This window comes from Saccopteryx bilineata, chromosome 8, assembly GCF_036850765.1.
Source record: "Saccopteryx bilineata isolate mSacBil1 chromosome 8, mSacBil1_pri_phased_curated, whole genome shotgun sequence".
Classification (NCBI taxonomy): Eukaryota; Metazoa; Chordata; class Mammalia; order Chiroptera; family Emballonuridae; genus Saccopteryx; species Saccopteryx bilineata.
The window spans coordinates 54,498,738-55,072,845 of NC_089497.1; the positions used below are offsets into that span (position 1 = coordinate 54,498,738).

A 574,108-nucleotide genomic window follows, 5' to 3' on the forward strand; every position below is an offset into this window, starting at 1 on the left:
CATACAATCTTCCAAAAATCAATCTGAAAGAATCAGAAAACCTAAACAGACTGATTACATCAAATGAGATCAAAACTGTTATCAAAAAACTCCCAACAAAGAAAAGTCCTGGGCCAGATGGCTTCACAAGTGAATTCTACCAACTATTCAAAGAACTAACTCCTATCCTTCTCAAGCTATTTCAAAAAATTCTAGAGGAAGGAAAACTTTCAATCTCCTTTTATGAGGCGAGCATAATTCTGATTCCAAAACCAGGCAAAGACAACACAAAGAAAGAAAATTATAGGCCAATATCTCTGATGAATCTAGATGCTAAAATCCTTAACAAAATATTAGCAAATCAGATCCAACAATATATGGAAAAAATCATACACCATGATCAAGTGGGATTTATTCTGGGGAGGCAAGGCTGGTACAATATTTGCAAATCAATCAATGTGATTCATCATATAAACAAAAGGAAGGAGAAAAACCATACGATAATTTCAATAGATGCAGAAAAAGCATTGGATAAAATCCAGCACCCATTCATGATCAAAACTCTCAACAAAGTGGGAATACAGAGAACATACCTCAACATGATAATAGGCATCTATGACAAACCCACAGCCAATATCATACTCAATGGGCAAAAATTAAAAGAAATCTCCTTAAGATCAGGAACAAGGTAGGGGTGCCCCCTTTCACCAATCTTATTCAACATAGTCCTGGAAGTCCTAGCCACAGCAATCAAACAAGAAGAAGAAATAAAAGGCATTTAAGTTGGAAAAGAAGAAATAAAGCTATCATTATTTGCAGATGATATGATATTGTATATAGAAAACCCTAAAGTCTCAGTCACAAAACTACTGGACCTGATAAATGAATTCAGCAAAGTGGCAGGATATAAAATTAATACTCAGAAATCAGAGGCATTTTTATACACCAACAATGAACAGTCAGAAAGAGAAATTAAGGAAACAATCCCCTTCACTATTACAACCAAAAAAATAAAGTACCTAGGAGTACATTTAACCAAGGAGACTAAAGACTTGTACTCAGAAAATTGTAAAACATTGATAAAAGAAATCAAGGAAGATACAAACAAGGAGAAGCAAATACCGTGCTCATGGTTAGGAAGAATAAACATCATTAAAATGTCTATATTACCCAAAGCAATTTATAAATTCAACGCACTACCAATTAAAATACCAATGACATACTTTAAAGATATAGATCACATATTCCAAAAATTTATATGGAACCAAAAGAGAACACAAATAGCCTCAGCAATCTTAAAAAAAGAAGAATAAAGGGGGGGGGGTATCACACTTCCTGATATCAAGCTATACTACAAGTCCATTGTACTCAAAACAGCCTGGTACTGGCATAAGAACAGGCCCATAGATCAATGGAACAAAACAGAGAACCCAGAAATAAACCCACAGCTCTATGGACAACTGATATTTGACAAAGGAGGTAAGGGCATACAATGGAGTAAAGACAGCCTCTTAAATAAATGGTGTTGGGAAAATTGGATAGCTACCTCAAAAAAATGAAACTAGACCACCAACTTACACCATTCACAAAAATAAACTCAAAATGGATAAAAGACTTAAATGTAAGGCGTGAAACCATAAACATCGTAGAAGAAAACATAGGCAGTAAGCTCTCCGACATCTCTCGCAGCGATATATTTGCTGATTTATCTCCATGGGCAAGTGAAATAAAAGACAGGATAAACAAATGGGACTATATCAAACTAAAAAGCTTTTGCACAGCCAAAGACAATAAGAACAGAATAAAAAGACAAACTACACAATGGGAGAACATATTTGACAGTACATCTGATAAGGGGTTAATAACCAAAATTTATAAAGAACTTGTAAATCTCAACACTAGAAAGACAAACAATCCAATCAAAAAATGGGAAAAAGAAATGAATAGACACTTCTCCAAAGAGGACATTCAGATGGCCAATAGGCATATGAAAAAATGCTCAACATCACTAATCATTAGAGAAATGCAAATTAAAACCACAATGAGATATCACCTCACACCCGTCAGAATGGCGCTCATCAACAAAACAACACAGAATAAGTGCTGGCGAGGAAGTGGAGAAAAGAAAAGGGAACCCTCCTACACTGCTGGTGGGAATGCAGACTAGTGCAGCCTCTGTGGAAAACAGTATGGAGATTCCTCAAAAAATTGAAATTCGAACTGCCTTTTGACCCAGCTACCCCACTTTTAGGAATATACCCCTAGAACACTATAGAACGGTTCCAGAAGGAGAAATGCACCCCATGTTTATATCAGCATTGTTCACAATAGCAAAGATCTGGAAACAGCCCAAGTGTCCGTCAGAGGACGAGTGGATTAAAAAGTTTTGGTACATATATACTATGGAATACTACTCAGCCATAAGATATGATGACATTGGATCATTTACAATAACATGGATGGACCTTGATAACATTATACGGAGTAAATAAGTAAATCAGAAAAAACTAAGAACTATATGAACCCATACATAGATGGGACATAAAAATGAGACTCAGAGACATGGACAAGAATGTGATGGTAACAGAGAGTGGGGTGGAGGGGTGGGGAGGGGGTGAGGAAGGAGAGGGAGGGGGTTGGGGGAGGGGAGGGGCACAAAGAAAACCAGATAGAAGGTGACAGAAGACAATTGACTTTGGGTGAGGGGTATGCAGCATAATCAAATGTCAAAATAATCTGGAGATGTTTTCTCGGAACATATGTACCCTGATTTATCAATGTCACTGCACTAAAATTAATAAAAATAAGATTAAAAAAAAAAAAAAGAGTCCCATCTGGCTCATGAGCCATAGGTTCCGACCCCTGGTCTAGGGGCTCGTTATATACTCTTAATTATACACAGGCGGGGAAAAAGCCTAACATCATGGTATAAGCCTTTGTTTTCACCTACACAGTTTTGGGAAAAGGATGAAGGGGGGATGGGACACAATTCATTAGCAAGTTTATAAGATTTGTCCATAGGATTCATAAAAAGATGTTTCTACACATTAAAACTTACAAGGTAGCCTGACCAGGCGGTGGCGCAGTGGATAGAGCGTCGGACTGGGATGCGGAAGGACCCAGGTTCGAGACCCCAGAGGTCGCGCGCGGGCTCATCTGGCTTGAGCAAAGAGCTCGCCAGCTTGGACCCAAGGTCGCTGGCTCCAGCAGGGGGTTACTCGGTCTACTGAAGGCCCGTGGTCAAGGCACGTGTGAGAAAGCAATCAATGAACAACTAAGAAGTCGCAAGGCGCAACGAGAAACTGATGATTGATGCTTCTCATCTCTCTCTGTTCCTGTCTGTCCCTGTCTATCTCTGCCTCTAAAAAAAAAAAAAAAAAAAAAAAAAAAACTTACAAGGTAACACAATGGTAAAAGTGTCACTTTACATATTAAAAGACATTCCTATATTTTCTAGTGTTCGTTTGCTATTCCTTTGTCCAGAGATACATACATTAACTACATGCTGTCAGGAAGGGAGAGGTAGTTTCCATGAGGACAAATGCCTGTAAATGGCCCATTAATATAAGAAAAGGTTTAATTTAATCTTTCTCCTCCTACACCTGACTAACTATTCCTTACAAGTGTGGGGGAAGGTCAGAGAATCCAAGTCTCCTTCCCCTCTGCATTTACAATACAATGCTATTGGCCATCTTGGTTTTATGCTAATCACAAAAGTACAAACATCATTTACAAAATCTCTCTGTAGCCTAGCCCAAATTAAATAAAATGTTCTTTAAGCTTCCTAAAATATTAATGTTAATTCTGTAGCTTTTGGTACCTTACAACACAGCAACCTCTATGGAGGACAGCAGATATTAATCCAGTCTGTCCTGTGTCATGGTTACTAGAGAAAGTGAGAATTACTGCTTTGTGCATCACCAAATGCCCTGAACACAAGGAATACAAGAAAGGACATCGTCTACCAAAGATACTTTATTTATCACCTTTCACATGAACAGTCAATAACAAATAATAACAACAACAAATAAAAATAACTTGCAAGGGGACCAGACATTTGACATAAATAAGGACACTATTAACATTAGAGAAAGCCTGTGCTGCCCCCTTCCATGGCTGTGTATGTGTTGGTGGCCACAGCTAAGCCTCTGTCACTTCTAGGCCCCGCATCGCAAGGCTGGACATCAGGATCCAGAGCACAAGCTCCCTCTCTCACCATCAGCCAGACAGAATGTCTGCAATTTCCAGGTGACTTCAAGCTCTTGCTCCTGGGGTTTTGGTCCTCACACCTATTCCCAGTCTCTGAGTCTTGGGCAGGGGGTGAATTAGAGGATGTGCCCATTTGCTCATTGAGGAGGGGAGTCTGAGTATGAAGGTGAGGCCTGCATACCTTCTCCCTTACTCATCCTGTCGGTCCGGCCTCCTGCCTCTGCTCCTCCTGCTCCTGGTCACATTCTTTCCTCCTGCCTCTCCTTCCTACTGGTATTTCAAAAACTCTAGAATGCACTCCATGATGAACATTTCTAGTCCAAGCCTTCCAATTCACAAAAAGGTCCTGTATTCTATCACCCCTGCAAAAGCTGAGAGACATGTCTTTTTTCTGTTTTCTTGGTTTGGGACTAGGTCACAAGCCCTGGCAATTCAATGTCACTTTAGGGCAGTGAAATCCCTAAAGCTGAAGGATAGAAGGAGAACCTGAAAAGCTGGTTTCTCTTCCCATGCCCTGGGACCTCCTCAGCTGGTGTGTAAGTCTCCCAGAATTCAGTTACTTATCTGTAGGCTATCAACTCAAGAGCAACATTTCCCTAGGAGTGAAAAACCTTGGAAAACTTTTCTCTAGATTGACAATGGTTCCTGTTGCCCTCAAGGAAAAGAAATACCCTAACCATTGTACTGATTGGATAAAACCAATTGTCTTATAAAAGTTAACAGCATCTAATTGTATTTAATTTCATAGCTATTTAGTTAGCAGACAAGCTGTAGTCACTGCGAACATTCACAACTTCCATTCAGAGAGGCTAGGTGTCAGATGGAAGAAAAATACCAACGGCCAGATCTTCACTGCTGTTCACTTCTCCATCAGTGTCTTAGTCAGAATAAAAGCTCAGATGCTGGGCCATGGATGGTTCCAAATTTTCATCATCCTAGATAAAAAGAAAGAGGGGAAGAAAGATGAGCTTTAAGAAAAAAAGTATTCCAACAGAAACACATGAGAAGATTTAGATTAATAAATTATTAGCATTATTTTAATTAACATTATTTGAATACTGTTTTTAAATTAGAACCGGTCACTGTGCTAGATCTTTGTCCTATGAAATAGGATTTATTTTGTCCATTTCATAGTTGAGAAGACAAACCCAGGGAAGTCAAATAAGTTGCCTTGAGTTCACACAGCTGGTAACAGGAAGGGCAAGGCCTCAACCCCAGGTGTGTCTGACTCTAAATCCCATACTTAGTCTACCATTAAAGATTCTCTTCAGGTTACACTTAAAGTAAGGGCTCCACAGCTAAGGAGGAGAGCAGGTTTTTGAACGAGTTTCGTGGTTAAAGTTGACCTTGGGTGGGGCCAACAGGTGCTCCCACAGGACATCCATTTGTGGCTCTTGCTGGCTAGCCCGTGTCTGACCCAACGTGGTGTGTGTTGGTGTGTGTTGTGCAAGTCATTCCTTTGTACACACATTAGACTTTCTTGACCAAAGGACAGTTTATGCACCACATAAACCATAGGATTTCCAAATAAAAGTAAGTCAAGTTTTCCCAGAATGTTCAAAGTGCGTTAAGATCCTTAAAGGCAGCGTGCTCCCCAGGGCAGCAGAGGTGAAATGTAACCACGGAGCCCCTGGAGCCTACGCCAGCCCCCTCAGCCCCCCACCACCCTCCATGGCCTTCTCCCTTTTTATCCTCTGTTTTTCTACTCTTCTGAGTATGCTTCACCCTAACCCTTCCTTCTTTCCCTTTCTCCCCTTTTTGTTCCTTTTTATTAAAAAACAAAGTAATTTCTCTCCTTGCCCTCTTTTTCTTGGCTCTTCTCTGGCCCTGTCTCCACCTCCCTCACTGTCTCTCCTTTTATTCATCTCAGTCCATTGTCACTGTCCCCAGGAGAGTCGCCTCTTCCACGCTTCCTCCTTTTGCATTTCCTTTGGATCAATTTCACTGAGCAATGCCAGCTATGATTGTCCAACACAAATCTAATGAGTACAAGCTATTCCTTGACAGCCCTTCCATGGGAAATAGCCATTCACCAGCCTGACTTGCCTTATCTCTCTTTAGAAAGTGATTGGGTTGCCTTGAAGTCTGGGGAGAGGAAAGGAGAGGCTGACACGGGCTGGCTGGAAAGGATCCACAGAACCACGTTCACATCCAATAGTCCTCCTCAGACCTGACCTAAGTCCTCGGTCCTTAGCCTGGGGATTGTAACTCAACCCCACACAACCACTGGAGTCACAGCCATAGAAGCTTGCATTTTCAAAGGACCTTAAGGGAATCTAAATTAAGCTGCTGCTGCTGCCTCTATTTTTATTTCATTTTATTTTATTTTTTATAGCTGAAGAAGTAGATGGCCAAGGAATTGAGCGACGTAGCTAAAGTCACATAGATGGTTAGTGTTAGGGGCCAAGTGGTGGCTATTTACAATAACAGAGAGCTTCTTCTGCTCTTTCTCTTTTGATTCAAAAAGAAAAAGGCTGCAAGGTGGCCAGGGCTTGGTGAAGATATGATAGCCAGGTCCCTGCTCTGCCCTGGGACATTTCACTCAGAAAAACCAAACAGAAGCCCACGGTCTCACCTAATAGTCAGGGCGGGGCATGCCTCTCTGGCTGATATAGGGATTCTGCAGCTGGCTGTCCTTGGGGATGGCCATTCTGACTTTAGGGAAGATGCTCCCTTCTGCTATTTGATTGCTGAAGCCTGTCGTTTGCTGCAGTTTCAGATTTTGAAAGTCGTTCTCAATCAAGTTCTCTTCTTCAATATCCTTTTTTTTCTTTGATCTGTAATTAGTAACAGGAATTAGGACCTGGCAATGGCAGGAAGTTCCTGAAAGCAAGTGTTAATACTATTAAACATTTTTATTTTTATTGATTTGAGAGAGAGAGAGGAAGAGAGAGGGGCAAGGGGAGAGGTGTGGGGGAGAGAAGCATCAACTAACTTGTTCCACTTGGTTGTTCCATTTAGTTGTGCCCTCATTGGTTGCTTCTCTTATGTGCCCTGATCAGGGATTGAACCCACAACCTCGGCAGTCAGGGATGACACTCTATCCACTGAACAACCCAGCCAGGGCATTAATACTCTTTTCTCTCTCTCTCTCTCTCCTTTTTTTTTTTTTTTTTTTTTTTGAGAGGCTGGAACATGGAGTTGTTTCTGTATGTGCCCTGACCGGGGAACTGAACCAGCAACCTCTGTGCCCAGGATGATGCTCCAACCAAGCTATATGGCCAGGGCTTAATTTCTTTTATTTTCAGAGAGACAGAGAGAGGAAAAGAGAGAGAAGGGAAGGGGAAGGGAGCATTCATTTGTTGTTCCACTCAGTCATGCATTTCATTGGCTGCTTCCCTTATGTGCCCTGACCAGGGATTGAACCTGCAACGTTGTTGTTTCAGTATGACACTCTTAAATGACTAGCTAAATAGCCAGGGCACTAATATACTTTAAAAAAATGTTTTAAAATTTGGAAATATTTTCAAATTTACGTGTGAGTTACCAAAAAAATAATACACAAAGTTTTCATACATCATCTCCTAGATTCCCCAATTGCTAACACTTTTGGACCACTTAAGAATAAGTTGAAGACCTAGTAACTCATTACCCCATAATATTTCATTACTTTGTTCAGTGTAGATTCCCTAGTTTAAGGACAGTCTCCTCATAAGCTTCGGGTAACCATCAAAACCAGAAGGCTACCACTGATTTGACATTATCACTCAATTCCACCAATTCATATAAATTTTGCTAATGATGATAGTATTCTTAAATGTTCTTTTGAATTATTTATAAAAACAATAACTAAAGTCAAAGAGGAAAGATGATTTGTGATATAACTTTACATTCAAGCCAAGTCAATGTCTATAGAAGCACCTCAGTGAATAAAACGAGTTAAAGGTATAAAGGTCTTAATACCTTTCAGTATTGGCCTCTCAAGGGTAAGGATTTAGAGCCATGTGAAAGTTCTTGCAGGTAAGGGAGGCATCTACCCTAGCTGACTATGATCATGACCCTGTTCTTCCTTCTGTCCCACAGGCCACGGACCTGCTCCTGCGGTGGCCCCTAGACTGTAGGGGTGGGGACCATAGGGTCCTCCCAGCTCCCAGGGTCACAGTCTCTCTTCCTCAGTCACACTGAGAATGTCATGAAGGAAGACCCACTCAACCTGTCTTGTAGTGGCCAGCCTAGCCCACCGTCCAGTTCCTGCTCTTTGACAGCACTCCTGGCTAAGTGCTGAGGAGAGGCTTGCTTACCTTCGAAATGTGCAGGAAATAACTTTTGGTGTGTGTTCCTAGGAACTACGAATCTGAGGCTGAGCTAAGAGCAAACACAGGTCTACAGCAGGAAGGAGGGTTTGAGAGGCATGGCTGTGCCCGGGCCATAAGGTTCCAGAGCAGCCCCTGAGGACCCTGGAGACTCAGACAGACAGCCAGTCCTCCTAAGGAAGGAGGAGACAGCCTCGCTCCGTGGCCGCGCTGTTCTGCACCTCTCCCTGGAGAGGGAGACACATTCCCAGCTCCCAGCTTTTTGTCCTTATAATTGTCTCTGAGGAAGAGTTAGTATCAAAACAAGTTGTTTTAAAAAAGGAGGAAACAGGCCCTGGCCGGTTGGCTCAGCGGTAGAGCGTTGGCCTGGCGTGCGGGGGACCCGGGTTCGATTCCCAGCCAGGGCACATAGGAGAAGCGCCCATTTGCTTCTCCACCACCCCCCTTCCTCTCTGTCTCTCTCTTCCCCTCCTGCAGCCAAGGCTCCATTGGAGCAAAGATGGCCCGGGCACTGGGGATGGCTCCTTGGCCTCTGCCCCAGGCGCTAGAGTGGCTCTGGTCACGGCAGAGCGATGCCCTGGAGGGGCAGAGCATCGCCCCCTGGTGGGCAGAGCGTCGCCCCTGGTGGGCGTGCCGGGTGGATCCCGGTCGGGCGCATGCGGGAGTCTGTCTGACTGTCTCTCCCTGTTTCCAGCTTCAGAAAAAAAAAAAAAAAAAGGAGGAAACAAAATATTTTAGGAATCTAAAATCTGTTTATCTTCCACATTATAGTGTAAAGATACCTATTTTGCCAAAATATAAGATATGAGCTAAATGCAATTTTTAAAAGTAGCTTGACCTCCACTTGGTACATTTGACTAGAATAGATAGTAGTGTTCTCTCTCCCTGTTAATGGAGGGAACTTTAGGATATCTAAATATTTATTGAATAAATGAACGGATCCTACTGAAGAGGAGCACTTAAGTGCCCTGGCTGAGAAGTGGCCAGGTAGGAAAAACATTTGTATTTAAACCCAGAGGATTCTAGCAGCAGGGGCCGATTTTTTTTTTTAATTATTTTTTTATTTTTTATTATTTATTATAATAGGGACAGACAGACAGGAAGGGAGAGAGATGAGAAACATCAATTCTTCATTGCGGTTCTTAGTTGTTCATTGATTGATTTCTCATATGTGCCTTGACGGGGGTGGGGGGGCGACAGCAGATCGAGTGACCCCTTGCTCGAGCCAGCGACCTTGGGCTTAAGCTGGTGAGCTTTTGCTCAAACCAGATGAGCCCGCACTCAAGCTGGCGACCTCAGGGTCTCGAACCTGGATCCTTCCGCATCCCAGTTCGATGCTCTATCCACTGTGCCACAGCCTGGTCAGGCAGGGGGCCGATTTTTGATCCTATGCAGCAAGGCCCTGGGCAGGGGACTGACTTAATGAAAATGACATTTGATAACATTAATGGAGTTAAATACTATTAACAAAGAGTTTTCATAAGAAAGTGATTGCTAGATCACATTATAGTATTAAGCTAAAATAATCTCAACAAAAAATATTATTATTATTTTTTTTACAGAGACAGAGAGTCAGAGAGAGGGATAGATAGGGACAGACAGACAGGAAGGGAGAGAGATGAGAAGCATCAATCATCAGTTTTTTGTTGTGACACCTTAGTTGTTCATTGATTGCTTTCTCATATGTGCCTTGACAGAGGGCCTTCAGCAGACCGAGTAACCCCTTGCTCAAGCCAATGACCTTGGGTCCAAGCTGGTGATCCTTGCTCAAACCAGATGAGTTGTGTTCAAGCTGGCAAACTCAGGGTCTCGAACCTGGGTCCCCCGCATCCCAGTCCTAAGCTCTATCCACTGTGCCACCGCCTGGTCAGGCTCAACAAAAATTATTTTAAAACACAAGGGACACAAAATTATGTATATAATACCCTTTAAAAAGATAGAGGAAAGCCTGGAGGAATAAATGTCACAAATGTTAGTTGCCTCAGGGTGGTGAGTTCCATGGGTGGTTTTTTATTTCACTCCTCTACACATTCCTCTAGTTTCCAGATTTTCTTCAATAGTCATGTAGAACTTATATAATCAAAAGAAAATTAAGGTAAGAAAAAAATTCAGTGGTTTTAGAGAAGGCTCGCCTTACTTCCCTTCTCTGGCCTGGGAAAGGCTGTGTCTGTTTGGAAACCAGAGTGTAATGTGGGCAGCGCTGTGCCCCAGGGCACGGACGTTTCTGTTTCATACCTCGTCAAGATCAGTGCAATCACCATGGCAAGAATGAGGACGCCAGCAATGGTGCCCACGATAGTGAGAATCAGCTGAAATTCTAAAAGGGAAAAGAGAATACTGTAGTGGGAACAGCGTCTCACAGGTCGGCCCCACTCTCTGCCTATGGCGCGCATACGTGCGTTCCCCGGGCTCCTGGCTGAGAGGACAGTCAGGCTCTCATCTCTGCCCCCTCCAAGGCCAGGCTGGGTGAGTGGCTCACCTCCTTTATGTCTCCCCCCACATCTCCAAATGCCAACTGTTCCTGATTCAGAACTCAATCAGAAGAGGCAGCCTTGCCAGATAGAAGACCATAAACTGCACGGACACTATGGCGGTAGGTACTTCCTGGGTTTGGGGGGGAATGGGACCTCAACCAAGGACCACACTACCTCCTGAGCTCTGCGGCCTTTGCCTGCCCACCACACCTGACCTTCCTGATAAGCTGGGGGAACTAGGTTGGAGTAAATTGTCACCCATAGAGGAGCTAGGTGATGGATTAATGGTAACAGCTTGGTAGAATCAGTGCCGGAAGAGCCCGGAGGTTCGTGGCCGCCGCCCTCCTGCTCTGGGTGTGCTGTCTGTCTAGCACCACGGAACCCGCGAACAATGGCTGTGAGACGGCCCATAAGTGCAACGTACCCAGAGGATTTCAAACACATTTGAAATAAACTAAAATTTCTCATGAATCATTCTAATATTGATTACATGTTGAAATGATAGTTTTGATACATTGAGTGAAATAAAATGTTATTAAAATCAATTTCACCCATTTCTCTTTACTTCTTTAAATTTACTTAGAATTTTTAAAATTGAAATTAAACATGAAGTTCATATTCTATTTCCATTAGCTAGTGGTGCTCTAGGCCCTTTTTCCCTGGGCAATGTGGCCATGTGCCAGCTCCCACCTGGCTTTGTGGGGCCACAGGCCATTAAGCCTGGAAATCACCCCAACAGTCCCCTAACCTAAGCCTCTCATTTTATAGGTGGGGACACTGAAAGTCCAGAAGGAAGAAATGATTTAGCAAAGCCAACCTTGCCACAAATCACAGTAGAAATCAAGAACATTTCTCATCACTAACTTTGGGGCTGGCTGGTGGCCAACAGTAATATTTCCTTCATCTTGGATCGCTGATCTTTAGTTCATTATGTAAAAACTTTAATGTAAAATAATTTAAAATATAAAGTTAATGTCATCCTAATTTGGTGGGTGTGGGGCATGAAATGAAGCAACTGAATTTGCAATAATATGATCTCACACTAAGAAACAGCTCTGGAACCATATTTGCATATTTAAATGTCTGGTTTCCAGTTCTGCTCTCCCATGACCACAAACATTTTTGAAAGATACTTGTCTTTTCTCCTTCCTAGTAGCAGAAAATGCATATTTAAGCTAGTGTAGAAAATGAATAGAATGTTAGGACACCTTTCCCTCACTGGGGACTGGTCCAGAGGTGCCAGCCTGCCTCTTGGGCTGAGTTCTGTGATTTCTGGTAGCACAGGAGCTGCTGCCTGTGACCTAAGGGCTGGATGGGGTGACATGACCCAGAAGACAATGTGCTGTCAGATTTTCTCCCTCTTTATGAAGGGAGCCAGGAGCTTTGGGGACCACACTGAGTTTTGAATGTGGTTAATATTTGTTTTTTCCAGGGGCTTAACAACAAAGCAAGACCTGTATACTCACGGTCTTCACAGTTGACTCCGCTGTAGCCAAATGCACACCTGAAAGACAATGGACAACAGGAAACCAGGGTAAAGGGATGTTGGAGCGTGTCAGAGTTCCCACCCAACCTCCATGTCTTCCCTTCCATCTTTCTCTCCTGCCTTGTTTCTTCCCCTCTTTCTTTTTTCTCCCTTACAGTCCCATTCTCCAGGTGAACACCTTCCATGGAGCTCTGGAAGATGAAGGGGGTTACACAATCCCAAACAGTCTCATTTCCCACTGACTGAATACTCCATCCTTGAGCTCCAGGACTATTAGCAATACCGGCGAAGCTGAGGCCCCGAGGCAGGGAACAGAGCAGGACCCCCTCGGGCTGTGACGCTGTGCGGTCCTGCCTGGCACTTATTTGCTGCCCTGTGAGCTGGGGCAGTTATTTATATTCTCTGAGCGTCAGTTTCCTCACCTGAAAATGGGGAACTAATGCAATCATGACAGTGTTGTTGTGTGAGGGGTATTACCTAGTGTGGGTCCTGGCACACAATGTTCAAAAGTGTCCGATGCTGCTGCTGCTGCTGCTGCTGCTCTCTATCTGCTAACTTATACCAGCATACCAACTTCCTGACCCCAAAGCCACGTTGCAAGCTCTATCCTTTTTATCCTTTCCCCCATACCTAAGCTCCAGCTATGGCAAGATTTAAAAAGGAGGATCTCCCTTACGCTTGACAGCTCCCACGCTCATCCTTCTGGTAGCCCGGCAGGCACACGCACTTAGCGCCCACGCTGGCCTTCACTAGGCACTGCATGTTGCGTGCCGCGCTGCAGGTATCAGGACACTGTGGATCTGGAAGTTCAAAACACAGTGATTTCTGGGTCATTTTCAGAAACAACCTCTTCAGCCCCAGAGCGATATGTCACAGAATGCAATGTTTTCATGTTAGTTTTTCTAGGTGAGACGAGGTGCTCACTGACATGCCCCTGTGAAGCCTGCCTCGTAGCTCGCAGCCAAGGCCACGCTCCAGGTCCGCCCATCTAAAGCCAAAACTCACATCCCTCACAATCCGAAATGCGTGTGGACACCTGAGCAGCGAAGTCTGTATTTTGCAAATGTGAAAGGAGAGAGGGTAGAAGTTGTGAAGAACATTTAGAAGCAGGTGGGACACTTACCAAGACAGAAAGGGGTCTGCGGGTTAGGGCGTTCTAGGCCCTCTTTGCATCTGCACTGTAAACCATCGCTGCAGCCGTCCTTCTCCTGTACACAACCATAAAACTCACAGCGGTCTTGCACTGAGGGGCACAAATAATTCGAAAATATATTCATCAAGACAATATAGAGAAAGTAACTCGTGAACCCCCCCCCACACAAAGCCGGCTCCACTGTTGTTATAATTACCGAGTGTGGGTGGGGTATAGTGGAACAGGGAGAGAGAGAGGTGAGAAGTATCAACTCAGCTGCTTCACTTAAGTTGTTCATGATTGTTTCTCATATGTGCCTTGACTGGGGGGCTCCAGTCAAGCCAGTGACCCCTTGCCCAAGCCAGTAACCTTGGGCTTCAAGCAGCAACCTTTGAGCTCAAGCCAGCGACCATGTCAATGATTCCCCATTCAAGCCAGTGATCCCATGATCAAGCTAGTGAGCCTGTGCTCAAGCTGGTGACGAGGTTTTGAACCTGGGACCTCAATATCCCAGGTTGACACTCTATCCACTGTGCCACCACAGGTCAGGCTATAATTGCTTAAAAAAATTTTTTTTCCCATTGATTTGAGGGAGAGAAAAAGAGAGAGGAGAAAAGAGGGAGAAAGGTAAGGGAAAAGAGAGAGAGAGAGAAGCATCAACTTGTTGTTCCACTTAGTTGTTCCATTTAGTTGTGCACTCACTGATTGTTTCTCATGTGTGCCTTGACCAGGGATTGAACCTGTGACCTTGGCCAGGATGATACGTTTATCAATTAAGCCACTGGCCACGCCCTATAATTGCTTTTTAATAAGTTTTGGGATTTAACAAATAAAAATCTGAAATTCTAAAATCCAACTCCTCTGTCCTCTCTTCCGTATCTATTTTCTTACCTTATTCAATTCAAATTAATTCAATCCAAAGCAGTGCAACTCTGTTCTAATTCAAGATCTCTTTTGTACCGACCTCTGCCTCGGATTCTATGAGGCACACAGCAGCTATGTAACTTTTAGGTCCCATTTTTGTAGAGTTACATGTTTGAACCTGTAGAGAGTTGTTTCAAGCGATTCATAATCTAGACTTTAAGTACAAGGGGAATTCGGGGGCTCAAGAAGCTTAAGATACCATCATGGGGAGATGGGAATTGCACTGTTTTGAAAGATAGGGAAGATTTGAACCGTCAAAGGAGAGACAAAGGCATAAAAAGACATACTCTCTCTTTCTAAGGAGAGTAACACTGAGGCATACAAAGAAGCCAAGAATTGTTATCAGGGAGTACTGGTGTTGTATTTGAATGGGGAAAGGCAGTGTAGTGAAGTGGAAGGAAACAGAAAACTCTTGGCTGTGCCATTTATGAGTTATCACTTGGGCTCTCTCTGTTCAACCATTTGATTTTTGGTGAATCCAAGTTCCCTCCATCTATAAAATGGGGCTAATAATTCTTGTTTCACATAATTATGAGAATTCAACGAGCTAGTGTAAATGCAAACCCAAGAGTCTCAATAAGTAATTATTCTTTTGTTCATTCATAGGGAAGGCATGGTTTAAATTTCAGGTTAAGGACGATGACTTTAATCCTATAAAGCTGAAAATTCATTGGTAGATTTTTAAAAAGATTTTATTCATTTGAGAGAGAGAGAGAGAGATGGGGAAAGGAGCAGGAAGCATCAACTCCCATATGTGCCTTGACCAGGCAAGCCCAGGGTTTTGAACCAGCAACCTCAGCGTTCCAGGTCGACGCTAAATTTATCCACTGCACCACCATGGGTCAGGCCATTGGTAGATTTTGAGCAGAAGTGTGGCATGAGAAAGCAATCTTTTAAGAATGCTAGTCTAGCCTGACTTGTGGTGGCGCAGTGGATAAAGCATCGACCTGGAATGCTGAGGTCACAGGTTAAGTCCCTGAGCTTGCCTGGTCAAGGCACATACAGGAAGCAACTACTATGGGTAGATGCTTCCCACTCTCCCCCCCTCCAAAAGTCAACAAATAAAATCTAAAAAAAAAAAAAAAGAATGTCAGTCTAGAATGGATAAAGAGGCAGTACATATATTTACAATGGAATATTACTTGGCCTTAAAAAGAATGAAATCTTGCCATCTGTGACATAAATGGACCTAGAGGATATTGTGCTGAGTGAGATAACTCAGAGAAATATAAATACCATATGATCTTATGTGAATACGGAATCTAAGAAGCAAAATAAACAAACAAAACAGAAACAAACTCATAGATAACAAAGAACAAACTGATGGTTGCCAGATAGAAGGGGGATTGGAGAAGCAGGTGAAGAGGGAAAGGGATTAAGACATACAAATTGCCAGTTATGTAAATAGTCATGGGGATGTAAAGCCCAGCCCAGGGAACATAGTGATATTGTAATGATGCTGTATGGTGTCAGATGAGCTTCATAAGGTATATAAATGTCTAATCCAGGGGTCCCCAAACTACTGCCCGCGGGCCGCATGCGGCCCCCTGAGGCCATTTATCCGGCCCCCGCCACACTTCCGGAAGGGGCACCTCTTTCATTGGTGGTCAGTGAGAGGAGCACATTGACCATCTCATTAGCCAAAAGCAGGCCCATAGTTCCCATTGAAATACCGGTCAGTTTGTTGACTTAAGTTTACTTGTTCTTTATTTTAAATATTGTATTTGTTCCCATTTTGTTTTTTTACTTTAAAATAAGATATGTGCAGTATGCACAGGGATTTGTTCATAGTTTTTTTTTTATAGTCCGGCCCTCCAACGGTCTGAGGGACAGTGAACTGACCCCCTGTGTAAAAAGTTTGGGGACCCCTGGTCTAATCCCTATGTTGTACACCTGAAACTAATATAATATTGTGTCAACTGTGATTGAAAAGCAAATTTTAAAAAGGGTATTAGTCTTGATGCAGGTTGGAAGGCATTCAGACTAAAAAAGATGAGTCTGAGACTAGATTAGGAGTGAGAACAGGAGGAGATATAACACCCATGTGGTTACTCCCTTCTAAACATCCCAGACTTATAACAAGCCTTACTTCCTCATCTGCTGTTTAAAAATGCCTCCAATTAAAAGGTTCTACACTCTTTGGGCCAGATGAGAGAATCTGTCTTTGCAGCAGAAGGAGGAGCAGGAAAAGGCATTTTTCCCCTGACAGTTCTGAGCCTCTCATTTGCCTTTGCTGGGTGGTTCATCCTTTTGCGGCTACCTCTAACTGGCATCGGTTGGTAGTTTCCTCATGTATTTAAGAGTGCATGCCTGGTCTCAGAGTGGTGAGGTGTTGAGAGGAGTCGTCAGAAGAGCAATTCTCAGAGCTGAGGCCAAATGGTTTCAAGTATACCAGGGCTTATTAGAGCCAAGCAATTACTACGTAGAACCAAAATGAGAGATTTGCACAGGGGACTTCGACTTGATCTTGAAGAAGGCACTGGCTATTTTCAGCCAGCAACCACTCTGATTGGTCAGTCTCTGTGCTGATGGAGACCCTTAATTTTCTCACACTGGCCGGAAGTCTCATCTAGCCAAAAGCAGAGTGAGTGATAAGGTTTGTCTTGCCTTGCGAATAATTCCATCTTCCAGGTAGCAGAGGTTCTGACTGCATGCATTGCTACTCTGCACCAAATTGTAATCCAAAGAGAAATCGATTGGCAGGTAGAAGTGACGGGTCCCTTGAAATACAAGAGCTAAGTGATGGCCAGAGAGAGGAGCATGACTTTGAAAGAGTGAATACCGAAATGTTTAGAAAGGAAAAGGAGTAATTCTGCGGCATGAGATTATGTAAAATGAAAATACTTTGAGAAGGTCAAAATCTCTGGAAGTGTAATTCTAACTGAGTAGAAGCCAAGTGAGAGGAGAAAGGGAGGAAGAACAGACTAAAAGAGAAGTTGGAGACATCTGTAGATTCAGCCTTCTAGTTCTTCTTGACCCCTTCTTACATATAATGGAAAAGTTTACAAAAAGTTTGGTAGGTGTTTAGGTAAACTTTGAATAAAAGTACTTAATACTTACCAGTAAAGCCTGTAATCTTATCAGGGTTCTTTGATATTGCTGTTGTAATTGCCGCATTTATGGTCGTCTCATTTTCTTGTGTAGTTTCTGCAAAAAGGTTTACTACTGCTACATCAACAACCTGGTCACTGGCACGCATTTCAGATCTTGCTGGAGTATATCTTTTAAAAATAAAATGAACTTATCACTTGATGAACTAAATTTAAGCATCAACAATTTGGTTTTTGAACCTCCCATACTCCCAAATATCCAGGTTCTAATCCTGACCCACAAATATATCCACAATTGGGGTACCAATATGGATGCCAAGGGTTGCAATAAGATGACAGTTTATTGGCCCAGAGATCTCTATTCAACATGTGTTCAATGAGTATCTATGGCTAAAACAATGTCCTACTGGAGGATACTTAGAAAAAAAAAATGTGGACAATCATTTTTAGGATCTAGGAACTTGGAACTAACCAGAAGTAGAACAAGTAACATCTGAAATAGTAACTTATCACTTTCTGTAGAAGAGGGGACATAGATGGGAACAAACATGCTGAAATTGTCCATGTGCCAGGCTGTGTGCCGGGGATCTTTCCAATGCTACCTCACGTGTTCCTCCCAAGGTCCTAGGAAAGTCGATCAGATTATCCCAGGTGTATAGATGAAGTAACTCAAGTTCAGAGAGGTTAAAACAACTGCCCATTTGTGTAGCAAGGAAGCGCCACAGCCAGGATTCAAGTACAGATTTGCCTGAAGTCATCACAGCTCACTGTTCCTGTGTTTCCAGTCATGCTCAGAGCATGGACTCCCTGTTGTCCGCTAAGCCAAACCGTGTGCTCCGTCGGCTACCGCTGTGAACCTCTGGTCTCTCTGTCTGCTGCCTGCCCTTGCCACGCAGCACTGTGCCTCCCAGTAGTCTGCCTGCTGGGCACCCGGCTGCCAATCACACTTGGCCCTCATTCACCATCAAGCTTCAAACTCACCACCTTCAGGAGTCCTCTGAATTTATATGTATGAATATACACTATATCTTATTCCACAAAAATTGACAAAGCTTATAAAAATAGATGTAATAGTAAAACCATAAAACAAAATACGTTAGGGCTGCTTTTCCCGCACACTTCACTGATCTCAGAGCACTCCTTCCTCAGGCTGCAGCGCTCGTGTGTTAAAGCACCTCAGAGAAGGCTGAGATAAAATTTAATGTCTTGAGAATCCTTTGCCCCGTTGGGTCCCTAAATTGTACTTGACACTGGTCATTGCGTGTTGACATAATAAATGCTTGTTTTTACTGCAGGAAGTGCTCACTACTGGCCCCTCAGTAGCCAGGTGTGAGATTTGGGCATTATCACCCTCACGCCCCTCATACGAGGGAAGAAAGTACCATGAGCCTCTCATTCTCTTCCTGGCCCCCTGAGAACGCACATTCTGGGGACCAACCAGGTGTGGCTTGTAGCCAAGGGATCAAACCAAACAAACAGATCCAGGTGACGCACTGGACCATGTGTGCAAATTGCGGGACAGCCAACCATAGATAGCATCGTGCTGTCCTTAGGCTACACTCTGCCCAGGACACCAAGGTCAGTGTGATGTCAGATTGGCTACCTCTTCTTGACTTGTGACTTCCCACTGGAGGGCATCTCAGTGCTGCACAGGCAACTGAAGAGAAGACGAGAAGTTAAATGCATACCTACCTCCAAAGTACCCCATCAGTCCATAGCAAACTTACCTGACTTTATGAATTACAGTCTGTCCATAAGTTTTACTATTCATAAATGCATCTTTAAACTGTGGAAGAGAAGAACATATTTAATAGCAACTATGAAGAGGGGGAAGTGGTACTGTATCTAGGTTTTAATATAAATACATTTCTAAACCCCTGTATATAAATATACATGGTTCATCACGGCAAACTATATATTCTTGACATGCTCTCTAACATCGTCCAGTAACTTTTGCTGTGAAATAGTAAGAATTTAATGTAAGGGTTATCCAAGAAAAGGATGAAAACCTAAAATAGCCAAATCAAGGATCATACTCTTAAAAATTAAGTTACTAACTTATTAACTTTGTCTTTTTAAAGTCACAGTAAAGTTTTGCCTATTTGTCTGACTTATCTATATGCCTGCTTACTGCATGCATTGATCTATCTAAGGAACACTTCTTTAACTGCCCACAAGGCAATTATACCATGGGACTTAGAAATGACAAAGATGGGCTGACCCAGCCCTGTAATCATATAGGGGACCACACCATGAGGTTAAGACAGGTCAGTGCCATAGAATGCTATGATCTACCATGGAAGTTCAAGGAAACTTTCTTCCACAAATTGCATAATTTAACTTCTTTGAACCTCACTTTTCTCATTGGAAAACTTGGGACAGCAGTAACTCCTACCATGTAGGGCTATAATGTGTATAAAATAAGATGGAATATGTGATACATGGCTTTGTGAGCTTGTAGGTGGATCTTATCCTACAATTGAGTTGTGGGTTTGAGTTGTGTTCTAAGAACAGAGACAACCCCAGATACTTATAGAGAAGTGGCTAGCGATCAAACTGAGACCGATGTCAGGGATGAGGTGGAGGTGGGCTTAAGGTGGGCTTAGGGTCTCAGTTAGAATATAAGCTCTTTTTTTTTTTTTAAAGACTATTTTTTTTCAGAGGGGGGAAAGAGGGAGAGAGAGAGAGAGAGAAAGAGAGAGGGAGAGAGAGAGAGAGAGAAGGGGGAGAAGCAGGAAGCATCAACTCTCATTATGTGCCTTGCCCAGGCAAGCCCAGGGTTTCAAACCAGCGACCTCAGTGTTCCAGGTTGATGCTTTATCCCACTGTGCCACCACAGGTCAGGCGAACATAAGCTCTTTGATGCCAAGTATGGGATTTACTTTCTCTTTCTTATGACACAACCTCCTCCAACCGCACCCCACAGCACTCAGCATAGGGCAATCCCTAGGAAAAGTTCAACACCGCCTCACTGGTGACTGAATGAATGAATTGTGAAGGACGTGACTGCCTGGCCTCCACTGCACAACGCAGCCAGCAAGCGAGGAGAAGGCAGATCTGTGGTCTGAAGATCTGGGTTCAACTCCCAACCTCCTCCCTCATTAGCTGGGTGACCTTTAGTCAGTTTCTTAACCTTCATGATCCTTGACTGTCCCATACACAAAATAGGCACCATAGTGTTATCTCCCTCACAGGGGCTATTCTGAGAATTAGAAATATTACACACAAAATGCCCGGCACAGCATGCAGCAAGGTAACTCCAAATCAGGGACTATCCATTTGGAACCAGCTGGGTAGAAAACAGATCCCGGAGACTTCTCAAGGCCTGAGCTGGGACTTCCCCAGCTACAAAGTCTACTAAGAGGACCCTGTAGAAAGCAAATTGTCTCTATTTTCCTAGTTCTAGGAGTTGTAGGTACATTCCTTTTGGATTAACAGCCTCTTAGCAATTGTAAGAATGCTCTATCCTATCCCTGGTCCCCTGGGACCATCAGTACCTGATTGAGAGTAAGTCTCTAAACTGGCCTCTGGAGACCAGGGCATAGGCTTGAAGCTGGAGGGGACTTTTGCACACTCATACTGAAAGCAAGTTTGGGAGATGTAGTGGCCACAGTGGCCAGTGCTCAGTAAAGCCACACGAGAGAATCAAGGGGCTCCCGAGAAGTGGGAACACATTGATGTTGCCTTCTTCAATGTACTGAGTCTCATCCAAGCAGGCACAGAGGAATGTAGATCCAGGATAAGAGGCAACATCACGGGCAGCCGGCCCATTGCACACAGGTGTTATGACAAAGGGGCCGGCCAGCCCGGGGCTTCGGCAGCTGGGCTCTCATCCCAGCAGCGCCAGCCCTCGCTGTTCTGTGGTGAACGCTAGTTCTCTCTGAACAATCTGTAAAACCATGTAGATACTCAGTTTTTACATTGTATTAATTGATAAAATTCAAAGACAGTCTCATAGAATAAGACCTTAATTTTTGAAGTCTCACTAAGCTTTGAGAAACACGGGCTGGATGCCCCCCGCGAGCCTGTCTGGGTCTGACAGCTGTGGCCCTAGAATGGAGATCTCACGGTGACACAGTCACTCACTATCATCAAAATGACATGAAGCTACTGTGCATTTTGCCATTTTTGAAAATGGGGAGAAAAGGGACTAAATGGTCATTCAGATGGAGTTCCTCTTCTAGACATTAAAAAAGTCATATTAGTACAGAAATGTGTCCAAGTTGGAATGTAAAAAGAAAAAATAAATCTTTAAAACTTTTTCTTTTCAATTCTATGGAAATAATTCATTTTAAAACATCATTGTATTTCCCTGTCCATTTAAATATATTCTAACAGCTTATGTAATGACAAGCATAGCATGGCTGAAGCCAGCTTCGAATGGCCCTCTGCCCAGCCAGGCGTTGCTCAGAGCGGGGCAGGATCACGGGGAGGCCCAGGAGTCCAGTGGTACCCAGGGGGCTCAGGACAGCTGCCAACCAGTATGGGCGCATTTCACTCTCTGAACAACTGGAAAAGCTGTACCAGTGTGAACCACCTGAGTATCAGCCCTGTGCTCTGCAACTCAGTGTTAGAACAAAGAACACTTACACAGGAAGAAGATTGGAAAATACTTACAAATCTTATTATTTCCATATATAATACTTCATAGGCTTCAGACATTTTATCTTCCAAGGAAGATGCTTCTGAGACTTTTATTTGAATTGTTCCAGGGAATACCTTTCCTGAAATTCAAGCAGAACCTTTCTGTAATATTTAATGTAGACAGGGTCATTTTCATTTTGTTTAAAACACACTTTTAAAAGAATTCTAAAGATTGTATAATACTACAAGGAGCCTGGAACTATGATAAACGATACCCCCAAATCCACCAACCTAACAGCCCCTTTCATCCTGGTACCGGTGCCCCTCCACCCCCATACAGACTTTCCAAAAGGCTTTTACGCAAGACCTACATTAGGACCCGTTTTCGCGAGCCAAAGGAAACCCTAAGAGGACTTTTGCTTTTATGAGAAAGGATGAAAATCGAAAATTGCGTTCAGCGTTTGTTTCGCAGCAAGCCTCTGTACAGGCAGCGCGCACCCTGAGCAGGGGGAGCGGCCCCCAGCTCCTTCCCTGGAAACGGCACTCGCATCCCAGCAGCAAGCCACCCTGTCTCTGAGCTGTGTCTGTCAGCACCTGCGCTCCACCTCAATTTATTTTGTGCATTGTTAGCATGATGCGTCCTAAGGTGATTGCTTCTTCATCTTATGCCACTCCGGTTTACAGAAGGTTTCACAGAAATACTCTACTTTGAGATAGCGGGGGAAGCCTGTATTTCTCCCAGCTCCTTTACCCCTATGCATGTTCATAGCATTATAGCTCTAAGTTTATATCATGAAGGTTCCTTCCTTATTATTATTATTATTTGTGTGTGTATGTGTATGACAGAGACAGAGAGACAGAGAGAGGGACAGATAGGGACAGACAGAGAGACAGGAAGGAGAGAGAGGAGAAGCATCAATTCTTCGTTGAGGCTCCTTAGTTTCCTTAGTTGTTTATTATTGCTTTCTTATGTGTGCCTTGACCTAGGGGCTACAGCAGAGTGAGTGACCCCTTGCTTAAGCCAGCTACCTTGGGCTCAAGCTGGTGACCATGGGGTTATATGTATGATCCCATGCTCAAGCCAGTGACCCCGTGCTCAAGCCAGATGAGCCTGCACTCAAGCTGGCAACCTCAGGGTTTCGAACCTGGGTCCTCTGCATCCCAGTCTGATGCTCTATCCACTGTGCCACTGCCTGGTCAGGCTCCTTATTCATTATTAAATAATTAACATTTTCCCAAATCATTACCTAGTCTTTATAACTATTATTTTTAAAAGTTTCATAATATTCTATGAAATACAAGTTCCCTTCATTGATGTTAGCTTTTTTTATTTTTAGCACTTTTAATTATTTAGAAGAGGAAGGAAATGTTATAATAAACATCTTAATGCCCAAGCCTTTCTATGGGGTCATTTACTTAAAGAGGATCCCCGGAAATGAGATTATTAGTGCTGAAAATAAGAACATCCTTTCGGCTTCTGAAATATCTCTAACCTCTGCAGCCAACACTACGTATTTGTTTTCTACACACTTGATCTGCTCTGGCAAGAGGGGACATTTCTCATTCACGAAACAGAAATTTATTACACAGGAAACAGACTTGGGCCTTTGCAGTACCCAGCTGATTTAACCAAGAAAGTGTTACATCAAGTTCATGGCAATTTGTTCCTGAAGTCCATTTCTAGACCTGAGAAGCTCTTACGTCTCTAAAAATTGGGTCTGCTGTTATGGGACAAACAAATCCTATGGCCGAGAACTGAGCAAAGTCAGAAGACTAGGCTCCCAGGCTTGTCCGACCATGTGGTCTTAGTCACCTCCCCTTACTCTGCCTCCGTGGTCCCCTGCCACAGCACTATTCGGTGCAGTCTGCACTTTTTCAGGGCCTTCGCCACCTGTCATTCTCATTCTCATTTTGGCCCCATGGCACCATGCCCTCGAACAGGTGAAGTGACAGGGCACATCTGCTTGCAGATCTCCAAGACTAATTCACAAGTTCGTTTCCTCTCACACTTCGTGCCTCTGAGACAAAGGCAGGAGCCATTTTTTCTACTTTGCTGGCCTTTGTTACCTCCAAATTTTCCTCTATCTCTAGTATTCCAGAAGCTCTTTTTGCCATGATTTAAAATTTTTTATTCCACTTTAGGTATGAGATGCAGCTTGGCACAGTTCATCCTTTGTAACTCACCTTTATTGCATTTGGAAGACTGATAATAATATCCATTCATACACAGGCAATAATGTGACTGATTCAGATTAACACAGGAAGAGTCACCACCACAGGAACTGGTTTGGCAAGAATCTGCGATGAAATAGAAGAAAATGAAAAAAAAAATCCACAGAACAACCAATAACACCCGAAAACATACTTTTAAATATTCATGCCTCCCTCCTGGGCACTTTCTGTTGCCTTGGTTGTGCTATTCCAGGGCACACCCCTTAGAAGAACTAGAAACAAATACATAATTTCTTATGGATCTAGGGAGCTTGTTGCTGAAATTCTGGACCAACTACTTGTCAACAGTAAAGGTCAGAGGTTGGTGGGGAAGGTTTCCCCAAAACTATTTTATAGAAAGGTTTCCCCTAAACTATTTTATAGAAAGCAGCGTGTGCATATATATATATATATATATATATATATATATATATATATATGTATGTATATATATATGTATATATATATTATTATTTTTTTTTACAGGGACAGAAAGAGTCAGAGAGAGGGATAGACAGGGACAGACAGACAGGAACAGAGAGAGAGATGAGAAGCATCAATCATTAGTTTTTCGTGGCGACACCTTAGTTGTTCATTGATTGCTTTCTCATATGTGCCTTGACCGGGGAGCCTTCAGCAGACCAAGTAACCCTTTGCTCCAGCCAGCGACCTTGGGTCCAAGCTGGTGAGCTTTTGCTCAAGCCAGATGAGCCCGCACTTAAGCTGGCGACCTTGGGGTCTCGAACCTGGGTCCTCAGCATCCCAGTCTGACACTCTATCCACTGCTCCACTGCCTGGTCAGGCCGAAAGCATCATATTTTTTAGGAAGGTGTAAATAGCTGTCTTATAGGGAAGAACAGGCAAGAAGCTCTAAAAGGAGACGAGATATTATATTCTGGTTAGCACACATGGTGTACAGATTCATAATGAAGGGGAAGGAGTGCTAAGGGGAGAACGTGGAGTAAGTAGGTGAAAATTCTAAGAGAAGCTGATGAAATGACACTCTACTCTGATTTTCTGAGTGGATGACTTGAATAAATGGTGAGAATAATATTGTAATCGATCCCACACTGCTGGCTGGGACTCTCTGACCAGGCCGGAGGCAGTGTCTTTTCTATCTCTGGTAATCAGATGGGATCCAAGGAAGAAAGCTAGGTCCATGGCCAAGTGGTGGTCCTGGCAGGCCATTTTCTTCATCTATTGCAAGTGAAATGATTCTGAGCTTTGATATCTGAATAAATCGTCTGACAACCTTTAGAACCGTCCAAATGCTTATGAACCCATAGTAGAAATAGATTTTTAAAAACTACATATAAGACACAATATGTATAACATGCTCTTCTTTGTTGATTAAAAAAAAGTGGGAATACACAAACACACACAAATATGTATGTTTATATTTGTATAGAACACCTATGGAGGGAGACATAAGAAACTGACCATCGAATTGGCCTCGGGAAGGAACCTGGTAGTCTCAGTCCTAGGGGTTTTAGTGTGGGAGGGAGATTTAGGTTTTCCTGTTTCAGCTTCTTATTCCATAATGAAGGCACCTAATTTACTTTCATTAAAAAATATAAACTAAAATAGTGCTGATTGTAGAGCAACACTGCTGGTATGAATGCAAAATGGTGCAGCCACTTTGGAAAAACACTTCGGGGATTTCTTAAAAACTAAACGTATTTTTACCATATGGTTCAGCATGTGAACTCCTTGGTATTTACCCATAGGAGTTGAAACTTACGTCCATTGAAAAAACTACACGTGAATATTTGTAACAGCTTTATTCATAATGCCAAAACTTGGAAGCAACTAAGATGCCCGTCAGTGGGTGAATAGATAAACAAACTGTGGTATGTCCAGATTGTGGAATATTACTCAGTGCTAAAAAGAAATGAGCTATTTAGCACTGAATAATCATCAAGCCATGAAAAGATATGAAGAAACTTAAATGCATATTACTAAGTGTAAGAAGCCCATTTGAAAAGGCCACATACTGTATGATTTTAACTATATGACATTCTGGAAAAGGCAAAACTATGGGACAGTTTAAAGATCAGTGGTCGCCAGTGGTTGGGGGGAGAGAAGGATGAACGGCGGAGCACAGACTTCTTAGGACAGTGAAAATACTCCATGTGGTACTATAATGACGGGATACGCAATTTTCAAAACTCATAGAATGTACAAACACCCCCAGTGAACTCTAACGTAGACTGTGGACTTTGGGCGATTCTGAGGTGTCAATGTGGGCTCCTCAGTTGTAACACACGGACCATCTGACTGGTATGTTGATTGTAAGGGAGATTATGCATATGTAACACTGGACGTACATGAAAAATCTCTACCTTCCTCTCAATTTTGCTGTGAATCTAAAACTGCTCTAAAAAATAAAGTCTATTTTAAAAACTTCTTTTAGAGAGTTTTTTAAAATGTTGCATAGGACAAAAGGAGGCATAGGGGCAGTATCTCATAAACGACAGTCAGGGTCACCCCTCTAACAAGGTGTGAACCAATATTCTAGTCAAGTAAATGGCTTTTCTTTTGAAGGCCTCAGAAACATTGCAAGGCTGGTTTGAAAACCTAGGTAAGAAACTGAGTGCAGCTCCACTTTGGACCCACCAGACAAATAACTCCTGGAATGCTTTCTCTCTGGCAATAAAGGCCAGCCTTGACTTGTTCTGTGGGCCAGGAATAAAGTTGCTGGGTGGTACAGCTGGAAGGTTTTGGTGGCAATTTTGTTCAGTCACACCTTAATAGAGATAAGTGAGCTGAAGCTCAGAGAGAAGTGGTTTGCCCGTTCCCCGCAGGTAGTGATAGGGCCAGCACACAGGGAATGTCTGGGGAAGCAGACGTGGCTTAGAAAAGCTCCCTTCCCTGACCCCAGGAGAGCTGATGGTGTAGCTGTGCCGCACTTGACCTAGCCCTTCAGAGTAGTCCTCCAAACATAAAAGACTGAGAACCAGGTCTTAGATACTAGCTCTGGCTCCATTTACTTAATCATCCATTTTTTGGATCTATCAAAGAACACTGGGAAAGCCAAAAGATGTATATGTAGGGAGACACACCTTGCTCATTGACTTTGGGCATGTTACTGCCCTCACTAGGCCTCTGTTTCCCTATCTAATAAATAAACAGGTTTGATTTAGACCTTTCAAGCCAAGGTTTGAGGGTTCTTTTAGACCAGGTGTTGACAAAGTATGACTCATGAACCAAATCTGGGAAATCTCCTGTTTTTATAAATAAAGTTTTATTGGTACACAGCCAGCCTCATTCATTTATATATTGACTATAACTGCTTTTATGTCAAAATGGCAGAGTGGAGTCGTTGCAAGAAGGACCCTGTTGTGGCCCACAAAATCTAAAATATTTACTTGTTTCCCTTTATTGATCAAGTTTACCACCCCTATTCTAGACGAAGCTTTGGAAAATGAGTCAAGTGGTTTCTCTTTCAATAACTTTGGCCTAAGGTTGACTCTTAGACAGTATCCTCAGAACAGCTGTCCTTTGAACAATGGCACTGGGCATGTCTAGGACTGTTTGAGCACTGCTGTTGTTTGGCTTTTTACCCTTCAGGCTCAAATTCCATAAATTGGCTCAAACTCCCAATTATGATCAGCCACCATCATAACTTGTTCTATTTTTCAATAACATCTGGTATGGAGTCAGGGTAGAACTGTTGTGACTCCTTCTTTAGGTAAAGGAACTAGACCAATGGGGCCAAAGAGCTGGTGCTTCTTAGGACCTGGCCTTCACAGAGCAGCTGAAACTATTTCCAAAACTCTCAGCGAGAGGGCAGCTGGAGAAATAGCTTTCATAAAGTCCAAGTTCATAAAAATATTCCATATTTGGCAAATAGCTTGAGGAAGAATGGATAGTAAGAAAACGAGAACAGCCTGACCAGGCAGTGGCACAGTGGATAGAGCATCGGACTGGGATACGGAGGACCCAGGTTCGAGACCCCGAGGTCGCCAGTTTGAGCTTGGGCTCATCTGGTTTGGGCAAAAGTTCACCAGCTTAGACCCAAGGTCGCTGGCTATAGCAAGGGGTTACTTGGTCTGCTGAAGGCCCCCCGGTCAAGGCACATATGAGAAAGCAATCAATGAACAACTAAGGTGTCACAACGAAAAACTAATGATTGATGCTTCTCATTTCTCTCCATTCCTGTCTGTCAGTCCCTATCTATCCCTCTCTCTGAGTCTGTCTCTGTCTCTGTAAAAAAAAAGAAAAGAAAACAAGAACAGAAAGAAACTACGGGTAAGATTTTACAGTCTCTGCCACCACTATCAATTAGCCTTTGTGACTCAGATTTTTTAATTCCAAGGACTCATATCCAAAGAAACCTTGAGTCTATTTATAACCACGTCCCTGTCCCAACAGAACATACTTGCCTGCCACCCTCCATAATGCTGACTCCTCAGTGAGGCGTCCTTGAGGGAGTTGCTCTTACCTGTGGTATCAGGGGTTGAGTTACTGGTATTTGGTGAAGTGACATTGCTGGAAGGCACTGAAGGAACAGTCCCTGGGTTTTTAACTGTTGTGGCGGGGGTAGTTTTAACAGTTGCTGAGACTGTAGATGCAATCGTTGTGGCGGGGGTAGTTTTAACAGTTGCTGAGACTGTAGATGCAATCGTTGTGGCGGGGGTAGTTTTAACAGTTGCTGAGACTGTAGATGCAATCGTTGTGGTGGGGGTAGTTTTAACAGTTGCTGAGACTGTAGGTGTAATCGTTGTGGTGGGGGTAGTTTTAACAGTTGCTGAGACTGTAGGTGCAATCGTTGTGGCGGGGGTAGTTTTAACAGTTGCTGAGACTGTAGGTGCAATCGTTGTGGCGGGGGTAGTTTTAACAGTTGCTGAGACTGTAGGTGCAATCGTTGTGGCGGGGGTAGTTTTAACAGTTGCTGAGACTGTAGGTGCAATCGTTGTGGCGGGGGTAGTTGTAGATTTGGAGGGAATTGAAGAAGATTGGCTGATTGCTAGAAGAACAGAGATACTAAGTTTCAAAAGAGAGAATATTGAATATAAAATGGCAGTTGCTATTATTCAATACTGTAGTTCACCCTTAAACAATGCAGGTTTGAACTGTGTGAGTTCACTTAGATTTTAAAAATAAAACTTGTATTGTTCAAGGGTCTGCTGTAAATACTACCCAATTATTTCTTTTCTGAAAAATAAATGCAGCAGGTCCTCAATTAATGTTGTTTCATTCAACATCCTTTTGCTATAACATTGATGAGATGACCTAAAAACTTAACTCTTGTTTGTATCAATTAGCCTATGGTAAAATTGGTTTCATTATACATTATTTTGCTTTAAGGCGCAGAACCTTTTGACAGTGTTAGATGAGGACTTACTGTATAGTTGACTTCATTAAAAACAAAAGTAGCCTGACCAGGCAGTGGCACAGTGGATAGAGCGTCGGACTGGGATGCGGAGGATCTGGGTTCGAGACCCCGAGGTTGTCAGCTTGAGCGCGGGCTCATCTGGCTTGAGCAAAAAGCTCACCAGCTTGGACCCAAGGTCGCTGGCTCGAGCAAGGGGTTACTCGGTCTGCTGAAGGCCCACGGTCAAGGCACATATGAGAAAGCAATCAATGAACAACTAAGGTGTTGCAACAAAAAACTGATGATTGATGCTTCCCATCTCTCTCCATTCCTGTCTTGTCCCTATCTATCCCTCTCTCTGACTCTCTCTCTCCCTGTAAAAAAATAAAAAAATAAAAAAATACACGACTACTTCCAAAAACACACACACAAAAAACCCACATTAAATAAAACTAAAAATTAAACAAACAAAACTTGGAAAATGTTATTAAAAATATGACAAAGAATTAATACATATTGATTATCAAGAAGTAATATCATTCATGGTTGTGGTCGCAGGACTGCCAATCTTGGTTTAATGTCACCAGGTGGCGCTGTTACAAGCTATAAATGGACTGCTTTGTATTTTTACAGTTTAAGACAATTGCCTCAATTTTCCATTACATGACATTTTAGCCGTAAATAAGTATAAGGAAGGGAAAGAAGAAGGTGTTTTTAAAGAATGAAGTTAAAAAATATCTCATTAAGTGTTTATTAAACTTCTTCCAAAAATATTTTTCTAGTATTGTTTACCCATGAATAAGTCTAGGCACATGAATTTTTAAAGAGTAAGATGAATAGAGATGATTTTTGCCCTAAGGGCTATGGTGATCATCCAAGTTACCCCTTTTAAAAAAACTCTTAGGGGCCTCTGGACATATGCTGTAGTAAACTCTTAGTGATCAGTTTCCTAGAACCCTGAATGGTCATGAAGAATTCTGACATTGCCTGACCTGTGGTATCACAGTGGATAAGACAACCTGGAATGCTCAGGTCGCAGGTTCAAAACCCCAGGCTTGCGCAGTCAAGGCTCATATTTGAAGCAGCTACAAGTTGATGCTTCCTGCTCATCCCGATCCCACCTTTTCTCTCTCCTCTCAAATCAATAAATAGAATCTTTTAAATAAATAAATAAATAATAAAAACTCAAATTATCCTGCAGATATACCAAGTTATAAGGAGAATGGACAGTCAGCTTTGTTATGTAGTAAAAAGCTAAGTTTATAGTGGTTTCATTAAAAAAAAAAAAAAAAAAAAAAAGCCTGACTGGTGGTGGTACAGTAAACAGAGCGTCAACCTGGGGCACTAAGGACCCAAGTTTGAAACCATGAGGTTGTCGACTTGAGCACAGGCTCATCCAGTTTGACCACAGGGCCGCCAGCTTGAGCATGAAATCATTGACATGAGCCCATGGTTGTTGGCTTGAGCAAGGGGTCACTGGCTTGACTGGATCCCCCCCCACAAGGAACATATGAGAAACAATCAATGAACAACCAAGGTGCCGCAACTATGAGTTGATGCTTCTCACCTTTCTTCCTTCCTGTTGGTCCCTGTCTCTCTTGCTAAAAAATCAAACAAACCCCAAAACAAACAAAAAAGAACACTGACATTGATAATCCATCAAAAAACTATATTAAAAAAATTTTAGTGAGAAAGCAATTTCTAAACCCTTAAATAGAAAAAACTGCTGAAGAGGCTACCTGATTCCACCATGGGTCTATGAGCCCCTGGGTGGCAGAACCTGGCTCGCCCCTTGAGCAGGGCCAGGCTTAAACAGGCATTCCTAAGTGATGAAGGGAGAAGTAAGTGCTCTTCCAGGGGCAAGAAAATAGTCCACCAGCCCGTCATTTTGACGCTGCTACTCCTGTTTCTACTATTCTCATCAAGGGCTTACTCTGTGCCTGACAGAACCTGGGACATAGGTAGGAGACACACTTAACAGAAGAGCACACTAATACCCAGAGGGATTAAGAGGTTTACCTGGGAGGAAACCTTTTAATTCCCACATGTAAGGGGGCAGAAGACTTGATGCCAGAAGCAGGGATTAAACCAGGTCCCTGCACTGTGTTAGGGCCCAAATGACATCTGGGGGCCAAAGAGAAGGGCACTGGGCCCTTGGAACCTACTAAGTCGCTCTTCTCTGGCCTCAGGAACTCTTAAGAACAAATCTCTGGTTTGCTGAACCCCAAATCTTAGCCCGGAGGCCTCCTTACTACTGCTCTGTCTCCTTCCACTGCAGACTGAAGTGCCTTGCATCACTGAGCTGAGTTGGAGAGGAAATCTCATCCACAAAATAGTCCATCTGCCTGACCAGGCAGTGGCGCAGTGGATAGAGTGTCAGCCTGGGATGCAGAGGACCCAGGCTCGAGACCCCAAGGTCACCAGCTTTCATTTTAAAATATGAAAGCCACATATTTTAAAATGTGGGCTCATCTGGTTTGAGCAAGGCTCACCAGCTTGAGCCCAAGGTTGCTGGCTCGAGCAAGGGGTCACTCAGTCTGCTGTAGCCCCCCAGTCAAGGCACATATGAGAAATCAATCAATGAACAACTAAAGAACCGCAATGAAGAATTGATGTTTCTTATCTCTCTCCCTTTCTGTCTGTCTGTCCCTATCTGTCCCTCTGACTCTCTCTGTCTCTGCCACCAAAAAAAAAAAAGCACATCTGTTGGGCTGTGGGAACTACAAGCTAAAGCCTGTTGATTCTACCTCAAAGACAACAAACTGATTAGAAGATTTAATATTTTTTGTATGTTCCTTACCTGAAGGTACAATAAGGAGGATGAGCACAGTGAGGTGAGTGAAGGTTTTCATTTTAGATTCTCTTGCGAGGTGATCCAGGAGCAAATGATTTCCCCCACAACTCTCTTTAGTTTTAACTCTCTTCCAGGTACAAAGTCCAGTCATTAAATGACGTCAGATCAGCCAAAGGCAATTACTCGTGAGGGTTTGGCCCTACCTATAGCATAGGTTTCGGTTGAGGTTTTGAGATCCAAGACATGAACCTTGCCTTATGAACTATTTCTGTCTCAGAGTCCAAAATTACTCAGGACAGCCCAAACATCCTTGAGAGGTGGGGTGGGGGTGGGTGGGGGTGGCAGTTACTCTCTTTGCTTCCCAAATATACCGAGCTACCACCTTTTAGGAGAGCACCGTTTCTTTAAACACCATGGTATAGTCCAGGGGTCGGGAACCTTTTTGGCTGAGAGAGCCATGAAAGCCACATATTTTAAAATGTAATTCCGTGAGAGCCATACAACGACCTGTGTACGTTATGCATTATCCAATAAAAATTTGGTGTTGTGATTGGCTCCAGCCACCTGCAACCATGAACATGAGCGGTAGAAAATGAATGGATTGTAATGCATGAGAATGTTTTATATTTTTAACATTATTATTTTTTTTATTAAAAATTTGTCTGCTAGCCAGATGCAGCCATCAAAAGAGCCACATCTGGCTCGCGAGCCATAGGTTCCCAACCCCTGGCATAGTCTGTGCTTCACTTGAGTACAAGAAATCCATTTTCTTCCACCTGTAGTTTCAAGAATCCCCAAAGAGTCCTTGCACGTTTCTCCAGACTGAGTGTTGCTTAGCTTTTGCCACCTTTTGCTGTGGATCACCACTCCAGGCCTCCCTGGTGGGCACATCTAGCAACTTCGCAATCATGTCTCCACACTCCCATGGTTGTCCACAGATCCCTGTAGCTAGACATAGACCCCCCCCACCTCCGCCATGGCATCTGTGTCCTCAAACACAGTTAATATCAAATTGTAGCATTTAACCTAAGCTTACTGAAGGTTTGTGGGTGACAGGTCAAGCTGAGGGAAATGCAGTGTAGTCAAGGGGAAAACTTAAAACAGGTGACTTCATCTTTTCAGGCCTGGTTATTCACGGCTCACGTCCTCATGTCCCTGCTTCCCAGTTCCTCTCCTCACCTGTTGCTCCTCACTCAGCCCCTGACCTCTCACCACATTTTAGGAATCAGCATTGTCAGTTGGATGAGGGTCTTTTTTTTTTTTTTTCAGAGAGAGAGTCAGAGAGAGGGATAGATAGGGACAGACAGATAGGAACGGAGAGAGATGAGAAGCATCAATCATCAGTTTTTCGTTGCGACACCTTAGTTGTTCATTGATTGCTTTCTCATATGTGCCTTGACCGTGGGCCTTCAGCAGATCAAGTAACCCCTTGCTCAAGCCAGCGACCTGGAGTCCAAGCTGGTGAGCTTTGCTCAAACCAGATGAGCCCACGCTCAAGCTGGCAACCTCAAGGTCTTGAACCTGGGTCCTCCACATCCCAGTCCAACTCTCTATCTACTGCACCACCACCTGGTCAGGCGGATGAGGGTCTTCTTAATCCAGGCCTCCCTATTTAAGATCCAGGACCCCAACTCCTCCTGGGTGTAGACTGCCTCAGCCTGAGGAATGAAACCAATACCACCTTGTGAATATAAACTTTTTATATTATTACGTAGTAGGTTAGTTTTTTGTTGTCCTTTGGGGTTGGATCTTATAAAACGAAGAGGCCTATTTACATATGTTTCCCAAGCAAAGATATCTCTCAGTCCATGTTATTCTCAACTTGAGTGAATCCTCAACTTGAGTGAATCTTGACACCAGAAGTTAAACAAAAGCCTTTTTAAAAGATTTCTTTTTTTCCTTTCTCTTAAAACTCATTATATTGGGGTAGGTATAATTTGCATCAATAAACAAATCCATTTATTTATTGATTTTTTTTTTAGAGAGAGAGGAGTGAGAGAGAGAGAGAGAAGGGGGAGGAGCAGGAAGCATCAACTCCCATATGTGCCTTGACCAGGCAAGCCCAGGGTTTTGAACCGGCAACATCAGCGTTTCCAGGTTGACGCTTTATCCACTGTGCCACCACAGGTCAGGCCAACAAATCCATTTAAAGTGTAAAATTTCATGAGTTTTGACAAAGGTACATACATGTGAAGCTGCCATTACAATCAAGATACTGTACAGACATTTCTATCATACCCTCAAGTTTTCTCTCCCCCTCTACTCCCCACCCCAAGCAACCACTGCTTTGCTTTTTTTTTTAGATATTTTTTAGATTTTACTTATTCATTTTTAGAGAGAGGGAGAGGAGAGAAGGAGAGAAGAGAGAGAGAGAAAGAAGGAGGGAGGAGCATAAAGCATCAACTCCATATGTGCTTTGACCAGGCAAGCCCAGGATTTCAAACTGGCAACCTCAGCATTCCAGGTTGATGTTTTTTGTCACTAGAGATTAGTTGACTTTTCCTAGAATTGCATAAAAATGTAGTCATATGTTACATATTCTATGTCTGGTGTCTCCCAGTGATTTTGAAATTCTTCCTTATTACTGTGTATATCAGTCCTTCCTTCCTTCCTTCCTTCTTTCCTTCCTTTCTTCCTTCCTTCCTTCCTTCCTTCCTTCCTTCCTTCCTTCCTTCCTTCCTTCCTTCCTTCCTTCCTTTTTTCTCTTTCTTTCACTATTTTATTGACATATAATTTATGTAAACTGTATTAAGTCTTGACATGTGCATACATTCATGAAATTATCACTGTAATCAAGATATCAAACATTCTTGTCCCTGGCCGGTTGGCTCAGCAGTAGAGTGTTGGTCCAACGTGTCAAAGTCCTGGGTTTGATTCCTGGTCAGGGCACACAGGAGAAGCACCCAACTGCTTCTCTACCCCTCTTCCCCCCCCATCTCCCACAGCCATGGCTCGAATGGTTCAAGCAACTTGGCCCCACGGGCACCACGTATGGCTCCATGGCCTCACCTCAGGTGCCGAGCATCATAGCAGTGGCCCCAGGTGGACAGAGCATCAGCCCCAGATGGAGGCCGTGGTGGGGTTGCCAGGTGGATCCTGGTCAGGGCGCATGTGGGAGTCTGTCTCTCTGCCTTCTTGCTTCTCACTTAAAAAAAAAAAAAAGATAGCAAACATTCTCATAATCCCCAAAAGTTTTCTTGTGTCCATCCTTCCCCATATCTCCAGTCTGAAGTGACGACTGATCTGATTTCTGTCACTATAGATTAGTTTACACTTTCCAGAATTTTATATAAATGCAATCATACAGATATACTGAATTTGGTTTGTTTGTTTTTTTTTAACCTTTTTATTGACCTGAGAGAGAGAGAGAAACATTGATTTGTTGACTCACTAATGTATGCATTCATTGAGTGATTCTGGCATGTGTCCTGACCGGGGATCGAACTTGCAACCTTCGCATATGGGGACAATGCTCTAACCAGCTGAGTTATCCAGCCAGGCTGTGTTTTTACTTTTTGAGCTGTGGGTTTTTGTTTTTTTTTACTAGGTATAATTATTTTAAGATTCCTTCTTACTGTTGTATATATTAATAGTTTTTTGTTATTTCTGCATAGTAATAAGGGATATGCTGGATATACCATGGCTTATCTAGTCCTCTGTTGATAGAGTTTTGAGTGGTATCCAATTTTTGACTTACAAATAAAGGTGCTATGAATATTCATGTAATTGTCTTTGTGTGGATATATGCTTTCATTTCTCTTGGTTAAATACTTTGGAGCAAAATGGCTTCATCATACAGTAAGAATATGTTTAACTTTTAATAACTCATCAAACTATTTTCCATAGTTATACCATTTTGCATTCCCATCTACTATATACAAGTTCCAGTTGCTACCTATCCTTGCCAACACTTGCTTATTATCAGCCTTTTAACATTAACCATTCCAAAGGGTATGTAGTGGCATCTCACTTTGGTTTTCATTTGCACTTCCCTGATGACAAATGATAGTGAACATCTTTCCATGTGCTTATTACCACTCATATTGCCTCTTTTGTAAAACATTTGTTCAAATTATTTGCCCATATTTTTTTAGTTGAGCCGTTTGGCATCTTATTTTTGAGTGGTAAGAGTTCTTCATTTATATATCGCAAAGATGGTCTCCCTTCGCCATTTTTACATGGCGTTCCAACCTACTACATTCACTATATAAAAGGCTAACTAGGAATCTGGGAAATTTTAAGAGTAGCCTGAGGGCATAAAATTAGGTGCAGGATCTCAAATCCTGTCTCCTAAACCAGGAATAGCCCACTAGTCTATCTTATCTTGGGTTCAAGATATCAAGGGAGTAGTACCCCAGAGCCCACGTCTGTTACTGCTGTTATATGACCATAGTGTCAATATTTACCCTGGTATTCTATAGCACTTCTCTGCTGAGCATACAATGAAGAGCGACCAGAAGGGCTGGGGGCCTGCTCTACACCTGCCTTCCTGACTCATCCTTGACCTTCCCTGGGAAAACAGAATCAATGAGATAGGCAGCCCCGACAGTACAAATCAGTAATCACTCTTTTCTTTGCCTCCTTTTAACCCAAACCACACCAGATTGAAACACCTCAGAACTGTAGATACAAGGTGCCCAGAGCTTCACATGAAGGGAATAGCTTCTTCCTTACTGCCGACACTTCCTTCCACGTGGAGGGGCTCAGTGAGGGCCATGCTCCTGGTCTCTGGGCACGCCTTTATTCACGCTGCCCTGAGTGAGATGTAGTGAATTATTTCAGAAGAATAAATTGGGAATACTCACCTCAGATCCTGCCTTTTCCCTTCTGGGAATTCTTAGGTTTCATTTCTGTAACCTGCCAGTAAGTCTCGTTTCAGGACTTGCGGCCGATGACCAACCGCAAAGGAATGTCTGACATCACAAGCTGCTAGAAGTTAAACATACTCAAACTTCCATAAAAGTCCAGCAGCCAATTGGATGATGCCCCACGACCCTTCCCACTACCCCTCCCCTAAACCCTTAAAGCAGGGGTCCCCAAACTTTTTACACAGGGGGCCAGTTCACTGTCCCTCAGACCGTTGGAGGGCCGGACTATAAAAAAAACTATGAACAAATCCCTATGCACACTGCACATATCTTATTTTAAAGTAAAAAACAAACCGGGAACAAATACAATATTTAAAATAAAGAATAAGTACATTTAAATCAACAAACTGACCAGTATTTCAATGGGAACTATGGGACTGCTTTTGGCTAATGAGATGGTGTTGGGCAGATAAAATGTATTATGCTCACTTTGTAAAAGATAACGGTGCCCACGTGGAGGCCGTTGCCCAGGTGATATTAATGTGTGTTGGGGGCAGGCAGGATCGTTGTAGCCTGGGGCTTGGTTTTGGGATTAAGCCTTTCCCACCCTTTTTGATGTGGGGTGGTACAATCCAATCATGCCTCAGAGAAGTGACTTTGTATTAGACTTCCCTATTTTGTATATTGGACTAGAGGTTGTGAAGCTACGATATAAAATGGGGGCAGAACAAGAGTTTGCTCTCTTGGTTCCTGGGATGATTAGCATGAGAGAGCAGAGGGAGCAGAGCAGAGAGCAGAAAGAGGCCATGTGGCCAGGAGAAGCAGCCAAGATGGCAGAGTATTGAGTGAGAGGCCAGTTTGTGCAGTTTGATGCTGGAGAAGGAAGGAGATGGGGAACTGAGGAGAATAAGGCTGGTGAGCTAGAAACCTTTGATTCTAGGAAACTCGGATAAGTCAGTGGCTTTGTGAGCACTGAATGTGAGTGGGTTTTGGAGCCCAGTGTATGTTTTTACTTGCCTGCCGGGTGCAAGCTAGAATTAAAGACTATGGCTCACCAGTTTGTGGCTCCGTTGTTTCTTTACTGACTGTCCGAATCCAAGGTGAACCTGCATGGGCCGGGCTGCTTTGATGGTGGCTGTGGCTTCTGGCTTTACAGATGGTCAATGTCTGGTTCCATATTTGTCACTGCTAGCCGTAACAAGTGATATGACACACTTCCAGAGCCGTGAGGCGTGTGTCCTGTGTCACTGGAAGTAGTACTGTACATGAGCAAGCCGCACTTTGTGGCGCCGCCACATACAGTGCTCCTCTCACTGACCACCAATGAAAGAGGTGCCCCTTCCGGAAGTGTGGTGGGGGCCGGATAAATGGCCTCAGGGGGCCGTAGTTTGGGGACCCCTGCCTTAAAGCCTAGTCCTAGGCTGTGCCTGGCACAACTCTCCCTTACGAGTCAGCCCGGCGGGGTTCCTTTCTTCCTTTCTATAAAGCCTGTTACACTGGTCTTTTCAGACTCCAATGGATTCTAACAGGAATGAACCTGAATATTCACAATTATCATACCTGGGAGGGAAAGGAATCAGTCTTAGGAAGCCCTAAGCCACATTCTCTAAAGCAGTGATCCCCAACCTTTTTTGGGTCATGGACCGGTTTAATGTCAGAAAATATTTTCACGGACCGGCCTTTAGGGTGGGACGGATAAATGTATCACATGACCAAGACAAGCGTCAAGAGTGAGTCTTAGACGGATATAACAGAGGGAATCTGGTCATTTAAAAAAAAATAAAACGGCTGACCTGTGGTGGCGCAGTGGATAAAAGCGTCGACCTGGAATGCTGAGGTTGCCGGTTCAAAACCCTGGGCTTGCCCGGTCAAGGCACATATGGGAGTTGAAGCTTCCTGCTCCTCCCCCCTTCTCTCTCTCTCTCTCTCTCTCCTCTAAAATGAATAAATAAATAAATAAATAAATAAATAAATAAATAAATAAAACATCGTTCAGACTTAAATATAAATAGAATGGAAATAACATAAGTTATTTATTCTTTCTCTGAGGACTGGTACCAAATGGCCCATGGACCGGTACTGGTCTGCGGCCCAGGGGTTGGGGACCACTGCTCTAAAATAAGCACTGTTTTGTCTGCATTTGTCACATTCTTCATTTTATTTCTCATATAATTCAAAACCTGTGTGAGAGGAAGGGGTGATATTTATTAGCACAACCCAACTGTATTCTAGATATACATGCATAAGTCAAGAACACAGACTCCACTTTTCCATAGAAATAATGTTGTGCACTAGAAGAAAACATGGACAAATTGATGTGGTTTGATCTGTTGGGAGGCAGTATTGTGGTTGAGCTCTCTTCCTGAGTTTTTCTCTTCTCACAAACAAAAGATGTTAGAGGCTCAGAAGAGGTTTAGATACCGACATGTGAACTTTAATTACTGGAGATGTATGTGTTCTGTTTCAAAAGTGCAGGAATAGACTTTTGGAGTATTGGCTTGTAACACTCCACAATTGCTAATCTACTCATGCCACTGAGTTTAGTCAGCTATAAAAATATATATCTCTCATCAGCACCTATCTTCTGGAGGTAATAAGCTCTTGGAGAAGTTATATGGATGGGGCTTTCCCCAGGAAGTAGTTTAACTTCTCACTTATTTCCTCCTCTACTTGCTGAGTGGGATTATGGGGAGGGTTTTTTTGTCTTGTTTTGTTTTATTTTATTTCTAGGTGAGAGGAGGGGAGATAGTGAGACAGAATCCTGCATGCATCCCAACAGGGATCCACCTGGCAACCCCATCTGGGGTTGATGCTTGAGTACCGAGGTATTTTTAGCACCTGAGGCTGCTATGCTTAAACAGAGCCATCCTCAGTGCCTGGGGCCAATACTCAAACCAATTGAGCCACTGGCTGCAGGACAGAAATAGAAGGTGGGAGGGAGGCAGATAGTTGCTTCACCTGTGTGCCCTGACTGAGAATCAAACCCAGGAAGTCCACATGCCAGGCTGATGCCCTATCCACTGAGCCACCAGCCAGGGCCAGAGCCCAGGTCTTTAGAGCCCACTTCTTTCCTGGCACAATCTTCTCTCTTGAGGTTTTGCAGAGTGGACTTTGAGCAGATCTAATAATAGCTAACTCTAATTGACTTCAATTCTGCCAGAATTGTAGCAGCAGAGTCTTCATTGGCAGATGCAGGCTCTTTAGCAATTTTTACATCTTTTAGTCCAAACCTATTTTTAAATCTGTGAAACCATCCCCTACCTGCAATAAATGGCTCAGTGGCACTTATTCCAGGGATGCGTGCTGACATCTCCATAAAGGCTCGGTGCTTTCTGGTGCAACATGTTAGCATCAGTCAGAACGTGTTTTCCAGTCATGTCTTCCACCTGCAAAGTTAGTGCCTTTTCCCTCCTAAGCACTTCTGCACTGTGGCCATAACTTTCACAGTTTGAGGTGTGACTGCAAAACTAGCATGAATTGTTTCTTCCTTTTTCACAATTTTGTGGGTAGAAGATTCTTTCTTACCATGGATCTTAGCAACTTTGGCACACAATTTGTTTTTTTCCTTATTAAGTTGAAAGCTTTCACCTTTTCACTTAAAGCACTCTACGGTTTCTCCTTGGCATATCCGAACTGCCAGAATCACTACTCTTGCTCTTTGGGGCTATTATTGAGTAAAATAAGGGCTAACAGAACACAAGCACTGAGATACTGTGACAATCGATCTGGTAACTTAGCCAGCTACTAAGTAACCAGAGCTTAATTAATAGTGTGGCTCAAGGGAGCAATTCATGTCCTGGGTGGGAGGAAGCAGGGCTCATGAGATTTCATCACTTCTCAGAGCAGTGAACAACTTAAAACTAATAACTTGTTTATGCCTGGAATTTCCCATTAGAAATTTTTAGATTGCAATTGACCACAGGTAACTAAAACAGAGGAAAGTGAAACTGTGATTAAGGGGGGACTGTTATTTATAGTTTGTTGGGAATACTGAGGGTGTTATAAATTGACTGAAGTTTGAAAAGCACTGTGCTAGGACATATCATTGAGTGGCTATTGAGGAAAAGGGCCTTTAAAAAATGTGGGGGGCAGGGAAGCAAACAGGTAAATTAAGTAAAAAAGAAATATGTTATATCAACAACATGAAAAATGCCACTTCATACTAGTAAAAGAGAAAATTGAACCAAGCTGCACTGAGTTATTTTCTGATTTACTTTAATCAGATAAGCACCTGTCCCTGGGAAACCCCCACCACACCCTCTGGCCCAAGCTGACTCAGTCTAGAAAGAGCACAATGACATGGAATTCAATATTCAAGGTTTGAACTCGACTTGTGACAATCCCAAAATTCTTTAATCAGACACTGGCTATTGTTGCTGCTTCTAGTCACCTATAAAATGTCTTTTCCAAGAAGGAATCTTTGGTTTGGTTCTCTCGGGAACTGTTTCCTTTATGGCAAGTTTGAAAAAAAATAAATTTTTTTTGATGTACTCAAAGCATTTTCCTGAGAGTTTGCTCACTGGTAATCAGTTAGAAACTATGAGTGTGGACCTTCAATTTGGCAAAGATGAAAAGAAATAGAATGCTTGCTGTTGGCAATGGCGTGTGGGAAACAGGCCTTATTTTATTTTATTTATTCATTTTTAGAGAGGAGAGAGAGAAAGAGGAGAGAGAGACAGAGAGAGAGAAGGGGGAGGAGCTGGAAGCATCAACTCCCATATGTGCCTTGACCAGGCAAGCCCAGGGTTTCGAACCGGAGACCTCAGCATTTCCAGGTCAACGCTTTATCCACTGCGCCACCACAGGTCAGGTGAAATAGGCCTTATAAACAGCTTTTAGGAAGGGCTATTTGCTGATATGTATTACAGACCTTTTAAAAATGGATGTAACCCGCCTGACCAGGCGGTGGCGCAGTGGATAGAGCGTCGGACTGGGATGCAAAGGACCCGGGTTCAAGACCCTGAGGTCGCCAGCTTGAGCATGGGCTCATCTGGTTTGAGCAAAAGCTCACCAGCTTGAACCCAAGGTCGCTGGCTCCAGCAAGGGGTTACTTGGTCTGCTGAAGGCCCGCGGTCAAGGCACATATGAGAAAGCAATCAATGAACAACTAAGGTGTTGCAACGCACAATGAAAAACTAATGATTGATGCTTCTCATCTCTCTCTGTTCCTGTCTGTCTGTCCCTGTCTATCCCTCTCTCTGACTCACTCTCTGTCTCTGTAAAAAAAAAAAAAAATGGATGTAACCCTTGACCTACGAATTCCATTCTAGAAATTTATCCTAAGGAAATAGCTATGTGCTCAAAAACATTTGTACAAGAATATATCACTATTTTTTTTTTCATAGAAAAAAGAATTAAAACTAGGTACATGTCCAAAATCTGGGACTTGGTCAAGACATAATTAGTGAGTTCATGAGAGAAATATTAGGTAGTCATTATAACAAAGAAAAATTTTAACAATACTGTATTTTTACTAAGTGTGAATAAGCTATAAAACAACATTTACATTTTGGTACTTGGGTTCCACTAGCCAATGTTGAGTTACCATTTCCCCCATGTATAAGATGCAACTTTTCTCGAAAAATTTGGGATCTAAAAGCTGGGTGTGTCTTATACAGTGGTTGTGGCATTTCAAATGCCATAGATGGAACTGAGGATGAGGCAATACATGAAGACAGTGATCCATCATCAGATACAGGTAAGGACAAGCTAATGGATGGGAGTTTTGACAGTGACGAGGAGTTGTATGAATTTTAAGATGAATAAAATTTGAGTTCAATAACTTTATGTAATACTTTTTTTTCCTCAAATTTTGGGCCCCAAAATTAAGGGGCGTCTTATACATGGGGAAATATGGTACAGTCTTTCCTTCATTCATCAAATACATGAGAGCATCTACAAGCACCAGACACACCAGACACTGTTCAAGGCTCCAGTGCTATACTAACTGAAATCAGCATTTCTGCAATAACTCCATGCAAAGTGCCAGGAAGGACACATTTAAAATGTGGGGGAGCTGGTATAATTGAAAGACCTCACCTTGAAAACACTCTGAGCAAAGTCTACCCAGGAAGCGCAACACCTGGCAGAAGCCAGCACACAGTAGGGACACAACATATAAGCCTCGATTAGCAAACACACCAATCTCTGCTTTACCTTTGGCAGCAGTGGCCACCTAGGCACGACCAGAAGTGATCCGCCCCCTGACCTCCTGACCTCATGTGGGGCCTGACTCCCCAGGGAGACTTCTCTCCCAGTGGCCCTGACCCTCTTCCCAGAGGGCACCTTAGTGCTTCGCAAACCACAGGGAGGGCGGGTGGGAGGTGGGGCTGGGCAGTGGTGTCTACAGAACTTCTCTCTGCAACGAACTTTGTCCTAGACCTACTGAGTCAAGATGCCCTGTAAGTAATTGTGGTCCACTGAAAAATATTTCCATGTCTCTCAGTAATGCCTTTATAGAGGGTGGTGTAAATGTGTGGCTCTGTGAGTTGAAAAACTTATTACCAATAGGGCACAATCTCTAGGACCCTTTTCTCCTCTGAGAAAAAAACCTTAAGTTTTAGTGGAAATATGCTGACACGCTTGCAGGCTGGGTTCCCAGGTGTGCTCCCACATGGGCCCAGCGGAGTGGGAGGAGGAGGATAGTTTTCCCTTGGACTCAGTCCCTGAGAATTAAGAGTGAACTGGATATCACTTTATCATCACTAGGATGGCTATTAAAAAATAAATAACGGTGACGTCACGGAAATGGCGCCGTGAGCAGCGCGTCCGACAGCTCTCCCCTAAATCACAACAAATTTATCAACTAGAAACAGAAAAATTTATCCTCGGAGCATTCCGGAGTTCCACACAAACTGATAGCGAAAGGACTGTTATCACTTGAATCTGAGAGACGAGGGTGTGGAGGAATCGACCACAGGGACGTTCTTTCAAACCGCAAGGAAGTCTGCCTGTGGTGAGTCAGCCCATATACTTGGGAACCGCGAGCCCCCGCGAGCCACCGCCACGAGCAGCCGCGCGCGCGCCCTGTCCGGTTGAGCACCGCTGACGTTCCCAGCGGCCCGCACACTGCGAGTGGGGGTCGCCGGCCACCGGTGCCCGGAGCGCCCCATTCGCGTGCGTGCCTTGGGCATTCCACGCGCCCAGGGCGCCCTGCTGGCCCGCACACCCAGGGGGCTCCATTATCCTGCGCCTGGTGCGGTCCAGCCGCCAGCGGCGGGGCAAGCGGGAGAGGCTTGGGAGATTCTCTCCGTGGGCGGGGCACCTCACCCAGCCATTCAAGCTAACAATCAAGCGTTGGGGGAGGGGCGCGCGCAGGCAGCCTAAAATACCTTCGGAAGCACAGCTGCGACCCAATCACTGAAATTAGCTTAACCCATGAAATCTGCGCACCCTCGGTTCTAATTGATAAGATCTCTCTCAGTTCAGCGATCCAAGACAAGAGGCGTGATATTTTTTAGTGCCTCTCGCTAAAGGGGCGGGGGCAACTTCTGATTGATAGAGCCTCCATATTCAGGGATAAACGCTAACAAGAAGGACTTGGCAGATAATAAGGTCTATACTACACTAGTCATAAGCAGAGACTAGTGCCTCTTCTTCCCTGCAAAAACAGGATACAAAGTGTGGAAAGCCTGGGTTGAGAGGTCCAACTAAATGATAGGCGCTGAACAGTCACCTTGACAACAATTGACTCCCACCCCCGCCTGACTCTCAGAGCCTTTCCCAAAGCCTTGCACTGAGTGGGGATAGAGTGGGGATTTCCCAGCTCTTTGAGCCTCTTACTCCCCAGGCAGAAGCAGTTGCAGCCTTATAGCTGGATCACCAGGCTGCTAATTCAGAAAGGGGGGACTAGGAGATAGAATCCAGGAAAGCAAACTCTCTCATCGTTGGACCCTGCAAACGCCAACAAGCCTTTACTTCCAGCAAGACTAAAGCCAATTATATGACATTGCCATAGAATCCCATCAACTGCAAATCCCTACCTAAGAGTGACACAGGGGCAGAGCCTGGGGTACAGAGTCACCGACCAGGAAGAGGGAGAGAAAAGAAAAAGGAAGAAGTTAACCTCTCAAAATCAAGAAAAACCCCACAGACTTTACAACTTGATCCACTAATTTTTTTTTGTTGTTGTTGTTTGTTTCTTCTATCTTTTTGCCTTTATTTCCTCCACCTCGGTCCTTCTATTCTCTGCCCATCTTATGCTTCCCCTTTCTTGAACTACACTACCCATGAGTGTTGCATTTTATTTTTCTTCTTCATCCTCACCCTCCTTTAAGGTTATACTCCAAAACACTTAACTCTCACTCTCTCCTCTTTTGTTTTTTGTTTTTTTTTGTCTTGCTTTATTTTGTTTTTTTCTCTTCCTATTTTATTTCTTCCTTCGTTTTTCTCTTTTTCTTATTTTTTCCTTTCTATTCGTTTTTTCTTTTCTCATTTTACTTTCCTCCTATATAATCCTCAATCACGAACAAATTAGTTAATTTGGGACTCAAGGCTTTTTTTTGGCTTTATTTCTCTTTTTTGCTTTTGTTTTTATTTTTTTTTCTTGTTTGTTTATTTTTGTGGCATTTTGGGTCCTCCCAACCCAAGGTCTCCATTGTATTTAGTCTTCGCTCCACTTAATACAACAGATTTTTACTTATTATTTTTATTTTTTCTTCTTTATTATTCTTTTTTGGTCCTTTTTTCTGGTTCCCTCTTATCCCTCTCATTATATCTCTTAGTTGACCATCACTTACAAGCAAATTATCTTATGCTTGTCTAAGATTTTCTTCCTTTTTTTTTTTTTTTTTTTTGCATTTAGTAGGTCCCTACTCCCTTTTTTGCCCCTTGAACTCTTCACCCCAAATCAGGCCCTCCATTATAGGCACGATATTTCCCTGAGGAGGGGAGAGGAGGGAAAGAGAAGAGAGAAAAAAAGGGGGAAATAATAAATTATTACTGTTTTTTTTTTGTGGGGTGTTTTACCTTTTTTTTTTTTTTCTTTTTCTTTTTACTCTTTATTAATTCTAATTAGTGCTATCAATAAGACCACCCTCAGATGCCGATAAGAAAGAGGAAATCGAATATTATGGATACAAAAGAAAGAGAGGTAACACAAATAGATGTGGAAAAATCTATGGAGAAAAGACTTAATATATTGGAAGCCTTGGAGCTAAATGACAGAGAATTTAAAATAGAAATCTTAAAAATACTCAGAGAGATACAAGAAAACACAGAAAGGCAATATAGGGAGATCAGAAAACAACTCAATGAACACAAAGAATATATTACCAAGGAAATTGAAACTATAAAAACAAATCAAACAGAAATGAAAAACTCAATTCACGAGCTGAAAAACGAGGTAACAAGCTTAGCTAACAGAACAGCCCAGATTGAAGATAGGATTAGTGAAATAGAAGACAAACAACTTGAGGCACAACAGAGAGAAGAAGAAAGAGACTCAAAAATAATAAAAAACGAGAAAGCCCTACAGGAATTGTCTGACTCCATCAGAAAGAATAACATAAGAATAATAGGTATATCAGAGGGAGAAGAGAAAGAAAATGGAATGGAGAATATACTCAAACAAATAATAGACGAGAACTTCCCAAGCCTGTGGAAGGAACTAAAGCCTCAAATTCAAGAAGCAAACAGAACACCAAGTTTTCTTAACCCCAACAAACCCACTCCAAGGCACATCATAATAAAGATGACACAAACCAATGACAAAGAAAAAATTCTCAAGGCAGCCAGGGAAAAGAAGAGTACAACATATAAAGGAAGGCCTATTAGATTATCATCAGATTTCTCAGCAGAAACTCTACAAGCTAGAAGAGAGTGGACCCCAATATTTAAAGCCCTGAAAGAGAGGAACTTTCAGCCAAGAATACTATACCCATCAAAGCTATCCTTCAAGTATGAAGGAGATATAGAAACATTCACAAATACAGAAAAGATGAGAGAATTTATCAACAGAAAGCCCCCACTCCAGGAAATACTAAAGGGGGTTTTCCAACCAGATTCAAAGAACAAAAGAAAACAACACCACAAGTAACAGCTCCACCAAGAACACAATAAAACCAAACTTAAACTGTGACAACAAAGGAAAAAAAGGGGGGAGAGGATGGAGATTAACAGTAGCAAAGGATGATGAAGTGCAGAAATACTTATAAGATAGGGTACTACAATGAATATGGTAGGTACCCTTTTCATTACTTAATGGTAACCACCCTTAAAAAAACCACCACAAAAACACTTGACTTAAAAAAGGTAGCAACAGAGGAAAGAAGTATGGAACACAAACAAACAAAAACAAATGATAGAAAAACAAAAGAGAAGAATCAAACTAGATACAAAACTAACAGAAAGCAATTTATAAAATGGCAGTAGGGAACCCACAAGTGTCAATAATTACACTAAATGTAAATGGATTAAACTTACCAATAAAAAGACACAGAGTAGCAGAATGGATTAAAAAAGAAAATCCAACTATATGCTGCCTACAAGAAACACATCTAAGCAACAAGGATAAAAACAAATTCAAAGTGAAAGGCTGGAAAACAATACTCCAAGCAAACAACACCCAAAAAAAAGCAGGCGTAGCAATACTCATATCTAATAATGCTGACTACAAGACAGAAAAAGTACTCAGAGACAAAAATGGTCATTTCATAATGATTAAGGGGAAGTTGAATCAAGAAGACATAACAATCCTTAATATATATGCACCAAACCAAGGAGCACCAAAATATATAAGACAGCTACTTATTGACCTTAAAACAAAAACTAACAAAAATACAATCATACTTGGAGACCTCAATACACCGCTGACGGCTCTAGATCGGTCATCCAAACAGAGAATCAATAAAGATATAGTGGCCTTAAACGAAATACTAGAACACCTGGATATGATAGACATCTACAGGACACTTCATCCCAAAGCGACAGAGTATACATTTTTCTCTAGTGTACATGGAACATTCTCAAGAATTGACCATATGTTGGGCCACAAAGACAATATCAGCAAATTTAGAAAAATTGAAATTGTACCAAGCATATTTTCTGATCATAAAGCCTTGAAACTAGAATTCAACTGCAAAAAAGAGGGGGAAAAACCCACAAAAATGTGGAAACTAAACAACATACTTCTAAAAAACGAATGGGTCAAAGAAGAAATAAGCGCAGAGATCAAAAGATATATACAGACAAATGAAAATGAAAATACGACATATCAGAATCTCTGGGATGCAGCAAAAGCAGTAATAAGAGGAAAGTTCATATCACTTCAGGCCTATATGAACAAACAAGAGAGAGCCGAAGTAAACCACTTAACTTCACACCTTAAGGAACTAGAAAAAGAAGAACAAAGACAACCCAAAACCAGCCGAAGAAAGGAGATAATAAAAATCAGAGCAGAAATAAATGAAATAGAGAACAGAAAAACTATAGAAAAAATCAATAAAACAAGGAGCTGGTTCTTTGAAAAGATCAACAAAATTGACAAACCCTTGGCAAGACTCACCAAGGAAAAAAGACACAGGACTCAAATAAATAAAATCCAAAATGAAAGAGGAGAGATCACCACAGACATCATAGATATACAAAGAATTATTGTAGAATACTATGAAAAATTATATGCCACCAAATACAACAATCTAGAAGAAATGGATAAATTCCTAGAACAATACAACCTTCCTAGACTGAGTCATGAAGAAGCAGAAAGCCTAAACAGACCAATCAGCAGGGAGGAAATAGAAAAAACTATTAAAAATCTCCCCAAAAATAAAAGTCCAGGCCCAGACGGTTATACTAGTGAATTCTATCAAACATTCAAAGAAGACTTGGTTCCTATTCTACTCAAAGTCTTCCAAAAAATTGAAGAAGAAGCAATACTTCCAAACACATTTTATGAGGCCAACATAACCCTCATACCAAAACCTGGCAAGGATGGCACAAAGAAAGAAAACTACAGACCAATATCTCTAATGAATACAGAGCTAAAATACTAAACAAAATACTGGCAAACCGAATACAACAACATATTAAAAAAATAATACATCATGATCAAGTGGGATTCATCCCAGAATCTCAAGGATGGTTCAACATACGCAAAACGGTTAACGTAATACACCATATCAACAAAACAAAGAACAAAAACCACATGATCTTATCAATAGATGCAGAAAAGGCTTTTGATAAAATACAACACAATTTTATGTTTAAGACTCTCAACAAAATGGGTATAGAAGGAAAATATCTCAACATGATAAAGGCCATATATGATAAACCATCAGCCAACATCCTATTAAACGGCATAAAACTAAGGACTTTCTACCTTAAATCAGGAACAAGACAGGGTTGTCCACTCTCTCCACTCTTATTCAACGTGGTGCTAGAAGTTCTGGCCAGAGCAATCAGACAAGACAAAGAAATAAAAGGCATCCATATCGAAAAGAAGAAGTAAAGCTATCACTTTTTGCTGATGATATGATCCTATACATCGAAAACCCAAAGGACTCCACAAAAAGATTATTAGAAACAATAAACCAATACAGTAAGGTCGCAGGATACAAAATTAACATACAAAAGTCCATAGCCTTTCTATATGCCAACAATGAAATATTAGAAAACGAACTCAAAAAAATAATCCCCTTCACGATTGCAACAAAAAAAATAAAATACCTAGGAATAAACATAACAAAGAACGTAAAGGACCTATATAATGAAAATTACAAAGCATTGTTAAGGGAAATCGAAAAAGATACAATGAGATGGAAAAATATTCCTTGTTCTTGGATAGGAAGAATAAATATAATCAAAATGGCCATATTACCCAAAGCAATATACAAATTTAATGCAATTCCCATCAAAATCCCTATGAGATTTTTTAAAGAAATGGAACAAAAAATCATCAGATTTATATGGAACTATAAAAAACCCCAAATAGCCAAAACAATCCTAAGGAAAAAGAATGAAGCTGGGGGCATTACAATACCTGACTTTAAACTATATTATAGGGCCACGATAATCAAAACAGCATGGTATTGGCAAAAAAATAGACACTCAGACCAATGGAACAGAATAGAAAGCCCAGAAATAAAACCACATATATATGGTCAAATAATCTTTGATAAAGGGGCCAACAACACACAATGGAGAAAAGAAAGCCTCTTCAACAAATGGTGTTGGGAAAACTGGAAAGCCACATGCAAAAGAATGAAACTCGACTACAGCCTGTCCCCGTGTACTAAAATTAATTCAAAATGGATAAAAGACCTAAATATAAGACCTGAAACAATAAAGTACATAGAAGAAGACATAGGTACTAAAATCATGGACCTGGGTTTTAAAGAACATTTTATGAACTTGACTCCAATGGCAAGAGAAGTGAAGGCAAAGATAAATGAATGGGACTACATCAGAATTAAAAGTTTTTGCTCAGCAAGAGAAACTGATATCAAAATAAACAGACAGCCAACTATATGGGAACTGATATTTTCAAACAACAGCTCAGATAAGGGCCTAATATCCAAAATATAAAAAGAACTCATAAAACTCAACAACAAACAAACAAACAATCCAATAAAAAAATGGGAAGAGGACATGAACAGACACTTCTCCCAGGAAGAGATACAAATGGCCAACAGATATATGAAAAGATGCTCAGCTTCATTAGTTATTAGAGAAATGCAAATCAAAACTACAATGAGATACCACCTCACTCCTGTTAGATTAGCTATTATCAACAAGATGGGTAATAGCAAATGTTGGAGAGGCTGTGGAGAAAAAGGAACCCTCATTCACTGTTGGTGGGACTGTAAAGTAGTACAACCATTATGGAGGAAAGTATGGTGGTTCCTCAAAAAACTACAAATAGAACTACCTTATGACCCAGCAATCCCTCTACTGGGTATATACCCCAAAACCTCAGAAACATTGATACGTGAAGACACATGTAGCCCCATGTTCATTGCAGCACTGTTCACAGTGGCCAAGACATGGAAACAACCAAAAAGCCCTTCAATAGAAGACTGGATAAAGAAGATGTGGCACATATACACTATGGAATACTACTCAGCCATAAGAAATGATGACATCGGATCATTTACAGCAAAATGGTGGGATCTTGATAACATTATAAGGAGTGAAATAAGTAAATCAGAAAAAAACAAGAACTACATGATTCCATACATTGGTGGAACATAAAAATGAGACTAAGAGACATGGACAAGAGTGTGGTGGTTACCAAGGGTGGGGGGGGGGGGAGGGAGGACATGGGAGGGAGGGAGGGAGAGAGTTAGGGGGAGGAGGAGGGGCACAGAGAACTAGATAGAGGGTGACGGAAGACAATCTGACTTTGGGCGAGGGGTTTGCAACATAATTTGATGACAAAATAACCTAGACATGTTTTCTTTGAATATATGTACCCTGATTTATTAATGTCATCCCATTACCATTAATAAAAATTTATTAAAAAACAAACAAACAAAAAACCTCATGGACATGAAAAAAAAAATAAATAAAAAAGATAATTGTGAGTGTTGGTGAGGATATGGAGAATTTTGAACCCTTGTGCAATGCTGATAGAAATGTAAAATGGTGCAGCCACTTTGGAAAACAGTCTGGCAGTTCCTCAAAAAGTTGGACATAGACTTTTAACTCTTAAACCCAGAAATTCCACTTCTAGGTATATTTCTAAGAGAAACACAATATATCCACACAAATACTTGTACACGAACATTCATTATTTATAATAGCCCAAAAGTAGAAAGAACCTAATATCGATAAGCTGATGAATGGATAAGCAAACCGTATTCTATCCAGACGATGGAATATTATTCCGCCACAGAAAGGAGTGCGGTGCTGACATTTGCTACGGCATGCGTAAAGCTTTCTTCCTTTCTTTTTAAATTTTATTTATAAAATTAACACACTGACATTGATCAATAAGAGTACATAGGTTTCAAGTAAACATTTCTATAGCATTTGAACTGTTGATTGTGTTGGGTGCCCCTCACCCAAAGTCAAATCATTTTTCGTCACCATATAGTTGTCCCTCTTTACACCCTTCCCCCTCCCCCATGTCTTCTTCCCTCTGGTAACCACTTCACTTTTTTCTATGTCCATAAGTTTCAGTTTTATATCCCACCTACGTGTGAAATCATACAGTTCTTAGCTTTTTCTGATTTACTTATTTCACTCAGTATAATGCTCTCAAGGTCCATCCATGTTGTTGCAAATGGCACTATGTCATCATTTCTCATGGCTGAGTAGTACTCCATTGTATATATGTACCACATCTTCTTTATCCAATCCTCTAACTAGGGACACTTCGGTTGTTTCCATGTCTTGGCCACTGTAAATAATGTTGTGATGAACAATGGGGGTGCATGTATCTTTATGTACCAATGTTTTTGAGTTTTGGGGGTAGATTCCCAGTAAAGGGATTGCTGGATGACATAGTAATTCTATTCTTAATTTTTTGAGGAACAACCATACTTTCTTTCATAATAGTTGTACTATTATAGTTTGCATTCCCACCAGTAGTGAATGAGGGTTCCTTTATGTCCATAGCTTCTCCAACACTTGTTATTACCTGTCTTGTTGATAATAGTCAGCCTAACAGGTGTGAGGTGGTATCTCATTGTAGTTTTGATTTGCATTTCTTGAATAGCTAGTGAATATGAGCATCTTTTCATATATCTGTTGGCCATTTGTATGTCCACTTGGAAGAAATGTCTATTCAGGTCCTCTCCCCATTTTTTTTTTTTTGACAGAGACAGAGAGAGAGTCAGAGAAAGGGACAGATAGGGACAGACAGACGGGAAGGTAGAGAGATGAGAAGCATCAAATTTTTATTGTGGCACCTTAGTTGTTCATTGATTGTGTTCTCATATGTGCCTTGACCGGGGGGCAACAGCAGAGCGAGTGACCCCTTGCTCAAGCCAGTGACCTTTGGGCTCAAGCCAGTGACCATGTCTATGATCCCACACTCAAGTCAGTGATTCCAAAATCAAGCTGGTGAGCCCGCACTCAAGCTGGATGAGCCCGCGCTTAAACTGGTGACCTCAGGGTTTTGAATCTGGGTCCTCCGCATCCCAATCTGACATTCTATCCACTGCTCCACTGCCTGGTCAGGCTCCCCATTTTTTAATAACTTCTCTTTTCTTTTAAGTGACATTTTTTTTTTTTAAGATTTTATTTATTCATTATAGGGAGGGGAGGGGGGGGAGGAGCAGGAAGCATCAACTCCCATATGTGCCTTGACCAGGTAAGCCCAGGGTTTTGAACTGGCAACCTCAGCGTTTCCAGGTTGACGCTTTATCCACTGCGCCACCACAGGTCAGGCCCCATTTTTTAATTGGATCGTTTGCTTGTTTGTTGCTGAGCTTTGTGAGTTCTTTATATATTTTGTATATTAACCCCTTATCAGAGCTGTTCTTTGCAAAAATCATTTCCCATTTAGTTGACTGCCTATTTGTTTTGTTGTCAGTTTCTTTTGCCATGCAGAAGCTTTTTAGTTTGATTTAGTCCCATTCATTTATTTTTGCCTTTACTTCCTTCGCCTTTGGGGTCAAATTCATAAATTGTTCTCTATGGCCAAGATCCATGAGCTTAGTACCTATGTTTTCTTCTATGTAATTTATTGTTTCAGATCTTATATTTAAGTCTTTGATCCATTTTGAATTAATAATTGTGCAGGGAGGGGTGAACCTTGAAAACATTATGCTGAGTGAAATAAGTTAGTCACAAAATTCTACATACTATATAATTTCTTTATATAAATGTCCAGAATAGGCAAATCTATGAGACAGTGAGTTAGCTGTTGCCTAGGGCTAATAAGAAGTGATAGCTAAGAAATAAGTAAAGATTTCTTTCTAGTATAATGGAAATCTAAAATTGGTTGTGGTGATACATTGAATTTAAATGAATGAATTGCATGGTATGTGAATTATGTCTCAATAAAGCTACTACAAAAAATATATAAAAGAACATTTTTAAAAAGTAAGCTGGGATGTATTATCCGCCTACAATGCCAGGGCAGTTTTAGAGAGGACTGTCTTAGAGGAAATTTTTTTTTTTTTTTTGTATTTTTCTGAAGCTGGAAACGGGGAGAGACAGTCAGACAGACTCCCGCATACGCCCGACTGGGATCCACCCGGCACGCCCACCAGGGGCGACGCTCTGCCCACCAGGGGGCGATGCTCTGCCCCTCCGGGGCGTCGCGCTGTTGCGACCAGAGCCACTCTAGCACTTGGGGCAGAGGCCAAGGAGCCATATCCAGCGCCCGGGGCCATCTTTGCTCCAATGGAGCCTTGGCTGCGGGAGGGGAAGAGAGAGACAGAGAGGAAGGAGAGGGGGTGGAGAAGCAGATGGGGGCTTCTCCTGTGTGCCCTGGCCAGGAATCGAACCCAGGACTTCTGCACGCCAGGCCGATGCTCTACCACTGAGCCAACCGGCCAGGGCTTAAAGGAAATTTTTATCACCAGAGGCCTCCCTGTCTACTTATAACTTTTACAATGACCATAACTTTGTATGGTTCAGAAGAGCTACAGAAATGTAGTTATTAGTAACAATTTACACTTAAAAAGCAATTACCATGTACCACCGTTCTACATGCTTTAAATTTATTAACTCAAACCTGGAAGTAGATTTCCTACTGTAATACCTATATTATAGCTAGGAACCTGGAGCACAGATAGGACTGTGACTTAGATCAGGGTCAGAAAACTTTTTTTTTATAAAGAGCAAGATTGTAAATATTTTAGGCTGCATGGGCCAAGAGGCAAAATTAAAGATATTATGTAGACATTTGTAAAAAAAAAAAAAAAAATCTACTTCTAAAAAAATTTAAAATATAATAATAATTGAGCACAATTTTTAGTAATACTTGTTTACTAACAGAAGAATAGGATTATTCCTGGTGGGATATCATTTTGCTTAGTTGAGGTTCAGAGTTAGGTTTCCTATCAGAACAGATCACAAATATTCAACTGTTAATGCTGATTTATAATGAAATTTTATGTATTTCGTCTTTGAAAATGTCTTTCACACAGATAGGTACTGCCAAATGCTAATATCAGCCCATGAGCATTTAATTTTAATTAAGTGTATTTATTGCTTGGAAGGCAGTTATAGAATTCTATGTGATTCTTTTATTGGTAGTTGCCTTTGGCATAGCATTACATTGCAAATTAATCACTTCCTCAATTGCTTAATAAAATGAACTTTGAAGTACGACTTTTTTGTACTTGCATTAAAATCCAAAAAGTATCACTGGAACCATAGTATAAGTCCAGAATATACATCTGCTGCAAATTTGTGTGGGAAAGAAGATCTTGCTTCTTGTTTTAACTTTTGACCACACGGGAAGTATAGAAAGCAGCTTGACGTTAGTTGGGACTTACACAACATCAGTTGTTAAAATGATTTTACTACAGTAAAATATTTGCATGCAGATGTTGTTTTGCTTTGTAATTATGAGTTGAATTGATTAAGAAGCATTATCATTTCTTCAGCCCACAATAACTTCAAAAGCTATTCTAAGAGTGGTTCTTCTCAGAAAGATTTTAATTTCAGCCCTGTGCTCAAAAACTTGCAATAAAACTTGACTGTTGCTAAGCCATCAAACTGCTTGATAGTAGGTTAAGTCAGGATATTAGCTTCTATACCTGACAAAAATTCACAGCACCAATGATGGTTAAGTTCACTGTTGACACTACTGGTTCCATAACACATGATATATTCAAATATTTTTCCATAAAATACTTACTCATGAATAATACAAAGGATAATCATAATATTTAAATACCTAATCTTTTCACAAGCTTTGGGGTTTGTTCATTTGAGAGAGAGAGAGAGAGAGAGAGAGAGAGAGAGAGTGAGTCAGGAAGGGAAAAAGAGAGAGGGAGAGAGATGAGAAACATCAACTTCTAGTTGCTTCACTTTATTGTTCATTGATTGTTTCTTATATGTTCCTTGACCAGGGGGCTCAAGCCAAGCCAGTGACCCCTTGCTCAAGCCAGTGACCTTGGGATCATGTTGATGACCCCCTGCTCAAGCCAAGACGCTCATGCTCTAGCCAGAGACCTTGGGGTTTCGACCTGGGGACCTCAGCCTCCCAGGTCAACACTCTATCCACTGCACCACCCCCAGTCAGGCTTCACAAGCTTGGTAAATGAATCATGGTATAGATTTTTCTTCTTCACACATGTTTCTACCACCACCACCTGTAACACGTCTTAGCAAATACAATTTCAGTTTATACTGAAATGTTTTCTCAACTTCTTTGAAAATCATTTTTTAAAAGACAGCTTTATTGGAATTTAACTCACATTTTGTACAGTACACTCATTTAAAGTGTATGATTTCATTAAAAAATATCCTTTCTTTAGTTGTTCCATTGAAGCTATTCATAGAGACTAATTCTTCAGTTACTTCAAATTTGTCATTGACTCCCTGAATAAACAACTAAGTAGTATTGGTAACATTTGTCAACTCATCAAGAACCAAGAAAAACTACTCAAAATCATTTGCCTTGATTATTAATTGACTATTGATACTGTTCTCAACTCTCTGAACAACTGTTCTTGCTGAAATAGTCTTTTTTTTTTTTTTTTGACAGAGACAGAGAGAGAGTCAAAGAGAAGGATAGATAGGGACAGACAGGGAGAGAGATGAGAATCAGTTATTTGTTGTGGCACTTTAGTTGTTCATTGATTGCTCTCTCATATGTGCCTTGACCGTGGGCCTTCAGCAGACCGAGTAACCCCTTGCTCAAGCCAGCGACCTTGAGTCCAAACTGGTGAGCTTTGCTCATACCAGATGAACCTGCACTCAAGCTGGTGACCTCGGTGTCTCGAACCTGGGTCTTCGGCATCCCAGTCCGATGCTCTATCCACTGTGCCATCGCTTGGTCAGGCTGAAATAGTTTAAAAAAATTTTTTTATTGGATTTATTAGGTGATATTGGTTAATAAAATTATATAACTTTCAGGTGTACGATTCTACAGTACATCATCTGTATAGTGTATTGTGTGCTCACCACCCCAAGTCAAGTCTCCCTCCATCACCATCCACCATCCATCCCCACTCTGTTCCCCTCCCTCCTCCCCCCCCAACTTCTTTCCCTCCTGCAATCGCCACACTGCTGCCTGTGTCTACAGGTTTTTTCTTTGCTTACTCCCTTCACCTTTTTCACCCAGCCCTCAACCCTCATCCCTTCTGACAGCTGTCAGTCTGTTCACTGTATCTATGAGTCTGTTTCTAATTTGTTAGTTTATCTTGTTCATTAGGTTCTACTTATAAGTAAAATCATGCCTGACCAGGCAGTGGCACAGTGGATAGAGCGTTGGCCTGGGATGCAGAGGACCCAGTTTCAAAACCCCGAGGTTGCCAGTTTGAGCCCAAAGGTCACTGGCTTGAAGCCCAAGGTCATTGGCTTGAGCAAGGGGCCACTGGCTTGACTGGAGGCCTGGTCAAGGCACATATGAGAACGCAATCAATGAACAACTAAAGAGCTGCAACAAAGAATTGATGTTTCTCATCTCTCTCCCTTCCTGTCTATCTGTCCCTATCTGTCCCTCTCTATGTCTCTGTCTCTCTCATTGGGGAAAATTAAAAAAATAAAAGGATAAATAAAAGATGAAATCATATGGTACTTGTCTTTCTCTGACTGGCTTATTTTACTTAGTATAATAATCTCTAGGTTTATCCATGCTGTTGCAAAAGATAAGGTATCTTTCTTTTTTATGGTTGAGTAGTATTCCATTGTGTAAATGTACCACAGCTCTTCTATCTACTCATCTACTGATGGGCACTTGGGCTGCTTTCAAATCTTAGCTATTGTAAATAATGCCTCAATAAACATTGGGGTGCATATATTCTTTGAATTAGTGTTTTGGGTTTCTTTGAATATATTCCCAGAATTGAAATTACTGGGTCATAAGGCAGTTCGATTTTTAATTTTTTTTGTAATTTGTGAAGTGAGAAGCAGGGAGACAGAGAGACGCCTGCATGTGCCCGACTGGGATCCACCCAGCATGTCCACCAGGGGGTGATGCTCTGCCTATCTGGGGCATTGCTCCATTGTGGCCGGAGCCATTCTAGCACCTGAGGCAGAGGCCATGGAGCCATCCTCAGTGCCCGGGGCCAACTTGCTCCAATGGAGCCTTGGCTGCAGGAGGGGAAAAGAGAGACAGAGAGGAAGGAGAAGGGGAAGGGTGGAGAAGCAGATGGGCGCTTCTCCTGTGTGCCCTGGCCGGGAATCAAACCCGGGACTCCTGCAAGCCAGGCTGATGCTCTACCAGTGAGCCAACCGGCCAGGCCCCTATTTTTAATTTTTTGAGGTAACTCCATGCTGTTTTCCACAGTGGCTGCACCAGTTTGCATTCCCACCAGCAGTGCAGGAGGGTTTCCTTTTCTCCACATCTTCGCCAGCACTTGTTTGTTGATTTATTGATGACAGCCATTTGGCAGGTTTGAGAGGGCATCTCATTGTGGTTTTAGTTTTCATTTCTCTGATGATTAGTGACGTTTAGCATGTTTTCATATGTCTATTGGCCATCTTTATATCTTCTTGGAAGAAGTGTCTATTCAGGTCCTCTGCCTATTTCTTTTTCATTTTTAGATTTATTCATTTTTAGAGAGAGAAGAAAGAGGAGAGAAAGAGAGAAAGAGAGGAAAGAGCAGGAAGCATCAATTCCCATATGTGCCTTGACCAGGCAAGGCCAGGGTTTCAAACCAGCGACCTCAGCATTCCAGGTCAGTGCTTTATCCACTGTGCCACCACGGGTCAGGCCCTCTGCTCATTTCTTAATTGCTTTTTTTGATATTGAGTTCCTTGTAACTGTAAATTTTGGATATTAAGCCCTTATAAGATGTATCAGTGAGTATGCTTTCCCATTCAGTGGGTTGTCTTCTCATTTTGATCGTTTCCTTTGCTGTGTAAAAACTGTTTCGTTTGATGCAGTCCCATTTGGTTATTCTTTTGTTTCCCTTGTCTGAGGTGACACAGCAGAAGAAAAATTGCTATGAGATATGTCTGAGATTTTACTGCTATGTTTTCTTCTGGGATTTTTATAATTTCAAATCTAACATTTAAGTGTTTAATTCATTTTAAGTTTATTCTTGTGCGTGGTGTAAGAAGGTGGTCCAGTTTCATTTTTTGCATGTACCTCTCCAATTTTCCTTGCTGAATGTCTTTTTAAAAATTTTTTAATTTTTAATTTTTTTTATTTTTCCGAAGTTAGAAGTGGGGAGGCAGTCAGACAGACTCCCACATGCGCCCAACTGGGATCCACCCAGCATGCCCACCAGGGGGTGATACTCTGCCCATCTGGGGCGTTGTTCCTTTACAACGGGAGCCATTCTAGAGCCTGAGGCGGAGGTGGTGGAGCCATCCTCGACAGGGCCAACTTTGCTCCAATGGAGCCTTGGCTGCAGGAGGGGAAGAGAGAGATAAAGTGGAAGAAGAAAAAAAAAAAAGAGGAAGGAGAAGAGGAAGGGTGGAGAAGCAGATGGGTGCTTCTCCTATGTGTCCTGGCCAGGAAATTGAACCCGGGACTTCCACACGCCAGGACGATGCTTTAAAGCTGAGCCAACCAGGCAGGGCCCTTGCTGAAACAGTGTTAAACAAGTTTCCTCTGGACACATTGCTGGGGTTGCTTCAATCAAACACAATTTAATTATCTCATCCTTAAATGGCTTTCGTTGCTTGCCTAACAAATGAGCCATGTGGAGACTTGTTTGATTGTAGCCTCATTTTCATTATTTAATTTTAGGAAGAGATTTTGCTGTGCTAAGATATTCCATATGAAATTTTCTTTTTATTTCTCTGATGGTTGCTTTCCTGTGACTTGGGCATATTGTAATATGTCTTTAGTCTGATATTAGCTAATCTATTATTTATTTTTATTTTTATTTATTTATTCCTTTTAGAGGAGAGACAGACAGACAGACAGACAGAAGGGGGGGAGGAGCAGGAAGCTTCAACTCCCACATGTGCCTTGATTGTGCAAGCCCAGGGATTTGAACCGGCAACCTCAGCATTCCAGGTCAACGCCCTATCCACTGCGCCACCACAGGTCAGGCGCTAATCTATTGTTTTAGCCCACCTATACTGTCATTGTCTAATAAGTAATGCTTTGCTATCTATCATAATTTGACAACAAAATAATTCATACTGTGACTTAAAAGCATGAGGTTTGAAGTTCATTTTGTTCCTCTTTTCTTGTTCTGGCATGATGGGTATGTGCTGGGAAGTTAAAAGGAAATAAATGTTGCAGTATGACCATGCACATGGCATTTGAAACATGTTGAGTTATAACTACATCACTGTGATGTGTACCGTGTGCGGCAGCCATCATATGTTGTCTCTGTCCTGACACTCGGCTCTGCTATTGTGGCATGAAAACAGCCACAGAGAATATGCCAGCAAGTGCGTGTGGCTCTGCTTCAGTAAGACTTCGCTGAGGACACTGAAATTTGGATTCTATATAATTTTCACATTGAGCAAAATATGATTCTTAGTTTGATATTTTCTAGTGATTTAAAAATGAAAAAAAAATCACTCTTAGCTTGTGGGTTCTACAAAACCTGGCAGCTGGCTGACTTTGGTTCATGGGATGCAGTGTGTCAACCCCAACTCCAGTTCTAGAGGGCAGTCAGCCCACGGGGATCGGCCCTCGCCAAGGTTGAAGCGCATCCCTGTCCATCAGCATCCCGAAGAGCGACAGGCTTAAACGAGTTTCTTTCCTCTGGACAGATTTCTTGGGCTGCTTCAATCAAACACGATTTAATTAATTCATCCCTAAATGGCTTTCCTTCCTTGGCCACTTGGAAACTTGCTTTGATTGCAGCCTCCGTTTTGTTATTTAATTTTAGGAAGAAATTCTGTGGTGTGGGTATTCACTTTCAACCTCCCAGAAGGACCACAAGACTTGACCTCCACAGAGTTGTTACAAGCCGCCATCTTCCAGAGCTCTTTCCCGGTGCAGAGTTGAATATTACATCTAGTGTCTCCTTTAACTCCATTTTGAGAAGTCAGTTCTATGGGCAAATTTTTACAGACTGAAACTTTGGGTTTTAACGATGTTAAGTAACAAAGGGATCTGTGGCTGCCCTGGGACTGAACTCCAGTTCAAAAGCCATGCTGTACTCACCGTGCCATACTGTCCCCGTTTCATCCAGACACTGGTCTCTGCCTGCCCCATACCCCTGCCCACGTTCTCCAACCAGGCCTTGTCCCAGAATCACAGTGACTTCTTTCTCCATCACGAGGCTCTGCCTTGTCAGTCCACACACTGGGTGTGCTGGCCTTGTCCTCTTCCATACACTGCTGTAGCTCACATGTTTTTACGACACATACTTTTGATGACAACGTGGGTTCTGGAAGTCATAATAAACTGGATGCCTACACCCTGGACTCTTATCCCAAGCCTCCTGTGAACCAGAATGTAAATTTGGAAAAATTTCCCATCTGATCTTTGGTTCCCTTATTGCAGAAGAGGAGTGGAGGTGAGAGATGCCATCATTTCCTGAGCTCCTTCCTAGTTTAACTTTTTATGAGTCAACGGACTCCTCATCTTGTTTTATTACCCATACGTCGCCACATCACTTAATTAGTAAGAGTTATGAGAAGTTATTACTACTGATAGGTTCAGAGTGGATGGACCCTGAACCTTGCTTTAAGATCTATGACAAAGAGTCTATTAATAAACATAGCACCCCTGAAATGCCAACTGGTTGGCACATACACAAGGACATTGAAGAATAATTAACTGAACAAATAGACTAATTTGATCTTCAGCCAATGCACAAACTAAAGAGCATAGAGGATGGGGCATTGTGGACTGGGGAACAGCTGAAATGACAGCCAATCTACAAATATTTATCAGGCATCTACCATGTGATTGCCAAAAGGCAGTAGAGGTGCATACAAAATAAATATAGTAATAAATACAGATAAATATAGTAAAACCAAGGTCCCTGCCCTTGAGGAGTTCACAGTCTAGTGGGTGCTGATAACCAAGGGGCTAATAGAAACATAGGAATGATAAGAATGTAGGAATCAATAGCAACAAAGTTGGGGGGAGGGGTTTTTGACTTACTTGCTTTGGACAAGAAGTAGACTAAGATAGCTTGCTTTATTTCAATTTCTGTCCATCAGGGGACAGAGAAGAGAGCCTCAGGGACCGAGAGCCTTAGGCCTCGAAGTTCCATTATTCCTGAAGGTTCCCCTCACTTAGTTCTTTGGCTAGAAGTGCAGTGCTTCCCGGGGAGCAAGGGAGTGAGCATGCTGTACCACTCTCATTTGTAAATTTTGTTTTACATTATTTCCGTAGTATAAATTCCAAGGAGTGAAATGACTAATTCAAGGGTTAAATTTTTTTAAGAATTCCCTGACTAATTCTTTGTGTGTGTGTGTGTGTATGTGACAGAGACAGAGAGAGATAGAGACAGAGAGAGGGACAGATAGGGACAGACGGACTGGAAGGGAGAGAGATGAGAAGCATCAATTCTTCATCGCAGCACCTTAGTTGTTCATTGATTGCTTCTCATATGTGCCCTGACTGGGGTTGGGGCGGGCACCGAGTGACTCCTTGCTCAAGCCAGCGACCTTGGGCTCAAGCTGGCAACCTCAGTGTTTCGAACCTGGGTCCTCTGCGTCCCAGTCCGATGCTCTATATTCCCTGTGCCACCACCTGGTCAGGCCCTAATTATCTTCTTAAAAAATTATATTAATTTACACTCCTATAGTTGTCCTCTCATCTATCAGCATGAACTATTTTCATTTTTAAAAAGTAGGCTTTTTTTCCATAATACTTCAGTATTTAAATTCTCATTTCTTTGATTACTAATGAGATTGAACATTCTCCATATATCCATTAGATTATTTGTAGTTCCTGTTCCTGATTTTTGTCTTTTTTTTTAATTAAAATTTTTTTTATTGATTGATTTTAGTGAGAGAGGAAGGGAAGGAGGGAGACAGGAACATGGATCTGTCCCTGTATGTGCTCTGACCGGGAGTGAACCGGCAACCCTGCCCTTTGGGACGATGCTCTGACCAACCGAGCTATCCGGCCAGGGCATATCTACTGTTTTAATGGAAGAGTCATTCATACTGTTCTAATCAAAGTACGCAAGAGGTTTAGATAGATGTTTCATGGATTAAAGATATTAACACTTGCTGACCCTTCACTTTCACCTGGCCCTTCCCGCTTCTCAGTCCAGGTCCCCCGGCCCCAGGTCCAGGCCTCCAGCCAGTCCCATCCCATGTCAGTGCCAGCTACCAAACAAACTCAGTTCTGGGACAACCCATTGGCCCCTTCCCGGCTCTCAGACCCACTGCTGAGCTCCGCTGGAGTGAAATAAGTTTACATGGTGTAAAGCCAGAAGGCATGGCCAGGGCCACTATCACAGCAGTCGCCTGGCCCATGCAGGTTCGCATTAGATTCGGACAGTCGGTAAAGAAACAATGGAGCCAAAAACTGGTGGGCCATAGTCTTTAATCCTAGCTTGCACCGGTGGGCAAGTAAAAATACACACTGGGCTCCAAAACCCAATCACATTCAGTGCTCACAAAGCTACTGATTTGTCCGTGTTTCCTAGAATCAAAGGTTTCTAGCTCACCAGCCTTATTCTCCTCAGTTCCCCATCTCCTTCCTTATCCCAGATACAAACTCTGTACAAACTGGCATCTCACTCAGCACTCCGCCATCTTGGCTGCTTTTCCTGGCCTCCTCCACGTGGCCTCCTTCCGCTGCTGGCTCTACTCTCTCTGCTCTCTCATGCTAACCTCAGGAAACCAAGAGCCAAGTCCCGTTCTGCCCCCATTTTATAGTGTAGCTTCACAACCTTTAATCCAATATACAAAATAGGGAAGTCTCTAATACAAAGTCACTTCTCTGAGGCATGATTGGATTGTACCGCCCCACATCAAAAAGGGTGGGAAAGGCTTAATCCCAAAACCAAGCCCCAGGCTACAACAATCCTGCCTGCCCCCAACACACATTAATATCACCTGGGCGAGGGCCTCCTTGTGTCATCTTTAACAAAGTGAGCATAATACATTTTATCTGCCCAACACATGGGACTGCTGCTTCCGCAAGCCCATGTTCCCGACCTGCGTCCTGTACCACTCCGGATCCGGAATCAGCTTCCTCCTGCGCTCCTCAGAGCACTTTAGATGTTCTTTCTCTCCTCCCCTCCTTCCAGCTCTTACCACCTCCTTTCTTCCTCTTTCAGAAGACCTTCTCTTCACCTGCTCCCCCTACTGACCTATAGTTGATGTGTAATATTGTATTAGTTTCAGGGATACTACATAATTGTTTATATTGTGAAATGATTACTACAATAAGTTCAGTGAACATCCATCACCTCACACAGTTATAAAAATTATTTTCCTTGTGATGAGAACTTTTAAGATTTATTTACTTATTTTTAACTGAGAAGAGGGGAGATGGAGAGACAGACTCCCACATACACCCCGACAGGGATCCACCCAGCAACCCTCAGGGGCCAATACTTGAATTAACTGAGCTATCCTCAGCGCCTCAGGCCAACGCTGAACCAATCAAACCAATGGCTGTGGGAAAGGAAGATAGAGAAAAGGAGGAGAGGTAGGGGGGAGAGCAGATGGTTGCTTCTCATGTGTGCCCTGAGTGGGGATCGAACCCTGGACCTCTGCACACTGGGCCGATGCTCTATCCACTGAGCCAACTGGACAGGGCAAGATTTACTCTTTTAACAACTTTCATTACAATGCCTCTCTCATGGTAATGTGATTCTCAACTTGTCTTATAGTTTAGCAGGTTGTCAAGAATATAATTAAAAAAGAAGGATGATGTAAAGCCAGTAGGCACGGCCAGGGCCACCATCATAGCAGCCGGGCCCATGCAGGTTCGCATTGGATTCGGACAGTCGGTAAAGAAACAAAGGAGCCAAAAGCAGGTGGGCCATCATCTTTACTTCTAGCTTGCACCCAGTGGGCAAGTAAAAATACACACTGGGCTCCAAAACCCAGTCACATTCAGTGCTCACAAAGCCACTGACTTATCCGAATTTCCTAGAATCAAAGGTCTCTAGCTCACCAGACTTATTCACCTCTGTTCCCCATCTCCTTCCTTATCCCAAATACAAACTCTACACAAACTGGCATCTCACTCAGCACTCCACCAACTTGGCTGCTTCTCCTGGCCTCCTCCACGTGGCCTTTCTCTGCTCTCCTCTGCTCTCTCTTCTAATGATAATCTCAGGAACCAAGAGCCCAAGCTCTCATTCCGTCCCCATTTTATAGTGTAGCTTCACAACCTGTAATCCAATATACAAAATAGGGAAGTCTCTAATACAAAGTCACTTCTCTGAGGCATGATTGGATTGTACCGCCCCACAGCAAAAAAGGGTGGGAAAGGCTTAATCCCAAAACCAAGCCCCAGGCTACAACGATCCTCAACACACATTAATATCACCTGGGCAATGGCCTCTTTTTTTTTTTTTTTTTGCATTTTTCTGAAGCTAGAAACAGGGAGAGACAGTCAGACAGACTCCCGCATGCGCCCGACCGGGATCCACCCGGCACGCCCACCAGGGGCGACGCTCTGTCCACCAGGGGGCGATGCTCTGCCCATCCTGGGCGTCGCCATGTTGCGACCCTCCTGGGTGTCGCCATGTTGCGACCAGAGCCACTCTAGCGCCTGGGGCAGAGGCCACAGAGCCATCCCCAGCGCCCGGGCCATCTTTGCTCCAATGGAGCCCTGGCTGCGGGAGGGGAAGAGAGAGACAGAGAGGAAGGCGTGGCGGAGGGGTGGAGAAGCAAATGGGCGCTTCTCCTATGTGCCCTGGCCGGGAATCGAACCCGGGTCCTCCGCACGCTAGGCCGACGCTCTACCGCTGAGCCAACCGGCCAGGGCCATCACCTGGGCAATGGCCTCTTTAACAAAGTGAGCATAATACATTTTATCTGCCCAACAGATGACATTATGTGAAATGTACTGCATGAATCATGAAACCTAGGTCAGGTTCAATGATTCATTTAGTTTGAGCTCCAATGTGTTTTATGTTTAACAAACACACAGCACTTACTACATGTAAAATATCGGTGTAAGTGTTCTATAGATATTGACTCATTTAATTCTCATGACAACTCTAAGAGGTAGATTCTATGTCACCACATCTGAGGAATTGAAAACAGATAGTAAAAATAACTTTCCCAGGGTCACAGAGCTAGTAACCGGGAATGTGAACCCAGGAAGTCCACATGAGTGGCCAGAGTCATCGATTGTGTCCCAAGGCCTTGTCAGCCTCTGCTGTTCCCCACCGTGCCTGTAGGGATGGCTGGGGGGAAGGTCGCAGAGGTAGGTAAGAAACACTTTCTCCTCACACACTTCTCAAATGTCCCTGGGAAGCTGCTTGTGGCTCACTCAGGGCAGAAGAGCCTGTGTCCCCAATCACTGGTGTCTGTCCCCAGTGATGCCTTCATACAGACCTCCTTCCCAGCCTCACCACTCTCCTCGCTCCTGTTTAGCTTTGCTCAAATCCGTCCCCATAGAGCCCTACCCTCAATTTGGTACTTCCGCCCCTTCAAGCTCCTTGCCCCTCCCAAAAGGACTTTCATCCAAGAAGGGGGAAATAACTGGGTTGAAAGTAGGCAGGAAGCCTGACCTGTGGTGGCGCAGTGGATAAAGCATCAACCTGGAAATGCTGAGGTCGCCGGTTCGAAACCCTGGGCTTGCCTGGTCAAGGCACATATGGGAGTTGATGCTTCCAGCTCCTCCCCCCCTTCTCTCTCTCTGTCTCTCCTCTTTCTGTCTCCCTCTCCTCTCTAAAATGAATAAATTAAAAAAAAAAAAAAGTAGGCAGGAACTTTCTAGTAGCTGGAGTTATTGAGATTAGCAGGAGGCGTCCTCAAAGCAAATGAGCTCCCTGTTCTTGGGACAGTTACTCAGAGGGAATGTATGCATTTTTTTAAGGGTGGTTGACATAAACAATGGCTAAGATCACTTCTAAACCTGAGATTACAGGATTCTATATTTTGTGTTTCCTAGCTTTATTTTTAATCTGTATTTAATAGTTTTTAAAGCACAAGTTCTCCTCTCCAGTGTCCTGAAGCATCTCTCTTCTCCACGCGTATGAGTCCTACCTTCAGTAGTGGTGCTCACCGTGGAGGTGGTGCTGGGACACCTCCGCTTCACTTGGAGGGGTTTCCCCACACCTTCCTTCTCCTAGACCACCCTCTTCAGAAAGCTTGACTACCCTACTTCCTCTCAGGCTAAGGATCTCTTTTGACATATCATGTTTCTTATCATGTCCAGGTCAATACCTACTGCTGATAATTCTGCCTTCCATTACCCCACGCCACTGATTTCCAAGAAGGTGAATGTGGCCCAAGGTCTTCAGGACCAATTACTAGTGAATCAGCACCGAATCCTCAATTTCTATCTTTCTGTTGGTGACAGGAGGGCTCTATTGAGGAGAACTGATATGAGCTATGTTTCTTTGAAGTTTCAGAGAGTTTTCATATGAACTCTCTGTTTTAATCCTCACAACTTTGGGAAGAAATAATTATTGTCCCCACTTCACTGACAGGACACTGAGGCTCAGAGGGCTGAGCGGACTCTTAGGCCTGAGGTCACAATCTGGGTAAAAGAGCCATGAAATTGGAAAGTGTTGTGTATCAGACATCATAGTCCAGGCCTTCTGATTATGCAAGTTTTTATGAGGCCAATAAAAAGCAACATAAATATCTTTATTCCTGGCATCTGTGATGGTTATCATGCCTGGCTGAGCTAGGCAGGACAGTAGAGCGGTCAGTACTGGGTTTCTGTTAAGGCCTCGGCTGGGGATTAACTGTTGGGCTGGAAAGCTGAGTGGGAGGGGCCAGGGCAGGAGAGGCGAGTGCTGCTGGTCATGTGCCTTCAGAGACGTCTGATGGGCTCCAGTCCTGATCTAACCTGCCAAAAGCTGAGCTTTATGCCCACGGCTGCCCCTGTTGGCCTCTTCTGGTGCCAAGGTTTCTGTCACGGAGCTGATAGAATCATGGAGGGAGGGGCTGAGCAGTTCATCCCTCCCTTCCTCAAAGGCACCCCAGGAAGCAACGAGCGTGTGTCTAGCCAGCGGCCACCGTCATTGGCGGCCATCAAGGGTACGGTCTCACGGCCCAGCATCTGAGTTCCACAGGTTCGCTTGGCCACAGAGACACTGACTTCCCCCTCTCCGAGACGTAAGAAATGGCATGGCGCAGCGGTGGGGGGCAGTCAGGTGGAACTTTCAGAGTCTGGACTGCTGACTTATGCTCTCAATCCACACAAAGGAAAGGAAACAAAAGCAGTTGTTTTACCCGAATTAGGCTTTTCACCATTTAGGTCAATCTGTCTGCCTGTTCACCCACCATCGAAAGTGTATCTCCTCACCGTGCCGGGCACTGAGGGTGCAGATATAACTCAGTCCCGACATCTGCCACAGACGAGTGCACCGTGTGAGGGTTCCCGGAAAAGAGCACCTTGGTGTAGAGCAGGGGTCCCCAAACTTTTTACACAGGGGGCCAGTTCACTGTCCCTCAGACCATTGGAGGGCCGGACTATAAAAAAAACTATGAACAGGCCTGACCTGTAGTGGTGCAGTGGATAAAGCGTCGACCTGGAAATGCTGAGGTTGCCGGTTCGAAACCCTGGGCTTGCCTGGTCAAGGCACATATGGGAGTTGATGCTTCCAGCTCTTCCCCCCTTCTCTCTCTCTGTCTCTCCTCTCTCTCTCTCTATTTCTCCCTCTCCTCTCTAAAATGAATAAATAAAAAAATAAAAAATAAAAAAAAAAAAAAAATAAAAAAAACTATGAACAAATTCCTATGCACACTGCACATACCTTATTTTAAAGTAAAAAAACAAAACGGGAACAAATACAATATTTAAAATAAAGAACAAGTAAATTTAAATCAACAAACTGACCAGTATTTCAATGGGAACTATGGGTTTGCTTTTGGCTAATGAGATGGTCAATGTGCTCCTCTCACTGACCACCAATGAAAGAGGTGCTTCTTCCAGAAGTGCGGCGGGGGCCGGATAAATGGCCTCAGGGGGCTGCATGCGGCCACGGGCCGTAGTTTGGGGACCCCTGGTGTACGGGATGCCCCCACGAAAACCAGTCTGCTGCCCTCTGTCTGGTGTGCTTGCTGTTACAAGAAAAACACAATGAAAATGATATTTATTTTATTGCATCATCATACTGACTAGAACGCCAGATTTATAGTGGGTATAAGTATAAAAATAACCGAATTCTTACAAATAATACTTTGCTTCTACAGTACGGGATAATTAGTGGAGGTTGCAATTATAATACAACTTTAAATAACATTCTCATAATGGATTGAACACAATCAACCGGGGCCAAGGCGTAAAGGTTTGCAAAAAGAAATCCAGGACATGAAGAAGCTCATACTCCAGCCACTTGCTTCATTTAAATGTAAATCCAGGAACACAAACATTAAGAAAACTCACAACAACCCACGTTGAAAGACTTTTTTTTTTTAAAGAAACAGACCAAGGTAGTAAGAAAAATAAATGAGTCCGGGTTAGTTTCCCAGGTAGACTGGTTCCATTCCATCCCTGTGTGGTCCCATCCTTCCTGCCCAGTAACTCTACATCTGAAGTGCATTAGACTGTTCAGAAAACAAGAATGAAACCAGAATCTAATGTGTCCTCTTCACAAATGCCAAGGGGACAGAGCCAGTCTAAGAGCTGTCTCTTTTCAGACCTAAACTGTCCCCTTCGGTCTCACAGGTTTTTCTGTGAGCAGTTTACCCCAAATAGGATGGATTATAACACTAGTGAAAAGATATTTTAGCAAAACAAATAAACTGACATTTAATAGTTTAATGTTCTTTGTATTTTAACCAGTTTCTTCTCTGGGGATTGGAGAAAAGAAAAAGAAATAAACACACACTGTACTCAAAAGCCAACTCTACAAAACCATATATCTTTTTTCAAAAACTCACACAAGAACCCCCCGAATGAAATAAAATGTCCGTTCTAAACCCCACAAAAGTTTTCACATAGAAACAAATATCTCTGATATTAAGGGTAGTTTTAAATAAGATGCCAAGTGTTGAAACTCTTCCTCTCTCCAAAGAGTTGCTTTAGTTTTGAAATCAGTGTATCTTGGAACGACGGGTCAAACCCAGGTTTTGGGTCTGACAGGCTAACCTGGGCCGGGAGCAGCTGGATGACACTGTTCCCGCTTCTCCAGGTGAAGGTCCAGAGCTCCCGGGCACGTGGGCACTGCACCCACGGGCAAGGCGGCTTAGCAGAGGCCCCACAGGCCACGCCTGCTGCGTCTGCTCTGGAAACATTCCCATCTGAATAAATGCCATCTTTCAAAGACGTTTTCTTGGGCAGCCAAACAGCCTTGTATTGAAAAGATGCTGCCCTCCCCTTTGGGCCAACTTTCAGTTACTCTTCAAGAACTTACTCAGCACATCTTGGTTTCTGACCCCAGTGCTTTCTGCCAGCTTGACTACACTATCCACTCGGCAATTCTGGCTCTGAATGACTTAGCTGCTTCTGAAAATGAACTTTTGTCAAAGGAGAATTTGTCAGCATTTAAGATACTCAACTAAATATGCTCCTGACCCTGATAATATTCACAAAACTACGCCCCCAATACGTGGGAGGCACGGCCTTACCACGGCAGCAGGGCCAGGCGGCCCTCAGATGGACGTCTCAGTCTGGCTGTGTGTCAGAAACCCAGGCCATCCCGACACCCCTACACCCCAAGCCCCGCACCGACATGCTGCCTGCTGAGCACGAGCCAGCCACTCTTCTCTTGATGATGACTGCCAGTGTCCAAGAAATACACGTAAATGACAAACCTGAAAGGACCTTTTCTAAAGTGGAGCAACTTCCTTTTTTTTTTTTTTTTTGCACTTCATGTCATTAGTTTAGTTATTGCTTAATAATATTAAGATTCTTTTAACAAAAATGAACGTACTTTCAGCCCACTCTCTCGTGACCTTTGACATTTAAAGTACACCGGATGGTGAGGCAGGGAGGGACGGTGAGAAGAGCAAACCAGGCGAAGGGTTTGACTCCGGCTCTCCGAGGCGATTGTCCCCTCTGGAGTTTCCCATGTCCAAGCAATGGGCACTCTCTCGCCCAGTACCTTGCGCAGAGCCTGGCCACCGTGAGACCACCAGAGATGCTATGTGACTAATCAGACTTCCTATTTTGTCTCTAAGAGCCCTGGGCTGGCTCACGGTGCAAGGAGGGAAAGACATGAGAAATAAGACCTTTTGTTTAAGAGCTTAAACAAAACCCACAGATACTAGGAGACCAGCAGGTGGGCACCACCTTGCTCTGAGAACCACCTTGCTCACAGGACAGGTGGGTTCCATGCGGCCCCACTGTTCCCTACAGAAGTTTAAGAGTCTCATGGACAGTTAAGTGTCACTTACCCCTTCCTCCCATCTTCCCCCTGCTGTGGGCTGCACCCAGGGACACAGGATTGTGGCATTTCATGAATTCCAGGTGCAGGGCTGACCCTGAGCACCTGTGCCAGAGCTGAGAGTTTCTATTGGCTAGGGGTGCATCCAGTCCCAGTCCTTCAGTCCAGAGGCTGCTGCTACCCTGCCAGCTGTTTCCCTTGGCAGACAGGAGCCTTCTGGAGGGACTGGCCCCAAGCAGGGCGAAGCCAGCCTCTCCCCTCCTCTGCCAGGGTGGGCAGTTGGCACTGGCTAACCGTCATGCCTTCCTAGACCCTCACACACTGGAGGTGCACCTCCCCACCCCCAATGCCTCCCAGAAACTGCAGAGTCTATGTGAACTCAACCTTGCTGGGTGCCTGTTTTTTTTTCACAGTAAAAGAAAAACAACATTCTTAATCCATTTCATATGCACAAACCCACTCAAAGGAAAGTCTTCTTGGAGATCACAGGACACTTTTCTGGACTTTGGAATTCTCAAGAATGCTTTTGGGACAGAACACTTCATTCTGTGGAGCTTACAGCGTCTGGCCCAGTTATAGGAGATGATTTGTCAGGTGACGTCAGCTAAAGGTGGCAGCCGCGTACAACCGAGACTAGCCCCCCCCCCAGGGCTCTGGGTCCTGGGGATGACTGAGGATCCAATCGAGAGCCAGAAGTTCGGCCACTTCAAGTCTGTTGGCTCAGGTGAGCTGATGCAGGAGCTCGGAGCTCCCCAGTTGGATGTGAGGCCATGAGGCTCGAAGGGCTGTTTCCACAGAGACATGCAAGGCCCAAGATTTCAAAAAGGAGATGTTCTGAAATGTTAAGGTGGCACCACTGACAAAAACAGAGTTCTTTTTGTATCTATCTCATGAGATGAGAGCAATTTCACTTGTAAGAGGCCTCACACCTGACCTGCATCCTGCTGCAGCGGGGAGATGATGCGCCATGGAAACCACGGGACAGGAGTTTGCACTTGAAACTGTTAGGATGAGGATAACATCAGAACGAGGATTCGATACATTCTGAAGAGGTTAGAGAACCCTGAAGAAACAGCCATGCCCAGGACAGAACTGTTCCCCAAATCCACCCCATTTCCAAAACTGTGAGTTCCACTGAGCTCCAAGCTTCAGGGTGGGAACAGGTTTCTAACCTCTGTGCTCTCTTCACTTCATCCCAAACTAGGACATCTCAAAAGCAGGTGATAAGGATAGTCACAGTTGCACAGGAGCGGGTCAAGACACTGAGTGCTGGGTGTGCCCCCCTTGCAGGACCCAGGTTACAGGCATAACGAATAGGACACACAACATTTCCTTCCTGAAGGCAAACCCCCACCTCCCCACCTGTCCAGAAGTCATTCGTTCTCCAATGCTGGCTAGATTAGAACTATGTTTCTGACCCTGGCTGGTTGGCTCAGTGGTAGAGCATCAGCCCAGCATGTAGATGTCCTGGGTTCAATTCCCGGTCAGGGCACACAGGAGAAGTGACCATCTGCTTCTCTGCCCCTCCCCCCCCTCTCTCCCTCTTTTCCTCCTGCAGCCATGGCTCCATTGGTTCAACCACATGGCCCGAGTGCTGAGGATGGTTCCGTGGAGCCTCCGCCTCAGGCACTAAAAATAGCTCAATTGTGAGCATGGTCCCTGATGGGGGTTGCTGGGTGGAGCCCGGTCAGGGTGCAAGCAGGAGTCTGTCTATCTCCCCTCCTCTTACTTGGAAAAAGAAGAAAAAAGAAAGAAAGAAAAATAGAACCATGTTCCTGGAGGGAACTATAGAGTAATATAAAGAGGTACAAATTACTGGATGAGCGAAAATAAGTTACTTCTTCAGCGAATAAATAGCTTTGAGCAGTTGGCTGAGAGTTTACACCGCGTCCGTGGTTGAGATCGGGGTGCAGTCAAAGACGAAGCCCTCAGGGGTCAGTGGACTTACGTGCGGCTCCGTCCCAGCTCCCGTCCTTCCTCGGGAACCCGCACGGCTCCCTTCCCAAAGCGCTGGTGTTTCAGGGAAGGGAGCCTGCCTATTCAGCCCATTCCTCTAACCATAGTCAGCTGTAGGGACTACACAGGCTGCCCTTTCTTTTTAGTGAAATACCAGCTCATCTCCAGCCTGCACCTGGCTCTCCACTTCCATGCCATACGCAGCAGCTTTGACCTCAAGGCTGAAGGCCAGAGTCCAGGCACCACACTGCATCCTCGGGCCTGAGACGTGCCCCACGGCCTGCACCTCTAACCTCCCTCCGGGCCTGCGCTCGGCCCCAGGGCCCCGAGGCCGCTTGCTGGGCCTCACTAAGGGGCAGCTGGATGCCACTCACTAAAACCAAATGCAAGTTGTCTTGCCCTGATCCAGACTTATTTGAAAAAGTGAGATTTAACTGCAAAAGGAAAAAATACTATTAAATCAATGTGTTACCTTAACTAAACTGGAGCTGTGTGCTGTGCCTCCCAAATTTCAATTTCTCATGTTGGGGGTTGGCTTGGAAACTGTAGCACAAAAAATCTAGAAACATATTAAAATATTGTTCGATAACCTACAGCATCTCCAAACCTTAGTGGTCAGCTCATCACCATCATCTACTGGTGAGCACACGGATACTGGGCAGGATACAGTTAAAGAGCTGGTATTTTGCTGTAAATTAATCACCAAATGGAGACCTATGGAAGTGTCTGGGGAAAAGAGGCCTTCTTTCTGAAACAATCTTGAAAAAAAAAATCCAAAAGGAGACCTCCCTACCCAATTGACTAAAGTGCGCACTAAGAAAATACTGGGTCCTTGCGGGTGCCTCAGGGTCTGCCCTTGCTGGCGACGTCCCTGGAGCCAGTGGTCACGCTGCAGTCACTCGGAGAGCCGCTCCTGGTACTGGCCCGAGGTCACATTCACAGTAACAACAGCCTGCAGTGCCATGTGCACAGGTTCCATCCGCCCCCTTCCACGTGGCCACGCCCCGCATGCCGTCTCACTCTCCGCCTGTCCCTCCGCTGTGGCCACGCTCCGCACGCCGTCTCTCTCTGCCTGTCCCTCCGGTGTGGCTCCGCATGTCCTGGGAGCAGCCGGCCGGTGGGGCTCCCCTGCTGCAGTCCGCGGAGCAGCAGCGGTCCCGGGCCACTCGCTCAGAGCCACAGGCTCTGCTTTCTCCTCACTTAAAAGTAGTCTCTTCTCCGGCTCTCATCGCTGATGAAAGATGGGTTATACTGTCCCGGAAAAATGCACGAATGCCGCGACCCCGGCAGTCCAGTGTAGGCCGGGTAGAGTCCATTTCGTTCAAGTTCAGGATTCCTTACACTTGTGGGCTGGTGGCCAAAGAGAAAAGAAGAAATAAGTCAATTTATTATGCATGGTTTAAATGTAATATCCTTTTCTTAAAGGATGCTGCCCTTGACTAAACCTCCGAGGTAGCTCACCTGTGGCGGAGCAAGGTCTGACCTAGAAGTCAGGACCCTTCCCCAGGCCGTCCCTTTATAGAAAACACACTAATCAAGGGCAGGCAGTGATTTTAGACCAACGTCGGAAGAGACCTGGGTTAACTGTTATCTTGATTATTATCAAGATTAATTATTATCTGATTACTAGCTTGACCTTTTAAAAAAGTGTCTCTTTCTGTGGAGCACAACAGCTTTACACCCTCTCGGGCACTTAGCTGAACTCCACAGTGTTCAAGCTCAGGGGACCCCCTGTCTGAGGGGGCATTAGGACCCCAAAGCAGGAGGCCAACAGCCATTCTTAGGTGACTGGGTCCCAGCTTAGTGGGCTGTGATGGCCTCTCTGGCATGCACAGGAAGGTCCCTGGGCGAGAGGCGGGGACTTTAAGGAGGCTGTCGTCCAGGACAACCAGGGGAAACGCTCGCCAGGCAGAGCAAGCACGAGACACTGCGCATAATAAACACAAACCCTGGGAAGGCCCAGGGCAGCCGGGACCGCTGTGACTGACAGCACTCTCACCCAGGACGGCTCCAGGCCACAGGTCAGGCTCTGCTCCAACAGAGCACGGAGCTGATTTTTGAAATGAACACAGGGTTCATTTAAGTTCTTGACTCTATCTATTCATGTAATTCTTGAGCTAACACCATGGAAACACACAGCCGGGCCCTATGACCCTGCAGGCCTGTGGGCTGCTCTGTGGTCACACCACGCTAGGGTTGAGGAGACCCCAGCGAGGGTGTGAGGGTGCGGCCACTCCTGGGTGAGATCCTCTACTCGCTTAGTTATGGCTGCCATTGATAGAGCAAAGGGACTTTCCTGACAGAACGAAACAAACTCCTCCTGCGTAAATACCAACAGGACCATTTAAACTAGAGCTAAGCTTGTGTCTGCGTCCGTCTCTCCCCTATCTTCTTGTTCTTCCTCCAGGTTTCTATTTTTCCAAGTGTCCATCGAAACAATAGCTTTCTTGGCATGAACTTGCCCTTCCCATCCAAAGTCTGAGCCCTCATGGTTAATCCCCATAGCAACCAGGGCAGGTGTGGTTTCTGTCACAGGATTACCTAGTGCTATTAAGTCCCTATGGGGCAAGTTTTCATGTTTATTGCTATAGCTCCAACAGCTCCACAAGGCATGAGAAGTCACCTGACATCTTTTTATTTTTCAGCTCAGATATCCCCAGGTGTGTTGCTGTGCGGCTGACGCAGTGTAATATGAAATGAACTGAGCAGTGCCTGGGAATGTGACATGGGATTATTTAATGTGGGACAGAAGTAGCAAGGGTTTGAGGGCGTCTCCCATTTTTCCAAGTGACACAGTCCAGGGCTGGGCATAGCAAATTATTAAACACCTGAACAGACAACCCTCTAAATCTCTGAGAAGTGCCCGCTGGGGGCGGCGTTGACTTGTCCTCTTTATACGTTTCTCCAACCCCTCAGCTTCCACTACCCAACCATATGACGTCAAGTGCGGCAGTCAAGAAATAAAAATAATAGGGCCAAAGGCTAAGTATCACTGAATTCTCTCGCTAGCTTTAAGTATCCAATCCCATAACTTAAAACAAGGTCAGTAACACAAGGATCATTGCCACGACTCCCTAAAAATAATGTGCTCTGTGGAAATAGCTTTCATATCTTCATGTCACAATTAACAAATGCCTCCTTGCAAACAGGTCATAAGTGAACTGAATATTAAATTATGTAAGAGGCCTAGGCCACCACTCTCTTGAACGCTTAACTAGCTGTCGTGCTTGTACCACAGCAAAACGGGCTCCCTCTACTTCTCGGAGGGAGCTGGAGCCCGAGGTCGCCCTCGGCACGGCATACGCACCGAGTAATACACGTCTGTCATCTGGAGGAGGTTTTTGGTACTTCCATTCTCATGCATTTCAATCGCTTCTCGGCCCCATTCTTGTGAGCGAGGGTTCTTGGGGTACTCAGCATAGGGGGACATTTGGAAATCTCCACTTTTGAAGATGAGTTTGCTTATGTCATTTTTATTCTTTCTGTGGGGTAAAAAACATATTTGAAAATTTCAATATGTTTTGTAAAGAAACGATACTAGTTGGTGAAAGCACCATCTAGTATTTTACAAGGCAAATTCGACCTGAAGCTACCACTGTATTTCTTTGTGGCTGCCCACTGAGGAATGTTATTGTCGTCATTATTTGGCCAAACCAAGTAAAAATGCAGTTGGGTGCAAGAAATGATGCGAAAATTCTTTCAACGGAGGAGGGCCAGGTTGCCATGGGCAGACTCTCAAATGCAGCTGAAATGGGCCCAACTTAGACTCTCCAGGAGACAGAGATCAGCGCATCTTGGGGGCAGCCAAGATTTATAGAGGAAAGGCCTATAGGGAACTTTGGGCCTTCAGGCTAGTGGTTCCCAGCCAGCTTGAGCATCAGAACGCACACGGGAGCTTCTAGATCTCATGTGGATTTATTAAAACAGCTCCGGGGAGGGGGCCCCTCTGACTTGGTGAGGAGACACAGCTTGTTCCCCGGGCCACCCTTGGCTACTAGCAAAGCAGGGATTAGAACTCGGGCCTTCCAACGCCTTGGCTAGTGCTCTTTCCACATGAAGCTATTCACAAACCATAAAAACTGGCCATTTTTGCAAAAAGCCTGTTTATATACCTGCACACAGTCGCATGTCAGGGGGTCAGGGAAACCCTGAGACAAGTTCCCTGCAGGTGAGAGCGCACTGGAAATGCATGGCATGTTATCTGCCTACCTAACAGACATTTCTACTCATATTTGCCCTGGGTAAAATAATCTGAAGTTTCTTCCTTCTACCTCATTTTCCTGTAAGTAAACTTCCTGGGGACAGCATAAAATCACTCAAGGTCATAAAACCAAATGACCAGGGTGTGGCTTAGCTGTTGTCCCTCTTGCAAGTTCAGAACAGGCCTGCCACTGTGTAGCCCCTGGAGGGTGGGGCATATGGTCTCAAACAGTGACTGACTTATGCACACTCGCCTCCCTTTCCAGGGACACAGTCCACAGTCCCAGGCTCCATCCCCAAACGGCTACACCGCCCTGTACAGGGCCCCTAGCAGACAGGAGGCTTCTGTCGCCTGAGCACTCCAGTGTTACCTCGCTAGCGCCTCCTCTCAGCCCCAGAACTTCATTTTCACTCCTACACTTTATCTTTGATCACTTGGTGGCAACTTTGTAAATGACAGGCAAAGGCTGTACCAAGAGGCCTGTGTTCCTGAACGGGCAGTTAGGGCAACTTGCTCTCTGCACCCTTCCTGGAGATCAGGGTTACTTACAATGCCCTTCAGGTCAGTCACTGAAAAAGAGAACTTGCTATTTCGGTAGGCTTCCTCCATCTGTTATGTCAGGAAAATTCCTGCCATTGTTTATCATCTGCATCAAAGGTCATACTGTTTCCTTATCTGAATAGATAATGACAGAGAAGGGGAACCAACTCCGCCTTCTCTCTTCCTTCCCAGAGGAGCCCAGTCCCACTGGCTCCCGGAAAGCCCAGAGCCCCGCACCCCACTAGGTCTCCGCTCCTCCCATGTGCCTGCTACACCTTCTCTATGCTCAAATATTTCAGGTAACCCCTTTCATCTTTGTTTTTTTTTTCTTCTAAATTTGCCATTTAAAGTATACAAACAGTGGTTTTTAGTATAGTCACAGTTGTGTAACCCTCATCAAAATCAATTTTAGAACAGTTTCATCACCCCCAAGAGAAACCCCATACTCCTTAGCCCTCACTTCTCCATTCTAACCCCACCCCCACCCCCCCGCCCAACCGGCCCTAGGCGACCACTTATCTACTTTCTATCTCTATTAGAGTTGCCAATTTGGGACATTTCATATATAGGGAATCATACAGTAGGTGGTCTTCTGTGACTGGCTCATTTCACTTAGCATAACATTTTCAAGGCTCATGCACATTATAGCATGTATCAGTATTTCATTCCTTCTTATGGCTGAACAGTAGTCCATTGTATGGATAATGCACATTTTGCTTATCTCGTTCTCAGTTGATGGATACTGGGTTTACTGTCACCTCTAGGATATTATGAACGAGGTTATTATGAATGTTCATGCACATGTTTCTGTGTGGACACAGTTTGCATTTCTCTTGCTGTGTACCAGGAGTGGAAGTGCTAGGTCAACATGGCAACTGTTGCTCAGATAAGTTTGTAAATATAATATATATGTTTGCTTGCTTATAGTTTGCATTGGGTATGGGGGACAGGCTGTAAACTGGCAAAGTCATTATAGCCTAAGGCTTAGTTTTAAGACTAAGCTTTTCCCACACCCTTGACTGTTGCATGATGTGGGGTGGTGCACTCTCGTGAGGAATCCCATTATGCCTCAGATAAGTGACTTTGTATCAGAGACTTCCTTGTTTGTATATTGGATTAAAGGTTTTGATTTCTACACTATAAAGTGGGGTAGACCAGGAGCTTGCTCTCTCGGTTCCTGAGTTTAGCATTAGAGAAGAGTGATTATGTTCTAGGAGGAGCCCATGCTGGAGGAGAGGAGAAGCAGCCAAAATGGTGGACTGCTGAGGGAGAAACCAGTTAGTGCAGAGTTTGTGCAGAGAGGAGGAGATGGGGAACAGAGGTGAATAATGCTGGTGAGCTAGAAACCTTTGATTCTAGGAAACTTGGGTAAGTCAGTAGCTTTGTGAGCACTGAATGAGTGGGTTTTGAAGCCCAGTGTGTGTTTTTACTTGCCAGCCAGGTGCAAGCTAGAATTAGAGGTAATGGCCCACCAGTTCTTGGCTCTGTTGTTTCTTTACCGTCTGTCCGAATCTAATGCGAACCTGCATGGGCCGGGCAGCTGTGTGGTGGCCGTGTTTACTGGCTTTACATTTGACGTAGTCTGTGGCAGGATTTGATACAGATCGGCATGGAGCCACTTCCACCTTTGAGTGGTGGAGTAGAGGACTGGCTGCTGTTATGGTTCCCCATGGCTGTCCTTTTGGGGGCCTGTTGGGCAGATAAAATGTATTATGCTCACTTTGTTAAAGAGGCCGTTGCCCAGGTGATATTAATGTGTGTTGAGAATTGTTGTAGCCTGAGGCTTGGTTTTGGGATTAAGCCTGTCCCACCCTTTTTGGTGTGAGGTGGTACAATCCTATCATGCCTCAGAGAAGTGACTTTGTATTAGAGACTTCCCTATTATGTATATTAGATTAAGGGTTTGGACTTCTACACTATAAAATGGAGGCAGAACGGGACTTGGTGTTTGGTTCCTGAGACTAGTATTAGAAGAGAGAGCAGAGGAGAGCAGAGAAAGGCCACGTGGAGGAGGCCAGGAGAAGCAGCCAAGATGGTGGAGTGCTGAGTGAGATGCCAGTTTGTGTAGAGTTTGTATTTGGGATAAGGAAGGAGATGGGGAACTGAGGAGAATAAGTCTGGTGAGCTAGAAACCTTTGATTCTAGGAAACTCGGATAAGTCAGTGGCTTTGTGAGCACTGAGTGTGACTGGGTTTTGGAGCCCAGTGTGTATTTTTACTTGCCCGCCGGGTGCAAGGTAGGATTAAAGGCTATGGCCCACCAGTTTTTGGCTCCATGGTTTCTTTACCGACTGTCCGAATCCAATGAGAACCTGCATGTGAATGGTCACGATGGCGGCTTCTGGCCTTACAGGGCCGTAGGCTGGCTGACTCTTACAGCCATGCGTGAGGAAACTGAGAGCTCTGTGGAAGAGGCTGCCTGGGACCAGCAGGCTATGCAGTGGAAGGAGCTGGAGCAAATGTGGGAGAGAGAGATGCTGACCATGGAGCTGGAGCAAGCACCGAAGAAGGAGGCCGACCAGGTTTGTGAGATTCACTTGGAAATGGAGCAGCTGCTGGAGAAGGAATCACAGGTTCGTGAGTTGCAGATTGCCTTGGATGTTGTGGAGAGCCAGTGGTGGCAGGAGGCCAGGGCTGGGGCTGCAAGGCCTGCAGAGAAGGCAGAGGCTGCCCAAAGCTCGAGCCCAGCAGCAAGAGCTGATGTTTTTAGTTCCTCTTTGGAGGATGACGAAAATCGGGCTGGAATTGCAATCCACAGTCTCCAGAAGGTGAGAGCCCAGCAGCAAGGAGTACCTACTATACCCCTGGTAGGTCGGTGATTTTGGGACATAGGGGTGAATGCCATCATGCTCTCCGGAGCAGAGATGGAAATGCTGACTGCCATTGCCACGTGCTCCTCTTTGGGACAGTGTAATACCTGCCAGGATGGCAGGAATAAGGGGAGTGGCTGAGGCCCCACGTGCGTGGACTGACTCCTGGACTATGACCGGAGTGAGCACTGGCTCCTTTGTTGGGTGGACTTATGGATTTTGGACAATGTGAAATACCCTGATGGGGGTGGGGGATGGCTTTACTGGAAGCACTACCCTGCTCCGGGAAGCTTTTCCCATGGCTAGAAAGAAGGCCGAGGATATTTTGCACTTTTGGCAAAGTGCTCAGAAACTGGTGAAGTGTATCTTTGTAATTGTTGAAATTGTATAATTTGTCATGTTGTAATTTGTGTAATGTGCCTAATTTCCTCGTGCAGGTATACCTGTACTTTAGATTGTGAAGCGAGCAAAAGGGGTGGAATGTTGGTCAAATAAGTTTGTAAATATGATATATATGTTTGCTTGCTTATAGTTTGCATTGGGTATGGGGGACAGGCTGTAAACTGGCAAAGTCATTATAGCCTAAGGCTTAGTTTTAAAACTAAGCTTTTCTCCACATCCTTGACTATTGCTTGATGTAGGGTGGTGCACTCTCGTGAGGAATCCCATTATGCCTCAGATAAGTGACTTTGTATCAGAGACTTCCTTGTTTGTATACTAGATTAAAGGTTTTGATTTCTACACTATAAAGTGGGGCAGGCCAGGAGCTTGCTCTCTCGGTTCCTGAGTTTAGCATTAGAGAAGAGTGATTATGTTCTAGGAGGAGCCCATGCTGGAGGAGAGGAGAGTAAGGCCACGTGGAGGAGAGGAGAGGCAGCCAAGATGGCGGAGTGCTGAGGGAGAAGCCAGTTTGTGCAGAGTTTGTGCAGAGAGGAGGAGATGGGGAACAGAGATAAATAATGCTAGTGAGCTAGAAACTTTTGATTCTAGGAAACTCGGATAAGTCAATAGCTTTGTGAGCACTGAATGAATGGGTTTTGGAGCCCAGTGGGTGTTTTACTTGCCAGCCAGGTACAAGCTAGAATTAGAGGTAATGGCCCACCAGTTCTTGGCTCTGTTGTTTCTTTACCGTCTGTCCGAATCCAGTGTGAACCTGCACTGGCCAGGCGGCCGTGATGGCGGCCGTGGCAACTGGCTTTACAACAACTCTGTGTTAAACTTTCTGAGGAACTGCCAGATGTTTTCAAAGTTGCATCATCTTACATTTCCACAGCAGTGTATCAGGGTTCTAATCTTTCCACGTCCTCACACCAACGCTTGTCATTTCCTGGCTTTTTTTTCTTTTCTTTTTTTTTTAATACGTAGTCATCTTTGAAGCTGAAGGAGTTCAGAACAAGCTTCCCCAGAATGTGCCAGTTTGGCACGTAGACTGTTCTGAGCGGAAGACAATCAAGGCCCAAACGACTCCGGTAGAGCTTTTACACCTCCTTTCAACTGCCTTAAAACAACAGGCGGCCTGGTCCGCACAGAGAGCAACCACCAGAGATCACTGCAGAGCACGGGCTCGGCCTGGCAAGCTGTGCGGGAGCTCGGCAGGGCCCGTCCGTTCAAAGTCCCGTCTGTGTCCCACTGTCTGCCTGGCAACGGCAAGTGTTGGTCTAGGAAACATTTGCTCTGTCTTCCTGTAAATTGGCTTTCTTCCCGTTGAAGGCCTAGATCCCTGCCCCTTCTCTTAGCTCAGGGTGGTATACAAGCCTCAACTGCCTGACTGCCTGGGGGTCTCATAATATATGCCACCCCCCTACATACATAATGAAATTTGTTTTTCTGCCATTAATCTGTCTTGTGTTCATTTGCTAATTTATTAGACCAGCCAAAGAGCCTAGAAGGGTAAAAACCTTTTCTTCCCTACATAGCAGAGAAGGTTTTCATTTTGAAGCAATCTATCTTTTTTGCTGCTTGTCCTTTTGGATATTCCTTTTTAGTAAAGGGATATCCTTTACTAAGTCCTACTCGCTGTCTTTTCTTTCCTCCAATGGCACTATCATGAATTTTCCTTTCTCCTTTTTTTAATGGTTTAGTCATACATTATGATTTAATGTTGTAAACCACCGCACACTTTCCTTGAGAGTAAACACTGGCCCTTGCGTAGCACATGCAGAGAAACGGAATGAGAATGTGAACTCGGTCACTCACCGGCAACAGGTGACAATCAGTGCAATGCCCAGGATTAGCAGAAGGCCACCTCCGGCTGCTGCAATCACCACGGTGATAAGCTGATAGGCTAAACAGGTTTAAAAAAATAGATTGGTAAGAGGTAGTAAGTGAATAAATGACCGCAAAAGAAAGGATCTCTTCCCCACACTCAGTTGGTGACCTCGCCTTTCATTTCCTGGGCCCCCAGCAAGGCCTCCTGGGAGTGAGCTTTACATTTTCGCAGTCAGGGGGTAGCAGAATTGGCCACCCCAAAGTATGCTTCTTGGACATATTTACTATTTTGGGGAAACTGCAGACACAGGAGAAGCTCTGAAAACGAGTATTATTTACCCGTGTGTAAGGGAGATTTCCATTAGGAAGGTGGTCTGCACCAGAAATAGAGCAATGAGTAGAGATAACTGTCGCCTGAGAGACTGACCTACATGACAAGGAAGCCATTGTTTACGAACCATTTGCTCTTCTCACCCTACCAGGAACTGCCTTTCTCACTGGCAGCCACAGACCCTGAACTGTACACCCTTAGCTGGGACGGTTTATGAGCCTCAATCGTCCGGGCTGCCTTTTGAGTCTCGTCTTGTGGGATTTCCATGTGTGTGTACATACGTGATTCCATTTTATTCACCCGTTAATGTATTTTGTTATGATGCTGTCTGGAGGTGTCAGCTAAGAACCTAGAAGGGTGGAGGGAAAATTAGTTCCTGCCCTATGGGATTAGGAGGAAAGTCTCTTTTTCTCAGCTCCCCCTAGAATGGTGGCTCCCAAACTGTCCTTGCAGGCCAGCCCTAATGACATTTCTACCAATTCACAATCAAAATTTAAAAAATAAAGGAGATGTATGAACTTTTCAAAAATTAAATCTATTCAGTTTTAATCACTGTTCTTTCTTCTAAGACTCTGTCTTTTCCATTTTTTTTTCTCACTTAATATGTGTGCATTTTATTTAGTGTAAATTACACCTCTAGTAAATTTTTAAAAAATTTATTTATTCATTTTAGAGATAGGGAAAGGGGGGGAGGCAGGCAGTCTCAAACCCCATATGTGCCTTGACCAGGCAAGCCCAGGGTTTCGAATCAGCGACCTCAATGTTCCAGGTCGATGCTTTATCCACTGCACCACCACAGATTAGACAAAATTGGTTTTTAAAAACTAATGGAGAAAATGTAAAATCTTCTCTTGGTTTCCCATTCTTTGGTATTGTTTCTTAGACTTTTGAGTTATAGTGATAGTAAATATAAAAATTCTCAATTTGTTTTTAGGCTTTTTTTTTTCTTCAAGTGAGAAATGGGGAGGCAGAGACAGACTCCCACATGCACCCCGACCAGGATCCACCTGGCAAGCCCTCTACCCATGATGCTCTGCCCATCTGAAGCCACTGCTCCTTTGCTAGGCAACTGAGCTATCTTAATGCCTGAGGCAAGGCTACAGAGCCATCCTCAGTGCCCGGGGGCGAACTTGGTTCAAGCCTTGGCTGGCTTATGGAGGGGAAGGGGTGGTGGAAGGGGGAGGGGTGGAGAAGAAGACAGTTGCTTCTCCTGTGTGCCCTGACTAGGAATCTAATCCGACGTCAATACACCAGGCCAACACTCTACCATGGAGCCAACCATGCAGGGCCACTTTTAGGCTTTTACTTAATAAAATAAAAAAGGAGGCAACCCTAGGATAGACACCCCCCCCCCAATTTTATAAGAAATATTACTGGTCAGTTAAGACCAGAGTCTGGAAATCACTGCATCAACCATGCTAGGCTCCGAGTTGTCTCCTCCATACAAACTGGATTTAATTACCAAAAATTAGCAGTCATATAAGCAGGCACATATCATATGTAATAAACAGTATTAAAATTTTAATTGATAAGTTTTATACCCATGCATTTCTGGGGAAATTGTATTTTCAGTAAAGCCTATTAAATATTCAGACTGATTTTCTTGTTGTGGAAATATAATTAAAATGTGCTCTTAGGTTCTAAGGTCCAGGATGAAAAGAAGGCCAATAGCTGGATTTTCACTAGTAAATTAAAACAGAAGCAGGCTCTCCTGGTTTTCAGGCAAAGTCAAAGGGAAGAGCACAGAGCTGACAGTGGGCAGACTGTGAGAAAGAAGCAAATGCAAGCTATGCAACCATTTCCCTACCCTTTACAATATTTGAATAAATAGCACTGAAATGTGATTATCTTGAAAACCAGGAGTATTAAGATATAGGAAACAAAGCCAAACCTTGAAATGAGGTAATTCTCTCCCTCACCTCCTGACACATATATTTAAACTTCACTTTCAACAAAAGTAGACAAAAGACAAATCTTGATTTCTAACTCTTCCTCATCTCCAGCACACACACCACCCCCCCCCCCCCCCCCCCGCCAGCAACTGCAACTTACCTTCCTGCACCTACCTAGTCTTACCCACTCATCTCAGAGCACAAACCTGATCGGGCCATTTCCCAGCTTTAGAAACTCTGCAGTGAAACAACACACACAAACAACCCCCCTCTGTTCCTAAAGGCCAAACTCTAGCTCATACTTTTCTCTCCGCACCAGATTCAAAATCTCTCACTTCCAGCAAAACGAGCAAGCACTCATTTTGGAAGCAATCCTTCCTTGCAAGTGGCTGCAGTTGTGGCAGGTTCCCCTTGGACACAAGCAGTTCTGTCCCAGAACAGACAGACACAGTGTAGAGCAGGGTTCAAGCCATCGGTGGTCAAGGACTTGGTTTTCTTTGCTTGTGTTTTTGGTCATTACTTTTAAATAAAGAAAATAAAGTCTTGTTTGCTCCTTTCGTCTTTCTCCACAGCTGCCAATTTTCATAAATTTTCCTTCTTTTTTTTTTTTTTTAAGGGAATCTACAGTGAAGTGATTTTATAAAATACAATCGAACTATATTCAGACAGAATCCCATGCTTGGATGTCACTGCCACACCAAATTAACATAAATGTTTCTAAGTGTTTACTCTCAATTTTTGTACTATCTTGTTGCAGCCCAGTCACAGTTCAAAGACCACATTTTGAGGAGCACTGGCATATCCTAGAGCTTCTGAAACCCCGGGGGCTGTGCAGACACAGATGCCTGGTCCACCCAGAGCGATGTGGTTCAGCAGGTCTGGTCCAGGGCCCAGGAGAGAAGCTGTATCTCCAGCAAGCTTCAGGAGGCAGTGATGCTGCCGGCCTGCGGACCAGACTTGGGTAGCACTGGTGTGGAAACACAGAGAGGAAAGGACACCAGAACGAAAGCCAGAAGACCTCTGCACATGAGCACTGAGAAAGCCTGGGAGGGCATCCACCAAAATGCTCACACAAGTTAGTAATTACGGCCACGCTTGACTCTCGTCTTTGTGCTTTTCTATTATCCCCAAATATTATTCATATGTACATGCACACTCACGACCTCCTCTCAATGTAGAAACTGTGTTTGTTTACACACACATCTATAATTTCTTTTATACACATATATAACGTTTCAAAGAGCATGTTTGATGTTCTCTGGCAGCCAGATCACTAGAACCTTGTAATAAGTTTATGGACAATATAACCCACAGATCTTGTTTTCTCATACCCGCTGTGAAGTCAGCGCATGAACTACAGGTGATCTCTTGAACACAAGTACTGACTTCAGGTGTGTCAGGGCCATATTATGATGTACAAGAGCATGGGATTCGAATCAACACCAGCTGTAATGTGTATTAGCTCCGCAGGCGCTCTGAAAGTCTATGGATTAAGGTGAGAGAGAAGGCAGTAGGTGTCTCTGAGGTTTGTCTGTCTTATCTTTTCCACTGTGAGGAGATCTCCAGAATGATGGACTTGGAGTTCTTAGTCTCAGTTTCCTTCTGACATTTGTTGACATTTCAGTCTTTCTCCAGCAATGGCTCTATCTTTTCCAGGCTCTTGTGGTTTGATCCTAGGTTGATGTTGCTGTTATCACTGTTAGCATTTTTCATTATGCCAACCCATTTTGAGCCTTAGCCTTTTCTAGAAACTCTTCCTTCCTTCCTTCCTTATATGCTTATTTGGATGGAATCTACTGGACTGTTTGCCAGCCCTCTTTTTCGCCCCTGTGCAGGTTATAGCGGGTGCTCAGGCTTGTACATGTAACAGCATCCTCTGGCCACAGCAGATTGGTCTGAGTAAGCACATGATCCAAACTGGGTAATTAGTCCCTGGTAAGGAATCTCAATTTGGGAAAGAGAGAGACTCTCGTCTTTCAAAATGGCCAAACCGGTAACACACACTCAAAGCTGTTTGGCAAGTCTGTTTGCATCGTGTTGTCTGGGAAGGAGAGAGAGCCTGTGGACTGCAAAGAGCAGAGATGAGAGATGAGGATGGAGTCGTGTGAGAGGAAGGCCCCTACCCTCCAGCTGCTGTGGTTCCCCACAATTCTCCTGAGGCTGAAATCCCATGACATGCCCTAGGATCCTTCCAATGAGGAAGGGTCTTTGTTGCTTAGGCTAGCTTCACTTATTTACTCCAGAAGAACCTTGGCCAACTGTTATGTTGTGATTTACAGTAAGAAATACATATTTGGTCTTTGTCCCAGTTCTAGTTACAGAGCTCCTAAAACCTTTATAATTTCTTAAGTGATGAGAACCCATAAAAGTATCTTTTGTTATGTTCACGAGGTGACTTTCGGAAAGCATCTAAGGACGTGAGGACTGGTTGCCAGGTAGACCAGCCTTGTGATTAGAGAGTTGGAACTTTCAGTCCCACCTCCTGAGCTCGGACAGGGGAGAGAGCCTGGAGGCTAATCAACTGCCAGTGACCAAGGATTTAATCAATCGTGTCTATGTAATGAAACTTCTAGAAACACCCAGAGGGTTTGGAGAGTTTCCAGGCTGGTGACCATGTGGAGATTTGGGGAGAGTCACACACCTGAAGGGCACGGAAGCTCCACCCCCTCTCCCTGCACCTTGCCCTGTGCACCTCTACCATCTGCTGGCTCCTGAGGTACAGCCTTTCAAAATAAACCGGTAATATAGTAAGTAAACTGTTTCTCTAAGTTCCGTAAGCAACTCGAGCAAATAAATCCAACCCAAGGAGTGGGTTAAGGAGACCTCCGAACTAAAGCCAGTAGGTCAGAAGCACAGGCGACATCTTGGACTTGCCACTGGCTTCTGAGGAGGTGGCCTTGTGGCCTGAGCCTTAACCAGTGGGAGCTGATGCTGTCTCCAGAGAGGTGCAGCAGACTGAGTTACCTCGCTGTGTGTCCGTGCGGAAAGAACACGCACATTGGAATTGGCATTAGAATGATACCAACCCACGTGCCTTCCTTTACAATCCTTAAACTCATGACAGAACTTTCTAGGTGACTACATTCGTTTTGTTTTAAAATTTATTCACTTCTCCAGTTTTCCCCTCACTGAGCTCATTAGTAATGTATGGTTAGAATTTTTCCTTTTCAATCTTTCCATTCCTCTTGCATCTCTTTGTTCTCTGCATTCTTTGTTTTATTCCTCTGTACTTTTTGAAAGGTGTCTCTTTCACGCCCAGCCTGTGTTCGGCCACAGCCACGAGCAGACACACAGCAGCGCCCGCTTTCTCTCACTCTGCCAGGAAGGGAGGCCCAGCAAACCTGAGACGTCTGCTGCTGGCTGAACACGAGGCTTCCGGCAGACTTCTGGATAATTAATTCTGCCCTTTTCTTTCTTTTTTCCTTTTGTTCTTCTTCTTCCTCCTCTTCTTCATCTTCTTCTTCTTCTTCCTCCTCCTCCTCCTCGCCTCTTTCTTCTTCTTCTTTTTGAGAGAGAGTGAGAGGCAGAAAGGGAGAAATGAGGAGCATCAACTCGTAGTTGCATCACTTCAGTTGTTCATAGATTGCTTTTCATATGTGCCTTGACAGGGTAAGCCAGTGTCCCCTTGCTCAAGCCAACAACTCTGGGCTTTCCATGTCAACAACCTCTGGGTTCAAGCTGGCAAGCGTTGGGAGTGTGTGGTTGATTCCACTGCTCAAGCTAGTGACCCCTGCTTGGCCCGTGCTCAGAGCCAGCGACCTAGGGGTTTCGAACCAACGACCTCAGTGTCCTGAGTTGACACTTTATCCACTGCACCACCACTGGTCAGGCCCCCTTCTCCTCCTAAGCAATTGCGTGCTATCTTCCTGATGTCTGTTATGAGTGACTCCTGTCAGTCAGCACATAGCGCTTCCTCTGGTGTGAATCTTTTGAAGTCTAATGTAACAGCAGAGTGAACGTAGGTGAAAGATGCTTTATACACCTGCCACTGACTGTGGGTTGGGGTGGGAAGGCGATGCAGAAAGATCGTTAATCTGAGGGTTTCAGTAGAAGAGGAGGAGGAGGACCACATATGCGGGAAACAGGCTCTGACTCCTCGCCAGCCGCGCCGGGAGGCTGCTGTGGAAGGGGTCTCTGCTGAAGAGACGCAGAGGATGAGCCACAAAGGGGCAGGCTGTGAATATGAAAGGGGGACGGACAAAAACACCCGTGGGCAGGCAAAGGTAGTCTAGGAAAATTATGTGAGTTCTATAAAAGGACAATAAGCACAAAGTAGGAAAATGGCTTAGAGGATGGGACTACTAAAAAAAAACTTTAAAAAGGTAATAAGAAGGGAATGGTTAAGTAAATTATGGTCAGCCAAAGAGTAGAATTCCAGAGTATGACAAGTGACATTATAAATTATGTAAATGAAAATATTGCAGAGTTTACTAGATTAAAAGCAGGTTACAAAACAGTAAAATTTCTGTTAGAAAGATACACACATACATACTGCTGGAAAGATATATAATACCAGTGCTTTTCCAACTTGAAAGTGCATGCAAAGCTGCATATTAACCAAATCTAGGGGTCCAGTTAAAATTCAGATTCTGACTCAGTAGGTCTGGGTGGAGAGGTCTGAAATTCTGCATTTCCCACCGGCTCCTAGGAGCTGTGATGCCGCAGGCCCCCTGGACTCGCTCAGAAGCAAGGACGTAGACCAGGGTATCAACAGTGATGTTGAATGGAGGTCGAGACTGTTTATTTTAGCTCTCTTCTTCCCTTAGCTTATATTTCTTTTCTAATTAACTTGGGTTAAAAAATAAAATCGACCGGCATGTGTGTTATTTTGTATTATGAAAAAACAAAATTTATTTTAAAAAGAGAAAAAAGGTGAAGCAAACCAAGACGTCATGGGAGATATAGTGAACCTGTGCAGAAGAGCTAACAGAGAACTCGAGTCAGGGAGGGAATATGCACACCTAGGGAAAGAGTGTAGGGACAAGGGGAGGGGGGCGGGTGCCCCTGCCAACAAGCTGGTGAGAGAATTCTGGGGCCACTGGACAGCGGGATAAGAGCCACTGGGATCTGTGGAATAAACAGAGATCTTTTTACATGGAAATAGAGCAGATAAGACAGGTGCAGACCCGAGCTGCCCGGGTGTAGGCAGCCCTGCCAGGTGCACGCAGAAGTCCACGCCACCTCAGGGACTACAGGACTTGGAAGAAGGGCTTGTTCCACCCTCTCCAGATTGGAGGATATTCTTGATGAGGAACAAGAAGCGCAGTTTGAACACAATTAGAAAGCTAATGGAAACTTGTAGAAGGCAAGTCATAGGTTATGCCTAAACCCAGAATACAGTAGAGGGATGACTCCCAGGAATGTAGAGCATTCTCTCACTCCTTGGCTGGACATCCATCTCGCTGAGCCTGGGCAAAATGTGTGCCGCCAGGATGTACAGAGAACAAGCATTTGTTGTCTACAAACAATGCAGCCTAAGCCACAGCCCCAAGAAGGCACTCACTGCCTTTGTTAGTGACAGTGGTGAGTGATCAGAGACCCGTTATTTGGCACAAAATCCTGAGTGACAAACCACAGGCTTCCCAAGGCATCAATCATCACCACTGGTGGGGATGAAGTGCAGGTGTTCCCGATTCCTGAACCTAAGCCCAGGGCTGGTCTGAGACCTCAGGGAAAGGGGCAGCTGGCCGGCGCTACTTGTTATCAGCCACTATTAATTGCTTGCCAACACTAAAACTAATACTGATACCACAACCATAAAGTGGCATTCACACACCCTCACTGAGTTAACAGAAGTCACCACCCAGAGGCAGCCGGGAGCTAGCCTACATCCAGACAGCAGTGTGCCCTCTGCTGGCCATGACAGCGACGTGGATAAGCAAAGGAAAAAGAAGTCTCGGGACGGGATCAGAGAGAAAATCTTGGCTACTTCCAAGATCCCACACTCGTAATGGGAGAGACGGAAACTTACCGAATAGTCAGTGGATGTAGGAGTTGATCACCCCCAGACACATATAGTATTTAATGATCTCTGAAAAAAATAATCACTAACTGCCACTTAGAACAATGCCCTGTACTCACTCCTGTTTCCTTCAACCTTTCATGGGGCTCTCCCCTGTGTCCATGTCCATTTTCCCTCTTCGGATCACTCTCCCATTCACTGAGAACTAGAAAGCACTTTCCAGTAAAATCTACTTTAGGAAGCTGTTTGGCCAAAGCAGGTCTGAGATGCTGGCTCCTTCTATGAGGCCCTGTCATGATCCAGAGGCCAGGAGGACTGGGCAGATGGCCTCTCTCCCCTCCTGCTCCCTGGCTCTCCCCCACGGCTGTGCAGCTCCACATTCCTCACCCGTCTTGCTCATTCATTCTTTCTTTGCCATCTGATGGGACTTTAGTCTCATAAGTTTCTGGCAAATGTGATATAATGCTATTGTAGTCTCCTCTCTCGCTTGAATAATTCTCTCTTTTTTTTAAGTGTGAGGAGGGGAGATAGTGAGACAGACTCCTGCATGCACCCTGACTGGGATCTACCAGGCAAACCCCATCTGAGGCCGATGCTCGAATCAACTAAGCTATCCTTAGTACCTGAGGCCAACGCTCCAACCAACTGAGCTATCTCAGTGCATAGGGCCAACCAATCAAGCCACTGGCTGTGGGAGGGAAAGAGGGAGAGAAGAAGGAGAGGAAGGGGGAGAGAAGCAGATGGTTGTTTCTCATTTGTGCCCTGACTGGGAATTGAACCTGGGTCATCCGCATGCAGGGCAGACACTCTATTCACTGAGCCAACCAGCCAGGGCAAATCATCCTTTATTAATTATATTATTTCTAATGTCTTAGGATAAGGTCCACAGGCCTGTGGTGCAGTCACTGCTGTGAGCCCTAAAAGACTATACACCATTTAGTTCTTGTATTCCAGCATTTGGTGTACAGGTCTCAGACATCTCATATGTTTGGCTTGACTGCTCAGCCTCCCTTTTCCACACTAAGAAGTCCTAGGCTTTCTCTGGTTTATTTTTGTGGGTAAGCCACTCCTCTCACTGGTCAGTTTAAGTGTGTTCTAGAAAATTACTAAACCTGATGATGGGGTCAAGGGAACCCCTGGTCATAAGTGCCGGCCTGGACTTAGGATTGGTGTCTGAGGTGGAGGCAGTCTTACGGAACCGAGCCCTTAACCTGTGAGGTCTGAGCTCACTTTGGATCGTGCCAGGACTGCTTGGTGTGAGAAAGAACCCCCACCTATGTGGTGTTAGAGTGTTGTGAGCCAAGTCAGTTCATAGTGACACGGAGCAGCATCTAGTGTGTGCTACCTGGGCCCATCATACTGAAAATCTGCACTTAAGTCATTCCACAGCCCCACGTTGTCCTCAGGGGCTGCTATAGGCAACAGGGTTATTTACTCCACCACTTAGTGGCCTTGGATTGCTACTTAAAAAACAAGCAAACATGAATTCTGTGTCCTCCTCCTTCTGGTCAGTACGACAATAAGTAGAGTTGCTTCTGGAGGTGCTTCCCCAGCCCACCCCTCAGGCCGCCTCTGGAAAGCTCGGTGGACAGCAACTCCCCACCTCTGGAATCTGGCCTGAGAGTGGCTCGTCCTGAGGATTGGGTCAGGTTTATATTCAGGATTGAATTGGTTTTATTTTATTTTTTATTTATGCTAAAAATAAAGTACATAATGGAACCTAGGGACATAAAATGCAAGATATACAACGGAGAAAGAGAAACTGGGGACTTTTATACAAGTTACATAAAATCATGTCTACTTCTGGTCTAAGTAAGCTTAGAATACGGACTGTTGGCCAGTTGACCTACAGAATAAAGGACAAAGCTATCATAAAATGAAGTACTGGGTGTTATTATTCTTATTCCGTCCTACATCCCAAAATATCTTCCATAGTTTCAGGGTGGTTGCAGTTTGTCAGGCTTCCATGTAAGGAAATGTCAGTGAAAGTGATTGCAAATGTATCACAACTGCTTTTCTCAAAGAACTCAATTAATTAGGCGTGCAACACGGCAGCACATACCCAGTTGTGACCAGCCCGCCCCCGTGCTCCAGGAAGCTGAGCACCAGCAAGCGGAGGCCTCCCAGCCTGTGCTGGAAGTCTCTAACTCCCCCTGGTCTCCCTGGCCAGCCTGCTCTCCTCACTGCAGCCCGACTCGCATTTCTTCTTCAACCCGCTTTCCTGCTCCAAGACCTGCTAGTTCCACAGTGGATACTGATTAGAGTCTACACTTGCAGGCTGGCCTTCCAAAACCCTCACAGTTTGGTTCTCTCTGCTGCCAGCCCAGCCCTCCACTCTCCCCTTCCTCTCTCTCTATCCTCAGCCACACGCATTCACACACTCCCAGAATACCATGGGCCCAGGCTGCCCCAAGACCTTTATTAAATTGTTCCTTCTTCCTTCTTCATCCATGCCTACCAAAGTCTTCCAAGACCTCCAAAACCATCCCCGCCAAGAAGTACTGAGCAGTTCTTCCATGCTCCCCGGGTGCGGCCCTCCTCCCGGACTCACCGCTCACCCTTCATTTGTGTATTTGCACCCCATGGCCAGGCTACTTAGGAAAGTTTCTCTCCCCTGGCAGAGCTCACAGACCTCCCAGCACAGAGGCTGAAAGGACAGCTGATCGGAACTGAGGGAAAGGGGAGGAGACGGACACCCTGCTTGCTAACCCGTGCCGGGCCCCTGCCCACGCGGCACTTGAGCTTTCTACATACTTACGGTTTCCGCAGTTGAGACCGCCAAGGCCAAACGGGCAACTGCAAGTCAACAGAGAAAAAGAACAAGGATTAGTTTCAAGTCTCAAAAGAAATCATTGAGGCAATTTACTAAGTAATTTATAAATAAGGTTTGTAACAAATTCGTCAGAATAAATGAACATGGAGCCTACCTCATACAGGTTTCATTCTCAAGCCTGTAACCATCTTCACAGGCTGAAAGAGAAAAGGATAGTCCATCAATGTGTCTACCGCCCTTGGCCCAAACTGACAGTTAATTAAACACCAGCCACCCTAAAAGTCCACAGGAATATTCCAGAACCAGAGGCCACACACAGCTTTAGAATTATCTATTATCTGGGCTAAATACTGTTGCCAGCCCAACTCGTAATTTTACCAAAAACAAAAACAAAAAAACCTTTAACTTCTTTGTAGCTCTCCGTTTCCCATCTATAAAGAGTTAGTAATAATAATAATACTATCTACCACCTTAGAGTTTCTTGGAGGGGATTAAGTAAAATAAGGCATGCAAATGCCTTAGCACAGTGCCTGACACACAGCAACCACCAAATAAATGTTTTAAATTATTTTCTAATCAATGCAATGCTCTTCAGAAGTTCTCTGCGGCGCCTGTGTAACATCCTATACCCAAAGACAAGTGTTTCCCCTTCTCTAAGTCAAAGCTTTGCCCTGCCGCTGGCCCCCTCTACCCCCTCCCATGAGGTGGTGGGTGGCACCCTCTGGCTATGGTCCTAGTGGTGCTTCAGTTTTCATAGAAGCAGCTCACCCTATATACAGTCTGTGCAGGGATCCTGGGTATGTCTACATGAGCCCCAACTGGCATGTCACCCGAGAACAGAACTCTGCACGCTCTAGTGGTGCTGCTCATGGACCACTGCTACCCTGCAGGGTGGTGACCCAGCCACTCCCCTGAATCAGCGGTTCCTGAACTCATTTGATCACAGAACTTTCAACACTACAGTCAGCTGACAAAACACCTTGAGCTACAACACATGCTTGGATGAAAGCAGACAGTAAAAAATGGCCTCATAGACAAGTCCATTGCTGCAGGAAATGATAGAAATTTGATTCATGATTAATGTATGGTAGACACTGCATAAAAAGATCCCGGGGAAGAACAGGTACACAGTGCAGAGCAGTGATCCCTGAACAGAGGTCACGTGCTAACGGCGAGACGCGCATGCCAGCAGCAAACGTGGCTGGGGCAAGGGGAGGGCCGTGCCCTGCAGGCTGGCACGAGAGATCTCGCAGACTTCCTGCAACCTCCCTCACGGTTTAATGCAGAATAATGTTAACAACATACATGTGCTTAATAGAGTTCTTCTGTTTTTTTAATGTTAGACATTAAATGTTCTACTTTGTCGTCATAGACTAAAGACATATCATGAGAATACTGTGGAACAGTTTGGCAAACACTGTTTTAAACAATCTATGATTCTCTCATGGTAGATCATGAGAGCTGTGAACCTGGACTGCACTGTTTTGACTCCATGGAACCCCTTTTCCAGAGCTACATTCTCTTGTATTAAGTGATCTACACAGTACAAGAGCAGCCCAGGGCAAGCCCTGACAGTACTTGGGGGATGGCACGGACCACACTGCCACAATACCATGCAGGAACCTCTTGATGAGGGCACCCCAGAGCCATTTCTCTTGGGCTCCAGAGTCTAGAAAGATGGGGATGTTCCTGAACATCTGTGCTTTATTTTATGGTTCCTACCTATTTTCAGAATCATGTTTCTCTTACTTGTTTCAATGTCCTAGAAGCTCAGGACTTGGATGGGTGGCCTACCTTTAGCAAACATGCAGGATCTGATGGTGTATCTTTCTGCATAGTTACTTTCCTTCTAGACTCAACAAAGCAGTCATTTTACTATTTCTCCTTCAACCTGATTTACGTTTTAAATTAAAGCTCATTTTGTTACATAAATTTTCATTAGGTGCTTCGCTTGTTTTTTAAAACAAGGCAGAGCATAGTCATACCCCATTAAGGAAGGAGGAGTTCTCCTACCCTTGTTTTCCGCTGGCCCATCTCCGGTGGGGCCTCCCCTGAGGAATAAGCTGAGCACTCCTGTCCCCTGGTCTTGGAAACGCCACGGCAGTCCCTATGCTGCAGGCCAGAGGACGTGGGAAGCTGCCCCTGGATGACCGCGGGCGTCTGAGGGCAGCTAGCTGGCCTCCAGTGACTCATCCCCACCCCTCTCGGCCCCAAGGCAGGCTGACGTCACACCAGTCTGTTCTATTCTAAACACTTCTTCCTGGATATGTTTCTACATCAGATGGACCCACCCAACCATCATCTGCGGGGTGGAAGCTTTCCACCCTGTGACTGTTATCAAGCTATGCACAGTGTCCATCTGTCACCCTGCCTAGGAGCCGATGGGTCAAGCTGTTTTCACTTAGCTTTGGAAGTATCCTAACCCCTGACATCATAATATTTCTTTATTCTGAACAAGCTTACTTGGTCATTCCTCAAAGATGGATGCTGCTGGGGGCATGGCGCTCTTCTAGGGGCTCTTGGAGGAAAACCTTGTCATAAGGCAATCCAGTGCACTCATCACCACCCCCTAGAGGGGCTCTGACCCGTGGAGCACTAAAGATGAAATGAATGTGGGCATATTAGCATTTACGCCCAAACTAGGCTTCCCTGTGATATGGAAGACAAGAAAAGTCAAGCCTCTCTGGCCTTTAAAAAAAAATGGTGGAGTCTTTTGTTCTCTTGCAGGAAACTAATTCAAGACCTGCCAATCTTGTCCTACCATATTTGCTGCCCTATCGCCCATGTGTTCATTCAGCAGACATTTGTCGAGTCCCACAATGTGCTAAGTATCTTTTAGACACAGGTACCACCCCCAAGGCACTTGCGATCTAGTGAGCGAAAGAGACTCGCAAACAGGTAGCTAGACTTCATTATGATGCCTGTGTCATAGAAGGAGGCTAAGATAGCGGTAGGAAGGGCACCTACTTTAGTTGTGTATGATGCTTGGAAAAGTCTGGTAAAGGCATTGTGAAGGCATTTTAGTTTACACATTAAGTGCATATGTGTGTGTATGTGAGTGTGTATGTGTACAACAGAGACAGATACAGCCATCCTAATGCACAACTATGAATTGCAGAGATTTAGAAAACACACCCACACCTCTAGCTTCCATTTAAACAGGGAACTGACCCTAATCTGTAGTGTCCAAAAGGGGACACATTTTAAATACCCCTGTGCTCCAGTCTCGATGGCCAGAAGGTGTCACTGCTAACCCATCAGAACCCAGTTGGCAGGGTTTGTAGGTGCCTGTGTCATTGCATTTAAAAAATCTTTGACAGATCTGCTATTGCTAATGCTAGCCTGGAAGCAACATGATTATGAAACTGCTGACTTGGAAATAGAGGGGGGCGGCTTGGGCCAGCCAGGAGCAAAGGTGGCAGGGCCACTCTTGAGGTCATCAGAGACTCCAGAGGCAGGTGTACTGGGGCCGGCCCTCCTACATGCCCTCACTTCTGCCTACCTTCCTTTCCCTCCCTCTGGCTGCACGGTGCCCTAGCAGATGGATTTGAGCAGAGCTCACCTTCCTACATGAAGTGGGGCTCAACAGCCCAGCTTCAAAGAAGGGTGAGGAACACACTGCATTAAACCAGATATGATGGAATGAAGAAGTACCATCTCTGCAGCAAAGTGGCAGCCTGACACGGTGCTGAGAAACCCTGCGAAGCTGTCAGGCCTCAGGACCACTGTCCCTCACGGAGCACTGGCCCTCCTTCAACGCCCACCACAGGGCCTGCGTGCAGAGCTGAGGATGTGCACTTTCAAAGCCCTCTGCATATAAACCTAAGTCACAGGGTCTGAGGCTCGGAGGAGAGCACTGCCCTGAAATGTATTTTTATCCTCTCCTGATAGATAGCATGCGTCCTCTAGTGGGAGGTCCTGACAGATGTAAGTGGAATGCCACCTTTCCCACGTATGAGATTTTTACTCAGATTCCAGGACATCTGTCACCAGCAGGTGTTGACTGAGTAGGAAATGTGAGCCACACACATTCTAATGTGATGCAATGCTTGCAGCTACATCCCGGCCTTCATGGGCTGCACTTTGCTGGTGACCATGCACTGCAGCAGTCTTTATAAGTCAGGGCACTGGACTTGGACTCAGTTTTATGTTAAAGCGCTATACTCACTGAGCAGCCTATAATCTCAAACTAAATGAAGTTAAGCCTCACCTAAAAGGTTTGCGGAATTAACTTTCTGTCCTCAAAACAGTGAGTGAAACCTTTAAGATTCGCCGATTTGACAACCTGGGTAAAACACAAGAGCAAATGCAGATGGCTTACAAAGCACTGGCGTCTACATGGCTTTCCTTAATTCTCAGAAGGGCCAATGAAGCGTCACTACATCCACTTTACAGAAGAGGAAACTGAGGTTCAGCAATGCGAAGTGACTTGCCCAAGACGATACACGACCTGGGAGGCCGAGGGCCAAGGTGGGCTGAGGCCCACACACACCCCTGAGCCTCAGCAGAGCTCTGCCCACTGGGACCCACACACACCCCTGAGCCTCAGCAGAACTCTGCCCACTGGGACCCACACACACCCCTGAGCCTCAGCAGAACTCTGCCCACTGGGACCCACACACCCCCCTGAGCCTCAGCAGAGCTCTGCCCACTGAGACCCACACACACCCCTGAGCCTCAGCAGAACTCTGCCCACTGGGACCCACACACATCCCTGAGCCTCAGCAGAGCTCTGCCCACTGGGACCCACACACACCCCTGAGCCTCAGCAGAACTCTGCCCACTGGGGCCCACACACACCCCTGAGCCTCAGCAGAACTCTGCCCACTGGGACCCACACACCCCCCTGAGCCTCAGCAGAGCTCTGCCCACTGGGACCCACACACACCCCTGAGCCTCAGCAGAGCTCTGCCCACTGGGGCCCACACACACCCCTGAGCCTCAGCAGAGCTCTGCCCACTGGGACCCCCCCCCCCCCCCTGAGCCTCAGCAGAGCTCTGCCCACTGGGACCCACACACACCCCTGAGCCTCAGCAGAGCTCTGCCCACTGGGGCCCACACACACCCCTGAGCCTCAGCAGAGCTCTGCCCACTGGGACCCACACACACCCCTGAGCCTCAGCAGAACTCTGCCCACTGGGACCCACACACACCCCTGAGCCTCAGCAGAACTCTGCCCACTGGGGCCCACACACACCCCTGAGCCTCAGCAGAGCTCTGCCCACTGGGACCCACACACACCCATGAGCCTCAGCAGAGCTCTGCCCACTGGGACCCACACACACCCCTGAGCCTCAGCAGAGCTCTGCCCACTGGGACCCACACCCCCCCCTGAGCCTCAGCAGAGCTCTGCCCACTGGGACCCACACACACCCCTGAGCCTCAGCAGAACTCTGCCCACTGGGACCCACACACACCCCTGAGCCTCAGCAGAACTCTGCCCACTGGGACCCACACACACCCCTGAGCCTCAGCAGAGCTCTGCCCACTGGGACCCACACACACCCATGAGCCTCAGCAGAGCTCTGCCCACTGGGACCCACACACACCCCTGAGCCTCAGCAGAGCTCTGCCCACTGAGCCACAGCGGCTGCAAGCAGTCTGCCTCCAGGCTTGCACGTTTTACCATTTAAGGCTGAGAGATTCTTTATCTGTTCTCAGTGCCCATCTTAGGGCTCAAGACCTCTCTTTTTTTTTTTAATTTTTATTTTATTTATTCGTTTTAGAGAGGAGAGAGAGAGGGAGAGAGAGAGAGACAGAGAGAGAGACAGGGGGGAGGAGCTGGAAGCACCAACTCCCATATGTGCCACCAGGCAAGCCCAGGGTTCCAAACTGGCAACCTCAGCATTCCAGGTCGACGCTTTATCCACTGCGCCACCACAGGTCTCAGGCCGTATTTACCATTTAAAAAGATTAGCAAACAACAGAATAAAACCTTGGGAATGAAAACCATCATTTTCATTTTTCTAACTTCTTTAAAGTGTGGCGTGGGGGGCGGGGGAGAAAAGGCGTTGCCGCCAGGGCATTCCATTCTCCTTTTTCTCCCTTTGAATCCAGCGGCCAGGTCACTTAAGGGTCAGCGAAACGGTGTTATTCCAAGGAGATAATGTATTCTATCCTGCTGTGAGCCAAACAAGGCCCGGTTCCCCCCAGTTTAGAACAGTCACATCTAGAGCAGGAAGAGAGCCCGGGCGGAGAAAAGCATCCGCCCTGTCCGGAGCCGGGCGCGCGCCCGGAGAACCCGCAGTACCTCGGCAGGAGTGGTCCATCTTGTTGAACTGAAAGTAGCCGGCCTTGCACTGACACAGCGCCACGCCGTCCAGGTCCGTGCAGATGGAGGTCTCCTTGTCACATTCCGGAGTCTTCCGCTTACACAAGCTGCCCGCTGGAGTGGAAAAACAAGGCAGTGAAACAAAGCAGAACCTCCTCCGCCTCAAAACTTAAGACGCACGAACTTTCTACGCCAAGAGGCTCTGAGCACAGTTTTCCAGAAAGTCCGCCCACGGCGCACTCCTCTCAGAGGTCGGTCCTGCCCTGTGCCCTGCCTCCCGGGCCTGTTCACTGAACGTTCGTTCCCACGGCACGACCACGATGGAGGGACCCAGAAGAAATGGGGGCCTTTCAACTCTAGCGTCTGCCGCAAATGCAGCCCTTGAAGGTGTGGGGTCCTTTCTTAAGGACCGTAGAGGGGAGATCAACACAGAGCCAGAGGCCGTGACCCGCCCTGCTGAGAAAGCAAGGGGCTGGACCTGCCTCCGCCTGAAGCTTGTCTCAGCCCGGTGTGTGCAGCGTAAGGCGACGCAGCACGCTCCTGGGGAGGGCAGCCTGCCGCGGAGGACTGACCCGGCTGGGGAGAGGGGTGGGAAAGAGTCTGCTCTCTGGGGGCTGTAGTTTAATTATGTCACCTGTCTGCCCCCCTCGCCCCGCTACATGGACGGTGTCTTCGGGCTTCTTTGTCTCTGGGTCTCCGGTGCCCTGCATAGAGACTGGTCCACACACAGTGCCTGGCACACACACGCTGAAGATGCCCTCAGACCAGCAATCACCGGGTCACCATGAGAGACAGGCAGGCCGAGAGGGAGTGCATCTTTCAGGCTTTCTACCTCCTTCACCGTAAGGCCCTATTTCTTACATGTGTATCCACCTGGCTGGGTCTGGCCCTGGGCATGTGGGCCATGTTCATTTCATGCATGACAAAAATACCATTTTACTATTATCAAAAAGCGCCCATGTTGGGCATGTGGCTCTCCCTGAGGTTGTATACACTGGAACCTCTCTGAAGCTGTATATAGTGGACACAAAGAGGGTGCATTTAAGAATCTAAGATAAGCCTGATGAAAAAAGACACATGTATTTGGGGTACACAGAGGGAGAGTAAGCAGGAACTTATTTAGACCCGTGTCCAGGGCAAGGCAAGCCTGGTATGTGCCTGCTGTTGTTGGCAGATGAGAGCAAGGTCAGACGGGGAGAGAGCCACGGAAGGGCAGGGTGCATGCTGTGCCGTGAGGGCGGTCTCCCTCCCACCTTAAGGAAGACACCAACTTATTCAGAAACCAGCTCCTATCACAGCTACTGTCCCTGCCAGGGTTCTGGTGACAGGGCGCTGATGCCACACAGGAGGGGCGGTCCCCGCGTCGGCCTCCTTTTCTGCATCCTGAAAGCCTGAGACCTGGCGGAGTGGGTGGCCGGCCACAGGGAGGGAAACTTAGGACACAGCTTCAGTTCTGAACCCGACTTTCCGGTCTTTATCATGGAGGCTGACGTGCTAAATCAGAACCCTGTTTGTGTTTGTGATAGAATTTCCTTTGTTTATTGTGAAAAGTTTGTATTTGAGGGAGAAAAATTAAAAGTGGAAACTCTCACCAAGCAAACACGGCGAAGCTGGCACCAGAGAGGCACTAACACTCTGCACTCCCTCATCCACCCTTTCTGAAGGCTCTGCCCGACCTCAAACCTTAATCTGAAGACACAACTCCAGCAGAAGGCTGCCCGCCGCCAGCCTGGGTGGCTGGCCAGATTAGATATTTTTTGGAAGCCAATGTCATGTTTTCCTTTCATCCTGCCCATTAATCCAGTGTGCGGGCAAACAAGGCTCGCCCGGGCAGAGCAGCCCTTCCCTGCACAGAAGCAGGTTCCTGGGAACCTAGAGAGCTGGCCCGGCCTCTGCCGTGGAGGAGTGGCTATCCTAAAAACTCTTACAGGACATTCTAGCATAAATCCATCAAACGGAACCATACAGAATCCCGTCTTCATTTTAAGCCTGGCAATGTGATTTTCCTACATCCACAATTCCCATGGTCCTTCCTGGGCATAACATCTGCCAGACAGACAATGAGAATTTATGTAGATCTAAGGCTGAGACCTGCCTGGGGGATTTCCAAGGACTCTAAATGCTGGAGACAGGAGGGCTGCAGCACTTCCAAGGGGGAGGAAGCAGGTATTTTGTGACTTGAAGGGTGAAAACCCGCCTTTCCAACGGCAGCAGCGTCTAGAGTAGCCCCACTGCCCAGGTGTTGGACACGCCCAGATGTCAGAGCCTGAGAGCTCTTGCTTGTCATGCCTGCCTCTCTAGCACTCAGAAAGGTGAGCGAGAGCCCAAGCTGGGTGTGTTGGCAAAACCTGGAGAAGACATGGGATTAAAAACAGAAATGAGCCAGTATTCAGCCAAGAAGCCTGGCTGTGTTTGTTTTGACAGGCTCTGAAAGGAGAGGTCCAGTATGGGGACCAGCTTGTGTGGGGACAAGGGGGATGTGAGATGGCTCTGCACCTTCTCAATTTTTCAGTAAACCTAACAATGCTCTGAAACACTAAAGTCTTAAAAAAAAATGGGGCCTCAGCAAGGAAAGCAGAAGCTTTCCTGAGAGGCACACACATCCAAGCAGCTGGAAGGATGGGAGCCAGAGAGCGGTGCGGCTGCTCTGAACAGGACCGTACAAGCCCAAGTACTGGCCACTTGATTTGCAAGAAATGAAATGTATTTAATGGGGGCAAAAAAGTAACCTCCTACAGTGCTGACCACATAGGATGCTCTCCATAATGCTCAGTGAATTGGAAGGTCCCCTGCCTACTCACTGGGGAGGACAAATTTGGACCCTTGAATCACGAGAAAAACGACAACAAAAAAACAAAACCAAAAAGCTCTTGCCTCAGAGTTTTGAGCACAGTCTAATGGGGCATGAACTTTTAAGCTAATTCCCCAGTGATGCTGAATGATAGTAACTTCAATTCCAGAAAGTTTAGCTCTCCCTTCACCTCTTTTAATGAATAACTAACCCTGAAATAGACCAAAGATGCGGCATTTATTCGAGTGAAAGGTTGACTTGTGGCTTGCAGGCTCTCCAGGGCCCTGGCCGGCTCTCCCAGCAGATAGAGCATCAAACCTGCTACTGACAACTTAGGTCCTGTGTCTGGGCACCAGATGGGAGGTCCGCACAGATCCACATCCGAGCTGTGTAGTAAAATGAGCTTAGCAGAGACCACTTTGATCACTTAGGAGATGGCAGCAGGGACAAGCCCCCTTTGCAAGGAAGCACTTTGATTACCACAGTTTTCCTATTCCAGAGGCAAAACCTCTCTTCTAAGACCCCAATTTGCCTTCCAAACCTGTCCTTCACACCTTTCTGCATCTGCTTTCCACTAGATCCACCATAGAAGCTTTTGACAAAACAGATCAAACAAGAAGGGGGGAGATTATCATGAACGACACTGGGCAGTCTGGCCTGCATCATTCTAGTCTTGTTTCTGCGCATTAGTAATCTTCAAACAAACAAAAATGACGGGTAACACCACACATGCTTTTTTTGGAGTGGGGGAGGAAGAGAGATGAGAAGCATCAGCTTGTATATGTGGCACTTTTGTTGTTTACTGATTCTCATATGTGCCTTGACCGGAGGACTAAAGGTGAGCCAGTGGCCCCTTGCTCAAGCCAGTGACTTTGGGCTTCAAGCCAGTGACTTTGGGCTCCAAGCTAGTGACCTCTGAACACAAGCCAGTGACCATGGGATCATGTCGATGATGCCATACTGGAGCCGAGGACCCCATCCTCAAGCTGGTGAGTCTGTGCTCAAACCCGCGACCTCGGGGCTTTGAATCTGGGATGCTGCCCTACCCACTGTACCACCACCAGGCAGGCTGTACATGTTTTTCAAACTTAAGTGTGTATCACAGTAAGAGATGGGGTATTGACAAGCAGGTATATTCTGTGTGTGAATATCTGTCTCCCCAGAGAGAGTAGGAACTTTTCAAGGGAAAGGAGTGATCTCTGCTTCATTACATCAGCTCCTATACAGGAATAGAAGGGGAAGCAGGCCAAGGACCAGGTGACTTCAAGACTGTGTGTGTAGCCCTGGCCAGTTAGCTCAGTGGCAGAGTGTTAGCCTGGCGTGCAGGAGTCCCGGGTTCGATTCCCGGCCAGGGAATACAGGAGAAGCACCCATCTGCTTCTCCACCCCTACCCCTCTCCTTCCTATCTGTCTCTCTCTTCCCCTCCTGCAGCCAAGGCTCCATTGAAGCAAAAGTTTACCCGGGCGCTGAGGGTGGCTCTGTGGCCTCTGCCTCAGCCGCTAGAATGGCTCTGATTGCGGCAGAGCGACGCCCCAGATGGGCAGAGCATCGCCCCCTGGTGGGCGTGCCGGGTGGAGTCTGTCTGCCTGCCTCCCCGTTTCCAACTTCAGAAAAATGCAAAAAAAACCCCCCCAAAAAAACTGTGTGTGTGGGCGCGCACGCACGCATGTAGAAAGGTGCACATAGCACGGCTTTTGCTTAACACCCATTTCAAAGATAGCCTGGCTCTGTGACAAGCTTTCTTGGACCTGAGCCCTAAATGTTTTACATTTCTATTCTAGGTCCTTCCAGGGGGCCATTCTCTTACCTCTAAAGATCCGCCTCTGAGATCCCAAGAGCTGGCAGACCTCAGCAGAGGACCTGCAGGAGTTGACACATTTCTGCATCCCATCGGCCAGGTCAAACAGCGTCACATTGGAGGCCAGGGAAAAGGTGGTTTGCAATGACATGACCACAGCGCTGGACTCTCTATAGGCAAAGTGTGTAGGTTTTTAATTGTTCTATAATGACATGTAGGCCCTAAGGCTTTTGAAAAACAAGTGTCATCTCCATTGTCCAGTGAGGGAATGGGACAGCATGAAGGTCCAGTGACTTTGGGCCTGGGTCCCCTGTGGCTTGGTCAAAACAGGGCCCAGATTTATGCTGCCACCCATGTGTGACTATCATCCCCTTTCTATAGACTGGTTCACAGGCAAACATACTTACCTAGAAGCATGAACTGTGGATTGGGTATAACCAGGTAACGTTGAAAAACACGCATTTAACTGAAAGGAAGAACAGGTTTTCGTTAACATCTGAATTAGACCTGGGTCCAACTTCCTATTTTCACGATTTAACGGGCATTTCCTAGCCATCAGCAGGGGGCTTTACAGAGGTGTGGTGTCCTTTTCTTGTTCCCTTCTTCAATGCCTTTCTGCACTTATTCTGTTGTTCCATGAGTACAAAGGGAGAGAGGCAGAGAGTAAAGCAGTGGGAAAAGTCTTGGCAGGAATGATGTTCAGAACAGCACCCTTGGACGCAAAACATCTTCAAAGCAGCAGATCTCTTCTAAGACCCAGGGTTTCAAAAAACTCAGAGGCAACTGTTTATTTGGACTTCGCGTAATGAAAGAGCCTCATGCAAAGGCTGGTTCTCTTCAGCTACCCCAGGTCGGGCAAGCCCTACGCAGACCCCTCCTAGTCTACAACGAATTGACCTATGTCCTCATCAAAAAGCTCTCCATGGGAAATTACATTACGTGGGTCAAGAACCCTTTTGTTGAGAGCAAATTAAGAATGACTCTGCCTATGTTTGCCTTGTGTCTTCAGAGAGAGCAGGAAATCCCTCTAGGGCATAAAGAAAGCACCATGCCTGCTTTCCTGTCCTCCCCACCCCCCACACTGGGGCTGGGGTTTCCTTTTATGCAGCAGAGGATCTCAATATCCCGACCAATGCAGACCCACCTGGCTTCAAAGTCCATGTGTCAGATACATCTTACTCTTCAGAAGATGGATTTCAACATGGCATGTTATCAAACCCTTTGTGGCTTTGTCTGGCATTGCTTTATATTTTGATAGGCAATGATTTCTTTTTATTTTATTTTTTTGTATTTTTCTGAAGTGAGAAGCAGGGAGGCAGAGAGACAGATTCCCACATGCACCTGACCAGGACCCACCCAGCAAGCCCACTAGGAGGTGATGCTCTGCCCATTTGGGCCATTGCTCCATTGCAACTGGAGCCATTCTAGTGCTTGAGGCAGAGGCCATGGAGCCATCCTCAGTGCCCAGGCCAACTTTGCTCTAATGGAGCCTTGGCTGCAGGAGGGGAAGTGAGAAATAGAGAGAAAGGAGAGGGGGAAGGGTGGAGAAGCAGATGGGCGCTTCTCCTGTGTGCCCTGGCTGGGAATTGAACCTGGGACTTCCACATGCTGGGCTGATGCTCTACCACTGAGCCAACTGGCCAGGGCTTAGGCAATGATTTCTTATTAGAATTATTTTTAAGTCTTTTCCCACAGGTAAAAACAGAAATGGCACATTTTAGAATAGAATGACCATTTTAAGAAAGGCCACTTGAGTGGCTTCTCCAGTCACTGCCTAAATCTTCACTGTTTCCTGGGGTGGGATGTCACTTCACTAGTAAGTTATACATTGATATGGGATAAACCTTACCAAGTCAGAGTAGTCTCTGAGCACTGTGCAATGGAAAGGTCTGCACCCGTGTGTAGGGTTCTAAGCCCCTATACTATCTTAGAGGGAAATACTCATCTACACCACAGCTGAGAAGCAGGTGTGGTAGAGTGACAGGAACACCAGGTATAGGGTTAGAAGATGTAAAAGTAGACATAAAACCTGCTGTATACTGAAGAATTAAACTTTGCCCGAGAGAGGTCTGCCCTTGGCTCCTGGGAGGTAATCTCTAAGCCTTTGGAATGGCCTGTCTTTGTTTACCTGGAGGCCTGGGACACTCCAGAGAGTCTAACAGCATGATTTTATAGTGAGGTCTTTGAGTTTTATGGCATCCCCTGGACCTCCAGAGGGGCTGGAGACTGAGGTCAGCCCTGTGGGCAGTATGACTGTGTCTACGCATTGGCTCTAATTTTAGTATATGTGCTGCCGAAATGAGAACTGTGTATGGGCTCTAGACACCAAGACTCAGGTAAGCTTCCCTGGTGGGCCATGTTTCGTTAATATTATATACAGTGGCCCCTCGTCTATCACGGGGGTTAGGTTCCAGAACCCCCTGCGATCAGCGAAAATCCACGAAGTAGTGACCTTATGTTTATTATTTATATATATATATATATATTAAGGCTTTATAAACTCTCTCCACACTCTTATGAACCTTTCCTACACTCATTTTGCTTATTTTACTGCAAAGATAATGATAATAATAAATATATAAAAATATTTATATACCGCAAAATCCCGTGATATAGCAAAACATTCATGATACAAAATTAGATACATACAATTTAAAATCTGCGATACATTGAGACCGCGAAAAGTGAACCACAATATGGCGAGGGATGACTGTACATCATACTCAAGAGAAGCCCTGTCCATTACTCTATGAGGAGAGGACAACTGGAAGCACCAAATTTGGGACCCCTCCCCATGCTGACTGTAACCTGGTCTTCTCAGTGTAATGACCACAGTATAACAGCTTTCGGCAAGAGCTATGAGTCCTAGTGAACGATCAATCTGAAGGTGGTCATGGGGATCCCCAAACTTCTAATTGGAATCAGAAGTGCGGGTGACCTGGTGGACTGTTTCCTAACCTTGCACCTGCTCTGTGTGAGCTCAAGCAATGCCGTTAACTTCCAGAGGCTCTCAGTTTTCCATCAGTAAAGGTGTTACAGAAGTGAGGCATCTGTCAACATACCTGTCACAGAGCAGATACTCAGCGGGCACAGAAACAAAATTGGAATTTAAAGTTTACACAAATAAAATCCACAGTCCTATAAAATCCTATAGGTTTTGGCTAATATACTAACTCTCACCCATCAAGAACAAGTAAAACTGACCTCTAAAACTTATTTTAATGACAAACTTCAATTTTCTAAACACCAAATCTTAGACTCAGATTGAAGGCTGAGAAGCAAAATTTCGTATTGGAGTTTCATTTTCATCTATTCTTTCTTCCTGACAAAAAGTAAGCCAAAAGGGAAAGAAGAATCCAAGGCTCCTAGATCATCGAGGCAATGAATTCTTAGCCCTGGATAATCAGGATGAACATTCCCTTGAGGAAAAAGTCCCACAGCATGTCAACAGCAGATGGGAGAGTAAGATTTTTTGGGTCTTTCCTCTTTACCAACAGCTTTTTTTTTTTTTTTTTTTTTTTTTTTTGCATTTTTCTGAAGCTGGAAACAGGGAGATACAGTCAGACAGACTCCCGCATGCGCCCGACCGGGATCCACCCGGCACGCCCACCAGGGGGCGATGCTCTGCCCATCCTGGGCGTCGCCATGTTGCGACCAGAGCCACTCTAGCGCCTGGGGCAGAGGCCACAGAGCCATCCCCAGCGCCCGGGCCATCTTTGCTCCAATGGAGCCTTGGCTGCGGGAGGGGAAGAGAGAGACAGAGAGGAAAGTGCGGCGGAGGGGTGGAGAAGCAAATGGGCGCTTCTCCTGTGTGCCCTGGCCGGGAATTGAACCCGGGTCCTCCGCACGCTAGGCCGACGCTCTACCGCTGAGCCAACCGGCCAGGGCCTTTACCAACAGCTTTTCTAGGTTCATGACATCTACATGTCTGTGACGATCGGTCTGCACGTGGAAAAGAAATGCCGAGGCACTGATAAGGGCTGCATGGGAGGACACAGTCGTAGAAACGCCTCTACTGGGAACCACTAGCTCTCAACACCTCCCTTCTATTTCAAGAGGCCTTCTATTCTATCACGAAGTTTACCTTCCAAGTATAACAGAAATGAGCAGCCCAGGAGATACAGCCGATTGCCAGGAGGTTCCCAATTCTGAATGAAATCTGTTCTAGGAAGCGAAGGACCAGGAGGAAGGTGCCTTTCAGAAAACTTACTGTGTTGGTGATCTCATCTTCAACTTCACGTAGGTCTGAGGGTCTTTCCCCGGTGGCATTAAAAACCGCTTTCTTTAATTTAAACTCTGTCACAAAGGTTCTAACTGAAAATAAAAACATGACCGGTTAGGCTACCCAATAGGGTGACCTCCACAAGGCTGTGTGTTTGTAAACTTCTGGGGCATCCAGCTTGACTCCGCCTCAAAGGACCGACTCTGCGTTTCCTTCTCCGTGAGGGCAGAGAGCACCTCTCTCCCGCTCGGCTCCTCTCTCTCCCCCGCTCGGCACCTCTCCCCTGCTCCGCTCCTCTCTCTCTCCCGCTTGGCACCTCTCTCCCTCTCTCTCTCCCGCTCGGCTCCTCTCTCCCCTCTCGGCCCTTCTCTCCCGCTCGGCACCTCTGCAGGAAGGTGAGCATCTGCTGAGCTGAGCCGGAGCCTCAGACTGGGTAACCTTTGGGTGAGAGACTCAAGGAGCCTTTTGTGTATGTGGGAGGACTGCTAAGAGGAGCCTTCTTGACATCTCTCCCATGGCCTTCCCATAACAGATGCCCAATAAAGCTGTGATAAAGAAGAAAGAGGCGTAGGCCTAAGGACACAATCCTAGGAGGGAGACATGGGGCTAGACACAAAAAATGCTTGTCAGGCCCCATGAAGCTTTAGAGAGAGGAAGGCTCTTACACGCCACGTCTTCACCAAGTTGGTAAGTCTGCGCCTTCAAGGGCCTGCTTTTGTTTCCTCTTCTCACTCGAGTCACCCCCCTTCACCCTTATTCCTCCTGCTTAGAGGAAATACCCATTTTACCACTGATAAAAGAGGCTTCCAGAAGTCAGTAGCTTCCCAAGGTTGCATTGCTCCCAAGGGCCTAAATTTAATGTCATGTGTGCCCATCTTGCAAGTTGTTCCACACCCTCAGTCCCCTGAGGACTCTGATATTCTGGGGACAACCAAGGGGCTACAGAGAAAGGTTCCAAACATCTGTGGTGGGACTCCACCCCAGGGGGCTGCCAGACCCCCTGACTGTAAGCCACGTAGTGAGACAACCCGGACTCGAGATAATGTTGCATTCAGACATGAAAGAAAGCAGCCCCACTTTCAAGGCCCATTTCACTCATAAAATACAAGTCTCGTTAACCAATTTGTTCTGATTGGGCCTGAGGGGAATGGAACGTACAAATGGGCAGGCAACCAAAAATTAGTACAGCCTGCTTTCTGTCTGGCACTATCTTCCTTTATATTAAATTCTTATCTTTCCCTCTGGACATGGAAAAAAAAAAACCCGCGAAACACAGAAACCCCTGGAGCTGCTCTTTCACAGAAAGCGTGCTTGCTTGCTGAATTAAGAAAAAAACCCACAAATGAGCCAGGGAAAACATTTAACATCTTATACTTACTGTCTAAAACCCTTAATCCTTATTTAACATCTTTTTGCTTGTTCTACAGCTCAGTGAAGCCAGCTGCTTGGGACTCTTTTTGAGCAGCAGGGAGCTCTTTGAAAACATTCTTGGCCAAATGAAAGCATTTCAGCATGCTCTAATTTGCATGTTCTGCTGATGTTTATGGACAGTGAAGTTCAATTATTTGAAAAGGGAAAGATGATTGTTAATACAATAGACCCACTTTCCTCCAGCTCATGGTGCCTGTGGGACACTCCACACACAGGCTTCCAGAACCATCGTCCCTTGCCTTCCCATCTCCCGGGTCCAGGTTCATACCCAGACACTCTATAGAAATACACAGATTGCCAGTGCTAAGTACACAGATCTCTGCTGAATCGGGACAGCAGACGTGGTCTCTACTTTCAGTGTCAATATGAGGACGGCGGCGCGCAGCGTCCTCCCAGGCCCTGCGCTCTCCCAGGCACACAGGCATGCTCGTGTCTGCAGTCATATCATCTGGCTTGAAGGCAATCTTTTACTTCAAATTTAACTGCTGAATTACATGGGTTATCAAAATGATTTTTAAAGATCCACAATTATTACTTTGTGTTCAGAGCCATTTATTATTTTCATTGCTTTCATTTCTGGTCCAAGTGGTCCAAGAGGTTAGAGACTAATAATGTTAAATGATACTTCCCATCTGGAGAACTCTACCATTTTCATTTCATTTCGTTCTTTTGGAATTTTTATAAGAGTTTATCTGAGCCTGACCAGTGATGGCACAGTGAATAGAGCATCGACCTGGGGTGCTGAGGTCAGGTTCGAAGCCCCGAGTTTCCCGGCTTGAGCATGAGATCATAGACATGACTCCATGGTCACTGGCCTGAGCCCACAGGTCACTGGCATGAAGCCTAAGAGTGTTGGCTTGAGCAAGGGGTCACTGGCTCAACTGTGGCTCCCCCCCTCCCGCCCCAGTCAAGGCATGTATGAGAAGCAATCGATGAAGAACTAAAGTGCTGCAACTATGTGTTGGTGCTTCCCACCTCTCTCCCCACTCACCCCTCTTTCACACACACAAAAAAAGTTTATTTGAGCTAAACTGACAACATATGTCAGGGAGTACTCCTGAACTCTACCGTTTTCAAAGCTTGCTCAAATACATTAATATATATGATCTTCACAGTAACCCTGAGTGAGAAGCAACAGACCAGGAGGTAATCAGATTTTATAGATGAGGAAACTGAGGCTCAGGGGTCACGTGCTCTGGGTGGTGGCCCTGGAGCTGGAAGCCAGGCATCTGAGTCCTGGGCAGGTCCCTCTCCACACTGCTTCAGAACCAACCATTCCCATTTTCTCCATTCTTGAACTGAAAACTGCTGGCTTATGTCTTATTGGGTATAGCTAAATGAAATAGGTTATCCTATCCTAAAAGCAAGTAAACTACTAAAATAACAGGAATTCTTGGTTTTCACTGATATCTATATTCCTAGGTTTTTTCTTTCTTTAAATATGCTTTGACTTGATCCTTGTATTTTAAAGAATTTTCAAAATTCTACCATTATTTTAGTAGGGTAGCAACTGTTGAAATAAATTTCTAGGCCCAAGATGGAGCTGCTCCTACATAGGATGCCACGTCAGCAAACAGCACGTCTGTGTTCCCACTGGTGCTCTGCTGGGCCAGACAGCACAGCCAGCCAGCCAGTCCCCGTGCCAAGCCATCCCTGGGCTCCGTACTTATTCCTTGTTCCCTGATCTTCCAAATACGGTCCGATATGCAACCCCAGCCCATCGCACGCTGTTTCCTTGTCACTTCTAGCTCTGTCAAACTCAGTGTTGTCCACAGTCCCTCAGAAAGAGTGGCCCACTGCTGTGCTCCCCTCCATGGGTTGTTCTCCTTGAATAAAGGACTTCAGACTCGTTACTAAATTGTTCTCTTTTTGTCACTTGAGACAACCTTCTAAAAATATTTGATGATTCCTCTCGGCCTATAGGCAATAGGAGTTCATGCGTATGATCTATTTTCAAGAAACAAAGACATTTGTTCTCTCAAAAAAATGTTACTGAGTACTTTTTGTGTGTTAAGTATCACACTGGGCAATTTAAGATGATTCAAGGATGAGGCACTGCCAGTTTCCTTACCGAGCTTAGATAATAACTGTGTTCTTTACTTCTAATTTCTTCAACAACGTATGTATTGAACTCAGCACTCCGATACAGGGTTGTACCCTGTGTGCAAGCTCTCACAATGAACACGTTATTGTGTGATAGAGGGAACTGTGGGCTGGACACCTGGCCTCCAGTCAAGCAGCTGTATACACTTGGCCACTCAGTGTCTCACCAGGGCTTAGTTTCCATGTGGGTTGCTTACTTCTTAACCTTAAAGTGGTGATTATATCTAAAATCAACCAATTTCACGACTCTATCAAGTTAGGAAACAAAATACAAAATATTATACAGCCCAATTATGACGATAGCTTTGCGAAAATATTTTATATATCAGCTCATGGACAAGAACATGAAGATTGTTTTTTAAAAATAAAAAGAATGTGTGAATTTGGTAGGAAATCAGGATTTTTTTTTCTTTTTTCTCTCCCTAAAATGTATTTCCTAAAATGACATGGTTAGACTGTCCTTTGCTATACACATATTTTTTCCTCACTGCAGGGTGGAATGACTAAGCAAACAGCCTTATATTTATGCCGTCATTAACAAGTTTGTATAATATTTTCAATTACATGGGAAAATGTTTGAGATAAAGTTTGTACGAATACCATATGATTTCAACTATATAAAAATATAATTCACACTTAAAAAGTTCCAAATAAGGTGCTATATCTCTAAGTGGGGAAGAACAGGTAGCATCTGCCACTTCTCTCTCTATCCCTTACGTTATGTTACACCTTGGACAAATATTGGTTATGATTAGGGAGAAAAACAATGTTACTTTGTAAAATATATTGTGGTGTAGAAAGAATTCCAAGATAGACTAACTCTCTTACCCAGATTGCATATTCCTTTCTCCAACTGGTACCCAACTGGGCATCTGCAGGTGAAGGACCCCTGAGTATTGATGCACACGGCCAGCGGTGAGCAGGGGTTTGAGAGGCATTCATTCACATCTGGAGAGGACAGAACACAAGGCCATTGTAAATCTGTGTCAGACAGCAAAGCCATAATCCAGTACAGTAAGCACTTACTAAGGTCCAAACTGCACGAGGTGCAGTGGGCCCCAGAGATGAGTAGGGTACCCCCCTTGTTCTCAAGGGGCTACCAAGTAGAGGCAGCCACATAGACAGCTAACTATAAGCACAAGGCAGGATTTAGAAAGTAGCAGATTTTTTCTTTTTTTTTTTAATAAATTTTTATTAATGTTAATGGGATGACATTAATAATTCAGGGTACATATATTCAAAGAAAACATGTCTAGGTTATCTTGTCATTAAATTATGTTGCATACCCCTCACCCAGAGTCAGATTGTCCTCCGTCACCCTCTGTCTAGTTTTCTCTGTGCCCCTCCCCCTCCCCCTAACTCTCTCCCTCCCTCCCTCCGATTTTTTTAAAATAGATTTTATTTCTTGATTTTTAGAGAAAAGGGAGAGAGAGAAATAGGGGAGAGAAGCAGAAAGCATCAACTCATAGTAGTTGCTTCCTGTATGTGCCTTGACTGGCCAAGCCCAGGGATTTGAACTGGTGACCTTAGCGTTTCAGGTTGACGCTTTATCCACTGCGCCACCACAGGTCAGAAGGAAAGCAGCAGATTTTAATGGACAGGAGGGTTAAGACTATTTCAGATAATATCTAGAATAAGACTAGAAGAACTTTAATAAGCAGACGTAGGCTGAGGTGCCAGCACAGGGAAGGCCAGGAGCGAGAGGGTGCAGGTGTCTCGGTGAACTGTGGATGGTCTATGTGGCAGGAGTACAGGGAGCCCACAAAACGAAGACAGGCCACAGAGACTGCGTAACATCATTCTGCAGACGACTCATAATAAGCATGTTACCTCTCAAGTAAGCAGGGTATTAATTTAAAAATCTACTCCCCTGCATTTTGGAGCAAAAAGGAGTTCACTGTCAATGTGCTGCTGTCGTGTAGACCAGCGCAGACGACTTCTCCTCTTACCCACACTGCAGTCATCCCCTTGCCAGAAAGGCAAGCACACGCATCGGTGCCCACGGCCGGTGGGGTCCACGACGCACCTCCCGTCGTGAAGACAAGGGTTAGGGGCACAGCTGTTCACTGAAAACACAGTCCAGGAGTAGAGCAGTTAATCACACAGGAAATGTAAAGGCAGTTCTAGGTAAATATTTAATTCTCCTGGCTAATATTTGATTTTTGCTTATTTCTGTTTACTTTCCCTGAAAGGCCACACTACTAAAATAGACTGGGTTCCCAGGAGGAGCAGCAGACATAATGGTGGGACTGGACCGCGGCACTCGCCTGTGGACAGGCGCAAGCGGCCAACAGCTGGGCCCCTGAACGCAAGAAATGGTTTGAATCCAAATGCTGCTTACAGGTCACTCTGTTCAGGGTTGATGATTATATTGCCTTTGTGATACTTAGAAACTCCTACTTGAATTAATGCCAATTTAAAACACATGTTAAGAGGGAAAGGCTTCCCGATCAACCATCCTCGTATTGCAAGATTTCCCTTTGTCCGAAAATCTCAAAATGGAACAACATGCCCACATGTTGTGCAATCATTTAAAAAACTGACTGGAGTTGAGCACTACAATGCTTTCTCTTTATATCATGTAACAATGAGTCCTATATCAGGGGTCCCCAAACTACGGCCCGCGGGCCGCATGCGGCCCCCTGAGGCCATTTATCCGGCCCCCGCCGCACTTCCAGAAGGGGCACCTCTTTCATTGGTGGTCAGTGAGAGGAGCATAGTTCCCATTGAAATACTGGTCAGTTTGTTGATTTAAATTTACTTGTTCTTTATTTTAAATATTGGATTTGTTCCTGTTTTGTTTTTTTACTTTAAAATAAGATATGTGCAGTGTGCATAGGGATTTGTTCATAGTTTTTTTTATAGTCCGGCCCTCCAACGGTTTGAGGGACAGTGAACTGGCCCCCTGTGTAAAAAGTTTGGGGACCCCTGTCCTATATGATTCACCTAGGCTCTAACAATACTGGACTTCAATGTCACCTTGGACTCCCAGCTCCCCAGGGCAGTGAGCACAGCTCTCTGTTTCTGTCTGCGTAGCCTACATTCACATGCTCCAGTTACATAACAACTGCCTGATAAAGGTTTCTGACACATACTTAGAAAAACTGAACCCCGCAAAATAACTGCATCGTCTCCAAGGAGAAAACTGGTGGTAGAAGGAGAAAAAGAAGGCAGAAGTCAAGAATTCAAACTCCAAAAGAATAACTTTGAAAACAAATGAGCTAAACCCAAAGATGGTGTTCCTACTCCTCACTGCTACTTTGGTATGCCTAAAATCACCCGTTTCAGCACAGCAGCCACCTAACCAAACACTGCACCCATGCATGCTGTCACAAATTACATTACCAGCCAGTAATGATGCTCCTACTACTCGCCCTCAGTCACCACTGGAGTGGCCACATCAGCTTTCAGGAGGATCCTGCATAGCTGGCCGCTGGAAATGAAGCCACCAGATCACTCTAATGGCTGACTGGGCAGAACTCTGCCACTGACTGACCTACCTACTTTCAGTCACTACAGAACATTTCTCATCTGTTCTTTTTCCTGAGGACATCAGTCTCCATGTCACCCGTCACCAACAGCAGTTTTCCTTTCCTGGGTCTGGACAAGCCAAATGTACAGTCTTGAACATGACATCAAAAGATAGATCATCTTACTTCTACGTTTCCTTACATGATAAAGAATCATGAGGATGGCTTTACTTTCCTGCACCAGGATGTAAAGATAACCTCAAGCACATTGTAAAGGAGCCCCGGTCACATAGTCACTATGGGAGAAGATTAGTTCGTCACCTTCTTACTGAACATGCACACTTACCTCTATCCTGCCCTCCCCACATTTATCAACTAGCAACACAACCTGAGAGAGACGAAGGAGGCTGGGCTTCCCCTGGATCAAGAGAAGCTTCTCTGGTGACGGGACCAGAGACTCGGGCTCCCAGGCTCTGATCTGTGAGCAGCCACCTACTCAGTCCATGTCTCAGACAGGCCGCCTAAGCTTCTTGACTCCCTCCTCTCACCCCTCCAATCCCACTGCCCGCTCTGGCCTGGGAATTGTTCACGGTGTGCTTGGAAAGCTCATGCAATTACAGGGCATGACTAGCTACCATTCCACTACCTACTGATGCCACACACAGCCAATGGCATCCTTTCCTCTTCCTTTAGGAAGAATTGTGTAACTCAGGGGTGAGAAAATTAAGTCCACCGTGAAATCATTTTATGCTTTAAGGGCTTCAACAGGAAGCACTTGAGATCACCAAACAAACATTGCACTGTTGCAAATTTCAGCCACTGTCACACATTCACACGAATCCCCTGCCCAAGCAGCTCTCAGTGAGCTCACGGGACTGTGTCCTACCTAAGGCTGGAGACGACGGTGCCATTGCTGACCGTGTGCCGCTCTGAGCGTGGAAGGTGGTAGATCTGGGAGTCAACACTTCAGCTGGAGAGACATCTGTGCTTTGGGGAGGAGACGTCCTGAGGACGTGTGAGGCTGGGCTGTAGTCTTCTGAAACGCCAAACCCTGTGGTCAGTGCTTTTGCTGACGTGGGTGCACTGGTCAGGGAGCTCAGCCGGGCAGTGCCATCTCCGTGCCCTTGGCTCCTGGGTGTGGTTACGACAGCTTCTGTTGAGAGCTGTGGTGCTAGAACTTCGGGACTGGCTGTCAAGAATTGTTTCCCAGCTGTAGTCTGTGCTCCTGTGGGACCAGCCTTCAGAGTTGCTGGGCTGGATGAGGGGCTGGGAGTGGACTCGGAGAGGTGAGAGGTCTTGAGAGTGGTGGCTGCCAGAGCTGGAGGCGTCTGGGGTAAGCTGGCACTTGTGGCTGGATGTGTGTGCTCAGAGGGGGACTCTGTTAGGGCGGGGGGCAAGGGGACCCCCAAAGTAGAGCTCAGAGTGGCATCTGTAGGCAGAGACCCTGGGCTTGATGGCTTTGATACCGTAACCATTTTCTCGTGGTGTGGGTTGCTCTGGGTCTTAGGGTCTTCCATTTGACTACTGGAGAGCACTGCCCGAGATGATGCCATTGTTGATGTCCGAACTGCGGTCACGGGAGTGTCCTTTGCCCTGGGCAGGGCCAGGGTAGAAGGTGAAGTTGGTGGGGTTGTCTGGGACACGGACAGTGAGGCAGGGGTAGAGAGCGTCAGGGATACTGGCGACGGTGGTAGTGAGGACGACAGAGGTGTGGGCACGTCAGGGGTGGACCCTGGTGCGTGGGCGGAGGTCCTGGTGGATGAGAAGGTTGGGAATAACTGGTGGGGCTGTGACACTGAGGGCAGGGGCAGAGGGGGCCCTGATGAAGATGAGTCGCCAACTGACCCAACGTGCGCACCTGGAACCAAGGTCTTCGGCATATGAATGGTGGGTGTGTAGGAGGAAAGGCTGGCCATATTCAGACCCAGTGACTCAGTGGAAGGCTGGGCATAGTCCCCTCCATGGGATGAGACGTGGCTTCTTTCTGTCTGGACCTCAGAAGAGGAAGGGTAGCCTGAATGTGAAGAGTTTGAGATCTTAACAGAAGAGGTCGAACTCTCCCTTACGTCCGAGAATGAACTGTTGTCTGTGATGGACAGTAATGTCCGTTCTCCTTTGGAGAAAGTCGATGAGACGTAGGTGTGGTCAGTGTGGCCGCCGGAAGCCCTCTGTTCAGTACTGCTGCCACTCACCTGGTCATAGCTAATTCCAGTGACTGCAAAGGGAAAGACTAAAGTTAGGTCAGCTGAGCAGATGAGCAATCTCCTGGACACGCCCCGTAAAATGGACTGTCAGTGTCCTGTCCATGAACACCAGCGGGTGAGACTCCTCCTCTGGGGACGGCGTGGAGGGCAGGTAGGGTCCGAGTTTGATGAACAGATTTACCCCCAGGGGTGGCAGCAATGGACAAGGTAATAAAAGGGAAGTGGGGCCAGGGACCAATGAATAGGGAACAGGTCTAAATTCCTTCCACATGCCTTTTTTGATAAAAAGCAAATTGGTATCTGAAAAACTCTTAAGACCCCAAATAGAACAATTGTTATGCCTAAATGGAAAAAGGAAAACCCTCCCAACTTTCCATTCTGTATCATGAGATATTTCTTTCCCAGGAGACTAGCCTTAGCCACAAAGTGGTTGCTCACTTTTTTTTTTTTTTGTATTTTTCTGAAGTTGGAAACAGGGAGGCAGTCAGACAGACTCCTGCATGCACCCAACTGGGATCCACCCGGCATGCCCACTGGAGGGCGATGCTCTGCCCATCTGGGGCGTTGCTCCATTGTGACCAGAGCCATTCTAGCGCCTGAGGCAGAGGCCATGGAGCCATCCCCAGCGCCCGGGCCATCTTTGCTCCAATGGAGCCTTGGCTGCGGGAGGGAAAGAGAGAGACAGAGAGGAAGGAGAGGGGGAGGGGTGGAGAAGCAGATGGGTGCTTCTCCTGTGTACCCTGGCCGGGAATCGAACCCGGGACTCCCGCACGCCAGGCCTACGCTCTACCACTGAGCCAACCGGCCAGGGCCGGTTGCTCTCCTTTATTTAAGCATTCTGGCAGACACCATTGGCAAATGCTTTAGGTTTGTGTGGGGGGGGCAGTGAGAGGACCCAGAAAGCTCTCTTTAGAAAGAGCTTGTCAGGTACTTTCCCGTGGACATCGGACTTAACCATTCTAGGCCGTTGGCACACTGACAGATGAGCTGAAGGAGTGTGGAAAGAGACCCTGCTCATCACCTCCGCGAACGCGCGAGGCTGCCAGCGAGCCCAGGCCTGGTGGGCGTCACCAGTGGAGGTCACGTGCCCGTGCGGCATGGCCCTCTCTGTCCCCCGGGGCGCTGCCTCGGAGCACCCCTCTTCCCCAGGGTCTGTGCTCCCATTGCTGACAGGGCGCAATGTGCGCTCTCCGGTTCCCCTGAAGGTAGCGGAAGTGTGCGTGCTGCCCACCCGGCCGCTGGACATCCCCTCGGACCCCTCCCCAAAGTCCACACTGACTCCCAGCTCGGGACTGTCTTCTGTGGCTCCAGGAAGGGTGAAGAGGGGATGCCGGTCAGTGCAGGGGGCGGGGCTCAGTGCAGGTGGTGGGCTCAGTGCAGGGGGCGGGGTCAGTGCAGGGGGCGGGGTCAGTGCAGGGGGCGGGTCAATGCAAGGGGAGACAATGGCTGCCCTGGAGTCCTCAGAAACAAGCCTCACTTCCTGGACTGTGTTAGCCCGAATGCCTCCCTTTCCGTTCTCAGGGTCTTCCTCTGAGAAAAATCAAAACGTGTGGTGTTCCTGCAGACGCCTATCAGCGACTGAGACTTCAGGAGGCACTGTGGCTCAGCGTGTGTTCAGGTGAGCTGGATTTATGGGAAGGTTTATGACTTAAGTGAACAGGATCAATACTGTACTTCTGCTTGGTGATATATAATAAACACAACTCATGTCAGAGAAACTGATGGTGACTGTGGGGGAGGCGGACATTGGGCAAGAGACTAACAACCCTACTGGGCTTTAGACCTGACAAGACCCAGCAGGAAGGCCCGCCTTACTCTGAGATTTCACCTCCTGGCAGGACCAGCCATGCATGAACTGGCACAGGGCCTGTCATTCGCCATAGTGTTCTTTGCCTAACACATCCGTGAGGAACAGCATTGTGTTCAGAGGTTTATATGTGTGTGTTTTAAATGCATTGTTTTATTTTCTTGGTGGGGATGAAATAGGGACAGGTGACACATGAATAAATATCCTTTTCTGTCTTTCTTGGGTGTGGAAGAGAGGTCCAACTTTTCTTAGCCTAAATACTTCATAATCTGGCTCTATGAGGAAACAGGCTTTTTTCCTGGTTCTTATTCCTGTGCCCTGACCAGACAGAGTAGCTCTTGATACCCTATGGACACACCGCGATGGAAAACGGGTGTAAAGCTAAGTGTTAGGTAAGTTTACTCCATGACAGGTTTGCATTTAGTGACAGACAGGGTTGAGTGTGGGGACAGGGATTCAGTGACCTGAGCTGCACTGTAAAGCCAGGAACCAGGGAGAGATGTTCCTCGACTCAGGCTGAAGGGCTTAATAGACTCGTGGAAGATCCACCCGGAGAGGCGGGAGAGCTGAGTGGATCTGAACATGAGCTCCCTGGGCACAGAGGACAAGGCCCGGGGTGGGGAGACTGTGAAAGCTCTGCTAGACAAAGTTTAGGCAAGCAACCCCTTCAGGCTGACAGACAACTTGGTGAAGAGTCATGACCTGAAACAGAGGGGCTGTATCTGAATCCAGGAAGGAACAGCTCAAGACACTGAGAGGCCAGATGCAGAAATCAGCTCTGGGTGACAGGCAGAAATGAGATGAAGTATGATGTCACCCCACAGGGTGTTTCAGGAGTGAGGCTATTCCATATCTAGCACTTTGCAAGCCAACTCCAAGAACATTAACTGCAGAGCGAAGTGTACTGAAGGAATGGAAAAAGGAAAGGCGCCCAGTTTGAAAGGTAACAAGTTTGAGCCCCACAATTATGAGGGTGGAAAATGAGTCCTTTTGTTTAGCAGATAGATAATGGTGTTTTCCACGCACAGACACAAAAGAGCATGATTATTGCCTACCCATACATGCGGCATTCCTTCATGTTTTCTTATATCACATGAGTAGTAATACATGATAATTTTCTTCATCAAGTAGGATGCTCATATGGGGGAAATGGAGACACTATTATTAGTGGTGAAGAGGTAAGAATTTAAACCTATTATAAGTTTAAGTGATAAGCTAATGCATTTTTGCTTTAGTCAGCATGTAATTCACATGGATAAGGCTGCCAAGAATAGTTTTCAAAAATTACCCTACAGCATTCTTGGAAAGGAACATCAAAAGAAAAGTTTCTCAAATTGATAAATTGAACTTCATCAAGAATAAAAACATTTGTGCTACAAATAATGCCATCAACAAAGTGAAAAGACAACCCACACAATGGGAGAAAATGCCTGCAACTATATATGTGATAGGGATTGGTATACAGAATATAAAAAGAATTCTTATAACTAAAAAAAAAAAAAGGCAAATAACCCAACTGAAACAGTCGAAAGATCGAAGACACATTTCTAAAGAAGATATACAAATGGCCAATGAGCACATGAAAAGATGCTCAACTGGAAAATGCAAGGTAAAACCACAATGAGATACCACATCACACCCACTTGGATGGCGACGGTCAAAAAACAGATGCACAACAACAAGTATTGGTGAAGATGCTGAGAAACCGGAACTCTTGTGTGTTGCTAGCGGGAAGATAAAGGGGTACATCCCTTCGGAAAACAGACTGGCAGTTCTTTAAGAGATTAAAAGTAGAGTTACTATTTAACCCAGCAGGCCAAGAGAACTGAAAACACATGTCCACACAAAAACTTGTACTAGAATGTTCACAACAGTATTATTCATAATGGCCAAAAATATTTTAAAAACCTACACATCCATTCATTGATAAAAAGGTGAACAGAATGTGGTGCGTCCATACAATGAATTATGCAGCTGCAGAATGGAGTGAAGTACTGACACATGCTACAACGCGAATGACCCTTCAGAACAGTATGCTGAGTGAAAAACACCAAAGCCCATAGCATATGAGTCCGTTGATAGGAAATGTCTAGACTAGAGAACTCCCCAGAGACTGAGAGTAAAGCAGTGGTTGCCAAAGGCTGAGAGGAGGGGAGAATGGGGAGTGACACCTGGCACCAGGTTCCTTTTCGAGGTGATGAAAATCTTCTGGAATTAGGAGCGATGGTTACACAGCTTTGTGCATATACTAGAAACCATTGAATTGTATACTTTAAATGGGAGAATTGTATAAAATGTGAATTATGCCTCAATAAAGCTATTTTAAAAAGAGGGTTGCTGTTGATGAATACCTGGACCTGGGTGAACAACATTCTAGAAGTTGTCTGACTGAGGCAGGTATGGGAACATGAGGTGGGCTATGGGGGGAAGGATGTGGACAAAGAGGTCCCTGCACTTTATGTGGGAGAGGCAGGTGGCAACAGCAACTCTGTGGAGATGTACCAGAACAGATTTTGGGACACACAGGTATATCTATGTCCACCAGCTAGAAGAATGGCAGGAATAATGAAACTAGAGGAGACTATTTGGCTATTTCATTAACACATGGCTTTACTATGCTACAGAAGGTCATTAGCTTGGTAAGCCCTTGTCATCGTCCCCCCGCCCCCGCCCCGTGTGGTCCCGTTCTGTGAAGTAGCAACTCACTTGAGCGTTCGCCGCGTGGTGCGGGGGACTCCTGGCTTTCTGAGGAGGAGGAGGAGGAAGACTCGGTGGCCAGCTCAGAGTAACTCCTCTCGTCCCGCACCACGTCACTTCCTCTAGCCTGTGGGGCAGAGGCTGAGAACCGGGTCAAAACTGAAGAGTTGACAACTTCAGGATAGGAAGTAGAGCTTCCTGTCATATCTGCGAATGTCTTGCTGTTGGTCAGGACCCAGTGTGCGGTGCTCTCTCCAGCTCTGCCCAGTGGGACTGACCCGGACACAGTTTCAGTCTGAGACATGGGGCTCTGGTTTTCCGTATCAGAGCTGCTGGCCTGCTGGGGTCCTCCCGAGACTGTAGGTGTCAGGAGAGAAAAATAAATGCCATGACATGGATGTGAAATAGACCACTTCCCAGCTGAGATGTGAGTCCTCCCTAAGGAAGTGACCTTGCATAGACTCTAATATATGTGCAACCTGACATGCATTTTCGTATTCTAAATAATTAATTCAAAATTCTTCAGTGTCAGTATGATAGCGATACTAAAAATAAATGCTGGTGAAGAGAAGAGCTTTTAAAGCAACAGAGTAACTGAGAGGCTTGAGTATTTTAGTCTCTTTCCCCAAAAGTGGTCAAGGGAGGGAATGTGTTATGCCCAACATATACAATGTGCTTGAATATAGTGCTTAGTCAGAACCATTTTCCTAAACAGCCCTATTATTAATAAAGATTATTCTAATTTTGAAGTACAGTGAACAAAAGATAAACTATAGGGAGTATATTAAAACCATGAAGTTAGGGACTACATTCATACGTGCACATTTTAGTTCTAAAGGTGATCTATAAAAGAGCTCAAACTAGTTGTAAAGAGCACGGCAGCTCTCACTGGGGAGAGGCCACTGCAGCGACAAGATGCACCCGACCGTGGGGGCTCTGGGCTGGGCCGGGTCTCAGCTCAGCTTAACCCTCCGACCCACAGTTTCCTCATCTACAAAAAGAGCGGGAGGACTGAAGTCTGTTGGACGCATTTCACGCTGTTTTCATAAGGATAAAAATCAAAATGTGATAAACTAGATAGAGGAGGTGGTGCTATCTAAGGACACTCTTTTTCCTAGAGACTGCAAATGGTCTTGAAGCCATCCCTTAAGAAAATCTAACAATTTTTAAATATCCATAAAAGATCAAGTAAAATTAAATACATACTTGGGAAATCATTTGGCCAAAATCCCACTGAGCCCCAGGAAGATGTACGGCCAGCTCCACTTCCTGTGGACGGCTCAGTGAGCTCCCCACCATCGGGACTCCTGGCTCCAGCGTCTCTCCTCAGGTCTGGAGGGGGGGCCGAGGCCGAAGTCGCTGCCGTGTCCGTCTCGTTTGCTGGTCCCAGACTGGCTGTTAATGACTGGATCACCCTTGGGACACCACTGGGAAGCGTGGTGGTGACATGTACACTCTTCATCCAGCCGACAGAGGGGCCTCGAAGCGCAGTGGAGGCGTTTGGCTCCTCCATACTTCTGGAAGCTAAAACGGATAAAACATGCTTCAAGACCACTGGGGGGGGGGGTGTTAAGAAAATCAGGGATGTATCTAGATACAAATAATGCTTATTACATTTTGGTAGATTAATCTGGATAACTTGGGCCTGGTACAGATAAGCACACTCATGCACTCCTCCTCCCTTGCTCTGACTCTCAGAGCTGAGTGGAGAAGCAGGGACGTCCTTCAGCAAGCACCATGAAAAGCTCCCGCTCGAGCTCAAAGGAAGGCAGAGAAAGCCTCTAGACATTATTTGCCTTTTTTATGGAGGAAGGTAAAACTTCTACTCTGTGTGTGTGTGTGTGTGTGTGACAGAGACAGAGAGAGAGAGAGAGAGACAAAGAGAGGGACAGACAGGGACAGATGAACAGGAAGGGGGAAAGACGAGAAGCATCAATTCTTTGTTGTGGCTCTTTAGTCTCATTGTTTGCTTCCTTATATGTGTCTTGACTGGGGGGCTACAGCAGAGCAAGTGACCTCTTGCTCAAGCTAGCAACCTTTGGGCTCAAGCCAATGACCTTTGGGCTCAAGCTAGCAACCATGAGGTCATCTCTATAATCCCACACTCAAACCGGCAACCTTGAGCTCAAGCCGGATGAGCCCACGCTCAAGCTGGCAACCTCTGGGTTTTGAACCTGGGTCCTCTGCGTCCCAATCTTATGCTCTATCCACTGTACCACAGCCTTGTCAGGCAAACTTCTACTCTTGAATTCATCTTATAACTTAAATAGGACAGGCCATTACCATCAAGTACAGGTTTTTGTTTGTTTTATTTTAGCAGCTGTATCTTCTTGTTCAAATGCTATTACAGAGGAAAACCTATACATAAAAATGAGTGAAAGCTGGGCTGTGCCAGGGTACCCAGCTCCCAGGGCACGAGGAGGCACAGAGCTCCGCAGAGTAGGAACAACACCAGCCCAGATTAACAATTCCCAGCATTGTCACCATCAAGGGTTCTTTATTATTTTCTACTTCATGGCCATTGTAGCCTTATGTTTTGAAAGACTATGAACTGAAATTCATTTTCTTAAGTAACAGAGCTTCTAATCAGCAGGAGACAGTCGTTGTTACCCGACTGATTTGATTTAGTTCCAGCCCAAAGCAAACAGGCTCCATTATTATACTTTGCCTCTTCAGGCTTTGGAGGCCGGCTCTCAGGTTTACACTCCACCTCAGTGGGCCCCGAGGAGGTCAAAGACTCCAGGTTGGGAACAGTTTTCCTGATGAAATGGATGGCAGAGACTGGAAAAATTTTCGAGAACCTTCCAGAACTGAATTATACACCGTTGTTCAAAATGCACAGTCTGCTGTATAGAGCCCAGGGGGCTCGTGCACGGCTCCCTTCCACAGAGAACTGAGCAGAGAGTGCCTTGAGCTCCCAGAGGCACGCCGGAGCCCGGCCTCTAGACAGGAACAGTCGGCAGGAGAGCTGGGTGAGTGGGAAGAAGCGTGTCAGGTAAGATTCAAACACCAGGAAAAAAGAGTGTGGTTTTTATTCATAAGCCAAAAATAATTTAAAAAAGGACTCTATACCTAATAGTGAAAGGCCTCGAGCTGTTAATTATGACCCAGAAAAGGAAGAACAGAGTTCTCAATATAAATGGTCCATTGAAGACCAGTCTTCCGTGCAGTTCTGACCAAAAGCACAAATAAGTATAATTAGAAAGAGGGCACAGGAGACCCAAAGGTTCCTCTAACAGGGGTCTCAAACTCGCGGCCCGCCCACCAATTTTGTGCGGCCCGCAGACTGGCCCGCAGATTAATCCACGAAGTTTGATTAGTCTGCGGGCCACACAAAATTGGTAGGCGGGCCGCACGGCCACGAGTTTGAGACCCCTGCTCTAACTCGTGTACAAACTAAAGAACCAGCTGTGCCTAGAACATGCCTGGTGGCTCTGGTCACTGGACCTTAATGAAGATAAAAGGAAGAGGGAGGTGATCCTTACAACCAGTAATTACAACAAGGGAAAAGAGAGACCCAAACACAAAATAGGGTCCCAGCTTCTCTAAACCCACCACTCCTTAAAAATAAAAACGCATTAGTATATTTTTAAAAAAGGAAAGCATATTATAGTATAGATATATCTCAAATCCTCATTCAACCACTTAGCTTCACAGACCTAACTTCATTAGTTATCATCTAAATCCACCAAATCACAGCCTCAGACAGTTGCTGGGGGCTCTTCCAAAGTACTTTTATTCCCGGTAAACTGCATTATTTCATCGATTCAGTGTACAGTGGCAGTTATACTGAACTCAGTCTGAATACCTGTCCAGCAAGTCAGTGGCCACAGAAATACAATTACAGAAGTCACGAATGCTGACAGTCACAAAAGGAAGTCACCCTGAAGGCTCTGTGGAACATTTGTTTCATCAACTCCTTATCATCATTATTAAAAGCTGCCATTTACTGAAGAATTACAATGCGCCAGTGCTTCATATGCACCTTTCTACACTGTGCTAAGCAAGTGCTTTGTGCACATAATCTCACTGAATCCTCACAGTACAGTTTGGAAGCAGTGTGAAGAGTTCTATAGAGCTGGTGCCTCTTAATAATAAGACAAAATGGTTAGTCAAACTAACCTACAAGATGTAGATTATATCATACATAGACCTACATCATACCACTCGATGAATGTCTGCTAACTACATGTAGGAGAAATTTACCATGTTTCTAATTAACAGTCCAGTTATATCGATTAGTTGATATACTGCTCACAAGAATTAGAGGATATTTCAAAATGAATATGAAGCGATTAAAAAAAGAAGCATTTAATTTTTCTCAATTAAACAAGAACATTAGAAAAACAAACGACAGGTCAAAGAAAGTTGTCAATTATGCAAGCGAGATGCAAAACCAACTTTTGTTTCATTGGTGAAAATGCACTGTACAAAAGGCAGAAAGTACTGGAGTATCTGCACGTCCCCTGATCCCCTAATGTTTGTGAGCAGTGTAGTTGCCCTTCCTTGCTCATTTCTACCCTTAAAGCAGACATTCAAAAATGGGAAGGCTGTCCATTCGAAAGTAGAAATAAGCCAAGCTCCCGAATTTTATTATAGGAGGTGGAAAGAACAACAATTCATCTGCTAGAGTATATGGGTCAGTCTCCAATCATAGCACAAATACTGGAGCCTCAGGCATGAATCAGAATGCTCAACCTGGGCTTGACTGCTTCCCAGAACCTGCCAAAAATCTAGCTGAAGCAGCTAATATTGGAGAAAGAGATGCTAAATCGACAATCTTCTGAGTTATTTATGCTCTCTTCCTTTACAAAGTGAAATCACCACAAAGCAATTTACCTGGACCACACTAGCTCAGCTTCCCAAAGAAATACTTTCATGAGTTGAGATCCATTATTACACTCTCAGCTCCAATTGAGAATCTATATGAAATATCACCTTTTAGAGAACATTAGCACAATTCCCACAAAATAGCAACTGATGGCATTTTCTATTATGATTCTCAACATTCCTTATATAAATATTCCTCTTAGAATTTACTGCCCCTAAAACACTTATACCCATGGATGGAATTGTATGCCTACCTTATCGGACAACAATCTCATGCCCCGCCTGGTTTCCCTTCGTGCCCTGGTGTCCAGGAAGCTCAGTACTAAATTTAGCACTCAATTGTAGCTGCTGTCAGACAATTCAACATACTCACATCTCTTACCACCTTCAAAAGAGAGCTTTTTTCCCTGTCTTGCTTTAATTTTTCCCCTTATGATCAAATAGTATGTGGTCATTATAGAAAATATGGAAAGTACAGAACAATATAAAGCAGCAAAAGATGTAAAGCAGCATGAAAAATAATTTCAAATGGCTTCCAATCTCTTTTCTAACATCTGATTTAGCTCCCTGGGCCTATAACTGCTTTCAAGCATACATTCGTTGGCATAGGATTTCTTTTTGGAAGCAGGAAACTCCGGCTCCCGAGGCTCAAACAAGGTTGGGCTGCTGCCTGTGTCTGTGCAGTGGAGTGACAGGGGAGAGGAGGCCCCGGACACAAAGGCTGATGTGTCTGGGGTAACAGATGCTGGACCTAGAAAGAATCTTTCCTGTCATCTGGTCCAATCCCTTTATGTTTCAAATAAGGAGCCCCATTCTCCCTCGGCCAGGCTGCTGGCTGGCCACCCTAGAGATCACTGTGAGGGGCACCACTCTTCTGACCATCTAAGTGCCAGGGCTCTCACTCAGTCACATTTAGTCGTGTATGGAGTGGCCAAGTGACAAAAGACACATGCCCCTGCCACACTTCCCCTCCACCTCTGTTCTTCCACAGAGCGGCCGGCGGGGCCGTCTGCCTCTGACAAGTCCTGCCAGCCCCCTCAGCACTCCTGCCCGCGCACCTCGAGCTCCTGGGCCCTGCGGCCAGAAAGGGATAGGAACATCTTAAGATGTATATTTAATGGGAGGAAGGAGAGATACCAGAGCTCTGGTAGCAGATTAGCAGGTACTAGCCCAGGCTTAGAAATGAAGCAGAACTGTGTTTCCCAGTTGATGTCAGATCCTGGTGCATGTCCCCTCTGCATCGCCACAAGGAGGACAGGAGGCTGGAGGCTGGATCCAGACACTCTGGATGCTTGGCTGTCCCTCGTTTAATAACAGCCAAGGCCTTCTTCAGCATCTAAGAAGGAGGTGGGGCCCTACCTAGCACAGAACACCCAGGTAGCTGAGAAGGAAGAGAAGTGCTCAGTGAAAGTCTCAAGGACTGGAAAGATAGGGTCCTACTCTTTAAAATTGAAAGTATAAAGTTCTAAAAGGAAGAATGCTCAAGGAATGCGAGGACAAATTTTTTTAATATTGAAAAATACAGGGGACTACAGAGTCAAGTGCTGTAAAGTTAGAAATAATAGGCTGATATTCAAATGTACCCCAGTAGTGGGTTGCATTTAAATTATAAATATTAAATGACTGACCAGAATCAAAGTGTAGCTTCTTAGAAAATGCTTCCTTTCCACTGTTTAGTCAAGCTGCTGGTAAATCACTGAACCACAGGACTCTGAAGCTGGAGAGGATCATAGCTTTTATCTGATCTAACCCATGTTTAAGAATAACCTTACAAAGCAGCCTCCAAAAAACACGCATCATAAATGATCTACATCCCCAGCCGGCAGGAAACGGTGCACAGAGCACACGGAGCAGGAACTGGTGGCTTTCCATAGCCATTACGGAAGGGACGTCTGGGTTCCGTGTTTGCTTTGATGACATAAATCCAAACCCCCAGTCTTGCAAAGTACTTTTAAAAATCTCTGACCTCTAATAATTTTGAAATGGGCAATTTCTAAAGCAACCTAGCTTCTATTTCCCAAGAGCATTTCCCACCCTCCCTGTCTTGCTTCCCCTGGCAGGGGGATGAACACGTGCAGCGTGTGCCAACTCGGAATAACCTCAGAGGAGGGAAAAGGTGGGCAGAGTTCCCAACATGCTCTTTGGCTGGTGGCTGGGTGAGCCCTGTGATGTTTGGGCACATGGTATTCCCCAGTACTTATCAACTGGACCTTGCTCTGGGGCAGTGGGGAACCTGGAGAAGTGATAGACACAGTCTGTATCCTCAAGAGGATTCCAATCCACTGGGGCAGAGAGGCACTAGATAACCTAGTGTGACAGCATGTGACACAGAGGATCAGAGGACTGAAGAAAGACTTTGTGGAGAGGAGAATACTTGAGCGAGACTTGATTAGAAACTGGAATGGCAGAGAGATGAAGACTCCACTCCTGCAGCCTTGCAAACACCTACATGGTATGATTTATTTTTAAATTAATGCCTAGAAACATGCATATGTATGTTATATTTGATATTTTTATATCAAAACTTTTGCAATAGTGAAGAAGTAAGAGTCTAACTCAGTCAAATGACACACTGTTCACCACTTCATTCACCCCAGCATGTGGCCTCTGGTGCAAGAATTCACACCAACAACACTCAGCCTTTGCTTTGCATGTATGTGTGGGGAGGGGACAGGGGTTGTTCGACAGAAAGGGCTAGAGCAGCCACCAGACCAGCTATTATTTTCCTCCTTACACAGTTAAAGAAAACATCTTTGAAAGATAAACTTCAATACTGAGATGAATTGTGTGGGTTGAACTTTTACCCCAAATACTTTGCATTAGTGATTAATATCTTTTCCCCTTAGCCCCTGTGATGAGTACGTCTAGCTCTACACATCTCTTTATTTCTATTCTGAATGATTTCAGAGTGCTAAGCTGGGACAGGGGCACTCACCTGCGGAATGATCTGAGGGCGGGGAGTAAGCTGATGTCCTGGAGTATTGCAGCCAGGAGAGCTCTGGTTCTGAGGAGTTTCTTCTCTGCCTGGAGAGTGTGGTCTCTTCTCCCGTTTCCAAGGCAGGAAGGGAGGACTGGCTCAGACCCGAAGTGGCCACTGGGGTATGCACAGTCACTTCTTCAGGGAGCCCTTTCCCCCTCACCGGGGAACCCCGGGATGCTCTGCCCTCTGAGTGAGAAGGGACACTTCTTCCTTCTGACCCTGCACTGCTGGATGGCAGGTGAAGCCTTCCCGAGGCTGAAAGCAGACAGCACCAATTCAATTTCTACTAGCAGACCTCCAAATGTCTGGGTGATCTTTTAGTGGGCTCAGCTCTGACCTCCATAACATATACAGACATGAGAAGAAAGCAGGAGCAATTATTCATTCTATGAAAAGCTAACCCCCAAACGAGAGACCACAAACTAAGACAAAGACTTTGCATCTTGCGGTAAAATTATCAGAAAATGGGCACAATGAAGCTAAGTATCAGATGATACGGAACCGGAGCTTGGTTTCTGATCACCATGACTCATCACCCACATTCCACAAAGCTGGTTCCAGAATTTACTTGAATTCAAGACATTAACAAAATGTTAATATCTGGATGACCAACATACCCAGGCAGCATTATGTGCAGAGGTTCTAAGTTCTAACTCCATTATTCTTGAGTGGAACATGAAATACTTTCATAGATAGTCGTTACAGAATTGAGTGTCCTAGCCAGACCTCCTGTTACTGGGATATAAAACCATGGGGGGCATCTTTGATGGCTTCATCCTCTGCTTTTAGGCCATTACTAAGTCTTATCAATTTCCTTTGTGAAGAGTCTTCATCAGTCCCTTCCTCTCCATGCCTGAGGCCACCAGGCCACATTTTAATATCTGCTGTCTGGATATCTGTGTCTGCTTGGGTGGTCCCTCGAACTCCAGGTTCCCTTCAATCCACTTCCTTCCCCAGACATCTTATACCTGCCTGCAAGGTGAATCCTCCCCCAGATATGCTTTAATCATGTCGCTGCCTTGTTCAAAAGCCTTCAGTGACTCTTGCCACTATACCAAATCTAAACTGCCACCTTGTTAAAGTCCTCCATGATTGTCCCTAACCCCATCCACACAACCACCCTACTATATTCTCCTCCCCTCTGTCTGTGACTTACACCCTCCCCCAAGGGAGGCTGCTGGCCTTGCTGCCTGCAGAGAACCCACCCTTCTCTCCTGGACTCACGTGGTCTGGGCACCCACTCCTCAGCTACCCTTCCACCTTGCTCAGATCAGACTCGGGTTCAAATCCCAGCTCTGAAACCTGTTAGCTGTTTGACTTCTCTGAGCTTCCATTTCCGCAATCCTAAACTGAGAATGCTGTGACCTCCCCAGCTTGCCGCGAGCACGGAGAGACTGACATGTTGGGATGCGGCAGAGACCGAATCAGCACTAGTTCTTCATCTTCCCTTCCTCAGTCAAATCTCATTCATCCAGCCCCCCCTCCCCCTTCTTGAAATCCTTCGCTAAACACGGCAAACCACCAGCTATGCAGAGTGGAGCAAGAATGTCCATTTGAGCGACATCAACACAAACACGCAGCCACACGTCCCACCACACCTGGAACCTCTGATAGTCACAGCTTGTGTCAGGACTGCTGGATGCTGTTTGGATTCAGACCAGCCGTGGACTATAGAGTCTCCGAGATTGGGACAGGCCTCTCAGAAAATCCACATGTTGTCTGGTTTATACTTATCACTCAGTTACCACAGCGTGCCACAGACAGAGCCTAAGTCACGGCTCTGAACCCCAGCCCGGACCCTGAGATGGGTACCGAAGCTCAGAATGGGAGAGAGGGAGACAGGCAGAAGTTTTGTTTTCTAGGACTGGACATGCAGAAATGAATTGAGCGTCATCAGCACAAACTCACCTAAGGTGCTGCTCTGGGAAGTCAGAGCTGTTGCTATCTCAGGCCCCACAGGGGCAGTGGTGACCTTTGTTCTCCTCAGGGAGCTGTTTCTTCCTCCTGCATCTGCTGTTTCCGTTTGCGGAGTGAAGTTTTCTGGAGCATCCGAAGGAGCGTGGCTCTTGCCAGGGGTCTGAACCACCACACCCTCTTTGGAGGCCACTGTGGACAAGTCTACTTGATTCTGATCGAAGGTGATGTTTTCTCTGTGGGGCTCAGTGTTGCTCTCGAGCCAGTGGTTCGTTACAGCAGCTGAAATAGACAATGGATCAGTGAGAGCTTGCTGGTTTCTGAAAAGAGAAAGAAAACCTTCAGAAACAACACCACAAGCGGCTTTGATTTTAAGTAGTGGATTCAAGTAGAATACCCTCACACACACACCCCCAGTAATTATTCTTACAATCAATCCAGTGGAAGAAATGATGAAGCAACGATAGTATTATAAGATTAAATTTTACAGTAAGTGGAGTAAATGGTGACAACTGATAGAGATCAACGTGGGGAAGAGGACTTGAACCTCTAGCACTGGGCAGGCTCAGAAAGGGTCACGGAGGGCGAAGGGCAGGTGTGAGCGGAGGGAAGGACGTGCTTCATAGCACCAACACTGCGCACTGTGCCTTCTCAATGGTGGTGGGTGAGAGCTGGCAGCTCTGACTCCTGACACCGACTCTTGTGGGAAAGGGGCACTGCATGCACAATTCTGGAAAAATATGTGAACTATTTGGCAATATTACCAAAACCTTAGCAATATACAGGGGGTCCTCGGGTTACAATAGCCTCAACATACAATGTTTCGAGTTTATGATGCTCATTCCCACAACAACTGTTAAAAATTGAGACATGGGCCCTGGCCGGTTGGCTCAGTGGTAGAGCGTCGGTCTGGCGTGCAGGAGTCCCGGATTCGATTCCTGGCCAGGGCACACAGGAGAAGCGCCCATCTGCTTCTCCACCCCTCCCCCTCTCCTTCCTCTCTGTCTCTCTCTTCCCCTCCCGCAGCCAAGGCTCCATTGGAGCAAAGTTGGCCCGGGCGCTGGGGATGGCTCTGTGGCCTCTGCCTCAGGCGCTAGAATGGCTCTGGTTGCAGCAGAGCGATGCCCCGGATGGGCAGAGCATCGCCCCCTGGTGGGCGTACCGGGTGGATCCCGGTTGGGCGCATGCGGGAGTCTGTCTGACTGCCTCCCCGTTTCCAACTTCAGAAAAATACAAAAACAAAAAAAAATTGAGACATGACTGTTTCGGCTTACGCCATTAGCATCGTACTTACAGACTATGTGGGTGAACTAGTTTGGCTGTGCACAGCCGAAGAATATGAAGTACAGTGTGCAGTATAGTATATTTATGTCTTTTCCTTTTTTCTGGCTTAGCTGTGTCTCTATGTTCTCGACTATGATTTTACAACTGTGTTAGGAGAGGTAAGTGACTTAGGCTAGAGTGTATTTCAATTTACACCAACATTTCGGTTATGTCACTGTCGTAGGAACGGAACTGTGTTGTAACCTGAGGACCCCTGTAAATAGGTTTGATGCAGTAATTTCACAGGAAGGGAGGAATAAAGAAAGGAGGCGGAAAGAGAGAGAAGGAGGGAAGAAATGAAGAAAGAACCTAAAATTCCTACAGCAGATCAATTAAACTAGTTGTAGTACATCCATATGAAAGGATACCAGGAGGTTATTAAAATAATGTCATAAAATAAAATAAAGCTATTCTACAAGTACTATTGAGTTAAAACAACAGGCTTCAAAACAGAATTTAGAGGAAGATCCCATTTTGTAATAATAAAAGCAATCCTGGATGTACGTGCCAAACACTGATGTGAGCTTTACCATGCACTCATTCATTGAATCCTTGCACTTGTTGAAGGGAGGTGCTCTTATTCGCCCCACTTTGCATGGGATGCACAGGAGGCCCAGGGAGGTCACACCCAAAGCCCAGGCCCCTCAGCTCTCAGCTGTGCTCAGCTGGAAGATAAAGTGCTGAGTGGAGTACTGGAGCAAGTCCTCCTGCTCTCCCTTATTTCTAGTTCAGGGGTGCTGAGGTGGTGCTGATTAGTATGGACTGTTACTGCAAGTTTATAAATTAGGAATGTATTTATATAAGGTCTACCGGAAAATTCTGTCCGTTTTTGGAATAAACAAGATACAAATTTTTCTTACCGTCAATAAACTTTATTAAATAATATAATTGCCATTATTATTAATGATTTCTTGCCAGCGTGAGGGCAATTTGTATATCCCATTTTTGAAAAATGTTTTATCTTTTGATGCAAAAAATTGAACCAGTGCTTGTTTGATATCTTCTTCCTTTTTGAATTTTTTGCCCTTCAAAAAATTTTGTAAGGACAAAAACAAGTGATAGTCGGAGGGTGCTAAGTCCGGGGAATATGGTGGATGCGACAGACATGCTTCTGTAGCATTTCTTTCTTGTTGAAATTCGTAAAAATTACAGTGGTGTAAATGAACTTTATCAGTAGCCATGGGTACACTATCACTTCACACATAAGACTAACGTGAATCAACTTTGTTTTAGTTAATTTGCTACGGCAGTATGTATACATTAAGTGATAACAATAGAGAGGCACTCATGCGCCAAATAAACATGTGCTTACGTGTCGAAACTTGTTGTGATAGAAACAGACAGAACTTTCCGGTAGACCTTATATTTGCCAGGAAAATTTTTAAGTGATTGTGTCCTTCCATATTGCCAAAGATGATCACAAAGAGGGCATGAGTTACAAACGTTGTGAGGATGAAGTCAAAGTTGAGGGTTAAATGGGGCACAGAGAAAATCGTCTTGTAGCATGAAGGTCATTTGTCAAAGCATGGAGCTCAGAGTCAGGGCAGGCAGATGGGGTGGCCCAAATTCATCACATATGTAACTTTAAATGTTCTAGGAGCCACATTTTAAAAAGTAAAAAGAGACCAGTGGAATAAAAATTTTTTAAAGATTTTATTTATTGATTTTAGGGAGGTTGGAACGAGAGGCACCAACACATGGTTACGTCTCATGTGAGCCTTGACTGGGCACACCGGGGTTCGAACTGGCGACCTCAGCGTTCCAGGTCAACGTTCTATTTACTCCGCTACCAGAGGTCAGGCCTGGTGGAATTAATTTTAATAAATATTTCATTCAATCTGACATATCCAAAATAGTACCATTGCAATATCTAACTGATATAAAAATTGAGATATTTTGCTTTTTTTTTTTTTTGTATTAACCTTTAAAACCCAATGAGTCTTGTGCCTATCGTACTGGACAGTACAATTCTAGATCAATTGTTGTCAACATCTTCCCACTCTGGACCACTCCTACCAGAAGCAGTGGGCTTGGAAAGTGGTGATTATAAAAACTTCCATAAGAGATTCTGACAAACTTTCCTAAGGGAATCATTTCCTCCCCCAACCCCTTGAGGTTACTGTTTTCATGCTTCCCATTCTGTTTCCGGTAAGTGATAATTAACAAAAGCTTCCTGAAGAGGGAGGGAAGTTGTCTAGGCATCTGGGCTCCTCTGGGGCCCAGCCCCAGACAGGCAAGGCACCAACTCACCCAGAAATGGGAAGTGGAGGGATATTTCCAGGGGTAGCTGCAAAGTCCCTAAATTAAATTTGAGTCTCTGGGGTTGTGACTAGCAGTGACCCACATGACACATTCCCTTCGTTCTTCCTATCTGTGCGGCCAGGGCAAGCTGGCCTCCCAGAGGAGGGGAAAGGGTTTGAGGATGCTTTCTCTATCCTCTATCCCCTTGGTACAATAAGAGAAGTTATTCTAAAAATAAGCCAGAAAAAAGTGATTGCGAGGAGACAGAAGGGACTCAATTCATGTTCCAAAGCTGGCAAAGCCATGAGCAAAGATAAGAAAATGAATTGAGTTCTATTATTCCACAGAATGAATGTGAGTCTTAGGTAGCTACAACACCCCCTTCTTTGGGAGATAAGGAGTGGGAGTTCCAGACCCCAGACGAGGAATTCCACTGCAGTATCCCAAAGGAGAAGGGCCACCCGAAATGGGACATGACTGGCATCAAACCACACTCTCTCCCTGGAGGGCTGACTAAAGATAGAAGGAGGAAAAGAATGCACACTATAAACAAAATTAAAAGGCAGACAACAGTCCTGCGGTATCTTGAATAACCTTGCCACTAAAAATAATGCTGAATAAATATATTTTTAAAAATATTTCTAAATATATTGCTGAGGTGACAGGGTAAGTAAAGAACCAAATCTTCTGAGGCCAAAAATGAAGCAAGAGCTGGGATTCAGGGGGTAAACTAACTCTTTAGCTGGCAGCTTCCCTGAGGCATCTGCTCAACATTTGTGACCTTGAAATTCTGTTCTGATAGCTAGGGGGATGCAAGAGACAGGAGACCAAACTCTCCAGGAGGGAGAGAGTCTGCGAGAAAACTCCTATATATAAAGCCAGGACCAGCTCTATACCTTGGGTGTCAGGCAAATAGAAAGCAACCTGTCCTGCTGAAGGCCGTAGCAAGGAAACAGCAAGGCCCTTCAATCTTCATCTTAGGTGAAAGAAAACGAAATCTCACACCCAAGAATCTGTAACCATATATATAGCTAGCCCTCATGTGCCTATGTTGGCTACAGCTCAAGCCAAGCATGTGCTTAAAAATGGTCTTGAGCCTTGTGACTATACTAAAAACCACTGGATTATGTACTTCAAAAGAGCAAATGTCGTGGTATTCAAATTGCATCTCAAACACACACTGAGATCTGTTCATGGGGGGGGGGGGACAGTGGTCCTGATACACAGTGTCTTCAAGGACTTGGCACAAACAAATGTGAGTGCTCTCTAGATGAACAGACCCACAGTCCAATTTTATCACTTACTGACAATCTAAGGAGGAAAAGATCACAGTTGAAAAAAATCACAAAATACACAAGGAAAAAAAGCATCCATGGACAAAAGTCAGCAAACTGGATGAGTGAAGACCTGAAACACTGGTACTATCAGACACAAAAAAGTAAGTATATAAACTACATGAGAATAAATAAGAAATTAAAAGTGAGGGAGGGGGGAGTATAAATAATGGCCCAAAACATTTTTTAAAAATCTAAATGGAAATTCTAGAAATGAAAAAAATATATAATTAAAATTAAGAAACTCAACAGCAGATTAGATATGGCTGAAAAGAGAATTAAGAATTATAAGACAGATGACAAAAGAATGCCATATGTTATAAAAAGACAGATAATATGGAAAAAGAGGTGAAGACACAAGGAAGACAGAGTGAGAAAGTCCCACGTATATCTAAGTGGGGTTCCAGGAGAAGAGGGAGAAAGGAGAAGGGACTGTATTCGAAAGGGTAATGGCTGAGAGCTTTGCAGAACTAACAAGTATGAATCCTTAGAGCAAGGAAGCCCAACGAATCTTAGGAAGTTAAATTAAAAACAGGGGTCCCCAAACTACGGCCCCGTGGGCCACATGCGGCCCCCTGAGGCCATTTATCCGGCCCCCACCGCACTTCCGGAAGGGGCACCTCTTTCATTGGTGGTCGGTGAGAGGAGCATAGTTCCCATTGAAATACTGGTCAGTTTGTTGATTTAAATTTACTTGTTCTTTATTTTAAATGTTATATTTGTTCCCATTTTGTTTTTTTACTTTAAAATAAGATATGTGCAGTGTGCATAGGGATTTGTTCATAGTTTTTTTTATAGTCCGGCCCTCCAGTGGCCTGAGGGACAGTGAACTGGCCCCCTGTGTAAAAAGTTTGGGGACCCCTGATTAAAAAGAAACATAAACTCCTATAGTAAAGCTGCAGAAAATCATGGAAGAAAACTAGGTCTTAAAAACTACCAAAGGGGAAAAAGTGACAAATCATCTACAGATGATGGCAGTCCAACTGCTGATTTTTCAGCAGCAATCATGGAAGCCCAACAACAGTGGGTAAATATTTTCAGTGCGCTGAGAGAAAAACTAGAATTGAATACTCGGCAAAACTGTCTTTGAGAAACATCTTGAAACTAGATTTCAAAATAGAAACATTTCAGTCAAATTTGAGTTTATAAACCACTCCATTAAAGGAAATTGTGGAGAATTTATTTCAAGCAGGAGAAAGGCTCTGATGAAAAGCTGAGTTGCAAGAAGACATAATGAGCAGAGAAAATGGCAAATATGTGCATAAATCTAAAGAAATATTGAGATTATAGAATAATTTCTCACTGTGAGATTAATAAAACAAGATGGAGCAAATCCTGGATAAATTGGGAGGGGATGATCAGAATCACATTGTAGGAGAGAGGTATCAATGCATCTGACAGTTCTTCAATCTAACCCTAATGAATAGATTATATCACTTCTTCATGGTACAGCTTGAAATGATACAAAATTTCCATAGAGAGAAATCAGCAATATTGCCTAAAACAAAAACAAAAACAACAACAAAAAATCAATAAATAGCAACAGAAGCATATTATTTAGAGATATGGACATAATTACTAAAAGAATCAGTTAAAAAGGGTTGAAAATGGTTGATGCTGGGAAACCGAAAATGATGATAGTAAAAGCGGCCAGGCTTTTTATAATAGCTTTATAAAACATTAAATCGTTATACTATGAATAAGTTTGATAAACATAAAAATTAAATTTTAAGAAAGCTGAATAACAAACCAGGGAAAATGTCTGCAAGTGCATGATAAAAGTTTAGCATTCTTAATATATGAAGAACCTTTTCACTCTCCTAAGGTGTACATCACACAGACAAAGAACATGAATATGTGTGATTCACAAAATAAGTGAAGAATAAATATATGAAAAGTATCTCTGGAAACAAAATACAAATACAAACCAAGACCTTTTTAAATTTTTATATATTTATTTTTCCTATCAAATTGGCAAAGATTTAAAACTTGTTACCGCAAGTAGAGAAAACGGACATTTGCTATCATGGGTACTTGAAATATTGGGGAACCACTTAGAAAGTATCTGATTATCTAACCACTATGTTGTGCACCTGAAACTAATACAAAATAATATTAAATGTAAATTTTAATTGAAAAATAAATTTTTTTAATGAAAAAACAAGAAAACGAACACTTGAATACAATGTTGGTAAGACTGACATGGGCACATTCTTTTCATGAGAAATTCTGCAATCCATTGCAAAAGCTTTAAAAATTGGCCTATATTTTGACCCAGGAATTCCATTTCTGGAAATTAATTCCAAGGAAATTATTAAGGAAGTACACAAAGTTTCAGGCATAGGAATTTCATTGCAGTGTTGTTTATAATAATGAAAATTGGAAACAACCTAAATTTCTGCAATAGGAGTTGGTTAACTTAATTATGAGACAACAAAATTCTAAAGAACTGACCAAAATACATTATTAATAGGTTTAGATATGGATTATGTGCATCCTTTATTTAAGTGAAAACATAAATTAGTAAATGGTATGAACCATATGATCCCATTTTATTAAAAATATATCTGTTTGTAAGAACACATATCTTAAGAAAAAGAACAAAAAAGGTTGGTATGCCCTGGCCAGTTGGCTCAGTGGTAGAGTGTTGGCCCAGCATGTGGATGTCCTGGGTTCAATTCTCAGTCAGGGCACACAAGGAGAAATGACTAACTACTCTTCTACCCCTCCCTCTCCCCCCTTCTCTCTCTCTCTCTCTTCCCCTCCTACAGCCATGGCTTGATTGGTTCGAGCATATTGGCCTGGGCACTGAGGATGGCTCCATGGAGCCTCTCCTTCAGGCATTAAAAATAGCTTGGTTGTGGGCATGGTCCTAGATGGGCAGAGCATTGGCCCCAGATGGGGCTTGCCGGGTAGATCCCCATTGGGGCCCAAGCAGGAGTCTGTCTCCCCTCCTCTCACTTGGAAAAGAAGAAAGAAAAAAAAAGGTTGGTATCTTGGTATCTCCAGGTCTAGAAGTGACCTTGTAATGGGCTTTCTTTGGTCCCCAAACCTGACCCTTAAGAAGCCTGACGACAAATATAAAATTGGCTCATGCAACTTGCTAGTAAGTGTGTGTGTTTGGGCTCCAATGCCATTTCTGAAACATAAGCATGAGCATGGCGTTCAACTGCTCAGCTGAAGGGCCAGTGACTTTACTTATGTCTGGGCCACTCAGCCTCTAGATCAGGGGGCCCCAAACTTTTTACACAGGGGGCCAGTTCACTGTCCCTCAGACCGTTGAAGGGTTGGACTATAAAAAAAACTACGAACAAATCCCTATGCACACTGCACCTATCTTAAAGTAAAAAAACAAAACGGGAACAAATACAATATTTGAAATAAAGAACAAGTAAATTTAAATCAACAAACTGACCAGTATTTCCATGGGAACTATGCTGCTCTCACTGACCACCAATGAAAGAGGTGCCCCTTCCGGAAGTGCGGCGGGGGCCGGATAAATGGCCTCAGGGGGCCGCATGCGGCCCGTGGGCCATAGTTTGGGGACCCCTGCTCTAGATGCTTAGCCATTCTTAGCATCAGCCATGACCTTTGCTAGTGGCCTGATCAAAGAGAGGGGCCAGTGACTATTTCTCCAGAGCAGAGACGAGACAGACCCTGGTTAGTGCTGCCACTGCCGGGTCCTGCTGACCTCAGAGACCTGCTGATTTGTAATGCCACCTCCAGCCCTTCCCCTTCGTCACAGATGCCATAGCTGCCTAAATTAGTGAGAAACTCTTCCTCCAGGGATCGTTCTTTCTTTCCCCAGAAACACAGGAGGCAACATTAAAAAAAAGGTGCTTGCTTCACCCATACCTTGTGAGTCCATGTTCCCTATGCAAAGGTCCTCTTATCTAGAAGGAAAAGAGCCTGCTCCCGGCTCCATGCCTGGATCTGAAACTTCATTTCTTGGTAAGACAGGCAGTGATACCACAGACTGTGGTTCAAGTCAGGCTGTCTGGGTGAGACTTCTGGCTCTACCTCTCACAAGCCTTATGGCCTTAGTTGAGATACATAATTTCTCTGTGCCTTGGCTTCTTCATCTGTAAAGTGGGGACAGTAAGAGTACCTATGTCACCATCATCACCATCATCGGCTATAACAGCACAGACAGGGGACAGCACCAAATGGTATCCGATACATAGTGAGTGCTATACACATTGTAGCTAGTAAATGGATTGAGGTCTACCAACTTGAACAAACAGATGTGATGGCTTTGGCGGGCACTGCTAGCCGGTCATAGCTCAGTCTCCCAGTGCTTCTCCAGACAGCAGAGCAGTGCTGGGGTTGTGGCTCAGTCTCCCAGTGCTTCTCCAGACAGCAGATCAGTGCTGGGGTCATAGCTCAGTCTCCCAGTGCTTCTCCAGACAGTAGATCAGTGCTGGGGTCATAGCTCAGTCTCCCAGTGCTTCTCCAGACAGTAGATCAGTGCTGGGGTCATAGCTCAGTCTCCCAGTGCTTCTCCAGACAGCAGATCAGTGCTGGGGTCATAGCTCAGTCTCCCAGTGCTTCTCCAGACAGCAGATCAGTGCTGGGGTCGTGGCTCAGTCTCCCAGTGCTTCTCCAGACAGCAGAGCAGTGCTGGGGTCGTGGCTCAGTCTCCCAGTGCTTCTCCAGACAGCAGAGCAGTGCTGGGGTCGTGGCTCAGTCTCCCAGTGCTTCTCCAGACAGCAGAGCAGTGCTGGGGTCGTGGCTCAGTCTCCCAGTGCTTCTCCAGACAGCAGAGCAGTGCTGGGGTCGTGGCTCAGTCTCCCAGTGCTTCTCCAGACAGCAGAGCAGTGCTGGGGTCGTGGCTCAGTCTCCCAGTGCTTCTCCAGACAGCAGAGCAGTGCTGGGACCAGAGCTGAAAGCCCCGGTGCCACAGAGGCCCCCAGCCCCACCGTGGATATGAGGGGTGCGTTCTGATGGGAGCACTGAGACTGCTGCAGCTTGTGCCTGGCTCTGGCTCTGCTCCGTGACACCCTCCTGGCAGGGGCAGGGAGAACTAGGGACACAGGGTGACCACCTGTGGCATGACAAGCTCCTGATGTCACTGGCCTAGAGTTCCAAGAGAACAGCAACCTGTTGCCTGCTGTCCCTCTACCTCTCACTCTGCCCTTGGACGACTCCTCAGGTACGAGGTTGACAAGGCAGGCTGGCTGGGGAGGCCGCACGCCAGCCCGCCCTCTGCCACTTCAGGTCACAATTGATTGCGAACATCGAAGTGCTTTACACCATTCCGTATGTACCGCAGCAAGAATGATGGGTCAAACGCTAAAACGTTTATTGAAGTCAAAGGACAAATCCTTTCAGAAGCCCTGGGTTGCTGAGGGTTAGTGTGGTTGAAAACTGTTTGTGGTATGGCTCCCTGTTCAGCACAGGTATAATAAACCCTGAGTGGGAGAGTAATTCAGAGTACAGTGGACAGGACTGAACCGGGACCTGTGGCATGCAGGGAGAGGTCGCTGGGAACCTGCTCTCACTCCTGGTGAAGAAGAGAAATGGCCCTGGAGAAATGGAAAGGAAAAGGGACGCCTCCAGCTGCAGAGCCTGGGCCGGATAGGGAGTGAGAACAAGAAGAGGCTGTGTCCCCGAGACACTGAAGGCCGGTGCTGGGATGGGAGGGGCACCCCGAGGCTCAGCCAAAGCTGGCAGTCCTCACCTCATCTATTCCTCTCCCCTGATGGTCAGAGAAAACTGATTAAACCCCCCTCATGTCCTGTGGCAACGGAGCCACACCAACCAGCCTCGTAGTGGAGGTCAGATGTCCCAATTTCCCAGGTATCTTTGAGCTGGAAGTACCACTGCACTCAGCCCCACGTCAGGACATCACTTTCCCTTGTACCATGAATGGAGATTAAATTAACAAGACAGTTTTATTGCTTTGTCTGTTTTTTTCTCTCCAAGTCGACAACTTCCACTTCTGTAGTGACTTAATGTTCCAAAACATCTGTTTGTGAACCAACATCCTCAGGGACACTGGCACAGCCCAGGAGTAGGATTTCCTAATTAGCAGCTGCTCGAGTCAACTCCTTGTCACCCACCCAGCCCAAGAGTTGGGGTTTTTCGATGTGCATTGTTTCTGAGCAGTGGCGTGGGCGTGGACAGGGAGGGCGCTGTGTCATGCAAAGAGGCGATTTCCTCCCGGAGGGCCGCTGCCCCACACCGCTTCAGCGGCCCTGTGTCAGGTGCTGCCGGCCACAACCTCGAGCTTCTGGGGCACAGAGTTGAAGCACCAGCCCTTTCTCTCGTTTCCCTCTCTTTAGTTTTAGATTTTACCACCAAGTGCTATTTTTATGTGTGTTATCTCATTTAATGTGCATGTCAGCCTGGGTCAAGTGGGTATCCTGGGGAAACTGAGGGGCAGAATGACTAAGTGATTATTCAAGGTCACATGCGCAATAGCAGAGAGACCCAGTCTGAACCCAGGTGTCATTCTGTAACACCCCAGCGTATTCTATGACTCGGCTTTAAGGTGTTGGCCAGTGATCAGGGCCGAAAATATCCCATCGACCTTCAACTTCAGCCTTAAGTCTAATGGCACTGCCTTGTTTCTCACTAAGAGGAAGGAGACGGTGAGTATCCCATGGGCTGTGGAACCAGACAGGCTTGCTTGACAACAGCTGCACGTTATTAGCGAGAAGGCTGCACAAGAAGCCTTTTAAATCAGCTTCAGTGTCAGAGAGGAAGCTTGTGGATCACGAAAAGATGAAGAAGACAGAGCAGAGGCAGAATGGAGACAAGAAAAGCCTGTTTTTGAAATGTGAACTTTGGGATGAGAAGGAAAGAGCAAGTGTCAAGGACTGAATTAAGGGGAACTTGAATCTGGAGGGAGGAGAAGAGCCAGTGAGAGAGACAAGATGATGAGGAAAGGAGAGGGCAAAATTAAAAGCAGGGCCCAGAGAGGTGGAAAGTGCTGAGGTGCAGCAGAGGGAGGCCGTGCACACCAGGCCTGCAAGCAGAGATGAGGTGACCAGAGTCCCAGGACTCCCCAGGGTGCGCCTGGCTGGACGGAAAATGCAGTCGGATTGCTAGGGGACCAGGCTCCTGAGGGAGTGTTCTGGAACAGGAAGGCACTGACCCCGCCTCAGAATTCCCCATCTCCCACCTCTCCCGCTGAGAGCTTTCCTGAGATCTAACTCAGAAACTGCTCTTAGGAGAGCAGTTCTTTGTGGGTTTTTAAAAAAAATTTTATTGAATTCATTGGGGTGACTCTGGTTAATAAAGTTATATAGATTTCAGGTGCAGAATTCTATAATCCAGTGGTCCCTCGTCTATGGCGGGGGTCAGGTTCCAGAACCCCCTGCAGCAGGCGAAAATCCGCGAAGTAGCGACCTTATATTTATTTTATTATTTATATATATTTTAAGGCTTCATAAACCTTCCCCACACTCTTATCAACCTTTCCGACACTGTTATTAACCTTTCTCACACTCTTCCTATGCGTATTTTACCACCAAAGTAATTAAAATAATAAATATATAAAAATTCTTAGACACTACAAAAATCCTGCAATATAGCAAAAAATCCACAATACAAAATTAGCTATATACAATTTAAACATCTGCAATACAGTGACACCGCGAAAAATGAACCACGATCTGGAGAGAGACGACTCTACATCATCTGTACAGCGTACTGTGCGCTCACCCCCAAGCCCAGTCTCCTTCCATCACCACTTACCCCTTTACCCTCTTCCACCTCCCCCACCCCCATTCCCTCTCGTAACCCCCATACTGTTGTCTGTGTCTGTGAATTCATGTTTCTCTTTCTTTGCTCAATCCCTTTGTACCAGCAGGATCTTATATCTATGATAACAGGTTTCTTTGCATTTTTAAAGATTTTCTTAAGATTCAATTGCACACATAGGGGTGGGGAGAAGAGAAACTTAAAAAAAAAAAAAAAGGTATATTAGTCCTTTCCCTTTTTAATTCCCCTTTGGATATGGAGATGGCCATAAACCACAAGAGGAGCAAGACACCGTCCACAGTAACTTTAGAGAGAATAAAATTATGCTATCCTCAGAAAGCAAATAAAGAAATCCCACATGTTTACAATCTGCAAAGTACTTTTTATGAGATAACTTCAGGGCCCTAAATTAACCTGTTAGATCCTGACGTTCTGAGTGGCAGGCAGGATAGGAATTCTTACCCCTTCTCACAGAAGAGAAGGCTGAGGCTCAGTACTAAGGTTACCTTCCCAGGGTAACCCAGGAAATAAGTGGCAGAATAGAAACTAGAGCCAGCTCTTTCATTCTGTTTCTTTCCTAACTAACCACCCACATGAAAACCAGTGAGGACTGAGGAGATGGTCAGATAGCTCTTCCCTAATTAACATAAAGAACGTGACCCCAGATGGGGGGTGCAGGGCAGCCTGCTTCACTAGCTAGCATCCATAGTCCTTTGCATCATTTATTCTGGCCCAAGTGGGGAAATTGGCGGGGTTGTCTTTGGTGTTCCTGTCCCTCTCCAAAGGTGACCTCCATCATTAGGAACCATACCAACCAACTAGCCTGACCCTGACCCTCAGATGACAGGACTGGGCTGCAAAAGGGGCAGTCACAGTCCCAAACCTACAATACAGCCAGTGAGTGGCATTTATGAATTCAAAAGAAATGTTGCTTTCATACTCCCTACGATGGCTATTATAAAATAATAATAATAACAATAACAATAATAATAATAATGAAAATAACAAGTGTTGGCAAGGACGTGGAGAAATTGGAACCTTCTTGAATTGCTGGAAGAATAAAAAATGGTGCAGCCACTGGGGAAAACCATTTGACGGTTCCTCAAAATTTAAACACAGAGTTTCAATACTGTCCTGCTAGGTAGATATACAAAAGAACTGAAAGCAGGAAACCCAACAGATACATGTACGCCCAAGTGCATTGAAACATTATCCACAATAGCCAAGAGGTAGAGGCAACCCAAGTGCCCACCAATGGGTAAATGGATAAACAAAATATATTTATATACAATGGAATATTATTCAGTCTTAAAAAGGAAAGAAATTCTGACACATGCTACAATATGGGGGAACCTTGAAAACATTATGATAAGTGAAATAAGCCAGACACAACAAGACAAATCTTGGAACAGGTAAAGCCATAGAGAAAGTAGAATAGAGATGTAGGGTTGAGGGGAGAGAGGAATGGGGAGTCATTACTTAACAAGTTTCTATTTGGGATGATGAAACATTCTGGAAATGGATGGTGGTGATAGTTGTACATCACTGTGCTCCAATGACTTGTACACTTAAAAATAGCTAAAATGAGAGCCTGATTGGCTTGCTTAGTGGTAGAGTGTTGGCCCAGTGTGTGGATGTCCCAGGTTCAATTTTTGGTCAAGGCTCACAGGAGAAGCGACCATCTGCTTCTCTACCCCTCTGCCTCCCCTTTCTCTCTTTATCTTTTCTTCTCCTGCAGCCATGGCTCGATTGATTCAAGTGCATCGGCCCTGGGCGCTGAGGATGGCTCTGTGGAGCCTCCGCCTCAGGTGCTAAAAATAGCTTGGTTGCAAGTATGGCAGAACATGACCCTGGATGGGCAGAGCATGGGCACAGATGGGGGGTGCAGAGCAGATCCTAGTTAGGGCACCTGTTAGAGTCTGTCTCTCTATCTCCCCTAATCTCACTTGGAAAATAAATAAATAAACAAAAATTTTAAAAATGGCTAAAATGGTAAATTTTTTTTTTTTTTTTTTTTTTTTTTTTTTTTTTTTTTTACAGAGGCAGAGATAGACAGGGACAGACAGACAGGAACAGAGAGAGATGAGAAGCATCAATCATCAGTTTCTCGTTGCGCATTGCGACTTCTTAGTTGTTCATTGATTGCTTTCTCACATGTGCCTTGACCGTGGGCCTTCAGCAGACCGAGTAACCCCTTGCTGGAGCCAGCGACCTTGGGTCCAAGCTGGCGAGCTCTTTGCTCAAGCCAGATGAGCCCGCGCGCGACCTCGGAGACTCGAACCTGGGTACTTCCGCATCCCAGTCCGACGCTCTATCCACTGCGCCACCGCCTGGTCAGGCTAAAATGGTAAATTTTATACTATGTATATTTTATGTTCTATAAGTATACTTACTGAGCATCAACCACACACAAGACTAGGTAGGGTCTGTATCTAGGAGCTTAATTGCCACTTCCAAGAGAGCTGAACCATGTTCATGAAGCCCTACAATGCCCCTGTGCTGTGAGCAGTGGCCTAACACCACAGAAGGTGCCCTGGGAGTTGGGAAGGCACAGGGCTGAGACCAGAATCCCATCCTCCCTTCTGTGCTGCAGCCCTCCACCAGATCACAGTGCTTCCACAGCAGGGCCCTGGAGCCTCACTGCACTCACCCCAGGAGTCCTCTAAACGAGGGGGATTTCAGGCCGGATGGCCAGCAGCAGGCTATTCTGGGGCACGCAGGAACCTTGGGGTGTGGGGGCAGATGGCTGTGCTCTCCTCCCCAGAAGGGCAGCCTCCCACTCAGCTGAGCCGCTTTGGGCTGTGTTTTGAAACGCTGCTGCGGATGTAATGATTCTGGGTGGAGGACGTTTGGGAGCCAAATGAGTTTGTGTGAACAAAAGACTCAGCCCTTGATCTGAACTGTCCAGGGCTCACGGGGAGTTTCGTTTCCTTCCTTGTTCTTGCCCTGAAAGGAGAGGCCCTAAGAAAAACCATACACATTGAGAAGTGTTTGGACTTGAGATCCGATGATTTAAAAAAAAAAAAAAAAGACTCCCCTGGAACAGCCTCTAGTGATGAAAAGTCTGAAGTTTACAGGGCACATCATCCGCCCCTCCCTGTATGACAGTCAGCTTTTGTCCCGCTGACCAGCCTCTGGGGAGAAAAGCCGGCCTGCAGAGCTGACCTGTGACCCAGGGATCCCACGACCTGAGTCTGGGGTCAGGCTCCCAGAGATGGAAGCACCCCTGAGGCGGCCCGGGAGCAAAGAGGGAGGCCGCCTACCCAGGCGGGAGTGAGAGATGCAGACCCCGAAGTGGCCTGAGCGTTTGCTTTAGAAATGATTGTGGGGGAGGGGCAACTTGAGACAAAGCCCGAGGGTCCCAGGTCAGAAGATTCCCATTCAACAAACAAAAGGCTTTCTGCTGGGGTGCCCATCTCGTTCCTGGGAGGGGGGCCAACCTTGTGTCTCCGTTTTCTTTGCCCCTTTCACTTTGGGGGGGGGAAGAAAGACCTAGCAGGGGTTTGAAGAGGAGACTCGTTAGTCGACAGCAGCTCCTTGTGGAGCCTGGATATGGAGGTAAGGCGTCCAGGACAGGGGCGCAGGCCTCCCTCTCTCCCTGTTGTCACCCCAACATCTGACCACACCCAGAGAGGAAGCCTGGTGGCAGGGCTCCACCTAAGGAGGCCTGCCAGGTTAGCGAAACAATAAAAAGGCAAGGAAAAACATCCTGGTTCCGAGGAGGAAGGGGGGGGAGGGGCAGGAAGAGGGGCCTTCTCCTGGGGAGGGTGGCTGGGTGAGTTTAATGAGAGGCGGCCCTGGGCTTTAAACACTCACTCGGCATTGGCGGCTGACTTTTATAAGTTCTGCCGTTAATTTATTCTACAGACCTGTGTGAAGTGGCCCAGGACTCTCAGGAAATCATAGAAACATCATTGGTCTAGGAAGTTTACAACGTCAGAAAATGTGCAGGGCGGAATGGGGCTCCAGCACAAAGGCCCGGAGGAGGGAGGGGAGTGTGGCCACTGCTGTCACCGCCTCTCCCTGGCGGGGTGCTGGGGGTGGGGGCGCCACCGGGCCCTCAGGGCTTGGGCAGATAAAAGCTACTTAAAAGATAACTTAGAAGTTTACTAATAGACTTTTAAAATTAACTTTGGGAAACCTGACATTCGATTCAAATATAACCAATATTTTAAAAGTCAGTTGTATGCCCTAGCCAGTTAAGAAAAAGATAAAAGAGGGAGGAAAAAGGAAGGGGTGAAAGGAAAAAGCAAACAAAAGGGAAAGACTCACAGCGGGAGGAAGAAACAAAGCTAGGGAGGGTTAAAAAAAAAACAAAACAAAACACCAGCAGAACAGGGTTAGTACTGTAATTATTATATAGCAGCCCAACCGTGGAGCCTCTGCTCCCTGTGGGCCCCGAGCCTGAGCGCTTCACGTGGACTGGCCCAGCCCATCCTACCAGTGGCTCTGACAGGTAGGTGCCCGGCTTTCCAGAGGCGTCGGGAGAGGAAGGAAACGGACCAAAGTTACACGGCTCATAGGAGAACAGGACCCCAACTCAGGTGTGTCTGGCTCCAAAGAAAGTCCAATTTTAAAAACTACAGAGATAGGCCCTGGCCGGTTGGCTCAGTGGTAGAGCGTCGGCCTGGCGTGCAGGGGTCCCGGGTTCGATTCCTGGCCAGGGCACACAGGAGAAGTGCCCATCTGCTTCTCCACCCCTCCCCCTCTCCTTCCTCTCTGTCTCTCTCTTCCCCTCCCGCAATGAGGCTCCACTGGAGCAAAGATGGCCCGGGCGCTGGGGATGGCTCCTTGGCCTCTGCCTCAGGCGCTAGAGTGGCTCTGGTCACGACAGAGCGACGCCCCGGAGGGGCAGAGCGTCGCCCCCTGGTGGGCGTGCCGGGTGGATCCCGGTCGGGCGCATGCGGGAGTCTGTCTGACTGTCTCTCCCTGTTTCCAGCTTCAGAAAAATACAAAAAACAAAACAAACAAACAAAAAAACTACAGAGATAGAGAATGAAGGATATGAAAGGAAAGAGTACAACGAAGACCTCCAGCTTCAAGAAAAAGCAGCCTCTTCAGACAAGGGGAGCCAGCGGACAGGGGCAGCCTCCGCAGGCGCAGGCGGGCCTCCGGGAGGCCTCCCTAGGGCGCAGGCATCCACACTGCCGTCTGGAGATGCAAATGGAGTGGTACATCCTGAGAGCCTCTGTAGCTCCTTGCCCAGATGGAATTAAGTGTGCTGGCAGGATTCAGAAGAGGGAAGGAAGGAAGGGAGGGCGGGAGGATGAGAAGAAAGGAGGGAAGAGTTGATGGTGATTACATGTGAGTACGACAAGGCAAGGCAAAGATGGTGGAGATTTTGAACGTGCAACAGAGAGATTAATGAGACCATTAACAACCAAAGGGACCGTCATCTGTTGTCTTGAAGATGACGCATATAAGCATGTGGATGTCTGGCAAGCAGCTGACTGCAGAGAACTGGATTTCTGAAGAAAGACAGTTCTGAGAATCACCCCTCAAAGAAATAGGTGAGACTGTGCCTTCATTCTGGCCATGCTTCCCACCCTGCTAACCTTCTGCTTGGCCCTCTGGCAAAAATCTGACTCATTTCTCACAACCAGCTCAGACTCCACCACTTCCAAGAAGTCTTCTCCAGAGAAAACTCTCCCTCTCAGCTATTGCTTTATCTCGTTATACAATTATAACTTATTTGGTCACATTTCTATATCCCTTATGAAAGACGGTGGCTCATGGTAAGTGCTCAAAAAATACTAACCTGCCCTGGCCGGTTGGCTCAGCGGTAGAGCATCGGCCTGGCGTGCAGGGGACCCGGGTTCGATTCCCAGCCAGGGCACATAGGAGAAGCGCCCATTTGCTTCTCCACCCCTCTCCCCCCCTCCTTCCTCTCTGTCTCTCTCTTCCCCTCCCGCAGCCAAGGCTCCATTGGAGCAAAGATGGCCCGGGTGCTGGGGATGGCTCCTTGGCCTCTGCCCCAGGCGCTAGAGTGGCTCTGGTCGCGGCAGAGTGACGCTCCAGAGGGGCAGAGCATCGCCCCCTGGTGGGCAGAGCATCGCCCCTGGTGGGCGTGCCGGGTGGATCCCAGTCGGTTGCATGCGGGAGTCTGTCTGACTGTCTCTCCCCATTTCCAGCTTCAGAAAAATACAAAAAAAAAAAAAAAAATTAGTAGCCTGAGCTGGCGGCAGAAGGCCAAGGGCAGGACTGTGGAGAACATCCTGCTTGGTGGGAGGGAGAGCGGTGGGAGATCATGGCCACCAGAGGTAGCCGAGAGGACAAACAGACGAAGGACTGAAAATGGCCACTGAGATTACAGAGAATGTTCCTCTCTCCACCTCCTCTCCAACCTTCTACTCACCCTCCTACATCGACTTTCTTCATGAAGCCCCGCCTCCCTCAGCATGGTAATGATACGTACATGGCCTGGGTAAGCGACAAACACGCACACAGCACACACATGTTTACTAAGCTTGTCCATGTGGAACAATTCAGTGTTTACAACTGCCGCTCCGCGGACCAGTCTGCCAGAAATGTCGTGCTGGTCTACAAAAGAGTTAACCATGCCCTGGCCGGTTTGCTCAGCGGTAGAGCGTCGGCCTAGCGTGCGGAGGACCCGGGTTCGATTCCCGGCCAGGGCACACAGGAGAAGCGCCCATTTGCTTCTCCACCCCTCCGCCGCACCTTCCTCTCTGTCTCTCTCTTCCCCTCCCGCAGCCAAGGCTCCATTGGAGCAAAAATGGCCCGGGCGCTGGGCATGGCTCTGTGGCCTCTGCCTCAGGCGCTAGAGTGGCTCTGGTCGCAACATGGCGACGCCCAGGATGGGCAGAGCATCGCCCCCTGGTGGGCAGAGCGTCGCCCCCTGGTGGGCGTGCCGGGTGGATCCCGGTCGGGCGCATGCGGGAGTCTGTCTGACTGTCTCTCCCTGTTTCCAACTTCAGAAAAATGAAAAAAAAAGAAAAAAAAAAAAAAGAGTTAACCACCCCGATGTTGTGTGAAGGTTATGGAGCCGATGATCTTAGTTGAATTCGCTTATACTCAGGGTGACTTCTGTCTTAGCAGTCCCCAAAATAATTCTCCTATTTTCACCAGTCCCCAAGTGTAAAAAGGTGGAAAAGCACTGGATTAATTCACTATGGAAACAAGCTCAGAGATGGACCACCTAGCCCAAGGTCATAGTTCATTGTATGATGACTCAAATTACTTGCTATGTCCACACTTAAAAGTGCTTTTGCAGTATAATTATATTTATTCTTCCTCAAAAGCCTTGTTAAGGAAGCAAGATATATATCATTATCCCCATTTTTAACATGACAAAAGTAAGACCCAGAGGCATTAGATAGCTGCCCAATGAATGACACTGAGCTAGAAACTGAAGGGACTAAGATCAAAGTCCTCTGAGCCCAACAGAGCTCTTCAGCCGCCGCTGGCATCTCCCTTCCCTAGCTCTTCCAGCAGCTACTGACAGAAGCCTCCATTACCACAAGACCTGACTACACTATAAATGTGGGCTGGGAACCTATGGCTTGTGAGCCAGATGTGGCTCTTTTGATGGCTGCATCTGGCTCGCAGACAAATCTTTAACAAAGAAAATAATAACGTTAAAAATATAAAACATTCTCATCTATTACAATCCATTCATTTCCTACCGCTCGTGTTCATGGTTGTGGGTGGCTGGAGCCAATCACAGCTGTCCTCCGGAACATCAAATTTTTACTGGATAATGCGTAATGTACACAGGTCGTTGTATGGCTCCATGGAATTACATTTTAAAATATGTGGTGTTCATGGCTCTCTCAGCCAGAAAGGTTCCCGACCCCTGCTATATAATTCCTAACAAACCACAAGAATTCACATGTTCAGTGGATTTGATCCTCTACAAAGAGGTCCTGTTAAGACATACTTATTCCAACCATGCTGTGATTGCTCAAGCTGTTTTCTAAAATTCTCCAATTGTCAATAGAGCCTGTGAATATTCTCTGGAGTTTCTTGACTTTTCATCCCTTGATAATGAGTTTGGATTATTTGGAAACAACAGTTCAAAGCTCAATCTAGTGACTGATGCTGGTGATGGAGGTGGGTGACTCCATCTTGGGTCCAGAAGGCGGTTTCCCTGCAAAGAAATACCAGGGAGCTGTTCGGGGCCCATGCACTGGCTCTGAAGGTGGCTCCCAAGTCCCTCATGTGCTCAGAGGCATGTGTCCGAACCTCCAGAGGTTCTCAGAAGAAGGGAACACTCATTGGCCCAGTATGATTGATTTTCAAAGGCTTATTATTTTGTAGCAAACACCTCACATACTGTTTCTATTGAGTCCTAATTGCTTCGTGTGTGTTAATCTGGTCTCCTCAGGTGACTGCAGGGGTCATGGTGCTTAGTTTTTCTCATTTCAAATCTTGCTCCTTCCTCTCTGCACCTAAAGCTAAGGATGAAGAGAAAGTTCTAAGAAGACCAAGGGGTGAGGTCAGCAGGAGTCCAGGGTGAGGAAGGACGAGGTAACAGAGGTCCTTGGGAGGTAGACTTAAGCCTTTTGCATTCAGAACTTGTCCCCTGTCCAAGAAGGCTGGAGATGGAGTGGGTGCTCTCATCTAGGATGGTCCGCAGAAATAGGCACTGGTTTCCGGCGCATCCCTGGTGCCGGTACCTGCAGAGCTCTCCTGCCCGGGCAGTGGGCAGTCTGCTTCCCAGGGGCTATATGCCACATATTCCCTGAGGAGAGCCTAGTTATTGCCCACTTGACAGATGAGAAACTGATGTCACAGAGAGGCTGAATAATCTACCCAGGTCCTACAGCTGGTAAGCAGCACTTTTGGGGTTTGAACTGAGGCAGTCTGGCCCCCAAGCCAGGACCTCTCCAGGTCTCCTACTGCAAAGCCAGCAGGGCTCTGACAACACATGATCCCAGAAAAGTCTCACCAGAGCCCTACCCCAGAGGCTCCAGGAGTGAAACGTCCCCAAGTTAGAGCTGTGCCCATCTCCTCTTGCCACCAGGGAAGGAACAAGGAGTGGTTTTCAGTGCTGGCCTAGCATATGATAATCACTCTTATGCAAAGAACAACACGTCACTAGATTGCTACCAGGCAATCTTCTCCTGTGTTCTTCCTGTTCCTTCCTCCAATGGGGCAGCTTCAGTTCAACAGACCAGGATGGTGCAGGGCCAGCTGGCGAGCTTGACCTTGGCCTCTGACCTCTTCTCATCACCCATCTTCCTCCTTGGTCCTCATTTCCCAATGTAGCAAAGACCATGAAGAGAAAATGGTCCAACTTATCAGATCCATCTCCTTACCTCCAGCAGCCCAACTCCTCTCCAGAGCAGGGAGGTGGGAGCCACTGTTACTCAGTCCCCAAAATCTCAGGAACGGGGAACACAGAGCCTGCCTGCCACACCACCTGACCTGTAAGCTTCCCTCAAATCTTCTTACATAACAGGGAAGCCAGAAGAGTTCCTTGAAGCACAAGTACCACAGAATCAAAATATGAAAGCAAAGAAAGTATCCATTTTTAACAGCCTCTGTAGACTTGGCAGGTGTTCCTGCCAGCTCCTTCTTACAGGAGTCCTGGATCAGGCCGCGTGCAGGCACTGCTGCCGGACCCCCTGGGCAGCTGGAGGCCACAGGTTGGACAGATGCTCCCTGGGCTGAGGCCTGTGCCAGGCGCTAGGGAGCAAAGATGGTTCAAATCTAGTGCTTCCTCCCAAGGAGCTGGAGGTCTGGCAGGCTCGCAGGCACACATGCAGATCCCCCGCGAGGCCCTTTTCCTCGTCACGCACACAGCCTCCCACAGCTCCCAGACCCTGCGCTCAGAAGCCAGGTGTGGTGTTGAGTCTCCTCACACTGCATGCCAGCCTCGGGGAAGTCGGGAGCTCACAGGATAAAGATGGGCCCTCTGAGGAATGGAGCTTTTTACCACGGGATGGACCAAGGCCTCGTTTCGTAATAAAGAAAACGGAGGCCCAGAAGTGAAGGTGATTTGCTCAAAGTCACACTGTGGTGATGTGGCAAGACAAAATTTGACCTTCTGGACCCGCTTTCACCTGTAGCCAGTTCAGGCTGCTGGAGTCCCATTTCCACCCCTAACTATGGCTCTGCCTGTCACCACGGCAGTGTGGAACTGCAGCGCTGAGGTCCAGCGCCTCTCCAGGCAACGTCTGAGAGCTGCAGCCACCTCATCTCTCCAATGGAAGCATCTGGATTTATCAAATAATCTCCCAACCTAAGGTGACCTTGCATCTGCATTGTGCCCTGAACAGAGACCAAAAGTTTCTGAGCACAAAGTGAAATTTACTGACTCTGGCTGGAAACCAACCAGGGTGGATGCAAAAGGATGGGTGGGACCTCTGGAATGAGACGAGGAGCCTTCTCTTTCCTCCATATTTTGGAAATAGGCTTTTCCATCATTTAATGAATAAAAGATGGACCTTTTAAAGTTCCTTCTAACCCTGAGTCAAGAATTCTCAAAATGTTCTTATAGACCCAAAACAAAAATCTAATTTTGCCCAGTACTCCACAATTTAAAGAATCAATTACAGCCAATGAAATGGCTCTCATTTAGAAAGATATAGGTCACCTCGGCATTCTCTTGCCCCGTCCCAAATTTTGCATACCAGTTTCTTCTAAAACACTGTTTGCCTTTTGCCTGGCCACTTTGTCAAAGCACTTCACCAGGTTGCCTCCTGCCCAGATGGAGTCACCTCGATACTTCCATGGCGAAGGGCTCGCCAGATTCTCTGTGAGGGTGGAATGGAACAGTTATCTGCTCTGGATATGCACGTGACTATTCCTATGGATATATAAAACTTTATATTCCAGGTAAATGACAAACAGTAAGAATTGCTGATGTTTAATACTCTTCTAGTAGCTGGAATACAGGTAATATTTTATTTGTTATTCACTTTAACTTCCAAATTGTATGATAAACACATATAATGTTTAATATCAAGAAAAAGTAAAAATTATCATTTTTTAAATGCAAGGGTGACCATATAGCTTAGAAAAAACAAAATGTGAGAACTTGATCTTAAGCCTGAGTCAGAAATGTCACCTCATGGCCTCACTGTTGGTTGATGGCAAGCTAGGCTTCTCTGGGCATAGGGTCCCTGGTCTGCCAGGGGACACAAATGTCAGGGAGGAGGGGCCCTGCCTGAAGGAAGAAGCATCTTTACCCTCTGACAGCTTCTGGGCCAACAAGGAAAGCAGAAACACAGTAAGAAAAAGGCAAACACTTCACACATGTACAGCCAAACCCTTGACTCCAGAGAGCCTCCACCCCGCACCCCCCAGTCCGAGCCCCACAGAGGGCGCCCACACCGCAGCAAGGGGGCCGGTCTCTCTGCTCCAATGGCAGCCCTGCCCTCCCCTCACCGGAGAGGAGACCGTCCAGTCCACTTTCCACTGCTTTTGGGGGTGAAGCACGGGGAAGGTAAGGACCAGCCCACCCCACGCTCTGACGGTCCAGGAACGTAAGGACGGCTCAGTCAGAAAGATGACTGCAAGCACGTATCCTCTTTCCATCTCCAACTTTTACACCTGGACCCATTTTCTCTTTCAGCAATCATTTCTTCAACAACTACCATGAGTGAGGCACTGAATGAGCCCTGGCTTCCCACCTTCACTTCCTCTGGTCTTCCACAGTCAACTCTCCACATCACTCCTCCGCTAAGACCCCGCCACGGAGCCCAGAAGACAGTCTGCCCTCCTGACTGCAGTTCTCACGGCGACTGTGCTCAGCGCTGTGGCCTTCCTTCTCTCCAGGCCTGAAACATCCACGCTTGTGCTGGCCTTCGGGCCTCTGTACTGGCTACCAGGTTGGTCCCACAACAGGCAGGCGACACCAGGTGCCAGTCTCCAGGACAGGAAAAAGTCTGACATGTATACAGAGTTGTCTGGTGTGATTGGAAGAGGGGAGTGGAGCAAGATGAGGCCAGAGGGCTGGCGGGGTCGGCTCCTGTGGACCATGCATTCGGCAGGGAGTCTGGAGTTTATTCTAAGTACAATGCAAAGTCCTTGGAGGGTTTTCAGCCCGAGAGTGAGGTAACCTGAATTACATTTTAAGACGATCACTTGGACTTCTGTGAGCAGGATTAGCGGAGAGCAGGAGAGCACACAGGGAAAGCAGAAAAGAGCAGTGCACACAAAGAAGGCAGATCTGTGATATGCTCTAGAAACAGAATACACTGGAGTTGCAAAAAGAAAAAAAAAGAAGATGTAGGGGGCGAGAAAAGAGAGGAATGGAGGGCAGCTTCCAGGCGATTTGTTGCAGTGACTAAGTGACGGTGCTGTCAACTTCTTACATGGGAAGAGTGGGAGACTGACAACAGGTTTGGGGTGGGCGTCAAGGGCGATGATTCTCTCTGACTTGCCCCTTCGTGTCCCTGTTAAACTGAGCCCAGGGAGGTCAATGCTGCCCCATCCTACACAGTGAGCAGGCTTCTTGCTACACTCTTAAAGGCTCCCCTAAACCTCTCAGAATCAAATCCAATGGCCTTCCCTCAGGCCTCATACTCCCCATCTCCCCTTTCCTTTTAACATGAGTAGTGCCCGGGTGAGATGACAAGTCCCAATAGACACATTAACCTGTGTGTACTTTCACAGACCGTCACATTCTGGCATAAACTGTGTGTACACTCAAGCCACCTGCCAATCCACAGGCCGGCCGGGACTGCCCAGCCCTTGCTGTGCCTTCAGGCCGGCTGGCTCCTTGGCAACGCCGCTTCCTTGCCCACTGTCCTCGCTGGATGTTCTCCACCCGGGCAGAGAGGCTTCCTCTTCTCTTGTGGCTTCGACCCCTCCAGGCTGCCTCTGCCCCAACTTCTCCCCAGGTCAGTGGCACATTCTCAACTGTCCACAGCATACTTCCACCGAGAAATGCTGCCACCCTGACTGTGAAAGCACTGGAAACCTGGGCAGATGAGTGCCTCTTACTTTCCCGTCACCCACCACCAGGCAGTCACGGGGTCCTCTTGCCATCACCCCACAGTCAAGTAGTCACTGGGTCGTCCTGCCTTACCCATTTTTTATTAAATGAGAGGCGGGGAGGCAGAGACAGACTCCCACATGCGACCAACTGGGATCCACCCAGCAAACCTCCAGGTGATGCTCTGCCCATCTGGAGCCATAGCTCTGTTGATCAGCAACCAAGCTATTTTAGTGCCTGAGGCAAGGCCATGAAGTAATCCTCAGTGCCTGGAGCCAACTTTGCTCAAACCATTCAAGCCATGTCTGCAGAAGAGGAAGAGAGAGAGAGATGGGAGAAAGGGGTGGAGAAGCAGATGGTCACTTCTCCTGTGTGCCCTGACTGGGAATCGAACCTGGAACTTCCACATGCCCAGCTAATTCTCTACCAATGAGCCAACTGGCCAGGGCCCTTCCTTACCCTTTTAAAGGGCCCTTGCATCTCTCCTTTTCAAGGTCCACCACCTCCATTCTAGCCTGTGCCCCGCTTTCGATCTTTTCTCACCAATGCAGCAATACAGTGCCTGCCAGCATTTGGTATTTATGAAATAACTATTGGCTGTCGTAAGGGTAGACCTGTCCGTAGTTCATCCATGGCACCCCAGTACCACGCACAAATGAAAAATGGACAAGCAAATCACACTGCTCCTTCCTCAAAAGCTACTGGGGTCTCCTCAATGCAATGTGACAAAAAACACATGCCTTCAACAGGACTCTAAAGCCCTCCGCCATCTGCCCTACCCTCCTTTCCAGTCTTGTCATCGATGACTCCAGTTATTCCGGAGCCTAACATCTCCCCAAGTCTTCTCCCTGCCCAGCCCCACCTTCCTGGCTGTTGACCATCTCCAGTTTAAAAATCTTGAGCTTTTTTACATTTGGGATTTTGCTGGTGCCATGCCCTCCTCCCCTCTCCGTCTATCCATACCCTAGTCAACTCTGTCCTTCGCTCTGAAGTTTCCCCAGACTACTCCCCGCCAGCAGCTTCTCCACCTCTGCATGCTGTAGCCCGTCTACCCACACCATTCCTTAGGTCTCTATGATCCTCTCGTGACATTCACTTGTGAATCACTAATACATCATTTCACATTTTAAAATTTTGATGTTTGTGTCCCCAAAAGACTGCCAGTTTGTGCCCCCAAAAGATGGCCCTGGGACCATCATAGATTTGCACTACAACCTCCATATCACCTGGAACACCCTTCTCGTACATCTAAAGAGCTCTTTAAATATTTCTTGATTTACCAATCAATCAAACGTGACACAGATTGAGACATCTGCCACATTTCAGCAAAAGAAGAGGGAAAAGACAGGATATGAAACATCTTTGTTTCCGTCTATATAAGATGAACAGTGAAAATAGAAGAGGGCACAGATGTTTAAAAAAAACACAATTTTACAGGATCTGAATAGGGGCACCACTTAACCTCTCCTCCTACCGAATAGCTATGCATAACAACGGCCTCATAATATCAGCCATGTTCTCAGGAGCGAGCTCTTTAAGAAAGCACCAATCCATTTTGATTTGGTTGATAATTAATGTAGCTACCTCTGACAACAATAACCTATGGATGGCATATAACTAGAGCATAATTCATAATCTCTATATAAAATACTATTTTATTTTGTTCAAGGACGTGGTCTTGAGCAATTTCCAAAAAAATTTTTATCTCTACCCTGCAGGTAGTCCCTATCACTGCTGTCATCTCATCCCGTCTCTCACCCTATCTCAGTCCCTACTCTCTAGAAGGGGCAAGAGCAAGGGACTGGAGAAGAGAGGGAGAGAGAATGAAGCACTGGAGAGGATCTTCGAGATCTAGAACAATTCTCACTCCATTTTACCAGTGGGAAAACTGAGCCTGCATGATACTGTGAAAAACGCAAATCAATTTGGTCAAATCGATTTAAATTCTGCCTCTTTCATTTACTGTGTGATCTAACCTCCCCAGGCTTCCGTTTCCATGACTGTATGAGGAGAAACAACACCTCTCACGGGATTGTTTTGAGGGTTAGCTGGGACAAGGACCAGGAAAGTTCCCACCACAGGTAGGTGCTCAAAGGCTTGAAGTCGAAAGAGGAACCAACACTAATTTCCTTCTCCGTTGCTTCCTTAGGATTCTTTTAAGGGAGAGACATGTACTACAGCCAAAACAGACCGTTGACACAATAAGGGCCTGGGGGCAGAGGGAAGCCACTGAAGGCTGTAAGTGGTTCGTGAAAACTCAACCGCCATCCGTTCTTTGCTCTCTTTCTGAGCGACTCAGAGACAAGTCAACTCGAAGAACACTGTTTCCAGTCAGCTGGGCAGAGCTGCTGGAAGGCAAAGGGGATCACTGGGAGGGCAGAGGCTCCTTCCCCTGCTCTCCAGGACAAGGAACGCAGTCACTGCCCAGCTGGGCACCCAGCACCTCTCATTCTCCCTCTGCCTACATCATTCAGCTCTTGGGCAGAAAAGAGCAGTTCAGCATTTGCACTCATGCCGAGGGGAACAATAAAAGGGTTTTTGCAAGGTTAAAAGGATGTGCCTTTTTCCCACACACAGGCATGGAGAGTCCCTTTCCCCACACCCCTTCTTCTTTTGGGGACACCCTCCATTAAAGCAAGCAGGCTTCTCAGGAATCCCCACCCCCACTCCTCCCGCCTTGGGCAGGACACAGGTGGTCAGACTCCTAGAAGAGAGCCCCTCTCCCTTCCCTGTGGGGCTGCCTCTTGCCCAGCCCGGGTCTTCACTGCCCTGTGTACTGGTTTTCCCAGCACCTAAAGCCAAATGAAGAAGTTGCCCACAAAGTTACAACAATTCAGGCGACAACTATGCAACAGCCCAGAAGGGGCTGGGCTCACAGCACTTCCTTTACTCTAGGGAGCCACATTTTTCTGAGATTATTATTCCTTGGGCTGGCTGCTCAGTTACTCAGCGTCATTTCCCCTTTGGGTGGGAAAGTTCTTTCCTTCTGCATTGATTTTCATTATGACTTAAGCCTCCCCCCCCCCCTTGACCTCCCCATCAGCAGATCTCACAATTAAAGCATGGCTTATAAATTGCAAAAAGTCAAGGCATATAAAAGTCAGCTTAGAATTGTGGCTTGGAAGCCCTGAGTACTTTAAAACACATACACACAGAAAGAGAGAGAGAGAGAGAGAGAGAAAGAGAGAGAGAGAGAGAGAGAGAACCTCCAGGACTTGCCATCCTCTCTAGCTCCACGGGCTGAGTTATCAGCAACAATTTCAACTGAACAGCCAGCAAGAGATCGGTGGGCACAAGAGCTTAACAATGGTTGTGGGGTGGGTTGGGGGTGGGCTGCTGTCCTGGGACTTGCAGTCTAATGCAGGACAATAACCCGCACACAGAATGCAAGTGTAGTTACTTAACAGTGAGACCCTTAAACTCTGTCAAGAGGAGGAAAGGGCGGGAAGTGGCCCCAGGGAAGAAAAGGATATCTCTGGTCCCTGCTGCTGATGCCTAAGCATTTGGAAGTCCAAGTCACGAGGGCCAGGCACTGACCACAAGCATCCCTGCAGAAGAAGGGGCTGAGGCAGTTTCCCCAACAATCAAATTAAACATTATTTGTAAGACCTCGGCCCATTACCAGCAGGAGGGAGCACCTCCCCAAACACAGAAACGGTGGTGCCCAGCCTGGACGGCCACCTGCCAGGGTGCTGAGAGGGCAGATACACACACGGGACACCATGTGAACCAGAGGGCCTGGACTGCTGCCCTGGTATATACCTGATTCTACCTTGTGAAACATGGTGACCAACCAAAAAGGGTCCAAAGAAAATTCTTGGAGGTTATTAGGAAGCTCAGACTCACTGAATTCAGGCAATGCTGGCTCTCTTGTTCTTTCTTTTCCCCTCTAAGTGACATTGTTTGAGCCATCACCAGAAAACAAGCAAAGGTTATACGTGAACCCTCAGTCAAGTTAGTGGTTTCTAGCAGTTTTCAATAACTAATCAATTTCTTCTCTTCCAATCTCAGGTTTTTAACATCACACTTGAGATCCAGCTTAGATCAGCAGAACAGCCGACTCCCTGGGCAGTTTTCATGGGGTCCCAGCAGAGACTGTTAGGTAAGAAGAGTTTCCAACTACTCGGCCTCCTCCCTGCCTGCTCTCTGGGACTCTCACATGCATTCCTCCAGATCTCAAGCACCTGAAGTCTCCATCACCCTCATCTCCCAAAATGAATCAAACTGGGAAGGTTGTAAAAGCCAAGACTAGCACTGTTACCTGCCAAACCCGTGGGGGAGGGTGGGCCACTTAGTGCAGAGGGGCGTCCCTTACTAGCAACAATGATCAGCCCCAATTCTTACCTGCTGAATCCCCTAAGTCAGTTTTTTCCACTGTCCTCTCCTGTAACACCTAGCTCTCTGTGACTAGCTCCTAGCTGTCTGTGACATGTTGCAATAAGAGAAGGAAAGAGACTCATGTGCCAGCTTCATCCAGCCAGAACACCCCCCCCCCCCAAAGCACCATTCCCCCCACCCACTTCCTAGGATGATCAGGGCTAAAGCTAAGAAAGCCTGATTACCAGCCACAGAAACCTGCTTTCAATTCCTGGTTGTCTCCTCTGACATGGCCACAGTCCCCTGAACTCCACAGAAAACACAAAATACTATAGTGTTCCTTAGTTACTTTTCTAGTGCAAGAAAGCCAGGAAATGTTCTCTTTTATGTTCTTAATTCCTTCCCGTGGAACTTAAAACAATGTGTGTTGTTAAATCATCTAAAATCGGAGCCACTAAGGGTGTGTCTCGCACAGGTCTTCTTTCTACTCTCCCTTCCTGTACTGTTCCTCAGCTCCTCAATCCTGTGCCAGTGATTTAGAAATCCACAAAGACAAGATATTCTGCAATGATGGGAGTACTAGTGAATATGGAGTTGAGTTTTTACTGGGGCATGTGATTTTTTAAAAACTTTTTTTGTTATTTAACTAGAAGACGCACCCCCAGATTCAACAAAGCAAGCTAACTTCTATACCACAAAGTTTGTGTGATATGAGAAACTTGAACAAAGTGTCAACTAAGAAGATGAAATCTTCTCAACCTTCACCTAAACTCCAAATCATCATCTAGTGTTAAAAGCAACCTTGCTTCTCCAGAATAACTCTGAGAGATCGTATATAATATATACATACGATCAGCCTGTGTCACTCGCAGGAAGGCACTGGCTAACACCACCACATTGCTGACTTTGTTCAAAGCACTTTTCATTATTTTTACTTTCATTTTGTCACATCATCACTAGGAGGCTAGGAGGAACAGGGATCATTCCTTCCATTTCACAGATGAAGAAACAGATCTAAACAGGTGACATTCCCAAGGTCACAATGCTATTATACGATACCTGTAGTGGGAATTTTACTTGGCCTTCTTCCAGATCTAAAGAAGGATCTGGATAAAAAGGACGGGAGGAAATTGGGCAAGCCCTCTGAGCAGTTGCTGAGGAAAGGGGGGAAAAGGCTCAGGGCCAGTCCTGTGTCAGCGTTTGCTCTGCAGGGATTCGTCCTTGCAACCCCTACCCCATCCTCCAAGTCCCTCTGCTCTTGGAATGAACCCGAGTAGTGTTTTGTTTCCAACTACATCCTTTGTCCTTTACCATATTCTAAGGGCTAGAATTCTTTAAAAATCAGTTATTCATGTCTGAAAGCCAGGCTCTGTATCTGGAGAGACCACTTCTCCATCTATAGGAAAAGACTGGAACTGGGGACCGGGCAGGCCAGAGGTTATCACTCCTAGAAGTGGTAGAGGCACTTTGGAAGGTTTAGGGGTTTTCTCTTTTCTTTTTCTTTCTTTTTTATAAAGGAAGGTGTGTGAATGGTGATAGTGGGGTTTGAGGTACACCATGGGAATTAAGTTTTCTTCCAAGGGAAGAGGGGGACGACACGATGGTCACACCCCCCAGTTCAGCCACCAGGAAATCCACTGCCCCCGCTCCTCGCTGCTCTCCCTCCCAGCCCGCCCTTAGGATCCCACAGACGCCCGGGTCAGCGAGCCCCCCGCCCGGGTCCAGCAGCGCGGAGGGCCTAGGGCAGGGGATGCGGCCCCAGGGCGCGCCCACGCCCCCAGCCGGAGGTTCGCTCGGCGCGCGGTCGCGGGCTCTCACTCACCCGCGCTCCCGCCTCGGGGGCCCCGGCCCGAGGGCCCCGGCCGTGCAGCGGCGTCCGGTGCGAGGACAGTCTGGTTGGGGCCGGGGGGCGCGGGCCCGCGGCGCTCCCGGGCCGGTCTGGGTGGCGGCGACTGCGGCTCGGGTTCGGGGCCGGGCTTGGGCGGCCGCGCCAGCCCCGCGCTGGGGAGAGGTTCCGCGCTCGGCTCGCCGCGGGCCCGGGAGTGCGGGTGGCCCCGCGTCCCGGGGGCCGCCGGCAGCAGCAGCAGCGGCAGCAGCAGCAGCAGCGGGAGCGGCGGCGGCCACCGCGAGGCGCGCGGCGAGGCCATGGTGGCGGCGCCCGCCCGCGCTCACATGCCCGGTGCGCGGGGAGGGCGCGGGGCGGCGCGGGTGCGAGGGAAGCGGGCGGCCGGTGCCGTGTGGGGCCGGGAAGTCGGCGAAGTGAGGCTGCGAGCGCGGTCCCCGCCTCAAAAGTTGTGGGGAGCCGCGGGGGGGGGGGGAGGTGGCCGGGGGCCGGGCGGGCCGCGGCGGAGGCGGCCCCGGCGCCGCTACATGCTAATTAGCTCGGGCGGGTCGCGGGGCGGGCAGCTCCTCCGTGGGTTGACATCACCCGCCGAGCGCGGCCGGGCAGGGCGGGGGCGGGGGAGAGGGCAGGAGGGGGCGGGGGCGGCGCCCGCAGAGCCGCGGGCTGAGGACCGCGGGGTGACAGCCACGGAGCTGGTCAACTATGGTCTCTTACACACACACTCACACACACACACACTCACACACACACACACTCACTCACTCACTACTATTGGTTTACCATAAGGAGAAAAATTAGAAAACCTGAGTCTTCCGAATCAGGAACCAGAATTTCACAACTCCTTAACGCACAATGAATCGGTGAAAAGCAGGTAGGTACTAGGTAATGCAATTACCAGTAACTAGATTTTACAAAGTGCTTCGATATGAGAGAGCAGTGGAATCTGTGCTCCTGCTCCCTATCTCGTGTTGTCACTACCCTTACTAATTTGAAGTGTCCTCCTCCACCCCAATACTCCCCCCCCCCCCAGTACTCCTCCCCAATACTCCTCTCCAGTGCTCCTCCAGGCCCCAGGGCTGGTGCTGCGTCTGCTGTTGCCAAGCCTAACACTCACCCTGCAGCCAGTGCGGGAGCCGTCCTTCACCGCGCCCTCTCCAGCCTGGATTCCATCCCCATTCGACCACTGCCTTTGGCTCACACCAGAGTTCTGCAGAAATGTCACCACCAGGACACCCAAACAGGCCGCAGGGAAAAGAAAACTGTGAATTCAGGCAAACTAGGGCAAACTCAATCAGGAAAAGAGCTACAGATCGCAAGTTCAACAAAAGGAGTCAGAGATCACTGAATTTTAAATTAGAAACCTTCAGGCGAGAGATTGAAAGATTTAGGGTAAACAGATTCTACTGGTAAATAAAGTCCCATATGTGTCCATATCCCCTGTCTTTCCAGTAAATAAATGATAAAATGTCTAAATGTTAGGGCTGCAAACCTCTTAATTTCTAGTTGAAGAGGGGCCAAATGGAAAATAACTTGCTCAAGATCCTGAGGCTAGACCCAAAGATTAAGGGGATTTATCTATGAATGGCCATGTGGCATCATTAATTTTGGTCCCATTATTCAGACAATGTCTCAACTAAAATGAAAACTGGAGCTTGTTGGGGATCTCGTCAGTTCCATTGGAGACCCCGGTCTGAGCATCGGATGCTCAGGAAACTCAGAGTGTGGACTTCCCTTTCAGATCTGTCTCTTCGCCCTATTCCTCTGCCCTCTGTTGACATCCAGAGCTCCAAAATTCACCTCCAGGAGAATGGACAGATCCTGGTGTCCAGCTGCTGATGGACCCAGCCCCACTTTCTGGTGATTCAGTCCAAAGTGAGTCACTGGGCAGAAATCATAAGGACGCTCTGTATAAACAAGCTCACCTTAAATAGGGGAGTGATGAGTGACAATTTGGTTTTATTTTGTTTTGTTGTTAAAGAACCACAAAAACCAACTTTCCAGAGCCCTCATGTGAAATTTCCAGGTCTTTCCAAGAAAGCACCCTACGACGATCCCCCTGTAAGTAACTTGGTTTGCTTTCATGGCCCCAGCTCAGCTTCTCAGGCTCCTGCTCTCATATTAACAGACAGAACTGCCCAACTGCCCAGACAAAACCAGACAAGCCCCAATAAACCAAGATACTGTGCTTAGAGGATCTGGTCACTGCCACTCCCTTCCTTCCTCAGACAACATTTCCCATAGCACAAGTTACCATCACAGGCACCCAGCAGTGTTCAAGGGTTTAACGCTCCTTACAGGCTTTTCATGTGGGTTCAGAGGTCCCACTGGAGACTCTGTCTTCATTATAAAGGCCCAAGGAGCAATGTGCACCTGCCGCATGTCCCTTCCCTGTAGGCGCCCACAGATTCAACTCTCTCAAATCTTCTCTCTAAATTCTAAGAGAAATGATCAAGCTCAAGTCAGTTGTGTTGGACTTAACTGGGGATGAAGAGGGAAAGGCACAGGAGAACCTGGAGAGATGGATCACAGTGAAGAGGGATCCCTGCACTTTTTCATCTCCTCCTAGGACGGAACAAGAGGAAACAGCAAGAGCGAGTTAGAAGCAGATAGAACCTTGGGAAGAGTAGTCAACTCTGTCTTAGAGCCCTTGCTTCTTGTCCTAACTTTACCACTGTTTAACAGTGTGATCTGGGCCTCAGTTTCCTTACTTGTAAAACAAAGATTGATCTCCTAGACCTAGGTGATTGGAAAGGAGTGCTCCAGCTCGTTTGTTTTAGGGATCAGTAAAGACCTTCTGACACGGTAGCGAGGATATACGAAACAGATGTCTAAGAACATTTGTAGCCTTTCCTTCCCGGAGACATAAAAACCCAGACAGGAATTTTGGTCATTTCAGATGGTTTAGAAGATGTCCTATATGGAGCCAGAGAGATAAATCAGATGACATCTTAGATCCATTCCAGCCCTGGGAGTTCATTGATCTAGAATGAAACAGGTGGGACGCAACCGCAGACCACATTTCTGAGCTGAGTTAGGAGTCAGGCAGTCCTACACCCCCCCCCAAGGTTGTGTGGGGACACTCCAAAGTGGTTGACAGTGACAGCAGCAGTGAGGCCAGTATCTCCACTACTCAGTACTGTATGTGGTCAGAGCTGTTGCAGGGGCTTTCCTGTCTCTACTTGCATTAATTAGACTGGTTTAGGCGAAGCTGCAGTAGCAAGTAGGCCCCCCAGATGCAGCAGCTTTCCTGATAGATGTTTTATTCTTCTTGTTCACTCAACAGCCTTAGACACTGATGTTCAGGTCAGTGGGGTGGCTCTTCACACAGCCTTTCAGAGATCCACACTATGGCCACTCTGCCATTGTCTAATGTATAGATGACTTCCGAAGTTGCCCTTAGAATTGACATCCCACTCGGCCAGAGATGAAAAGAAAGTGGAGATGTGAGCATGGGAGGTTTTGATGGATCAGGCCTGACAGTGGCATGCTTCACTTCCTCTTATATCCCACTGCAGAGAACATGGTCACATGGCTCACCAAACTGCAAAGGCATCTGGGAAATATAGTCTAGCCATAGAGGCTAAAAAGGGGAGAAGGGATTTAAGTAGACAGCAGTCTCTGCCCTACCACTCGGTATCAGTGGGGAAGGGAAAGGAAAAGAAGGGTAAAGGAGATTCATCAGTTTCCTCCTTCATAAAACAAGGGTGTTGAATCAGTGAGCCCTCAGGGCCCATCTGCTTTAACATTCTATGGTTCCAAGAGGTGATGACATGGGCTTCTGCACCAAAGAAAACAATCCTGCAGTCTTCTGCTGCAGCATGTGCTTGGCCTAAGCAGTCTTTCTCTGCCAACCGGTCTGGCTGGTGGACCCACAGAGAGGGCCTTGGGTTCTCCCAGAGTTCCTGAGCTGTTCTCAATCCTTGCCAAGCCAACTGATCTCTTTTGACCTCAGTCTCCCTAACTGTACAGTGGGAAGAAAAATATCATTACCCTTGCTGCTTCCCTGGGTTGGTCTGAGGACATGATGAGGTCATTGTTCGGAAGGCACCAGGAGCTTTTCTGACTGAAGTGCTCTCCACAATGCTTTTATTGTAACCAGAGCCTCTAATAGCACTGCATTCTGAACATGTTTGAAGTGTACCCAGTTCCTGGGGACAGTGGCCCTGAAGAATTGTGGCAGAATCTGTGGGTGGCATTGCCATGGCTGGGATGCAGTGGTTCCTGCATAATAAACAGTAAATTCACAGGACTAGGGTCCCTGAGGACTGGGAGATCAGTCATAGACACTTGGATTGAGCTTCATCTAGTGGTGGTGAGCTGGGCCAGGCATTGTGTCCTCTAGCCTGCTCCTCTGCTATGTGCTCATCGCCCTGTTACACCCGGATCTGTTTACTCATCCTCTCATCTGCTTGTCCCTTCCTACCCCCTCACTGTTGATTTCACTGTCAACCTCTTCAGAGTGTCCCCACACCCTCTTCTGAAGAGGTTAGCAATGCTTGACTCCTAACTTAGCCCAGAAATGTTGTGTGGTCTGACGTTACATCCCACCTGTTTTATTCTAGATCAATAAACTCCCAGGACTGCTTTCTGGGAAGTTCTATGCCATATTCATCTTTGTAACTCCAGGACCCAATATAGCAGCTTCTTTCTTTTATTTAGTCATTCAACTAATATTTACTAAGTGACTACTCTGTGCCTGGCACTGTGCTGGTATGGGGTGAGTCTCAGACCTCATGGAGCCTAAAGATTTGAAGAAGATAGACAGTAATCAAAAGAACATGAATGCAAAATTGTCGCTATGGAAAGTGCTCTAAAGCACAGCACTAGGGAGAGGGGTGTTAGGTTTCCCTGTAAACATGAGACTGAGCCATGATCTGAAAGCTTGTAGGACATTAATGTGTTAGCTATTAATCAGGAAAAGGAAAATGGGAAGAGTATTTGCAAAGGCCCTGAGGCAGGAGGGATTGAGATCAATGGAAAGGAACAAAAGAAAGTTAATATGACTGGAGCATGAAAGAGGGGGGAAGACTCATCTAGGAAAGAGAGTGAGGCTGGAGACTTTAATAGCAATCAGACTGGGCAGACCCTAATGGTCCATTTTAAAGACATTTGCTTTATCTTAAAAACTTAGAGAAGTCACTTTAAGGTTTTAAGTTAAGAAAGTAGGGTAAGATGGAAGTTGGAGGAGAGAAAGGGGTAAGGAGTAACAATTTGCAATTGGAAATTATCATTCTGGCTATGATATGGGGACTAATTTAGAAAGAAACAAGAGCTGATGCCTGAACTGCAAGTGAGTGCAAGTGAGAAATAATAATTCTTGGACAAGGATGATAAAAATGAATTCAAAGAAGCAAATGGGTTTGAGATTGTAGGAGGTAAAATCCACAAGACAAAAGAGAGGTAAAAGATTTCCTGAGTTTCTAGCTTTTGTGATTTAGATGCAGGGTGCTACCATTCACAAGAGAGGAAACAGTGGATGAGAACTCGATCTTTGAGGTCAAGATCATTAACTTTGTTTTGGACTTGGGTCTGGGGTAACTCTGAGATGTCCAGGTGACCATGTAAAATGTGCACTTAGATCTGCAGACATGGAGCTGGGAGGAGAGGGTCTAGTTCCAGGTCTAGATCTGCATACAAAGGAGGAAGATCACCTACGGAAGGGACTAGAGTCAAAAGGGCAGAAGAATAAACCCTGAGGGCAGATGGCTGGGGAGAAGAGACTGAGCCACAGAGGAAACTGGGAAGGAGCCATGAAGATGTGAGAGGAAACCCAGGAGATAGGCATGTCACTAGAGTAAAGAGAAGAGGTGTGGTTAACAGTATGTAATGTCATGGAAAGGTCAAGTGAGTGAAGATGGAAAATATCCATTGGTTTTAGCAACAGGGAAGTCACCTTACCATAACAGGAAAGGTGGCAATGGAGTGAGTGGAGCGGAAGCGACAATGGAGCAAGCTGGGAGGGTGGGAAGTGAGGAGACCAAGCTGGTGGAGAGAGTTTGGCTTTGAAGGGGAAGAGTGAGTTAGGAATGTAGGAGTAAAGAACTTTTTCTTGTTTTTAGTGAGACAATTTGAACATGGAAAGGGTCTCCTGGGGAGAGAGAAAATCAAAATGCTCAGAAAGAGAAGAGATGGTTAGCAGGATGAGGTTTCTGAGAAGCAGGAGTGGGTGGAATCTGTGGTATAGGTGGAGGGACTGGCTGGGGGGAGGGACGAGGAGAGGGTGGTACCGTAAAGGGGTCTGGATTTCCATCTGAGGACTTGAGAGGAGGACTTCAACTTTCCTTGGAATGTAGGCAGCAAGGATATTTGCTAAGAGCAGAGGGGCGGAAGGGGCGGGGCCTGAGGGAGTTGTCATTTTGAGGAACACAATAGACTCACTTTCCAGGACTGCTGTGATGGACCACCAACCACAAACTCAGTGACTCGCAACAACAGAAGTTTATCCTCTCACAGGTCTGGAGGCTGAAAGTCCAAAACCAGGGTGTCAGCAGGGCCATCCTCCTTCTGAAGGCTCTAGGAGGGAATTCTTCCTTGCCTCTTAATTTCTGGTGGGTCCTGGCAATCCTTGGTGTTCCTCGGCTTGTAGACACATCGCTCCAGTCTGTGTCTGGCTTTACCTGGCTTTCTTATAAGGACACCAGTCACTGGATTCAGGGCCCAGTCTAATTCAGTATGATATCATTTTAACTTGATCACATCCACAAAGATCTTTTTAAAATAAAGTCACCCTAACAGGTACCAGCAGTTAGGACTTGAACTTATCTTTTGGGAGATGCAGTTCCATCCACTACAATGAAGAAGTTGAGAAAGGGTCGTAGAGAGTGAGAGAAACGTGCTAGAACGCCAGCCCTGTCCAGGGCTCACAGAGGTTAGTGGGGCACGTCCACCAGCACCAGCTGTTCCCAACTTGCTCCTCTCTGCTGACCGGCATCCAGCGTCCTTGGCCTGAGCTGGGGCACCTCAGACTTCTCCCTTCTCCCTCTTCAGGGTAGATTCCTTCCCTCCAAGAACAAAGACTTCTGACCCTTCTTGACCTGTCCTCCCTTCCATATCAGTCTCCACATACCACTCGGTCCCTTTCTCTGCCCAGTGATACATCAAGAACCCCTGAAGACAGAAGCTGCCAAGCCAGCCCGGGCAGCACCTGGATTAGAACAGAGCAGAGTATTCGAGGCATCTGTGCAACATTTGCTGCACCTGCACTGTCTTGTTCAGAGCTCCCGGAAGCAGAGTGCCTTGGAATTTTGACAAAAGAACTGAAGAAATAAACCCATCTCCTTAATTTTGACCTCCCAAGATAAGCCTCACTGTCCCCTTTCTGGAATGTCAAGAATTGTTTCTTTTCCTTCAGGCTGAGCTGGGCTGTTGCTGGAGCCCAAGCCGAGGACCGCTTGCTGCTTCTCCACCAGCTGGTGCAGGGCTCCAGAGGCCTTTGCACTGGAGGCCAAGGTGAGAATACAAACACTACAATCGCTGCTAACGGGCTGGGACCTCCTCCAGGGAGGAAGGCTTGCTCATGGCTTGGCCAGGCTCCCACGCATCATGGACAGCAACCCTGAGTTCCAACTTAGACAGCTTGGGGTGGGTCCTCAAATGACCTTCCGTTTCTTGTCTGCCCATCTGAGAGGACCGTTTCGTTCCAAACAACATTCCTCTGATAAAATCGGTTACGTACTGTAAACGTCAATGGGCCAGGAACATTCTCCACCTCAACAGAATTCTGATAAAGTGGTCTTATTGTGCAAAAACCTTCCAGCGTGAAAAATCTTCCCTATAGCAAGCAAATTCTTGAGATGCCAGGCCCCTGGGCAAAGTGGTCAGGGCCCTCTGTCAGGAGAGAAAGCCCAGAGGTGAAGTCCCCACTGCGGGCAGAGGGGTCTGGGGTTTCAGACATCATTTCATTCAGTCAGTCAGTCAACATGTATTTGACGAGCTCTTTCCAAGTGCCAGTTCCTGATCCAAAGTCACTGGGAGGGCAGGGTCTTCCCGTGACTGCACAGCTCCCCTGCCTTTCAAAAGCCGGTGCCCACTTGCTCCCCTCACACAGTCCAGGTTAGTAGTCAGGTAAAACATCACCACTCTCACCTCTAATCCAGATTCCCCTCCCCCTGGCTGCTCCTTTCTGTGAAGTTGGGCGTTTTTCCTCTTCCTCGCTGTGCCCCACTGGGCCTCCCATTCCCTTGGCCTCTCTCTGTATCCCCTCTGTTCCCAGGAGTCTCCCTGCGGGCTGCTTCTCAGTATCTGTCTCTGCTTTCCTCCCCGTCCCGCTTTGCATCGCTGAGCGCTGCTGGCCCGTCCCTTTCTCTCCCTCTCCACCAGGCTCTCTTCCTCTCTTTGTACGGCTTTCTCCCAAGCAACTCACCCTCCTTTTCCCCCTTCTTTTTTCTGTTTCTTCTCTTTAACAAACTGTTATACAGAACTAAATGGTGCTTTATTATTATTATTATTGTGAAATAAACTTTTACATTCTCGGGGTTTTAATTTTTAAATTGTTTGAAGATTATGTGGACTTCTCTGTGTTATCTGAATTTCTTGCAAGAGTATGAGCAGCTATTTAAGGCTTTTGTATTGACCTGTGATGTATGCAGAGAAAGAGCAACGTGCACCTGTAGAGGGCCAAAGCGTGCCGTGTGCAGCTCAGCGTTTGTCACTAACAGAACGTCAGTGGTTCGTACTCGGGTGGGAAGGTGCCCACGTTTCCCTGCAGTCATATCTGTGATCATTCTCCCCACGAATCATCACTATCCTGGCTCCTCTCAGCATAGATTAGTATGTTTTGATAAAATACAAAATACCTGGCTTTGTATTTTATATCAACAGAATGTGTAGTATGTCCTCTTTTGTTTCTAGCTTCTATTGCTCAGCATAGTGAGGGTGAGATTCACTCATATTGTTTCACACAGTAATAGGCTCTTTATTCTCCTAGTTGATGGTACCCATGATCGGGCTAGGACACCATTTATTTTCCCTTCTGTTGTTAATGACCATTTAACAGCTATTACAAATAGCACTGCCATTAACATTCATGTATGTGTCTTTTGAAGAGCCTTGAAATCTAGGTATGTATTACTTTTATAATCAGGAAAGAAATCTATTTCCATTCGGGAAGATGGAGATGGATGGCCAAGTGGGATGTTTCACAAACGGTCTCTAGAGGAGGAAGCAGAACACACGAGTTCTTGTTCTGCCTTCTCTGTTCTCCAGTTCCACAACTTTGAGCCGATCAGTTAACCTCAGTGAGTCTCAGTTTCTTCATCTGCAAAAGATATAATATCTGCCATTGGTAGGTATTACTACCTCATGGAGTAACTGACAATCAAATAAGATGACGGGTATGAGGAAAAATGTCATGCAAAAATAAAGTACATTATTTTATTAAAGAAGAAATTAAGCCTGATGTAGTGGATAGAGCATCGGACTGGGATGCAGAGGACTCAGGTTCGAAACCCTGAGGTCACCGGCTTGAGCACAGGCTCACTAGCTTGAGCGCGGGGGTGCTGGCTTGAACGTGGGGTCATAGATATGACCCCATGGTTGCTTGCTTGAGCCCAAAGGTCACTGGCTTGAGCCCAAGATGGCTGGCTTGAGCAAGGGGTCACTTGCTTTGCTGTAGCCCCCCTGGTCAAGGCACATATGAGAAAGCAATCAATGAATAACTAAGGTGTTGCAATGAAGAATTGATGCTTCTCATCTCTCTCCCTTCCTGTCTGTCTATCCCTATCTGTCTCTCTCTCTGTCTCTCTCTGTCTCTGTCAAAAAAAAAGAAAAAAGAAAAAAATTAAATAACAGTTACATTATGGAGCTGTTGATTTATCTGTTTCTAAATTTTTAAAATAAAAATAGAACCTGTGGCTTTCATTAAACAAATAATTTCACCAATCTTTGACCCACTCACTGTGGGCAATAAAAGATAACTAAATAAATAATAAATGTCTCAAAATGTCCCGTTTCTAAAGGTCTCAGTTTCACATGAAGAAGTGGGAACATGTGGCCTATGACATCTTTTGCCCCTTCCAAGCAAGTGACCTTAGTTTATAACAGTTGGGGGACCGTGGTCTAGATAAGCAACAACAACAAAAACCCCTGTCTGAGTTGTAGGGACCCAAGACCAGACTCAGCGCCCACCCCCAACCCCCCAAGGGATAGCACCATGCCCAAAGAGGACACACAGAAGGCCAGGACTGGACTCATCTTCAGATACCAGCTCAGGGCGCTGTCCACTACCCTGCGTCAGAAGGAGAGACTCAGACAAGACTGTGGGACAGGAAACAGGGCCACATGTCTGCTGGCCGGCAGAGCAAATCTAAGGCCCTGTGCTCTCTGCCAACACAAGGTCATTTGTTACTGTAGGGAAGCTGGTGAGGTCCATACACCGGTGTGGAGGCAGGCTAGGCACCTGCCACCAGCTCCCACCCAATTCTTTCTCCCAGCCCAACCCAAACAAACCCTGTCTTCTGAGGGTCCGGCCCTGCAGCTCCCACTGCACTGGCATCCCTGCACTTGGCCTCTGAGGATGCAAAGCTGCAGGGTCCCTGCCCTCATCTGCGCTGGGGAAGCGTGCCCTTAATGGGAGAGAGCAATTCCGGAAGGAGGCCACGCGTGCGAGAGGGGCTCTGAGCGGCAACTTGCGAGGAGATGTAGAAACCAATGAGAGCCCTGAAAACTAGGCACTAATTACACTAGTGATTCTCAGCCCGGCTGGACACCGGAATTGGCACTAGTGATTCTCAGCCCGGCTGGACACCGGAATTGGCACTAGTGATTCTCAGCCCGGCTGGACACCGGAATTGGCACTAGTGATTCTCAGCCCCGGCTAGGCACTGGGATTGGCACTAGTGATTCTCAGCCTGGCTGGGCACTGGAATTGGCACTAGTGATTCTCAGCCCCGGCTAGGCACTGGGATTGGCACTAGTGATTCTCAGCCTGGCTGGGCACTGGAATTGGCACTAGTGATTCTCAGCCCGGCTGGACACTGGAATTGGCACTAGTGATTCTCAGCCCGGCTGGACACTGGAATTGGCACTAGTGATTCTCAGCCCCGGCTGGGCACTGGGATTGGCACTAGTGATTCTCAGCCCCGGCTGGGCACTGGAATTGGCACTAGTGATTCTCAGCCCCGGCTGGACACTGGAATTGGCACTAGTGATTCTCAGCCCGGCTGGACACTGGAATTGGCACTAGTGATTCTCAGCCCCGGCTGGGCACTGGGATTGGCACTAGTGATTCTCAGCCCGGCTGGACACTGGAATTGGCACTAGTGATTCTCAGCCCGGCTGGACACTGGAATTGGCACTAGTGATTCTCAGCCCGGCTGGACACTGGAATTGGCACTAGTGATTCTCAGCCCGGCTGGACACTGGAATTGGCACTAGTGATTCTCAGCCCGGCTGGACACTGGAATTGGCACTAGTGATTCTCAGCCCCGGCTGGGCACTGGGATTGGCACTAGTGATTCTCAGCCCGGCTGGACACTGGAATTGGCACTAGTGATTCTCAGCCCGGCTGGACACTGGAATTGGCACTAGTGATTCTCAGCCCGGCTGGACACTGGAATTGGCACTAGTGATTCTCAGCCCGGCTGGACACTGGTATTGGCCAGAGAGTGTAACAAAAGGTCAGTGCTGGATCCCACCTGCATAATGAGAATCTCTGGCCATCAGTGTGCTTTGAAAGCTCTCCAGGTGATTCTAATGTGCAGCCTGGGTTGAAAACCACTGCCTTATGACCCAATGATTCCACTTCTGGGAATTTATCCAAAGAAATCCAAAAGACCAAGGTGAAAGAATATATGCACCCTGTGCTCACTGCAGTGCTATTTACAATGACAAAGCCAAGATCTGAAACAGCCCAAGTGCCCATCAGTATATGAGTGGATAAAAAAGCTGTGGTACATTTATACAATGGAATACTACACGGCCATAAAAAAGAAGGAAATCTGACCCTTTGTGACAGCATGGATAGACCCAGAGAGCATTAAGCTACGTGAAATCAGCCGGTCAGAGAAAGACAAGTGCCATATGGTTTACTCATATGTGGAATCTAATGAACAGAATAAACAAACAAGCAAAATAGAGACAGACTTAAAGATAGAAATCAGACTGACAACTGCTAGGGGTAAAGGCTGGGTGAGGGGAGTAGAGGGATTGAGCAAAAAAGGAGAAAAATTCATAATCACGGACAACAGTGTGGTGAATGTGGGATGGAGGAGGGGGAGGTGAGTAGGGGGATAAATGGTGATGGATGAAGAACTTGACTTGGGAGGATGAACCCACAATATGGTGTACAGAGATGTGTTGTAGTATTTGGCACCTGAAACCTGTATAATTATGTTAACCAGTGTCACTCCAATAAATTTAATTTAAAAAAGAAAACCACCATCTTAAACTTATCACAGTTGGAAACAGAGATGCAGCGTAAATGTTGGGTCCACATTTGAAGGCAAGGGACGGAGGGGTGAGAGGGGCCAGGAACTGAAAGAAGATGCAGGGAGCCCTAGGCAGATGACATGCTTTATTGGGTGGCGGCGACAGCCAGACGTAGTACTGTGGTAGCAGCTTGATGCAGCGTGCAGGAGTTTTATAGTAAATCAAACAAAAGTGGCACCAAGCCATGATTACAGAGAGGTTACATAAGTGAAGGTTACATAAGGTGGATGTGCATGCATACTGTCCCTGCCCATCTCCCTTAGGTCATGCATGGCCAGATTTGAAGTAGCAGATCTGTCCACACTGACTGCATCTTGTGTAGGCTATTTGCCAATTATGGGGAGACCAGCTTCTCCACAGTAAGCTTTTAGGGTAGAGGAACATGATCAAAGTGGCTACTTGATGAGCATTTATTGAGTACCTACTGTGTACCAGCAGGCTTGTGCTCTTGGTACATAGAGATGAGAAAGATCTGTGGAGTCCCTACCCTCAACTAGCCAGCAGGTTAGGATAAGAAACAGCTCCATAATAAGTATACTGTAAAATATTTTAATGTAAGTATGAACGAAGTGCTCTAAGAACATTGAGGGTTTTCTGGAAAGCTTTCTTAGTGATGTGACATTAGAATTCATTCCTGAAGGAGTTTACCAAGCAAAGAAACAGAGAAGAACATTTTTAAGTGGGAAAAAGTAATGCACAGGTGCTGAGTCTTACAGAGACCCACTGTGTTGTGTGTAATGAGGAGCATGGGGAGAGGACTCTGGAAGGAATGTCAAAGGCAAACACCAAGGGCCCAATTCTATTAGAAGAGTGAGAGGGAGGGAGGGAGGCCGCTCAGGAGCCACGGCAGTGACCCAGATGTGAAGTGATGAAGGCCTGGACTTAGGAACAGAAGGTGGGAATGAGGAAGACAGAAACCCAAGAGATAGTTCTAAAACAGGCACCAGGGTGAATCTGGTAATAGAATAGCTGTAAGGAGAGCAAAGTGTGTGTGTTTGTGTGTGTGTGTGTGTGTGTGTGTGTGTGAGAGAGAGAGAGAGAGAGAGAGAGAGAGAGAGATATGCAAAAATGACCTCATAGTATGCTTTTAGACAGTAGGAGAACAAGATCACCTAGCATTAGCCAAGATGGGCTTGCTGGGTAGATTACATGAGTTTCACTTAACTCGAAGACATCCACTGGAGAGTATCCAAAAGGCTAGCTGGAGGGCAGCAGCTGGAGTGTAGAGGGTGAGGAGGGAATGTATAAAAGTGAGATACCCAGAGACAAACCATCTCTACTAGGCGTCTGGCAGAGAAAGAAAAATGGATGGCACCTGGCAGAGCAGGCACAGGTGTATATTTATTGAGACTGGCCTGTGTGTGGGTGGTGACAGGGGGAAGGAGGGGAAACAGATCAATGAGGAGCTAGGTCCATAGTGTGTCAGAGTATGGCCTCTAGCAAAGGAGGAGTGTTTACCTTTAGGAAGGAGAGGCCTTCCTTAATGGGGATACAGATGTCTGAGAAAACTCCTTCCCAAGAACTGGATCCAGATCAAAACCCTCTAAAGCAGGGTCCAGGAAATCTTTTCCATAAAGAGCCAGCCAGTTGATGTTTTAGGTTTTGTGGGCCATATGGTCTCTCTCTCAACTACTCAACTCTGTGGCTGTGCAAAAGCAACCAGAGACAGTATGTGAACGAGAGGGTATGGCTGTGTTGTGAAAACTTTATTTTCTAAAACAGGCAGTGGTTAAAATGGTTCATTTTATTTTGTGTGAATTTTACCTCAGTTAAGACATTTTAAAAATATTATAAAAAACCAGACACTGGGCTTGATTTGGTCCAGGGGTGATAGTTGGCCCATACCATCTCTAGAGGTGAAGGGGGAGAGCAGTTGGGGACTTACAGAGAGAAGATACGGTCTATGCTGGCCTCTCTGGGGACTGTGAAGAGTGATCAGGAGAGATCTGAGTTCAAATCCAGCTCTGCCACTAACTAGCTGTGTGACCTTGAGTAAGTTATTTAACTTTCCTGAGCCTCTGTTTCTTATCTGCAATATGGGGAAAATAACACACCTTCCTCACTGAGTTGTTCTGAGAATCAAATGAGACAGTGAATATGAGTGTCGAGCATAATGCCTGGTTCAATACAGAGATACAGAGTTTCTTTTTTTTTTTTTGTATTTTTCTGAAGCTGGAAACGGGGAGAGACAGTCAGACAGACTCCTGCATACGCCCGACCGGGATCCACCCGGCACGCCCACCAGGGGCGACGCTCTGCCCACCAGGGGGCGATGCTCTGCCCCTCAGGGGCGTCACTCTGCCGCGACCAGAGCCACTCTAGCGCCTGGGGCAGAGGCCAAGGAGCCATTTCCAGAGCCCGGGCCATCTTTGTTCCAATGGAGCCTTGGCTGCGGGAGGGGAAGAGAGAGACAGAGAGGAAGGGGTGGGGTGGAGAAGCAAATGGGCGCTTCTCCTATGTGCCCTGGCCGGGAATCGAACCCGGGTCCCCCGCACGCCAGGCCGACGCTCTACCACTGAGCCAACCGGCCAGGGCCCAATACAGAGTTTCTTATTGAATTTTTAAGGACTGACTACGAATTGCAGGATCACAGCTGCAAATAAGTACTGTAACCGTGGAGCCCAGGCAGTGCTCTGATCGGGTCCCTGAATGACAGTGTAGAGCTCCCCACTTTCTTCTGATTTGTACCAGCCTGAAACACAAGCCAGAAAGAAATGTAGAAAGTGCCAAGTCACTGAGATTTAGGGGCTGTTTGTTGCAGCAGCAAACCCACCCTGACTAATACAGACACACATATAGTTACACACAGGTGCCCATCTGACAAGCAGCTCAATTAAAAATTGACACTGCCATTCGGAGCATCCCCCCTGTGACTTTCAGTTTGGGGTTCATATCTGAAAGCACACTTGTTTTCTCCAACTCAGCCTCTTACCACATATGGTGAATGTCACATCAGCACAGATCAGCACTCATCGAGCCCTCCTGCTGGCTGCCGAGGGATGACTGCTAATCCTTTGAAATGCCACTCACCCTCAGGGCTTCCCAAAGTGAATCTGACGTAGACCACATGGCCCAGATTTTAAGCCAGGCTTCACATTTGGTGAGACCAGCTTTCTTTTATGGAGTGTCTTCTCTAACGGACACAGTCAGTAAAGTGCACACATGTGCACGCCCCCACACACACACTCACAGGTGTGTTTTTTAAGAAACAGTAAAATAGGCTAAAAACCCAGGCGCTCTATTATTTTAGAGACTCCCATTTAGAAAACTGCTTTTGCATCTTTTAGAAGAAGGCTGTGGCTACCTTCACCTCAATGACTGTCAATTGCTACCTGTCCTCCACTCACCCCAGCCCATCAGGCTAGGGAACAGAAAAAGTACACCAGCCTTGATCCTGTGAAATGGGCTGCGTGCCCAGGAGCACAGCCAACTGGGGACCCCCTGATGCTGGTGGGTCTTTCATGCCATCTGCTTTGCCTCTTATTTGAACGTGACTTTCCTCCCCAAAAGAGTACCTTGTCAAGAGTCAGGGCTTATGTCTGCACTTGCTGCCTCCACCCAACAAACCAGCATCTATTTCCGCTTGTGAGCCTCCTCCCCCGGAGCCAGGTACCTCTCCCAGGCGCAAGGGTGCTCTGCGGCACGAGGTGAGCAGACTCCTGTGTTCCCTTGTCTGCAGAGCAGTGCAAACAGTATGGAACAATCCACCGCCTGGGCAGACATCACATCTGATCCTCTCCTCCTGGGCATCTATGTGAACATCGAGGGCGTGAGACATGGAAATAGTAGGTTATTTGCTCTTTAAGCCTTGGTTCAAAAGAACCAGAGAGTGGGTAAGGTTTTTGTGTGGGTTTTGTTTGTTTTGATGTTTAGGAAAAATCCCTAAGGCTCTGGGAAGGGAAGGGAGAAGACTAGGAGAGGAGATCTAGGGAAGTGGCAAAATGAATGCAATAAAGCAAAGGTGTGGGGGAGGCAGAGTTGAAATGGTGATCATGTGGCAGCTCTGGACAGTCCTCCTCACTCTGACTGGGCAGTCACAGACTTCCTGCTGCTGGCTAGTGAAGGTGTCCCACAGTCTGTGGCTGAAGGAGGCAGCGTGGCCTGCTGAAGCGGTAGGACTCCGCTCTGCTCCGAAATTTCAGGCTAGAGGTGCCAAGAATCACTGCAGTTTCTTTCTTTCTCTCTCCCTCCTTCCTTCCCTCCTTCCTTCCCTCCCTCCCTCCCTTCCTTCCTTCCTTCCTTCCTTCCTTCCTTCCTTCCTTCCTTCCTTCCTTCTTTCCTTCCTTCCTTCCTTCCTTCCTTCCTTCCTTCCTTCCTTCGCTCCTTCCTTCCTGCCCTCCCTCCCTCCCTTCCCTCCTTCCTTTCTTCCTTCCCTCCCTCCCTCCCTCCCTCCCTCCCTCCCTCCCTTCCTTCCTTCCTTCCTTCCTTCCTTCCTTCCTTCCTTCCTTCCTTCCTTCCTTCCTTCCTCTGTTCCCACAGGAAGTGGCACAGAGTCAGCAGGGGTGGTAGGAGAACACTTTTATGACACCTCCTCCACCTTCATTTCCTCCCCCCAAATGTGAGTGTCATTTTATTTAGTGCTCACAACTCCACTTGGAGGCAGACAGGATTATAATTCCCATTGTATAGAGAAGGAAATCAAGGCTCAGTGAGGTTGAGAAGCCTACCCAAGAGCACAGAGCCAGTACGGGGTAGAGCCAGGCTTCAGAGACTTTCATCCCCCAAACCCATGAGTTTGCAACTATTTACCAAACTACTTCTCAGGTGAGCCCCCTTAAAAGTCACAGGGAGGAGGCCCTGGCTGGTTGGCTCAGCAGTCGAGTGTCGGCCTGGCGTGCGGGGGACCCGGGTTCGATTCCCGGCCAGGGCACATAGGAGAGGTGCCCATTTGCTTTTCCACCTCCCCCCTCCTTCCTCTCTGTCTCTCTCTTCCCCTCCCGCAGCCAAGGCTCCATTGGAGCAAAGATGGCCCGGGCGCTGGGGATGGCTCCTTGGCCTCTTCCCCAGGCGCTAGAGTGGCTCTGGTCGCAACATGGCGACGCCCAGGATGGGCAGAGCATCGCCCCCTGGTGGGCGTGCCGGGTGGATCCCGGTTGGGCGCATGCGGGAGTCTGTCTGACTGTCTCTTCCCGTTTCCAGCTTCAGAAAACGAAAGAAAAAAAAAAAAAGTCACAGGGAGGAAGAAGAGGCTGAAGGTAGGATATACATTCTCTTGATTTGGCCCTTTTTTCTCCTTTGTCTTTGTTCACCTCGCTCCCTTGTTTCACAAGTCTTTCCATATCCTCTGCCCAATCTGGTTCAAAACCCCCTTCCTCACGCCTCCTCAGCACCAGGGATGCAGCAGGCAGCGTGTGGTTGGCTGCGGCCGCCCGGCCAGTTCCCTGTGCGTCTCCACTGTCTCCCCCAACCACCCAGCCTCCAGGTCAAGATGGCCAGCTCCTTGCCCCCAGGCCCTGTGAACTGTTGCTTATATTGCAAAAGGAACTTTGCAAATATGATTAAGTTAGGGCCCTTGAGTTGTGGAGATTATGCTGGATCATCGTGTGCCCCATCTAATCACACGGGTCCTTAGAAGCAGAAGAGGGAAGCAGGAGAGTTCGAGCAGACGTGATGACAGAGGCAGAGGCGAGTCCGTCGCTGATGGCTGGCTTTGAAGATGGGACAGGCCACCCCCAAGGAATACAGGCAGCCTCTGGAAACTGGAAGAAGCAAGGCACAGGTTCTCCTGAGATCCCCCAGAGGGAACCCATCTTGATTTGAGCCCAGTGAGACCCATTTCAGATTCTGACCTCTAGAACTGTAGGAGAATACACAGTGTTCTAAGCCACTAAATGCGTGGTCACTTGTTAGAGCAGCAGCAGGAAACGAATGCATCAGTACAGTGCATTCTGTCTCTCTGTTCTCACCTCCACACTGCCCCACCACCCCGACAACTCACACACACAGACTGCTGACTGGTAGGATGGTAGTCCACATGCATGGGGGCTTCCTGAACCCCAAGTGCCTGGGCCTGCCCCTGCAGAGGTCCAGCTGGCTCCTCGGGCTCTCTCCGCACTTGCTCTGACCTCAGGAGCTGGAGCCCTCACGGCTCCCTGCCCCCTCTCCAGGGAAGGAAAGTAGAAACAGCCCTGTGTGTTTCAGGGAAAGGGTGGATCAGAAGCTGGATTGTTCCTGAGCCTGGATCACGCTCACTTAGTTCTTATAAAGGTCTTCTGATAAATCCCCATAAAACATTGGGTGGATTTTTGCTATCATACTTCAGCCTTTCCTCCTCATTCTCACAGCACACAGATTGGGGCACAAACCCCCTCAGGCTCTGGCCCGTGTCTGTCTGATACTCCTCTTGTCTCACACTGCCACATCCCGATGACCCCGAAACCCTCAAGTACCTGTTAGCCCCCACACACCTTTGATCACACTGCCCCTCTGGTGGGAACACCCTGGCCCTCCTCTCTGCCGAGCCAACCAGGGTGCAGACATCTCCTTCTTAAGAGAGCCCTCCCTCGCCGCTCTCAGAGTGGCTCGGGGCAGGTGTCTGACTCTGTCACTGCTCTCCCTGCTCCTGGGGTCCCTTCAGTTCTCCTCACTTTCCTCCTCTGCCCACGGAGAGGATTGAATCACCACCCAAACTCACCACAACCGCCATAGCAGAGGCAGAGGCAGAGGGAACACTTCCACCCTCACCCCACCCTGTTATCCCTCCATGGGAGGGCGGGTGATTTGATTGTTAGAGCTAGGGCCACGTTTCGCCGGTGCACAGGACCCGGCATTGAAAGTTTACATGTGGCCACCCTATGATCTCTGCCCTTCTGCTACTGGTGATGAGGTCAGCTGGTAAACCTCTCTCTTGATTCTAGCTTCTCATCCAAAGGTCTTTGGGAGAAAAGTATTCTTAGGTTCAAGAGAAGGAGAGTTAGACACTACAGGCCTTGTTTCAACCTCCTGTCCTCAGCTGTGTTCTCCCTCGCACCCTGTCCAAGTATTAATACATAAACTGGCACACTGTTTTCCACCCTTACACACACTCCCAGTCAGAAACCGAGGGCAAGGAAGGGTGACGAAGTCCTGAGCCTCAGACCACACTCATTTATAATCTTTAGTGCAGGATGCACCCTATTGGGTAGGTTAGAGGACTTGGTAGCACACATCTGAAAAAATGACCTCTGTTCCGGTTCCCAGCCCCGAGTTCAAGAATGCTCTGGAACTGGGCTGTACTGACCCTGAAGGTTTGAGGGGAGTGGCTGAAGAGTTCATTTCTGCCTCAATGGCCTGTGGTCATATATTTACATTATAAAGCTCTGAGATTGGTGAGATATACCTGGCTCAGGTGAGGTGGTCTTGGGCATGTGTACTGTTGCTCCAATCATGGATAAGTGGATTGGTATGATCAATGACTGAATGGATGAATCAATAGATGAGTGGGTAGGTGGATGAATGGATGGGTGGATGGATCATTGGATGGATAAATCAATAGACAGCATGGCCTGAAGGGTGACATTCATGGTCCCAGAAGGTCTGAAAGGATCGTCACTGATTCAGACATTCTCATGCACAACTTTGCACTAACTTGGTAAAATGTTTAGGCCAGGAACTTGCCTTCTCTCTGTTTTAGAAAATGTTACTAGTCTTGGCCCTGGCCGGTTGGCTCAGCGGTAGAGCGTCGGCCTAGCGTGTGGAGGACCTGGGTTCGATTCCTGGCCAGGGCACATAGGAGAAGCGCCCATTTGCTTCTCCACCCCTCCGCCGCGCCTTCCTCTCTGTCTCTCTCTTCCCCTCCGGCAGCCAAAGCTCCATTGGAGCAAAGATGGCCCGGGCGCTGGGGATGGCTCTGTGGCCTCTGCCCCAGGCGCTAGAGTGGCTCTGGTCGCAACATGGCGACGCCCAGGATGGGCAGAGCAACGCTCCCTGGTGGGCAGAGCGTCGCCCCCTGGTGGGCGTGCCGGGTGGATCCCGGTCGGGCGCATGCGGGAGTCTGTCTGACTGTCTCTCCCTGTTTCCAGCTTCAGAAAAATGCAAAAAAAAAAAAAAAAAAAAAAAAAAAAAGAAAATGTTACTAGTCTCACTGCCATATATCTTGACTGTGCTGAACATTTTTTAGCATCCTTTAGATCAGTGGTTCTCAACCTTTTTATTCTTGGGGACCGGTGACCTAGTCGGCCAGAAACAGAAACACACAACAAGTAAAGTTTTATCTTACCATGCATAACAGTGCAACATGGTACCAGCTGGTGCTTGATTACTGAACTCCACATGTACGATGCATTGAACACTACATGAGTTTGTCCGAGTGCTTTTTGTCTATTGCGCATGATTTATAAATGCTCCATGTGGTGCAAAAGATTGCTCAAATCAGCCTACAAGTTCCACAGATCTCTAAGACAACCTCAATAGTATTTTCATTGGTGATACAGGCTGACAAGTGGCAATCACCTTGAGCACAAGCAAATTCGACTAAGATCATTGGGTCTATAATTGTCATACAGCATCAGAGTGGTTAACTCTTTCAGGGATCAGCGTGAAATTTCTGGCAGACTTGTAGTTGAAAAGCACTGCTTTAGATAAATAAATTCTGTCTGAATGACCCAATGACACCCATAACTCATCTTTCTGACAACCTGTGCTTACTACTGACCTTACGGGTAATATAGGACACCTCTTATGTACCCCCTCAGATCCTCTCGGCTCCATGTCTCTGGAGCTGAGGCCATTTGTTCCATCTCAGCCACCATTGCAGCAACCAATTCTGCTGGGCTGCAGCCAACTTCATGTACATAAACCCAGCAGTGCTTGTACCCACAGGGTAGCTGTTTGCTGTCAAACTCACTAGGTACTCATGCAAGTGCAAATCACAAATGGGGGGTGGGGTAATGCCCTTCAGGGTTAACAGTTGACTATGGGAAACAGGAACTCCTGGATGAATTCTCATCTTTTCTGCCCTCTCTGCAAGGGGGCCTTGTGACACAGGTAATTCCTACAGTCTCTCAGAAGGGTCCTTCGAGAGTAAGTGAGGAGTCACCAACTCAGTGACATGACCTCTTCCCTGCTTCACTCCTCTTCCTTGATGCACATGAACCTCTGCTTTCTGGGGAACCCAGGCTAAGACCTGATTATTGCTTTACTGATTACTATTACTATTAATTTATACAATATAGTTTTGGTTAAATGCAAGATTTTTGGACCTACCTAGAGGTTCAGCATGTTTAGCATCTGCCTCCCATGTTAGACTCTGAACTATTCATTTAGATATCCCCAACACCAAGTAGAAGGTTGGTATCTTTACCATATCTCATTCTTCTCTTACTCTTTTCCATAAAATTGAGCACACTGAGAAAGTTCTCATCCTGGATACTTGAGTCTCCTGCCATGTTTTTCAAACTGCTGGTTTTCAAACTCAGCACCATCTTTTCAGAGGCGTTACTTTTTTAGCTTGTTCACAGAATTCAAAAAAGCAAAAAGTAGAATCTGCAAAGGCTTCTGAGATAGGCTGGAAAAATGATGTTCCCAGAATATATCCACATCCTGATTCCTGGGACCTATGATTGTTTCCTCATTTCGCAAATCCTTCATAGGTGTGATTAAGTCCAGGCTTCTGAGATGAGATTATTCTGGATTATCTGGGTGGACCCTGAATGTAATCACACATGTTGAGGCAGGGGCCAACTTCCTGCACACAGAGGAGAAGGTGATGTAGCCACAAAGCCAAGAAAGAGTTTGAAGATGTTGTCTGGATGCTAGGAGTGATGCGGCCACAAGTCAAGGAATGCCAGCAGCCACCAGAAGCTGAAACAGGCAAGGACTGGATTCTCCCCTAGAGCCTCTGGAGGGAGCACGGTCCCCCGAACACCTTGGTTTCAGCTCCGTTATACTGATTGCAGGAGTCTGGCCTCCAGAACTGTGGGCAAATAAATCCCTGTTGTCTGTAAGCTACTCAGTTTGTGTCATTTGTTGCAGTAGCCACAGCAAATAAGTGCAGCTTCTTTTTTTTATTTTTTTATTTAATTTGTAAATGTAAGGTATTTTTCCCCACTGAGAAGGAAGGAAGGAAGAGGGCTCGGAGCCACCAAGAGTGTTATAACAAACGGCTTTATTGAGTACAGAGTGTGCATCCTGCCCGGCGAGGTTCCCTGGCCCCGAGGTAAGATGGAGGCCAGGGAAGTTGTATGAATTAAACCGTGTGGGAGATATTTAAAGGGGTCCCTTTAGGGAAGTGGAGCTAACATGATGTGGTGAAATCCCACTGGCTGGTAGACAGTCGCTTTTTTCCAAATGGTTCCTGCGAAGCCTCTTTTGGCGCGCTTGGTTGTGGGCGGTCCTAGCCAAAGTTCGCGGGTCTGAGTTCCCCACGTGACCATCCCCCATTATCCACCGACCTTACAGTAAAGTACAAAAAGCTTTATTAGGCCCTGGCCGGTTGGCTCAGCGGTAGAGCGTCGGCCTAGCGTGCGGAGGACCCGGGTTCAATTCCCGGCCAGGGCACACAGGAGAAGCGCCCATTTGCTTCTCCACCCCTCCGCCGCGCTTTCCTCTCTGTCTCTCTCTTCCCCTCCCGCAGCTGAGGCTCCATTGGAGCAAAGATGGCCCGGGCGCTGGGCATGGCTCTGTGGCCTCTGCCTCAGGCGCTGGAGTGGCTCTGGTCGCAACATGGCGACGCCCAGGATGGGCAGAGCATCGCCCCCTGGTGGGCAGAGCGTAGCCCCTGGTGGGCGTGCCGGGTGGATCCCGGTCGGGCGCATGCGGGAGTCTGTCTGACTGTCTCTCCCTGTTTCCAGCTTCAGAAAAATGAAAAACAAAACAAAAAAACAAAAAGCTTTATTACAAAAGTTTGTTTCTGAAATTCAAGATGGGCAAAGAGAATTTGCTGCTGCAAACAGTGTGAGCAAAATCCTTGTTTATATTAGTCTTCCTATTTTTTGACAGTGATCCTGGGGAAAATATAGAATGATTTAAAAATAAACATTTTATATTGAACATTTCTTTTTGCAGTTTCTTCTTAAACAGTGAGGAGGTCAGCATGGACTCAGTAGGCCTTTCTATGATGTCTCCATTTCCCAATGCCTATTGTTAACTCGGGGTTTGCTTTCTTTAATTTACTTCTAATGATATTTTGAAGTCTGGTATTTAACCAAAACAGTGCATAAACAGTGATCACAAACTAGACCTCATTGTGAAACTAGAAACAGCGACCATAAACTAGCGTTCATCTTCTGGGAGAGAATGTTAAGCTCTAACTAGCCCCTTATCGTGATCCCCCCATTTGCTTCTAGCCCAGTCCGTTCAACAGGGCAGGGTTTCTCAAAATGGGCCCGAGGATCACCTGATTGAATCAGCTGAAGCATTTATTTAAAATGTAGTCATATACGGTGATGGAAAATGATTGGATTTTAGGTGATGGTCACACAACCTAATCAATAGTTCAAATGCTACAGAAATGTTTACCTGAAACCTATAAACTCTTATTGATCAATATCAGCCCAGTAAATTTAATTTCTAAAGTAAAGTCCAGGATTCTCCCTCAGACTTAATAAATACGAAAAGCTATGGCTGAGGTGCAGAAATCTGTACTTTTATGAGCCTTCCAGGTGATTCTGAGCACACTGACTTTAGAGAACCTTTACTGCAGAAGGAAGGGGTCATAACTGACCCAATGTTCCATGGCTCAGCTGTGAAACCGCTGACTCTGTCTGGGCCAAGTCCTCAACTTATCTGGGGAAGCCACTACCATGGCCCCAGAACTGGGTGTTTGTGATGAATGCTGAGCTCATAGCAGAATCAAAATAGTCTTGTCCACTCATTCAATTTGACCGAAAAACAGCTGCAAAGGTGTTGAGAGAGCTAGGTACCACAAATGCTTTTGCGAATATGAATCACCATTAGATAATTCATGTTAATTTACCTTTTTAATTAAAAAGACCTTCATGAACTAAACAAAAGTAGCTTACAAAGGCATGCACCCTTTGATCTTACAATTCCACTTTTGGGAATTCATCCTGCAGAAATTCTTTACGCTTGTACATATGTACAAGATTATTCACTGCAGAACTGATTATAATAGCAGCAAAAGACTGGAAACTATCCAAATGCCATCAGTGTGGAACTGCTGAAATAAATTATAGCACAGTCATACAATAAAAATAATGAAGAAACTGTATATGTAATGATATGGAAATGTCTCCAAGAGAGATTGTGAAGGGGAAAAGCAAGGTGCAGAACACATGTGTAATATGCTACCTTTTGTGTATAAAAGGGTGTAATAAGAATCCACATTCTTATTTGCTTGTAGAGTCATCAAGAAATGCTGGAAGCATGTGGTTACCTCTGGGGCGGGGAATGAGAACTGAACAGATGGGCAACAGAATGGGAGGAAGGTTCTTCACTATATATATGATTATACCTTAGGTGTTGGAATCATGTGAGTGTATTAATTATTCAAAAAGTAAATAATATAATAAAAATGTAAATAACCATTTATTGTGGCCCTCAGAATGAGCAGTCTGGTGTTCGTGTGGAGGTCTTCGGACCGGATGCGTGTTTCAGGGCCCCTGCCATTCCAGTGGTTACCCTGGTTGGATGTGGTGCTCCAGACCAGATTGCAGGTTTTCACTGTCCAACACGGCAGTGGGAGGACAGGTCTTTGAGTTTCTTACTGAGGAAAAACAGCCTCGCAAGAGCTCTGGGATTTGAGTCCACTGTGCACTACACAGCTACAAGAGACCAGGGTCCCGGGCTGCCTGGTACTTAGTATCTAGTACCGAGGCATCAGCTGTTCTCGACTCACAAGGGAGGAGTGGTGGTAGCGGTCCCGAACGGCGAAGTCTGCATTCTCCTGGGTGAGCTGCGTCATCTCCATGTCAACCCTAGCCAGGGACGGCGCCAAAATTATCTGCTCTTGAGGGGTTCGCAAACTCCTTTAGTGAAAGAAACACAGAGGATGGTCAAAAGGAAAGCCCAGGCGCTAAGCAGTGACGGCGAGTCTTCTCTGGGGTAGAGAAATTATTTGCAAAATCATCACTGTGCTCAGTATTGAACTTCTTTGCAAAATCATCACCGTGCTCAGTATTGAACTTCTATTTAAAACACATAACTGCTGAAAGCTATAAGTACAACAGTGTACAAACAAAGCGTGAGAAACAACTATCAAGTAAAGTAAGGGGAGAAGTGATATTTACCTTTCCCTAGCAGAAATGGATACAATAACCATCCGCATAGTGTCGTGTTGGGGCTCTGTACCGTTTCTTTGCTTTTTGTCAAGTGAGATAACAGAATGGAATGGAGAGGCTGCAAAGTTGAGAAGACAGGAAAGAGAAACGCCCCCTTTGGTTCCCGGGAGAGAACGCTGACGAGGCAAGATTTCCAGAGCTGAGGCCGACCTAACAAGCAGCTAGGAGATACGTTACAAAGGCTGTGCCACCTAGTCGCCTGAGGGCAAAGAATAAATCCCCATATGGAGTCCACCGCCACAAAAATGTCTACAGACATTGGAGTTGGAATACACTGGTAAAGAAAAATGTTAGGGGTTCCATGGGGAGAGTGCCTGAGGCAGAGAGGAGGAAGGAAAGACAGCCTGGCAGTCGGGTGTGGACAGACGATGGACACAGTCGCAGCGCTGCTGCTGATCAGCCTTGGCCCTCGGGGAAACCTCTCCGCCTCCTTGTGCCGAAGCCTGCGTCATGCCTGAGACATGAATGCCCTTCGACATGTCACTCGAAAAGAATCACCTACTTTATGAGTAGTAATGTTCAATTGTTTAAATAAGGCATATATTTGATAGTTATTAAAAAGTTTTAGCCCTGGCCGGTTGGCTCAGCGGTAGAGCGTCGGCCTAGCGTGCGGAGGACCCGGGTTCGATTCCTGGCCAGGGCACATAGGAGAAGCGCCCATTTGCTTCTCCACCCCCCCCTCCTTCCTCTCTGTCTCTCTCTTCCCCTCCCGCAGCCAAGGCTCCATCGGAGCAAAGATGGCCCGGGCGCTGGGGATGGCTCTGTGGCCTCTGCCCCAGGCGCTAGAGTGGCTCTGGTCGCAACATGGCGACGCCCAGGATGGGCAGAGCATCGCCCCCTGGTGGGCAGAGCGTCGCCCCCTGGTGGGCGTGCCGGGTGGATCCCGGTCGGGCGCATGCGGGAGTCTGTCTGACTGTCTCTCCCTGTTTCCAACTTCAGAAAAATGCAAAAAAAAAAAAAAAAAAAAAGTTTTAAAGGTAGAGATATAATGTTTACCTCTTTAGAACTTAGGCAGAAAGCTTCAACTCACTCTGACAAAAAGTGCTGTTAGAGCAATTCAGATCACATGATTAAGGCCTTGTAGCCACTGAGGAGAACATACCTGAATTAGATAGGTCGAAGTTTTCTGAGAAATGAATTAACTTCTATAAAGGTTGACTCTTTGAGAAGTAAGGTTGAGGAGAGACAAAAAATACTGTACTGATCAACATAGGAATGTGTTTGCCCATGCATTTTTTCATTCATGCTTTTTTATTTTTATTTTTTTTAAGGTGAAACCATTGCATTCTTCTGAGTTCTGGTAAATAATATACTTCATTTCCTAATCTAGAATAGTCTAAGAATTCTCAGCTGGGCAGTTGCTAGGACTTCAGGAAAGAAAGCCTGGGGTAATTCTGGGAATTGTAGGTGTAACAGAGGAAGTAACATAGCCAAATTCCTTCGCTCAAACACCTCCACTCTATTTCTTCTTTAATTTTGAAGAATATCTGGTCTATAGTTGTGGGAAAAAATACCCCTCAAAACTACAGAATAGAAAACACAGCTCTGAATTCTACTTTTAAATACATCAGCATGTCTTGGTCCTTTCATCCCCTTAAGTAATCCTCACAAAACTTCACTTAGTAGCCAGGGCGAAGCCACCAAGTTCCCTGTTGAGACTCAGCTGAAGCCTCCATCACCCACTGCACAAGCCCACAGAGCTATGAATAGTGCAGACTGCATTCTATTCCAGCTAAAGTATTGTCCTTTTCTAAGAATAATCTCCTAATACATTCTTCTTTCTACATAGCACTATAGTGACCTCAGAGGTGAAATTCTAGGAATTCAGAGTGCGCCGTGAGGAGCAGTGACCTCCCATGGCCAAGTGCAGGCTTTAAAACTGCAATGCCTAAAAATATTCCTGTAAACCAGATACGGCCAAATAATCTTAACCACTCATCACTTCCAACTCCAGATCTGTAGGCAGCCTCCACACAGAAGCTATTTCCACCTAAACACTGCTTGTCTTCAGGACTAGGTGGAGGCAGGGAAAAGAGACCAATGTGGAAGTGTTGTGACCTGCATCACCCACCCTGGTGCCTCAGACTGGAAGAGAGGCAGAGAGGTGATCCTACCCTTCCCACAGCTCCATGCAGAACGGTTCGCCCAGCTTCCAAGCGGATGGCAGGGATTCCCCCGTACTCACCACCCTCCTCCCTGCATTTTCCCTGTTGCTTCCCATAGCCTCTGCTCCTTCTCTCTACCATCCCACCTTCTAGCCAGGGATCTCATTTCTTGCGCAATATTGAACAAATTGGTAGTGCTTACAAGGACTGTCTTAAAAAGAATCCTTGGAAGGGAAGAAGGGGGAGTTACTGTTTAATAGATACAATGTTTCTGTTTTTACAAGATGAAGAATTCTAGAAATGCATTGGTGGTGATGGGTGCATAACAATACAAATGTACTTAATACCACTGGACTGGACATTTAAAAACGGTAAGATGATAAATTTTATGTTAGTATATGTATTGTAAAATGGGATTAAAGAATTCTGAACGTACATCTGGGATCAAAGGGAAAGGGTTCCACAATCCATTAGCAATGTCTAGTCATAGAATGTGGAAATATTGGCAAGTGCAACACATACATCTAGAGTTTCAAAAACAAATCAACAAAATGAAACCAAACAAACACTTGGTTGGGTCCTGCCTGGCTGTTCCCAGCCTTCAACTTTGGTTCCTCACTGATACTGAGGAGGAGGGAAGTAACTTCGCAGAGTCCCAAGGCCTTTCAAGGTGAGGAAGCATCGTCTCCGGAAGGGTAGAGGAGAGAAAAAGAGAGCTGGGCACTCACAGACTCCTACCTTCTCCAGAAGGCCTTCTCCTGTTTCTCAGGGAAGCCTGCTCTCCTCCTTCCCCATGAATTTGCACATGGAGGTCCCACGGAACTCCTCCAGGACCTCTATCTATTTCTGTACTTGGCTTCTGCACTTTTACCAGCACAGCCACGTCAACCACCTCTGACTTGAGGAAGAACAGGAGTCCTCTGGGCCTTAATCTTGTGTGTGTTGACATATTGATACTAATGTGGCTTAGACTGTGAACTCACTGAGTAGCTCTCCTGACCTACCACCCAGCAATCAGATTCTAAATAAAGCCTCTGTTCACGATTCCCAAGGATTAAAAGGGGAGAGGATGTAAGACAGAGGAAGCTTCTGATGAGCGGAGGCTGGGGGCGGAGTGCTGGAGGGTAGTAAGAAGCAGAACCTGGGTCCCCTCGGGGTGCTCAATTGTCAGGTTCCCACACAACATTCACCCAATTCCAGCGAGGAACAGGACACACTTAGCACCTCCCAGGGCCACGTGACACTCGTCTGCCCTGGTCCTGCCCCAGATTAGCACTGACCTGCAGGAGGGGATCAGAAGAGACCTCATCCATCTGAAAATGCTGAAGCTGGAGGCTGATCCTACAGGGAAGACATACACATGAATATTGATGAAGGCTCTATGTATGCATCTAGAATCCTAGTGTTAACAGAATACATATCCCCTGACTCACATGCAGAATTAGTACAACTTTTTTTCCTTTTTCAGTCTAATCAAACAACATTATTATAATATTCCTTGACAGCAGCTTGCTAAGACTTCACACCTATATATGGTTTTCAAAATTTTATTTCTAAATTCTAAAATCCCAAGAAAAACACTGAATACAGTGCTATAGAAAAAGCGGGTGCTGAGGATGGCTCCATGGCCTCCTCCTCAGGCACTAGAATGGCTCTGGTTGCAATGGAGCAATGGCCCAGATGGGCAGAGCATCGCCCCCTTGTGGGCATGCTGGGTGGATCCTGATCAGGCGCATGCGGGAGTCTGTCTCTGCCTTGCCGCTTCTCACTTCAGAAAAATACAAAAAAAAAAAAGTTTTCAAGCAATGTGAAAGAATATAGACAGCGAGGAGTAAGTGTCTCTTCAACCTACCTCTGCTTCCTTTCTCCCCCCCCACACCCCCTTTTTTTTTAATCACAGAAAACTATATGTAACATAAAATTGACCATGTTATCTAAAAAAAAAAAAAAGAAAGAATAAAGAAAAAAATGCAGATGACTTGCTAACTTCAGTCTTAGGAATTAAAAAAATTTTGACAGTATTTCTTTCTTAGATTCAGACTATGTGTTAATTATGTGCTAGAAAATCCCTTACTAGACCATACACTCTTTGAGGATAGGAAACATGTCTTTTCCATCTTGTAACACTCACAGCTCAACACCCACAGGAACTGGCACACAGGAAGTTTTCCACAGGTGTTAGTGAAGTGAATCAAAGAGCTCAACGTGTAGAAATGTTAAAGCTAAAGTTAAGAGTGGGACTGTTGTTGATACTAAATACCCTGACATCAGGCACACTGATTAGAATAGAGCTTATCAACTTAGAAAAATGGTTTTAATTTTTTTTTCATTGATTTCAGAGAAAGGAAGTAAGGAAGAGCAGGGGGAAGGGATAGAGAGAGAAGGAGAGAAGCATCAACTCACTGTTCCACGTAGTTCTTGCATTTAGTTGTGCACTCATTGGTTGCGTGTCACACGTGCCCCACCCTGGACTCACACCCTCAATCTGGGTGCACCAGGATCTTTGGATTCTAAGTTTTGTCTAAATTTTAGATGAAGACTGGCTTGAAATTTGATTTTATACTTCCTTGTAAATATATTTCTGGGAAATATTTGAATTTCTTACAATCAAACTAACTCCTAAGAAATTCAGACACAGTCCTTGATACAATCACTGTTAATTAAAATATAGTTTACCTTGCCCTGACTGGATAGCTCAGTGGGTTAGAGCATCATCCCAAAGTGCAGAGGTTGCCAGTTCGATCCCTGGTCAGGGCACATACAGGAACAGATAGATGTTCCTCTCTCTCTCTCTCTCTCTTTCTCTTCCTCTCTTTAAAATCAATAAAATAAATTTTTAAAAAATTGCTGGACTATTTTTTTAAAAATAAAAATAAATAAAATATAGTCTATCCTTTAAGTTAGTTGATAATAGAACCTCTTCTTAGCATAACTTTTCTAAAGCATTACTATTGTTTTTTAAAATGCCCTCACAGACACACCCACAAATAATGTTTAATCTGGGCACCTCATGGCCCAATCAAGTTGACACACAAAAAATGAACCATCACAGGGAGTCTCCACAGAGGAGGGGGGCTTCTGAAGGGTCCTGAACTGGGAGACCTGGGTCTTCATCATAGGTCACCCTGGAGGGCCTTAGACAGAGCATGTCTTCTTTCTGAGATTTGCTGGTCCCCCTTCTACTCCACCTCTTGACTAGAAGTCCTCCAAAACATTATTCTCAAAGTACATGTGACTTAAAGCATATGAAGTGCATTTCTTTCAAATGTATACATCAAATTATTCTAATTCTGAAGAATATTTTTTCAGTTTGCCTGAATTGTATGGTTCATCTCATTTAGTTAAGACTTAAAACTAATTGCTTAAAAAAAACACCTAATTCCTTTACTTGAAATTGAGGCATCATAGAATTGTATTGAGAAGGGCTCTCAAATGTATTTTTTTTAAGATTTTTAAAATTTTTATTTATTTATTTATTCATTTTTAGAGAGGAGAGAGAGAGGGTGAGCGAGAGAGAGAGAGGAGAGAGAGACAGAGAGAGAGAAGGGGGAAGAGCTGGAAGCATCAACTCCCATATGTGCCTTGACCAGGCAAGCCCAGGGTTTGAAACTGGCGACCTCAGCATTTCCAGGTTGACGCTTTATCCACTGCGCCACCACAGGTCAGGCCTCAAATGTATTTTTAAAACAGCTTTGGCCCTGGCCGGTTAGCTCAGTAGTTAAGAGAGTCACCATGAAACGACAGGTTGCAGGTCCGATCCCCGGCCAGGGCACACACAAGAAGCAACCAAAGAATGCACGACTGAGTGGAACGACAAATGAATGCTTTCCCCTCCCCTCCCTCTCCCTTCCTCTCTCTGTCTCTCTAAAAAAATCAATAAAAAGTAAGCCCTGGCTGGATAACTTGGTTGGTTGGAGCATCGTTCAGTGCACAGAGATTGCTGGTTCAATTCCCTGGTCAAGGCAGATAGCACCTCGACGTTCCTGTCTCTCCCTATGCATGGCTCTCTCAAGAAAACCCCCAAAACAAACAAACAAACAAACAAACAGAACACAGCTTTATTATTGAGAAATAACTAACATATAGTAAACAGAGTATTGACTATAACTTACTTCTTATATTTTTGATACTCTGGCATTAAGGGCCTTGATCCTAGAGGTGCTAATTCCTAGAGATAGCAAAGAACTCCCCTGTAAACACACCTTCGATAATCAACCAAACCAGAGTCCACACTCCCAACCATCTACTCTATCAAATTTTCACACACCAAGCCAATACAGCTCTGCCCAAAATCACAGTAGGGTCATATACCAGACAACTAGAAACCACCCCTATACTCTAGACCAGGGGTCCCCAAACTTTTTACACAGGGGGCCAGTTCACTGTCCCTCAGACCGTTGGAAGGCCGGACTATAAAAAAAAACACAACTATGAACAAATCCCTATGCACACTGCACATATCTTATTTTAAAGTAAAAAAACAAAACGGGAACAAATACAATATTTAAAATAAAGAACAAGTAAATTTAAATCAACAAACTGACCAGTATTTCAATGGGAACTATGGGCCTGCTTTTGGCTAATGAGATGGTCAATGTGCTTCTCTCACTGACCACCAATGAAAGAGGTGCCCCTTCCAGAAGTGCGGCGGGGGCCGGATAAATGGCCTCAGGGGGCCGCATGCGGCCCGCGGGCCGTAGTTTGGGGACCCCTGCTCTAGAGCCCACTGAAATTATTCAAACTATCTAATCCTAAACTTATTCAGCTACTGACCCGCCTCACCCATTCCTTCCCGATATAACACTAATAAAGACCCTGTGCCATGCTCTTCCCTCCTCCTCTTCTGCCTCATGACCAAGCCTGGCCCTTCCCCCATCTGCCCTGCATGGCACACATGCCTTGCCTCCTATTTCTAAGGATCAGTGAGTATAAATTTCTCTTTCTATAATGATCATTTCTGTGTCTGTATGTCTTAACATACCTAAGTAAACAGCTTCAGGGTACATTTTTAAAATAAACTACATGCATTGAAAGTGTATCATTTAGTAAGTGTTAACACACATTTGACACTGTGAAGCCATCACCACAAGCAAGATCATGAACATCTTCATCACCTCCAAGAGTTTCCTCCAGCCACTCCATAACTCCCCCCCATGCCTCCCCAACCCCCTTCCAAAGGCGACCACTGATCTGCTCTCATTATAGGTTAGTTTGCATTTTCAATAAATTTATATTATATATATATATATATATATATGAAACTATATACTCTTTTTGTCTGGTTTCTTTCACTCAGTATAATTATATGAGATTCATCCATGTTATTCCATGTTCCTTTCATTACTGAGTATCCCCTTGTATGGCTACACTACAAGTTATTTATAGTCACCTGTTGACGGGCATTTGTATTGTTTCAGTTTCAGACTATTATAAATTAAGCTGCTGTAAATATAATATGCATGTAGGTGTTTTTGTATGTTTTCAATCCCCTGGGAAACACCCAGGAATACATTGGCTAGTTCATATAGCAAGTATATGTCTCACTTTTAATAAACTGCCAAACTGATTTTGCAAAGTGTTATTATTTCCCACCAGCAGTCTATAATAGTTCTAGTTGCTCCACATCCTTGCCAACACTGAACACGATCAATATTTTTTCTCTTAATCCTGCTAATAGATATCACATCATGGTTTTAATTTGTAATTCCTAATGATGAATCACATTGAGCATCTGGTCATGTGCTTATCTGCTATCCATGTATGTTCTTCAGTGAAATCTATTTAAAACTTTTACCTTTTTTTAATATTTTTGTTTGTTTTTCTTTTATTAGTTATTTAAAAATTGAATGTATTGGGGTGACACTGGTTAACATAATTATACAGGTTTCAGGTGCCCAATTCTGTAACACATCAATGTATACCATATTGTGTTCATCCCTTCAAGTCAAGTCTTTTCTGTCACCATTTCCCCTATCCCCCTGGCAATCAACACACTGTTGCCCATGTCCATGAGTTCTTCTCTCTCTTTTTTGTCCTTGTTTGCTCAATCCCTCCATCCCACTCATTCAGCCCCCACACTCTGACATCTGTCAGCCTGCTCTCTAAGAGTCTGTTTTTATATTGCTTGTTACCTCATTTTGTTCATTAGATTCTAGATACGAGTGAAACCATATGGTACTTGTCTTTCTCTGATTGGCTTACTTCACTTAGCATAATGCTTTCAGGTCTATCTATGCTGTTGCAAAAGGTAAGATTTCCTTCTTTTTTTATGGTCGAATAGTATTCTATTGTGTAAATCCACTCATCCATGATGGGCACTTGGGCTGTTTCCAAATCCTAGCTATTGTAAATAAGTTTTGAGAGTTTTTATACATTCTAGATGTAAGTCCTTTATCAGATCTATAATTTGCTAATATTTTCTCATAGTCTATGTCTATGGCTTGCCTTAGCATTTCTTCACCTGTGTGTTTGAAAGATCAGAGTCCTTAATTTGATGAAATCCAATTTTAAAACATTTCTCCTGCTGTTGGTGTTGTAGCTAAGAAATCTTTGCCTCATTCAGTCACAAAGATTTTTTCCCCTATACTTTCTTTTACAAATTTTATAGTTTAAGTTTTTAATTAAGTTTTACTACCAGCCTGACCAGGCAGTGACGCAGTGGATAGAGTGTCAGAGTGGGATGCAAAAGACACAGGTTAGAAACTCCGAGGTCGCCGGCTTGAGTGCAGGTCATTCGGCTTGAGCATGGGCTCATCAGCGTCAGCGTGGGATCATAGACATGACCCATGGTTGCTGGCTTGAGCCCAAAGGTCGCTGGCTTGAGCAAGGGGTCACTTGCTCTGCTGGAGCACCCTCTGTCAAGGCACATATGAGAAAAGCAATCAATGAACAACTAATGAGATGCCATGAAGAACTGATGTTTCTCATCTCTCTCCCTTCCTGTCTGTCCTTATCTGTCCCTCTCTCTGTTTCTCTCTGTGTCTCTGTCACACACACATACACAAACAAAAAAAGTTTCACAATCCATTTTGAGGTATTTTTACACTGAATGACATATGGGTTAAAGTTTACTTTTTGCATATGGACAGCCAATCATTTCAGTACCATTTGCTGAAAAGACTATTATTTCCTCCACTGAATTGTCTTTGAGCCTTTTTTGAAAATCAACTGACTGTATATGAATGGGTTAAAATCTGGACTCTCTACTCCATTCACTGTTTTGTCTATCTTGATTTCAGTACCTGCTTTCTTGATTACTTTAGCTTTATAATCAGCCTTGAAATCAGGTAGTGTAAGTCCTCATTCACTTATACTTTGTAATTTTACTTTTCTTCTTCTTTTTTTTTTTTTTACCGAGACAGAAAGAAAGTCAGAGAGGGATAGATAAGGACAGACAGACAGGAAAGGAGAGAGATGAGAAGCATCAATCATTAGTTTTTCATTGTGACACTTTAGTTGTTCATTGATTGCTTTCTCATATGTGCCTTGACCGGGGGGCTACAGCAGACCGAGTAACCCCTTGCTCGAGCCAGCGACCTTGGGTCCAAGCTGGTGAGCTTTGCTCAAACCAGATGAGCCCACGCTCAAGCTGGTGACCTCAGGGTCTTGAACCTGGGTCCTCTGCATCCAAGTCCGATGCTCTAACCACTGCGCCACCACCTGGTCAGGCTACTTTTCTCCTTTTGCAAAGGTGTTTGCGCTATTCTAGGTCCTTTACATTTCCATATAAATACTTTAGAGTCTGCTTGCCAATTTTCACAAAAAAAGGCAGCAGCGATTTTGGTTGGAATTGTGTTGAACATATAGAACAATTTGGGGTGACTTGACATCTTAAGAATATTGAATCTCCCAATTCATGAACATAGTATATCTCTTCATTTATTTTTTAAATTTTCTCTTAGAAATGTTTTAGTTTTCCTCTTCTAGTCTGTAAATGTGAATTACACTGAATAATTCAAAATGTTAAATCAACCTTGAAACCCTGGGATAAACCCACTTGTTTATGACGTATTATCCTTTTTATATTTTTTAATTCAATTTGGTAAAACATTGTTACAAATTTTTGTATCTATGTTCATGAGAGATATTAATGTGGTTTTCCAAAGAGTTTGTGTAATATTTTTATTTTGTCTTCCTTAACTGCTTGGTAGGTTTCATTAGTGAAGCCATCTGGGCCTAGAGTTTTCTTTGTGGGAAGTTTTTAATGACAAATTTAATTTCTTTAATAGATGACTTAAGTAGCCTGATCCTTCTTCTGAAGTGAGTTTGATAGTTTATATCGTCCAAGAATTTGGCCAATCCATCTAAGTTGTTCAATATATGGACATAAGCTATTTAAAATGTTTCTTTATTTCCTTTTCAACATCTGTAGACTCTCTAGTAATGTCATCTCCCTCACTCTTGATATTTTTACCTTCTCTCTTTTTATTCTGATCAGTTTGGCTAAAGGTTTGTCAATTTTATTGATCTCACATAACTAGCTTCATGTTTTATTGGCATTCTGTACTTCTTTCTGTTTTATATATTATTGATTTCTACATTAATCTTTACTGTGTCTTTGTTTCTCTTAGTTTTTAGTTTGCTCTTCTTTCTCTAGTTACTTAAGTTGGCAGCTGGGGTCATTGACTTGAGACCTTTTTTCTTTTCTAATATGAACATTTGATGCTATAAACCTCCTTCTAAATACTAAATTAGTTGCATCCCACAATTTTGATGTTATATTTTTATTTTCATTCAGTTTTAAGTACTTTGTCATTTTACTTTTTATTTCTTCTTTGAACCATGAGTTATTTAGTTTCTTTAGTTGACTTAGCACTGTTTAGTGTTTTCAGTCATTTAGTGTTATTTAATTTTCTTTAGTTTCTAAATATTTGGGGTTTTTCCAGATATCTTTCTATTATTTATTTCTAATTTACTTCTTCTTTGGTCAAAGAGCATACTTTGTTTTTGAATTGACTTGAATACCTTTTAATATATTGAAACTTTTTATGTATTAAAATATGATCTATCCTGGTAAATATTTCATTTATACTTAAACAGAACATGTATTCTGTTGTTGTTAAGTGGAATGTTCTTTAAATGTTTGTCAAGATTTGTTGATAATGTTATTCAAGTCTTCTAAAGATTATTAATTTTATGCCTTTGTGTTTTATGAATTATTGAGAGAGATGTTGAAATCTCTAATATAATTCTGATTCATTTTTTTGTTACAGTTATACCAGGTTTTGTTTCATATATTTCAAAGCTCTGTTTTTAAGTTCATAAATGTTAAGGTATGTTATGTCCTCGGAAAAATTGTTTCCTTTATCTTTATGAAATAACCCCTTTTATCCCTGGTAATATTCTTTTCTCTAAAATCTACTTTGCCTGAAATTAATACTATATAGTTACTCCGGTTTTGTTACGATTTGTGTTACCATACCTTTTTTCATCTTTTTACTTTTAACTATTTTGTGTCTTTATATTTAAAATAGGTTTATTATATGTAGCATATAGTTATATCATGCTTTTCTATTCAATCTGACAATTTTGGTGTTTTGACCACTTTATTGGAAATGTTTAGACCATTTATTTTTAATGTGACTACTGATATGGCTAGGTTTATATAAACTGCCTTGTTATTTGCTTTTTGTCTGTCCTTCGTTATCTTTTCCTCATTTTTTTTTCTTCATGTTTTTCCATTGACTTGAAAGAGAGAAAGAAGCATCAACTCATTGGTCCACTTAGTTGTACACCCACTGATTGTTTCTCCTCTTTTTTCTGCTTTATTTTGATTTGAACATTTTTAAATTCAATTTTATCTCCTTTATTGGCTTACTAGCTATAACTCTGTTATTTTTTTAATGGTTTTTTTTTGTATTTTTCTGAAGCTGGAAACGGGGAGAAACAGTCAGACAGACTCCCGCATGCGCCCGACTGGGATCCACCCGGCATGCCCACCAGGGGGCGATGTTCTGCCCCTCCGGGGCGTCACCCTGCCGCGACCAGAGCCACTCCAGCGCCCAGGGCAGAGGCCAAGGAGCCATCCCCAGCGCCTGGGCCATCTTTGCTCCAATGGAGCCCTGGCTGCGGGAGGGGAAGAGAGAGAGAGAGGAAGGAGGGGGGGTGGAGAAGCAAATGGGCGCCTCCCCCATGTGTCCCGGCCGGGAATCGAACCCGGGTCCCCCCGCACGCCAGGCCGATGCTCCACCGCTGAGCCAACCGGCCAGGGCCTAACTCTGTTATTTTTTTTTTCTTCTTCTTTTTTTTTTCTGAAGCTGGAAACAGGGAGAGACAGTCAGACAGACTCCCGCATGCGCCCGACCGGGATCCACCCGGCACGCCCACCAGGGGCGATGCTCTGCCCACCAGGGGGCGATGCTCTGCCTGTCCTGGGCGTCGCCATGTTGCGACCAGAGCCACTCTAGCGCCTGGGGCAGAGGCCACAGAGCCATCCCCAGCGCCCGGGCCATCTTTGCTCCAATGGAGCCTTGGCTGCGGGAGGGGAAGAGAGAGACAGAGAGGGAAAGCGCGGCGGAGGGGTGGAGAAGCAAATGGGCGCTTCTCCTGTGTGCCCTGGCCAGGAATTGAACCCGGGTCCTCCGCACGCTAGGCTGACGCTCTACCGCTGAGCCAACCGGCCAGGGCCAACTCTGTTATTTTTGATGGTTACTTTAGAGTTTTTAGTACATATTTAACATCACAGTCTACGTGTAAGTGATAGTGTAGTACTTCACAAATAGTATCAGCAACTTAAAACCATATATTTCTATTTCTTCCTTCCTGGTACTTGTGCTATTATTGCATCTGTTTTACTTCCCTGTGTCTTGTAAATCTCACACGTTATATTTTTCTTTGTTATCATTTATGTGCTTGTCATATTTTCCCTCCTAGACTGCAAGCTACTCGAAAGTGGGATCCATATCTGAATCAGTTTTGGCATTTAATAGGTGTTCAAAACATATTTCGTCAAGGGATGCTGAAAGAGGAGGAGGGAGATAGTAGCAAAGGGCCTGCTGCTTACCAAGGTGAAGCCCTGGACTGGTCCGACCAATGTAGAAATACAGAATGGCAGCAACACACATGTTAATCAAGGCATAGACCCACTGTATGACAAACATGATGAGAAGGGACCCAACAGCCTGTGGGACAGAGTAAGAAAGGCAAGTCATTTAATGGGTATCACATGGTAAGCAAACCACAAGTCTAAGGCCTCAAGAAATAATAGTCCCTCTCATCAACCTCTGATCACTATAAAAGTCTGCTTAACTGAAGTTTACTCGTAATTTTAAAAAACCTCAAGCAGATATTTGAGAAGACACCCTCTGAAAGTACCCTCTAATCAAAACTAGCAATAAATAGATATTCTATCCTAGCTCCTTGTCCTACTACTCCTCTCTAGAAGAAACAAAGTGAAATTATGCTAATTTGGTATACCTAGAAATTTAGTTACCCGTAGGTTATCAGAGATGATTCATTATTTTACAAGTAAATCACTGATTTAAATAAGTGGTGTACTAAATGTAATCTTGCCATAAGTAGTCTCATCTAAATTCTAATATAACAGGTAGTTAAATCACATAGCTTCTATTAGACTTTTTCTTTCCTCTCCCCCACCCCAACCTTAAGAACACACATCACCACCTGAATTATGTCTCAAGAATAATTGAGATGAAAATGAAGCTACTCACCCCCAACAGGGAAACCCAAGGGTTGCACATGCGAGCATAGAAAGAAGTAGGATTGCTCTGGATATCTTGTTCATGGAGCCTAGATTTTAGGAAGAAATCTAAAAAAAAAAAAAAAAAGAGAGAGAGCCAAATTCTTGGTTACCAATTTGTTACCAAACTTTCTTCTATTTTTATGAGCTAATATCTATGAGCTCTTCTTTTCTAATTTTATAACTCAGCCTAGAAGACAACTTCCACTGCTTTCAGCCATTAACTCCCTTGTAGTAAACCCATTTTCCTACTCTTTGATGTCACAAGTTTACAATCTCTTCTCTCAAAGTAGAGCTTTCATATCCTCTAATCACTGAATCTACCAATCCAATTGCATCTGCACACTCTCTTCTGCCTTCCCTCCTTGTACTGTGTACTAGCTTCTATGGAAGGCCCATCTCTCCACCTGTGCCCTACTCAAGGATTTTGCTTTTATTTATTTATTTATTTTTATTTATTTATTTTTCTTCTTTCTTTTTAAAGCTGGAAACGGGGAGAGACAGACAGACTCCCGCATGCGCCCGACCGGGATCCACCCGGCACGCCCACCAGGGGCGAGGCTCTGCCCACCAGGGGGCGATGCTCTGCCCCTCCGGGGCGTCGCTCTGCCGCGACCAGAGCCACTCTAGCGCCTGGGGCAGAGGCCAAGGAGCCATCCCCAGCGCCCCGGCCATCTTTGCTCCAATGGAGCCTTGGCTGCAGGAGGGGAAGAGAGAGACAGAGAGGAAGGAGGGGGGGGGGTGGAGAAGCAAATGGGCGCTTCTCCTATGTGCCCTGGCCGGGAATCGAACCCGGGTCCCGCCGACGCTCTACCGCTGAGCCAACCGGCCAGGGCCAAGGATTTTGCTTTTATATCATTGACTTTCCATACTATACTGAATCATCTGCATCAAATACAAATACTCTACAATGCAATTTCTCCCATTTAACAAATACCTTCTGATCAACCTCTATTTGCATATACATCCTTTACCTCCCATTATTTCTTTAACCCACTCATGAGATTGTAAGATTCCACTAAAACTACCTTTTTTTTTTTTTTTTTTTTTTTTTTTAGTGAGAGAAAGACAGACAGACAGGAAGGGAGAGAGATGATGAGAAGCATCAACTTATAGTTGTATCACTTTAGTTGTTCATTAATTGCTTCTCATATGTGACTTGACTGGGGGGCTTAAACCAAGCCAGTGACCCCTTGCTCAAGCCAGTGACCTTGGGCTTGAACCAGCGACCATGGGATCATGTTGATGATCCCATGCTCAAGCTGGTGAGTCTGTTCTTAGGCCAGCAACCTTAGGGTTTCAAACCTGGGTCCTCAGCATCCCAGGTTGACACTCTATCTACTGTGCCAATACCAGTCAGGCTAAAACTACTCTTCATAAAGTTGCCAGTGACTTGATCTTTCCTCCCAGTCCTCATCCTAGTTGGCCTTTCAGACAGCATCTGACACACTGATCACTTCCTGCTTATTGCAACACTTTCTCTTGGTTTCTTTGATGCCTCATTCTCTCAGTTGTCCTCCTATCTCACTGCCCACTTCTTCCTAGTCTTCTCTGCTGGCTCACCTCCTCCTTCCAATCCACAAATAGTGTAGTATCCCAACACTCCTTCAGTCCTTAGCACTCTTCTTTTTCTCCCTCATATATACTCATTGCTGGGAGAGCTCATCTAGTCCCATGGCTTTAATACTAACCATATGTTGATGATTCAAGTTTATCACCTTTGACCCTTGAACTAAAATTATGACTAACTAGTTTTCTTCTCAATGTCTCCCCTTACATAGCTAACAAGGCTAACATTGCTAAAGCAGAACTCTAGTCTTCCAATAACATCTTCATCTGAATAAATGACTCCACCATTCACTTAAATATCTAAGATTCATCCTTGACTCCTCTTTCCCTCATCCATATACCTATTCTATCAGTAAATCCTGTTGATACTTCTATCAGAATATATTCAAAATATGACCACTCCTTACCATGTGTATTGCTCCCACCCTAGTGCAGGCCACTTTCGGCTGATTTACTGCAGTGTGCTCCTGGGGTGGAGACCACAACTAAAGTACATTTCTCAGAATCTCTTGCCACAGGCCATGTGACCAAATTCTCACCAATGAAATATTAACAAAAGTGGTGAGTGCCACTTTTGCACCAAAATCTTTGAGAGAGAAGGTGTGTGCCTCTTCCCTGTGCCTGAAATCTGAACACAGTAAGTCAGTCTTGACTTTGCACATGACAAGGTCCTAGGGGAGAGTGAAGTCATAGAAATGGAGGGAGCCTGGGTCCCTGAATAAATGCATGGAGGAGAGCCTCCCATTGATTTGGAACATCGAAATCAATTTCCATTGTATTTGAACCACTATAAATTTGGTTATTTCTTTTTTCAAAAAGATATTTTATTGATTGAATTTAAGGAAAAGGAGAGAAAGAAAGGTAGTTGGGAGTGTGTGGAGTGTGGAGCAGAAAGCATCAACTCATAGTTGCTTCTCCTATAGGCCTTGACTGGGCAAGCCCAGGGCTTTGAACTGGCAACCTCAGCATTCCAGATCAATGCCTTATTCACGGCGCTACCACAGGTTGGGCTATTTGGTTATTTCTTATAGCAGTTTAGCCTACCTTAATTAATATACCTCCAAAAGCTTTGGCTTCTTTCTCATATTGTTATCTAATACACCCCTCACAAAGCCAGTGATCTTCTTAAAGCCTGAATCTGATCACATCACAGCCTTAGCTGGAACCGTCAGTGGCCTTCTGTCACAGTCAAGGCCCTACGCAGCACGGACTTCCACTTTCCTCGAGCTATTCATCTTCTACCTCTCTCCCCTGGCCCACAACTCTTCAGTCACTGCTGGGCCACTGTTCTTCTTGAAATCTGCCCATCCACTTCCCCACCTGTATACATGCCATTTCCTCTTCCTGGAACTCTTCCCCCACATCTCTGCGTGCTCACTACTTTATACAATTCAGTTCTCCATTAAAATACCTTCTTCTCAGAGAGATCTTTTCTGACAAACCTATCTGAAACAATACCGCCTCTCCCCTCCCTAGACTTCCTCTATCTCGTCACCTGACTTTATCATTCATTGTAGTACCTGACATTACAGTGTATGTGTTTGTTTGTTATGTGTCTTCCCCTACTAGAATGGAAGTTCAATGACAGCAGAAACCTATGCCTATTCAGCACGTTCCCCCAGCACCTAGAATAGTGCTCAGAGTATAGTAATTGTTCCATTCATGTGGCTAAATGAATGAACAAGCCACCCCAGCCCCTAAAGAAGTATCCATCCTCTCAACATCTGTCTTTCTTCATCATGTGCTTCCAACTATTATACTGATCTTGAGGGCAAAGACTGTGTTTCATTTCTGTAAATGCCAAATCTAGACATTTAGAAGTGAATGTATAGAAAGTGCTCAAAAAACATCTCCTTATTAAATGTGGATTAAAATAAACTCTGCCAAGGTTTATGATTTGAATGGATGGTTCTGTTACTTTTTCTAAAAAAAAGAAATAATACTGTTATAACTTCACTAATTAAATTATATAATTTCAACATGCTTAAGCATGATTCATTTCTTCAATCATTGGCTTAGTGAATTACATTTGCCCCCTTGGTTATTAAGAAGGAACTCTATTGGTTAAGTACTTAGATTTTTGCCTCTCTGAGGCAAAGGTTAAGCTCATCCTTTTATGCTTGATCTTGATCTTATACAATCTCAATTACACTGTACTTAAGGGAAATGTGTTTGTGTATGTGTGTTTGCGCGCACGCATTTTCTGAGGAACTCAGGAGGAAGTATTTAGGAGGGGGTGAGTCCCCCAGGCTAGCACAATGCAGTTTTATACATCAGCAATGTGAGGGAGAATTCATACAAGGATGCTCAATAACTGTGAAGAGGTATGACAGTAGAGGTAGACAATATGGTTTCAAAACCCTTCCAAATGACTAAGGGAATTTTTTTCTCTTGCCAAGGATTTTGCTGGAAGAAATAAGCCTTGTAGACAGTGAAAGTCTATGACCTTCTTGCCTGGGCTACTCCCGTCTCTGCCCTAGTTCTTATCAGAATAGAGCTGGTCAGAAACCAGCAAATTTGTGGGTTAGCCTTCATGAGCTGAATGTGGTGAGTGCAGTAGAAAACTAAATGGGGAAAAATCCTCAGCTTTGCTAGCCTGAGGTTGCAGACCCACCTTGGGGGAGCAGTGGGCCAGCAGAAACTTAATGGGGAGACCCTAGAAACGAGAGAACCCTAGAACTACAGCTCCCCACATTTTCCTGGATGACTAGAAGACCATTCCCCTGTCTGAGGAGACCCAAAAGAGACTGGCAGAAAGTAAGAGTCAGAGGAGACTGGAGAACTGGCTGCAACTTCAACTGTTTTTCCCACTCCACAGACAGATCTACTGGGAGAGGGTAGAAGGCTTATGGGGCAACCCCCTAGGAATCCTGACTAAAAATTAAAAAGAAGAAAAGACTGACTAAAGACATCAGCAGCTACACACCACAGTTCAAATCTAGGCAATTTGCTAAAACAAAAACTCAGAGACATACATCAGAATCAGGAGTTGTCACAATATATTATCTAAACTGTCCAGCTTTCAACCCAAAATTAAAAGACATGCAAAGAAATAGGAAACTGTGGCCCATGCTCAGGGACAAAAGCAATCAAAAGAAACTGACTCTGACTGGAGCCACATGTTGCACTCAGCAGACAAAGACTTCAGAGCAGCCAGCATAATACATATGCTCAAAGAATTAAATAAAAACACAATGTTAATGACTTAAGAAAAAATGATGTCAGTGACTTTCAAAATAAGAAATATCAATAAAGACATATAAACTACAAAAGAAGAACCAGATGAAAATTTAATAGCTAAAAAGCAAAACAACAGAAATGAAAATTTTACTAGATGGGTTTAATAGCAAATTTGATATGGCAGAATACAGAGTCAGTGAAACTTAAAGCTAGATCAGTGATTTTTCAACCTTTTTCATCCCATGGAATACATAAACTAATTACTAAAATTCTGCAGCACAACCAAAAATATATTTTTCCCAATATGACAAAAAAAATAGGTATAATTTTGATTCATTCACACCAATGGCTATTGTTGTATCGGTTGCTGTCATTTCTCTATCTGACAATCTAAGGGAAAAGAGGTCAGTGCCCCTGACTAAACTGTCAGGTATTGCATGTTTTAAAAATTCTTGGGGCACACAGGTTGAAAATCACTGAAATAGATCTAAAGAAATTATCCAAAATGTAGAACAGACAAGAATAGGTGAAAGAAAAAGAAACTGAGCCTCAGAGACCTGGGGAACAATGTCAAGTGTACCAATGTGTAAAGGTAATCCCACAGGGATGGGAAAGAAAAGGAAGGGCAGAAAAAAAATATTTGAAGAAATAATAGCTAAAAAACCTCTGAAATTGAATGAAAATCTTTAATCTACAGATCCAGAAGTAATTACTCCACTGGCATTGCCCCCAGTAATGTACATATGCAGGGGGATCTTCAAGTCATGATAGTCTCAACATACGACATTTCAAGTTTATGACACTCACTACCATAAAAACATAAAACAATTGAGACATGAGTGTTTTAGCTTACACCATTAGCATCATATTTACAGACTACATGGGTGAACTAGTTTGGTTGCACACGGTGGAAGAATATGCAGTAATGCGGCATATGAGTGAGGGAGTTGGGTCCCCCGTATGCTTGCCTACGCCATTTTGGACTGTTAAGAGTGCAAGTGTTCCATTTGTGTTGCTTTGTTTAGCAACTGATTCACCTGACCCAGTATCTCCAGCACCTTCTGCAGGTTCTCCTGCCTCTCCAGCTTCTTCCTCCTTGCAATCCTCTTTCCAGTGTGCAAGCCAACCACAGGAATAAAGGTAAGGAATTTTTTTTACCCTCATTTTTTGCCATTTTTTTCTGTTGCTACAGTACAGTGTATAGTACAGTATATTTATGTCCTTTTCCTTTTTCTGTGGCTTATTTGTTTTTTATGTTCTAGATTATGATTTTACAACTGTGTTAGAATAGGTAAGTAACTTAGGCTAGGATGTATTTCGACTTACACCAAAATACATCATAGGAACTGTCATAGGAACAGAACTGTGTCATAATCCAAGGACACCCTGTACCTGATTACCCCAAACCTACTATCTTTATTTAAAAATTTGACAGCTTAATAGATATGCAATGATATCTTAAAGGTGGTTGAATTTGTGTTCATTTACTTAATACCATGTCCTAGTTCATAAAACATACTGAGAGCAAGCTGATACATTTTGTGTAGTGGTTAAGAACACAATTTCTAGCCCTGTCTGGTTTGCTCAGTAGTAGAGCATCGGCCTGGCGTGTGGAAGTCCCAGGTTTGATTCCCTGCCAGGGCACACAGGAGAACTGCCCATCTGCTTCTCCACCCTTCCCTCTGTGCTTTCTCTCTGTCTCTCTCTTCCCCTCCCACAGCCAAGGCTCCATTGAAGCAAATTTGGCCTGGGTGCTGAGGATGGCTCCATGGCCTCCACCTCAGGTGCTAGAATGGCTTCGGTTGCAATGGAGCAACGCCCCAGATGGGCAGAGCATCACCCCCTAGTGGGCTTGCCATGTGGATCTCAGTCGGGTGCATGCAGGAGTCTGTCTCTCTGCCTCCCTGCTTCTCACTTCAGAAAAATACAAAAAAAAAAACACAGTTTCTAAAGTGAGACTGACTTGAGTTCAAATTCTGACTGGTTTGCATCCTGAGCAAGTGTTTAACTTCTCTCTAAGTCTCTGTAAAAAGATGATAATGCCTAATGCCGATCTTAGACGAAACAATCTGCATTAAGTGTTTCTCTCAAGGTCTCAGGATCATGGGACATATTCAATGAAAGCTGCCTATTTTTAGCTACTAACTCTAGTTAACACTTAACAATAAAAGTTAGTTTGTTGAGTAAACAATGAATGAGTCTGGGAATTGATTTCTTCAATGTAAACTACATATTCATCTCTTCTGACCTCTGTTTAGTAGAATCTGAATTTTGACCTCCCTGATTTTCAAAATAATATGCTCTAGAAGGTATGCTTTTATTGGTTGTGTTTGTCTGAATAATTGTTTCCTTCTGTGACTCTATGTTGTCCAAATGTTTTTTATTTCTACTTAACCAGATCCTTTTTATCTCTGATGATGTCTTTAATAGTCAGAAATCTCTCTCTTGCACAGCTGTTATAAATAAGGAATGCATGGCTATATAAGGCATAAAATATAGCCCCGACTTAAGTTTTTGGATCCATTTGCTCTCAATAGTGATTTGATTCTTATTTTATGGCATCTGGTTTGTCACAGATTTGGTTCTTATAATAGTTAACACTTTCTATTCTATTTTACTAATAAATGTTTCGGTTTTTTTGACAATATGTGTTCAAGTTTGTTTATCAATTTAACCAGCTTTTACTGAGTGCTTGCTTGCTGTGTGCTGTGTGGGAATATTGTGACAAATACAAGGTGGAAAGACAGTCTGTGACTAAAAACAGCTCACAGTCTAGAGGCAAAGAATGAAACTAGTATTTCTTCTTCTTAAGACAGACAGGTGAGTGGGCCTGGAGACAAGTATATAAATGCATATGATCTGAATGTATAAAACAATGTGGTAATTATTCATACTAACTATATGAATCACAGCAGGGAAATCAGGTAACCTTCAGAGGGGGTAAAAATGAGTCTGAAAAGTCAGATGGATTTTAAATCATAAGTAGGAGTTTTCCAGATGGAGAAGGGGGAGGTGAAGCAATTTGAGAAGGCAGAACAGCATATACAAAGTCAGGAAGGAATAAAGAACATGATGTGTTGAGGGCTCCAGTCTGGGTGTAGCCGCAACATACAGAGAGTATGGGTTGTCGTGAGAAAAGTGGCCAGTGAGGTAGGTCAGGGCAGGATTGTAAAGAACCTTGCGAATCACACCAGGGATCTTGAACTTGAGACGGAAGGCATTAGATTCCGGCAAAGGATTTTAAGTAAGAGAGACGTAATGAGAGTTTTATTTCAGGAAGATCATGCAGTGGACAATGAGAAGAAGCGGGGTGTGGGAAAATCTGGAGACAGGAGGCTGGTTTGGAGACTTAACAAGAGCCTGGGTGCTAGATGATGAGGGTCGATACCAAGGTAAAGACAGCAAGGGTGGAGGAGAGGGGTGGTCAATAGCTAAGAGATAGATAATTGGGTGGCAACCACTTCATTGATCAAACATGGTAAACTGACCATAATGTCTCTCCCAAAAAACCTAATGAGAAGACAGAAAAGGAATTAAATAGGTATAAACCCACAAGCACAAGGAGAATGAGAGAGGAAGGATAAAAACAAATCTTGGAGGAAGGAAAGGTGACAGAGGAGTGGTAACAGACTGAGCAGAGCAGAGGATGAACTCCAGAGCCTACAGATACAGTGCTGGTAAGAAGCAGTGCAATGCACCCCATAGACTCCAGCAGAGTTCAGGACCAGGAAGCAGCATGTCCTTGGGAGGTGCAGGAGGTTGTTGGCAAAACTGTATATGAATCAGCTGGACACTGAGGGTGGATACTCTTTGCTCGATCATCTCCCCAAGGGGAATTTCCAGATTTGGGATACCAGGCACAGCAAAGAATAGGAAAATGGATCTAGAAACTGGGGAATTAAATGAAAGCCTATATCCTAAACAATGGGGAGCCCCAACCCCTTATCTTACCTTATTCTCTGAATGCAAGCAGCCATTTGGGTGACCCCCAGGCCAGAGATTAAATGACTCTTCTGCCCCACAGGAAACTCTCTAGCTGGTTATATTGAGCAGTCCTCTGTGAAGAAGCTAGCTTACTCCTTAATTATTCTATAGTGAGGTATCCGAATGAACAAGCCCTGCCTAGTATGCTTTTCAGAACTTTAATTCTAAGTAGAAAAAGAAATCAAAAGCCCAACAGACATGTTAGTAAAGGCTCTAATATAAGCCAGAGAGACCAAGCCAAAGAGAAGAGGATCTAGAGAACACAGGACAATAAAAGGAGCAGAAAAGGACTCTAAAGGGAGAATAAGTAATAATACCAGAAAGATAAGATAAACCTTTGTGCCCATAAAACAAGAATAAGATAATGTTCACATTAAAACAAGGGGCAGGGTGAAGGGCAAATTAGGTTACAACTAAAGAGCTCTAGGCAATTAAAAGCAGGACCATTGTGGCATAACCTGATTGTTGCTGCCCAATCTCCTCTTCCTTAGGAAAAAAAAAGAACAACACTACACAATTTCATGTGAAGTGGCAACATGACCATCCAAAAAGACATTTCCCAGTCCAAGAACAGCTGAAAAGGCTAGTGAATCATGTTCAGGGCTATGCAGCCAGGGACACCACTCAGAATTATGCCAGAACTGTCCAGTGGGGACATCACTGCTGCAGGCACCAGAATCTAGACACTGCAGCCTGCCTATTGATCCTGAAAGCCCTGGACAGTGGAGCCAAGAACGTAGTCATCCTGCAGCTACCATCATGCTTCCAGAGAGTTCCTCAAAGTCTCCATTTCTTTAGGTTTCCAGTTCCCAGTTTAAGGAGGGCTTATCTGACGAGAGCCCGGATCCTGTGCCTGAATTCTGGCTTCATGGAGCTGGGGAAACTGATATCTGACATTTTGAGTGTGAAAGCCCTGCTTTGCCGCCCACCAAGACTCATAACATTGGAAACTCTTCAAACATAGGGAGGTCGCTCAATGCTGGGAGAGAAAAAAGAGGGGGCAAAAAGTCTATTATAATATTGTACCCAAGAAATGTTTTGAACCCCGGATCCAAAGAAATGTCTTATTCCCTGGATCCAACACAAGAGTGGGATAAAGAGGAACTGCAAGACAGCAACAGCCTTGCAGCAGGGCCCGGAACAGTCTAGAACAGACAGTGGAACAGAGGGGAAAGCAAAGGCGTGTGATACATCTCTGAAGAATTAAAGCATCTGGTAAACAACACTGAGAGGCCTTTGACACATCTGCCAGAGCATTTAGAGAAAAACTAAGGACCAAGAAAAAAGAGCAAACGAAAACCAATGCAGTTGTTAACTCCAGGGAACAGAAAATGTTGGACAAAAGAGGAAATGTAATCATAGTATAGTACAAGGCTGAGAGTTAAGCAGTATTTACTTAATTGTGATAATATGAATACTAGATATCAAGTTAATCAAAACCGATATAATTACACTGGGACATTGAATGAGAAGTGGGAGTGGCTTAAATGGGTTAAATCTCCATTTATGATAATGGGAAGTCAAAAGATGATATCCAACACTGACACTGAAAAGTAAGTAGCAATACATATATATTACGTAGGAGACCTCCCATCAAGATGGCAGCATAGGTAAAGGCAGTACTTGAATCCTCCCACAACCACATCAAAATTACAACTACACCACAGGACAACCATCATTCCAAACCACCTGAAATCTAGCTGACTAGAAGTCTACAGCTAGGGATTTAAAGAAAAGCCACATGGAGACTGGTAGGAAGGGTGGAGATCAGAAACAGGCTGGTCCCACACCCATGGTCCAGTGGATAAAAATTGGGAGGGATATATCTCATCTGCAGAGCCCCCCCCCCCCCAGGAGCGAGAGGTCCCTGCCCATTACTAGGTCCCCAAGCCCTGGGTTCCAGAGCCAGGAAGAGAAGTTCCCATAACTTCTGGCTGTAAAAACCAGCAGGGATTGTGGCTGAGGAAGACAGAGGGCTGCTGGAGTCCCAGGCAGTTCCTCTTAAAGGACCTGCCCACAGACTTACACAGACTCACTGGCTCTGAGCTCCAGTGCGAAGAACCAGGGACATACAGGAAGGAACGGAATTGTCTGGCATTAAGGTAAGAAACAAAAGTGCTGGCAGAGGCCATGTTCCTTTCCTGAGACCCCCACAGAGCAGGCAGGTGGACGCCATATCTGAGTCTCCATCAGCCTCACTCAAACTGTTTCCTGAGACAGCAGCCTGCCCAACTTGTGGCATTTCCAATGACTTTTCCATACAAATGGCCTCCCCTGCTTCATGCTTTGGACTTCCTTAAAACCTTTCGAACAACCATCATGTGGCCTGTGTGTACCCTGTACCTCTTGCTAAGTGGCCCCGGGCCCAGCACTAACGGCAGCCGGCCTTGATTCACAGTGTGGCCTCTCCTGGGCACCTCCAAGCCCAGCACAAATAGCAGTCATGTACAGCTCAGGCCAGGTGGCCCCAGGCAGGGCATAGGCAGTGGCTGACCTTGTATCTCCCGGGAGGTCTCAGAACCAATGCACCTGGTGGACAGCTTCAGATCATGCCAGATTATAGCCCTACCGCCTCCACGGGCAGCACACTCAAGGAGCAGGTTCAGTGAGCACCGAAGCCCCACTGCAGCAAGTCCTCCTCCACAGGGTTGACTTCTGCACAGCTGATCCTCCACTGTAGTCACAGCGGGTCCTCACAGCCACTTGGCCCGGGGGTCATTCCCTCCCCGGGATGCCAACAGCAATCAAGGCTCAACTACAACAAGACAGTGCACACAGCCCACACAGGGGCACAGCTGGTACACCCCGCTCGGGTGACTAGGAAGGCTCACCACTGGGCCCTACAGGACGCCGACTCCACAAGGCCACTCTACCAACTCTGGGAGATGTAGCACTTCTACTTAGTACAAAGGAACAAACATAGGCAAGCAGCCAGAATACAGAGGCAAAGAAACAGTTCCCAAATGAAAAAGTAGGAGAATTCCAGCAAAAGAACTAAATGAAATAGAGACAAGCAGTTACCAGATACAGAGTTTAAAACAATGCTTATAAGAATGCTCAAGGAACTTAGAACTTCAACAGCATAAAAAGGGTAAATACCATAAAAAAAGAGCCAGTCAGAAATGAAGGCTACATTAACTGAAATGAAGAAGAATTTACAGGGAATCAATAGTACAGTGCACGAAGCTGAGAATCAAATCAGCAATTTGGAATATAAGGAAGCGAAAACATCCTATCAGAACAGCAAATAGAGAAAAGAATCCAAAAAAAAAAAAAAAAATGAAGATGGCGTAAGGAGCCTCTGGGACAACTTCAAACATTTGCATCATGGGGGTGTTGGAAGGAGAAGAGAGAGCAAGAAATTGAAAACATATTTGAAAAAATGACAGAAAACTTCCCTAACCTGGCAAAGGAAATAGAGATACAAGTCCAGGAAGCACAGAAAGTCCCAAACAAAATGAACCCAAAGAGGCCCACACCAAGACATATTATCATTACAATGTAAAAGGTTAGAGATTAAAGTGTAAAAGAGAGAATCTTAAAAGCAGCAAGAGAAACACAGTTAGTTACCTACAAGGAAACTCCTATAACACTGTCAGCTGATTTCTCAACAGGAACTTTGCAGGCCAGAAGGGAGTGCAAGAAATATTCCAAGTGATAAAAAGCAAGGACCAACAACCAAGATTACTCTACCCAGCAAGGCCATCATTTAGAATCAAAGGACAGATAAAGAGCTTCTCAAGTAAGAAAAAGCTAAAGGAGTTAATCACCACCAAACCAGCATTACAGGAAATGGGAAAGGGTCTTCTTTTAGAAAAAGGAAAAAAAGGTAGAAAATATGAACAATAAAATGCCCATAAATACATAACTATCAACAATTTAATCTAAAAGAAGAACAAATAAATAAGCAGAATAGAAACAGATTCATAGAAAGAGAGAACATTTTGACAGTTTCCAGATGGGAGAGGACTTGGAGGGGGTAGAAAAGCTGAAGGGATGAAGGACAGAGCGGTAATTACAGAATAGTCATGGGATGCAAAGTACAGCACAGGGAATACAGTCAGTAACAGTCTAGTAACTATGTGTGCTGTCAGATGGGAGTGAGATTTATTGGGATGATCAGTTAGTAAGTTATATAATGTCTGATCACTGGGGTCTACACCTGAAACTAATATAATATTGTATGCCAACTATAATTGAAAAATAGAAAATGATTTTTTAAAAAAGAAAAGTGGAAAAAGAGAATAAAAACGAAATTGGTCCCATGTGACAATCACCAAAGCTGGGAACAGCTACGTGAGGTTCACCATGCTACTCTCTCTCCTTTAGCATATGCTTAAAGTTTCCATAATAAAGAGTTAAATTAAAACAAAACAAATATTATTTAGTAACATTAAGGTTAACAGAAGTAGCACTTTTTGGGTTGAAAGTGGAGTTTTCTGGGGGGGGGGGGTGAGAATAGAGGTACAGAAGTATAAAGGGAATAATATAAAAAAGTGGAAACTATTTCTGATTATGTGACTTATTAAACTATACAGTGTGTCCATAAAGTCATGGTGCACTTTTGACTGGTCACAGGAAAGCAACAAAAGATGATAGAAATGTGAAATCTGCACCAAATAAAAGGAAAACCCTCCCAGTTTCTGTAGGATGATGTGGCAGCATGTGCACATGTGCAGATGATGACGTAACACCATGTATATAGCAGAGCAGCCCACAGCCATGCCAGTCGAGATGTGGACGGTACAGAGGAAAGTTCAGTGTGTTCTGTGGCTCACTAAATTCGAATCCATGACCAAAGTGCAACGTGAATATCGGCGCGTTTATAACGAAGCGCCACTACATAGGAATAACATTACTTGGTGGGATAAGCAGTTGAAGGAAACCAGCAGTTTGGTGGAGAAACCCTGTTCTGGTAGGCCATCAGCCAGTGACGAGTCTGTAGAGGCTATACAGGATAGCTACCTAAGGAGCCCTAAAAAATCTGTGCATGAGCCCACATCGAACTGCACTGAATAGGTATGAAACTGGGAGTTTTCCTTTTATTTGGTGCAGATTTCACATTTCTATCGTCTTTTCTTGCTTTCCTGTGACCAGTCAATGGTACACCATGGGCCCTGGCCGGTTGGCTCAGTAGTAGAGCGTTGGCCTGGAGTGCAGGAGTCCCGGATTCAATTCCCAGCCAGGGCACACAGGAAAAGTGCCCATCTGCTTCTCCACCCCTCCCCCTCTCCTTCCTCTCTGTCTCTCTCTTCCCCTCCCACAGCCAAGGCTCCACTGGAGCAAAGTTGGCCCGGGCGCGGAGGATGGTTCTGTGGCCTCTGCCTCAGGCACTAGAATGGCTCTGGTTGCAGCAGAGCGACACCCCAAGATGGGCAGAGCATCGCCCCCTGGTGGGCGTGCCGGGTGGATCCCGGTTGGGCGCATGTGGGAGTCTGTCTGACTGCCTCCCCGTTTCCAACTTCAGAAAAATACAAAAAAAAAAAAAAAAAAAAAAGTGCACTATGACTTTACAGACACACTGTACACTTATTACTTTGATCAAAATAAAATAATTTAAAATTTTTACTAATGCTCTCACTATAAACACCTCACACCAACTTGGAGCTAAAGGAGAAAAGGTGGGTATGTGGGAGAATATAAAACGTTCATTTTAGACATCTCCTTCCACGTCCCTTGGTCGCCTCCTCTGTGCCCTCTGGTCCCCACAGATCTCCAGGGGCTGGGTGATGTAAAGGGAAGCCCTGGGCTTCCCAGGCAGGGAGACCTGGGTGTGCTGTCCAGCTGTGGAAAGTGTTAGCTCTAGGACTTCTCTGTGACCTCGCTGGGCCTCAGGGTCTTCGTTGGTAAAATGGAAAACGCTAATATTTATCATATAACATAAAATAACTTAGGTCAAGTACTAAAAATATGGAAGACTCAGAAGTTATAAGTTCTGTCTCTCTTGGCATTCCTCAGGCCCTGTAAGTCTCTCTGAGAGTCCCCCTGTGTCCCCGTCTGCAGGGCTGAGAGCGAAGTAGAGCCGTGCCCCTTTCGCCACCTTCTCCCCACCCCCTCTTGCCTGCTTTGGGACAGTCATCTGCCACAGACAAAACAGACCGAGTCCTTCTAGGCAGCTTGTCACCACACACTTCCACTTCTCTTGAAAAAAAAAAAAATCAGTTTCATTCACATGGGCTTTATACCTCAGCCGATTTTTGAGTAAAACAAAATTAATATTCTATTTTAATAGCAATGGCTCCCACATATAGGAGTAGGTAGAAATTTCTGTTTTAAATCAACTATCTATTGGATGATGGGTATGCAACATAATTGAAAGACAAGATAACCTGGACTTGTTATCTTTGAATATATGTATCCTGATTTATTGATGTCGCCCCATTAAAAAAAATAAAATTAAAAAAAGATCAACTATCTATAACAGTAGAATTACAAACCCAGCTGATGCCTGAATATATCTTTTAAAATAAATGTAAAACAAAATTAACAGGGGTTTTAAAGCCAGCTTAAAGTGAACTGGCTAAGGACTTGAAAGAGGTTCGTGATAACTGAGTTGGCAAGGCAGCCAGCAGTCACCCCAAATTGTATGACTTCTGAGCACGCACCTTCTCCACTTGGCCTCCACTGGTTGCTCAGCTCAGGGCCACGCTGTTCTCCATACGCTTCCCACGGCTGAGCTCTCTCACTCCTGGCGCTCTGTTTGGGGCAGTAGGACTCCTGCCCCTCCCAGGAGGCACTGGGCAATCCATCAGGGTCTTTGGTAGAGAAGGAAGCTGGTGACTTGAGGTCCAAGAGGAAGCTATCTTGTAGGGTTTGCTTGGTGGCCTTCTTGCATTTCCTCTTCTGATGCTCTGGAATCCTGTCACCTTCTCCCGGCCTAGCCTGGCTACTCTCAGGCATCCGGGTAAGCTGGAGGAGCTGGTCCATGTCTCTGGTGAATTCTAGCAGAGTGCCCTCAGAGAGGCTTTGGGCATTGCCCTCGGAGCCATAACTTGGAGCCTTTACCAACGGCAGGTGCTCAGAGCAGCGGAGAGCTCCCATGTCATCCCTGTGCGTAGCCTCGGGCCCCTGGGGGTGGCCGCAGGAAACCATGGAGAGGGAGAAGTAAGAGTAATCCACCGCGAGATATGTCAGCAAGAAGTTGATGGTGACAATGGGAGCCAGAACATTCACCTGACCCACAAGAACAAAGGCCATGGTCACCAAGCTGGTCAGGCAGATGGCAGCAACGGGTGTTTTATTTGGCCCTTTCTGCTCAAACAAAAATAACATGCTATGAAACTTCAGAAGAAAATCACATTATATGATAGAAACACAACTCATAAACCACTTCTCCCATATGACCCTTGGAATGTTGGTAACTGTTCACTTACAAAATTAGGATAATAATATCAACCTATGGCATTATTGTGGGATCAGTTAACATGTATAAAGCACTAGGCATGTCACTGACATGCAGTGGGCTCCTAACACACATGGGTATCAGTTGTCTTAGTAACTATTAATAGGGGGTATTAGTTAAGAACTTGGACTTCCCACGTATTTCTCCTTCGGTCTTTAATTTTGTTTTAATACCAGCTTTGGAAAACAAACGGATGGAAAGCTGATTCTTCCCACACTCTAGTGGGGAAATGACTGTAGGGGAGTAGCCAACCCCAGAAGACATAGGAGAATCATTGGTGGCCAAGGTGGGGAAATTCTGATGCTAAACACACACATGCCATGCTCACAGACATGCACATGCTCTCTCTCTCTCTCTCTCTCACACACACACACAAACACACACACACACACCTGTTAGTGAAGGAGGTGGGTATGGTGACCTTCGGGATAGCAGTGGGAAGTATGTGCAGCTAACTCCATATATCTGTTACTCCAAAGAAGATATTCGTCACAGAACCTGACACAGTTCTTGGGCCAGAAACAACAGTCACTTTCCAGTCCTCCACTTCCTTGACCTAAGGACTGCATTTGACCCAGCTGATCGCTCCCTGGTCTCTGGAAGACTTTCTTCACCTCGCCGCTCTGGATTCGTCTCCCTCCTCACTGAGGGCTCCTGTGGCTCCGGAGCCACCCCCGCATCTCAGAAAGCTACATTTAATGCAGCCTGGCCTCCATCCTCAGACCCTCCCCTCTCTGCCTGCACTTCCTTCCTGGGTAACCTCAGCTAGGTGCATGGCTTTAAACACCAGCTTTATGCTCTCAACTCTCAAATTTGAATCTCCAGCCTGAAATGTTCCCCAAATCTAGACTTAAATATTCAGCTGTCCAATCAACATTTCCAGTTGTTGTCTAATAGGATCTCAAACCTAACTGCCCCAAATCAAGTTGCTGCCTCCCCCAATCTTATGCCCCTCAAAGTGACTCCTTCTGCAGTCTCTCATCTCAGAAAATGGACATTCCATCCTTCCAGTTGTTCAGTCAAGGAAAATTCTTGAGGCCTCTTCTCATTTTCTCATTCTCCATTAGCGAAGATGATAAGAATTTACCCTCAGGATATGCACAGGATCTAACCACTGCCCTCACCTCCTGTACTGACAGCACTCTGTGGTGTGAAGGGCACTTCCAGCTCTGACCTGGAGACCTCCCACAGGTGTCCCTCCTGGTGTGTAACCACTGCCCTCACCTCCTGTACTGACAGCACTCTGTGGTGTGAAGGGCACTTCCAGCTCTGACCTGCAGACCTCCCACAGGTGTCCCTCCTGGTGTGTAACCACTGCCCTCACCTCCTGTACTGACAGCACTCTGTGGTGTGAAGGGCACTTCCAGCTCTGACCTGGAGACCTCCCACAGGTGTCCCTTCTGGTGTGTCCCCGTCCTAAGGGCCAGACAGGAAGCAGCCTTCAGTCACAGGATGAAGATGGCAAAGTCATCATCAGCCTGAGTCTCCAAGCATCAGAGCCCCTATTGACCTGAAATATATACTTTCCCTAGAATGTCAGAGTAAAAGTCTTTAAAAAAAGAGTAAAAATACAGTTTTATTGTTTTGAGAATTACGGTTCATTTGGTATTTTTTTGGTATAGTTATAAATGTTTAGCATATTCTAACAATAAAAATGCTAAGAATAAAGTAAATCTTTAGAAACTAAAAAGAACTCACAAGGAGGGTCTTAGATGTGCCGGAGGAAATGCTAGTGGTCCAGGCCAGGACTGTAATCAAGGTCGGTCATAAAGAGATAGAATAGTCGCCTGACCTGTGGTGGCGCAGTGGGATAAAGCGTCAACCTGAAACACTGAGGTCGCCGGTTCGAAACCTTGGGCTTGCCCGGTCAAGGCACATATGGGAGTCGAAGCTTCCTGCTCCTCCCCCTTCTCTCTCTCTCTGTCTCTTTCTCTCACTCCTCTCTCTCTAAAAAATCAATAAACAAAATATTTGGAAAGAAAAAAAAAAAAGAGATAGAATAGTCAAACGTGAACTTCTGTTCGCCGACAGACACCATAAAGAAATGAAACACAAGCCACACAATGGGGAAAGTTATTTGCAAAACAGACAAGGGTGAGCAAACATAGGTTCACAGTTAGAATACAATAATTAATGAGTAATAATACAAGAATAAACTCTGTGTTTTGTATACTTAACAACTGTAAATCCACTTTTGTCCACCCTGTATAATTGACTAAGGGTCAGCCAGATTAAACCGAAAAAATTCCCACAAAATAATTAGAAAAAGACAGACAACCCACTAAAAAAATAAGCAAAAGGGTGCCTACTAAACATATTAAAGATGCCCAATCTCATTTTGTAATCAGGAAAATGCAAATCAAAACTGTAATGAGATACTATTAGATACCCGCCAGATTGGTAAAATTAAATTAATAATATCAGCCCTGGCCAGGTAGCTCTGTTGGTTACAGCAGTGGTCCCCAACCTTTTTTGGGCCATGGACCGGTTTAATGTCAGAAAATATTTTCACAGACCGGCCTTTAGGGCGGGACGGATAAAGGTATCATGTGATCTAGACAAGCATCAAGAGTGAGTCTTGGACGGATGTAACAGAGGGAATCTGGTCTTTTTTTTTTTTTTTTTTTTTTTTGGTATTTTTCTGAAGTTGGAAACGGGGAGGCAGTCAGACAGACTCCTGCATGCGCCCAACCGGGATCCACCCGGCATGCCCACCAGGGGGCGATGCTCTGCCCATCTGGGGCGTTGCTCTGTTGCAACCAGAGCCATTCTAGCGCATATTAGAATATGCCACAGAGCCATCCTCAGCACCCGGACCAACTTTGCTCCAATGGAGCCTTGGCTGCGGGAGGGGAAGAGAGAGACAGAGAGGAAGGAGAGGGGGAGGGGTGGAGAAGCAGATGGGTGCTTCTCCTGTGTGCCCTGGCCAGGAATCGAACCCAGGACTCCTGCACACCAGGCCAACACTCTACCACTGAGCCAACCAGTGGAATCTGGTCATTTTAAAAAAATAAAACATCACTCAGACTTAAATATAAATAAAACGGAAATAATGTAAGTTATTTATTCTTTTTCTGTGGACTGGTACCAAATGGCCCACACGGACCGGTACTGGTCCGTGGCCCAGGGTTGGGGACCACTAGGTTAGAGTGTTCCTGATACACCAAGATTGTGGTTTCCATTCCCAGTCAGGGCACGTACAAGAATCAACCAATGAATGCATAAATAGGTGGAACAACAAATCAATATTTCTCTCTCTTGCTATCTCTCAAATCAATAAATTTTTAAAAATTTAAATATCAAGTGTTGGCAAGAATATAGATAAATGGGAATGTTTATCCTCTGCTGAAAAAGAAGTATAAATTAGTACAACCACGTGGAAAAAGATGTTTGCATTATCTACTAAGGGAAGATACAGAGACCCTACAGTTTAGCAGCTGCACTGATGGGCATGTAGTCTGAAAGAAGTGCCCGTGTGCACCAGTCTGCAAGGACAAGAATGTTCATTGCACTGTCTGTAATAGTCCCAAATTGGAACGGCCCCAATGGCCATCAACAGCCACATGGATAAATAAACTGGAGCAAATGAGGAAATGCTGCATTGGGGTGATAATAAACAAACTGCTGCTACAGCTAAAATGTGGATGATTCTCATAAAACAGTGTTTAGTACAAGAAGCATGCCACATTTATATAGAGTTAGAAAACAGACAAAACTAAGTGATTTTGTTTAGCGATGCAGATGGACTGGCAAACTACGGAGCTGGCAAACTATGACCCCTGGGCCAGATGTGGCCACCATCTGTTTATGTATGCCCAAGAGCTAAGAATGGTTTTACATGTTCAAGCAGCTGGGGCGGGGGGTGGGGGGAATCAAAAGAAGAGTAATATTTTGTGACATATGAAAATTACATGAAATTCTCATGTTAGTGCCCCATAAATAAAGTCTTTCTGGAACATAGCCACACTTATCCCATTCGTATTGTCTGTGCCCACTTTTGAGCTACAATGACAGAGTTGAGTTGTGACAGAGACCGTGGGGCCTAAAAAATGTAAAACATTTATTTATTCTTTGGCCGTTTTCAGAAAACTTCGTCAACTCCTGAGCAAAACTACAAAGAAAGTAAGAAGTACTATTATCACAGAAGTCAGGACGGTGGCTTCCACAGTGAGATGGACGGGGCTCTGAGCAGAGAGAGAGTGTGAAGGGGGGCGTTTGTGTCTTGGGTAGAGGTACAAAGATGTTCACTTCACGGTTAGTCTTTAAACTGTCCACATTGGTTTCATAACCATTCCTGTATATTAAATAAATCTCAAAAAAATTTTAAAGTTTCTTTTCCTCTCCATAAAAAAGGTACTAATAAAATTTAATCATTTGTAAAGAAGCTTTAAAGAAGCTTTCAAAGTTTAAAAGCAACTGAAAAATCAGAGAAAATTCTTGTAACCCATATCACAAAAATTAATCTTCCAAACAAAAAGCTTTTAGCAATTGAGAAGAAGACTGACAATTACAGAAAAATATATACAAATGACTGAGAAGGTGTTCTACCTCATTCATAATAAGAGTAGCACGATAAACCACAAACACCCTAAGATGCCATTTCTCACTACACAATTGGCAAAAACTCATATTTGACGGTGAGTTGTGGGATGAGTCCATTGCTAGCACTGCAGTGCCTGGGGTAAGAGTGCAAATGGTAGTCCACACATCCTATGTCTAAATATTTACAATTATAAACCAAGCTAACAAACTGTTAAACTGAATTTGTTCTAGCCTCTCCTTGGCAAGCACAGCCTCAGGAGATGGGGAAGGCTGGTTCAGAGTTCTCGTGTTCCGCAGAGCTCTCGCGGCCGGACAGCCTTGCACAGCCTCTGTGCCCAGCCCACGCCCCTTCCCTTCCCAGACCACACGGTGAAGGACCCACTTGTGTACTTCCGGCCCACACCCCGGCCCTGGAGACGACAGACCCAGGAAAGCAGCAGATCCTGGATGTGGGCTGGGGGACGTCTTGGCAGGGAATTCCAAGGTGCAGCATCCCTGGACTGTGGGGGGCATGGGATCCAGCTGGGCATGTCCCCTTGGCCTCATGAACTTTTTACCCCAAGAACCAGAATAGAGTCCTATAAAGCAGGGACTTTTGGCCGAAGTCTAAGAGTGGCACTGGCTGTAAGGAAACAGGAATTCATATACATTGCTGGTAGAAATACAAAATGATAGAAATCCCATGGAAGCTGTTTTAGCTATATCTATTGAAGTTAAAAATACTGGCCCTGGCAGTTTGGCTCAGTGGTAGAGTGTCAGCCTGGCGTGCAGAGGTCCTGGGTTCGATTCCTGGCCAGGGCACATAGGAGAAGCGCCCATTTGCTTCTCCACCCCTCCCCCTCTCCTTCCTCTCTGTCTCTCTCTTCCCCTCCCGCAGCCAAGGCTCCATTGGAGCAAGGATGGCCCGGGTGCTGGGGATGGCTCCTTGGCCTCTGCCCCAGGCACTAGAGTGGCTCTGGTCGCGACAGAGCGACGCCCCGGAGGGGCAGAGCATCGCCCCCTGGTGGGCAGAGCTTCGCCCCTGGTGGGCGTGCTGGGTGGATCCCGGTCGGGCGCATGCGGGAGTCTGTCTGACTGTCTCTCCCCGTTTCCAGCTTCAGAAAAATACAAAAAAAAAGAAAAGAAATTAAAAATACATTTACCCTCTGACCCAGCAAACCGGCTCATGAAAATGTATCCTATAGATATAATGACACATATACAAAATTACACCACACACACACACACAGAGAGAAAGAGAGAGAGAGAGAGAGAGAGAGAGAGATATATTATTTTTTTGTAGCTCTGTTTAGTAGAAGCAACACAAGGGTCAATTCATAGGAAACTGGTTAAATGAACTATGGTATATCCCCATGATAAAGTAAAAGAATGAGAAAGTTCTCTCTACATCCATATGAAAAGATAGATTTCTAAGCTATCTTACATGAAGAAAAGCAAGGTGTGTAACAATATATGTAAAACTCTATCTTTGAATAAAATAGAGAGAGGGAGTCATACAAAACTAACAAAAATAACTCCGGATAGGGCATTGGTGCAGTTGGAAAAAGAGATAAAAAGATTCATGATAAGAGAAAAAATTTCTCAGTGTATACCTTTTTACATCACTTTTAGTTTTTGAAGCCTGTGTATGTATTACCTAATAAGAATAAGTGGAATTAAAATGAAATAAAAGGCATACACCACATGGAAGGTACAGGGATGATAGTGATTATTCTGCCCAGTCCATTCTGACTGAGGGATAAGAAGTGGGGTTGGTGAAGGGAATAATTAAGGATGACTTGCAACCACATGGCCCTCACCCAGAGGGAGGCTCGGAAAGGGAGAGGGGTTGGCAGGCCTCTGTGCTTCTCCAACACACGGAGAGGAACTATAGCTTGCAAACCGCATTACTGACAAGATGGTTCTGTTCTTTCCTCTCTTGTCATCCCCTCAGTTTGGAGAATGTCTCATTTGACCATTCTGTGGCTCAGCTGAGCCGTACTGAATCCAGTAAGGTTTGGGCCATGATGGCTAGTAGGGAGCCCAGAAGTTAGATGTGTGAGAAATCATAAAGCAACCCCAAAGGGAAGGAGGACTCGTGGGCAGAGTTAGAGTTGCCAGGACCATCACCCCTCCTCACCAAGAGATTCTTTCTTCCATGCTAAATGTGAGGGATCCCAAATTTACAGCTATTAAGGAATGTTCCCCCCTTTCCCTCTGTGCAGGGCCCAAGATGTTTGGAGGGCAGTTAGCTGTCCCGGCTGTGACACTGACAAACACTTGTCTGACTGGCCCCAGCCTCAGGCAGCCAGAGGACAGGGGTGAAAGAAATGACCTCTGCCCTCTTGTTTCTCCCCACCCTGGAGAACGTGACCAGTGGCTCTAACCAGGAAACCTTGAGCAATTTTCACCAACAATCAGGTTCATGGAAAAATGGACATTTGTCAAAAAAAAAAAGAAAGAAAAGAAAAGAAAAAGGTTACTCACCCCTTGCCCCAGACAGGCCAGCGCGGGAACCACTTTCTCCTGGGCGATGCACTGCAGGATCCGGGGGGCTCCGTAGAGGCCCCCCATACAGGAGGCCAGGGAGGAGATGTACAAGCCCAAGAGGAACAGGAAGCCCACCAGGGACACCTGTATGGGAAGCAGTCCCATTACCCAGTGACAGACCCTGCTCCAACTCCTTTCTGCTTCCTGGTGCCCACCCGCCTGCACCCGTCTAGCCTTAGTCCTGTAGATTCGACGTCTCAGACAGATTGCCCGTATCTGCCCCACCCTTCCTCTGCACTGCCACCATTTCCGTCTGAGCCACCATCACACCTGGTCTGGACTGCACAGAGGTTCTCACACTGAGTGTGCACCGGAAGGGCGTGGGGACACGGAGTTCTGGGTACCACCTCCGAGTCTCTGACTCTGCAGGTCTGGGGTAGGGCCCAAGACTTGGGCTTTCCAACAAGTTCCAGGTAATGTTGATGCTGAGGGTCTGGGGACAATGCTCTGAGAACCACTGGCCAACAACAATGTTAACTGGCCTCTTGCCTCTAGGCAGTGCCCACACGGGATCATCCCTTAGCCTCTACCAGGGAGACCTCTCTAAACTCAAATCTGGCCATCCATGCCCCTGCTGCAAAAGTACCAATGGCTCCCCACGTCCCTGACATCTGAGGCCCTTCCTAGTCTGCGGTCCTCCCAGCCCTCTTCCCTGAACACTCCCTCTGTCCGCGTGATTTCCCTGCCTGCTGGAACCCTCTGTCCACATCTTTAATCTATTCATTATCCATTAAACTCCCAACTGTGCTGCAAGGCTCAGCACTACCCTCCCCTCCTCCATGTAGCCACTCCCAAGCCCCTCACAACAGTGGCTGCATTTTGGGCCTTGCAGCACCTCCGTGTGAGATTCAGGGCACCTAGTTCACTGTCTCCTCCGCTGGCTTCATTTCCACAGGCTGTCTAGCTCGTTTATCCTAGTATACTTGGTGCCGACACAGAACTAGAAATGCTGGATGAATGAATGAGATCCATGACTCCCATGGCCCACAAGGCACCCACAGAATAAGAGAGAGCGTAGCTCTACTGCTTGGTGTCAGCTTGTACAAGATGAGTGCTGCTGGCCAAGCCACTGTGAGTCTGTGAGGCTGTTTGTCGTGATCCACCCCAGCCTCCTGAGCTGGACCCCAGGGAAGTCTGTTTCCTTGATTATTTATTTGAGATGCGCTTCTCCATTCTACTTTGCTTTAGGCACAATTGCCAGAACTGTGTATTGCAAGTGCTCATCTGCCCAACAATTAAGACGGGTTAGATTTAATTTTCAGTATGCCACTTACCCCTGGGGTAGGGCCCAAGACTTTGGCTTTCCAACAAGTTCCAGGTAATGAGTCCAGAAGACTCATCTGACCCCATTTTTTACTTTCTTGCTTACAATGCGCCACATCAATGGCATCAAACTACACAGAACGCAGGGCCTTGGTTAGGTATCTTTCCAGAAACCTGCACCAGTCACAATTCTTGATGGGAAGTATATGTATATGTATCAGTTTTGCTGAACCAGTGAGAACCTGCTGAGTCCCACCACTGATTATAACCCCATGGTACAGTTAATTATGTTCATGGCTTATCTTGCTAGTGCACCGTAAGTTCTTAGGGGCAGATCTGAGTCTCATACATCTTGTCCCCTCTCTACCTCACCTAATGGAGTCCAGCAAACTGGGCCTAGCAAGTGCCAGCCAAATTCATGAAGCTTTACAACCTCACTGTGATTCACGCCCTGGGGATCTTACAAAATGGTTAGATAAACTGGCCCCATTATCAATACTCGATCTACTCTGAGATGTGATCATTCATCTATGACCTTTGCTTCTGTCTTTGCTCCCAAATGTATCCTATGCTGGCTGATTTTAAACGTACATCTTGTGATAACATTTTATCCAAAGGTTTCTGAGAACTGCCTCAGTAGTTCTCCACTCTGGCTAGACATTAGAATCATGCCAGAGACTAGACTGTAATTAGCATGGGGCAGGGCACAGATGTCACCGGCTTCTCAGAAGCCTCCGGGTGATTCCAACGTGCAGCCAGGGTGAGGACCACAGGGCGCAGGACACTGTACCCACTGCATTCTTCCCTCTCAGAATTCTCCAGACCAGTCAGGCATGCCTTCTCCTTGTAGACATTTCACTGCTTCTTACCCAAAAGGTCATGGATATTTGTGTTTAAAATACTTTTTTCATATAAAACCTGTCTATAAAAACTGGTTGTCCTTCTAGCCAGTGTCCTTCTGGTGTGGGGACTGACCTCAGGAACCTGGTGAGTCTCTGGCACCTGGAGGCCATGACACAGTGACATCCAGCTGTGGCCAGCCTTCCCACAGTGCTCCCGGGGACTCCTGCGGAGCCCGGGCTGGGGCCCGAGGGGGCTGTCTAGGCAGAGTGACTTGTTTACGTCCAGTTTGTCAACTGTGTTTACGATGGTCTGCTCACTTGCCAATCTTTTTAAAAAAATTACTACTTGGTTTTCTGAAAACAATGAAATGTTGGTCCTCATGTCTGGATAAATTATTAAAAATTCCATTTTATCTCTTTCCCACTTGAATCCTGTCTCTTCCTTTTCTTCTATCAACCATCCATCCATGTAGGGAACATCTGCTGAAGACAAGTTGCTGTATTTCCCCATGTATAAGACGCTCCCATGTATAAGACACACCTTAATTTTGGGGTCCAAAATTTGGGGAAAAAAAAGTATTACATAAAATTATTGAACTCAAGTTGTAGTCATCATAAAATTCATACAACTCCTCATCACTGTCAAAACTCCCATCCATTAGCCTGTCCTCATCTGTGTCTGACGACGAACCACTGTCTTCGACAATGAGTGCAAAAACAAGCACAAAAAAGCGGAAAATGCAAGTTAAAAAAAAATCTGCAACCACTGTATAAGATACACCCAGTTTTTAGACCCAAATTTTTCGAAAAAGGGTGCGTCTTATACATGGGGGAATGTAGTATGTGCCTGGTACAGTGCTAGGTACAGGGCAAGATACAAATACAGCAGTAAACCACAGCTTTGCTTCCAGCCCTTACAGAATTTAATCACTTTTTCTATTCATACAGGACTGTAAACTTGCTAACTGCCAGGGAAGGTGGAATTGAGGATTTGAGCAGATGTGCTTTAAAAAGAAAAAGCCTTTCTGTTATATACCTGTTTGAGCCATCACAAAAATCTCTTTACCTTTCCAAAACATTATCTGGGTGTGATTCCCCTTGTTTCCTTTCACAGGAACTACTAGAGAAAATCATTAACTCCGCCTCTCTGTGTCGGCATTCTGTCCCAGGCCCCACCTGAGCTGCCGTCGTTAAGAGATCCCACCGATGCACTGACTGCCCCCTTCTCCTCAAGGACTGAATTTGAAGTCCTCTGCAAGGTGCTCACTGTGCCTCATCTAACGCTTGTGGCCCTCTCACATTATTGAGGAGTACATTCTGGAACCCTTACAATCCCAAATGTATTAATACAGCAACGTCTCAACAGTCCCCTAGTTTACTCTCACGTCATATTTCCATAGACCGTGTTTTCTGGAACTGTCCTCACTAAACAAATTGACCAACATCTCAACTTTCAGTCGTGGTTTCTCTCTCTAACTTGATAGTCATTTTCCTTAAGGAAACAGAGTCAGGCTTCCTCCCTGAGAGGCAGCGCTGTGTCCGTGACAGAGAGCAGAGGACAGGCAGGCTGGGCCGGGAGGGCCAGCTGAGCAGCCGGCCGGGCCCGCCCCACCGTCTTCCCCTGTACAACTGGGACCATGTGAAACCATGACTGTCACAGCCAAGAATAATTAGAGATTACTCTTTGGGGTACCCCATTTTAATAAATATGCTTCAGGGGTACTTGTCCTACTTGGTCTGATCTTCCTTTGCTAGTTAGCAAGCTCTGGGGTTCCTAAAGGACTTGGACCTTTTGATGTGTAAAAAACAGGGTTTTTTTCCCCCTGGACTATATACAAGTTTATTCTGATACAATCATTTAATCTATTTAACTTTATCCCTACTAATACCTGTTTTTTATACAATTCCTTTTTGTATAATATAAGAAAATAATATTGGGATTTACTTTTTAGCTTTTTCTATTTAGTTAAATATGGTGGATTTATACCAAAAAAGGTGTCCCTTCCCAATGTGTCCCATATGGGTATGTAGGGGAGTCAACATTGAATAGGCACCTATCCCTTAAACCAGGCTCTGTGCTTTAAAGATTACTCTGGAGCCACCACCCACAATACCCACAATATAAAGCATAACCTTACTGAGCCTGACACTTAAGAGCCAGGAAGAAATTCCTGTGGGAAAGGGACATAAATCTTTAAAAAAGAAAACCCTTAGGGAAACCGTGGGCCAGGAAACCAAATGATTAGACATACATTAGAGAAACTGCAGGAAACCCAGAAGGAAGCAGACGAACCGAGCGGCTGCAGGTCAGTGGAAGGGAGCCTGCACAGCCAGCGGCCACCGAGGTCACTGTCCTGGCAGAGCACGCCCAGGGAAAGTGCAGTGTGTGGAGGCTCCCGAGAACCTGCTCCGGGGGCTGTGCTGGAGGCCGGGCCTGGTGTGTGCCCAGAGGTGAGACCCACTGCGCACACAGGCCAGGGTGCAGAGGCCTTGCTTCCTCAGAGCCCAGGAGAGCTCACCACCGAGGCCACAGCCACGGCGTGACACCGAGATGGACAGCTCATTAAAACCACACCGGGGTGGTTGGGTGTATCAAGTGCCCACATAAGACTGGGCATGGTACCTCCCAACCTCTGTACGTTGCACCTTCCCATTCTCTGAAGACTGTTTGTAAAACTGCAGCCCAGCTTACTGCCTGGTTATGGTACCGGCTATGGCGGCCGAGCCAGTCCCAAGGAGGGACCCCAGAGCGCAGGAACAGAGAAATGCCAGGGTCGAGGCTGTAAGGAGAAATCCCGCCTGGTCCTCCCCGCGGCGGGCGCACAGGCGCTGCTTCTCTGGAGTCGCCCTACTTGGTTGTTGCACCTGCCCGTCTGCTCCTGAGAACCAGGAACAGTATCTTTGCTCCCTTTATAGGCTTTATAACTCCTCTTCCAGGAAGTGTCTCTCATCCTCTCCAAAATCTAACTCTCCATCCCTCATTCTGGTGTGTGCTCAACAACATTCCCACATATTATTGCCAGGCATGGTTTAACATGTGCTTCCAACCGACCAAGTACCTGCCTACCCTGTTTCACCATCTGGGACAGGAGGCATTCCCAACAAGCTTTCCCCGCGGATGTTTCTACAATTAGCCGCCCACAGAGGCTCTCCCATGCTTTTCACAGAGATGTTTTACTCCCTTGCTGTCCTGGCCTTCCTTGGACACCGGCTGCCTGTCCTCCCACCCATCCACCTATCTTAGCTTTCCTGCAAAGCAAGGGAGGGCCGGGAGGGAGGAGCCCCAGCCCAGGGGATAATTTGCCTCATTCCATCTAGATCAGAGTCTCTGGTGGTTGAAAGGACCTCTGGGAGGAAACCCACTAGAACAGAACCAGCCTTAGAAGCAGGCAGCACCAGTCAGGCCCTGGCAGGACGCGGGCGGCAGCAGGCAGCTCCCCGGGTTGGAGGCTCTGCTGCTCCCTGAGGCCCTTAATTCCTCTAACGCAGCCAAGCTTTTCATTCCACAATTAGAGAAAAGGCCCCTGGGAGATGAAGCTCAGCATGAAAGCAAGCACGTAGGCAAAAACAAGGGCCAGCCATGGACTCCTTCCCTGAAAGCAAACCTTGCTCACCAGCTGGGGCCCTAAGACCTCGAGGCCCTGGAAGGTGGGCCCCCTGTTCTCACTGCCGGAGTGGCTGCCCCTTTCAAAACCTGCCTCCAAGGTGAGGTCACGACCCCTGAAAACAAATACCGTCACATCAGTGTCCACCTGCCTTCAAAGGGAGTCTGTGCTAGTGGGACATCAAGTCCAAATGCAGCCCTAAAAAGCAAGCTGGAGCTTCCTGCCCTGGCGTTGCCCCAAGCAGCCCCCTCCCATGAAGATCAGCAAAGCCTCGCCAAGAGAAAAGGGTAATTCCCCCTAAAATATGAGCAGTGATGCTCAGGAGTTAACTAAGAAAACCTCCCTGGCCTACTAGGCTTCTCTGACAAAGGACAGAATCTCAGGGTCTACTTTCCCCCAGGAACTCAAGGGAAGGTACGGGTTTGGTGGTGGTGGGGTGGGGTTTCCAGAAGTGTCAGGCAATCTCATTCTCCGGGTTCCAGAGATGCCAGATGAGTGTCCTTGACAACACACGGCCTGAGCCTGCTGAGGGGTGGCTGTGGATCGAGAACAATTTGCTGATCTTCTCAGGACAGGGTGTCCCGCTCTAGAAACAAAGAGGGTACAGCCACACGTACCCGGCCCACCCTGTGTGGAGAGCCCGAGGGGCCAGGGTGCTCAGAGGACAGGGGGACCCTGCCCCGCCTGCCCCGGGCTCTCGCCCTGGTGCCAGGCGTCCTCCATTCCCTCCACCTGGCTGCCCTCCTGTCCGCCCATCAGCCTCCTCCTTACCTGCTCCTGTGAGCAGCACTTTCTGCTCAGGGTGGCAGGTGAGGCTACTGGCAACAATGAAGAGCTGGTTGAGTTGGGGATACATTCTATTTCTGTCCTGAAAATTTTTCCTTGACTATTTAGTCACCTGGGTGCACGTGCCTTTATGGGTGTCGCTACGTATTTCTAGGGATCCGTAAAAAGAGCCTGGGCCTTTTCTGTGTTGGGGCCCCCATCCTCTGTCCTGGGCCCAGGACCACATGGATTCCAGGCGGGACTGCAAGGGAGCGCTGCCACTTGCTAGCGGGCACAGACGAATGAGCGGGTGCACAGAGCCTCTGGTCACCACTGGACTCACCCACCTTTTCAGCTATCAGGAAGTCGTAGCGCAGGGCCTCACGGGTGCAGATGGCACCAAGCAGGAAGACAAAGACAATGTACAGAAACCACCTGCAAAACAGCCAAGAGCAGAGCCGAGCTGCCCCCTCCCCCCCTCGGCCAAGCCCATCCCAACCCCCGCCCCCACGCAACCTCCGGGTTCCCACAGGGACCTGACTCAAAGGAAGGAGAGAGGCCTGTACTGAGGCCTTTCTAATCCATCTGTGGGGGGGGGGGGTCTTCGGTACTCCTCCTTAGCATATTTCTTAGCAAAAAGAAAGTATCATTGTTTTGTCTCTTTTTTGCATAAATATGAAAAACACATGGAAGGTTCTGGAGTGGGTGGGGAGGCCCAGCTGGCCTCCAGGTCGCCAGGACTCGGGCCAGAGCCCACCGGCGGCCCCCACCCCTTCATTCCGCAAGAAGAAGCTGATGATCGTCCAGGCCTCTGAGTCCTGCCGTTTCTTGGCTCCCACATGATAGACAGACAAGCCAAGGCCCACAGGGACCTGGCTTCACCCCCGGATGCCCTGTGACCTTGAGCAACTCCCGTGATCCCGTGGCCTCATTCCCTTCTGGGCAGCGAGGGGATGGGCTGAGCTTCCTCCTGAGGCTTCCCAGCCAGGGCTGAAACCAAGGCAGGGTTCTTTCTTTTCTTTCCTTCCCAACTCCCAACTCCCTCTCTCCGTCAGCTCCCTTTCCCTCCCGATAGGACTGAGTGCCCTGTTCAGCCCGAATGCGCTGGTGCTGTGTGCCTGGCTAAAGGCCATAGTGCCACACAGCCAGCGAAGAGCGAACGCAGCCCTTGTGAGATACATGTGTTAATATCCATAAATACCATGGTTAAAATCACGCAGACGCTTTTAACTTTCCAAGTCAATGTTGCGTCTGTGACCCCATTCATTGCCTGTCACACCCACCCAGTGACGGCAGAGGAGCTTTTGTCATGGTACAAGAAAAATCAAAAGATTCTAGGTCAGAAGCAGACCCGAGGCCACCAGCCTGCTCGTGTGGATGGCACAGTGTGACCCTGGACAGCCTCGGGGTGGTGCAGAGAGGCTAGCTGTGGGAAGGAGGATCAGTCCGAGTTGCTACTATGTGCCTTTACACACAGTATCTCCTCCACAGTCTGTGGGGCAGACATCTTTTCATTGTCCCTATCTTACAGGGAAGAAAAAGGAGGCTCAGAGAACCATGTAAATAGCTCAGTCACGCAGCCCATCCGCCGGCAGAGCTGAAATGCAAACTCTAATCTGACTGCAAAACCCTTCATCGTTATGGCCCTTCCCATGATCCTGGAAACTCAATGGTTAAAAAAATCTCCAAGTTCAAAATGGGGGTGGGGGTGGGGGGTGGCCAGGAGGCTGAGGAGAAAGGAAAGAAAGGATGCGGATCTGATCTGGTTAATGACGCCCCTCCTCCCCCAGGCAGGGGTATGAAAGGGCAATCGGTCTGAACCCACCAGACTTGAATTTTCCAGCCCAGTGAGTGTTAAAAGGAGGATTGGAATACGAAATAGATTGGTCAGACTTGGGGCATTCCCAGAACAAAGAGGGCCATCCCGGCTTTCGCCTGGAGTCTTCTCTCCCTCTCTTCAGCTGATTGCCACCGAGGGGGAACTTACGAGATGCCAACAGCTGCCAGGGAGCCCAGGGGGATGCTGGCAGGGGGGTCCCTGAGGTCACCCCCCATGTTGAAGCCGGCCATGACTCCTGAAAGACATCCAGATGGGAGAGGGGTGAGCAGGGTACCCTGGAATCCCCTACCCCTCCTCAGGGTCCCCTCCTAGAAGCAAACCCTCCCATCTGCAGCTCTGCAAAACCTTGCTTCTCAGTCTCCCCTGGCAACTAGGGAAGAATCCAAGGGCGTGAAAGGGACCTTTGTGGGTTAGGCAAGGTGGAGGAGAGCCCTACAGAGACGACAAAAGCTGCTCATGGCCCAGTGCAAAGTAATAATGGTGAGGGAGGCATCTGGCAGGCTGCACACAGGTCCCAAGGCCACAAACAGCTCGGCCTTCCACCGGCCAACACCCTGGACAGGCTGTCTCAGCAAACTGCCCGCTGCAGCCTGTTCAGCAGGTTCCCCGCCTCTGCTGCCACTGAATACACTGGAGCTCAGGTCTCCTGGGGGCAAGTGCCCCCCAATAGTCAGGGCCAGAGACCACATCCAAACCTCCTGAGCTGCTGAAAGGCTCTAAACAAACTCCAGAGAACAATCCCGATGCTCCCAACACTGGGTTACACCATCCCCGCTCTTCCCAAGAACACTCATGAGCAGTAGTTAGTGAGGATGGGGGAGACGGCCCAGGGCAGCGTGGTGGAGAAGGCATGTCGCTGCCTCTGTCCACACACACCCACAGCAGACAGCGCCACGCAATGCGCTCTGAGCAACCACAGCAGGCTCAGCCCACAGCGCTCTCCCAGCCCAGGCAGGAGAGCCTCACAGAGGGTGGGTGCGTCTCCAATGTGGCCTTGAAGGGCACTTCGCACAGGCCTCAGGGGAGGAGTGGCCTCACCCCATCAGGGTAAATTTATGAGCACTTTCAACCCGACAGGACCTGTGCTAAGTGCTTTACATGTACTTTTATCTTGTTTAATCCTCACAACAACCACATCAGAAGAGTAAAATTATTTCCCCCGTTTTATGGAAAAGGAAACTAGTGCTCAAGGAGGTTAATTAAAATAGCCTAAGGTCACACATTTACTAAGTGGCAAAAGCCATGATTCAACCCTGGTCTGTCTGACTCCAAAAATTATGCTCATAACGCCTTAGCAATAAAACTGACAGGAGCCCCAGGGAGGTGGCGTGAAGGGAAAGCCAGGGACACGAGCTCCTGTGAGCCCACCTCAGGGGCCTCTGCCTGCCACACCAGGGGTGGGACCCGCATACTTAGACTCAGAGATTCCACTACTAGGATTTTAATCTAACTAAATAGTCAAGGAGATGAGTTAAAAGTTCACCAAAAATGTCTACACATGCTGTTTTATAATAGTGAAAATTAGAAACCACCTAATGTCTAAAAATAGCAGATTAGCTAAATAAGTGAAGATACATCTTTCAGTAAATACCAGGTCTTCAATGTTGTCAGGAACAGGCTGTGATATGGAAAGGTATTTAAAAGCGATTGTTTCGTTTTCAGAGGCATATTAGAAAACACAACATACGGTATGGTCCTGTTGTAAAAATAAAATAAATAAAATACACAGATGCATAGAAAAAGGAACTCATTTTAAAATGTTACAGTGTTATTTCTGGGTGATAAAAAAAATCTTTTCTCATTTTATTACTTATTTATCTAAATATTTTCCAAGTTTTGTACAGTAACCATTTTGAAATGAGAGAAAAATTATTTTTAAAGGGCTTTTTGTTGAAAATGGCATGTTAGGCACATTTTCTTTCCTCTGGTGGCCCCCCCTCCCCAGATTCTATTGAAAGGATAGTAAAGGGGACACAGGGGTGCATGCCTATGAGCAAAGAGGATTGGGAGGGGGCGCCTCAAGTAGATGAAAGGTTTCTGCAAAGGTCTGGAACACAGAAAACGCAGATTATGACAAAGAGGGAAAGGGGAGGAACAGAAAGCTTTGGCATGCTTCTCTAGAGGATTTGAATAAACCATCCGAGGAAAACCAGGGCTGCTAGTGTAGGTGCTTGGACCCAAATGAAGCCCTCCTCAGAACCAGCCATTCTCACCAATGTGATGCCGTCAGCTTCCCACAAAGAGGGAGCCCCATCAAGAAAACAGACTTACACCCCCGACCGACCGCAAGGAATCCACACCCACAACGGAAGAGTGCCAACTGTGTGAGAAAAAGCAGAAAGGCACACACAATACATGTGTGACAGAAATAGAACAACCTGGGCTGGAAGAAACATAAAAGTCAGCACACAGAAGGAAACGCTAATTCAGGGGTCCCCAAACTATGGCCCACGGGCTGCATGCGGCCCCCTGAGGCCGTTTATCCAGCCTCCTCCGCACTTCTGGAAGGGGCACCTCTTCATTGGTGGTCAGTGAGAGGAGCATAGTTCCCATTGAAATACTGGTCAGTTTGTTGATATAAATTTACTTGTTCTTTATTTTAAATATTGTATTTGTTTCCATTTTGTTTTTTTACTTTAAAATAAGATATGTGCAGTGTGCATAGGAATTTGTTCATAGTTTTTTTTATAGTCCGGCCCTCCAATGGTCTGAGGGACAGTGAACTGGCCCCCTGTGTAAAAAGTTTGGGGACCCCTGCGCTAATTAGTGGCTCCAGACACACACATCCAAAAAGAATATTCTAGCTCTACAGAAAGTTGCCACGAAGAACAAAAGATAATCCAAGAACAAGAAAGAACTGGAAATTGAAAACATGATCACTAAAATTAAAACTACATTAAAATCTAAAAGATAAAGTTAAGTAAATATCCCAGAACTTAAAACAGAAAGATAAAGGGGTAGAAAATTTAAGCAAAGAATATAATAGAGAAGACATCTTGGAGTTACAACATCCAACTAATAGGAGATTCAGAAAGAGGAAACAGAAAATAAATAAATAAATAAATAAATAAATAAATAAATAAAATAGCCAGATAAATAATAGAAATAAATGTCTTTAAACCGAAGAAGACACAAATCTTCAGGTAGATATATCCCATCAAGTAGACAACAAAAGAACTAAAAACAAAATCTTCATATCAAAATGCACCAGGAGAAACCCTAAATATTTTCAAAGATAAAATTAGACTGGGATAAGACTTCTCATTAGCAACACAGAATGCTAGAAAACAATGGAGCCTTGACTTTTTTTTTTTTTAGATTAGTTGGATTTAATTGATATCTTTAGAACATTTTACCCAAAGCATCAGAATATACAGCCTGAGGAAAAATTATTTTGAAACTAGAATTTTAGCCAGATTACTAATTAAGTGAAAGTGAAGTTAAGCAAACGTGGGCTGACAGAATTTACCTCCACATACAGTTTCTGAGGGAGATACTAAAGTATGTACTCCAGAAAAATGAGGATATAAACCATAAAGGAGGAGAACGGGAGGTTTGGAAAACAGAGGTGATAACTCAGGAATGGAATAAAGCTCCCGAATCAGAGTCATACGGCAGAGGAGCCAGCAGAGATTGAAGCTGAAGGATGGAGATGCCAAGAGGGATGCCTCTGGATAAAAATGGGAGTCAACACGATGGACAGTACAATTAACAAACTGAATTATTTTTTAAAATAAATTTTTATTAATGTTAATGGGGTGACATCAATAAATCAGGGTACATATATTCAAGGAAAACATGTCCATGTTATCTTGTCATTAAATTATGTTGCATACCCATCGCCCAGAGTCAGCTTGTCCTCCGTCACCCTCTATCTAGTTTTCTTTGTGCCCTCCCCCTCCCCCTTCCCCTCTTCCTCCTTCCCTCCCACGCCCTCCCTCCCCCTGCTCCCAGTAACCACCACACTCTTGTCCATGTCTCTTAGTCTCATTTTTATGTCCCACCAATGTATGGAATCATGTAGTTCTTGGTTTTTTCTGATTTACTTATTTCACTCCATATAATGTTATCAAGATCCCACCATTTTCCTGTAAATGATCCAATGTCATCATTTCTTATGGCTGAGTAGTATTCCATAGTGTATATGTGCCACATCTTCTTTATCCAGTCTTCTATTGAGGGGCTTTTTGGTTGTTTCCATGTCTTGGCCACTGTGAACAATGCTGCAATGAACACTGGGCTGCATGTGTCTTTACGTATCAATGTTTCTGAGTTTTTGGGGTATACACCCAGTAGAGGGATTGCTGGGTCATAAGGTAGTTCTATTTTCAGTTTTTTGAGGAACCACCATACTTTCTTCCATAATGGTTGTACTACTTTACAGTCCCACCAACAGTGGATGAGGGTTCCTTTTTCTCCACAGCCTCTCCAACACTTGCTATTACCTGTCTTGTTGATAATAGCTAATCTAACAGGTGTGAGGTGGTATCTCATTGTAGTTTTGATTTGCATTTCTCTAATAACTAATGAAGATGAGCATCTTTTCATATATCTGTTGGCCATTTGTATCTCTTCCTGGGAGAAGTGTCTGTTCATGTCCTCTTTCCATCTTTTTATTGGATTGTTTGTTTGTTTGTTGTTGAGTTTTATGAGTTCTTTGTATATTTTGGATATTAGGCCCTTATCTGAGCTGTTGTTTGAAAATAACATTTCCCATTTAGTTGGCTGTCTGTTTATTTTGTTGTCAGTTTCTCCTGCTGAGCAAAAACTTCTTAGTCTGATGTGGTCCCATTCATTTATCTTTGCTTTCACTTCTCTTGCCTTTGGAGTCAAATTCATAAAATGCCCTTTAAAACCTAGGTCCATGAGTTTCGTACCTATGTCTTCTTCTATGTACTTTATTGACAAACTGAATGATTTTAAGGGTATATTTACTATATATTATGCCAACAAAAAATAAAAATAAGGGTTACTGAAACTCCAGGAAAAGTGAACAAGAAAATCAAGGTCTAAATACAGAGAAAACTAGAATGTGACATGATTTTAAACAACTGATGAAATTTAAAGAAAGTGAACCCACTTGGCTATGATATTAGAAACATTCTCTCCTAAGTGGCATAAGGGCCACATCATAATCACAGCAAAAGGAATGGAATTCCAGTTCACTACTTAGCTTTTCAATGAACAACCACTACATAGTCATAATAGTGTATATGTATTGTTTTTAACTTCTAAAATTCGATCTATAGGCAAAGCATAGAGGGCACAACTATAGCTACAAAACTAAATACAATTTTCTAACTTGGTGAAATAAAAGTAAAGTTATAGCTAACCAATATTAGGAAGTGAAAAAAGGGAAGATAAGTAGAGGGGAGAGAAAGAGCACTAATATTTTCGTTGTAGTTGTGTGGAAATCAAAATGTTAAGTCCCATGATTTTCACTCAGGACTGGCTTGGTGTCACAAGCTTCAATCAGTTTAATAAGAAAACTTGAAAGAGGAGCTAACCAATAAATTTGTTACATAGATAAGAAAAAGCCTAGAAAAAATATATACAGTGTGTCCGTAAAGTCATGGTGCACTGTTGACTGGTCACAGGAAAGCAACAAAAGACGATAGAAATGTGAAATCTGCACCAAATAAAAGGAAAACTCTCCCAGTTTCATACCTATTCAGTGCAGTTCGATGTAGGCTCCATTTGTTGCCCTACACACATCCAAACGATAGTGAAGTTCTTGCCACACACGGGTAAGGACGTCTGGCGTAACAGAGTGAATAATGTCTGTGATTCTCTGTTTTAGGTGATTAATGTCGTGGCACTTCATTATAAACGCGCCGATCTTCACGTTGCACTTCGGTCACAGATTCAAATTTAGCGAGCCACAGAACACACTGAACTTTCCTCTGTACCATCCACATCTCCACTGGCATGGCCATGAGCTGCTCCGCTGTATACATGGTGTTACGTCATCATCTGCGCATGCGCACATGCTGCCACATCATCCTACAGAAACTGGGAGGGTTTTTCTTTTATTTGGTGCAGATTTCACATTTCTATCGTCTTTTGTTGCTTTCCTGTGACCAGTCAAAAGTGCAAAAGTGTGCCATGTGGTAGAGTGTCGGCCTGGCGTGCAGAAGTCCCAGGTTCGATTCTCGGCCAGGGCACACAGGAGAAGCACCCATCTGCTTCTCCACCCCTCTCCCTTCTCCTTCCTCTCTGTCTCTCTCTACCCCCCCTGCAGCCAAGGTTCCATTGGAGCAAAGATGGCCTGGGCGCTGAGGATGGCTCTATGGCCTCTGCCTCAGGTGCTAGAATGGCTCTGGATGCAACAGAGCGATGGCCCAGATGGGCAGAGCATCACCCCCTAGTGGGCGTGCCGGGTGGATCCCGGTTGGGTGCATGCGGGAGTCTGTCTGACTGCCTCCCCGTTTCCAACTTCAGAAAAAATACAAAAAAAAAAAGTGCACCATGACTTTACGGACACACTGTATATACCAGTTACAATATATTTTAAGTAACTGTCTACTTATTCCATAGCTTGTCATCATAAAAGGCAGTTTCTAAGTGTTTGCTAAGAAGAGCAAAGAAATTTTCAAAAATACTGAGCAGTTTGTCTTTGAAGTTACAAAAACTGCTAACTTACAAGCTTAAGACAAGCAAATATAGATTTGAGAATGTGGTGTGTGTGTGTGTGTGTGAAACTGTTTGTTCACTTTAAGTGGTAAACTATAGCTTCCATGGGATTTGTCCACTTACCTGGTAATAACCAACTTGTTATGGCTTCCCTGATATTGGTCTAAAATGTAAATATAAAAGGATTATGCAGATCCCCTTAAAATTAAAATTGGGTATTCCTTGAGATAACTAAAGCATTTCTTGTAAAAATATTTTAAATACTTTACACCTAAAATAAATATGACTCTAACACATTAATCTTAAAACACAACACAGAATCTCTCAATTTCTTATACCAACAATAAGGAGTGAAGGGATGTAGCCTAGAATTGATAATATAACAGAAATTTAAATACTGTATATTATTTAAAGTTATAAAGGTAACCAAAAAGAACTTAAAATTAAAGTATAACTCTCAAAAAGTGGGAAGTGGATGGAGAAACATGGAAGTAAGCTAAACTCTCTGATTTCTTAGCATGGAGCCAATAGATTATATCTCACTTTGATTAATCAAGGTATAGGTAGAGACGGATGACTTAGTGATCCACAGTTAACTCCCTAAGTACTAAAAATGATTAAAAGTGGTTGCCTCTGGTGAGGCATAGGTGGGGGACTTGTTATATATCACAAGCACCTCTGCACTATTTTATTTTATCATGTGCAGGTTTTATTTGGATCAAAAAGGGCATGCCCAGGACCTGCCTTACCCTAACCAGTGCTCGTGGGACCACTGTCGCTGAACCTCTGCCCAAGGGCTAGAACAGTCTGGTGCCAAGGGTATCCCTGGCCAAATTTCCGTGTTCACCATTTTTAGACCCTACTAACCTCATCAATACCCTTCTGGGACCTCCCTGGTTCTGACCCTCGGCCACCCACCACTACGCTTACCACTGGAGCCTCACCTGCCCACCCTTATTGTCTCCCACTGCCCTGGCCATTCATTCAGCTGTGTGAGATTACCTACTCCCATTTCTTCTTCGCTATTTTAATACCTCCTATAGTTTGCCATGTCATTTTGTACACCTTCTTTCAAATCATTTACAAAAGTTAATAAAATCTACGAAAACTCCATTGCTATCATATATGCTCCTATCCAGTCAATGATTGATTAATCCTAATTGCTTTCTGCTCCCAAACAGGTTCTGTGTTTATAATAAATGCCCTTGTCGTCTCCGCCACACAATCCCTTACACAATGACCCAATCTTTGATGATAGATCCTACTGGCTGCGTGGTGTGGAGTGTGCTGGGGTCCTGGTCAGCAGGAGGCGAGGGGACAGACACTGACACAGGCCACCCTCAAGAGTGGGCCAGACCCAGATAGCCAGGAAGTTGGCTTTGGGACACAGAAAAGCCAGAAAGTAGGGAGTCAGTCCCATAGACACGAAGCTTCAGACCTAAGGAAATGGAGGTCACCTGTACTCCAGACAGGAAGCCTTATGGGCAACTCTTGCTGGGGAAATGCAGGTGACCTGTTACATGTGTCACATTGGCTTGCACACTGCAATTGCTGTTTGCAGAAGGTTGCCCTTGTTTGACTACACAGTTCTTGAGCAGATGAATTCTAGTTCTGGTGAATTATAAATGTCTTGCTTGCCAGTTAGTTCTAGAAAAAGCCTTTTGATTTAGTATGTTTTGCCCATGCTTGTGAAAGATGATAAAGACTCTAGTTTGCTTTCTTTCTGGTTCTGGTACAGTTTAAATATATTATTATTACTGTTAAAACTACATTTAGGGTGGGTATCATAGAACAGATACTCTTTCCCAGAGCATTTGTGTCCTGACATTTTACAAATATTGCATTCGTGTCCTGACATTTTACAAATATTAAATTTTTTAAAAAATCTCAGAGGAGTTTTTACAGCTGGACTAATTGCTAGTGCCTGTCATATGCTAATTTTATTATCCATTGCTAAGAACACAAATGTAGCATAGTGTTTCCCAGAACTTATTTTGACAATTGGACACTTTTAATAAAAAATAATAAAACACTTTATTCATTGTTAGTGTTTCATGGAACACAATTTGGGAAACACTAAGTGTCCATTTTGTAATTACTATTTGATCTTTACACTTTTCTAAGCAGAGCTGCTAAAATTGTTTACAATGGCTATCTAGAATCAACTATTTTTAAAGCAGAAAGGTATCAGAAAGATTGCCTTCTCTAACCTTTTATTTCTTCAGATGAGGAAACCGGGACCTACAGAGGAGAAGCGATTCTGCCCCATTTTTGAGCTACCTACACGTTTCCTAATCACAAGTCGGTGTTCTTTTTATTACATCAGACAGTCTCTCCATTTCATTCTAACATCTATGCTTTTCATGGATTTCCTTTTTTAAAACAGAGTAAATTCATGATTAGTTTGGGGTTATCTCTCCCACAAGTTAAAACTGGTACGACACAGGGGTTCACCCACAGGAATTCCGTCACCAGCTCTGAAGCACTTCTGTGCCTGGTCGAGGGCATTATCCCTCCTCGCGGGTCTGACTGCCAGTGCCAGGAAGCAGTTAATACCCTACCCAAAACCCCAGCTCAGTTTGTATCAGGATGACGATATGGTCTGCACACCGCTACCACGTGACTTAGCTACACAGCTCCCTTCATATGGTTTAAGCCTTCTGACTTGGTCTTCTGCCCTAGTCTTAAGGCTTTTTAGCATGTTCTTTATTATCTCAGCTTTAATATATAAGTAAGATGGTGTTGGCCATCACTTTACTAGCTAGGTTTATGAGACTAAACCTTCAGCACTACCTGTAGTCTTCTGGACACTTACATTATGCCCACTGGTGGGATTCAGCTGGTTCACGCCTGTTCGGCAGAACTGATACCTAATTTTTTGTTGAGTTTGGTGAACCGGTTGTTAAAATGGCACTTGTAGTCAGGGTTCTCTCTAAGGTGGGCGCCTGGGCAGCCGCCCAATGTGGAAATCACAAATTTACATTCCTTACTCTTTTTTAATGTTCATCTGTGCAACAGCGTATTCTAAGTGCCCGTAGGAATGTTCATTCCATCCATAGGTGAAAAATATTGCAAGTGAGGACACCACTCAAGAAGCAATATGGAAATATCTTAAATAACAGTTTTATTGTTTTTTGTCAGGTATTATTTAATATTTTTTTCATTAATATTTTAAAACTCTTTCTTATAACATAATTTAGTTTTGTGTACCTCTTTTATTGTCTTTATTTAAGCAATAAATGCATGAAATAACAAACTACCTTTTGGCATATTGTTTTTTTATACTTAAAACAGTCATTAGGGCAGAGAGCCGTTGCTACGTTCACCGATTACGCCTACAGATTGGTGGCTTGCACGAGGTAATGGAGGGTTGTGCTCAGTGCACTGGTGCTAATGTCTGGTCTGACAACAGACATGAATGGACAGGGGAGGAACTGATTCCTTACACACCTTGAAAATAATCCCTTGTTTCAAATAACCAGTATAAATGACAGGTAACCACTTACCCACATTTGCCAGATAGTGGTCACCTCTTTCTGCCGGCCCCCTGAGTCAACCCTGGCGCACCGGGATCCGAGTTTGCACTTGCTGCCTGTGATTACAATCCTACTTCTCACCCTGTTGTCTTTTTTTGTTCCTGAAAATGAGAATTAGCAAGGAGGGAGGGGGAAAACCTAATAGTTTTTCTAGGCTTTCCTGATTCTGTTAGGTGTTCATTAAAGGACTACTTAGTCTTTCTCAAGAAACTTCCAAGCTTCCTCCTGGGAGCTTTTCAATCCAAATCGATGTCCTTAGAAACCTTCAATTTTCTCTTTCCACTTATAGCTTAATTGTTTCTCTGCTGCTTATTTTCTTTCTCTTTTAAAGTGCATAAATTTATTATTTTTCTTTTTAATTAAGGTAGAATATCTATGCACTAAAGTGCCCGAATTTTATCTGTTTTTGTTTGTTTTGTTTTGTCTTTGTCTAATGTTTGGAGGTATAACTCTGAGCCTTATCAGCAAACAGGGATAAGATTATTTACCTTCCAAAACTGTTGCAAAGTTAGAATGAACTAGCTTGGCACCTAGTAGCTAATTAAATGTCCACTCGGAAGGCTGGGCTCCATTCCTCACTCAGAAATCCCTGGGCTTCCTAAGGACTCTGGCGGTCTCTCTTCATCTTACATCTGATTTCCAAACCTTTTCCACGCCTGACTTATTAGTTTGTTTGTTCAGTTTCTCTTGTAGGAATCTTTAAAGCCCTCTTCACTCTATTCTTGGAAGTAGAGTTTGTCAGTTGTGGACCCTCTAATGCCTTAGAGATTCTGCTGAGACAGTATCAAATAATGGGACATTCAAACGCCAGGACCGGAGCCAGGTTTGATGTCTTCTGGGTTGGGTCAGCTCTAGACAAGTGTGTGGTCTCTCTTCCAGCATCTTCTCCAAGGTATGTCAGAAGCAACGAGTTCACTACTTACTCCCTGGGTGACTTTGGGGAAACAACCTCTCTGTGTCTTTGTTTTCTCATCCATAAAAGGGATTAATAGTAGAGCCCATGGAAGGACCCACATTCTACGGGGCCTAGGACTTCTCAACAATATAAAATTATAAATATAAAATTAGGAACGGGGCCTTAAAAGGAGCTCACAGAAGTGAGGGACGTTGAAGCCTAGGTTTTATTAGCTTCATGCAAAACGTGTGTCTGTGAGAACCGGCGGGGCTGTGGGTATGGTTTAAATGAAAGAGTAGATCTCAACCAGTCAGCACAGTGCCTGACAGAGAAGGCTATTGTAATGATAATGTTTATTATAGATATTTGTAATAATTTTGATAAAATTATAAATTAATTCTCTATATAAAATTACCATAGTAGACATGTATAATAAATATAAATCTTCCTTCTTTTCTCCTGCTCCTGCTCAGAAGCCCATCCGAATGCAGTGGGGCAAGCCCCCGCTCCTGGTTGTCCTGACTCAAGTCTCTCTGTTCTTTACACTGGGCCCCCATTCTGGCCCAGCACCTTCTGTTCTCTCACCCACAAGACACACAAGTTAGGAGGAGACCAAGGGGATGTCTTGGGAAGGGAGGAATGCAGGAGGCAGGCTGAAGGTGGAGCCAGCACGGAGGCCCTGGGCGGAGGGTCCAGGGGCAGCCCCGCGTCAGAGGGGCCAGCACAGTGCCAGAGCTGCTCGGGGCGTGCGCTGTGAGATGGGAAAGGGAAGCGGGCCAGGGAGGTCAAAAGATGTCCCAGAAATAGCAGGACTCTTGACCACGAAGGTGACTGTGGACATTGTGGTAAAGGCTGCTGGTTTCCTTGCTACATTTTTATGCTGGGTGTGGTCAACCACAGAGGCCCTATCCCTTCCAGTAAGAGTTTGAGATTTGGGGACAGGGTTACATGACTTCACACATTGGTATTATTCCCAGTAAATTTCCATTTCATACTTCCTCCATGTATTGTGGTCCCAGATTCTTGGAGTGGCCGTGTGTGTGTGTTTGTGCATAAGCGCGCGTGTGTGTTTATACATACATGTGAAAACCCTGTACAGAGATGTTTGTTTCTCAGGGAAACTTTGGTGTTGTAGCTTGGAGGAGAAAAATACTTTTAAAAACAAAGCAAATACAGTCTACTCCAAGGCCCAGCCCCAGCCTGCAGCCACTAGCACAGGGTGCGGTGGAGGGCAGTGAGGAGGACAGGACAGAAGGACTTGCTTCATAAATCCAGAGGAGCCACCAAAACCCAGTCTTCAGCTGCTCTCCCCAGGAAGTCTCCTGCCCTTGGGATAAAAATCTCTGAAGTAACCTAAACAATATGTCTCTGGCCCGAGGTGGGGACACAGGGAGGGGGGGACTCAAGTATTTGTTCTTCCAAACTCTCTCCCCTCTCCACGGCCTGGCGGTTCTCTTGTTCCAGAAGAGGATGGCTTTGGAGGGAGCCCCAGCCATGACTCACTCAGAGCTAATCCTTGGCAAATCCATCACCATGGAAACTGCCAATCATCCATGCTTTTCATAGCTTAACAGAACATCTGCCAGGGGAAAGCCAAGTTATACAGATCGTTCGCCCTGACTACCGTGTTTACCCTGGGGCCCCTGGAAAACAGACGGCGAGCGAGGGGAGGCAACCCCCCACAGCAGGATGGTGGCCCGACTCAGGTCACCAATTAGCTGGGAGACCTTTAGCACTCCTTCATAAACTGCTCTGTGTTCCTTCTTTACCAGTTGGTCAAATAAAGAATCAGGTAAGTGATTCTCACCTGGCTGGGCAGAGGGGGTAGGAAGAACAGGGAAGCACATCCCCTAAGAGGCGTGGGTAAAAGAAGTCTGTGCAGACAGTTTGTTCACTATTATACGTTTATATTTGGAATATTACAAATAATATTCTCTGAATTTAAACCACAGAAAACAAAGCTTGACTAATATTCTTAGGTAGCAATCTTCCTCAAAGGGAGGGTTAAGATACTCCTCCCTGGTCCCAGGAGGCATCTCAGAATTTCTAGTGTATGTGAGGTTGTTAGTATGATTATCAAAAACAAATGTGGATGAAAAGACAAAAAGTCGCTAGACTAGCTGATCTCAAATGTTAGTCCAGCTCAAATTCTGGGCGACTGGCTGGCGTCTTCAGGTCTGAGGCATTGCTAATTGCTTACTGAAGGGAGGAGTACTGTAGGGGAGGCTGGTCACTACGGCCCTTCTCGGACTCGGCATCCCAGGGACTAAGGGGCAGATGCGGCGGGGGCCTGGAGAGGCAAAGGCGGGAAGCCATGGGGACGCTGTGGAGAGGGTCCGCCAGGTCACATTACTGAGTCAACCTCCTGGGGGCAGTGCCTGAAGTGAACACACTCTGGAGCGCTGCCAGCCAGGGAGGCCCCGGTACCACCTCCGGTGGAACTGCTCGCGGGGCATCCTCACCTGGGTTCTCGAGGGCGTCAGGACTGACGGCCAGGCCCAAGGACACGCCCAGGGGGGAAGCCCCCTGAATGTATGCTCCCCCCCCCCGTCAGGAGGCAGGAGAACGGGGAGGGGAGCTGGTAATACGTTCAGATGTTACCTTTTTTTTTTTAAGTTTCTCTATTTTACTTCCTCCTTTTCTGCCCATTCAGAAGGAAATTAGCCTATCAGTTGCCCCTTGAACAATGCAGGGATTAGGGGTGCCAACACCCCCACGCTGTTGAAAAGCCACATATAACTTTTGACTCCCTAAAAACTTAACCACTAATAGCCTACTATTGACCAGAAGCCTTACCAATAACATAAACATTCAATTAACACATATTTTGTATGTTATATGTCAGGGGTCCCCAAACTTTTTACACAGGGGGCCAGTTCACTGTCCCTCAGACTGTTGGAGGGCTGGACTATAAAAAAAACTATGAACAAATCCCTATGCACACTGCACATATCTTATTTTAAAGTAAAAAAACAAAACGGGAACAAATACAATATTTAAAATAAAGAACAAGTAAATTTAAATCAACAAACTGACCAGTATTTCAATGGGAACTATGCTCCTCTCACTGACCACCAATGAAAGAAGTGCTCTTTCTGGAAGTGCGGCGGGGGCCAGATAAATGGCCTCAGGGGGCCGCATGTGGCCCGCGGGCTGTAGTTTGGGGACCCCTGTTATATGTATTATATACTGTATTCATACAAAAAAAGTAAGCTAAAGAAAATGTTATTAAGAAAATCATAAGGAAAAAAATGCATCTACAGTATTGTACACACTTATAAAAAAAAAACACCTCTATGTATAAGTGGATCTGAGAAATTCAAACCCATGTTTTTAAGGGTCAGCTGTGTTGGATTGCCTTGGGGTGCTCAGGGGCAGGGAAGAAGTAGATTTGAGCTCTGTTTCTCAGAAGCCTGGGCCCTTAGGAAATAGAAAAGCAGCCGCAGAACGGCTGGGGAAAGCCTGGCAGTCACAACCAGGGCTGCAGGGCCGAGTGCGAATACAAAGACAGCATCCTCTGTTCAATGGTTATTAAGAATTTCACCAAGAGCAAAGCATTAAACCATTACAGGGCCCCTCTGCGCTTGGGCACAATGTGAATGCACAGGTTTACACCCATTAAGCTGGCCCTGGACAGGACGGTCCCCGGTGATAGAACAGAAGATTGCCCCTGGAGTTGAGGGCAGGGAGAGAAAAGCCCACAGGATTTGGAGCAAAGAGGACCTGGGACCCACTCCATGGCCGTGGCAATCAAGCAAGACCTCAGAAAAAAAGGTCTGGGAAATGCATAGACTCTAAGCATAGGGTTCCCAGGCTTAATGAATTTCTGGCCCCCAAAAGTGGCTCAGAAGCAGCAAAGAGCACACACCTAAAGGGATCTACAGACAGGAAAATGGGAGGGGCTGGCTCTGAGTACAGATAATGACTAGCCGGAGCCCCCCTATTACTCCTTGGTAGTTGGTAAGACTCGGAGACCCTGGAATAGAATGGCAGGACAAGGCAAAGGCACTGACGTCAGATTTCAGTCATCCTGGAGAATGAAGGCTTAGAGTCAGAAACGGACTCTTTGCAATTCATAAAAATGAAAGAGATGCATTATTTCCGGCATACCTGGATTTAGGATCAAAATTCTACCTGCTACTACTGAAGTCCAGCTCCAGGCTCACGTCTGTGGCCAAGCCTCAAGGGGCATCAGGTAGGAGGTCACTGTAGTGACCCAGGTGAGCAAGAAGTGGTCAGGTGGGACAGAAGGATAGTGTAGGAGGTAAAGGAAGTGTCATGAATTACTCCCCACTCTGGTATAAGCGATTGGCTAGATGGAGCTGCCCCTGCCTGAGCTCAGGAGTAGAGAAGAAGAACCAGTTCGGAGGGAGGTGGGATGAACTTGGTTCTGAACATGTTGGGCCTGAGACACCCAAGAGGAGATGTCCTGTGGGCAGCTGCAACTACGATGTGGAGCTGAGAGAAGCCGAGGCTCGAGCCTTGGGAGGCATCAGCTTTGCAGGTGGTCACTGAACAGTGGCGTGGATGAGAGCCCAAGGCAAACAATAGAGAAAGAAGAGACGAGGGCCCGGGCCTGGCCTAAAGAAACCCAACACTTTCTGGGCAGGCAGAAGAGGACATACCTATACAGGTAAGTCAGAGAGTCAGGAGGGAGGTATGGGCGTGCTGCATACAAGACAAGAGAAAAGAAGCAGGAAGTGGACTGCTCCTGAGAGCTCAAATGTATCGACAAATTGAAAATGCCTGTTCACTGAATTGAGTAATGTGGAAGCTCCTGATGATTGTGAAAGGACCCGAGGAAGGGTTATTAAAATTGGTTTGTTTGTTTGTTTTTCATTTTATCAGCTTTACTGTGAGGCATGACTAACATACAGGCAGCTGCACTTGTTTAAAGGGTAACAATCTGAAAAGTTTTGACATGTGACTAGACCTGTAGAACCACCACCATAGTTAGGAATATATTTTTCATCTCCCTAAATTTCCTTGTCCCTCCATCTGCTTCCCTCGGCCCCACTTCCAGGCCTCCACTGGTCTGCTTTCTGCTACTATAAGTTTGCGATTTCTAGAATCTTCTATAAATGGAGATTTTAAAATTTTATCTTTTTTAAAAGGTACTCTTTTTTATTTTTGGTCAGGCTTCTTTCATGCAGCGTAATTACTTTGATATTCATCTACATTGCTGCATGTGTCAACAGTGCATGTTATTTTATTGATGAATAGTTCATATTGTGTGGCAATATCATCATTTGTTTATCCATTCACCTTCAATGAGTCTTCGAGTTGTTTCCAGTTTAAAACTACTATGAATTAAGCTGCTTTGAACTTGAATGTACATGTCTTTAGATAGACATGTGCTTTTGTTCTCTGCAGCAGATCACTTGGAATGGAATGACTGGGAGTATGTCTAACTTTTAAGACACCGTCAAACTTTCCCAAAATGGTTGTACCATTTTATTTTCCCACCAGTTTTCCCGGAGAACTCCAGTTTCTCCGTATCCCTGCCAACATGTGCGATGGACAGTCTTTTAAATTTTTGACATTCTGGTAGCTTCTCCTCCTTTTTCTACCCTATCTTATGGTGTGGCAAAGGATAATGAGCAAGGAAACGGCCACATGTAAGAAGGCAGAGGAAGAAGCGAGGAGGGTAAGGAGACAATCAGCCACACCACAGGGCATCCACACAGCCTGCTCCGGATGAAATGCTTTCCTGAGTCTGTGCCCAGCGAATGGCTATTTCTGGAATCTTCTAGAATTTCTATCCTAAATGGAGTTTTTGTAAGTTTAGATTTTTTAAAAGGTATTCTTTTTTTGTCTGACTTCTTTCATACAGCCTAATTATTTTGAGATTCATCTATATTGTTGCATGCATCACAGTTCGTGTCTTTTTATGGATCACTTGATCAACATATTGGCTTACTGCCTTCCAGGCCAGGCAGCCAGCATGGGACAAGAGTTTTCTAGGGACCTCGGCCATGGAAGGTTCCTCCTAGGCCACTGAAGAATGGGAAGGTGGGGAAGGTGGGGGAGGTGGGGGAGGTGGGGGAGGTGGGGGAGGTGGGGAAGGGGGAGGAGGTGGGGGAGGTGGGGGAGGTGGGGGAGGCGGGAGGTGGGGGAGGCAGGAGGTGGGGGAGGCAGGAGGTGGGGGAGGTGGGGGAGGTGGGGGAGGGGGAGTCCTTCACTGCTCATGAAGCCGTGGTGTCCCCACACCCAGTGTGGTAAGCAAAGACAACAGCACTTCTCTGTCCCCTGGGAGAAGATGCGAGGTCAGGGGAGTTTCTAGACCAAGTCTGCACTCAATTCTAAGATGAAAAGGACTGCTTGTCCTGCTGAGGAATCCATCTTGCTCAGCCCTAAGAGACCCCTCTATTAACTTGGCCAAGAGCTGTTAATATATAAATATAGGAGTTAAGGAAGGTTAAATCATGTTAGGTCCCTTCAGGAATTATGAACAAGTAAACTGTTACAATAACAGATTTTTAGTCAAAGCTAAGGCCATCTCTAAAGTCAGATATACATCCTAAGCATATGAAGGTCAATTGTGAGCCTGAGTTTTAGGAACTAAGCGTTTATACCCCCAGTGTGAGCGTGAAGAAGAAGCCGATACCTGTAGCTGCTGGGAAGAACACCCCAAAGACTGTGAAGAAAGACTCCCCGGGGCTGTAATCTGGCAGAGCGTTGTTCCACAGCAACTCCGGTGAGTAGCCAATGAAACCGTGTTCTGAAATACAAACAGGAGAGCAAATGAGTCAAGGGACAAGATACAGTACAGGCGCCTCTCGATTACAGTCCTATCGTATGGACAGAGGCGGTGAGACAGTCTGACAGACGTCTTCCTCCTCAGTTCTAGGCCTGACTTTCGAAGTCTGTACCTACAGATATATGTAGATGAAATGACATGAAGGGGAACAGTAGTTACCTTTGGGAATAGGGGCATTCTCTCTCTCTTTTTTTTTTTTTCTCACAGACTTCAGTATAGCTGAAATCTTTCAGTGAGCCTCTATTTGTGTGTTTGCTTTTAACTTAAAATATTAAGTTATTCCCCTCAGAAACCTTCCCAGGGATCCCCATGACCTACATTATAAAGTCCAAACTCCTTAAGATGAAGGTCGAAGCCCTCCATAGCCTGGCCAGATCCCACCATTTCCTGTTCGTTCTTTGCCTTTTTCCTTTCCCCAAAAGGTCACATCATAGACCACTCTTCCCAAGAACACCAGGAATATCCGTTCCTGGGTCCTGCCTCCTGGACTCTTCTACATCTCTGAGCATTGATACTGTGCTTGTTCTCAAGCCTGTCTCAAACATTGCTTCCTCTGGGCTTTACATGAACTCTCTAATCAGAGTCAATTCCTCCTCCTAAGTGTCATTGGCATCATGACTTGCCCCATGTAAGGCCAGTAGTCGCCACCATCGCGGCCATTCACTTGCAGGTTTCCATTGGATTCGGGCAGACGGTATAGACACAGTGGAGCCAAAAAATGGTGGGCCATTCCTTTATTCAAGACTCGCACGGGCCAACGAGCAAACACACAGGGCTCCCAAAGCCACTGATACATTCTCCGTTTCCACAACCAGGAGAATCTTCTCCGGTTTCTCCTAGAATCAAAGGCCTCATCAGTCTCAGCGGAGCTCAAAAAAAGCCCTTCAGCTCTGGTTCCCCATCTGCTTCTTCAAACTTTCTGCACAAACTGGCTTCTTCTTCAGCACTCTGCATTTTCTCTGCTCTCACTTGGCAAACATGGTTTCTCTCTCCTCCAGCACTCATCAGCAAGACAATGGTCCTTCCCAAGCAGGAAGGCAATTTGCAATTTCACAGATCAGATACCTGGCGCTGCCCAGCGCCATTTTTTAACACTAAAAGTGAACAAAATCAAAAATTACAAATTTTGCAGACTCATTTGCCCAACACCCCAACTCAACTCCTTGGGGCAAGAAATCCAGTCTTACACTTCTCTGGCCCCAGAGTCAAGCACAGTGCCTGATACACAGCAGGTAGGTTGCAAATATGGGTCACACTGAAAAGAATCTTTTCTCTTGGATCTTTGCTATGGGCACATCCCACTTCCACGCTTTCAGTTTGACTGGTTCACAGACTAATTTATAGAAGAGACATCTCAGATCTGATTTCTTCAAAGCATTTTAGATGTTTTGTGCATTGACTTTAATAAAATTTTTTCAAGTGGTTTAAATCCTATAGGCACTTTGCTTCTTTGTCAAAGGAGGTCACTTTGAACAGCATCTATGGACATATTAGGGGGCTGCGGAATTTCAAGGGACAAGTCAAGTGTTCTTGGGCTCAGGGAGACCCAGGATATCCAGCTGTGCTGTTGAATCTCATCTCTGAGAACCAGATGCTTTGTTCCTGTCCACTACCGTCCAAGAGAAGCCAGTCCTTTGCTCTCAGCTCCCACAGTCACGGGGGATGGGCACGCAGCCATTTACTCCACAGCCAACGCCTAGGGCGGCGGTGGCTGAATCTCCTGCCTGCCTGTCCTCCCTCTACCTCAGGGCTTAACTGCACCCTGAGCATCCACCCACAGAAAGAGTTCCCTCTCCCTGATGAGTCCAGCGAAGATCGCCAGCACTTCCTACCACTTCCAAAATTTATAATGTTATAGGCAAAATATTTTAAAATAATAATAATAATAATAAAATGAAAGTTCAGTGAAGCACAAAGGACCCTTGGGCGCTCAGTCGGGACTTAAAATTATCATCGACTACTCTCTTTCCTGAACACAGAATTTGTCCTGGGACATTAAACCCCAAGAACTCTGCAACATTTCTGAATGGTTTGGCATCTTCACAGCTGGTCCTCCCCTCATTAACAAAAAAAGCGATAATAGCTAAGTTAGCTTTAGTTTATCCGCTGGCTGACCCCGAGACTAGCCTTTCTGAGGAGAAAACCAGTCCAGTCTGCCTTGGCAAGGAGCAGAGCCCAGCTGGAATGAGGCACGGTCTGCTAGCACGTCTGAGCGCAGGGCTGCGTGCGCCGGGCAGGCCCACCACTCAGACATAAACACTTCATCAGGCTCCACTGATCTCCGCCATCCCTACGGGGGCCCTGGCATAGGCAGGTATTTGGTCACCAGGGCTGAAGGGCTTTGCCTTGGTCAGTCCGAAGGGTCAAAGTGATTTCAGGACAGATGAGTCACTGGGAAGCCTTTTCTCTTCCTCCATCCTACCAACAAGATCCACAGATGAGAGAATGAGTCACTTGGCTCCTGTGGGGGCTGGGGAGGGGCTGCCCAGCCCCCTTCTCTGCAGGCAGACGGAAAACGCAGCCCCCACACAGTCACACAAACACTGCGGACCCAGCCCTCTCCTCCCAAGTCCAGCTCTGCCTCTCTCTCAGGGGAATAATCTCAACTGTCAAAAGAACTTTATGGACAAAAATATTTGGTAATGCTTTATTTCTAATAATGTAAAACAATGTAAGATGGGTCTAAATGTCTAACTATGGGGAGGGGGGCTGGAGTATTTTAAATGCTTAAAAGGTTTTTTAGTACCACAGAAAAAATATCCATGTTATATGTGCTATAAGTAAGAAAATGGATATCATTTATAGTATAAAGACTAAATATATATATATATATATATATATATATATATATATATAGTATATATAGTATAAAGACTAAAACTAAAAGTTTTAATTTATACATGTAAGGAAAGACTAGAAGGAAACATACCAAATTACTGACAGTGGCTGTCTGTATAATGCATTATGGGCAATTTCTTCCTTCCCTTCCTCCCTCCCTCCCTCCTTCCCTCCCTCCCTCCTTTCCTCCCTCCCTCATTCCTTCCCTCCCTTCCTTCCTTTATGTTTACACATTTTCCACATTGTCTTTAAGGAGCATAATTGACTAGAAAACAAACAGAACATCCCGTAATTGAAAACTCACTTTCTCCAGGCAGCTTGTCTATAAACAAATGTCTTTTTTTTCTTTCCATCTATACTCCCTTGCTTCTCAAAATGATACCAGTGGTTTATGAAAAAAACTTAAGGCGGCAAATAAAATAAGGATAAAAAAAGAAGAAACAAACAAAGAAGCTAGAGAGAGGGAGGGAGAGCTGGGACGCCCACAGCCGAACCTGCAGGCAACACAGCACTGGCCCCTGAGCCAGGCTCTGGGGTAAGACCCTGCAAGCATCCCTTAAACCAGAATTCAAGGCTCTGAGAGAGCGGTTTGGGGTTTTTTGGTTTGTTTTTTTTTGTTTTGTTTTGTTTTTTATATTTTTTTGAAGTCAGAAGCGGGAAGGTAGTCAGACAGACTCCCGCATGTGTCCAACCAGGATTCACCTGTCATGCCCACTAGGGGGCGATGCTCTGCCCATCTGAGGCGTTGTTCCATTGTGGCTGCAGTCATTTTAGCACCTTAGGCAGAGGCCATAGAGCTGTCCTCAGCGCCCGGGCCAACCTTGCTCCAATGGAGCCTTGGCTGTGGGAGGGGAAGAGAGAGACAGAGAGGAAGGAGAGGGGGACGGGCGGAGAAGCAGAGGGCACTTCTCCTGTGTGCCCTGACCGGGAATCAAACCCAGGACTTCCACACATCAGGCTGATGCTGTACCGCTGAGCCAGCTGGCCAGGGCCGGAAGAGCGTTTTATGACTTTTTTCACTAAGCTCAATCAGGCAGGGACAGACTCCCAGGGCCCGCCCCTCATGTGTGCCACTTTCTAATGGATGAGAGGAGTCCCAGAGATTTGCAGGGTGGACCTCCCTCATTCCCTCCGTCCCTGCCTTCCCAGGCCCCTGAGATTCGCACCCCTCCACTTCCCTACCACCACCTCGGGTCCCCAGTCCTAAGTCAGCCCCCACCAAGTCTTAACCCCACCGGCCCTCACCCCAGCCCCTGAGGTGAGGTCTCTCACCAGCCCCGGTCTCTTCCCCATACCCTGAGCCTGGTGGCCCAGCTGGACCTTGAGTGTCTGCAAAACAGGTGTCCAGGTCAGGCCCTGATGTCTCTGACTAGCTAGTCGCTAGCTGTGGCTTGAGTGTGGTTAGCTGGGCTGAGTAAACACCAGTTGCCATGACCTCCTGCAGTGGGTCTTCATGACTGATTTTCTGATGTCCAGACCAAAGGTACCTAACTCTTCTGTCCTGGCCCTGTTTGACATTCTGATGAAGTGGTGCCCTCTCCCCATACCCATAGACAGCACATACTGCATACCATTTGGGGTTGTCAGGCTCTCAAGATGTTCTGGGAGACATAGACCCCAAGGCTGAGGACTTCCCCTCTGGGGGCTGCCTCTTCCTATAAGGCCACCTGCCAGACCCTGCACGGACCAACGGCATCCCAGCCCTGCCTGTCACCACTCCATGCCAAGGAGCAAAGAGTGGCCCTAAGTGACACAACCAACCGTGTTCCATGTTGCATCCCTGCCAGGCCAGGCCGAGTCTCTCTGGGCACAGAGATGGTGCAGGTCTCCCAGGGACCTCACAGTGCAACCTCTCGTCTGAGAACAATGATGCAGAGTCACTTACTGAATACCTCAAACGTCCCAGTAACTGGGTATCAAGCCCTCTACACTGTCATCCTTGAGCTTCACAACTTCCCTGCAAGCTCAGAGTGAGGGAACCAGGCTCAGGAAGGTAGGGAGTCTTGTTCAAGGTCACACAGCCAGACCTGGCCATCTTGCAGCCGCTGTGTCTCCTCCAGGAGGCCGGGCCCCAGCCCTGGCCCTCTGTCCCTCACAGAGACATGTGCAGCCGGGGCCCCTCCAGGAGGCCAGGCCCCGGCCCTGGCCCTCTGTCCCTCACAGAGACATGTGCAGCCGGGGCCCCTCCAGGAGGCCGGGCCCCGGCCCTGGCCCTCTGTCCCTCACAGAGACATGTGCAGCCGGGGCCCCTCCAGCTTCATGAGACACTCTCCAGAGATGACTGCATCCTCCTCTCCATCTGCGGGGCCAGCAGGCCCCCTACAGAATGCCACCAGCTGAGGGGTGTGAGTAGCTGGTGCTTGCCCAGCTGGGAAGAGGCAGAGCCCAGCCTGGACCCCAGGTCTGTTGGAATTCAAAGATTTCCATCAACCACACTGTTTCTATAATTCATCCCAGAGTTGTTTCCCCAAACGTTTCTAAAAATTGTTTCTTTTGCCTCTATAAGTCTTTCATCTCCTCTGCTGATAAAACAGGGGAGCTGGGCTGGGGCCCTCTCAGCATCTTCCAAGTCTGAGAGGCCTGGGGTGCCCAGCGCCTGCAGCTGCTGCATGTAAACGTGTCTGGTTTGACCTGACCATCTGTGTCTATAGCCACAGAAAAAATACTCTGGTCCCATTTGAGCTATGTGCATTTAGGAGAAACAAAGAAAACAAAGCACAGCAGCCAGGCAAGAACGGGCAGAGGGAAGATGCTTGCAGGCCTGCCTGTAGAAAGGCTTGGCCTTTCCCCCAGATTCGGGGTGCCACCAGTGGGCTGTGGTTCTTCCGGTCCCTGTCTGTGCTCCTGGGATCCCACCCACCTTGTCTTGGCCAAAGGTGATCAGCGTTGGTCACAAGTAGTGACATAGCACAGGTCACTACTGTCCTGGGCTGGTCCCCAAACCTTCTGGTAAGGTCGCTGCTAGGAAGCTCTTTGTGGCACCGGTGGGTCCCCTACTCCCGCCACCCCTGCCTCTGAGGTCTGCTGAACTTAGAAGACCAGTCGGGAAGCCATCAGCCCTCACATGTGGATGTCAGATTGCAACCACTGACTAACTTAGAAATCGAGATTTCTAAAAATGACGCTGGCCCTCTGGCCGCCACCCGGCTGTGAGCCGCAGCTCCAGGAGGGGAGGGGGCCTTCCAGCACTGGCTTTCTTCTTGGCTCCTGTCCCCAACTCCTCAACCAGCAAGATAACCCTTTCCTGGGAATGGACAATGAGAGAGGCTGGTCCAGCCAGGAATAGAAAGAGTGGAGGAAGGGCCGGGAGGGAGGGAGGGAGGAAGGCAGGGAGGGGCCACAGCCCAGACCTGAAGGGCAGGCTGGGCCAGAGATCACAGGAAGAGCAGCTCTGCAAGGAAAAGGAAAGGAGAGGCTGAGGTTCTGGGAGGGGGCACACCACCGCCCCTCAAACAGCACCCACAGGGCAAGGGAAGGCCGCCAGAGCGAGCGGAGGATCCCCAAAGGAAGGGGAAGAGCAGTAGGGTGTGCCCTAGGGAAAGCACTGTGCTATAGATGAGGGTCCTCCTAAGGTCCAGCGCCATGGTGGACTGGCACTCAGGGTGGTCTGCCCAGTGGCCCTTACTACTGTGGCCACTCTGGGACATGGACTGATGGGGACAGAGACTGCAGCTTGGGAGAAAGGCAACACGTCTGAAATAAGTCTCACACAGAGAGGTCAGTGGAAAGGAGAAGAAAGGAGGTGTCCAAGGCCTCATCTTGACACTAAATGCCCCACAGAACTTCTGCCCAAGCAGCCCCGTATTCAGATGCCGCCCAATCCCAGACGGCCTAAGGCAGACAAAGAGGGGCAGGGAACCCCAGCTTGCCCCCGGCCGCCAGGGCCGGCCAGCGGAGTCTCTCCCGCTCTGGGCTTTGGTGTTAGCTCCTGGGAGCTGCAATGCGCGAAGCAGCCACAGGTCCCAAAAGGGGAGATGCCGCCAAAGAGCAGAGGTTGGAAGGAGTCCAGGCTATTCTCCTCCCTGGAGAGGGGCACGAGGACCCCAAAAATCTCGGGGGGAAAGGGAAGAACTATGACGAGTCCCACAGACTCACTGTGGGACTGTAGGTGAGTCCTTCCCCCTTTGAAATGCAAATTCTGACCCCCCATCTGGAACAGGCCTGAGATTCTGCATTCCTAATGAGCTCCCAGATGATGGACAGCAGACTGAAAGCAACAGAGTCCTAGACGGACTTTTCACAACCCTTCTCATCCTGAAAGCTGCCAAACCAGAAGCCCATTCCCCAGTCTCAGGACGCCTGGTCCAAACACACTACTGCTTTCCGATGGTAAATGTAAAATCCCAAATTAGCTTCCAGAACATTTTGGCATGGCTCCCTACCTCCCTGACACCTCTTCCCTTTCTCTGTGGCCACTGATACAATGTACACTCCATAACTGTGAGACAAACTCACTACCACATTTTAATATGATAATGAGTCAAAGCAATTATGAATAACAAGTATTGGCATAACATCTTCCATTATTTTCAGTGTCATGGGTACTCTTCATTAGTGCAAATATGAAAACCTCATGGTCTAAAATTCATTGGCCTTTTTTTACAACTGATGAAAACGGAGTTCAGGACTGGAAGGTGGCTGGTCAAAGGCATGGAAAATTGCAAATAGAACAGTAACCCTAGCTGAGGGTTAACTTGGAGTCCACATAGTACCAAGCCCCAGTGTGCCACCTGTCCTTGATCTGGGTCATAACAGTCCTGGTCCATTATAGATGCTCCATAAAATATTGTTTAATTGAACTCAACTGGGCTGTATTGATTTGGACTGTATTGATCATAGACTGGAGAGATGGAAGGAGAAATATGACAGGTTTGGAAGAGGCCCCCACGGCGCCCGCCCACGGCACAGCTTCTTTCCCCGCAGGAGTTCTGGGCCGTGAGCTGGGAGCCTTCCCCAGACCACAGGCTCCTCTCTGGCTTGGTCCTCCAAAGGGAGGGTGGGGAGAGGATGTGAAAGGGTTTCCAGCTCCCAGGCCCCCACCCAGAGAGAAAATACACAGAGGGTGAGCTGGGCATTCCAGCAGTGGCCAGAGGGGAAGTCAGAAGCAGGCTGGGCCTGCCCAGAGGGCGCGGGGAGGAGCAGCCTGGAGCCTCCGGGCCCCTGGGGAAGGCCTCCACCCTGCGGGACAACTGGCTGGCGGGAGCAGCTGGAAAAGCCCTGGAGCTGGGCAGCTCAGGGGATAAAAGGCCCCAGTTGGGGTGATCTCAGGGCAGCCCCCTTAGGAGGGGTGGCTGATGGTTCCAGTAACAAAAGAGGCTCCTGCCAACCCCTACAATCTAGTCCAGTCCTGGGATTCCTTCTGAGTGAAAGATCCCTCAACTGTGGAAAGAGGATGAACCTTTTCCTGATGAATGATTTCTAACATCCAAGAAATTGTTCTATTTGCTACCGTGTGCTCTGTTTTAAATGCTTAATGAACCTTTCCCTACAATGGTCTTTGGGTCAGCGAGTTGAGATGAGAAGGAATTTTTGCCTGCAGAGGCCTATGGAGGAAAGAACTGTCAAATGCCCTAGAATGGGTTTTTGTTTGTTTTTTGGGGGGGGGGAGGGGTTGTATTTATTCACTGAGAGGAGGGGAGGCAGAGAGACAGACACCTGCATGTGCCCTGACTGGATCCACCCAGCAAGCCCACTAGGGAGTGATGGTCTGCCCATCTGAGGCACTGTTCCATTGCTCGATAACTGAGGTCTTCTTAGCACCTGAGGTGGAGGTCATGGAGCCATCCTCAGTGCCCAAGGCCAATTTGCTCCAATCGAGCCATGGCGGCAGGAGGGAAAGAGAGAGCGAGAGAGAGAAAGAAGTGATAGGGTGAGGGGTGGAGTAGCAGATCTACACACTGGGCCAACCAGCCAGGGCCCAAATACTTCAGAATGTTGAGAAACTCAGGGCTCACCTAGGCGCAGGAAACAAAGTAACTTGGGATGATAACAGTGATTACCGGACACGCTGAGCAAGGGTCTGTGCCAGGCATCGTTCTAATGCATTATGAATACTAGCTCATCAGAACCTGGTGAGGTAGGCGCATTGTTCAGGTAAGAAAATTGAAGCACAGACAGGATTCAACCCTCAGCTCCCACTGCTTGGATCAGCGCTAGCCCAAGAATGCAGGGAGTGTGAGAGGGGAGTCCGGAGCTGAGCTGATCGGCCTGAGGCCCTACTGAGGGGACTACAGAAGACCCCTTCCAGCCCCAGCCCGCAGAGCCCCACTGGCCTGCCCAATGCAGCTCTCAGCTCAAAGGAGCCCTGAGAAAGGAAAAGCTGGCTTTCTTATCTCCTACGGGAAAAGAATGCACTCTCCCGCCAGGATAAGTGGCTGTTTTGACAGGAAGTCTCCACCCTGGCTGTGGGTTCCTCCCAGCCACCACTTATTCCTTCTGGCCCTCCCTGCCTCTGACGTCCTAATTCCCATTCTGCTTAAACAGACCCCCACACCTCCAAAATAATTCCATCCCACTGATGGTCCCCCTGCACAGTTCTGGCCTCAGGTGGTGGTCAAGAGTTCTGACACATGAGTCACTTCCCTGTCCCACTCTGGCCTGGACACCTTCTCCAGGCAGCTGGGAAGGTAATGGATGGTCAAGGGACCTCCTGCCAAGAACCATGCTGAAAATATTCAAAATCCCGGACCTCCCAGTTCTGTAGCCAATGGCAACTCTTCCTCACCCCAAGTCCTACTCAAGAAAGAAAGGGAACAGATACTCTCTTAGAATGCCATGGCAGAAGATGTGGTATCACAGGACATCAGAATGTTAGACCACAAGGGTTTTTATCCTCAAATCCATTTTTCAGATGGGAAGGCTGAGATCCAGAAAAGGAAGAGCCCACACCACAATTAGCAGCTTGTCAGGTAAAACCAAAATCCAGAGTGGCCCAACTCCCATCCAACGTGTCCTATGTGTCCCCACAGACCTGGTGATGGCACTCACCTACCTGTTGTCACTGCCTGGCTACATGGGGGCAGGAACTGTGCTGTGTTATTCCCTGGTGTGTTTCCATTGCTTAGACCCAGGGTTCATGCAAAAAATCTAAAACATAGTCTGACCACATGGTTGCACAGTAGATAGAGCATCAGACTGGGGCACAGAGAAACCAGGTTTGAAACCCCGAGGTTGCTGGCTTAAGCATGGGCTCACCAGCTTGAGTGCGGGGTCACCGGCTTCAGCATGAGATCATAGACATGACCCCAAGTTCACTGGCTTGAGCCCAAGGTCACTGGCTTGAGCAAGGGGTCACTCGCTCTACTGTTGCCCCCCAATCAAGGTACATATGAGAAAGCGATCAATGAACAATTAAGGTGCCGCAATAAAGAACTGATGCTTCTCATCTTTCTCCCTTCCTGTCTGTCTGTCTGTCCTTATCTGTCCCTCTCTCTGCCTTTCTCTGTCTCTGTCACAAATATATATATATATTTATATTAAAATAAATAAATATATTATATATATGTAAATATATATATAAGTGTCCACCAACAGATGAAGAGCTATATTCATACCATGTGGTATATCAGTGCAATACTATGCAGCTATGAGAAGGAATGAAGTATTCACACATGCCATGATATGGATAAAACTTGAAACATGTTAAGTGGAAAAACTCCACAAAAATATTGCATTTCACATGTATAATATAGCTAGCACAGGCAAGTTTATAGAAACAGAAAACAGAATAGAGGTACCTGGGCCCGGGGGTAGGGATAGAGAGTTATTGCTTAATCGATACAGTTTCTCTTTGGGGTATTGAAAATGTTTTAGAAGCAATCATCATGGTTACACAGCATGGTGGGATATAACTAATGCCACTAAATTGTACATTTTTAAATGGTTTAAAATGGCAAATTTATGTTGTATTTTACCATGATAAAAAATAATAAGCAAGCCATTTCTTCCCTGCAGGGACCACCCGCGGCATCCTTATTTCCAGCCTGGGTTCCTCTCTGCCTTGCAGATGGGGAGACAGGATAAAGAGCTTCCTGGCCACAGCTGATCAGAAAGCGAGGGGCAAAGCCACGGGTGCTGACGTCTCCTAGATGTGGACTCTGACTTCTCCCCAAGCGAGCCACCACCTCGGACAGAAGCAGGGAAGGGCAGTTCCGGCTCTCGGCTGCTGCCGGCTAGCAGAGCCCAGCAGTGGCCATCTGGCCACGATTCCTCTGAGGCGGATTTGGGCAGAGTACCGTGCGTTTTCAAGTTTAGGTGAAAACCACAGCTTTCTCTGCTGATGTCTAGAACCTATGGGCTTTTATTCAGGGGTGAAGAGTGGGAGTCGGGGGATTTGGGGCAGAGCTGTTGAGAAGCCCAGACTGCAGTATCAACCGTGCCCAGCACCCACTGAAAACTTCAGCAAAGGCCTGACCTGTGGTGGTGCAGTGGATAAAGCGTCGACCTGGAAATGCTGAGGTTGCCGGTTCAAAACCCTGGGCTTGCCTGGTCAAGGCACATATGGGAGTTGATGCTTCCAGCTCCTCTCCCCCTTCTCTCTCTCTCTCTCTCTCTCTCTCTCTCTCTCTCTCTCTCTGTCTCTCCCTCTCCTCTCTAAAATGAATAAATAAATAAAAAAAGAAAACTTCAGCAAAGTCAAGGGCTCTGTTGCCCCCATCTTGCTTTTGACGCACGTTCCTACTTTCAAAACTCTCATGGTCACTGGGACCCCAGGCCTGAGAGCAGTGGGTGACACAGGTCTCACTTAACTAGAGCGGGCCTTGGGTGAACGTGCCTCTCTAACCCGGCTGCCCCGAGCTAGCACCACAGCCCGCTGACCTCACAGCCTCTTGCTTTGCTCCCATTCCTTTGGGAAGGGGACTGCTAGGGGCACCCTGCTCTCGGCACCCAGTCTTCTGGCCGTGAGAGGCCAGACAAGACACCTGCCATCTTCCAGGGCTGCTAGAGGCCCAGAGAGGACATTGTTTGCTCCAGTGTGCTCCTTCGCAGGGGCTCCTCAGCCCCTGGGTCCTCTGCAAGCTTCTGCCAACTTTCTGCCCAGTGCTGGAGGAGAGTGAGGTGCCTTTGTATGCACCCCCTCAGACTAGGATCGCCCAGAGGTCAGGGACAGGTTCCCTCCTCCCTCTGCATGCCCTCCTCATCTTCAGGGGGAAGCAATCACTGGGATGCTCTCTGGCTAGGGGGAACCATACATCCCACCTCGGACAGTCCCAGCTTACACCTGTTGTCTGCAGTACTTGTCAGTAGAGCCAGCAAGTTTTCTGATGACCAGTGAAGCAGGGAGTCTAGAGAGGAGGACAGTGTGAAGGAAGGAAGGGGCACTCCTCTAGGCTGGACTGGGCTGGTGTGCCCCAGTACCCACCTTGTCATAAAAGTACAGTGTGGGAGGAAACCCTGAGCACCACCTGGGAGTGTGTAGGAACGAGAATCTCAGCTCTCTCCTCTCCCCTCCCTGCCCCCTACCCACACTGGGAACCTTCCTTTTAACATCCCCAGATCTGAAGGTTAAGAAGTACTGTACTGCCTTTGGGTATGATCCAGGGCCCTGCAGGGACACATTCCTCCAGGATAAACAATAATGATCATTGTTAATTGAGCACCCACATTGTGCCGGCTATGACACTAGGCATCTTACCTATAATATCTTATTTTATGCTTTGACAACCCCGCAAGGTAGGCATTTATTTCTACCTACTTTTCAGAAATAAAGACAGCAATCAGAAAGGCTAACAAAACTGACCAAGTCTAAGCAATGAATTATAACTGAGCTGGTATTTGAACACAGGGGTCTGACTCCAAAGCCATGTTTCTAACGACTGTAGAAAATATGATGCAATCTTTCAAACTGGGCCTGTCAACTCTCTACAGGGCCAAGAAGTGCATTGGTAAATGCAGTCTCCAGGGAGGTGTGCTAGGCTGTCTCATTGCCTCATGCTGTCTTGGGCTGTGGGGGCCTGTGTGCTGGGGTTGGGCTAAGCCTATGGCAGAGGGTTCACTATTTCTTTAGAACACATTCCTGAAGATGAACTTCCATGGCCTGGCCCCCAGCGAGCATTAAGGACTGGGGCTGGAGTGACAGATAAGTAGGATGGTGAGCCAGTCTTCTACTACAGGGTCAGGAACCTCCAGCGTTAACCTCATCTGGGCCCTGGAGTGGGGGTAAAGGGAGAACAGGAAGGGGCAGCCCACACCAGACCTCACTGTATAACTTTCAAATGTATGATTTAGGGCTCCATCTACTGCCAGCCCCCAGGAGGCAGCACTCTCCCGCCAACTGCAGCCGTGGCAAACACCACACTCCCCTTCAACCAGCACCCGAGTGCTCTCTGACCACCCACCACGGCCTGGGATTATCTATCTCCGATCTGCAGATGGTGGCCTCATTCCCCACCCATATGTGAGTGACTGGAGGGCACGCCTCCCTGACTTTGTGTCCCTCACAGACCCACATAATACCTCTTAACCCAGTAGGTGCCCCCAAAATGCTGGAGGCAGAAAGTGTTGTCATTTGCTCCTCCACAGACACATGGAGGGCATTCTGCTCGCCCCCCACAGCCAGAGGACATCTTCTACATGCAGGGAGAGGGGATGGGGTGCAGGGGTGCAGGGAGAAGAGCTGGGGCGCAGGGGTGCAGTGAGAGGAGCTGGGGGTGCAGGTGTGCAGGGAGAGCTGGGGCGCAGGGGTGCAGGGAGAAGAGCTGGGGCGCAGGGGTGCAGTGAGAGGAGCTGGGGGTGCAGGTGTGCAGGGAGAGGAGCTGGGGTGCAGGGGTGCAGGGAGAGGAACTGGGGCGCAGGGGTGCAGGGAGAGGAGCTGAGGCACAGGGGTGCAGGGAGAGGAGCTGGGGCACAGGGGTGCAGGGAGAGGAGCTGGGGCACAGGGGTGCAGGGAGAGGAGCTGGGGCACAGGGGTGCAGGGAGAGGAGCTGAGGCGCAGGGGTGCAGGGAGAGGAGCTAGGGCGCAGGAGTGAAGGGAGAGGAGCTGGGGCACAGGGGTGCAGTGAGAGGAGCTGGGGCACAGGGGTGCAAGGAGAGGAGCTGGGGCGCAGGGGTGCAGGGAGAGGAGCTGAGGCGCAGGGGTGCAGGGAGAGGAGCTAGGGTGCAGGGGTGCAGGGAGAGGAGCTGGGGCACAGGGGTGCAAGGAGAGGAGCTGGGGGTGCAGGTGTGCAGGGAGAGGAGCTGGGGCGCAGGGGTGCAGGGAGAAGAGCTGGGGGCACAGGTGTGCAGGGAGAGGAGCTGGGGCACAGGGGTGCAGGGAGAGGAGCTGGGGCACAGGTGTGCAGGGAGAGGAGCTGGGGCACAGGGGTGCAGGGAGAGGAACTGGGGCGCAGGGGTGCAGGGAGAGGAGCTGGGGCACAGGGGTGCAGGGAGAGGAGCTGGGGCGCAGGGGTGCAGGGAGAGGAGCTGAGGCGCAGGGGTGCAGGGAGAGGAGCTAGGGCGCAGGGGTGCAGGGAGAGGAGCTGGGGCGCAGGGGTGCAGGGAGAGGAGCTGGGGGTGCAGGTGTGCAGGGAGAGGAGCTGGGGCGCAGGGGTGCAGGGAGAGGAGCTGGGGGCACAGGCGTGCTGGGAGAGGAGCTGGGGGCACAGGCGTGCAGGGAGAGGAGCTGGGGCGCAAGGGTGCAGGGAGAGGAGCTGGGGCACAGGGGTGCAGGGAGAGGAGCTGGGGGCACAGGGGTGCAGGGAGAGGGCTGGAGGTATAAGTAGGATGCATCCTGTCCCTCAGGGTGTCACCTTCCACTTTCTTGGAACTCCCAGCTGCTCAGGGCTGAGGCAGGCAAGGCCCAGCAGTGAGAAAGGGCCCTCCCAAGCCTGTGACCTCATACTTCAGGCATCCATCCCAAGAACGCTGGCCAGGGAACCCTGGAGCCAAACCCCCTCATGCTCACAGAGCTGGAGTGGACACGGGGAGAGCAGGCAGTGTCTGCTCTCACTCCCTTCTGCAGCCTTGACTGGGTCCCACAGCCTCTTTAGCCTAATGGTTCCTTTCTCTGCTTTCCACAGTCCAAGACAGCAAATGAAAGTAATTCAGGGGAGAGAGAGGGAGGGCCTTGGAGTTAGGGCCAAGGATTCTTCTGGTCAGTCCCTCGGTCTTCATCAGAGTCAAACTCAGGACCAGGGCGAGGCCTGAGGCTGCCTGCTCCACCCCTCTGGCAGCCCAGCAGGAGCAATACTCACTCACTGCCCGCAGAAAACCTACCAATGGCCGAATCCAAAGAGCCGGGAGTTCAGGGTTCCCAAAGAATTATTATCTCCCTCTCCCTGAGAAGTATTAAATGGCCAACTCCTCTAATTTTAAAAGCAACAATCACCAACATAAAATGCTATCCCACAGATAGAACAAATAAAAGAGCATGGTTGGCTTCCTACCTAGGTCAGTAAGGGAGAGGACGAGAGAGGAGATGGGTGGTTAGGAGGGGTAGCAAGATAGTGAGATGAGGGCAGAGGGTTCAAAAAAGAAAAAAATTAGGGAGGAAAAACAGAGAGAGAAACCTAAAAGAAGAAAGGATGAAATAGGAAGAAAAGAGGCGAGAAACCAGGTATGTTCTGAGGAATGTTGGAGATCACAATTTGCGGTTGGCTTGGTATGCAAAATTTTCAAAAATCCTTACCAGGATGTGAGTCTGTGTTTACATCCTTCACCATTCTAATCTTTAAACATTCCTCTGTTCAAATCCTTAATCTTTCCCCTTTTGGGGTCAAATATGCCTTTGAGAATCTGGCAGTAGTTCTGGACGCTGTCCTAGAAAAATATACTCATTCGCATAAATTTTTGTATGCAATTTCAGGGGCTCATGAATCTTATTAAAAATTACTTATTCTAGCCTGACCAGGCAGTGGTACACTGAATAGAGCATCAGACTGGGACACAGAGGACACAGGTTTGAAACCTCGAGGTCACCAGTGTGAGTGCGGGCTCATCCAGCTTGAGCGTGGGGTCGTTGTCTTGAGCGTGGGATCATAGACATGTCCCTATGGTCACTGGCTTGAGCCCAAAGGCTACTGGCTTGAAGCCCAAGGTCACTGACTTGAGCAAGGGGTCACTTGTTCTGCTGTATCCCCCACCACCACCCTGTCAAGGCACATATGAGAAAGCAATCGATGAACTAAGGAGCTGCAATGAAGAATTGATGCTTCTCATCTCTCTCCCTTCCTGTCTGTCTGTCCCTGTCTGTATCTCTCTCTGTCTCTCTCTCTCTGTCTCTGTCACCAAAAAATAAATAAATAAAATAAAAAAAGAAATTACTTTTCTAGAAGCTCCATTCTGATAGGGAGACCATAATGGCCAACAGCAAACACCACAACTGCCAAGTTAAACTAAGACAAGTGTGGATGTGCCCAATCTTAGGTGTATGTAAGCCATCACATCAAGCTTTTAATTATACCATTGGCTTCATTGATCGAATCCTTGGGCCTAACCATCCTTCCCTAGTCACTACCCCGAAGGTGATACTAGAAACAAAGTTGGTTACCCAAAGAAGCCAGCTCTGTGTCTGGATGGTTCTTATTCAGTGAAAGGTCTGCCTTTGACCCAGGTAACAATGTCTGTGATTGTCTTGAAATTAACCCTTTATGGATCAATGGGATTATTAAGTCATACATATGCAGCAGTTCCCAAATCTGAATTTGCATAAGAATTACCAGTGGGCTGGTTTAAAAAGAAAGATTACTAGTCTGAAATGTAAGAGTCTGATTCAGACTGTTTTTCTAAGGCCCTTCTAGGAAACTCTGATGCGGACAGTCCCTAGACCGAACTCTGAGATACACTGCGCTCAGAAAATTACTGGCCTGGGAGGCGGAACTTCCGGCCCAGCAGATCCGCCTCCTTGCGGAGTCTTCTTCAAACACCAGGGGCAAGACTAGGCACCTGTGTACTGGGACTCTGTGACTAGGTTTGGACCACTGCATCAGGAAGGCTACCTTTAAAAAAGGTGAATAAACAACGTAGGACATGAAAGGTATAGTGCCAGGTAAAACCCTCTGAGGGCCTTGAAGGCAGTGGTTCCTAGATCTGGTGGCACATAAAGAATCACCTGGAGAACATCTTACATTTAAATTCCCAGGCCTCAGGGTATTAGCAAATATATATCCCTATCTCTATCTCTCTCTGTCTCTATCTATCTATCTATCTATCCCATGTGTGTGTGTGTTTGTGTGTGTGTGTGTGTGTACATATCTGACACATGATAGCTGTTCATGTGTCAAAACCATTGGGAAAACTATTTGTTTATGGTCCCCACAGACCTAAGGATAATTTGATAAGACAACAGACTATTACTGTAAAAAAAAAAAATGCTTTGGCCCTGGCTGGATGGCTTGGCCAGGGTTAGAGCATCGAAGCACAGAAATTGCCGATTCAATCCTCAGTCAGGGCACATACAGGAACAGACTGATGCTTCTCTCTCCTGCTCTCACTAAAATCAATCAAGCAAGCAATCAAGCAATCAATGCTTTGAAAAACTAAAATGTCCTTAAAATTCTCCTGCAAAAAAAAAACAAACAAACAGTGAATATTACCAGAGTTTTTTTTCTTTTCTCTTCTTTTTCCTCCTGCTTTCTTTTCTTTTCTTTTTTTTTTTTAATAGCAATTCACTGGAAAAGGTGGGCCACACTAGAACGCCCTGAACGGGTTCCAGATGGCAAGGGCTTGCGCTTGGCTGGACTGCTCCTCCCTTCACCCCGGAGTGCTATGCAAATATTATCATTTGCTGGCTGTGCCGACATGAAAATGGTTGGGGGGCACCCGGTCAGGTACAAAAGAAACTCACAGCAGGGGAGTGACTGCTTGGTTCAGAAGAGATTTTGGTAGTATTTTCTGATATTCTGCAAGGTGGAATTTCCACACAAAAAGCAAACCACAATGTGCTCAGACTGATCCACTCTGGGCTTGGCATCTGACTGGGGAGGGGTGGGGAGGTGTCTGAAGGCAGGCTGGAAAGGCAGCCGCATCCCAGCCAGCTCGGCAGAGGGGTAACTAGGACGCAGCCCGCAGCTCCCCCAGACAGATGGCGCACAGCAGTGAGACCGCCTTGCATTGCCTAGAATCCCCCAAACGGCAAAGCACTCTTATTTACTGCACTTCCTCAATGTGAGTACAATTTTTTTTTTTTTTTACATTTTGATTTCCTGAAACTTGGCTGTCTTACAGTCAATGTAATGGTTTTTTTCCACTTGATAATTTTGTATCTTAAAATTGAAAGTGTCTTTGAATTGAGGAAATAAGGTTTATCACTTCACATAATCCTGAAACACTCATGTGAGGCAAGTGCCATTATTCTCTATTTTCCAGATGAGGAAACCGAAGCACAGGCAGGTGATCTGCCCGAGGTCACGGAGCGGGCCGAGGAAGTGAGGAGCCAGGGCTGGGATCCAGTCTACCCGGCCTCCTCCCCCGCTCCATGTGAGTGCTTTTGTTCACCCCGTCCGAACTGGGTATTGTGCAGTGATTGTTAGGGGACAAGTGCTCTGAAAAGTGGCTTCCACCTGAGCCACTGCAGCACAAGAAAGCAAAAACTAATTTTCCTCTGACTTCAAATAGAAATTTGAGAAAAAAGAGAAATGTATATAGGATCTGTATGGTTTCTATTATTAGCCTGTTTTAGGCCATAACTAAAGTTTCCTTATGCCTTTAGAAACTTAAGAATGTGCCATGCATAACAACTTACATAAGGCTCACATTCAGCATGTTTAAGTATAAAACAGGGTTCATTTGGATAGTAATTACAGATTGACTGTTTGAATTCATTTTGCCTTTGAATATTTTTCTATTCTTGAAATCAGGATTATAAAGTGTTATACCTTTAAAAAAAAATCTAGCATTTTGATTTCTGCCAGCTTAAGAGGCAGAAATAATCTTCATCAAAATAATAAAACCAAAAAGTTATTCTCTGTACAACTCCATAAGTGTTCTTTTCTGGAAAGCGGCAGAGGGTGGGGGAGAGATAGAAAGGTCCCCTACCCCCACCTCCGCCACACACACACTCAAACTCAAAGAAAAAATAGTCATTATTGACATACAACATTATTGTCAACCCTTAAAAATGCCTCTCCAGAGAGGTATTAATTTGCATTTTACAGACGAACAAAGTCAGGAGGGTTCAGGGGTTCGCCTCCAGTCACACAGCCAGTCTGGAGCCTGTGTTCTGGTAGCACTCCTCACCAGCACCTATTGTCATTAACAATGATCTTCCCTAATCTCCTCCGTGTTTCATCGACAGGGACCATGTCTATTTCATTCTCCACTGTGTCTGGGAGCCTGGCTCCTCCCACCCAGTAGGCTTCCATAACTGCCGACTGGGTGGGTGGGTGGATGCGGATGGAAGGCGAAGAGAGGGCTGGGAGGGGGTGGGCCTTGTGGCTGGCCCTCCGACAGGTGCTCTTTCCATCCACCAGTCAGTCCGCTTCTTTGGAGACTGTGCTCCAACAATCTGTGTCCTTAGCTCCATTGTCCTACAACTCACACCGTAATTTCCACAGCTGCACTGATTCATGTTATCTAGGACTGTGTCCCCCTGGCTGACCGGAGCCTCATCTGCCCTGGTTCCTTCCTCGGCTGGTCACTCGGCAAACGTAACAGCATGCCAGCCACGTGCCAGGTTCTTTCTCAGATGCTGGATAAAAAGACAGCAATGTGCCGTTTCTGTCCCTGAGGGGCTTGCAAGCCTGAAGCAATGACCCCATGCTTCCTCCTCAGCTCTGCGTGCCCTCCGCATTCAACACAGAGAGGGTTTTCTGAGGCTGCTACAGGACTCTCTGCACTCCCACCAGCACTTCGGCTATGTCTGATGCTTTGTTTTGTTACTTTCAGAGACATGAAAGGAAGGCCTGAACTGACCTTGTCCTCTCTACCTGTTAGCATGGCCTCATACTTCCTCACTGAGGGCGTGCACGGGCGGGCAGGCACGAGGGGAGCATGAGGAGCCGGGCAGGCGGTGTCACACGATGTTCTGGCCTGAGCCATCAGGCGGCTATGACTCAAAGAACCAGCCTGGGTGCTGGGAGAAGCCTCTGACTTACAGGTGAGGGGGCGGAGGTAAGAGTGCCCCTACCCCAGTCACCGGCAGAGTCAGCTGCCCCAGGCCAGCGTCCTTTCACGCAACTGTTCTGCACATCAGCGCATGATGGGTGAGCTGAAGAAGGGACCACAGCCCCTTGACCTCTAACAGATGATGAATCGAAAATCAAGTTTTATGATGAGGCTACAGAGACCCACAGATGTTCGGGTCCTGGCAGGGTCCCACAGACAGTGGTGGAGGGGACGCGGGCACCACATCTCCCCATGTGAGACACTGTCGTTCCTTTCACGGTACTATTTAGCAACTTCTCAAAAATGCATTTAAAATATCACACCCTCTACCTCCTGTTTCAGAACTGAGCAGCGAGGAGCAGTGTAAGCTTGACTATGGAGAGGGACACGGACCCTGAGGTCAGGCCCAGGGTCCCAGTTCTGGCTCTCTCACTTACTAGGTGGCCTTGGGTAAGATAGCCCGCCTGAGCCCCAGTCTTCTCATCTTTATGATAGGGCCAATAACCCACACGGATCCCATAGGTACTGTGAAAATTAAGCGGGGTGTACAATGCTCAGCACGGGGCCTGCCACAGAGAGTCAAGCAGCTATTTTTACCTTCCTGGGTCACTGTGCCACCTTCACATCTTAAAGTCAAGAAATCTGTGGCACCTGAAACATAAATTGACTCACAACTTTTTTTCTCTCCTTTATGTAATTTCATTTCATTTTCTTCTCTACTTACTAGCAGAAGCATTGTGTTTCAAAAGCATTCATTGTATCTGGGCCATCTGATAAGGGCACTTGCAGATTTATACTGTACCCACTCACGTGCATCTGGCATAAAAATCTGATGGCCCATTAGAAATGAGTTTGAAAGTATTAAGAGCTGGGCAAGGAATTAGGACCACTTTTCTCAATCGTTAGGCTTCCTGTTGGAAAAGAACAAAACTTTCATAACCCAATATTTTCAATTTTTCAGAAAAGTGACACAGATTCTTAGAGAAGCTGGGGAAATTGTTCCCTTCACATCTGTAGGCCCTGCAGCCGGGGTGAAAGAGAGCCTTGCTGGGCCTCAGACTTGTGAGGCAGACATTATTTTCATATGCAAATGACTGCCACAGAGAGGGCTAGTCCAGGCCCAGAGGCAGGCAGAGGGTAGGCAGTGGCCAACTCTGGTGCCCGTGGTGGGCTGCAGTCCTGTGACTGGGCAACCCGCTGTCCAGCGGGAGGGCGGATGTGTGACAAACGCTAAAAATACAAAGCATGCCTGAAACCATGCAAATGGGTGTAGTCACTGAATCACGACTGGGGCTGGCCAAGGTTTATGGGAGGAAGTAGTGCTCCCATGCCAGGCACTGGGCTAGGTGCTCTCTATACAGCATCTCTGGTGGCCAGGTCAGCAATGCATATGACCCTGGTGGGTGCAGGCGTGTGCCCACTCACATAGCCACTGGGGTGGAAAAAGACAAACATTTACTATAGCATCTTTGTTTATTATTTTGGACGATAAACTAACAAGAAAAAATCAATCAAGGGTCTCACTGGTGAAAATAAATCTTGTCTGCTTGTGTTTAAGGAGCGTGTGTATGTTCCTGATGCTGGAGGAGTGCAGACAGGGTGGGTGGAGGGAGGTGGGAAGGGCGGGGATGGGAAACAGAAAGAGATATTTAGAAACCAGCTCAGAGAATGAGATCACAAATTTGTTTCCCAAATTGCATCTGGTCTTCATCTCTACCCCACCGCTACTGGGCCAGTGCAGGCCATGATCTGTGTGGCCTGGACACTTGCAGCCACCGTTGAACGGCTCCCCCTGCCTTCAGTCCCTCTGCATGTGCACCCACACTAACCCCAGGCAGGGTTTCCAAGAGTGACTCTCAGTCTGCCTTCTTCCCTATGTAAGAGAAAAACCTACTGACTTTGCTCAGCTTTTATGATTTCTGCATCTTTAAAACTCATGTTTTAAAGCCGTTCTTAGTTATTTTATTGTTTGCTTTTCTATCTAGAAAGACTAAGACAATCCTCAAGGTAAGACATGTCACAAGCCTATGTTTATATTAATTTTACCTTTAGCACTGGCTGGGTGGCTCAGTTGGTCAGGGCATCATCCCCATACACCAATGTTGTAGGTTCGAGCCCCAGTCAGGGCACATATAAGAAACCACCAATGAATGCATAAATAAGGGGAACAACACATCGATGTTTTTCTCTCCCCTCCCCTCCTCTCTCTCTAAAATAAATAAAAATTTTTAAAAATAAAAATACTATATACTGTATGAGCTCAATTATGCTTATAAAAATACAGAAAAAAGACCATAAATAGCCTGTATACTTCATGTTTTAAAAACTAAACATGCTGTGTTTAATAAAAATAAATAAATTAGAAGTATAATTGGGTATATCCCACAAGCCAAGAAGAGATCCCTTACCAGGAATCGAATCAGTCAGAACCTGATACTGAACTTGTACCTCTAGAACTGTAAGAAAATTAATTTCTATTGTAAAAGTAATAGTTTTCAAATTGGCTAGCTCCTTCTGGCCTGGCCGTACTGGACAGGATGAAACCTAGCTTCTCTGTCCTGGACAAACCAGGAAACCTTTGATGTGTGCCATGCTTACGTCTTTTGAAAATATGGGCCATAAAGTTTATTTCTGCCCTAAGATCTCCTTGTACCCAGTGACCCTGATTTCCTGGACACAATCTCTGGATCAGAGACGGGAGCCTGAGCTGCAGGTGGCTACACAGAGGCTGGTCCTGAGGGAGTCTGTGGCCAAGACATTTCCCATGAGACCTTTCCCAACCAGGTCCCCCTCTTGGTGAGAATGAAGGGGAAGACCTCAGAGAATGCAGCAGGACAGCAGGTGTCAGCTCCAGCTGTAATCTCAAGAGACAAGATACACATCCATTTCTCAGCAAGGCCTGCGGTATAAGCTGATCTGGGAAGCATCAGAATCCCATCCAGCAGCTGAGAGTTTCCCGAGCTTCCCTCTGTCTCCTCACATTAGGCAGGACTCTTCTTTGAACCTGAAAGAGCCTTATTTCCTTCTAGTCCTCCCTCCCAGCCCTGCCCCATCACTCTAAGCTCTAGCACATCTAACTCCCTGCACTTTCTTGAATTTTCCATGCACTTCCTCACCTCTGTCTTCACACATACTGTTCCCTTTCCTTGGGATCATCCTTCCCCATTTAGTACCAGGTGAACTCCTGTGTAACTTCCAAGGTCCACTCAAATGTCACCTCCTTGAAGACCCCTCTGACACCCAAGGTCCTTCTACTATCCTCTATCAGCAACTTACATATTTTCCTTTATCACCTTTAACCAACCTATGGTGATTATTTGGTTAGGGGAGAGGCTGTACCTTATTCTTATGTGTATTGAAACTCCTGGCATTGGGTCTGCCCACAGTGGCATGCAGGGAAAGTTTTTTTGTTAATCGATTAGAGTGGGAGAGAGAGAAATAAAGGTGGGGTGGGGAGAGCAACAGCCAGAGATAAAGAGACAAAGGGACAAAGGAAGGACAGGTGGAAATGAGGGAGTCAGGGAACGGATGTCAGCAAGACAGAAGTTTAAAATACACCATAAAAAAACAACAAAAAGAAAAAAATAGAAATAAAAGGTAAAATGCACGGTGAATAGTCTTTTCTGGAATAAACACATTTTCTCATTCCAACCTAAGGTTTCATTTCTATATAGACTGTTTCTCTGCTTATTTTTTTCGGTCATCATTATTTCTGGTGCCCATCGGAGAATACTCTTTAGACAACTTAAGCTTTTTCCTTATATACCATTCCCACATATTTCAAGCAGAGTCACTGTTTTCCCCAGAGCACTACCTAAAACTGATTTCTCTGCAGGCTGCAAAGTCTCAAGTGGGGAAGAAAGCTCTTACAGCCACTTGGGAGGGTTTTCACAATGCTGATCCACAGTTTCTGACCGTTATGATGAAGTAGCAACCAATGAGGTCACACCTACCGGCGATAACAAGTATTCTCTAGTATTTATGGTGACCTTGGGCCACAAATCATGTTTCAGCAATCCACCAAGAGAAAATATCTTCTTCATATCTCTTTTCTAATATGACCCCAAGCAACTTCAAAAAAAATTCAGAAACCTCCATTTTAAAAATCATCATTCAGGTTTTCAAAAGTGGTCCCCAAAATCAGAGGTGTAATTCACACAGTGATTACATTCCTGAATACAGGGCATTGGAGGTTGCCAATGTAAGAGAGACCATACTCTCTCACAAAAATATATGCTAATATTTTTTTATAGATGAAAATGCTAATTTTAGGGGGGAAACTGAATAAAATCCTCTAATTAAAAAAAAATTTAAGCATAGTCAGTTTGTCATTTAAAAATATTACACCAGACCTCTTGGGTAAGATGGTAGACTAAATACATGGACCTAATTTTGTTTTCTCCCCAAATCCCATTAATATGAGTAAAGAGCTTTTTTTAAAGGATATAAATCTGTAAGAATGGGAAAAGCAGCAACAAAATTTTAGAAGCTAATAAGTAGATGGTCCAGTGGTACTGAGGTCAGACCTGAGAAAATGGAATATCAAGTCAACAGAGGGAAAGCTGAGAACCAGCCTAATTTACCCACAGAATTCTCAGAGGTCTCAGGATGGGCAGCTCCAGGGGTTTGGATGTGGGACTGAGGGATGGTGAATTAAAGCAAGGAAACTGTGAGAAGTCACTCATGCTTCCAGGCACCAGTGCTCTCCAACCAGAAGAAGTCTGGAGGTTTGTTCTCTGGAGAGGGTAAACCAAGGGCTCCTCTGACTGGGGTGCGGCTAGCTAAGGGAAACTGAGTCGATGTTTATTGAGCACTGAAAGCAATGTCACCTCCTCTCCCATCCTTTTCTCCAGCTCAGTTGCCAAAACAAAGGCAGCCAGACTCATCCTTGAGGCAGGTTGGAAGACTCCTTTCTGGAGAAAGTGAAACAACTGAAGAAGCACATAAAGGTATGAGCCCAGGAGAGGATCCCCAACAAACAGCCTGTCCCCACTATCTCATCCACCTCAACACACACAAGACCTAAGTGTGTGCTCAATTACTCAATCCCTTTCTATTCCCTACTCTTAATCATGAGCTTAAAGCCAAGAATTACCAGATATCTGATAAATTCCTCTAACATGGACGATAAAGACCCAAACAAAGAGGAAATAGTGGCTTAGGGGAAGCAGAAACTATGCAGAGATAAGAAAACTTTTAAAAATATGTCAATAAATCCTCTGAGAGCTAGGAGAAGGTATTGCATCCATGAAACAAAAAAGAGAATGTTATGAAAACAATAAAATGTAACATTCAGAACTAAAAAAAAAGTCTTAATTATGAAAAACATGATAGCAAAATGAGGAGGATGCTAGAAGGAATGATAGATTTAGCTGAGAGAATCTCTCAAAAAGTGAACATAAAGATAGGTAAGAAAATTCAATATCTAAATAATAGAAGTACTAGAATGAGAAAAAAGAAAATCGGAGGGGTGGGGGCGTCAATTGAAATAGCTCAAGATTTCCTAGAACTGAAAGATATGTTACCAGATCAGAAAGGGTCCATGAAATGCCCAGCAGAATACTACAAATGGGGCCCTGGCCGGTTGGCTCAGTGGTAGAGCGTCGGCCTAGCGTGCGGAGGACCCGGGTTCGATTCCCGGCCAGGGCACATAGGAGAAGCGCCCATTTGCTTCTCCACCCCTCCGCCGTGCCTTCCTCTCTGTCTCTCTCTTCCCCTCCCGCAGCCGAGGCTCCATTGGAGCAAAGATGGCCCGGGCGCTGGGGATGGCTCTGTGGCCTCTGCCCCAGGCGCTAGAGTGGCTCTGGTCGCAATATGGCGACGCCCAGGAGGGTCGCAACATGGCGACGCCCAGGATGGGCAGAGCATCGCCCCCTGGTGGGCAGAGCGTTGCCCCATGGTGGGCGTGCCAGGTGGATCCCGGTCGGGCGCATGCGGGAGTCTGTCTGACTGTCTCTCCCTGTTTCCAGCTTCAGAAAAGAAAATGCAAAAAAAAAAAAAAAAAAAAAAAAGAATACTACAAATGGGCCTTCATGATAGCATATCATTTTAAAACTTCAGAAAACTGGGGACAAAAATAACTTCCTACCAATTTACAGTTACATACAAGGATTATGAATCAGAATAGCTTTAACTCGGAAGCAATTCTAGAAGCAAGAAGACACAAGTAGAGATCTAAGAGAAAATAGTTTCCAACCTAGAATTTGATACTCAGCCAACCAAACAATCGTGAGCATAAAAATAATTTTTTTCAGATATAGGAAGTCTCAAACCATTTATCTCCCTCCCATGTACTCATTCTCAATAAGTTACTAGAAGATAATGTCTATCTAAAGAAGAGCTGATCAGAATGACATGAGATTCAGAAATAGGAGATCCAACAGAGATGAGAGATAAAAGAGGGTGAATGGAGATTCTGGGATGACAGCTGTGCACCATAGTAGAGGCTGACCACCCAAATAAGTGTGACTAAACACATGTTAAAAGCTGTCATCATTAAGATCCTTGCAGCCACCACACCTAGTTTTGAACCTGAGGTCAGAACACTAAGGTGAGCTTCTCTCAAAGTCTTATCTGTACTTGGCTCATCTTGACCATGACTTGAATATGAAGTTGCTGCTGTCCCCTCCTTAGCCTGATGCTTCACCCCACGCAGGAGTTCTGTTCTGACCTCTTCCTGAGGGCCAGTGATAGACAATGATGAACTCAAATTTAGAAATACAGAACAGCTCACTACCCCAGCACATTCCTCCAGACATCTAGTACCTGATGTATATTAAAACCCTGGGAAAGTTAGAAACCTGAATAACCAGAAGTCAGATGACTACTTCTGATGGGGAAGGAGAGAGATACACTTGGGGAGAAGCAACAGAGAGCTGCTATGTGACTAGCAATCTTCTATTTCTTGATTTAGGTATCTAGATGACATTTTTGCTATTCTTTAGTACTATGTTTTATACACTCTTCTACACATGATATATGTTTTACAGTAATATAATTTAAGAAATTAATTCTAATATAACTGGTGGAAGCACTATTGTTTCCTTTCCTGTTCTTTCTCTACCAAGTGTTAAACTTCATTTTGCAGAGAAAAACAAAATTGTTTATCTTCATGAAGTAATATCTCCATTTTGTGAGAGTTGAGTATATTTTCTAAAGACTTTGTAAATCTTCAATGCATTTTCACAGTTACAGGGATAAATTATATCATATCTTAAAAACAGATATGGAAACCAGATTAAATTAGGTCAAGGACCAGAGAAGTTCACCATTTCAGGCTTAGGCCTAAGTCTAAGATCCTAAGAGCCTCAAGAAGCAAGTGATGTAGTGGTTAAGAGGCTGGGTTCTGGAGCTAGACTATCTGGGTTTGATTCTCAACTCTACTAACAATGCAAACTTAGGCAAGGTACTTACCTCTCACACCCTCAGTCTCCCATTTGTAAAATGGGAATAATCATAGCACCTACCTCTTATTTTAAAGAATAAATTAATTAATACATGTAAGTACATAAAACAATGCCTAACATACACTAAGTGCTCCTTAAAGGTTTAGATGTTATTATTATTATTATTATTATATAATATTAGCAAACAACTCTCTTACTATGCATGCCAACTATGTTTCTATAAAAGAAGTTATTTCCATTAAAAGGTCCATGAGTGCCAGGCCTGCGGAGGTCAGCCCTTCTCCTCGTGGCCTGCTGGTGCCCCACAACCATCAGCATCTTTCAATCAGCCACTGCTTGAAGATGTAAGTTTAGATGAAGCAGGTGGTATCTGTACCAACTTATCAGAACCTCTTCACGCCCAGGATTGAGACATGGTTCCCTGACTGTGGCTAATTTAGCTTGCAGGCAGGTTGTCAAATAGTCTAGCTGCCTTCTTTACCAACCAGCTTCCTAAGGGACCCCCTAGAAGTACAGTCAACACGCTAGTGTGAGCAATGACTCACTGTAAACATAGATCATCAACTAAACATAGATCATCAACTAATCAGGGCCAGACTGGGGTGCAGGGCAAACAGCACTGGATTGGGAGTTGGGGGGCTAGGTTCCAGCTGTGGCTCTGTGTGACCCAGAAAAGGCCACTCGACCTCTCTGTGCCTGTTTCCTCACAGAATCACCCAGATTCAATGCCTAAGTTCTTGGATTCTCCGTCCCTGTTGGTTTGTCATTAAATACCATATAATTAGTGCTGGGGAAAAGGGGGTCAGTCATGGGGCAGTGAGTCTTCTGAAAACACAGTCTCTCAGCCAAAACTGACTTCAGCGCTAGCACTGACCTGCTTGGGCTTCTATCCCACGTCCAGGCAGGGCCTGTAACAATGTTATCACTTTTTAAAACATATGCCTAAACTAGTTCCTACTGCAGACGATTGGCAGGTGCCCAGTCAATAGATTATTCTACCAGACAGTTTAATGCATTGGCCATTGGTCAAAAATGAGGTCACTGCAATCCTATGTGCTATAACTGGGAAAGCCTGATGAGAAACAATCATTTCTTTTTTAACAAATGTGAATCTATATTCCCATGCCCCTAAATTTGCCTTGCTTGGTGTATGGTTCAGGAGCAAAGGAAGATTTTGTTCAAGGTCAAGTTGACTTTGCTCTTTGATTTCTCTGTTGTGTGTTTGACTGTCCATGCGTGTTTCACATCAGCAAATCCCCGACCGGATTCCAGCTGGCCTGCTGGAATTTCTGGCCAGCATCGCCAGATCCCTGGTCTTTCTTACAAACCTGCAATCGGAAAGAACGGGTCAGGAGACTCCTTGTCCCAGCCATCTGGACACACATGCTCAGTGGATATGTGTAATATAAAGCACATGTGTTTTTCTCCAAAAAAAAAAATTTTTTTTTTTAATATAAAAAAAGGTTCTAAGGGATGCAGAGCTTTACTACCAGAGCCTGTGGCATCATTCCAGCCCGCAGGCATCCCCAGACGGCTGGCCTGCTTGCAGGTAAGGCGCACACTCTGATCTCACCAGGTTTCACCCATACTCTTTTGTGCAGGATTTAGTGCCTCCCTAAGCATCTCCACACCCTGCAAACAGAAAACCCAAGAGGAAAACTTTCAAAGCCACATTTTCTTCTCGGCTGCAACCCTTCCTTCCTTCCTCCTTCCCAAGACAGTCTGACTGAACTTGCAACTTGACCCGCCCTGGGCCAGACCCTCCGCACAGGCATTGTGATTTCCCAGCCAGCTGCAGCCTGTGCAGACAGAATACCTGAGCACCAATGCCAAAACAGGAAGGTTGGCGCCTCTCTGAAGGGAGGCCTGGGTAGTGTCCATCTCCCAGGCGACTGAGATAAGAGATGAAGGGGCCAGGGCTTTCCACACCTCCGGGAACGTTCCAGAGCCTTGCCCTTGTACTTTCTTCAATCTGTTGGAGTCATTATTCACTCATTCACTCAGCAAACATCTTGAGCACCTACAGATATAAAGCCCTGTTCTGGATTTGAAGACATACAAGAAGTATTGTTGTGACAGGCCCCTTGGAAGGCCACCCTAGCACCTTGACTCCCCTGGAATCCCCAGTACAACCACCTCTCTGCAATGCCAGCATGATCCCACCAGCCAGGCCCCTGAGACAGTGCGTGACAGACAAAGCCCCTGAAGGGTCTGAGTACAGGGATGGGGGGGTGGGAGATCCTCCAGCCCCAGCCCCGCCTCCTGACTCTCCCCTCTCCCCTCTCCCTCAGAACAAGCAACGGCTTCCAGACTCAGATCCGCTTTCGGGTCTCAAGAACATGTCTTGTCACAACCGACTGGCGGGCTGGCCATGAACTCCAATCTGGTCAAGCATCAGGCTGCATAGGCCTGATGGACATCCTGCCCTGCCTGACTTGGGACTTGAATTCAGTCCCAGTCAGCTGAGCTTGTCTACGCCACTAATCTTGGTGGCATTTGAGAGCCATGTTTTAGATACTCAGTACCTGGTTCTGGCTCCTGACCTTGCCTAGTCTGACCAGGCACGAGAGGGCCACACAGAGACCAGCAGTTTCGCCCCTTGATCTGAAGGAGCAGGAGAGGAGTAAAGGATTCTGGTAGAGGAGGACCACGCCCCAGCTTCCCCTAAGGGCATGCAGAGCCAGGGTGTGCCTGGAAGCACCACTGTTAGCACTCTGGAGCCAAACGCTCTGGTTTGACCCCTCCCTGTGCAATCTCAGGAAAGGTGCATAAACCCCTGTCTGTAAAATGGGAATAATCATCCCACCCGCATCCCTGGGTTGTCTCAAGGATAAGATAGAATAACGTATGTAAAGTGCCTGGCATGGAGTTGGTGCTCCTGTACATCCGTACACACAGATGAGTAGGTCCTGTGGTGTGTGTGGCCCTCAGCTGGGTGTGGGTCAAGTGGGAAATGCGGAGGAAGAGGACCTCACATCCCGGGGCTAACTGAAGAGTCCTCACCCTGAGCTCACAGCCAGTGCGGGGGCTCGTGGGTCTTGTCTCCGGGATTCTGCCAGCCTGGGCAGTGAGGGGCCTGGCATCACCATGTTTGGTTCTTATTCTACTGAGCCTGTCAGAGAGTGGAGCAGCGGTGTCCACGAGCAGGGGCCCGAGGGATCTCAGCCCATGTATTCCTGTAAGTGGGATCACCTGGAGCACTGACAATACAGAGTGGCAGGTTCCAGCCGGGTGCCAGTGACTGCTGTGGGCTGGGTGGGACCGGGGATTCTTCCTCTCCCTGAGGCTCCCGCGCGACTCTGTTGGCAAGGCAGGGTCGAAGCCCCAAGGTCAGACAATGGGGCACTCATTGAAAGTGTTCACCAGCTGTTCCGATGAGATGCTGTCCCTCTCTGCTGGACCAGGAAGGGGGCTGGGTCCTGAGGCCTGGGCTCTTGGAAATCATTTTGCCTCTGATCACTATTCCTGCATCTGTGAGAGGAGAAGATAATCCTGTCCCATCTCCTTTACAGAGTCATTTGTGACAGTCACTTGAGATGGTGTGTGTGGAATCCCTACTATGCGGTACCACCTACTCGTAAGTAAAATGCAAATGCCAGGACGCCACAAACTGTTCCACATCAAGTAGTCCATGTTGTCTCCTTGGGCAGAGAGGAAAGGCTGAGCAAACCGCCCGGGACAAGGCTCAGGGCCCTGAGAGGCCAGAAACAAACAGCCAGATCCACGACTCCACACAGAGGCCGCCCCGGGCACTGCAGGGCCCTGGAGCAGGCCTTGCCTGCCTGAGCCAGAAAACCCTTCCTCCCACCACAGGGGGAGAAGGGGACGCAAAGAAAGTTCCGGAAGATGCCTGGCTGGGCAGATAATGTTAGAGTCATAGGGGTAGCTGGGCCACTGCCTCCACCTCAGGAGAAAGGGGCCCGAGGGAGGGGGCCCAGGCAGACAGATGTTCCAGAGTCGGGTGTCTGCATTCGAGCCGTCTTCACCTGCTGGGGCAGAGGAGGCTGAGTCCACATCCCCATCTTTCACTCGGTGAGTCCATTTCTGTTACCAAAGCCCATGCTTCCGGTGCCACGTGCTCCACCAAGACCCCACGCCTTGTCCTCAGTATCCACAAGGGCAGGCCACCCGCAGGTCCCAGACCAAACATCCGTGCGTCTGCTGCCTCCTGAATGGAACAGGGAACACAGTCCCCTGAAGAAACTCTGGGGTGTATTCTTAGGTTAAGAATATTCATCTTTAGCTTTCCCACTTTGTATATTTGGAATTTTGTCAGAAAGAAGGTTTATTTATTTATTTATTTTAAATACAAAACACTTGAGAAATGGCTCTTCTGGTGAATTAAATTTCATCTTAATAAACATGGCCCTGTTGGCCATAAAGTCAGCATACCGTCCCCAAACAATCTGAGCCCACTCTACTCCCACAGTGCTGGCGCCTTTGTCTCCAGCCTGAGCACTCCTCAGAGCGCTGGGCCGGCTCACATAGCTGCCTACTGGTCCCTCCACTGGAGGCTACGCTCACACTCGTACACTGACTTCGCCCTCTCCCCACGTTCGTTCCTGCAGCCACATTCCTCCCGGGTCCCAGCACCTGCCGCGCCGCCAGCCCGCCTACTGCCTCCCCACTCCGCCGCATTCCTCACCGCCCCCCACCTCTCTCCGACGGTCGGCAGTGGGGCCCAGCCCGGGGGCACTGCGTCATCGCTGCTTCCCTGGATCACCTCTACAGCCTCCCAAAGCCTCCTGCCTCCATTCTAGTTCCTGATCTCAAGCCGCTGGTTTTCCATACTGTGGAAAGAGCAAGTTTTCTAAAATATAAACCTGATGACACTTCTCACTGCCCCGAAAACAGAGCCCCCCAGCCCCTTCGTGTGGCAGACAAAGCCTTCTGAGAGCTGGCTCCGCCCGCTGCTCACACCCAGGGCATCAGGGGACACGCACAGCAGGCCCCTGGGTCTCTGTATAAATAGCCCTCTCTGCAAGGTGGGCTTCCCCTCTTCTTCCTCCTGCTAAATCCTGTATTCACCGAACACTCAGCTCAGAGGTCGCCTCCTCTGGAACACCTTTCCTGACTCTCAGGCTGGATCAAGAGTCTCCCTGGAGGACTAGGAGTCCTGTGGGAGAACCGGTCACTACTTAGTAACTTGTCTGTTGACTTGCCTGGGTCTCCCATGACACTGAACAGTTAAAAATTAATCAAATGGTGTAGCATTTCTTGCCTGACCAGTGGTGGCATAGCAGATAGGGCATCGACCTGGACTGCTGGGGTCACTGGTTCGAAGCCCCAGGCTTGCCTGGTAAGGGTACAGATGAGAAGAAACTACAAGTTGACGCTTCCTGCTCCTCCCCCAGCTTTCTTTCTCCCTCCTCTCTCTAAAATCAACAAATTAAAAAATAAATAAATAGATAAATCTCAAAAATATGTTGAGTGAGAAAAGAAAGTTGTATTCAATACATTAAAATTCACTCACCCACCATTCCAATGTTTATCAAATGAGAGGGTCCATGCAGTGCAATACAATGTATGTAAAATATTTTAAATACTGAACAGCAGTAGAGATCAATTGTAGGTATCCACATCTGTTAGAAAAATGAGAGCATGTGGGAACAACACACATTGGCTGCAGGGTAGTGGCTGCCTGGGGGAGAAGAGAAGATGGATGAACCTGTAGTTTAAGTTGTGTTTGTAATGCTGTATTTATTTTTATTTCTAAAAGAGATCTGGGCCTGACCTGTGGTGGCGCAGCAGATAAAGCATTGACCTGGAACGCTGAGGTCGCCAGTTCAAAACCCTGGTTGTCCACTCTCTCCACTCTTATTCAACGTGGTGCTAGAAGTTCTGGCCAGAGCAATCAGACAAGACAAAGAAATAAAAGGCATCCATATCGGAAAAGAAGAAGTAAAGCTATCACTTTTTGCTGATAATATGATCCTATACATCGAAAACCCGAAGGACTCCACAAAAAGATTATTAGAAACAATAAACCAATACAGTAAGGTCGCAGGATACAAAATTAACATACAAAAGTCCATAGCCTTTCTATATGCCAACAATGAAATATTAGAAAACGAACTCAAAAAAATAATCCCCTTCACGATTGCAACAAAAAAAATAAAATACCTAGGAATAAACATAACAAAGAACGTAAAGGACCTATATAATGAAAATTACAAAGCATTGTTAAGGGAAATCGAAAAAGATACAATGAGATGGAAAAATATTCCTTGTTCTTGGATAGGAAGAATAAATATAATCAAAATGGCCTTATTACCCAAAGCAATATACAAATTTAATGCAATTCCCATCAAAATCCCTATGAGATTTTTTAAAGAAATGGAACAAAAAATCATCAGATTTATATGGAACTATAAAAAACCCCGAATAGCCAAAACAATCCTAAGGAAAAAGAATGAAGCTGGGGGCATTACAATACCTGACTTTAAACTATATTATAGGGCCACGATAATCAAAACAGCATGGTATTGGCAAAAAAATAGACACTCAGACCAATGGAACAGAATAGAAAGCCCAGAAATAAAACCACATATATATGGTCAAATAATTTTTGATAAAGGGGCCAACAACACACAATGGAGAAAAGAAAGCCTCTTCAACAAATGGTGTTGGGAAAACTGGAAAGCCACATGCAAAAGAATGAAACTCGACTACAGCCTGTCCCCGTATACTAAAATTAATTCAAAATGGATCAAAGACCTAAATATAAGACCTGAAACAATAAAGTACATAGAAGAAGACATAGGTACTAAAATCATGGACCTGGGTTTTAAAGAACATTTTATGAACTTGACTCCAATGGCAAGAGAAGTGAAGGCAAAGATAAATGAATGGGACTACATCAGAATAAAAAGTTTTTGCTCAGCAAGAGAAACTGATATCAAAATAAACAGACAGCCAACTATATGGGAACTGATATTTTCAAACGACAGCTCAGATAAGGGCCTAATATCCAAAATTTACAAAGAACTCATAAAACTCAACAACAAACAAACAAACAATCCAATAAAAAAATGGGAAGAGGACTTGAACAGACACTTCTCCCAGGAAGAGATACAAATGGCCAACAGATATATGAAAAGATGCTCAGCTTCATTAGTTATTAGAGAAATGCAAATCAAAACTACAATGAGATACCACCTCACTCCTGTTAGATTAGCTATTATCAACAAGACAGGTAATAGCAAATGTTGGAGAGGCTGTGGAGAAAAAGGAACCCTCATTCACTGTTGGTGGGACTGTAAAGTAGTACAACCATTATGGAGGAAAGTATGGTGGTTCCTCAAAAAACTGCAAATAGAACTACCTTATGACCCAGCAATCCCTCTACTGGGTATATACCCCAAAACCTCAGAAACATTGATACGTGAAGACACATGTAGCCCCATGTTCATTGCAGCACTGTTCACAGTGGCCAAGACATGGAAACAACCAAAAAGCCCTTCAATAGAAGACTGGATAAAGAAGATGTGGCACATATACACTATGGAATACTACTCAGCCATAAGAAATGATGACATCAGATCATTTACAGCAAAATGGTGGGATCTTGATAACATTATAAGGAGTGAAATAAGCAAATCAGAAAAAAACAAGAACTACATGATTCCATACATTGGTGGAACATAAAAATGAGACTAAGAGACATGGACAAGAGTGTGGTGGTTACCAAGGGTGGGGGGGGGAGGGAGGACATGGGAGGGAGGGAGGGAGAGAGTTAGGGGGAGGGGCACAGAGAACTAGATAGAGGGTGACGGAGGACAATCTGACTTTGGGCGAGGGGTCTGCAACATAATTTGATGACAAAATAACCTAGACATGTTTTCTTTGAATATATGTACCCTGATTTATTAATGTCATCCCATTACCATTAATAAAAATTTATTAAAAAAAAAAAACAAAACCCTGGGCTTGCCCAGTTAAGGCACATATGGGAGTTGATGCTTCCTGCTTTTCCCCCCTTCTCTCTCTCTCTCTCTCCCTTCCTCTCTCTCTTTCTCTCTCTCTCTGTCTCTCTCTCTCTCCCCTGCCTCTGTCTAAAATCAAAAAATAAAATCTTTAAAAAGAGAGAGGTCTGAGGCAAAACTGGCAAAATATTATCCATTAAATTTTGGGGGTGGATAGATGAGTATCAGTTACATTATTTCCTGTATATTTGAAATATTTCATCAGTACATTTTTTAAACTTTTAATGAGGAACCAGAGCTTCCAAGGCCCTTGTAATGTCCCCGGGGTGGGGGGGTAAGCAGGTGACTGCAGTCACTTACCCCAACCAGCCTCTGGGGACCTGGCTACAGTGTGAGGTAAATAGGGACACGAGCGGGAGATGTAAATATTGTAGCCTCATTTTTACTGGTGAGAAAGCTGAGGCTCAGAACATCTAACCTTACTCAAGACCACACAGGGTCCCAGGTTTTGGTCCATGTCTTCACGGACAGTTCCCACAAACGATTTCATCTAAGAGTGAGAACAGGCTACACCGGGCATGGTGGAAAGGATTCCAGAACTAGACGCAGAGCTGCATTCGTACGCATTTATAAACCAACAAGGGCATATATTTGGGGGAAGAAGGGGGTCCAGAAAGGTACAAAGCTGGAAATAGAACCAAACCAGTCATTTAGGGCGAGACCCGGAAGCTTACTGAATGAAATCCTCCTGGGTTTGGATGTTGCCTCCCAGGCAACAGAAAGCTCCTGGGATGCTCAAGCTGGGGAGCGACAGGAGCCACGCACTGCTGCAGAGAACTACTCTGGCCTCAGCCTAGGGGGTTGGCTGCCCAGAGGAGACAGAGGAGGTCACCCAAAGGGAAGGTCCTGGAAGGATAAATTTAGATTAGGATGTCATCGAAGCGGCCCACATCAATGACATGTGCTGAGCTAAGGTGAGAGGCTGCAGGACTGAAAGGTGGAGGAGGGTTTAACCAGACAGAAAACCAAGTTAACCTGGAGCTTTCCAGGCTCCGCAAATGCTATGGACACGCAGAAGAAAACATCATTGTGGAGGGGGGGGGGGGGGCAGAGATGGTAAATAGGGGATGAGGAAGAAATTAGGACTGCAGTTTTGCTTGTCCTTAATTCAAGGTGATGCTCAGACATCCAGTGGGAGCCGGTGGCACGGGAGCTGCGTGCCCGGAGGCCGGAGAGGCAGACAGACCCAGCAGCCGCGAGGGCTTCTCCGAGGAGGGAGCACAGAGAAGAGCACTCACAGATGATGGAGCCTGAGCCCCCTGCCCCTGTGATGGGCAGTCAGACTAAAAAGAGAGCCAAGACAGGGTTGTTCTAGAAGAAATAGGAGGAGACTGTTTCAAATTAGCATAGGTCAGTGGTTCTCAAACTTTTTTTTAAATATTTGGGGGTTTTTTATTTATTTTTATTTTATTTTTATTTTTTTATTTATTCATTTTAGAGAGGAGAGAGAGAAGGAGAGAGAGAGACAGAGAGAGGAGAGAGAGACAGGGGGGAGGAGCTGGAAGCATCAACTCCCACATGTGCCTTGACCAGGCAATCCAGGGCCTCGAACCGGCGACCTCAGCATTTCCAGGTCAACACCCCATCCACTGCACCACCATAGGTCAGGCCGGTTCTCAAACTTTTTGAAGCCAGGGCGCATTTAAAATCCTACAAATAATTGTAGGCACACTATATACAAATTTCTGAGAAATATGTTATAATAATTAAGTCAAATAGTAAAGAAAAAAAAAAAAGTTCAAGCCTGCTTTTATGGTAATTAAATGAAATAAATATGACAAAATTAAATTTATTCTGACATTAAAATTTTTTTTATGTTACATTTTTTGAGTTATGCTTTTCAGAATTTGTAAAAAAGGGTTAAAAAATTTAAAAAACAACAAAAAAGTTATCTTTTTATATCTATAGATACATTCTTAGTAAGACTTAGTAAATTCAGCAGGTTCCAGCACAAATATGTTAAGTTTTTTCATTCTTGTGTTTATGAGAAACATGAGTTTGATGTGTCCTAGTGATTTCTTCAATGTTTGGGCATATATTTTTGAAAGGCAAACTCTCATTTCCTTGTCAATACATTGAAGAATTCCTCTCTTTTTACTCTTAATTGTATTGAATGCAGAAAACCCCCACCATATGTATCATCTTAACTTTACACCAAACAAAGGATAGAAGAAACTTGCCTCCAGTCTTTCCAAGGAACATGGGGGGTAGTGTAAACAATCCAGCACCACAGCTTAACAGCCTTTTGCAACCTAATCAGGCAAGTGAGGTGGGGCGTTGGGCAGACTGTCAGTTTACAGCCAGTTCCCCTCAAAATCTAAACTCCAAAAACCCTGTTGGTTTTTTGGTCCCCAACAGGCACATATTTCTCTGAAATACCATAGGGCGCACCTGGAAATCTTCTAGGGCGCACACTTTGAGAACCACTGGCATAGGTGATAGCTATAAAATGAATATTTATGTCCCCCTAAAATTCATACATTGAAACCTAATCCCCAATGTGATGATTTTAGGAGGCAAGGCTTTGGAAGGTAGATTAGGTCATGAAAATAAAACCTTCTTGAATGGGATTAATGCCTTAAAAATGAGGTCCCAGAGAGATTCCCCACCCTCCTGCCAGGGGAAGACACAATGAACTAGGAAGGGGCCCTCACTAGACACCAGAGCTGCCAGCACCTTGATCTTGGACTTCCAGCCTCCAGAACTGTGAGGAATAGATGTCTGTCATTTATAAACCACCCAGCTGGTGGTGTTCTGTTACAGCAGCCTGAATGGTCAGTGGAGCAAGAGGGAGCGGGAATCAGAAATGAGCAAAGGTTTTAGATTTGGAGATCAAGAGGTCAGGAGACTTCAGGTAGAGCAGTTTCAGCAGAGAGCAAAGTCAGGCATGCTTGACCCACTCCTTATAGCTACCAAGCAGTGGCCCTGCCTTCTTATAGCCCGTCACAAGTCCCCTGCCTCACCAAGCGGGAGAAGCGCCCACCTACTGAACTCAGCGCGAGGGGCCCTGCGCCTGCCTGTCGCTCACGGCCCAGGGAGCCTCCCTGGCCGAGGCAGAGTGTCAGCACAGGCTCTGGAGCGGAGGACACTGCAGAGCCACGCCAGGCCACAGCCTTCCTAGATAACCAGAAAGTTGGGTTTGGAGATGCATAATTTATTTCTAAAATGCAGAACACAGAATTAAAATGTGCCACATGTTGCCTTATTTTCTAAAATATATTTCCTGTATATTTGCCTGACTTCTATGGCAAAAAAAAAAAAAAAAAAAAAAAAAAAAAATCATTTTGGCATGATACTCGGCTTACATAAATGAAAATATAATCTAACAAAAATAACATTTTAGGAGCTTTAAGCCAAACAAATGCTTGAGAGTGCCTTGTTTAAATTAAGTTGTCATGCTATTTGGCTTTTTATAGTAACGGAGTGCCGTGTCTCCACAGAGCCTCGCCTGGAGATGCTTATTTTTGAAGAGACAGGACAGGAGGTGGGGAAAGGAAGAGGGGCCCGTGCTGCCTGCCTGCAGGCTAAGGAGACAGGAGCTGAGGGATGGAGGTGATGAGTAAGACCCCCTGTTATGGGAACTGTGGAGATGAAACGAGAGAGGTGACACAGTGACATGAGCGGGAGGAGAGAGATGACAGGTGAAGAACATAAGACTAAATGAAAGTCTGTCTCTGCGACCCACCCCTCCATCCTGCTCCCAGAACTCTGACAGCCAGGCGAGCCCCAGGGAGGAGACTGGAGAATCCCCCTGGAAAACACAGACCGCATCAGAGGAAAGACCTGCAGAAACTGACAGGGGGAGACTTCCGGTGACACAGCCCGGTTTGCCCCAGGAGCACCCCACAGTGATGCCCTCCCGCCGCAGCTGCCGCCACCCTGATTGTGCGCAGAACTGCCAACCAGCCTCTCCACGCCTCATTATTAGCAGTGAGTGAATGACCAAGGACTACCAGACATTTGAAGAAGGTGTGCAGGAATTAACACAGAAAGCAAAACAAGATAACAGAAACAAAGGCATTTGGGGGGAAAACAGACACTATAAAGAACAGAAGGAAATTTCCAAAGAAAAAAAAACACCCTATAACTTATAGCCTGAAGGAGTCAAAAGAAGATATTATATCCATGAAACAAAAACAGAATGCAACTTTAAAATCAATACTCAGAGCCTGACCAGTGGTGGCGCAGTAGATAGAGCGTCAGCCTGGAAAGCTGAGGTCCCAGGTTTGAAACCCCTGGGTTGCCGGCTTGAGTAGAGTCACTGGTTCGGCTTGAGCTCTGCAGTCAAGGCACATATGAGAAGCAATCAATTAACAACTAAAATGAAGCAACTATGAGCTGATGCTTCTCACTTTCTCTCCTCCTTCCCTCTCTCTCTCTCTCTCTCTCTCTCTCTCTCTCTCTTGCTGTGTTTCTCTCTCTCTAAATCAATAAAAAATTAAATTAAATTAATACTGAGGGAACAACAAAGAGCTCTTGGAAAGTAAGGTTACCAAAACAAAAAATTTAGTAAAGAGTTTGGAAATAAAGTTGAGGAACTCTCCCATACAGCAAGGAGAGAAAAAAAGAGATAAACTCTAGCAGAGGGAAGATTTAAAAAGTAATAACAGAATGTTCAGACCAGGGGCTGCAACATCTAGCCAGTTAGAATTCAAGAAAATAATTTTAAAAAATTAAAACCATAGAAAATGAAGGGGAAGAAATTGTCAAAGGAATAATTGAAAATACGCGATGAAAAGCGCCCAGGTCAATGAATAAAATTTTTCATTATAAAATTTTAGAACTTCAAGGGTACAGGGAAGATCCGCAGCACTCCGAGGAGAAGAAAGAGGCCACCTTTCAAAAGCAGAAATCAGAGTACGGCCAGACTGCGGGATGCCGCTGATTGCTGGAAGGCAGAGCAATGATGGCTGCAAAATTCTAAGGGAAAGAGCCCTGGCCAGATAGTTTGGCCGGGCACAGAGGTTGCCAGTTCGATCCCCAGTCAAAGCACGTACAGGAACAGATCAATGTTCCTGTCTCTCTCTCTCTGCCTCTCTTGCTAAAATCAATAAATAAAAATAAATTTTAAAAAATTCAAAGGGAAATTATTGTCAGCCTAAGCTTTCATCTCCTGCCAATCACATGTGAAAATGGAAAAGGGACTTTTTCCACAGCAGACAGAAGAGGACAGTTTGGCCTCCAGACAACTGGGACCCACACCCGGCAGCAGAGGAGGCTGTACCAGCACTGTCACCGATCCGGGCCCGAGATGGTCCATTCAGGAGAAGGACATGAGAAAGGGTGTCTGAGAGACACTGTAACATAATGAGCACTAGGAGAAAAAATGCCTATAAGTTTTTGAAAGTCCGATAGAGAATATCTTTAAAATAGTGGCAAACACTGACCCTGGCCAGTTGCTTCAGTGGTAGAGTGTTGACCGGGCATGTGGACATCCTGGGTTTAATTCAAGACACACAGGAGAGGCGACCATCTGCTTCTCCACCCCTCCACCATGTATTATAAAAAGAATGAGGGAACTCTAAATGTACTGCCTTTGCACGTTGTCCATAATATGTTACTGAGTGGGAGGGAAAAAGCAGTAAAACAATGCGGAGTTTCATCACATTTCTACAAAGGACTATGTTGTATGTGTTCATGAACATGTCTGTGTGCACATGTGCTTGTACATGTATGAAAATAGACTGGAAAGCTATTTACCAATCTCCTTCTGGGAAGCAGGCGTGGAAGAATGGAGGGGTGCTTTCACTTTTCACTTTATATTTCCTAATTCTTGCACCATGCAAAAAATAAAATAAAAGAACATTTATTTTGTCTTTGGAATAATGGAAAAATATAATTTGACTTAAATATATTTCAAATTTTTTCCTGATTTTAAAATCAACTATATGGTTTTTAAATGTGTCTGCAGCCTGACCTGTGGTGGCGCAGTGGATAAAGCATCAACCTGTAACACTGAGGTGACCCTGCACTTGCCTGGTCAAGGCACATATGGGAGTTGATGCTTCCTCCTCCTTCCCCTTTCTCTCTCTCTCTCTCAAAATGAATAAAAAAATCTAAAAACATTTCTTTTAAAATAAAATGTGTCTGCAAATTCTCTGACACTTCTCCATTCAAAAGGTGAAAAGTAATTCCCTTCGTTAGGGCCAGACTAATAGACCCCCTTAAACAAACGTGGTGAAAGTGCTGCTGTGGGATTCATGAGATTGGATCATAGAAAGGACAGCTGTCCCTCCCTCCTTCTGTGTCTTCTCTCTCTCTCTCTCCTCCTCTCTCCCCCACCTTCTCTGATTGTTTGCTCTTGGGAAGCCAGTCACCCTAGGACTTGAAAACTTGAAAGCTAAGCCACGCTCAGGAAAGGACCACCTGGAGAGGAGCTGAGGCCTGGGGCCAGCAGTGCCTCCCACCCCGTCAAGCCTTCAGGTGACTGCAGCCCTGGCCCAGGTCTGACTGAACCTCATGAGAGACCCTGAGCCAGAGCCACCAGGCAAGCCACACCCAAATTCCTGGCCCATAGGAAAGGTAAGAAAGAATAAATATTTATTGTTGTTTTGTGCTACTAAATGTTGGAGTAATTTGTTCAAAAGAATATTGATATCTGTAGGAACAGGATAAATAGCCCAGAGATAGACCCACACAAACAGGGTCAGTTGATCTCTGACAAAGGAGCAGAGGCAGTTCAAAGGAGGCAAGATAGTTATTTCAATACACAGTGCTGGAATGACTGGACATTGACATGCAAAAAAAATAAAATAAAATAGATACTTAGCTTCCTTTTTTCACAAAAATTAACTCAATATGGATCACAGACTTAAATGTCAAACACAAAACCATCAAACTTCTAAAAGATAAAATGAGAGAAAAATCTAGGTAACCGGTGGTTTAGGTGAGTTTTTAGGTAAAACAACAAAAGTATGATTCATGAAAGAAAAACAATTGGTTAGAGTTCATTTCAATTAAAAATTTCTGCTATGTAAAAGATACTGTCAAAAGAACGACAAAACAAACCACAGACTGGGAGAAAATATCTACAAAGCAGATATCTGTTACTGGGCTTCAATCCAATCGGTAGCAAGAGCTTCCACGGCGGCAGCCGCAGAGGAGCAGCAGCCGCGGCTCTGCACTGCCCATGGCCGTGGGCTCAACCAGTGGACAAGGTGACCAAGAATGTGAGCGAGCCGAGTCAGAGCCGCTGCCACGGCGCCTCACCAAGCACACCAAACTTGTGTGGGGCGTGATTTGAGGGCTGTGTGGCTCTGCCCCCATCAGCAGCATGCTGTGGAGATGCTCAAGGTCTCTGAGGACAAGGGGGCCCTGAAATTCATCAGTAAGAGATGGGGACTCACATCCATGCCAAGAGCAAGAGAGAGGAGCTGAGCCCTGTCCTCAGCCAATAGGAAGGCAGCAGCCAAGAGGGACTGAGCCCCACCCCCTTTGTGTAATAAACCTGAACAGAAAAAAATAGATATAGATAGATATAGATATAGACACAGACATATAGATATACAAAGAATTCTTAAAACTCAACAATAAGAAAACAACCCAATTAAAAAATGGGAGGCCCTGGCCGGTTGGCTCAGCGGTAGAGCGTCGGCCTGGCGTGCGGGGGACCAGGGTTCGATTCCCGGCCAGGGCACATAGGAGAAGCGCCCATTTGCTTCTCCACCCCTACCCCCTCCTTCCTCTCTGTCTCTCTCTTCCCCTCCCACAGCCAAGGCTCCATTGGAGCAAAGATGGCCCGGGCGCTGAGGATGGCTCCTTGGCCTCTGCCCCAGGTGCTGGAGTGGCTCTGGTCGCGGCAGAGCGACGCCCCGGAGGGGCAGAGCATCGCCCCCTGGTGGGCAGAGCATCACCCCTGGTGGGCGTGCTGGGTGGATCCCGGTCGGGCGCATGCGGGAGCCTGTCTGACTGTCCCCGTTTCCAGCTTCGATAAAAATTAAAAAAAAAAAAAAGATAAAAAATGGGAAAAAATGGCAACAGAGACCTCATCAAAGATGATATGCAGAAGTCAAAGAAGCATATGAAAAAAGTGCTCAATATCAAAATGAGATGCCACAATGCACCTCTTAGAATGGCTCAAGTCCAAAAAACTGACAACAGCAAATACTGGAGAAGACGTGGAGCAACCGGAACTTGCACTTGCTGCTGATGGGAATGCAACATGCCACCAACCACTCTGGAAGACAGTCTGGAAGTTTCTTAGAAAGATAAACATAGTCTTTCCATACAATCCCACAGTCATGCTTCTAGATATTTATTCAAATGGGTTAAAAAGTTACATCCTCACAAATACATGCGCTCAAATGTTTATAGAAGCTTTATTCATAATCACCAGAATCCAGAAGCACCCAAAATGTCCTTCAAGTGGTGAGTGAATAAAAAAAAAACTGATATAGCCATATAATGGAGTACTAGTTAGTGATGAAAAAAAAAAAAAAAAGAAATGAGCTATCAAGCCATGAAAAGACATGGAGAAACCTTGAATGCATATTGCTTAGTGAAATAAACCTGCCTGAAAAGGCTACATACTATATAGTTCCAGGTCTATGACATTCTGAAAAAGGCAAAACTATAGAGACAGTAAAAAGATCAGTGGTGCCTGACCTGTGGTGGTGCAGTGAATAAAGCATCGACCTGGAACGCTGAGGTCACAGGTTCGAAACCCTGGGCTTGCCCAGTCAAGGCACATACGGGAGTTGATGCTTCCTGCGCCTCCCCCCCTTCTCTCTCTCCCCTCTACAAAATGAATAAACAAAGTCTTAAAAAAAAAAAAAAAGATCAATGGTTGCCAGGAGTTCAAGATGGGGAGGGGAGCAGTGAATAGGCAAAGCACAGAGGATTTTTAAGGCATTGAAACTCTTCTGTATGATACTGCGATGGTGGATACATGCCATTATATGTTTGTCAAAACCCACAGAACTATACAACACAAAGGGTAAATTCTAATCTAAATTATGAACTCTTGTTAATAATAATGTGTCGGTCGTGGCTCATTGGTTGTAACAATAGTACCATCCTAATGCAAGATGCTAATAAGGGGCAAACTGTGGCAGGGGAGGGAGAGCGGAAGGACATGGGAACCCTTGTACTGTCTGCTCAGCTTTCTGTAAACACAAAGCTGCTCTAAAAACTAACGTCTCTAAAGCAGCACTAATCAACCGAAGGAAAAGTAGAAATAAAGTGACGTCACCAGCCATAATCTCAGCTGAAAGACAATCACTGTTAACACGTAGGCATAGTTCCTTCCAGTCTTTTTTCAAATGCCTACATATATGTCATTATTTAAAGGAGCTGAAGTCATTCTGCTAAATCCATTCTGAAGGTTTTTTTATCTTACTTTAGTTTGGATTTTTTAACCGCAAAGAAAGTGGTCCATATAAAACGTTGGTGATACCAAAAACAGATTATAGAGGGGCCAGTTGCTATGGGAATGATTGAAAATAAATTTTATTTCACACTACACCCGGCTAATGTACTGACCAGAAGGAAGAAGAAATATTTGGAGTAACTTAGAAGAGCAGCCAAGAAGAGCAGCCTTCTTCTTTTAATCAAGAAGAAGGAAAATGTATCAGCCTCGTGAGGTTCCAAAGAGGCCGGCGCATCTCCCTACGATCTAACTAATTACGCCCTGCCAACAGCCACACAGATGGTGGGGAAAGCACCCGGGAATCAGAGACGTGAGAAGACTCTGCTCCTTCACTGACAGTTTGACGGCCAAGCAGGCAGCAGGCCCCCCTCAGGATGTGGCTTGTCTCCACGGGCCGGTGCAAGGCCAGGAAAACAGTCACCCCCTCCTTCCCATGGAGATGCTCCAAATATTTAGCAAGCTGCACGGCCCAGGCGTCCAGTGGACCCGTTCGGACACTGCCTTGTTCCTGAGCATTGGAGTGGGTCCTGGGCCCCTTCTGTACATGCTGGGTCATGGGGCAGTGTGGGGGTCCCAGGGGAGGGACCAGGATGTCAGAGCCACAGGTAGGGGCCGCTCAGAGAGCTCAGGGAGGTGGCTATTTTCCGAAAGAAGAATTTTAATATATGAAGAAGTGATAAGGCCAGATCAGTGTGTTGTACCAGCTAAATTCTGACCTTTGTTCAACCAACATTTTTTATGCAAGACAAGCCTGAGTAGAACACACGTCAGGGGAGCCTTGAGGGGGAAGCAGAGCTGCGACCAGAGGAAGGCAGCAGGTATACAGTCAGACAGACCCTGCTTCCCGCCCAGAGATGGCTCAGCTTTCCCATCTCATAGATCTAGTTCTGTTCCCAGCTCTGCCATGCATTACCATGAATTATATCACCTCGGAGCTCCAGTTTCCTCATCTGTCAAATGGGTAAAACTGTTCCCTCATGCGGTTATGGTACGGATCACATGACACAAGCCGTGTGAGGTGCTAACAAAATGCCTGCTGTGTAGCTATTGTCACAGGCAGCTGCCACCACCACCACCCATCAGAGGTGATTGGGCTGTGGATCACTTCTTCTCCTTCCCTTTCTTTTCCTTTTTTTTTTTTTTTTTTTTAACACAGCTGGTGACCGCATCTCCCTTTCCTCGTCCATGTTACAACGTGGTCACTACTGCTACACAATCCCCAAAGTGTACATTATTGGGCAGTGAACTTTTTCTGCAACATCCTAGAAATAGCTCTGTACTTTGGAGAGAAAGACTTTTGATGCCAAACCAACTCAAAGCTCCAGAGGTATGGACAGTTCCGGTAAGATCTGCTCACTCCAAGCACAAGGATTTAGGATTAGAGCTGCCAAGCATCCCGAGGGCCATGGAAACCCAGGGTCAGAGCAGTGAGTACCTGTTTATGACACCATTTCCCATTGGTGCAGAGCATACTTGGCTGTTTAATTAATAGATTTGTATTTTTACTTTGAACAAAATTTTAATAAACAAAATTATGATAATCAAACCCAAATCCATATCTGCTTCCATCTCTCAAAAATAGTCACTATTAACATTTGTTATATTTCCATCAAGCCCTTTTAAATAATTTTTTTTTTAAGTATGACACATAAAGTCTCTTTCCTTACCTATGCCCAGATCTGTTTCTCACCTGCTCCCCTAGTCACCAGTATACATCTGAGGTGTATTTATCCAGTTCTATTTTATGGTCTTAGCTACATTTTGTGGGTTTTTATATAAGAAAATAAAAGGAAACATGGACAGTGGGTTCAGTGAAAATGTCCGTGTGAGGAGGGCAGTTTGGCCCTGGAAGCTGCTTCGAGACGCACCTGCTTCCTGCCCCCGAAACAGCACACACTCGTGGGGAGAGCATATAGGGGGTAGTCTTGCAAACACACATCCGTAAACTTCAAGAAAGTGGTGCAGACCCTGTAAGGCCATCTACTGAACTCCTAAGGCTTACCCGGGTCCAGGTGTGTGAAAGAGCCCACCACGAAGTCCAGCGTGGACACAGCCAGCAGGAGCAGCAGCAGCAGCTGCAGGCGGATGATCCACTTGACACCCGCGAGGTTGATCCCCAGCAGGGCCAGAAGCACCACGACAGAAATCCCTCGCACTGCCCAGATGCTCCTGAAGCCCAGCAAGTCTGAGATGGACTCCGCGAAGCCGGTGATGTACATGGCACCTGCAACACACTGACGGGCAGTTCTCGGTAAGAAGCGTCAGCCGGAGAGAAAGCCCCAGAAGCCCACTGGCCAGAGCTGCCTGGCACTGAGGACCCTGCTCGCCCTGTCAGCGTGGGGCCTGGGAGCCAGCACAGGGGACACGAGCCCTGCCCGCGCGGGAACCTGCCTCAGGCCCCTCTCTCCCCCACCTCTCCAACGTCATCCAGAGGGGCAGTCACTGCCCCCCCCCCAGCTAGAGCTGGCTGACTGTAAGTGGTAACGGAAATGAAAAGATCATGGGAAGAAGATGGGACTCTGGGCCAACGAGACCTTTGGACTTGTCTGAATTACTCAAGAACTGAACACAGAACAAAGACACACAGGCGGTTCCGTCTCAAAGCCTCGGGAGGGCACCAGAGCAGACCCGTTTTCTTTTCCTTACCGTATAGTTTTTTTTTTAAAATATCTAAAACTCAGAAATAAGAAGAAAAAAAAAGCAGGCAGCATATCCTTTCAATGTCAAATGGAACAAAGGCCACCTACCCATGGACTATCCTAGGTAATATTCCGTTCTACTCTGTTTACTCTTGATTAAATACATTTGACGTGTCAGAATTAGTGGCTGCACGTTAACTGACAGACGCTTTTCCAGCAGAGGTGCAAATAACTTCTGTCCAGTGGAACAAATAACCCAAAAGATTCGGGTTTGCTGTCCTACAAGACATGAGTCAGTGCTGTGTCTAACCCAGCAATCTTACCCTGACAGTTCTTTAGGAAATGGCCTAACTACTAATTTATGGGCTTGACCTGTATTCTTCTAGGATCTATACCTAGCATCTCAACTGCTTTTTAACATTTCACTGGCTCTTCCATTAATTAAATGTTAAATAAAATCTTTGGCACACATTTATTTTATATTTACCTGAGAGGTATGATTTTTACCTTTTAAAAAACATTTGAGCCTGACTTGTGGTGGCGCAGTGGATAAAATGTCGGCCTGGAATGCTGAGGTCACCGGTTTGAAACCCTGGGCTTGTCTGCTCAAGGCATATATGGGAGTTAATGCTTCCTGCTCCTCCCCCTTCTCTCTCTCTCTCTCTCTCTCTCTCTCTCCCCCCTCTCTCTAAAATGAATAAATAAAAAATAATTAAAATAAAAATTAAAAAAAAACAAAAATACATTTAAGACACACTCTTAAATAAACACTTACAGATAACACCAGCCTCACTGTCCACAATTCCCCCGCCTCCTCTTCTCATCGGGTTCACCCGCTCACTGTCCTGCAGGCCAGCAGCTCACACCCATCACTGCGCTCTGCTCTGCTGCTCTCCATGGGAGCACGTCCTACTCGGCCCTCAGACATGTTCCTCCTTTTCCATGAAGCCTTTCTTTGTCCCTGTTTTCTGAATAAATATTGTGCCTACTACTGGAGCCATACAATTAATTATCTGGTTCCATATTCTATTATGTAATGTATATAAGTTTTTCTCCCCCTGCCACCACCAAGAATGCAAATATCTTAAAAAACAAAAATTTGGCCCTGGCCAGTTGGTTCAGTGGATAGAGCATTGGCTAGTGTGCAGACATCCCGGGTTCGATCCCTGGTGAGGGCACACAGGAGAAGCAACCATCTGCTCCTCTCCTCCCTCCCCCGTCTCTCCCTCTTCCCCTCTCACAGCCAGTGTCCCAGTCGGTGTGAGTGTCAGCCCCTGGCACTGAGGATGGCTTGGTTGATTTAAGCATCAGCCCCAGATGGGGATTTGCCGGGTGGATCCTGGTTGAGGTACATGCAGGAGTCTTTCTCACTATCTCCCCTCCTCTCACTTATAAAAAAAAATTTTTATGCTGATTGTACCTCTTTAAATCCCCTGCATTTGCTAAATGTGTTGCAAGAATTCAAAAAATGCTTTGTACTATGTTCAGTTCCAGCCCTTTCTGTAAAAGCCAGAGGGTCACACAACTTCTGTATGTAAGCAGAGCTCAAAAAGAAGGCCCTGGCCCTGGCTGGTTGGCTCAGCGGTAGAGCGTCGGCCTGGCATGCGGGGGGACCCGGGTTCGATTCCCGGTCAGGGCACATAGGAGAAGTGCCCATTTGCTTCTCCACCCCCCCCCTCCTTCCTCTCTGTCTCTCTCTTCCCCTCCCGCAGCGAGGCTCCATTGGAGCAAAGATGGCCCGGGTGCTGGGGATGGCTCCTTGGCCTCTGCCCCAGGTGCTAGAGTGGCTCTGGTCGCCGCAGAGCGACGCCCCAGAGGGGCAGAGCATCGCCCCCTGGTGGGCAGAGCATCGCCCCTGGTGGGCGTGCCGGGAGGATCCCGGTCGGGCGCATGCGGGAGTCTGTCTGACTGTCTCTCCCCGTTTCCAGCTTCAGAAAAATACAAAAAAAAAAAAAAAAAAAAAAAAAAGAAGGCCCTAATCTCCACCGAGATTAGTTAATTTTGCAACTTGTATTCCCCAAACTTATGTTAGGTATTTCCACCTACATTTAGGTAAAGGGAGAAACCCAATAAATGGGGGGGGGGGGGATTCAATCATCTCTGAGACAGAAATGAGATAATAGAGGGATGGATGGATGGATAGACAGAGAGATAGACAGACAAATAGATAGCTCTATGTTTTCTTGCATCCACCTCAGAACTCAAACTTACTCTTGACTAACTACCAAGAGTGTAGTGGGGATAATGATGCTATTCATCAGTATTTGGGCAGGCAGGTAAGCAAGACTCTTCATGGTCAGGTGTATCTGAGTTTAAAAAACAAGTGATAAAAATGTGGTCGTTTTGATCATTTGTATGGGCATCTCCGTTCCAGGCGTTCGATGTCTCTAACATGCAGGCAAGGCTGCCAGAACTTGAATGTGACCATCTGCATCTGGAGGTCCCAAACTAATTGCTCCTTTTCCCAGTGGGAGCACAGGGGTTGCCCACAGGAAGTGGGCTACGCGGGAACACTACCTTTTGTTTCCAGGAGCTCCAGACCAGCCCTTCTCAGGTTTGTACCTAGTCACTTTTTAGCCCAAAGATGCCCAGTAACAGAAAAAGAAAAGGCTCCTGGGGATGACTGACAGCCTGGTGGTTAGAAGCATGTGAGACCAGACTAACCGAGACCAGGCTACCTGAGGCCAAATCCTGCGGTTTAACGAAAGGAAATCTGAAATCAATGAAACAGAAAAATAAATAACTAAAGAAAAGACACGGTGAATGAAAGCTTATCTTTTAAAAGATCAATAAAATATATAAACACCCGGAAGCCTGATTAAGAAAAAGACACCATGTATTTGTCCTCTTTACTCCCCTTTCCTCTTTACGGAAAATGATTTGACTTTGGGTGATGGGCACACAATGCAATCAACAGTTCAAACATTATAAAGATGTTCACCTGAAACCTATGTACTCTTATTGATCAATGTTACCACATTAAGTTTAATTTCTAAATTAAATTAATAAATACTTTTTAAAAGAAAAAAACACAGATATAGGCTATTATGGGATAAGAAAAGGAATAAAACTACTCTTACAGAAGAGAGTACAAGAATGACCTAAATATGAAAATGTCATGCATTGTGGTACATTCACATTATACAATACTAAGTAGCTAGTTTAAAAGCATGGTTTTAAATTGACCTAAGGAATGTCTACAACTTATTGTTAAGTAACAAGTATAGCCATGGAATAGAGCATGAAATTTGTCCCCATTTCTATAAAAACAAGCAGCACTTCCAAAACCCATACCTGTGTGTAGGTGAGCATAGGAAAGGCGCTGTAAGAGGACACGAAGTGTCACACTGGCCACTTCAGGAGTATGAGGGACTCACTTATTCTTTACTTATCTCTAATGTATTAACTGGTTACAGTGAATATTACTTTGTCATTCTAAAATAATTTTACAAAGAGAAAATATAAACAAATGTATTAAGAGTACTATTCTGTCTAAGCAACAGCAATGTTTGGTACGTATAACACAGAGCATTCACGTGGAGAAAAGCGGCCCAGGCCCCAGGCTCCCACACGCAGCTCGCTGTGGCAGACACAGCCGGCTGGGCTCCGCCTCCCCTTGGGAGGGGTGGCCCAGGGACTGCCAGCCCTTCCTTAGAGCAACCCACCACCCCAGAGGTGGTCTACCTTCCAACCAGGAATACTACTCTTCATTGGAAAACATCCCTGTTGGTTTGTTTAATGCAGTGGTAGTCAACCTGGTCCCTACCGCCCACTAGTGGGCGTTCTAGCTTTCATGGTGGGTGGTAGTGGAGCAACCAAAGTATAAATAAAAAGATAGATTTAACTATTGTAAGTTGTTTTATAAAGATTTATTCTGCCAAACTTAGCGAAAATCTGACATAAAATACTTGGTAAGTAATTATTATTATATGCTTTAACTTGTTGTAACTCTGTTTTATAAATTTTATAAAGTAAAGTTACTTCCCTACTTTATAAATCATCATTACTGTGGAACCGGTGGGTGGTTAGAAAATTTTACTACTAACAGATACAGAAGTGGGCAGTAGGTATAAAAAAGTTACTACCCTGGTTTAATGGATAAACAACTCCAAAGTTTATTATTTTTTAAGTATTTTTATCTCCTGTTAATGTTTATAATCACAGGCATCCCCTTTTCCCTTTTTCGTTCTCTGCAGAGAAACTTCTAGCCCTCTGGCACAGGAATCAGGAGGGTGCCACCCATCACTTCAGAGAGAAATGGTGACCTATATTCAGGGTATAAAACTTCGCTTCCAAGGTACTTCTGTTAGAAAAATTGTACTTTCACAATCATAGATACTTTTCATCTTTGAGCACCTACCTAGAAGACCAGATAGGGCTTAGCCTCCATACACTTCCCCTTCTGACACAAAATCCCTGGCTTAAGGTTCAAGTTGGTTGACTCTATGTCCTACATAGGTGCTAACTCTCAATGCAAGCTCAGACCCGGTCGGGTACAGAATCGTCCTCCAGTCCTCCGCTGCTTATGCCGAGTCTGGCACAGAACATGGGAGCCGTGAGTAAGTGCTTTAGACATAACAGTACGGCTGAAGCTGGATGCTCTGGTGTCAGGGTAAGCAGCCCCAAGGAAGCCCTCAGGCCCACAAAGGTGAGAGGGACAGGGAGTGAGCAGGGGCTTCAGTTCTCCCCGCTGGCCAAGGGCGCTGGCCTCACACAGCCAGCCTGCTACCAGCGCCTCAGAGAGATGATGGGAGGATTTGAAAGGATGCAAAGGCAATGAACAATTTTTTTCAAGTTTTAAAAATCATTATTTGAAGTATTTATATGTTCTAAAATTTGATGTTCTAGGGTCAGTGTTGGCAAACTTTAACCCACTGGCCAAATCCTGCTCACTACCTGTTTTTGGAATAAAGTTTTATTGGAACACAGCTACGCCTATTTCTTCATATTGTCTATGATTGTGTTTGCAATACAATGGCAGAACTGAGCAGTTGTGACAGAGACGTATGAGTTACAAATCCTAAAATATGTACTAGCTGGAAGCTTGCTGATCCCGATTCTAGGGCAAATTGCTTCTGTGCAGACAAACCTTTAATGGACTTACCAAGCAAAACAAGAGAAGACTCAGATTATTAAAATCAGGCATAAAAGGGTAGACATTACTTTCACTCTTATAAGAACAAAAGGATTGGCCCTGGATAGATTGCTCAGTGGATAGAACATCTTCCTAGTGTACTGAGGTCATGGGTTTGATCCTCAGTTAGGGCACTTAGGAGAAGTAAGCAATGACTCTACGACTAAATGGAACAATGAGTTGATGCCTCTCTCTCTCTTTCTCCCTTCTCTCTCTCTCTCTCCCTTCCCCCCCCTCTCTCCCTACACCCTCCATTTCTCTCTCTCTCTCTCAAAGCAATGGAGGGGAAAAAAGATTATAAGGGAATCTATGAACAATTACATGACAATAAATTAAAGAAACTAGATAAAATGAACAAATTCCTATAAAGACACTAACTACCAAAACTGACTCAAGAAGAAATAAAGAAATCAGGACCTACGCCTGTGTAAGTAAAGAGATTTTTTTTTTTTTTTTTTTTTTTTTTTCATTTTTCTGAAGCTGGAAACAGGGAGAGACAGTCAGACAGACTCCCGCATGCGCCCGACCGGGATCCACCCGGCACGCCCACCAGGGGCGACGCTCTGCCCACCAGGGGGCGATGCTCTGCCCATCCTGGGTGTTGTCATGTTGCGACCAGAGCCACTCTAGCGCCTGGGGCAGAGGCCACAGAGCCATCCCCAGCGCCCGGGCCATCTTTGCTCCAATGGAGCCTCGGCTGCGGGAGGGGAAGAGAGAGACAGAGAGGAAAGCGCGGCAGAGGGGTGGAGAAGCAAATGGGCGCTTCTCCTGTGTGCCCTGGCCGGGAATCGAACCCGGGTCCTCCGCACACTAGGCCGATGCTCTACCGCTGAGCCACCGGCCAGGGCAAACCCAGGTGGTTTTACCACTAAATTCTACCATACATTTAAGGAATTAACACAATCCTTCACAAACTCTTCCAAAAAATAGAAGCGGGAATACTTTCCAGTTTATTCCATGAGGCCAGCCTTGGCCTGAAACCAAAACCAAACAAAGATACCACAACAAAATTACAGTTTAATATCCTTCATAACTACATATGCAAAAATCTTCAACAAAATATCAGCAAACTGAATCCAGCAGCATATGATATGGATTATGGAGAAACCACACCCTGATCAGAGAGCCCCAGCCCAGGGCAGCAGCAGATAAAGCAGAGGTATGAGAAGACCCTGACCAAAGGGGCAAGGATGGTTCTGACCGAGGCCCAAATGAGAAGAAAGCAAAGCAAGCAGGGAAGTCGATGTGATGGCTACTCTGGCAAACAGCTGCCAGTGATCAGAAAACATCTTTTTTGTGAACATCTTTTCTTCTAAGTCAGCCCACATCCGGGAGACTGAACGCCCTAGCCCCCTCTCTCTGTGGTGGGTCCTTCCCACCAGTTCAGCACTGGTCCCCTGTCTGGAATCTGCTTTAAGAAGCAAGCTTGCTGTCTACTCAGGGAGGGAGAAAAGTGAGGACTGCTGTTTGTCCATGGTGCAGCCTGCTTGGCTATAAAATAGCAGGAAAGTAAAAAATCAATATATAAGTCCCCAGGGTAATAAAATAAATAAACTGTTTATTATTCACTTCCCAGACTACTACGTTTAAAGATCTTGCTCCACACTTCCAGTCAAGATGGCAGAGTGGGTAAACACTGTGCTCGCCTTCTCCCACTACCACATCAGATTTGTAACTGAACTGCGGAACAACCGTCACTGAGAACTGCCCGAAGTCTAGCTGCACATAAGTCCTCTAGGAAGGGTCTAAAGAAGAATTCACCTGAAGACTGGTAGGAAGATCAGAGATGTGGACCTACCCGTTTGTGGTGGTTAAAACTGGGATTTCTCAGCTGCAGAGGTCCTCCTGAGAAGCCAGGGGTCCCAGCCCCAGACCAGGCTTCCCAGACCAGGGTTCCAGTGGCAGGAAGAGAAGTCCCAGTAACTTCTGGCTGTGAACGTTAGCAGGGATTGTGGTTGAGGGAGATGGAGAGCAGCTGGTGTCCCAGGCAGTTCCTCTTAAGGGGCGCACATGGACTTACTCAGATTCGCTTGCTCTGAACCTCAGCTCTGGGGCAGCAGCTCAAAAGGGACTAGGGACTTATAGGGAAGGCATGAAGTGTCTGGCATCAAGGTGAGAGCTGGAGGGGCAGCTTCGTCCCAGGCAGAAGTGCTGGCAGAAACTATTATTCCCTTTCTGAGCCCTTCTCCTACAGGTGTACCTGGCACGTATCTCAGTCTCCATCGGCCTGGCTAACACTGCTCACCCATTCTATTGACCCCCTGAGGACCCATCCCACACCAATTTCAGGTCCTCCCAAACTGTTTCCAGTGACTTCCATACAAACAGCTGGTCCTGATTTATTCTCTGGACTTCCTTAAAATCTCTAACAAGCAGCCCCTGTCCCCACCATGCCCCGTAACTCTTGCTAAGTGGCCCCAATCCTGACAGTAGTGGCAGCCAGCCTCCGTCTGCAGCTGCAACTCTCCTGGGCACCACCTCCAAGCCCAGCACAAGCAATAACCGTCTTCAGATCACTTTGTAGCTTATTCTATGTGGCTCCAGGCAGAGCAAAAGCAGCAGCTGAACCTGCCCTGCACCAGAGTCCTTCCCAAAAAGCCCCAGAGCCAACACACCCAGTGACCACCCTCAGACCACCCCAGAGTATCACCCAACCATCTCCACAAATGACACACCCAAAGGGTAGACTTGGCAGGCCCGAGAACCCCACTAAAGCAATTCCTGCTCCATGGCATCGGCCCCTATACAAGAGCTTCTCTGTTATAGTCACAGTCAGTCCTCTCGGCCAATCAGCCTAAGGGTCAATCCCTCCCACTAATGTGCCAACACCAACCAAGGCTCAATTACAACAGGAGGGAACACACAACCCACACAAGGGACTCATCTGAAGCACCCAGCTCAGGTGACCAGGGACTGTGCCACTGGACCCCACAGAACACCTACTACACAAGGTCACTCTACCAAGACTGGAAGACATAGCAGCTCTACCAAATACATAGAAACAAACAGAGGGAAGCAGCCAAAAAGAGGAGAAAGAGAAACATGTCCCAAATGAAAGAATAGAAAAAAACTCCAGAAAAAGAATTAAACAAAATGGAAATGAGCAATCTGCCAGATACAGAGTTCAAAACACTGGTTATAAGGATGCTCAATGAACTCAGTGCAAACTTAAGCAAAGAGATAGGAAATATTAAAAAGGAGATAAAAAACATAAGAAAGAACTAGTCAGAAATGAATACATTCAAGAGAATCAACAGTGGATTAGATAAAGCAGAGGATCAAATCTGTGATTTGGAAGATAAGGTAGCAGGAAACACCCAATCAGAACAGCAAAGAAGAAGAAATCCACCCTAGCCAGAGAGCTCGCTTGGTTACAATATCATCCTGGGGCACAGAGGTGGCCAGTTTGATCCCATCAGGACACATACAGGAACAGATTGATGTTTCTCTCTCTCTCTCTCTCTCTCTTTCTCTCTCACACAAACCAATCAATAAAATTTTTTTAAAAAGCATTACTTGGACATTTAAAACAGTAAAAAGAAAAAGAAATCCAAAAAAACTAAGGATAGTTTAAAGGGACATCAACATTCACATCATAGGGATGCCAGAAAGAGATGACAGAGAGCAAGGAATTAAAAACCTATTTGAAGAAATAATGATTGAAAACTTCCCTAACCTGCTGTAAAAAAAATAGACATGCAAGTCTAGGAAGAGCAGAGAGTCCCAAAAAGGAGGAACCCAAAGAGTCCCATAACAAGACATATCATAATTAAAACTATAAAGGTTAAAGACAAAAATAAATGTTAAAAGCAGCAAAAGAAAAGCAGTTAGATATCTACAAGGGAGTTTCCACAAGACTGCCAGCTGATTTCTCAACAGAAACTCTGTAGGTCGGAATGGATTAGCACAAAATATCCATAGTGGCAAAAAGCAAGGACCTACAACCAAGATTACTTTACCCATCAAAGCTATCATTTTTGAATCAAAGACTAGATAAAGAGCTTCTCAGACAAGAAAAATCTAAAGTTCATCACCACCAAACCAATATTACAAAAAAATGTTAAAGGGACTTCTTTAAGAAGACAAAAAAGATTAAAAACATGAATAATAAAATGGCAATAACTGACCATGGCTGGTTGGCTCAGTGGTAGAGCGTCGGCCTGGCATTTAAATGTCCCAGGTTTGATTGTGGTCAGAAGAAGCAATTATCTTCTTCTCCATCCCTCCTCCTCTCCCTTTTCTCCCTGTCTCTCTCCTCCCCTCCTGCAGCTATGACTCAGTTGGAGCAAGTTGGCCCCGGGCACTGAGGATGGCTCCATGGCCTTGTCTCAGGTGCTAAAATAGCTCAGTTGCCAAGCAACAAAGCAATAGCCCCAGATGGGCAGAGCATCACCTGGTAGGGGGCTTGCTGGGTGGATCCTGGTCAGGGTGCATGCGGGAGTCTGTCTCTCTGCCTCCCTGCTTCTCACTTAGGAAAAAAAAAATGGAAATAACTACATACCTATCAATAATTACTTTAAATGTAAATTGATTAAATGTTCTAATCAAAAGACATACAGTGATTGAATGGATAAGAAAACAAGATCCATATATATAAATATATATATGCTTCCTACAAGAGACTCATTTCAGATTGAAAGATATACAGAATGAAAGAGAAAGGATAGAAAAAGACATTTCATGCAAATGGAAACCAAAAGAAAGCTGGGGTAGCAATACTTCTATCAGACAAAATAGACTTTAAAACAAAGGCTATAACAAGAGACAAAGAAAGAACCCAGCAATTCCACTTCTGGGAATCCAAAGAAACCAAAACACTAATTCAGAAAGACATATGCATCCCTATGTTCATTGTAGGATTGTTTACAATAGCCCACATATGAAAGCAAACTAAGTGTCCATCAATAGACAAATGGATAAAGAAGAAATGCATATACAATGGAATATTACTCAGCCATAAAAAAGAATGGAAACTTGCCATCTGCAACAACATGGATGGACTTAAGGGTATTACGCTAAGTGAAGAAAATCAAACAGAGAAAGACAAACACCATATTATTTCACTTATATGTGGAATCTACAAAACTAAAAAAACAGAAACAAACTGATAGATACACAGAACTTTTGATGGTTGCTAGATGGGAGAGAGGTTGCAGAGAAGGGGTGAAAAAGGGGAAGGGATTAGGATGTGTAAACTGCCAGTTATAAAAACAGTCACAGCGATGTCAAGTACAGCATAGGGGATACAGTCAATAATACTGTAATAACTATGTATAGTGTCACATGGTTACTAGACTCTTTGTAAGTTACACAAATGTCTACTCACATGTTGTACACCTGAAATTAATATAATATTATATGTCAACTGTAATCAAAATATTAAAATTATTTTTTTAGAATTAAAAAAAATGACAATGGCAAAAAAAAAATCTTTCTACAGCAAAGGCAAGCGGTTCTGAGAGTACAGTGACATTCTATGTGCCTTTCATGCATCTGTCACACACAAACACAGAGCTTCGTGCTATTGGGAAATCAGGTGTATTCATGCTAAAATACCCTGCCTCTGCTGCTTAAAAGTAAATGAGACAAAACCAATGCTTTCTTTGAAGAGACTCTTGTAGTCTTACTTAGACAAAAATTCTTTCATTAACCACCCAGCACCGTTTGCACAATCATAAAAGCCCTTTTCAAGCTAAGAAGTGCCTACAAAGAGCTGCTTCTTGATGTCTGCGCTTGTTTTCTCCACATTAGGTCAGCATCCCTGTGTCTGAGCTAAGCAAGCCTCGGTATTTCTCCCTCCTCCCTGGTTTTCTGAGCGCCCGTGGCCATCCTGGTGATGCAGCCTGCTCATCAGCATGCTCCTTCTCAGACAGGCATCCACACAGGGGCTGTCAGCGTCCCTGTGAAGGGCGACAAGCTATCAGGATGCCCGAGCTCCAGCTCATTGGAGTCGTGCCTGCTTCTAGGAAAGCCCTCTGGCCTAGGCGAAATGTCTGCTCTTCAGCACCAAAGTGCCCCAGGAACCTGGCCGCCTGGCTGCCACCGGGCTCCGGCCACGGCTGTGCACTTACTTCCTTAGAATGGGCAGAGGGAAGGTGCCAGCCAGGCCCTGCCTCCCCGGGCAGATCAGGACTCCACGAGTGGAGAGGAAGGAGCACTGCCTGAGGCTCAGGGCCTGGGCTGTGGGCTGGCTCTGCCTCTGAGCTCCCTGGCAGAGCCCCAGTCTTACCGTCTATAAAATGGGGGCAGTCGTCCCTCCCTTGTCTTTCCCCAGGTCAAATGAGAACGTGGATGAGAAGACGGTGGCAAACAGTAAGGAAGGGAAGAGACCCCACACATGTTGGTGGCCTCAGGACACAGTCCCCCTGCCCGCAGCCCAGGCTCACCTGTCCAAATACATAGAGCAGTCCAATTGTGCCTCCGGTCTGCCCACCCAGGACTGACGAGATCATGGAGTAGACGCCACCACTGCCGACGCCACAGTGCTCCCCAACACCGATGCCAGACAGCACAGTGACGAGGGCCACCAGGACGACAAAGGACACCAGAAGCATGCCCATGAGCACGCCTGTGTTTCCCTGCAATGGAACAAGGAACAAGGTCAGGGGTTAGGACAAGGAGCATGGAGCACCTCCCCACACACCCCGAGCGGAAGGGCAGCACCACGGGAGAAAGACCTGGGAGAAGCTCCAGATGTAGAGGAGTGCCCTTGCTTCAAATTCTTCAGTGACTTTCCACCCCCACAGGGTAAAGTCAAAGCTCCGTAATACACTGACGAGACCCCTGCTACTCTGTCCCCTCTGCACCTCCACAGTGCACCATAATACACTGACGAGACCCCTGCTACTCTGTCCCCTCTGCACCTCCTCATCCCTTTGCCAACCCCCCAATTCCCTCTGTGCCCCAGCCCAAAGTCACATGTTCTGCCCCCACCACCCTCTATGCTGATGCCCTGCCTGGAACACCTTTCCTGTCCATTCCTCAACGCGTCCCTAAGACTTGGTGATTAGCCTGACCTGTGGTGGCGCAGTGGATAAAGCATTAACCTGGAAACGCTGAGGTTGCCAGTTCAAAACCCTGGGCTTGCCTGGTCAAGGCACATATGGGAGTTGATGCTTCCTGCTCCCCCCCCCTTTCCTCTCTATAATGAATAAATAAAATCTTAAAAAAAAAAAAAAGACTCGGTGATTAGGAGTTTCCTCCTCCAGGGAGCTCTCCGGGACCCCTTCCTCCGCCAGCTCCCAGGGCGGAGTGCTGCTTCTCACTGGACTCACCACACCGACTGTCTGCGAGTCGGTCTCTAACTCTGGGCTGTGAGCGCCAAGGGAGCAGGATTACGTTTATTCAGAGTTTCTCATTTTGCTCATTTTGTATTTTTAATGGAATTATATAATTACTATTTTTCCTTTGTGTGTTCTTTTAAATTGTCTGATGTGATAATAAAATATTCTGTACCAATCTTTTAGTTTTCATACCAACACATCATTTTAACATTTTCCAACTTATAAGTATGCTGTCAAATTATTCCTTAGAGTTAATACTGTGTATTTAAAAATCATTTTGGCATGACCTCTACTTACTTCATTTTATGCCATCTCCTAAAACCCAACCTTGCTTTTGGCATTTCACATTTGCCTTTTTTCCATGATCAAATAGGATTTTTCAGGTAAAATTAATGTCAGAATTGAAGAACAGATCACTTTAGGGCATAAGAATGGATCTGTGTGGTAGGCCACCCCAAAGATGGCCCCAGTGATCCCCATCTACTGGTAATCAAGCCCTCTGTAATCATATCACCTTGAGTTGAGTCTGGACTTAGTGACTCACTTCTAATGAACAGAGTATCGCAGAAGTGATGGGACATCGCTTCTGAGATGAGGATATAAAAAGACTGGCCTTTGTCTCGGGCACTTGCTCACTCTCTCAGATTGCTGGCCCTGAAAAAAGCTGGCTGCATGTAACGAGGCAGCTCTATAAAGAGACCCACATGACAAAGGCTGTCGACAATGACACTGGTGATATTGGAAACCAGCCTGCCCCAGTGAAGCCTTCGGGTGAGACTGCAGCCCTGACTGACTGACAGCCCGAGCCAGAGGCACCCAGCCCCTGGACCACAGAAACTATAAGATAACATAAACTGTAGGATAACATATTCATTGCTCAAAGTAGCTAAGTGTTGGGGTAACTAGTTATGTAGCAATAGATAACTAACACAACTTGTACTTCTACTTCGGGGACAGAACTAACACCTCTGGATAGCCATTTCTCAAAAAGATGACCCAGTGAGAAGATTCAGAGGAGGCCCTTAAGAACCAGACTAAAGAGAGGTGACCCTTCTTTCCTTTACCGTTTTATGACCCTCCCCTGCAGGAAGCAGAGCCCCGTGGCGTAGGCTGCCCCTGGCCAGGCCTTCCTCTGCCACAGCGCTCGGCTGATAGGCCCCCCTTGCACACAGACTGGAGAGACGCTGGGCAGTGAGGCAGGCCACAGGAAGGGGCCGACACAGAGATCCCTCTCGGGAACCTGCGCCTGCCACCAGCATGAAGAGCTGGATCTGGAAGCTGCGTGTTTTGTAAGTAGGAGCCCTGTAAGTTTGGGGGTGGGGTAAAGGGTATGATTCTTAGCATCCACACCAGAGAGGCTGTCGACTTTGTCCTAAGCTTTTCACACATTAATAAAGAAAAAAAAAATAGCCCTGGCCAGGCAGCTCAGATAGTTGGAGCGTTGTCCCACTACACCAAGGTGGCAAGTTGTCCCCAGTCAGGACACATTCACAAGACTCAACCAGTGAATGCATAAATAAGTGGAATAATAAATCAATGCTTCTCTCTCTCTCCCTAAATATAAATTCTTTTAAAAATAAAAATTAAAAAAAACCAGACCTACCTTGGATATGGTTAAGGCTTCTAAAGTGGAACCCTGGGCCAAGGGCTTTTTCTAAAAAAAAGATGCTTCTACTTTATTTTAAATTCTCACCATTACAAGTATTGCATTCTGCAAAACCATAGTTAAAACTTTTTGGCCCTGGCCTGACCTGTGGTGGCGCAGTGGATAAAGCATCAACCTGGAAATGCTGAGGTCACCGGTTCGAAACCCTGGGCTTGCCTGGTCAGGGCACATATGGGAGTTGATGCTTCCAGCTCCTCCCCCCTTCTGTCTCTCCTCTCTCTCTCTCTGTCCCTCTCTTTGTCTCTCCCTCTCCTCTCTATAATGAATAAATAAAAAATAAAATTAAATTAAATTAAAAAAAAAAAAAAAAAACTTTTTGGCCCTGGCCGGTTGGCTCAGCGGTAGAGCGTCGGCCTAGCGTGCGGAGGACCCGGGTTCGATTCCCGGCCAGGATACATAGGAGAAGCGCCCATTTGCTTCTCCACCCCTCCGCCGCGCCTTCCTCTCTGTCTCTCTCTTCCCGCAGCCAAGGCTCCATTGGAGCAAAGATGGCCCGGGCGCTGGGGATGGCTCTGTGGCCTCTGCCCCAGGCGCTAGAGTGGCTCTGGTCGCAACACGGCGACGCCCAGAATGGTCGCAACATGGCAACGCCCAGGATGGGCAGAGCATCGCCCCCTGGTGGGCAGAGCATCGCCCCATGGTGGGCGTACTGGGTGGATCCCGGTTGGGCGCATGGGGGAGTCTGTCTGACTGTCTCTCCCTGTTTCCATCTTCAGAAAAATGCAAAAAAAAAAAAAAATTTTTTTTTGGTGTGGGATATCAATTTATACTCACATAATAAGGACTAGATCAAAAAATTCAATTTGGGACTCTCTGATATTAAATTAAAATTTAAATGAATATATGAAGTATGAAACTTAAAAAACCTAAATGATAAAAAGTCGAGAGTTAAGTATTCATTGATATGTCTGTTGCCTTTATCATAAACAATATATATTTGAGAATGCAACTCCTTTTGAGTCTGATGCTATCATGCAAACTGCCATGTATGATCCATAATCCTTTCAAATTTTTAACTCAAAGACAAATAGAAAACTTCAGTAAATTTTAATTTCCCAAGTGTTCTCAGAAAGAATGATCAGAGGCATCTTCTAGTATAAAACACAGTGGGATCATCCCCTTACCCCAGATGAACTGTGCGTGCTGAGAGGTAGCAGCAGAAGACTCTAATCAGTTATGGACTCAGCCCACGGAACATGACAGGGCTTAGGAAAGTCTGACTCAACCCGGGCTCCTGAGGGGTAACGACCCCATCCACCCCACTACAGTGAAATTTTAATCCTCTGGAATTTGCCGATGTAATGGCTAATTTTCTGTATCAACTTGGCTAAATTATAGTGACTGTTCGTTTGGTCAAATGCTAGTTTAAATGTTGCTATAGATGTATTTTGAAGATGTAATTAACATGTGCACTCAGTTGACTTTAAGGAGATTTCCCTCCTTAATATGGTGGGCCTCATCCAATCAGTTGAAGACCTTAAGAGCAAAGACCAGGGTTTCCCAAAGAAGGAATTCTGTCTGTCTCCAGACTAAAACATAGAAATTCTGCCTGAGTTTCCAACCTTTGCGCTCAAGCCTGCAGCATCAGTTCTCACCTGAATCTTGATTGTCCTACAAATTTTGGACCTTGCCAGCCTCCATAATCATGTGAGCCACTTCCTTAAAGTAAATCTCGATCTCGATCTCTCTCTTCATGTATATATGGTTTATCTGGAGAAGCCTGATATATTCTGCACCTTGGGTGGCCCTCTCTCTCCTTCACCTGTCCAGTCCAATTCACTTTCAACAGCTGGTTTAACCACCTCTTATCCAAGAAGCTTTCCTGGACGCCTTGGCAACCATACATTCATAGCCTGCTCCACTCCTGAGAGATTTAATGCTGCTCTGAGACCTCTCTTGGATTCCTGATGTAAAATCTAACCACTGTGGCTGTTAACTCACCAGGGGGAAGGGCAGGGCCTTATATTTTGCAATCCTATTGGCCTGCAGTAGTGCCTGGCACACACGAGGTGCTCATCAATGATTACTGATAGGCTAACCTTTTGGCCTGCACAGCCTGTTGAGTTTACTGAAGTCCCAGGGGAAAGGCACTAGGGGAAGGGTGAGGACCTGCTCAGGACACATGTCTGCCTACAAGGTCCCAGGACGCTTTCATATGAAGCATAAAAAAAGAGGCCCTTGTTCCTTCTAAAGAGAAAGACAAACTGATCCCATGATCTCATGCAAAAGGTCTGCCCAGGTAATCTGGCCCTGAGTGTAGGCAGTCTGTACCTTTGGCCAAGCCTCCCTGTGCACAGCCTTGACCACAGGGAGGGTGTGATGGGGGAGGCGACCACATGGGTGAGGAGCCGGCACCAGCAGGAAAGCACCACAGAAATGGAAGAATTCCAGGAAATCTGGGGAGGGTCACAAACTGGAGGCAAACTTACCTGTCTCTGACCCACCTCTAGTCCCACCCACAATGTGCCCTGATTTCTGCGTTCATATTTCAGTCATTACATCCATGGTGAGGCCCAGCTCCTCGGGAGTCTCACTTTAAAAGCATTGCTAGCTATTCAATGTGCCTGCTTCTAGGTTCATGCTTCTGGAGCAGCTGTGCTTTAGGAGTCTGCTACCTGCACTGTGGAATGCCCAAGAGTGAACAGAGCTCCCACGTCACAGACCCACAGGACACTCCAGGGCCACCAAGCCATCACTCACCACCAACCAGCCAGTCCTCAAAAAAAGGACAACCCCAAAAATGTTGATCATGCAGGACGTGAACACACCATCCCAGGTCCCGAACAGCACTGGCTCCCACACGAACAACTGGATCTTCCACCAGGGCTGGGGCGGGGCCAGGGCCCCCTGGAAACAGAACACACAGAAGTGGGCTCAGTGGCACCAGGGGGAAGAAGCAAGGAGGGGGGGAGGGTTAGGGAAGTAGCACAGGAGGAAGGAAGAGAACTCAGCTTTAAAATGCTCTCACCTGGCTTGACCAGGCGGTGGTGCAGTGAATAGAGCGTAGAACTGGGATGTGGAAGACCCAGGTTCGAGACCCCGAGGTCGCCAGCTTGAGTGCAGACTCATCTGGTTTGAGCAGATCTCACCAGCTTGGACCTAAGGTCGCTGGCTTGAGCGAGAGGTCACTTGGTCTGCTGTAGCCCCACGGTCAAGGCACATGTGAGAAAGCAATCAATGAACAACTAAAGTGTCGCAAGGAAAAACTAATGATTGATGCTTCTCATCTCTCTCTGTTCCTGTCTGTCTGTCCCTATCTAACCCTTTCTCTGACTCTCTCTCTGTCTCTGTAAAAAATAAATAAATAAAATAAAATAAAATGCTCTCACCCGATACCCCCAGGGCAGCTGGTGTGTACACAGGCACAGAGACTTAAAAGTCGAGTCTGCCGAAGGGTCACTGTTCTCTCCTAACAGCAGCGATTCCTGTACTCCCAGGGGCAGAGCCTAGTCAACCAGCAAGCATGCCCCCTTTCCTTCTGGCCACTCCGTAGACTACATTTTCCAGTCTTTGCAACTAGGTGTGGCCCTGTGACTGAATTCTGGCCCCTAAAATATAGGACAAAGTGCCATTGCCACTTGTAGGTGAGTGTGGGGTTCCAGGTCCCAGCTCAGGGTAATGCTATACTGTCCCTCACAGCACCCAGTCCTAGGGTGGACAGCAGCTTCCAGCACTTCCTCATCGTTGGGTAACCTTACATTACATTTTTGCTCTTTTGGTCCTTCTAACGCTTCTGTAATGAGTTCGGAGTATTAGTAAATTCTGTCTGTTTAAAATACCTAGAGTGGCTTCTGTTTCCCTGACTGCACACTGGTCGATACAATGATCCACACGCCCCTTCCAGGGTTCCAAGGCATCAGCAGTGACTGTTTAGACTCAGAGGTGAACAAGTAGTTAAGCAGACACCGTCCTCATTTTTCCAATTCAAAACCAACGAGGGCACTTACGGAACACTCCAACAGACACTCTTTGCTAAAAAGACTAAACCTTGACGAAATACTAAAATGATCTTAAACAAAACCAGTAGCAACTTTCTGCTGTGATCTGCTCTTGCAGAGGCTCAGTAACGACATTCAGACATCAGCTGAGCCTTCCAGTACCCTCAATGACCACAGCAGTGATCAGTGACTCTCGCCGGGGAGAGGACTGAGAGCCACTGTGGACCGCTGAGTGCAGGGAGTCTAACTGGTGCGGATGTGATCTGTGATCTGTGAACAGTGAAAGGGCAGAAAATCAAGAGTGCAGGGGAAAGCCTGAGGTCAAGGCCACAGGGCCATGGCGCCTGAGTACAATGGGTGTGGCCATGACCCACGGCCAAAGGCTGAGACAACTATCTTTAGTCAAAACAAAAAGAGAGGCTCTCTTTCCCTCTTCCATCACACTCTCACAGACAAAGAAATCATCAGGGATGTCACTGAAGCCACAAGGGACAATCGGGCCAGGAGGCTCCTTGGGGGCCCCTGTCGGTCCCTGACCCCAGCTGGAACTCCTATTTACCTGTGTGCTTTCCTGTTCATCTGGTTTTCACAAGCCACAGATGAGGAATCTCCTAAAAGTCAAGGGGTATGAGCACAGTGACCATGACTCAAAGCTAGGCCCCTGCCAACCTAGGCTTGTCCTTGAACAAATGGTACCGAGGGAACTATGCGGTCAGTATAAGTTTGTTTCCCAGGATCCTAATCTCACAATGCAGGACATGGCCCACTTCCTGTCTCTGCTCGTGCTCAGCTTCCTACCCGTGGCTTGTTACAGGCCTATTATTTATTAGAAACAGTAATAGCAATAGCAACTATCAGCCACAGAGAGTAATAATTTAGAGAGTGCTTTCAGCTTCCACATCAGTTCGCTCCTTTACCCTAACAACACCCCTGGGAGGCCAGCAGGGAGAGGGGCCCTGATTACAGGCAAGGAGAGTCTGGGCGGGGAGCCCCCACAGTGGGGGCTGAATCCTCTGGTCCACGCAGTACAATCTGGAATTTGCCTGCAACAGTTCAGGTTACCACAGGTTACTTGCCCTCTTCTCTCCTAAATTTCAATTTCCCAGGTCTCAATTTATAATATCCTAGAATTGGCTAACTTGTGAATACATCTGCCTTATCCCTAACACTCCCATTGTGATTTTCGAAGCTTTATTCCTCTTTCATCCCAGACTTTGTATTTGCGCTCTGAAGGCTGTTTGGTGTCTGTGTTTGTTTATCTAAAGTCATATGAAAAGCTTTTCACTCCCTAGGTTGTATTAGACTAAAATCAACCTTAAAGGCACTTCACAGATGAACGAGGGAGAAGCTTTACCCTGAGAAGGAAAGTACATTTGGTGGAACCTGGTTTTGATGACTCCTCCGTGACAGCTTATTTTCCAGGTATGTAGGGGAGTGTGCCTACCTTTTTTAACGAAGTGACAAAAGAGTATAAGTCTTCACAGAGAAAGTGTTAGACGCGGCAGGTTAAGGGTCCAGTCCTACAAGACTGTGTCTCCCCCCCCATTCAGATGCTAATTGCAAGTCCAAGGTGTCAACTGGGCTTCTGCCCCTCAGCTAGTAGTGACTGGAGTTTCCCACGACCTCTCCTTGGGTTCAATTAATTTGTTAGAGCAGCTTACAGAACTCAGAGAAACATTTGACTAACTAGGTCACCAGTTGACAATTAAAGGATATAACTCAAGAACAGCCAGATGGAAGAGATGAACAGGGCGAAGGATGGGGAAAGGGTGTGGCGTTTCCGTGCCCTCTGAGCCGTCACCCTCGACAAATTTCCTCACGTTCACCAGCCTGGAAGCTCTCCGAATCCTCTCCTTTTGTGTTTTTATGGAGGCTTCATTACATACACATGGTTGATTAAATCACTGGCCATTGGTGATTGATTCAACCTGTGGCCCTTCACCCCTTCCCTAGAAGTTCCAACCCTCTGATCAGGTGGTTGGTTCCCCTGGCAACTAGCTTCCATCCTTAGTTGTTTTCCAAAAGTCACCTCATTAACATCAACCAAGTTGTGGCTGAAAGGGGTTTGTTACGAATATCAAGACACCTTTGTCACTCTTATTGCTTAGAAAATTCCAAGGCTTTCAGGAGCTCTGTGCCAAAAATGGGAATAAAAACCAAATACACTATATATAGTTTTTATTAAAAATCACACCATCTGGCCCTGGCCGGTTGGCTCAGAGGTAGAGCGTCGGCCTGACGTGCAGGGCACCCGGGTTCGATTCCCAGCCAGGACACATAGGAGAAGCGCCTATTTGCTTCTCCACCCCCGCCCCCTCCTTCCTCTCTGTCTCTCTCTTCCCCTCCCGCAGCCAAGGCTCCATTGGAGCAAAAGATGGCCCGGGCGCTGGGGATGGCTCCTTGGCCTCTGCCCCAGGCGCTAGAGTGGCTCTGGTCGTGGCAGAGCGACGCCCCAGAGGGGCAGAGCGTCGCCCCCTGGTGGGCAGAGTGTCGCCCCTGGTGGGTGTGCCGGGTGGATCCCGGTCAGGCGCATGCGGGAGTCTGTCTGACTGTCTCTCCCCGTTTCCAGCTTCAGAAAAATACAAAAAAAAAAAAAATCACACCATCATCCCTGACCAAGCGATGGTGCAGTGGATAGAGTGTAGGACTGGGACGCAGAGGACCCAGGTTCAAAACCCCGAGGTTGACAGCTTGAGCGTGGGATAATAGACATGACCCCATGGTCGCTGGCTCAAGCCCAAAGGTCACTGGCTTGAGCCCAAGGTCACCGGCTTGAGCAAGAGGTCACTTGCTCTGCTGTAGCCCCCTGGTGAAGGCACATATGAGACAGCAATCAATGAACAACTAAGGTGCCACAATGAAGACTTGATGCTTCTCATCTCTCTTCCTTCCTGTTCCTATCTGTCTCTCTCTCTGTCTCTGTCAAAAAAAAAAAAAAAAAAATCACGGTCCTGGCTGGTGGTGCAGTGGACCGAGCATCATCCCAGAGCACCGAGGTCACTGGCTTAACCCCAGGGTTGCCAGTTCAAGCTCTGGTCAGACACGTGAGAAGCAATCATGGGTGCACAACTAAGTGGAACAATGGGTTGATGCTTCTCTCTCTCTCTCCCTTCCCCCCTTCTCCTCTCTCTCCCTTTCTCTCTCTCGTATCAATGGGGGGGATCACAATATCACAACTAACTACTCCACAACCCGCTCTTGCAGTGCTCTGCCAGCTCCCTCCAGTTCCCAGGGGCTGAGGGCAGATCCCGGGGCTGCTGCATAAGCAGATGGGTCTGGGAGGACAGTGTCAGCCTCTCGCCCCGACACGGGACCTCACAGCCAACTCCCTTCTCTACAGGAAAGGGGGAACCCCTCATCTCACACATGCCCTCCCACTAAGACCATGGCTCCCAGACCCTACGTGTGCATCTCGATTGAGCACTTTCCATCACCCGGGAAGAGGGAGGGCACAGCTGGGTGACAGCAGGTGAGAGTCAGGCCTGCTCTGGGCTGTCTTGTTAAGCCTTAGGGGAGAGGTCCAAACTCAACTGTTAATAACTTTCCTTATCCTCGGATTTGGGCCCCAGTCATCAATCCAAACAACAAGAGTCCCTTCAACACGGCAGGTGGTGGGCCTGGGATGTGCGCTGTGCCCTCTGCGGCGTCTCCGGGAAAGCAGAGGTGGGGACTGAGATACAGGAGGGTGAGGCGGAAGAAGGCCCTCAGAATGCATTGCACGACACGCTCAGCTGCAGGGTCCTCTCCTTCCTGACAGGGACAATGTGGCAGGTTCCAGGGGCACAGCGACTTGAAGCCTGGACCATGCTCATACCTCCTTACTGCTCAATGCTAGGATATCCCTTCCCGAGCATCCAGGACAAGAAGCCCGGCTCTGGTCGCTCTGAGCCCAGGGCCCTGCACCCACACTGGAAACACCACAGCTGCCTGGTGGGTATGTTAGTTCAGAGGCAGAGGTCTCTTTCCTGCAAGTACAGAATCTGTACCCTGAGCAGGGTGTCTGGAAGGGGGTGGAGGGAACTGCACCTGAAAGGTGCCCAGAAGAGGGAACCACACAGCTGCTCACGCCCAGCTGAGCTGTGTAAGAGAAATTTCTGCAGCGGCCATCCCTGAGAGTTCCCTCTGGTCTCCAACCACCACCTCCTGCAGGCCACCCGCCAGGACTTAATGAACACATCCGAAATGTGAGATGACACCTTCTCCCTCTCTGGGCGGCAGGAGGGAAAGGAACCAGGTGAGAAGTCCTGTTTCTGCCCTCTCAGGTCAGGAGGGGGTCAAGGCGAGACTTGGCCTGCCCCTTCGTCCCAAGTACGCCTGTGGGGACCGGTCCTGCCTGGAGTGTACACACATGAGCCAGCGGTCCGCCTTCGGAAAGCTAATTATTTAATTCTTAGTCACACACCAGAGAATACCCCGAGCAGCTGCTGCACTCTGGTCTGTGGGCAGAGCGGGCACCGCATCGCCGTCCTCTGGCTCTGAACGGGACCCTGGGCCGGAGCCCACCTATGGCCACCGAATGAGACGCAGAGAGCTACATGCCTGCATCAGGGAGGTTTTATACAGATGAGGTGGTACCTGTGAAAGCTCTCTGTAAGCATGAAGCACAACAGGCGACTGTAAGTGTGAGCGAGGGAAGTGAGAAAGAGCTCTCACGAAGGATGCATTTATTGTTTCCCAGCCACCGTGTCCCCACCTTGGAGGTGTCCCTGCTGCACAGCACAGCCTCGAAGGCAGCCTCTCCGACCTCTGCCCGGTCCCAGCCTCTCTGGATTGTCCGAGGTAGGAGTTTGGGAACAGACACACAGTGACTGTCCTGCACTCACTGGTGCTGGAAACGGACACAGCTCTGACGCGAAGGAGTGGGGGACCCATATGGAGTGATCAGAGTCTGCTTTCCCCAGAGTCCCATCTGGCTGGCGCCCTTGGTCAGTATTGACTCAGCCATTCCTAAGAATGGGAGACCTCGCGGCAGTGTGGGTCTCTCTCCTGCCACAGAACGAGCTCGAAAGCAGCACCTCCGTATAGGACTGCCTGCGTTGTTGGTCTGTGGTTTTTCATGCCGGTTCATCCCAATCCTCGTCCCAATCTGCGAATCTGCCGAGGCACAGCCTGGTCACACAGCGACACAGCCCCAGGACGGCACAGCCCCAGGATGACACAGCCCCAGGACGGCACAGCCTGGTCACACAGCGACACAGCCCCAGGACGACACAGCCCCAGGACGACACAGCCCCAGGACGGCACAGCCTGGTCACACAGCGACACAGCCCCAGGACGACACAGCCCCAGGACGGCACAGCCCCAGGACGGCACAGCCCCAGGACGACACAGCCCCAGGACGGCACAGCCCGCAGACGCCATGAAAACTGTTGCTGATGGGAAATCCCTGCTTGAGTTCTGCCCATCAGAACTCAGAGCCCAAAGACACAGTGCTCTGGACATTTGATACTATCCCCCAATGACAAAGTCCCGCAGCAGCAATGCCATGGCCACCTGAACAAGATCTGCCCACCCCCCACCCAGCCTCCTTGGCAGAAGAGCAGAGCCCTTCCTGCAGGACACAGATGGTCACTGGAGAGTCGGCCTGGGCTTAACAGCAGGAGGAGAAACACAGACCCGAACTCCCTCTCCCAATAACAGGCAAACCAGCTAAAACTCAGCTGCAAAAGGTTTATTCTTCCAGGGGCTTCAGAGGATCAGCCAATAGTATATTTGTTTAAGAATTCCTATGGCCTGCCTGACCAGGCGGTGGTGCAGTGGATAGAGCATTAGCCTGGGACGCTGAGGACCCAGGTTCCAAACCCTTCTGATTGCCCACTTGAGCACAGGCTCTTCTGGTTTGAGCGTGGGCTCACTAGCTTAGGCACAGGGTTGCCGCCTTGAGCGTGGGATCATCAACATGACCCCATGGTCGCTGGCTTGAGCCCAAAGGTCGCTGGCTTGAGCCCAAGGTTGCTGGCTTGAGCAAGGGGTCACTGGTTTAGCTGGAGACCCCTGGTCAAGGCACATATGAGAAAGCAATCAATGAGCAACTAAGGTGCTGTAACAAAGAATTGATGCTTCCCATCATCTCCCTCTAATCCTGTCTGTCTGTCCCTCTCTCTATATATATCACACTCAAAAATAAATAAATAAATAAAATTTTATGGCCTTTCTGTCAGAACCGCCATCTTCCAGTAATTAACCAAAATAACTAACACAAAGGGAAAGAGGAGAGGCACCAGCCTATATGTCCTCTAAGTCTTTTAGAAAAACCACATACATGCGGATCTAGGGAGCAGGCACTGTTCAAACAGTAATGCTCCGCAAACGTCCCCATGGCAAACTGAAAGAGTCCACAATGTCACCCAGCATATGGTGGGCATTGTTGTGAACAAGCAAGTTAAGGGCAAGATTCTTGCCAAGAGAATTAATGTATATATTGCATATATTGACCCATTTATGCCTCACATCCCTTTACTGGAACAGTAGTGATGTGGGAGTTATTTATATCCTACGGCTCAAGGTCATCACCGAGGTCTGATTTTTCTCACACGTCTGCTCCTGAGGACACATGTTCTCACGTGGTGCACAGTCAGTCACTGCTGCAGATACTGGCGTGCTGGCAGCTTGTCAAAAAGTGATGTGAATTTTTGGAAAATTTTTGAAGGACTGAATTTCAAAAATTTCAACCTCTGGTATAAATGGGTTAAGCACTCTAAAAGCCTACATAGCTTCCTGAAACATGTGATGGAAAATGATCAGAAAAAGAAGGAAGCCAAAGAGAAAGGTACCGAAGGGTCAGGTCAGCCTGCTCACTCTGCCAGAGAAGCACTTTGCGAGACCCCACGGAACGGGGCCTGAGCTGCTGGCGCCCGTTCCCTGGGAAGTCACGGCATGGTAAGTGTGAAAAAAATAAAGAACGTCTGATCTGATTTAAAAATTAAAAAAAAAAAAGAATTCTATGAGTATTTTTGACTTTTGGAATCACATTAATATTTTATATACTCATCCTGACCTGTGGTGGCACAGTGGGATAAAGCGTCGACCTGCAACACTGAGGTCACCAGTTCGAAACCCTGGGCTTGCCTGGTCAAGGCACATATGGGAGTTGATGCTTCCTGCTCCTCCCCCCTTCTCTGTCTCTCTCTCTTCTCTCTAAAATGAATTTTAAAAAATCTTTAAAAATATATTTTACATACTCAAGACAAAACAAGTCCGTGTATATCTTTCAATCTGAAGCGAGTCTCTTGTAGGTAGCATATGTATGGGTCTTGTTTTCATAAAAAATTAAAAATTAAAATCAAATCAAATTAACAGGACAAAAGATAAAAATTAAAATAGAATACAAAGAGAAACAAATTAACCTAACAAGTTCAAATGAATAACATAAATCACACTGACGGTAAAAAAAGAAGTGACCAGAATAACTTTTGAACATAGGACTTTGACTATATGCTCTCAGCCTGAAAACAAAAGTAACTAGTAACTACAAACTAATATAAATTCTGCATAGAATTTTTGTGGGTTCTTTTTCCTTTTTTTGCAGGTGTAAGAGTTACCAATTCGGAACCTATATTCTACAAACTATAGAATTGAGCAAATCAGAAAATACAAGGTGAGCAAAGTAGGTTTCTAGTTGTCCATATGGAAAATAATACAATAATTAAGAAATAATAACACTAGAATAAACTGTTTCGTGGGTTCACAACTGTAAACCTACTTTTGCCCCTGTATTTTCTCACTGTTGGAGAAAGGAGTTACAACTAAGGAAAGAGAAAGAATAGAAGACTAAATAAACCCTGTGTGCTGAATTGGAATCGGAGATATCACTTTGAATTTATGTTTTAAAAATATAGAGAAGATATAAAGCTAGATAAATATGATGTGTGTGTTTATATTCCTTTTCTCTGTCCACTTAACCAACAAACACACCTAGAATTTTCCGAACTTCCAAATTACCATGAAAATGATACAAAATATGTGAGGTTTTATAAAATATGAAACTATAATTATAACCAGAAAAAAAGAAAAAACAGGTGCTACCAGCAGATCAGATATTTGGAGAAATTCCTGCAAAGAGGCGAAAACAGCAAAAGAGAGAGCAGCGCAGGGCGGGTGAGAGAAGAGCTGTCTTCCAAGGCGCCTGAGAAACTCCAAGGCCAGAGCCAGTGGCCCCAGCAGCAGACCTGGCCAAGGTGCAATCACCAGGTATAAGGATACTTTGAAGGTGTTATCATACATATGTGGCACTGATAGCATAATATATGGGGAGAAGGGGGTTGACAAAAGGGCCTGTATGTTTGCCAAGTTCCCACATTTTACACTGAAGTGGTAAAATAGTAAGTCTAAATAAACTGTTAAAAATGTAAAACATTATTTAGCCTGACGGGTGGTGGCTCAATGGATAAGAGTGTCAACCTGCAATGCTGAGGTCCTAGGTTCAAAACCCCAAACACGGGCTCATCTGGCTTGAGCACTGGCTCACCAACTAGAGCGCAGATTTGCCAGCTTGAGCTTGGGATCATAGACATGGCCCCATGTTTGCTGGTTTGAAGCCCAAGGTCACTGGCTTGAGCAAGGGGTCACAGGCTTGTCTGAAGCCCCCAGGATTAAGGCATGTATAAGAAGCAATTAATGAACAACTAAAGTGACACAACTATGAGTTGAGTTGATGCTTCTCATCTCTCTCCCTTCCTATCTGTCTGTCTCTCTCTCGCTCGCTCATACAAAAATAATAAAATAAAATGTATAGTTAATCCCTAGAGCAGCCATTCTCGAACTTTTTGGTCTCAAGCCCCACCCGCATTTATTTAGTGAGACAGAGACAGAGAGACACACACACACAGAGGCCAAGACAGGGACAGACAGACAGGAAGGAAGAGAGGTGAGAAGCATTAATTCTTCATTGGTTGCTTTCTCATATGTGCCTTGACTGGGGTGGGCAGTTCCAGCAGAGCGAGTAACCCCCTGCTCAAGCCAGTGACCTTGGGCTCAGGTCAGCAAACTTGGGCTTCAAGCCAGCAACCTTGGGTTTCAAGCCAGTGACCTTGGGCTCAAGCCAGCGACCATGGGGTCATCTCTATTTACACTCAAGCCAGCGACCCCCGTGCTTGAGCTGGCGAGCCCGTGCTCAAGCCAGCAACCTTGGGGTTTCGAACCTGGGTCCTCCACGTCACAGACCAATGCTCTATCCACTGTGCCATTGCCTGGTTAAGCTCAAGGTCCCTTTACATTCTTAAAAATTATTGAGGGCCCTGGCCGGTTGGCTCAGCGGTGGAGCGTCAGCCTGGCGTGCGGAGGACCCGCGTTCGATTCCCGGCCAGGGCACACAGGAGAAGCGCCCATTTGCTTCTCCACCCCTCCGCTGCACCTTCCTCTCTGTCTCTCTCTTCCCCTCCCGCAGCCGAGGCTCCATTGGAGCAAAGATGGCCCGGGCGCTGGGGATGGCTCTGTGGCCTCTGCCTCAGGCGCTGGAGTGGCTCTGGTCGCAACATGGCGACGCCCAGGATGGGCAGAGCGTCGCCCCATGGTGGGCGTGCCGGGTGGATCCCGGTCGGGCGCATGCGGGAGTCTGTCTGACTGTCTCTACCTGTTTCCAGCTTCAGAAAAATGGAAGAAAAAAAAAATTATTGAGGGCCCCAAAGAGCTTCTGTTTATGTGTGTTATACCTATCAATATTTACCATCTTAGAAATTTGAAGGGGGATATTTTAAAATATATATTAATCATTTAAACAAAACAACAATAAGCCCTATTATCTGTTAAAACAAATGATATATTTACATGAAAAATAACTACTTTCCAAAACAAAAACATTTAATGAAAACAATAGCCTTATTATATATTTTGAAAATATTTTTAATGTCTACCCTGATGGAAGACAACTGGATTCTCATATTTACTTCTGCATTCAATCTTGCAAAATATTGTTTTTGAAGTACAGGGGGGAAAAACTGGCCTCCCACTCTTCTGTAGTTAAAAAAGGAAGAAGTAATTTACTTCCACCGATCCATATATGAAAAAAATTACTGTCACCCAAAAGATAACAGAAACACCAAAAAAAAGATGACATGGGACATAAGAAACAGCAGTCGCTGCACGAGAACTAGAAGAATGAAAGGAAACTTGAAAGACATTGAGACCCTGTTGCTCAGAGGCAGCAAAGCTTTAATGACTAAGCTTATGTTTTCTTTTCCATGAGTGCAATGTCACCTGGTTATTCATTTACACACATAAATGATTTATAGAATCAAAAATTTTATAACCAACATGGAAATGTTCATTATAAATACAGACAAGAATATAAATTTTATAAACCTTGACAATGTAAAAATAATAACCCAACCAACAAAAAAATTAGAAATGAGGGGAGAAAAAAATGGAAGAAAGAGGAAATGTGCCAATATTCTCTTTCTTCTTATCAGGAAGCAATAAGTAAACTGATAACAAATCAGTAATTTGGTCAAGAAATTGAGGTATAGTATTTAAAGTTATAAAGATAACCACAAATGAAAACAAAAAGCGGAAACCATTAGCAGTGGTGTCTCCAGGGAGCGAGGGGGAGGAGGAGGAAAGAAAGCTTTTGGTTTAATATCATTCTCTAGTGTTTGAATTTTTGTTTACTGCATGCATGTACTTCCAAATTAAAAACACTACCTTATCTTTATTTAAAGAATATATGTAGCCTGACCTGTGGTGGCGCAGTGGATAAAGCGTCGACCTAGAAATGCTGAGGTCGCCGGTTCGAAACCCTGGGCTTGCCTGGTCAAGGCACATATGGGAGTTGATGCTTCCTGCTCCTCCCTCACCTCTCTCTCTCTGTCTCTCCTCTCTGTCTCTCCCTCTCCTCTCTAAAAAAAAAAAAAAAAAAAAAAATGAATAAAAAAATTAAAAAAAAAGAATATATTTAAATTATCACATTATTAGAAACATTTTAAAAGTAGAATGCTGACCCAGAGTTAGTAATCTATCTGTTCATAACTCAACTTCATTGGAGCAGTGGATGAATTCACGAAAAATGTGATTTAAATCACATTTTAAGTGTATTAGATAAATAAGATACTTAAAGATAGTGAAGCCTTTTGCAAAATTAATGTCTGTCCTTAAAATTTCTTGTACCCATTTTTTTTTTAAACTTAGAATTCGTTTTGGCTTTTGCGTCGTTCTTTACTGATAATTGCCTAAAATAAAAAAAGTTACTCAAAATGAGCCATGGCTTTCTGTTTTAAGTTAAATTCTATGAACACTGGGATTCAGGTTAGAGCAAATTTATCTGGATCAGACAGAATTATTTTTGGCATAGTGAGGGTTGCTAGGCCACCAGAGCCTCAAGTTCATCAGTCAGCTCCTAAATCCTCTAACTGCTGACAGCAAGTGTGAGTGTGACTTACCAGCTATCTGCAGATTAGAAAAAGAACGCTGTAGACTTTTTCCATACACCAGTGGCTTTTACTCCACTATCTTTGCACTTCCTTTACGCCTGCTCATGTGAAGAAGCAAACACTCAAACACCAAAACAGAAACAAAGGAAATGTAAATAGGACCTTTCTCCTTGGGACCTGGTGACTGCCAAGCACCATCCTGTTAGAGACGCATCAAAGCCCGAAGCTATTGCTCAAGACTTTTCACTTCAACTTATTCTAAATTATGCCACAACTCTTTTTTTTTTTTTTTTTTTTAGTGAGAGAAAGAGAGAGGGACAGACAGACAGGAAGGGAGAGAGATGAGAAGCATCAACTGGTAATTGTGTCATTTTAATAATTCATTAATTGCTTCTCATATGTGCTATGATGGAGTGGGAGGGAGCCTCCAGCTGAGCCAGTGACCCTTGCTCAAGCCAGTGACCTTGGGCTTCAAGCCAGTGACCACTAGGCTCAAGCTGTTGGCCATGGGATCATGTCGATGATCACACACTCAAGCTGGTGACCCCACGCTCAAGTTGGCAAGCCTGTGCTCAAGCTGGTGACCATGTGTCTTAAACCTGGGACCTCAGCGTCCCAAGACGACTGTTCTATCCACTGCACCACCACCTGTCAGGCTTTTTTTTCTTTTTTTTTCCTTTTTTTTAGCAAGAGAGACAGATAGAGAGAGAGAGAGAGACAACCACCAGTCTTTTGATTCAGGTTTTAAAGTGCAAAAGGAAAAAACAATCTAAATAATCAGATTATATTATACTTGATAATGAAAAGAGCAAAAAGAGAGTGGCAAGATGGCGATGGAGTAGGTGGATGTACCAACTTCCACCTCCCAGAACCAAAGTGGATCACAACTTAATTTTAAGAACCATCATCTGGAAAAACCAACTTTGAACTAAACTAAGAGGACTCTTCAACCAAGGAACACTGAAGAGGCCACACTGAGACTGGTAGGAAAAGCAGAAACGCGGAGAGGGCTGCCCAGCTCCACGGGGGAACGGCAGCTGGGAGAGACTCATGTGGTGGGAAGTGAGTTTAGCAGAGAGGGAAGGGTCCTGAATCCCAGGAACAAAGCCCCAGCCTGCAGCCCCAGAGCCTAGAAGAGGCATATGGACAGTATTTAGCTAAAAACAAGAGAGGATACTGTTTGTGAGAAAGAGACAGTTTTCTCAGACCCAGGATTCTTCTTAAAGGGACTGTGCAGAAAACCTCTCTCACAACCACTCACCCGGGAAACATCAATACCAGCAAAGGGAAGCAGGACATCAGCCAAACAAGCTCTCCCGCGGCACTCAGAGCAGAGTCACTCAGAAGGAGGGAGCTTTCGGGACAACAGTAGTGAGTGTTAGGGTCTGAGCTGCAGCACCCCCACTCACACTGCTGAGGGCTCGCTGGAGGGTGGGAAGCGACGGGAGACGCAAGCGTGGTTCTGGCAAGGGCAGAAGCCCACCGTCCACTACTGAGGCTGAGATATGAGCTCAGTCTTGCCCGGCGGGGGCAGAGGAGACACACAATAGTGGTCAGGCCCAGCTATGAGCCAGCCTGCAATCCTGCCTGCGGGAGCCCCAGAAGGGGCAAAGACATGCCACTGAGCAAGGGCCCCTGGGCACGCAGTCTCGCCTGCCAGCGGAACCGAGGCTTGCGGCCCCATACGTGAGCCTGAGGATCGAGTCAGCGAGTTAGAGGACAAGATAAATGAAGGCACAGAAGCAGAGCAGAAAAAAGAAAAGAGACTCAAAAAGTCTGAGGAAACTCTAAGCTCTATGACAACATGAAGAGAAATAACATCCGCATAATAGGGGTTCCTGAAGATGAAGAGAAAGAACAAGGGATAGAGACTTTGTTCAATCATATCAGAGCTGAAAACTTTCCTAAATTAATGCAGGAAAAAGTCTCACAAGTTCAAGAAGCACAGAGAACTCCATTAAAGAGAAACCCAAAGAAATCTACACCAAGACATATCGTAATTAAAATACCAAAGCTAAGTGATAAAGAGAAAATATTAAAAGCTGCTAGTGAAAAAAAGACTATCACCTACAAAGGAGCCCCCATAAGGATGACTTCCGACTTTTCAACAGAAACACTTGAGGCCAGAAGGGAATGGCAAGAAATATTCAAAGTAATGCAGAACAAGAGCTTACAACCAAGAGTACTTTATCCAGCAAGGCTATCATTTAAAATTGAAGGAGAAATAAAAAGCTTTTCAGACAAAAAAATAACTCAAACAATTCACTACAACCAAACCAAGGCTGCAAGAAATGCTAAGGGGCCTGTTGTAAACAGATCAAAGGGGGAAAAGAATATAGCAAAAGAGGAATACAGCTTTAAAGAATAAAATGGCAATAAACAACTACATATCAATAATGAACTTAAATGTAAATGGATTAAATGATCTGATCAAAAGACATAGGGTAGCTGCGTGGTTAAGGAAACAGGATTCATACATATGCTGTCTACAAGAGACACACGTTAAAACAAAAGATGCACATAGACTGAAGGTAAATGAATGGAAAGAAATATTTCATGCAAATGGAAATAAAAAGAAGCTGGGGTAGCAATACTTATATCAGACAAAATGGACTTTAAAACAAAGGCTATAGTAAGAGATAAAGAAGGTCACTATAGGCCCTGGCCGAATGGCTCAGTGGTAGAGCGTCGGCCTGGCGTGCAGAAGCCTCGGGTTCGATTCCCGGCCAGGGCACACAGGAGAAGTGCCCATCTGCTTCTCCACCCCTCCCCCTCTCCTTCCTCTCTGTCTCTCTCTTCCCCTCCTGCAGCCAAGGCTCCACTGGAGCAAAGATGGCCCGGGCTCTGGGGATGGCTCCTTGGCCTCTGCCCCAGGCACTAGAGTGGCTCTGGTCGCAACAGAGTGACGCCCTGCAGGGGCAGAGCATCGCCCCCTGGTGGGCGTACCGGGTGGAACCCGGTCGGGCGCATGCAGGAGTCTGTCTGACTGTCTCTCCCTGTTTCCGGCTTCAGAAAAATACAGAAAAAAAAAAAAAAAAAAAAAGAAGGTCACTACATAATGATAAAGGGAGCAATCCAACAGGAAGATATAACCATTATAAATATCTACATACCTAATATAGGAGCACCTAAATATATAAAGCAGACTTTGATGGATATAAAGGGCAAGATCAACAGCAATACGATAATAGTAGGGGATTTCAATACCCCATTAACATCACTAGATAGATCTTCAAGAAAGAAAATTAACAAAGAAACAGCAGACTTAAAGGACACACTAGATCAACTTGATTTAACAGATATCTTCAGAACCTTTCACCCTAAAGCAGCAGAATATACATTCTTTTCAAGTGCTCATGGTACATTCTCTAGGATAGACCACATGTTAGGACACAAAAGCAGTCTCAACAAATTTAAGAAGATTGAAATCATATCGAGCACTTTCTCTGATCACAATGGCATGAAACTAGAAATCAACCACAACAGAAAAACTGAAGAAAACTCAAACACTTGGAAACTAAATAGCATGTTATTAAATAACAAATGGGTTAAGAATGAGATCAAAGAAGAAATAAAAAAAATCCTAGAGCCCTGGCCGGTTGGCTCAGCGGTAGAGCGTCGGCCTAGCGTGCAGAGGACCCGGGTTCGATTCCCGGCCAGGGCACACAGGAGAAGCACCCATTTGCTTCTCCACCCCTCTGCCGCGCTTTCCTCTCTGTCTCTCTCTTCCCCTCCCGCAGCCAAGGCTCCATTGGAGCAGAGATGGCCCGGGCGCTGGGGATGGCTCTGTGACCTCTGCCTCAGGCGCTAGAGTGGCTCTGGTCGCAACATGGCGACGCCCAGGATGGGCAGAGCATCGCCCCCTGGTGGGCAGAGCATCGCCCCTGGTGGGCGTGCCAGGTGGATCCCGGTCGGGTGCATGCGGGAGTCTGTCTGACTGTCTCTCCCTGTTTCCAGCTTCAGAAAAATGAAAAGAAAAAAAAAAAAATCCTAGAAATGAATGATAATGAGCATATATCAACTCAAAATTTATGGGACACAGCAAAAGCAGTCCTGAGAGGGAAGTTCATAGCATTACAGGCATACCTTAAGAAGCTAGAAAAAGCTCAAATAAACAACTTGACCCTGCATCTAAAAGAACTAGAAGAAGAATAGCAAGTAAAGTCCAGAGGTAGTAGAAAGAAGGAAATAATAAAGATCAGAGTGGAAATAAATGACATCAAGGCTAAAGAAACAATATAGAGGATCAATGAAACCAGGAGCTGGTTCTTGGAAAAGGTAAACAAGATCGATGAACCTTTAACCAGACTCACCAAGAAAAAAAGAGAGAGGACTCAAATAAATAAAATTAGAAATTACAGTGGAGAAATAACAACTGACACAACAGAAATACAAAATATTGTAAGAAAATACTGTGAAGAACTGTATGCAAAAAACTAGACAACCTAGATGAAATAGACAAATTCCTTGAAACATATAATCTTCCAAAAATTAATCTGGAAGAATCAGAAAACCTAAACAGACTGATTATAACAAACGAGATCAAAACACTTATCAAAAACTCCCAACAAAGGAAAGTCCTGGGCCGGATGGCTTCACAGGTGAATTCTACCAAATATACAAAGAAGAACTAACTCCTATCCTTCTCAAACTATTTCAAAAAATTCAAGAGGAAGGAAAACTTCCAAGCTCCTTTTATGAGGCGAGCATAATTCTGATTCCAAAACCAGGCAAAGACAACACAAAGAAAGAAAATTATAGGCCAATATCCCTGATGAATATAGATGCTAAAATCCTCAACAAAATATTAGCAAACTGATCCAGCAATATATGAAAAAAATCATAATCAAGTGGAATTTATTCTGGGGAGGCAAGGCTGGTACAATATTCACAAATCAATCAATGTGATTCATCACATAAACAAAAGGAAGGAGAAAAAACACATGATAATTTCAATAGATGCAGAAAAAGCATTTGATAAAATCCAGCACCCGTTCATGATCAAAACTCTCAGCAAAGTGGGAATACAGGGAATATACCTCAACATGATAAAGGCCATCTATGACAAACCCACAGCCAACATCATATTCAATGGGAAAAAATTATAAGCAATCCTCTTAAGATCAGGAACAAGGCAGGGGTGCCCCCTTTCACCACTCTTATTCAACATACTTCTGGAAGTCCTAGCCACAGCAATCAGACAAGAAATAAAAGGCATCCAAATTGGAAAAGAAGAAGTAAAACTATCATTATTTGCAGGTGATATGATATTGTATATAGAAAACCCTAAAGTCTCAGTCAAAAAACTACTAGACTTGATAAATGAATTCAGCAAAGTGGCAGGATATAAAATTAATACTCAGAAATTAGAGGCATTTTTATACACCAACAATGAACTGCCAGAGAGAGAAATTAAGGAAACAATTCCCTTTACCATTGCAACCAAAAAATAAAGTACCTAGGAGTAAATTTAACCAAGAGGTTAAAGACTTGTACTTGGAAAATTATAAAACATTGATAAAAGAAATCAAGGAAGATACAAACAAGTGGAAGCATATACCATGCTCATGGTTAGGAAGAATAAACATCATTAAAATGTCTATATTACCCAAAGCAATTTATAAATTTAATGCAATACCAATTAAAATACCAATGACATACTTCAAAGATATAGAACACATATTCCAAAAATTTATATGGAACCAAAAAAGAACAAGAATAGCCTCAGCAATCTTGAAAAAGAAGAATAAAGTAGGTGGTATCACACTTCCTGATATCGTTATACTACAAGGCCATTGTACTCAAAACATCCTGGTACTGGCATAAGAACAGGAATATAGATCAATGGAACAGAACAGAGAACCCAGAAATAAACCCACACCTTTATGGACAACTGATATTTGACAAAGGAGGTAAGAGCATACAAATGGTGTTGGGAAATTTGGACATCTACCTGCAAAAAATTGAAACTAGACCACGAACTTACACCATTCACAAAAATAAACTCAAAATGGATAAAAGGCTTAAATTTAAGCCATGAAACCATAAGCATCTTAGAAGAAAACATAGGCAGTAAGCTCTCCAACATCTCTCACAGCAATATATTTGCTGATTTAACTCCACAGGCAAGTGAAATAAAAGACAGGATAAACAAATGGAACTATATCAAACTAAAAAAGCTTTTGCACAGCTAAAGACAATAAGAATAGAATAAAAAGACAAACTACACAATGGGAGAACATATTCGACAATACATCTGATAAGGGGTTAATAACCAAAATTTATAAAGAACTTGAAAAACTCAACACCAGGAAGACAAACAATCCAATCAAAAATGGGCAAAAGACATGAATAGACACTTCTCCAAAGAGAACATACAGATGGCCAATAGGCATATGAAAAAATGCTCAACATCACGAATCATTAGAGAAATGCAAATTAAAACCACAATGAGATATCACCTCACGCCAGTCAGAATGGCATTCATCCACAAAACAACACAGAATAAGTGCTGGCGAGGAGGTGGAGAAAAGGGAACCCTCCTGCACTGCTGGTGGAAATGCAGACTTGTGCAGCCACTGTGGAAAACAGTATGGAGATTCCTCAAAAAATTAAAAATCGAACTGCCTTTTGACCCAGCTATACCACTTTTAGGAAGATACCCCAAGAACATCATAGCACTGTTTGAAAAGAAGAAATGCACCCCCATGTTTATGGCAGCACTGTTCACAATAACGAAGATCTGGAAACAGCCCAAGTGTCTGTCAGTGGATGAGTGGATTAAAAAGCTTTGGTACATATATACTATGGAATACTACTCAGCCATAAGAAATGATGACATTGGATCATTTACAATAGTATGGATGGGCCTTGATAACATTATACGGAGTCAAATAAGTAAATCAGAAAAAACTAAGAACTATATGATTTCATACATAAGTGGGACATAAAAATGAGACTCAGAGACATGGACAAGAGGGTGGTGGTTACAGGGCGGCGGGGAGGAAAAGGGGGAGAGGGGCACAAAGAAAACCAGATAGAAGGGGATGGAAGACAATTTGACTTTGAGTGATGGGTATGCAATATAATCAAATGTCAAAATAACCTGGAGATATTTTCTCTGAACATATGTATCCTGATTTATCAATGTCACCCCATTAAAATTAATAATAATTTTAAAAAAGAAAAGAGCAAAAAGAGCCATTAAATTGCATTGTATTCAGGAATGTATATTTCTTTAAAACTTACTATAATTATTTGACATTGTTCCATGCATATAAAATTGCTAGTATTTAAACTGTTACCCTGAAGAGATATATTTTGGTCAGGGAAAGTATAAAATGAATGAAAAAATAAATTAAAACTCAGTCATACAATCCCTACAGAAAGCCAGGGTATTAAGTCAGGACCTACCAGAGTCTAAGCACCACCTAGTGGCACCTTACTCAAATTACAATAATAGTACTTCAGAGTCATTAAGATTCTCCTATTTATTTATTTATTTATTTATTTATTTATTTATATCTGGCTATGAATGAAATGTCCCCTAGGGCAATAAGAAGTTTCAATGTCACCTAATCCATTCATTCACAGCTAGGTTGAATGCATAAATCATGTTTTATTTTATTTTTTTATAATGATATTGTAACATCTTTAAAATTTTGCTGGCCAAGGAGATTGACCCTCTCAGGGCTAATCAATTCTTAGAGATAGCAAAGAGCTGACCAAGAGCATGCCTTTCATATGCAAGCCAACCAATTCTAAATCTATTCTCCAAACCACCCCCTTTATGTAACTCTCACAGACCAAGGCAATATTTACCCCGCCCTCTCAGGGCCACATCCTAGGCAACTAGAAACCACCCCTTTAGCCCAAAGCCTACCGAACTATTCAAACTAGCCAACCCTAAGCTGCCCTGCCCTGGCTCCCCACAGAAAGCCCAGCGAGCCCAGCCCAGGCTTCCGCCTCACTCCTGCTCAGCCCCCGACAAGAACCCTCTGGGCCAGTGTGCCCTGGCACTCCCTTCTCTCGGGACATGTAAGTAGGAAATGCTTCCAATGGTCACTCAGTCACCTCCTATGTGAAGATCCTATGAGTACAAATGAGACTGGATCCCACCTAATTCATTCTAATAGAGAATCACCTCCATCCACAAAGCAACTCCATTCCACTTTTTACAAACATGCAGCATTTTTGGCCCAAGGGTCATTTTCAGGGCTGACCTCCGAGGCTCAGTAACAAACAGGGCTGCACAACGGAAAGGGGAAGACCAAGAAGAAAGAGTGGATAAGGGTGACAGCACCCGCTTGAAAACCTCAGATTCAACTGAACCCTGAGAACAACTTCTGTCCTCTCTTCACTCCCAGATTCCAGGGCCATACCCTCTTTTCTTCTACCACCTCCCAAAGTTGCCATTGGTGGTTTCTACAGTGAAACTAATAGCTTAAGCTTCAAGACCTTTCACTTCCATTGGGTCCCTTCCAAATATTATATGTAATTTTGTATTTGTACTTTGTAACATTTTTACTAAAGACAATCCCCCAAAATCATATAAGTTTCAAGCACAACAAAAACTGGGAGGGTAAGAGGAATCATGGCTCCAGAAACCCTAGATGTGAGCCCTTCTCTTCCATCCAACCATTCTGGGCCTCGTTTTCTTTCTCTGTAAATGGAGCAGTGGCCCTGGACAGTGGCTCAGTGGATAGAGCATCGCCCTGGTGTATGGACATCCCAGGTTCAATTCTCAGTCAGGGTACACACAAAAAAACAACCATCTGCTTTTCTCCACCTCCCTCACCCTTTTCTTTCTCTCTTCTCCTTCCACAGCCAGTGGCTCAATTGGTTCAAGCATGGCCCCAGGCACTGAAAATAGCTCCATTAGAGTAAAAAAGCCTCAGGTGCTGAAAATAGCTTGGTACTTGAGCACTGGCCCCAGATAGGGTTGCCAGATGGATCTCAGTCAGGTTGCATGCAAGAGTCTGCCTCAGTATCTCCCCTCTTCTCACCTAGAAAAAAAAAGGAAGGGCTAACAAGATAGTCTTGTGTTACCTAACCAGGCAGTGGCACAGTGGATAGAGCATCAACCTGGGATGCTGAGGACCCAGGTTTGAAACCCTGAGGTCGCCAGCCTGAATGAGGGCCATCTAGCTTGAGCATGGGCTCACCAGCTTGAGCATGGGATCATAGACATGACTCCATGATTGCTGACTTGACCCCAAAGGTCACTGGCTTGAAGCCCAAGGTCACTGGCTTGAGCCCAAGGTCACTGGCTTGAGCAAGGGGTCACTCGCTCGGCTGAAGTCCTCCAGTCAATGCACATATGCAAAAGCAATCAATGAACTAAGGAGCCACAGCTATGAGTTGATGCTTCTCATCTCTCTTCCTTTCTGTTTGTCTCTCTTTCTTTCTTGGACGCGTACATGCATGCTAAAAAAAAGAAAAAAGAAAAGAAAAATCAAGTCTTAAGTTTCTTTTTCTTTTCTCCTCAGGTGCATTCACTTCTCTACATACTAATAAGCAATATACTATTGTGTCGCATGTGGCTGTTAAGTATCACTTTGCATATTGGCTTTTAAAAGATGCTAAAATAAGCCTGACCTGTGGTGGCGCAGTGGATAAAGCATCGACCTGGAAATGCTGAGGTCGCCGGTTTGAAACCCTGGGCTTGCTCGGTCAAGGCACATATGGGAGTTGATGCTTCCAGCTCCTCCCCCCTTCTCTCTCTCTCCTCTCTCTCCCTCTCTGTCTCTCTCTCTCCTCTCTAAAAATGAATAAAAGAAAAAAAAAAAAAGATGCTAAAATAGACCTGAACAATCCAGAACAAAAACAAGTTAATTCTTAGCTGTACACTGGCTAATGAGGATGCAGAAAATAAAAGCAAAGCTTTTGCAATGAAGCCTGACACCAATGTTTTAAGACCAACCCAGAGCTGTATTATGGGATCATGGGCCATGGCCCTAGTTCAGTCATGGGCTCTGCCCATGCTTGCATATGTCTTTGGGCAACTTATTAATAAGTTGGGCTTGTTTCTTGACGTGCTGAGCAAGGGGACTGGGCCAGAGGAGCTCTAAGGCCCTGTGTCTTTAGACATGTTCATTTCTATCTGCCTCTCTTGCCTGTGCTACTTTCCTACACACCAGCGCCCACAACTTACCCGGATTCTCTTTCCTACTCTCACCATGCCAAGCTAACCTAGGAGACGACAGGGAGAGAACAGAAGAGGAAAAGACTGAGAAGGAAAGGGAGGGCAGGAGGCCAGGCACTTCTGGGTACAGGGCTGGAGATGGGTCACACCCTGGAAGTCAATCTGGACACACCCCTTCCCACACGTGGGGAACCCACTTCCTGGGTCTGCATCGAGCTTAGCTCAGCCCGACGTTAGCCCGCAGCTTCCTAGAAAAGAGTCCTGATGGACCTCCTTCTGCGGCAGCTCAAGTCTTTGGAGGAAAACTGGACAAGGAAGAAAGAATACAACGCGTCACTTATCCTAGCTAATCTGCAGTTTGTGGTGACTTTTTCTCATGCCATAGCATGACATAGCTTCCCTTTAATTTTCTCTGAAGACCATCCAACCCTGGGAGAAGGAAGACAAAAGCCTCAGATTAGTTGGAGATATTCTTTATTCCATAGTAATTAAGAGATTTCAATTTTAATATCTCCAGCAGTAGCTAGAGATCTTGGCAAGAATAGGCACTCAATAAATAAGCCGAGCTGACTTTTCTCACCATTACCACTGCTCAAAGCGTTTGATCCTACTGGACTTCAGATCTCACATAGCATGTCAACTTGCCATCTCCCCCTGTCTCGGGCTACCTGCTTTCTCCTGCCAGCTTAATTTTCTTGCCACACCATGTCTGTCACAGTCCTCTCTGTCCAGTGACTGGCAGAGACAAGCATGGAATCTAAGGTCATTAGCCTCCCATTCACCTCCCTTAGCGCCAGCTGCTCCTTAGCTCTCCAGCCCCAGGTTCACAAATAGCCTACCCTACTGGGTGTCAGTGGAATATATGCTTCATCCAATTATTGAACATGCAGTGTATTTAGGGCTCACCATGTGACAGGCACTGGGCCAGGTCCTTCAGCACATGGCATAAAAACCTGACAATCAGGTACCCTCATCCCATATCACAGTTGTGAAAACAGACTGGAGCCCTCAAGTAACCTGTCCAAGGACCCAGCACATCTAGTGGCACAGTGAGAATTTAGAACCCAGGTTCCCAGGTTCCAGTCTACCGCCAAACCACACCATGCGTCAGTGAAGAGCCCAAGGACAGGGGCTCCTGCAGCAAGATTCATCCCTGCTACAAGGTCAGGAAGTCCTCCAGCACACACAGACACCACACACGCACACTCACACACACACTCTCATACACATGCACACTCACACACACACTCACTCACACACACTCTCACACACACTCACACTCTCATACACACACTCACACGCACACTCACATGCACACTCACTCTCACACTCTCTCACACTCTCACACTCACACACACTCACACTCAAACACACTCACACTCACACGCTCACATTCACACTCTCACACACACTCACACTCACACACTCACACACACTCACACTCTCATGCACATTCACTCTCACACTCACACACACATGCACACTCACACATACTCACACACACTCACACTCACACACACATTCACACTCACACACTCACACACACACTCTCACACAAACACAAACACGCACACACACACTCACATACTCTCACACACACGCACACTCACTCTCACACTCTCACACACACGCACACTCTCACTCACACACACTCTCACACACACTCATATTCACACTCACACACACACACTCTCACACACACACTCACACACACTCACATTCACACTCTCACACACACTCACACACACGCACACACACCCTCTCACACACACACACTCTCACACTCACACACACACTCACACACACACGCACACACACCCTCTCACACACACACACTCTCACACTCACACACACTCTCACACTCACACACACACTCACTCACTCTTAAAGTCCCCTAGGTCTAGAAAGTATGCCATCCTTCTCGACAGCAAGCTCTCCTGGACAATGTCCCACACTCTGGTTTTGGCCACTGGAATCATTCTGGATTGGGACTGTTGCCATAGCTCTGCTTGAGTTTGCTGTGCTGAGTCATGCATTTATTTACCAACTGAAACTTCTGATCGTTTATAGCATTACATCACGGACCAAATACATACTCCCTACCTTAGTTTTATTATTAGCCAACATTTACTGAATGCTTCCTGTTAGACAAGCACAATACTAAATTTTTACATGAATTATCTCTTTTAATCTTTATGATTTTCTAGGGTACATTCTGTTACTGGAGCCATTTTTCAGGGGTGAGAAGGCTTACTGAGTAAGGAGCCCAAGCTCTCTCCTCTTGGAGCACTGCCTTCTTAGTCCTGTGTTCTCCAGTCCTCAAAGCTCCTAGCAGAATTCCTGGCTCCTGGCTCCCAAGACTGGAGTAAAGCTAAACAAGTTGCATGGGAAACTCCTAGAGGGCCAGCCATGCCCAGAGTTCAGCTTCAAACTTGTCAGCCACCCACCCAGCTATCTGTCCCCAACACAGGCCTTGGATTTGCCATCTGGGTGGCTTTGCTCATACCATTGTGACAGGAGGCGTATGGCAGAAAGGACTAAAGCTTAAACCTGGGCAACAAACGTGCCTGGGTTCCAAGTGCCTCAGTTTTTTATCCACCTAACCAAGACAGTCCTATCTGCTTCAGAATGTTGTGAAGATGAGATAAGGGAATGCACAGTAAATGTTCGGTCCATACGTGCCCACCAATGGGTAGTTATTACCATTCTCTTACCCTCTCAGCCTGGTACTTCAAGACCTGCTGCAGATGGCACTGCCCCATCCCCAGCCAGGCGAACTCAGGTACATAGAACCAGCACTGATTGAGCGTCTTCTATAGGCTGAGCACTCAAGGCAGGCACTGAAGATACAAAAATGAATAAGACGTGACCCTGAACTTAAGCAGTCCACATCCTTAAGGGAGCTAGGAAGGAAGGGCCGTCTCAGCAGCACCTGCTAAGTGTGGTGCCAGCCAGCCGCGCGAGCAGGGGTGGTCACCAAGGCTTTGGGCACCAAGCTAAGGAGCTGGAACTGAATGCGGTGTGAAGCCACTGGAAGGCTTCAGACAGAGGAATCAAATGCACAAATGTATGCTTTAGGAAACGATCACTTTAGTAGCAATGTGGAGAAAGAAGTTAGGAGGATATGAGTAATCCAGGCCAGAAATGGTACTTTGGACAAGGGAGTGCAGGGGAGAAGAAGGAATGGATTTCAAACGTGTCTCGATTGTGAACACCAAAGGCCTTGACATTGAACACTGTCCAATCCCTCAGTGTTTGGAGATTAAAGGAGGTGGGGATGGAGAAGGAGGCGACACAGAGGACTTGCATTCACATTTAAAAAAAAAGTCTCTTGGGGCACTTATGGCAATTCAGCTTGCATTGTGGTTATCTGTTTACTTGTTCATTTGTTTAGTCAACTAACATCCACTGTCCACTTAAATGCCAGGTACTGTTTTAGGTCCTTGGAGGGTTCTGGTGACAAATGAATTTCGTAAGGAGTATCAGCAAAGACCAACCTCAGGGAAAAATACAAGCACAGAGGCTGGGGAATGGTGAGCTTTGGCTGGAGGTGGGGGGCACAAAGAGGAAACTGCTGGGCACCCAGGCTGAGGCAGACAGTGCAGGGCCACGACTAAGGAGTTTGGACACTGGGTGTGGACATGGGGAGCCACTGAAGGCTTTCAACAGGGGAGAGAGCATCACAGCAGAGTCTTAGCCAATCACGCTCAGAGATGAACCAAAAATGTTTTACTTGTTTCCCTTTCTGGAATCCATGGGGACAAGGGCCTCACATTTTCCCTCTGAGTATTTTATTTTCAGACTTAACACAGAACCCATTATTTAGGAAATAGTCCACGAATCCATGTTAAGTGCATAAATGTACATGTACAGTCTTTCACACCCAAAGAAAATGCATAGGAAGTACGGCAGGAGTCTGGGCAAGCAAAATAAAGTGCAAGACCTGGCCCTGACTGGTGGCTCAGTGACTAGAGCATCAGCCCAGCGTATGAGTGTCCTGGGTTTGATTCCGTCAGGGCACAAAGGAGAAGCAACCATCTGCTTCTCTCCCTCTCCCTCTCCCCCTTCTCTCCCTCTTCCCCTTCTGCAGCCAGTGGCTTGATTAGTTTGAGCGTGGCTCCAGGCACTGAGGATGGCTCAGTTGGTCTGAGAGCATCAGTCTCAGTGGCTAAAAATAGCTCAGTATTGGAGCATCGGCACCAGACGGGGTTGCCAAGTGGATCCTAGTCAGGGCACATGCAGGAGTCTGCCTCACTACCTCCCCTTCTCGCACCCCCCCTTAAAATGTAAGACCCCTGGCAAACCAAGCTCTCTCTAAGGGTCCTCAACCCCACTAAGAAAGAGGCTATAGGCCTTTTCATCCAGGAGTGAACAGCTCTGGGCAAAAGTTCTGAAATATCTTTGAGGAGCCAGTTCCGAGTCTCCAGTCACTCACCTCTGAGCAGCTTGAATACTTCTAGGACTGCCTGTGAGAGCAGGATTATAGCCCTGGGCCTTTGGGGGAGGGGAGCGGTGCCCTGGGCTGCGCCCTCCTCACCTGCCAACCCGATGTGGCATTTCTCAGGTGTACTCAGGCACCTGAAGAGAGGGTAACCAGCCAGTTTGGATCCCCCCACCAAACCAGAGCCCATCTGCCTCACCAGCCTCTGCCCCTTGGCTCAGAACCCCCCACCCCAGTTCTAGCCCCTGCTCCTGCTATTGTCTGAGGCTTTGAGTTGATTGTCTCCCCACTTGGGGGGCTCATTTCCTCTGTCACAATCTTGGAAAATCCTTCTGCCCCACTCTACAAAGCATGAGGAAAATCCAAGGGACAGTGACAACATCAAGGTTGAATGATCATTAACCAGCAAAGACACTGGAAATGAATGATTTCCTGATAAACATTTAAGTATGTTTTTTATTTTTTAAGGGATTAACTATTTCTGGGGAGAGCCACTTCAATTCCATAGGTACATTGAACATCTTTATTATATGCGGCTTAAGTGTCTGTTTGTCGCCGATAGCTTATTGGTTGCTTGCGTAACTGTACTAGCCAATGGGATGAAGTTGCCACGGCATTCAAATAGTCCCGCCTTCTGGCATGCCATCTCACAAATTGAGGTTAAAGATTGGAGCAATTATTATGCTGTTAAGAAATCTTAACACCAGAGGGGTCTTTGCAATGGTACAAGACTAGAGGTTCTCCAATTGAAAAATAATGTCATAATAGCTAAGTCTTTGACTGGCTCCTCTAAAGGTGAAATACATGTCATTCCAAAAATTGATTTGGCTCCATCTCAAACAGGGTTGCCGTTTCAATTGAGACGTAGACAATTTCCTGTAAAACTTGCCTTTGCTATGACCATCAATAAGTCTCAGGGCCAAACGCTTAAGTGTGTTGGCATTTTTTTACCTGAGCCTGCATTTGGACACAGTCAACTTTATGTTGCCTGTTCAAGAGTTCGTGAAAGAATGGATGTAAAATTAAAAATAATTGATGGTCCTCTGCAAGGCGAGCTTAAAAATGATGGAAAGATCTACACAAGAAATGTGTACAAAGAGATCTTTGACATGTGAATTAACATTTTATTATTTAAATCACCTTTATTTATTGAGCTAGCGGTGGCTCTTAAGAAATGTACCGCCAGTGGTTTCCTTCATTGCACTCTACTTTAAGCAATTAAGCAAGTAGAAGGGGGAAACCCCGTGGGGCACTAAGCAAAGGGGCGTCCTTGCCGCCTGCCCTGGGTAATTCAGTTTGAATTAGCAGACACCTTTGCATAAATCATTTTAATTACAATTTATAATATCTAGAACAGCGGTCATTTCATATGACCGCCGGGCTTTCTAGTTTACTATAAGTAGTGATCAACAGAAGAGAATAAAGAAAAAGAAAAAGAAAACTTGCAGACATCAGGGAATCCAGAAGTTCATTTGGCTTCAGCATATATTATTTTTTTCAGAAATAAAGTTTCCTTCTTACATTGATTTGATTCAATATTAAAAGGAGTTCATATTTCCTGAGTCTTCACCCTGATCATGGAAAATCTCTGTGGGGATGGGTGAGAACCCAGGATTCAAATCAAAGTCCACTGCAAATAATAGCAAAGAAAAATTTTCTGCATACAGATATTAAGAGTTGGCTATAGTATCTTCTCGATTAAGCTGGAATACCAAAATAAACTTCTAAGATAACTCCTTCTAAAATAGTGCTCTATAATGTTTCCTTCAGCTTCCTGTCTGGTGAACCTTTGCTCACGGGCCCCATGCCACCCAGGCCTACCTGCTGGGCTGCCTCATGGAAGAGTTCCTGCACCTGAGACATCTGGGCCATTCTCGTGGAAGCGGCGGTCCTGGTGGTCTGGGTGGCAAGATGCCTCTGGAAGGTAAACATCATGCTCAGTCAGGCAGGCTTCCCCTTCTCGCCCTCCTGAGCATCCATCCTTCCTCTGAACCAGACAGCGGCCTTGGCTGAGGAAGCAAACTTGTTCTGCCTCATCCAGAAGCTCATCCCTCTCCCTCTTCAATACCTGAGTAGAGTCCGCTCATCCTTCAGAGGCTCCCTGTGCCCAGATTGTGCTGATCTAATGCCCCCAGCTCTCTTCTTCCCCGAGCTCCTTCAATTGGGGTGGGGGAGCATTAAGCTAGCTGCCTGGTCCTTGGCAGTTTTACACTCCTCTCCCATCCTCTGAACCATCACATGCTAGAACTGGTTCCAGGCAGTGACTGAATGTAAGGCTGGACCATGAGCAGAGTGGGAGAGAGGGATGTTTAGCAGGTTGTCTGGGGGTCACTCCAGAGCAGAGTCAGAAAGGGGCGGGGAATGGAGAGGGTGGGTGAGAAAAGGATGGCTAAGTAGTATTATCAAGGCTTCCTTTGTCATTGGACCCAGCTTTCCCTGGGGGAGGACCATGTGCCTGCCTCTGTGTGCCCCTCTCCCAGCAGAGGGCCGGACGTAGGGCTCTGGACTCTTTGGAAGGGGAATGAAAGGAAGAATGAGAGAAAGGATACGAGGTAGAGCTTATGGTCATGTGAGAAGAGCATGACCCTTGACATGGCCAGCAAAAGCCGGGAAGAAAGTTCACTGAGTTTTCAAGGCAAGAAAACTGGGCGAGCGGTCACTGTTTGCTCAGAGAGAAGCTGGGGAGATTGCAGGGATTTGGTGGGCTGCAGATGTGCAGGTGGGTGAGTAGCGTGGGGGAGGGCAGACCCAGAAAGTTCCCCCATCCAATCCGGTCCAGCGTCCTGCACATTTCCCTCTGCTTGGGCCCTCAGCCGACCGGAAAGGATCCCAAGATTTACTGAGACCTGCTTGGAAGCCGGAGCCCAAGTCCCCTCGCATCTCGGCCCCTCCACTTACACGAGCCCGCGATGGCGCAACCCACTCCCCCTCCACCCTCTGCGCGTACCGAGCACTAGGCAGCTCCGGGTCGGCTGCAGGCGTGCGAGTCCGCGTGTCCGAGTGTCCGCGTGCAGTCGCGCCGCCGGTTCATGCGCGCCAGGTGACTGGGGAGGAGGGTGGATCTACTTGAGCAGGGGCAAACGGAACCCACGCCTGACCGCCTTCCTACCGGGTAGAGCTCCCCCAGGGAGAGAAGCTGCCCCAGCCCACCCTGTGCACTCCACACCAGCCCAGGCCGCCCTCACCTGCGCCGGACCGCGAGCTCCTGGCGCTGTGCCCGCCCTGTCCCCGCCCCGCCGCCACGTGGCTGGCCAGGTGCCGCTGTGCGGGTCCCAGCTGTCCCACTGGCGCGGCGTGCCCGCCCAGGCTTGGGCGCCCAGCCACGCCTGCACCCACGAGTTCGGGTCCAGATGGAGAAGGAGGGCTGCAGTGCCTGCCCCTCCTCAAGAGCGGTCCGCACACCCACCGCCGCCCGGGGGGCTCCGCACGCTGGGACAGCCCTCCAGGCCCCTAAGAAGGGGACCGGAATCTCGGTCCGGAGGGAGGGGTGGGGGGGCGGCGGTAAGGGGAGGAGGGTCTGCCCACCTCAGACTTGTCTCAACCGGCCCCTGCGCTACTGCCCTCCACAGCGAGTTCAATGCGAGCAGCTGAGGGGCCCGGCTGGGAGCAGGAGCCGGGATTCGAGCCTGCTCACTGCAGCTCCCTTTTAGGAATCACAGTTGAGGCCGGCACACGGGACTGAGGAAGGCTGGGAGCCGGATCCCGCGGCTCCCGGCGGCCTCCTGAGCGGGTGCAAAAGCACCCCTACAGGAGGCTGAGCCTGCGCCCCAGAGGTGCGACCGCTGGGCACTGGACCACGTAATGCCCCGACTCTCAGGAAGGGGAAGTCTTTCGCCAGGCAAGTGCCCTCAGCATGCTGAGGTGTAGAGAGAAAAGTATCCCCACCACCGTCAGCACTACTTAGAACCACCCTTGGGGGCTGGGATGAAGTTAAGTTTCCAGGGCCTTAGCTTGCGGGGGGGGGGGGGGGGGGGAGAGGGGGGCACACTAACGTACAGAGATTAAATTATCTCCATTTCCAATCTGGCGTAGTAGCTAAACTTAAATGAAATAGGCTTCCATGAAATAGGAGGGCAGCTGGGAGTACTTCCCACACCCACATGAGCCTTTGTGTAAAAATCCCTAAAAATAGAGGTTTTCATTTTAAAAACAAAAGGGAAGGCAAAGTCATGGGAACATTGACAGAGCCTCAACCTCTCCTGCTCCGGTGAAGAAGGGTTTGTTTTGTTTTGTGGAAAGACATAAAACACAAAATGTGCCATTTGAACCATTTTTAAAATTTAAAGAAAAAATTCCATTGATATGAGAGAGAGAGTGGAAGCAGGGATAGGAAGAGAAGCATCAATTCGCCTTCCCACCTAGTTTTTCCATTTAGTTGTGCACTCATTGATTACATGCCCTGACTGGGATCAAACCCATGACCTTGGTGCCCACTTTTTAAAATAGTTTTTAAATGTACAATTCAGTGGCATTAATTACATTCACCATGTTGCACAATCATCATTGCTATCTATTTCTAAACCCTGTCATCACCCCAAACAGAAACTCTCTAAGCAATAACTCCTCATTCTCCCTTCGCCCAGCCTAGAGTAACCTCCAATCTACATTGGCTCTACGAATTCACTTCTTCGGGACAGTACTTAGTAGTGGAACTATCTGTCCTTTTCTGTCTGGCTTATGTCACTTAGCATAATGTCCTGAAGGTTCATCCACATAGTACCATATATGAGAACCTCATTTCCAGCAAAGAAGTTTTTAATAACCCATCTCTGCAAAAAGAAAGAACCCTACAATAAATTTACAGGTTAGCCATCCGTGAACCAAGGACAGAAGGCGGGCAGGATGACACCATCATAATATCGGAATCCGCTATATGCTCATATATTCCGTCTATATGGTCAATACAGTCATCGTTATTATTCACTTTGGGGTCAGATATGACACTTTGTGTTTTGTTTTGTTTGCCACAAGCTAGTTTCCTCTTTGCTATCACCTTCTGATGAGCCGCCCCCTAAGTGTCAGTGGGAACTTTGAGAATCCACATTCAATTCCATACCAGCCTGAGCTAAAAACATTAGAAAAGGAAATTTGTCCCTCTGTTCATAACCACCTATAGTGCGTCCGTAAAGTCATGGTGCACTTTTTTTTTTTTTTTTTTTTCATTTTTCTGAAGCTGGAAACAGGGAGAGACAGTCAGACAGACTCCCGCATGCGCCCGACCGGGATTCACCCGGCACGCCCACCAGGGGCGATGCTCTGCCCACCAGGGGGCGATGCTCTGCCCATCCTGGGCGTCGCCATGTTGCGACCAGAGCCACTCTAGCGCCTGAGGCAGAGGCCACAGAGCCATCCCCAGCGCCCAGGCCATCTTTGCTCCAATGGAGCCTTGGCTGCGGGAGGGGAAGAGAGAGACAGAGAGGAAAGCGCGGCGGAGGGGTGGAGAAGCAAATGGGCGCTTCTCCTGTGTGCCTTGGCCGGGAATCGAACCCAGGTCCTCCGCACGCTAGGCCGACGCTCTACCGCTGAGCCAACCGGCCAGGGCCGATGGTGCACTTTTGACCGGTCACAGGAAAGCAACAAAAGACGATAGAAATGTGAACTCTGCACCAAATAAAAGGAAAACTCCCAGTTTCATACCTATTCAGTGCAGTTCGATGTGGGCTCACGCACAGATTTTTTAGGGCTCCTTAGGTAGCTATCCCGTATAGCCTCTACAGACTCGTCACTGACTGATGGCCTACCAGAACGGGGTTTCTCCACCAAACTGCTGGTTTCCTTCAACTGCTTATCCCACTGAGTAATGTTATTCCTATGTGGTGGCGCTTTGTTATAAACGTGCTGATATTCACGTTGCACTTTGGTCACGGATTCGAATTTAGCGAGCCACAGAACACACTGAACTTTCCTCTGTACCGTCCACATCTCGACTGGCATGGCCGTGGGCTGCTCTGCTGTATACACGGTGTTACGTCATCATCAGCGCATGCGCACATGCTGCCACATCATCCTACAGAAACTGGGAGGCTTTTCCTTTTATTTGGTGCAGATTTCACATTTCTATCGTCTTTTGTTGCTTTCCTGTGACCGGTCAAAAGTGCATCATGATTTTACAGACACACTGTACTTTCTGTCTATCACTCACTATATTCTAAATGAGATGTTCCCTTCAAAGCTCATTAAGTATCCTCTAAGCCTGAGGACAATTGTTTGTTTCTGTTCTTCATTTGGAGGCTAGAAAAACCTTTCCATCTGCAAAGAAGTATATCCTACTTAATGTGGATTTATTTTATAACAATGAAACTAATCTTTTTTTAAAAAAAAACCACTCATATTGAGAAATAGTATCCTGCATATCCTTTGGACAGAACAATTCTATTTTTAAGATACTACCCTACATGACCTAGTATAAGAATGTTCATTGCATCAATTTTTATTTTTTATTTTTTATTTTTTTTAATTTTTTTAAAATTTTATTCATTTTAGAGAGGAGAGAGACAGAGAGATTGAGAGGAGAGAGAGACAGGGGGGAGGAGCTGGAAGCATCAACTCCCATATGTGCCTTGACCAGGCAAGCCCAGGGTTTCGAACCGGCGACCTCAGCATTTCCAGGTCGACACTTTATCCACTGCGCCACCACAGGTCAGGCCTCACTGCATCAATTTTTAATAGTATTTAAAAATTAGAATCTAAATGTCCACTAATAGAAGACTGATTAAGTAAGTTATGGTTTAGCTATACTATGACAATCAGCATTAAAAAGAATTAGGTAAGGTTTTTTGGTTTGTTTTTTGTTTTTTTAAGTGAGAGAAGAGGAGACAGTGAGACAGACTCCCACACATGCCCCAACTGGGATCCACCCAGCAACCCATCTAGGGCCAATGCTTGAATCAATCAAGCTATTTTTAGCACCTGAGGCTGACAAGCTGGGACCAACAGAGATATCCTCAGTGCATGGGGCTGATGCTCTAACCCAACCACTGGCTGCAGGAGAGGAAGGAAGAGAGAGGGGAGAGAGGGAGGGGGAGAGAAGCAGATAGTTGCTTCTCTTGTGTGCCCTGACAAGGAATTGAACCCAAGACATCTATACACTGAACCAATGCTCTATTATTGAGCCAATTGGCCAGGGCCAGAATTAGGTGTTTTTATACGTACTGTTACGAAACTCTGTTTACCACATAATAATAAGCAAAAATAGCAAGTTGCAGAATAATGTGTATAGTTTATTTTTAAAAAGCAGTATATGTATGTATATAGTTTGTATGAGAAAATGCACATCAATCTGTTGATAGTGTTTATCTCCAGGTAGTAGGATTTATATAGTGAGTAAAGTAGGAGAGGAAATCTACTTTGGTGTACAAATTCTGGATTTTTATTGAAAAATTTTTCATACAAGGAACACATTACTTTTGGAATCTTATTTTTCAAAAACTAAGAAAATTGAAAGACAAATGTGAGGCAGATTGTATTTTTCAAAGATGGCTGCACTAACCCGTCCCATCCCAGAAGCTCTTCTTGCATTACAACATTGACAATCCTCCTCAAAGAGGGTTTATGTTTTCTCCCCTTGCACCTGAACAGACCTTTGTAAATGTCTCAACCAAGAGTAGAAGTGGAAGCTATGACACTGTTTGACTCCGTAGGTTAGGTCATAAAGGCAGTAGGGAGGTCATCTGGCTTCCTTGCTCTCAGAGCACTCATCCTGGGAATTCAGCCACCATGCTGTGAGAAAGCCCAGGCCACGTGGGCAAGTCACATAGGGGTATTCCCACCAATAGGCAATGTCAACCACCTGACATGTGAGTGAAGCAAGCCTTCAGATGACTCCAGTCCCCGGCATTAGATTCTTCCAGCTGAGGTTCCAGACAATGCAAAGCAAAAACAAAGTCCTTGGTGGGCTCTGTCTGAATTCCTGACCACAGAAACCATGAGAGATAATAAATTATTGTTGTTTTAAGCCAGTGATTTTCAACTGGTGTGCTACAAGAATTGTTAAAACATGCAATACCTGACTATTTAGGCAGGGGCACTACTTTTCTCTTAGATTGTCAAATAAGAAAATAACAACAGTCAACACAATAATAGCTGTCTTGTGTGAATAAATCAAAATTATACCCTTTTCTTTTTTTCAGGTTGGCTAAAATATGTTTTTTGATGTGCCACAGAATTTTAGTAATTAGTTTATGTGTGCCATGAGATAAAACAGGTTAAAAATTGCTGGTTTAAGCCAATGAGTTTTGGGGCAATTTGTTATTCAGCAACAGATAGCAAAAACTCAGTTCATCCAGCCAACATAAAATATATTTTGTTTCTTTTAACAGTATTTTTATTTATTATTCAAATTCAGTTATTACAGTCCCAGTATATTAAAAAATCAAAATATGGTTCTTAAATTCACCTTTTGTTCTAGTTAGGAACAATAGTGAGGTTGTTGCTCAGCTACAGACAGAAGGCCCTTCAAGTCTCTCCCTTCCAGCGGTTGGTCCTGAGGCCGGCCTTCTTGTGTGAAGGCTGGAGAAGAAATCCCGTCTTCAAACAATGACTCATTTGTCAAAATGTCTGAACCCTGGGGAGAGATCAGAGCTTGGACAAAGCTAGCCAAAACTGAAATGTGAGAACATTAATTGCTGATATAAATAATGTATGTATAAAAAAACATGTCTCACAACCTATTCCCTAAAACCACACTCAGAGGGCTGCAGAGGGGAGTCTGGTGGTCTTCTCCCCAGGCTGCCTTAGTCAGTCACCTGAGGGTGGTGTCAGAAAACACGAATACCCAGGTCTGGTGGGGCCTGGGCATCAGAATTTTCTTTAAATGTCTCAAGAAACTCTAAGGTGAACCAAGGTTGAAAACCATGGAATTTCTAGCTCAATAGGGTTTTTTTGGTGGTGGGGGGTAGGGTGGCTTCTTTAAAATACTTGAGAGGTAGAACATATCCTGTGCACCAAGGTGTCTTGCTACAATTGTAATTGTCAATGACAAGGAAGTGAAATGTATCACTCAGAGAACACAGATAATTTAATATATACCGAGTGGGGCAAGTAGGCTACAGTTGTTCATATGGAAAATAATATAATAATTGATAAATAGTAACACAAAAACAAACTCTGGCTCTGGCCGGTTGGCTCAGTGGTAGAGCATTGGCCTGGCGTGCAGGAGTCCCGGTTCGATTCCCGGCCAGGGCACACAGGAGAAGCGCCCATCTGCTTCTCCACCCCTCCCCTCCCCCAGTTCTTCCTCTCTGTCTCTCTCTTCCCCTGCCGCAGCCAAGGCTCCATTGGAGCAAAGTTGGCCCGGGCACTGAGGATGGCTCTATGGCCTCTGCCTCAGGCGCTAGAATGACTCTGGTTGCAACAGAGCAACACCCCAGATGGGCCGAGCATCACCCCCTGGTGGGCGTGCCAGGTGGATCCCGGTTGGGCGCATGCGGGAGTCTGTCTGACTGCCTCCCGGTTTCCAACTTCAGAAAAATACAAAAAATAATAATAATAAACTCTGGTAACACAAAGTAAACTTATTTTCGCCCAACCCTGTAGATATATTTTTAAATAAATCTATTTTGATAAATAAATATAAAATATGTTTTAAAATATATTTTAAAATAAAAGTTATATATTAAAAAAAATTTTTTTTCTTTTTGTTGGTCATTGTGATGCACCTTCCAGGGCATGTCTGCCAATTTTCAAAAATCACAGGATACCTGATTAGGTGGTGACGCAGTGGATAGAGTATCACTCTGGGATGCTGAGGGCCCAGGTTCGAAACCCCAAGGTCGCTGGCTTGAGCAAGGGGACACTGGCTTGGCTGGAGCCCCCCAGTGAAGGCGCATATGAGAAAGAAATCAATGAACAACAAAAGCACCACAACTATGAGTTGATGCTTCTCATCTCTCTCCTTTCCTGTTTGTCCCTGTCTGTCTGTCTCTCTCTCTCTCTCTATCTCTCTCTCAGGAGTTCTGCACACATTCAGAAAAGTTTGCTAGCTTTGAGGGTGGAGTCAGGACTTGAACCTAAGTCTGGTTCAAATACCAGGCTCTCTCCTCTACACAAATGCAGCCTAATTCAGGGGGAGAAATAAGAAAAAGGTTTTCCATCTCTCTGGACTTTGAAGTATATTTCCAAGACCCCAGATGCAAGGAGGAAGACTGTCAGAAGTGCAGTCAGGCACAACAGGAAGGTGGCAACTCGGGAGATGCAGACCTGACCGGTGTGTAAACCTGAGAGCTCCCAGCACTCAGGTTTAGTGCTGGTAGGTAGGGGCAGGCCCCCAGTCCTGCTCTGGCTTCTGGGGTGGGGCCATGAGAGGGGATGCCACTGCCCTGCTGCCAGGTGTCCCTAGCTCCTGTTGAGCAGGTTTCTCCTCCAGGATCTATGCTATTTGTTGACTCTGGGAGTTTGCCCTCTGACAAGAAAGGCATTCTTCCTCCATCAGCCACCTGGCACCTGGCGTGAGCCAGGACCTGGTAGGACTATAAGAAAATGTGACTCAGAGAGAAGCCTGATGAACAGGGTTCCGCGTATTTTATGAAGGACAATGGCAGTCTTCCTGGACTGGGACAACAGTGCAATTAGCATTCAACATTTGCTTATATATGATAAACTCGATGATAGACCTTCAAGAGTCTCAATGAGAAAAGTTAGGATTGACTTTGAGTCCTGGTTTTTCCTTTCCACTATGTGATTTTGTCCACAGTCCTTAATGTATCTGAGCCTCAGTTTCCTCATTTGTAACATGAAGTTATTAAGACCTGCCAAGCATACTTGGCAGAGTTGTTATAAACCTTCTAAAATGTTGCTGGGAATTGAAATCCACCTCAGCTCTCGTTTTCGTAACCCACCTTTCCTTGCCTTTTGAAACACACATGACCAGTTGTCTGGCCCCGCTGCCGATATTCACAGAGCCTCAACCTCCCTGGCAGTGCTCCTTCTACAGCACTTGCCAGCCCTTGCATCCTTGGCTGTAACTTACAGGGCCGGACGCTCTCTTTAAACAATATTCACCAGTTGCGTGATCACCCAGCACTGTGCCCAATGCTGACACACAATGGGCAGCAAGATGGCTCTGGAGAGGCGGGAAACCACACGAATAAGCCGATCATTAGAGACACCTGTGCTAGGAAGGGGCTGTACAGGGTGGTCCGCAACTGAAATGGCTGTGGGTGGGGGCGTGCAGAGGGGAAGGTGGTATGACCTAATCAGGGAGATCAGAATAAACGTTTTGAACGAAGTGATGCTGGGGTCGAAATCTGGGTTAAGGGGATTAATAGGTAAAGAGTGTAGAAGAAATTGTTTATTTGTGGCAGAAGGGAGCATTACAGAAGTAACAAGACTGAAAGCAGTTCAGGAATGAGAGGAGAGGGGCAGAGAGGCTGTCAGGGAGGCTGGGGCTATAGTCAGTGGACTGCCATGCAGGGCCAAGGTAAGGAGCTTAGTGTTTATCCAAATAGCAACTGAGAAACTCCTGAAAGGGTTCTGCATGGCTGTTATTGGGGAAAAGACTGGAGGGCATCACGAGTTGGGGCGCAGAAACTTGCAGAAAGCACAGACAAGAACTGGGGGTGACCTGGGCTGTGCTAGTAATGGGAAAGGGTTTGAAAGAATTGGAGAAATAGTCACAAGCCCTGATCCCCATGAACTGCCAATCTGATTGATGAGATCACAGAACTTTTTGAGCCACATCCAGCAGTTAGCAAAGTCATTTGCCATTGATAGGCCACACATGTGGATGTGGCTGTTTGTTTTTCTTTGTTCGTATGCAGCTGGGGTGGGAGATGGGCTGAGGCCACCCCACTTGCTCACTGATGGAGTCCCGGCCATCCCACCTTGACTCACTCTTCTGCAAATACTGAGCTGCTCTCATTTCTCCGCAGCGAGGATGGCAAGGTGCCAAGCGGAAGGAAATGGCTTTAGAAGCCTGCAGTCCTGGCCCATTTCCACACTAGGGTTTGGGAAACAGGTCTAGCACATGACAGCTGTTTCTCACTAGTCATTGATTATTGTGTCTCCTTTGGGAATCTTGTTTAGAAGTCTGTGATGGAAAACAGAGACCCAGCATTTCCAGGTTCCCTGATCATGGCATCATTTTATTCCTGACAAACCTCCAGCACCACTTCAAATGCTTTCACCGTTTCGGCCTTGTACCTCATAACATTTTTTATTCATTCCTTCCTGCTTGTGTGAGGCACTGTTCTATAGTCTGTAAACAAAATGCCCTACAGAAACTTACAAACTAACGCAGGAATCCCCCAATCTTCTCCTGATGAACCACCAGTTTCCAATTTTCCTGAACTACTAACACAGAAAAGACATCTAAGATCAACCTAACCCACACGGGCGGTGGGGTATCGCGTACCATCAGGCCCTCGTTTCTGGCTGGAGTGCACCTGCTACGGACCAGCCATTCAGGCGAAAGAAAACAAAGGAGAGCCAGGAACGAAAAGAAATGGAAAAAGCAAAATAAATGTGAGAGAAAAGGGTGAGCTAGAAGGACCATTCCCTCACAAGCGTGCCCCTTCCTTCTGCTTGGTGAAGCGGGCTGAGGCCCAGCCTTATGTCCACAACTTCTGCTTTTGCCTAACGGGCAGCCAGGTTTGCAGGATGGTGTTTCTGCCTCTTTGATCCTGACAAGTCTGACTTCTCCCCCTTCATTCACTGCAGTATCATTCTCCATGTTCCATCCCTTCCATGGTCTCTGATCATGGAATCATAAATTTATATAATTCCTGTCATTTCTGCTTCATAAGTTATTCCTTGCTGGTCAATTAAATCCAGACATACAAAACCCTCTCCTATCTTCTTCAATCTTTTGAAAGATACTGTCAGCAAGTTAGGATTGATTACATGCTGTGCTTTACATGAAAGGAGGCTCCCAACACTTGTCCAACTCTGCTGTATAGTCTTTGTGCTGTTTCTAAAATCTGAACTGGGAAATGGGGAGTGATTTATAGTTCACAAATGATCTAAAATGATTTGATACAGCAACAATGACACTTATTTTTACTATTGCCATCTTAAAATAACTGAAGCTCAGGAAGGACAGCTGACTTTAACAGTGTTACAGAGATCAAATAGAGCCACAACTTCGTCTCTGGATGTGGAGTCCCTTGCTCAGTGTATCCACCCGTGCAGCCTGTTGTCTCCCTCCTCCCCAACAAGATCACATACAGCTCACCTAACGCTGCCCCACGCAGCACACTGGTCATGCCGCCCTCGAGTGCCATCGTCTGCTCTCAGCCCTGTCTCCTGTGATGTAGTGTAGGCACTTCACTCAGTCTTAACCCTCATATCATTGACAACAGTTGTGTGATAGCGCTGGAGTTCCCATAAACAAAAGGAAAACTATCCTACTGAGGTTTTAACTAAGTTTTATGGTGGCCCAAACACCTTGAAAGACATGGTCAAGGAAAGGACAGTATTAGATAACTAGGGGCTAGTGGAAGTTTTCTGACATGAAGACTGCCATAATTAGCCTGGGAGTACTGACTTCAATGGATTAAAAATTCTATTAACACCATCCTATGCAGACTATGCTAGAATGACCAATTAGCACTGATTCAATTGATCCTAATTGCAGAAAAGCACCCCCAGTATCCATTTCCTACTGCCCAGTGAGAGAGAGGTGATCTCTGTGCATCTTTACCCTCTGGCTTGTGAATCCCTAGAGCATTAACCTCCAACTACTGCAATAGAGAAGTCCCTTCTGAACAAAGAATACAGTTCCACATTCCACAGTCCAGATTTGAATCTTATCCATAAGTCTGGCCTTTTAATGAGGGGATGATTTTCAACAGTATTTTCTATTTCCACTGTTTGAGTCTATATTTATGTATTTTTTTGTCTTTTGCTGTTATTTTCTAGAAAACTCTCCTAAAATAAATGCTATCAGTTACCCATTTGTTGACAAGATACAAATTACTCAGCACAGCACCCAACACATCTTAGCACTCAGTTTTAATAATCTAAAGTACAATAATGCATCCTGCAATTGCCACCATTATAAACATCTCTCAGATGCTCAAATAAACATGCTCATAGCCTCAACCACTTATTATTTGCAACTATAACAATGCCTATTAAGTAACCAATGCTGAGTTAATACTATGCCCCAGCCTGTAAAAGTTCTTATCAATAGGAAACAGTATCACAGGTAATCAATCTAGTTGGCCCCCTTCGCCACCTTGACATATGCTTCATAGTTTCAGAATCTTATTAAGAATGGGAAAAGCTAAGGAAAATTAAGAAAATTACATCTTTAAAAGTTTTTATTTTGTAGAAATAGGTAAAAATACAAAGGGTAAAGTGTTCTCTATTTCCATTTCTAAACTTTCGTTTTCCTAGCTCAAAAGCCACTTTGAACTTGTCATTCTCACTTCCAGTGTCACGTAACACCCCAGCTCTTACACATCTGCATGCACATCTGCATGTGTGTACCTAAAATGTTTTACTCTAAAGGTCCTTTTTGAGGGCATCTGAAAATGACAAAAGAACTGAAATTGAGACCCAGATTTTACCTTTAGTTCACTTAGACCTTTCCCTCCATGGATTAACCATCAAGTGTATATAAGCTACTCTTAACACCTTATTATGTTCACCAAACTGGGGGGAAGGGGAGGACAGCCAGCACCCTAAAAAAAGTTTAAATTCTGTTCAAATATATAATCATAATAATCTTCACAATTCTTTTGTGCATAAATTGTCAAGTAATACTCAATGGCAAAACATGAATTCAAGAGACTTCATTTTTTTTTTTTTTTGTAATCTTCAGGAGAAATGCCATGTAGAGTATCTCCTGAGGCCTCTCCCTACTATTCCTAATCACGCAAGAAAAACTGGGATCTAGGAAATGGATTAGTGAACAATCTATGGTATTAATATGCATAATTGGCCAGAGTACTATGTTAATAAAGCCAGGGTGGTGGGATTAATTTCTGCAAAGGCCAATCAGTTTATATTTGTCACAAAGACAGGGACTGCACACTGCAGGACAGTTTACAATATGTCCTATTGGTCACAGACAGGGACTGCCAAGATAGTACTGTAAATGGATAATAATGAAACTAGCTTCACTAACAGGGGGAAAAGAATCCTACATATAACAGACCAATAGAATCTTATATGTGAAGAAAAAAAATCAGATTCTTAGCTCTGTTAAACATATTTCAAGTCTAAATTATCAGATAAAATCTTATCTGTAAAGAAAAATAGATTCTTAGCTCTATATTAAACACATTTCAAGTCTAAACTATTGAACGACGGTACAGTTGACTCCTGCATTTTAGAACTGTCCAACAGCATCCTACACAAAGCTGGAGTAAAGGCCCTGCTAATTGTTACCCAATTTGCGTAACAAACTGTTAATTCTATTGACAGTCTTTACTCTTTTTAATATTAATCTACATACAACCATTCAAAAATAGTTACCATGAGTTATTTGGTTCAGTATGTTGTGAAAAATTCAGCTAGGAAATTATTCATAAAACTGTATTCTGTATTTTTTTTTTATTTTTCAAACAGCCAGTGTCCACATTTAAAATGCAGAATTTGCAAATATAAATTAGTCTAGTAATTCAATTAAAAATAAAACAAAACAATTTCCTTTAGCATCACAATACATAAAAGGGTATTATTATAAACTCCAAATGGTATGGTTAACTATATGACAATAATGCCAGAAGCTGCGAAACTCATTAAACCTCTTAATGAATAGGTCAGTTTAAAGAACATTTCTATGTTGCATGATTATGCATGAAAAAAGATTTCACTGTATTATAAAGGCTCAGCAATTCATTCATGGCATAATATGGGGTCAAGCAAGATTTTATTTTTACAATGACAATAAAAAATGCATTTAAATAAAAACACCCTCTCAATTGTTTAAAAAACAATTCTGTTTGGAGGGTAAAATATATTTTAAAATATACTGACTTACCGAATTTCAATCGTCAGGCTGCTGACTACTGATATGAAAGTTTTTATTTAAAAATATCACAAATATCTTTTTAACAGTGAAAATTTCAAAGTTTCATTGCAAAGCAATTTTCACCTGAGTAGATTTTGAAATTTAGTGCGCTTGTATATCCGGGAGGAGGTGGGGAAAGATCTATTTGTATCAGATAGTGAGTAGTTGATTCTCTCACATGTTACTTCACAGAGGATTAGAGAAACATTTGCTGTGACATTCCCAGGACACATGATACCTCCCTTTTTCCTGTAAATTAGTTCTGGCATTTTATGAATTCTTGGTATCCATAATATTTCCATTTAGTTACCCATTCAAGCACAGCAACTCAATTCATTCAGTTCTATACAACAGTGTCTATATTATGTACATGTTTAATTATCAATAGGAAATAGAAAATAAAACTTTACAGTGATTGAGAAAGGGTCAGAAAATGAAATAGGAATAGTAATACTGTATAATCAGAATATCCTATTATCCTACCAGTTTCAATGACAGGGTTTTTTCCTTTATTAGTTGAAATACAAAGAAGGCATAGGAGATCCCAGGAAAATAACACTATATGTCAGAAAATTCAACGTGCTCCACCATCAGGATTTCCATTACACATTTAATTTCTTCTGTACAATTTTTATAAACTTGTTTTTCTCTTCAAAATCATTAGATTTCCAGATTAGATTCAGCACTACACAGTATGCCCTTTAAGTAAAATGAGGTTACCTGCTTTTATTTGGATACCAAGTTCCCTTCCAGACAGCATTAAAATAAAGACAAGACTACACAGATAAAATCCAGTATAATTCAAATCCAACAATGAAAAATTTCCCCCATATTGTTGCAAAATTCTTTCTACTGAAATGCTTTGCTACAATAATAAAAAGCATACATTACATATAAAAGATACCAGTGTACTAAAAAGTGACAGAAGTGAACTAGCAAATCCTTCAAAGCACATTTATATAAATGACTAGCATTTAAAAACATTTCTCCTATAAAATGTAGGTCATATACATTTAAAAATTGGCGGGTTTATTTCTAAAGCAGTGATGTCTGTGTTCAAATAGCTGTTCTGTACAGTGTAATATCTACTCAATTCAAACTACAATAGGTTTGTCTTCCTTAGTATTGAAGTTGAATAAGTTCATCTGATCAGCTGAGAAATCAAGCTTGAAAAATGCATATCTAAAAATCAAAGTAGAAAGTTTAGAATTATTGAAATGTAGATCTGAAATATGAAGAGAACTATCTACTTCACAATGGAGCTGAAGTCACCTCAAAACTTATGGGCTCGAATCTAAAACAGAAACAAATATTTAAATCCAAAGCAAACCACAATATTAGGTAGCAGTACAGAAGCAGGAAAATAAAGAAAAACAACACATCCCCTTCCTTCAGTGTGATGGGCACTAAGTTTTGCGGTCTTCCTCCATCTTGCAGAAGAGTGGTAAGGCCATTCAATGCTTAGTGAAAGTGAGTACAGATGAAGTCAGATTTAGCCTGTCTCCCCTGCAACTTCAATTATGCTGTGTAAACAGTGTTATGTTCCAATAGGAGGAACAATGGAATTTGCTTATAAAAACTGATTAAAGATAATCATTATTAAATGAAATAAGATTAATAACTCTGAAATGTTTTTTAGAACTTTCCTGATGCTACTTGTAAAGTTAGCACTGCTATGTATTATTGCTTACATACAGTACAATATCATATGCCTTCTAACATAAAGCAGTACTGTGATCTGTTTGTACATATTTACAGATTCTTAAAAACAAGCTGTAAAAACATTACATACTTTCAGACAATACAAATTAGCACATTGGTACTCACTTCAAAACAAATGGAATGCATAACATTAATAAACATCATAAAGGAAGACTCACATAAAAGTCCTTGATTGTCAAGACACGTTTATATATAAACTCTAACTGTGCAGAATTAAAGTTTCAATCATAGGTACATCCTTATTTGATGAACCATATTTACAGCATGGTATTGCATACAAAAATAAAATAATGTTTACAGGATTTTACTTTTTTATCCATTGGATTAAAGAAAGCAACAAACACAAGAAATGTTTGTCTGCTTTAGTTTGTTTCCTACCAAAGTTTAAGTGAATAAAGGAAACATACGGTTTTTATTTGCAGAATATAGCAAAAACAACTGGAAAATTATTTCCCTGAAATAAAGTAATTTGAAATGGAAAAAATTTAAATTAAATTGCAGAGTCAAAAAGTTTCTCGATTATAATAGTGCTTCTTCAAGTAAATACACTGTGAAAAAACGAGTTCTAGTTTAAAATGTTCTAAGTCTAAGAAATGTAGTACTACAATAATGCCTACTTTTAAAGTTTCCCGGCTTTTTTTTTTAAACAGCCCTTTAAAAACCCAAATTAATAAAATAAAACAAATGGCAAAAGATCTAACCTAGCTGGCACTTTACAAGTTTCTCTCACCTGTGGAATGAAAGCCTACCCTGAGCACAGGCCTCAGCAGCCTCTCTCTCAAAGAGAGAATTCCCCAATCATTGATGGTTCTCAGCCAGAGCTAAAAGGATGGATTTTCTATGGCATCAGGTAGAAAATTTGCAAGTAGATCCCAAAAATTTTAATAGCTACTCAAATATTCTGAACCAAACAAAATGTGCACAATAAGTAAAAAACAAACAAAAAAAAAGTTTTAGATGTGCGAGACATATTACCTTATCTAACGTGATCTGTTTCCAATCTTCAATTGTAAGAGTAGGTCCTAAGTGAAAAAGCACCTCATTCACACTGACCACAAGTTTAACGGTGTAAAACCATGTTTTAAAGAATCATTTGCTCGCCGAAAGTAATGAGAAACACAAATTGCGAAAGGGTATCGCATATCAACAATAATCTGATCTAAAGCAGCTCAAATGGCTACTTGCTTTCTCTATTAATGCCCATACAGAAATTAACTTTTTAAACCAAACTGGGAAACCCAAAATGTTGAGATGTTTAATATGAAAATAACACAAGGTAACTCTGGTAGGCATTTAAAATTCACAGTAAGAGAATAACTATACTTATGGTAAGTCAATAAGTTATGCCAAATATTACTTATCTCAAAAATGCTTATAATGTGGTAGAAATGTCTGCCATTATACAGATTTAAAGAAATGTGCTGAAGACAGGAATGCAACACCTGAAATTCTGCTTGCCTAACTACTACTTTCAAAGGCCTTCCTTCCTTCCTTAGTTTGTCCTAACCACTCAGCAGTAGTCACATTCCAAAAACTGTGCTGCTGATGGTAAAACAACTTTATACTGCACCAAGAACTACATCAAGTTCTCAATAGAACAAAAATTTCAATCAGACTCAAAAAATACCAGCTCAGGAAATAAATGCCTCTTGTCATCAAAGAGTAGGATGAGAAAAATACAAATGTCCATCTAGGGAGAGCAGTTACATTTTTAACGTCTCACCTGAACGAAGCCTTCTTGCAGTTGTGATGTGCACCACAACACATACCATTCCTAAGAGTCAATAATGGCAGATCTTAAATATCTACTTCAAAGAAGTCTAAAATTCTTAAAAATCTGGCAGCAAAGAAAGCTGTCAAATGGAAAAATGAGTATTCCAAGCAAAGCTTAATAACCAAAGTGTAGAGGAAACCACATTAAAGATAATTTATATTCCTTATCATAAAAACATCAGTATGTTCAAAATAACTGCAAAAGTGTTTAGGGTGAACATTTCTTTGTTCCCTTTCTTTATGAGAACAGTCTTGGTATAACATTAAATAAAAGAAAAAAATAATTTATATGTATAATACTCTATACTGAAACAAAGACTATAGACCTATGGGGCCAATTTAAAGTTAAATTGGAAATTAACAACAATAAAGTTTCATTTTCCAAGAGTATTAATTCTAGATTATCACTGGTACTATATTAGTATGTGCATTATGACAAAGATGGTGAAAACTTAAAAAAAATGAAAAGTTGGAACAAACAGGATAATAAAATCAATAAAACTAAACGGTATTTACCCAAAATTAAAACTGTCCAATGTGTAACTTAAACCATCATTCTTCATAAAAGTATGTATGTACATATAAAACCACTACTTATTGTACCATGCTGTATTATTTTAAGACAAAGTATTAAAAAAAAACATTCGTGGTATAAGGATAAAGTCTGTAGTTTATTTAGATTTTGAAATGCAACAAAGTTTCCGATCACTCATCTAGCTGAAAAAGAAATTGTAGTTACTAGAATTAGTAAACACTTTTGGTTTGTAAAATTGTAATGAGCAGTGTTCATTAAAAAGTAACTCAGATAAAATAAGCAATTAAAATGCCCATTTCTTTAGTTCTTCTGTATACTGTTTAATTACCCAATCATGTAAGATTCTAGAAAGAAAAGGATTAAGCCAAGTTTTACAGTTCCAAAGATTCCCAATTTCCTTTTATTGCCAAAAATTAAAATTGTCAATTATGAGATGATTATGACACAGCCATATCAAACCTAAAAATCTAATTTTTTTTTACTTTGAGAAATCAAAAATACCAAATAGATTCTAAGTGCTCTATGTTAACTGAAGTGTATAAGTAAAGTAAAATACAATTAAGCTTTAAAACGTGGAATATACATTTGTATAAGCATTATGTTCTTGGGAATGTAATCTACAGAATATCTTCTTACTAAAACTTCAAAATCTTGATACCTGCACATGAAAAATCATAAAAAATATCTACGTACAACTGTACAAAGAAACTGACACCAATATGCATACTTCCATAGAAGTGAATGCATCAACAGTTACATATTTTGGTAAAACTTTTGAAAGTATGCATATTTTAAAATTAGGCTTTTAAATAGTGGAGTCTTAGACTATCAGGTTTTTATTATGATTTTTCTAAAAAAAAAAAAGTCAATATAATGCAAAATGAAAATCAAGGGTATATGGCATATCATTCTTTTTAAAAGGGTGGTTTCTTCTCCCCCCACAGGACACACTAATTTATTTAAGCCATAATCTCTTGACATTTAAACTTTTAAATCCACTGTGTAAAGTATAATCAGATGCCCTGCTGAAGTGCAATGACTATGCTGAAAAACTTAAGAAACAGTATGAGTAAATTTCACACAATTACCAATCTCCTAAGAATGTACAATGTTATCAGTTAGGAAACAATTGTGCGAAAGTCTGTGTTGTTTTTTTTTCCTTTTAAACGTGGTGTAGGTGGAATAGCAAGTTTCTGATCTAAAACAAGTAAATGCATTGCTTCTATAAAGGTGACAACATGTAAGGCAGTTCAAAGAATGCTGACTAACCAAACAAAATGCAATTATTGGATTATCTTGCTATTCATATCAGCTTAACTCGTTATATCTCATTGCTCTTAAATCTGTACAGCACTCCATTTTACACAGAGTAACCCCACTCTTGATTAATCTGTTCTAAAGTGCCAGTATTATTTACACTATTTTTTTTAGCCAAAAGTCTGGCCTGTTGTGGCATCAGGTGAAGATGTCATCCCAGCTCTATTATCATTTACATTCACCAAGGGAAATTCTGGAAATTCAGCACTTGTCCCTGGTCCCCGAAGGTTCACCTGTCCATTGGCAGTGCTAAACTGAGTAGCTATTCCAGCTCTTGATCCATGATATGGAGCACGAAAGGGCTGTTCAAAGGAGCTCATCTGGTAAGCTTGATGGACAGGCTGAGCCTCAGCTTTCTTCTGAGAAGTCACTTGATCCAGAAAGTCCTGTGTTGATGTGGCAGAAGCATGGTTTGTCTCATCACCTGAAAAGGAAAATGAGTGCTGTGAATCACCAACTATTAGTCCAAAGTGGGACTTATCTGGAGTTGTTCTTAGTGGAGAATTCATTCCTGATCGAAAGCTATTGATGGGCATGGTTGCATAGACTTGCTTGTCTATGGAAGAGAATGCTGGCTGATTTGGAAGGGTCTGGTTATCAGTCACAAAGTTAAGGCTCGGGCTATTCAAATAGGCATCATTTTGGCTAGTTCTGTCCAAAGCCTGCTGCAGAAACTTCGAGTATTCTTGCAACATGTTGGCTTTATCTGATGAGGATGCTTGGGAGCTTGATCCAACATTCTCTGACTGGGTCACCTCAGGTACTTCTGAAGAATTTATTGATATGCTAGAAGTCACCTCTGTGTCTGCAACACTGAAGGATATCTCATGCTGTCCATTAGCTTTATGGGAATAATGATCCAACAGAGTCTGCAGTACCTCATCTGGAATAACATTTTTGTCATGATTACTCTTAATCTCCACATTCAGTGCCTGGGAATCTAATATGGACGCTGTGGTACTTTCATCGATGACACTTGCCACAGCTGCTTGTGTTACAGAAGGCTGAGAGGCTATGGTGCCCACATTCAGCGCATACTCCCTACTGTTGTTACTTGCTGCTTGAAGATATCGCTTCTTCTTCAAAAACTGCATGGCATCATCATAATTAGTGCTGCTATGCACAGGTTTACTGGGACCCTCCTGCAAATTATCAACCTGATCAATGTCAGCATTGCCCTCTGAGTCCAGTAACGCTTGTTTATCCACCAGTTCAAAAGCATACTTTGATACTTTACTCTCTTCGTATGTGGATAAAGGTGAAATTGTCTGACTTTGCTCCAGTGGCTGTTTCAGACTTCTCTTACTGTTAATTTTTTTGAGAACCAACTTGGGAGGATGTATTTCTCCTGATGCATCATCTAAATGTGATCCCCCAACTGAAGAATGTGGCATTTCAACAGCATACTCTGCTACCATATACTCGTCTTTTACTTTAGTACTTGAAGAATAAAGAGGCAAATAATCATTTTTGTCTTTCTTCAGATCAGATTTGTCCAAAGCGCTCTCTTTGTCCATCCCAGATGATTTTTTCTCAGTTTTCTGCCTTTTCTTTTTTGGCAGTGAGTTGTCTTTTGGTGACGTAGAAAAGCCAGAGTCTTCCTCGGAGGTCAGAAGGCCACCTTTGATGGCACATCTGCTCAGTTTTTTGTCATGATTTTCATGGCACATACGTTTATGTTTCAAAACACGATCTGTTCTGGAAAAATACTGTCGAATTCAAAGTTCAGTAGTGAGGGTTTTTTTTTGTTTTAGTTTGTGTTTTTGGTCAACCAAGAAAAGAAAAGAAAAAAAAGCAATTAATATGAAGATAGATATAAGTATAATAATACAAACAAGTCCATCTGCTGAGCCAATCATCTATTACAAATCAAATTAACAATAGCTCTTCAAGTAGTTCTAAGAGTACTAGTTTCTAATTTATTAGAATTATTTTCTAATTTAGGATAGAAAAATTTTCAAGTGTCAATCATACCTCAATAAAGTAGATTTAAAAAAAAAAAATTTCCAACCACATCTTACCTGTAAACAGTATTCACACTGATAAGGTTTTTCTCCACTATGAGTTCTCTTATGCCTTTCCATATGATATTTTTGTATGAATCTCATACCACATTCATCACAGCGAAATGGTTTTTCACCTAGTACACGATATAGAAAGTTTAAAACAAAACAAATATTGTAAAATAATGAATTATCTTAACACAAGAATCCCTAAATAAATGGCTTTTGAGAGTTGTCATACTTTGCTATTTTTAAATAGCCTCCAATTAAACTTTTCAGAAGTATACTGCTTTATGAAAATGAAAGAGATTGGGCATAGGGCGTTGAAAAGAAAAAGCTGCAAGCAGACATACTCAACTTCCTTGCCTTTCTGTAATGTATACACATAACCTGATATTTCCGTGGAGACCAGGAGCACCGCGGACTAAGCAATATGAACAAACACTGTTTCAGTGGAGTAGTTAATGTTTCTAACCTTTTTCTCAATCATACAAAATAATATTTAGAAAATATTTCTGAAAAAAGAAATGTTACTCATATATAGTCCAACACAATTCGTGGGTACAACCTTTTTAATTCTACATTTAAAATATATTTGTGGTTAAATAAAATTGGAATCCTAGGGAAATATTTTAAATATTATAATTTACTAAAACATAAAAAGGAGCTTAGAGACTAAGATTCAAATGAAAAATCTTGATTCTATTTTTCTCAACTCAAACCAGCATTTCTCATATCCACTGGGAAAGAATTAAATTAGCACTTTTAATTGGACACCCTCACCCCATTTTTTTTTACTCTCATAAAGATTTCTTAGATATAAAGAATCATTACTACAGTCATCTAAAATAATTTTTCTTATAAAACCACATAGGTACCAAGACACTTCAATGGGAGAAGAGTAGTCTTTTCAACAATGATGCTGGGACAATTTGATACCCACATTCAAAAGAATGTAGTTGGACCCCTACTTCATCTCATACATAAAAATTAACTCAAAATGGATCACAGGCCTAAATGTGAGAACTAAAACTACTAGAAGAATATACGAGAATAAATCTTTATCTTGGATTAAGCAATAATTTCTTAGATATGACATGAAAAGAGCACGCAATTAAATAATAATAAATAGAATGGAATTCATCAAAATTAAAAACTGTGCTTCAAAGGACACTATCAAAAAAGTAAAAGATAAAATGGTACAGCTGTTATGGGAAATAGTTTAGAGCAGTGGTCCCCAACCTTTTTTGGGCCATGGACCGGTTTAATGTCAGAAAATATTTTCACAGACGTGCCTTTAGGGTGGGACAGATAATTGCACAAAATAAAATTATGCGACTGGCGTAAAAACTGTGGCATTTTAAAATATAATTGTCGAACTTACGAGACAAGCATCAAGAGTGAGTCTTAGATGGATGTAACAGAGGGACTCTGGTCATTTTTTAAAAATAAAACATTGTTCAGACTTAAATATAAATAAAATGGAAATAATGTAAGTTATTTATTCTTTCTCTGTGGACCGGTACCAAATGGCCCACGTGGGGGTTGGGGACCACTGGTTTAGAGGTTCCTCAAAATTTTAAACATGCAATTACCATATGATCCAACAATTCTACTCCTGGGTACACACCCAAAAGAATTAAAAACAGAGACTCACTCAGACAATAATCAAACGACAGAAGCAACCCAAGTATCCATTAACAGAAGAATGGATAAACAGAATGTGATATAGACACACAATGGAATTTCATTCAGCCACAAAAAGGAATGAAAGTCTAACATATGCTACCATATGGATGAACCTTGAAAATATTATGCTAAGTAAAATAAACCAGATATAAAAAGGATAAATATCGAATGATTCCATTTATATGAGGAACCCAGCGTAGGCAAATGCAGAGACAGAAAGTAGAACAGAGGTTACCAGGGACTAGGAGAGGGAGAAAATGGGCACTGAGTTATTTATTGCTTAATGGGTACAGATTTTTGTTTTGTTACACAATGTGGTAAATGTACTTCATGACACTAAAATATAGTTTAAATAATAAACCTCAAGTTATGGTTTAACATAAATGTAAAAAGATAACTCATGGAATGGGATAAAATATTCACACCCAACCGAACAATTTAAAAAGACAGACAATAAATAAAAAGTGTTAACATGGATGTATTAAATTTGAAATCCTCACACACAGACGGCAGAAGTATAAAAGGGGTGCAACTGCTCTGGAAAACAATTTTACAAATCCTTAAAATGTTAGATTTACCACAGACTCAGCAATTCTACTTCAAAGCATGTACACAAGAGAACTGAAAAGGTATATCCGCATGAAAACTCGTACATGAATCTTCTTATTATTCATAATAGCCAAAAAAATTAAAACCTAAACGTCCATCAGCTGATGAACAAATTAAAACGTGGTGTGTGTATATACACACAAAATATTATTCAGCTATAAAAAGGAATCAAGTACATGCTACACTGTGAACCTTTAGAACATTATGAGAAGTGGAAGGACACAAAGACCACCTACTGTATGAGTCTATTTATTCATCTGGAATGTCCAGAAGAGGTAAACCCAGAGAGAAAGTAGACTAAAGACTCCCTGATGCAGGGGGAACAAGTATGGGACTCTAGGGTGATGAAAGTGTTCTAAAAACTAGATTGTAATGATAGCTTTACCACTCTGTGAGTATATTACAACTACTGAATTGTATACCTTCAAGGGGTGGGTTTTTTGATATGGTAAATTATATCTCAATAAAATTGCAATGTAAAAAATACTGCATACTAACACAATCAAAACCATGCAAAGAAAACAAATTATTTCTTCCCTCAAGGAGCTAGCAAATTTAACTCAAAATAAATTAACTGGAAATATTCAAGTTTATTATCTGCTACATTCTCATACATGATCAAGAATTAACAACTTATTTACCTAGAAGCAACATTAAGAAACTTCCTTTAACCAAAATATACTTGAAACATTAACGCCTTAAAAGTTATCTGTACAAATGTTCCTTTGTTGCTAAAAACTACCCCCATCACCCTTCACACTAAATAGAACAATTAAGATAGCTAAGTCATAGCCCTGGCTGGTTGGCTCAGTGGTAGAGCGTTGGCCTGGCATGTAGAAGTCCCGGGTTTGATTCCCGGCCAGGGCACACAGGAGAAGCACCCATTTGCTTCTCCACCCCTCCCCCTCTCCTTCCTCTCTGTCTCTCTCTTCCCCTCCCGCAGCCAAGGCTCCATTGGAGCAAAGATGGCCCGGGCGCTGGGGATGGCTCCTTGGCCTCTGCCCCAGGCGCTAGAGTGGCTCTGGTCGTGGCAAAGCGACGCCCGGAGGGGCAGAGCATCGCCCCCTGGTGGGCAGAGCGTCGCCCCTGGTGGGCGTGCGGGGTGAAACCCGGTCGGGCGCATGCGGGAGTCTGTCTGTCTCTCCCTCTTTCTAGCTTCAGAAAAATACAAAAAAAAAAAAAAAAAAAAAAAAAGATAGCTAAGTCAGCCAACAATGAATATAAATGCAAACTCACCTTCCTAGTCAATTCTTTATTACCTACTTTTGCTACCCTTATATTTGATCCTCTCTTTTGTTCTCCTTTAGTATGCATCTCCCCCCTTTTAATTCTACCATCTTTCTTCACATTTTTTATGTTCTCTCATTTCTTTTTCTCTTTTCCTTTTTTTGTGTGACAGAGACAGAGAGAGACAGAAAGAGGGACAGATAGGGACAGACTGGAAAGGAGAGAGATGAGAAGCATCAATTCTTTGTTACAGCACCGTAGTTGTTTATTGACTGCTTTCTCATATGTGCTCTGACTGGGGCGCCACAGCACAGTGAGTGACCCCTTGCTCAAGCCAGCGACCCTGGGCTCAAGCTGGTGAACCTTGCTCAAACTAGATGAGCCCGCGCTCAAGCCGTCAACCTCAGGGTTTTGAATCTGGGTCCTCTGTGCCCCAGTCAGATGTTCTATCCACTGCGCCACCGCCTGGTCAGGCTCTTCCCCCTTTTTAACTAGCCATTCTAGAAATAAGACTTTTTAAAATTTAAGTTTTATCATTTAAGGGCTTGTTTGTGGATTATATAGTGTATTTACATGGTTCAAAAAAATCAAAACATTAAAAAGAGTATACAGTAAAAACTTTTTCTTCTATCTTTGCCCCTCCAAAGGTTACTACGTTTATTTACCTGTTTCTTTCCAGTCTCTTGACACAAGCATAAGCAAAAACACATGTTCTCTTTATTTTTCCTTTCTTATATGAAAATAGCATATATTAATCAGTGTTCTGCATCTTTTTTCTTCAGTCGCTTAGAGATCTTATCAGTTATCTCATTCTTTGATAGCCAGTATCTTCCACTAATAAATGGATATACTATTTAACCAGTCCCCAATTACTTCCAAACATTTTCTATTATAAACGTAACGAATATCTTGTAAATACATTATTTCATACATTTGCAGGATAAATTCTCAAAAACAAAAATTTCTAGTCAACTATATGTATTTGTGATGTTAAAATTCATTGTCAAATTGGTCTCCATGGAAGATGTTAATGTGTATTCCTATACTCAGTCATGTATGAGGGACTGTTTCTCTATGACCTGCCACATGCTGTTACACCTCCATGGAAGACGTTAATGTGTATCCCTATACTCAGTCATGTATGAGTGACTGTTTCTCTATGACCTGCCACATGCTGTTACACCTCCATGGAAGATGTTGATGTGTATCCCTATACTCAGTCATGTATGAGTGACTGTTTCTCTATGACCTGCCACATGCTGTTACACCTCCATGGAAGATGTTGATGTGTATCCCTATACTCAGTCATGTATGAGTGACTGTTTCTCTATGACCTGCCACATGCTGTTACACCTCCAAGGACGCAAACTAACAGGTGAAAAAGCAGTACCTCAGTATGAGGGTCAGTTGTTTTATGTCCTTTTCTGTGAATGGCCTGATATATCTTTCACTTAATTTTTTTTTTCTTTTAACTAGGTTGCTGGTCTTTCTCTTGAGCTTCATAAAGAGACCCGTCATTTGCCCATGTGAGTCCCAGGGTTTGCACCTGGCCTTTTTTTTTTTTTTTTTTTTTTTTAATTACAGAGACAGAGAGAAAGTCAGAGAGTGGGATAGACAGGGACAGACAGACAGGAACGGAGAGAGATGAGAAGCATCAATCATTAGTTTTTCATTGCGACACCTTAGTTGTTCATTGATTGCTTTCTCATATGTGCCTTGACCGCAGGCCTTCAGCAGACCGAGTAACCCCTTGCTCGAGCCAGTGACCTTGGGTCCAAGCTGGTGAGCTTTTGCTCAAACCAGATGAGCCTGCGCTCAAGCTGGCGACTTTGGGGTCTCAAATCTGGGTCCTCGGGATCCCAGGATGACGCTCTATCCACTGCACCACCGCATGGTCAAGCACGCCTGGCCCTTTTTAGTGATGGTAGAGTTGTTTGGCTACTAGGGGTTTTAATTATTAAGTAGTTGAATTTATCTATTGTTTCTTTTATGAATATTAGATTTTGAGTGCTGTTTAGAAAGGACTTTCCAATTTCAATCTGCCTATACACTTACAGTTTCATCTTTTACATTAAATCTGATACACTGGAGTTCATCCTAAGGGAGAATGTGATAATAGGTGGTTTTCCCAGATGGCTATCCAGTTTTCCTATCAGCACTTAAGAGTAATTCAGCTTTTCTTGATTTAATTTTTATCATCTTATAACCATACACTAATACGTTCATAAGTCAATTTTTGGACTTTCTATTCAATTCCATTGATCTGACTACTCATTACCCAGAACCAACTTGACCTTTTTATGCAGTAGAGATACACAGTATAAACACTAAAAATGGTAAAGCTGATGGTATGTAAATTATACTTTTATTTAAAATAATAATGAGTCTGAAGCTAATAAAACATATAGTATTTCCTTTAAGATGAAAAAGATACTGGAAACTTAAACTATATGCTTTATCTATACAAAACATCCTAAGGAAAAATTCTCAGCTGTTTTACAAAATAAAACAAATCACTATTAGCCCATCATCCTCCAAAAGATCACAACTTTAAAACTTGCAGATGAATAGATATTGGTACTAGGAACTTACTTAAGTTCTCTTTAGATTATTTCCATTTTCTCAGTGAAATAGGAAGCAGGCTGAAGGTGATTACAGTAGGCGAAATGTTGGAGGTTTATGAAAAGGACAGAGTATAGAATATTTGTTTGACAGCACAGTTGACAGCAGGGTATGGCTATATTCCAATAAAGTTTTAACTACATTACAGTAACAGGCAGTAGGTAGAACTGGCCCATGGGCTAAAATACAGACTGCATCTACATGAATGATAGGCTGACTAAACTAGAAAGAAATAAATGACTTCCATTAGGCATTAAGGGCCCACTTAGAGTAACCCTAATTCAACATAGCTTTTTGTTTTATTCTGGAGACAGAGTTAAAGTTCCCAAAGCTGTACATTTGGCCAACCCTATACTAGGTATGAGAGAGAGCAAGGAGTGTGTCTGTAAGTGAGAGTGATTATGATAAACAAAGACGGCTGAATTTAAACTGGGTAAGAAAAGTGATGAAAGTATGAGGAAAACAAGGGTTACTGAAAAGGAGGCAGAATTGCTTGACTGTAGGTTTTCGTGGAGACAAAAGACTGCTGCAACCTAAGTACCTGAGGCATGAGCAGGAACGACAGGAGGGAGTGCTTGGAAAATGAGACATTCAAACCATGACAACTTAAGGTAATCTAAGGTATGACCAAGAGGAAGGGAGAATAAAAAGCAAGATCACCAACAAAACAGAGATTTAAGAACTGAGTAGAACATTCATAAAAATAAACTTTGACAAGGGTTGGCAAACTTTTTCTATAAAGGGCCAGATGGTAAATATATTAAGCTTTGTGTGCAAAAAGGTAAAATCAAGGATATTATATACTCATATAATGAAAGAGAAAATTTTCATCAAAAATTTTTATTAACGAAATTCAAGATATAATGATTATAATGATGGTAACAGAACATAATTTTTGACCACACAAATGGCCTAATAAAAAGACTAGAATTATTTTTATGAGAGAAGGTAGCACTTTGCCAAACTGGGGTATAAAGTTAATATTCCCTATCATAAGCTAATTATAAATATTTAATACTTTTCTACATGAAATTTTACATATTTTGTTTTTGAAATTGTCTTGTCACAAAGACAGATACTGATATCAAGCCATAAAAACAATTTTAAGAATTATTGCCCTGGCCGGTTGGCTCAGTGGTAGAGCATTGGCCTGGCATGCAGGAGTCCCGGGTTTGATTCCCGGCCAGGGCACACAGGAGAAGCGCCCATCTGCTTCTCCCCCCCTCCCCCCCTCTCCTTCCTCTCTGTCTCTCTCTTCCCCTCCTGCAGCCAAGGCTCCATTGGAGCAAAGTTGGCCCGGGCGCTGAGGATGGCTCTGTGGCCTCTGCCTCAGGCGCTAGAATGGCTCTGGTTGCAACAGAGCAATGCCCCAGATGGGCAGAGCATCACCCCCTGGTGGGCGTGCTGGGTGGATCCGGTCGGGCACATGTGGGAGTCTGTCTGACTGTCTCCCCGTTTCCAACTTCAGGAAAAAAAAAAAAAATTATTCACTAGAGTCGTCCGGTCAAGATGGCAATGTAGGTAAATGCAGTACTCACCTTCTCTTGCAACCACATAAAAATTACAACTATAAAATAACTATTATTCAGAAATGCCTGAAATCTAGCTGAATGGAAGTCCTACAACTAGAAATTAAAGAAGCCTCATCAAGACTGGTAGGAGGGGTAGAGAGGCGGAATGTGCTGGTCCCACACCCACCTGCAGCAGGATAAAAACCGGGAGGGCATCTCAGCTGCAGAGGTGACCCTGAAGAGCAAGGACCCCCAGCCCAGAGTTCCTGTTCTGGTAAGAGAAGTCCCCATAAATTCTGACTTAAAAACCAGCAGGGATTAAGTCTAAGGGAGACAAAGACTGCTGGAGTCACAGGCAGTTCCCCTTATAGGGCCCTGTACAAACTAACTTGAACTCACGCCCTCTGAGCTCCAGTGCTGGGTCAACAGCTAGAAAGAGACCAGAGACACACGGGGAGGAACTGAATTGTCTAGCGTCAAGGCAAGAGCTGGGGTGCAGCCCTCTCCCAGAGAGAAGTACTGGCAGAGGCCATTGTTCGTTCGATGAGCCCTCCCCCCACAGATCTCATAGGTAGGTACCGTATCAGGGACTCCAACAACCTGGCTCACACTGTTTGCCCCACCCTAGGGTTCCCTGCAACCTCGCCCCACCAAACTTTCAGGCCCACCCAAGACATTCCAGTAGCTTTTCCATACAAACGGCCTGTCTTGGCTCAGGCTTCAGACTTTCCTAAAATTACTCAAACAAGCAGTATTCCACATACATCTAAGTGGCCCTAGGCTCAGCACTAGCAGGAGCTGGCCTTGATTCACAGCTTTGCCTCACTTGGGCACCCTCAATCCCAGCACAAGTAGGAGTCATCTGTAAATCATTTTATATCTCATGCTGGGTGACCCCAGGCAGAATACAGGTGGTGGGTGACCTTGGCCTGCACCTCCTGGAAGGCCCCAGAGCCAGTGAACCCAGTGGAAAGCTTCAGATCGTGACAAAGCACCACCAACCAACCACCTCCATAAGTAACACCCTCGAAGGATTGACTCAGTGGGCACCAGAGACCTGACGAAGTAAGTCCTGCTCTGTGTAGGAGCCCCTGCACAATTGATCCTCCTGAGTGGGCAGAGGTCGGTGATCAGTGGGGTCCCGGCCAGACCTTGCAGCTGATCAGCCCAGGAGTAAATCCTCCCATTGACTTGCCAAGAGCAATCAAGGCTGAACTACAACAGAAGGGTGTACACACCCACACAGGGAGTGCTCTTCAAGTGCCCAGCTGGGGTGAAGAGGGAGGCTGTGTCACTGGACCCCACAGAACACCAGTGACTACATCAGGCCACTCTACCAAGCCTAGGGGATGTGGCAGCTCTATCTAATACATAGCAACAAACACAGGGAGGCTGCCAAAATGAGGAGACAAACATCCCAAATGAAAGAAGAAACTTCAGAGAAAGAACTAAACAAAATGAAGACAAGCAATCTTCTAGATGCAGTGTTCAAAACACTGGTTATAAGGATGCTCAAAGAACTTAGTGAGAACATCAACAACATAAAATAGGGCCAGTCAGAAATGAAGGATACACTAAATGAAATGAAGAATAATCCTCAGGGAATCAACACCGAGTAGATGAAGCTGAGAAGCAAATCAGCAATTTGAAATATGAAGAAGCAAAACACACACAATTAGAACAGCAAAATGAAAATAGAATCCAAAAAAACGAAGATTGTGTAAGCAGCCTCTGGGACAACTTCAAGTGTGCCAACATTCACGTCATGGGGGTGCCAGAAAAAGAGAGAGATCAAGAAATTGAATACATATTTGAAAAAATAATGACAGCAAACTGCCCTAACCTGGTGACGGAAATAGACATATAAGTCCAGAAAGTGCAGAGTCCCAAACAAGAACTCAAAGAGGCCCACAAAAAAGACACAGCATAATTGAAATGCAAAAAGTTAAAGACAATGAGAGAATCTTAAAAACTTCAAGAAAAAAAGTAGTTAGTTACCTACAAGGAAACTCCCATAAGACTGTCAGCTGATTTCTAAACAGACACTCTTCAGGCCAGAAGGGATTGGCAAGAAAAATTCAAAGAGATGAAAAGGACTTACAACCAAGATTATTGTACCCAGCAATCCTATCATTTAGAATCGAATGACATATAAAGAGCTTCCTGGACAAGAAAAAGCTAAAGGAGTTCATCACCACCAAAGCAGTATTACATGAAAAAGGATCCTTTTTATGAAGAAGGGGGGGGAGGATAAAAAAATATAAACAATAGGCCCTGGCCGGTTGGCTCAGTGGTAGAGCATTGGCCTGGCGTGCAGGAGTCCCGGGTTTGATTCCCGACCAGGGCACACAGGAGAAGCGCCCATCTGCTTCTCCATCCCTCCCCCTCTCCTTCCTCTCTGTCTCTCTCTTCCCCTCCTGCAGCCAAGGCTCCACTGGAGCAAAAGATGGCCTGGGCGCTGAGGATGGCTCCTTGGCCTCTGCCTCAGGCACTAGAGTGGCTCTGGTCATGAGAGAGCGACGCCCCAGATGGGCAGAGCATTGCCCCCTGGTGGGTGTGCCGGGTGGATCCCGGTCGGGCACATGCGGGAGTCTGTCTGACTGCCTCCCCCTTTCCAGCTTCAGAAAAATACAAAAAAAAAAAAAAAATACCACTTACCCTTTCTGAAAAGCAATCATCACTTGGAAGGCACTTATAGACTTCTACTGGATTCTTCTCTTGGTATTTACCTTTTACATGCCATTACACTGCAGATTAATTACATTGCTCATAAAAATTAGGGGATATTTTATTGCTTTGTAGTCATTTTGAAACATCCCCTAATTTTTGTGAGCAGTATACTTCTAAATGAAGATTAGTTGGATTACAGTTTAATGGAATTTGAAATATGGACTGGCATCAAGATAAAAAAAAACTGGCCTGACCAGGTGATGGCGCAGTGATAGAGCATCGGACTGGGACGCAGAGGACCCAGGTTTAAAACCCCAAGGTCGCAGGCTTGAGCATAGACTCACCAGTTAGAGCATGGAGTCGCCTGCTTGAGCCCAAAGGTTGCTGGCCTGAAGCCCAAGGGGTCACTTGCTCTGCTGTAGCTCTCCCCCCCCCTCATCAAGGCACATATGAGAAAGCAGTTAATGAACTAAGGAGTTCCAATGAGGAATTGATGCTTCTCATCTCTCTCCATTCCTGCCTGTCTGTTCCTGTCCCTCTCTCTGTCCCCCACCAAAAAAAAAAAAAAAAAGATGAAAAACCTGGCTGAAGTATAGTCTGAAATTAGAAAGCGTAGCTACCCCATATTTGTGTGGAAATGGAGGTTTTGCTTCCTGTTATAACTTGTAACAAGGGAAGTGTATAAAGTAGCATTTTGTGACTCAATAACCTTAGCACCTGTCAAAATGACTTAATCATAAAAGTTTTCCCCTTGTAATATTAGGTTAACTTTATTAAGAAACATTTTCAAGTTTTCAGAAATTTCAGCTCATTGCCGAAGCCATTTTTCAGTGTTCAGTAATAGTGGTTGAATGATTCTTCTCATTCGGAAAAATGGGCTCTACCCTCAAAAACTCCCAATAAAACTTTACAATTCAAAGCTATTAAACTGCTGTACAGAATAAGTGAGGATATCCAGCTTGCATATCAGACAAAAATTCAAGGGACCAATGATGGTTAATCTTTAAAAATTAGTCCAACTAAACTTACTTCTGAGTCACACATATTTCTCTTACCATCAGTTCAAACACATCTTACGAGAATCCATTTCAGCTCATATTGAAATGTTTTAGCATGTATTCTTTTTAAGAAAAAAAAACAACTTTGAGATTTAATTTATATTCCATGCAATACGACCATTTAAAGTGTATAATACCATTTTGAAAATATTCTTGTCTATACTTGTTCCACAGTGGCTAATTCTTCAGTCACTTTAAACCTAGCCTTGTATCCTTGAATAAATAACGAGTAGTGCTGATAACATCTGTCAACTCACCAAGAGCCAAGGAAACACTTTGTGTAGGAATGGAATCACTTGTCTTGTTTTCTAGCTGACTACTAATGTTGTTCCATGTAAGATTTCAACTGAAAATCTGGGCTCCACAAAAACTTAAAAAACAGTCTATACTAGTTTTACTACTTAGTTCCATCTAACTAAACTGTTATTAAATTTCATCTATATTTATTCTTCCTTTGAAATGTCTTTCTATCCACTTCGTTCAATTTCTAGCCTTAACATCTTGTTCGTAAGTTCAAGTCCTCATGAGTATAATAGTGGCATTCCAAAGAAATCTTTTAAAAGGAACTGTTTCAATGAGAAAGAAAAAATAAAGATTCAGATTAGTTTCAGAAGTTACTTTCCTACAGTGGAAAAAAGTATTAATAGCTGATTAATTCATCTAAAACCCAAACACCGATTAGCAAATAAATTCAGACTATTACAGAAGTAGTAGCTACAACTCTCAATTCAGCACAAAAATGATTTAATGCAAATGTTAAGTTTATAAATAATATTCAGGAACATATTATTACCCAAGAACTGAAAATGTTAACAGCTTGAAATAAAAAAACTCTACATTAAATACAAGGAGAGAATATGCTATTATTCTGCTAAAATAGCTGGTTACCATAGCCTATTTCTTGGTTGCAATTTTTCTCTTTTTAATATCATAAAAAGCTAGGTAACATTAGCTAGCCACTGAGCAAATTCTCCTACTAAATAATAATGCAGAACTCTCAGTAATAAAGCCGAGCATCAAGTAGTGTTTTTGGTAGGTAGCCTCTATACCTCCCTGTAACAATCATTCTCTTCTCTACCCCTGCTTAGCATCTCAACTCCTTATAACAACCCTTCAAACGTCTCCTGCCCAGCCCAATACCTAGGTCTATGGCTTCTGCATAACAGCAACTTTGCATTTATCACTGCATTCTAACATTTTTAAATACCTTTCAGTTTCAGGTTCCCACCAAGTCCACTGTCCATTTCCACCCAACTTTCATGCAATGAAATGTCTTAAGAGAAGGCAGATTTTTCAATACACATAAAGTTAGACCTTCTCAAGACTAGAGTTACAGGTATTCAGATTCAGCATCCCTACATTTTACCCTATGATAAAGAACTAAAACATAGATGAAGTAAGCTAGAACATAACTAATTTTTTTTTTATGATGATGGAGACAGAGTAAGAGACAGAGAGACAGACAAGGACAGGCAGACAGGAAGGGAGAGATGAGAAGCATCAATTTTTCATTGCTGCTCCTCAGTCTCCTTAGTTGCTCATTGATTGCTTTCTCATATATGCATTGGGGGGGGGGGAACTGCAGCAGAGCAAATGACCCCTTGTTTAAGCCAACGACCTTGGTCTCAAGCCAGCAACCCTGCACTCAAGCTGGTGAGCCCACGCTCAAGCTGGCAACCTCAGGGTTTCAAACGTGGGTCCTCCACGTCCCAGCCCAATGCTCTATCCACTGCACCACCACCTGGTCAGGCTGTTACTGACTGATTTTTAAGGATGAAGAGAATTCCTCCCTTCAATAAGCACAGCAGGCCCATACATAACACTATGTGGCTCCAAACAATAGCAATAAATATTGCTCTCTTTGTGTTCATATTCATTTTATTTTGTCATAACTGCATTTAAAAAACTTTTAAATAATTAATCTACAATCTGGTCATTTCCCAAAGGAAACTGAAAGTGGACTATATTTTTTGGGAATTAAAAATGCATACTGAAAATTCTTTCTCAACACTCATTCTTTAAGCACCCTTCGAAAGTCAAAATCAAAATATAATAAAACGTAGATAAAGTAGAATCCATTAAATCCTTTCAAGATTAAAATTATGTGGGAGGTGGGGGGTATCACTAAACTTCTGGTTCATTTGTCTATCGGTTTTTTTACATGGCTGTGATGAGGAGACAACACAGAGTTCTACAGGAAATTCAGAGTAGGAAGTACTTGCATCGATCACCAATAATGCAAACAGCAAAAAAGTCGAATGGCTGACAAGCTGGATAGAGAAATAACCACCTAGTACTACAAAGGATGTCAATCCTATTCCCTACATTTGCTTCTAAACAGTATTATGAAGTTAGGCTCTCTCCAAAAGATCTACAGAAGAGCAAAACAAATTACAAAATATGTAGAAACTGTCACTATAATTGTGGCTGCATTCAAAGGAAGTCAAAACACTTATAAAGTTCAGAGGGGGAAAAAAAAAAGTTCAGATGGAAGTTGAAAACAATTTTGAGGCACTTTTGAAAAATACAAACTCTTCAGAGATAGTATCTAAACATCTTTAAAGATCCAGAAAACCAATGAATGAATGACCTTGGTTTAAGTAAATTTAGATTTTGCTAAATATTCTAAATCATATTTCTTCATCATGACTGTGTCCAAATCAGACAGTATATTTTGTCACTCTTCCACCAAAGGCCCAAATAAAATGAATTCTGATTCGGTGTCATTAAAAGTCAGTCAAACCGTATGTGTGTGTGTGTGTGTGTGTGGGGGGGTCAGTCAAGAAAAATCTTTATCAACAGATAAAAAAATTTGTTGTCAGCCCATCTAGACATCTGAAACCTTAATGAATTCAAGATTTGAAAGGCATGAATGTTGGTCTTCCATACAACTGGGTTCTGAAATGAGAAATAGAAGAAGCTGTCAAAATAGCAGCTTCCAATATTGGAGAATCCTGAAGGTCTTCAGGCATTTGAGTTCAAGGAAGTAATTGGGTATTTTTCCTAAAGAATATGGTGTTTAGGTTTCCCAAAGCATTAGATCTAGACTCAAATGTCTTATACTTCATCTTAATGAAATAATTTGGGGTCGGGAGCAGGGAAGAACTCACAATAAAGGAAGGCAAAGTAACAAATGAAAGAGTAAAGAAACTTACTTGTTCTGGACTAACCATGTTTTTTTAAAGTATAAAAATAATTTTAAAAAATACAAAAAATCCAAAAATATCAGAAATAAAAAACTACTCTTAGAGTAACTTTGTTAAAAATTAGGAAATTCTGTTAAATTTGGGAAGTCCTTTTTCAGCTCTCTTCCTGAAAATTAGTGTATCTTATACTGTTTAAAAATGAAGAGGACCCAATGTCCAGAAAACACAACTCTTTGTTTTATTATAGTATTCAGTGGTTTCCAAGTTTTACCTGATTTTCATAAACTGGTCAAACTGAAGCAATATTATATTCCTTGAAGCTTGACAATGTTGTTTCAGTTGTTTAAATTTTAGTATCTTAAAGTAAATTTGATTAATAAAGCTGCAATTACCTGAATAAATTATAATTTTACATATTAACTATATAGTTAACAAAAAATTTAACAAATTTCCAGTTTTCTTCACAAAACAATAATATTCTTCCAATATGTGAGTGAAATGCCCTGGGATTTGATAACATTTGCAGGGTGAGTTTGGCACTCCTTAGCTAGGCATCAGGGCCTGACAGTAACTCTAAAATCAAGCCTTCCAGTCTCATCTCCTCAGCCCCTCTACCCACTCCTTTCTGCCCTACTCAGAACGGTCATTTTCATGTTGTCCATTTTGCCTTTGTTCACCCTGGACCAGCTGGAGTCTGCTCTTACTCCCACATCCAGATCTCATTTCAGGCAGGCATACCCCATTACCCACAAGCCACAGGCCACAGGCCAGGGCCAGGAGTGGCTCTGCTCTTACCTAAACAAAATAAAAACCTCTATGTTTAAAACCAAAAGTTTTTATAAACTCAAAATGTTCTTGGTGCTTGATCTACCCTTTCAATAGCATACTGATTGAGGGCATGAACTTGGAAGACCTGGATTGTGTCATTACCCAGCTGTGCCTATCTGGGGCAAGTCGCTTAATTATTTTGACCTTAATTTTCTTATCTGTAAAATAGTAATAATAATAGTAATAACAATAATAATACCCTCCACAGGATTTCTGTGAAGACAAAGATAATTTATGAACTGTATTTAATAAAGTGCTTGGCAGAGAATAGGTACTCAATAATTTTTTTGGGGGGGGGAGAGAGAGCATCAGAGAGAGGGACAGATAGGGATGGACAGACAGGAAGGGAGAGAGATGAGAAACATCAATTCTTCACTGCAGTTCCTTAGTTGTTCATTGATTGATTTCTCAATGTGCCTTGATTGGGGGGCTACAGCAGACCAAGTGATCCCTTGCTCGAGCGACCTTGGGCTCAAGCTGATGAGCCTTGCTGAAACCAGATGAGTCCATGCTCAAACTGGCGACTTCGGGGTTTCAAACCTGGGTCCTCCGCATCCCAGTCTGACGCTCTATCTATCCACTGCGCGGCCTGATCAGGCGGTACTCAATAAATTTGACAGTATTATTAAGTTTATGATAATCATGACTCCTCAGGAATTTCTAGCCTCTTTTTTTACTCAAAGGCACTATTTATTTTGTTAGAGTAAAGCAGGATGATCTGTTGAGAGAGAGGTACCTTATTAAATGTTGGGCATGAAATCTGTACACGTTTTCCACAGTGAACTGCAGGACAGAAGCCACAGGCAATAGCCCTGACTGAAGTCTCACTATACAGAGCATTCCACAGCTGAGCTACAACAGAGGATAATGAATCAGGAATCTCTAGCGTTTTAACTCTCCTGAAGTACCTGCCTCCATCTTTTAAACTAGCATATCTGACACACTGCTTGTCTTATTATCCAACACCTATAACAGTCTTGATGTCTGCCTGATTTTCGCTACTCTCTGTGTGTTTCTAAATTTACTGCCTGCTACCAGTTTACCTATCCTTTCCCAAAGATCCCCAGCTTCAGTGTCAACGTCTCCCTGGGCCTGGCTTCCGACATGCTTCCATTCCACCTGCAACTCCTGTGATGACACCTGACTCCCACGTAACACACAGGCTACAAAGTCTAAATCGACCTCTATGGGGCCAGTTAAGTTCTACCTCTTCCACGAAGCCGCCAATCTAGATCCTCGATGGTCTATTTTAGTGAACTGTTAAAGCACAGGTTCTGTATGACTGTGTAAGATTTGTCAAACTGTGTGTCACACTTCACTCATGCATTTATTCAATGATGATACATAAGTAAGAATAAATCCATCTCAGGAGATTTTTTATACTAAATACTTGTCAAAATAAATGGTAAACAATTTTAAAAAAACTACAGACACTACAAACTAACAAAGAGCATTTTACATGACTCTGAGGGAAAGGGGTACTCACACAAAATATACAGGAATGGGCAAAAGTAGGTTTCCAGTTGTTTGTATAGAAAAAGGCATGCAGGCTATGATTACTACAATAGCTTTATTAACTCAAAAGAATGTCACAGTGGCACAATGCATTTAGGCACAATTTTTTGAGTTAATAAAGCTATTGTAAATCATAACTGCATGTCTTTTTCCATACAAACAACTGTAAACCTACTTCTGCCCATACCTTTACACACTTAATTGAAAACTAGGCAACTTTCATTATAAAGCCTCTGATTCTCCATATTTCAGTTCTAATGGATGTTAGAATAGAGTTAATTTTCTGGATGACTCCCCTCCCCTCCAAAAACAGAAAACCTTTAAGCATTGTACAGTGTTTTATATGTATATATGTGTGTGTATGAATCTTTACATCTTTACTGAGATATTTCATTAGTGTGAAACTTTTATGCGTCTTATGTGAAATCAAATCCTTCCGTGTGAATTATTAACAGTTTTGCAGAGGACAAAAATCTGGTTTCTGAAAGCTTTGTTAAAGCAGAATGCGTCAGTCGCAGCAACCTGTACTTCCCTACTGTGTGGTTCCTGGCCACCCTGCCCAGGCCAGCGCTGTCCGGCCTCCCAGCAGCAGTGCCAGGGCTCAGTGCAGGCCACGCGCTCCTCCCACAAACAGGACTCAGTTACTTCAACTTCCAAGGAAGAGTTAAACCCTAACTGGGTCTGCACCATTTTCTTCTTAATGAGACTTCTCCATTATAGCTAATAAACTATAAATTAGGGTGTCAAAATAATGATAGGAAAACTGTAATTTTTATTAACAACTGAGCCATATATATTAAGGGAAATACAAAGTGTTGAGCTAATTCAGTCAAGGTTGAATCAACATTCTCTGACTCCACCCCACTAGCACAACTGGTTTAAAAAATAATAAAGCTATTATTCAGCTATTTAACATGGTTGCAAGCAAAAGTCACAGTCAACAGGAAAAGAAGATCAACATTTTAACAGGCATGAAAACTGGTTTCTTAGAGGATATGTTTTCTAGTGTTTCTTATATTTTATCTGTAAAATTGTACATATTAACTAAAGCCTTAAATTTTTTTTGGCAAAAATATGCATAACTCTGAATAATATGGTTTATTTTCAAAACCCATTTTACTTTTGTGGAGGATTTATAAAATCAATTTGTAAAAAACTTCCCTATACACATAAATGGTTTTGTAACATTTTTATTAATGCAATAAAAAATAAATTATGAAAACTGCCACAACTATCTCAAATAAGCATAATTTGCTAAAATAGATTACCAGGATAGGTAGTTTGTGAGGAATTAAGAAAATTAAATATTGAAAATTGTACTTAAGTTCTTTCTTGCTCAAACCCCCACCCCCCATGGCAATAAGACTGGCATTTCCTTAGAATAAAATGGTGACAAGGTTTTCCTCTAGAAAAAGACACAACTGGGTATCTCTCACTCTAACATTTATCCTATATATGCATTTGAGAAAGTAGAAGAAAACAGGCACCTTAGATAAAAGCATCTGATCACAAAGTAAATCTTTCAGTGATGATAAATGTTCAACTTTAACCTTGATGCGTGTCTGCGCAATAGTAATTTCTGACCGTAAACAAAATGCTCGATTAGAATATTATCTTCAACGGTCACTTCGAGTCTTCACCTTCTCTCCTATATCTCTAAACATATCATAAGCAAAGGATCTATGATATATTCATGATATAAACTTCCCATAAATGCCAAAAATAGCAATCCCAAGGATATTTGCATTTTGAGTTTTCATGCCTTAGGCTAAAGAAAGAAAGCTTAAAACAAAATTTCAAGGGTCAGCCTTGGGATAGAAAGGTACTCTCAGTACTCTTGCTTAAAGTGGTATTTCATAAGCTAGCCTAAAAAAAAGAGAATTAGGTGACAGTCTGTCCAGACTATGTTTTGAATTTTCTATGTGAAATTCAAATAAACCAAATAAAGCTAGGTTCTTAGTTTTTAAAAGCCACAGAGGATTTCTTTATTGGTGGCAAAAGCAACCAAGCAGGTAATGATTTTTAATCATGTTGCAAACAGGAGAGAACAAGCGTGGGGGCTGGGAGACCAGGACACAGTATAATGAGGCCTGAGAGGAGGAGGGAGGCTGGGAGAACGGGTAGTTCTTACCACACCTCTGAGGATCAGTTGATAAGGGACTCATTACCTTCTTGACAATTTAAAAATAGATTAAAAGATGCAAAATCTTCTAAATTGCAAAAACTATTTTAATGCATTCTTCTAAACTAACAGCCTATAGAGAGAAAGCTTTGACATGGGTAAACTGTAGGGTACAACACCCCTCAAAAATAAAAGCCATTTAAAACAAGAAAGAAAGAACAGTAAGAACAAAAAAATAAATGATGGAGAATATGTCTGTGGTTCTAAATATATATCCTCAGATAAATACAGCATATAGACACCTTGATTATAAGACAAAAATATCTTACTGTCTTCAGAATCTATAAGAAGAATCAAGAAAATGAAGTAAAGAAGGAAAATATAGTCCCTTTATATCAGCAGTTCCACCTGGAAGGTTACTGGGGACACAGGACCAATGGGGTAAAACTGATAGTCTCTTTAAAAGAAACTTTTCTCTGTTAAGGAACCAGTTACCAGTTTGCCTGGGTTTCTCTCAACTCCTTATCTTCTAAACGTATTCTCTTTAACATGAGAATGCCATACTTTGCTTCAGCCCTTTTTAAATGTTACTAAACCCCTAGGAAGGCTTAGCAGAGCAAGAAAACCTCAAAAAGGCCAAAAGATACTGTTCTGCTTCTAGTCCCATTGTGCATTGTTAGTGCTCTCACAAGTGCACTCTGGAGTCATGGAGACTTGAGGTGGAATCTTGGCTTCATAATATACTTAGCTTGTATAAATTCAGAAAAGTTTCTTAACTTCTAAAAAATATAGGAATAGTAATGGTATGTCTCTTTCAAGATTAATATGAGGAGTAAACAGATTTAACAAAACATTTGGCACAATATCTGGTCTTCAAGATACCCCAAGGCCTAGCACAGTTGTTTTACCAAACAGCAAAATTAGAGAATTCTGACCAGAACTTTAAAAAAGAATTTACTAGAACAGCCTGAATAGGTAGTGTGGTACAGTGGATAGAGCATCGGACTGGGACACGGAGGACCCAGGTTCAAAACTCCAAGGTCACCGGAATAGGCTCAAGCTCACCAGCTTGAGCACAGGGTTGCTGGCTTCAGCGTGGGCTCATAGACATGACCCCATGGTCACTGGCTTGAGCAAGGGGTCACTTGCTCTGCTATAGCACCCCCCCCCATCAAAGCACATATGAGAAAGCAATCAATGAACAACTAAGAAGCCGCAACAAAGAATTGATGTTTCTCATCTCTCTCCCTTCCTGTTTGTCCCTGTCTCTCTCTCTGTCCCTGTCTGTCTCTGTCTCTCTCTCTCTCTCACATACACACACACACCCCATATTAATTTACTAGAACAAAATGCATGCAATAAGGGTAAGCACTGTTTCAAAATCTTTTTTCAGATTCTCTCTCCCTCCCTTCCTCCCCCCCCCCCCAAATGGGCCCCCTGCAGCTTTTGTATGCTGCCTTCAACAGACAGCAGCACATCTGGCCTTTCCTCAGGGCGCAGTGTTGTATAAAACTCTGCAACACTTAATACACTGTGCTTGTTCATATGTGCGTCTCTACCATTAGAATGTAAACTCCAAGGAAACTGCCTTATATTACCTCTGTACTGAAGGCTAAGTAAATTTTTGTTGAATGAGTAAATCATCAAAATCTAATAGGTATTAAAAACATAGGAAAATAGTTAAATACTTTCATGTATCATTATCTGATCTCGTTTTATTAGGTATATAGGAATTCAAATTTAGCTATGTCATAATAAAATCGAAAAAGCTCTTTTTCCTATTCCCTTCCATCTGGAAGTGATATATAAAGTTTGCTTAAGACACTGAAATGGGTGGTGTGCATAATAATAATCTTTAAAAAGTAGAACGTCAAAGCCTACAGACATGCTACATACATAGTTTACATAGTTGAAGTTTTATTTAAGGAGACCAGCCACACTCATGCTTTCTCGTTAGGAGCAAAGAAAGGAAAGGAAAGTTATTAGGCAAAAACGTTGCTTCTTCCACATGACAAACTGTTCACGGGTCCCCTTTCACGGGTACTGCAGGTAACACACCTAAATAATAACACCAAGCAGGTACTTGAGTACTTAACACAGAGAAATACGACCAACTTTAATGTTCTCATATTCGTATATCATATATTATCACCATCATTTAATTGTTAGAACCAAGGTTATACAAATTTACCAACTCTGCTTTTATAGTATCACAAAGAGCAAAACACTGAAAAAATATTCTGTAGAAACACTCTTACTATGTTTAAAAACCTCAAGTCAAAAGCCAAGTGTACTAAAATCAAGATGACATATAAAACTATCAAAATAAATGTTTGTCTAAAATGGGTTTTGTTATAGTGATCTTCTGAAATATGTTTTGTAAGTCTTTAACAATTTAACTAAAAAACTGGAAGTTTCCAACTTATTAGGATCACAGCTTTCTTAATATAGGCAAGCTAAGTGCATGAAACAATAAGAAAAAATTGGCGGCCTGACCTGTGGTGATGCAGTGGAAAAAGCTTCAACCTGGAACACTGAGGTTGCCGGTTCAAAACCCTGGGCTTGCCTGGTCAAGGCACATATGGGAGTTGATGCTTCCTGCTCCTCCCCCTTCTCTCTCCTCCCCTCCTCCCCCTTTCTCTAAAATGAATAAATAAAATCTTTAAAAAAAAATTAAAAAAGAAAACTTGGCAATGCTGTATTAGGGCTTAGTTTGCTCCCACCCCCCAGACTAATTAATGTAGATGATAATTTTACCTACGCTACACTTATTAAACATCTAAGGAAACAACTACTTCACAAAAACTTCCTTTTGTCACTTTAAATATCTTTTAAGTTATAAAACCCTATTTCAAGGTAATTTATTGGGATTGGACATTGAAGCCCAGTCTTAACAGATAACATTGATTTATTCAAAGAAAAAAGACAAGCTATGATATATACTCTGTAGAAAAGAAACTAATATAAGTGGCAATAAGTGTTGCTACTCATTAAAAATTCTTCCCTGCATTTGAAGTGGTAATTTTAATACTACTGCTAAGGGTGGCAACACTCACCAGTATGAATCTTCTCATGTCTCTGTAGCAGGTACTTCTGTATGAAACGCATGTCACATTGACTACATTGAAATGGTTTTTCACCTTAAAATAATTTCACATCCACAAATTAGTTACTGGATAAAACACAGTTTATATTTACTATTTATAAAGAAAAATAAATCTTAGAAGACCAAATTCTGGAAAATTCCAAATTATTCATACAGATGTTATAAACTGTTCATTAACTTAACAGAATCTTGCTTCCTCTCCATTTTCCCCAGCTTTTAAAATTCACATCTTTATAACTGCACAAAAACAAGATTTAATCTGATCTATAGCCTTTATGGGATTAAAAAAGAAAATAAATAAAACAACCTAAAATAGAATTCAAAAACAACAAGACTAGAAGGGACTCTATGGGTTATCTAGTGTCTTAAACATCTTTTCTTCCTTTTTACCTGGAGGAAGATACACCACATTGCTCTCCGTGGCTAACCACCACTTTATGCCTGTTTACTTATTTTCTCCAAAACCTTAAGAACTTTCTAAACATCCTTAAAAAAAACCCTGTATCTTCAAATGCCCCCTCTCTGCTGGAGTTTTTCCTTTTAAGGCAGGTATTGTTTAGTTTGCTCCATGCAAAAAAACTCCAGAAATCCTGAAACACTCCTTCATTCCTTTCTTGCCTTCCTTGTTACCACACCTTCTTAAAAGAGAAGTCTAGCGTCTAGCCTATGTCTCAAACTCTTCACTACCCACTTGAGCTTTAACTCTTATACTCTTTCTTAAAAGCTGCTCACTGTCTCCTTGCTGTTTATTCTAATGTGTTTTCTTTTTCTTTTCTTTTTTTTTTTTTTCAGTTCTCTATCCTCTCTGAAAGTTGTGCCATTGTTGGTCATACCCTCACTGGCATTCTCTCTTCTTTTGGCTTCTGGGACAATTGTATTTTCCTAGCTCATCAAACCTACCTTATTACCATCGCCCCCTACCACCACCATCTGAATTCAATCTACATGTCTAATCTATTTCCCCAAAGATCGATGATCAGTCTTTCAGCTCTGCTCTCTGTACCTTCATGCTCTTAATTACCATTTTTTATATTTGATTCCCAAATTCTTATTTCAAACTCCATCTGAATAACTTGCATAGAAAACTAAATGCTGACAGGCTTTCAATAATACATTCTTTAACTGTTTCTCTAGCTAAAAAAGAACACATTAAGCCAAATAAGTGTCCAATTAAGATTAATTAATTTTGCACATACATGCTAATTGTTTTCTCATTTAAAGTTTTTCCTGGTTTCATTCTGACATTCTGGCCTTATAAAATCTCTAATTTTGAAATGCCAGGTTAGCTATGGTCTTAGGAATTAATGACATTTACACAAAGATGAAAATAGCAAAGATAATTTTAATGTCTATGAGTCCATTTCAAGTTAAGAAGTACCTGTATGAATGAAGACATGTCTCTGTAAGTGATAGTTCGTTCTAAAGGCAGCATTGCAGTGCTCACAAACGTGAGATTTAGGGGTTTTCAAACCAAGTGATCCATCCTCATTTATTGTAAGAATCTAGTTTTTAAAAAAAGCAAAAACAAAAGAAAGTTTAAAAAACATAACACTAATTTATAAAAAAGATAATGCTTTTTAATGAAACAATGGTCACCAGAGATTATGAAATTTTTTCCTAAAAATTTTTGAAAAGGTTGTTAGAATAATGTTATCATTATAAAGTACGTGTGACTCAGAACTGATAAAGATCACGAATAAAACCTTGGAAGGTGGTTAAGATCTCAGTATACCCCCTCCTCGCCAAAGCTGATGTCTAATAGAGTTCCCAAGGGTTCTGTTAAGAGTAAATATAGCTTTATTTTCAATTTCAAATTCTCACATATGCAGAACAAAAGGTCTTCTGTTTTAGACATAGCGTAAATATCAATCAATATAGGACTAGTTTAAATAAAGCATGGAAAATCAATAAATATCATGTGTTTATAAAGTAAAATGAAAAAGCTCTTTATAGACTTATATGGAAAGAGCTCCAAAATTTACTAAGTAGAAGGTTTAGAATCTATGATTTCATTCTTCTCATTTTTTATACAAGTGAGTACATATAGGTATATATATTTGTTTGTATATACCAAAAAAACTATTTGAGAAGGATGTACATAAAATGTATATAACCGCAGTTGTGATGGCTAGGGAAGCTGGCAGATAGGAGATAAGGTGGGAGAGACTTTACATTGAACATATGAAAACACTTTTCTAAACCATACAAATGCTTACCTATTACAGTTTCCTTTTTTTTTTCCCTTAAAGACAAGAAAACGAGGTTTTCAAATCAGTCTAGGACAGAATTTAGAGTCTGGTTCAGTCCAGGATCTCAAGGATATTCTAGAACTAATAAACTATTATTAAGCATATTCCTAAGAATATTTGTTGGATAAATAAATTTGAGTGGGTATGGGAAAAGAAGATAGGTGACAAAGAAACCAACCTTACCTTCCTGAGCTGAGAATATTGTGGGCCTGGTCTGGACAGTGCCAGAGAGAAGCCACTTTGAGGCTTCATGTGTTCCCATTTACCAGCCATTTGTTCAATGTGCAACATTAAACTGGCTCCCTCATCAGACAAGTGGCACAATGAAAATAATCAATGATCCCTTCTTTCCTTATTGAGGAAAGAAGAAAAGAGGGTAGAACATGGTTTGAAGATAAGCAAATAAAACTAGGAGGTATGACCAGGAGGAGCACGGCCAGTGAGAGGCAGACCATCCTGGAGGTGGGGCCCGGAGTGGGAGCTCAGAAACTGTTCCACACAGGGCACAGAGCTCTAGCACACATCTCAAGAAATACAAAGGCCACTGTAAACTGATTAGGACCCATAAAGACACAGCTATGACCCCTTCTCAAACCTAGAAAAGGGGAGTAGGTAAGGAAAAAAGGTTTTAATTTTTTTTTAACATTTTTTACTTTAAATTTAGGAAGACAGTTCACCTATACTGTATGTAAATCAATGGTAATTATTAAGCAAATTATACAGGGCATTTAGGTTCTGGGCAGACCGCCAATGTGGTCAACAATGCTTCAGTCTATGCACCAAAGTCAGAGGGAAACATTTGGCAGGAGAATGGAAGTGGGTGTCACGGCTTCCTGAAGGGAGTATGTGAGAATGAAAAGTTGCATCGCTGGCCAGTCAAGTTTAAAATTTTTTCAAGCCTTCCAAGTCACAAAATAATAAGCAAGTTAACACTGTGCAAAACAAAACAAAAAACACAAAATGTTTTAAAAGTATGATTCAAAATATTCTCAACATAAAAAAAATTTAAACATTCTATATGAAACAGAACTAAAATCAACATAGCACCAAGTATTTTTTACATAAGCTGATAAAGAAGATCCATGTGCCAAGGACACAGCAGCTCAATAGCTTTCCGCGGCACTGCGGCCGCAAGGAAAGGCTTTGTGAGGATGGCTCTGGCCCAACTTACTAATGTGAAACGGATGTAACCCTTCACTGTACAAAGCCCTTTTATGAAGACTTAAGGAGTTCTAGGTCATTGTTTTCTGCCATTAGAGGCAATGCTGCCTTTCACTGCGGATTCAAACCTTAATTCAGGGTGGATTTTATGGATGAAACAGCTAACACTGGCTTCTGAGTAGCAGACTGAAAAATCAAGCATATTTATAAAACTCAAACACAGAAAAGTCAAATTCTTAGGCATTTTATATTTAATTTTCTTTTTTTTCTTTTCTTTTTAGGCTATAGTAACAAACACCTTTGTATAAAGGACACAAAGTAAAATTCACCTTGTCTCAGAGACCAGCAGTGGCTCTTCCAATTTTACTCTGTTTTAAATGTAGCTACCTGATTTTGTCTGTTTTACTCACCACTCTAAACCTAGCATCCAAAACGGAATCAGGAACATGGTGAGCCGCTATACACGTCTATAGATCTGGCGACCTGCTATCCATACCAAACATCCTCGCAAGCTAACCACTTCATTCTTTTTAAAACTTTTTGCAAGAAGTTATCCTTTTCAATTTTTTCAAAATCTTAACTAAGTAGTGCCACGGAGAGGTGAGCATGCAAAGAACAAAGTCCCTTAGTGGAAGAGAAATGGCAAATCAATTCATGCAAAATTTTCCTCCTTAGTAAAGACTTACCCTTGTTTTTTCTTGTTCATACCCCTTTTTCAAGATCTTTTAAGTAGATCTGGCCAGCTGGCTCAGTGGTAGAGCATCGACCGGGCGTGTAGATGTCCCGGGTTCAATCCCCGGCCAGGGCACACAGGAGAAGCGCCCATCTGCTTCTCCACCCCTCCCCTTTCTTTTCTATCTCTTCCCCTCCTACAGCCAGGGCTCCACTGGAGCAAAGTGGGCCCAGGTGCTGAGGATGGCTCCATGGCCTCTGCCTCAGGCACTAAAATGGCTCTGGATGCAACGCAGCAACACCCCAGATGGGCAGAGCATTGTCCCCTGGTTGGGCATTGGGGGGGAGGGGAGGATCCTGGTCGGGCGCATGCGGGAGTCTGTCTCTCTGCCTCCCCACTTCTCACTTCAGAAACACACACACATACTCACAAACAAAGATCTTTTAAGTAGAATGTGATCTACTGGTTAAGTGTGTTTGCCTTAGACATTAGCAGTCTTACCTGCTACTACAGTACTATCACAAAATATTTCTGTTTTTCTTTCCCTTCAACATATGAACATTACAACTGAAGAATATGAAATGTCAAAATTAAAATCCTAAGGAACCTGCTCTATCTCCATATGATCTATCTTACTACCTCCTGTCACTGCTACTTTCAAAGACCAAGCAATCAGGCTTTACCAAGAGTGGAGAACTCAGCAAATAGTCTGAATAATACTCAACATAATTGATTTTTTTTTATTAATTGTTTAATAAATTTAAAACAGATTTTTGCCCTGGCCAGTTGGCTCAGCGGTAGAGCGTCGGCCTAGCGTGCGGAGGACCCGGGTTCGATTCCCGGCCAGGGCACACAGGAGAAGTACCCATTTGCTTCTCCACCCCTCTGCCGCGCTTTCCTCTCTGTCTCTCTCTTCCCCTCCCACAGCCAAGGCTCCATTGGAGCAAAGATGGCCCGGGTGCTGGGGATAGCTCTGTGGCCTCTGCCCCAGGCGCTAGAGTGGCTCTGGTCGCAACATGGCGACGCCCAGGATGGGCAGAGCATCGCCCCCTGGTGGGCAGAGCGTCGCCCATGGTGGGCGTGCCGGGTGGATCCCGGTCGGGCGCATGCGGGAGTCTGTCTGACTGTCTCTCCCTGTTTCCAGCTTCAGAAAAATGAAAAATAAAATAAAATAAAACAGATTTTTTTAGTAAAAACTTTCAGTACCAAATGGAACTCAACTAATCTCTCTTTGTTTCATGATCCATTAGTAGATATGTTTTTGTTCTGAACCAAGTCTGTTCCCAACTAGACACACACACACACATACACACACACACACACACACACGGTTATCTTAAATAACATACCAACTTTAGTCAGGCAAAACACTAAATTCTGCTTATTCAATTCAAATTTTTCAGTCTTCAAGGGTCACTGCCACTGAGTAATTAAAACCTGACATCACTCAAGTGAGAAAGATTTGCTCTCTTAAAAGGCAGAGATTTTTCTATTTTATACTTATGTACATGATAGTTAGATACTACTAAAGTTATTAAAGCATATTTTAAACTAATGATTATAGGTTATATCATAAATTTTTTATAAATTTGAAATTTTATTCCTTTCATGATTCTCATTATTTTTTTTTATTTTTTTGTGTTTACATAGTCACAAGTGTTCCCCCAAATATATCTCCCTCCCTCTATCCCCTGGGTTCTCCTTGATACCACCTTCCCCCTTCCCTCCATGATTTATTATCCTGCCCTCTATTTCCCTAATGTCTTTCCTTTCTGTGATCCTCTCCTCTCATCCCCTTTCCCTCTGACTGCTTCCCCTCTGGACTCTTTGACCCCTCTCTGCCTCTCTTCTATTCCTCAGTTCACATCGTTCATTGATTCCTGATAGGAGTGAGGTCATATGATATTTTTTCTTTCTCTGCCTGGCTTATTTCACTTAGCATAATAGACTCCAGGTCTATCCATGTTGTCGCAAAAGGTAAGATTTCCTTTGTTTTCATGGCCACATAGTATTCCATTGTGAATACATATATGATATATTCTTAATCAATCTAAATCAACTTATAAACCAAAAAAAAGACAATTTAGAGAAAACAGTTTAAATTTCTCACCTACTATCAGCTATTTTACTAAAATTCTCTTTACTCTTCAAATCCAATTAGAAATGGAAGAACAGTGCAACTCCAAAGTCATACAACAAAATAACAAAGTCATCCAGCAATAACTACCATATTTTGACTATCATAGTTATCTCTAAAATCTCACCCTCACAATGTCACTTTTGTTCTTCAGGATTTTTATTATCTAACAATGTTAGATTTTATGTATTACCAAATTTCATATTTAAATGGCAAACTTTTGACAGTGCCAGAACGAAATACACTGCATCATAAGCATGGGAACAATGTTCAGCATAACAACCCCGAGTTTTAGAAAAATATATAGATTTTAGAAAAAGTTGTTTCTTGCCCTGGCCAGATGGCTCAGTTGGTTAGAGCATTATCCCAAAGCACACAGGTTGCTGGTTCAATCTCGGATCAGGGCACATACAGAAACCTCTCTTTCTCAAATTAATAAATAAAAAGTGTTTTAAAAAGCTATTTCTCTTATATTTCCTAAATACCAGGCAAAGAAGTATGTGATTTTTTTTTTATAGGGACAGAGAGAGAGTCAGAGAGAGGGAGGGACAGACAGACAGGAACAGAGAGAGATGAGAAGCATTAATCATCAGTTTTTCGTTGCGACACCTTGGTTGTTCATTGATTGCTTTCTCATATGTGCCTTGACCGTGGGCCTTCAGCAGACCGAGCAACCCCTTGCTCGAGCTAGCCACCTTGGGTCCAAGCTGGAGAGCTTTTGCTCAAATCAGATGAGCCTGCGCTCAAGCTGGCGACCTCAGGGTCTCAAACCTGGGTCCTCTGCATCCCAGTCCAACGCTCTATCCACTGCGCCACCACCTGATCAGGCGAAGTATGTGATTTTTTAAAAAGAAAAACATCAAGATATTTTTAAGTTAGAGTTCAGTTCTGTAAAAAAATTACTCATCAGAATATATAATTCCATGAGAAAATTAAATAAAATTTAACTAACACCTTCTTTTATTCATTTCCTTCTTCATTTTTCTCTTCAATATTATTCCCTACTTCCACACCCAGTCTTATCATCAGAAATTCATCTTCAAAGCCACTATTCCACAATCACATTAGCATACAGGACAAAGTATGACAAATGTCTAGTATATCTACTTCTCTGCTGCTTTTAATTAAATTTTCCTCATTTTATTATATCATCCAATTTTAAATCTTTTTAATATCAAAGTCACAAATCTTTTCTGGGAACCAATGGTGTACAATTAATTTTCAGGAAAGGATGCTCTATATAATTTTATAATCAATTTGATGTGTGGAATATGCTCCGCCTTGCAGAGTTCAGTATAACTTTGAATAATCATTTTCTATTCAGACCACCTACATTGTTATGATAAAAAAAATGCAGTTCTTTTATTTGGAAAGATCCTGGTATATCATAGACATGAAATTTATTTGCTGACAGAATGAAAAAGGAGATACATTTCAAAATAAGGAAAGGTATGCCTGACCAGATGGTGGCATAGGACACTGAGGACCCAGGTTCAAGACCCTGAGGTTGCTGGCTTGAGTGAGGACTCATCCAGCTTGAGCATGGGGTCACTGGCTTGAATGTAGGATCATAGACATGACCCAATGATCGCTGGCTTGACGCTCAAAGTCACTGACTTGAGCAAGGGGTCACTGGCTCAGCTGGAGCCTCCTGATCAAGCTATGTATGAGAAAGCAATCTAAAGGTGTCTCAACTGTGAGTTGATGCTTCTTATCTCCCTCCCTGTCTATCTGTCCTTGTTTGTCCCTCCCTCTCTCCCCTTGCTCTCTCATTCTCACTAAAATAAATAAATAAGAACTAATTAAAAAGTACCCTTCTGTATTTCATTCAATTGCTAAGGAATCTGAAAGAGCTATAAAATGTATACAATACTTAAGAAAATATTGTTACATTATACTAAAAAAGATTCTTAAAGTTCATTAATGTTAACTCAACAATCTTCATAAAACCTGTGGTGGAAAATGTTACCTCCTAAATACTAGCAAGTCAATAGCAAAGTCAGGTGATAATAAGACTTGGGATTCTCAAGCTGGAATGTAAATCACAACTACCATGGACTCTTTAAAGTATAAATGGAAATCCTGTGACTAAGAATCTCTAGGAGTGAACCTGGGCATTTACATCTGCAAAAGCTCTATAGGTGACTCTAATACAGAACCAGTAGGGAGAACTACTGACATGAATGCACTGAGACTTTTCCTATATTTCTAATAATTTTAGTGTTCTGTAGTCCTAATTCACAACAAAACAAAATTAATTCCAAAGGGCAATGGAATATAATAAGTGGCCACATAGGTATAGCCATGTAAAAATGAATAGCATGTCGGCCCTGGCCGGTTGGCTCAGCGGTAGAGCGTCGGCCTAGCGTGCGGAGGACCCGGGTTCGATTCCGGCCAGGGCACACAGGAGAAGCGCCCATTTGCTTCTCCACCCCTCCGCCGCGCTTTCCTCTCTGTCTCTCTCCTCCCCTCCCGCAGCCGAGGCTCCATTGGAGCAAAGATGGCCCGGGCGCTGGGCATGGCTCTGTGGCCTCTGCCTCAGGCGCTAGAGTGGCTCTGGTCGCAACATGGCGACGCCCAGGATGGGCAGAGCATCGCCCCCTGGTGGGCAGAGTGTCGCCCCTGGTGGGCGTGCCGGGTGGATCCCGGTCGGGTGCATGCGGGAGTCTGACTGTCTCTCCCTGTTTCCAGCTTCAGAAAAAAAAAAAAAAAAAAAAATGAATAGCATGTCATTAAGAATGAGACAGCTAAGCTATTATAAGCAAAAAGTAACAAAATCTACCTGTCAGTTTTTCAAGGAAAGAATGGAAAAGCTCTACTATTCTCAGTCCTCCCAGAGAGGTTCATTACATACATACTATTTAAAAAAATGTTTATAAATTTACATCAACCCTAAGATATTAAATTAAATTTGACATCTAAAAATGACAAGCTTTTATTATGTGAAAAATTTACTTTCCTAAAACAGCTTATTCCATGAGAGTATCAAATAACTTGACCTAGATAACATTCCTTATCCTCCTTCTTCTACAGACATGGTGCCAAATATATGCTGGCAACTTTCAAGTATCAAATCTACCTTAAGATGACTAGGCTTTTTGCCATATGACAAAGGCTAAAAAAGCAATTATTGATTAAAAACTCACGACAGCTGTAGATGACCTAATACAGTACTTCATACCACTAAGCTTATCTGGAAAAAAGTCACATTTATATGGCTACCATATACTGGGATGTTTTTACTGCAAGTCTATCACATTACTTTAACATATTTCCTGTACTGATCCCCAGTCTAATATGACACAATGGTGACACATACTAAAAATATTCATAATGGCAAAATTCAAGATTTGGGAAACGTTCTGGGGGAGAGTGGAGTCCTCTAAGCATAATAAACTGTAATTCTTTGATAAATTTCAAGTTGTTTTTAAGGAATTTAAAACAAGCAACACATTGATTTATAAACATGAGACAAGGTTTACTTAAAGGGCAGACCAGTTTAATGAAAAATCAGAAGTACAAATTTTTAAACACATGCCTGCAAAAATGTGAAGTAATTCACTGGTTATGATGCCTCAAAATTCTAAAACTCCACAGACACAAAAACTCCAAACACATTCATATAAAGACTGTAGAACTGTGTTAAAAACACAGTTTTTAACTGTAGAACTGTGTTAAAAACACAGTTTTTCTTTGTCCCATTACATGTAACATGTCAGAACAATTTAAAAATAATTGTTTTTGTTATTCTCATAGCTCTGTCTGCCATACATTATTTCTGGTCATTTCTCTCTACTAAGAATTTCCTAAGCCCTGGCCGGTTGGCTCAGCGGTAGAGCCTCGGCCTGGCATGCGGGGGACCCGGGTTCGATTCCCGGCCAGGGCACATAGGAGAAGCGCCCATTTGCTTCTCCACCCCCCCCCTCCTTCCTCTCTGTCTCTCTCTTCCCCTCCCGCAGCCAAGGCTCCATTGGAGCAAAGATGGCCAGGGCGCTGGGGATGGCTCCTTGGCCTCTGCCCCAGGCGCTAGAGTGGCTCTGGTCTCGGTAGAGCAACGCCCCGGAGGGGCAGAGCATCGCCCCTGGTGGGCGTGCCGGGTGGATCCCGGTCAGGTGCATGCGGGAGTCTGTCTGACTGTCTCTCCTCGTTTCCAGCTTCAGAAATAAGAAAAAAATAAAATAAAATAAAAGAATTTCCTAAAAGGCTGCCCCAAAGTATTTTCTTATACTTAGAGCAAGCCAAATCTTTCAACTAGCAAGTACAGAGATATATAAATTCTTAAATAATACCTTTAGAAATATATTATAAATGAATTTAACTATCTCTAATAGAAAGCAAAATAGCTTAAACCCTTTAAAAACCTGATACTTACATCTAAAACATACTACCAAATAATACTCTACTAGAAGATAATAGTCTGAGTTTTAGTCAGAATTTCAGAATATATTACATTCAAGAATAAAACCAGAAACACATGGCAATAAAATAGCAAAGAAAATGTAGACTTTATATTCATTATGTTGTTTTTAGACTTGAAATAAATTCCTTATAGATCAGCAGTGAACCCAAAGTAACAATCACTAGTACAAACCACTTTAGAGATTAATTTTTTTCCTCAAAACCTAGTATTGTTCTATACTGAAGAATCTGGTTCATTCATTAATGCAAAAAAAAAGGGTACCATCTAAATTTCTCAGAAAAACATTAACCCCAAGAAAAGGGAAGGGGGGAGGAATTTCAGAAAACATAAATATAAAATGCCAATAATTATTGGAAAAAAACAAATTTAGTACGGCCAGCAACTAAGGAAATTAAACAAGATGCCCCTCTTAAGTTACATAAAAAGCAAAAGTCTCCCACTCGAAGCTGATAAAATGGACAGACACCTTAGGTCACTGCAGGTAGCAACTGGTATAACATCTGAAAGGAGTAACATCATCAAGAAACCTTTTCTGACCCTGGCCGGTTGGCTCAGTGGTAGAGTGTCGGCCTGGCGTGTAGAAGTCCTGTGTTCGATTCCCAGCCAGGGCACACAGGAGAAGCGCCCATCTGCTTCTCCACCCCTTCCCCTCTCCCTCCTCTCTGTCTCTCTCTTCCCCTCCCGCAGCTGAGGCTCCACTGGAGCAAAGTTGGCCCAGGTGCTGAGGATGGCTCTGTGGCCTCTGCCTCAGGCGCTAGAATGGCTCTGACTGCGGCAGAGCGATGCCCAGATGGGCAGAGCATCGCCCCCTGGTGGGCGTGCCGGGTAGATCCCGGTCGGGCGCATGCGGGAGTCTGTCTGCCTCCCCGTTTCCAACTTAGGAAAAATACAAAAAAAAAAAAAGAAACCTTTTCTAACGTTCATGTCCTTTGATTCAGTAGTGCACAAATATCTATACATAAATATTTTTTGGTGCATAATTTAAAATGAAAGCAAAAGCAACCCCTGAATACAATGTGACGTATCAAAAGAATATTATGTAGCTAATAATATCCTTATAGGGGATTAAGCAAAAAAATAAATAAAAAGAGAGAGAAAACTCAGGGACAGGGACACAGTGTGGTGACTGCTAGGGGAGGAGGGTGGGACAGGTGGTGGAGGGTACAGGAGGGACAGACGGCAGTGGAAGGAGACCGGACTTGAGGGGGTAAAGAAACAACACAGTGTACAGTGGAAACCTATATAATTTTGTTAACCAGTGCCACCCAAGAAGTTCAATAAAAAGGGAAAAAAACATTAATAACTTTAATGTAAAAATAGCTTACATGTGCTTAAAGGGTTAAAAATCTGGAAATTATATCTATCTACAAATTTGAAGATGGAAAGGGAATGTGGCAAAAAAATAAGGTAGCTTTCTCTGGAAAATAAACAATGAGTTATTTTAGTCTATTTTTTAAACTCTTCTATAACAGGCATACTTATGTAACCCAAAACCAGTGGCATGTTGGTAAATGTTTAACAACAGGTTAAGAAATCAGAGGGTTGGAAAGGGGGTTTACTGATTTTCATGGTGTAAATAACCTCACCATGGCTAATTTTAAGATACCAATGGTTTGAGTACTGACATGCAAAATTACTGAAAATTAGCCATCAGCTCTAGCAAGCCAGTGCCATCTGGCTTCAGCACACCACTAAGTCTAAAAGTATACAGATATATAATTAACGACAATTATTATTTAAATCACAATGTAAAAACAATTATCCATAAAAATAAAATGTCACATTATAATCTTTTTATAAAAAGCCGCCTTCTCTATCTGAGGGAAGAAAACAAAAGATGAAAAATAACTATAAAGTTATTGCGGCAGGAGTTCATAGACTTTGTAGGAATACCAAAATGTTACATATAGTCAACTGTAACTATACTAAAGGGAGAGGGGGAAGCAGGCAATCCCTAATAGTGTTTATTGGGTAACTTGTTCATTTACTTATCCATCAGCTCACCCAAAAAGTATTTACTGAGTATCTATTATGCCTGCTATTCCAGGCTCTTGGGGTATAGCTGTGAATAAAGTCCATGCCCTCATGGACCTTACACTCTATTCTAATACAGGTATTCCAAAACCTTTTCCTGATACATAATCGGTTTTGAATTTTCCTAAAACCATATTAAAATAAGTAAAGTTAATATGAATGAAAAGCAGGGTACTGCATACTATCTGTCAGTTTTTAAAGACAAGAGAGACACAGGGAAAGAAAAGTTTGTTTTTAGGGGAAAAAAACAGTGAAAAAGAAGTGAAAAATTGAAAGCATGGCCCACCACCTCCGTGCAGGCAAGCACCCCCGCTGGCCGATGCAGCTTCCAACTATACGAAGCCACGTGACACGGTTTTACATCCGCTTTATGGTCCAGTCAGGTTCCTGCCCATAAGATTAGCCAATAGTTTGGGATTAACAGGTAAGGGACCACCACCTTAATATAATCTCTTACTTTTGCAGGAGAACGTTGTTTCCGTTTCTTCTTTTTCTGTAAGTCTACTGGCTCTCTGATTTGTTTTTTGTCTCTCATCAGTTGCTCAGACACATCAGTAAAAGTAATTTCTTGCTTTACACTTATCTGTTAAAAAAAAAAAAGCCAATTTTAGAAATAAACAAAATCCACTGTGACAAAAAGCCATTGCATATTTACTCCTTTGCTAACCCTACGTATAGGTGGCTCCCATGATAATCTATGTGTGTGCAAGTAAATAGTGCGTTAAGAATTCATTAGTAGGCAATTGAAAAATAAGATTCCAGAGTACAAAAACTGAGGGATAAACTAAGATTTTACAAACATCTATCTGGGAAAGAAAAGATTAAAGAAGCCCTGGGAAAGATGATTATGAGGCCTACCAAAATAAAGTAGAAGGCGACAGTAACATCAATTTCACTCCCACATTTAAGGAAAGTGATGCTGGAGTTAAAAGCACAAAGAAAGGTTATGTTCCAAAAATCAATAAAATCTTGGGAGGATAAAAAGTGTACTTAGACTTCAGGATAAGCTTTCTCTCAATTTACAAAATATCAGGAAAACAACACAAAATTCTACAAGGTCATCACATCAAAAGAAAGGCAAAATAAAGTATGAAAACTTAATTATCTTTAAGCACAACACTTTTGACAATATTTTAGCCAGTATTTTCCTGGCTTCTACAACAAACCATCATCAAATATGTTCATGGAATTGCATATGGCTCAAGGTTGCCCACTATGTAGGTAACAAGACAATGTTGACTACACAATATAGAAATACCACAAGAAACATTAAGATGTCAACAATATGACCTATCTTCAAACCTCAGTTCTCACAGATACGAAGAGTTGTTTGTCCTAAAAAGAATACACCAGGGTTCTAAGGTCACTAACAGTAGAGTAATTCTCATAAGGAACTGATGGCGCTCAGTCACCCAACCCTCACTGCTATATTTTCCATCTATCTTTAAAATGAAAACAGAAGAATCTTAAAACTAAGAAAATTTTACTCAACAAGCTATAAATAACATTAAAAATACTTGACCCTTGTACCATGTGAGGACACAATAAGACGTCTGCAACCTAAAGAAGGTCCTCACCCTACCAAGCTGGCACCCTGATCCCGGACTTCCGGCTTCCAGAACTCTGAGAAAGAAACTTATGTAGCTCTTAAGCTTGAAAAGAATCGATAATAATCCAGGAAGTAAAATGTACTAATGACCATATTTTAAAAATACATACTAGAACAAGACGCAAAAGATTATAAACATCTTACAGATTTATAGTGTTAAGTTTGAAGACAGCTGTAGAAGAGGTTCATGAGAAAATACAATACAGTGTGTCTGTAAAGTCATGGTGCACTTCTGACAGGAAAGCAACAAAAGACGACAGAAATGTGAAATCTGCACCAAATAAAAGGAAAACTCCCAGTTTCTGTAGGATGATGTGGCAGCATGTGCGCATGCGCAGATGATGACGTAACACCGTGTATACAGCGGAGCAGCCCACGGCCATGCCAGTCGAGATGTGGACGGTACAGAGGAAAGTTCAGTGTGTTCTGTGGCTCACTAAATTTGAATTTGTGACCAAAGTGCATCATGAATATCGGTGCGTTTATAACAAAGCACCACCACATAGGAATAACATTACTCGGTGGGATAAGCAGTTGAAGGAAACCAGCAGTTTGGTGGAGAAACCCGTTCTGGTAGGTCATCAATCAGTGACGAGTCCGTAGAGGCTATACTAGGTAGGGATAGCTACCTAAGGAGCCCTAAAAAATCTGCGTAAGCCCACATCAAACTGCACTGAATAGGTATGAAACTGGGTGAGTTTTCCTTTTATTTGGTGCAGATTTCACATTTCTATTGTCTTTTGTTGCTTTCCTGTGACCAGTCAAAAGTGCACCATGACTTTACGGACACACTGTATAAGCCAGGGATTTCAGACTAACAAAAAAAAACCTGAAATGTATGCAGTATGAGAATCACAAATCAAGCAGAATCTTGGCACAAAAACATGATGTAAATGATTATTCAGCTAACAATTCCATCAGGTTATAGCACACTCCTTGTGACCATTCTTTACGACCTCTTTTAGTATTATTATTTGGTAACATGTAGACACTTTACCATCTGAAGTGACAGTAACTTTTTTTCCTGCTCTTTTTTTTTAGGTGAGAGGAGGAAAGATAACAAGGCAGACTCCCCCATACAGCCCAACTGGGATCCACCAGCAACCCTGTCTGGGGCATATGCTAGAGTACCGAACTATTTATAGCACCTGAGGCCAACAGAACTACTCTTAGCACCGGGAGCCAATCGAGCTGTGGGAGGGGAAGAGGGAGAGAAGCAGACAGTTGCTTCTCCTGTGTGCCCTGAACCAGAAACTGAACCCAGGACATCCATATGCTGGGCCAATGCTCTATCCACTGAGCCACCAGCCAGGGCCAGTGAAGGTAACTAAAAGTGACATACTTGGGCTGGGCATGAGATAAGAATAAATGGTAACAGACCATCTAAGCATCTATTGAACTGCACAGTCCTATTTTGCAGTGGCACTAAAGTAGTTCCAACATTTCTGTCAGCTTACAGATTGCAAAGAAACCACGAAAATATAGCGTGTGGCAGCAGGGAAAGGGGAACTCTTTTTAGTAAAGTGTCAAGTGCAGTAAAAGACAAATGCACAAACAAGTTTTGCAATTAGCAATTATTCGCAAATCAAGGAAAAGCCTTTATATGCAGTGAAAAAGATTATACATGTATCTGAACCATTTAGTTATTTCCACATATAAGGAATGTATTCATATTAGGACTTGCATTTTCAAATATAAGGCACATTTTTAACATTATAAAAGCATAGATCCAAACCTACAAATATCAATGGATCAAAGTATTACAAATGTTAATAGGCAAATAGCAAGAAACATTAGAATGCTCCAGTAGGCTTCTCACTCATAACTGAAATACAGTATGTACTGTAATCTCCTCTATATATGGCCTTACCAACCACACACTGAAGTACATGGTCCAGCCTAAAGTGCTTAGAAAAGATGTTAGTAAATCCATAAATATAAATGGATGGGTGTAATAAGACAGCTGGAAACTTAACCCTTCTTTGGCCCATAGAAGACTACAATTATCTAAAACAAAACAAAACAAGATGCCCTGGCTGCACAGCTCAGTTGTTAAGAGCATCGTCCCAAAGCACAAAGGTTGCCAGTTCAATCCCTGCTCAGGGCACATACAGAAACAGACTGATGTTCCCATCTCTCTCTCGTTCTCTCCATTCTTCTCTCTAAAATCAGTAAATATTAAAAAAAATAAAAATATTTTTAAAACATGAAAAAATAAGCCTAACAAAAAAGACAATAATTCATCCATAAGTTATCTACTCTTTCCTTGATAACTGTCTTTAAAAGAAATCAAGTTCTCGGTGTTTTCACTTAAATAAGATATAATTAATCAAAGCAAACATCTACAGATGTGTGACATTTGAAAAGATCAGTTTGCTGGATTTTTGAAACATTTACTAAAGCATCATGAAAGCCAATAAACTAAGAAGTATGTTAAATTTTTAAAAAACAAAAATAAAATCTCTAGTTTCTTCCCTGTCACTAAAGTTTTACTCTTTTACCTAGTCCCCTGTGAAACCTAATACCTACATTTGAGAGGTAAATTTCAATGCTGTTCTCACTACCAAACCAGAAATACCACTCAACACTGAAAATCACCCTTCTCATCCAGACATTTCTCCACCTAAAACTCTAAGATTCATCCACCGATTGAAGCTCCCTCCAGGTCTCCAACTTTGACACTTAAGGAAGCTGTCAGGCATGACTCCCATATGTCATATGTACCCTGTACACTCATCTAATTTCTTCCCCAGCATCCTTAGAAGACATAGAGAGGCCTATAGTGACAATGTTTCCTCGGTCCTTACCACAATCAAAGCTGGTTCTTTCATGCTAGTTCTAAAATATATCTCAATTATTCTGATGTTTTTCTCATTTTTAATCCTTCTATTTTCCCAACCTTAAACATAAAGGGGTCTCTCTATAGGAAAAACTGCTTCCCTTGATGCTAATTACCAGTAACTCAAGCCCAGAATGCAAAATAATTCTTTCTTTTCCAAGACTTATTTCACTATTTCTTGCTCAATTAAAAAAAAAAAAAAAAGATGCTGGGTTGGGGGGCTGGGTAAAAAAGGTGAAAGGATTAAGTAAAAACAATCAAACAAAAAAACTCACAGACACAGACAACAGTGTCATGATTACTAGAGGGAAGGGAAGATGGGGAAGGCAGAAGAGGGTTAAGGGGAGACATATAGTGACAAAAGAAGATGACTTTGCATAGTGAACACACAATACAATATGCAGATGACATGCTATAGAACTGTACACTTGAAACCTATATAATTTTATTAACCAATGTTATCCCAATAAATTCAATAAAAAACTATCCTACTTTTATATTTAGCTAACTCATGTGTCTATATATTACCCTTGATATCTAAAAATAAGATATTCTTTTTTGGTATTTCTCATAATAGCTTTCACTCACTCATTCAAGAGCTATTAAATGACTATGTGCTACATTCAGTCTAAAATAATACAGCAACAGCTTTAAATTTACCAAGATTCTAATTCTAAAAACAAGACAAAAAGGCTACTGAATGGGAGAAGATATTCACCAATGAAACATCCAATAAGGGCTAATATAACTCAACACTGCCCCCCAACAAAAAAATCAAAAAGTGGGCAAAAGACCTGAATATATACTTCTCAAAAGAGAACATACAGATGACCAATAGACATATGAAAAGATACTCAATGTCACTAATCATCAGAGAAATGCAAATTAAAACCACAATGAGACAACACCTCACACCTGTCAGAATAGTTATCAATAAATCAACAAACAAGTATTGGCAAGGATGTGGAGAAACAGGAACCCTGATATACTGTTAATGGGAATGTAGATTGAAGCAGCCACTATAAAATACAGTATGGAGGGTCTTCAAATAATTAAAAATGGAACTGCTTTTGGATCCAGCCATTTCACTTCTGAGTATTTAGCCAAAGAAATCCAAAACACTAATTCAAAATAATATATGCACCCCTGTGTTCACTGCAGCGTTATTTACAATAGCCAAGATATGAAAAACCCTAGTACCTACCAGTAAACAAATGGATAAAAAAGCTGTGATACATTTATAAAATGGAACATTACTTGACCATAAAAAAGAATCTTACCATTTGCAACAGCATGGATAATAGAACTGTAGAATATTATGCTAAGTGAAATAAGCCAGTCAGAGAAAAACAAATACCATATGATTTCACTTTATATGTGGAATCTGAAGAACAATATAAATCAACAAATAAAACAGAAACAGACTCAAAGATACAGAGAAAAGACTGATGGTTGCCAGGGGGGAGAGGGAAGGGAATGGAGGCCTGAGTAAAGAAAGTAATGAGAATAAGTTAAGACTGGTAGTTAGAAAACAATCAATGGATTGTAAAGTACAGCACAGGGAATATAGTCAATAACATCGTAATAGTCATATATGATGCCACGTAGGTACTTGAAATACTGGGGGATCATTTGTAAAGTAGAGGATTGTTTAATCATCACACTGTATAACTGAAACTAATACAAAATGATATAGAATGTAAACTGAAATTGAAACATAAAAATTTAAAATAAATGGTCTCTTTTTCAAAGGTTTAAGATGTAGATGGAAAATTCTGATGCATTACAAAAAAAAACCCAATTCAAGACAGCACATGGGCTCAACCTAAATTAATGGAACAGGAAATAAGGGATGTATGAAAGTGAGAAATTAATGAGATCTGACATAAATGCAAAAGGCTTCAAGGATGAAACACAAGACCTAGGCAGAACTGCAAGTTTATCATATATGGCCATCATTTATTTTTTTTCTTCCAAAGCTGCTACTCAACTTCTTTCTTCCGGACTCAATAATGTTAATAAGTGATACAACAAATGTAAATGTACCTAAAATAATATTGCCAGATTCCGTACACAATGAATATTTGATTTGGTTTGCAAATTTTGGTCTACCAAAAATAAGGTGACACTTTAGATGAATCATTCTGAACTTGTCCTTCTCTTCACTCTCAATATCCTACATCGTACCTAGCAGCATCCAATGCATTTCAACTCACCTTATCAACCCTGCTGCTTTTGGGCAACATTTCCCCAAAGTGTTCTTCCACAAATAAATTACTACAACACTGTTTTCTTTTTTTTTTTTTTTTTGCATTTTTGCATTTTTCTGAAGCTGGAAACAGGGAGAGACAGTCAGACAGACTCCCGCATGCGCCCGACCGGGATCCACCCGGCACACCCACCAGGGGGCGATGCTCTGCCCATCCTGGGCGTCGCCATGTTGCGACCAGAGCCACTCTAGCGCCTGAGGCAGAGGCCACAGAGCCATCCCCAGCGCCCGGGCCATCTTTGCTCCAATGGAGCCTCGGCTGCGGGAGGGGAAGAGAGAGACAGAGAGGAAGGCGCGGCGGAGGGGTGGAGAAGCAAATGGGCGCTTCTCCCGTGTGCCCTGGCCGGGAATCGAACCGGGTCCTCCGCACGCTAGGCCGACGCTCTACCGCTGAGCCAACCGGCCAGGGCAACACTGTTTTCTTGTCATTTCCCAAATGAGGGATCAAAAACAGCTCCTTGTTGCCCAAGGTATCAGTTATATTCTCCCCAGCTCAGCCTGCGAGATTCTTTATGATATACTTTACAGAAAAGACCTAGGTCACTTGACAGAAGCAGTCCTTAACCAGCTCCTCTCCATCTCGGCAACCACATGTTCCTTTCAATTCGCAACTTTAATTTTTGGTATTCTGATTCATTTTCCCATCCCTGTTTGAGTAAAAAGATGGTATCTTTGTGCTTTCATCTTTACTCCGTGCTATGATTCCATTCCTACCAATCTCCAAGTCTCTACTGCCTCACTGCCTCTCTAAAACAATCTCTTACTCCATCAGCTACTTCTCTGCCTAAAACCACACTTAAATTAAATTTCCCCTATAAAATAAATTCTCACGATCCCAAATTCTTCCAACAACTTCTTTCTTCTACTGGCCATATTTTTGAAAGAATAATCTATAGTAAGCATATAGGCAAAAATTTACCCCCAAATTTAGAGAAACAGTTATTCTGAGAGTAAAAGTAGTGCAAAGCCAATAAAAACAATGTGTTTAACTATCACTAGAAGAAATTTGTTCCAAAATATTGCCTAGGAAAAAAGATGAATCAAGATGACCATAAGCATTACAGTGTTAAAACATAAAAAGAGCCTGACCCAGTGGTGGTGCAGTTGATAAAGCGTCGACCAGGGACGTCGACCAGGGACGTTAAGAAGCCAGGTTCGAAACCCCGAGGTCGCTAGCTTGAATGTGGGGTTGCCGGCTTGAACGAGGGATCATAGACATAACCCCATGGTCACTGGCTTGAGCCCAAGGTCACTGGCTTAAGCAAGGGATTACTGGTTCAGCTGGGGATCCCCAAAGTATGAGAAAGCAATCAATGAACAACTAAGATGCTGCAAGTATGACTTGATTCTTATCTCTCTCCCTTTCTGTCTGTTGTCTGTCCCTGTCTGTCCCTCTCACTTAAAAAAAAGAAAAAAGAAGGATATAACACAAGTAACTGTACTACAAACATACTGTCTAAAGAACGAATGTTAACAATATATGAGAGTATTTATGGAGTCCAGAACAAGAGAATTTTAAAGGCCAAGCGTATAGAAGTGTGTGTGTGTACATTTTTCCAGAATAGTTTGGCAAGAATAGTTAGATGTAAATCAGTCAAGAGGAAGATTTCCAACATAAAGCAAGCGAGCCACAGAATAGGGCAAGGAGGAGAAGCAGCACACTGATGGACAGGCCTTTGTGTGAATCATGAATCCCTTCCGTCTAACCTATGAATGCATTCAAAATTTTGAAAGGAGCTGCATTTGTCTGTGTTTGAGAAAGTCCACAGTTACATCTCAATATCAAAAAGATAGGGATCTACAGTTCACAACAAACATTCTAGTCTGCTGACCTATGATATTTCTTGCTATAAATTTGCATTTGGCTTGCTATATCAGAATCTTATACTTTAGAAAACAGTAAGATGAAGTAAACAATGTGATCAATTTATCTTACCTAAAACAGTGCTACCAACTCAAATCCCACCCATCCTCCTTGGAAATTCTATTCTTTTTTTTTTTGTGTGTGTGTGTGAGAGAGAAATGGGGGGGAGGGGAAACAGACAGGAAGGGAGAGAGATGAGAAGCATCAATTCATAATTGCAGCACCTTAGTTGTTCATTGATTGCTTTCTCACATGTGCCTTGACTGGGGTGGGAGGGCTCCAGTTGAGCCAGTGACCCCCTGCTCAAGCCAGCGACCATGGGGTATGTGTATGATCCCACACTCAAGCCAGTGACCCCATGCTCAAGCCAGCGACCTCAGGGTTTCAAACCTGGGTCCCTTGTGTCCCAGGCCAACAATCCATCCACTGAGCCACCGCCTGGTCAGGCAGGAAAAGAATATAACTTTTAAAATAACAAAGTGAACAAAACACCATCAGTGTTTACGAGAAGCATAAGACATGAGTTTCAATCCCACCTCTTCCAATTACTACCCGGGTGAACCTGGCTTTCAGTAGTAGTATGGTAAAACAAGAAAAGCATTGGTTAGAGTTAAAAGAAACACAATTCCTTAGATACATAAAGGGTTACCAATTTCTACAAAACATCACTTAACCATTCTATTATCTAAACTCAATATTGCTAAAAATAATCTTTCACATTAGAATCTTCATCTAAATTCCCTGCCTTTTTTTTTTTTTTTCCTGAAGCTGGAAACGGGGAGAGACAGTCAGACAGACTCCTGCATGCGCCCGACCGGGATCCACCCGGCACGCCCACCAGGGGGCGATGCTCTGCCCCTCCGGGGAGTCGCTCTGCCGCGACCAGAGCCACTCTAGCGCCTGGGGCAGAGGCCAAGGAGCCATCCCCAGCGCCTGGGCCATCTTTGCTCCAATGGAGCCTTGGCTGCGGGAGGAGAAGAGAGAGACAGAGAGGAAGGAGGGGGGGGGGGTGGAGAAGCAGATGGGCACTTCTCCTGTGTGCCCTGGCCAGGAATCGAACCCGGGTCCCCCCGCACTCCAGGCCGATGCTCTACCGCTGAGCCAACCGGCCAGGGCCCCCTGCCTTTCAATATGCTATATTATCCCAGTCTTCTGTCTAAAGACTTAAATTTTTCATACCAACTCATTTGGTTTTTCTCAACATAATATACAAATCTAGAAATTATATTTTACTTTTCCTACTCTACATCATTTATAATATATTAAGTTGGGACTTTCATAGCCTATCAAAGGGAGATCTGGTTAACTTTTGTAGGCTAAAAATTGGTCAGTATATACACAGAGTCTTAAAAAATCTATACTGAAAAAATAATCACATGACAACAACATCTACATCACATCATAATATTTTATGATAGTAAAGTGTAGTCAAATATGTCTAGTATTCAATAAACATTTAGAAATTATAATACAGTACAGCTATGACATTATACAGTTAGAAATCTTCTGAATAATATTAATGACAGTAAAATGCTCACACTTCAATGTTAAGCGATAAACATAAGTATGTAAAAACACTTATAATTTTATACAAACATATAAATTGATATGTCTGCAGCAAATGTTATAGAAATATACAAATACATACACAAAAAATAAAAAGGAAACACTAAAATGCTAACATTCAAATATTAATTATCCTACAGCAGTAAAATCACAGCAATTTTTATCTTCTCTCTTAATTTAAGTTTTAAATTTTTTTACATGTTCTCAAACAAGTATGTGTTACTTCATTATCTAAAAAAAAGTTATTAAGTCCACTCTCAACATAACTTCCTAGCAATAATCAAAGAAAAATCTATTTCTAAGAACTGAAACATTAAGCCAACAAAGTAAAACTAAAAACACTTTGCCTGACTGGTGGTGGCACAGTGAAGAGAAGCATCAACCCAGAATGCTGAGGTCCCCAGTTCAAAATCCTGAGGTCACCAGCTTGAACACTGATCATGGACATGATCCCAGGGTCACTGGCTTGAGCAAGGGCTCACTGGCTCAGCTTGAGCTGCCCCACCCCCATCAAGCACGTATGAGAAGCAATCAATGAACTAAAGTAAAGCAACTACAAGTTGATGCTTCTCATTTCTTTCCTTACTCTCTCTCTCTGCCTGCCTCTCTCTCTCCCTCAAAATCAATAAAAAAAATCAAAATAAAACTGGAAAATTTTCTATAGATAAGTAGAAAAAAAACATCAAATAAGCCTTGATCCCTATCTCACATCAGCAAAAATCAATTCCAAATAGACTGTTCACCTAAATGGGAGAAGAAAACATAAAAGCTGCTAGAAGGTAACACAGGAAAATACCTTCATGACCTAGGGGTAGGAAGAGAATTCTTAAACAAGATACACAGAACACCAACCAAAATAAAAAGATATAAATTAAACTTTATTAACATTAACTTCGGTTTACGGAAAGAGTTAAAAGGCAAATCAGAGTAGAAAAGATAAATGTGATATATATATACATATATATAGGTAGATATATATAGGCAGATGTACACTGCTCACAAAAATTAGGGGATCAGGGAACAAGAAGATTAATTATTCCAGTACGTTCAGCCTTTTGTATAGTGCATTTTCACCAATGAAATAAAAGTTGGTTTTGCATCTCATTTGCATAATCAAACAACTTTCTTTGACTTGTCATTTGCTTTTCTGATGTTCTTGTTTAATAAGAAAAATCAAATGCTTCTTTTTTTGAATCACTTCATATTCATTCTGAAATATCCCCTAATTTTTGTGAGCAATATATATAGAACTTCTACAAAGAACTGCTACAAATCTGTAAGAGAAAAAATCTAATGGAAAAATAAGCAAAAGGTAAGTTTGCACCTTATAAAAAATACCCAAATTGCCAGTAAACATGAAAAGGTATTCAATTTCATTAGTTATCAGTGAAATGCAACCCAAAAATCACACTGCAATACTACGACCAAACCAAAATGGCTAAAATTAAAAGGACTGACTATACCAAATATCAAAAATATGGAGCAGTTAATTTGGCCAAACCATTTAGAAAAACTTTTGCCAATATCTACTACAGCTGAACATATGCATGCACAGCAAATTCAATCCTAAGTATATAACCAACAGAAATGAGTACGTACATGCACCAAGACACATCCAAGAATATTCACAGCAGCACTTTTCATAACAGCCAACATCTTGAAACAATCTAAATGTCTATACTAGAATGAATAAATCTTGATATTTATACAACTGACAATTATACAGAAAATAGAATGAACTACTGCTACATGCAATAACAGATATATCTCATAAACAATGTAAAACAAAGAAATCGGACACTAGAGTAGATAGTGAATTATTCTACTTATACTGAATTCAAAATCAGGGAAAACTAATAACAGACCAGGACAAAGGCATTAGCCAGTGGTTATCTCTCTTTAGGAATTAAAGGAGGGCTGTGACTAAGAGGAAGAGAAGACGGAGAAGGCCTCTGGAATGCTGATAATGTTCTACATCTTAATCTGGGTAGTGGTTACACAAGTATGTTCACTTTTAAGAAAATTTCTCAAAAACTGTGTACTTTTCTGTATGAATGTTATATTTCAATTAAAAGATATCTAAAGCAGCGATTTTCAGCCTTTTTCATTTCATGCAACACTAATTACTAATATTTTGCAACACACCAAAAAATATTTTTTGCCAACCTGACAACAAAAATAGGTGTAATTTTAATTAATTCACACCAGACAATTACTGTATTATTATGCTGGCTATTTTTTCATTTGATAATCTAAGGAAAAGAGGTCAGTGACAGTCTAAAATAGTCAGGCATTGCATGTTTTAAAAAGTCTTGCAGCGGATGATAGGATGGGATAAACCTGAAGGGAAGAGGGGAGGGCACTATGGGGAGGAGGACAAAGGAGATGTTGAGGGGAACACGGGGGAGGGGGGATGCATTCGGGCAACACTAGAATCTAAGTAAACACAATAAATTAAAATCAATTAAAAAAAAAGTCTTGCAGCACACCAGTTGAAAATTGCTGACCAAGAGAAAGAGGTTACATGAATGTGCTTGTAAATAAAGAGATCTATATCTATATCTATGTATACACAAGCACAATCCTTTCACCATTATTTCACTCAAATCTAGTAACAAAATATCCATCAACGAAGGAGTGGTTAAATAACATGAGACACGCCACTTAGTCATTAAAATAAATAAGCCAGTTTATATGCAGTAACATCGAAATTTCTGTTACTGAATAACGTAAATTTCAAAAGCATACAAATAGCACTACATAATTTAGTAAAACAAAATGTTATTTTCGTAAGATATATTAATACACAGAAATACACATACTCTGAGTGTTTATAAATTAAAATTTTTCAGAAGAGTATAAACAATTATCACTTTGGAATTACAGTAAACAAGTGTTGGAAACAAGGAACTTTGACTATGTTTTCTTCTATACTATTTTTTACAATCATGAAAAAACCAAACTAGACATCTCCGAGACTGAGCTAGCTAGGCCGATCTTATCATAGCCTTGTCCCTACTGGTTTCCATTTGAGCACTACTCACTTAATAAGACAGTATAACTCTAATTCAGTATGACTGTCTCACAATTCCTGATCAGTTAATCAGACATCCAAGATCAGACAGAACTGTATCAAAAGTGTTAGGAAACTGGCTGTTATTGGTCTGTTATTTCTAAAAAGAAATCTTCCATTAACAATTTATGTCTTGCCTGATCAGGCGGTAGCGCAGTGGATACAGCGTCAGACTGGGATGCAGAGGACCCAGGTTCGAGACCCCAAGGTCGTGAGCTTGAGCGCGAGCTCATCTGATTTGAGCAAAGCTTACCAGCCTGGACCCAAGAGAGCTGGCTCGAGTAAAGGGTTACTTGGTCTGCTGTAGCCCCACGGTCAAGGCACATATGAGAAAGCAATCAATGAACAACTAAGGTGTCACAACAAAAAACTAATGATTGATGCTTCTCATCTCTCTCCGTTCCTGTCTGTCCCTATCTATCCCTCTCTCTGACTCTCTGTCTCTGTAAAAAAAAAAAAAAAAAAAAAAAAAATTATGTCCACCTAAGGACAAAAAATATAAAATAAATTGAGTTAAACTACTTTAAGAGATTGGGAGGATACGGAATAACAGACTGTTCTGGTTTAGCTTCCTAAAACAATCTGCTAGAAGAGATACCTTGATTAACCTCCTCACCAGGTCAGTTTAAATCAATAATAATAAGGACTAACATGATTGTCACCAGGAAATACTATAAAGCAAAATTAGTACATGTTTTCTGTCCAAATATTAATTCCTATCAAATAGGGCCACTTTCTAAGAGCCATGTAGCATATACTCATATAGTAAGTAAAATATTGTTTAAAAAAATTTGGGAGTTGATATAAATTTCCATTTATTCACCTTAAAATGAGCTCACTTGATAAATCTGTTTCTGAAAATGATACCGAAAGAGTCTGCTGTAGTATAAAATATCTGAAAGGTGCAGGGGGGGGGGGTGGGGGGGGTAGTAGCATTTCTTAAACATACAGCCCCAATAAAATCCAGGAGCAATCACTTCAAAAGACAAGAACTGAGCAGGTTACGAATATAACATAACTACTTCTGAATTCTTCAAATGAACTTTAACAGTAATGCAGTAAGAACTGGCTGCAGTTAATAAGACTTTTTTTTATTTTTTTAAAAAAGTATTGATATATAATGAAACTAACCAGGCAGTGGCACAGTGGATAAGAGTTTCGGATTGGAACACTGAGGACCCAGGTTAGAAAAGCCGAGGTCACTGGCTTGAGCGCGTGCTTACCAGCTTGAGTGCAGGGTCACTGGCTTGAGCATGGGATCACAGACATGACCCCATGGTCGCTGGCTTGAGCACAGGTCACTGGCTTGAGCAAGGGGTCACTTGCTCTTCTGTAACTCCCTGCCCCCGGTCAAAGCACATATGAGAAAGCAAATAATGAACAACTAAGGTGCCACAACAAAGAATTGATGCTTCTCATCTCTCTCCCTTCCTGTCTGTCCCTATCTGTCCCTCTCTCTGTCTCTGCTAAAATATATATATATAATGTAATGGAGATAACAAGTAGGGAGTTGGCCAAAAAGAGGAAAAAATATGTCCTTTCAATGACTACTTAAACACATACATACAAAGGCAAACAGATTTGTCACCTTGCAGGATGACTGTGAAAGAGCACTTGTACTCAATAATTGCAGTCCAACTCTACAGTAAGCCAGAGTACAAAATATGTGGCAAAAACACCACTGAAATGGGTAAAAGAACTTTTTTTTAAATAGGAGGGAAACAGCCACCATTATAAATATATACTCAAATTCCTGGCCTCAGCCTATAGGTTTTTATTAACTGGAGAGAAGTATATATTTGGGAAAATATCTATACGATCCTTCTTAAACAAATCACAAAATTTAAGGAACTGTAAAACTTAAAAACAAAATGGTCTTAGCCCTGGCCGGTTGGCTCAGTGGTAGAGTGTCGGCCTGGCGTACAGAGGTCCCAGGTTCGATTCCCGGCCAGGGCACACAGGACAAGCGCCCATCTGCTTCTCCACCCCTCCCCCTCTCCTTCCTCTCTGTCTCTCTCTTCCCCTCCCGCAGCCGAGGCTCCATTGGAGCAAAGATGGCCCCGGGCGCTGGGGATGGCTCCTTGGCCACTTGCCCCAGGCGCTAGAGTGTCTCTGGTTGCAACAGAGCCAGGCCCCAGAGGGGCAGAGCATCGCCCCCTGGTGGGCAGAGCATCGCCCCCTGGTGGGCGTGCTGGGTGGATCCCAGTCTGGCACATGCGGGAGTCTATCTCTCCCCGTTTCCAGCTTCGGAAAAATACAAACAAAACAAAACAAAACAAAAAAACAAAATGGTCTTATACAATGAACCAAATATATTTTGAGTTTCCTAGGATATTAAACAATATAATCATAAATATAAAATATATAAAATTATGCCTACAACTTTATTCTTGCTGTTTAATAGCACAGAAATTCATAACTTAAAAAAATGCTACATGAACGCTGAAGTACATATTTTCAGGACTTATAAATACCTGAAATACTTTAGATTTTACTCTATCAACGGAACTAAAGGATGATATTTTTATAGCTCTCAATTTATAAAATCCTTATGCTAAAGTGATTCAATCCAATAGTTTTCTAGAAAATAAATGTGGCATATATAATTATGTATTACAATTTGTTCTATTTTGTCAATACAAACATGTCCTTACTATTCAGCATGCTTGCCACCAAACTGGAAAAATAAGACTATAAAGAGTTACGATTTTCCAATTCCTCTTGAATGGATATAAGAATAAAAAGAACAGCCGGACCAGGCAGTGGAGCAGTGGATAGAGCATAAGGCCTAGAACGCTGAGGAACCACGTTAGAAACCCTTGAGCACGGGGTTGCTGGCTTGAGGATGGGATCACAGACAAGACCCCATGGTCACTGGCTTAAAGCCCAAGGTTGCTGGCTTGAACCCAAGGCCTCTGGCTTGAGCAAGAGGTCACTGACTCAGCCTGAGCCCTGATCAAGGCACATATGAGAAAGCAATCAATGAACAACTAAGGTGCGCAACGAAGAACTGATGCTTCTCATCTCTCTCCCTTCCTGTCGTCTGTCCCCCTCTCTCTCACTAAAAATAAATAAATAAATAAAATACTTCTTTCAAGTTCTGAAATAAATTTAATTTCTAAGTTGAGACACTTTCCAACGAAGTGCTATCCAATAAAACTTTCAACAACAATAAAAATGATCTTTATCTTTGTTGTCCATTACAGAAGCCACTATCCACATGTGGCTATTAAGTACTTGAAATGTGGCTAATAAAACCAAGAAACTTAAATTTTAACTTTATTAAATTTTATTTCAAATTTCTAACATATAAGAAAACAAAATTCTAATGAATAAACTACAGACATTCAAAAGCTGACCTGTAGACTGCTGTTGAAAATATAGAGCCACTGAATTTGGGAGACTGATTTAGAGCAGGAAGCTCAAGAAAAATCCTTATAACAAGCAGTTAGTTATAGCAAATGAAAAACTTCAACAGCTATAAAACACTAGGAAGTTTACATAAGCTACAGAACCTAAACTGTTACTAACAGTTGAAGAAGACTCAAAACTCAACTTTTTGTTCTGAATTAACAAAATAATGTTAATATGAAATGAAGTGACTCATGACTTCCAAGTGAATGAGCAAAAAAAAAAAAAAAAAAAAAAGAAGAAAACCATTAATATATTCAAAAATCTATTTTTAAAAGGCTTTAGGACACAATCTAGAAATGATAAAAGACCTAGGGTAGGTTGTTTTCATACTTATGGGGCCTTGGATAATACTATTCTAGATCAAAATCCTCTTTTTATTCAAAATGTATATTAATAAGCCCAAGACATGCCCTTCACCACTCTCAATGTTACACAAATTCTAAATTCTATCCATCTGATATATATCAACTTTTCATAATTCATTTTTTAGAATCAACTCAAATTCATCATTTTCTGTTACAGTCTGTTATGAACTACTCCTAAAGCCATAAGCTGGAGCAGAACATGGTATCGGATCCCAGATAAGATAAAGAGAACATGCAGGGCAGGGCTGCCCAAAGCAGATGTCCAGTGTCAGCAGAGTGAGGAGGTGCTCCACATACACGGCACCTCAGCACGACGTATCGGAGCCCAAGCAGCAGTCAGTAAGAGTCTATGCTGCGAGGGAAGGACACCCGGAGCAAGGTTCAGAAGCTCAGTAGGGTGAGGAAGGTATTAAATGAGTGGGCGTGGACCAGCACAGTGTATAAAGAGGGCTGGCCCCATGTGGTGATGAGATCGAGTACAAGCTGTCAAAGCACATACAAGGGAAAAAAGGCATCTATGCAGGGGACAGGGGGTGGCACGTTCTGCACGTGTATAGGACCCTGGGTAGAGTGAAGAGGGCATCTGTGCAGGAAGGGAAGCAGCGTTGAAGGAAAAATGGTTAAACATGGGGAGCTGGAGGTGGCGTTGGGGGTGGTGGTCTGATCAAGTTAAGTGTATATATTAAAGATACTGAAAGTCAGGTTCTCATTAATAAGGGAGTTATAAAATATGAAAGCAACAAAACTAAAATGTACTCTATGGTAATGGACTCGAACTGGAGGTATCAGTGTGAACTCATGGTTGTCAATACTGACAGATAGATAGATATGAACATAATTACAAATATATATAATTAGATACATACACATATTTTCTGGCTTTGTCCACTGACAGGTCTGAGAGCAGCTATTCCCCAACAGTATAAGCAGCACCTTGAGAACCTAGATCTTTGCTTCTAAATATCATTCTCCACTAAAATGAACTAGAGCTCCTCAGAGAACTGAGTCCAGGGATGAGGCAGGAAAAATACAAGGTAAGCCTAGAACATCCTGTGACAGAAGGTAAGGAAGTGCTCCAAGACTGATGGGCCATGTCAAAGAACACAGAAGCCAGCTTGAAAAGGCTCCAATTGACCTAATCCTAAAACAAGCACTAAATAATCATGTAAGAGATGTTAACCCAGAGAATAAAATAAAACTCCTAAGTCCATACTGATACAAAGAAATGAATAAATTAGAAAGTCTTATGAGGAATGAGATTAACTTTACAGTGGGAAAACCTGGCAGGCATCACCTTAATTAATCAAAGTAAACCATCATCAGAAAAGGGCAATAAAAATCTTGTACCACATGTTATAATGCAATGGAGAACATAGCCTCACATCTTATGATATCCCTGACAAAGACAACTTAAAACTCATTTTAAAAAAAATCAGAAAAACCCAAACTGAGAAACATTCTACAAAATAAATGGTTGGTAACTTTCAAGTATTATAATCATAAAAAACTAACCCAGACTTAAGAACACTAAAGAGACAAGACAATGAATGCAACATACAAATCTGAACTGGGTCTTTCTGCAAATAAACCTTAATTGTTGGAAAAAAAGCAAGGATATAATAGTTGAAGAACAGAATTAGCCAATTTGACCTAACATTTACAAAATAACCCACCCGAAGACAGCCAGGATACACATTCAAGTAAATAAAGAATATTCACCAACTAATCATATGTTGGGCCCTACTAACACAAGTCAATAAATTGATAAGGACTGAAATTATACAATTCTCTGAACACAATAATTAAATATCAATGGAAAAAACAATATGGAAAATTACAAAATATTCAGAAATTGAGCAAAACACTTCTAACTCATGAGTCAAAAAGAAATGACAAAGAAGTAGAGAAGAAACTTCAAATGTTACATCGAAATGAAGGAAGGTCTAATAATCATAACCTTCTATTTCATAAGGTAGAAAAAGAGCAAAATTTTTAAAAGGAGAAAGGAAGTAATAGGGAGTAAAAATGAATGAAAGTTAAAATGAACAATGAAAAAAATAATAAAACCAAAACTTGATTCTTTGACGAGACCAATAAAATTGATAAATCTCTTTCCAGACTATTGAAAAAAAAATTACCACTCTCAGGAATGAGAAAAAAGGAATCATAGATCTTTTAGACAATAAAAAAATATTATTAAAAACTTTGTTCCCCCGGCCAGTAGTAGAGCATCAAAGTCCTGGGTTCAATTCCAGATCAGGGCACCCAGGAGAAGCAACCATCTGCTTCTCCACCCCTCCTGTTCCCCTTCCCCTTTTCTCTTACTTTCTCTCTCTTCCCCTCCTGTAGCCATGGCTCCATTGGTAAGAGCACATAGGCCCCAGGTGCTAAGGATGGTTCTGTGGAGTCTCTGCCTCAGGCACTAAAAATAGCTTCATTGCAAGCATGACCCCAGATGGGCAGAACATCGTTCCCCTAGACCAGGGTTGCTACAGGGTCGCTGGATAGATCCCGGTCAGGGTGTGTAGGGGAGTCTGTCTCTCTATCTCCCCTCCTCTCACTTGAAAAAGAAGGGAAAAAAACAACAACTTTGTTCAACTAAACTAGTAAAGACAAAATGGACAAACTCCTTGAAAAATACAACTTATCAAAAGTGGTTCAAGAAAAAAAAATTTAAATCCAAATAGCCTTCTGTCCAGGCCAAAGGAATAAGAAATGTCTCATACTATATCCAAGTGCCTGTGTCCAGAAAACGCAATGAGGATAAAGAGTCACCAAACAAGCTTTATATGTTGGTCACCTATGTACCTGCCACCACTTTCTAAAATCTACAGTTAACATGGATAAGACTAACTGCTGATTGTTGAATAAAGATATAAACTACCAAAAAAAAAAACAAAAAACTGAGTAGCCTTATATATGTTTTAAAAATTGAATTTATAATAAAAATTTTTCTCACAAAGAAAATACAGCCCCAGATTATAATTATTGGTAAAACCTCTCAAAAATCTAAGGTAGAACTAATTCCTATCTTACACAAGCACTTTCAGAACAGAAGAAACACTTCTTAAATCATTTAACTGAGGCCAGTATAAAAGAACAAAGATATTACAAGAAAATAAAACTAATATACCTCATAAACATACACAAATTATTTTTTAAAATTAGTATAATGAATCCAAAACCATATAAAAATAATGACACATCATGACCAAGATCAGTTTATCACAGGGATACAAGGTTCAGTTAATATATGAAAATCAATGTAATTCACCATATTAAGACAAGAAGAAGAAAAAGAAATCATATGGTAATCTAAGAGATGGAGAAAAAGAATCTGATGAAGTTATACATTCATTTTTTTTTTTAATTTCCAGCAAACTAGAAAGAAAACTTCTTCAAACTAATAAAGATTTATAAAGGCCCTGGCCAGTTGGCTTAGTGGTAGAGCATCGGCCTGGCGTGCAGGAGTCCCGGGTTCGATTCCCGGCCAGGGCACACAGGACAAGTGCCCATCTGCTTCTCCACCCCTCCCTCCCTCCTTCCTCTCTGTCTCTCTCTTCCCCTCCCGCAGCCGAGGCTCCATTGGAGCAAAGTTGGCCCGGTTGCTGAGGATGGCTCTATGGCAGCGGTTCTCAACCTGTGGGTCGCAACCCCGTGGGGGTTGAGCAACCAAAACACAGGGGTCGCCTAAAGCCATCGGAAAATACATATTTATTGTACAATACATTTTTAAATAAAATATGTATTTCTGATGGCTTTAGGCGACCCCTGTGTTTTAGTCGTTCGACCCCCGCCGGGGTAGCGACCCACAGGTTGAGAACCGCTGCTCTATGGCCTCTGCCTCAGGCGCTGGAATGGCTCTGGTTGCAGCGGAGCAACGCCCCAGATGGGCAGAGCATCGCCCCCTGGTGGGCATGCCGGGTGGATCCCGGTCGGGCGCATGAGGGTGTCTAACTGCTTCCCCATTTCCAACTTCAGAAAAATACAAAAAAAAAAAAAAAAAAAAAAAGCCTACAGCTAAAATAATTCTTAACAGTAAAAGCTCAATGTAATCTCCTAAAGATCAGAAACAAGGCAAAGATGTCTACTCTTATCACTTCTCATCAACATTGTACTGGAGGCCCTAGTCAGTACAATAAGGAAGGAAAAAATAAAAGACATACAGATCAGAAATAAATATGTAAAATGTATAAACAACATAATCAGACAATATAACCATGAACAAACCTAAATAACTACTAGAACTATTAAGTACACGTAACAAGATCACAGAATACAGTCAATATAAGAAGAATCAACTGCTTTTCATAGACTAGTCATAAACAATTAGGCATTACAATTTTTTTAAATGTCATTTACAATTGTATCTAAAAAAATAATACTTAGGGGTAAATTTAAGAAAATACGTCCAATACCACTACACTGAAAACTATAAAACAATGCTAAGATAAATTAAAGAAAACTTAAATGTAGCTATATACCATGCTCATGGATAGTATTATTTAAATGTTTTCAAGGCAATATATACAATCACTGCAATCCCAATCAAAACCCAGCTGGTTTTAAAGAAACTAAAAGGCTGATTTTTATATTTTTATATAAAAATGCAAAAAAATAAGAAAACGCAAACAATCTAAGAATAGTCACAACAATTACTGTGTAAGGAGCTGGATAAAAAAAGAAGAGACCTGATTTGAAGGCTCTTTCAGCCCATGCAAAAGGGTACATTTTAGCTGTTTGGCAACAAGGAACCTCTGAAGAAGTTTTAGTAGGAAAGTGAGAAGTAAAAATCTCATTTTGGAAAGATCACTATTAGACATTATATAAAAGATAGATTGAAAAAGGCTCGGGTTACAGTCAGTCCAATAAAAAGGCTACTGTAATATATAGACTATTTCATCCAACAAGAGCAGAACACACATTCTTCCCAAGCTCACATGTAGCATTCACCTTACTCAGGGCCATAAAACACAACTTAATTAATTACTTTAAAAGAATAGAAAATATACTATGTATCATATGTCCTCAAACAACAATGGAATTAAACTAAAAACAGTAACAGAAAAATAGCCTGAAAATCCCAAAATACCTGAATATTAAACAACACACTTCTAAATAACATATAACATATAAATCAAATTTTAAAATCTCAGTAAAGAACTTTATGAATTTGACCTCAAAGGCAAGGGAAGCAAAAGCAAAAGTAAATAACGGAGACTATATCAAACTAAAAAGCTTCTGCAGCGCAAAAAACAAAAATGCAAACAATCGAATGGAAGAAGATATTTACAAACAACACCTCCCAATAAGAAATTGATATCTAAAATATATAAAGAATGCATACAACTCAACACCAAACCAATAATCCAATTAAAAAATGAGCAGAGGACCTAAAGAGACACTTCTCTCAAGACATACAAATGGCCAACAGATGTACAAAAAAAAGCTCAACTTCACTAGTTACTAAGGAAATACAAATCAAAATTACAATAAGATTCCACCTCACACCTGCTAGAGTGGCTATCATCAATCAATAAGTAACAGTTAAGTGTTGGAGAGGTTGTGAAGAAAAAGGAACCTTCATTAACTGCTGGTGGGAATGTAAACTGGTACAGCCATTATGAAAAATAGTACGAAGGTTCCTCAAATAGAATTAAAAATAGAACTACCACATGATCCAACAATCCCTCTTTTGGATATCTATCCAAAATATGTGAAAACATTTATCCATAAAGATAAATGCGCCCCTATGTTCATGGCAGCATTACTCATGGTGACCAAGACATGGAACAGCCATAGTGTCCTTCAGTAGATAACTGAATAAAGATGTGGTACACATACGCAATGGAATACTACTTAGCCATAAGAAAAGATGAAATACTGCCATTTGTGACAACATGGACCTTGAGAATATCAAACTAAGCAAAATAAGACAGAAAAAGTCAAGAACCATATGATTTTACTCATATGTGGGCTAGAAAACGGAAAACAACAAATGAACTAGCAAGACAAACAAACATAAACTCACAGACACAGACAATGGTACGGTGTTTACCAGAGGGGAAGGGGTTGGGGAAGATGCAGTAAATAAAGGGTGTCAAATATATAGTAACAGGAGATCTGACTTTGGGTAGTAAATAAACAATGCAATATATAGATGATGGATCATAGAAATTTACACTTGAAACCTATATAATCTTATTAACAATGTCATCCCAATAAATTTAACTAAAAAATGTTATCTCAGTAAAAATCAAAAGATATACAGAACAAAATGAAAATAAAAATACAAGTTATCAAATTTATGGGACACAGCAAAAGCAATGCTTAGAGGGAAATTTATAGCACCAACTACATATATTAGAAAAGAGGATCTAAAAACCTGGCCCTGGCCAGGTGGCTCAAAGAGGACAGAGAATCAGTCTAGCATGTAGACATCCAGTTTCAATACTGAGTCAGGGCACACATGAAAAGTGACCATCTGCTTCTCTTCCTCTCCCTCTCCTCCTTTTCTCTCTCTTTTCCTCTCACAGCCAGTGGATTGACTGGTTTGAGTGTCAGCCCAGGCACTGAGGATAGCTCAGATGATTCAAGCATTGGCCCCAGAAGGGGTTCCCAGGTGGATCCTGATCAGGGAGCATGCAGAAGTCTGTCCTCTCACTAAAAAAAAGTAAATATAAAAAAATGATAGGCCCTGACCAGTTGGCTCAGTGGTAGAGCAAAGGCCCAGCATGTGGAAGTCCCAGGTTCGATTCCCAGTCAGGGCACAGAGGAAAAGTGACCATCTACTTTTCCACCCTTCCCTCATTTTTCTCTCTTCTCCTCTCATAGCCATGGCTTGAATGGTTTGAGCAAAGTGGCCTGGGCACTGAGGATGGCTTCACAGCCTCCCCTCAGGTGCTGAAATAACTTGGTTGCCAAGCAATGGAGCAGCGGCCCCAAATTGGCAGAGCATCACCCTGTAAGGGGCTTGCTGGGTGGATCCCAGTCGAGGGGGGCATGCAGGAGTCTGTCTCTCTGCCTTCCAGCCTCTCACTTAATTGAAAAAAATAATAACAGATACTAATAACAATAAAATAAAATCAATTACCTAAATTTTCACCTTAAAAAACTAGGAGAAAAAATGATAAAATTAAATCCAAAACAATAGTAAATAAATCATAAAAATTAAAGCAAGAATCAATGAAATTGAAAACTGGAAATCAATAGTAAAATCAAAAGCTGGTTCTTTCTAAATATCAATGAAATCAGTTAACCTCTACTAGGGGGAAGAAAAACGGGAAATTTTTGTTCAGTGAGTGTACAGATTCAGTTTTACAAAATGAAACAGTTCTAGAGAACTGTTGTACAACAATATGAATATAGTTAACACTATTTTACACTTAAAATTTTATTTATAAAAGAGCAGCAAGATCCTAGCCATGCTGAGAGAACATATAAACAATTAATATAAAAAATGAAAGTGGAAACACCACTACAGAAAGACTAAGAGAATACTAGGACAACTCTAGATGAAACTGATCAATTCCTTGGAAAACACAATCTGCCAAAACTCACACAAGAAAAAACAATCTGAGTAGGCCTGTATCTATAAAAGAAATTGAATCAGTAATTTAATAACCTTCCAAGAAAGAAAATATATGGCCAAATCGATTCACTAGTAAAATCTACCAAACATTTAAGGAAGACATTATATCAATTCTCTATAATCTCTTCCAGAAGACAGAAGCAGAGGGAATACTCTGAACTCATTTAATATTAGAGTATTCCAAAATTACTCTAATACCAAAATCAGACAAGACAAAGGTATTACAGGAAAAAAAAGAAACTAGACCAATATATCTCATGAATGTAGATGCAAAAATCCTCAACGAAATACCAGCAAACTGAATCCAATAATACATAAAAAGAATTATACACCACAATCAAGTGAAATTTATCCCAGGAATGCAAGGTTGGTTCAACATTCAAAAATCAACTAATGTGGCCCTGGCCGGTTGGCTCAGCGGTAGAGCGTCAGCCTGGCGTGCGGGGGACCCGGGTTCGATTTCCGGCCAGGGCACATAGGAGAAGCGCCCATTTGCTTCTCCACCACCCCCCCTCCTTCCTCTCTGTCTCTCTCTTCCCCTCCCGCAGCCAAGGCTCCATTGGAGCAAAGATGGCCGGGGCGCTGGGGATGGCTCCTTGGCCTCTGCCCCAGGTGCTAGAGTGGCTCTGGTCGCGGCAGAGCATCGCCCCCTGGTGGGCAGAGCATCGCCCCTGGTGGGCATGCCGGGTGGATCCCGGTCGGGCGCATGCGGGAGTCTGACTGTCTCTCCCCGTTTCCAGCTTCAGAAAAAAAAAAAAAGAAAGAAAGAAAAAAAAAATCAACTAACGTGGTAATCCATCACACTGACCTGCTAAAAAACTAGAAAAGGCTATTACAATATGCTAGGTAAAAGTTGGAAGCATATGTATTACAACACAACTATAAGCAGTCATCCATTTATTCATACCATGTGCCAACAACCGGGATATAAGAAAAAATAAGACAAATTGAATTCTCTTGAAGAGATTACAGTCTTTCAGAGAGACAGAACACAGAACATGTAATCACAAGTCCCTATAACAGGAACTCAACCTAGACTGAAGAGAAGTGGCAGGGTGATGGTGATGAAGCACTAACTAGGTTGAAAAACAGGGAGGGGAATAGCTGAGGGGAACATTACAAGCAGGATATATGAAGACCATGAAGCAAAAGAAGAAGTACAGTATGCTAATGTACTAAAAGGATTCCAGGTTTAGTATCACAAAAAAAGAGAAAAGGATTACATACGATTGTGGTTTTGCTGGTTATCAGGTAAAAATAAAAATACAAAAAGGCAAAGGCATTATGGGTACCTACAAAAGAATATCTTAAAAAAAAAAAAAGAATGGCTTAGGTGATGATCCATGGTATCTTGGGTAAATAGAGAAGACTAAAGGTCTACTATACTTTCAAAAGATAATTTAAAAAATAAATAAGGCAGGAATTGCTGAGTTACAGCAACTACATGTTGTTTTTCTAATTATGTTCAAAATTCAATCTTTCTACCCTCAGGGAAAAACCCAGAAGTTAAAACAAAATATCTTTAAAAATTAAGCACTTAAAATTTAACACACAGTAAATTCTGATAAAGGAATAAATGTCATTCTGGAATAGGTAAGTTTCTAAAATGTATGTAATACAAAAACTTAATTTTTAGATGATTTGTCACTATTTTGTGTATCTATTTAAGAATACCCATTTGAATTATTTAACCATTAAACATTTTCTGAAATTTCAGTGACTTGCAGTATTAATATAAAATTATGTTTCTAATATGTTTAAAATTTTATAAAGGAGTTACTTACAGGGACATTAAGTGCATACTGTAGTCCTTGGGGGAGTCTTTCATGTGTTTCCATCTGCTCTTCATCATTTTTCACTGTCTCTTCATGGACCATTAGTTCATCATGTGATATCATATCCTGTTGTCTCATTTCACTTTCTTGTAACACCTCATCTGCGGCGAGAATCTCCTGGTGAGGCATACTCCGATCCTGAAGTACCGACTCCTGCAGGTCCCCAGACACGGTGGACTGGCCAGACACTCCACCCATTACAACCATTGCCCTGGAAGACTGCATTTCGTCTATGCCGCCACATTTAAGAAATAATCCTTCCAGTTTGTCGTCAATGTTCATGCTTAAGTATAACTGCCTAGAAAGACCAAGTTTGGCAACAAAGCATAATTAATTAGTTTCATATGTCTACTTGATAATTTTTAAATTCAAACTATGAAAGGTACATACATTAAGAAAAAAACTTGACTCATATAATTCAGTATTGACTCCAATTTTTAAAGTTACCAAGTTTCCATAAAGCTAACAGTAAAACATAAATTTTCATTTTTCTCTTTAAGGCATACTCTAATCTATTTTATGAAAAACGAACCTGGTATTAAGCAAAGAGGGAAAAAAGTATTTGCAACAAATTATTCATATCCTTTAATACATTAAAATGTCTTAAAATTTTTAAAAATGCATTCATTAAAAAACAAACTGACAGAAAATTATCAGGCAAATCATAAAGAAAATTTAGAAACAGTCACTAATATATAAAATAATAGTCAATTACAGTAGTAATCAAACAAATGAACATCAAAACAAAGGTACCATATTTCATCCACCAAACTGGTAATGACTCTTAAAAAATTAAGTTCAATGTTGAGGTGGTTTAAAAAAAATAAAAAGACACTCATCTACTGACACTAGGAATATAAATTAAGTTTTCAAAAGCAATTTGGTCTTTGTATCAAAAGTCATAAAAATGTACATAATTTTTATCCTAATAAAATCTGAAATGGATAGAAAGATATACTCCCCCGCCCTGGCCGGTTGGCTCAGCGGTAGAGCATCGGCCTAGTGTGCGGAGGACCCGGGTTCGATTCCCGGCCAGGGCACACAGGAGAAGCGCCCATTTGCTTCTCCACCCCTCCGCCGCGCTTTCCTCTCTGTCTCTCTCTTCCTCTCCCGCAGCCAAGGCTCCATTGGAGCAAAGATGGCCCGGGCACTGGGGATGGCTCTGTGGCCTCTGCCTCAGGCGCTAGAGTGGCTCTGGTCGCAACATGGCGACACCCAGGATGGGCAGAGCATTGCCCCCTGGTGGGCAGAGTGTCGCCCCTGGTGGGCGTGCCGGGTGGATCCTGGTCGGGCGCATGCGGGAGTCTGTCTGACTGTCTCTCCCTGTTTCCAGCTTCAGAAAAATGAAAAAAAAAAAAAAAAAAAAAAAAAAAAGAAAGATATACTCCCCCAACAAATCACTATAGTGTTTACAATAGTGAAAAACTGTGAGGCCCTAGCCGGTTGGCTCAGTTGTGGAGCATGGCCCAGCATGGCTCAGTGAATGTCCTGGGTTCAATTCCCAGTCAGGGCACAAAGAAGAAGTGCCCATCTGCTTCTCCACCTCTCCCCACTCTTGCTTCTCTCTCTCTCTCTCTCTCTCCTCCTGTAGCCACAGCTCGATTGGAGCGAGTTGGCCCCGGGCGTTGAGGATGGCTCCATAGCCTCTACCTCATGCACTAAGAAGAGCTCAGCTGCTGAGCAATGGAGCAACTCCCTAGATGGGCAGAGCATCACCCCCTACAAGGCTTTCTGTCTGGGTGGATCCCAGTAGGGGTGCATGCGGGAGTCAGTCTCTGCCTCCCCTCCTCTCATTGAATAAAAAAAGAAAAGAAATAAAAAATGGTAACAACTCCAAAAAAAAAAAAAAAAGAAAGAAAACTGTGAAAGCACTACATATTCAACAAAAGAAAACTGATTAAATATATTCATACATATGCTTTAAAACTAGATTATTGTGATGGCTACACCACTCAGTAAATCTACTTAGAATCACTGAATTGTACACTTAAAACCGGTGAATTTTAAATTAAGTGCATGTAAATTATATCTCAATATACTTTTTTTCTTAAAAATAAAATCAGAATAATGGCTACCCTTGGGAGGGGCTGCTAATAGGAGGAGAGGGGGATGCCTGGAAGCTGGACATGTTTTCCCGAGTTGAATGATGGTTGTACAGGTGTGCTCACTTTGTAAAATTTCAAGATGTACATCTGTGATATGTGCACATTTCTGTCAGTTGTTATAGCACTTAATAAAACGTCTGTTGAGACAAAAATCCATATCATAAAATATTCTTGAAAAATATTTGAAAATCTGGGGAAATATCCCAATATAAAGGGAAACTGTGTATGTGTATGTGTGTATCAATGTACATAGTTGTGTCTAAAATATTAACAATATTAACATCACCACTGGGTGGTCAAATCACCAGTTTTTTCCCATAACTATATTTAACTCTACTTTGAGAACTTTCTATAATAAAATTTTATTTTTTATAAATGGTTTTTATTTGTTAAAATAAATAAAAGCAGTATTTTCATTACTAATATATTCTTAAATAGTTGGACAAGGCTATAATAAAAACTAGACAGTATTACATTATCTTATTTTCTCTATTATTATAAAAAACATCAGACAACGTTAAATTTGCTTTTCTAACTCTGCCTGCTATAAATTCATATTCCATCATGTTACTCTAGGAACTAACAACAATAATCATGAAGTCCAAAGAAATTATATCTCAAAGAAGGTCAAAGCATTGGCACAAAGCTTGTTTTTTAAAATCAACTTCTATTATCAGACTGTATGAAATAAACATATATACTCCACCCAAGGAGAAGGGCCCACAATTAGTAGATGTATTAACTATGTTCCAGTTTAATCAGCTCTTTCCCAAATCAATCCAGTAGGTAATGGTTACTGCCTTGATCATAGCTTTCAGAAGTAAAATAAATGATCAGTTAAATTCAAATATATTCCTGAAACCTAAATATACTTCTTCCACTAAGAGGGATAGATAGGGACAGACAGACAGGAACAGAGAGAGATGAGAAGCATCAATCATCAGTTTTTCGTTGTGACACCTTAGTTGTTCATTGATTGCTTTCTCATATGTGCCTTGGCCGCAGGCCTTCAGCAGACCAAGTAACTCCTTGCTCGAGCCAGCGACCTTGGGTCCAAGCTGGTGAGCTTTGCTCAAACCAGATGAGCCTACACTCAAGCTGGCGACCTCGGGGTCTTCCGATGCTCTATCCACTGCGCCACCGCCTGGTCAGGCTTCCACTAAGATTTTTATCTAGAGAAAAATCTTTACTTAAATAAACAGTCCAACAAACCATATAAAAAGCAACGTAAACAAAATAAAAATTTAATTCATATTTGCTAATCTTGTCTTCCCTGGTACCAGGTACTGTATCAGTCTAGAATGAACAGTACAAAGGACCAAAAATGTATTTTCACTTTTTAAAATCTCTAAGTAGTGAACTTAAAATATTAAGAAAAAGACTTTAAATATATTACCAAATAACTGTTCTCTTCAAATATTCTACTTATCATACTTCTTAAAAAATTAACTATTCTACAAGTGAACCTTAAATGTGTTTAGGGCTAAAATTTGTTTAACTGCACATTTCTTTGGAAATCCTTACTAAATTGTATTCTTTTCATCTATTTATTGTCTTCTTACAGAATTCAGAAAGCCCCTAACTTAAAAAGGACTGACATATATACAGAAAGCCATCCTTTATTATAATTGTTGTTGTTATAGCTGCTGTTACCATACATGTAGTTATATTGTTTTTTAAAAAGGAGCTTTTAAAGAATAGAGGAGATATAGAAGGAGAAGTTATTAAAATATCAATTTAGAGAAACTGACCTAGGAGAGAACTTAGTTTTAAAAAGAAAAGTGGCCAAAGTTGAAGCTGACTTGTTAGCCCAACGCAAGGTCCACATTTCCTAAAGCACAGTAGTACTCAGCTCCAGTGTTCCTGATCACATAACTCATCAATTTTTTAAGTTTTAGCATGGCCTAATACAATTAACCTCTAAACAATGCAAGGGTCAGAGGTGCTGACCCCATTTACTCAAAAATCCACACATGCCTGACCAGGTGGTGGCGCAGTGGATAGAGCATCAGACTGGGATGCGGAAGGCCCAGGTTCGAGACCCCGAGGTCGCCAGCTTGAGTGCGGGTTTATGTGGTTTGAGCAAAAGCTCACCAGTTTGGACCCAAGGTCGCTGGCTTGAGCAAGGGGTTACTCAGTCGGCTGAAGGTCCACAGTCAAGGCACATATGAGAAAGTAATCAATGAACTAAGGTGTAGCAACAAAAAACTGATGATTGATGATTCTCATCTCTCTCTGTTCCTGTCTGTCTGTCCCTATCTATCCCTCTCTCTGACTCTCTGTCTCTGTAAAAAATAATAATAATAAAAAAATAAAAAATAAATATATAAATAACCCACATATAACTTTTAACTCCCCAAAAACTTAACTACAGTCCCTTGGTATTCTTGTGGGACTGGTCCCAGGACCCTTCTTGGATACTAAAATTCAAGAATGCTCAAGTCCTTATGGTGTAAAAAAATCCACCCAGTTAGCCCTCTGCATCCAGATACCCAACCAAGAATTGAAAATACTGTTTTCAGTCTGTGACTGACTGAATTCATGGATATAAAACCTCAAAATACAGAGGGCTATTTATTGAGAAAAATCTGCATATAAGTGAACCTGTGCAGTTCAAACCCATGCTGTACAAAGGTCAACTGTATATGCATACTGTTTAAAACTATACTCCTGTATTGTGTTAATATATACTGTACATATTAACATAAAAATATGTATGTATTTGTACTCACCTTATCACTAACATCAGGCTGAAACAATAAGAATTGAGGAAGTCGAAATATTTTGGAGATTAGGAATATTTGGGAGGGGAAAGGCTGGTTTGCATAAAGTGCCGAAGTGACGGCCTTGGAACAGAAGACAGCACACCTCAGTACTGGACAGAGGGAGTCAACGGAAGGGGAAGTGGAAATGCTGTAGATGGAAGACAAACTTGATCTCTTCAAAAATTTTCCTGAAAACAGGCCAAATACACAGAAAGGTTCTCTCTTCCTTTTTTACTTACAGTTTCTCATTCCTATGACCCCAAAATTAAGCCATACATTTCAAGTTACTAGTTTAGTCTAGAAACTTTTTAAGACAATTTTCCTGAAGTACCAGAATATACTAAGACATCAACACAGATTTCAATATCAATGAACAATGCTCTGTAAAGGATTTAAAATGAGCCTAGAAAATATCTATCAAAACAAAAAGTACATGTACCATTAACCCAGCAACCTCACAGCCAGGAGGAATATATACAATCCACTGGGCTTATTCATAAAAATTAACTGAAGATACACAAACAAGGAAGTCTGGCACACCCACTTAATAGGAAAAGATTGGGAACAGCCTAAGCATCCCCTGACAAAACATTTAATTCAGCCACACAATGGAAACCACAGAGCCATTATTACAAAGGAAGAGGCAGCTATATGTGCTGGTGAGATCTCCAAGATACATCAAGTGACAAAAATCCAGGAAGAGAAATGTGGACAAATAGCATGATCCATCCTTGCACCACACATCTCAGCGAGTGCCTGGGCAGAATAAGCCAAACAGGAAATGAAACAAGGCTCTCAAACAAAAAGGTTAATTTCACCAACCCTATATAGTAAAAGGGAAAAATACAAAGCTACTCTAAGAGAAATGACAAAGTAAGGAGATTACATTTATTACTGTCCTTAATTTTCCCGTTCTAATTTCTACATGGTCTCAGTCAGCACTCATGTGCTTGACAGCAGGTTCAACACTCCGAACACAACAAAAGATGCCATGCTCAAAATATAACACAAGATACTTCCCTTCTCTAATTTCAGTATTTACACCAGACAAGTGTAAAGAAAGAAAACTCATATAATCAATCCACATTTAGAAATGAATAGTTAAACGTCTTTTCCTGAGAAACCTTCAAAAAGCTACTTTTTTTTTTTGACCCAAATGTCTTTACAATTAGTGGAAATTCAGGGGTTAGGGATATTTACACAGAATAAATAAATAAATAAAGAATGCTTCTTTTAAATCATGTCACTGACATGAAAGAGTGCTCTGGAAGATAAAAAGAAATAAACAATTAATTTGCATTCCCAGGAGCCACTGGTCAACTGGGGGGAAAGAACTAAGTGGAGTAATAAAGAGTAGGCCACCCGGAGCTCCTTGTGATGATCCACTATCTTTAAGTGATGGTGGCAGCTGACAACGGTATAAAATGGCATAGCTGCTAACAGCCAAAACATTTTGGTAAAAAATGGCATAATAGGGGCTAATTCAGCTAAAGGTGGGATGGTACTCCTGAAGTTTCAAGTTAACCAGAACAGAGACTGCTAAAAAACAGAATAGAGCAGGAGAAAGAAAGGCTGGGGCCCACCTCAGACCAATTTCTGCTGAGTCTCCTTTAGATTACTTCTAATCCTGTATTATTTTCCCCTTTCCAAGTTTTATTCTTCCTTATCTCAAGCCAAAAGGTACAGCAGCAGGGATATATTTAGGGGGCCACAATACAGCTTCTTGCTCCACTCAATTCCCACTCTCCCACACACACCCCTACCATCCTTTCCCAGTGGAAAATGTTTGGTTCAGCTGTGTAAAAGTAATAGGAATTGTCTTGGGTTAAGTAACCCCTAGTCATTTAAATGGCAATGTTCTACATAAAAAGAACCTGAAAAGACCAATTATCACTTTCTCCTGTTTTCCAGAAAAAACAGCTTACTCTTGTTGTCATTTTCTAATTTAATGCTTCTAATCAACTGTGTACATGCAATTAGAAACTAAGCTTTATAGATTTGTAAATTGAAATAGAGTAAAACACATGGGCTTTTAATACAAGAATTTGTAACAATTATTTCCTAAATTGAGGGCACTGTTATGCTTGTTTTCAGAGGACAAAGGTGACAGAAGCATGATATATGAACAAGTTAGGCATTACTACTCTTTTTTAATCAACTACACTAGGCACTTAAAATGCTTACTAGTTCCTTTTTTATAAGAAGAGTCCTATGCAATTAATGAGGAAAATATATTTCCACATTTATCAACAGGTTGAGTCTGTATTATAAAGTTGAAAGATTATTACAATCTGGAATGCACTGTGCTGAGCAAATTATGTATCTTACATCACTTAATATTTCAAAAACACTCAGTAAGAGTATATCCCCATTAAACATATGAAGAAAGTGGGTTTTACCTTAAGTTACATAGCTGAGACTTCAAAACAGGTTTATCTGGCTTAGTGCACCTCTTACCAAGCCATACTACCTCCTGCTTTGAAAAGGCCCTGGACACAGTAAGAACTCACTGAACTCTTTCACTTCTCCCCACCTACTCTGAGACTACCACAGCACTACTGCTTGGCTTAGTGAAGCAATCCAACTCTCCTTAGCTAGCCACTTCCATCTCATGGCTACCATGGGAGAACTTTGTGACAAAGAACCCCTTTTCTCCTTCAGGAGTAATGGACACTTTCTACATTTCCTAATGCCCCACTTCCATCTATTATACCCCCAGTAAATTTCTCCATTTCTCCTCATTCTATTTTTCATGAGTTTACAAATAACCTCTTAATCCTTCCATTCCCTTTTTTTTTAAGCAAGAGAGGGAAAGAGAGAGAGAGAGAGAGAGAGAGATAAAGAGAGAGAGAGAGGAAGGTAAAGAGATGAGAAGAATCAACTCAAAGCTGCATCACTTTAGTTGTTCACTGATTGCTTCTCATATATGCCCAGACTGGGGGAGGGGGGCCTCAAACCAAGCCAGTGACCCCTTGCTCAAGCCATCAACCTTGGATTCAAGCCAGTGACCTTGGGCTCAAGCCAGAAACCATGGGATCATGTCTATGATCCCAAGCTCAAGCTGGCAACCTCATGGTTTTGAACCTGGGACCTGTGTCCCAGGTCAATGCTCTATTCACTGCACTCACCACCAATCAGATACTTCCATTCTTTCTTCAAACCTTTACCAAGTTACTTCCAGAAAATCTCTCTTCCTCTCATTCCTTTACTTTGCCATTTTCATTTGGAAATTTAAAAAAAGAATCCTAAATATGGCTGATCAATGTAGGAGCAGGGCTAATTAATGATTCACCTATACCAAAGGAAAGAAGGCTGTAAGTTTTGAGGTGAAAGCACCTAGTTCCTCTTCAAAATGTACACAAATATTCACCTACCACTTTATCACCTTTAATTAAAGCAGGGAAGAAATATTTCTCACTTAAAAAGACTACTTTTCTGTTTTATTTATTGAGTTTAGCTGTACTATTCCATCAACTTTTATTGAACCATGAACAACTTCAACTACAAATTATAGTGGGCAAGTTTAGGAAACTGAACACCCTTTCTATAAAAAGAATAATTTTAAACTCAAAGTATTCTCCCAATCTTCAGTACCAAACCTTGTACCCTATACCAACACCCACACAACCTATACAGAAATCTCTCTTTTAAGCAGAAGTAATCTATTCTAAAACAGATAATAAAGAAAAGCTCGCTTTCGCAAATTCTGATCCAAAACATTTTCAGCAAACTCCTTGTTAACTAGAGGATGCCAGTTACGTTAAATTGATACTAACATTTCTAACTTATGAAGGAGTCAAAAATTACAACTTTAATATATCAGCATTAGAAATACAAATATCAATCAGCCTCAAGATCAATCGGTTAGACAAAGCAAGAGACAAAGAAACCCATGGTTAATACCAATTTAACAATTTGCCACTTGTCATTCCTAAATTTTCTCTTCTCTTTCAGCCTTCAAAACTATAGTATAGTTCAATCTAAGCAAAAACTGCATCATCTCTTATTTAAAAACAAAATCTACTTATCTATGTACATTCTACATTTAGAGACCCTTTCAGACATATCTTTAACTACCATTTTGCACCTAAACTTTTGATAGTTTCTAAACTGCTACAATTTTAAAACATCCTAATAGGAGCATCATTTATAATAAAGGCAACCAAACAAAAAGGTCCTTCTGATTAGTGCTAGCAACAATAAAAAATGTTTAATAAGAGAATTTACCGGCTAAGATATAATATGATAACTAAAGAAAACCTATCATCATTTTTTAACCACAGAAAAATTTATATATACTTAAGCCAAAGTTAACAGGCATTTCTGTATGTCTGCAGCTCTCCCTCAAATAAAACAGAATATAAGCTTATTCTGCATTCCAAATAATCATTACCAAAGTCTTCTAAAAAACAAGAAAATAGTGGTATTTAGTAATAATAAAAAGTATGGCCCTGGCCAGTTGGCTCAGTGGTAGAGCGTCGGCCTGTCATGCAGGAGTCCCAGGTTCGATTCCCGGCCAGAGCACACAGGAGAAGCGCCCATTTGCTTCTCCACCCCTCCCCCTCTCCTTCCTCTCTGTCTCTCTCTTCCCCTCCCGCAGCTGAGGCTCCATTGGAGCAAAGTTGGCCCGGGCGCTGAGGATGGCTCTATGGCCTCTGCCTCAGGCGCTAGAATGGCTCTGGTTGCAACAGAGCAACGCCCCCTGGTGGGCATGCCGGGTGGATCCCGGTCGGGCACATGTGGGAGTCTGTCTGACTGCCTCCCCATTTCCAACTTCAGAAAAAAAAAGTATTATTTACAATTATGGCAACTCTAACTGTTTCAGACGCAGCTAAAATTTATTTTAAAATGGAGTGGGGGGTAGGGGTAGAAAGGTCCAATTAGAGGAAAGCCCTACATTCTGCTGGATCTAGTTGTTTTATCCAAAACATTTCATGCCAACAGTTCAAACATTAATACTCAAAATACTCTATTAGGAAACTGATTTTTATATAGTCTTATATAATAAAATATCAAAAATACTTCATCAAACAAGAGTTCCCTGTACAATGGGAAAAACGTTAACCACCTAAGTTATTTTTAATGTGTGCAATTATAGTAACCAAGATTCATTCCAGAATACAAAAGTATTAACTACTTAATCAACAACCTTTTATTTTTACAACAACAGACAAATGCTCTCACTTTAATAATGCAAACCCTATTTGTGAAGTACAGTAGCAATGAAGATGCATTTATTGCCTCAGTGCCAAAAACACCTATGTCTTATAACCATTGAGTCAGCGATTTTCAACCTTTTTCATTTCATAGCACACATATAAACTAATTACTAAAATTCTGTGCACATCAACAAATATATTTTTCTCCAATCTGACAAAAAAAGTATAATTTTGATTCATTCACACCAGAGTTATTGATGTGCTGGCTGTTGTCATTGTTTCATTTGACAATCTAAGAGAAAAGAGGTCAGTGCTCCTGACTGAATAGTTAGATACTGCATGTTTTAAAAATTCTTGCAGTACACTTGTTGAAAATCGCTGATTAGTAGTAAGTTTAAATCAACAGTCCCAGTATAAATACTATATACAAGCATACAAATTTATCAAAACTGTTAAGTCTCTTAAATAAAAGTACCACGGTTAACATATTTTGACAAAATGATAGAAAACTGACTAGTTTCCAACCCTTTAATAAATTCTGTAAAAGAAATATACAGTATTTGATACTTCTTTCAAAATACTGTACTTACAAATGGACAAAAACTATAAAATGTAATGTGCATTGAAATACTGTCTAAAAAGAACTATATAAAGTATATAATGTCTTTAAGAATAAGTTGTTCTGATCACAGCTAAACATGTAGAATGATAGACTTTTTAGAATTAGAAGGAACAAGTTACCAATCATTTAGCTTTATGTATAACTGAAAGATCTTCCCATCCAAGGCCCAATGCCTGACTAGGAATCTAAAATGTTAGACAAATCATTTCCACCTAATGACAGTAAAACAAAATGAAGAATTCTCAAATCAATTTTAACTTTTAACACATTACTTCATCTTATTATATCAGGACCACCAGTGTGTAGTAAAAGAGGCATAAGCACAATACCCAAAGCACTGTTCCAGGCCAAGAGTTAACATGTCTTTGACAATAAAAGTATGTTAATGTTGGTCCAGACCAGACAAATGGAAATCTGAAGCAAAGCCAAATGTGACAAACAGCAAGCTCAGCTCCACCCCTCCTCAAATCTGTTCTCAAGTAAGACACATCGCTATCCCTACGTATGAATCCCCTTCAAGGAAAGGAAAATAATATTCCCTTTTCCTTCTTCCTACTGGCAGACGTGACAGTAAGTAACCATCTTATATATCACGAGAGAAGCAACATATTAAAAACAGCAGAGTAGCCTGACTAGGCGGTGGCACAATGGATAGAGCATCAGACTGGGATACAAAGGACCCAGGTTCAAAACCCTTAGGTCTCTGGCTTGAGCGCGGCATTGCTGGCTCAAGCATGGGATCATAGACATGACCCCATGGTCGCTGGCTTGACCCCAAGGTCTCCAGCTTGAGCAAGGGGTCACTGGGTCTGCTATAGCCCCCTGGTCAAGGCACATATGAGAAAGCAATCAATGAACAACTAAGGAGATTAAGGAACCGCAAGAAAGAGTTGATGCTTCTCGTCTCCCTCCTCTTCCTGTCTGTCTGTCCCTATCTGTCCCTTTCTCTGTCTCTGTCACCAAAAAAACTCAGAGTAACTCTTCCCTTTTACAGCCACTGTAGGAGCACCAGCAGTCAAAATGAAGTTCAATCCCTTTGTGACTTCTAACTGGACAAAGAACTGTAAAAGCATTTCAATGTACTGTCTCACAGTCACAGGAAAATTCTATCTTCTCTTTCCAAAGAACTAAGACAAAAGTACAATGTTCGATCCATGTCCATCCAAAAAGATGATGTTCAGGTTGTGTGAGGACATGACAAAGGGCAGCAAATTGGCAAAGTAGTCTAGTTATACAAGAAGAAATATGTCATCTACATTGAACGAGTGTGGTAGGACAAAGCTGTAAACTACTTCTGTGGGCTTTCACCTGAGTGAATTGGCTTCACTAGACTAAAGCTGCACAGAGACCGCAAAAAGATTCTAGAACATAAAGCCAAATCTTGCCAAGTGGGAAAGGAAAAGGGCAAATATAAGAAAGAAACAATAAAGAAGATTGTTCAGCGACCCTCAGTACTACCTTAAGATGCAGCCTGACTGATGGTGGACAGAGGGTCTACCTGGGATGCTGAGGACCCAGGTTCAAAACCCTGAGGTCACTGGCTTGAGTGCAAGTTCATCTAGCTTGAGCACAGGCTCACCAGCGTAAGTACAGGGTCACTGGCTTGAGTGCAGGGTCAATGCCTTGAGCATGGAATCATCAACATGATCCCATGGTCACTGGCTTGAGCAAGGGATCACTGGCTTGGCTGGAGCCCCTGGTCAAGGCACATATGAGAAGCAATCAATGAACAACTAAAAGCGCAACAACTAGGAGTTGATGCTTCTCATCTCCCACCCTTCCTGTCTGTCTTCTCTTTCTCTCTAAAAAAAATAATAAAGAAAGAAATAAGATGCAGGAATAAAGTAATCTTATATACAACTTTCATAAAAAGATGAGCAGAGAAAGACAAAGAAGCAGAGGTCATGATGATTCTAGAGCTTCCATACAAACTTGAGATCATTTTCAAATACATTTCTACCTTTTAAAGCTTCTGTCATAGTAGCCAAGTCTATATTTTAACTAGTACATCTAATATAAATAATTACTAAATTATCTACATAATTGCTTTTTGATATTAGTGTAGGCCAGGGGTCCCCAAACTACGGCCCGCGGGCCACATGCCATTTATCCGGCCCCCGCCACACTTCCGGAAGGGGCACCTCTTTCATTGGTGGTCAGTGAGAGGAGCATAGTTCCCATTGAAATATTGGTCAGTCTGTTGATTTAAATTTACTTGTTCTTTATTTTAAATATTGTATTTGTTCCTGTTTTGTTTTTTTACTCTAAAATAAGATATGTGCAGTGTGCATAGGAATTTGTTCATAGCTTTTTTTATAGTCCAGCCCTCCAAAGGTCTGAGGGACAGTGAACTAACTGGCCCCCTGTGTAAAAAGTTTGGGGACCCCTGGTGTAGGCAATCATAACAATATGTACAAATGAACAGTAACTGGTATATCTTTTCACATTTGAAATGTTATATGCTAAAAACTATTAAATTTTTATTAATGGGTCTAACTTTCCCACATATGAAAAGAGTTTCCCTGGAAATCCTGGAAAACTACATATAGGTATATGTGTGCTGATGACAAGTGGGTGAAAAATACAATGCACTCCATAGCAAAAGGGTTAAAGAAGAAAACACCTTCCCACTTAAATTTCACTTAAAAGTACATAATAAGCTACACATTTTCCTGTGCTGAACTAAATATCTAAAATAATATCATTATTCATCAATTTTTTCTTAACAGTTTTCTCAGGAAAAAAATTTAAATTCCAAGTTTCTACCAGATATAAATACCAAAACCTAAAGAAACTATTATACAAACTCAACATGAAATCCTAGCATCTAAACACTGGTTTCAAATTTGAAAAATTGTACTTATTTATGATTATGAAAAACAAGTACTGAAATTACCTGAGACTAAGGTAAAAATGAAGACTTCAAGGAAGGGAATGCTGTACAGTTGGAAAAAAAATCATGGTTGAGTTTCCACCTTTCATGGGCTTCAGTGACCCTCAGTACTACCTTAATCACTTACGCCATCCAATTCCTACGAAAAAACAAAAACAAAACACATTACTTATGGATAAAAAGATACTATACAAATACAATACTGGAGAAACTGGTACCAACAATGAAATGATCACTCTCTGTAAATAATGAGCTGTGCCCGAAGGACTAGAAAACGGCTTTCAAGTGTGGAACTGGGAAAATACATTAACTGGAAGTAGTAACTGTGATATATCCCTGGCCTTATATAGAATCATCTGCCTAGATCTAGGATTTATAGATTCAGAGATCTGGGACACTGAAGGAAATTCAGGGCATTACAGACCTAAAAGGTTAGAAAAGAGAAAACAAAGATTAAAAAACCACTTAATAACACTATTCCTATCTGCTTTGTAATGTCTATGAAGTGAAAAAAAGAAGCAAACACAATACCAAACCTTACAAATAACAACTAGAATTAGTCATGTACAGAATCCATTTGTAATCACAACAGACAGGATTACAGCTGTAAAAATTAATCAGCAAGGTCATCTTTGACAGGAAAAGCTGATAGATGAAAATAATCATAGGGAGACTATGTACCATATCAAAAAACAATTCAAACCAATACATAAGCTATACACAAGAAAACTTCCTGACAGTGAGTATTTCTGAGTTTAATAAACGACTAAGAGTTTATGTAATTTCCTACCACAGGTCTTGATTCCTATCTATCTAGAATAATATACTCCTTCACAAGAAGCTAGAAGCCCAAATCATATATGAAAACTCCATGATTTTGTATCAATTTTCACAATGATGCAAAGCCAAGAACAGTTTTTCTCATGTAAAACAAAACAGTAATAATTCCATCTTTGAACTTTAGAAGGTATAATACTAATTCACTTCTTAAAACATTTCAATATTGTATCACTATTTTTAAAAACTTTAAATTGTGATGGAGCTATTCCCCATCAGTACCCTTAAATTTCAGAATTTTCCTAGATATTCATGCTTGTCTATTTTTCCAGGTAAACTTTTGTCGAAAATAAAATTTATTTTCTTTCAATAGGATTGTATCATATTTAAATGGTAGTAAAATGACCATAGTAATGTAACTTAGGCAAGAGAAAGGGAAAGTCACAATCCCTAGTTCCTCCAATAAATTATCTAAAATGCAGTTTTCAACACTATAAGATGTATATTTTTAAAAAAGAAAAATGTAACCCATACTAATGAAAAACAGCAGTCATTACAAACTGAATATTCCCAGATATTGGCTTCAGCAAACAGAAATTTCAAAACATCTATTATAGGTATGTTAAAAGTAAAAAAATTTCATAATTTTAATTATGAAAACAATCAATCAACAAATAAAGAAATTATCAATGAAAGTAGAGAAATTATGTAAAAGAAACACATGGAAACTATAAATTTGAAGAACACCAAACAAAAAACAAAAAATTTAGAAGGTTGAAAAGCAGACTCAAGATGGCAGAAAAAAAATCAATGACCTTGAAGACAGACACATCAGTAGAAATGATCCAGTCTGAAGAACAGAGAGAAAAGAGGTTGAAGAAAACTGAACAGAGCCTCAAAGACCAACTTACCAACATTTCTGGAGTCCCACAAGGAGAGGAGAGAAGGGCAGAAAAAAATATTTTTTAAATAACATACCAGTCAAAAACATCCCAAATTTGAACTTTAAAAAAAAATAAATCAAATCTATAGGTCTTAGAAAGTTCAATGAATTTAAAGTAGGAATCACATATTCAAAGTGCTAGGGAGAAAAGCTGTCAACCAAGAAGGCAGCAAAAGTATCCTTCAAAAATGAAGGCATAATATGGTCTCAGATAAACTAAGGCTGAGAGAATTTTTTGCTAGCAGACATGTCTAGTAAGAAATACAAAAGGCAGTACGTGAGCTGAAAGGAAAAGACATCAGACTCAAAAAGACAGGAAGAAAAGACCAGAAATAGTAAAAATGTTAAATGTGGGTTAAAAAACTACATAAGTCATGTACCATATACAACATTTTGGTCAATGATAGACCATACAAACAACAGTGGTCCCTTAAGATGATAATGAAGCTCAAAATTTGCATATACTGAGGTTGTAGCCATTGTAAAATAGCACAATGCATTATTAGTACCAACAGTACTCAGAGTACAGTAACATAATGTACAGATCTGTAGCCTAGAAGCTATACCAGGGGTCGAGAACCTTTTTGGCTGAGAGAGCCATGAACGCCACATATTTTAAAATGTAATTCCATGAGAGCCATACAACGACCCGTGTACGTTACACATTATCCAATAAAAATTTGGTGTTGTCCCGGAGGACAGCTGTGATTGACTCCAACCACCAGCAACCATGAACATGAGCAGTAGGAAATGAATGAATTGTAATACATGAGAATGTTTTATATTTTTAACATTATTTTTTTTATTAAAGATTTGTCTGCGAGCCAGATGCAGCCATCAAAAAAGCCACATCTAGCTCGCGAGCCACAGGTTCCCGACCCCTGGACTATTCCATATTGCCCAGGTATGGAATAGGCTATAGCATATATCTATAGTATATCATGAGCCACATGTGGCTTTTTGGCCCCTTGAGTGTGGCTCTTCCACAAAATACCACGTGTGGGTGCTACCTCGATAAGGAATGTACTGTACCTACCTATATAGTTTAAGTTTAAAAAATGTGGCTCTCAAAAGAAATTTCAATCATTGCACTGTTGATATTTGGCTCTGTTGACTAACAAGTTTGCCGACCACTGGTCCAGGTTTGTGTAAGTGCACTCTATAATATCAGTACAATAAAATCACATAACACATTTTTATGTCTGTATCCTTATCATTAAGTGACACATGACTATATTTTTCTCATTTCATAACACTTTTAAAAGACTTAAGATTGTATAAAGCAATGACTATAACATTGTATTGCTAGGCTTACAGCATATATAGATGCAATACATATAACAATGGCACAATAGTGAAGGGAGAAAATGGGGCTACACTGGCGCAAAGTTTCTATATTTCCCTAATACTGACGATACTGAGTTGGTAATATTAAGCAGATTGATAAAATGCACACTGTAAACCTCACAGCAACCACAAAGAAAACATCTTCAATTATATTTAGTAAAAAAAAAAAATAGTGTTAATATGGCACACTAAAAAATATTTAACACAAAAAGAGGTAGGAAAGGAGGCACAGAGGAACAGAAGCCATAAGAAACTAAAAAAATGGCAGAATGGCAAATGTAAATCCAACCATGTCTATAAATATGATTGGTCGAAACAGCTCAATGGGAAGTCAGTTTGCCAGAATGAACAAAAAAACAAGATGCAATTATATGCTGAGAAAGAGAGACAACATTCAAGATTGAAAGAAAAAGATGAAGAAAAAGAATATTACTATGAAAACAAACCATAAGAGAGCTAGAATAGTTATATTAACATCAGACAAAATAAACTTTAAGACAAATATTACTTGAGACAAAGCTATTTCATAATGGTAAAAGTCAATTAATCAGGAAGATTAATTGAGACCCAAAATAATGAAGCAATAACAAACATCACTGAAAAGTAAAAAAACAAACAAAAAAATGCACGAGAATAGTCAGAGATTTCAATACCCTACTAACTAATTGATAAAATAACTTGACAGAAAATTAGCTATATGGAAAACTTGAACCACACTAGCAAGCAACTAGACATATAATTGGCATATATAGAAAACTCTAGCATACAAAAGAATATACATATTGTTTCAGGCACACATGAAACAAGACAGATAAAATACTAGGCCATAAGACAAGTCTCATAAATTTAAATGGACTGAAATCATACAAATTCTGTTCTCTAACCATAACACAATTAAATTAGACAGCACTTAAATTATAAACTGGAAAATCCTCAAGTGTTTGGAAATTAAACCTTACACTTCTAAATAATATATGGGTCAAAGAAGAAATGTAAAAAGAAACGTAGAGCCTGACCAGGTGGTGGTGCAGTGGGTACAGAATCGGCCTGGAACACTGGGGACCCAGGTTCAAAACCCTAAGGTCCAGAGCAATCAGACAAGACAAAGAAATAAAAGGCATCCATATCGGAAAAGAAGAAGTAAAGCTATCACTTTTTGCTGATGATATGATCCTATACATCGAAAACCCGAAGGACTCCACAAAAAGATTATTAGAAACAATAAACCAATACAGTAAGATCACAGGATACAAAATTAACATACAAAAGTCCATAGCCTTTCTATATGCCAACAATGAAATATTAGAAAACGAACTCAAAAAAATAATCCCCTTCACGATTGCAACAAAAAAAATAAAATACCTAGGAATAAACATAACAAAGAACGTAAAGGACCTATATAATGAAAATTACAAAGCATTGTTAAGGGAAATCGAAAAAGATACAATGAGATGGAAAAATATTCCTTGTTCTTGGATAGGAAGAATAAATATAATCAAAATGGCCATATTACCCAAAGCAATATACAAATTTAATGCAATTCCCATCAAAATCCCTATGAGATTTTTTAAAGAAATGGAACAAAAAATCATCAGATTTATATGGAACTATAAAAAACCCCGAATAGCTAAAACAATCCTAAGGAAAAAGAATGAAGCTGGGGGCATTACAATACCTGACTTTAAACTATATTATAGGGCCACGATAATCAAAACAGCATGGTATTGGCAAAAAAATAGACAGACCAATGGAACAGAATAGAAAGCCCAGAAATAAAACCACATATATATGGTCAAATAATCTTTGATAAAGGGGCCAACAACACACAATGGAGAAAAGAAAGCCTCTTCAACAAATGGTGTTGGGAAAACTGGAAAGCCACATGCAAAAGAATGAAACTCGACTACAGCCTGTCCCCGTGTACTAAAATTAATTCAAAATGGATCAAAGACCTAAATATAAGACCTGAAACAATAAAGTACATAGAAAAAGACATAGGTACTAAAATCATGGACCTGGGTTTTAAAGAACATTTTATGAACTTGACTCCAATGGCAAGAGAAGTGAAGGCAAAGATAAATGAATGGGACTACATCAGAATTAAAAGTTTTTGCTCAGCAAGAGAAACTGATATCAAAATAAACAGACAGCCAACTATATGGGAACTGATATTTTCAAACGACAGCTCAGATAAGGGCCTAATATCCAAAATTTACAAAGAACTCATAAAACTCAACAACAAACAAACAAACAATCCAATAAAAAAATGGGAAGAGGACATGAACAGACACTTCTCCCAGGAAGAGATACAAATGGCCAACAGATATATGAAAAGATGCTCAGCTTCATTAGTTATTAGAGAAATGCAAATCAAAACTACAATGAGATACCACCTCACTCCTGTTAGATTAGCTATTATCAACAAGACGGGTAATAGCAAATGTTGGAGAGGCTGTGGAGAAAAAGGAACCCTCATTCACTGTTGGTGGGACTGTAAAGTAGTACAACCATTATGGAGGAAAGTATGGTGGTTCCTCAAAAAACTGCAAATAGAACTACCTTATGACCCAGCAATCCCTCTACTGGGTATATACCCCAAAACCTCAGAAACATTGATACGTGAAGACACATGTAGCCCCATGTTCATTGCAGCACTGTTCACAGTGGCCAAGACATGGAAACAACCAAAAAGCCCTTCAATAGAAGACTGGATAAAGAAGATGTGGCACATATACACTATGGAATACTACTCAGCCATAAGAAATGATGACATCAGATCATTTACAGCAAAATGGTGGGATCTTGATAACATTATAAGGAGTGAAATAAGCAAATCAGAAAAAAACAAGAACTACATGATTCCATACATTGGTGGAACATAAAAATGAGACTAAGAGACATGGACAAGAGTGTGGTGGTTACCAAGGGGGGGGAGAGGGAGGACATGGGAGGGAGGGAGGGAGAGTTAGGGGGAGGGGGAGGGGCACAGAGAACTAGATAGAGGGTGACGGAGGACAATCTGACTTTGGGCGAGGGGTTTGCAACATAATTTGATGACAAAATAACCTAGACATGTTTTCTTTGAATATATGTACCCTGATTTATTAATGTCATCCCATTACCATTAATAAAAATTTATTAAAAAAAAACAAAAAAAAAACCCTAAGGTCACAGGCTTGAGTGCAGGGTCACCAGCTTGAGCACGGGATCATAAACCCCATGGGTACTGGCTTGAAGCCCAAGGTCGCTGGCTTGAGCAAGGGGTCACTTTCTTGGTTGTAGCACTCCAGTCAGGGCACGTATGAGAAAGCAACCAATGAATAACTAAGGAGCTGCAACTATGAGTTGATGCTTCTCATCTCCTTTTCTTTCTGTCTGTGTCTCCCCCATTAAGAAAATAAAATTAGAGAATATTTTTAACTGAATGAAAATGAAAACAAACATATCAAAAAATCTATGGAACGCAGCTAAAGCAGTATTTAAAAGGAAATTTAGAACTTTAAGTATATATTTGAAAAAAGTCTCAAATCAGTAAAGATGAACCTCCACTATAACAAAACCGAAAAAGAACAAAAGCCCTAAAACATGCAGATTAAACGAAATAATAAAGATCAGAGCAGAAAGTAATAAAATATAAAACAGAAAATTAGAGAAAAACTTGGTTCTTTCTTAATCAACAAAATTGAAAAACTTTAGGTAGGCTGACCAAGAGGAAAATAAAAATTACCAAAATCAGAAATAAAAGAGGAGACATTACCATTGAAACCCCCCCCTCAAAAAAATTATTCTTTTTTCTTTTTTTAAAGTGAGAGAACATAATGAGACAGATCTAGCATGTGCCTGACTGGGATCCACCCAGCAACCCCCATCTGAAGCTGATGCTCGAATCAAATGAGCTACTTTTGGCACCTGATGCTGACAAGATTGGACCAACCCAGCTATCCTCGGCACCCAGGCCAACGCTCAAACCAATTGAGCCACTGGCTGCAGGAGGGGATAAGGGAAAGGGGAAGGGGGGGGGGGAGCAGATGGTCATTTCTCTTGTGTGCCCTAACCAGAAATCGAACCCAGTATATCTATAAGGCAGCTGATGCTCTATCCACTGAACCACCCACCAGGGCCTGAAGTATTCTAAGGAAACAAATTGTTAGATGTCAATTATACCTCAACAACAAAAAAAATGTTTTAAGACTTATAAGAAAAGGAATGGTATAAACAAATTTATACCAACAAATTAGACAACCTTTATGAAATGGACAAATTCCTAAAAAGACACATTATCAAAACTAACTAGAGACAGAAAAATCTAACTATGACAAATAAACTGAATTAGTCCTTTAAAATTTTTCCCACACAAAAAATTAACCAGGCCCAAATGGCTTCAGTGATGAATTCCATCAACTACTTAAGGAAGAAATACCATAAACTCCCTCACAAAACAGAAGAAGAGGATATATTTTGCAGCCCAACCTATGAAGCCAGTTACCTGACACCAAAGTTAAAAATATCATGTGAAAACTATACACCAATGTGTCCCATAAGTATACAAAAATGCTTACAAAATATTAGCAAACTGAATCCAACAACATATAAAAAGGTCTATACAATGGGAGTTGATGCTTCCAGCTCCTCCCCCCCTTCTCTCTCTCTCTCTCTCTCTGTTTCTTCCTCTCCTCTCTAAAATGAATAAATAAAAACAAACAAACAAAAAAAAACTAAGCTTTAAAAAAATATATTAAAAAAAAAAAAGGTCTATACATCATGACTAAGTAGAATTTGCCCCATGAATGCAAAGTTGGTTTAATATTTGAAAATTAATGTACTACACCATATTAAGACAACAAAAGACAGAAACTACATGGTTATCTCAATAAACACAGAAAACAGCATTTAACAAAACTCAATACCCATTCGTGATGAAAAGTCACCAAACTTCATACTAGAAGAGAACTTGCTCAACTTGATAAAATGGGAATGTGTAAAGCCTTTTTGTTTAACCTTATAACATTCTCTACTACTTAAGTGTGTATTCCTCTTATAATAAGCCCTTGGTAAGGAATGAGAAATGCTCAACATGACAATTACCAGAAAATGTGAAAAAAAATTTAAAAATCTGAAAATACGGCCACTAAAACTGCTAAATTTTTCAGCCCTGGCCGGTTGGCTCAGTGGTAGAGCGTCAGCCTGGCGTGCAGGAGTCCCAGGTTCAATTCCCAGCCAGGGCACACAGGAGAAGCGCCCATCTGCTTCTCCACCCCTCCTTCTCCTCCCTCCACCCTTCCTCTCTGTCTCTCTCTTCCCCTCCCGCAGCCAAGGCTCCACTGGAGCAAAGTTGGCCCAGGTGCTGAGGATGGCTCTATGGCCTCTGCCTCAGGCCTGGAATGGCTCTGGTTGCAACAGAGCAACGCCCCAGATGGGCAGAGCATCACCCCCTGGTGGGCGTACCAGTTGGATCCCGGTCGGGCACATGTGGGAGTCTGACTGCCTCCCTGTTTCCAACTTCAGAAAAATACCAAAAAAAAAAAAAAAAAAACCTGCTAAATTTTTCATATTCTCATTTAAAAAAATTCTCAAATAAAATTTATGAAAACCATGAGAATGTGTGCCACTGACAGATATGTAAATACCCTGACAATTGTTAAATATTTAATCCTCTTTCACTTTGATAGATAAAAAGCAGAGGTTCAATATATATACCAACATAGGAGAGGATTATCTGTCTTCCTAAAATAAGGGAACTGGGGTCTAAAACAGAAACACACAAGTAATCTACTTAAGTGAGAAAATATAATGGTCTTCACCCTATAAAATTAATAGCACTAAGCCCTGGACCAGGGGTCCCCAAACTACAGCCCACGGGCCGCATGCGGCCCCCTGAGGCCATTTATCCAGCCCCCGCCGCACTTCTGGAAGGGGCACCTCTTCCATTCGTGGTCAGTGAGAGGAGCATAGTTCCCATTGAAATACTGGTCAGTTTGTTGATTTAAATTTACTTGTTCTTTATTTTATTTATTTATTTTTTTTACAGAGGCAGAGAGAGACAGGGACAGACAGACACGAACGGAGAGAGATGAGAAGCATCAACCATCAGTTTCTCGCTGCGCGTTGCGACTTCTTAGTTGTTCACTGATTGCTTTCTCACATGTGCCCTGACCGCGGGCCTTCAGCAGACCGAGTAACCCCCTGATGGAGCCAGCGACCTTGGGTCTAAGCTGGTGAGCTCTTTGCTCAAGCCAGATGAGCCCGCGCTCAAGCTGGCGACCTCAGGGTCTCGAACCTGGGTCCTTCCGCATCCCAGTCCGACGCTCCATCCACTGCGCCACCACCTGGTCAGGCTTGTTCTTTATTTTAAATATTGTATTTGTTCCCGTTTTATTTTTTTACTTTAAAATAAGATATGTGCAGTGTGCATAAGGATTTGTTCATAGTTTTTTTATAGTTGGGCCCTCCAACGGTCTGAGGGACAGTGAACTGGCCCCCTGTGTAAAAAGTTTGGGGACCCCTGCCCTGGACAGTGGATAGAGCATGGACCCGGCATATGAGAGTCCCGGGTTCAATTCCCCATCAAGGCACACAGGAGAAGTGATCATCTGCTTCTCTCTCCTCTCTTTCCTTGCCACAGCCAGTAGCTTGACTGGTTCAAGCGTTGGCCCCAGACACTGAGAGTAGCTTGGCTGGTATAAGCATGTCAGCCTCAGGTGCTAAAAATAGCTCAGAACTGAGCATCAGCCCCAGACGGGATTGCCAGGTAGATCCCAGTTAGGATGCACATGGGAATTTGCCTCACTATCTCGCCTCCTCTCACCTGAAACAAACAAATAGCATTAATTCATTTCAATGTACATTTCCATGTACATGTTATATCTATATATAGGGGTATGCTATGTATACTTAATACTAGAGCTGTATTTACAGGAAAAGGGATTGCTGAGTAAATTCAGTTGTGAAAGGTGTGTTTATGTGAAAGCACATGAGCATCAAACACAGGCAAAAAATAAAGATTGAGCAAAACAGAATTGGATTACCTCTATGAAATATGTCAGGTAAATGCCCATCCTGAAAGATCACTTGGCTGGATGTCCAAGTTGTTGATTCCTCCCTCTGTCCTACAAAAGTACAAAAATACAGTTTACTCCCAAAAGAATCAAGATTAGACATATTCTTAAAGTCAGGTAAAGCAGTTATATCTACAAATGCTAAATCTAACAAAACTTTTTCCATGACAGATACAGTTGGATTAAATCAAATTAGTAGCAACTAACACTTAATGACCCATCAGTGCTAAATGATATCACAAAGATAAGAAATAACCCTAACACTAGTTGGATGCTTTCAAATTTAACTCCTAAGTGAGAATAAAATTTTCTTTAAATTCAGGGCAATAATCTAGAATTATCTTAATTCAAAATAGAAAACAGCACAAAATGTGTTTCATTAAAATCTTATGTTGCTACTCTCTATTACTCAAATAGTATTACTGCATGATGAAATCCTACAGTAATATTTCCCTCAGCTCAAAATTATAAATATATTAAATATATACTTTTCTGGATGCTTAGCTATGTAAATGTATCAAAAATCACTGAACTGATTTTTTTTTAAATTAGTCAATTTTTTTTTCATGTTTATTTTATTGACTTGAGAGAGAGAAGAAGGAGGGAGAGAGAGTGACAGAACATCAGACTGTTCCTGTATGTGTCCTGACCGGGGATCAAACCGGCAACCTCTGCTCTTCCAAATGGTATTTTAACCAACCGAGCTATCTGGCCAGGGCAAAAGATGAGTGAATATTCAAAATGAGTGAATGTATGGTATCTAAATTACACCCCAATAAAGTTTTTTCAGAAAATAAAAAGAATATAAGCTGATCTGTGGTGGGGCAGTGGATAGAGCCTCATCCTGGAATCCTAAGGTCAATAGTTGGAAACCCTAAGCTTGCCGGGTCAAAGCACATACAAGAAGCAAACACGAGTTGATGCTTCTCCCTCCTCATCCTGTCCTTCCTTCCTTTCTCTCTCTCCCTCTCTCTCTCCTCTATCTAAAATCAATAAATAAAACATTAAGAAAAGAATATAGTTTCTAAAAATACAAAAATATTAAGTATTAAAAATTTTCAAGGCAACAGTATTTAATAGTGTCAAAATGATGCATATTTTTTTGTTTTGTTTTTGCATTTTTCTATAGTTGGAAACGGGGAGGCAGTCAGACAGACTCCCGCATGCGCCTGACCGGGATCCACCCGGCATGCCCACCAGGGGGCGATGCTCTGCCGCAATCAGAGCCATTCTAGCACCTGAGGCAGAGGCCACAGAGCCACCCTCAGCGCCCAGGCCATCTTTGCTCCAATGGAACCTTGGCTGCGGGAGGGGAAGAGAGAGACAGAGAGGAAGGAGAGGGGGAGGGGTGGAGAAGCAGATGGCGCTTCTCCTGTGTGCCCTGACAAGAAATCGAACCCGGGACTCCTGCACGCCAGGCCAACGCTCTGCCACTGAGCTAAACCAGCCAGGGCCAAGTGCATATTTTTTAAACATTATGCTATAATCAACTTTTTGCAGAGACTAATACAAGAAAATTAATACCCTGTTAATATTGCATTAATATTGAACACACACTTTCTTCACGTAACTGAGATATTTTTCGTGGCATATGAAATAGAGATATTAAAAGCTGAAATTTTATTAAAAACAATAGGCCAAATTTTTATTCAGAAAAAATGAAATATTTTATATAGGAGCCCTAACACATTTTGTGGACTCAATATCTAGAAAATCAATACAGCTACAAAAGCAGAAAAATTAAGGAATCTTTAAATCTATAGAAAATAATTAGTATGTTATTTCAAAATTGTAGTTATATAATTTTATCAAGGGATTACAAATACTACGTACAGCCTTATGATAATTCAGCATTTTCTAGTCCAGAGCTAGTCAGTAGCTTTGTTGCTACAATAGTTACAAACAAAGAAAAAACTATTTTAAAATAATTTATATTAAGTTCTTAATTGCCTGCCTCAAAGTTTTGTTCCCAGATATGCAAAACAGCATATGTGCCCTTCTTCTCAATTATGTAAAATTTGTAAAGTACTTTCTCTACAATGATGGTATCAAAAATAAAAGCCACAAAATATACTAACATTAATGCCACTTAACAACAGAAACACATTCTAAGAAACATGTCCTTAGGCTATTTCATCATTGTGCAAACATCACAGAGTGCACTTACACAAATCTAGATGGTATAATCTACTGCACACCTAGGCTGTCTAGTACAGTTTATTGTTCTGTAAAAGAGGAAAATAATTTCCCCTCTACCACTCTGGGTTGTCCACTGAGACATCCTTGCAATAAGACAGTTTAACAGGAAAAACAAAAGTTTAATAACACGTACACCTCCTGTATACATGGAAGACACCCAGGAAAACTTGGAAACTCGGCCCTGGCCGGTTGGCTCAATGGTAGAGTGTCGGCCTGGCGTGCAGGAGTCCTGGGTTCAATTCCCAGCCAGGGCACACAGGAGAAGCGCCCATCTGCTTCTCCACCCCTCCCCCTCTCCTTCCTCTCTGTCTCTCTCTTCCCCTCTCGCAGCCGAGGCTCCATTGGAGCAAAGTTGGCCCAGGCGCTGAGAAGGGCTCCTTGGCCTCTGCCTCAGGCGCTAGAATGGCTCTGGTTGCAACAGAGCAACACCCCAGATGGGCAGAGTATCGCCCCCTGGTGGGCATGCCGGGTGGATCCTGGTCGGGCGCATGAGGGAGTCTGTCTGACTGCCTCCTCGTTTCCAACTTCAGAAAAAGAAAAAAAAAAAATTTTTTTTTTTTAAACTTGGAAACTCACCCAAATGGCTGAAGCCACCCCTTTAAATACCATCTCCACTGAAGACAAAAGAAGACTTGGGTAGAGGGAGTCTGCTATGGGAGGTTACCAGAAAAAGTACAGTAAATAATGGTATGGTTGTTATGGAGAGATGTCTTCTGAACTGATAAGTTTCTAGAGATAAGATCATACCTCCCTCAACCCTCCCAGGAACTTGAGGGAGACACCCTTATAAATAGAAATTTCCCTTACAAATGTAAATACCTTTTACAAAGGGTAACTTCTACTTGGTTTTCAGATCTTCTCCCATGTCTGCAACTTCTTAAAATTAACCAGCCTAAAATAATCCTTATGCCAAATGGACATATTTTGGAGCAACAAATTCTGTTCCCCCATAGCTCTTACACTACAAACCTGTACAGTACGGTGCTCTAATGAATACTGTGAACAACGGTAATGCAACAGAAAGTATCTGTGTAATGTGTTATGCTAGGAAGTTAGGGCTGCTAGGTCCTTAGGAGGGCTAGAACATCACTAGGCCACTGGAATTTTTCAGTTCCGTTGTCATTAGGTGATAGGCATTTTTCAGTTCCATTATAATTTTACAAGACTAAAGTTGTAAATGAGATTCACGGTTCCAGGAAACAGACGTTAAAAACAGGTAGAGTAAAGCAAGACTGTGCACCTCATTGCTATTCACTATTCTAATGTTCTTTACTATATTCAACTTTCAGAATTTCTAATACAGCTACAGGAATAAAGTAGACAGAAAAAGCATGGCAAAGTACACATTCAGGAAATAAAAATGACTTCTAATTATACATTTTAGTATTATGAGTCTTTTTAAATTGAAGATTTCTAGTCCACAATCATATTACTTATGTCACCGCATAATACAGTAACATCTATAGACTGGACAAATGCTTTTGAAATGTTAATTTTTTTGTTTAAAACATTTTCACAAAAAGCCTACTCACCTTCTTGTATCACTTTTTACTGAAAGGACTAAACTTTTTACACAGGGGGCCAGTTCACTGTCCCTCAGACCGTTGGCGGGCCGGACTATAAAAAAAACTATGAACAAATCCCTATGCAAACTGCACATATCTTATTTTAAAGTAAAAAAAAAAACCAAAACGGGAACAAATACAATATTTAAAATAAAGAACAAGTAAATTTAAATCAACAAACTGACCAGTATTTCAATGGGAACTATGGGCCTGCTTTTGGTAATAAGATGTGCTTCTCTCACTGACCAACAATGAAAGAGGTGCCCCTTCCGGAAGTACAGCAGGGGCCGGATAAATGGCCTCAGGGGGCCACATGCGGCCCACGCCGAGGCCGTAGTTTGGGGAGCCCTGGCCTAAACTAAGGCTGTCATACACCAAAGAAAATGACGTTAAAAGAGAAGGAAACAAAATAAAAATAGTGAAGGAAAAATAAACACACCTCTCTCCCACATGAACATATGCACAAAATAATATAGCCCCAAAGTCCAAATGTATAAACAAAAATTTTGGAATCTTTCCCATCACCTTTCCTCTACCAGAGACACCCACAATTTCCCCTAACTCACCTGCCGCAAGTCTCTATCTCTGGAACCCTTACTCATTCAGCATCATCCACCCAACTATTTTCATTTCTCCTTCCAAGTTTCTGTCCTTTTTCTTCTCCCACTCCTCTCTACCAAGAATGGGGCTAGAAACTACCACCCAAGTAGTAAGTACAAAAAGAAAAGGATAAAATTACTTGGACAAGCACTCACCCATAGGTCAGTTAAGAGCTTCTCCCACATCCAGGAGTTAATGAAAATTCTTGCTGAGCAATTCTGATTTAAGATTTTACTAGCTAAATATTCCCTAATTATAATCATTTGTGCAGATACAGAGTCAAATAAGGACTAAAAACAGACTTTAAAGTTTTATTATATTGATGCTATGTTTACTGTTAGTCAATATACATATTAATAGGTCCATACTATACTCTAAATACAGACTGCAGTTTACATGGTATCACCCTTCACTCTTATTTAACAATTGAGGCAATATTTTACCACTACAATTTCAGTAAGTATAGCGCAGAAGGAAAACTAATGAAATATTTTACAGGGACCATTTGCTATTGTCCTTCCCCAATCAAAAATTATTTAGTTTTGACAGACTGGTAATATTCCTATATATTTGCCAGCAAGCGGTCTGATTTATTAATTAAGCCAGCATTTATGTCATTAATTGAGTCAACATTATTGATCACCTGATGTTTGTACAATACACTACCTAAGATTCTTTGGACATGCATAAAATACTATGGTCTCAAAAGTTCATAATTTAGTAAGAATATTACGTATGCAAACAAATGCTTATGATAATAATGTAAATATGAGAATAGCTATAACTGAAGTTTAAGCAATTTATCAAAGAAAAATAAAAGATTTGATTTTTTTTAAAGTTGATTGGACAAAAGTTTTTGAAATGCTAAATTTTTGTTTAAAACATTTTCATAAAAGCCTACTCACCTTTGTTACCCTTTGCTACCACTCCAAAAGAAAAGGAAGAAGTGACCTTTTAATGTTGATTCCACGTTTAAAAGTGCAATGAATGAATAGCCTGACTGGCGGTGGCACAGTGGATAAAGCACTGACCCAGAACACCAGGGTTGCTGGTTTGAAAAGCCCTGAGGTCACCAGCCCTGAGTGTGGGGTCACTGGCTTGAGTGGAGGAAATCACCAACACAATCTCAAAAAAGCCTGCCAGCTTGAGCCCAAAGGTCGCTGGTGTGAAAAGCCCAAGGTTGCTGGTTTGATCAAGGGGACACTGGCCCAGCGTGGTCAAGGCACAAATGAGAAGCAATCAATGCACAACTAAAGTGAAAGAAACTACAAGTTGATGCTTCTCACCCTCCCTCCATTCCCTTCCTATTTCTGTCTCTCTTTCTCTCTCAAAAAAATAATTAAAAAAAAATTGCAATGAACATGCTTTGGACTTTGCTTAGTGGTGTTCCTAGGACTTTGTAGGTATTAAGTCACTTAAACCAAACAACAAACATATCATATTGGTGCTGTATTATTCATACTTTACAGAAGAAAAAAATGAAGGGTTAAATAACTTTCCAAAGATTGTAAGACTAGTAGCTGACTAGCAAAGCAAAGTCTTTATAATGGTCTACAACCTACTGAGCTATCCGCACCTCCCCATCACCACCACTACCATCATCCGTCAGCTTTCAGACCTCATCTTCTATACTCTCTCCCGTGCTCACACCACTCAAAGATCAGACTTTATTTTCCTAATCTTCCAGCATGCTACTTACTACCTTAGGGACTGGTACTGCACTGGCTATTCCAAGGCCTGGCACACTCTTCCCCCAGAGGTATTCAGAACTAAAAATCCCCTACCTACTTCAAGTTTTTGCTCAATTATCATCTTGCTAGTAAGCATTTTCCTGACATGACATATAAAATTGTAACCTGCTCTCGCATACACTCATCCAAGCCTTTTTTACACATTATACATATTGTATAGTACTTACCACCTCTTAGTATCTATAACTTACTCATTTATGATGTTTATAGTTTTTACTGCCCTCAACTATAAGTTTCACAAGGCAGGAATTTTTGTTTAATCACTGACATATCTATCTCAAATGCCTAAAACAGTGCCTTACACATGGTGGATACTTAATATTTTTTAAAATAATTAAAGCTAATTCCAATCCAGGAAATCAAGCTCCAGAAGCTAAATCACCACACACACTATCTCTTAATTATGGAATCACAGATAACAAAACCAAAGCATCTAGAGAAGTCACAATAAAATAGCAAAACCTGCTGTTAAAACCAGCCTAGTGGGGCTTTGGCAACATTATCCTTCAGTTTGAAAATTTCCCTAAAAAGCCTTAAAGGTACTTAACAATAAAAAGAATCAACCTACTGCAGTGTTCTTCAACACTAGTGTGCCGTGAGACATGGTCAGGTGTGCCGTGGGGAAATTAAACATGGGTCCCCAAACTACGGCCGGCATGCCGGATACGGCCCCCGGAGGCTATTTATCCAGCCCTCCACCAGCCGCCACCATCCGAACATAAACATTCCCCTCACAATCCCTCCAGCTATCAGAGACAGGAAGAGTGGAGGCACAGGGAATGCTCACTGACCAATCACCTTCTAGGATTCATCCCGACCACTAGCGATGAACCAATAGTAGGCCGCCTCTCCTCCACACCCGGGAAGGTCCCCGCTCGGGCGGCCGCGCACTTGTCATTGTGTGGTTGCGGTGAGTAGATGAAGCTGCTACTCCTCCCCATGGTCCCCATTTCTAATCCTGGTCAGGAGTGGAGGTAAATGTTGCCACCACTAGATGAAGCCTCAGCCTCAGCTGGTTATGTTTATCCTGATGGTGTATATAGATACTTGACCTTTTTCTTTTTAAAAGAGGCCCCCGCAGAGGGTGATATACAATGCATCACAATGTTATCTCTATTGTATAGGCCTCCTGAAGGGTCGTCATCTTAAAGAGCTCAAATCTCTATATACACCATCAAAACAGACAGAATCAAGGCCCCTGCGCCTAGCTGACCATGGGATTTGAACCCACAACCTCAGGGAGAACTCTAGTACTTATCAGAATCCTTACCTAGAAAGCAAACTTCTCAATCTGACAGTAGAGATGCTCTGAGGACTTATGATGTTACACAAGTACCCAACATTTTCTAAAATTAATTTTGTCCAGTATCTATAGAGAGAGAGTATTTGCCAAATTGATTTGAACCCACAACCTTGATGAAAGCTCCAGTATCATTAGCGGGACTGTATATATGAGGGGATACATGGGACTGTATATATGAGGTTACATGGGACTGTATATATGAGGGGATACATGGAACTGTATATATGAGGGGTTACATGGGACTGTATATATGAGGGGATACGTGGGACTGTATATATGAGGGGTTACGTGGGACTGTATATATGAGGTTACATGGGACTGTATATATGAGGGGATACATGGGACTGTATATATGAGGGGTTACATGGGACTGTATATATGAGGGGATACATGGGACTGTATATATGAGGGGATACATGGGACTGTATATGAGGGGTTACATGGGACTGTATATATGAGGGGTTACGTGGGACTGTATATGAGGGGATGTTACGTGGGACTGTATATGAGGGGATACATGGGACTGTATATATGAGGGGATACATGGGACTGTATATATGAGGTTACATGGGACTGTATATGAGGGGATGTTACATGGGACTGTATATGAGGGGATGTTACGTGGGACTGTATTTATAAGGGGATGTTACGTGGGACTGTATATATGAGGGATGTTACATGGGACTATATATATGAGGGGGTTATCCTTTTTTATTTAACTTCTTTTTTTAATAAATGTAATTTATTTAAACTTCAAATAAATTCTAACAGGTAGAGTGTCATTTTGGTAGGTGGTGTGCCCCAGGATTTTGTAAATGTAAAAAATGTGCCGCGGCTCAAAAAAGGTTGAAAATCACTGACCTACTGAGAAGTCTGTCATAAATTTTATAAAACATTATTACCAAACAGGAAATGGTAATTCTCAGAAATGTAAAGAATAGTTTAATCCCACCTAAATTTCCAGTCTTTGTTTTAAAAGAATGCTAATAAAGAATTCCAGAAGTACTCTGTTAGAAAAGCTACAAAAATTGCATGTACTTTACAGTAAATCAAAAAAGCTTCTTAGTTTCTACTGTCATCTTTGCCTAGAAAAGAGTGAAGATAAGGTTTTTGGACCAATCTATCAAAATCCAAATAAGAAATGTGTTAATAGCCTGACCAGACAGTGGCGCAGTGGATAGAGCATCAACCTGGGACGCTGAGGACTCAGCTTCAAAATCCCAAGATCACCGGCTTGAGTGTGGGCTCACCAGCTTGAGCGCGGAGTTGCCATCAGTCATGACCCCATGGTCACTGGCTTGAGTCCAACGTTCACTGGCTGAAAGCCCAAGGTCACTGCTTGATAAAGCAATCAATGAACTAGGGAGCTGCAACTACTATACAGTATGAGTTAGTTGATGCTTTTCCCCTCTCTCCCTTCCTGTCTGTCTCTTTCTCTCTCAACTAAAAAAAAAAGTATTAATAAAAGAAAAATTGTCAATAATATAAATTTTTAAGGCAAACAAAATTTAATGTAAAAAAGAATTTAATCAAATCTTAATTGTTTTATAATTATTTCATTATATCATGTACCTTAATGTCATTTGCAAATATGACTAATCTAGAAAAGCCATTCATTGCTAAAGAACATAGTATGCTTACAATTTTTTTTACTTTTTGTGCTTCCATAAGCACTGTCAAATAAAAAGGCTACCTCTGACCTTTAAATGTCATCAAGAAAACCCCAAAGCAAAGAAAGAATAAATAATAGCACATACGGCATAAGAATCTGAAACACAAAATGCTTTAGCTAAAAGTCCTTCAGCATCTTTCACCTAGATTACCATTTTAATAAGTTCCAATTTTACATTAGTTTTTACTTTTGTGATTTGTTTTCTGAATCATCTTTAACTAGATTACCATTTTAATCAGTAAAGTTCCAATTTTACATTATTTTTGTGATTTGATGTTATCTGAAGTTTTTTTTAAAAAGTAAAGAAAAAGCTTGTTTCAGGCAAGAGATTTCTATGAAAGTGGTTTTAATTTCAATATAGTAACAAAGCACAGAAATGTGAGCTCTTTTAAAAATTCTATCTGAATGATGGTCTAACGGTATAGAGGGTGGGGCAAAAGTAGGTTTACAGTAGTTCATATGGAAAATACAATTAATGAGTAACACAAGAATAAACTCTTTTGCATACCCACAACTGTAAACCTACTTTTGCCCCACCCTGTATTTTTCCTAAGCAGATCTATCCCAAGGAGGAATGACAGCAAAACAAATTCAAACTAACCTCCCCAGAAATTACCCTACTCAGGTCTTTCTAAACCATTTTCCTTTTCTACTCTCACCAGAAATCAAGGCTAAATCTTATAAACTTTGCAATTATTGTAATTAATCCACTTTGTTGAGAAGAAAAATCCTGCAAAGCAGTTATCAAATTCTTAAAAGGTAACTGACCAAGGTGAATAAAATAAAGCCACCAATTCAAAATTTTCACCTGCAAGCTGCATTTGTCCATGAATTTGCACTAAATTCACATTAATTTTGTAAGCAATCACAAAATATTTTGTACTATGATGATCAAGCTCACTCAGCAAAGTTTTCAAATGATCTCCTCAAAGATAATATAAGCACAGTTTGATAAAGTACTTCATGGTTTACTAAGTGCTTTCACATTTCATTTGACCCTTACTACCACCTAGACATCGTTAGTGTTTGTCTCTGCTCTAATGATGAAATTGGTGTTCAATGGGTGAAGTACCAAAGTTACACAACACGTAAGTGTCAAGACAAAGACTTCAACCAGATCCTCTGCCTCCTAATAAATGTCTATTCTAATACAGCGCCACAAGAGAGGTCATTCCCAAGTTAAAACAAAATTAATGTTACTCTTAGCAATGTTCTGGGAGTCAAAAAAAAATCTTTAAAGTAAGACAAACATCAACGAACACAAATTTTGAAATTAAAACATTACTTATAATTTACCATGTAAAGAAACAGAGAAAGTTGAATTAAACTGAGTTTTTTAACATAAAAATCATTCTACCATAATAAGTCAGGGAACCCTACAAAATAGCTAAAGAAACACACAATTAAGAATTAAAGTTTATTTAATTTGATTTTTTTAAGTGTCAATTCTTTGTGAACAAAAACATAATGTTAAAATGTTATTAAAACTCAAAGAGTAAACTATATTACTTCTAATATGAAATATAATACTCATTTAAAAACTTGTATATGGTTCATAAAAAGCCAGTTCATATTTTGATGACAAATTTCACCTTATTCAATAACAACGGCAATCACTCTCATCTCCTACTTCGAACACATGCCCAGAATTACACTAGGCACTAGGCACAATATACAGGTGTGCCCATAATTAAAGGAAATGGTTTTTAATCTGATTAGGAAACTGAGGTTTGCATCAGAGTCAATCAGAATATCTCAAGTGGAAATAAAGGAGCCCAGTGATTTCTCTGTAATTGTAGTAACGATATTAAGTCCGAAGAATTCATGAAACATGTTAGTGAGATTGTTGGGGTTTTTTTAAAAGAAGTCAATTGAGCAAGTTAACTTACTGTTTAGAAACATTAGCTTCTAATAATGTAGAATAGACATTTTCTTATTTGGGGTTAATTTATTCTCAAATAGAAAAAGAAAATGTAAAAGAACACATCTCTTTTCAATCTATGAAACAGAAACAATGTAAGATTGGCACTATTGTTTTGAAAAATGTTTATTAATATTAAAATACTGTTATGTATTATTGGAATTATTAAACATCTTATACAAAAATAATCAAGTACACAAACACATCTTCAAAGAAAATACCCAGACTTATAACCTCAGTTTAATTAACTACATATCAAAATTCTAATTATGTGTGGAGGCCTAGTAAAATTGCATGCATCTACTCCCTGGCACCCTCTTGAACTGGTTATAACTGACTTTCCCAAAACTTCTTAGATGTCCAATATTGTGAATTATAATTGAAGCAAATATTTAGATAGTGCTTACAATATCACAAAGCACAAATGTATATACCATTATTTTCAAAACTGAAATAATCCACTGGATGGAGATCATGCATGTACACAAAAACACTGAACTTTCTGTCTAGATAGGATGTCGTAGATCTGTTTTTCCCTGCCCCTCCTCACCAAACACAGCCAAAATACAAGAAACAACCAAAGGAAAACTCTGAAAAATGATAAAAAGGCAGCAAACCAGTTTGAGATATCAAGACTGAAGAAACAAAAGGGTGTTTTAAGCCCCTATACCCAAATGAAGGCAATCCAAACAAACACTTCCCAACCACCAACTCAGCAATGAAGGCAGACCAGACAGTCACATTCCTCCCCCAAATTAAATGGGAGTCCCTCTGCCATATGGAGGGAGATCAATTAGAAGCACAGCAAGCCTGACCAGGCGGTGGCGCAGTGGATAGAGCGTTGGACTGGGATGCGGAAGACCCAGGTTCGAGACCCTGAGGTTGCTAGCTTGAGCGCGGGCTCATCTGGTTTGAGCCCAAGGTTGCTGGCTCAAGCAAGGGGCTACTCGGTCTGCTGAAGGCCCGCAGTCAAGGCACATATGAGAAAGCAATCAATGAACAACTAAGGTGTTGCAACGGGCAATGAAAAACTAATGATTGATGCTTCTCATCTCTCTGTTCCTGTCTGTCTGTCCCTGTCTATCCCTCTCTCTGACTGTCTCTGTAAAAATAATAATAATAGAAGCACAGCAAACACCAAGAGAAGCAACTCTTCTTTCTCCACCTGATCCGAGACTCCTGTTTTCTGCCTAGAAACTGGGGAACCCAGACACAGCAACTGGCCCAGACTGGGCCAAGAGAGTGTTGGGGTACAGGGGACAAGTAGGAGGATCCCACCACAATCCTCTCCCATCTACAGAAACCCAGAAGCCCAGCACGAGGAAATCCCTTTTGCTCCCTCTGGAAGCACTAGCAAGGACCAGTGGGAGCCCAGCAGCATCAGATTAATTAAACTAACCATAAAGACCCTGAAAATTATACTGTCATTGGAACCACAGTCAACAAAAGTGCACCAAGATCTGTATGCTAAACTTATACAGGGTGACTGATTGCCTGCTAAAATAAAAAATGTTAACAGGGCCCAGAACCCTCTAACATAATAGATAAAATAGAAATGACACAAGAAAAATCACAATGTGAGTGAAAAAGAAATGAATCAGATGTTGGAATTATCTAATAAGAATTTTAAAGAAATAATAAAAAAAATGTTTCAAGAGAATCCTAATCTCAGGGATAACTGGACTGATGCAGAAGGCTATTATCGCGTAAACATAAATTTATAAAAAACAAAACAAACAAAAAATAATAATAAAAATGTTTCAGCAATCAATTATAAATTTTCCTGAAATAAGTAAAAAAAAATGGTAACTCTCAGCAAATAAACAGAAGCTATAAAAAAGCAAAAGGAAATTACAGAACTAAATACAACACAATAGTCTCCCCCTTTATTTGTGAGGGGTATGTTCCAAGACTCCAATAGATGCCTGAAGTCACGGATAATATCAAACCCTACATATGCTATGCTTTTTCCTATATATACATACATACCTATAATAAAGTTTAACTTATAAACTAGGCACAGCGATGAATGAAAATAACTAATAAAAATAATTATAGCAATATATTGAAAGATATGTGAATGTGGTCTTCTCTCAAAATATAGTATTGTACTGCACTCACTCTCCTTCTTGTGATGATGTAAGATGATAAAAGGCCTATGTGCTGAGATGAAGTAATGTGAGTGACAGAGGCAATATGATGCAGCATCAGGCTATTATTGACCTCTGAAGACATGTCAGAAGGAGGATCTTCTGCTGCTGGTGATCCTGGACCATCAAGCCATAACAATGTTGATGGCTAAATGTCAGCAGCAGACAATGTTGATGGTTGGGTAATCTTTATATTTTCAGACTTCAGTTTACCATGGATAGCTGAAACCATGGAAAACAAAAGTACAGATGAGGGGAAACTACTGTAACAGAAAATTTTAAAACTCACTGAAATGGCTCAATACAAACATGGAGATGATAGGGAAGAGAATCAATGAACTTGAGAACGGAAAAATGGAACTCACCCAATCTGAACAAGAGACAAACAGACTGAAAAAAATTAAGAGTCCCGGGGAACTTGGGGCAATAAACAAAGACTCATATCACTGAAGCCCCAGAAAGAAAGGAAAACAAGAGAAGGGCTAAAACAGTATTTTAAGAAACAATGGCTAAAAACATCTCAAATATGGCAAATACAAACTTATAGGTCCAAAAAACTGAGCAAACCCAAAACAGAATAAACCCAAAGAAATTTACACCAATAATTAAATGTGCAAAAACTAAGGACAAAAATAATAAAAAAAACTTTGAAGGTAGGCAGACATTAAGGATATATTGCCTATAATAAAACAATTCAAATGACACCAGATTTCTCATCTGAAACCAGAGGCCAAAAAGGTGGCATTTTTGAGTACTAGAAAAAAAGAACTGCCAACCAATAATTCTTACCCAGGGAAACTAATCTTCATCTTAGTCTATTCAGGCTGCTGTAACAAAATTCCAACAAACCCTATCTTATAAACAACAGAAATTTACTTCTCACCATTCGGGGGGCTAAAAGTCCAAGATCAGTGCCCCAACATGTTCAGGTGAGGGCCCTCTTGCTCAGATGGCAGAAAGGGGACCTCTTTCATCACAGCAGTAACCCCATTCATGAGGACTCCCTGCTCATGACCTAATAACCTCCCCAAACCCCTAGTTCCTAATACCATCATATCGGGCATTAGGATTTCAACATATTAATTTTAGGGGAATACATTCAAATGACACCAGATTTCTCATCTGAAACCAGAGGCCAAAAAGGTGCATTTTTGAGTACTAGAAAACAACTAGGCAACAGCAAAAACAAAGGGAAAATTTTTTAAAAGTATTCTCAAAAGAAGAAAAACTAAAAGAATGTGTCACTAGCAGTTGAACCCCCCCAAAAAAACTGGCTGATGAGAAGTTTCCAGACAACATACAAGTATACACACAGTTTATCTTTTCCATCAATAGTTTTATAAATTATATTTGATGACTGAAACAAAAATTATAGCACCACTTGATACACAAGACAATTATATTTCAAAGCTGAGAAGAAAAAGGTATAATAGAAATGAAGTTTCAACACTTCAGTTGAAGAAATAAAATGTTGATACTGGTAGACCATTAAAAGTCACATGCATTCAGCAGTAACTAAAATCATCTACAAAAACTACTGCAAAACAGATTTTAAAACTTTATAAATAGGTCTTTTATAAAAATGGAATCCTGGCCTGACCTGTGGTGGCGCAGTGGATAAAGCGTCAACCTGGAAACGCTGAGGTTGCCTGTTCAAAACCCTGGGCTTGCCTGGTCAAGGTACATATGGGAGTTGATGCTTCCTGCTCCTCCCCCCTTCTCTCTCTCTCTCTCTCTCTCTCTCTCTCTCTCTCTCTTACTCTCTCTCCCCTCTCTATAATGAATAAATAAAAAAATCTTAAAAAAAAAATGGAATCCTAAAAAATGTTCAAGTAGTCTGCAGGAAGGCAAGAAAAGGGGGGGGGGGGACAAACAGAAAATAAGTCAAAAACAAATAATGAAATGGCAGGCTTAAGTGCTAGTATACCAATAATTAACTGAAGTGCAGACAGTCTACACAAACCAATCAAAGACTGGTGGGGTAGATGTTTGTAATCACCCAACCATATGTTGCTAGTAATTAGAAATTCTAACATACAGTGAAAGTAAAAGAATGGAAAACCTATACCAATTTTTTTTAGGCAGAGTGGCCATATCTAGAACAGAATCAACTGAAAGAGTCTAACTGATATATACTGAGATGGGCAAAGGTGAGTTTACACTTGACATTTTTTTCTTTTCTTTTTTTAAGCTAGAGAAATACAGGAAGGGAGAGAGATGAAAGCATCAATTCTTTGTTGCAGCACCTTAGTTGTTCATTTACTGCTTCTCAGATATGCCTTGACAGCAGAGCTAAAGGTAAGCCAGTGACCCCTTGCTCAAGCCAGCGACCTTGGTCTTCATGACAATGACCTTGGACTCAAAGCCAGCCACCCTGGAATCATGTCCATGATCCCACACTCAAGCCAGCATCCCTGCACTCAAGCTGGCAAGCCTGCCCTCAAGTCAACGAGCCCTCACTCCAGCCAGCGAACTCAGGGTTTCAAACCAGGGCCCTCAGCATGCTCAGTCCACTGCACCCCCACCGGTCAGGAGTGAGTGACATTCTTTTGAGTTAATAAAGCTATTATAATAATAATAACCTGCATGTCTTTTTCACTCTTTTTCTTTTAGCAAGAGAGACAAAGACAGAGACAGGAAGGGAGGGAGATGAGAAGCATCAACTTGTTGTTGTAGCAGTTTAGTTGTTTATTGATTGCTTTTTCACCTGTGCCTTGACAGGGAAGCCTCCAGCTGAGCCAGTTACCCCTTGCTCAAGCCAGTGACCTTGGGCTCAAGCCAGCAACCATGGAGTCATGTCTATGATCCCACACTCAAGCCAGCAACCCCATGCTCGGTGAGCCTGCATTCAAGCCAGAAGAGCCCCCACTCAAGACAATGACCTCGGGGTTTTGAACCTAGGTTCTTTTTAAATTTTTATCATTTTTTTTAAAAGCAGATGTTGAAAAGTTGACAATGGTTACAAAGTCATGCTGAAGAATTCAACATGTGTGAATTTGAAAAAGTAACAATTCACTGAATACTGCGACTCTCACAATGTAATTATTCTTTTTTGCTTGTTTTTAGAAAGAGAGACAGAGACAGGAAGGGAGAGAGATGAAAAGCACTGTTGTCGTTGTGGCACTTTAGCTGTTCATTGATTGCTTTCTCATATGTGCCTTAATGGGTGGGGGGCTCCAGCTGATCCAGTGACCCCTTACTCAAGCCAGCAACCTTGGGCCTCAACCCAGTAACCTTTGGGCTCAAGCCAGCAACCACAGGATCATGTCGATGATCCCACACTCAAGCTGGCAACCCCACACTCAAGATGAAGCCTGCACACGAGCAGGCAGGCCTTCACTCAAGCCTTATGAGCTTGCACTCAAGCCAGGGTTTCGAACCTGGGACCTCAACATTCCAGCTTGATGCTCCATTCACTGCGTCACCACCAGTCAGACACAATGTAATTATTATAATTTTTCTTATTCTTATTTGATTAATTTATTTGTATACCAAATAAAAATGATATATCATTTCCCTTGGTAGCAATTTAATTTTAATTAAATAAGTTAAAATTAAATTGTAATAAAAATAACAAGAGACCTGAGCTCTGTATTACCTGTGGGACTTTGGGTAAGACACAATCTTTCTGAAATTCTATTTCTTTATGTATATACTGGAAGGGTTATACTTGCTAATCTTCCAAGTCCAAAATGCTATGTAATGAGGCTCTAAAATATACTTCATAACCTTTGACCCATGATCATTTGAATGACATCTGTGAAAAAACATTTATAACAGATGTAATATAGAAATGTCATATTATAATTATATAAAAGAATACATATCTATGCATATAAATTTTACAGGTTTAAATTGTTTGGGAGAATATTACTCTCTATATATTACACCAGGGTTTTTCAACATCAACACTACTGACATTTTTCACTGGAAAATTCTTTGTTGTGGGGGCTATCCTGTGTGTTGTATGTTAGCATCTACCCAACAGATACCAGTAGGATCCCCCACTGCAATCAAAAATATCTTCAGACATTGCCAAAATTACTTCTGTTGAAGAACCTCTGGTATTAGGTTTAAAATGTTGAGGGTTCTTTGGAGATAGGAAGAAAGATGAAAGACCATTTTTGTTTCTGTGATATAGAAGAAAGGCTAGGAAGCCTGACCTGTGGTGTGGGGTGGCAGAGTGGATCAGTGTTGATCTGAACTGCTGAAGTTGCTAGTTCAAAACCTCGGGCTTGCCCAGTCAAGGCATATATGGGAGTGTTGATGCTTCTCGCTCCCCCATTTCTCTCCCTCTCTCTCTCTTTCCCTTTCTCTACTCTCTCTAAAAAAAAATCAATAAAAGAGCCCTGGCCGGTTGGCTAAGTGGTAAAGCATCGGCCTGATGTGCAGAAGTCCCGGGTTCGATTCCCGGCCAGGGCACACAGGAGAAGCGTCCATCTGCTTCTCCACCCCTCCCCCTCTCCTTCCTCTCTGTCTCTCTCTTCCCCTCCCATAGCCGAGGCTCCACTGGAGCAAAGATGGCCCGGGCGCTGGGGATGGCTCCTAGGCCTCTGCCCCAGGCCCTAGAGTGGCTCTGGTCGCAACAGAGCAATGCCGGGACAGGCAGAGCATCACCCCCTGGTGGGCATGCCGGGTGGATCCCGGTCGGGCGCATGCAGGAGTCTGTCTGACTGTCTCTCCCCATTTTCGGCTTCAGAAAAATACAGAAAAAAAAAATCAATAAAAGAAAGGAAAGGAAAGAAAAAGAGAAAAGAAAAACAGAAAGCAGGCTGGCTAGCTGGCTGGCTAGAAATAGCCTGACCTGGGTGGTGCAGTGGATCAAGTGTGGACCTGGAACGCTAAGGTCGCCTGTTTGAAACCCTGGGCTTGCCTGGTCAAGGCACATATGACAACCAATCAATAAACAACTCAAGTGAAGCAACTCCCTTTCCCTGTAAAAATCTATAAATAAAATCTTTTTATTTTATTTATTTTATTTTTTATTTTTTGTGGCAGAGACAGAGAGAGTCAGAGAGAGGGACAGACAGACAGGAAGGGAGAGAGATAAGAAACATCAATTCTTCATTGTGGCTCCTTAGTTGTTCATTGATTGATTTCTCATATGTGCCTTGACCATGGGCTTTCAGCAGACCGAGTGACCCCTTGCTCGAGCCAGCGACCCTGGGTTCAAGCTGGTGAGCTTTGCTCAAACCAGATGAGCCCGTGCTCAAGCTGGCAGGCGACCTCGGGTCTCAAACCGAGGTCCTCCGCATCCCAGTTCGACGCTTTAGCCACTGCGCCACCGCCTGGTCAGGCTAAATAAAATCTTTTTAAAAAAAAAAAAAAAAAAAGGCTAGGAATAAAAACAAGGTTAAACTGCAACTCACACTACAAAAAGAAAAACTTTTGTAAGAAGCTTGCTAAAAAAAAGGTTAACCAAACATGTGGGTCTAAAATAGCAACAAAAATGAGAATAATAGTTTATAACGCTGAAGAGAAAATCCAGGTATTCAATCCTAAATAAAGAGCATCCTCAATAAAGCCAGGTTTTTTTAAATCAGAGATTAATGAAGTTAACAGTTATTCTTCTCCTTAACATTTGTGAGGCTAAACATTCTCAAGTTACCTGCTATTCTCTAACCAGCAAAATACACACACACACACACACACACACACAACCACCCAGTTAAATACAAAAAAAAAAATTTATGTTTTAATCAAGTGTAAATGGGCTACAAATGCCATGAAAAGTAACAATGAGGAATATTCTCAAGTTCTTTATGTATTTAAAGAAAAACCAAAGGCATTCAGTGTGGAGAAACTGCATTTAAATGTTAAACAGAAAATTAAAACATTCACACATACATTTTTTGACTCTTTAATCCTATTAAAATCAACTTAGCCATTATTTTCCACCAAACACAAATACCCAGTTTCCTTAGTCTATTCTTGGATAGGTCACCAGACTGGGAATAAGAGACCCAGAGTCTATTCCCAGCTGCAAAACAGACTGGTAATCTCAAGCAAATTATTCACTCAGGTTAAGGTTCTATACCCATATCATGCTGACAATACTGAAAATCTGCCCAGAAACATGCACTGAGAAATACAGGACTTCCTCCTACACCCAAAGGACAACTGCAAACGTATTTTTAGATGTATTAAATCTAAAAATCTGAATAGGATTTTATTTATAGCAACATTTAACATACTTGAAATTTCAAAACTGTGTGGTGCCTTTACCACTGTCCTCTATAAAATCAGTAAGAAATGGGTTCTTTTTAATCACCGTGCTTAATTTTGCAAAACTCTATATGTAAAATGCTCAAGCCATAATTATTATGTAAAACCCAAAATAAAAGCTGCTTTCAATTCAAGCTGTTGGGAAGTACTTTAACTCTACATGGCTTTTTAGTCTACTACACAGTAGTTCTTTGCTGGCAGTGTAAGAAGTGCTTCACAAAGTCTGGAAAGCAAGTTTGCCCCATAGCCTAAATCTGGAAAGGCCTCTGGGTTGTTCTGACCACTAAGATTTTACTAGCGCAACCATTATACGGACACCTGCGTACATTTTCGCTCTTGATAGCAAGTAAAAACTGTCTATTAGGCCAAGTTACACATCTGACCTTTTCATACACCATAAAACTGTAAACGCAATGCAGTCCAACAGAAGATCTGAAGGGGGAAAAAAAACAGGGTTAGAAGGGAAAATGGGTGCCCATTAATGTTCAGCGTTCTCCGCTGTCAGACAAACACTTGTTAGCCGCCGCGAAGCCACTCACAAAGTTTGCCATCACGCCGCGGGGGAAGGGGTCCTGACGGCGCCGCGGGCCCGACCCGGAAGACCGCTGTTCGGGAGGCCCCACGGCCCGCCGAGGCCGGGGCGCGGCAGCCGGCCGGGCAGGAAAAGCCCCGGCTTCTCAGCGCTCCCCGCCGCCTCCCTGCACACGGGCGCTCTAACGCACGCGCGCGCACTCACACACGTACACACACAACAAAAGGAAGCCGTGCCTGCCGCGTGCGGAGGTTTGGTCGGGGCGCTCAGAAAGGCCCTCCCCCGGCCGCCACCGCGTGACCCCGGGCCCGCTCACTCATTGGAAAGCCCCCGGAGGAGCCCGTGGGTGCGTGGATCCGGACAGCCCACGGCCCACCCGCCCGGCCGCGCTCGCGGGCGGCTCTGGCGGCCACGCGGCGGTTCAGGGCCCACAACCCGCGCGGCTCCGCGCTGCAGCTCCGCCCGCCGGCTAGCCGTGCGCCGGCAAAATCCCGCCCCGTGCGGCTGCTGGGTCGGGCCTGGGCTCCCTACTTCCCAGGTTTCTTCAGAAATAAAACCACTGTGCATAATCACCCTTGGTAAAATCCCCACCCCTAAACACCATGGGATGTTTAAGCCCCTTTTCCTTACTGAACCAGTCATCAAAAGTAGAATCCAACACAACACTCCTTACAGTAAGAAATCTCTTTCAGTAACCTGTTCTTAAGCCTTTCTCTTATTCTTACTTCTCTACACTAATTCACTCATTTTAGTTTGCCCTTACCTTCGAGTTATCCTAAGAACTGCACTTTCCCTAAATAATAATTTTCTCTAAAACGTCTTCTTTCCAATTTTACTCTTTCCAAATTTACTTTTCTAATAGTAACAAGCTTCCTCATAAATCCCTTCCATCTCCCACTAACCTATTCAAAACCAATCCACAACTTTTGTAATTTGCATCAACTTCAACCAAATAATTCATACCTTTCTCAACCACTGCATTTTTTGTTTGTTCCCTCATTCCCTGAAAGCTAACACTCTCCATTTTAACACACAAATTTGCCCCAAATTGCTCTCAAATTTTGTGAACCTACTTCAGAGAGGCCACCAGTCACTAAAAAACTCATTTCCTAAGCATATCCCCATCACTTAACAATGATCTTTCCAAATATTCTCTACCAATTTATTTGAATCATTCATAACTCAAAACTACCATACCCAATTTCCCTAAAAACTAATTATAAAACCTAATCAAATTAACACTATCACTACCACTCTATACATGCAGGTGTGTATGTGTTGACAAGTGTACATATAAAGGACCCTGCAAAACATCAAGTGTGTATTTCATTATAATCCTTTGGAAATTGGCTCTTCTCAACTTTACAAAGGAAACCCTATGCCAACCAAGATTTCCAGGCATCCAACCACTATCCTGTGAAATCACTTAGCTATATTTAATTAATATAATTAATGCTTAAACTCCATTTCCACTTTAATCATTCCCAACACCTTCCTTAAGATATCCATAATTAATCTAACCCAAACAACCCATTGAATATACCCCTACTAACCAAGGCCCACCTATATCTGAAGCCGGTCCTAAAAACAATTCTAGACTAAATCAGGGAGGTTACAGCAAAGACTGAGTTGGGGGCCAAGTGATACCCCTTGGCACTCTTAGGCTCTCAAAGCTATGAGACCCCAAAGGCCTCTCATTATTAAATCTGGAGGGTCAGAAAGTATCCTTTCCTCAGAGGTTGAAAGAGTTAATCATGTGAGGACTATAGTACATATACAAAGGGTATGAAGCATACAGCATCGGTCCCATCATGGTTTGAAATGTCAGCTGCCAGGGCCACAGCAAGGATAGAGAATCTCAAAAACCACAGTTAGGTATGCACTTTAGAGTCAAATCTTTGATAGTACAAGGGAAAAGTTGACAGAAGACAAAGTCTGACATAAATGAATACTACTACAACTAACCAACAAAAGTCTGAGAGCAAAGACAAAAGCCAAAGAATGAGAGAACTGGTCTAGGTCTTAAATACCGATGGAAGATGACCGAGATCTCAAACCCTTTAATGTTCAAGATTTAAAAGCAGAACAGCACGGTTTCAGTTTTAAACACATTTTGTTTTTGGAATTGGCAAGATAGCTCCTTTAAAGATGTTCAAGAAATGATAATGATAACTAGAAATAAGACAAGAAAGCATTTTTTAGAGCTGTAAAACTGAGAGTCACTCATCCAGGTGATTAATGAAATGAGAATGGAGAGCAAACCTGCCTCCTTTTAACCCTAAAAAAAATAAAAGTCATTTAAAGTCAAAAAAGAAAAGAAAAATACTAAAGATCAAAGATCTCAATGTGCCTGGCCTGTGGCGGCGCAGTGGATAAAGCATCAACCTGGAATGCTGCGTTTGCCAGTTCAAGGCACATACCACAGACAACCAATGAACAACTAAGAAAAGCAACTATAAGTTGATACTTCTTGCTCCCCCCACCTCCTCTCTCTGTAAAATCAATAAATAAAATCTTTTAAAAAATAATCTCAATATGTCTATCATTTATGCTATTTTTTTAAAGAAATAGTTTTGGCCCTGGCCTGGTAGCTCAGTTGCTAGAGCATCATCCCAATAGCCACAGTTGCAGGTTTGATTCCCCGTCAGAGTACATACAGGAATCAACCAATGAATGCATAAGTCAGGAACTACAAATTGATCTTTGTCTCTCTCTCTCAAATCAATAAATAAAAAATTTTCAAAACAGTTGTGCATGATGTACAATCACCTTTATAACATCATGGGTAGCAAGGACTGTCCTAATATATGCAACAAAGAAGACAGGCTCATGGCATTAGTTATTTCCTAAGTAGCATTGTTTTCTCCCTATTTTCTCTGCTTTAAGCTATATAGACTCCTCACCTTACTCTTATTCCTTTACAGGTCAACTCCCCTCATAAATTTTGGTATTATCCACTGACTAGCTTCTATCAGCTTGTCCATATTCTTTGTCAACATATTACTCCAGGTCTTTTGCCTTTTGTATTAGTACTGTATATCTTTACCTCATCTTTTTTTTCTTGTCTCATTTCTAATCCACAAATTTCTCAGTTGAATGTGTATCAGTATATTACATATGAATGGCAATGATTCTGAATAATTATTTATAAACAAATGTAAAGAACTGGTGAATGTAACAAATCCATCTATTTATCTCCATCCCAATGCTATCATAATTCAGATCACTATCATCTCTTGCCTGGATTGTTGTGACCACCTCCTCATTTTATCTCAAGCTTGGCTTTTCCTGGACAACCTTCTTCCCTCACAGCTTAGCTATCCATTCTCCTACTCCTTCAGTTTGTTAAAAGGCCAACTGCTTCATGTTCCCCAGGGACACTCCCACTGTTCTCAATCACTAAAAAATCTCTTTGCCTGGGCCCTGGCCGGTTGGCTCAGTGGTAGAGCGTCAGCCTGGCATGCGGAGGTCCCGGGTTCGATTCCCGGCCAGGGCACACAGGAGAAGCGCCCATCTGCTTCTCCACCCCTCCCCCTCTCCTTCCTCTCTGTCTCTCTCTTCCCCTCCTGCAGCCAAGGCTCCATTGGAGCAAAGATGGCCCAGGCGCTGGGGATGGCTCCTTGGCCTCTGCCCCAGGCGCTAGAGTGGCTCTAGTCAGGACAGAGTGATGCCCCGGATGGGCAAAGCATCGCCCCCTGGTGGGCGCGCCGGGTGGATCCCGGTCAGGCGCATGCAGGAGTCTGTCTGCCTCCCCGTTTCCAGCTTCAGAAAAATACAAAAATAAATAAATAAATAATCTCTTTGCCTGACCTGTGGTGGCACAGTGAATAAAGTATTGACCTGGAATGCTGAGGTCGCCAGTTCAAAACCCTGGGCTTGCCTGGTCAAGGCACATATGGGCGTTGATGCTTCCTGCTTCCCCTTTCTCTCTCTCTCTCTCCTTTCTAAAATGAATAAAGTCTTAAAAAATTTAAAAAAAAAATCTCTTCGCAGCTCACATTACTCACTTAAAACCATTCCATCTGCAACATCACCAAGCTCCACAATAACCCTCCCCACCTTCCTTCCCCAAAGATTTCAATTCTTCTTTTCTTTGTCCCAGATTCAGCCATTATTCTCAGTGACTTCAAAAACAATGCTGAAGAACTTTCTACACCCTGACCTTCCTGGTCTCCTAAAACCTTCTTCTGTCCTCCACCCACACAAATACACTGAAAAGAGGGCATCTATTAGAAGTGCTGTACCACTAGAACTGTAACTTTAGAAACTTTCTTTTTTGAACTACAACTACTTTTTTCTAGTTCTAGGCCTGCTCTTCACCTCCTTTTAGCTTCACTTGTCTTCCTACAAAATTTAAATCTGCCCATCAGCCATTTTAATACTGCCCTTTCCAGTATATCATGACCTTCCATTATATTCACCACAGATACTCCTAATGATAGACCATCTTTAATCTGTTTTCTCCACACACATCCACTGGGTTTAGTTAAGTGCCACCAGAAAGCTATGAAATAAATCATTTAGCGACCAAATGATATATTCTAAATACAATTCATCTCATTGATTAACCCAAATTTTTGTTTTTAAACACATAATCCCATCAAATAATCTATTTCATGAAATTCCCTCATATCACACCTTTTCCACCTATAATCAAATCCTCTTTATAGCTTTTAAAATTCTGCATCTTCATCCACTTGTTACTTCTTGACTCCAGTTTTGGAAAAATAATTGTTCCTCCTTCTTAAAATAAACGTAACACAACTCCTACAGTCAATGCTTCCATATTAACCCAATCCATTCAGTCCTTTACCCCCTTGCACTCTGGCCTCTGAATTGTTCTCTTAGCGACCAAAAAGTAAAAATTTTAAAAATCCATATACCAAATCCTACTACCCACCACCGAGTTCTTATTCTCTCTTCGGCAATGACACTTGAACTACCTTTGGGTTATGTCACTGTACCACATTTTTCTACTCTGGTCTCTCTAGTTGCTTCTTCTGTCTCCAATGACTACTAATCCTCTTCTTAGCCCAAATAGCAGATACTTTCCCGAGTTACATCCTGGAGCTTTCTGTAATTCCTCTCCCCCTCCTCACGATCTCATCTCTTACCATTGCTTCTACATTTCCATTTTTCATATGGTTATCTTATCCCCAGCTCCCCAAAATAGTCTTCAAACCATCACCCTCTGCTAATCTAATATATTCCTGAGGAATTAAAATATAATGGTTTCTTTTTAACTAGATTCTTCAATTATTGCTTCAATTAATACCTCAATTATCAGTCCAAATAATTTCATAGCCATCAGCACCCTACCAAATCCAGAATTAGTAGTTTTAATTATCAACTCAATGTACATATTCCCAAATCTCTATTAGACCTCTTTCCTCAGCTGAATCCAGTATTTTTAATTCTAGCTAGATAATTCCCCTTGGATACATCCACTGGTGTTTTACAGATTGGTCAATGTGTCTTAAAACTAAAGTAGCCATTCTTTCCCACCAAAATAGTTCTGCTAAAAGATCCAATAATTTCTGTTAATGGAACCACCATTCTCACAGTCACCCATGTTAAAAGCCCCAGAATTTCCCATAACTTTTCTTGTTCAATTTTACCCAAAAGCCCATTTGCCATCAAATCTTCCAATTCTTCCTTTGAAGTATTTTTTCTTTTCTTTTTTAATTTTATTCTTTTACAGAGACAGAGAGAGAGTCAGAGTGAGGGATAGACAGGGACAGACAGACAGGAACGGAGAGATGAGAAGCATCAATCATTAGTCTTCCATTGTGCATTGCGACACCTTAGTTGCCCATCGACTGCCCTCTCACGTGCCCTGACCATGGGCCTCCAGCAGACCGAGCAACCCCCTGCCCAAGCCAGCGACCCTGGGTCCAAGCTGGTGAGCTCTGTTCAAACCAGATGAGCCCGCGCTCAAGCGGGCGACCTCGGGGTCTCGAACCTGGGTCCTCCGCATCCCAGTCTGACGCTCCATCCACTGCACCACCGCCTGGTCAGACTGAAGTATTTTTTCATTATCTATCCCTTTCCTTTTATTCCCACTGCCACCATTCCAACTCAGACTCTCAATACTTTAGACCACTTTTTCTTTTTTCTTTTTTTTTTTTTTTAGATTTTAGAGATATGAGAGGTGGTGGGGTAGAAATGGGAAGCATTAATTTGTTGCTTCTCATATATGCCTTGACTGGGCAAGCCCAAAGTATTGCTCTATCCACTACACCACCAGAGGTCAGACAATATACACTTCACACTTTTGTCATAGCCTTCTAACTATGTCTCCTAGTCACTAGATTCTCTCCATTGCAAAAAAAAAGAAAATCACCACAATAGCATTCTTAAACACACCTGACTTCCCCACTCAAAAATCATGAATGGTTCCCCAATGCATAATGAGTCAAGTTAAAATATTTTTAAAACCAGTTTAGTCTGGAGTTTTGGAAATTTAACTATTTTACAGCTTTATTTCCCTCCATATGTCAACATGAACCCTAAATTCCAACTAATATAGACCACCAATCCCTAAATATATCCAGAACTTTTCTCACTGTCACTCATATTGACTCCCTCTTCTGGGATTGCCAACTCTCACCATACTGCCTACTATAATCCTATTTATCCTTCTAGGTCTAAGCTACACATCAATTCCTCCACAAAGTTTTGAACCTGTCACAGTATCTGTCATACAGATATGTACACATTTCTGTACCTGATTAAACTCCTAAAGAACATGAACTGGCCTGACCTGTGGTGGCGCAGTGGATAAAGCGTCAACCTGGAATGCTGAGGTTGCCGGTTCAAAACCCTGGGTTTGCCAGTCAAGGCACATATGGGAGTTAATGCTTTCTGCTCCTCCCCCCTTCTCTTTGTCTCTCTCTCTCTCTCTCTCTCCTCCCTCTCTATAAGGAGTAAATAAAATCTTTATTAAAAAAATTTTTTTTTAAAAGAACATGAACTGTATTATATATAAACATGTATCCATCACTAAGTCTACAAAATCTTGCACACATTTTAAGTATATAAAAATACTGCTTGAATGAGCCTGACCTGTGGTGGCGCAGTGGATAAAGCGTCGACCTGGAATGCTGAGGTCTCTGGTTCGAAACCCTGGGCTTGCCTGGTCAAGGCACATATAGGAGTTGATGCTTCCTGCTCCTCCCTCTTCTCTCTCTCTACCCCCCCAAAATGAATAAAATCTTTAAAACAAATTCCCTGAATGAATCAATTCTGCAGTCCATCAAACGCACCCTTCAATCTAACCTCACTTTCTCAAACTCATCCATTACTGTCTCCAGTCACAATTTATTACTATTTATATATTTAATCATTCAACAAATGAGGACCAACTATATGCAATAACTATCTGCTCAAATGTACCCTACTAAACTGTCCAAAAATGTAATCCAATTTTAGCTGCTGCCTTTTGATTCTTTCCACAACTCTAAGTTTCCAATCACTTTCCCCTCTCCTTTCCATCCAATCACATCCCACTCATTTCTAATCCTGCTTTTATCAAACTAATTTGAGTTCTCCTTCGTTTCTCCAGTAGCCTCTAACTAAGCTTCTCTACCACCACACTGCCCCCAACCTATCTTGTATGGTATAGCTATTGTCAAATTAAGTCATCTAATATACAGTCCTTGATTCAATCCTCAAAAAAGTTCAATAGCTATACTTTAATGATATATTAACATGCTTTAATCCTCAAATCCTTCCCAGAAGGTATTATGATTATCAATTTCCTGATGAGAAAACTGAGTCTCAGAAAAGAAGTACTCTCTCCATAATCATAGCATGGGTAAACAGAAAGGCCAATACTAAAAAACCCAGCTTCTGTTTGTTTACTAAGCACAATATTACATCATATCTGAAACAAACAATTTATCTTATCTCAACTTTCAAGGCCATCCATTTTCTATCCAACCCCAAATAACTCTCTTCCTACCTTATATCATTTTATGCCTTATTCATGAACTTTATGCTCCACCCTATAGGCAGTGATCAATTACTGTACTTACTTAGTCTTGAAATCAGTTTAATGAGTGACAGCATCTTTTTTTATTTTTAACCAACCAGAATAGAAAATATGAGTACATCCAACATGGTAAGGACTGTTATTGTTATTGAAACTTTTTGTTTTATACATACATACATACAAACATTCATGCATGCACATATCAGGTGAAGATGTAACATGTATTTCTTACTGTAGGTCAGGGATCCCCAAACTGCGGGCCCCTGAGGCCATTTATCCGGCCCCCACCGCACTTCCGGAAGGGGCATCTCTTTCATTGGTGGTCAGTGAGAGGAGCATAGTTCCTATTGAAATACTGGTCAGTTTGTTGATTTAAATTTACTTGTTCTTTATTTTAAATATTGTATTTGTTCCCGTTTTGTTTTTTTACTTTAAAATATGTGCAGTGTGCATAGGGATTTGTTCAGTTTTTTTTATAGTCCGGCTCTCCAACGGTCTGAGGGACAGTGAACTGGCCCCCTGTGTAAAAAGTTTGGGGACCCCTGCTGTAGGTCATAGTAAGAAAAGTAAACCTCACTATTATCCATATGTACTTGGCCCCTCACCTCCAAACCTTTGATTTTGCTAATCCCCCAGACTGGAATGCTCTTTCCAGTAATTTCTGCCAGTCGGGATCCTATCCATCCTTTCCAAGACCAGCTAAAAATACTACTTTCATGCCACTAAATGCAGTCCCAGGTTTTCCCTTAGTCAAATGTTTTTTATTCCCTTTTAACTTCAGTAACATTCGGTATTTTTTTATGACACATTTGTTATCATAGTAACATCATTTCTGTACACAAGTTCAGCTCCCTGTTTGAATATAAATCCCAAATGATTATTCCTGACTGCATCCAACAATGCTACTGCATTTAACAAATATGCATTATCTGTGGACTAAAGAAAACCTGTCCCATTATTTTCTGAAATCTGTTATAAAGCAACAGTATTTCTACTATATTCTGACTTCTGTTATCCTTTAAATAGTCTTACCATCTTCCTCCTCAAAATAGCAATTTCAAATAATTCTCTTTACCTTCAATCTTCTCTTGGCTTTCCTCTAAACATAACCTGTCATATATTGTTTTTCTTCTTTCAGAATCATACTTTCTATCACCTCTCCTTCTCTTTATGCTTATCTTTCACTTTATTCCTAGTTTTCTAACATCCATAGTGATAGATCTTATAGTCTTAAACAGATTTTTCTTTCATTTTTCTAGAGACTTTTCTTTTTTTTTTTTTTTTTTTTTCTGAAGCTGGAAACAGGGAGAGACAGTCAGACAGACTCCCGCATGCGCCCGACCGGGATCCACCCGGCACGCCCACCAGGGGCGACGCTCTGCCCACCAGGGGGCGATGCTCTGCCCATCCTGGGCGTCGCCATATTGCGACCAGAGCCACTCTAGCGCCTGAGGCAGAGGCCACAGAGCCATGCCCAGCGCCCGGGCCATCTTTGCTCCAATGGAGCCTTGGCTGCGGGAGGGGAACGAGAGAGACAGAGAGGAAAGCGCAGCGGAGGGGTGGAGAAGCAAATGGGCGCTTCTCCTGTGTGCCCTAGCCGGGAATCGAACCCGGGTCCTCCGCACGCTAGGCCGACGCTCTACCACTGAGCCAACCGGCCAGGGCCGAGACTTTTCAATTCATGTATATACAGAGGTGGGCAAAAGTAAATTTAGTTATGAGTACGCAAAAATGTATTCCTGTACTATTTATTATCATACTACTTATTTGTATTATGTCTTATTATTATTCTGTACAGCCGGCAATTTATCCTACTTTTGCCTACCCCTGCATATATATCAGCCCCATCAAATCCTTTGTAGAAAGACTGATTATGAATAAATAAATTTAAACAAACAGAAAACATATAGATAATTTAGATCTTCTAAATTATCTCAGATACTTTCTCATTCATTCATGTATTCACTGGGCATGTGTTTACTGGACATATGCCCTCAATTCTCTTATCTATTCTACTCTGTAATTCAGGAAGCAGCATTGAGAAAAGCATACAGGAAAATGCAAGAATAACAGAGCCAAGTTGAATCAGGCTCGTCACTCACAAAACCAAATAATTTGCAGGGTACAAGCTCAAAGAAGGAAAAATTAAGTTACACTGTACATAAATGGAAATAGATCCGCCCTCACAGTTGTTTCAGAGCGCTCAAAATCTATCCAGCAAAGGTGGACTTGAAAAGGAACAAACCAGAAGTAGCTAAAATGAAATAGGCAGAAAGCATTCAGACAAAAATAGATCAGGACTCTAAGTTCATTCTAGGGTTGGTTGCAAGAGAAATTTGGAGCAATTCTGTTACCCTCTGGAGATCCCTAAGGAATCTTTTCAAATATCTATGCAGGCCTCATGCGGCCCCCTGAGGCCATTTATCGGCCCCCCACCCCCCACACACACCCCAGCCGAACTTCCAGAAGGGGCACCACTTTCACTGGTGGTCAGTGAGAGGAGCACTCTATGTGGCGGCCCTCCAACGGTCTGAGGGACAGTGAACTGGCCCTCTGTGTTAAAAGTTTGGGGACCCCTGAAATCCTTTCCCCAAACCATAACCAGTATTCATTTCTCCATTCTCTGAACTCCTGAATCATTTACTGTCTGTAAAACTCATTTGGGAACTTAATCATAAACTATCTTGTTCACAGTAATGAAACTATTAATAAGCATACCAAGAATTTATTTACATATTAAAATCAGTGAGGTCCTCTTTAAAATATTTATCTTGGGAGGCTACTTACTACTCACTCATTTATTCACTTCATTCATCCAACCATGTGATGTATTTAATTTTATTTAATGATTTTTTTAAGAAAGAGAGAGAAGAGGAGGGTAAAAGAACATCAATTTGTTGTTTCACTCATTCATTGGTTGATTCTTGCATGTGCCCTGACCAGGGATCGAACCTACAACCTTGGCAAGTCAGGACAATGCTCTAACCAACTGCGTTACCCGGCCACAGACCATCTGATGCATTTAATCAACATTCTTCTAGTGCCTAACAAACTACGTGTGAACCCGTCACTAATGTTCAAAATATTTCCAACTTCCTCTTTAGGACTGTTTTCCAAAGTCAGTTAATAAGTCAACCAAAGAAAAAACCTCCCATTTCTGTGACTCAGTGAATTTAAAGCAAAATTATTCTTTATTCACTCTACTTGATATTAGTAGATCTTCAGCATTTCTAAAAATCAAATCTTTCAAACTATGAAAAGATTTGTCACCAGTGATTTTTTTTTTTTCATATTTTTTTAACATTTTTATTTTATTTATTTATTCATTTTCGAGAGGAGAGGGAGAGACAGAGAGAGAGAAGGGGGAGGGTGGAGCTGGAAGCATCAACTCCCATATGTGCCTTGACCAGGCAAGCCCAGGGTTTCGAACCGGCGACCTCAGCATTTCTAGGTCGACGCTTTATCCACTGCGCCACCACAGGTCAGGCCAACCAGTGATATTTTTTTAAAGAGAGAGAGAGAGAAGGAGGGACAGACAGACAGGAAGGGAAGAATCAGCTCGTAGTTGCAGCACTTTAGTTGTTCATTGACTGCTTTTTCATACATGCCTCGACCAGGGGGCTTCAGCTGAGCCATTGACCCCTTGCTCAAGCACCAGTGAACTATTCATAATAACAGTATGCCCTGTATTATTTGTAACTGTGCCATCCTGGAGGGATTATGAACTCCTAGAAGATAGGGACCAGGTACTCAATAAATAGGTAAATTGTATAAAATGTGCTAAGAGGTTCAAGAGGCAACTCAGAAAAGCTGTTCCAAAAAAGTTCTGAATACTACTCTGAAAATGACTACCAAAATACAAAAATTCTCATCAAAGGTGTACTTTTGATATTTGTTTTTAAAAATCAATTTTCAGCCCTGGCCATTTGGCTCAGTGGACAGAGCAGCAGCCTGGCATCTGGATGTCCTGGGTTCAATTCCCCCTCAGGGCACACAAGAGAAGCTACCACCTGCTTCTCTCTCCCTCCCTTTCCCCCTTCTCTCTCTCTTCCCCTCCCTCAGCCAGTGGCTCAATTGTTCATTGGAGCATCAGCCCAGGCACAGGCGGGTGCTGATAGCTCAGTTGGTCTAAGTGTGGGCCTCAGGTTAATTCATGGATCATAGCTCAGTTAATTCATGCATCCCGGTTGGTGCGTGTGCAGTAATCTGTCTCATTGTCTCCCCTCCTCTCAAAAAATAAAAATAAAAAAATATATATATATATCCATTTTCTGGCCTGATGAGTGGTGGCACAGTGGATAGAGCATCAACCTGGATGCTGAGTATCCAGGTTCAAAGTGCCGAGGTCACTGGCTTGAGTGCAGGCTCCCTGCTTGAACATGGGATCATCAACATAATCCTGAGACGCTGGTTTGAAACCCAAGGTGGCTGGCTTGAGCAAGGGGTCACTGGCTTGGCTGGAGCTCCTGGATCAAGGCACGTATGAGAAGCAATCAATGAACAACTAAAGTGATACATCTATGAGCTTATGCTTCTCACCTCCCCCCTGCCCCACAATGGGAAAAAAAAAATCAATTTTCTGAAATCTTACACTGTTACTGAATTAATCCAAATTGTCTTTCTCTCTTTAAAAAAATATAAGTATTATAAATTCCTTGAGGGAAGAAATTTCATCTCTTTTTTATTATCTTAAAAATGAATTATATCAGATTCTTAAAACAGCTAAAGATCTCTAAGCAGTCATTTGGGCGGGAAGTAAGGAAATCCAAATTAAACCAGCCCCCAGCTCCAGATTTACTCAGATTAGACTAGAACCTTTGGTCCCAACCCTTCAATGTTTCTGCAGGATTGTACCAGTTCCATTCTAATACATTCTGTGTTCTTTCCTTAAATCTAAAGGCCTTCCCCAGTAGGATATCCTTTTGTTCTCTCTCTCTCTATCTCTCTCTCTCTCATACACACACATACACACACACACAAATTTTATGTGTAATGCCCCCAGAGTGCTCAGCAATTCCATACGATCCCACTATTATCACTAAAACAGTGAACACTTTTTTTCTTGTGGGACAGAGAGAGTCAGAGAGAGGGACAGATAGAGACAGACAAACAGGAAGGGAGAGAGATAAGAAACATCAATTCTTCCTTGCAGTTCCTTAGTTGTTCATTGATTGATTTCTCATATGTGCCTTGAGGGGGGGCACTACAGCAGACCGAGTAACCCCTTGCTCGAGCCAGCGACCTTGGGCTCAAGCTGGTGACCTCAGAGTCTCAAACCTGGGTCCTCCACATCCCAGTCCAACGCTCTATCCACTGGTCAGGCAGTGAACACTACTTTTTATCAGTTATTCAACAGGTATTTTATTAAGCACTTAAGAATCAAGCTGTTGTGAGTGTCCCCAGAGTTTAAATAAAGTCTCAGTTCCAGTGCAGGTTACAATCTAGTACAATCTACACTATTTGCTAAACAAAAAGAATAATTCCCATAAGCAAAAGCAAGATTTAGCAGTATATAATCTATAAGTGAATACTGTTTTTATTCAGAATAAAAAATATCTCAAGAGGTAGGTACTTAAACAAAGACTTCCTAAAATGGGAACAAGATCTTTCTATTCTCCCAATCTTAGTCATACTGACTTAGTAATGTTGCATCTCAAATACAAATTCCAAAACCCAGTAATTTATAAATCTGTCCTGACATACAAGCAACATACCTTTTTCCACCATATCTGCAACAGTCACGGTTGAAATATGCTAATTTCCTTATTATTTCCACAAATCTCAGGCTCACCACTGTAATTTAAATCTCCTTCACATCAACTATATATATATATCTAAACGTCCTCAGAATATTTTATCTTTTCTACACCCTCCAACAAAATTACCACCACTTTCTTCATACCCTTTCCCTCATCCTCCTCCCCCGTCTTACCACATTTTCCCACCCATCCCTTTACAAAAATGAAACACATCCAATCCTCACAAATCCTTCCTTTCTGAAAACGCAAGAACTGTCATAGAAGCCCGGAAAGAACAATTAAGGGTCATTTTAATCCATTTCCAGATTCCCCACACTAAAACTTTCCAGGACAGTCAAAGAATACTACTGCACAGTTGACCTGGAAACTTATTCCAAGATGAACTATCACTGCCAGGCAACTCCTCCTCATCTCTAACCAGCAACCCTTATGCTGCAAAGATGCTGTTTGTTTCTACAACCACTCTTTCTTATAGGTCCAATCATCACACTTCCCTTTATCATCTCACCTAATATTTCCAGTCTAATTTTAAATGCTCTCTCTTTAAGCATATTAAAGATATAAAAACACAGAATAAAAAAGTTAAAATAATAATTACCAAAGGTTGGAAAGGAGAAGCAGGAAGGGGAAACAGTAATGCCAGTGACACAAATGCCCTCCATTCATATTAAGATGTCTTTGGACTACTTCATAATGTCATTTTAATCAATCAAGAAATAAGAGTACATGCAAATTACTTTTGGACCTTGAGAAAAGCATGATAAGAACTACAAAAATCAATGCTTAAAAGTCTTAGACTCTGGGCCCTGGCCGGTTGGCTCAGTGGTAGAGCATCGGCCTGGCATGCAGGAGTCCCGGGTTCGAATCCCGGCCAGGGCACACAGGAAAAGCGCCCATCTGCTTCTCCACCCCTCCCCCTCTCCTTCCTCTCTGTCTCTCTCTTCCCCTCCTGCAGCCGAGGCTCCATTGGAGCAAAAGATAGCCAGGGCGCTGGGGATGGCTCCTTGGCCTCTGCCCCAGGCGCTAGAGTGGCTCTGGTCGCTACAGAGCGAGGCCCCGGATGGGCAGAGCATCGCCCCCTGGTGGGCGTGCCGGGTGGGTCCCGGAGAGGCGCATGCAGGAGTCTGTCTGACTGCCTCCCCGTTTCCAGCTTCAGAAAAATACAAAAAAAAATAATAATAATAAAAATTTTTTTTAAAGTATTAGACTCTGGAAAGTGGAACTGCAATTGAACAAGTGAGAGGGGCTATTGCTCTTCATTATAAGTTTCCTTAATACAACTTTATTTTTAAATTATGTACATGTATTATTTTATATAATTTAAAAAGGGGAGAGAAAAACAATAACATACTATATTTATGTACATAAAATAACAAAAATCTTTTTTAAATGATAATATACAGTGCCAGTGAGGGGAAAGAAAACAGACCCTCTCATACCATAATGACAATAAAAATGTCATTATGTCAAAATGACTGAGGCATCTGACAGCAATATGTAATGTACTGACATAGTTTTCCAAATTTAAAAAAAACTCGATTACTTGTGTAAGAAAATTTTAATAAAAGCCCCTTTCCACTCTAATGCTAAATTATCACCCTCCTTTAGAGATAGTTTTTAAATGAATACTTAAATTTTTCCATCCCTCTCCCAAATTTCTTTCCATCTTCCCCATTAGTCCCTCTACCCTCTACTTCCATAAAAGGATTTTTCATACTACCCTCTCCTCAGCTGAATTAATATTATAATGTAATGTGTATACAAGTCTTTCTTAATTACCAATTTTCAGGGAAATAAAGCTGATTCAAAAGGTGAATAAAACTTTAAAAGTTTATTCAGAATTCCCTCTTGAAATCAGGTCTGGTATGAACTCAGCAAATTCAATATGCCTCGGTTCATTTCCTGATATAAAAATGCTACTCCCTCCAACCTGGATTTAGAATCATCCAGTCTCTTCAGGTTCCTGGAGACCTTAAAGCAACCAGTCCTGACCTTGCAACCTAAGACCAAAACAGATATTCTAGATCCTCCATTCTGCTGGCCCACACTCTGTGGGCTGATGCACTTTTCTTCAATACCACTATGCCTAAGTGAGAGTCTACATTCAGGAACTGTGAATGACAAAAGGTCTCCCATCAGCCCCAAAGTTACTGAACCAATCCAGTCAATTACACTAATTCAAGCTAAAAAGAGGCTCAAAGGGCCACCATGCATGGAATCCCCCCACCATCAATTATAACCCTGTGTCCTGCAGTCCATGCTAAATAATATGGCACCAGTTCTCTTGGACCAGTTAAGCCAGGCAGTGAAGAAGAAAACCGCCAAGTCAAGCTAATTTCCATTCCAGCATTTGCCAGGATAGTGTTCATCCAGCCGCTGGTAAGTGATTAATACTTCAAATTTACTAAAATCCAAACACCATGGCCTAGAAAATACCTGTGGGCCAGGTGTTTTCTTAAGATCTGTTCCAGAGATTCGTGAGATTCACTGGTGCAGGTCTAAAATAGCTCAGACCAAACTACAAACCAACATCTAATTCTGGGTGACCCCAACCACTGCCGGGACCCACACTTACCAGATGTCATCTACAGAAGAGCCCAAACAGGTTCGGAACTAGGCCATTCTGGCCCATCTGGAATAACTCTTTAGTCCTTGGGCCAATACTTATTAATTCCACTATATCTGTCTATTGTATCGTCCGTTCTCTTCATATTCTCTAATATTTAGTACTCCCTCTTGCTTCAAACGCTATTCTTTCTATTCACGGAAACTCTATATTCCTTCTTCCCTTTCCTTAGAAATGCTTTAGTGATTTCCATAACGAAATACTCTAATATAGCTGCACAATGAATACCCCCCCCCGAATTCTCAAGACTCCTCCACCGCCACCCCCTGCATTCCTCCACCTATTCGGCATTCTACATCCCCACCCACCCACCGACCCCGGCCTCTCTCCTTGTACACACTCCCACTGGGTTTCCTGCAAGGATTCTCCAACCCCTGCCCTTCCCTTTTCCCAAAGAACACTCATGCAGCAACAGTGACTGAGGCCTGTGGTGCATAAAGCACTGCACCAGGCACGGTGGACAGAGACCTGGTGTCTCCCTAGCCTTTTCATACCCACAGAGAGCACCCTCTGGCCTCCCCCTGCAAACATTCCACCTTCTTCCCTACCTCTGACACCCCCTTCAGGCCTCGGAGGCCGCCTTCTAGTCTCTGCCACCCCCGTCATTATGCTTTCTCAACCCCCCAACCCACCATCCGCGCCCTGCTTCCTCCCGTCCCCCAGCCTGCTCCAGCGTTTCCCCCGGCCTCAGCCGGTCCCCCGGCCACCCCCCGCCAGGCCACGGCTCGCTCCCCCCAGGGGTCAGGCCATTACCGCCGCGCGCTCCCCCCGCGCGCCGCCCCCTCCCCCTCCCCCGCCCTCCCCCGGGCCCGGGCCTGCGAGGCCGAGCGCTTTACCGCGGGCGGGCGCCCAGTCGCGCGGTCACCGACTGCAGACGGCAGCAGCTCCAACCTTTCGAGGGACCTTGAGAAGAGGGGAAGGGGGAGGGGGGAGAACTTTTGCTGTAGCAGCTTCGGCAACTGCTCCCACCCCTGCGCCTTTCTCCTCTTCCTCCCCCTCCTCCTCCTCCTCTTCCTCCTTCTCTTCCTCCTCCCAGAGCAGTGGAGACGCAGACAGGCCGCGGCTAGAGCGCCGCCGTGGTCGCCGCCACTGCCGGCGCGGTGCATTATGGGAAGCCCCGCACTTGGGAACCGCTGTGCTGCGCCAGCTCTCTCTGGCCCCGAGACCAAGCTGGGACGACTCAGCGTGGCTTCCATTCCGGCGCCTGCGTGTCACCAGCCCAGCGTGGCCGGGGAGCTGGCACCGAGCTGTGGGTCCCCCGGGATGGGCCTGCGAAGATAGTGGTTTGAAAAAGATCGAAACTGTGTAGATCTCTTTGAGTGGAGGTCCGCCTCCGGCCGTAATCAGCTTTAGCGTGCTGAGAAGTGGAGGACTCGGGGGTCAAGTGTGTTTCAGGCCGGGGGGGAAAGAAAGGGGAGAGGAAATAGGTGAAAGGTTATCTGCCAGAATTTCTTGGTGTTTTGGTTTTCGCTTTCTCACCTAGCCTCTCCTGCCACCTCCAGTCGTTGGCCTCCACCACCCCACTTGCCACCTATTCCGGAAGCGGCAGCCCTACGTCCTTGAAGCCAACAAACCCCATTAGTGTCACCAAACTGGGAGGCAGGGTGTGAGCATTAAGAAAGATAAAGAGATGGGGCCCAAAACTTCTCGGTCTATATGGCAAAGATTTGGTAATGATCTGTGTAATGCTAGAATTGGACAATTATATCTCATCTCTTGGAAGCTCTTTAAGTGATCTAAGCCAAATTGTGACCTCCTTAATGGTGCCTTCATTGAACTAACATTAGGACCCTGAGGTACTTATGCATACTGGATGGTTTACAATTTCTCATCTTTCTGGCCCCACTCTAACACAAGGTCAGCCATGTGACATAAAAGGTGTTCAGTGAATGTTGAGTGATTATGAGCATCAGCAACTTCCCATGGGAAGAAACACCTTCATTACTGTTTCTTCATAATAGTCTGAAGATTCTTTAGTGTCTTTGCAATGCTTAAACATAACCTCTGAGGGGAGCTGGAAAGGAAAAGAATTAAAATGTCTATGTAACCATTTCTGGAGTTCTTTCCTGGTCCACACCCACCTTCTCACCCCTTGCCAACTGAGTGTTCATTTGAATAGTGCTTTTTGGAGAAATTCCAAACTCAGGCATTATGCACTTGTGATGGTACTGAATTAGATTAGTGCCTGCAAGGTTAATGTACCCTCAGGCACTAGCCTTACTAAATCATGTTGCCTGTTTAGAAATAGCAGGGACCTAGAGGTTCAACTTAATTTAGACACAGGTAACTAAGAAGAGCAATGATAAGCCACAGCTCCGCAATCAACTCTCCTTGTGCTTTCGCCATTAAAATATATATATTTTAATAAGATGACAGTGCATATTCTAAATGCTAATTGCAACAAAACAGTGATTCAAGCTACAGCAAGAGAGTTCTCTGGAGGACAGCCTTCTGGCAACTTCTAGCATCTGCAATAGCATCAAATTCAGATGTTCAAATGAAAAGCACCTCTGGCAGCAAAGAAGCAACTCTGAATATTAGGTAACAGGAAAACTAATAACTGAAAAGGATTGAAGGCCTAGAGATTATACCCAATGGGCTAAGATTGATTGATTTGCCTTTAGGAATAGATCTAGTTCTCTGCTCAGCACCATCACTAACAAACAAACAGTAGAGAAACAACTGTTAATATGAGCAGAATAATGAACTCTATAGAGGTAGTAATAGCAGAAGTGAGGAGGAGGAGCAAGTTTAAGCCTTTTTTTTTTTTTAATTTATTCACTTTTTTAGAAAGGAGAGAGAGAGGGAGAGGAGAGAGAGACAGAGAGAGAGAAGGGGGAGGAGCAGGAAGCATCAACTCCCATATGTGCCCTGACCAGGCAAGCCCAGGGTTTCAAACCGGCGACCTCAGCATTTCCAAGTCGACACTTTATCCACTGAGCCACCACAGGTCAGGCCAGTTTAAGCCTTTTGTAGATTAGACTTCTACAGATATTTTTCACCCCAGTTTGCCTCTCCATCCTCCTCTTGCTCACCTCCCCAAATACTAACCTTAGGCATTCATCCTACTTTTTTTTTAATCCTACTTTACTTTTTTAAAAAGTTTTATTCTAAAATAATTATAAACTACCAAGAAGTTACAAAAACATTGTAGTACAGGGTCCATTTACCCTTCACGCAACTTTCCAACTTTCCCCAATGGGAAAATTTTTTTTTTTTTTTTTTTTTACAGAGGCAGAGATAGACAGGGACAGACAGACAGGAACGGAGAGAGATGAGAAGCATCAATCATCAGTTTCTCGTTGTGCGCGTTGCGACTTCTTAGTTGTTCATTGATTGCTTTCTCACATGTGCCTTGACCTTGGGCCTTCAGCAGACCGAGTAACCCCCTGCTGGAGCCAGCGACCTTGGGTCCAAGCTGGTGAGCTCTTTGCTCAAGCCAGATGAGCCCGCGCTCAAGCTGGCAACCTCGGGGTCTCGAACCTGGGTCCTTCCGCATCCCAGTCCAACGCTCTATCCACTGCGCCACCACCTGGTCAGGCGGGAAAAATTTTATTAAGACATTAAAGCCAAGAAATTGACAATGGTCAATTAGACTACAAAACACTTTGTTTTTACTTTTTTTTTTTTTTTAATTTATTAGAGAGAAGATAGAGAGAGAGGTGGGGGGAGGAGTAGCAAGCATCAACTCCTAGTAGTAGCTTCTCTTATGTGCCTTGACTGGGCAAGCCCAGGGTTTTGAACTAGCATTCTGAGTTCATGCTTTACCCACTGTGCCACCACAGGTCAGGCTGTTTTTACCATTGATTAAAAAGCTTCATTCGTGTGTATATGCAATTTTATTCTATGTTTAGATTCATGTGACCACTACAGCCACAATACAGAACTGTTCCATCACCACAAAAGAACTTTTCATGCTACCTTTTTGTATTCAAAATCCACCTTCCCATCCTGTCCCCTCTTAATCTCTACTCTGTTACCTACTCCTGAACCCTAGTCATCTCTACTCTGTTTCCTATCGTATAGTTTTGTCATTTTGAGAATGTTATATAAATGGAATTATACAGCATGTAACCTTTTGAGATTGATGTTTTTACTTAAACATAATGCCCTTGGGCTGCATCCAGGTTGTTGCCTGGATCAAACATTCGTTCCTTTTTATTGCCAAGTAGTATTCCATTGTATGGATATACCAGGGTTTGTTGAACCATTCCCCAGGTGAGGTCCACTGGGGGTGGTTTCTGATGTTTTTGCTATTACCAATTGCACTGCCATGAACATTTGTGTACAGGCATACCTGAAAGGTTGTGGATTAGATTCCGGACCACTGCAGTCAAGAGAGTATCACAGTAAAGCTAGTCTTAATATTTTTGCTGAAGGGTCTTGCATTCAATTCATAAAAAATTCAACAGCTATGAAGTATAATAAAGCAAAACAAAATAAAACAAAGTATGCTTATACAGGCTTTTTTGTGAACTTAAGTTTTCATTTTTCTGGGATAAATGCCTAAGAGTATGATTGATTCATTGTATGGTAAATGCATACTTAATTTTTTAAGAAACCGCCAAACTATTTTCCATACTGATTGTATCATTTTACATTCTCACCAACAATGCATAAGAGAGAAAGTTTCTCCCAGTTCTCACCAGCACTGGGTTTTATCACTCTTTCTTATGTTAGCTATTTTAATAGATTTGGAGTGGTATCTCATTGTGATTCTTTCTCTTTTAAAAGGGAGAATAGGATGCATGTTCTCTAACTTATACTTTCCTTGGTGTGCTTTGAAATAAGTTCACAGGCCCCTTTTGTTAAATTTTATTAGATATCACCATAGAGAAGCACAACATTCATGGGTAAGTTATACAGTTTCTTGAAATAGTAAGTTTATATAGCTTATGTCTTTCTTTGACACCCTTTTTGAGGTAGCTACAGAAACAGACATTTGTTAAGTGGGTTACAAAATATGGGGGGTAGGTGATAAACATTAAATTAAGCTGCTCAGGATGCAGTCCACAGGTGGTAAACTTGAATGCCCAACAAACCAAGCAGGTAACATGAATAGGTGAAGCAGGCCAGATGTAAAGACCATGGTCAGTGAAAGGGATTGTGAATAACTAGAGAGTTCAAGCCAGTCCAAAGGGCTGCTACTCTTGTCCAGCTGATGAGAAATCCAAGTAGAAATGTGAAATTAGGAAATCAAGAAAAATCAGGAATCCAAAGTATTGGGTGAGCTCTGCCCGATATTAATGTTGACAACTAATTCCACTTATTTAAAACATGAAAATGCCTGACCTGTGGTGGCGCAGTGGATAAAGCGTCGACCTGGAAATGCTGAGGTCGCCGGTTCGAAACCCTGGGCTTGCCTGGTCAAGGCACATATGGGAGTTGATGCTTCCAGCTCCTCCCCCCTTCTCTCTCTCTGTCTCTCTCTCCTCTCTCTACCTCTCTCTCTCTTCTCTCTAAAAAATGAATAAATAAATAAATAAAAAATAAAATAAATTAAAAAAAAAAAAGAATAGTTAGTTCTGCTAAAAAAAAAAAAAAAACAAACAAACATGAAAATGTGTCAGACAAAACATGTCTGTGGGTCAGTTTCAGCCTGTAGCTACCGGTCTACCTTATCTGATGTAGTTTAATCCAGAGAGAGCTGGCACCACTGCTTTGACTGTTGGGGTTTTCAAGGTCTCCCAGAGCCTCTTTCCTCTCCTCTGGCTCTGGAATGGGTTCTTTTCCGTCTTGGCCCTTGGGCTGCTTTAGAAGAAGAATGTACTTCCATCTCTTGCCCCCAAAGTCCTCACAGGTCTTCATAACCTTCTATACTAACCATCTTTTAAGCATCCTGGACCCCTGAAGCTCAGGAGTTTGTGAAAGTGCTATCTTCTCTATCCCTGTGGTTGCCTGAAGCATGAGCCATTTCTCAAGGCTGGTTCTACCTTAAAGAGAAAACTGGCTTTCTTTTACAAAGCTCTAAATTCATAGCCTTGTCAGAGACTGGCCCACAGGAGCCTGCCTCCACGTCTTGTCATTCCTACAGGAAAAAAACAGCTTTTCCTATTCCAAAGGGCCATCTTTCCCTGGTTCACCTGCCTGAGTTCCGGCTTCAGATCTGAAGGGTGCTTCCAGATCACTGATATATTCTAAAATCAATGACCAAGCTATGGAAACAACTTGTGTCCATCAACAGATAAGTAGGTTAAGAAAATGTGTATAGATACAATGAAATATTATTCGGCCTTTAAAAGGCAGGAAATCCTGCCATTTGTGACAACATGGATGAACCTGGAAGGCATTGTGCTAGGTGAAATAAGCCAGTCACAGCAAGGCAAATACTGAATGATACACTGAATGCAGTATCTATAAAACAGTCAAACTCATAGAAGCAGGGAACACAACAGTACTTACCAGGTGCTGGGGGGCAGGGGAAGCGAGGAGTTGTTATTCACTGGGTATTAAGTTTCACTTATAGGCCTGACCTGTGGTGGTGCAGTGGATAAAGCATTGACCTGGAAATGCTAAGGTTGCCTGTTTGAAACCCTGGGCTTGCCTGGTCAAGGCACATATGGGAGTTGATGCTTCCAGCTCCTCCCCACCTTTTCTCTCCTCTCTCTCTCCCTCTCTGTCTCTCTCTCTCCCTTTCTCTCTCCTCTCTAAAATGAATAAAATTTAAAAAAAAGTTTCACTTATGCAAGATGAATAAGTTCTAGAGCTCTGCTAAAAACATGTGCCTACAGTTAACAATATGGTATATGTGCTTCAAAATTTGTATCCTTAACAAATCTCATATTGTGTTCTTACAGAGAGAGAGCAAGAGGAGGAAGGGAGAGGCAAAACTCTGGGAGGTGTTGGGTATAACTATTGCCTTGAATGCAGTGAAAATATCAGTGTGGCTTGAATATGTCCAAATTCATCAAATCGCACACCTTAAATATGTACAATTATCTGTATGTCAGTTACAATTCAATAAAGCTATTTTTTTTAAAATTAATGAATGGCCTACTCCTACTTAGTATGTCGAATCTAGGTAATGGATTCTTGAGTTTAAAAAGATATATAGCTCTCGATCTCTCGTGAGCATCTAAGGGAGGGACTGTATTGCACTAAAGTTCATCAACTGTGCAATAGCTATGGTTTGGAGGGACACAGAAGAGACACGAGTGAAAAGTCAAGATGCACAAGAACGCAGGAAGAAATGAAAATAAGGTCATGGGCCAGGATGAGATCAGTGGGAAAGGAAAATAAAATAAAGCAACATTGTGAGGATATAATCTTATTAGTACCTAGAGGTTGCCTAGTGGTTAAGTTTACATACTGCAATTAAACCCTCCTTGGTTTAAATCCTGCTTCTACCATTTACTAGGTTAACATCTCTGCTGTCAAAGGCCCCATCTTGGAGTACAATTTAGTTACGGTAAAACTTTTATCATATATCCCTATAGCACACATTGTAAAAACATAAAAATTACATAGGTTGTACTCTAGAATCTCAGAGATTGGCATCACAATTTAGATATATAATAAAATAACATTAAATGTACTGAACATATACATGAGGTATGGATTTTAATATTGATGCAAACATTTGGTATTTACTTTATAACTACTTTATACGGAGCGACAGCAAAGGATGCCAATATATGTCCCCATTGTGCTGTGGCTTTCCAGACAGACCCTGTCCTTTGCTATGGCAGGCTTGTTTATCAAGGAACCAAAAGTCTCTTAAGCCACAGATATACATTTTGACCTAATTTCTGACCTCTTCTTGGGCAGGGAGAAGAGAATAATGTCACATTGAGCAACGACATTAGAATTTGAGACCATACTCAAATTTTTTAAAAGATAATATCACTAGCCTGACCAGGTGGTGGCGCAGTGGATAGAACGTCAGACTGGGACCCAGATTCAAAACCCTAAGGTCACAGCTTGAGCGGGGGGGGGGGGGGGGGGGGGGGGGGGGGGGGGGGCTCACCAGCTTGAGCCCAAGGTCACTGGCTTGAACCAAGGTTGCTGACTTGAGCAAGGGAGCAAGGGATCACTGGCTTGCCAGAAGCTCCCTCCCCTCCTCCCATGGCACATATGAGAAAGCAATCAATGAACAACTAAGGAGACTAAGGAGCTGCAACAAAGAATTGATGCTTCTCATCTCTCTCCCTTCCTGCCTATCTGTCCCTCTCTCTGTCTCTCTCTGTCTCTGTCACCAAAAAAAAAGAAAGAAAAAAAGATAATATCACTAGGGTGAGAATCAACCCTCACTTCTTTCAACCACTTAATATTCTTTGAATGCCTAGTATGTTTTAGGCAATGTGCTGAGTGTTAGCAATATTCATTTCCCTGAGAAATACACACATTTGTTCTTTTGTTCATCAACCAAATCATTATTAAATTTCTGGTACTGTACTAAATATGTAGTAGACATACTACGGTAAATAAAATACTCCTCCTCCCCTAAAGGAGCTTGTGGTCTTCAGTTGAAGTAAAACATGGTGAAGAAGCTGCTTCACTTCAGGGGGATACACTCCAAGACAGGGCTAAGCATGGAATCCTGCGGGAGTGCCCCGCCCTGCTCCGCAGCCAGGACCGCTTTCCCAAGCTGACATTTAAGCTGAGCAAGTGGGGGTTCTGGTGGAGCTCCAGGCAGAGGAAGAAGATGGCTGTACAGCGTCCCAAAGCCAAAGAGAACTCTGTGCGTTCAGGCACCTGTGTGCAGGAAGTGGTTAAAAAACAAAATGAGACTGCAGTGGAAAGCACCAGCAAGCTTCAGAGTGCCTCATGGACTAAACTGAGACATCTGACCTTTATCCCGAGAACAGGTTTCCCCAAAATGGGCTGGATGATAAACAAGAGGACTTTATATGGTACATGGTCCAACGTTTTTTATTTGGGTAGTGAATGGATTAAATACATACTGGGAAAATATATAATTCATGCATCTAACATATAATTTCTCTTAAATTATTGCTTAAGATGAGACTGAGTGACAAAAGTGATTGAAATTAGACAAAATTGAATATATTACATTATAGTTGGTACATGAACAGCCATAGATGACTGATATTTAGGAAAGACTGCCTGAGACTAACGGACTGCCGTTGAAGGATTTTATGCAGGGAAGTGACATGAGGAGACTTCGGAGTTAGAACACTCTGTCTGGTTGTGGAGGATGCATTAGGGCAGTGCTTGTCAAACTTCTGGTTAAGTCCCATTAGTGGATTTTGAAATCAAATTTAAAGTTGTAACTGGCAGAGTTCTTTTAATGAAACTTACTAGGATAGAATAAATAATATTAGGCAGCCCTGACCAGCTAGCTTGGTTGGTTAGAGCGTCAGCCCAAAGTGCAAAAGTTGCTGGTTCAATCCCAGTCAGCGCACATACAGGAACAGATTGGTGTTTCTGTCTGTCTGTCTCTCTCTTCCTCTCTCTAAAATCAATACATGAATAATAATAATAATAACAGGCAACTTCATACATAATTAGACAGCACCACACATAGTAATATTTTTAATTATATATGTATACGTCCATGTATTCACATGTGTGAGTCCACTGGATCACAATGTAAAATGGGCTTTTTCCTGTAGGTCAAGGCCAAAAAAAATTTAAAAGTCACTTAAAATACACCAGTGAGGGGGTTGTTGGAGTACTTTGTTTATTCATTCAACTAGTATCTGTTGAGCATATATTATATGAAAATTGGTGTTCTAGCCCCTCAGAATATAGTTGGTAAACAAAATAATTATGTCCCTGATCTCACAAGGTTTACATGTCGGCGAGGAGAGGATACAATGAACAAGACACCAATTAAATAATAATATAACTGAAGAAATGTCAAGTTTTTTGAGTTTTTTAAATTGAATTTATGGAGATGATATTGGTTAATAAAATTATATAGGTTTCAGGTGTACAATTCTATAATACATCATCTGTATATTGTATTGTAGGAGAGACAGCAAGTTTTTTTTTTTAAGATTTTATTTATTGATTTTACAGAGAAAGGTAGTGAGAAACCTCAACTTGTAGTTCCTTCACTTTAGCTGGTCATTGCTTGCTTGTCGCATGTGCTTGACCAGGTATGTTCAGGGTTTCAAGGCCGACACTCTATCCACTGCACCACCGCAGGCCAGGGAGATGGCAAGGTTTTTTTGGGGGGGGGTTGTTTTGTTTAGTTTAGATTATTATTTATTCATTTTTAGAAAGAGAGGAGGGAGAGCAAGAGAGACAGAGAGAAGGCAGGAGGAGCAGGAAGCATGAACTCCCATATGTGCCTTGACCAGGCAATCCCTGGGTTTTGAACTGGTGACTTCAGCGTTCCCAGGTTGACACTTTATCCACTGTACCACCACAGGTCACGCAAGATGGCAAGTTTTTAAAAGCAATAAATCCAAGGGAGAAATGTAAGCTCCACACAGGCTATCTTTTTACTGCTGTGTCCCAAGCATTGAGAAGAGGAATAGTACCTGGGACTTACTGAACATAGTAGCTGTTCAATAAGTATTAGTTGAGTGAATGAATGAGGGATATTTTTGACTTGACTTAGGTAATGAAAAAAGAAACTAAGAGAAGTAGATGGGTTCAAGGTATATTTAAGAGATAAAATAACAGGGCTTAATGAGAAAAATAGATCTGGAGACTGAGAGACAAAAAGAAGAGGAATAATTTCTCTACAGCCTATTTTAAATATAGTGATCATGATTTCTCCACTCCAAACCCTCCCAGGGATTCCCTGTTGTACTCAGACTAAAAGCCCAAGTCATTACCATGGTCAATAAGGCTGTACATGAGCTGGGCTTGGGTACCTCACTGACCTTATCTCTAATAATCTCCCCCTGGCTTTCTCTGTTCCAGCCACACTGGCCAGCTTGCTGTTCCTCAAACTTCCAGTCAAGTTTCTGGTCAAGGCATTTGAGCTAGCTGTCCCCACTTCCTGACATGATCTTTTCCCAAATACTAATACAGCTTTCTTCAAGTGTCTTCTTTGTGAGGTCTATACTGACAATACTATCTAAAACTACAATTCCCTTTCCATGACACTCATTGTTCTACCTGATCAATTTTTCCCTGATACCATTTAATGTTATAGATATAGATGATATTGCTATATGGATATATAGAGAGATATAGATATAGTTAGATCTCCTGCCACTTATTATTTTCATTATCTCTCTCTTCACAAGAATATAAACTCTCCCTAAGCCAAGAGCACCCTTGGCATATTGTAGGCGCTCCATAAATAACTGTTGAATAAATAAATAAATAAAAGGTGGCCCTGGCTAGGTAGCTCAATTTGTTAGAATGTTCTCCCAATATAACAAAGTTGTGGGCTTGATTTCTGGTCATGGCACATACAAGAATCAACCAATGAATGCATAAATAAGTGGAACAAGAAGTAGATGTTTCTCTCTCTCTCTAAAATAAAAGAAGAAGGAGGGGAAGGAGGAGGAAGAGGAGGAGAGGAAGAGGAACAGGAGGGGAAAAAGAGGAGGAGGAGGGGAGGAAGAGGAGGAGGAGAAATGAAAGGTGACTTCCAGGTTTCTGGTTTGAGCAGCTGGGTGGCTGGTGGCTCCCTGAGGCTGAAAACATAGGAGGATGAGGGATTTGATAGGAAATTAACAAATTCAGTTTTGGACATGCTGAGACTGTGTCTGTTAGTTAGACCAACGTTCAGATGGAAATGACCTTTAGCTAGTTGAATATCTGGATGTGACACTCAAAAGAGTTAGAGATGTAAATCCAGGGTTACTGGATTATAGATAGCATTTGAATACGTGACACTGATAAGAAAATGTATGTAGAAAGAAAAGAAGAATCTTAAGAAACAGTGGGAGGTGAGAGGCAGAAATATCAGAGGAGCCCATGAAGGAGGGAGAGAAGGAGGAAATGTGGAGTTTCAGAAAACCAGGAGCTGTGAAAGTCCATGGGAAAGTCGGGGGGTTTTTGTTTGTTTTTTGTTTTTTTAATTTATTTATTTTTTACAGAGACAGAGAGTGAGTCAGAGAGAGGGATAGACAGGGACAGACAGACAGGAACGGAGAGAGATGAGAAGCATCAATCATTAGTTTTTCATTACGCATTGCAACACCTTAGTTGTTCATTGATTGTTTTCTCATATGTGCCTTGACCGCGGGCTTTCAGCAGACCGAGTAACCCCTTGCTGGGGCCAGCGACCTTGGGTTCAAGCTGGTGGGCTTTTGCTCAGACTAGATGAGCTCAAGCTGGCAACCTCGGGGTCTTGAACTCGGGTCCTCTGCATCCCAGTCCGACGCTCTATCCACTGCGCCACCTCCTGGTCAGGCAGGAAAGTCATTTTAAGAAGGAAGATCTGGCCCTGGCCGGTTGGCTCAGCGGTAGAGTGTCGGCCTAGCGTGCGGAGGACCCGGGTTCGATTCCCGGCCAGGGCACATAGGAGAAGCGCCCATTTGCTTCTCCACCCCTCCGCCGTGCCTTCCTCTCTGTCTCTCTCTTCCCCTCCCGCAGCCAAGGCTCCATTGGAGCAAAAGATGGCCCGGGCGCTGGGGATGGCTCTGTGGCCTCTGCCCCAGGCGCTAGAGTGGCTCTGGTCGCAATATGGCGACACCCAGGAGGGTCGCAACATGGCGACGCCCAGGATGGGCAGAGCATCGCCCCCTGGTGGGCAGAGCGTCGCCCCCTGGTGGGCGTGCCGGGTGGATCCCGGTCGGGCGCATGCGGGAGTCTGTCTGACTGTCTCTCCCTGTTTCCAGCTTCAGAAAAGATGAAAAAAAAAAAAAAAAAAAAAAAAAAGAAGGAAGATCTGGCCTGACCTGTGGTGGCGCAGTGGATAAAGCATCAACCTGGAACTGAGGTTGCTGGTTCAAAACCGCAGGCTTGCCTGGTCAAGGCACATATGGGAGTTGATGCTTCCTGCTCCTCCCCCCTTCTCTCTCTCTGTCTCTCCTCTCTCTCTCTAAAAATTAATAAAATAAAAATCTAAATAAAATGTACTTAAAAAAATAAAAAAGAGGCCCTGGCTGGTTGGCTCAGCGGTAGAGCGTCGGCCTAGCGTGCGGAGGACCCGGGTTCGATTCCCGGCCAGGGCACACAGGAGAAGCGCCCATCTGCTTCTCCACCCCTCCCCCTCTCCTTCCTCTCTGTCTCTCTCTTCCCCTCCCGCAGCCAAGGCTCCACTGGAGCAAAGATGGCCCGGGCGCTAGGGATGGCTCCTCGGCCTCTGCCCCAGGCGCTAGAGTGGCTCTGGTCGCAACAGAGCGACGCCCGGAGGGGCAGACCATCGCCCCCTGGTGGGCAGAGCGTCGCCCCTGGTGGGCGTGCTGGGTGGATCCCGGTCGGGCGCATGCGGGAGTCTGTCTGACTGTCTCTCCCCGTTTCCGGCTTCAGAAAAATACAGAAAAATAAATAAATAAATAAAAATAAAAATAAAAAAGAAGAAGAAGGGTCTGCCTGACCAGGTGGTGGCACAGTATATAGAGCATCAACCTGGGACACTGAGGACCCAGGTTCAAAACCCCAAGGTCACTGGTTTGAGTGGGGCTCACCAGCTTTAGTGCAGAGTCACTGGCTTGAGGATAGGATCTTACACATGACCCCATGGTTGCTGGCTTGAGCAAGGGTCACTGGCTCAGCTGGAGGCCCCCCCCATCAAGACATGTATGAAAAAGCAATCAATGAACAATTAAAGTGCCTCAACTACAAGTTGATGCTTCTTATCTCTCTCCCAGTCATTTTCTCTCTCTCTGAAAAAAAAGGCAGATCTATTAGTTATCTATACTGTGTAACAATTACCCCAAATCTTAGTGGCTTAAAACAAAGCACATTTATTATCTCTTTCTGTGCATCAGGAATTCAGGCACTGCATGGCTGGATCCTCTGTTTTAGAGTTCCTTACAAGGCTGTGATCAAGGTGTTAGCCAAGGCTGCAATCTCATCTGAAAGGTTGACTGGGAAACAATCCTCTTTCAAACTGTTAACAAACTGTTCCAATTGTTGGCAGGATTCCGTTTTCAGAGGGCTGTTAGGAAGAGGGCCTCAGATCCTTCTCATTTGAATCTCGCAAGAAAACTCAGAGACAGAGTGCAAATAAGACTATTATAACTTAATCTTGGAAGTTCTATGTCATCTCATCTCACTTGTGTCTTACTCTGTTCATTGGAAGAAAGTTACAAGGCTTAGCCCACATACAGAAGAGGAGGGGGATTACAAAAGGGTGTGAATACCAGGAGGTGGAGATCACTGGGATCCGTTTTTGAAACTGCCGCCTACAGAAGACGTGTCAGCAGCGTTAAATGTCATAGAGCGATCAACTGTCCAGGAGATTTGGCAATGAGATGAGGCCATTTGTTATTTTAGAGAGATCTGGCTTAGAAGACTGAGGAAGCACAGGCCAGACTATGGTGGACTGAAGAGTGAGTTATAACGGAAGAAGTAGAGACAGCAATCCTAAACAATTCTTTCAAGATGCTTAGATATGAAGGAAGGGGTTGAGATGGGGTGACTAGAGGAAGCAATGGATCAAAGCCAAACTGTGGGTTTTTTTAAGTTGGAAGAGATTTGAATGTGTTCAAATGTTGTTGGGTAGGCATAAATAGAAAGGAAGAGATTGTGGTCAGAGATAGAAACAAATCACTCGGATGGTTCTATAAATTCAGGAGAAAGATGATGAAGGACTAAGTAACTACCATGTATGAAGCCCTTATTGTATTAAGTGCTTTACCTGTATTAGCTCACTGAATTCATCTCTCAAAGGTTTATCACTATTATATATATATATATGTCAGGAAATAGACTGAGAAACTAGGAAACTTGCCTAAAGTCAACAGTAAACAAGAGGAATAAAATTTGAATTTGACCTCTATGTGAGTAGGTCTCAAAGCACATTCCAGACCAGCAGCACCTTGGAATTTGTTAGAAATGCAGATTATCAGGTCCAACCCCAGACCCAGTGAATCAGAAACTCTGGGAAAAAAGGACAGTAAATTGTGTTTTAACATGTCCAACCTTCCGGATAACTCTGAAGCATGTGGACATTTGAGAAGCACTGCTTTGGGTGATACTGCCTCTCAAAGCCCAAACTCGAGCAGGTGTGGTAACAATGAAAGAGGAGGACAGATTGGAGACTTATTTAGAAAGTTACGGGAGAGTTAACTGGGTGAAGAAACCAGGGATGATTTCTAGGTTTCTAGCTTGGGTGACTCATACAGAAATCACCTGAAGGAGGTTTAGTGGAGCAAGATGATGGATTTAGTTTTGGACAAGCCGATTCTGAAATTCTTATAGGTAAATAGGCAGGGCTATCTAGTAGATAAATAAATAAATGTGTCAGATGGTCATGACAGTGACAAGCCTACCCCTAATATTTGCAGGGCCTGGGGCAAAAGCGCTAATAACCACATACCAAGGACCTAAATATTTAAAAGTTATAAATCAAACTAACTCACTGTTAAATAAAACACACTATCTCCTTTTACCTTGATAAATATGTTTTAATGACAAAACTTTTGTAATATGTGTAAAGCAATGGTTTTCATATGACTGAAAGTTGGCAAAATGGCAGACAATTTGGGAGTTCTGTTGATCAGTTGGTGATTGAGATGGGTCATAAAACAGACACATAATTCACGAATTATTATTTCTTTCTTCCCTGAAATTTATTCTTCATGCTTTCATTTCAGCAAGATTTTTCAATGATGTTATAATAAAGATTTCTACCTAACTTGTATTCAATTAACAGTAGTGTTTGTTCAAAAGTTAAAAAACAAGTGTAACTATTCAAAGTACATAATATTTTAAATACACTCTCATAAAAAGCATAAATCAGCCTGACTTGTGGTGGTGCAGTGAATAAAGGGTCGACCTGGAATGCTGCAGTCACTGGTTCAAAACCCTGGGCTTGCCCAGTCAAGACATATGGGAAAAGCAATTATGAGTTGATGCTTCCCACTCCTCATCTACCACCTTCTCTCTCTCTCCTCTCTCTAAAATCAACAAATAAAATCTTTAAAACATTTTTTTAATTTAAAGAAATAAATCAAAGTAAAAAATTTTAAGTTCTTTTTCTTCTAAACTATTCAAAACTACAAATATTAAAAAGCAAAATACAAATTATAATTAACCAGTATCAACAATTTAGACAAAAATTACTTAAAGTTGAAAGTTTTGATTTTCTGACAATTTAGATCTTAACTATTTATTTATTTATTTTTTAATATTTTATTTATTGATTTTTTAGAGAGAGAGGAGTGAGAGAGAGAGAGAGAGAGAAGGAGGAGGAGCAGGAAGCATCAACTCCCATATGTGCCTTGACCAGGCAAGCCCAAGGTTTCAAACCGGCGACCTCAGTGTTCCAGGTCAACACTTTATCTCACTGCGCCACCACAGGTTAGGCTGATCTTAATTATTTTTATAAAGTTAGAACTAGGCCCTGGCCGGTTGGCTCAGCGGTAGAGCGTTGGCCTAGCATGTGGAGGACCCGGGTTCGATTCCCGGCCAGGGCACAAAGGAGAGGCGCCCATTTGCTTCTCCACCCCTCCGCCGCGCCTTCCTCTCTGTCTCTCTCTTCCCCTCCCGCAGCCAAGGCTCCATTGGAGCAAAGATGACCCGGGCGCTGGGGATGGCTCTGTGGCCTCTGCCTCAGGCGCTAGAGTGGCTCTGGTCGCGACATGGCGACACCCAGGATGGGCAGAGCATCGCCCCCTGGTGGGCAGAGCGTCGCCCCATGGTGGGCGTGCCGGGTGGATCCCGGTCGGGTGCATGCGGGAGTCTGTCTGACTGTCTCTCCCTGTTTCCAGCTTCAGAAAAATGCAAATAAAAAAAAAATAAAAATAAAAATAAAAAAAAATAAAGTTAGAACTAGTAGCAACTATAGCAACATCTATGTTTTAGTTATCTTTTGCTTGATAACAAATCATCTCAAAACTTAGTGGTTTAGGCCCTGGCCGGTTGGCTCAGTGGTAGAGCGTCGGCCTGGCGTGCGGAAGTCCCGGGTTCGATTCCCGGCCAGGGCACACAGGAGAGGTGCCCATCTGCTTCTCCACCCCTCCCCCTCTCCTTCCTCTCTGTCTCTCTCTTCCCCTCCCGCAGCCGAGGCTCCATTGGAGCAAAAGATGGCCCGGGCGCTGGGGATGGCTCCTTGGCCTCTGCCCCAGGCGCTAGAGTGGCTCTGGTCGCGACAAAGCGACACCCCGGATGGGCAGAGCATCGCCCCCTGGTGGGTGTGCCGGGTGGATCCTGGTCAGGCACATGAGGGAGTCTGTCTGACTGCATCCCCATTTCCAGCTTCAGAAAAATACAAAAAAAAACAAAACAAAACTTAGTGGTTTAACATAACAATCTTTTATGTCTCACCATTCTGTGGATTGAATAGCTGGTTCTTCTCTCCCACGCTCACTCATGAGACTGCAGTCATGTGGTGGCCCCGCTTGACATGGAGGGTCTAAGATGACCTCATTCACATGTCTGAGGCCTTTGAGGTGAGGGCTAGGAGGCTGAGACTTCTTTCTCCATATGGTTTCGCATCATTTAGTAGTCTGAACATAGGTGGCTGGATCCCAGTCGGAACACAGAAGCTGCCAGGTCTAATGTCTCGGTCCTTAACTTGCAGTCACCTCTGCTTCGTTCTACTACTAAAAGCAAGTCATAAGGTCATCCTTGATTCAAGTGGAGAGAAACAGACTCCTCTTCTTTTTTTAAAAATATTATATTAATTTATTATGTGTTAAGCACTGAGCTAAGTGCTATACAAATATCAACTCATTTATTTTTCTTAGTAACTCTCTAAGGTAGGCAAAGTAATTATCCTTATTTCACAGATGAGGAAACTGAGGCAGAGAGAAATAAAGTAACCTGTTCAAGGTCACATTATAGCTAGTAAGTGGTAGAGCCAGGACTCAACCCCAGACAGTCTGGCTGTAGAATCCATACTCTTTCCTGCTAAACTGTGCTGCCTCATTTGTTTAGTTTTAATGTAACACAAAGACTTGAGAAGCTAGGGTTTGAATCTTCTAGCTCTAAGATTCTTTCAAAATTCAGCTTATAAACACAAAAAGCCCTTGAGACTGATGTCAAACTCCTGTTCCCATGAAAAGGAACCATTTAATAAGCCTTGCTGCATGCTAGACTCCAAAGGAAAATTGATAGATGTGACCCACCTGTCCTCAAGAAACTTTCCATTGAGTGGGGAGATAGTACATGACAGTAAGTTAGGTGTTATAGGAGAGTCACAAGTGGTGTGAATCAAGGAAAAGCAGAAATCACATTTAGTTGAGGCAGACTCCATTTCTTCTTCTTCTTTTTTCTTTAGCGAGAGAGAGAGAAGGACAGACAGACAGGAAAGGAGAGAGATGAAAAACATCATTTTTATTCTCTTAAGTAAGAAGCAGGGAGGCAGAGACAGATGCCCTCTTGTGCTCCCACCAGGATACCCCAGCAAGCCCTCTACCAGGTGATGCTCTGCCCATCTGGGGCTGTTGCTCCATTGCTCAACAATTAAGCTATTTTAGCACCTGAGGTGAGGCCATGGAGTCATCGTTAGCACCCAGGGCCAACTTGCTCCAACCATGCCATGGCTGTAGGAGAGAGAGAGAGAGAGAGAGAGAGAGAGAGAGAGAGAGAGAGAGAGAGAAAGGGAGAAGGGAAGGGGTAAAGAAGCAGAGGGTCACTTTTCTTATGTGCCCTGACCAGGAATTGAACCCCGATGTCTATATGCCAGCTAACACTCTACCATTGAGCCAACCAGCCAGGGTCAGCATCAGTTCTTTATTGCCTTACCTTAGTTGTTCATTGATTGCTTTCTCATATGTGCCTTGACTTGGGGGGCTACAGCCAAACCATTGACCCCTTGCTGAAACCAGCGACCTTGGGCTTCAAGCCAGCAACATTTGGGCTCAAGCCAGTGACCATGGGGTCATGTCTATGATCTCACACTCAAGCCAGCAACCTTGTACTCAAGCTGCTGAGCCCGTGGTCAAGCCAGATGAGCCCATGTTCAAACTGGTAACCTTGAGGTTTCAAACCTGGGTTCTCTGTGTCTCCGGCCAACACTCTATCCACCGCCTGGTCAGGCAGACTCCACTTCTGGATGGGAGAAATGTCATGAGTGAACAGGAATGGGAAGAATTATTAGCAGCTATCTTGGCAAACAATTTATCATAGTCCATCAGATTGACAATGTAAAAGATTGGTTATTTACATAGCTTTACATATGTTATGCCTAGACCTACATATATACAAATAATATGGTATATTAAACAATAGAAAACATAACAATAATATTGTTTACTATTGTAAAATGTTTCTCTGATATTCTGTGCAACTAGTGTGACTACCAGGAGAATCACATGAAAATCAAGAAATAGATGTTCAGCCCTGGCTGGTTGGCTCAGTGGTAGAGCATTGGCCTGGAGTGTGGAAGTCTTGGGTTTAATTCCTGGCCAGGGCACACAGGAGAAACACCCATCTGCTTCTCCACCCTTCTCCCTCTCCTTCCTCTCTGTCTCTCTCCTTCCCTCCTGCAGCCAAGGCTCCATTGGAGCAAAGTTGGCCCAGGTGCTGAGGATGGTTCCATGGCCTCTGCCTCAGGCACTAGAATGGCTCTGGTTGCAATGGAGCAGTGCCCCAGATGGGCAGAGCATCACCCCCTAGTGGGCATGCTGGGTGGATTTAGGTTGGGCACATGCAGGAGACTGTCTCTCTGCCTCCCCCCTTCTCACTTCAGAAAAAAAAAATTTTTTTTTTCTTTTTTGAAGCTGGAAACGGGGAGAGACAGTCAGACAGACTCCCACATGCGCCCCACCGGGATCCACCCGGCACGCCCACCAGGGGCGTCGCTCTGCTCACCAGAGGGCGATGCTCTGCCCCTCCGGGGCGTTGCTCTGCCTCGACCAGAGCCACTCTAGCACCTGGGGCAGAGGCCAAGGAGCCATCCCCAGCGCCTGGGCCATCTCTGCTCCAATGGAGCCTTGGCTGCGGGAGGGGAAGAGAGAGACAGAGAGGAAGGAGGGGGGGAAGCAAATGGGCGCTTCTCCTATGTGCCCTGGCCGGGAATCGAACCCGGGTCCCCCGCACGCCAGGCCGACGCTCTACCTCTGAGCCAACCGGCCAGGGCCAGAAAAATTTTTTTAAAAAGAAAAAATAATAGATGTTCAGCCTGACCAGGCAGTGGCGCAGTGGATAGAGTATTGGCCTGGGATGCAGAGGACCCAGGTTTGAAACCCTGAAGTCACTGCCTTGAACACAGGCTCACCAGTTTGAGCACAGGGGCGCTGGCTTGAGCATGGGATTATAGACATGACCTCATGGTTGCTGGCTTGAGTCCAAGATCGCTGGCTTGAGCCCAAGGTCACTGGCTTAAGCAAGGAGTCACTTGTTCTGCTGTAGCCCCCCACTCCCTGTCAAGGCAGATATGAGAAAGCAATCAGTGAACAACTAAGGTGCTGCAACAAAGAATCGATGCTTCTCATCTCTCTCCCTTTCTGTCTGTCTGTCCCTATCTGTCCCTCTCTCTGTCAGTCTCTATGTCTCTCTCACTAAAAAAGAAAGAAAGAAAGAAAGAAAGAAAGAAAGAAAGAAAGAAAGAAAGAAAGAAAGAGAGAAAGAGAGAGAGAGAAAGAAAAAAGAAATAGATGTTCAGCACTACTGGGAAATACTTTGTTATGCAATAATCAATTACATTCATGCAGTCTGAGAGGAAGGATTTGACAAGTTAATTGTCTAAATACTTACCTGCTCAAATCCTCTCCAGACTCAGAAGCAGCATCCATCTTCAATGTCGGCAGCACAAATTTGGAGACAATTGCCTTTTATTTTGGGGACATAGGGCAAAAGATATAGAGCAGTGTTTCCCTGGAACCTGAGCTACATCAGGGTCACACTGTACCTGTGCTGAGAGCTGGATTCTGAATGACAACGCTGCCGTGTAGTCCTCAATTAATTTACATTGTGTGTTTGCATATATAGGGACCTCTCAAGTACACAGTCTAGGGAAAGACCCTTTTGTCTAAGTATAACAAAGATACTGGGTAGGTACCATTGGATGGGGGTAATGTGAGAGTGGAGGAGAGATAATCCAGGAGAGTGGGTGGAAGTGAGAAGAGTAGTGGGCAGAGAAGGATGGAACTCTGGAGAATAAACACATTCTTTACAGAATGAATAGGCTAAAATATGTATCAATAGGGGAATTGACTAAATAAATTATGATGCATTTATTCTATGAAATACCAAGGAACTCCTTTCTTTATTCTCTTTCTCTATTCACATACACACACATATATGCATATTTATATATATATATAACATAAAATAAAAACAGCCAGCCAGGTGTAGCACAATAAGCATGACATGATTTACATTATATTTGTATCACACACACACACTCGTGAGTGCAAAAAAAAGGACAAAAAGAAAATACACAAAACTACTAAGAGTTTGGAGGTACAAAGGGGAAATTTCACACATTACTCAGCCACTTAAAATAACTTGTCTCTGAAATTGAGTTTTCGTTTATGCAAAATAGAGATAATAATAGTAATCACCTTACAGTTTTTTTTAATTGAGTTATAATTCACACATCACAGAATTCACCTTTATAAAATGTACAATTCAGGCCTGACCAGGCGGTGGTGCAGTGGATAGAGCTTCGGACAGGGATGCCGAGGACACAGGTTTGAGACCCCGAGGTCGCCAGCTTGAGCGCAGGTTCATCTGGTTTGAGCAAAAGCCCACCAGCTTGAACCCAAGGTCGCTGGCCCCAGCAAGGGCTTACTTGGTCTGCTGAAGGCCTGCAGTCAAGGCACATATGAGAAAGCAATCAATGAACAACTAAGGTGTTGCAACGCGCAATGAAAAACTAATGATTGATGCTTCTCATCTCTCCATTCCTGTCTGTCTGTCCCTGTCTATCCCTCTCTCTGACTCACTCTCTGTCTCTGTAAAACATAAATTAAAAAAAAATTTTTTTTAAAAAGCTCTTTAAAAAATAAAATAAAATAAAATGTACAAATCAGTGCTTTTCAGTATATTCACAAAATTGTGCAACTGTCACCATTATCTGATCCAGAATACTTTATTGCCCCACAGAGGCTCACACCCATAGCAGTCACTCCTCATTCTGCCTTTCCCCAGACCCTGATGAGCACTGATCTAGTTTCTGCCTCTATGGACTTGGCTGTTCTGAACATTTCATCTGAATGAAATCATACAATATTTTCAAGTTTCATCCATGTTATACCATGCAACAGTATTTTATTCCTTTTTATGGTAGAATAAAATAGTCCATTGGATGAGTATATCACAATTTATCCATTCATCAGTTGACAGATATTTGGGTTGTTTCCATTTTTTGCTATTACAAATAGTGTTGCTATGAACATTCCTGTACAAGATTTCACTGTGGGAATATTTTTATTTCTCTTGGGTACATATATAGGAGTGGAATTGCTGAGTCATGCTAACTCTGTGTTTAGCTTGAGGAACTGCTGGACTCTTTTCTACAGCAGCTGCACCATTTTACATTCCCATCAGCAACGTATGAGGGTTCCGATTGCTCAACATCTTTGCCAACACTTGGTATTGTCTATCTTTTTTCTTTTATCACAGCCATCCTAGTATGTATGAAGTAGTATCTATCTCACTGTGGTTTTGATTTGTATGTCCCTGATGGCTATGATGGGGAGCATTCTCTACAAGCCTATTGGCCTTTGTATGTCTCTTTTAGAGAAATGTATATTTCCTTTGCCTATTTAAAAATAAGATTACTGGCCTGACCTGTGGTGGCGCAGTGGATAAAGCATCAACCTGGAAATGCTGAGGTCGCTGGTTTGAAACCCTGGGCTTGCCTGGTCAAGGCACATACGGGAGTTGATGCTTCTAGCTCCGCCCCCCTTCTCTCTCTCTGTCTCTCTCTCCTTGCTCTCTCTGTCTCTGTCTCTGTCTCTGTCTCTCCTTTCTAAAAAAATGAATAAATAAAAAGAAAAGAATTAAAAATAAGATTACTTATCTTTTTTTCTTTTTTCTTTTGTATTTTTCTGAAATTGGAAACGGGGAGGCAGACAGACTCCCACATGCGTCTGATCAGGATCCACCCGGCATGCCCACCAGGGGGGCGATGCTCTGCCCATCTGGGGCGTTTCTCTGTTGCAACCAGAGTCATTCTAGTGCCTGAGGCAGAGGCCATGAAGCCATCCTCAGCGCCCGGGCCAACTTTGCTCCAATGGAGGCTTGGCTGTGGGAGGGGAAGAGAGAGACAGAGAAGAAGGAGAGGGGGAGGGGGAGGAAGGAGAGGAGAAGCAGATGGGCGCTTCTCCTGTGTGCCTTGGCCGGGAATCGAACCCAGGACTCCTGCAAGCCAGGCCGACGCTCTACCACTGAGCCAACCGGCCAGGGCAAGATTACTTATCTTTTTATTGTTGCATTGTAAGAGATTTTTATATATCCTGGATATTAATCTCTTATCATACACGTGATTTGCAAATATATTCTCCCATTCTGTGGATGGTCTTTTCACTTTCTTGATAGTGTCCTATGAAATACAAAAGCTTTTAATTTTGATGAAGTCCAATTTATCTGTTTTTTTATTGCTTGTGCTTTTGGTGTCTTTTTTTTAAAAATTGCTTAATTCAAGGTCATAAGGATTTATACCTATGTTTTCTAAGATTTTTAGCTCTTATATTGAGGTCATTGATCCATTTTGAGTTAATTTTTTATATGGCAATAGGTCTCCAAGTTCTTATGATGACTCAACAAAATGAATCTCTCATACTACAAGGCACATAACATAGTAAGCTCTCAATGACTGGTAGCTAGTGATATTATTGTAAGATTTGTTTAAAGAAACCACTAAACACACAACAGTCACTGAGCAAACTGCACGGAAAGATCCATCTTATTACTTCGTGGTTACATCGTTTTGAGAAAAAAGCAGCATAGTGAGCTAGTTCAGTTGCTCACCTGTTCACCATGCTTGGTAACTGCTAGCTAGCTCCAAAAGGTGAAGACTTGCCACAGGTGAGTATTTCAAAGCAGAAGGAGCTCCTCAGGGCAGCCCAAGCTCGTCCTGGACAATGAGGCCCCTCTGGCACAAGCACAAGCTTCCCAGGGTGACCGCATCAGAAAGAAAATACACATTTTGACATAAGTATTTGTCATGAAACTGTATAGTTTTATTCTTGTGTGTCAATGTCCATGTATATATATATTTCTTCACATGAGCTTTATGTCGAGTTCACTTCTGAGGATTCACCCATTATCCAAATGCTCCGATTAAGTCAGTGCTCCAGCTACCCAAATATGTCAGTTAACGTCTCTGGATTTTTAGTATTTTCAGTGGATCCATGTGGGGTTTTGGTGGGGACAGTCTTACTGCAATCTCAGGGGTTTTAATGGGGATATGGGAGAACTTTGCCCCTACGGTACATTTAGCAATGTCTGGAGATATTTTTGGTTGTTACAACTGAAAAGGTTCTACTGGCATCTACTGGGTAGAGGTCAGGGATAATTTTAAACATTCTACAATGTACAGGACAGCTCCCCAAAACAAAACTTACCCAGCCTCAAATGCCAATTGTGCTAAGGTTTAGAAACCCTAAGTATATGTGAGTTGGTGATGTTTACACCTTGATCTAGAGCAGCAAGATGTGATGGCTCTGGAATCAGACACACCTGGCTTCAAATCTCAGCTCTACCACTGACCACCTTTGTGAACTTGAGCAAAGTCCTTAACTGTTTTGGTCTTAGTTTCTTTATCTAATAATCTCGCTAATATATATATACATATAAAATATATATATATACATCTATATAATAATCTAACATGTATATAACAATCACCTAATATCTATTTTAAATTATCTAATATACATATAATGTGTGGCATAGTTACTGGAACATATCACTCAAAGATTAGCTCACATTAACATGGGTGATAATATCTTATAAAAACAATACTTGAGCCTGACCTGTGGTGGCGCGGTGGATAACGCATCGACCTGGAAATGCTGAGGTCGCCGGTTCGAAGCCCTGGGCTTGCCTGGTCAAGGCACATATGGGAGTTGATGCTTCCAGCTCCTCCCCCCTTCTCTCTCTCTGTCTCTCTCTCTCTTCTTCTCTCTCTCCTCTTTAAAAATGAATAAAGAAAAAAAGAAAAAAAAGATTAAAAAAAAAAAAAATACTTGAGAGCTTTTTTGAAGTCAGGCTTATTAGGAGAATTTATAGAGTAAAATCATCTTTTAAAGTGTACAGTTCAATAATTTTGAAAAATGTACACAGTTGTGTAATCTCCACCACAATCGGGGCATTGAAAAATTTCATCACCCCCAAATTCCCTCATATCTCTTTGTAGAAAATCCCCACCCCATTGATCTACTCTCTATATCGTTTCTTTTGGGGTTTTTTGCCTTTTTTTTTTTTCTTTCTCTTCTTTTCCAAGTGAGAGGAGAGGAGATAGACAGACTCCCGCAGTGCCCCGATCAGGAGCCACCCAGCAAGCCCTGTCTGGGGCCAATTCTCTTACCTAAGTTATTTTTAGTGCCTGAAGTGGAGGCTCCAGAGAGCCATCCTTAACACCTGGGGCCAACACGCTCGAACCAATTGAGCCATGGTTGTGGGAGGAGGAGAGAGAGAAAAAAGGGGAGGAGTGGAGAAGCAGATAGTTGCTTCTCCTGTGTGCCCTGACCTGAAATCGAACCCAGGACATCCACACACCAAGCTGACATTCTACCAGTGGGCCAACTGGCCAGGACCTTGCCTTTTTTGAAATGTCATGTAAATGGAATAATAGAGCATTGTAGCCTTTCAGTCTGCCTTCTTTCACTTACACAATGCTTTTGCTATCTGTCTATATTTTTGTACATTATCAGGAGTCTTGTTCCTTTTTATTACTGAGAAGTATTCCATTGTTTGGAATGTACCACAGTTTGTTTATTCATCTACCAGTTGATGTACTTTCAATTGTTTCAATGTTTTGGATATTACGAAACAGCTGTTATAAATTATGGCATACAGGTCTTTGTGTGAATGTGTGTTTTCACTTCTCTTGGAATAAAGAAATATAACATTAGGAATGAGATTTCTGGGTATCATGGTAAGTGTATATTTAACTTTGTATGAAACTGCCAAACTGTTTTTCCAAAGTAATTGTATCCTTTTGCCTTGGTGATCTACAACCTGGTTGGCATGTGGTGTTGTGAGTTTTTGTTTTTGTTTTGTAATTTAATTTTAGTCATTCTAGAAGGTAGGTGGTGGTACCTTATTGTGTTTTTAATTTGCATTTTCCCTAATAACTAGTGAGCTTCTTTGTTTTAATTTCATTTTACAACCTGCAGACTATTTGGGATGCTTTACATAACACAGAAAAACTACATTAGGTAGAGTTAAAATAAACATCGTGTTCATACTAACAAGAACTAAATGCATGCCTTCTCTCCACCCGACCGTCGCCAAAGTGACTGCTTCCCCATTTCCCAAAAGAAGAGAAGCGTCTGGTCTGGTACGCTCCTTAGCAACCCTGAGCTGGGCCCATCTGCGTCATCCTCACTGTGTAATTAGAGGCTGGAGGTGCCCACGTGTCTCATTTTTAGGATACTGTGGGCTACATTTGGCTCAGATTAGGTTATACTTTAGGCATTTCACTGCATTTCACTTCTTCCCCTCAGTCTTCCATTTCTCAGAAGGCTCTCACAAGAACAAACAGAAGTGGGTTGGAGTCTCGCTCTCTGAGGACAGGGGGTGACAGAGACCTCCACCTGGCATGCTCTCTAAAGACTGAAAGGAAGGGCAGCAAACCCCACGGCCCTCGATGGCACAGTCTTCCACTCAAACCCAGCGAGAGCACACTGCCCCACACACTACAATCATCTGTCCACAAGAATTCCGTCTGTTTCACCCAGTGGCCACTGGCCTGCCTGCATGGCCCATATCCCCCCCCACCCCCCGTTTCTCACAGGGCAGCCAGCACCCCGACCACTTTCCCTTGCTCTTCCAGTTAGGGTTATCAGAGAAAATACTTAAATTGGAATTTCATGTAAACAATAAATTATTTTTTAGTGTAAGCATATCCCATGCAATATTTGGAGCCTTCCTCCACTGTCTGTGTTGGAAGAGCTAGCTTATAGCTTTTTTTTTTTAAGATTTTATTTATTCATTTTAGAGAGAGGAGAGAGAAAGAAAGAAGGGGAGGAGGAGCAGGAAGCATCAACTCTCATATTCACCTTGATCGGGCAAGTCCAGGGATTCAAATCAGCAATCTCAGTGTTCCAGGTCGATGCTTTATCCACTGCGCCACCACAGGTCAGGCCTGTAGCTTATTTTCATTTTTATTAAGGGGGTCAAGCTCTTACTTCAGGAGAGAGCCAAGAACCTACGTACTTCATTTCCTTTAGCCCTCTGCTTGTTTTGTCTCTTTTTTCGGAGGCATGGTATATAAACAACTAACTACCTATTTCCCCCAAAACCACGTCAGTCATGAGGCCTGAGAAGAATAAAGGATCAGAACCAGATGGCAGTGACCTACCTTTCAGTAAAAATTCCTGGGTTTGTTTTTTTTTTTCCAAAAAAAACCCCAAACTGCTTCTGCTTCTGGGCTGGCGTTGTGTGAAATCAGATGAAAAACCAACTCCCCAGCCTATTTAATGCAGCGGAGCCAGGGAAGGAAGCAAGCTCATCTTTATGGAAGGGCCACTTGAATTCATTTCTGGAATCAGCCTGATATAAGTTCATCATTTCATTTTAAACTCTCTGAGTCATTGCACTGCTAGCTAACCCACTAGCAGTGAGCTTGCCTGCAGAGAAGGGCACAAGCAAATCCAAACCCTCCGGCATCTCACATAAGGTTAACAGGGAAACAACAGCAAAACATAATTAAAAGTAAATAGAATAAGCATTACTTTTAAAAGAAAACATTTTGTTGACTGCCTTCTAGCTCTCTGTGCATTATTAGAATGTACCAAGTTTTACCTAACATACTTGTGAGTTGCGTATTATGGAACTCTGAATAGTTTAGTAGTTTCCTGATGTGAGAAAGTAGCTTGGACTTGATTAGGATCAGTCTGAATCTGGAATTGGTTCTCCCTACCAATCCACACAAGTCTGACACCTTAGTTATCCAGGATAAGGAAAGAGAAACTTCCCAGTAAAAATGTTCAGCAGTGTATGGGAGTTATCACAATGGATCAGCCCCACAGTTCCAAGGCCTGTGAGTCCACCAACTGAGCAGAACCCAACCAGCTGACAGTGACGTGAAGAATGGGTTTGAGCCTGACCTGTGGTGGCGCAGTGGGTAAAAGCGTTGACCTGGAATGCTAAGGTCGCCAGTTCGAAACCCCAGGCTTGCCCGGTCAAGGCATATATGGGAGTTGATGCTTCCTGCTCCTCCCTCTGTTCTTTCTATCTCTTTCCTCTCTCTGTCTCTCTCTTTCTCTGTGTCTCCTCTCTCTAAAAAGATGAATAAATAAAATGTAAAAAAAATAAATAAATTGTAAAAAATAAAAAAAAAATAAAATAAAAGAATGGGTTTGAGATGCCACAGACATGGATTGTTTAAGAGGCAGCACTGGGCCCCGGCTGGTTGGCTCAGTGGTGGAGCGTCGGCCTGGCGTGCAGAAGTCCCAGGTTCGATTCCCGGCCAGGGCACACAGGAGAGGCGCCCATCTGCTTCTCCACCCCTCCCCCTCTCCTTCCTCTCTGTCTCTCTCTTCCCCTCCCGCAGCCGAGGCTCCATTGGAGCAAAGATGGCCCGGGCGCTGGGGATGGCTCCTTGGCCTCTGCCCTGGGCGCTAGAGTGGCTCTGGTCGCAGCAGAGCGACGCCCGGGAGGGGCAGAGCATCGCCCCCTGGTGGGAAGAGCGTTGCCCCTGGTCGGCGTGCCGGGTGGATCCCGGTCGGGCGCATGTGGGAGTCTGTCTGTCTCTCCCCATTTCCAGCTTCAGAGAAGTGCAAAAAAAAAAAAATAAAATAAAATAAATAAAAGGCAGCACTGGGGGTCCAGTGAAGGGTCAAGAGCGAAGATCAATATTCACATGTCACTAACACAAAGGGGAATAAAACTATTTTGTAATTGCCAGAGACCAAAGCAGGGAGGAGATCAGCACTCCAGGCAGGCAGCGACATCCAATCACGTTGCTCGCCATCAAAGCACTAGTAAGTGAGTGTAACTCTGATGTAATGTCTGGACCAGGCACAACTTGATTATGGGCTGCTGGGACCTGTGTCCTCAGTTGTAAGCACCACCACCAACAAAAGTGAACACTTACATAGGCCTTTCTAGGTGGCAGCCTCTGCTCTAACTGCTATATATCTAACCTGTTTAATGCTCACAACAGTCCTTTAAGATAAGTACTCTTGTTATTTTCCTTTCCTCCATGAGGGAACTGAAACAGAGAGAGGTTAAGTAACTTGCCCAAGATCACACAGTGAGGAATTGGCAGAGCTGAGATTCAAACAGGACAGTGTGTTTTCAGAGTCCATGCTCTGGCTACTATGCCATGCAGCTGTGTAAGTATTTGCCCCTGTCCAGGTGGCAGACCAAGGCAGTGCCTATAACGTCTAAAGAAATGCCCGAAACTATGAGTTGTGATCAGCTTATCAATGGTGGGCACCCAGTGGGAAGAAGAAAGTCAGTGGGGAATAGCCAGTGATGGGATTCGAACAATTTCATAACTGGCTCTCTGCCCTAATGACCATTTTAAGTATAAAAAAATGATATACCAAAAGGTAGTTTATTATTTCATGCATTTAATACTTAAATAAGAACAATAAAAGAGGTACACAAAACTAGATTATGTTATAAGAAACAGTTTTAAAATATTAAGTAATATCTGACTAACCATAAAATTGTTATTTAAGATATTTCCATATTGCTTCTTGATTGGCATCCTCACTTGCAATTTTTTTCATCTATGGATGGAATGAACAGTACTACAGGTACTTAGAATATGCTGTTGCACAGATGAATGTTATAAAAGAGTAAGGGATGTAAATTTGTGATTTCCACATTGGGTGGCTACCCAGGCACCCATCTTAGAGAGAATCCTGATTACAAGTGGCAAACTCAACAAAATATTAGGTATTGGTTCTGCCAAACTGGTGCAAACCAGCTGAATCCCACCACTGGGAATAGCCATCATTAAAGGAAAGCTAGAGAAGGAAAAGCCACTGAGGTAGAAGAAGGAACAATCAGAGAGGTGGGAAGGGAATCAGGATTGTGCACAGCAGGGGAGTAAGGGAGGAGAAGGCTTCGGTAGGAAGGGTTATCTGCAGTGCCCAGTGCTGCAGAGAGGTTCATAACAGTGGGGCCTGAGAATTGGACATTGGAATTGGCACTTTGAGGCTTGTGTTGATATAAGTGTGGGTTATTCTACAAGGGCACAGATTTGACAGCTATAATAAAGGCCAAAATAACAATGTGAAGTATATTTTCCCTCACATAACAGTCCAGCATCAATAGCTCAGGGCTAAAATGGTCATGATCTTATTGGGAACCCAACCTCCTTCAATCTTGCTGTTCTTCCCTCTTGAGTTTGAGGTTTCAAACTCAGGTCTAAAATAACTTCTTCCTGTGATCTCCCCACAGTCTAGCCAGCATGAAGGTAAAAAGCGAAATTGGATAGCATGCCCCTTCCCTTTAAGAGGACAGCCCAGAGGTTACATATATGGCAATACCTAGCTGCAAGAGAAGCTGGTAGAAACCACCTTAGTTAGGCAGTCTGGTAATCAGCTAAAACTTATCGGTTTTATTTATAAAAAAAAAAAAAATTACAACTCTTTACCATAGAAGTCATCGGTCACCTTGGCAGTTTCATCTAGTGGGCTATATGGAGTTTGCAGAGAGAGGATGGAGCAAACAGAGAGGAGGAAATACCAGCTGAGACAGTTGATCACCGGAAATAGAGAGAAAAAAATATGGTAGTTTGAGGAGTAGCAGAATAGAGGGATGATCTATTCAAGAAAGGAAGGACTGGGAATGTTTGTGGAGGACAGGAAAAAAAATGAAGAGGGGAGAGGAAGACCAGATGCTGGAAAGGGTGAGGAGAGCTGGAGAGGTTGGCCTCGAATGCTTCTTTCTCTGAAACAAGAAGGAAGGAGAAAATGAGTGATGATACAGAGACATTTTAATGTGGAGAAAAGGAAGTTGGGCAAGCCTGGGTTCAGGAGGCACCAAGCCTAGCCAAGTAGGGGAGATCATCTACCTCCATAACTGTATTTCTAAATGTGAAGGCTGCTGGGAGCTCACAAAATAAAAATAAGGGTGATGATGTTCCATGTGTCTGATTAGCATCCAATTGCCTGGCCACCCTGCCTCTGAGGAGATGAATGGATATGCGTCACCTCCCTCCTACAGAGTTAGAACCTGCTGGAAAGCCAGACAGATGCTGTGGACACAGAGTTGGCTCTCAATAAATGTTTATTAATGAAATAGATGAATGAGTGAATGAACAAACACATTTCCCACTCTATGACTTTGGATGGTTGCACACGTTGAGGACATTTAAATTCCTTTCCAAGTAGTGTAATTTCTTGCAGGCTGACATTTATTCCAACAGATTCCATTTCCATACCTGCTTCCTTCTTCTCTAAATCACGAGAATGATATGTTCTCTGGAATTTGAGACATTGTGCATTTTACTAGACACTATTTAGGCTTTTCCTTTTTTCTTCTTCTTCTTTTTCAAGTGAGAGGTGGGGAGATAGAGAGACAGACTCCCGCATGCACCCCAACTGGGATCCACCTGGCAACTTCTGGAGGTGATACTCTGACCATGTAGGGCCATACTCACAACCGAGCTATTTTTAGCACCTGAGGTGGAGGTTCCACAAAGCCATCCTCAGCACCCGGACCAACATGCTTGAACCAATCAAGCCATGGCTGCAAGAAAGGACAAGAAAAAAGGTAGGGGAGGGGAGGGGAGAGACAGAAAAGAGGTAGGGGGGGAGGGTAGAGAAGCAAATGGTCACGTTTCCTGTGTGCCCTGACTGGGAATCGAACCTGGGACATCGACTCTACCACTACGTGACGGGCCAATACTCTACCACTGAGCCAACCGGCCAGGGCCTAGGCTTTTTGTTTGAGTTGTTAGAGGAACTTGTGAGGATCCACTCAGGCTGAATGTTGACTCCTTCCAGTTTAAAGAAATAGCATCAATAATAGGTTGTTTTTTTCTCTGAAAGGAAAGTATCACCTTATGAAAGTCCTTTGTGTGTATTTGTTTCCAATTGCCATATGTCACATCATTTCAGATGTCAGGCAAGCTATGACATAACTCAAGAATCCAGTTATTTCAGACAAAGAAAACAACCTCCCCGTTGGCTTCTGCCCTCAGTTTATATAGTTAATTGTTTCTTGCTTCTCATTTGTATTTTAGGGGTTTGCATCCAGGAAGATGGTCAAATTAGAGGGAGAAAATCAAATCAGATGTTACCTTATCAGCCATCAACCACCCACAAAACCATAATAACTTTTATTATGAAGTTATTATACATGGTGATTGATGTGTTGAGGACTAAACAAACAAAACAGTAAAGAGCTAGTGGCTGATGCCTGAGCTGGTGTCAATACGGGCTTAGAGTCCCCTTCTTGTAGGATCCTGACCCCAGGACCACTTGAGACCTTGGCCTTCTCCTGAACCTCTTTCTGAAACAAGCTCATTCTGTTGCTGAGACACAAAATGTCTTCGTCGCAGAGAAAGAATCTCCATGTACCTTCTAGCTACAACTGCAGAAATTATAAGCAAGCAGAATGATTACATCACTTCTAATTACAATTCTTCTTTCTGGCTCCCACATGAGGAAATCATGTGCGCCTGTATCTTCACCTCCAGACTGCCGGTTCTCCAAACAGCCTTCATTCTGAAGGGTCAAGTTGTCTCTGTTCTCCTATCATTGGAAATCTCTCTGAACTTGTCTCTCTCCAAGATAAGACATTCTCTAAAGCAGTGCTCCCCAACCTTTTTTGGGCCACGGACCGGTTTAATGTCAAAAAGTATTTTCACGGGCCTGACTTGTGGTGGCGCAGTGGATAAAGCGTCGACCTGGAAATGCTGAGGTCGCCGGTTCGAAACCCTGGGCTTGCCTGGTCAAGGCACATATGGGAGTTGATGCTTCCAGCTCCTCCCCCCTTCTCTCTCTGTCTCTCTCCCTCTCTCTCTCCTCTCTAAAAAATGAATAAATAGCCTGACCTGTGGTGGCGCAGTGGATAAAATGTCGACCTAGAAATGCTGAGGTCGCCAGTTCGAAACCCTGGGTTTGCCTGGTCAAGGCACCTATGGGAGTTGATGCTTCCAGCTCCTCCCCCCTTCTCTCTCTCTCTGTCTCTCTTCTCTCTCTCTCTCTCTCCTCTCTAAAAATAAATAAATAAATAAAAATTAAAAAAAATTTTAAAAAAATGAATAAAAAAAAAAAAAAAGTATTTTCACGGACCAGCCCTTAGGGTGGGACGGATAAATGTATCACATGACCGAGACAAGCGTCAAGAGTGAGTCTTAGACGGATGTAACAGAGGGAATCTGGTCATTTTTTAAAAATAAAACATTGTTCAGACTTAAATATAAATAAAACAGAAATAATGTAAGTTATTTATTCTTTCTCTGAGGACCGGTACCAAATGGCCCACAGACTGGTACTGGTCAGTGGCCGGGGGTTGGGGACCACTGCTCTAAAGCATTCTTTAAAGCCCTGAATCTCTGGCACAAGACAAAAACAGGTGTGCAAGGCAGCTGAGACAACTGTTCTCCTTCTCCCAGAGGAGTGGGTTTTGATGAATATATTTGGGGCACTACCTCTGCCTCCTCCTTGTTCTCCTAAAACACTGAGCTTCCCAATGATCTTGGCGGGGCATTAACACCAACACCACTATTGGTCTCAACCCCTCCCTGCCTTCTAGATTTGTTTATAGCTTTTGGCTGGGGACCACTCTGTCCTCCCATATCACTTTTGTTTGACATCACAGCCTCTGACTTCTCAGCCTGCATGCCAGAGTGACCAGCAGTGTTCTTCCTGCCCAGTGCGTAGGAAGCACTTCCTTACCTTGCTTTTCATTATTTTCCATCTGGGACCTCCCTCATTCCCATATTCCAAAGATGACACACAATTTCAAGATGTTTATCAACAAAAGAATAATGATATTAAAATTACAAAGTATTTGCATCTAATCCTTGGTTACAAATGGATGCTAAATCTTGTCTGTCCTTCTCTGATGATGTCGTTAAGGTCACAGGAGATCTGTGCTTCTCCCAGGTCTATCTCAGCCATGCCAGAGTGTCCACGCTGACCCCGCCTGGGCCCGGCCTGCCTTCTAACTATGGAGAAACAAGGTTGTGGTGATTCTGTGTCTGAATCTTGCCACAGTGCTTGTTGCACCTGATTTTTCACACCCAGTGTTTAGTTCTGGGTGCCATATTTTAAGAAGCACACTGACAAGCTTGCAAGAACAACCAGGCGGGGAGGGATCTGGAAACCATCTTACACCAAGAAGAGTCAGAGAAACTGAGGACCTGGGTCAGGGGAAAGAGGACTCAGGGAGCAGGCGTGGCTGTCACAGACGCTCCAACACAAGAAGGGGGCCGACCGTGACCGATAGATGCAGTTGCTGTTTTCAGTTCAACGCAAGGATAAACCTTTCTCATACCAACCCTGCTACACTAAAGTGCTGCAGACTATTCTAGAAAATAGTAAATGCCTCTTTACCTAAACTGTTCTGGCAGAGATAAGCTGACCTTCCAGCAGAGATGTTCCAGATAGGATTCTTTTGTTGGGTAAGAGCTGGCCTTCCAACTCCATAATCATCTATTTCTATGAAGAAGATGGAGAGAGGGTCCAGTGAGGATCCTGTGAAGCCTTGCTCTCCGCCTGGCTGCAGACATCAGTCAGCTTCTACCTATTATTATTACCCTTTGAAATTCTGACATGCTGTCCAGGAATTTAAAACATCCCCTTCTGCGGGATGACACAGCTTGCCAGCTTTACATTTCAAGCTTCAAAGCTGCTTTGGAAATAAAAGTTTGCTTTTACAATTTGAAAGGTTTCTAGCCACAGAAAAAGTGTCGTGAACTTTGGAAATTTGTTTTTGAAATTTAGACTTATTGATCAACGTACTGGTGAGCTTAAAAGTCCTTCTGGCATGTGTTTAACTTACCTTTGCTCTCTGACAGAAGAGGCCTGCCTCTGGTCTAGACCAGTCTGGAATAGTGGTGCCCAACTCAGGCTGCTCAACAGTGTTACCAGGCACTTAAAAAAAAAAAAAGAAGGAAGGAGGAAGGAAGGAAGGAAGGAAGGAAGGAAGGAAGGAAGGAAGAAAGAAAGAAAGAAAGAAAGAAAGAAAGAAAGAAAGAAAAGAAAAGAAGAATTTGAAATCTTCTCCCTGGCTTATATCCTCAGTTTGGCTCAAATAAACTCATAAAAATTCTCTCTCTCTCTCAGGAAAAAAGTTTCCCAGGCCCCCTACTCAGATCTACTGACTTAATTCGGCTGGGTTTGGGCTCAGGGAGGGTTATTTTTTTTCTAGGTCCTTCTAATGTGCAACCAGAGCTGGAAAGCTGTTCTTGAAGGTTTGAAAGCTGCCACTTGACCCATGATCTTCTCATACATCATTTTTTATAATTGACTTTAGAGAGAAAGGAAGGTTCTTAACTCAAGAAAGAGAGAAACATCGATTTGTTATACCACTTATTTGTACATTCCTTGGTTTTATTCTTGTATGTGCCCTGACCAGGGATTGAACCTGCAACCTTGGCATATCAGGATGACACTGTAACCAACTGAGCGACCCAGCCAAAGGTCAACAGACCTCATTTTGGAACCAGCTGGTTTACCTGAGTTCCTGAGGCTTAACAGTGCCATCATATTTCAAAACTGCATTCAAAAATAAATAAATGCCTTATTATTATTATTATTTTTTTGTAGCGAGAGAGACAGAAAGGGACAGACAGGCAGGAAGGGAGAAAGATGAGAAGCATCAACTCTTCATTGCAGCACCTTACTTCTTCATTGACCGCTTTTTCTTATGTGCCTTGACGGGGGGGGGGGGCTGCTGCCACGCCAGTGACCCCTTGCTCAAGCCAGCGACCTTGGGCTTCAAGCCAGTGACCTTTGGGCCAAGTCTATGATCCCACACTCAAGCCAGCGATCTCAGGGTTTCAAATCTGGGTCCTCTGCATCCCAGGCCAATGCTCTTATCCACTGTGCTGCCACCTGGTCAGGCTGAATGAATTCTTTTTTTTTTCTGAAGCTGGAAACAGAGAGATAGTCAGACAGACTCCCGCATGCGCCCGACCGGGATCCACCCGGCACGCCCACCAGGGGGCGACGCTCTGCCCACCAGGGGGCAGTGCTCTGCCCCTCCGGGTGTCGCTCTGTTGCGACCAGAGCCACTCTAGCACCTGGGGCAGAGGCCATGGAGCCATCCTCAGTGCCTGGGCCAACTTTGCTCCAATGGAGCCTCGCTGCAGGAGGGGAAGAGAGAGACAGAGAGGAAGGAGAGGGGGAGGGATGGAAAAGCAGATGGGCGCTTGTCCTGTGTGCCCTGGCCGGGAATCGAACCTGGGACTCCCGCACGCCACGCCGACGCTCTATCACTGAGCCAACCGGCCAGGGCCTGAATGAATTCTTTATATGTCATTTTCATTCTCAGTGTACCTTAGGCTTCAAGTCCACTAGACCTAACTATGATGGTGGACTGAGTGAGGTGAAGGTTGAGGGATGTCTTTATATTTCTAATGACAAAAGTGGTGGGATATGGTCAAGCTAAATTCACCCACAAGTGTTTTAGGAGGTTCTCTTGGGTGCCTCTTGCCAATACACGGCTTTCCCTAGGCCTGGACAAAAATATTTTCCTCTGAAGCTTCCAAAGTCTCAGACCAGAGAGAGAACTCCTTTAAGGAGGCATTTGACATGCTGATTCACAGCTGTTTATCTTCAAAGAGCTATCCATGGGGAAATCGCATCTGTGCTGACTACTGGAATATAACTGCCCACAGGAGTTGCTGAGCCAGCAGACACATCCCTTTGGATGGGGCTGGCCCCGTCTCAGCCCCACATGAAAGTAAAGCCCATGAAGGCACCGACCTCATGGGTCCTCCTCACCCTGTAACCTCAAAGCATAGAACGTCTGACACAAAGGGGGTGCCCTGGAAATATATTCAATGGATGAATACAGGAATGAATGAATCAAACGATAATTAGGGCCCAGAGAGAAGGGCAGAGACTGTCAAGATTACTAAAAAAATGAATAAATAAGATTTATTTCCACATTCTGGTTTCCCCAGAGGTTCACAGAAGTGCTCAGGTATCAGCAGAGGCAGACCTGGCTAATGTCACATGTTAATTTGGGGTGAAAATGGGTGGCCAGAATAAAGATGAGTCAATTTGTAGGAAGCCTTGGATCAACTTCTAAATGACCAACCTCGGAGCTCTTCAGCGTGAACAGCATGGAAGTTCTCACAGCAGAGCTGTGCCCCTCCCCCGCCCAGGGCTTCCCTGCTGTTCCCTGCACAAACCCACTCCCCGCAGGGAGAGTTCCTCTGCTCTTGTGCTGACCCCCACACCCTTGCAGAATTCTAGTTTTACCAATCAGAGAATGCCCTGTCCTGCCCTGCCCAGCTGGGTGAGGCATCACCAAGCCCTTTTCTCCTCAGAGAAAACAGCTTGGAAAATCTTTTTTTTTTTTTTTTTTTTTAGCTGAAAAAATTAGACCAAAGCTCGTCCAGCCTTGATAGCTTAGCAATCATCTGCTGGAAAAACATACAAATTTTGAGTGAAAAAAGCCAAGCAGCTGCATTCTCCCAGTCCCCAGGGCCCTGGAACATCCCCCCCAGAGAGCAGAAATCCATTCTTGGACTATGGAATGCAAATTCAGTGAAAAAATTCTGACCTCACACCTTGCTCCTGGGTGCTCATATCAGCCTCCTGGAGGAGACCTGTATGTAAAGAGAAGTGCTCACGTCCAGTGCCCCTTAGTTCCCCGGCAGCCTGGCCCCTGACCACGAGACCTGGCAGAGCTGAGAGCTTCCCAGCCTCTGGCCTGTACAAGAGGACATTTTACTCTGAGGCTCAGTCAGCTTTCTGATGGAAGCAGTCCACTGTGTCTCAGTGTAAGTACCGCCTGTGTCACTGTGCACGTGGAAAAATCAGACCCTTGGACCCAACACTTAGTGAGTTCCTTCTCTTGTATTTATCACATTCTCTGGCTATGAGTCAGAATGAGGGATTAAAGCCTGGTGACCTGGTCACTGGAATCATCGGTGGCTCTAGAAAAGTCCCCACTAATGGGAAGATTATCCTCTTTGGACGACACACATAGGGACGTGCATCTTAATGGAAGATACACATCTTCAATAATCTGTAACAATAAACTGTGATTATTAACCACAGGTTGTGTTGTAAGAAGAACAGCATTCAAACTTCTAATCAAAGGGGCCATTGTTTCAGATAAGGCCCCCCCACCCTGACCTCTGCTCATCTCTGTCAGTGAACTATGCACCCTTCACAGGATAGAAAGTGATCACTTGTTTAGGAAGACTTTAGTTGGTCCACATTATCACAAGCACTGAAATTCACTTAAATTGGATGGCGGGATTAGGGACTGAGAGGCAAGGCTGACAGAAAGACATTACGTGTAAAGTAGCATCTAGTTAGTACCAACCTAAGTTGATATTTTACTAAGTTGATGCTTTACTAAGTTCTCCTCCCCCATTAAAATACATGCAGACACAGAAAAAGACTAAAAACTCTTAAGTAGGGGTCGGAAACCTATGGCTCACGAGCCAGATGTGGCTCTTTTGATGGCTGCATCTGGCTTGCAGACACATCTTTAATAATAAAAAAATAATAACATTAAAAATATAAAACATTCTCATGTATTACAATCCATTCATTTCCTACTGCTCATATTCATGGTTGCAGGTGGCTGGAGCCAATCACAGCTGTCCTCCGGGACAACATCAAATTTTTTTTTTTTCCTCCAAAGCTGGAAACAGGGAGGCATTCAGACAGACTCCCGCATGAGCCCGACTGGGATCCACCCGGCACGCCCACCAAGGGGCGATGCTCTGCCCCTCTGGGGCGTCGCTCTGTTGCAACCAGAGCCATTCTAGCACCTGAGGCAGAGGCCATGGAGCCATCCTCAGTGCCCAGGCCAACTTTGCTCCAATGGAGCCTCGGCTGCGGGAGGGGAAGAGAGAGACAGAGAGGAAGGAGAGGGGGAGGGGTAGAGAAGCAGATGGGCGCTTCTCCTGTGTGCCCTGGTCGGGAATCGAACACAGGACTCCTGCACGCCAGGCCGACGCTCTACCACTGAGCCAACCTGCCAGGGCCACAATGTCAAATTTTTATTGGACAATGCCTAACGTATACAGGTCGTTGTGAGGTCAGGAAGTAAACTTCCCTCCTTTTTTTTTTTTTTCATTTTTTTTTTTCTGAAGCTGGAAACAGGGAGAGACAGTCAGACAGACTCCCGCATGCGCCCGACCGGTATCCACCCGGCACACCCACCAGGGGCGACGCTCTGCCCACCAGGGGGCGATGCTCTGCCCATCCTGGGCGTCGCCATGTTGCGACCAGAGCCACTCTAGCGCCTGGGGCAGAGGCCACAGAGCCATCCCCAGCGCCCGGGCCATCTTTGCTCCAATGGAGCCTTGGCTGCTGGAGGGGAAGAGAGAGACAGAGAGGAAGGAGAGGGGGAGGGGTGGAGAAGCAAATGGGCGCTTCTCCTGTGTGCCCTGGCCGGGAATCAAGTAGTCAGCTAGCTAATTGCAGAAACCCTTTTGACAAAGAAGATGGCTAAAATAAAAAAAGATGAGGAGTATCATACTTTTCAGCAGGAATGGACAGAGGATTTCACCTTTGTGGAGAGAGCAAGTTTTGCAGTGTGTCTAATATGCAATGATAAAATTACATCGATGAAATGGTCAAATATAAAGCAGCACTTTGACACACACCATACTACATTTGCATTGAAATATCCAGCGGGGGACAGCAGGAAGAGAGCATGTCAAGAGCTACTGTGCAAGGTGCAGGCTAGTCAGCAGCAACTCCGTGTTTGGACCCAACAAGGTGACTGGAATTCGGCTAGCTTTGCTGGTGCTTTAGCAATTGTGAGAAACAGAAAGTCATTCACAGATGGGGAGTATGCCAAAACATTCATGCTTGATGTTGCCAATGAACTTTTTGACGACTTTTTGGATAAAGACAAGATAATCAAACGAATAAAAGACATGCCTCTGTTGGCAAGAACTGTTCACGATCATACCATCGTGATGGCAAATCAAAATGAGGCAACACAAGCAAAGGACATAAATGCAGCACCATTCTTTTCTCTTGCTTTGGATGAGTCAACAGATGCAAGCCATTTATCCCAGTTCAGCGTAATTGCAAGGTATGCTGTCGGTGACACACCTTGTGAGGAAAGTCTTGCTGTTTTGCCTATGAAAGAGACAACAAGAGGGGAGGATTTATTCAAGTCCTTCACTGAGTTTGCTAAAGAAAAAAATCTACCGATGAATAAACTTATTTTGGTGTGTACTGATGGTGCTCCGTGCATGGTGGGGAAAAACAGAGGATTCGTAGAGCTTCTTTGTAAACATGAAATGAGACTTGTAAAGCCAGGAGGCAGGGCCATGGCCAGCATCAGAGCTGCCTGGCTCATGCAGGTTCGCATTGGATTCGGACAGTCGGCAAAGAAACAGCGGAGCCAAAAACTGGTGGGCCATAGTCTTTAATTCTAGCTTTGCACCCGGTGGGCAAGTAAAAACACACACTGGGCTCCAAAACCCAGTCACATTCAGTGCTCACAAAGCCACTGACTTATCCGAGTTTCCTAGAATCAAAGGTTTCTAGCTCACCAGCCTTATTCTCCTCAGTTCCCCATCTCCTTTCCTTATCCCAGATACAAACTACACAAACTGGCATCTCACTCAGCACTCCGCCATCTTGGCTGCTTCTCCTGGCCTCCTCCACGTGGCCTTTCTCTGCTCTCCTCTGCTCTCTCTTCTAATCTCAGGAACCAAGAGCCAAACTCCCACTCCGTTCCCATTTTATAGTGTAGAAATCCAAACCCTTAATCCAATATACATAATAGGGAAGTCTCTAATACAAAATCACTTCTCTGAGGCATGATAGGATTGTACCACCTTACATCAAAAAGGGTAAGAAAGGCTTAATCCCAAAACCAAGCCCCAGGCTACAAGGATTCTCCCTGCCTTTAGCCCACCCCAACACACATTAATATCACCTGGGCAATGGCCTCTTTAACAAAGTGAGCATAATACATTTTATCTGCCCAACAAGACTCATCCTAAGTTTTCACTGCATCCTACATCAGGAGGCGCTTTTTGCTCAGGTGTGTGGCGAGCAGCTTGGTGAGGTGATGTTGCTGGTCATTTGGGTAGTCAACTTTATTGTTGCCCCAGCTTTAAATGATCACCAGTTTAAAACACTGCTGGATGAAGTTGGTAAGAATTATCCTGGTCTGCTTCTGCACAGCAATGTGCGTTGGTTTGTCAAGAGGGAAGGTGCTCAGCCATTTTGCGGCTTGTCTGAGCGAAATCCAGACTTTTCTTAAAATGAAAAACATCCTGAGTTAGCTAACACTGAGTGGCTCCTGAAGTTCTACTATCTCATGGACATGACTGAACATCTGAACCAGCTCAATGTGAAAATGCAAGGCATTGGAAATACAGTCTTATCCCTTCAACATGCAGTGTTTGCATTTGAAAACAAGCTGGAACTCTTCATCGCCAAAAATTAACAGGTCGTTTACTACACTTTGAAAAACTGGGAGAGTTTAAGGACACATGCACAGCAAGTGACCCTGCTCAACATCTTGATCTCCAGCAGCTAGCGGGCTTCACATCTAATCTCCTGTAGTCATTCAAAGTGCGCTTTGGAGAATTTTGTGAGCACACTCGTCTTTTTAAGTTCATCACCCATCCGCACAAGTGTGCAGTGGACAGCACCAACCTGAGTTACATCCCTGGTGTCTCTGTCAGAAATTTTGAGCTACAAGCTGCTGACCTGAAGGCCTCAGACATGTGGGTGAATAAGTTCAAGTCACTGAATGAAGATTTGGAAAGACTTGCACGACAGCAAGCAGAGTTGGCGAGCAAACACAAGTGGGGAGAGATGAAAAAACTTCAACCCGCAGACCAGCTGATTGTCAAAACTTGGAATGCTCTTCCCATCACATACCACACACTTGCAGTGTGTGAGTATTGCTGTACTGACAATGTTTGGCTCTACGTATGCATGTGAGCAGTCTTTCTCACATCTAAAGAACATTAAGACCAAGCTACGATCACATTCAACAAATAGAAGTCTCAAGGCCTGCATGAAGCTTAACCTCACCACGTATCAAGCAGACTACAAAGCCATCAGCAAAACCATGCAGCACCATAAGTCACATTAATGGTAAGAAGTACTTTATTCATCATTGGTTAGCAACAGCATAACAACGCTATTAAAAAGAATTCAGAGACAGAGACTTATTGTACTTTAAAAGTGTTGGTCTTATATAAAATGCACACATTTACTTGTATTTAGTGTTAAACATGCTGTATGGCTCTCACAAAATTACATTTTAAAATATGTGGCATTCATAGCTCTCTCAGCCAAAAAGGTCCCCTACTCTAAGTCATTCAGTCATTCAAAAAATATTTGTTGGGCAGATAAAATATATTATGCTCACTTTGTTAAAGATGGTGCTGCCCACATAGAAGCCTCTCGGCCAGTGTTGGTCAAATAAGTTTGTAAATATGATACATACATTTACTTGCTTATAGTTTGCATTGGGTGTGGAGACAGGCTGTAAGCAGGCAGGACGTTATAGCCTAAGGCTTAGTTGGTTTTTTTTTTGCTTTTTTTTTTAATTTTTATTTATTTATTTATTTATTTGTGGCAGAGACAGAGAGAGTCAGAGAGAGGAACAGATAGGGACAGACAGACAGGAAGGGAGAGAGATGAGAAGCATCAATTCTTTGTTGCGGCTCCTTAGTTGTTCATTGATTGCTTTCTCATATGTGCCTTGATTGGGGGCTACAGCAGAGCAAGTGACCCCTTGCTTGAGCCAGCGACCTTGGGCTCAAGCTGGCGACCTCGGGGTCTTGAACTTGGGTCCGCCACATCCTAGGCCCACATTCTATCCACTGTGCCACCACCTGGTCAGGCTGTTTTTTAATTTATTTATTTTTTACAGAGACAGAGAGTGAGTCAGAGAGAGGGATAGACAGGGACAGACAGACAGGAATGGAGAGAGACGAGAAGCATCAATCATTAGTTTTTTATTGCGCATTGCAACATCTTAGTTGTTCATTGATTGCTTTCTCATATGCGCCTTGACCGCGGGCCTTCAGCAAACCGAGTAACCCCTTGCTGGAGCCAGTGATCTTGGGTTCAAGCTGGCGAGCTTTTGCTCAAACCAGATGAGCCCACGCTCAAGCCAGCAACCTCGGGGTCTTGAACCTGGGTCCTCTGCATCCCAGTTTGACGCTCTATCCACTGCGCCACCGCCTGGTCAGGCTTAAGGCTTAGTTTTAAGACTAAGCTTTTCCCCAGACTCTTGACTGTTGCATGATGTGGGTGGTGCACTCTCATGAGGAATCTCATTATGCCTCAGATAAGTGACTTTGTATCAGAGACTTCCTTGTTTGTATATTGGATTAAAGGTTTTGAATCTACACTATAAAGTGGGGCAGACCAGGAGCTTGCCCTCTCTCTGTTCCTGAGATTAGCATTAGAGAGGAGAGCAGAGGGAGGCCATATGGAGGAGAGGAGAAGCAGCCAAGATGGCAGAATGCTAAAGGAGAAGCCAGTTTGTGCAGAGTTTGTGCAGAGAGAAGGAGATGGGGAACAGAGGTGAATAAGACTAGTGAGCTAGAAACCTTTGATTCTAGGACTCGAATAAGTCAGTAGCTTTGTGAGCGCTGAATGACTGGGTTTTGGAGCCCAGTGTGTGTTTTACTTGCTCGCCGGGAGCAAGCTAGGATTAAAGGTAATGGCCCACCAGTTCTTGGCTCTGTTGTTTCATTACCATCTGTCCGAATCTAATGCGAACCTGCATGGGGCTGGTGGCTGTGCCTACTGGCTTTACAATATTCATCTGGTGGGGGGTTGGCAGGAAGGCTGGACAAAAATATATAAAAAATATTGGCCCTGGCTGGGTGTCTAAGTGGGTAGCACATTGTTCCAGTCTTCTAAGGTTGCCAGTTTGATCCCCAGTCAGGGCACATATAAGAAGCAACCAATGAGTGCACAACTTAATAAAACCATGAGTTGATGTTTCTCTCTCTCGCCTTCTCGCCCCCTCTCCAATCAGTGGAAAACTTTAAAAAATAAAAGTAAAAATTAAAAACATTCAGTCTGACCAGGTGTTAGCATTGGCCTGGGACACAGAGGACCCAGGTTTAAAACCCTGAGGTCGCCAGCTTGAACACGGGCTCACCAACCTGACTGCAGGGTCACTGGCTCGAGCATGTAATCACAGACATGACCCTATGGTCGCTGGCTTGAGCCCAAGGTCGCTGGCTTGAGTAAGGCTGTAGCCACCCCACCCCCACCCCCAGTCAAGGCACATGAGAAAGCAATCAATGAACAACTAAGGTGCCACAATGAAGAATTGATTCTTTTCATCTCTCTCCCTTCCTGCCTGTCTATCCCTATCTGTCCTTCTCTCTGTGTCTCTCTCTGTCACTTTCTTTCTCACTAAAAAAATTAATTAATTAAAAACATTCATCTGGCAAGCATTGAGTCAATAGTCAACTGCTGTCAGGGAATTTCTGGCCCAGTTACTAAACCAAACTCTGTTAGTTAACTATTGCTGTGTAACAAATTACCCCAAAACTTAGGGGTTTAAAACAACATTTATTTTCTTTCAGTTCCCGTGGGTCAGTGTTTAAGCATGGCTTTCCTGGGTCCCCTGGGTCTGGGCCTCTCACAAAGCCAAAGTCATCTTAAGGCTCAATGAGGAATAACCCACTTCTTTCCTCATTCATCTGGTTATTGGTGGGATTCAGGCCCCCAGCGGTCCTGGGACTGAGGCTCCCCTGGTTCCTGGAGATTCAGGCTCCTCCACAGAGCATATCACAATACGGCAGTTTTTGATGAGCTCTAACGATAAAACAGGATGGAGTAAACCTGGAGACAAACAGAAATACTTGCAAATTTTCTTTTTTTCTTTAATAAATTTTTATTAATGTTAATGGGATGACATTAATAATTCAGGGTACATATATTCAAAGAAAACATGTCTAGGTTATCTTCTCATTAAATTATGTTGCATACCCCTCGCCCAGAGTCAGATTGTCCTCCGCCACCCTCTATCTAGTTTTCTCTGTGCCCCTCCCCCTCCCCCTAAATCTCTCCCTCCCTCCCTCCTGTGTCCTCCCTCCCCCCACCCCTGGTAACCACCACACTCATGTCCATGTCTCTTAGTCTCGTTTTTATGTTCCACCAATGTATGGAATCATGTAGTTCTTGTTTTTTTCTGATTTACTTATTTCACTCCGTATAATGTTATCAAGATCCCACCATTTTGCTATAAATGATCTAATGTCATCATTTCTTATGGCTGAGTAGTATTCCATAGTGTATATGTGCCACATCTTCTTTATCCAATCTTCTATTGAAGGGCTTTTTGGTTGTTTCCATGTCTTGGCCACTGTGAACAGTGCTGCTATGAACATGGGGCTACATGTGTCTTTACGTATCAATGATTCTGAGGTTTTGGGGTATATACCCAGTAGAGGGATTGCTGGATCATAAGGTAGTTCTATTTGCAGTTTTTTGAGGAACCACCATACTTTCCTCCATAGTGGTTGTACTACTTTACATTCCCACCAACAGGGTATGAGGGTTCCTTTTTCTCCACAGCCTCTCCAACATTTGTTATTACCCGTCTTGTTGATAATAGCTAATCTAACAGGGGTGAGGTGGTATCTCATTGTAGTCTTGATCTGCATTTCTCGAATAACTAATGAAGCTGAGCATCTTTTCATAGATCTGTTGGCCATTTGTATCTCTTCCTGGGAAAAGTGTCTGTTCATGTCCTCTTCCCATTTTTTTATTGGATTGTTTGTTTGTTTGTTGTTGAGTTTTATGAGTTCTTTGTAAATTTTGGATATTAGGCCCTTATCTGAGCTGTCGTTTGAAAATATCAGTTCCCATTTAGTTGGCTGTCTGTTTATTTTGATATCAGTTTCTCTTGCTGAGCAAAAACTTTTAATTCTGATGTAGTCCCATTCATTTATCTTTGCCTTCACTTCTCTTGCCATTGGAGTCAAGTTCATAAAATGTTCTTTAAAACCCAGATCCATGAGTTTAGTACCTATGTCTTCTTCTATGTACTTTATTGTTTCAGATCTTATATTTAGGTCTTTGATCCATTTTGAATTAATTTTAGTACACGGGGACAGGCTGTAGTCGAGTTTCATTCTTTTGCATGTGGCTTTCCAGTTTTCCCAACACCATTTGTTGAAGAGGCTTTCTTTTCTCCATTTTGTGTTGTTGGCCCCTTTATCAAAGATTATTTGACTATATATATGTGGTTTTATTTCTGGGCTTTCTATTCTGTTCCATTGGTCTGAGTGTCTATTTTTCTGCCAATACCATGCAGTTTTGATTATTAATACTTGCAAATTTTCCACCCATCCCACAGTCACTGCTGAGATTTGAGAGGCATCGTAACTGTTTCATGCCTACCCACCTGCATCTAGATTTCCTTCTTGCTCCTTCCTTCACTGACTCACCCATGCACTTAACATTTCAGGGCTCTCTCTATAGTCCAAGAACTGTGCTAGGTAGTGGGAAAACAGTAGGGAACAAAGCACATGTTCAGTTCTTAGGGACTTTACATTTCAGTAGAGAAGAGGGATAGTAAATAAATTACAAGTGTATAATATATCAGAAGATAAGTGTTATGGAAAAAAGTGGAATAGATGGGAGAGGGAATACTAAGAAGTGTGTGTATGTGTGTGTGCATATGTGTGTTTACAATGTAGGAACTGAGCAGAGAACTGAAGGCAGGCAGAGGTTGGCTGTGTGCTTGGCGAGTTCAAGAAGCAGCCGCGAGGCCAGTGACGCTGGGGCACAGTCAGCAAAGTGGAGAACCAACAGACATGAGGTCAAAGGGTAGCTGAGTAGTAGAAAATAGTGGAGATCACTGCACCATAACTTAAATGGCTTCAGAAGCCATTGTAAGACTTTGGGTTTTCCTCAGAGATGGGACACACCAGCAGGCTTGGAGAAGAGCAGGAACATGATGTAATGCAAGACCACTTGGTTGCTATGTTTGAGAAGAAACTCGGTGGGGCAAAGGTGGAAGGCAGGAGATTAGTTGCAGAACTCTGGTAATAATCCAGGAAAAAATGGTGAGGAGTGAATGGATTATGGATCTGTTTTAAAGAAGAACAAATAGAGCCTAAACAGGCAGAGGCGCAGTGGATAGAGCGTTGGACTGGGACGCAGAGGACCCAGGTTAGAAAACCCGAGGTTACTGGCTTGAGTACAGGCTCATCTGGCTTGAGCAGAGGCCTACCAGCTTGAGCAAGGGGTCACTGGCTTGAGCGTGGGATCATAGACGTGACCCCACAGTCGCTGGCTTGAGTGCAAAGGTCTTTGGCTTGAAGCCCAAGGTCGCTGACTTGAGCAAGGTGTCGCTTTCTCTGTTGTGGCCCCCCGGTCAAGGCACATAGGAGAAAGTAATCAATGAGCAACTAAGGTGCCGCAACAAAGAATTGATGCTTCTCATCTCTCATCCTTCCTGTCTGTCTGTCCCTATCTGTCCCTCTCTCTGTCACAAAATAAATAAATAAATAAAAAGAATTCTGTTTCAGATATGTTCATTTGAGACCTATTAGACATCCCGATGGGCATGTCAAGTAGGCTACTGGATAAATGAATCTGGAGTTCAGGGGATTGATTCTGGGCTAGAGTTGGACATCTGAGAGTCATCAGTTAATGAACATTATTTAAAGTCGTAATATTGATAGAAAAAGATCAAGGACTGAACCCTGGGATGTACCACCATTAAGCCAGGGGTTACAGGAAAGCAGCAAAGAAGTGACTAATAAATTAGAAAAATGAATGAAGAAAAAGGGATATCCAGGAAAACAAATCAGTAAAGTAGTCCAGGTTATTGAATATTTCTTTAGTTTATCTTAGTATTTCTCAAATGTTAACATGTGTAAGCATCGCTCTATAAGATTTATACACAATACTTTATTTACATATTTTGTGGGAAATTTTAAAAAATTTCAAGGTAATTTTGACATGGCTTGATTTTAGCCACAGGTGCTACCTGAAGAACGTAATTCGGGTCAAGTGGGACTCACTGTAGGTCCAGGAATGCCAGAAGGATTTCAAAGGACAGTAAGGACAGAAGCGGTGTTACTAGGGAGGCAAGTGTTTGGGGGTTACTTCATTCCATTTTTAAAAACTAATTGCAATTCTGGAAACTTTTTATTATAGAAAATATCAGATGTGCAAAATTAACAGAATAGTATGATGATGTTATTGCCTGTGTTCTCATCACCCAGTTCAACAATTATCAACTCACGGGCAATCTTATTTCTTTTCTATTCCATTCACTATCCCCATTCATTCTGAAACAGTCCACACATCATATCACTTCACCTGTAAATATTTTAGCATGTATCTTTTAAAATAAAACTTTTCCCTATATCATCCCAAGAGTTAACATAATTTATTTATTTATTTATATTTTTTTACAGAGACAGAGAGAGAGTCAGAGTGAGGGATAGACAGGGACAGACAGACAGGAATGGAGAGACGAGAAGCATCGATCATTAGTTTTTCGTTGCGCATTGTGACACCTTAGTTGTTCATTGATTGCTTTCTCATATGTGCCTTGACAGAGGGCCTTCAGCAGACCGAGTAACCCCTTGCTTGAGCCAGCGACCTTGGGTCCAAGCTGGTGAATTTTTGCTCAAACCAGATGAGCCCGCGCTCAAGCTGGCGACCTCAGGGTCTTGAACTTGGGTCTTCCTCATCCCAGTCTGACGCTATATCCACTGCGCCACCGCCTGGTCAGGAATAATTTTTTTTTTTTTTTTTTTTAAAGATTTTCTTTTTTTTTTTTTTTATTCCCTTTGTGGAAACATCCTACTTTTTTTTTTTTTTTTTAATTTATTTTATTTATTTATTTATTTTAGAGAGGAGAGGGAGAGAGAGAGAGAGAGGAGAGACAGAGAGAGAGAAGGGGGGAGGAGCTGGAAGCATCAACTCCCATATGTGCCTTGACCAGGCAAGCCCAGGGTTTTGAACCGGCAACCTCAGCATTTCCAGGTCGACGCTTTATCCACTGCGCCACCACAGGTCAGGCCATAATTTTTAATATATAAGAAATTCAATCAATGCTCAAATTTTCAATTGTTTGATACATATGATTTTTTTAATGGTTTGTTCGTTGGACTCAGGATCCAAATATACAGTGTGTGTGTGTGTGTGTGTGTGTGTGTATTTTTTTTTTCAGCTAAAACAGAAGAGATGATTTATTGTACACATTATTCAGCCACAGTGGAAACAGAACCAGTCCAGAATGTCACAGGTCCGGGGCAAAGGACCAAAAGGGGACTTTTTATAAGAGCATGGTGGGTCACTGAAAAGGTGGTCATGGTGATCAGATGGCACTTATATTTTAGATCCATGGAGAAGTTCTAGACAGCAGGCATGCAGTTCCACAACTTGTAACAGTGTCCCTGACATCTGGCTTCCCTTATTTCTGCTCCTGTGGCTTCCACGGGTGCACAAGCTAGCAGTTTACTTGGACCTCTGCCTCATCTTTCTTCTTTTGCGCTTCAGCCTGCGCATTCGTTTCTTCCTCCACTTGGCTCTCATGGCGCAGAAGTTTCGAGAAAGATGGCGCTAAGGCCGAGCAATGTGTGTGTATTTAAAAAAATTTTTTTTTCAGACAAAAAACATCATTCTTCGTTGTGACACTTTAGTTGTTCATTGATTGCTTTCTCATATGTGCCTTGACCGCGGGCCTTCAGCAGACAGAGTAACCCCTTGCTCGAGCCAGCAACCTCGGGTCCAAGCTGGTGGGCTTTGCTCAAACCAGAAGAGCCTGCGCTCAAGCTGGTGACCTCAGGGTCTCGAACCTGGGTCCTCCGCATCCCAGTCCGTCACTCTATCCACTGCGCCACCACCTGGTCAGGCTACAGTCTCTCATATACATGTTAGAAATGGTAAAGGGAGAATGTAAACATATATATAATATGTGTGTGTATGAAATATATACTTTTTTTTTTTTCCTGGCAAATTATTTTTTGAAGTGAGCAGCTAGAGTTTCCCACAGCTGGATTTGGATGACTGCCTCATCATGTTGCTGGTGGTGACATGTCTAACATGTTCCTCTACCTTTTACATTTCCTGTAAAAAAGGAGTTGAATCTAGAGGCTTGATTAGGTTTGTCAGATTAAAAATTTTTTTTTAAATATTTATTTATTTATTTAGCATGTGCAAGAGAGAGAGGCAGACAGGAAGGGAGAAAGATGAGAAGTATCAACTCATAGTTTTGGCACTTTAGTTGTTCATTGATTGCTTTTTCATATGTGCCCTGACTGGGGGGCTCCAACTGAGCCAGTGACTCCTTGCTCAAGCCAGTGACCTTGGGCTCAAGCCAGCTACCGTGGGATCATGTCAATGATCCTACACTCAAGCCAGCGACCCTGTGCTTAGGTCAGATGAATCTGTGCTTAAGCTGGTGACCTCAGGGTTTTGAACCTGGGTCCTCAGCGTCCCAGATCAGTGCTCTATCCACTGTGCCATCACTGGTCAGGAGGGTTTGTCAGACTTTTTCGTAAGACCACAAAAGTTGCTGCTGTTTACTTCCACCAGGAGTTTCTTAATATCTGGCTACAACTCTTTTTTGTGATGTTGGTAGCTGTTGATGGTTAAGACCTACATCCATGATAACATTCATTGGGGGTTGCAAAATGCTCTAACTTTTTTCTTTTATTAACTGTAACACTTCTATAAAAAGAAACCTCCCCACAATCTGAATTTAGATTCTCTGTGATATAGTTCAGACAGGAAAAGCTACATAAATGCTTGATTTCTTACCTTTATTTATGAATAAATAATGATTTGGTCTTCAGCATCCTCCCACAGAGTCCAGGTAGGGCGTAGGGCTGAGGGTGGACTGTGAATGCACAGGCTATTGAATGTGTTTCAGTCCACTGCACTTATCCTCGTCGGTGCTCAAATTATCCATGGCTGGTTAATGGAAGTCCCTTCAAGATGGTTCCTGAATCCTTTTGATGCATATAAGATGTTCAGGTTTATCGTGTACATTTCCTACGCAGACCTGGAATCCGCACCATTTCCCCTAGAAGCCTTGGTTCCTTTTATTTATTTATTTTAAAAAAAACATTTATTTATTGATTTTAGTGAGAGAGGAAAGGAAAGAGAGAGAGGGAGAGATAGGAACATCAACCCGTTCCTGTATGTGCCCTGACCAGGGATCGAACTGGCAACCTCTGCGCTTTGGGAGGATGCTCCAGCCAACCTAGCTATCTGGCCAGGCATAGAAGCCTTGGTTCCTTTTAAAGGAAAAGGAATTAAAGTTGGGATGTGCCATAGGAGGCCAGAGAATCAAAGAGCCAGGCAGTAGCTGTTGAAGATGCCACCTCCATGAGCAGAGCTGTACCAGAGTCCTCTAGAGAACTCCGTCTGCCTGGGGCTCATTCACACCAGCCTCCTCTCAAGCTGCTGGTCTAAGAAAAGGATGCTATTATCTCCCAGGCAGACAGTGTGGGGACAAGCTGATGGCTTTGTTTCATTCAATCCAAGTCGGTAAAAAAAAAAAAAAAAGACAAAACTGGAGTCCTTGAAAAAAATGGGGCTAAGAGAAAGGACAAATCCTTTCCTCCCTAAGGAACAAGAGGAAGGGACGAATGCCTGAAAACTGACTACCGCAGTATTCGGAGAAGGTGTTAGGAGATTGTTCAGCATCTTTAATAGGACATAAAAAGAAATGTTTTTCATAAAACATGAGCAGCCAGCCACAGGATAAAAACAAACATAAGGAAAAAAACAATATAAATAGAAAGGTAGACGGGTGAGATGATTCCAAAAGAAAATAAAAAACGAGAAAAAAAATGCAATCAGACTATATATCTATGTATATAATACGGTTGTTTTCTCATATCACTATATAAGGAATATCTTTTCTTGTCATTCAATAATTTTTTATCATGATATTCCTGTGACTAGACTGTATAGGTAATTCAACATATAAAAGGACACATTTCTTTGAACTTATCCCATTAGAACATTAGGTATGTCTGATCAGGTGCTGACACAGTGGATAGAGCATCGGACCGGGATACGGAGGACCCAGGTTCGAGACCCCAAAGTCGCCAACTTAAGCGCAGGTTCACCAGCTTGAGCTTGAGTGTGGGATCATAGACATGACCTCATGCTGGAGCCCAAAGGTCACTGGCTTGAAGCCCAAGGTCGCTGGCTTGAGCAAGGGGTCACTCGCTCTGCTATAGTCCCCCAGTCAAGGCACATATGAGACAGCAATCAATGAACAACTAAGGTGCCGCAACAAAGAATTGATGCTTCTCTTATCTCTCACTTCCTGTCTGTCACTCTCTGTCTATATATAAAAAAAAAAGAACATTAGGTATTTTCCAGGTTTCTCCAACATGAACTATGTGAAGGGAACATACTCTTGTTCATCAGTCCATGTGTTCAATAACTATTTACTTTACCAGGTACAATGTGAGAGGCTAGGGTGCACGGTGTGAAAGAGAAGTGCAGATTCCCTTCCTCATGGACAAGATGAGGGAGACAAGATGATTAAGGATACAATCTCAACACTCATATGACAAGTGGTAGAGAAATTGTATGGTGATAAGGAAGCACATGGCAAGAAGCCTAACCTACTTTAGAATTTCCTGAGACCTGAAGTATGAAAGGAGTTAAACTAAAAAAGACTTGCAAATAACATTTTAGGGAGAGAGAACAGCATGTGCAAAGGCCTAAATGTGAGAAGAGCGAGACACACTCAACACTCAAAAAAAATGCAGAGGCTGGTCACAAAGAGCCTCGTCACTGAAAGATGTTTAGCATGGAGCGTTGTGATCAAATTGTCTGCTATAGAAGAAGCATCCTAGAGCACAATGGACCCTTGAGTATATAGCACGGCATGACTAAAGCTCAGAAGGCCATTTAGGAATCTGGTCAATAGCCCAGGCAAGAATGCCTGATGGGCCAGAGAGGGTATTAGCAGTGAGGATGCAAAGAAGCAAATGGACTTGGGGAATATTTAGAAGAGGCTGATTCATTTGATGTGGGTGGTAAGGGAGAGGGGGTTCAAGGCTGGATCCCAGGTTTCTGACTTTAGCCAACAAGTGGTGCCTTTTACTAGCAATGAGATGAAGAGATGGGGGGAAATTATGAGTTCAGTTGGTTAGTACTGAGTTGAGGTTCCTACAATATTCCTAAATGGAAATATCCAATATACAGTTGGAGATACAGATCTGGAGCTCAGGATATCTCCTGAGACCTGGAGTGGAACTCTAGATTTGAGAGAGAGAGAGAAGGGCTGAAAAGAGTCCACTAGATTTAGTGACCATCTACATGACTTAAGAGCAGCAGCGGTGACTGGGTGCGGTGACATGATTTCACATAAACGGTCAGCTGAAGGAATCAGTCTCTCATTTGACTTCTGAACCATTTTGAGAATCACTGTCTTTTACTCAAGACAAGTTTAACTCATCGGCATTTATTTTCAGAATACTTTTATTTGAGTCTGCTCTTTCATTTTGTTTTATGTTTTCTTTTCTATTCTATTCTATTTTTTATTTCTTTTTTTTTTTTTTCTATTTTATTTTTGCTGAGCAGACAACCATAGTTTTTACTACTATTTCCTGAAGTGAACTGGAGGGCAAATAGCCTGCTTTTAATTCTATGCAGTAGTGAAACCAGAATTCAAGCCCAGGCAGTCCAGCATCCAGCTCTCAGCCAGTTCGCCATACTGCCTCTCTGTGACTCAGAGCAACCTAATAAATACAGCAAGTTAATTTGCCTTTAAAAATAGTTACATCGCCTGACCAGGCGGTGGCGCAGTGGATAGAGCATCGGACTGGGATGCGGAAGTACCCAGGTTCGAGACTCCGAGGTCCCGCGCGGGCTCATCTGGCTTGAGCAAAGAGCTCGCCAGCTTGGACCCAAGGTCGCTGGCTCCAGCAAGGGGTTACTCGGTCTGCTGAAGGCCCACGGTCAAGGCACATGTGAGAAAGCAATCAATGAACAACTAAGAAGTCGCAACGCACAACGAGAAACTAATGATTGATGCTTCTCATCTCTCTCTGTTCCTGTCTGTCTGTCCCTGTCTATCTCTGCCTCTGTAAAAAAAAAAAAAAAAAAAAAAAAAAAAATAGTTACATCATATGGACAATATGGACAATAATTTCACTTCTAGAAATTACCTTTAAAAACTAATCAGAGAATTATGCCATGGGTAGTTACTGCAGCATTAGTTATAATAGCAAAACAATGTGAATTTGCATAGATTTTCCTATTTAAAACAATAATATCCATCATCTGTTCAATTCTAGTGCTTAACTTATCTTTTAGTCTGTGCTAATAAATTTTTGGTCTTCTATCTGAATTTTGGTTTTAAATTGATCACAACCTTTTATTTATTTTTATTTTTTATTTTTTTGTATTTTTCCGAAGCCAGAAACGGGGAGTCAGTCAGACAGACTCCCACATGCGCCCGACCAGGATCCACCCGGCGCTCCCACCAGGGGGTGATGCTCTGCCCATCTGGGGCATCACTCTGTTGTGACCAGAGCCACTCTAGCACCTGGGGCAGAGGCCACAGAGCCATCCCCAGCGCCCAGGCCAACTTTGCTCCAATGGAGCCTCGGCTGCAGGAGGGGAAGAGAGAGACAGAGAGGAAGGAGGGGGGGAGGGGTGGAGAAGCAGATGGGCACCTCTCCTGTGTGCCCTGGCCGGGAATCGAACCCGGGACTCCTGCACACCAAGGCAACACTCTACCACTGAGCTAACCGGCCAGGGCCTGATCACAACCTTTTAAAAGCTAATTGAAAAAAATATTTACATATAAATTTGTGCCCCGTTTGCTTTCTAAGTTTGCTGTTTCCAACACAGAACAAGACTTGACATTCAGGGTGGAACAGCTCAGAGTCCATCTGAAAGAGGCAGAAGGGGCAGGCATTTTCTAGCATCAGCGCTGACAAGACCTTAGATATTTGGGTCTCAGACATCTGGCAATGAAATATAGTAAGTTACATAATTTTTATTGTCCAATAAGACAAAGAATTCTAGTTCTTCTGTGGAGGCAGCTTTGGCATCTAAAATCAAGCAGAAATGTATTATGTGAATCCTCATATAAAAGGTGTTGAGGGACACTGAAGACTATCTGTGATATTGTGATTCATAATAAGAAGAATATATTACCATATTTCCCCCATGTATAAGATGCATCCTTTTTCAAAAAATTTGGGGTCTAAAATCTAGGTGTGTCTTATATAGTGGTTATAGGTGTTTTTTTTTAACTTGCATTTCCCACTTTTTCACGCTTGTATGAATTTTATGATGAATAAAACTTGAGTTTGCCTGGCCTGGGATGGTGCAGTGGATAAAGCATTGACCTGGAACGCTGAGGTCGCCAGTTCGAAACCCTGGGCTTGCCTAGTCAAAGCACATATGAGAGTTGATACTTCCTGCTCCTCTCCCCTTCTCTCTCTCTCTCTCTCTCTCTCTCTCTCTCTCTCTTTCTCATTCTCTCCTCTCTAAAATGAATTAAAAAAAAAAACTTGAGTTCAAAAACTTTATGTAATACATTTTTTTTTCCAAATTTTGGACCCCAAGATGAAGGTGAGTCTTATACATGGGGAAATATAGTCCCTGGCCGGTTGGCTCAGTGGTAAAGCGTCGGCCTGGCATGCAGAAGTCCCGGGTTCGATTCCCGGCCAGGGCACACAGGAGAAACGCCCATCTGCTTCTCCACCCCTCCCCCTCTCCTTCCTCTCTGTCTCTCTCTTCCTCTCCCGCAGCGAGGCTCCATTGGAGCAAAGATGGCCCGGGTGCTGGGGATGGCTCCTTGGCCTCTGCCCCAGGTGCTGGAGTGGCTCTGGTCGCGACAGAGCGACGCCCCGGAGGGGCAGAGCATCGCCCCCTGGTGGGCGTGCTGGGTGGATCCTGGTCGGGCGTATGCGGGAGTCTGTCTGACTGTCTATCCCCGTTTCCAGCTTCAGAAAAATAAAAAATAAAAAAAAGAAAAGAAAAGAAATATAGTAGGTCTTTGTCTGTTTCTGGCAAGAGGTCCCCAAACCCTTAGAGTTTACTGAGCTATATAAAATCAATGGAAGAATGTGATGGTAATGGGGGGGGGGGGTTGGATGGGGCGGGAAGGAGAGAGAGGCGGTGGGGGGAGGGGAGGGGCACAAAGAAAACCAGATACAAGGTGAAGGAAGACAATTTGACTTTGGGTGAGGGGTATGCAGCATAATCAAATGTCAAAATAATCTGGAGATGTTTTCTTTCAACATATGTACCCTGATTTATCAATGTCACTGCATTAAATTTAATAAAATAAATAAAATAAAATCAATAGAATCATCTTTTGTTATAGCATTTACTCTCTCATCCTCAATTCCCAAAATTATTTCAGAGTCATAAAGTTGAAATTATTCCTAATAAGTCCCTTTCAGTAACAACTGAATTTATGTTAGTGAGGTGACTTTTGGAAATCCCCTAAAGATCGGACAGGCAGGGTTGCTGGTTCCCAGGAAAACATATGATGTGACTAGAATGTTGGAACAGTCCTGCCCCCTGACCTGCAGGGACATGAGAGGGGCTGGAAGTTGAATTAATCACTGATGGCCAAACGATTTCATCAATCGTGCCTACGTAATGAAGTCTCCATAAAACCCCAAAAGGAAAAGGTTCAAAGAGCTTCCGGACTGGTGAAGACGTGGCGATCTGGGGACAGCGTTAGGCCTGGAGCGCCCATGGCAGCTCCACACCCTCTCCCCGTACCTAGCCCTGTGCACCCCTTTCACCTGGCTGTTCCTGAGGTACATCCTTTCATAACAAACCAGTCATTCAGTACTAACTAAAAATTTTCTCTGAGTTCTGGGAGCCATTCTAGTAAATTAGTCAAACCCAAGGAGGGTGCTGTTGGAACCTCCCATTTATAACCATTTGGTCAGAAGCACAGGTGACAACCTGAACTTGCACTTGTCATCTGAAAGGGAATGAGGACAGTCGTGTAGGACTGAGCCCATAACCTGTTGGATCAGATTCTATCTCTCTGGGTAGAACAAATCAGAATTGAGTTGAATTATAAGACACCCAGCTGGCGCAGAATTGTTTGTTGGTGTGGGGAAAATAGCCCTCCACACATTTGGAATTGAGTGGCCAGACCCCTTACTATGTTTCAATAGTTTGTACAGCAATCCTGCTAAACCCGTTTGCCTGGATGGCTCTCTATGAACTTGCTGTAAAAGCACACTGAGATATCTGTTCCTGTTCCAAGCTGGGAAGGCGTTTATGCAAACAGTTGAAAGGTGGGTCCTGGCATTCTCTCTTCCACTCATACTTCTGTCCTTGTGTCTGCGTGCGCCACCACCTGCCAGGCGCTCCTGCTCCCGTGCTGCCTCAGCTTGGCCGTGAAAACACCCTCCTGTGACTACGAGTTGGGGGCGGGTGAGAAGAGGTTGTAGCCCAAAAAGGCCAGCTGTAAGCTAAAATTTCTTTGAAGATTTGCAATTCATAATTAAATTCCATGTGAATTTCATAGTCTGTTTCATAATGTGTTATACATTAAAATAAGTTCTTCCTCCTTAAATATTCAAACAGAATCGATGCTCCAGGAAGATGGGCTGCTGTATTTATCCCGTCTGAGTCCCACAGCCAGCCGCCTGGGACCTCCCCACCCACCGCGGGCACACCGTTATTTTAATTTGATGTTGGGCCAGTACTTTCAGAGTCTAGATGAGTGAACTGCTTCCTTCCAATATTAGACGTCTTGGAACAGAACATCATCCATTCTTCTAACATAGAGAAGACAGTCTACACGACTTCTGGTTGACAGGTGTTTTAAAAAAACAGTTGGCATTACACTGTGAACATTTTTGAGTTGAACTTTTTGTACAGCCAGCAGAAAAATCCACTGTTCTACATAAGTCCAAACATCAAGAGTGACCACATTGGGCAATAGCCAATACTTATTTCTCAAGAAGGATCTTTTAAGCTCTAGCATTCATGATTGATCATGACCTACCTGAAGTGCCAGGGACAGGAGGCCTGGGTGGCAGACACTTGGCAGAGCTGAGCTAACTAGAATAACAAGGCTCTAATGACAGGTCTGATGGCTCCAACTTGGTACAGGTTCTCTGGGAGAGCAAGCACACACTGAGAACTTCGCACATGGAGTCATTTACCTGTAAGCTCAGTCCTATTCACTTGGCCCTTTCTCCGGTTGGACTCCTGGTCTTAAAAGCTCAGGTGAGCTAAAGCAGCTCTGGAGAGAGGGTGTTGTACAAATCCTCTGGCTGAATTTAGGACTGGGCTGGGCCACCATATGGGATTACAGAAGGACAGAAGGCCCAAGATCATTCAGAAAAGATGTATTCCCCTGAAATTGGATGCTACAACCTCCATAAACTAGACTGTTGGAGTGCAGACCACAGAAAGGCCCATAGGCATCTGGAAAGCTCCATTTAACAAGGAAGAAAATACTTCACTGTGCAGAAAGTATCTAAAGCAGATGCTGGCCATCTCTTCCATAAAAGAATCTCAGAAGGGGCTCAGCAATACGGCTATTTTCAGAAAAATTTCCTCTCAATAAACCATGAAAATGAGTAAGCTACAAACTGCATCGCTAAAGAGCTAAAAGACTAAACTGTTTGGTGGCATTTTAAAACTCATTTATATACTGGCAAAACCAATACTTAAGTCTACATGGGTTGAACAGTGGGGAGTAGCAGCAGGAGGTAAGCTGGGATATTTATTTCCCCAGAGTGCTGCTTGCAGGGATGTTGGTTGTCAGAGTTTGCACTTTTTCTTTTCCCCCAGAAGGCTACAGTCCTGTTGGGTAGCCTTCTCCTAGTTTCAGCTCTCACCAAATTCTGGAAACTGCTCCCATTCCTGCCCCTTCAGGGGGTGGGATACTGGCCAAGAGGTTTCGCCGCCCCTTCCTGGTTTCTGCTAAGCCTGATCACACCGATGCGGACAGTCCCTTTATTAAACTCTCCTCAACTCCCCTTTTGCCTATGTCGTCTTTCCTCTGTCGGGCCCCTGACCCGTACGTGGTCCTCACGGAGGGCCAGGCTGGTGAAGCGGCCACCACCTGGGGCCTGCTACAAAAAGAGAGCAGTTCTTCAGGATTCTTCCTGGCGATGGCACATGATCCTCTGTCCGTGTATCATTGGCCAAAGCGAGTCACAGACTGTATGAGCTATTGATTGCTATAAAACTAATAACCCCAACGTTTATTGTCAAAAACAATAAACATTTATGATCTCATACAATTTCTGAGGGTCAGGAATCTGGGAGCAGCTTAGCTAGGTGGTGCTGGCCCAAGGTGCTGGCCCAGGGCTGCAGTCAAGTTGTTAGGGCTGCAAGCATTTGGAGGCTTGACAGGGGCTGGGGGACCCGTTTCCACAGCTGCTCACGGAACATGCCTGGCACCTGAGGCCTGGTTGTTGGCAGGAGGCCTTGGTTCCCTGCCACACGAACTTCTCTAAAGTCTACCTGAGTGATCTCATGACATGGCAGCTGGTTTCCCCTGGAATGAGCAAGTCAAGAGAGAGCCCAAGAAGGAGTCCACAGAACCTTTTATGACCCAGTCTCAGAAGTCAGACACCATTACTTCCAGAATATTCTATTTATTGTGAGTCAGCCCCTACCATATGAGCTACCATACTAAGCTCTATCTCCTGAAGGAAGGAGCATCAAAGAATATGTGGATATTTTAAAACTACCATGCAAGCCCGCTTGTAACTCCAAAGCGTTCAGTGTGGCTGGGACACGAAACATAAACATTTGGGAACAGTACTAATGAATGGAAGGACCCTAGGGGGATTTTACTGGCCACTTAGAAGTTAAATAAAATCTGGGTCCAAGTTTTGCTGTGTTTGATTTATGAATCTTTGCTTTATGAACCTTGGAGTTACGGTGTTGAAATATAACCTGCACCTGATCCAGACATCCCTCGAAGTGGGGAGAGGGCCATCCCAACACCCGACTTCCTTGAAATAATAAGTCATTCCCAGGGCTAATCCCCTCTGGGTTCTTTATTTAGAAAATGAATTATTAAATGAGGCCCTAGATAGGTAGGACTGAGGAATGCACTTCTTCCCACAAGCCTTGGACTTCGATGGTAGAGGGGACCAAGGTGGTGTCCATCCTGTGGGGCTGGGAGGTCTGGGGTCAGAGAGAGACCTTTAGAAAGAGTCACATCGTAAGCGCTGCCTTGTGAGCCAGATTGCCTCTTCCCTCTTACTCCGAGTTCACTGCTCGCATGCTGCCAAAGCGAGCGTGTTCACTGCTTATTCGTATGTCCTAAGCTTTTGTAAACCCTAAGTGGGCTAGGCTTGTCTCAGCAGTCCAGATCATGAAAAGGGTGGTGCCTCCACACTTGGGACAGGGCATCAAGGGGGATGCAGTGAATAGGAGGCAGGGAGAGCTGGAGAACCAGCCACTCACAGGGAGGGGCTGGGCCCGGGTTCCAGCTCGGAACCACAGCGTCCAGCTGCCCTCTCCCCGCCAAGAGGTTCTGCTCTCATGACTAGACCTAGAAATTCTGAGTTGTATTTATCAATGTATCCAGAACGTTCTTACAACCAGCTACCCCCAATCTGCTCGGTCCCACAACCACAGCTGGCAACAGCAGCCCAGGAATCCAGGCAACATTAAGGTCTTGGCCCATGTGTACAGATGCCCAAGAACATATCAGTGAGGGAGGTGTGTAGTCACTTACAGGCCCAAGACCCAAGACAGACAGAGAAGGAAGAGACTGCTGGGCCAAGAGGTCCAGAGGGGCTGTGGATAGCTTCTCTGCCTGCTGGGTCTGACGTCCTGCAAGGAAATGAAAATCCTTTCCATCTTTGAAGCTTCCCAGAGTCTGGGTGCACTTCCCAGGCAGCCTCTCCCCCACAGCAAAGCAAGGTCATAGGAACATAGAACCTGCGTACGTACCTGCTCCATAATGTGGCCTCGGACATGGGTCATGGTGGCCCCGCTGTGGAAAGGCAATGCAGACCCCACGCGGGATTTGCGGTGGCACAAGTCATTGATCGCATCTGCATGATGAACAGCCACGGCTGGTGACCACACAAACTTGTTTTTGTTTGTTTGTTTGTTTGTTTGTTTTTGTCTCCTACTATCCTTTAAACTTCATTCAGTGGGGAAAGCTTGTCTTCTGCCATAGGATGAAACTCAGCTGGCCTCAGCACATTTGTGTGCTCAGTTTTAAGTGATAAGAGCCTTACAGTCACTGCGGTCAGAAAGACTCTCCTTCCGTAGTTCCGTATTAGCCCCTCTTCGGTCTCCACTTACAGGAACGTCTCTCCCTCCCTCACAGCCAGCCTTGCAGCTGTGCTACCATCTCCTCCAGCCAGGTCCTGTCCTTCCCATCCCATAGCAGCTGCTTGCATCCCCACCAGGTACGAGAAAGGGCGAAGAAGAGGTAAGGGGACTGGTCACATGCTACTTGGCTGGACAGCTGTGTGCTCTCTGGTCTGGCACAGAATTCAGGCTGACTTTCTGTTGTGGTGCAGTTATAGATTGCTCAGAGACTCCCACCCCCAGGGCCTTTCTCCTCGCCTCCCGGACCCATGTAATGCATCTGTATACTGAATGGTCACTTGCAACATCTTTACTCCCAGCTTCTTGCTGTTGTCCCACAGGCTTGCTCTTCTGCTTGCCTCACTCCTCGCCCATGGGAAACACTGATGTATCCCTTTGTCCCAGTGGAGTCTGGGTTGATCCTAAGACACAAGCAAGCACCTGGCTCCACCTTAGAAGCTCTGATGCAGCACATCTGTCTGTCCTACTCCAGCAAAAGGAATCAGACCCCAGATTCTAAGCACCCCTCAAATCCAGAGGTCCTGTGGTATGGCTGCTGTCTCCAACGATGGCCACCATCAGCCTTCACTTTCTCTATATGCAAGCCTACCTGGCTATCAACTGGATCTGTTACTCCAACCCCCCTCCCCCCTGAATCTGAGCTAGCCTATGACTGCTTAACCAATAGCATGTGGTAGAAGGGTCTCTGTACCTCTGCCTGTCCTTTAAAAAGAATGGCAGCTTCTCCTTCCTCCCTGTGGGTACCCAGCTCCACGCTGTGAGGAAGCCCAGCCCACCATGTAGAGAAGAACCAGGTCTGCAGCCAGCGACGCCAGCTGACTTCCCAGCTACCAGACAACATCACTGGGCAGCCAGGTGGGTGAATCATTTTGGAACTGATGCTAGGTGGAGCAGACACAAATTGTCCTGTCTGAGCCTGGCCCAAATTGTAAACTTGTGAACAAATCAATGATTATTGGCTTTTTAAGGCGCTAATTTTTGTAACGGCTTGTAACTGAAACACTTGTGACCTCTCCAAGTAGCATACGGAAGGCCTTCTCACTAAGTCTGAGGCGAAGCGGATGGTACCCCTTTCTTTCCCATGTGGGTAGGATGGGGGATTCATCGTGGCAACAGATCTCTCCAAGGAAATCCCTTCACAAATCATCTCTCCCCATACTCTTCCCGTTTTCGTGTGTACTTCCCTGATCTGCCTGCCTGAAGAGTCTGAGAGACGTGGACCCAGTTCTTAACATTTCTTTTGTAAATGCAAGATGAAAGGTGTCAATTCACATTTACTTAGATGTCTAATATCTTTCATATTAATTCCTCAGTTAAGCTGAAACCCAAAGAACCTCATATTGAGATCCTGTGGTACTGAGTTCAGGATTGGCTGGGGCATGCACTGACACCTGAGAGTCACTGGGCAGATGGATGGGCTTTTTTTGTTTGTTTTTTTCTATTTTTTTCTTCTTTTATTTATTTTTTTTCTATTTTTTCCGAAGTTAGAAGTGGGAAGACAGAGAAACAGACTCCTGCATGCCTCCGACCAGGATCCACCCAGCATGCCCACCAGGAGGCAATGCTCTGCCCATCTTGGCTGTTGCTCTGTTGCAGCCAGAGCCATTCTAGTGCCTGAGGCAGAGGCCATGGAGCCATCCTCAGCACCCAGACCAACTTTGCTCCAGTGGAGCCTTGGCTGCGGGAGGGGAAGAGAGAGACAGAGAGGAAGGAGAGGGGGAAGGGTAGAGAAGCAGATGGGTGCTTCTCCTGTGTGCCCTGGCCGGGAATCAAACCCGGGACTTCCATACGCTGGGCTGACGCTTTACCTCTGAGCCAACCGGCCAGGGCTCTTTTTTGTTTTAAAGCAGTGATTCTTTTCAAAATTTTTTTAGCCAGAAAGACCTAACAGAATTTTATTTGAAGGCCCAAACCAGTTAAAGACTATGCTATAGTGGAAGAGAGAGCGGGAGGTCCCAGCTGAGCCAGGGGAACTGTTATTTACTCCTATAGTTCACTCTAAAGTGACATAAATGGTCTGGGTTCCTCCAAGAACCATATGAACACCCCTGTGTGGGGCAATAAGCATGGGCTTTGGAGCAGGTGAACGTCTGCATCTCAGTTTCTTCATCTGCCACATGTGGTAGATGATAATGCCGGCCTCTCAGACTGTCGTGAGAATTCAATGAGACAGAGTGTAAGCACAGCTACACTTAGTTGCTATTCCACAAATATCTGTTCCCTTTCTTTCATTTTGATTCTTGTTCTGTGTCAACAACACTGATTCCCTCCCTCTCCAGGCTCAGTGGACAGGCTGCTGCTGCACCCCTGGCCTCTGCAGAACGTCTCCGTGTGGCACACCTGAAGCTCCTCTTTCAGAGGGTGTCCACTCCATCCAAGTCCTATCACCAGAATCTGAAACCAGACTCCTGGTAAGGGAGGGGCTGGCACAGATGCCCCTCCCCCACAGGATGAAATTCAGTCAGGGAATGACTGATCACAGAATTGTGGGTATGGGCCCTGGCCAGGTAGTTCAGTTGGTTAGAGCATCATCCTGATACACCAAGGTCGTGGGTTCAATCCCCAATCAAGACACATACCAGAATCAACTTCTGAATGCATAAGTAAGTGCATTCAGAACAACAAATAGATTTCCTTCCTCACAACCATCGCTGCGTGCTTACTATATGCTAGTTGGATGTCCAGTGCTTTACATGCATTGGCATGTTTAATCCCCACAACAACTCTGTTTTACAGGTTAGAAAACTGAAGTTCAGAGTGGTTAAGCCAGACCCTAAAGTCTGGCTGTCAGAATAACTGGGGAACTCAGAAAATGTACATTCCCAGGCTCTACCTCTGACCAATAGAACCAGAGCTCAGTTCTTTAGGGTCCACGCTGGCATTCTGACCTGGTAGGGAGGCAGGCTGGTATGAGGGTGAGACAAAGGAAGCGGCCAGAGCCGGGGTGCACCTCGCTCAGGTGCCAGCCTGCTTTGGAAACCAGCGACCCAGAGCTGTCTTACAATCAATGTCTGAGGTGCCCCGGGCCTCACCCTAGTCCCACCGACCACAGAGCCAGAAGTGGGGGGACACAGACCTGCCTGTGGAAGGGTCCACATGCTCAGCACGAAGGTAGGACAGTCCTAGGGTGTCTTATGGCAGGCGGAGCGTCTCAAACTTGAACTTTCATTAGAATCCCCTGGAAGATGCCGGTCCAGGCGCCACACTGAGCTCCACCTACAGCAACAAGCCCCCTTCTCTAGATTTCTTCTCTGAGGGTCTGCGATGAAGTGCTCCAAGCCGCTGGGACGCCCCACACTTGGACCCCACAGTACTCCAAAGTGCAGTTAAATCCCCCTTCACCCACCAGCCCCCATATACCTTGGTGTCCGGTGCTTTCGCTGCTCCGGGTCTCAACAAGGAAGAGTCCCAGGGAAAGGTCCAGGGTTTCCCAGCGCGGAGACGGCAGGCCTTGCCTGGTCAGGGTTGCTGGGGTCTTCGGTTTCCGACCACTCCGTGTGGACCCCACCCGTGCGCCTGCGGGCTTCTGGGATGGCGTCGCTGTGCTCCAGTCACTCTGTGCTTTTGCTTCTGCGTTTACGCCGCTGACCGGTAAAGCAAGAACCTGATTTTAAAGTTCCTGGGTTCCCACCGCTCCCTCATCGAGTAATCGTCCTGAGAGCAGTTGCAGCCATTTGCGCTAATTAGTTAATTTAATTTCATGTACGCTTGTTAGGACCCCAAATTCGATCTACAAATTAATGGTAGCTCTCATGCATATGCATGGAATTCACAGTTCCCAGACTTCATGGTTTGGGTTTTGGTTTCGAAACGCCTTTACAGACCCATAAATCAGCACCGGGTATTTCCTTGTAGTTCTCAAAAAAGTGTTTCTGACTCATTAAGTGCCTAATGACACAGCTCTTGAGGGAAGTTCCTACTAAAAATGAAAACCAGCGTGCAGTGAGCCTGGGCCCTCTCATCACCACCCCAGCAGTTGCACACTCAGTTGATTGCACACTCAGCGGCACACAGGTACCCTGATGTAACTGACCTGTTGCAGACCCCTGGCCCCTATCTTTCCCTCCCGATCTCACTGTTCTGACCTGGGCCAATTATGGTTTGGGGAGAAAGCACTCTAAGTTGGGTGTCAGGACGGGTGACCTCCTGTGTGTACCAAGTGGAGTCACCTTTCCTCTTGTAGGCTTTAGTTTTCTCATCTAAATCGGGGGCAACAGGATAGTGGTTTCTCCTGAAGGAACGGGAGACCCTGCAGGCAGAGCAATCTGGAGCGGAAAAGAGGGTGAGCTTCCTCTGGGGTTAGGGAAACTGGACTTGGAGGTCTGGGGAAGGCAGCAAGGTGACCCTGGCTGGGTGACGAGGAGGTTCACCACCTCTCGGGGCTGCCATTTGATCTTTGCCTGAAGCTGCAGTGAGAAATAGCCTTCAGCTTCAAGGTGATTCCAAGAGCACTTAGAAATTCTCCAGAGCTGTGAGAAGGATTAGCCCAGGCCAACTCGGCCTGTGTGTAGGTAAGAGCTCAGTCTCTAAAACACCATCACCCCAGGACCCGGTCTGGCCCTGGCTGACCAGAACCCTGCAGAGAAAGAAGTCTTCATGACAGTCCTGAGCCCCAAGAAATAACTGTGGCTCTGGAGGCAGAGGCCTGGAGCATCCTGAGTGGCAAGGCCTTGCTCTGCGAGCTACCTCCTTTCTCAGGAGCGGCCACACGAAGAGTGGCCCTTTTGGCCTCTTTGTAAATTCTCAGAGGTGAAGCGATCATGACTGGGAAGTACTCTAGAGTCAATATTGAAAAGACACTTTTTTAATTAAAAAAAGTATTACTTTTTAAGCTTTATTGAGGTATAATTGACAAATAATGGGAGAGCATTCTAAGTAAGCATGATGTTAGGAGTTTGGAATCACTTATTTGGACCTTAAAAAGTAGTTTCTTATTTTCATTCAAGCTGGTAAAGCAAGAAATCCAGTTATTTGAGAAAACTAGACTGCCTTACTTCTTTTAAGCTGCTATAACAAAATACTACAGACTAGGTGGCTTTTAAAGAACAGAAATTTATTTCTTATAGTTCTGAAGGCTGAAAGTCCAAGATCAGGGTGCCAGCATGGCTGGGAGTCCCTTTTCCAGACTGCCAACTTCTGGCATCCTCACATGGTGGAAGGGGCGGCCTGTGGGGTTGTCTCTTTCATAAAAGCACTAGTTCCAGCCTGACCAGTGGTGGCTCAGTCTATAGAGCGTCAACCCGGGATGCTGAGTTTCCAGGTTCGGGACTCCAAGGTTGCCAGCTTGAGTACAGGCTCGTCCAACTTGAGCGCAGGCTCACCTGCTTAAGTGCCGGGTCACTGGTTTGAGTGTGGGACCATCAACATGATCGCATGGTTGCTGGCTTGAAGCCCAAGGTCTCTGGCTTGAAAAATGGATCACTGGCTCAGCTGGAGCCCCCAGGTCAAGGCACGTATGAGAGCAATCAGTGAATTGAAGTGCTGGAATTACAAGTTGATGTTTCTCATCTCTCTCTCTTCCTCTCTCTCTCGCTGGAAAAAAAAAAAAATAAGAGCACTAATTCTATTTATGAGGGCTCTACCATCTGGACCAAAGACCTACTTCCTAAAATCGTCACATTGGGCATTAGGATTTCAACATGAGTTTGGGGGTCACCAACATTCAGACTATAACACAGACGGTGACACTCTCTATGGGCTCATCAGCAATAATGGTCCCGGATTCTGTGAGCTGTCCCTGACCCTTTCCTTAATTGAACAATAGCCAACATTACAGAGCACTTAGGACAGTGGGCTAAGCACTTGACCTGCATTATTTACCTAACACAACATTTCTGCACGGTAGGCGCTACACTCGTTCCCACGTTGCATGCACTGAGGCAACTGAGGCCCAGCAAGTTAAGTAGCTCACCCCAAATCACAGAACTTGTAAAAGGTGGAGCCAGGAGTCAAACCAGGCCTAAAACTCGACTTCAGAACCCCACATTTAAAGCCTAGAGCCCCACTCCTGGCTGCTTCTCCAGGTCCAGCTCCACTGGAGGTCCTTAACTCCAGTCAGAAAGTCACCTCTGCCTGTGGCCCACCGACCCGAGGGCTGGGGAGTGGGAGACGGTCAGCTTGCGGCCAGAGACGCCCCTGGGGACGGCCTGGAGTTTAACACTGGACATCAGGCAGAACTATGTGTGGCAGAATGTTAAAAAAGTCTTGCTGTTCTATTTCTGTTGAAACATAACGCAGTTAGACTATACAAACATGTGTTTGTTTAAATTATTAAGTGCTGCCAACTAAGAGAGGAAATTAGCAAGCAAAGCCCAGTGCTTGTTCAGGAACTCCAAAAAGAAAGAATACTTTTAGAAAACTCTTTTTTTTTTAAGCAGAGAGATCTCAAAATATGAGTGGGAAACTGAAGAAATAAAAGGGGTTGGTGACTCTTAGAAAGAAAGAGGCAAGTCCCCCTACAAGCTGGAGAGCTGACAGGCGGACAGGTGGGGGCTTTCACGGACCACCAACAGCCCCTGTAAACCCCTCGCCCCAGGCCCTGGTACGTTTTCTGAGTTGAGAGTTACCCTATGGCCTTGATTTCTCCTAGGGGAGTACGAATGTCATGGACAGACGCCGAAGGGTGGGCAGAAAATCACTGAAGTGTGGGTAAGTTAGGAACTGATTTCCCCCAGAGAGATTATATTGAAATCTAGGCTAGAAAGGTCCAAGTTCAAAGGTCTGATTACTTTCTTATCTTTTTACCCTAAGGAATTTGACTGCTGGGTTAATGTTTATTTTCTTGAAAAATCTAGTTTTAGGCATGTCAATGAGTCAGTGCTACTTTTATAGGCAAAAAAAAAAAAAAAAAAAAAAAAAAAAAAATGCAGTTTTGCCACTAATTTCAGATCTCAATGAAGTGGTTTTTCCTGGACCTGTTGGCTCTACTGCCACCTCGTGGTAGGTTCTTATAGAGCAGGGCCAGCCATTTGGGTTGAAGGTTAAAACCCAAGTTCAGGGTTGGAATCTTGGCTCTGAGCAGGGTGACCAGTTGGACAGAGAGAGTTCCTTTCTCAGAATTCCAATTTCCACATCTTAAAATGGAGACCATAATATCTACTTTTAGGGGTTGTTGTGATGATCCAATGAGTTAACGTATATGTAGCACCTCAAACATAGTAAATGTTTAATAAACTGTAACTATTAGTCTTAATTGTAGAACAACGTGATATCCCCACAGGTATATCCTTGTAGGGTTCTGTTCTCATCATTTCCATCCTGACTCCAATAAAGCTGCAGAAGACATCGCCCCCAGCAGTGGTGTCACTGCTAAATCAATGGCTAAGAAATATTGGCAGGGTGAGAGGGATGGGTCTGATATAACAGGGGAAATTTAACAGGGTTAATATAAGTTCTAATTACATATATTGTCCACCAAGTGCACAAATATAGGATGCCTGTTGACAAAAAAGAACAAAACAAAAACACAGAGGGATTTTTTTTTTTTTTTTTTACTTTATTCATTTCAGAGAGAGAGAGGGAAAAAGAGAGAAAGGAGGAACAGGAAGCATCAACTCCCATATGTGCCTTGACCAGGCAAGCCCAGGGTTTTGAACCAGCAACCTCAGCATTCCAGGTAAACGCTTTATCCACTGCACCACCACAGGTCAGACAACACAGAGGGATTTTAGGAACAGATACTCAACAAGAGTCAACTGGGTGACTTCATGATGAAAACTCTAATTTGATCAATAGCCATAAAGAAGCAACATATATGACATACTATTACAGTGTCCACCTTCCCTGAGCTTGTAGTTCCACTAATAGGACTCTACACAGAGAACATAATCAGAAATAATTGTATACAAGGATGCTCATTACAGTGTGATTATAAAAGTGAAAAATTAGAAACAGTAAACGTCCAAGAGTAGAGGACAAGTTAATTGTGTTTTATCCATACGCAATCCTTAAGATTTTTTAATTTGCTCATTACATGGAAATTCAAAATGCTCATTTATAAGTTGGGGGGGTGATAATCAGGGTATAATTAAAAATAGAGGATCATAACATATTGAGTTTTAGTTAAAGATATAAAAGTCTGAATTCACCTAATAAGATTGCTTCAAATTCTATAATGCATAAATTGATAAAACTAAGGAGAAAATGGAGTCCAACACTGACTAGATTTTAATGCACCTCTCAGTAACTGATAGATCAAGCCGACAAAAGCAGCGGTAAGACGACAGGTTTGAATCCCTTAGAGGCTTCTGCGTGGTACGCTGTGACCTCCAGCTGAAGGATGCGCGTTCTTGTCAAACGCACAAGGTCCATTTATAAAATGAGTGCACCCACACAGCAACCAGCAGTTTCTGTACCTGGTGCTAACTCTAAGACAGGCTAGGGCAGGGAGTTTGGGGGACCAAAGGCTCATTGGTTTGAAGCTCAGAGGTCTCCCAGAAGATTATGGCTGAGATGAGTTTGTGAGCATAGGTCTCTAGATAGAGATGGGGCTGGGGGCTGACCCCCCTCAGGCAGGGCAAGGAGCAGGTACAAGAGCTCTGAGGCAAACAAAAGAAATTGAGTTCAGGGAACTGCAATGAGAATCCCAGATTTCGCATCCCTTGCTCTCCATAATACTGAGTGCCTCCAGGCAGTGGTGCTGTCATGAATACCCAGGGGCCCCACCAAAAGCTATGGTTCAGTTTCATCTCTAATAGGACACAGGGGTCTTCAGTTACCTCCAAGCCGGGCATGTCCCCCAGAGAGGAACATGAGCTGGGCCCGAAAAGGAGCCGGCCGGAGCTCAGATGTCATGAAGGCTTGGTAAGCTCACGGCAAGGTCACAGGACTTCCAAGGCTCTGTCAACAACTAAAGAGACCCTCTGCCCATCCCCTTCAGGTGCCCCATGGAGCCTTTGGAGGCCCCCCTGCAGGCTGTGCCAAGCACAGTGGGATCTAGGACTTCCAGGCCTGGTCTAGCCACGCTGTGGGACCCAGCATACACATAGTTCCTGGGGCTCAGGCCGCCTGTCTAAACACAGGTATCACTGGCGTCCTGCTCACTGCGCCACGGTGTCGTATACACAGGCTCATGTTTAGGAGGCAACTCTAGAGCGTTTGCCACAGTCAAGTCCCTGCATGGTTGAAATACAGTGTTTATCTCAAACCTTCATTTCAGCCAATTGCTTTGCTGTGTTTTTCCCAAAAAAAACTTTCAGCGCACTCTCTAACCTGGTATGGGGACTCGTTTTATCCCCAGGTGGCAATGATGTGATAGCCAGAGAGGCTTGGGCAAGCCACACAGGCCCACTAGCTCGGGAAATATGGAAGGAGAATAAAGGGAGGAACCCTGTCAAACAGTCGGGTTCTGCACTCACTGCTGTGTGACTGTGAGCATCGCTTTCCCTCTCTGGTCCTGCTTCCTCATTCTTAAACTGAAGGGAAATCATTGTGAAGCTCATTTCCAGCTGAAGATTCTGGGATCCTATCATTGAAAGAACCGGGTCTATTTCAAGGGTCCATGAGCAAGTTCTTAATCAGAGAACACAGTCCCTTCCCTGACTTCCAGAGCAGCTGGGAGGTGGACGGGCAAAGGTGGGACTCCCTGAGACTTTGCTGAGCCAGAGACCAGAAATGAGAACTCTCAAGGGGGCTGCCACCAGGGCTTAAACAATAGGACCAGTGTTCCTCAGTCATCCCCACGCGGCAACACAAGGGTAACCTGGGGTTTCCATCAGGCTTGACCAACATTCTTGGTATGCTAATAAGTCCTGTAGATCTACTTACATACAGGGTGTCCTCAAGTTATGACAGTCTTGACATACGACGTTTCAAGTTTACAATGCTCATTCCCATTAAAAACTTTAAAAAATTGAGATGTGTTTCGGCTTATGCTGTTAGCATTGTACTTACGGATAACATGCGCGAACTAGTTAGGTTGCACGTGGCAGAAGAATACGCAGTAATGCGGCATGTGAGTGAGGGAGTTGGCGTCACCCAGTATGCTTACCTACGCCATTTTGGACTGTTAAAAGAGTGTGTTCCATTTGTGTTGCTTTGTTTGGAGACTTTTTAACTCTTCTTATGGCTCCTAAATGAAAGTCAGAGTCTTCAGATGGTAGTGTTTCGAAGAGGAAAGGCATCATGATGGATGTCACAGAGCTACTGGCATCACATGGAGAGCAGCTGTCTGCTGAGGCCCTCATTCAGCTGGAGAAGCAGCTGGTTGAAGAGGAAGAGACAGAGACCCCAGAACCCAAGAGATTTACTACCAAGGGTGTGGCAGGTTTTTCTATAGTAGAGGACGGGTTGGCAAACTTTCAGGCTGAAGATCCCAGGAACGGCAGATTTAGTAAAGTCTACAGAGCTGTTATGGATGCCTTGCAATGCTACAGGCAGATTCTGGAAGAGAAGTCATCAGCCTTCCAGACTAGCCTGGAACAATTCTTTAAGGCAGAGAGGCCTGCAGCAGATCCTGTACCCTTTACATCAGCTGCTTCTCGAGATGAAACACCTGTAGTACAGGTAGAATCATCTCCAGCGCCTCCTGCATGTTCCTCAGGCAATCCTGATTCACCTGACCCAGTGTCTCCAGCATCTTCTGCAGGTTCTCCTGCCTCTCCAGCTTCCTCCTCCCAACAGGTCACTCTCTCCCACCTTGCAATGCCCCTTCCAGTGTGCATGCCAACCACAGGAATAAAGGAATTTTTTATACTCATTTTTTCTGTTACTACAATACAGTGTACAGTATATTTATACCCTTTGCCTTTTTTCTGTGGCTTAGTTGTGTTTTTATGTTCTAGGATGTGATTTTACAACTGTGTTAGGATAGGTAAATGACTTAGGCTAGGGTATATTTTGACTTACACCAGAACTTGGGTTACATCACTGTCATAGGAATGGAACTGTGTTGTAACCCGAGGACCTCCTTCATACAGATGCAGATCTACAGAGAAAAGTGTGATCTCTCTTCATATAAACAAATATACAGATATATAATGAATAAAAGGAAAATTATGTAATAAAATGTTGATTTGGGTCTTGAGCATTATTAGGGGTGTAAGTGGAAAATAGTGAAGACACCCTGGTTCACACAGGGGAGATCTTCAGCTTGCTTATGGGAATTGAGTGGTTCCTAAACCAGAAATGAGCAACCTTTCAGTATCCTGCTTACTTGGGCTGACCTCTTGAGGGAAGGTCTTATTTAATTCTAGGTACTAAGTTTTGAGAAGGATCCTTCATACCAGAGGATTCCCGGTAATCTCAGTGTAGGTGGAGTAAGATCTGGAAAGTCCATGAGCAGTGGTTGAAAGAGTTGGGCATTCACAGCCTGGACAAGAGCAGACAGGGGAGGAATGTAGTAATGGCACACAAAAGGCAATGGAAGCCCTGGCCGGTTGGCTCAGTGGTAGAGCATCTGCCTGGTGTGCGGATATCCTGGGTTTGATTCCCGGCCAGGGCACACAGGAGAAGCGCCCATCTGCTTCTCCACCCCTCCCCCTCTCCCTCCTCTCTGTCTCTCTCTTCCCCTCCCGCAGCCAAGGCTCCATTGGAGCAAAGTTGGCCCGGGCGCTGAGGATGGCTCTGTGGCCTCTGCCTCAGGCGCTAGAGTGGCTCTGGTTGCAACAGAGCGACGTCCCAGATGGGCAGAGCATCGCCCCCTGGTGGGCGTGCCGGGTGGATCCCGGTCAGGCACATGTGGGAGTCTGTCTGACTGCCTCCCCGCTTCTAATTTTGGGAAAAAAAAAAAAACAGACATGACCCCATGATTGCTGGCTTGAGCGAGGAGGCCCCCCCCCAATCAAGGCACATACGAGAAAGCAATCAATGAACAACTAAAGTGCCACAACAAAGACTTGATGCTTCTCATCTCTCTCCCTTCCTATCTGTCCCTATCTGTCCCTATCTGTCCCTCTATCTGTCTCTGTTGCAAAAAAAAAAAAAAAAAGGGCGAGGCAGCCAGGACAGGGACTGAGAGGTGCTCCTGTCCATGCTGGCCCACGCCAACTTTCAGTGGGCTCACACTCTGCCCCTCAGCCTGGGTAAAGGCCCTGAGTTCCTGCCTACGAGTTCGTTCTGACAGACTATCATTTTGGAGACTCAATACATTGCTGGTCACCTTTCTGTACTTTTGATAGCTTTTCCCTTTGAACAAACAAAATACAATTATGCTTACCTTGTTGGAGGGTGGGGGGATAATATGTAGAAAATCGTAAGTAGCAAATCATTGCCACATTACTTTAAAACTAGCATGGGGATGTAACTAGACATGCATGTGCTAGAATGCATCACCTCCTCCCTTGGTTACCTACACTCGCAATCCCATCTGACCACTGCTGAGGCAGAGGGCAATCCTCACAGGGCAACCTCCTCATAGATGATCAAGAGCTGACTTTTTCTTATGAACCACATACCCAACATGAAGTTCACTCAACATTATTGGAAATACACTATATAGGGTATAAAACTTGAACATTTCCCCCCCAGACTTCAGGTCAGGATGGCAGTGTAGGTAAACACAGTACGTGCTTCCCCACAACCACGTGGAAATGCAATTACACTGGAACAATCATCATTCAGAACCGCCTGAAACTGAGCGGAGTGGAAGTCCTACAACTAGGGATTTATAAAAGAGGTCACATCAAGGCTGGTAGGAGGGGCGGAGATGCGGAAGGGGCAGTTTAAAATCAGGAGAGATATCTTGGCTACAGAGGTCCCCCTGAAGAGTGAGGGGCCCAGTCCCACGCCAGACACCCTAGCCCAGGGTTCCAGTGCCAGGCAGGCAAGTCCCTATAATTTCTGGCTCTAAAAGTCAACAGGGATTGTGACTGAGTGACACACAGGCCTGCTCGAGTCAGGCAGTTCCTCTTAAAGGGCCCACGCACAGACTTACTTGGACTCACTTTCTCTGAGCTCCAGAACTGGGACAGCAGCTAGAAAGGAACCAGGGATATACAGGGAGAAATTGAATTGTCCAGCATCAAAGCAAAAGCTGGAGGGCTGCTTTCTGCCAGACACGAGTACTGGCAGAGAGGCCTTTGTTCCTTGCCCCCACACACACACGCGCGCGCACACACCTGGCAGGTGAGTGCTATATCTGAATCTTCATTAACCTGGCTCACACTGTTCACTTCCCTGGTGATTCACTGAGATCCCACTCTACCTAACTTGCAGGCCCACACAAGTCATTTCCAGTGGCTTTTCCACACAACTGTGCCTCTCTTACCTCGTGATTCAGACATTCCTAAAATCTCTCAAGCAGCACCTGGCCTCTGCATACCCCATACCTCTTATTAAGTGGCCCCAGGCCCAGAACCAGCAGCAGCCGGCCTTGGTTCACAGCTTGGCCTCTTCTGGGCATCTCCAAGCCCAGCACATGTAGCAGCCATCTGCCAATCATCCTGTAGCTCATGCTGGGTGGTCCCAAGCAAAACATAGGTGGTGGCTGACCTTGGTCTGCACTTCCCAGGTGGCCCCAGAGCCAGCCCAACCAGTGGAAAGCTTCAGACCACACCAGATTGCAACCCTACCACTCCACAAGTGACACACTCAAGGGGTGGACGTGGTGAGCCCCAAAGCCCCGCTGCAGCAAGTCCAGTTCCACAGGGTTGACTTCTGTACAGCTGATCCTCTGCTGTAGTCACAGCGGGTCCTCACAGCCAACTGGACTTAGGGTCAATACCTCCCCGTGATGCCAATAGCAGTCAAGGCTCAGCTACAACAGGACAGTGCACACAGCCCACACGGGGGTGTTCCTGCAGCACCCAGGCTGGGTGACAGGGGAGGCGGGGCCCCAGGACCCTACAGGACACCTGCTACACAAGGCCACTCTACCAAGTCTGGGAGATGTAGCAGTCTACCTAATAGAGAGAAACAAATATAAGAAAGTAACCAAAATGTGGAGACAAAGAAACAGGCTCCAAATGAAAGAACAGAAGAAATCATCAGAAAAAGAATTAAATGAAATGGAGGCAAGCAAACTACCAGATACAGAGTTCAAAACAAGGGTTACAAGGATGCTCAAGGAACTTAGTGAGAACTTCAACAGCATGGAAAAGGGCATAGTAACCATAAAAAAAAAGTCGGAAATGAAAGATACACTAAAATGAAGAATAATTCACTGGGACTCAACAGCAGAGTGGATGAACCCGAGAATCAAATGAGTAATTTGAGATATAAGAAAGCAAGAAACACCCACTCAGAACAGCAAAAAGAAAAAAGAATCACAAAAATGAAGACAGTGCAAGGAGCCTCTGGGACAACTCAAGCACACCAACATTTGCATCATTGGGGTGCCAAAAGGAGAAGAGAAAGAAATAAAAATCTATTTGACAAAAACTTCCCTAACCTGATGAAGGAAATAAGACATACAAGTCCAGGAAGTATAGAGTCCCAAACAAGATAAACCCAAAAAGTCCCACACCAAGCCATATCATAATTAAAATGCAAAGTTAAAGAGAGAATTTTTTTTTTCCAATGAGAGAGGGAAAGGAGCAGCCAGACAGGAAGGGAGAGAGATGAGAAGCATCAACTCATAGTTGCGGCACCTTAGTTCTTCATTGATTGCTTTCTCATATGTGCCTTGACTGGGGGGCTCCAGCTGAGCCAGTGACCCCTTGCTCAAGCCAGCAACCTTAGGCTCAAGCCAGCAACCTTGAGCTTCAAGCCAGCAACCTTTGGGCTCAAGCCAGAGACCATGGGATCATGTCCCATGGTCCCATAATCAAGCTGGCAACCCCACACTCAAGCTGGTGAGCTGGTGCTCAGGCCAGATAAGCCCACACTGAACCTATGACCTTGGGGTTTCAAACATGGGTCCTTAGCATCCTAGGCCAACACTCTATCCACTGTCAGGCATAAGAGAGAATCTTAAAAGCAGCAAGAGAAAAGCTTCCTACAAGGAAGCTCCCATAAGAATGTCAGCTGATTTCTCAACAGAAACTCTGCAGGCCAGAAGTGACTGGCAACAAATTCCAAGTGAGGAAATGCAAGGATCTATAACCAAGATTACTCTACCCAGAAAAACTATCATTTATTTAGAATAAAAGGACAGATAAAGAGCTTCCCCGACCAGAAAAAGCTAAAGACATTCATACTGATTTGTGTAATCAGTATTACATAAAATGTTAAAGGGTCTTTCAGAAGAAGAAAAAAGAGATAAAAAATATGAATAAAATGGCAATAAATACATATCTACAAACAATTGAATCTAAAAAACAAAATAAATGAACAAGAACAGGAACAGACTCAGATACAGAGAACATTTTGATGCTTGCATGATGGGAGGGGGGTTGGGAGGATGAGTAAAAAAGCTGAGAGGATGAAGGACAGATCGGTAATTACAAAATAGTCATGGGGTGCAACGTACAGCACAGGGAATACAGTCAGTAATAGTCTAGTAACTATGTATGCTGTCAGATGGGTGTGAGATTTATTGGGATGAACACTTAGTAAGTTATATAATGTCTGATCACTGGACTGTATACCTGAAACTAATATAATATTGTATGCCAGCTGTAATTGAAAAAAAAGATATTTAAAAAAAATAGAATTATTTAAATAAAAAAAATCCCTACCAAATTTATGTTCCTCTTATATGAGCATAAAGACAAGAATCTTCATTGCATCATTATAATAAACCCCAAACCGGAAACCACGCTCATTCCCACCAGTATGAGGCTAGTTAAATAACTTATGGTCTCTATGGGATAACAGCACATGACCAAAAAGAGGAATATGTATTGACATGGAGCAATCTTCAATATATGTTAAATATGCAGTGTATACTTCCATTTGTGTGTGTGGAGGGTGTATATGCATGTACATGATAGACTTTCTGGAAGGATACATGGGAAACTGACAAAGTGGTTACCTCTGTGAAGAGCAGGGAGAAATGGGGACAGGAAAGAGAGAAAGGACACAAGTTTTCATGTATAGGCTCCCCGCACCATTCGAATATTTTTTATTATCTTCATATACAGTGTGTCTGTAAAGTCATGGTGCACTTTTGACTGGTCACAAGAAAGCAACAAAAGATGATAGAAATGTAAAATCTGCACCAAATAAAAGGAAAACCCTCCCAGGTTCTGTAGGATGATGTGGCAGCATGTGCGCATGCGCTGATGATGACGTAACACCCTGTATACAGCAGAGCAGCCCACGGCCATGCCAGTTGAGATGTGGACCGTACAGAGGAAAGTTGTGTGTTCTGTGGCTCGCTAAATTCGAATCCATGACCAAAGTGCAACGTGAATATCGGCGCGTTTATAACGAAGCGCCACCACATAGGAATAACATTACTCGGTGGGATAAGCAGTTGAAGGAAACCGGCAGTTTGGTGGAGAAACCCCGTTCTGGTAGGCCATCAGTCAGTGACGAGTCTGTAGAGGCTATACGGGATAGCTGCCTAAGGAGCCCTAAAAAATCTGTGCGTGAGCCCACATCGAACTGCACTGAATAGGTATGAAACTGGGAGAGTTTTCCTTTTATTTGGTGCAGATTTCACATTTCTATCGTCTTTTGTTGCTTTCCTGTGACCAGTCAAAAGTGCACCATGACTATACAGACACACTGTATTAACTTAAAATTGTAATGTTTGATTGAAATGTCAAGTATGAATTTCACAGTCTTTGAGACGTGGCTATGTCCTTTATCACTTATGTTTACAATATTAGGGGGTCTTTGATTTGACTTCTTTTACTTCCCTGGGTGGTGATGGGGGAATGGAATTTGGCTTTCCTTTACTTTTATGTGCTTATTATTTAACACTGTTCTTTTTTTCTCTTCTTCTTATAAACATTAAGAGAAAGAAGTCATTCTTTTTACCCTATTATTACACACGTTTTGAATTTGCTATTGCCTCACACTATCTGCCCTTTCTCTAAACTGTCGTGTCAAGATTGCCACATCTGCTTACTAAGCAGCATTTCTAACATGCAGGCAATGAATTTCACTGCACTTACTAGAAACATAATTTTGGCCTTGGCCAGCTGACTCAGTGTATATATATAGTATCAGCCTGGCATATGGACATCCCAGGTTCAATTCCGGTTAGGGCACATAGGAGAAGCAACCATCTGCTTCCTTTCCCTCCCTCTTTCTCTCCTCCTCTCTCTCTTCTCCCACAGCCAGTGGCTCTAGTGGTCTGAGCTTCGACCCTGGGCACCGAGGATAGCTCTGTTGGTCTGAACATGACAGCCTCAGGTGCTAAAAATAGCTTAGCTGATTTGAGCATGTACCCCAGACGGGGGTTGCCGGGTGAATCCCAGTTGAGGCACATGAGAGAGTCTGTCTCACTACCTTCCTCCTCTTAAAAAAAAAAAAAAGCCTGACCAGGCAGTGGCGCAGTGGATAGAGCATCGAACTGCGATGCAGAGGACCCAGGTTCAAGACCCCGAGGTCGCCACCTTGAGCATGGGCTCATCTGGTTTGAGCAAAGCTCACCAGCTTGGACTCAAGGTCGCTGGCTGGAGCAAGGGGTTACTCGGTCTGCTGAAGGCCTGTGGTCAAGGCACATATGAGAAAACAATCAATGAACAACTAAAGTGTCGCAATGTGCAACGAAATACTAATGATTGATGCTTCTCATCTTTCCGTTCCTGTTTGTTCCTCTCTCTGACTCTCTCTCAGTCTCTGAAAAAAAAAAAAAAAGAAACAATTTTATGAGATTATCTATTAATAAATGTGGGGGGACAGAGATGGACACTGCTCTTGATTCTAGTATGCTGTGGTCACATTTTGCTGATTTTTGCTTTAAAAAAAATTTTTTTTTAGATTTATTCAATTTTCAGAGAGGAGAGAGAGAGAGAGAGAGAGAGAAAGGGGAGGAGCAGGAAGCACCAACTCCCATATGTGCCTTGACCAGGCAAGCCCAGGGTATCGAACAGGTGACCTCAGCATTCCAGGTCAATGCTTTATCCCACTGCGCCACCACAGGTCAGGCTAAAAATTTTTTTTTAATTTTTATTATTATTATTATTTTTTACAGGGACAGAGAGAGAGTCAGAGAGAGGGATAGATAGGGACAGACAGACAGAAATGGAGAGAGATGAGAAGCATCAATCATCAGTCTTTCGTCGTGACACCTTAGTTGTTCATTGATTGCTTTCTCACATGTGCCTTGACCGTGGGCCTTCAGCAGACCGAGTAACCCCTTGCTCGAGCCAGCGAACTTGGGCCCAAGCTGGTGAGCCCTTGCTCAAACCAGGTGAAACCACGCTCAAGCTGGCAACCTCAGGGTCTCGAACCTGGGTCTTCCACATCCCAGTCCGACGCTCCATCCACTGCGCCACCACCTGGTCAGGCCAGGCTAAAAATTTTTTTTTTTTCTTTCTTTTTTTTTTCTGAAGCTGGAAACGGGGAGAGACAGTCAGACAGACTCCCGCATGCGCCCGACCGGGATTCACCCAGCACGCCCACCAGGGGCGACGCTCTGCCCACCAGGGGGCGATGCTCTGCCCATCCTGGGCATCGCCATATTGCGACCAGAGCCACTCTAGCGCCTGAGGCAGAGGTCACAGAGCCATCCCCAGCGCCCGGGCCATCTTTGCTCCAATGGAGCCTTGGCTGCGGGAGGGGAAGAGAGAGACAGAGAGGAAAGCACGGCGGAGGGGTGGAGAAGCAAATGGGCGCTTCTCCTGTGTGCCCTGGCCAGGAATCGAACCCGGGTCCTCCGCACGCTAGGCCGATGCTCTACCGCTGAGCCAACTGGCCAGGGCCTAAAAATTTTTTTTTAATTGATTTTTGAGAGAGAGGAAGAGAGACAGAAATATGGACCTGACCAGGGATTGAACAAGCAACCTCTGAGCATTGGGATGACATTCACCAACTGAGCCATCCGGCCAGCCTAATATTTATTTGTTTTAATATTCTTTAATTTCTTTAGTTAAAATTCCCTCAGGAGCCACTTTTGCAGAGAAGATGTGTGCTCTTTTCACTTTTATTACCCATGTCCATATTCATTTCCAGTGTATTCACTCCACTGTCTAGGACATGTGCCAACTCTGATCAAGTTCCTATTGGGCCACTGTCTGTGGCAGCAATTACTGTAATTTTTCTTTTGATTGCAAAGCAGTTTGGTTTATTGTGATCTCTTTTCAAAAATATTATTCTTATCACCTATCGCAGGTATTGAGGTGTTCTTTTTGATAATGTTCTTTTCTTTGGGTAATTATCTATACTTCTAAAAAATTAAGACTTTTGCCTGACCTGGTGGTGGCGCAGTGAATAGTGTTGGACTGGGATGTGGAGGACCCAGGTTCGAGACCCTGCGGTTGCCAGCTTGAGTGCAGGCTCATCTGGTTTGAGCAAAAAGCTCACCAGCTTGGACCCAAGGTCGCTGGCTCGAGCAAGGGGTTATTTGGTCTGCTGAGGGCCTGCAGTCAAGGCACATATAAGAAAGCAATCAATGAACTAAGGTGTCGCAATGAAAAACTGATGATTGATGCTTCTCATGTTTCTCCGTTCCCATCTGTCTGTCCCTATCTATCCCTCTCTCTGACTCTCTATCCCTGAAAAAAAAAAAATTAAGACTTTTATTACATAAGTAACACATAATGGTGAAAAAGTTTCAACACTACTGAAAGTAAATAGAGGCTACCATTCCAACCAACTACCCTAAATGTCACTACTGTGACTTAGTATCTTATCAAACATTGCCCAAGCATATGCCAACACACATGTGGACATAATCAAACCCTCTTTATATTAAACAAATAAAACTGGCTTACATTATCATGCTATGCATACTGTTCTGCTACCTGCATTATTTGCTTCCTCTACAGGGGACATTTTTTTTAAAGATTTTATTTATTGATTTTAGAGAGAGGAGGTGGGGAGAGGAAAGTATCACTACCTTATAGCTGCTTCACTTTAGTTGTTCATTGATTGCTTGTCATGTGCCTTGACTGGGCAAGCCCAGGGTTTCAAACTAGGGACCTCAGCATTCCAGGTTGATGCTTTATCTACTGCGCCACCACAGCTCAGGCCACAGAGGACATGTTTTGAAGTCAATTCAATGTTTTAAAGTCAGTTTTACATTCCTTTCATCCTTTTTGCTGTTTCTTTCGACATTTGCCTTTCTAAGCAATGTTTCTAGTGTGATGTCTTGATTTACCACAACATAGTATTTGGCTCTCTTAACCTCCCTTCTAAACCATGGAGCCATCCTTAGCACCTGAGCCAACTTTGCTCCAATGGAGCCTTGGCTGTAGGAGGGGCAGAGAAAAGAGAGAGAGAGAGAAAGGTGGGGAAGCAGATGGGTGCTTCTCCTGTTGGCCCTGGCCGGGAATCAGACCAGCAACTTCCACACACTAGGCCAACTCTCTACCACTGAGCCAACCGGCCAGGGCCTATTTTTTTTTGTTTGTTTTATTTTAGTGAGAGGAGGGGAGGTAGAGACAGACTCTCACATGCGCCCTGAGATCCACCCAGCAAGCCCACTAGGGGGCGATGCTTTACCCATCTGGGACCCTTGCTCTATTGCAACCAGAGCCATTTTTTAATTCCTAAAGTGGAGGCCATTGGCCTCAGTGCCTGGGGCCAATCGAGCCATGGGGAGGAAAAGAGAGAGATAGAGAAAGAGAGAGAGAAGTGAGAGGGGATGGGTAGAGAAGCAGATAGGCACTTCTCCTGTGTGTTAAACCGAGGACATCTACATGCCAGGCTGATGCTCTACCACGGAGCCAACCAGCCAGGGCTTCCTTAAATATTTGATAGTAATGTTTGGTAGAACTCACCAATGAAGCCATATGAACCTGGAGTTTTATTTTGTAGTTAGATTTTTGATATAAAGCCATTCAGATTTTCTATTTCATCTATATCTGTTTTAGTAAGCTATATTTTTCAAGGAACTCATTGACTTCATGTAATTCATTGGTTGAAAGATGTCCATAGCCTGACCAGGAGGTGGTGCAGTGGATAGAGCATTGGACTGGGATGCAGAGGACCCAGGTTCGAGACCCTGAGGTAGCCAGCTTGAGTGCAGGCTCATCTGGTTTGAGCAGAGCTTACCAGCTTGGACCCAAGGTCGCTGGCTCGAGCAAGGGGTTACTCAGTCTGCCGTAGCCCCATGGTCAAGGCACATATGAGAAAGCAATCAATGAACAACGAAGGTGTCGCAATGAAAAACTGATGATTGATGCTTCTCATCTTTCTCCGTTCCCGTCTCTCTGTCCCTGTCTATCCCGCTCTCTGACTCTCTCTCTGTCTCTGTAAAAAAAAAAAAAAAAAAAAAAGATTTAAAGTTATCCATAATGTTCCTTATTATCCTTTTAATGTCTGTAAGATCTAGAATAACATCCCCCATTTCATTTCATTCCTTATAGGATAGTTTGTGTGCTTCCCTTTTTACACAGCTTTTTTTTTTTTTTTTTTTTTTTTAAGTTCAGTGACAGAGGAAGAGAGAGACAGACAGACAGGCACATCAAGCTATTTCTGTATGTGCCCTGATTGGAGATTAAACCCGCAACCTCTGCACTTTGGGATGATGCTCTAACAACTGACCTATCCAGCCAGGGCAATTTCATCCAGTTTTACTAGAGGTTTAACTTCATTAATCTTCTCAAAGAACCAACATTTGGTTTTGTTAACTCTTTCATCAGTCTTAAACACCACTGATTTTTGCTTTTTATTTTATTATTTTAGCAAGCGAGAGAGAGATAGGAAGGGAGAGAGATGAGAAGCATCAATTTGTAGTTGTGGCACCTTAGTTGTTCCACTGATTGCTTTTCATATGTGCCTTGACGGGGGGACTCCCGCCAAGCCAGTGACCCCTTGCTCAAGACATCGACCTCGGGCTCAAACCAGCAACCATGGGATCATGTCTATGACCCTGCGCTCAAATTGGATGTGACTGTTCAAACTGGCAACCTCAGGGTTTCAAACGCTGGACCTCAACATCCCAGGTCAATGCTCCATTCACTGCGCCACCACTGGTCAGGCTTTTTGCTTTCTTTTAATATTTCCTTTCTTCTGCTTACTTTGGATTTAACTTGTTTCTGTTTTTCTAGCTTCTTCCTTCCTTTTAAATATACAAATAGTTAAAGCTATGTAATTTAGGAAATAAGTATAATTCTACTGATTTGGCCTTTATTACTTTATTTCTATGGTTAGTCAACCTTGAAAGAAATTCCTAAATCTTTTTCTAGGGAAAACTATTTAGAAGAATCAGTAAATCCTACCAAGGAGGAGAGTATACATATAAACCCAAAGAATGATTATAAGTTTTTTAAACTCCTAACATTCCTGTTACATAACTCTTAGTTATTTCTTCCATTTTAAGCTGGGTGTGTGTTTATTCTAAAGATGCTTGAATTTTAAAAATCGTCAGTTCCTGTTTTGGATGTTATGTTGTAATTACAAATGACTCATTCATCCGTACTCAAGTTTTTGGATTCAAATGAAAGTATGACTTCAGTTAATTTTAATGCTTTGACTATACCAACTGCATACACTGTCAAGATGAAAGCTTCCTGTTACTAAGTATTTCAATATATGTAATGAGTAATTTTTCTTTAATTATTGCTTACACTATCCTATGGAAATCTAACACCTCCCCTTTTTAAATTCATTTTGAGTTCTGATTTTTAAATACCAAAGGGTCATTGCATATAGATTTTATTTTCTTTACACTTATTCAGGATAATACCAAAATTATTTACATCATAAAATTTCTTTAAGAATTTTTTTAAAGGAATGATTGTGCTATGAAATGAACTTTTCAGAATCAACCCAAGTCAAGATAGTCCTACTTAAAAATATACATAAAACAAGTGAATGCTTGTATATTTTAGAGAAGATAATAAAATATTTTTCCTAATTCATCTTTGAAGACATAGGTAACAATGGCCTTATCAAATTAAGTCAGCAAATAAAAGAAAATCTAATATATTTTACATTTAGTACAAGGTTAGTTTGGGGGAGAGAAGGTTTTTGATTTTTAAATGCCAAATGGAAAACTACTTTATTTCACGAGTCCAGAGATGACATAATCCAATGGAATAAAATGTGTATCTACACAGATTACTTTTGCTTCTAACAATTTTATCTTTAAAAAATAAGTAAAATTGCCCTTGCTGGGTGGCTCAGTTGGGTGGAATGTCGTTCCAGCGAACTGAGGTTGCAGGTTCGACTCCCAGTCAGGGCATGTACAAGAAGCAATCAATGAGTGCACAACTAAATCTAACGACTAAATGGAGTAACGAGTTGATGCCTCTCTCTTTCTAAAATCAATCAGTAAATTTAAAAAAATAAATAAGAAAGTAAATAAGTAAAATCGCCCTGGCTGGGTGGCTTGGTTGAAGTGTCATCCAGATGCACCAAGGTTGTGTGGGTATGATCCCCAGTCAGGGCACACACACACACAAAAAGGTAACATTTTAAAAATCATATCTCATTTCAGCATATATATTTTTAAATGAACATTTTGCCATAGAGATAAATGTATAAAATTAAACACTTCAAAACAATATGGAATGTATTACTTTCTCACAGGGCATCAGGTACTAATATGTATAGATTACTTTGTTAAAATAACAAATTATATGGGCCCTGGCTGGTTAGCGCAGTGGTAGAACATCAGCCTGGTGTATGGACGTCCAGGTTCAAATCCTGGTCAGGGAACACAGTGA

At 43.9% G+C, this 574,108-nt stretch overlaps 4 protein-coding genes, 1 long non-coding RNA gene, 1 other non-coding gene and 1 pseudogene across 14 annotated transcripts; 3 read left to right on the top strand and 4 right to left on the bottom strand.

Moving 5' to 3' along the window:
* Positions 1 to 3,936: 3,936 nt before the first annotated feature.
* Positions 3,937 to 32,566, bottom strand: MUC13 (mucin 13, cell surface associated). Its single transcript, XM_066241510.1, has 12 exons — positions 32,420 to 32,566; positions 28,747 to 29,271; positions 24,276 to 24,389; positions 22,125 to 22,231; positions 19,235 to 19,293; positions 17,518 to 17,678; positions 13,525 to 13,644; positions 13,078 to 13,201; positions 12,382 to 12,419; positions 10,677 to 10,758; positions 6,764 to 6,965; positions 3,937 to 5,123 (listed from the first exon to the last, which is right to left on the bottom strand). Exons 1-11 carry the CDS (start codon positions 32,562 to 32,564, stop codon positions 6,764 to 6,766), a joined length of 1,677 nt encoding a protein of 558 aa, XP_066097607.1. The 5' UTR covers positions 32,565 to 32,566; the 3' UTR covers positions 3,937 to 5,123.
* A 36,825-nt stretch (positions 32,567 to 69,391) lies between these two features.
* Positions 69,392 to 164,929, bottom strand: HEG1 (heart development protein with EGF like domains 1). Of its 2 annotated transcripts, XM_066240752.1 has the most exons (17): positions 164,476 to 164,929; positions 132,822 to 133,109; positions 130,869 to 131,168; positions 124,310 to 124,627; positions 123,113 to 123,460; positions 117,282 to 118,610; positions 114,875 to 114,991; positions 113,754 to 113,873; positions 109,380 to 109,483; positions 105,577 to 105,635; positions 105,179 to 105,339; positions 100,559 to 100,693; positions 94,463 to 94,505; positions 94,294 to 94,331; positions 83,339 to 83,426; positions 76,900 to 77,074; positions 69,392 to 74,942 (listed from the first exon to the last, which is right to left on the bottom strand). In XM_066240752.1, the coding sequence occupies exons 1-17, from the start codon at positions 164,798 to 164,800 to the stop codon at positions 74,793 to 74,795; spliced, it is 4,098 nt and encodes a 1,365-aa protein (XP_066096849.1). In that variant the 5' UTR covers positions 164,801 to 164,929; the 3' UTR covers positions 69,392 to 74,792. The 2 variants fall into 2 exon arrangements, with proteins under 2 accessions (XP_066096849.1, XP_066096850.1); XM_066240753.1 differs by lacking the exon at positions 76,900 to 77,074 and having other exon boundaries at positions 74,800 to 74,942.
* An 8,672-nt stretch (positions 164,930 to 173,601) lies between these two features.
* On the bottom strand, positions 173,602 to 347,709 carry SLC12A8 (solute carrier family 12 member 8). Of its 5 annotated transcripts, XM_066241460.1 has the most exons (15): positions 347,458 to 347,709; positions 346,332 to 346,427; positions 342,784 to 342,909; positions 317,325 to 317,471; positions 312,062 to 312,253; positions 299,905 to 300,136; positions 253,135 to 253,248; positions 235,611 to 235,698; positions 233,971 to 234,058; positions 227,086 to 227,232; positions 219,281 to 219,926; positions 203,914 to 204,011; positions 203,247 to 203,364; positions 193,525 to 193,585; positions 189,366 to 189,827 (listed from the first exon to the last, which is right to left on the bottom strand). In XM_066241460.1, the coding sequence occupies exons 3-15, from the start codon at positions 342,829 to 342,831 to the stop codon at positions 189,665 to 189,667; spliced, it is 2,142 nt and encodes a 713-aa protein (XP_066097557.1). In that variant the 5' UTR covers positions 342,832 to 342,909; positions 346,332 to 346,427; positions 347,458 to 347,709; the 3' UTR covers positions 189,366 to 189,664. The 5 variants fall into 5 exon arrangements, with proteins under 5 accessions (XP_066097560.1, XP_066097557.1, XP_066097558.1 ...); XM_066241463.1 differs by lacking the exons at positions 189,366 to 189,827; positions 342,784 to 342,909 and adding an exon at positions 173,602 to 173,752; XM_066241461.1 differs by lacking the exon at positions 342,784 to 342,909 and having other exon boundaries at positions 219,281 to 219,848.
* On the top strand, positions 248,143 to 264,623 carry LOC136312051 (uncharacterized). Of its 2 annotated transcripts, none has more exons than XR_010726882.1 (3): positions 248,143 to 248,319; positions 253,109 to 253,224; positions 264,079 to 264,623. It is a non-coding gene; the product is annotated as an uncharacterized lncRNA (long non-coding RNA). The 2 variants fall into 2 exon arrangements; XR_010726883.1 differs by lacking the exon at positions 264,079 to 264,623 and adding an exon at positions 253,710 to 253,947.
* Positions 347,710 to 365,350: 17,641 nt separating the features above from the next.
* On the bottom strand, positions 365,351 to 490,007 carry ZNF148 (zinc finger protein 148). 3 transcript variants are annotated; one of them, XM_066240757.1, is made up of 9 exons: positions 489,816 to 490,007; positions 452,654 to 452,729; positions 442,565 to 442,700; positions 428,967 to 429,315; positions 403,050 to 403,175; positions 391,297 to 391,420; positions 389,869 to 389,952; positions 367,834 to 367,952; positions 365,351 to 367,521 (listed from the first exon to the last, which is right to left on the bottom strand). In XM_066240757.1, exons 4-9 carry the CDS (start codon positions 429,297 to 429,299, stop codon positions 365,923 to 365,925), a joined length of 2,385 nt encoding a protein of 794 aa, XP_066096854.1. In that variant the 5' UTR covers positions 429,300 to 429,315; positions 442,565 to 442,700; positions 452,654 to 452,729; positions 489,816 to 490,007; the 3' UTR covers positions 365,351 to 365,922. The 3 variants fall into 3 exon arrangements, with proteins under 3 accessions (XP_066096854.1, XP_066096853.1, XP_066096855.1); XM_066240756.1 differs by having other exon boundaries at positions 452,654 to 452,734; XM_066240758.1 differs by lacking the exon at positions 489,816 to 490,007 and adding an exon at positions 472,609 to 473,013 and having other exon boundaries at positions 452,654 to 452,734.
* On the top strand, positions 440,689 to 441,131 carry LOC136311689 (large ribosomal subunit protein uL24 pseudogene; annotated as a pseudogene).
* On the top strand, positions 470,191 to 470,266 carry TRNAI-GAU (transfer RNA isoleucine (anticodon GAU)). The gene has a single exon. It is a non-coding gene; the product is annotated as a tRNA-Ile (tRNA).
* Positions 490,008 to 574,108: the final 84,101 nt, after the last annotated feature.

Coding starts and splice junctions, on each gene's coding strand:
- SLC12A8 (XM_066241459.1), bottom strand. CDS start 346,382: ATGGCCCAGATGTCTCAGGTGCAGGAACTCTTCCATGAGGCAGCCCAG. Junction 234,059..235,610: donor CTGGCAGCTGTTGGCATCTC/GTAAGTTCCCCC, acceptor GCTGTTTTGCAG/GTGGTTTCTGTACATTGTCT. Junction 219,927..227,085: donor TGGCCTGTCTGGGGCAAGGG/GTGAGTAACCTT, acceptor TTGTTTGAGCAG/AAAGGGCCAAATAAAACACC.
- ZNF148 (XM_066240757.1), bottom strand. CDS start 429,299: ATGAACATTGACGACAAACTGGAAGGATTATTTCTTAAATGTGGCGGC. Junction 391,421..403,049: donor AACAACGTTCTCCTGCAAAA/GTAAGAGATTAT, acceptor TTTAAAAACTAG/ATTCTTACAATAAATGAGGA. Junction 367,953..389,868: donor ACATGAGAAGATTCATACTG/GTGAGTGTTGCC, acceptor ATCGTGTACTAG/GTGAAAAACCATTTCGCTGT.
- HEG1 (XM_066240752.1), bottom strand. CDS start 164,800: ATGGCCTCGCCGCGCGCCTCGCGGTGGCCGCCGCCGCTCCCGCTGCTG. Junction 123,461..124,309: donor TTGGCCAAATGATTTCCCAA/GTATGTATTTAA, acceptor TGACACCTACAG/TCTCGGGAGGACCCCAGCAG. Junction 100,694..105,178: donor TCAGAGGCGGATCTTTAGAG/GTAAGAGAATGG, acceptor TTTCCACTCCAG/CGGGCAGCTTGTGTAAGCGG.
- MUC13 (XM_066241510.1), bottom strand. CDS start 32,564: ATGACTGGACTTTGTACCTGGAAGAGAGTTAAAACTAAAGAGAGTTGT. Junction 29,272..32,419: donor CCTCCTTATTGTACCTTCAG/GTAAGGAACATA, acceptor CTGTTCTTCTAG/CAATCAGCCAATCTTCTTCA. Junction 17,679..19,234: donor ACTGTAATTCATAAAGTCAG/GTAAGTTTGCTA, acceptor TATTTTTAAAAG/ATATACTCCAGCAAGATCTG.